This window comes from Diabrotica virgifera, chromosome 6, assembly GCF_917563875.1.
Source record: "Diabrotica virgifera virgifera chromosome 6, PGI_DIABVI_V3a".
Classification (NCBI taxonomy): domain Eukaryota; kingdom Metazoa; phylum Arthropoda; class Insecta; order Coleoptera; family Chrysomelidae; genus Diabrotica; species Diabrotica virgifera.
Window position 1 is genome coordinate 234,888,718 of NC_065448.1, and position 576,716 is coordinate 235,465,433.

At 33.4% G+C, this 576,716-nt stretch overlaps 12 protein-coding genes, 2 long non-coding RNA genes and 3 pseudogenes across 32 annotated transcripts in view; 7 read left to right on the top strand and 10 right to left on the bottom strand.

Annotated features, from left to right (window-relative positions):
* Positions 1-19,799: 19,799 nt before the first annotated feature.
* Positions 19,800-24,379, top strand: LOC126887315 (myosin regulatory light chain sqh). Of its 2 annotated transcripts, none has more exons than XM_050654746.1 (3): positions 19,800-20,082; positions 20,295-20,488; positions 23,524-24,379. In XM_050654746.1, exons 2-3 carry the CDS (start codon positions 20,299-20,301, stop codon positions 23,856-23,858), a joined length of 525 nt encoding a protein of 174 aa, XP_050510703.1. In that variant the 5' UTR covers positions 19,800-20,082; positions 20,295-20,298; the 3' UTR covers positions 23,859-24,379. The 2 variants fall into 2 exon arrangements, with proteins under 2 accessions (XP_050510703.1, XP_050510704.1); XM_050654747.1 differs by having other exon boundaries at positions 19,907-20,105.
* Positions 24,380-55,325: 30,946 nt separating this feature from the next.
* LOC126886325 (uncharacterized) lies at positions 55,326-56,672 on the bottom strand. The gene has a single exon (XM_050653198.1). The coding sequence runs from the start codon at positions 56,670-56,672 to the stop codon at positions 55,326-55,328; it is 1,347 nt and encodes a 448-aa protein (XP_050509155.1).
* A 3,048-nt stretch (positions 56,673-59,720) lies between these two features.
* LOC126887316 (protein lifeguard 1-like) lies at positions 59,721-115,006 on the top strand. Of its 3 annotated transcripts, none has more exons than XM_050654748.1 (4): positions 59,721-60,034; positions 63,439-63,496; positions 68,774-69,028; positions 111,575-115,006. In XM_050654748.1, exons 2-4 carry the CDS (start codon positions 63,457-63,459, stop codon positions 112,294-112,296), a joined length of 1,017 nt encoding a protein of 338 aa, XP_050510705.1. In that variant the 5' UTR covers positions 59,721-60,034; positions 63,439-63,456; the 3' UTR covers positions 112,297-115,006. The 3 variants fall into 3 exon arrangements, with proteins under 3 accessions (XP_050510705.1, XP_050510707.1, XP_050510706.1); XM_050654750.1 differs by having other exon boundaries at positions 68,774-68,992; XM_050654749.1 differs by lacking the exon at positions 59,721-60,034 and adding an exon at positions 63,353-63,371.
* LOC126887317 (protein lifeguard 1-like) lies at positions 100,872-102,596 on the top strand (annotated as a pseudogene).
* Positions 115,007-126,328: 11,322 nt separating the features above from the next.
* Positions 126,329-129,538, bottom strand: LOC126887318 (uncharacterized). Its single transcript, XR_007699012.1, has 2 exons — positions 128,163-129,538; positions 126,329-128,003 (listed from the first exon to the last, which is right to left on the bottom strand). It is a non-coding gene; the product is annotated as an uncharacterized LOC126887318 (long non-coding RNA).
* A 2,748-nt stretch (positions 129,539-132,286) lies between these two features.
* Positions 132,287-138,723, top strand: LOC126887319 (protein lifeguard 1-like). The gene is made up of 2 exons (XM_050654751.1): positions 132,287-132,452; positions 137,951-138,723. The coding sequence occupies exons 1-2, from the start codon at positions 132,437-132,439 to the stop codon at positions 138,655-138,657; spliced, it is 723 nt and encodes a 240-aa protein (XP_050510708.1). The 5' UTR covers positions 132,287-132,436; the 3' UTR covers positions 138,658-138,723.
* A 327-nt stretch (positions 138,724-139,050) lies between these two features.
* LOC126887320 (protein lifeguard 1-like) lies at positions 139,051-139,698 on the top strand. Its single transcript, XM_050654752.1, has one exon. It carries the CDS (start codon positions 139,051-139,053, stop codon positions 139,630-139,632), a length of 582 nt encoding a protein of 193 aa, XP_050510709.1. The 3' UTR covers positions 139,633-139,698.
* A 6,660-nt stretch (positions 139,699-146,358) lies between these two features.
* On the top strand, positions 146,359-151,727 carry LOC126886326 (protein lifeguard 1-like; annotated as a pseudogene).
* A 17,402-nt stretch (positions 151,728-169,129) lies between these two features.
* Positions 169,130-349,336, top strand: LOC114335908 (protein unc-80 homolog). Of its 15 annotated transcripts, none has more exons than XM_050654754.1 (58): positions 169,130-169,275; positions 174,278-174,444; positions 190,526-190,574; positions 193,169-193,198; positions 194,732-194,898; positions 194,984-195,152; positions 198,183-198,399; positions 215,634-215,794; positions 215,848-215,997; positions 216,691-216,821; positions 216,877-217,080; positions 226,102-226,280; positions 226,328-226,560; positions 228,475-228,596; positions 236,336-236,368; positions 247,791-247,920; positions 248,395-248,592; positions 248,658-248,938; positions 251,699-251,937; positions 259,002-259,189; positions 262,807-262,955; positions 263,537-263,660; positions 263,747-263,918; positions 269,256-269,391; positions 274,997-275,354; positions 282,920-283,138; positions 286,414-286,816; positions 290,928-291,016; positions 294,217-294,367; positions 299,386-299,884; positions 299,938-300,094; positions 302,798-303,045; positions 305,261-305,468; positions 305,691-305,877; positions 306,172-306,385; positions 306,497-306,701; positions 307,632-307,764; positions 308,757-308,897; positions 308,950-309,249; positions 309,976-310,210; positions 311,154-311,349; positions 311,421-311,639; positions 311,911-312,056; positions 315,366-315,693; positions 317,675-317,878; positions 319,056-319,172; positions 319,230-319,367; positions 321,914-322,037; positions 322,125-322,337; positions 323,255-323,439; positions 325,261-325,417; positions 325,503-325,673; positions 328,420-328,524; positions 335,377-335,505; positions 335,600-335,751; positions 337,294-337,574; positions 347,953-348,112; positions 349,104-349,336. In XM_050654754.1, exons 2-58 carry the CDS (start codon positions 174,350-174,352, stop codon positions 349,212-349,214), a joined length of 10,440 nt encoding a protein of 3,479 aa, XP_050510711.1. In that variant the 5' UTR covers positions 169,130-169,275; positions 174,278-174,349; the 3' UTR covers positions 349,215-349,336. The 15 variants fall into 15 exon arrangements, 14 of the variants coding, with proteins under 14 accessions (XP_050510711.1, XP_050510719.1, XP_050510716.1 ...); XM_050654762.1 differs by having other exon boundaries at positions 337,294-337,567; positions 347,939-348,112; positions 349,104-349,296; XM_050654759.1 differs by lacking the exon at positions 349,104-349,336 and having other exon boundaries at positions 274,997-275,109; positions 275,164-275,354; positions 347,953-348,349.
* Positions 183,193-185,912, bottom strand: LOC126887334 (uncharacterized). The gene is made up of 2 exons (XR_007699020.1): positions 185,155-185,912; positions 183,193-183,374 (listed from the first exon to the last, which is right to left on the bottom strand). It is a non-coding gene; the product is annotated as an uncharacterized LOC126887334 (long non-coding RNA).
* Positions 238,551-244,962, bottom strand: LOC114335906 (transcription elongation factor SPT4-like). The gene is made up of 4 exons (XM_028286190.2): positions 244,770-244,962; positions 244,606-244,712; positions 244,202-244,257; positions 238,551-238,861 (listed from the first exon to the last, which is right to left on the bottom strand). The coding sequence occupies exons 1-4, from the start codon at positions 244,836-244,838 to the stop codon at positions 238,743-238,745; spliced, it is 351 nt and encodes a 116-aa protein (XP_028141991.2). The 5' UTR covers positions 244,839-244,962; the 3' UTR covers positions 238,551-238,742.
* A 3,041-nt stretch (positions 349,337-352,377) lies between the features above and the next one.
* Positions 352,378-352,477, bottom strand: LOC126887548 (U6 spliceosomal RNA; annotated as a pseudogene).
* Positions 352,478-352,851: 374 nt separating this feature from the next.
* Positions 352,852-380,113, bottom strand: LOC114335903 (carboxypeptidase Q). The gene is made up of 6 exons (XM_050654777.1): positions 379,732-380,113; positions 364,550-364,713; positions 364,149-364,384; positions 359,744-359,991; positions 355,902-356,084; positions 352,852-353,276 (listed from the first exon to the last, which is right to left on the bottom strand). The coding sequence occupies exons 1-6, from the start codon at positions 380,070-380,072 to the stop codon at positions 352,958-352,960; spliced, it is 1,491 nt and encodes a 496-aa protein (XP_050510734.1). The 5' UTR covers positions 380,073-380,113; the 3' UTR covers positions 352,852-352,957.
* Positions 380,114-389,074: 8,961 nt separating this feature from the next.
* On the bottom strand, positions 389,075-440,650 carry LOC114335902 (fatty acid synthase-like). The gene is made up of 18 exons (XM_050654767.1): positions 440,574-440,650; positions 437,605-437,758; positions 436,925-437,113; positions 436,253-436,816; positions 431,373-431,614; positions 427,185-427,459; positions 413,790-414,133; positions 413,084-413,732; positions 411,666-411,918; positions 411,010-411,541; positions 407,396-408,380; positions 404,971-405,259; positions 404,529-404,715; positions 401,116-401,394; positions 400,608-401,033; positions 400,197-400,525; positions 398,632-398,815; positions 389,075-390,202 (listed from the first exon to the last, which is right to left on the bottom strand). The coding sequence occupies exons 2-18, from the start codon at positions 437,738-437,740 to the stop codon at positions 389,973-389,975; spliced, it is 6,093 nt and encodes a 2,030-aa protein (XP_050510724.1). The 5' UTR covers positions 437,741-437,758; positions 440,574-440,650; the 3' UTR covers positions 389,075-389,972.
* A 35,571-nt stretch (positions 440,651-476,221) lies between these two features.
* Positions 476,222-493,526, bottom strand: LOC114335900 (retinol dehydrogenase 12-like). Its single transcript, XM_028286182.2, has 4 exons — positions 493,315-493,526; positions 485,244-485,609; positions 483,099-483,227; positions 476,222-476,751 (listed from the first exon to the last, which is right to left on the bottom strand). Exons 1-4 carry the CDS (start codon positions 493,433-493,435, stop codon positions 476,405-476,407), a joined length of 963 nt encoding a protein of 320 aa, XP_028141983.2. The 5' UTR covers positions 493,436-493,526; the 3' UTR covers positions 476,222-476,404.
* A 30,603-nt stretch (positions 493,527-524,129) lies between these two features.
* On the bottom strand, positions 524,130-547,453 carry LOC126887329 (retinol dehydrogenase 13-like). 2 transcript variants are annotated; one of them, XM_050654782.1, is made up of 4 exons: positions 547,113-547,453; positions 538,804-539,166; positions 534,798-534,923; positions 524,130-524,273 (listed from the first exon to the last, which is right to left on the bottom strand). In XM_050654782.1, exons 1-4 carry the CDS (start codon positions 547,231-547,233, stop codon positions 524,194-524,196), a joined length of 690 nt encoding a protein of 229 aa, XP_050510739.1. In that variant the 5' UTR covers positions 547,234-547,453; the 3' UTR covers positions 524,130-524,193. The 2 variants fall into 2 exon arrangements, with proteins under 2 accessions (XP_050510739.1, XP_050510738.1); XM_050654781.1 differs by lacking the exon at positions 524,130-524,273 and adding an exon at positions 527,290-527,696.
* A 21,850-nt stretch (positions 547,454-569,303) lies between these two features.
* The window catches only part of LOC126887328 (retinol dehydrogenase 12-like), a 13,061-nt gene continuing 5,648 nt past the window's right edge, over positions 569,304-576,716 (bottom strand). The window contains exons 2-4 of the mRNA XM_050654780.1: positions 574,147-574,509; positions 573,965-574,093; positions 569,304-569,771 (exon numbers count right to left, since the gene is read on the bottom strand). Of these exons, the coding sequence (XP_050510737.1) occupies positions 569,422-569,771; positions 573,965-574,093; positions 574,147-574,509 (842 nt within the window). The 3' untranslated portion in view covers positions 569,304-569,421. The remainder of the gene's footprint in view (positions 569,772-573,964; positions 574,094-574,146; positions 574,510-576,716) is intronic.

A 576,716-nucleotide genomic window follows, 5' to 3' on the forward strand; every position in this document is an offset into this window, starting at 1 on the left:
TTAGATAGTGAAGTGAAGAACATCTTGAAGTTCCAATGATGTTTCAAGATGAGGTAAATCGAAATAATTGTATGTTAGAAGGACAGAGAATATGAAGAAATGTTATTGCTGCATATTTAGTGTAGTGAAATACAAACATCAAACATTATAATATATTTTTTGATTTCAAACATTTCATATGATTATGAAAGAACATCTTTCTTTTTAAAACAATGAAGAAGTGAAGAACATAATAAAGTTCCAACGAAAATGATTCCAGATGAGGAAAATCGAAATAATGGTTGTATGTTACATGTATAGAGAATACGAAGAAATGTTATTGCTGCAAACTTAGTGTAGTGAATTAAAAACTTATTGTCAAATACAAATCAGTTTATTTCATACTTTTATAATATATAGTGATATAATTTTATATGTGTTCAAATAAAAATATTAATAAATAAAATACAATAAACACAAATCATGTATATCTTACAATGAATTACAAAATCAAAAATTAATTACAAAAATATCAAAATAAATTTAAAATATTAGAAAGTTACATATAATTTTTATAGTACCTACATACTTTGGTTGGTACTCTAATAATTTGGAGATCCATTAAAGTTTGTAGATGGAAATTGCAGGTATCTAAAAAATATAATAATATAAAGTAACTCAACAATCTCTTTTTAATTAGGGTAGCAGTTGATAAAGATGACCCTTGCTCGGGAAATCAAATGTATCTAAAAAAAAATTAAGTAACAGCTTTCTAACAAAACAATCTTAGCACTAAACGGAAACAAAGATAATGGTAAGTATTAAAACATTTTTTGAAAAATCTTTCTGAAAGTGAAAATAAAGACTACTCTCTATGGGAACAACTAAAACTGGGCATGCTTTACAAAAAAATGTATCCAGAACAAACTTCTTCTCTATAAGGCAATACTACGACAAGTCTGGATGTACAGGATTTAAATCTGGGGAACTGCCAGTAATACAAATATGCAAAAACTATTAAGATTCTAATCCGAAGTCTTCTATGATGTCCGATGTTTTTAGTACCACTACCAAATATCATGCTAAACTGAAAATTATAGGGTAAAAATCTGTCTGATCACCCAAACTTTTAAAAGCTGGATGCTTATCTGATCTAGTCCAGAGGCTGGTTTCGGTATTGCAGCTATAAAATACTTAAATAGTAAGCATGGAAATTTTTATTATGGTCCGCCTTGAGGCAAACTAGGGCACTAGAGGGTTAAGAAAAGTTACAGATCTCTACACCACTGGGAAGTAAATAGTAGTTACTAATTTGTAAAAAAGTCAGAAATATGGTAATGTAGACTAAATTAATATAAATATGTAAAGAGTTCTCACCCCTGAGTGTAGTTCCCACTGTGTCATTTTTTATATCTGTCATATTGTTATAATGATAACAGATTGCATTAAAGTTAAAATAAAAAAGAATTAAAGAAGTTCATAAAAATATTCTATTTTTGAAAAAATATTTAAGTGCTTAAATACTTTTTTAGATAAAATATACATAAAATTTATTTTTTCTACAACCGTGTTAAAAATGCAACTTTCAGCACTTTATGCAAGCGTTAAAAACGCTACCTTAAGGCACTAGTGCTTTAAAAATTTTATGGCACTGCAGTTCGTATTGACTGTATAGGCAATTTTGATGTAATGTCAAAAAAATATAAAAATGGAATGTCAGTTCAAGTAATAGTTATTTATGATACAGTACGTAAATCGTTCGGCTGGACATAGGGATTATACATTGAGAGAATTGTGGCAACTGCGGTAACCTGTGTTAGTTGAAGCTTCTGTTCGAGTACGAGTTTTTGGTGTAATAGGGCTGTTAGAACGAATAGAATGAGTGATTTTTGAAGCAAGGATGTCCATAATTAAATCGAAAACAAAGTTTATGATTAATGAGTTAATAAGTTTACTTTAATTTTTAAAATATTTATTTTTAAAAACTAATTTCAAAACTAAACCGTTTTCCCATTCCCTTAGGCCAAAAATATTTAGCTACTACATTGTAATATTTTGACGTTTATTTGTGCCAGAGTTGTCAATTTTGAGGTTAATGCCCCTTAATGCTAACAACCATCATGTCATCTAGAGAGCTTAGTTGCCACAATTGTCTCAATATAATACAATGTATGTATTTATGTATCTAAATATGTACAATGTATGTTCCCTATGTCCAGCTGAACGATTTACGTACTGTATAAGTGTTAAAAGTACACGTTTAAGGCACGCATGTGAAAGTTTGCAGAATGAGCGATAGCGAGTTCTGCAATTCACATGAGTGCCTTAAAAATGTACTTTTTAACACGCATATCATACAATATTTTTTCTACAAACGTAATTACAGGACAATATCTACAAAAACTTTTACTTGAACTTGACTGACATTCCATTTTTATATTTTTGTGACATTACATCAAAATTGTCTATACGGTCAATACGAATTGCAGTGCCATAAAAATTTTAAAGCACTTGTGCCTTAAAGTAGCATTTTTAATGCTCTTATGGAGTGCTAAAAATTGAATTTTTAACACGGTTGTAGAAAAAAGTTTTTGTAGATATTATTCTGTAATTACGTTTGCAGAAAAAATATTGTATGATATGTGTGTTAAAAAGTACATTTTTAAGGCACTCATGTGAATTGCAGACTTTCACATGCGTGCCTTAAATGTGTACTTTTAACACTTATATCATAAATAACTATTAAAAAACTAACAGAAAATAGTAAAAATATTTGATTGAGCATAAGTAAAAAAGTCACTCTCTCAACCAATAAACATTTGTGATTAAAATTAATATACTTAATTGATTATAATATGAATGTGTTCTTGTAGAGTTTCATATAATAATTTCCATTTGACTAAAGAGACACAAGCTGGAATACTTAGGTCAATAATACTTAGGTATGAAACACCCTAAAAAATATGAACTTTTGCATTTGATAATTCAGAGAAAGATCCAAGGTAAATGTGGTTCTGGTAGAATCTCACAATCATAGCTGAACAATCTAAGACCATAGTATGGAAAATCGACTCCATCATCATTAGTTAGAGCTGCTGTCAATAAAGCCACAATAGCGAATATGGTAGCCAATATGATATCCAACAATTGATAACAGTCATGGAACTAAAAAATGTGTGTTCAAAGTGTTTATGGGATAAAATTAGTAAGAGTGACATGATACCTAACAAAAATTTGATTCAGAAGATTTAACATAAAACTTGTAATTCTCTTATACTAAACTCACAATAAAGATGCACCAGAAATAAACAACCCAAGACATGTTGAATGATACAAATAGCACTCCCGAATCATGATTTACAATGTATAAACTTTGTAAATCATGATTTGTGAGTGCTCCTCATAACATTCATCATGTCTTGTGTTTGTTTCTTTCTAGTGCATATTTATTGTGATTTTAGTATTATAATTATATACAGTGTGTCCACGGTTGGGGTGCCCAAGAGGAAAAACTTTTTTATTTTCAATTTTAGCGAAAAATGTCATTATTGATAAAAAGTTTTGCTTGTTCTAAAACCCCATAAAACGAAATAAAATTCAAGTTTTTTAAATCCTGCTTAATTTTGTAGCCAATTTTATGTAAATCCCTATTTTATGTAAATTTTTGCACTAAGTTTGAAATCTTAACAATAATCTAGTGTTGCCAAGCCACAATGTAGCTTAGTAACTATCAACTTCGATAAATAATTTGCGAATTGTCAATTTTTTTGACAATGTTAAGCTATCAATAAAGAATTTATCTTGTGATAAATTTCATTATTAAAATTGTTGTATTAATAATTATTTAATTAATAAATAATTGGATGATTCAAGGAGAACGACAAAGTCTGGCTTCGTAATCCAGAGAAGTGAAAGGGTTGTTCTCCCAAGTTATTATTGTTACAATTTCGAACTTAGTGCAAAAATTTATAGGGATTTACATAAAATTGGCTATAAAAATAAGCAGGATTTGAAAAACTTGAATTTTAGTTCATTTTATGGGGTTTTAGAACAAGCAAAAGTTTTTATCAAGAATGACATTTTTCGCTAAAATTGAAAATAAAAAAGTTTTTCCTCTTGGGCACCCCATCCGTAGACACACGGTATTACTATTTTTATAATAAAAAGATTATAATTTATAAAATGTGATGCTGTATATGATTTCAAATATTAATCTTTTCTATTACCATACAAAAAAATATTGCCTTTACTCAAAAACATTTTATTTATCATAAAATTTTTAAAGATATATTTAAAAAGTTCATAAATATTAATATTAATTTATACAAAAACATTAAATATTTTAGTTTTACTGGTTTATGGCTGTAAGGTGTCTCTGAATATTTTTCACTCTTTTATAAGATGTTTCGAAAATTGAAATATCTCTGAAAGTTTTTAATATTTAAAATTAGTTTTCATAAATTTATCATCGGTTAATATTAGAGATCTTAAGTTCACAGTGGCACAAACAACTGAAAATATCTTCTGCAAGTGGAAGAAGACTAACATACATTTTACATACATTAATTGTTTTTATTTATTTGGTTGGATCTATCTATGTGTACTCAAGCTTTAGCTATCTTCATTGTAAGAATTTTAAGTTTAGCGTGATATTTGGTAGTGGTACTAAAAAAATCGGACATCATGAAAGACTTTGGATTGGGATCTTTGTAGTCTTTGCATATTATGTGTTACTGGCAGTTCCCCAGAATTAAATCCTGTACATCCAGACTTGTAGTAGTATTGCCTTATAGAGAAGAAGTTTGTTCTGGATACATTTTTTTGTAAAGCATACCCAGTTTTAGTTGTTCCCATAGAGAGTAGTCTTTATTTTCACTTTCAGAAAGATTTTTCAAAAAATGTTTTAATACTTACCAGTATCTTTGTTTCCGTTTAGTGCTAAGATTGTTTTGTTAGAAAGCTGTTACTTAATTTTTTTTAGATACATTTGATTTCCCGAGCAAGGGTCATTCATCTTTATCAACTGCAACCCTAATTGAAAAGAGATTGTTGAGTTACTTTATATATTTTTTAGATACCTGCAATTTCCATCTACAAACTTTAATGGATTTCCAAATTATTAGAGTACCAACCAAAGTATGTAGGTACTATAAAAATTATGGGTTACTTTTTAATATTTTAGATTTATTTTGATATTTTTGTAATTAATTTTTGATTTTGTAATTCATTGTAAGATATACATGATTTGTGTTTATTGTATTTTATTTATTAATATTTTTATTTGAACACATAAAATTGTACCACTATATATTATAAAAGTATGAAATAAATTGATTTGTATTTGACAATAAGTTTTTAATTCACTACACTAAGTTTGCAGCAATAACATTTCTTCGTATTCTCTATACACGTAACATACAACCATTATTTCGATTTTCCTCATCTGGAATCATTTTCGTTGGAACTTTATTATGTTCTTCACTTCTTCATTGTTTTAAAGAGGAAGATGTTCTTTCATAATCATATGAAATGTTTGAAATAAAAAAATATATTATAATGTTTGAAGTTTGTATTTCACTACACTAAGTATGCACAATAACATTTCTTCGTATTCTCTGTCCTTCTAACATACAACCATTATTTCGATTTATCTCATCTTGAAACATCATTGGAACTTCAAGATGTTCTTCACTTCACTATCTAAAAGAGGAAGACATTCAATCATAGTATCCAATGTAACACAGAAAATAAATATAATGTTTGCATTTTAGCAATTTTTGCACGATGTACCACGTAAAGTTGATACACAATTAAAAGTGACTGATAAGAAAGCATAAAATAAGTTTTGTTTCAACTTTATAACAGTAAGAAGTACATGATCAAGTGCGTTCATAACAAGTCTATCCCTTTCGAATCCCTATGCAGTAGCTATCTCGACACTTTTAACAATCACATTTAGAAGTTCAAAGGATTGTATTTCTACTGTACTTGATTCAGCATTGTTTTTAATTAGATCCAAACATTTATTTGTTTAGGTAAAAAATTTGTTTCATTCAAAGATGACACATTCACAAAATTATATTTATATATATGACTTTGAGTTTCACTTAAAACAGAATTTTTCTTGAGGATAATCTGGTTTTTACTAAAAATGTCAGAAGAATCGTTTTACAAGTTGACACATTTGATTCTGAAAAGTCTTGGATAGTTTACTGGCTTTCAATTAAACAGGAATTCCATTTCCAATAACCTGGCTTTCTTTACATTCTCTAGTTTTTTGAGTTGTTGTATAATTTTCATGTCTTTTGAGAGACCTTTTTAAAATAATTTTTTTAACTGTATTTGTACTTTTTTTATGACTTTAGCAAAGGAATTGCATTTGGCCTTAATCATGCATCTTTTGTTGGCAAATCTAATTAATAAAGAGGTAACATTTAATCATAAGCTTTGAAAACAGATCAAAAGTAACCTTAAAAGTACATGGCAGTTTATAAATGTCTATTGTATAATAATAATTAGCTTTCTTAAAATGAAGTGAACTCTTGTGATAGGATAAACATGTTTTAATTGTAATACTTACAGTTTTCCAGTCGTTTAATTGATCATTTTCATTTTATTCCCAAAATAAACAGTTACAACCACATAACCCCATTTGTAATAGGTAAACAAATTCGTCATTTATATGTTATTTATGCGACTTTTGCTGTTGAATCCAATTTTAGCACATTTAAAATATATTAAATATTGTTAGCAAATCGATTTTGTTCATTAATATCTTTAGAAAACGGCATTATAAGCAGAAAAAAACAAACTTTTCTATATGTAAACATTGTAAATGTCAGCACAATAGGTCCCGACGGCGGCCATGACACTTTGGCAGTTAGGAAGGGGTACGATTACGGTTTATCCCAATACCTATTCAGTAAATTTAATATTCAAATTCTTGCCACGTTATTTTTTCCGCCGAAAATAGCGCCCTCTTCATCAGAAATAGTTCAACTTATACGTTATTTAATAGAATACTGTGAGGTCTCTTGCCTTCGTAGCAGATTTTGATGTTAGTTTATGAAAAACTAATAAAAAAAAGCATTTAATTAAACCAGTAAAAAGTTTATGAAATTTCTACTCACATTATTATCGAACCATTCTTCTGATGCTCTGAAAAAATTAAAATACAAATTATGTGCCGCCATCTTTGTTTTAAACGTGTACCTTGTCCTATTTTGAATTAGAATTCTTTAAACAGTAATATGCAACACTTATTACATATATTCAAACAATATTTTCAGAACTAGAAACGTTGGAATAATAATTAAAATAACGTAATAATAATGTTTGTTTAAATTGTGTTATTAGTTATTATCAACATCAAGTTTTTAGTTGGCTTACTTCTAGAATGAACCACATTTTCTTTATAAATATTTATTATACAAAATTATATGTTTACATCAGGCATTACTAAGTTATACACGCGTTCAATATCGTTATACAGTGTATTTAAAAAATTAAAAAACTATCATTAATGGACCTCACTACTTCTATCTAAAAGAATAAAAAAGAGCAATGGATGACCAACGAAATTATTGAATTCATGGAGCAGAAACGACAAGACAACAGAGAAACAACAGCAAGGAGGAACATAAGAATATAGGTACACTTAAACTAATGAAACAAAAGATAAAGACTGCGAAAGAAAAGTGGATGAAAGATAAACGTATTAAAATGAAAAAGTTAGACTAATACCTAATATTATGGCATTTTTGCCAGGAGATCCTTTCGGACAGGTTCCGGCCTCAGCGCCACTTGCATCTTTAACCCTGTTTGAAGTGGTTTGGGTTTGATTGAAGTAGCTATTATAGTGTCGAGTGTCTAAGCTCACACTAGCCCAGGGGGACCGATGGTTTAAAACGTAACCTCCGAAGTACGGTGAACGGCTCGTATAGTGTTTAGAAATGAAAATGTCGTTTGTCGTTGTTGGTGCCGAGAATCGAACTCGTGCGCTTTGGCTTATGAAGCAGTATCTTGCCGTTGGGCTAAGGCCGTTCACTATTGCGATATTATTTTCATTGTCGGGTGTTCTTTTGACGGTTACGTAGTTCTTTTTGTTTCGTTCATTTCAGGCCCTCTTTCTCGTATTTCATGATCAATTTCTTTGCATACTTCCATTAGTCGTTGCTTACTCCTATTAATGATACCTACCTACATCGTCTGCATATTAAATAAATTTGTACCGTTTTGGTATTTATAGGTACTAACGAAATCTTGATAGTAAAGGAGCAGCAGATCGAAAGAGTAAAAAAGTACACTACCTATCTAGAAATACTTATAATACAAAATAATGACTACACTGTAGAAATCAAAGTCAGAATCGAAAAAGCACGTTCTAATTTTATGAAAATGAAAAAGGTCCTATGTAGCAAAGATTTAACATTAGCTCTTAAAGTACGCCTAACAAAATGTTACGTATACAGTGTACTATATTTACTATGGAGTTTAATCATGGACGTTAAATCTAGAGGTAATGAGACGACTTATGACTTATTGCCTTTGAAATGTGGACCTGTAGAAGAATAAATTATGAGGGTTTCTGGATAGATAGAGTTACGAACAACGAAGTACTGAGAAGAATAGGTAAAGAGGAGGAAGTTGAACTTACTATATAAAAATAGCTACAGTATCTCGGACATGTGATGCAGGGCGAGAAGTATGACATCTTGCGAGTCATAATGCAAGGAAAGGTAGACGGCAGAAGAAGCATCGGAAGAAGACGAATTTCATGGCTAAAGAACCTGAAAGAACGGTTTGGATTTGGATGCAACTCAAAATAACTACCTATTTAGAGCTACTCCCTCAAAAATTAAAATAGGTAGCTAAGATAGCCGGTTACATTGGTTTTTCTGATGATTGCCGCAAGAACAGAACTCTAGGGTTAAAAAGCATGGTTGATAGTGCGTCTCCGTGTGTCATTCCCACTTTAATGTCAAATAGGCGAGTCAGCAGTGGGATTACGAACACTCGATACGAATCGTATTCGACATGTTTTACCATAAGAAGGCGCTATGGTAAAACATGGCGGATACGATTCGTATCGAGTGTTCGTAGTTCGTAATCCCCAATCCCACTGCAGTTCTTCATCTACTCCATAGATGAGGGGGTGGATCTACTCCTGCTGCCTGCTTTTGAACTCTACACCTACAAGTGTCTTAAGTACCTATATGACTATGACTAGTTAGGCAAATATTTATAGAAAACCGGTTTGAATAGGTACATTTCGATTACAATATTATATTCATTCATTAGATAACGAATCACCCTATAAGTAACGATCCAACTGGAATCTGGGTCACTTTGTTTCGCCTTATAAGGCGTTAAACGAAATCTTTGCCATAAACAGAACAACAGTTATTGCATAATTTCTTCTGAATGTATTAAATGCATGTTATTTTTGGAATATAATCTAAAATGTTTATTTATGGACAAAATGGTTAAATATTCAGCACTTTTCTGAAAACCATTCCTTATCAATAATTTCTTATCTAATATGCTTTACTTGAAATGATATTGGTTGAATTTGAAAAAACATCTGTGCCAGGAGTAGGTGTGTCTAAACATAACGTTAGTACGGATTTATATTATCCAAACAAGACATAAGTCTAAGGGCCGGTTATTCGAACACTAATCAACAATGATCATCATCATCATCATCTTGGTGCTACAGCCCTTAGAGGGCCTCGACCTTCTCAAGCTTTCTACGCCATTCTGTTCTGTCCCTTGCTGGCATTTTCCAGTTGCCGACTCCGATCTTCTCTGTGTTACCCCGTCCATCCATCTCAGCTTTGGTCTACCCCGTCTTCTCATTCCCACGGGTTGCGTTGTTAGAATCTTTTTTATCATGTTCGATTCAGGGGCCCGGGCTACATGTCCTGCCCACTTCAGGGGGTTTCGCTTAATTATAGTGATAATATCTTTTCCACCAAATGTATGCTTGTAGACATTCTGCAGTTCAAAGTTATATCTACTCCTTCATATTCCGTTCTCACAGACCGCTCCGAATATCTTGCGTAGCACCTTTCTTTCAAAAATCGATAGAGCGGATTCATCTGTTTTAGTTAGCGTCCATGCCTCTGATCCATATGTGAGAACAGAGACTAGCAATGTTCTATACAGCCTTATACGAGTTTTTTGAGACAGACGTTTGTTAAATAAGTACTTTGATAGACCATGATAACACCTGTTTGCAATTATTATTCGTCTTTTTTTTTCCTCTGATGTGTTATTATTGGGGTTAACCGATGTCCCTAGATATATGAACTCTTTGACCGCTTCGAAGTTTTAGTCATTGATGATTAGATCTGCGTCAACATTTCCAGCTCTTGTGTTTGTGTTAGTCGCCATGAATTTTGTTTTATTTCGATTTATATGTAACCCCATTTGTTCTGCTGCTGCTACTAGCTCGGTTAGGATTTCCGCAGTTCTCGCTCTGGTTCTTGTTATAATGTCCACGTCGTCTGCATATGCTAGAATTTGGACAGATCTATTGAATATTGTTCCCCTGCTATCTATATTAGCGTCTCGTACGACTTTTTCTAATGCTACATTAAAAAGTTGACACGCCAGCGCATCTCCCTGCCTTAACCCCCTATGTATTTCAAATGGGGTTGACGAGTAGTTTTGAATTTTTACTGCTGACATCATCTTCGCTATTGTCACTTTTATCATGCATATGAGTTTTTTTGGAATTCCTAACTCATTCATTGCGTTGTAGAGATTTGGTCTTAATACACTGCCATAAGCAGCTTTAAAATCGACAAAAATATGGTACATATCTATGTTAAACTCTTGCGCTTTTTCCAGGATCTGTCGTAGTGTAAAGATCTGGTTAATGGTTGAACGTCCACGCCTGAATCCTGCCTGATATTCTCCTAGAAACGTTTCGGTATTAGGCTTTAATCTCTCGTGCAAAATGTTTGACAATATCTTGTATGCTGTATTTAGGAGAGTTATTCCGCGGTAATTATTGCATTCCAGTTGGTTTCCCTTTTTGTGTAACAATGATCACTATCAAATATTTAATTACTATCACCAACTGTCAATATCAACTTTGATTGAGTTGCAGAAAACATAATCGATTATAATTATGAGATTAGTTAATCAATTAACATAATGTAGCGTGATTAGTGTAATTACTTCTAATTACAATAAAACTAGCGGTTCGTAATTTATATACGACTTTATTTATATAAGTTACAGACGAATTTATCTTATACACTAAACTTATTTACAAAATATGCCCGTATTTATACCCAGTTGTTATTCTGGAACAATCGACTCCCATCTCGAGCTATCGGCTTGTTCCGCCTACGTGACGTACCTTCCAGAATTCTCCGGCGAGGCCTAGCACATCCGATTACGTCATTCTCGAGGTGTTTACTGTTATACGGGGATCGGCCAAGATTTCTCTTTCGCTACACTGCTCCCCTCTTAAGATCTGAGCGTCTCGATCAGCAACTCTAAATGAAGGCCCAGGATGGCGGAATCTACACGACTCTCCAGCTCTGCATACGCCCTTCAAGAAGAAATAACAGTCTACTGTCTTTGAAGGGTACGACATCTTCGGGTTCATGCAACACACAGTGATTTGTACACCAGTTCCTCTGAAGACCACTTCAAGCATGCTTCTCACAATCTTCCAATCCAGATTTTCTACTGCATGGCCTATTTTTGGTAAAGCCAAATTTTTGATGTCATAATTACACACGATTTTCTTCAAATTAGTTAGAGCACGCCATATGTTCTCGTAGCTTGGCGTGTCCGTATAAGACTTTCTGGTCACCATATACAGCAAAGATCGAGGACCATCTTCCAATCGCAGTACTCTTCCAATTTTAGGCTGCTGATTTCTTAACTCGTCCAGGCGGCCGAACTTTCTATTGAATACGGACGATATTCCTTTAGTCATCTCGAGGTCTTGGGCAACACAGTGGGCCAGAGAGACGTTTTCTGGAACACCAAACAGATCTTGCTGAACTTCTGTGGTCACGCCGAATCTAGCACTCTTTCTCGCTGCGTAATTTGACATAAATTGATTAAAACTTGGCTGTGCGACATCTTTCATCTCCTGTTGGAGGACTCGTGCTTCTTCTGTTTCATTTGAGCCAGCATATGGTGCAAGACGATTTATGTGAATAACTTTTGGTTTACCGTTTGGCAACTTCTTAATTCTATATATTACGTCATTTATTTTCTTCTTAACTTCATATGGACCTTCCCATTGTCTTTGCAGTTTAGGACATAAGCCTCGACGACGTTGCGGATTATAAAGCCAGACAAGATCACCTACTTCGAAGCTTTCATTCTTGCATCGAGAATCATATTGATCTTTCATTCTGTCACTGGCTATCTGGATGTGTTGTCGGGCAACGTCATGAATGTTGTTCATTCGTAATTTCAGGCGGTCAACGTAGTCTTCGCCTGCAACATGTTCCTCGGAAGGTCCGCAGCCAAACTCTAGGTCGCAGGGCAAACGAACTTCACGACCCAACATCAGGCAGGTTGGTGTTTGACCTGTAGTTTCATTCAAGGCCGAGCGGTAGGCCATCAGGAATAAATGAATGTGTTGGTCCCAATCTCGCTGATGTTCAGATACAACTTTGGACAAGTGTTTACCCATCGTTCGGTTCATCCTCTCGACCATTCCATCTGATTGAGGATGCAGGGGTGTTGTTCTGGTCTTATTGGCACCAATCAATTTACAAACGTTTTGGAAAAGAGCTGACTCAAAGTTTCGCCCTTGGTCGGAGTGGATCTCCAAGGGAACACCAAATCGGCTGAAGAATTCTTTAACAAGTACCTCTGCAACGGTAGCAGCTTCTTGATTCGGTAATGCATAGGCCTCGGTCCATTTCGTAAAATAGTCCATGGCTACCAGAATGTATTTATTTCCAGCATCGGTTTCTGGAAATGGACCTGCAATGTCGATTGCTACTCTTTCCATAGGACTTCCAACATTGTACTGTCTCATGGGTGCTCTCTTTTTACCAACTGGACCATTACCGGATGCACACAGTTCACATTTCTGGCACCATCTTCTTACATCATCTTTACAGTTCACCCAATAGAACCGTTCTCGAACCTTTTGCAGAGTCTTCGTAATACCAAAGTGTCCACCTGATGTACCGTCATGCAACTGACGCAATACTTCTGACACTTTACTTTTAGGTACAATCAACTGAAGCTTAGATTCTGTACCATCATCGTTCTCAAAGGTTCTGTACAAAAGATCATCTTTTAGTATCAGGCAATTCCATTGGCTCCAGTAGGCCTTGACTTCCGAACTACATGCACTAATGTTTTGCCAACTAGGTCTCTCACCTCGACGCATCCAATCCAATACTCTTTTTATACATGGATCATCTTCTTGGGCGTGTTGTAACTGTTAGGGCTGCCATTGTTCATTAACTACGGTAGTTCGTCTCACAGGGCAACGCTGTTCCTCTACTCTAAGCCGGTGATTACAACTTTCACCGCATGGCCGTATCGAGGAAGCATCTATATTTGAACGAACTCTTCCAGCCCTCTTCACGCGTCTCTTCGGCATCGTGTCACGAATCACCCTCCGTACCATTTCCACCAAACGTTCATCTTTTCTCTTATCGCCTTTTTCCATGGCTATTACTCCATTGTTTCGTGAAGCTTGGCTAGCTGCTTCGTGTTCCAAGGCAATAGCAAGTGCTTCATCTAAAACTTTCGGTCTTGCTAGTCGTAAAGCTTTCTGTATTTCACTATCTTTCAGCCCATTGACGAAGGTGTCTACCGCAATTTCTTCTAAAACGCTGTCTGGCACCTCTGGATAAGCCAACCGCACCACACGAGCCACATCTGCTTCAAATTCTTGCAGATTCTCACTTGCTCGTTGACTTCTACTTCGCAGTTGTGCTTTGTATACTTGTTGTAGATGGGCATCTCCATAGCGTTTTTCTAGACGAGTGAACAAGGTCTGGTAACAATTTTCTTGACTCTTAGGAATTGATCTTAATATATCTGCAGCATCACCTCGCAAAGCAGCAGTCAAGGAAACAGCCTTTTCCTGTTCGGTCCAATGATTGGCGGTCGCAATAGCTTCGAATTGTCTAAGGTATATGGACCAAGAGGACTTTCCATCAAATGGTGGTAATTTGATTCTCATATTATGCGACATTTCGTCTCTCGGTAGTTCATCTTTCACTACAGGATCTAAAGCTACTGCATTAACTGACGGTTGCACTTTTGTATCGGTTATCATGCTCTCTAGTTGTTTGATCTTCTCTTCTAGCATTTCTTTATTGTCGTCTACACTTTTCTGTATCTTATCGAATGTTCTGGAAACTTCTTCAAATTTCTCGTCGGTCTGTCTACAAACGTCTTTTATTACTTGAGAAACACTTTCAAATTTCTCATCGCTTTTTCTAGAAGTTTCATCGATCTTTTGAGAAACACTTTCAAATTTCTCGTTGTTCTGTCTAGAAGTTTCATCGATCTTTTGAGAAACACTTTCAAATTTCTCGTTGCTTATCTTAGAAGTATCATCAATCGTTTCAGAAACAGTTTTTAATTTCGATAAGATTGCTTGTTCTGCTGACTGGAAGTGGAACGTCTCTGGATCATCTCCGTTCTTCGTTAGGACTTCCTCGAGTCGTGCTTGTAGGACTATCTTGAGCCCACTGCTGTCCAGATCCCGTTCCTCTAGCTGTTCACGGAGCTGTTTTACTGTAAGTTCTCGTAGCAACATCTTTGGTCGGCACACACGTACTTTCCAAAATGTCTTTTAAAAGTCTTTCCGAATACCGAACAATCAACGCACTTTAACTATTCCCGACGAATAAAGTCCAAAAGTCTTTTAAAGTCTTTCCGAATACCGAACAATTAACGCACTCCGGTTATTCCCGACGAATAAAGTTCAAAAGTCTTTTAAAGTCTCTCTGTAATTCACTTATTTATATCGCACTAAGTTTACCGAACACCGACACCAACTGTAGCGTGATTAGTGTAATTACTTCTAATTACAATAAAACTAGCGGTTCGTAATTTATATACGACTTTATTTATATAAGTTACAGACGAATTTATCTTATACACTAAACTTATTTACAAAATATGCCCGTATTTATACCCAGTTGTTATTCTGGAACAATCGACTCCCATCTCGAGCTATCGGCTTGTTCCGCCTACGTGACGTACCTTCCAGAATTCTCCGGCGAGGCCTAGCACATCCGATTACGTCATTCTCGAGGTGTTTACTGTTATACGGGGATCGGCCAAGATTTCTCTTCCGCTACAATAACAATTATTAACATAATTGATTAACTAATTTCATAATTGTAATCCATAATTATGTTTTCAGCAACCCAAACAAAGTTGACATTGTCAGTTGGTGACAGTAATTAAATATTTGATAATGATCATTTTTGATTAGCGTTCGAACAACCGGCCCTATTATAACAAACATGTAATTGGACTTCGTAAGTCCTAGGTATTCACTCAACGTGGCCGGATGTGGAACCGGAAGTCAATATTTGAATTCTTTGTGTGACTTTTTATCGATTGATTCTACGATTTCACTAATTTTGAGTCATTTTTGCCAAACTTTTGGTCATAACTTTTTAACCGGAAATGACGTCAAAACTGGAACTAAAGATTCAAGCTCAACTTTTTAATACGCGTCTGCTATATTACATGACTAAAATATGGCACTTCCGGTTAGAAATTTTAAACCGGAAATGATATAAAAACAAAAGTATACATTTGTTCACACCTTCTTAAGGCTCGTCGAATAATACATCGCTTGTACATATTTGTTAGAACTCTCTTGGAACTTTCTCTGCCTCCATCAACCGTTCAGTAGAAAAGTCTACTGTCGGCATTTCTAAATGCCAAATGCTTCTTAATGTATAACTGTATCCGTGACGAATGTTGGCGATCATCTTGGCAATCTTAGTCTTATCTGTAGTAGCTCGGAAAAGCCGTACAGATGTTGTGTTAAACCAGGTTCTGAGATTCTTCAACCAGGAAGTTCTTCTGTTTCCTGGACCCCGCTTTCCAAATATTTTTCCTTGCAGGATGGCTTGTAGGAAGGCACATCTGGATTCATTTCGCATATTGTGTCCGCAGTATTGTAACTTTTGAAATTTGATGGTGGTCAGTGCCTCTCGGTTCTTCTTCATTCTTCTGGGTACCGCCTTATTTGTGACCCGGTCGGTCCACGGTCAGTTGTTTTATTTAAACCCAGCGTTTTCCTTCGATTTTGCCCTGAATGGTCAACCGGAGTAAGCGATATTTAAGTCCTCTTATTATATGACTGAAGTATCGAACCTTTCTTATTTGTATGACGTTGATCAATTCTCGCTCTTTGTGCATGGTTTCCAGCGCACGTTCGTTGGATATGTGTGCTGTCCACGGGATTCTGGGCATGCGACGGTAACACCACATCTCGAACGCTTCTAACTTGTTGAGATTCTTCATTTTTGTTGTCCAAGTTTCACATCTATAGAACAAAACAGACCGGACGTAGCACTCAATACTCTTAGACGTGTGGTCAATGACAGACTTCTACTGCACAATGCAAAATGCCAACTAATAAAGCTTTTTCGAGTAAGTTCTATTCTTGTCGAAATTTCCTCACACTGCAGTCAATCCAATATCTAAATGTTCCACTTTTTCCAGGATTTTGTTATCTAATTTTAGTACTGAGTCTTCAGTATTAATTTTTTCGACCACCATCCATTTTGTTTTCTTTGCGTTGATTATTGTTAAGCCCATTCGTTGTTTACAGTGTTCAACAGAGTTTCAAGGTCTTCCAGACTCACCATTATGGCGGTGTCATCTGCGTATCTGATGCTGTTAATGATTTCACCATCGATTTTAACACCTTCGCGACGATTATTTCACGCTTCCTCAAAAATTGTTTCTGTGTAGGCATTGAACAATGTCGGTAACATAACACATCCCTGTCTGACACCACCCTTAGAAAAAAACTTAAGCTGAAACTGCTTGGTCCAATTTAATACAAGCGGTCTGAGTATTGTAAAGATTTTTGAGCAATCTAATATGCTTCCAGACCAACTAAGTCCAAGCATAGAAAAATAATAGGATGCTGACATTCCATTTGGTGGGATCAAAATATCGCACGAAAGAAACAAAAATTCAAATAGGAAAGGCCTTCGTGGAGTCAGTTGTGATGTATGGGAGTGAGGAGTGAGGAGTGAGGTATGGACGTTAACAACAGAGTCCAGAAGACGAATCAACGCAGTAGAAATGGACTACTTGCGCCGAAGTACTGGAGTTTCGAGACATAAGAAAGTTCGTAACGAGGAAATCCGAAGACGAATGCACTCTCAAGACACTGCGGTGGATAGAGTAGAGCGGAAGAGCTTGAAATAAAAATTGTTTTGGTGACGTGCTTCATCGGATGGATGAACAGCGTTGGCATCAAAAATTTTAAAGTGGAAACCCCCTGGTAGGAGAAAGAGGGAAAGACCAAGGCTATCCTGGAATGAAAATATAAGAAAAGCCATATAACATCGAGATTTGGAGGAAGAGGATAGGAATGGATGGCGGTTATTAGGTGTGGGGATGCAGCATAGGTCGTTTTAAACCCCGTAAGTAGACGTATGTATGAATTTTCTGAGTTCAATGTATCCTCTTCTTATCCCCTCTAGCTAGGTATGTTCTCTCTCCACCAATATTGGCAGCTGTTTATTAATCCACCTGATTGTGGGTAACATCTTCTGGCACAGCCTTTGATTTTTCGTATCAATCTTCATAGTTGTTGATATATTCTTCTATTGCTCCGATTTCTTCTTTTAGTTAGTGTTAGTTAGTTAGTGTCTTTTGTAATTGTTCTTAATCGTCTACCACCAAGCAGATCTAATAGGGCTTTTCATTCACAGTCATTTGTTTCGAGCTTCTGTCATATGTCGTATAATCCGTGTATATTAATACAAGAATAAAAAACCGCCAAACGCCGTAAAAATGAGTGGCGCACACAATAGTCCAGCTACAAGATATCTGATATGAATATTACGTGGCGCGAAAATGTATTTTCATTTTGATGCAAAACAAAATTCTAGTTTTATTTTAAAAGATTTAGTTTTATTTTAAAAGATTTTTTCATAATATTTGCCCAATTTGAAGCAAAACGCGCCAGTGTAACTTTGATACAGTTTGAATTTTGAAACTCTTTTGTGGCGCGTTTACTTCAAATTTAGCAAATATTTTGAAAAAATCTTTTAAAATAAAACTAGAATTTTGTTTTGTCACGTAAAATTCATATCAGATCTTTTGTAGCTGGAATATTGTATGCGCCACTCATTTTTACGGCGTTTAGCGGTTTTTTATTCTTGTACTAGGAGTTTTTCAAAGTTATTTATAAATTAAATGTATAAAGTTGAATGCAATGTTTCTCGATTACACGTTAATCTTTATAAATGGTCGCCTTTGTCGCATTATCGACCAATCGATCTAGTGTCCATCGAATGTACACTAGATTTTTTTCTATTCGAAATAGATTGAAAAAAATATTGGGATGGCCGGTAAATGAACTCGGATTGCCCGTTGCCAGATCAAATTAGCGTCGTAACCACTACAACTACATTAAGCCATTTAGGGAATAATCGTTAATTGGATTATACTTTTGTAGCTTAATAACTTCTAAACGGCTTAACCGATTTTGTTCACTAAACATGAGTTTGAAACGTATTGACAAGTAGTATCTTATGCATCTAAGGTCAAGTATGATAACTGAAGCTATTACAGGAATTATTGAGCTTGAAAAACAGTTTTCCCATAAGAAATAGATTTGATCATACTTATGAAGCCTATAACTTAAAAATTCGAATTTTTCTGGTTATAAGGTATACACCGTTAGATTCGTCTAGATTTTCTCTACAAACGTTCAGTTATTGACGTAATTCGTAGGTTGAAATTTTGAGTAATTGTCGAATAACCAAAATTTTCAAAGTTTAGTTTTTCGGCTATACTGAGCCATGTGTATGTCTGATCCTGACAGCTTAGACACCACTGGAAAGCTTAACTCAACGCTATTGATTTGGTGTATTTACTGTTCTCCTGTCTCTTCTTGAACCGAAGATATATACCGCCAAAAAATATGCCGTTTTGTACATACCAAGTCATATAGCTGGCTTATGGGTAGTCAAAACTCACAAACTACACCGGTTCTGAATCGGCCCTCATCCCCTCTTCAAACACAGAAGAAAAATTCAGATCGGTTTAACTTTTCCACACACATACATACATACATACATACATATCCACAAACATTTTCCCTTTTTTAAATAAAAGTTGACTCATATTTCTGAGCTCGGTAACTTTTGAACGGTATAACCGATTTTCAAAATTAGACATGCGTTGGAAAGGTAATGATCGCTTCTATTAGATGCCGCAAAGGTCGAAGTTAAAGTTTCGAAGTTTTTGGGAGTTTTGGGGACGAGAACGAAAAACAGACCCTAAATAGGAAGGGCAGTAAAATCCACACCCTTGGACCAAACTGGATGGTTGACATATGAATGGGTGAGTTTTCTCCTGAACTTTAAGATGGGAGTTGGCCCAATTTTCAATTCAGTCAGATTTAGAAATTCGAAAATTTCGTGTATTTATAGTGTCGCGTGTAGGGTGCAGGGGTTGTAGGTATGCGCCACTGGCGAGAACTGCCGTTCTCTGGTAATTATACACAGATTATAAAATTCTACAATGACAGAAGCTCGAAACAAATGACAATCGACGAAAAGCCGTATATTCGTAGAACACCTGCACACAAATTTTAATTCTTTAAAAATCTAGCCACTCGTAATATTGTACTCGTAGTCACGCCACACTTAAAAGGCAATGTTGGTGATTCCATGTTTCTTTAACAACTTTTACTATTTTGACAGCAAATATTTACAACAAATTTGTTAAACTGCGGTCGTGCAACATCGCAATCGCAGTTGAGTTGACTCATTTTTGGGTGTTTCTTTGATTGAACAAAAATTACAAGCGTTTTAAATTCACTAAATTTGCTTTGAAATATACAAATAGTTAATTCTAGGAAAATATATAACCTACATACAGGTGAGCTGTTAACATTCTTTAAGGTAATTTGGGCGTTGACCAATTAAAAACTCATTTGGTGCTTGTTTTATTAATTGTATGTACATTGTTTGTACACGTACCATAATTATCACAAAAAACATTTATTGATTTGGGGTAAAATATTGCAGGAGATTGATCTAACCTAACATATTTCTGGCAGGCTCATTAAAACATTTACTTTTTCATTATAGAATCATGTCTTCCCGCAAAACCGTAAGCCGCCGTGGTACCACAAAGAAACGTGCCCAAAGAGCCACATCCAATGTATTCGCAATGTTTGATCAGGCTCAGATTGCTGAGTTCAAAGAAGCCTTCAATATGATCGACCAGAACCATGATGGTTTTGTAGATAAAGAAGATCTGCATGATATGCTTGCTTCCTTAGGTAAGTTATTGTATTCTGGAATGTTTATATTTTCATAAATTAGGAAGATAATCAGTTATTTTGCATATTTGCATTTGTCTGTTACTTCTATTAGTTGTTAATAGTATATTTTGAGCAAAATTTTTGTCCATGATGTCATATCCTCGCCTTAGTACTATAACTTGATAACTCCAAAATTGACGTTTTTGAGATAACTAGTTCACAATATGTACTTTATTTGCCTCCATATTGTGTAAAAACTTGACAACTCGCTCCAAACGGGTTAAATATTTATTTATGATTGATGAAAGTTGATAAAACTCAAATGCTCCTAATATTCAGTGCTAAAACTTGATAAGATAAGTTATCAAGTTATTGTTTAATCGAAATAATCGTGAATACAATATTCACTGGATGCTACAACTAGCTAACTGTAGTTATCTAGTTGTAGCACGTATTTTCTGAATTCATTGAGCTTACTACGTAATTGCTATCTGCTTATTCGGTTCATGTTAATGCAAAAATTCGAGAATTGTTAGCAGATCTGGCAATCCTCATGGCAGAGTGCTAATTTTCACCAAAATAATGCTTAGAATATTAGTTTTGTTAAAAAGTTCACTTAGATGCAACTTGGCATGACATGCGACATTACCAAATGTTAATATTATGGTAGTGCTAAAAGCTGATAACTGTAATTTTTCATGTTATTTACCATATTGGAATACAAATTTGCGCCGTTTTCCTAAATAGATCAGTAGCCAAAAAGTTAAGGAACAGTATTTTAGAGCTGCAGAGTGAATTCTGTATTTACTAACATCATGGTAGCAGCACAAATATCTTTAAAATTTTTAAACCTGTTTATCTCAGAACTACTAATTTCGAGTTATCAAGTTATTCGCGGTGTGCAAGTACTTGGAAGGGGAAACGATCCTGCGCGAGTCACGGAGAAATATTGCAACTATCTTAAATAATTCATATTGTCAATTGAAATTGTCAAATTGACGTATATTTCATACCTTCTGTCAATGAAGCAGAAAAATTATATATTGCTCCACAATATTGATATGATACGTAATTATTATATAAAGGTAAATTTAATTAATTTTATTTTGCTTGCAGTACTGCATTTTAATAACTAATTTTATTTACTACATACAATTGTTGACGTTTTCATAACATAACCTGAATCTTATTTTTTCTTCTTATTATTTTTTTGGACTATGGCCTTGACAATTATCCAGTAACCAGGACTAATATAATTGGCCAATATAATTAAAAGTGCGAATTTTAGTATAGAGCGTAGAAATAGGGGTCGCTTTGCCGAACTTGCACGGTCCCAATAGTATTAAGGCGACGATATACCAAAATGAACTTGAAAGAGGTAGCAGTATCTTTAAACATAAACGGAGACATAAGAAAACATGAAAATCACCAGGAGGAATGTATAAGAACCAAATACCATACGTAATAGTTAAATATAAATGGAGAACCTGGTTGCAAGATGTCAGGAGTTTAACATGATCCGTGCAAATGACGTCAAAAGATGTTCGCTTCTTAAGTCACAGGCACATCACTGATGGCATCTTGGCACAGAAATTACTTTAGTTTAGTATATTGTCACCCTCAAGCCAACAACATCTTTGAAGTCATTCGCACGAAATGTGATAAGAGGTGTTGATGTAGGGTCAGACTATAGTTAGATGGAGCAAGATAACCACCAATAAACCAACAAAAGGAACAAATACAATATTGATACCCTAAAACAAGAAAGTATAAGAAATCACAACAAACAAATCCAAAAGTATGTATCACAACAAACTGGAGAGTCAGTAGAAGAAACATGGAAGCATTTTAAAGAAGTAATGATATTGAAATACAGTAGACTCCCGTAAGTTCGGCCACCTCGGGACCGGACCCTAGGCCGAACTTAAAAGTGGCCGAACTAACCGATGCTTATCTGAAAAATGCCCATTTATTGTTTGTATGGATCTAGCAAAAACAAAACACTTGTACATTAAGTAGAAGACAACACAAAGGAATACTCTGACATATGTTTAACATATATAAAAAGATAGACCGTTACAAAAATACTATAAAACAATACTTACAGAACTCTGGGCCTAATAAAATTTAAAAATATTATTGCACATTGGTGGTTTGGCTTCTTAAACACTTAAAAAAAGTCAGTAATTTTTTTCTGAATTTTCTTTTCTAATGATTTTTGATGTGCAAAGTGTGTGACTAATGCTCAGAGAGCCGGCCGGACTAAGCGGAGACCGAACTAACCGAGGCCGAACTTACGGGAGTCTACTGTATAAGGCAAAAATTCAGAAGTAAAAAAACAAGCCGGAAAAGATAAAATAAACTAAAATGAGATGCTAAATATATCTAGAGAAAGTAGCACAAAAAAAACAACCTATGAACATAATAGACAGTCATACGAAACCTAACAGGAAAAGCACAAAGAAATATATGAGAAGCAAAGGATAAACAAGGAAACAGAAGAAAAAATGAGAAATAAATAACACAAAGATGGAAGGAATACTTCGAAGAAATATATGCTAAGCATGAAATAACACAAGTCATAGAAGATGAAGTAAAATCACCAGAGCTAGAAGTGAATATTGGATGTATTACTAGGGAAGAAATTGAAAACACACTAAAAATGGCAAAGCTGTAGGAATCAACAATATACCCATTGACCTAGTAAAAACAGATACTGAGCAATCAATAGAAATGCTACATATGCCTTTGAACAAAATATGCACTAACGAAGAGTTACCAAAGGAGTGGAAGGAGGAATTGATAATAAAAATACCCAAAAGAGGAGAATTGGATTGCCCATACTTTCAAGAAAAATCAAAGCAACATAGCGAGACAAACTCTTAAATATCAACTATAGGTAGATACGTATAAGAACTACATAAATCACAAGGATTTAGTAGATGGTTGACAGTTTTTTCACTTCACTCTGACAATCTTATAGTGTCTTGAACGTTTCTGAATTCATGATATGTACCAAAATACAATTAATGACATAATTTTTAATATTTTAGGTAAAAACCCAACTGATGACTATCTAGATGGCATGATGAATGAAGCTCCTGGTCCCATAAACTTCACCATGTTCTTAACTCTCTTTGGAGAACGTCTACAAGGCACAGACCCAGAAGACGTAATTAAAAACGCTTTTGGCTGCTTTGACGAAGACAACAATGGTGTCCTCAACGAAGAACGTCTCAGGGAGCTCCTCACGTCCATGGGTGATAGATTCACTGACGATGAAGTTGACGAGATGTACAGGGAGGCTCCTATTAAGAATGGCTTGTTTGATTATGTTGAATTCACCCGCATTTTAAAGCACGGGGCTAAGGACAAGGATGAGCAATAAGAGACGAATTGATGATGAAAGGATTTGTAATTAATATGGAAAGATGTCTTAGTTTGAATGATTTGGATTTTCATTCCATTTTTGTGATTAGAAATATATGAAATTCATCATACTAGACCATCAAGTCTTGTCCGTTGCAGTATCTTCTGCACATAGACATGTCATCCTTGAACAAAACTGCAAAAATGGATTTGAAAAATGGTAGGTTTTGAATGAATTAACAGTCTAATTATATAGACATCTTGTTATTGTACTTAACATCTCTTGCTTGTTATTTTAAAGTATTCCTTGAATGTTTTGAATAGAAAACGACATTTTGTATATTAAAACTACAAATCCAATTGCATGTTATCATTATAAGATCGATATTTTTCCTTCAAAGTATTTTTAGCATTGTTAGTCAGCTTATTTTGGGTTTTTACAACTTTTGGCAACGTTTTATTTATTCATAAGATTTATTGTAATTATAAATTTTATACCTTTATATATCATGTAATTATTCATTAAAATATTGAACCATTTGTCATTGTTTTTTCTGAGCTGAAGTGCTCGGTATATGCCAAAATCTTTGTGTTTTAAGTACACATACTAGGTCATACTCCAAAAGTATTTCAAGGAATAATCCTTGCAGGAAGAAGTAAGCAGCTTGGATTTAGGGATGAATTGTGAATGAGGGAGGCATTACCTAGACTTCATAGTCTATACTAAAATCACAATAAAAGTGCACTTGAAATAAACAAACCTAGACACGTTATGTATATACATTGTAAATCATGATTCAGGACTGCTCCTTGTAACAGTTAACATGCTTGGTTTGTTTATTTCTGGTGCATCTTGATAGTGATTATACACTCACTGGCACAAAATCCCGCCACCCAAAATTTTTGATTAAGTTTGACAATCTATAACTTTATTATTTGTACTCCGATTTTCAAGATTCTTGCATCAGTTTGTAGTTACATACATGATACATGTATTGGTGTCGTTCGTTATTACTCCGGTAACAACAAATTTTTGCCTAGATGGCATTATACTGGGGTTAATGGAAACGTTGTAATTTCTCCTAACTTTAAAAAATTCTGTGGAAAAATTGGAGGGCTGATTTTGTTTCATACTCCTTTTGTGTTATCCTGGAGGTATCACTAAGGTTTTGTTTTTTGAATTATCCGAATATCTCTTTTATTGTAAGAGCTGTAAATAAAAACTTGCTTTGAAGGTTTATTTCATTAAAATTATCAAGCGCACTAAAATTAACAAAACAAAATTAACAACAAAACAATTCAATAGCGGGTATGTCCACCTCTTGCAGCAACGACTGCTAGCAATCTGTTTGGCATCGAATAAAGATGTGTTATCCTTGTCTGCGGAATAGCCCGATAGAAGGGTCATAACTCTACAAAATTTTCTGAAGGCCTAGGATGTCGGCGAATAACTTTTTTTAATTCATGCCATAAATGCTCAATAGGATTGAGATCTGGGCTGCTTGCGGGCCATTCTAATCTTATCAATCCAACCTGTATATGCCTTTATTTTATGAGTCAATCAGTGTTTTTATTTACAAAAAATGGTACAGCTCTTACAACAAAAGAGATATTCGGATAATTCAAAAAACAACATTTTAGTGATGCCTCCGGGATAGTATGACAGGACTATGAAACAAAATCAGCTCTTCATTTTTCCACAGAATTCTTTAAAGCTGGGAGAAAATACAATGCTTCCATTCACCCCTGTATAATGCTATGTAATCAAAATTTTTTTGTTACCGGAATAATACCAAACGATATCAATACATATACAGTGAAACCTCGATTATCCGTCTCTCTAATAACCGTCACTTCTGTTAACCGTCAGGGTCCATACATAAGTTATATTGACTACATAAGTAAAAATTTAGTCATCAATTCATTTTGTTTGAGCATTGCGATAAGCCAAACGAAATTCGTTGAAATGTACACGTGCAGTTATGGCACTACCACATCTTTTTATGTAAATAATTTTTGTTCTTATTCAGGGCTCTGGATTAAATTTCAATTTAAATAGGTAATGATAAATAATGATACCGTGCTTTTAGAGTTCTATTTTTAGAATCGCAAGCCGAAAATAAAAATACACAGCACAATATTTATTAGATTTGATGATTTTACCTCGATTAAGAAATCCAGCCGTTGCAAAATGTGAAGTAACATTAAAACAAACAAAGATTTCGGAATATTTTAAATCAAATTGATTCTACTGTACTAACATAAATCCCTCTTATATTGTCAAATAAAACATACAAATACAATTTGAGAGTTATATGTACTACTACGAATTTTTATTTTTTTTTAATGTTCTGTTAACCATCTTTTCAATTATCCGTCATACCCTTGGTCCGGTGCCCTGACGGATAATCGAGGTTCCACTGTACCTACAAACTGGTGCAAGAATCTTGAAAATCGGAGCACAAATAATAAAGTTATAAATTGTCAAACCTAATCAAAAATTTTGGGTGGCGGAATTTTGTGCCGGTGAGTGTAGTATAGTAAAATGAAGACAAGATGCAAATGAGGATGTATAGATCTTAAAATATAAAATAAACAGGAAGGAGTCTGTCATATATCAACAACTACGTCTGTGGATGACTCATAAGTTTTTGTCAACGAGGTAGAAGGTATTTGTGTATTGGATCAGCTGTGTGCATAGACGTACCATCTGGTAAAGCTCCCGTATATGCAATCAATTAACTGAAGTTGTTAGCATAATAAAATGTCATTTAACGGACTTTTGAACCACGGTTCTTAGACATTACTACGGTTGCCTAAATCAACTAACCAATGAACATTAAGGGTGAGATTACGTCACGAGAGTTTACTGTCATTTCCCTAATAGCACACGACGTCCAATGGACGTCCAAAATAGGTCCATTTTTGGTCCTAACGTCCATGGACTATAAATGGACGTCCTTTGGACGTCCCATGTTGGACGTCCTTCGGAAGGAATAAATATGGACGTCCTTTGGACGTCCGACGTTGGACGTCCTTCGGACGGAATAAAAATGGACGTCCTTTGGACGTCCGACGTTGGACGTCCTTCGGAAGGAATAAATATGGACGTCCGACGTTGGACGTCCTTCGGACGGAATAAAAATGGACGTCCTTTGGACGTCCTTCGGAAGGAATAAATATGGACGTCCGACGTTGGACATTCTTCGGACGGAATAAAAATGGACGTCCGACGTTGGACGTCCTTCGGATGGAACAAATATGGACGTATATATACTGGACGAAATACGGACAATTCCCTAATAGCACACGACGTCATTTGGACGTCCAAAATAGGTCCATTTTTGGTCCTAACGTCCATGGACTATAAACGGACGTCCCATGTTGGACGTCCTTCGGAAGGAATAAATATGGACGTCCTTCGGACGGAATAAATATGGACGTCCTTTGGACGTCCGACTTTGGACGTCCATACTGGACGAAATACGGACGTTTTATGAACGCTTATATTGGACACATTATACCAATTACGAGATCAAATAGCAAAATAATTCAATAAAATATTAACTTGCGTTAACTTTACGTTAATGAAATACAGTCAAACCTGTCACTAACGGCCACTAAAATGAAAGAACTATTGGCCGATATAGAAAAGTGGTCGTTATTGCCAGTTTTTGTAGCCTAGATATACAGTACAACCTGTGTTACTGGCCACCTGTACTAACGGCCAGTTTAAAAATTCCCCAAACCAATTATATCTAGACTACAAAAACTGGCAATACCGGTCACCTTTCTATATCGGCCAATAGCTTTTTCATTTTTAGCGGCCGTTACTGACAGGTTTTACTGTAATTAGTGTGGGGAATTTTTAAATTGGCCGTTAGTACAGGTGGCCGGTGTTGGCAGGGGGCCGGTAACACAAGTTTTACTGTAGTTTAAATCGATTAGATCGAAAGATTAAATCTTAATTCAAAATTGTATATTAAATTATTACAATTATAAAACTATATAGTTTAATATCCAAAACATGTTTTGATTTCATGTAATGTAATGAAAATCTTATTTGTAAATTATTGGTTACAATGTTTAACAACAGGAAATATTCAAGAATAAATAAAATAAAAGTTTCCCCTAACAACAAAACATTCCAGGAATTCTACTATCAAAGTTCTATTCCGTGAACATCTGATTAAATTATGGCTGGAAAGTTACCACAAGATATTCTATGAAAAGAGTACAATGTCCTCCTGGAGGGGTAAAATTTTCCATACTCTAAAGAGAGGCCATTTACTATTCAATTTGCGTTCATTTTCAAATTTGCCGCGCGAGTATCTATGTAGCGTCGCGTGGTCATTGGTCATCAAGTCAGCAATTATTTCATTTTCATCATAAGATAACCTAAAAATTTAGTAAAAATTTTGATTGGAAAAAAATGCATCGTTAAGGGGGTGAAAAATGGAAATTAGTGGCTTTTTTTGCTGTACTCAACTGTACTGTTTAGTATGCTAGTTTTGGCTATGGCTAGATCTCTTAAACAATTATGTAAGTATTATAAAATCCGTTTTCAATTTTCTTTATGAAACGAATCATTTATGCATGTAGGGTAGACTACCCAGTGATTGGCCGGTCACATTTCTATTAAGGGATTAAATCATAGAATTATGTAATAAATGTTTATCATTAGGAATATTACGTTCCTCCCTATAAAAAATCAGTTGTAGTTTATACAAAACCAAACTTTTCTAGTCTAGATTCAAATATAAGTTTCAAAAAATCTTTTATAATACCTGTCTGTCAAAAATTAGTTATTGGCATGGCTCCTCCAGTGATTAGCCACTAATTTGTCAGTTATTGGCCAGGACGGATTATGAAACTTCTAGTGATTAGCCACAAATCAATCAGTTATTGGCCGAAAAAGATAATCAAAAAAGAAACAGGTTTAGGTAGGGTAACGGGTACAGTGATTGGCCACTTAAGGGATTTCAAATTGAATTAAAATTGTAAATTGGTAAATTTTAATGTGAAATATTTTGTAAGGGTTTTGAAATAACAATGAAACATCAAATTTTATAAAAACTCAGGTTATTTTAGTAAAAATAATAATGTACATAAAAAATTAACACAAATTTAAAAACATACAAAATTACACAATTATTGGCCATGCAAACATAGTTATTGGCATATAGAATTACAGTTATTGGCCACTCATAAAATTCCTAATTTTCTTTTTTTGTTTGTGCAGTTAGGGCACACAAAACTATTTAGATTTTCAATTTCTTGTTGTTTTTTAACACAACTACCAATATGGGAGCCTCTGACACAAAATAAACATTTTATTCCAACTTTTCATTTAGAAATATTTTAGGAACAAGATTAGCACCATCCTGTATACAAAAGATTATTATTTACAGATATGTTGGTGTTGTCTGATTGTTTCACCAATATATCTGAGAGAATTTGTATTTTTTCATGTTCTGGATATCCCTCTGTTTCGAAAAACAACTTTCTTTTAGCCCACTCACCAGCACGTTTTTCTTTGCTGGTTTCCAAATTTGTACATGTGCTTTGGGGAAGTATTCCTCAAATTTGATGGATTCTTATTGTTGGAGACATCAAAAGATACGTTATCAATTGAGGGCAGAATAGCGTTTTCCTCTACAGAATCAGGAAATTGATTCCGTGGCAGTTCGTGGTTTTCTTTGGCGTTAATCACTTCTGGTATATGTACTCTAACTCCACTTCTCAAAGTAGTGCTTTTAATTGTATGATGAAGAAGTGTGTCTGATTTAAAAGTATTTGTATTAACAATATCACCTGTATTTAGTGTAAAATTTTCTTTATTCTTCACAACATTTTGACATTTTTTGCTCTCGGAATTGGCTCTTGTGGCAATTTTTTTTAATACTTTCTTCTTGGTTTCTTTATTTTGTTTACCTTTATTGTTTGCTTTTGCGCCAATTTTCTTTTGTTTTCGTTCTAATTTTATTTTTTCTTCTTCGTCTTTCTCTTCAATTTTACGCCTCTCTGCATTTTGACGATCTAAAGAAGTGAGCACGAAAGGCAACCGTTCTGTTTTCTTTTTACCCTTTCTTTCTGGGGTTTTTGGCCAAAAAAGAATTTGTCAATTGAGGTGTCAATTTCTTTATATAATGAGTTGTATTGATTTACTAAAGGAAGATTATCGGATGTCGATTGAATATCTAAAGTCATTGTATCTTATGTGACAATAGTATATTTTTTCTTTTTGTTTGGGTTTTCTCGTCTAAACTTTAATACTGCCCGGTTCCAATTTGCCTTTAATGGTTTAAATACATCTGCAGGCTGTATAATTCTGGTCGCATTGGGATATAATGCCACTAAAATAATTTGTAACTTTGAGCATAATTCACTGGTTTGAATGGTTAAGTGAGTTTTATGTCCATCAACGAACAAAATGACTGGAAATTTAGTGTTTTTTGCAACTAGGTACTTATATAAGACGTTTCCTATGTATTCATAGAAGTTTTCATTCTTCATCCATCGCGTATCGCTACAGCCTATGCCCCATTCTCGAGGAACTGAATTTATAACATTGCTAGGAAGTAGTTTGTATGGGTAAATAATCATCGGTGCTCTTATTTCTTCAGATGCTGCAAATCTAAACATAACCGTCAAATTAACTTTGGAGTGATGTTCTATTTGATATACATTTTTATATAAATTGTTCAGCGGCTTTCCGTTGGCTCATGCCATTTTCTATGGCCTGAAAAGCAGACTGAAGATCTTGTTCTGTATATTTTTTGTGATACGTTTTATCTTTCCGGATATTTGGCATTTTTTATTCTAAAAATAAAAATCATTTAATAGTATCTAATAATGTTATCTACAATACGGACGTTTCAAATTTGATTCAGATTGCCCGCATTGGCATTAATTTTATAACAACTAAAATAATTTTAATGTTATAAAAACGAATCCGGACAAAAAATATATTCTTTTTACACATTACAGTTATTGGCCACCCTGTGGTTTAGTGATTGGCAGTCGGCCAACCACTAGTTATTGCCATAAAAAATAAGAAAAAATTCTTGAAATATGTTGTGTTGGGCCAAACTAAGCTAAAAGAGCCTAAATTATAATAAATATTTTAATTTAAAGTAGGTACAGTAATTGGCCGGTAGGCAAATCATTATAATGCAGACATATTTAAGATACAGTGCTTGGCCACTAAAATTTACCGCCAAAAAATTATAACCTTACTATTAAAACCACCGATAACGTAAGATGTACCCCACTAAATCATAACAAAACATTAATATAAGCAGATACACAATATTATTAGCCAAGATAACTCACCTCATGAAAGGCCTTCCTTAACAAATTCTTTAAAAAACTCTTAAAACTGGATGCACCTGTTAAGCTTCGAACAACACATGCTGTCACAACTAGACAATATTAACTGAGAGAGATAATGGCTAGACCAAATATATAGCAATGTTGCCGAATTGCAATGCAAATACATTTATTTCCTTATACTTTCTAAAAATCTTAATATTTCGGATTTTTGTGAAAGTGGCCAATCACTAGTGACGGGCCAACAACTGTACCCGTTACCCTACTAATTAAAATATGTATTATTTATTCACAGTAAAAAATAGTACACAAAATCAAAATAATTCCCTATTAATATAATTCCCTTTTAATATAAAATAAGAAATGATACATAAGTATAAGACTTAATTAATTTTATGTTGGTTTTTTAGACATATATTGCAGCTAAATATTTGTGAATTTGATTTATGCATATTAAGTCTATTTATGAAAGAAATGTGGTAGGCCCTTCGGCAAAAGTTACATTTAATTCCAAGATTTTGCTCTTTAAAATTATAAGTACAGGAGAAGCAAATACCCTCAGTCAGCTTAGGATTTTTAAATAACGAATTATTCTTGCAGGTTTCCATGAGCTCATCGGTAAATAAACTCTTTTCTGCCTTCTCTATTGCAATATTTTTCAAATCACACTTTTCGTTATCTTGAAAAGACGAGGAAGATGATATCTCGGACAGAAATTTATCAAGAAGCCAATTGTCTTCACATGTATTAAAACAATACTTCTCTGGTAAGATAGTTTGCTCGGTAAGTTTGTTCAACATTTTAGGCTTATCATCATCTTTTATTTCTTGGTTTATACTTTTCTCTGTGGTTTTACTTTGTGCTTTTTCTTTCTTGACAGTTTTTAAATTTTTAACCTTTTTGGAAATTTTGCTAACTGTAGCAGACTTCTTTTCCAAACGTCTTTTTCTCTCCTTCTTTTCTGCAGCAATATTTTTTTTAAGATTCCTCCTCCTCGGCTTTTTTTTAATCCACTGGGTAGATGTAATTGCGTATGTTATTTTTTTGGTGTTTCTGTTTCCTTTTCGTTTAGGTGTCTTTGCAAACTGCAAAGTCTCATTCAGATTTGGAGGCCTTTGTTCGTTTGTGTTTTTATTATTATTATTAGGCTTTGATAGTTCAATTTGCTCCGTGCTTGTAGGTTCAGGGGGCATATCTTGGACGTTAATAATTTGAATATTTTCATCCAGCAGTCCATCTAATATTTGATCGTGACTTACAAATAATACAGGAATCTCATTAATGTTGAAATCGGAAGGTTCAGGATCTTCTGTATGGGCAGTGCTATCGGTAGGCATATTTAAAGTTTGCTGTTCCACCGGAATCACTTCTATGGCCTGAGGAATGTGTTTAAAACTTTTCCATAACTTAAACAACATTGGTTGTTCATTTTCTGTGACATCCTTATAATCATTGTTAAACTCTTCAATAATCTGATTTTCTACTATGCGAGAGAAATATTTGAAACTTAAAAATGTGTTACTTAGATTTTCTGACTTTGTTTCGGATTCAACTGTCAATATCTTTTGTCCTCCAAGACACTTGGAATAATCTAAAGCATTTGGATTCCAAGGGTATGCTCCGCAAGCCTTGAATCCACTTTTTATTGTTTCTGACTTTCCAGTTTGTTCCACGGCAATTTTCAGAACAATTGCAAAATGCTCTTTTAATAATGTCTCTGAAGGATGATCTCGTATCCATTGTATAACAGCCTTTTTCCATCCACTTTTGATAGGCTTGAAAGCTGACACATCTGTCGGTTGAAGAAGTCTCGTAGAGTTAGGATATAGACATATTAAAACAATATTTAGTTTTTTACATAAGATACTAAGGTTGTACGTCATGTGTGTTCGATGACCGTCTAAAAACAAAATGATCGGAAAAGACGTATTCACCTTTTTTTAAATGCGGATAAAGTATGTTTTCAATATAATCACACATTAATTCTGCTTTCTTCCAGTCCGTATCAGAAAGGCCAATGCCCCATTCACCAGGAACAGACTTGGCGATATTCGCAGGAATCCGCTTATATGGATACACCATCGGTGGTGTTATTCCTCCAGATGCTGTAAAAGTAAACATCACAGTGATGGTAGATTTAGACGATGCATGTTCCACTTCATAAACATTTGATGCCCCTCTAGGCGCTAGAACTTTATTGTTTTTCGGGCACAGATTAAAACATGTCCCATCTGCATTCATAACACGATCGGGATACTGTAACACTTCCGTAAGTCCTTTTTCTACGAAAAAACTTTCAACTTCAAAAAACCATTTTCGTATGTCACTTTCCGAAACATTTGCGCTAGCCGCGGTTTCAGCTTCTGCTGTACGCAAAGAAATCTCGGGATTTCTTCGTAGGAAATCTTTGTACCAAGTTTCGCCAGGGCGATTGTTAATAAAAGGATTATATCTGGGATTACTATCAAGAAACTGCTTAACTGATTCCTGCACATCTTCCTTTCGACGTGGAAACCCTTTCCTATAATTTTCGAAAATCCAGTTCACCAAAATTTTTTCTTCTTCTGGTAGAACTGGATTAGGTCTTAAATTTCGTTTCGTAAATTTTATACTTTGTCGAAACTGTAGGGTTGCCCTTGGAACTTTATAGCGCCTTGAAACTTCTCGTAATAAAAACCCGTTGTTTATTTCATCTAGGGCAGTTTAAAGCTTTTCTTCTTTATACTTTTTTTGATATTTCTCTCCGTCACTAATTTTAGGCATTGCTCCAAAAAAATTCAGTTCAATATTACCTGCAAATTTGCAAAAATCAGTTATTGGCCCTGTGTAACATCAGTTATTAGCCCCCGGCCAATACCTGATTTTAATGATTTGTTTGTAGCATATAGACTAGCAATAGCGTTAGTACGCCCAAAGAGATCAAAAGCATTTGTAGAAAATATAATTTCGTCGAGGTATTTAAAATTCAGTTATTGGCCATCAGGCCAATCACTAATTTAGTATCAGTTTTATAATCTAGAGATTGGCCGCCATTTATTTTCTTAAATTTATTAGTTATAACATACAAAAATCATTTAATTAGCCACCAATTACTTAACTAAGACAATCAAAGTAAGAAAATCAGGGTTTTAAAGAAAATAAACTGCACAAACACTTACCAAGATGTAGTCGTCCTTAGCAAATACTATAGAAATATAACTGAATACTACACACGACTGAATGACCTGTTAACAACGAGTTATAGCGCGCAAATGGCAGACTGTTTAACAACGGAATTTTATAGAAGTGGCCTTGAATGTTGGAAGACGAATTTGATACTGGTATTTAGTATTAGTTGTACAGTGGTGCCTTGTTTTTAAAAGTTTTTTAATGGGGGCCAATGACTGACACAAATATTAAATATGGCCAATCACTGGGTATTTTACCCTATTACCTGTAAATATTTTGATTTTTAATTGTAAAGAATAGAAAAATTACCGTTCATTTTAATTTTTTTTAGAATCAGCTGAAAGTGGTCTACAAAAAACCAGATATAACCAAAATAAAGATATAAAAAGTGTATTGGCTAATTGGAAGAAACAACATTGTCCATGCATAATAAGTTATTACTTTATAAACAAATATTAATACCTAGGAATGGAACCTGGATATAATCATCAAGAAGATAGCAGGAATCCCGACAAACAACTTAAATAAGTACAAGAATATTGAGGAAATCCTCCTCGATACTACTGGGCAAACTAGAAGATTGAAGAGGACAAAGCCTTTTGAACTAGTTTGAGTGATAGGTGATAGTGAAAAGCAGAGCATAGTGCGTGATGTGGCTGTGTATGTTAGAATAGTGCACGATCATGTTAGATTAGATAAGAGACGCTATCGGGTAAGCTCTTCATTTTAAGAAACATTAGTAATTTAGGTTAAATTAAAATTGCTCATTGGTCAGTTATGACCAGATTGCTTTTTTTATGTTTGGCAAAAAGGGCGTAAGTCAGAATTGCACATTGCTAATGTTTTGATGATTTCTGGACCAGCAAAAAACTGTTGTAGACGTAAACTGTATGTACCAATAAAAAGAGCCGATTTTTCTGGTCCAGAAATCATCAAAACATTATCGATGTGCATTTCTGACTTAAGCCCTTTTTCCCAAACATCAGAGAATTGTAATGTACAAATTCTCCTATCTGATTTTTCATGAATTTTGTAGGAGACGAAAAACCATTTTTAGGATCATCTCCTGCTTTCACATGTAAATTTTGACATGTCTTGTAGTAAATAGATAGTTGAATTTACTACAAAACATGTCAAAAAATATATGAAAACAGGAGGTAACCATAAAAAAGTTTTTAGTCTCTCTTACAAAACTCATGAAAAAACAAATCGGAGGTATGTCACATCAGTGACTATATCCAGGGAATGTCTAAAAAATATACTTTGATGTCCCAAGAACCAAATATAACCTTTATATATATACAGGGTGTAACAAAAATACAGGTCATAAATTTAATCACATATCCTGGGACCAAAAATAGTTTGATTGGACCTAACTTACCTTAGTACAAATGTGCACAAAAGAAAAGTTACAGCCCTTTGAAGTTATATATTAATAGCACCAAGGGCCTTAGAGGCCCATGGCTTGAAAAGTTTGTTTTTTCTTCATTTTCACGTTTCTTTATGTACTGAGATCTTCTCTGGCTTGATATGTGATTTTTCTCCATTCCTTCCTCTTATTCATTTTTCTTTTCTGACCCTGTAACACCATTCTTTCCAAATCTTTTTCGACCTCTTGCTTCCATCTATTTTCCGGTCTTCCTCTTCTCTTTCTTGAAGCTATAGTGTAGTTTAGTACCCTTTTCGGAGTCCTCGTTTTTGGCATCCTTTCAATGTGACCTCGTGATCTAAGTCTCTGTGCCTTTATCACTCATTTGAAGTTACAAAATGAAAAGTGATTTTTTCCAATGTATCGAAAACAATGTGCTTTTGTGCACGTTTCAATTTAATTATTATTGTAGTACCTACCATTTAAACAACGTTTTAAAAACTTTTTTGCCTCTTATTGCTTTTTCGAAAAGTCAATTTTTATCGAAATATTGTGAATATTTGTCAAATCCACCACATATTTGTATATGGTTAAGTACGATTATGGAGACTTGGTAATAATATGCAAACTTATTTATGCTTTACATTTTTAGGTATATTTTGAACCATATTAAAAAAGAAGCCAGACTCGATAAAACGTGCCTTATCGAAAAAATACAAAGAGGCAAAAAAGTTTTGAAAACACTCTGTTTAACTAATGGTACCTCAGTAATAGTTTAATTGGAACATACAACATTTGGGGGGTTTAAAGGAACAAAACCCCCATAAAATTTTTACGTGGACATATTAAAAAAGAAGTCGCAACTCGATAAAAACTGCCTTATCTGAAAAATACTAAGAAACAAAAATATTGAATTTAACTAATGGTACCACAATAATAAAATTGAATTGGAACATACACAAAAGTTTGGGAGGATTTAAGGGATCAAAACCCCCATAAAATTTTTATGGGGTGCACAAATTTCACCATAATTTTTCTTTAAGATATTCCTGCCATAATAATGCCACATGTCACATGTCCATTTTCAATAAAAAATCGCTAATAGTTTTCGATATAATCGAAAAAATCCATTTTCATTTTGTAATTTCAAAGGGCTGTAACTTTTTATGTGCATATTTGTACAAGGTAAGTTAGGTTCATTTGAACTATTTTTGGTCCCAGAATAATGTGATTTAATTTATGACCTGTATTTTTGTTACACCCTGTATATACAGCCCATTACGCACCACCTTAAAAATTGGGCATTTTTGATGTCTCGAATTTCCTAAACCTGTTGTTGCATCTAAGTGATTTTTTTTATAATATTCTAGCCTAGGCCCTAGAATATGTTACCTCCTTATGCTTGTCATGCACAGGGAGCTATACTGTAATATATATTATATCACATTACTATAGAGAGCGATATGATATAATATACATATATTACAGCATGACAAGCTTAAGGAGGTAACCTATAGCCTAGGCTATAATATTATAAAAACATCACTTAGATGGGACAACAGGTTTAGGAAATACGAGACATCAAATATACCCCATATTTAAGGTGGTGCGTTAATTTCTTGGAGAAGTGTATTGTAATTTAATGTAAATACTGTAATATCCAATAATTGTAATTTGATATAAGATGAAATATAAGTTCCTTAAAAAATATATTTTTTATTTCCCACAATACATTCTCCACAGGTCTAAATATCGTCGCTAGACGTCCACCGAATGACCTTCTAGGACGTTAGATGGATGTTCAGCAGCAAGACATTGGACCAAACTGGGACATCCTATGAATGCCCAAATGACGTCCACCGAACGTCCCCTCCGACGTTAGGTGGACCTCCATTGGACGTTTAACAACTTGGCCTTTGGACCAAAATTGGACGTCCTGTTAAGGTCCAATTCACGTCCCCTAGGACGTCCGATTAAGGTCCAATTCACGTCCCCTAGGACGTCCGATTAAGGTCCAATTTACGTCCGATTAAGGTACAATTTACGTCCGCTTAAGGTCCCATTTACGTCCGATTAAAGTCCAATTTACGTCCGATTAAGGTCCAATTTACGTCCGATTAAGGTCCAATTTACGTCCGATTAAGGTCCAATTTACGTCCGATTAAGGTCAAATTTACGTCCTGTTAAGGTCCAATTTATGTCCGATTAAGGTCCAATTTACGTCCGATTAAGGTCCAATTTACGTCCGATTAAGGTCCAATTTACGTCCCCTAGGACGTCCGATTAAGGTCCAATTTATGTCCGATTAAGGTCCAATTTACGTCCGATTAAGGTCCAATTTACGTCCCCTAGGACGTCCGATTAAGGTCCAATTTGCGTCCGATTAAGTTCCAATATACGTCCCCTCGGACCTTAGATGGACGTCCAATGGACGTTCGGTAGCGCGACATTTGGACCAAAATAGGACGTATAAAGGACGTTCCTCGGACGAAAACGGACGTCCAAAGGACGTCCCTAAAGTCCGTGAAGGACGTCCAATGGACGTCCATTGGACGTCCTTGTGCTATTAGGGTTGAATTGTAATATGATTTTTTTCGAATCCTGAGAAAACCAAGAATTTTAGAAAAATTTAAACGCAGGATGCAAAATTACATTACCGAGGGCGGAAAGCCCCTTAGAATAAACAAGTAGCTTCTATTGAAGCTATTGAAATATGAAATATTTGAAATTAAATATCACACTTCTCTTTTATTTTCAGCCCTGTAACTTATTAAAATAAACATTATAGAAGTTTTCAGGGACTTTCAGCCCTCGGTAATAATGTAGTCTTTCATTCTGAGTTTAAATTTTTCAAAAATATTTATTAGTTTTCTCAGGATTCGAAAAAAATGAATACAATTAAAACACATAGAGAATTTTGACATGCGTCAAAGTTTTGCATTAACTCAATGTAAAATTCTGAACTGTTGAATTCCAGCTTCCCTAATAATTATTTTACATCAAAAGACTTTAGAAACTATTTGAAGAGGATTGAAATCTGTATTGGAAATAACTGTTAAAAGTGGTCTACGTAATTAAACATATTCCAAAATTTTGTAAAAATGTAATACATTTTAGTTTTCAGCCCAAACTTAGGCCACACACAATGCAATAATGTTCACATTTTTGAACTGTCAATATTTTTATTTTATCATCTATTGTTTAAAAACAATACAGTTGATAAGATACCCTCAGTTGCGGAGAAAGGATTAATAATAAAGATTTTTTTATTCAGTCAATGGTGTGAGCACTGTCAGTTAAATAGTAACGTGTGGCCTTACTTTTACACGCATACCTATTGTGGCAAATGTATCATATTTTTCAAAATTTTGGAATGCATTTAAATCGTAGAACAATTTTAGTTTTTGATTTTAATACAGATTTTAATTCTCTACATGTATTCTCTCATGACTTTTGATGTAGAGTAATTGGGGAAGCAGGAATTCAACAATTCAGAATTTTACATTGAGTTTCGTATGGCCCTTTTTACGATTCACCACCCAGTATAAGATAAAATGTGTACTATTTGTCTTATTATTTCATAATAACACAAATAATACAGATATATACACAATAACACACATTCAATGATCGAAAATCATTTAAAAATATGGGAATGTAAACTCTTGTGACGTAAAGTCAAAAATAAGTCTCCCCACCACCGTCGGACAAGACAACCGTAATAAAGTCTAATAACCGTGCTTTTGAACAAAATATTATATTATTACGTATTTTCTCTTTAAAAGCTGTTTGTTTAACATCAAAGATGTAATAAAATCGTTAAGAATTTCTTTTCTTCCCTCTTTCAAAGGTACGTCACTGGAGACAGAAAGCAAATCTGACAGCTGATCGCCATTTGCAACCTCCTTCCTGGCTCGAAGTCATTTCGCATTGTACTCCTTCCTAGTTTACTTTATATTCTAAGGTTTATATGCTTTCGAGAAGTCAAAAGAAAATGTTAACTTATAAGAGTGATAGAACTGCTAAAACCTATGAACATTAATCATTTATCAACAATGGTCATCAGCAGTCCCATTAGCACTCTTCTTTTTTTTTAGTGCCCTGTGTGATTATCAAATGTTGGCAATAATAACTTTGTTCGTAGCATCTCGAAACAGATTAGCAGATATCAAATAATGGATACCTACTCTCTGAGTAGGATGTTCTTCTTCAGCCTGGGCCACTTCTTCCGGCAATCTTGCTCTGAGGTGTAGGTTATACGTCTCTGAATGTCTCATTACATGGCCGAAATATTGTAACTTAGATATTTTTATTATTTTCGTTATTTCCGTGCTCTTTTTCATTCAGTGTATCTAATTTAATTTCTTATTCGGTCAACCCAACTTACCCGTTATACTCGTGCGGGTAGATCCACATCTCAAAGTCCTCTAATTTTTTCATTAGTCTCTCTGTGAGGGTCCAGCTCTCCATATCATACAGCAATGCGGAGAATATGTAGCAGAGTATTAATCTAATTTTAAGATTTAGGGCCGATATATACTCTGTCCCGTTGTTACTGTGTTACCGGCCGTTAATGTAATAACTCTTAGTAGCGAGAATTTTCTTTAATTTATAAAAGGCGGTTCTGGTTTTTTGAATGTGTAATCTAATTTACTTTGTTTATATCCCAGTTATCGCCCTAATAACACAAAACATTCCAGGAATGTTCCTAGAAGGTACACATAGGACATTGAAAACATTCCTGGAATGTCCCTAAAAGCACATGAACGTCCCTGGAAAGTCCCAGGAAAGTGCTGTGTCAGCATTTTAAACATTCCTTGAATGTCTTGTTGGAACATTCCATGAATGTCTACGAATGTTCTTTGAACATTCACAGTACATTTTTTAGACTGAATGTCTTGTTGAAACATTCCATGAATATCTACGAATGTTCTTAGGACATTCAAAGTATATTTTTTAGACATTCTTTGAAATATATCGTCAGTGCTGTGACAATACCTCCTGTTAGCGTTGGCGCCCAAATAGGTGATATTGTTGACTCTAAAGGCTCTAAACGCATTAGAGAGTCGCAGACGCGACTCGACCCGTCGCGGACTACAGCTCTAGCTCAGATTCTTTACGTTGTTTTTAATCTTCATGAACGTATTTGGAAGTTGTAGACGTGATGAGGACTTGATTCAATTTTTAATGAGAATCTCAAGTCTTCCACTAATTTGTTCGCGACGAGACGCGTCCGCGACTCTCTAATGCGTTTCTGCCTTTACTTTACTCTTTATGATATATTGAGCAGTGTGAATAAAAAATAAGTGTTTACTTTAAGAATTCAGTTAGGTATAGTATAAGTACAGTCTTATTAGATTCAGCTATAAGTTTAAGTACATTCTGAAAAATTTGTGAATAATATTTTGCTTATACTTATAATGATTCGATTAAGAGAAAACAACTAATGATTGCCCTGGAAAAATTAAAAATCCCACATAAACTCAGAAAATTAATAAATATGACAATGAGAACTACCAAAATTAGCATAAAGACGCAAAGAGGCGAGACAGATGAATTCATTATAAATAAAGGAGTGAAACAAGGTGATGCCTTATCCACGACACTGTTTAATCTAGTTTTAGAATATGTACTACGAAATATAAACAAAGGAAACCTAAGAACAAGAGGTGGACAAATAATCGCATATGCAGACGACATTGTTATTATTGCAAAAAATAGAAACATAATGAAAGAAATGCTAGAAGAAATAAAAGAGAAAGGGGAGACAATGGGACTCAGATTAAATGAAGAAAAGACGAAAATATTAAGACTAGGGAAACCAGCAATAAAAGGAAAAACCAAAATAGGAAATTCAGAGTTTGAAGATGTAGAACATTTCAAATACCTAGGAGTGACAATAAGCAAAACGGGTGAAAGAATACCAGAAATAAAAGAAAAAATATTGGCAGCGAATAAAGCTTATTTTTCAAATAAAACACTACTTAAAAGCAAAATACTGTCTATTAAAACCAAGATGAGAATGTATAACACCATAATTAGACCGATATTATTATACGCAGCAGAAACAATGACGATGACTAAAAAAGATGAAGAAAACTTAAGAATAGTGGAGAGAAAGATCATGAGAACCATACTGGGACCAATCAGAACAGAGCAAAATGAATATCGAAGCCGAATAAATGCAGAGATTAAGAAAGTACTAAAAGAAGATATCGTTACCAAAATAAAGCAATGCAGAGTTAGATGGTTAGGTCACATCTGGCGGGCAGGAGATGAAGCAGTGACATATGCTATGATAGAATGGAATCCAGGAGGAAGAAAGAAAAGAGGAAGACCAAGATCAAAGTGGTTGCAAGAAGTTGAAGAAGACTTAAAAAACGCAGGAGTCAGAGAATGACGGGGAAAAACTAGAGATAGGAAAAAATGGAGAGAAATCGTTAAGAAGATAACATAAGCAAAAGGGACTGATCCTCCTAAAAAATAGGATCTAGAAAGCTTTCGCGACTTAGCCCCATATCGGGGTGTACAGTCACTATATATATTATACTTATAAGTGTATACTAAAAAATTTAAGTTTAAACTAACAACAGGAAACACAAATCTAGAAAAAATTTATAAAAACCGGCCGTATTCTATTTTTGTCAACAGATTTTTCAGTTTATTTAGTTATTTGTTACAACCATTAGCAGACACACAACGTTTGTACAAGTGTTAAAAATGAGTTCCGAGTACGACAGTGAATCTCTTGACTCCGAAGTCGGTGAAGAACAAAGTGGCAATTTGCGCTTCATAGAGGCTTTATCTAATCACAAAGTTTTATTTGATAAATCGCAGTTGCCATTAATAAGAAAAAATAAGGAAATTTCCTTAATTAAAATGCAGGAATCATACCAAACGATTTATGGCAAAAGTGTTAATGTAAAATAATTGAAAAAAAAAAAGATTCAAAATATGAAAAACGAATTAAAAAAGAAAACTGATATGAAAGCAACTGGAAATAAAAAAATTATTTTGAAAGATTGGGAAAAAAATTGCTGGACATTATTAGATAAAGATGAGAAAAACCCAACATTGCATAAAATTCCTGGAGCGGCGACGCTCCAGGAATGCAAATGTAGAGAATGTAGAAATGCAAAAACCAGCGAAGACAAGGCACGTTTTAGTCAGACCTCCTCCTCCTTCCTCTTATATTACACCATCACAAGCAAAAAGGAATAAACTGGAAGGGCAAGAAACAGATGAGACTGCAAAATTATGCACAGCAGATCTACAAAGACTGGTTCTTCTTGAGCAGTTAAAACTTAAGCGCATGCAGATCGATCGAGAACAACTTTTATTGAACAAGCCACGTCAAAGTCTACCCGAAACCCAAGGTCCCGAAAGCGAAGGTCCCGAAATTTCAACTTCTTTATATTTAGATAAAATATACCTATAGGTACCTATGTATAATAAATATTATATGGGTAAGTAGCCTATATATATATATATATATATATATATATATATATATATATATATATATATATATATATATATATATATATATATATATATAAAATATAAGTAATATATTTAGTTATTATGTGCACATCAAAATAAAAATGCTGCTTATATTAAACAGCCAAATATACAGTGCGTCCATAAAGTAACGCATAAATTCATTATTTCGTAAACCGGCGACTTTAAAGAAAAATCCCAAAACAGGTCGATTTTTATTTTTAATTTCCGATTTTTTGGCATATATATCATAGTAGTGACATCATCCATCTGGGCGTGATGACGTAATCGATGATTTTTTTAAATGAGAATAGGGGTCATGTGATAGCTCATTTGAAAGGGTATTCAATTCTCTGTTCACTAATGTAAACATTAACATAATTATTTATACAGGGTGCTCAAAAAAATATTTTTTTTAATTAAAATAATTAAGACAAAAAGAAGAATGCATGTAATTTATTTAATTCAAAATGCGTTTTCCTACTGTCAGTAAACAGAAAAAAAAAGAATGTGTGTGTACTTTGTACGCACGTAAGAAGTTATACTCCTATTATATAATTTTAACGAAGTAATTGTATTCTATTTAAATATTAAACTAACTTTCTTATCTACCACTTTCAAAAAATTTTTATTAAAACAATTAAAAAAAAATGAATCGTAGAGGATTGGAACCCGGGACGTTTCGAACTCTGACCGAACACTCAACAACTAGACCACCGAGGTCATGTAATTGGCACGTACGTTTCGGATATAATTATGAGTGCAGCTGATCTCACTACTACCAACTTTGTTAAATTTCGAAAGAGTAATTTCACTTTTATTTAATAATGGTACGGTAAACAATCCTCATTTTTTAATATGTTATTCCTTACAAAAATACCTTTAATTTAAGCACAAATAATTAAAAATCGTAAATTTGGGTCAAAAGTTACTAACTTTTTAAGAATTCCCATAAGAGCCCATGTTAAAACTTAACTTTGACCCTTAATAGTAATTAAACGGCACGGTAAAACATTTTTTAAAAAATCAAGTCTTAGTTTTTTTAAGTAAACTATAACATACTAAAATTTCATGCAAATCCTTAATTCTTTGCCGAAGGTGTAGAACGTCATTAAACTTGTGATATTTTGAAAATTGATCAAATTATTTTAATTTTGAATTGAAATGATTTAAGTGCACTTTACATCAACAATAAATTGAACAAGAAATTGACAAAATTATTCAAGGTCAAATTTGACGAGTACAAAATGTATGGTTTGTAAAAGAAAATGAAGGAATTTGATGAAATAGAACAATTGGATATGTTTTATTTTGTCAAATTTCTTTATTTTCTTTTTATTCACGGCAAAATTGGATGTAGAATTGTGTTTTGTATAAGCCAAATTTGACCTTGAATAACTTGTTGTCAATTTCTTGTTCAATTATTGTTGATGTAAAGTGGACTTTAGAATTGAAAAAATACAACAAAACATATAGTAAGAAAACAATATATTAGGTGAATATTGATGGTAATCAAATTATATAAATAAAAGTATTACATACTATGTATTTTGGCAGATCAAACAGGTAGGTTTATATTCATGATACATTAACAATTATTACGTACCTGTTGCTTTTAAAAACTATTTAAAAGCCACTACAATATTATAAACTGTTTTGTTTCTATCCTCACAACAATAAAACTAATATATTATACATTTGTTTACCTTTACCTTTTCCTCCAAACCACAGCTGTCCTACAGCTGCCATATTGGATAATTTTTGACATGTCATTTGAACATCCAATCAGAACAAAGTTATAATGCGCGTATGCGCCTGGGTGATGCGTATGGGCCTGGTTTTAACATATAAAAATTCACCCTCATCGCGCGTAAAGAAGTATAACTTCAAAAATATTTGACAAATAAACATTAATTTTCGCTTGAACGAAATGTTCAAACTAGCAAGAGGCAGGTGGGTGGCAGTTTTAACATTGAATTTAAGCGAAAAACAATATTTATTTGTGAAATAAACATTTTTTCCTGTTTTATGGCTACATTAAAACGTATTTTGAATTAGATAAATTACATATAGTTATTCTTCTTTTTGTCTCAATTATTTTAATTAAAAAAATGTTTTTTTGAACACCTTGTATAAATAATTATGTTAATGTTTATATTAGCGAATAGAGAATTAAATACCCTTTCAAATGAGCTATCAGATGACCCCTATTCTTGTTTAAAAAATTCAACTATTACGTCATCACGCCCAGACGGATGACGTCACTAGTATGGTGTATATGCCACAAAATCCGAAATTAAAAATAAAAATCGACCTGTTTCGGGATTTTTCTTTAAAGTCGCTGGTTTACGAAATAATGAATTTATGCGTTACTTTATGGACGCACTGTATAATATGCATGTAAATTACTAAAATGTATAGGTATCTATATACATTATACATACTTTTACTTACTAGGTATTTAGGAAATATTGAAGTACCAATATGAATTTATTATTTTCAAGCTGCTTTTTATATTCTTAAAAATGTTTTAGTCCTTGTAGCTAGAAATACTTCGTCTTTGCTTCGTCCTAACAGCGTAAACATAAATGCCTAACTGTACTCTGGAAACCATTTTCTTTTCATATTTTGCCCTTTTGTTACCTACCCCCTTCCCTTGTGCAGGTATAAAATATGCAATGCAAGGGGTCAGAATGACAATGAATAGCCGTTTCCGGATTTCCGAAAATTATAGGTAACAATACTTTATGGTATAAACTCAAATCAAAATGGTATTATATATTCATTTCAATTGAAAACGAAACGAGAATTTCTCATTTTTCTTCAATAGAATTAAGTTTTAAACTTTTTTACCATACAATTAAAACGGTTTAAAAAAATGGAATTAGATAGTTCAGTATACTATAGTACCTACCAAAATACCTAAATTTTATTAATTATTCTTAACGCGAAGTTGATAATCTATAGGCTAACATTATTCTTTCTTCCTCTAGGTACATATACAGTATATTCTTTTAAAGATATTTTAAAAGTATATACCCAGATAGCACAAGTACGTTTTATGGACATCCAATGGACGTACATCTGTGTACATTGGAACGTCCAATGGACGTCCCGCTAAGGTACAATGGACATCCGATGGACGTCCAACGAATGTCCAGAGTTCACAAAATTGGACGTCCATAGAACGTCCGCTACAAACGTACATTGTACGTTGTATTGAAGCTTTCAGTGTACACCTTATGTACATTCAATGTACGTCTTATGGACATTTGTAGGGCACTTTTCAGAAAGAAATCTAGTATCCATAATTTTGTGAATACATAGCAAAAAGCCTTTAAAGGAAATAGTTCCTTATAATACTAAACTTATACTTAAAAATATTACACAAAAGACCTTTTTATTTCTCTTTACTATAACTTCATTATAATATATACTTTATTATAGGAACTAGGAACTTTCATTAATGCACGATAAACAGAAAACACAAATATATCACAGGATGTATTTTCATAAAGACGAGATTCAGATAATGACGCCCTAGGAAGCATGCACATTAAAAGAGGTTTAATCTATGTTCTGCTGTTTCTATTCCAAACTATTTTTAGAGTCAGTACCGTTGTTGTATATTACAAGCGCGTTTGCCATTCTGTGAATTATCATAAATAAACCATCCTTCAGTATTCCACAACAATTAACAGCGATAATCCCCTAAAAGTGCCTGAATAATACTACCTTTCACGACCGATAGCGCGAAGAGCGACAACGTTGTCAAGAAGATTCTCATTTAGTTTGTATTGGGACTTAATATAATAGTCGCGTTTTGTGTAAAATATCCATGGACCACAAATGGATGTCCAATGTACGTTGAAATCAAACGTCCAATGGACATCCCGTAATGTACGTACATAGTACGTCCAGTTTTGGTCCATGGACGTTTGGACTTTAAATGTACGTTATATGGACGTACATCGGACGTTGTGTGCTATATGGGTACAAGTATGTGTTAAGCATATACTTTTGCATAATATACTTACTGTATCGAACCGTCTATAATGTTCTAAGGTCCTACTAAGAAATAAGAAAAGTCAATTACCTTAAATCTACGACTTCCGAAGTCTCAGCAAACACACGAACTGTTTGACGTCCTCTGCGATGGCGATGAGACACCACCTCTAGTATCCGCCACTGTCTTACTGCTCCCGGGTCCCAGCTAATCCGCCATTTAGTGTTCCAAGTCTACACTCTAGACGACAACTTCGGACATAGTTAGTACGGTATTACGCGAATTCGTATTTTTTTCCGCCGATCACTAGTAGTTCCGATCGCACCCCTTTCCTCAAGGAATTAATCCGTAACAAGAAAAAAAATTATCCTTCGTTCGCTTACACACACGCCGAGCAAAACAAAACATTCCAATCGTCTTTTATTTTGACCGTTCTTCGCAGCGCACTCCCCAAAGAACAAAATAACACTGCCATAAAATCCTCGAATCTGTTTTTCTCTCGTCTCTTAGAAGTTTCAACACCCAACAAACGAAATCATAAATCCCTTTTACTATCCTCCAAAATGCACCTGCTCCTATCGCGTGTCATAAACATTTCCATTCTCAGCCGCCGACGAAAAACACCTCCTTTTACACGGAAAGAATCTGTTACCGCGACCAACAATACAGGCACCAGGCTGACGGCCGTAAAACCAGGGACGTTACATCACTCCCCTCCACATAAAAAGATTGCCCCAAGGGCAATCCTTTTCAATCCTCTATACGATATCTAAGGGGTTTTCGCCTCTCTCGCTGAGGCCGGCCTCCTCTTGATAACCCAGGTTCCTCCACGGTTGCTTCGTTAATTATGTCTAGGATTTCCTCGTCACCCGAACTTTCCCCTAATTCTGCCGCTACCATCTGCTCTTCTTCACTGCTGGTGTCCGCAAGCTGCTGCAAGTCCCGCAGTTCTTCACTGAGACCGGAGTCATCTGTCCAGAACTCACTCTCGCCAATTCCATCGGAGGTTGGAGTGTATCGCTGTGGAGGCCTTCTCGTTCTTGGGGCTATCACTCTCGATTCGTCCGGAACGTCTCCAATATCTGCCGTACCCCCTAAGTCATCGTCGTCAACCTCTGGCTCTCTTGCATAACCCCATACAATCTCTCCTTCCTCGTCGCTTCCCTCGTCGTCGGTCATCCTGGGTCTCTCCTCTACTCCATCTTCTATTATTCGCGGAAGGGATAACGTAGGTTTTGCTTGGTTGCCTTATTTGTTCTTCCGATACGTCTGGATCTTCCCAGGCTTTATAATATTTTAGCCGATCTATGTGGTAAGTTTGGGTCTTACCGTCGCCCTTATCTACCACGTAGTTCACAGCCCCGCGTTTTTCTATGATTTTGTATGGCCCACTCCATGGTTTGAAAAACTTCTTACTGACTCCGCTGGGCACGATCGAATTTTGAATATATACATAATCACCCTCCTTTAAATTTCTCTCGTGCCTTCCCCGATTCATTCTCTCGGCATTAGTTTGTTCTAGTTTCCGCGCTTGTTCTGCTGCTAATATATAAGCCTCGTCCAGTCGCCTTCGCAGTTCCGCTGGGTAGCTTAACTCTCCTCGGTCATCTATTCTCGGTCCCACGTCACAGTCAAAAGGAATATGTACTTCCCTCCCAAAGGTTAACCAATTTGGGGTGAACCCCGTAGCATTATGTTTCGCACTCCGGTAAGCCATTAGCGCCAGTCCTATATGTTCGTCCCAGTCCCGTGCCTTACTGTTCACATAATGCTTCACCATTCCAATAAGTGTTCGGTGCAATCGCTCCACCCGTCCATTTACTTGGGGCCGATACGCCGTGGTTTGAATCTTCTTGATTCCCAATAGTCTACAAACTTCTTTCATTAGCTCCGAAACAAAATTTGTCCCTTGATCCGTCAGTAACCGCTCCGGCGCTCCATGCCGAAGAACGACCTCGTTCACAAAAACACGCGCCACAGTTTCGGCCGATAAGTCTTTTATGGGTATCGCCTCAGCATATCGCGTAAAGTGGTCTACGTACGTCAAGAGATATTTATTACCTCTCTGCGTTTGTGGCAAAGGACCCACTATATCCATTCCTACCATTTCGAGAGGTCTAGACGTATGGTATGGTTCACAAATGGGCACCCTATTTACACTTTTCGTCCGTCCACATTCTCTACAGTCCTCAACATGCTTTCTTACGTCCTTTTGCATGGTTTTCCAGTAAAACTGTGACTCCGCCCGCTGAAGTGACCGCTGTACCCCACAATGTCCCGCACTCGGTTCATCATGTGTCCGCTTCAACACCCGATTTCTCATTTTCACGGGTACTACGACTCGCCACCTACCGTCCGTCACTTTGTATAGTATGCCGTCCAAATCCTTTCGATATTCCTCGCTCCCACTGTTGACATAACGCTGGCACTCGTTATCAGACTCTTGAGTTCTTTTGATCCACTCCCGATCTATTGAGTAATCTTCATCGCGCCTAACATTTGCTACGGCTCTACTTAAAGCGTCCGCGTTTACGTGTCTCTTTCCCGGCTTATACACTACCTCATACTCGTACTCGGCCAGTTTCATTTGCCATCTCGCTAGTCTAGACGACGGATCTTTCACCTGCAACGTCCAACGTAACGGCGCATGATCGGTGATTACGCTAAACCTCCGCCCGTATAAGTAGCACCTAAACTGACCGATTCCCCAAACCATCGCTAAAAGTTCCTTCTCCGTTACCGAGTAGTTTCTTTCCGCCGTGTTGAGTTGCCTTGAAGCGTAGGCTATCGGATGCTCTTCTCCTTCAAGTCGCTGTGACAAAACCGCACCCAAAGCTAGTCCCGACGCATCAGTCGCTAGAATGAATGGCAGTTCAAAATCTGGATAGCGCAATACGGGGTGTTTCGACAAACTCTCTCTTAGTCGGTCGAACGCTTCCACTCTAGTTGGGGTCCACTCAAACGTAGTTTCCACTTTTATTAGTTCTGTTAGCGGCTTAGCTATTTCCGCATACCCTTTTATGAATCGCCGATAATATCCCGTCAACCCCAGAAAGGCGCGTACTTCTCGCACAGTCTTCGGCCGCGGATATGTGCGTATTGCTACAACCTTCTGTGGGTCAGGTTTTACACCTGCGCTGGTGACTAAATGACCCAAATATATTAGTTCACTCATCATGAACTGACATTTCTTAAGGTTCGCTTTAACACCTACTTCACGTAGCCGCTGTAAAACATTTCGCAACCGCCTATTGTGTTCCGTCTCATCCGCTGCAAAGATCACTACGTCGTCCAAGTAAACATAGCACTCCGTCCCCTTTATTCCCATTAGTACCGCGTCAATGAATCTCTGGAACGTTGCTGGTGCTCCTGACAGTCCAAACGCCATCCGGTTATATTCATAGTGTCCATCAATCGTATTGAACCCAGTCTTCTCTCGGTCCTCTGGTCTGATCTCAATCTGATGGTACCCGCTGGCTAAATCAATGGTCGTGTACCACTTGCATTTTCCCAACCGATCCAATGTTTCATTTATGTTGGGAAGGGGATAGGTGTCCGCCCTTGTCACCGCGTTCAACCCCCTAAAATCAGTACAAAACCTGTACTTTGCCTCCTCCCCCTCCATAGCCTTTTTCTTTACCAACACCACTGGCGCTGCCCACGGTGAAGTCGACGGTGCAATTATACCCTTGTCCAGAAGATCCTGTATTTGCCGTCTCATCTCGTCCTGCAAACGGAAAGGTACTCTATAAGCCGATTTAGCTATCGGGGCAGCATCCCCCGTGACGATCTTATGTTGCACCTGATTAGTACATGAGAATTCCCCCTCCGTCTCTGCATCCATCACATCGCGGTATTCAAGCAATATCTCCCCTATATTTTTTTCCTGCCCCACTGACAAGTGGGCCAACTTCTTGTGAATTTCCTCTGTGAAGTCGGACCCTTGAGATTCAGCTCTCACCTGTCTCACCATCTTCGTATTATCTCGAGCGATTATTGCCGTCTTTCCTACGACTCTTCCCGAACTTAGCTCCACGGGTTCCTGGTTACAATTTATGAACTTCACCCATACATTATCTCCCATTCGCGTTGCCATCACTCGGTTCACTCTAACACCTGATGGTAGGTGTCCAAACTGCTCGACAATTATTTCCTCCGGTTGGTTCGTTCCTCTAATTTTGGCTTTTAGTATAGTTTCGCTCCAGGCTGGCAGGTGGGCCCTACTTTTTAGTACCACTTCAGCTGGCTCCCAATTTTTCTGACAGACTCCGCCGCAAATTGCTCTTATTCGCCGATCCTTTGGTGCCCGCTGAATCTCGCCATCTATTACTTTAAAATACTCTCCTTCATCCATATGATCTCCCTGAATCTGAATCCTCTGCAAACACACAAATTCGTCTCCCTTGCTCCTTCCATTTTTCCTTGTTTCTTTGAAATATTCCCGTACAAACGCGACATGTTTCTTTTGGTTCTTTCTATGCTCGTTGTTTAGGTGAGAACGTATTTTTTTGAAATAATCCCGTATAAACTCGACATGTTTCTTCTGGTTCTCTCTACGCTCTTCGCTTTGGTGCAAAATAATGGGGATATTTTCCTCCTCTGCCTCAAATAACTTAAAGCGATTCTTCAATTCTATTCCACCACGTATCCCACTTTCATCAGATGTACGCTTTATCGTTTTCTTTCGCTCCCTATTCGTTTTGCTTTTGCTCGCTGTACGCTGCTGTGCATTTTCTTCCATCACTTCTTTGATTACTTCCCAATATTTATCCCGCATTACATATTGGCTGTGAGTTTCGACGGTAGCGCTATCTCGCGGTTTGAAACTTATACTTTTCTGATAAAATTTATGTATGTGAAATATACAAAACGAGAAAAATAGATACTTATCTAGAAAGACACAAATTATGAACTGAAATATTATTGTAACCTGATTACTAAATGAATACACAGAATTAATAGTAATATTAAATATGTTTTTTTTATTTTATTCATTATAATTTTAATATTTAATATATAAGTTCGTGCGACTGGATGACTGCTTACGCAAGAGACCATTGAGAAAAAGAATAAGTTTAAATGAATTATTTAACGTTTTAAATGTTACCTCTGTTTATTTTTGTGTGCTTACTGATTTGCTTATTAAAATTTGTAATTTGTATGAATTGTAATTTGTTTGAATTCTATCAAAATGGATATTAAACATTATACTGGATTCAAGACTTATTTCCCATGATATTCAATTTCAATCAGCAACACCAAAAAAGGAAAGGATTTTTGATGCAGGACATGTACGCAATGTTTCCGAATATAATAAATGCATCCAGTACTGTTATATTCAGTATTTTTACATGAATCAATACAACAGCTGCAATATCTTGTTTCCTTTTTTGAAAAATCCATATTATCCGCCATTTCAGTTTATAAAGTTTATCAAATGCACAAAACAAAACTGCCAACTGCCACTAACACAGCGTTGCCACATTTTATTTAGAAAATCTACTGTAAGTTTAGCTTACTAAAATCTACTTATCAAAAACTAAAATATACTATAAAACTTTATTAATATATTTGTATATAATTTAGGACTTTTTATAATAAAAATAACAGCTGACTAACTAGAAATTTTTTTATTTAGCTAATGCCTCGACAACTAATGGGCATTGGCATGGTGATGGTACAGTGGATTTTACCAATTAGGTAGCTAGTGTTATGTGTAGTGTGTGTGTTGAGTAAGTGTCTTGTTACTTTGCAAAGTCGATGTCATTGTGTTTGCAGAGACGCTAATTGTATCCGAACGTCTGCGGTCCTTCCGGTGGGTACCGATCCCACAAGGATAGAAACTATTTTCATTTATTAATTTATAATAAACGAAAAATTCTCTACCCTGGTGAGATTCGAACTCACGACTATTCGGTCCTTTCGATCCAAAGGTAGGCGCTCTTACCACTGAGCCACAGAGGGAGTTTAACTAGAAATTAATATAACTGTTTGTAAACAAAAACCAAACTTTTTTATATTTTAACTGGGGAAAAATGACCAACTATTATTAATTTTTATCAGTTTTATATTTAATATTTGTATATAATATTTTGTCATCCACTGATTTTAACATCTGCATGTCTGGATCATATTCTTCAAACAATTATTTCGCATTTTACATTAGAAACACGCAAACACAACATTTGTTGTTTTGCAAAGTTACATATATTATAATTAAGATATTTTAGTTTTCCATCGTTAGCTTCTAACAGGCTCACCGAATGCCAGAACTCTTCAATAACACCTGAAATAGGTACTGATTGCACTGCTACTTGAAATCTGCAAGTTTGTTACCAGAATCCAGTTTCATTTCTGTTTAATATTCATCATCTACGTCCTGGGGCTAGATTCCGTGCACTGTAGATATCTACACTTCGCTTTCTATCGATGTCAATTGTCGTGAAAATATTTGAATTTTTAGCTTTAATTGAATTATTTTCTAGTTTTGCTAGTTGATGCTGAAGTGACACTTAGTAAAACAAGAAAATATTTGAATTAAAACTAAAAATTCAAATATATTGACATTGATAGAAAGCGGTCGGCGGTGTTAGCGATTGTACACAGAATCCCACCCCTGAATATTATTTTCATTAATGACATTGGGAAATTGTAACAAAATGTCTAAAAATTAATTTAGAAATGGGGTAAATACTATTAAAAAGCAAATTTTATTTTTGTCATAAGAAAATGTTGAAATATACCAAAAATCTACTAAAAAATATTGCCTACTAGAATTTTTTAAAAAATATCAAAAATCTACCAAAAAAGTAGAAATCTACTAAATGTGGCAACGCTGCACTAACAGCGCTGGAGAAAACCGTCAAATCCCCTCTCCTCTACCCATGGCGCGCCATTTAAATTTATCAGATAAATGCACAAAACTGCCACTAACAGCGCTGGCGAAAGCTGTCAAATCCCCTCTACCCATCGGCTCACGGCCAATTCTGTCAATGCTTGCATCTCACAGCATCTCTTGTCGGGTTGCAAGACCTCTCGAATCCTTTCTGCTAACTTAATCTTTCCCTTAAGGTTAAAATGGAATCCCTGCTTGGTATAATCGCTTCTCCTTGTGCCGCTGTATATATCGACCAGATCTACATTCATATGTATCTGCATCACCATTAACAAGTCCAAATTATGTTGACGGACGTCTTCAACAACAGTAGAACTTGATACTACGTCGAATCGTTTTGGTAGATTGCAGAGAATAATCTTAGGTTTTTCTGTCTTCACAAATAACCTCGCTCTTGCATCATTTGCTTGCTCTTGTTGTTTCCGCCGAATATCGTTGGTGCCCGTTAGCAAAACGAGACAATCATTAGTTCCAAGTGTACTCGTCCGTTGCTGTACCCCATTAATAATATCTACAGTGCCATGACCTGGCCAAACCATTTCCTCGATTTCCCATTCATCTCCAATCCATCGCTGAAGAAGTGGTTTCAGAAAGCGTCCATGACTATCCGCTGCGATCACTAATGTTCGCCGAGCAGAAGTTTCCTTACGGTTAACCCCACTACCGCTATTTCCTAGCTTTTTCATTGTTGTCTCCACATGATACTCCTTGATTTCGTTTCGCTGTAAATCAAATGTTACTTTTCTCCTTTTATCTCCCAGTATCTCGTGAGTGACTTTCCGTATAACAGGTATCATGGCCTGCTTCGTCCGCAATTCATTTCTATTAACGTCGATTACCAGTCCAAGTCGTTTCATCAGATCGAGTCCCAATATACCTTCAGCTCCACAGTCCACATCGACTATCCATACCTCATGTATGGCTGCGGTATCACCGATGGTTACGTTTAGCTTCTGCTTACCCTGGATGCGTTGACATACCCCCGTCACCCCCGTAATGGTCTCGCTTCGGCCGGTGATGACTGGTACACCCTCCACAGCTTCTCGCAGTAAGGTTACATCGGCTCCCGTATCCACTAAAACTTTTCTATTAGCCCCTTGAAAATCGGCCGTAATTATCAAGGATGTTACTCCCCCTGCGGTTACGGTCGCTTTCCCAATATATCCCCCTCCAGTTTTCTGGGCCATCTCCAAGCTAGGGGAACCTGGAGGGCCACCTAGTTTGGGGAAACGCTACGGCTTTCAGCCCGTCTTCCGGCTAGGCTCGCATAATCTTCCACCTCCCTGTCTGACTTATCTGATTCCCATGACCGTTGTCGCCGCGAAAATGAACCCCTCCTCGCGGATGTTCCAGTATTTTGGCACTGTCTCCACACGTGACCGCCATATCCACAATTATCGCATATGGTCTGTGGACATGTGTTTATAAAATGGCCCGGTCGCCCACACTGAAAGCATTCTTCGTTGCTCGCCCTTTTCCCCAACCGTGTTCGTTCTTCCGGTTTCCAACGTGAATCCCCACTCTTCTGGTTGCCCAGATGTATCGTGCACTCCCGTGTCCAGTGACCAACCTGTCCACACCTCCTACATGGGGTATACGGTACCCTGCGCAGTGATCTCTGCCGCTCTCCTTGCACTTCTCCAGCCGGATTCGCCCTATCATGCCATTTACTTCCGGCCGCTACTATAACCTCTGCACGGTCCATCTTTACAAATCCTTCCTTCTTCTCACCTTCTATCCGCCGAATTCCTCTTCGCTCGCTGCTATTGCTTGCTACCGTCGCAAAGCTCTTCTCAGAATCGCTGCTGTTTGCTTCTTCTTCCTCTAGTTCCTTCCTCACCTTCCTTACTCTTTTCCGGTCACCTTCCTCTCCTATGTCCTTCAACATATCTAATACTGCCGTCAGGGTATTTACTCCCTTCCTAGCCTTCACCACACGTCGTACCTCGCTATTTAAACCCTCCATGAATACTCCCAAGATCATTTCCTCTCGAATCTCATTCGCTACTTTCTTTTCCTCTTCTTTCTCATATTCTTTCACAACATAGCGCGCCGCTGTCCTACACCTATCAGCGAATCTCCGATAATTTTCCCCCTCCTTCCGTCGGATGTTCATTAGTTTCACCATTTCATCCACTCTGTCTTTCTTCACCCCAAACCGCTGCAATAGCAGTCCTTTTATCTCCTTCCATGTCCATCCCTCTTGCTTCTCACTCGTCGCATTTCGCAAAAATTCCGCCGCCTCGCCAATCATCCTTCGTCTCACCAAATCAGCTGTGTTCTGCTCAGTCCACCCATTAATTTGCTGCAACATCTCTACTCTCTCAACAAACTCCTCTACACCCATCTCTCCTTCGCTTCCACACCATTCTTTTACCTCTCTAGCACCTATCATTTCCGCCCTCCTACTTCCGGCCATTCTCAGTTCTTCCATCTCCTTTCTCAAATAGTTTAGTTCATTTTGGGCGACTCTCTGTCTCTCATCTTGTAACTTGCATACTTCCTCTCTCGCCTTTTCTAACTCTTGTTTCAATCTATCTACCTCGTCACCAACTTCCGCCATGGTTTTTAGAGGCAAAACAAAACCCCAGTCTTACACCCGTCGGCACCGTGCCTTTCGCTTGGTTCTCGTCACACCTATACCCCGAGTAGACAGCCCAATGTCCACGACAACTAATAACTAATCTATCCCACCGCTGCCACCATTGTATCGAACCGTCTATAATGTTCTAAGGTCCTACTAAGAAATAAGAAAAGTCAATTACCTTAAATCTACGACTTCCGAAGTCTCAGCAAACACACGAACTGGTTGACGTCCTCTGCGATGGCGATGAGACACCACCTCTAGTATCCGCCACTGTCTTACTGCTCCCGGGTCCCAGCTAATCCGCCATTTAGTGTTCCAAGTCTACACTCTAGACGACAACTTCGGACATAGTTAGTACGGTATTACGCGAATTCGTATTTTTTTCCGCCGATCACTAGTAGTTCCGATCGCACCCCTTTCCTCAAGGAATTAATCCGTAACAAGAAAAAAAATTACCCTTCGTTCGCTTACACACACGCCGAGCAAAACAAAACATTCCAATCGTCTTTTATTTTGACCGTTCTTCGCAGCGCACTCCCCAAAGAACAAAATAACACTGCCATAAAATCCTCGAATCTGTTTTTCTCTCGTCTCTTAGAAGTTTCAACACCCAACAAACGAAATCATAAATCCCTTTTACTATCCTCCAAAATGCACCTGCTCCTATCGCGTGTCATAAACATTTCCATTCTCAGCCGCCGACGAAAAACACCTCCTTTTACACGGAAAGAATCTGTTACCGCGACCAACAATACAGGCACCAGGCTGACGGCCGTAAAACCAGGGACGTTACACTTACGCATATACTAAGAATATTCGATTAAGGTATACCTATTCTAAGAATAAACTTTTACGAACATTCCAAATTACTACGTACACGAATGTGCTCAGTATATTCGGTGCAAGAATATTCTTTGAAGCACATGCAAAGAACATGAAATTTGGAATGTTTTTTATGGTACATGCTATGCTTGTACTACGCATATACTAAAAAGGATATACTTCGACGAATGTTGGTAAGTAGGATATACTTAGAACATGATGCGAACATCATTGCTAGGTATGTGGGTAATAGCTTTCCATTATATTGGATTCAGTGTATAAAATATGCAATACATATTATCCTTATATTTAACCTTGTTCCACAATAATAACAATATTATTGATTTAAATTACATCCGTAATGTTGGTTGCATAAATGAAGGAATACAATTTGAACATGCATACATATTTCAAGCAGCAGTTATGGCACAGAATAAATAACCACATGGCTTATAATAAAAATACACTCGCCATAATATCATTAATCTAAAATGTTTGTTGCTATTAAAAGTGCTATTATAATTGATTATATTTATATTAGTCCATGTGATGAGACCGCTCCCGTCTGAAAATTTCTGATTCGGTTTCTTTGTGGATCCCTATTCAAAAATGTCTCCTTTAAACAAATCTGAAGGGTACCGGGCGGAATTTTTGGGCAGAAATTGTTAAAACAATTTTTTTAAACAAAAATACAAAAGATCACTTTTTTGCTCTGGAGCATATATTTTTAGGTTTTATGGGTCATTCTAAACAAGAAAGGTATCTTGTAATTTTTCTTTAAAATTGATAATTTTCGAGTTATAGGCGATTTAAAATCGAAAAAATGCGAAAATACGCATTTTCGAGGCTTAAAAACTCATATTTAAATTAGTATTTTTGAGGTTTCCAGATATCTAAATTGAAGATTAAACATTTATCTTCAAGATTCCGAAGAGTGATCGCGTCTAACCGTAATTTATACCGTTGTTTTTTAATCTTTAAATATGCGTGTTTATCCGATTTTTTGCCGGTGCGGCGCGTTATATTTCAAAAATCTCCTATTTTTCTCCGAAACGTATTTTTTCTAGATTCTTTGGGTTATTCTAAATAAGATAAGTTTCTTGAAATTTTTCTCAAAAGTTAATAGTTTTAAAGTTATAAGCGATTTAAAATCTGAAAAATTCCAAAAAAACGCATTTTTGGATTTTAATTCGCTTATAACTTTAAAACTGTTAACTTTTGAGAAAACTGTAAAGAAACTTATTTTATTTAGAATGTCCCAAAGAATCTAGAAAAAAATATTTTTCGGGGGAAAATTGGAGATTTTTGAAATAGAGCACGCCGCACCGGCAAAATATCGGATGGACATGCATATTTAACAATTAAAAAACAACGGTATAAATTAAGGTTAGACGCGATCACTCTTCAGAATCTTGAAAATGAATGTTTAATCTTCAATTTAAGTATATGGCAACCTAAAAAATACTAATTTAAATATGAGTTTTTAGGCCTCGAAAATGCGTATTTTCGCATTTTTCAGATTATATGTCGCCTATAACTCGAAAACTATCAATTTTTGAGAAAATTTACAAGATACCTTTCTTGTTTAGAATGACCCACAAAATTTAAAAATATATGCTCCCGAACAAAAAAATGTGATCTTTTGTATTTGTTTAAAAAAATTGTTTAAACAATTTCTGCCCAAAAATTCCGCCCGGCACTCTCCAGATTTGTTTAAAGGGGACATTTTTGAACAGGAACAGGAATCCACAAAGAAACCGAATCAGAAATTTTTCCAGGCGGGAGCGGTCTCACCACGTGGACTATATAGCATGCAGTGTTGTCAGATGAAAATTTCTCGTAACAGTAGAATAGGACATAAAAAAAAACAGTAGAAAACAAATTTTTAATAATTTCAAATAAAACAATAAAATGTAGAATTGAACAAACTAACTATCTTATGGCTATTTTTCATGGCCATTAATTAAGTAATTAATTATTTAATTAATTAAGCAGTAATTAATAATAGAACTGAAGCAAGACAGTCCATGACTAGTTTCTGACTGTTTCGCATGCGCAGTTCCGTTTTCAAGCGCTTGAAAACGGAACTGCGCATGCGAATCAGTCAGAAACCAGTGATGGACTGTCTCCACTTCACTAACAAAGCTTAAATTCAGGTTTCACAAATGTTTAAACTTGTCTGATAACGCTAAATAATCTCTCAAATGTAATACCAACATACCATATTCTAGTGGAAAATATAACAAGATTAGAGATTGAAAACAGGAGAAGAAGTATGAAAACAGTAGATCTCCTGCTAAAACAGGAGATCTGGTAACACTGATAGCATGGAAATAAAAAACATATTTTAGAAACTTTCTAGATTTCTAGAAATTTAAGGCTGACGTCATTGACATTTGACATTGACAAGTTTAAAGTTTATTGGCGAAGCGAAGCGAAGTCACCGGAGAAGTGATTGAGAAAAATTCCAGAATATTGTAGTTTGCCCCATTTTTACAACAAATATTTGTTTATTGGTGAGTACCAAGCTGTAATTTTGTATTTTAGCTACACATTTACCCTATTCTCTATCAAAGACATTTCTGTTTGGATTTTGCAACCCAAAATAAACAAAATGGATTTGGTTAGTCATAAAAATGGTAATCTTACCGTCTTACTTTTACGATTTCACAACTTGTCATAATGTATATCGATTAGGGAAATACATATTTGGTTTATTTTAATTAATTTTAGGCCAAATTGTATCAAGTGCATGGACAAGGTGAAATAGGCGTGTACAAGCCTTGAACTCTATATTTTTTCTTGATGGTTTTTTTTCTACACAAATGTGTATTTTTATGATGATCTGTGCACCCAACCAAAAATGACGTTTCCTAGTGTTATATAGATTCTGATATAAACAGATTTGAACTGATAAATGTCCTATAATTAGATATAATTGATGTATTACACACACACACTATAATGTACATACCAATTCTTTACAATTAATGTTTATTTTGGGTAAATTTTTTTGACAGGCTTCATATTTACTTGCTGGTAATCCAACTCTCAGCTGATTTATGATGTTTGATCCTTTAGATAAGATGTACCTGGCTAATGTATTAAGTGGAGTGATATGGCTACATAAGTCATACAGGATTATTTTCATGTGTATCTGCATCTACAGATACTAATGATACTAATATAAAATATAGAACTTTACTATACATGTATACAGTGATGAGCGTGCTAATGCTAACAACCGGCAAAAGATGGAAAACACATTTAAGTTTGTGAGATAAAAAGAAATGAAACTAGTGGAGGTGGAAGATTTAGCGATAAAAACCTAAAAATATATATTCTATACCCTATTCCGCCTGTTTTGGATTACTTCGACAACGAATATTTTACTGTGCAAAATAAGAACGAAAGTAAATTGCAAATTACATTTACTTTCATACTTCTTATGTTGCACAGTAAAATATTCGTTGTCCAAATAACGCAATTTTTGACCCCCCCTACCCTGCGTTACGTAATACTTGAATGGCCCCTCATAGTCCAGGACTTGACAACATACAGTAGAACCGATAACATAGAGCAGTGAAGTAGGAGGATCCTCAATTCCAAATTTAGGTCTCTGTTACATAATACCTTGGACATCCTTCTAAAAGCGTCTTTGGTCTGCTCTATCCTAGATCTAATTTCACTGTGAGTCTCTGTGTTACAATTTAATGAATATCCAAGGTAAACAATTCGATCAACTTGCTCAAGTTTGGTATTATATATACAGTAGAACCCCGCAAATCCGAACTAATTGGGGGGACAGCCTGTTCGGATTCCGAAAAGTTCGGATTATCCGAAAGTTAGCCTAAGAAGCTAACGAAGATGATTCTTAAAAGATTTGGACTGCCACCGATCCCTTTATGAAACTTTATCCGCACGTTTATGCCTCCAATATTCTAAAGCTGAAAAATATTTGGATCACTGAAATATTAAATCGCTAACGCCAGTAGTTTTGTTTCGTCACGGGACATGGGAATTCGGCCATGTAAATGATTCATTTAATTTGTAATCTGGATATTGATTACACTATGTTTCTCATGTTTCTTATCTTTTTCAATGTTTTCGTTCATAGTATACCATGGGAAATGTGTATTATGCACATTCCTTTATTGATTGTGTTTAGTCTAACTCGACGCTTTTATTCACCCATTAGTGTTGCAGTGTTTAATACTGTTACGTAATTATTTTCTCACATATAAAACATGTTTTTAAATTTTTATTTTGAATTTTAAAAAAAATTTTTCACTTTCCGTTGGTTTGGATTTGCCGAAAGTTCGGATTTGCGGGGTTCGGATTTGCGGGGTTCTACTGTATATATTTATTTACTAACGGGCCTTGCCCACTTTTTGGAACAATTTACAGTTTAAAAACCTCAATAGAATTAGTCAAATAATAAAATCTTAACATAAAAACAGTCTAAATACAGTCTAAAAAGTGCTTAGAAAAATAAAGTTAAAGTTAAAATAATAAAACAATACAACATTGATATATGAAACTGACAGGTACAAAATCATTAGTTACACTTTATTGCAATATTGCTACACCATCACATTGAAAAATTTATATCACAATTTGCTTTAACAGGCTCACAACTAAAGCTTTCATTAAAAAAAATCCAAACTCTCAGCATAACAGTTAGCCATTCGTGACACTCTAGGTATATAAGAATTAAGACCAACATTGATTCTCCTAAATGGCTGATGAAATATGTTAACTGATCTGGTGTTTCTAATTGGAACTGCTAACAACATTGTGGAAATCAGTGAAGGACAGTCAATCATGCTATTAATGCTATCATTATTTACTTATTACTAGTACATAATATTTTGGCTTTCCTTATGTTCACATCCAGACCTGTTTCCTTACAATTCACAATGACACTAACAAGTAATGTTTGCAGATCATCTCGAGTAGAAGCTAGGAGTACTGTGTTGTCTGTATATTGCAAATTATTGATGGCTATGACTGATTCATATTATTGCTTCCAGTAAAAGTTCCTAGTGGCCTAGAGTAGTCTAGTCACTTTCTGACCTAAATGCCTTTATTATATTTTTCCATTCACAAACAATGTCACAGAATCATAAATTTCTTAGTTATGTAGACCCAAAATGTTTAAAATAGTCTTTGTGATCCTTGTCCCATCATCAACATCAGGTTTTTCATCTATATATCTCTATTGTCTATTGTGTTGATTGGATATGTGACACAGATCATAATGAATCAATAGGTGCATTCAGACGACCTCATAATTTTCTTTGTGGGTTGTGGCTTTGTGGTTGTATCCAGCAGCAATACGGAACGCTTAGTAGAACCTAACCTAACCTAAATCTCACATTTGCTGTCTTCCAGCAGGTCGTTGGAACACTACAGCTTACTTAGCTGTCCAGCCCCTGATGTTGATGTCGTCTGAACGTCATTCCCTACAGGTTGAAATAAAAAAGGCATATGTCACAAAATGTAAACTCTATTTCAGTCATTGTTTATATTTCTGTTCATAAGTAACCACATTTGCTTGTAATTTATAAGCTCATTATTCAGTAATTTTCCAAAGTTATCCAATCAAAAATTATATTTTTACAAAATTTTATTTTGATAAAATTCTATCTGGCTAAAATACTGGTAAAAATACTATTAATTTATTTTTCTTTGAAATTTCCTTGTTTGGTTATCATTTTACAACTGTAATAAACTTATAACCTTATTAAATTAAAACAATGTTGATTATTAAATTTGTGTAGAGGTTAACAGTACTTTTTGTGCCTACACCCACATTTTCAATTACGTCAGATGTGATGTTATGTAAACTGGGTAACACATAAGTCTGCTAATTATATAGCATTAAAAAGAAGTATACATTTTTATTTTTTTTTTTCAGATTACAACACAGTGAAAGATGTCTCAGTGGAATAAGGAGCAATATCCTCCACCTCCTGGTAAGTGCTTTTTTTAATTATCTTTTATCATTTCTGAGGATAATTTGTTATCAAGCTTTTTAAAATAGTGTGAAGTTTTGATTGTGACTTTCGTTTGTTATAATATAACAATAATCCTACCCAAAACCTTGAAAACTTCAAATTAAAATCTGCAGTTCAACAGGGATGTATAATATCCCCCATTCTATCCAGTAAACTGTATGTTTAGTTTTCGATTAGAGATAGGCGACTGAAGGAAGTGATAAAATTGGCAACATTGCTTATGAACATGAGTTGCATTGCCACTGTAGAATCAACGGATGACTGAATAAATTGGCATGACTCGGGTGTGGGCGAAATAGGTGAGAAAATCGTCATTTAAAACTTATACAGTCAGAAAAATGAAAGAATACCCATGAACGATCATATCAATCACTTTTTTTATATTTGCTGTCTTTTTATATAACAAACGTTTGTTATTTATAGAAAAAGACAGCAAATACAATATAAGTGATTGATATGATTGTTCATGGGTATTCTTTCATTTTTCCCACTGTATACAACATTAATTACTCTGTTACAACAAAATCATTAATTTTATTTATTAGCCTGTGTTTGCGACTTAGTAACAATAACAAATGATACCCACACCTTGTTGGTAAAAGCCTATCATCACTTATATTATTTGATTTTTATATTTGGTGATATTATTAATTTAGTCAATTATTTTAAAAGTGATAACAAAAACAAAACAATGATAACATTTGTTGGATATGTCAGTGGTTAATATCCTATAAAAAAATGAAAACATATGATTTATTACAATCATAACACAATCAGTTTTTAAGTATGACACAACAAAACATCTGGAAGCCAAATTTAATCAAGCAATTTGATTGTGATAAAAAATAAGATCATAATACAAGGATAGAGTGAAAATTAATTTTTATTCATTTTCGTATTGATTTTTATATTTAACGTCTACTGTTTGTCTCTTACTATCATAACTTTTTAACAACATTCTTAAAACTGTATTATGTTTATATGGGATTAAGCCAGAATTTTAATTAACTAAATGTTTGACGTTTCGATTTCTTCTCTGGAAATAATTCTTAAAAAAGATTATGTTGAAAAAGTCTGGAAAGATTTCATAACCTGGATCAGATTTCGGATGTTTTGGGGAAAACTGGTCCATTACTCAATAAGAGCCATTTGAAGCTCTTCACGTGTTGTTGGAGCAGATATACTACATCTTACATTTGTGTCTTAGATTTGTGAAGGCTCCATATCTCCTCAATAGGATTAAGGTCTCGATATTGAACAAGGCCAGTCCATTTTGGAATACCAACATATTCAAGAACTGTGTTATAATCCTTGCCGTGTGTGGTCTCTCATCATCTTGCATTGAAAGAAAATCATTGCCAATCAGAGCTGGGAAATACCCGGGTACAAGTACCCACATTTTGTACTCGTCAGTACAAATCCCCGGTACCTTTGTTTATTATACGAGTACATTTTCCGAGCACTTTTTGCATTACAAATTAGTTATCTTAAGCCAATAAAATTAATCAGTGAGTGTGTGTGGTGTTACACTGATCATTTCATTCATAGGAGATTCTGACCAATAGAAAGCTACAGAAATAAAAATTAAAGTGATAATTTTTGATAATATCCCGTCGTATTATGTCAGATGCCCTTCGTTACTATGCATAAATGAACATTCAGTGACATTAATGATAATTAATGTTTTACAACTTATAGAGAACACCAAGAAACACGTTTAGGAAATATTCAGGTGAAGATAAGAACAAAATATTAGTTAAAATGATTTAAAAAGACGATTGTTAAAATGTTTTATTCACGAAATAATCTCAGCGAATTACCCTCGATCTCTAAAATTATTATTGACTTGTTCCCTCGTGCCACTTTGACATAATTTCATTCCTCTTTGGGTCGTGAAATTAAAACTGTCAAAGTGTCACTCGGGATACAAATCGATAATTTTAGAGCTCTCGTGCAATTACTACTGTTTATTAATCGATGATTAATTTTTAAAATTCTTTCTTTCTTTCTTTCTTTCTCCCCTTCCTTGTACCATATCAAGGTGTCGGATTTGGGATCGCTATTTTAATTTACATTCACCCATCTCTTCCATTCTTTTCTGTTTTCCGCCATTATTTTTAATTCCTTGAGTGATTTTCCTTTAACTTTTCCCGCCTCTACTATTTGCTGTATCCATTTTTTTTCTTGGTCTGCCTCTTGTTCTTTTTGCAATGTTCCTTGCTTCATGGATTCTTCTCGTAATTCTGTTGGGTTGCATCCTCATCAAATGCCCATACCAATTCATTTGTCTCTTTTTTAGTTTATTCATTATTGGTTCTTGGTTAGCCATTCTCCTAATAGTCTCGTTGCTTAATCTATCCCATTTTGTCTTTCCAACTATCCTCCTTAAATGTCTCATCTCCATTGCATTTATTCTGCTCTTATGTTTTTCCAGAATTGTCCAGTTTTCACTTGCGTAGAGCACAGTCAGTATCACTATTGTGTTATATATGTTTATTTTTGTCTCTCTTGCAAGTTCTCTTTTCCCCAGTATTGGGGCTAAGGCATAGTATAACTTGTTTGATTTCTTTGCTCTATTTGTTATTTCCCAGTCTATTTTTACGTCGTTAGTAATGATACTTCCCAGGTATTCGTAAGTTGTAACTATTTCCAGTTCTGAGTTTTTGCATTTTATCTTTATTTCATTATCTTCTTTGCCGTTGATTATCATTATCTTACTTTTTTCCTCGTTTATTTCCATTTTTAGCTCTTATATTTCCTCTACCCATATATCCATTAGTTTCTGCATTTTGTTCTCGGAATCAGCTATTAGTGCTATGTCGTCCGCATACATTAAGGACTCTATTGTTACCGGTTGTAATCTATGGTATCCTATTATTGTCTGTAGTTGGTTGGTTCTTGCTCTAGTTTTTCTTATTAATTCATTCATTACGATTATGAATAGCAAAGGGCTGAGACTATCTCCTTGTTTAATACCTCTATTCCAATTAAATTCTTCTGATCGTTCCCCTGCTATTTGTACTCTTCCTTTTGCCTCTTTGTAAGTACTTTCTATAATTTTTATCAATCTGTTTGGTACATTTATTTTCCTCAAGCATTCCCCTATAATTTGTCTTTCTATCGTGTCAAATGCTGCTCTTAGATCAATGAATGCTAATACCAGTTCCCCCCCGTGTCTAAGCATCTTTTGATTAGGTTCCTGATGGTATATATGTTGTCATTTGTTTGTCTTCCTGGTCTAAAGGCCGCTTGTTCATCTCTTAATTTCATTTCCTCTTCTTGCCTTGGTCTTTTCTCTATTATTTTCGTATACATTTTAAAGCATACCGATGAAAGACATATAGCTCTGTAGTTTTCGCAGTTTATATGTTCTCCTTTTTTGTATATAGGTACAATTATGTTATTATGCCAGTCTCTAGGGATTGCTTGTTTTTCCCACGCCTCTTTATATATTGTCCATAGCCAAGTTTATGCCCTCTTCTCCAATGTATTTTACCATTTCCGGTTCAATTTCATCGTATTGTCGTATTGTCGTCCAAAAGTTTCTATTATTTGTTATATATCCTTCTTGTAGTTTTTCTCCAAATTCTTTCCATGATTTTGCTTTTGCTTGTGTGACTGTCTTTTTTAACAATCGTCTCTGCTTGTAATATTCTTCTTTATCTTCTTCTAATCCCGTTTCGATGTATTTTTTCCATGCCATTTTCTTCTTTTTATTTCTGTTTTCACTTCTTTATTCCACCATCTTGTCTTTTCAATTGATTATTACATTTTTTGATTCCACATACTTCAGCTGCTGTTTTCTTTAATACTTCCCTGTAAGTTTTCCATCTTCCATTGTCGCTGTTTCTTTTTGGCACTCTATCTGCCTCAATCTTTTATTGGTTTCCGTCTTGTAAAGTTCTCGCACACGTTCTATCTTTAGTTTGTTTACTTTTATTTTCTTGTACTCTTTTTTTTCCACCTCCTCTATTTTTTCATCCTTCAGTTTTGCAGTGACAAGCCTGTGTTGTGTGGACAGCTCCGGCTCTTTTTCCGTTAAGATATTTTGTATTTTTTGTTCCGTTATAATTTTTAAAATTATAATTTTTTAAAATAAAAATGTATACCATTTTTCATCTCTTGTTAGAGGCTCTTCAGAGAATGCATAGGCTGCTTTCTATGCATTCTCTAACAAGAGGTGAAATCGTCGATAAGAGTGCTGGCTGCACTCTCTAATCTAAGTAAAAATTAAGACGGTTTTGGCTTCGCATTGCAACCGAATAAAAACGGTATACATTTTTATTTTATATTAGTATTACTCCTATAGAGTAACTAGGTCCATTTTCCGTTGGAACTTTACCAAGCTGCAGACGGGGGTTGTGAATTGGATAGTGTAGAATTCCTTCCCTTTTGTCTTCACTGCAGCATCCATCTGGCTTGCATATTGTAGAAGCCTTGGAGGTGTCACCAGGAAAATGGGCCAATAAGTTTTTCAATTAAAAATCTTTAAAAATATTTTATTTTACAAATATTTTTATTAGGTTGAAAAACTTGGTCTATAATTTTTTAATTTCAGTTGGAATTGTATGTTATTTTAAGTTTTCATGACTCATAAAAATATGTTTAGAGATGCAGAGGTAATTATTACCTTTTTTTTTTACGTTTTTTCGGGTTCTATATTCGAATGGACTCGAAATAAGTACCCGAGAAATTCGGGTAATTGTACTTTGAGTATTGTACTCTGAGTACTTTTCTTGAGCAGTGTATTCAGCACTCTGTACTCGTTCCTCAACTATGAAAAGTACCCGGTACTCTGTAGAGAATACAATGTATCAGTACCCGGCCCAGCCCTGTTGCCAATAAAACTTTGGTTTCCTCGAAAGCGGTACCGGCAAATTGCGACAGTAATAATGCGATGAATGACGTCAGATTGCGGTGGAAAAATCAGGGTTCTTTATTGCAGCAACAAAATATGTACTTAAATTCAGAAAGCGTCGGCAGTACCGTTTTGCTTTGAAAACAACATGGACGACCTCGATGCTGCTCTTTTAATAGTGGTAGATGGTGAGGAATCAAAGAAAGAGTTTCATAGAAGTGAATCTGGTCTTTTTAAAAATAGAACTGTCGAGGTTATTATCGAACTGTGGACAAATATTAATTTATACATAATAACGAAAATATGTTCAGAGAATATTTTTGTTTGGCGCCGACATAATTGTCTCATGCAATTAATACATTTTTTTTATTTCGCAGGCGGACAAGGATACTATGGCGGTCAACCGGGATATGGTCAACCAGGCTACCCTCCTCCACAAGCCGGCTACCCCCCACAGGGCGGTTACCCACCGCAAGGCGGCTATCCACCACAAGGCGGCGGCTACCCTACGGCTCCACAGCCGGGCTACCCTCCAGCGGGACCTCAACCTGGATTTCAGCCACCTCCTCCGCAGTACGGAGCAGATTACGCAGCAGGTGATGAACATGTACCCTTCTCTAGTAACGCCACTGGTTCGTTAACATTTTAATTTTTCCGCTTTGCTTTCGCCTTAATAATTTTTTTAGGGTCGGAGTTGTCCCAGTTTGATGGTTCCGTTTGGGTTTTCTGTGAAAACAGTTTGCTAGTAGTGGCTACGGCTAGTAGTAGTCTAGGCGCCAAATAGAGGTCACCGTGTCCTTTTCAATTCTGATGGACAAACTCAACGGTTTCTCATGGATTGTTGGGTGCTGATTACGAATTTCGAGGGTGGATTGCGATCCGAGTGGTCAAAAAATTGTTATAAACAATTTAATTGTTTATAAGGCTCTGGCTCATAAACTAAAAGAGATAAAAAAATGTTTCATATAAAATTTGTTCCTTAATCAAAAACGAAGAAAAAAACGTTTTACTAAACTTAAATCCAATAATTAGAACTCAAGATATCGTAAAATTAGTGCACAATGCAAATTGCAAAATAAGTATTTTTCGAAGCTTTATCGATCGTAACTCGGCTTCTACGCATGCAAATGAGCCTTAGAAGGTCTCATTTTAAAGACTAATTAATAGGATTCCAAACAAAGTTTGTTAAATTACTTTATCTTCGTTTGTTTTAAAGTTATACCCGTTTGAAGTTATAATTTTCTTAAAACAAATTTACATTAATTTGTTTATAAGGGTTTCAAGCAAATTTGAGCTATAAACAGCTTTACTTTAATGAACAATAATGATGAAGAACTCAAAAGGAACAATTTGAGCTTATGAAAATGTTCGTAAGTTTATTTTTGGCCAAGATATCGATATTTTAATGGCGCTCTATGAGGCACAAGATCGGCTCACAGTCAAGTAAGCATTTTTATTACAAGATTCAGAGCTCGCTATTAAAATATCGATATCTTGGCCAAAAATAAACCTACGAACATTTTACCCAGCTCAAAATGTTCCTTTTGAGTTCTTCTATCATTATTGTCAATTAAAGTATAAATGTTTATAGCTCAAATTTGCTTGAAACCCTTATAAACAAATTAATGTACAATTTTTTTAAGAAAATTATAACTTCAAACGGGTATAACTTTAAAACAAGTGAAGATAAAGTTTTATGAGCCTTATGAGCCACACCTTGAAAATCTTTCTACGTATCATCCACAGTAGAATCAGAGATAAATGTGAAGAAGACCAGGATGAAACACAATTTGACTACAGAAATGGACTGGGAACCCGGGACGCACTCTTTGCACTAAATGTGTTATTGCAGAAATGCCGAGATCAAAGGAAAGACGTCTTTGCTGTATTTATTGACTATGAGAAGGCTTTTGATCGAGTACATCACAAATTAATTAAAATATTAAAGGATAAAGGAGTTGATAGTCAAGATGTACGAATCATAGAAAAATTATACTGGCGTCAAACAGCGACAGCTTGCATAAATGGAAAATCAACAGAAATATGCAAAATACAAAGAGGTGTCAGACAGGGTTGTATACTGTCCAACTGTTATTCAATTTATATTCAGATAGAATACTTAAGGAAGCGCTGCATAATTTGGAATGGGGTGTGAAGGTTAATGGAATTCTAATAAATACAATCAGATATGCAGACGATACAGTTATTTTAAGTGATGATATGAATGGATTACAACATCTTTTAAATGCCATTGACACAGTGGGAAGAGAGTTTGGCCTAAATATAAACTGTTCAAAAACAAAATACATAGTATTTAGCCGTTTGGCCCATCAAGATTCACGGTTATATATGTTGATGGTCATATAATTCAAAGAGTACCCAGTTTTAAATATCTTGGTTTCCATATTACTGAACAACTAGATCCAGATAAAGAGATAAAATGTAGAATCGAGATAGCCCGCACGAAATTTTTAAAAATGAGGTCATTTTTCTGTATTGATACCTTGCAACTTCAACTTCGAAAGCGCATGATTAAATGCTACATTTGGTCAGTCCTCTTGTATGGTGTCGAAGCATGGACATTAAAAATATCCACCATTAACCGTTTGGAGGCCTTTGAAATGTGGCTGCACAGATGTATTCTGAAAATACCATGGACGGCTATGCTGACAAATGTGGCAGTCCTTAAGAGAGTAAATGCTACCCGCGAGCTCTTTGATAACATCAAATATAGAAAGATGGCCTATTTTGGACACGTTAGTAAGGGGAGACCGGTATAATATTCTTCAACTTATTATGATGGGTAAAATCGAAGGACGCAGAGGAATTGGTAGAAAGCAGGCCTCTTGGTTGAAGAATATCCGGGAGTGGACAGGAATAAAGAAAGCAGAACACCTATTTAGAATAGCTCGAGACAGAGACAGTTTCGCCATGTTAATCGCCAACGTCAAGGGGACTTGATAGGACACGTTAAGAAGAAGAAGAAGATAAAGTAATAATTTATCAAACTTTGTTTGGAAGTTTATTAATTAAGCTTTAAAATGGGAACTTCTAAGGCTCATTTGCATGCGTAGAAGCAGAGTTACGATCGATAAAGCTTCGAAAAGTACTTATTATGCCATTTGCAATTTGCATTGTGAACTAATTTTACAATATCTTGAGTTCTAATTGTTTGAGGTGATTTAGCTTCTAAAGCTAAATCACCTCAGATTCGCTGACGACATTGTGATTATAGCGAGCTCATTCGAGGAACTGCAAATTATGATAGAGGAACTCGCAGGCAGCTCCCAATACGTCGGTCTAAAAATGAACATGAAGAAAACAAAAATAATGACAAACACAGATGACCCCAGACGCATAACTATAAATGGCAGTGAGATAGAAAAAGTCCAGGAATATATCTACCTAGGCCAAATCCTGAAACTTGACAAAGAAAACCAAAGTGCGGAAATTAATAGGAGAGCAAGACTAGCATGGGCAGGATTTGGAAAACTTGGTTGGATACTTAAGAACCGCAAAATACCTCAATATTTGAGGACCAAAGTGTTCAACCAGTGCATCCTTCCTATCATGACATATGGGTGTCAAACCTGGACCCTAACCAAGGCAAATATGAATAAACTAGCTACAACAGAAAGAGCTATGGAAAGAGCAATGTTAGGTATACGACTTTCAGATAGAAAGAGGAGCGACTGGGTAAGATCAAAAACAAAAGTCGAGGACATAACAACAAAAGTTGCCAAACTTAAATGGAGCTTTGCAGGCCACACTGTTAGACAGAAAGACCAACGTTGGAATGCCACGATACAACATTGGAGACCTTACCAAAGTAAACGACCGAGAGGAAGACCACAGATGAGATGGGTTGATGATATTAAAAGAGTAGCCGGAACGAATTGGAAATATGTTGCTCAGGATAGAGACCGATGGAAGGAGTTGGGAGAGGCCTATGTCCAAACGTGGACGATAGAAGGCTAAGAAGAAGAAGAAGAAGAAGAATTGTTTGATTTAAATTTAGTAAACGTTTTTTCTTCGTTTTTTATTAAGGAACAAATTTTATTTCAAACATTTTTTTATCTCTTTTAGTTCGAGCCAGAGCCTTATAAATAACTAAATTGTTGAAAGAATTGAAATTCGTAATCAGCAGCGAAAAATCCATAAGAAACCGTTGAGTTTGTCCATCAGAATTAAAAAGGACACGGTGACCCCTCTGGCGCCTAAACTATAGTGGTGACTATCTTTTTTATGTTGTTTATTTAATGCTACAATCTAGGCAAATACCAATTAGTAACTTTTTATAGATCCTAACTTACTATCTAATTTAATAGAAGAATCACCCAGTGGTGTATACTTAGCTTCTTGTTCTAATTTTTAAAGCACTTTTTTTTGTACACCAATAGCTTTTTCATTTAACAATAGCTCTTTCACTTACTTGCACCAAGCACTACGCTAACTTGTATGGCTTTATCCTCTTGAGTCTTCTTTTTTGGCTAGGGTTATCCAGAAGCTGAATGCCTCGACATTTTTGTGCAGTGAGAGCCTTTCTTCGTGTCTGCGTTTACTTTTACTTACTAAATTAAAATAAAATTGATTTTTATTTTTTTATGCAAAGACTTTCCTTAGTATCACATTAAAATTTGATTAAACAATTCAATATTAAACATCTTGCGTTGCAGACTCATGTGCATCTGCGTTACAGACTCATATGCACAGGTAAAGGTAGACAAGAGGACATCGATACCATTTAGTATAACATCAGGACTTAGACAAGGAGACCCCTTATCATTGTTGCTATTCAATTTGACCTTAGAATATGATATGATACGTAAAAGATCATTTGAGCAGACAGGGGATTTGCGAATCGAGGATCAAAACTATTGTTGGCCTTTGCTGATGATCTAGATTCTATATGCAGTTGCTCATTCTACAAGAGACGTAAGAGAGGTGTTTTCAAAACTCGAGGATGAAACAGGTAGTTTGGGTCTTCGAATAAATAAAGAAAAGACGAAATGCATGCTAATAACCAAAAATCCAAGACCAAGAGTTAGGCAGAACAGAATTATTAACCACAACTTTGAAGTAGTAAAAATTGGGTTGTTAATTCCAGTTAAATAAAGTAGATTACACAGAAATACTACAAACTAATAGTCTTTACTACAAGCAATTAAGAAACATATTAGGATGTTCTGCACATTTATCCTGCACAATATAATCACGTGTTATTATAGATCATTAATTTATCTGTGTGTGTTTTTTGTATTCCCGTTCTCACTGTTTACATTATTTGTCATTATTTGCATTTTAGAAATATGTACTTATTTTTGTTGAGTTTGTGTAGAAGCAGTGTTCCCATTGATAGTGCGTATATCTAATTGAAATTTTAAACAGTCTGTATATATTTTACGTTATTCAAATATATGTATACAGTAATTGATATTACCAACAAAAAAAAAACCGAAACCACACTACTAGCAAAATGTTTTCTTGGGGTAATTTTTGTTGACCAACTTAATCAAAGTCGATGCATTAGGACTGGAAAAGGTATCAAAATTTTCGTTATGCTTTTTATATGGTGGTTGTGTGACATCCTTATCGTGAATTGGCTTAGTGGAACGGATTTTAAATACTACTGATAACACAAGACAAGATTCATTAAAAAAAAAAAACGATTTATTAGTCACTACAATTTATAGTCCGGGATCCTAAGCCCATTTTCTCCATTTATTACTAACAAGCCAATTTTTCGTGAGTAGCTTTATTTTAACGAGACGCCCAACTTTTGTGCCTACAACGATTTTTGTTTGTGGTAGCTAACAGGGGCAAAAGGGGTAAATATATTGATTTGACGATTCTCAAAAATTTATTCCTAACTGTTTTTTTTTTGTTAATTCTCAGTAGTAATAACCCAAGGACATTGATAATTGTTCGAAAAAAATTTATAACAGATTTCGAAAGCTTGTTGCTTGGAAACAGACCGACGCCGTAGGCGGAGGTCTGTTGCCTGTAAGCAACAAGCTTGAGAAAGTTGTTAAAAAATTTTTGAGCATTTATCAATGTTCGAGGGTTATTCGGATAGAAAATTTTTTGCTGGTTATGAAAAAAAAATACAGAGCAGAAACAATTTATTTAAATGTGCAATTAACAAAGGAACAATTAGAAAAATTTAATGAAGATCCAGACATGTTAGTTTCTATAACTGATGAAGATGCATTTCCACTACGCATGCTGTTAATAATTTTATTATGATGTTCTTCTTTATTATAATTCTTCCACCGCCGATTTCCATCTAATTCATATTTTCTATCATTGCAAAAGTCCATAAACGCATTCCATACAAATTTTTTACTGTAAACAGTATTCTTTGGTATATTTGATTCGATAATTTCATTAATATTCTCATCAGTATTACAACCAAATCGTGACATTTTGAAATATTGAATATTTGAAATGTCAAAATCGAAATGAAACGAAATGTAGGTATCCATAGCTACATGATTGAGTGAAAACAGCCCATGGGATCTGTTTTCAGTATAATGTTGGTTTTATTGGTTGTATTCAATCAGATGACCACAAATTAATTGATTTCATTGGATTTCTAATTGAGCAAAAAATTTTCAAGATAATTATCACAATTAGCCGAAAAAATATTTGTCCTACAAAATGCAAGGTCCTATCAAAGAATCCCCCCTTTGAACGTAGGACCAGGACAACGTACCACACAATTTGTAGGACAATGTGGGTGTTAAATTATATAAATATTTTTAACTAATCAACAGACAAAAAATCAGATGGCTATTAATTATTTTTCATGACCTCGTGAATGATACATGTTGGAAATGGGAGACTTTTTGATAAAACCGTGCATTTTGTAGGACAAATATTTTTTCGGCTAATTTAGATAATTATCTTGAAAATTAACAAAATAAAAACCAGTTAGTAATAAATTTTTGAGAATTTTCAAGTCAACATATTTTATCCCTGTTACCCTTGTTAGCTGCCACAAACGGAAATTGTAGGGAAAGAAGTTGGACGTCTCGTCAAAATGAAGCTACTGATGAAAAATTAGCTTGTTAGTAATAAATGGTGAAAATGGGCCAGGCTTCCCGGACTATTACTAATTATTACTGGGATGATTCTATATACTAGTTGTAAATAATTTTTCTATGTACATTATTATTTTATTCGATGTTGTCGTTTTAAAAAAAGCATGATATTACAGTGAAACCTCGATAAGTCAGATTAATCCGGGTTATCGAAAATCCGGGTTAGCCGAGGAAAATGGTAAAAATTAATAAAATACATATAAATAATAAACATACAGATTATAATTGCAAACACATGAAATACATATGCACAATACATCTAAATTACGTACAGTTGTATACAATATTGTTTATTTCTTGGTAAAAAACTCAGTCAAAGTGAAAAAATGTTTGTTTTGACTAATGAAAATCGGTCCGGGTTATCGGAGGCCGACTTATCGGGGTTCCACTGTATATACTTTTCAATGCAGCATGTGAAAATTAAGGTTTAATGTAGGTATAAAAAGTAGTAAAAAAATATGAAAATATCAAGATTTACTAAAAAAATTGAATATGTAGATGAAAATAGTGTTTAAGATACTAGTACACTTTAGAAGACCAAAAATAATAATTTTTTTCAAGAATTTTTTTACACAGAACCTTTATTAAAAATTAACATAAAACTTTTTACATATTAATATCTAACTCTTAGAGAGTACAAAAATATATCTTTTTTTCTTTATACACGTGCACTAATATTGTAGAGGGCGCAAAAGTCGAGGAGGCCTCGAAAAATGATGGCGGACAGGTAATCTCAGGATTGGGATATTTGAAACAAAAAAATCATACTGCATTTGAAAAAGGAAGGTTTGTTACTTGACAATTTACCACAATTTGACCAAAAAAATAAAAAATATATATTTTTTAACCATAAAAAATTGAAAAAAAACGGGTGATTTTTTCACTAATTTTTTTCAAATTTCCGTAAAATTGATTTTGCGGAATTTTTCACTAACGGTGGTACATTGTCACGTAAGAGACCTTCCTTTTTCAATTGCCTTACGATTTTTTTGTTTTAGAGATCCCAATCCTGAGATTAACTGTCCGCCATCGGAACTACTTTTTTTCGAGGCCTCGACTATGGCGCCATCTACAATATTAGTGTACGTGCATAAATGAAATAAGATATATTTTTTGTATTCTCTAAGAGTTAGATATTAATATGTAAAAAGTTTTATGTTCATTTTTAATAAGGGATCTGAGAAAAAAATCTTGAAAAAATGTTTATTTCTGGTCTTCTAAAGTGTACTAGTACCTTAATGTTCCTTCACTTGTCACCAAACCAAGAATTCAGAGTTCCAATCCTCAAATAAAACAAGTTACGTGGGCCCCAATGTGTAGCTATAAGACTGACACAGATAATTGAAATACTATTGTAAAATAATACTTCAATTAATTGTAAAATAATACTTCAATTAACTATGAAAGCCTACCGGCTATGCTTCGCCTAGCTCAGTCTCTCAGGTAATAATATCGTATGGCACTTTGCCGGGAAGATCCTTTCGGACAGGTTCCGGTACCACTGCATCTTTAACCCTGTTTGAAGTAGTGTCGACGCACACTAGACCAGGGAGACCGACGGCTTAACGTACCTTCCGAAGCACGGTGAACGGCTCGTATCATTTTTAGAAATTAATATGTCGTTGTTGGTGCCGAGATTCGAACTCGTGCGCTCTGGCTTATGAAGCCAGTCTCTTGTCGCTGAGCTACAGCAGTTCACTCTATTAGGTGTAAGTTCGTCTTATCATTCATCAAAAATATGAACAAAGAAAATTCAGATTGGGACAAATAAAGCAAAAAATTAACTAATCATATTTATTATCACAAAAATATAATAAAGTGATATTTAATTAGCAAACCCTGCCTAAAGCTGTACAAAATATAAGTGATACTTATGGCAATATTGTATGTTCTTGAATCCTGCTGGACGTAGATGGTGTAGTTGTTGGCTTCAGACCATGGCTTAGATATTGACCGTGCAAGTGGCTTGAAGCAGCCATCTTGTTCTTATAGCAGCTGCGTTGGTTATTCTTGCCATGATGGCATCGTCGACGATAGATTAAATTGTGAATCCCTCCCGAAGGGGGGGAGGGGGGGATTTAATATATATTCCCAAAAACTATAATGCAAACTTTGTGTTAGAGAGACATCTAAATGGTGTGTTAAAATATAACAGAATAATTCGCCTACAGAAAATAAAGAGAGAGGACGCCAACTATTAAAAAAAAAAACAATAAAACCGAGACAAGAGGTTAAGAAATTAATAAAAAAAATGGACTAAAATAATTATTTAAATATAAATTAACAAAGATGTGACATTCATAACGTTACAAGATAAAGTCGACAGTAAATATTTATTTAGTGTAAGTATTTTGCTAAATCTCATCCCATCACAATATGTTTGCTTTTACACGAAAACACAGTTAAAAATTCGTCTACGATGGATTAAATTGAATTATGAAACCCTTTAAATGGTGTAGCACTCAGCGGTTTTTTCATATTTGGGGGTCCATTTACAATATGAAACAATAAAACACCTTTAACGGTGTATTTTTTTTTCTAAACTACATAATCAATAGTTTAAATGAGTTTATTGTATGTATATCGATAATTTCTAATCCACAACTTCTTTTAAAAAAGGAATATTTCATGAGCTATTTATGAATCATAAATTTCCTCATTAATAACATTTTTATAAATTCTATACTTAGATATGTTTTGTAGTTATTGATTTTCGTGTCATCAATAAAATTGTTAACGTTTGTTGATAAACGAGTTCTTTAATGCACGGGGTGTAATAAAAATATGTCATACATTAAAGCACACAAATTCAAAAATAGACAATAAGATAGAATTAGTATTTTTTCCAGTCAATTTTCTTACGTGTTCTAGTCAAAAAAACGCATTTTTGAAGTGAAAATTTCTTATCGCTCGGTATGCCTTTATGTTTTGCACGGACCCGCATCAATCTCGCTTGCAGTATAATATACATACATCTTCGTTAAGTGCCCTTGGATATCATCATCACTATCTTTACTATATTTACCGCTGCTCTGAAGAGTTTTATTGAACTGCCTTTAAACCAGTTCCTTCTTATCTTTCCCCGTATGATCAATATTAGCATTTTATGTAATTCTCCCATCATGACGTGTCCTAGATATTGTAACTTTCCTATTTTTATCGTATTTATTATTTAGTATTCTTTGCCTATTTCTCGCAATACTTCCGTGTTCTAACAATAAAACACTGAAAACGTTTGTTTTCTATACTTCCACAAAATTACAACTTATTACAAACAAATTATTATTATATATTTTTTTATATAACCCCTAATGGATTCTGCAATCTGCCGGAAGGGCAATAAGCGTTTGCTTTGACAAATGTGAGATTGACATGTAGAGTATCACTCCAGTGAGTGATCTCCTTTAAAGAACTAGCTAAATTTAAATTTAGTTTTTTTTTGACAATGAGAGTACTTATTGGTGTCTATATGACCTTAAAAGCTAAAACTTATCTGAGTCCTGTAGACAGGTCGGCAGGCAGCAGGCGTCCAAGTCTACGCACTTCGTTGACATCGGGCACGTTTAGGCGGTTGGCCAACACGTTAGGATGCACTGACACTCTTTCACTGTAACGAACACTGAACTGGTAGATCACTTCCTTGATGGATTCCAACTTGACGTCGTGTAGAATGACCCTGTTGGGAATGTAGAATGCATCGTCGTGCATCGACGATGGTTCGCAACACTTTGTTTTGGAATCTTTGAAGGATGTCAATGTTGGAATTACTGGCGGTTCCCCAAAGTTGTATACCATATGTCCACACAGGTTTGAGAATGGCCTTATACAACAGTATTTTGTTGTCCAATGATAATTTAGATTTGCGTCCAATCAGCCAATACATTTTGCTAAATTTAAGGCGTAGCTGTTTTCTTTTGGTGAATATATGTTTCTTCCAAGTCATCCGTCGGTCCAAATGCATGCCAAGATATTTAGCATCGTCAGCTTGTGGGAGATAGCAGTCGTTGATTTTTACTGGTGGACATGTTTCTCTGCGTAAAGTGAATGTCACTTGTGTAGATTTCGTTTCATTAACTCTGATACGCCATCTTTTTAGCCACTTTTCGATTTTATCAAGGTTTGTCTGAAGGTTCTTTGAGGCTGAGGCCGGATTGGTGTGGGATGCCAAGACCGCTGTGTCATCAGCTAATGTTGCTACAGTGGTGGTTCTTGTTCTTGGCAGATCAGCTGTATAAAGGAGAAACAATATAGGTCCCAAGACGCTGCCTTGAGGAACGCCAGAATATATTGGATGTAATGCAGTAAGTTCACTCCCTTGTTTCAAGAAGAAATGTCTGTCTGAAAGGTAGGATTTTAGTAGTAGATAGTGGGGATAGGGTAAGAGTTCTTTCAATTTAAATTGTAAGCCGCTATGCCATACTTTGTCAAATGCCTGTGATATATCCAAGAAGGCTGCTGAGCAATATCTTTTACCGTTCAGATCCCTGTAGATTTGGTTAGCTAATCTGTGCACCTGCTCAATTGTTCCGTGCTTTTTTCGAAATCCAAACTGATGATCTGGAATCAATTTTTTTGAATCTATTATTATTTCGAGCGTACTGGCGTAGAGCTTTTCGAAAACTTTGGATAACATTGGGAGCAGGCTTATTGGCCTATATGAGGAGACGACTTCTGGTTTTTTCCGGGCTTAGGGATCATGATGATTTGTGCAACCTTCCAGGTGCAGGGGAAGTAACTCGTCCGTAGCATTGCGTTGAATATGAAGGTTATAAGTTTGTAACATTTTTCAGGTAACTGCTGTAGAATTTTTCCAGAAATTAGGTCGAATCCAGGTGCCTTTTTTATGTTGATTTCATGCTTTACAATGTGTTTGACTTCTTTTACAGTAAATTTATGTAGAGGCAAGTCCATTTGAAATGGGGCATCTAGGTAGTCCATTATTTCTTTTTCTTCTGCGGTGGATTATTATATTACTTATTATATTACAAATTATTACAACTAAGTGACTACAGCTGTTTCGGCAGAGTGCCTTTCTCAAGTGATTTAGATTATTATGGGTTTGCCTTTTTAAAGTTTTTAACTGAAGAGGTTGAGGAGTGGGGAGCTGTTTATCTCTAGTTGGTCATTCAGAATTATATTTATATTTTTCAATTTATTAATTTCCATAGATTCTAATAAAGATAGCTTAAGACCTTTATTTTGAATATGCAGGATTTGAAACTGTTCATTAAAAGAATAATTATGATCTAGAAGGTGAAGTGCGTATGTAGAAGTGTCTGTTTTTCTATTGTTGAAAGCCCTTTTGTGTTCTGCTATCCGTTTTTTAGAGGTTCTGCCAGTTTGACCGATGTAAGTTTTCGGACAGTCACCACAAGTTAGTTTGTAAACACCACTCTGTAGTTGTTTTCTCTTTCGGCTCTTATTGTTCTTAATATATTTGCTTAAGTTGTTGTTAGTTCTGAAAGCTGGTGTTATTCCTTTCTTTTTTATGTATCTGGCTATTTTTGTTGTTATATTGCCAGTATTATGTGATAGAGCAGAAGGTACTGGGTTCTTTCTGTGGTGGTGGATAGACTAATTTCAGGGCTTTCTTATGAAGTTTTTGCTTTAAAATTTTGTTAATTGTTTGTTCGTTATAGCCATTGTTTACTGCTATTTGTTTAATGATGTTCAATTCTATCTCGAAGTTATTTTTTGACATGGGGATTTCTGTCAGTCTATGTATCATGCTATGGTAGACTGCTAATTTGTGTTGTGTAGGATGGGATGATGAATTATGTATAGTTGTGTCAGTATGGGTAGGTTTATGATATACGGTAGGTTTATGATGAACTCCTACCATACTGACACAACTATACATAATTCATCATCCCATCCTACACAACACAAATTAGCAGCCTACCATAGCATGATACATAGACTGACAGAAATTCCCATGTCAAAAAATAACTTCGAGATAGAACTGGACATCACTAAACAAATAGCAGTAAACAATGGCTATAACGAACAAACAATTAACAAAATTTTAAACCAAAAACTTCATAAGAAAGCCCTGTAATTAGTCTATCCACCACCGCAGAAAGAACCCAGTACCTTCTGCTCTATCACATATACTGGCAAGATAACAACAAAAATAGCCAGATACATAAAAAAATAAAAAAGAAAGGAATAACACCATCTTTCAGAACTAACAACAACTTAAGCAAATATATTAAGAACAATAAGAGCCGAAAGAGAAAACAACTACAGACTGGTGTTTACAAACTAACTTGTGGTGACTGTCCGAAAACTTACATCGGTCAAACTGGCAGAACCTTTGACAAACGGATAGCAGAACACAAAAGGGCTTTCAACAATAGAAAAACAGACACTTATACATACGCACTTCACATTCTAGATCATAATCATTATTTTAATGAACAGTTTCAAATCCTGCATATTCAAAATAAAGGCCTTAAGCTATCTTAAGAATCTATAGAAATTAATAAATTGAAAAATACAGATATAATTCTGAATGACCAACTCGAGACAAACAGCTCCCCACTCCTCAACCTCTTCAGTTAAAGACTTTAAAAAGGCAAACCCATAGTAATCTAAATCACTTGAGAAAGGCACTCTGCCGAAACAGCTGTAGTCACATAGTTGTAATAAATTTTGTGGAAGTATAGAAAACAAACGTTTTCAGTGTTTTATTGTTAGATAAAATGAACTTCGATCAAGTAACTGTCGAATCCATCAATTACTTCCGTGTTCGTTTTCTTCTCTGTTCGTGCTGTTATAATCATCCTTCTGTAACACCTCATTTCAAATCATCATTCTCTTTGCCTTATCCCTATTCGGGATCGGCTTCCCTAATTGCATTTCTCCACACAATTCTATCTTGGGTCATATCAATGTTAATCCCCTTAACCAATATGTCCTGCCTTATCGCCTCCCCCCAGGTCTTCTTTGGTCTTCCTCTCCTACTTCTTCCAGGAATCTGCACTTCAGCTATTCTTCGTATTGGGTGATTAACGTCTCGACGTTGAACATGACCAAACCATCTTAACCTATGCTCTTTCATTTTGGCATCAATTGGTGCCACACCTAGACTTCCCCAATATACTCATTTCTAATTTTATCCTTCTTTGTCACTCCACTCATCCATCTAAGCATTCTCATTTCCGCCACATGCATTCGTTGTTCCTCTTTCTTTTTCATTGCCCAACATTCAGTTCCGTACATCATAGCCGGTCTTATGGCTGTTTTATAGAATTTTCCCTTCAGCTTCATTGGAATTTTTCTGTCACACAACACACCAATTTGTCCATTACTCTGTAATACCGATCCTAGGTACTTAAAACTATTGCTTTTCACAATCATTTCACCACCCAAAGATACCATTTTATTTGTATTAACTCCATCTTTAAATGAACATTCCAAATACTCTGTTTTTGTTCTACTAAGTTTTAAACCTTTTTCATCCAGAGCTTGTCTTCACCGTTCCAGTTTTTATTCTAAGTCTCTTTCACTATTTCCTATTAACACTACATCATCAGCATACATTAGGCACCATGGAATGCTACCCTGTAGTTTCGCTGTTATCTGGTCCAAAACTAATGAGAATAAATAAGGACTAAGCACCGAGCCTTGGTGTAATCCTACTTTTACCTGAAATTTATCAGTCTCTCCCACACCTGTCCTAACACTATTCGTTACTCCCTCATACATATCTCTCACAATCTTTACATATTCGCCAGGGACTCCAATCTTTGCCATTTGCCATAGACTCCATATGCTTTTTCAAGATCAATGAATACCATATGAGCGTATCTGAACTGGCTTCGTTATCAATTACAATAATTTGTGCTCTTTGATTCCAAAAAATTTTTATTATTATTTTTAAGTCTCTTTTGTCTATCTTTTTGTCTTTAGAATTTGGACTATTTCATCTCTCCCGATTTAAATTTTTGGACTGAGTTCGTTATCTATTACAATTTGTGCTTTTTGATTCCATTAAAGGTTTAATGTTATTCTCAAGTCCCTTTTGTTCATGGCTCTGAAGTAGATCTATCTTCTACCAAGACCGAGAACGTAAGAGTATCTCCAGCTACTCGTAGTCTTCATAGTATATTGTTCTTCATAGTTTTCATCTTCAAGTAAATTAAAAAAAAAATATTCTATAAAAGTTATGTTGTGGAACATAATCTATTAACGCGGTGTATTTTAGAGAGTGAGATTCCAGATATGTAATGTTTTACGTAGATAATGACTCACGCTGACTGTAAAATATTATGTATTAAAAATAAAGAAACTCTAGAAATAATGTTCGAATACGTCAAGTGTGGTAAAGATTACTGAAAACGCCGGACTTTCTATTTTCCGACCTAGTTGCTTTATCATTGACGTATTTTTAATATTCAAATTGATGTATTTTTGCAGTGAATGTGACAATTTTTTCCTGAACATGCCACTTATCTATGACTTATACAGGGTGAGTCACCACTAACGCGACGGAAGATTACAGCGAAATAGTAAAATATTTGAAAAAAAATTAAATTAAATAGTTTGTAAGTTGATAAAAGCTACATTTTAAAATTATTTTGAAATGTATAGGGTGTCCCAATAAATGGCGGCGTATCAAAGTTATATTTTTTCTTACGGAACACCCTGTATTTCATTAAATTTTTTAATTGTCCGCAAAAAATAAGGTATAGTTTCATAAAACTTCCCTATACCTATGTACAGAGTGTTCTGAGTTATGTTGACTTTTCTAAAAATATAAAGTTTTAAAAGAAGGCTTATTCTGAAGTTATTTACGAAATTATAAAAACATTACTTTTACATCTAAATAGTTGGATATTGGTTGAATGTATTCCATAATTAATTATTACACATTTGTCTACCGGGTGTTCAAAATTTACAGTTTCATTAGTGGAGTATTCAATGTGTCATATGATGTTTATTTTAAATGGAACACCATGTATATTAATAAATAATTATACTAAACAAATTTACCTCTTTCGAATGGTATATGGATGTCCTATACCTAGGTGTCATAGGTTTTGCGTAATTTACAATTATTTAAATTCTTAATCTGTAAATCGATTTTAAAACAAAAGATGAAGTTAATTAATGTCATTGTATGACATTGTCATTTTATGACAATACGGTCTGGTAAGTATCTTATAATTAATGCATTCCATGCTTGATTATTACACATTTATTTACAGGGTGTTCAAAATTTACAGTTTCATTATTGGATTATTCAATGTAGCATAATATGATGGTTATTTTATTAGAACACCATGTATATTAATCAAGGATTATACTAAACACAGGTTGTTCGTCTTTCGAATGGTATATGGTATATGTTCTATAACTAGGAGTCATAGTTTTTGCGTAATTTACAATTTTCTTAAACGGTACATCGATATTAAAAATATTTATAGTCACTCTCGATTTTTAAACCCATCATCTTGGCATAGTTGTTATAGAGTATAGAGTGTAGTTGTAAATAAATATGTAGATATATTTTTATTTTCTGATTTGTAAAATAAATTTTTTCGTTATTAAGTAATAATATTAAGAAAATAACTAAATACAAAATGAACCACAACTTATTATAAGTAAAAAATTATCAGTTATGTATTACATGTTCAAAATGTTTATACAACAAGCGATTTTAAATTATTTGTTTACATTATTTAACATAGCTGGTGCTGTAGACGCAAAAGCGTTCGAAATTCTTAATTTCATAAAAATATCATCTGAAGTAGTAGGGTAGGAAGTGTAGCATTTACAATATTGTTAATATAACCCCATTTAAAAAAATTCATCTTGGTCAATCCTGGTGACCTAGGTGGCCAAATATTTGGACCGAATCTATCTATCTATTTATTTCTAAATTTTATGTTGAGGTTGTTCTTAACATCACGGCAAAAATAAGCAGGAGCTATGTCCAATTGGAGCCACATGTTTGTTCGCACGCTAAGTGGAAGGTTTTAAGAAGGATCCAAAAAACTTGTTTTAAGGAATTTAAAAAAGCTGCTCTATTCAGATTTTCGTCAAAAAAATATGGATCGATAACGTACTCGCTCAGAATACTGCCCCAAACATTAACACTTCATCGGTGTTGGTGATCAACAGTAAAATGTTTGTTTACTGTATCATAATAAAATGAAAGCTATGTCTATTTACCAGACGATTATTACGAAAAGTAGGTAGATTCGTCTATACACAATACATTCTTAAAAAAAATCAGGATCTTCTCCAAAGTCTATAAACGAAAAGTTAAACGTTCCTGTTCTGTCTAATGCTGGTGTACTTGAGTTTTATACGGATGATAGTGGTTTTTCTTATGTATTCTACATACACTCGTTTGACTGATTTCCAATTGACTCGAAATTTTTCACGTACTAGTATTTGGGTTTTCCGTAACAGAAAGCAGGACATCAAGTTCGTTGACGTCATTAAAAATAAATGGTTTATTTTTATTTAACTTTTCGTACCTATGCAACATTACCAGTTGCACGGAATCTATCGAGAAATCTCTCAAAAACGTCCTTTTTTGGGTGTCTTGTATCAGGATACCTTTAAGCGTAAAAGATGCTAAGAGGCAATTTTAAAAATATTCTCCAATGAAAAGTAGCATGTCTACTCTTTCATTGATATCGTGATTATTCATTTTTAGGAACAATTAAATTTGAATGTAATTGCTCTGCCAAAGCCATTTTTAATTAAAAAAAATTTGAATATCATACACCGATGTTTAAAGTTTTGATAATTACCAGACCGCACTGTCATAAACTCACAATGTCATACAATGACATTAATTAACTAAATCTTTTGCTTTAAAATCGACTTACAGATTAAGAATTAAAATAATTGTAAATTACGCAAAAACTATGACACCTAGGTATAGAACATCCATATACCATTCGAAAGAGCTAAATTTGTTTAGTATAATTAATTATTAATATACATGGTGTAGTTCCATTTAAAATAAGCATCATATTACACATTAAATACTCCACTAATGAAACTGTAAATTTTGAACACCCTGTAGACAAATGTTTAATAATTAATCATGGAATACATTCAACCAATATCCAACTATTTAGATGTAAAAGTAATGTTTTTATAATTTCGTACATAACTTGAAAATAAGCCTTCTTTTAAAACTTTACATTTTAAGAAAAGTCAACATAACTCAGAACACTCTGTACATAGGTATAGGGAAGCCCTATGAAACTACACCTTATTTTTTGAGGACAATTAAAAAATTCAATAAAATACAGGGTGTTCCATAAGAAAAAATATAACTTTGATACGCCGCCATTTATTGGGACACCCTGTATATTTCAAAATAATTTTAAAATGTAGCTTTTATCAACTTACAAACTATTAAATTTAAATTTTTTTCAAATATTTTACCATTTCGCTGTAATCTTCCGTCGCGTTAGTGGTGACTCACCCTGTATAATGATGTATATTATGACTGTTTTATTGATTATGAAAAGGCGTTTGACATTGTAAGATACGACCAACTTATGACAATAATTGTGGAACAAAAGCAAATAGATAAGCGAGATATAAGAGTACTAGAATTTTTTTTTTCAATAGAACTTTGATTGTCGACATAAAAATGCGCATGCTTAGATGTTAAATAGTTAGTATCATCCTATACGGTATGCTGAGAAAAGTCTAGATTCGGATCTTTGACTATTAGACATGTAGGGCCGGGCTGGTATTTTCTGTCCCGATTAAACCACGGTTAGAGGAATTTTGTTATACAAAATTCCTCTAACCGGGTTTTAATCGAGGCAGAAAGTATCTGCCCTTAGTATCATTACTATTAAAAGTTCCTATTTGGCTCTTCCACATTTTTGCATCTATGTAAGTAACATCATGGTATCATTATCAAGCTTTTATTGTTGTAAAAGTGTTGTTGCTTCATTATATGTATAATTGCAGATATTATTGTTATATAATTTAGATCGGAGTTTTATATATTTTGGAACGAAGAAGTATTACTTCGAAACGATCATAATTTTTACTATTTTGCTAAATAATCTTTTCCCTTGTTACACCTATTTTGTCGAAAATCTCTTCTAGAGTTCTACAAGAACCTGTTTTTTTTTTGTTAATAATATGTTAGTAAATACCTTCTTTCTCGTTTCTTTTCGAAAAAAAAAATGTGTGGCCAAGTATTTTTCTTCTTTTTTTTTGTGTAGACATTACTCAGTCGGTTTTTCAATATGTCCCCAGTAAGTTGTCCCATCGTTTTCGTGGTCTTCCCACTGATACGACTCTAGTTGTCGTTTGGCTTATAGACCAGGGCCCGGATTCCGTGCACTGTAGATATCTACACCTCGCTTTCTATCGATGTCAATTTTCGTAAAAATATTTGAATTTTTAGCTTTAATTGAATTATTTTCTAGTTTTGCTAGGTTATACTCTAATTGATGCTGAAGTGACACTAAGGGCCGGTTGTTCGAACGCTAATCAACAATGATCACTATCAAATATTTAATTACTGTCACAACTGTCAATGTCAACTTTGATTGGGTTGCTGAAAACATAATTAATTATAATTATGAGATTAGTTAATTAATTAACATAACAATTATTAACATAATTGATTAACTAATTTCATAATTGTAATCAATAATTATGTTTTCAGCAACCCAATCAAAGTTGACATTGACAGTTGTGACAGTAATGAAATATTTGATAATGATTATTTTTCATTAGCGTTCGAACAACCGGCCCTTAGGGCCGGTTGTTCGAACGCTAATCAACAATGATCATTATTAAATATTTAATTACTGTCCCCAAAACTGTCAATGTCAACTTTGTTTGGGTTGCTGAAAACATAATTAATTACAATTATGAGATTTATTATTAATTATGTTAATAATTATTGTTATATTAATTGATTATAGTCTCAGAATTGTAATTAATTATGTTTTGACAACCCAAACAAAGTTGACATTGACAGTAATTAATTATTTGATAATGATCATTGTTGATTAGCGTTCGAACAACCGGCCCTTAGTAAAACAAGAAAATATTTGAATTAAAACTAAAAACTCGAATATATTGACATTAATAGAAAGCGATCGGCGCGATGTCAATATATTTTAATTTTTAGTTTTAATTCAAATATTTTCTTGTTTTACTAAGTGTCACTTCAACATCAATTAGAGTATAACCTAGTAAAACTAGAAAATAATTCAATTAAAGCTAAAAATTCAAATATTTTTACGAAAATTGACATCGATAAAAAGCGACGTGTAGATATCTACAGTGCACGGAATCCAGGGCCAGAAAGGAGCTGTTTTTAGGTGGATGTGAGAGGTGGCATTCGGATTTTTGCGGATAAAGTTAGGTGATAACTTCGTTAATAATAATTGACTTATGCTCCTTCTCAAATATGCTCGGAACATTAATAAAAAAATAAAATATTTAAAAATTTCAAAAAATTTCGTTTTTTTTTTCTATTTCCTTTGCTTATAACTTTAAAACGATTCATTTTGGAACAAAGTCGTGTAGGAATAAAACAAAGATAATTAAATTTTCTATAAGATACGATTGGTTAAAAATGTCTTAATTTATCACCCTTGCTGCAAAATAGCAATAAATATAAAATAAGGGGGCAAAACAAGCCTGTCCTTTTACACATTGATGTTTTTCCATCACTTATGTTACACTTGGAACCTTCCTAATTCCCTTAGAAAATTTTTGTAATGTGCTAAAACCGTCCACCAAATTTCATTAAAATTGACTTATTAGATTTTGCATAATAATGTTGCAATCTAAATTTTTTTAAAAAAATTAAAATTTTTTAAAATCTTACACAACAAAAACTAGAACATACAAAGATTTGTCAATTTTTTTACATATAAAGAAGCACTCCACCTATCTAATGCACTTTACAGAATTGAAATCGGATTATTTAAGCAGCCTCAGCAATGTTTTAAAGTTATAAACAATTTTTTGGCTTATAAACAAATTAGTGCTGTGGCCAGGAGGGGGCGCTACGGGCTCCTTTATTTAGAGGGACTTACCCAAGTTTTTTTTTTATATATTTTGACCCCTAGAACAAGAATTTTTTGGGTAACAGTTGATCCGGATGTCGATAAGATTATTATAAACAAAGAACTTGAGGAATTACATAACATCGATTTTTCGCAAAATAAAACATTTTTTTGTAAAAAAAAAGATGAAGTTTTCGATCCTAATAGCATTATTAATAATATTTAGAAAATATTAAAATATTACTAAAAGATTTTTAAATCAAAAACTTATTTGTCCATTTCCTTGGTAACACCTCCAAGGCTTCTAAAATTTGCAAGCCAAATGGATGCTGAAGCGAAGAAGACAAGAGGGAATTCAAAAAACTTACAATTCACGACCCCGTCTGTTCAGCTGGTAAATTCCAACAGAAAATGGACCTAGTTACTCGAAGGAGTAAAAACCAATATAAAAATAAAATAAAAATTTTATTTTTAATTTAGTTGCAATGCGAAGGCAAAACAATCTTACTTTTCAATTAGAATACGGAGCGCAGTCCAGTCCCTTGAATCGCGATTTTCGGCTCTTATTCTCCATATTCTCGATATGGAGAACAAGCCTACGTTCTTTCCGATGAGGCTCCAATAAGAGCCGAAAATCGCGATTCAAGGGACTGGACTGCGCTCCGTATTGTAATTGAAAAGTAAGATTGTTTTGCCTTTGCATTGCAACTGAATTAAAAATAAAATTTTTATTTTATTTTCATTTTTTTGTATTTCTTGGGTAATTCTAAGCAAAAAATGTTCTTACATGTTTTTTCGTAGAATGCATAGTTTTCTAGATAAACGCGGTGGAACTTTCAAAAAATCGAAAAATTGCAATTTTTGAACGCGAATAACTTTTGATTAAACAATAGAATAGCAATTATGCTGACAGCATTTGAAAGTTTAAGTCAAATTATACCGGTTATTATTTGCATTGCTAAAAATTAATTTTTTTATTATTAAACAAAGCTATTTGTTTATAAGCCAAAAAATTGTTTATAATTTTAAAACATTGCTTGAGGCCCCTTAAATAATCCGATTTTAATTCTGTAAAGTGTATCAGATAGGTAGAGCACCTCTTTATATGTAAAAAAATTAGCCAACTTCTAAATGGTCTACTTTTTGTTCCGAAAGATTTTAAAAAATTTGAACTTTTTTAAAAACATTTAGATTGCAAATTTATTATGCAAAATCTATTAGGTCGATTTTAATGAAATTTGGTAGACCGTTTAAGTAAGTTATAAGAATTTTCTAAGCGAATTACTAATGTTCTAAGTGCCACCAAGAATTGTTAAGAAACATTGAATAACAACAGGCGTATTTTGCCCCTTTATTTTGTATTTATTGCTATATTGCAGGAAAGGTAATACCTGAAGACATTTTTGACCAGTCGTATATCATACAAAATTCAATTATCTTTATTTTATTTCTGTACGACTTTGTTCCAAAACGAATCGTTTTAAAGTTATAAGCAAAGAAAGAAAAAAATCTATGTTTTTCGAAATTTTTAAATATTTTAATTTTTTTATTAATGTTCCGGGCATATTTGAGAAGGAGCATAAGTCAATTATTATTACTGAAGGTGTCACCTAACTTTATCTGCAAAAATCCGAATGCCACCTCTCACATTAAAAAATAGACGCTTTTTTACAGATTAGTCCTGGTCTATTATATGATCGTTTCATTCCATCCTTCTATTTCTTACCCATTCCTTGTTGTTCTCCACCTTGCATCTCCGTGGTGTATCTGTACTTCTAGCTCTTCGTAGTGTCTATCTGTCTATTTTCCTAAGAGTTTCGTATCTGCTGTTTCTAGCATTCTTTTTGTCCTCTGTGTGAGGCTGTGTTTCTGCCGCGTATGTCATTATTGGTCTGATGGTCGCTTTGTAAATTATGTCTTTTATTTCTTATACGATATTTTATCCCGATCTTTCCAGATATGTTGGTCCAGATTGGTCAAGTATTGGTTATCAAGTAAAATGGTTTACATCCTGTCGCAGTCGCTCTTATGGTTATATAGTTTAGCTTCCATCAAATCATCAGTGTGTGGAATTTGATATCATTTACGATGTCTATGTTCCATCGAGGAACTTAGGTACTCCTGTTATTGTTCTTCTCGTAGCACTACAACGCAGGATGGATCTTGGCTGACTGCACAACTTGCTTGCATCTCAATTGGTCGTCCATGATAGTGGAGTCAGTGGGTAGCCCCATTTTTCCTAAATCTGACCGTATGTTATCTCTCCGCCTCATTCGTGGAGGTCCTAAGGGCCTTTTAGTCCAGGAACCAAAGCTTTTTACCTCGCAATTTTTACAGAATGGATCAATTTGCTTGAAAATTTGAGAATAAGTAGTGGATAGTCCATGGATCAAAATCTATATGACGCCGACAGGCGCTTTTACCATGGGGGTGGTTGCCTGCCACCCCATCTCGGGGGTGGTTGCCTGCCACCCCATCTCGGGGGTGAAATTTTTTTATTATATTTTAACCTCAAAAGTTAATAAAAACATTCATTCTAAGCAAAAAATGTTCTATACATTTTTTTGATAAAATTAATAGTTTTTGATTTATTCGCTATCGAAAGTGTTAGTTTTATATCTGAAAAATCAATGTTTTTCGATGGTATACTTATTTACGATTCACTCAATCTTTGCCGTAGAACAAATTTTATGAAACCAATTTCTTGGGAATTAAATTACCTAAAATTTCATATTGAAACATTTTTTCGTATCTCTGATGAATTGAATTGATGAGATGATTTTTTACCAAATTGCAAACATTCGTTATTCACTTTAAACTTCAGTTTTTTTAAAAACTTATCATTCTAAGCCAGTCAAACTTCTAGAATCTATTAATAATACATAAATAAGGTAGAATAAATAAGTCCAATGACTAAAAACACCGCTAACTTACATTATTATGCTTCCAATTGGATTTCTCTTTTTTTTTTCAAAAAAAATATTGATTTTTTAACCGTAATTTTTTTATTTTTTATCTTAGAAAGTTCGCTAAAAAATAATTTTGTAGGTTTTTACAAGATCTATAAGGATATTAATATTAAATCCTTTTAAAATTCTCAGTCACAAAATGAGGTGGCATTGAAAGGGATGGTAAAGGTGGTTTTTGCATGATATTATAAGTTTTAATTGTCAATAGCTCTCTCAATTTTAGCCGTAAAAAAATTTTTGCAAACCAGGTTCTTGGAAATTAAATAAGCTACAATTTCATATTTAAAAATTTTTTCATATCTCTGATGCTAATCTTTCTATTCTGAAGAAAAGAGCCATTTTTTACCAAACTACAAAAACTCGTTATTCGCTTTTAACTCCATTGTTTTTTAAAACGAATTACTCTAAGCCGATCAAACTTCTAGAACCTATTAACAATACATAAATCAAGAAAACTAAATCAGGTCAATGACAACTTTTAATTAGGGTGGTGATTAGGGGGTTGTTTACGATCAGTTTTTTGCTGAAAAAAAATAGGAACTGGCATTCTTTTCATTATTTTCTTAAGTCACTTAATTTTTTTTAGCTAGAGATTTTTTTTTGAAGTTAGACTTCTTTACGATCGAGAGGGAAATTTTATAATTCCCTGGCGCATGCGCACACAGAGAGTATGTAGTTCGTTGCTAATCTTTCAAGATAGGTTTGTATATATCAACGCAATAAGTCATTAAAATAATATATTAGTGTTTTTAGTAAATATATTTATTATAATTTTTGTGTCTTTGGATTTGTCTTCCTCGGTAGTAAGATAATAAAATATCTAGGTATAACATTTTTATACTTCACTTGATCTATTTGTCACCGTGTTGTGTAATTATATCCGAGACGTCACTTACAAGAGGCTCGGTAGCTTGGTTAGTAGAGGATTGGACCAGATATCGAGAGGTCCCGGGTTCCAATCCCGGATGATTCATATATTTTTTTAATTTTTGGTTGTTTTAATAAACTTTTTTTGAAAGTGGTAGGTAAGAAAGTTAGTTTAATATTTAAATAAAATACAACTAACCTGTTAAAAGTATATTATTTATTTCGTAGAAATTATTTAATATAAGTATAACTTCTTACGTGCGTACAAAGTACACACTCATTCTTTTTTTTTTATTTCCGGAGATACATATTTTTAAATACTTTAAATTAGTTTCAACAAGTTATCCTCGAAAAGTGCATAGTTTTCCCGTCCTTTGACTTTGAAACTACAATATTTAGCATTTGACGAAGAAGAGCCAACATATTATAGCTCGATTACTACTAAGAAAATAAAAAAAATGGTTTTGTTAATTTTTTTAAAAGGTACATTTTTGTTAAGTAAAGTTGTTTTGATAAAACGAAAACTTTTTGAGTTATTAGCAGAAAACTGATTAAAACATTGATTTTTTAGATATAAAACTAACACTTTCGATAGCGTATAAATCGAAAACTATTAATTTTATCAAAAAAATGTATAGAACGTTTTTGCTTATAATGAATGTCTTTACCAACTCTTGCCGTCAAAATATAATAAGAACTTCTATCCCCGAGATGGGGTGGCAACCACCTCCATGGTAAAAGCGCCTTTTTGCATGATATAGATTTTGATCCTTGGACTATCCACTACTTATTCTCAAATTTTCAAGCAAATCGATCCATTCTGTAAAAATTGCGAGGTTTTGTCCTATTTTAAGCTTCATTACTTGGACTATATGCTGATTTTTTATGTTCCTCATAGACTCTTGGATAGTATTGTGGATACTACACATACATCTGTTTGCTGCCTAAATTCTCCCTTTTATCTCTCGAAATATTGTTATCTGCTGTGATTGATGCATTTAAAATGCTCCTCTACTCTGTCAAAGTTCTATGGATCTATTGTTACATTTTTACTACTGCTTCTCTTTTGTCTGTTACTGCACATATATTTGGTTTCCTCTTGATTGACTAGTAGATCGGTTTTTTGTCTATATCTCTAATTTGTTGAAAGTTTCCTTTACATGAGTGACGATGTTTCCCAAAATGTCAATGTCATCCGCTTATGCTAGTATTAATTGTGGTCCAGTTACTGTCAGTAATTCCGTTCTAATTTTTGCTGTTCTTAATTCGTTCTGCAAGATATCAAAAGGAGAGGTGACAGCGGGTCTTCTTGTTTCAGACCAATGTTTATTTCAAATATATTCTAAGAGTTTGTTACCTATCCGTAGTCTGGATCTTGCATTCCACATCTGATCTCTTTGAATGCTGTCTATGATTGTCGGAAATCGATGAAGAGATTATGGATAGTTCTATTAAATTCCCATACTTTTTCAAGCAGCTGCCTTTGAGTCAAAATCCGAATTATGGTTGATCTATTTTTTTTAATCCAACCTGAACAACTGACTTTATGAAATGTAGAGGATGGCGAAGTAGAATCACTGTTGTGATGTGGTTGAACAAAATGTGCGATATATCCAAAAATCTGTGTCGGCATCATCCAACTTTGGTAAGAAGCATGTATTTTGTTTTATTGCTACCTATATCTAAATTATATTACATCGTGTTTTTGATGACTGTTATTTTGTATAATATAGCGTTAGGTGGCGAAGATCTCGAAACCTTCGTAGTGAAGGAGTTGGACTTCAGCAACGCTTCGATTCGAAGAGGATTCATACGAAAAGTTTACTCCATACTCTCAGTACAGCTGGGAATAACCCTGACGTTCATCTGTTGGTTCCTCTATCACACGCCGACAAGATATTACGTCCAAACTCACATCGGCTTGTACCTCATTTCGGTATTGCTGGTTTTCGTGACTCTGATCGCTTTGTCTTGCTACGGAGAACTGCGCAGGAGGGCTCCTTATAACTACATCGCCCTCATGATATTCACCTTGGCTGAGAGCTTATGTCTAGCCTGCATCGCCTCATACTACGAAATCGACGGAGTAGCCATTGCAGTGGGCATAACGGCTGGTGTATGCCTGGGCCTGACACTCTTTGCCTTTCAGACCAAGTGGGATTTTACCATGATGGGTGGCATACTTTATGTCTCCCTTTTGATCTTCGTCCTCTCCTTATTCATCGCTATCTTTCTTCGTGGCAGGACCCTTCATCTAGTGTTAGCTGCTTTGGGCACGTTGCTGTTCTCGGTGTATCTGGTTTACGACACGCAGCTGATGATGGGAGGGAAACACAAATACTCTTTATCTCCAGAAGAATACGTTTTTGCCGCTATTAACCTCTACCTAGACGTTAGCAACCTATTTATGTTTATTTTGTCCTTGGGAGGACGCAGAAATTGATCACCTTTTTAATTATTTTTATTTGCTTGTTAATGTTAATCATTTTGTTGCTAATGATAAGCGGAAAAGCCAGCGTTAGGTGTTTTGTGTATTTAATAACCAAAGAAGACTAGAGTGGGAAATGTATAACGTGTCTCGAGATATGTACTCCAATATTTGTTGCAAATAATTTACAATACAACTGATTCTCCTCCGTACTAGTATTAGTCTAGTCCTAGTCGCAACATAGGGGGTCCCGTGGACACTTTTAGTTCGCCGCGATTTGATGGTGGTATTATAGGTTTTTTGGGTCGCTGAATCCAATGGAAGTGGTCTGGAAGCCCAAATGTGGTGCGTTTAATTTTTATTAACAAATTATGGTAAAATTAGGTGTTTTTCAGGAATTATTAGAAGCCCTGTAAATAAATTGATAGTGTTAAGGTCTTCTATGGTGTATTTTTGGTCGCTGAATCGAATGCGACTAGTCGCGATTACTCAAAATATGTTCTTATTTTGTTAATAACAAAATAATAGTTTATTCGCCGAAAAGCTCGAAATGCGCTATCTACAGCAAGTTTGTAGTCTTTTTCATAGTATTTTTATACGCTAAATCGATTGTCACTAGTCGTGATAGCTTAAACCACGTTCCGACTTTGTTATTAATAAATTATTGCAAAAATAACGGTTTATAGTACGTTCACTCACGGTTTTTGCTCTAAATTTTAAAAAACCACTTGGAATGACATGAAATTTGGCATGCACGTAGCTAACATGTCAAACAAAACAAGTGATATTGTGCCGATGTGTGCTTTTACCCTGGGGGTGAGTTTCACCCCGTTTCGGGGGTGAAAAAAGAAACCTTTAAAATAAGTCCGGAATTGGATAAACAGATTAGTTCTAAGCAACTTTTGTTCTACACAGTTTTTTCACTAAGTCAATACTTTTCGAGTTATTTGCGAGTGAATATGTTCATTTTTCAACAAAAAAACCAAATAACTCGAAAAGAATTGACTTAGTGAAAAAACTGTATAGAACAAAAGTTGCTTAGAATTAATCAGTTTATCCACTTCCGGACTTATTTTAAGGTTTCTTTTTTCACAATCCAAGTGGTTTTTTTGAAATTTAGAGCAAAAACCGTGAGTGAACGTGCTATAAACCATTATTTTTGCAATAATTTATTAATAACAAAGTCGGAACGTGGTTCAAGCTATCACGACTAGTGCCAATCGAATAAACGGCGAATTTTCGGCGAATAAACAATTATTTTGTTATTAACAAAATAAGAACATATTTTGAGTAATACGACTAGTCGCATTCGATTCGGCGACCAAAAATACACTAGAGAAGACCTTAACACTATCAATTTATTTACAGGGCTTCTAATAATTCCTGAAAAACACCTAATTTTACCATAATTTGTTATTAACAATTAAACGCACCACAGTTGGGCTTCCAGACCACTTCCATTGACTTCAGCGTCCCAAAAAACCTTTAATACCACCATCAAATCGCGGCGGACTAAGAGTGTCCACGGGACCCCCTATGTTGCGACTAGGCTATATATATGGTATATTGTCGGAGCCAGAAGCTTTTGTGTTATTCAAATTGTGAATTACTTGCAATGTTTCGTCTATTTTTGGGTCTTCTACCGGTAGGTCCACCCCAACGCATATATTCTCTCCATGCTCGCTTCCCTGAGTACAGACGCAGCTAGGTCCGAAGCCTCTCATTTCATTTGACACCGATTTCGAAAAAGTTCGACTCATTGACTGTTGTCTACCCCTTTCTATTTCATCATATTGCTGTTGTTCATGTTTCCTTTGTTTTCTTTAATTATTTTCCTTGTTCTCGTCCTGATTTTTCCTATTATTAGTTTCAGTGTCTCTGTAATTGATTTTTCCATTTTTTGCCACATATTTGCGACGTCATTGCTCTGGTCTACTATATTTAGATGCTGTTTCATTTTCTGTACGTAATTTTCTCGGATATCTTCATTAGTTAGTTTCTCCAGCTTTCTTTCAAGTTGTTCCCAGAAGTCATCTTTGACTGTTTCCTCTTTATCTTCTGTCGGAGCATATGCGAATATAATTGAGGTCGTACCACTTTTCTTTCAGTCACAATATAACATAATCTCTCACTGATGGGCGTAAAACTTATAACACTGTTCAAATATTCTTCTCAGACCACAACTTCTTCAACCTGTGTTCGTCCACTGCTGGACATAGGCCTCTTCCATTTGATTCCATCGATTTCTACTCTTGGCAATAATTCTCATCCACTGCTTACCCGCGACTTGTTTGATATCATCTGTCCACCTCTTCTGCGGTCTGCGTATTCCACGCCTGTTCTCTCTTGGTCTCCAGTTTGTTAATCTCTGTCCATTTTTCGGGATTATCTCGGGCAACATAACATCTCATTGCTATACGTTCTGTGACATCCGTAATCTTTGTTTTTTCACGAATGTCGATATTTTTAATCCTGTCTCTCAAACTAATCTCTATAGCCTGATTAAAGAACAATCTGACCCCAAAAAAAATAAAGGAAAGATGAAAATTTGGGAATAGGTAGTTGAAATTGTCTATTATTATATAAGAAAAAGTTTAAAATTCTACATCCCCTCCATTTTTCAAAAATGGAGGGGAATACCCCCCTCTCGAAGGTGAAAAATATTCATTCAAATTGTCCGAAATTTGATAAAATGCCTAATTCTAAGCAACTTTTGTTCTATAGAGTTTTTCCCTAAGTCAATACTTTTCGAGTTATTTGCAAGTGAATATGTTCATTTTTAACAGAAAAAAAAAATGTTTTTGGACGGTTTTTCGGGGATAACTCAAAAAGTAAGTATTTCAGCGAAAAAATATTCTTAGCAAAAATATAGCTTATAAAAAACTGAAAAAAATGGTGTATGCCTGAGGTCTGTAGACCCAGTAGAAGCAGAGTTGCAGCTAATGAAAAGTAGGTTCTTCTTCATCAAATTATAAATCGAATATTTCAATGTGAATTAACCCAAAAACGGAGCACTTCTCGTTACAATTAATTTCAACTTTTTTAAAGTGTTTAAAAAAAGGTTTATTTTTGTTTTTTAAAAAAACTTGTAACATTAAAAGTAAGTGAGTTACGCTCAAAATATTGTTGGCCCCTTTTATTTTTTGGTAAAAAAATCGCGAAAATCACCCATCACATAAAATCATTAGCATCACAAATAAATTTTATCATTACCACTTCACAAGTTACTTTGCGTATCTATTATTTATATGATCTGTAAGTTTCATCGGTTCAAAGTGCTTATTTTTGAAAAAGCTGTAGTTAAAATGGCTTGAACGAGTAACTAATCACGAGTTTAGGCAAATTTTGAACAGCCATAGCATAACCAATTTTTGTCTAACAAGAAAACAAAAAAGAAAAAATATTCAGAAAAGCAAAACGTACATTTTATTACGCTTTAAGATTTTTGGTATTACTAATAATTTTTAAGTTAATTCCATGAACAATTCCATTTTTTTTCAAAATAAAAAAAAAATGTTTTATTTTAAACCCAATTTTTTTCAAAAATGAGCACTTTGAACCAATGAAACTTATAGATAATATAAATAATACATAAGTAAAGTAACTTGTGAAGCGGTAACGATTAATTTTATTTGGGAAGCTAATTAGGGGGTGATTTTCGCGATTTTTGTACCAAAAAATAAAAGGGACCAACAATATTTTGAGCATAACTCACTTATTTTTAATGTTAGAAGTTTTTTTTTTGTAAAAACAAAAATAAACCTTTTTTTTAATTAAACACTTTAAAAAAGTTATAATGAATTTTCCCCGAAAAGTGCTCTGTTTTTTGGTTATTTCACATTGAAATATTCGATTTGGAATTTGACGAAAAGAACCTACTTTTCATTAGCTACAACTCTGCTTTTACTGGGTCTGCAGACCTCGCGCGTACACCATTTTTTTTCAATTTTTTTAAGCTATATTTTCACTAAGAATATTGATTTCGCTAGAATACTTACTTTTTGAGTTATCTGCGAAAAACCGTCCAAAAGCATGTTTTTTTTTGTTAAAAATGAACATATTCACTCGCAAATAACTCGAAAAGTATTAACTAAGGGCCGGTATTTCCAACCTTACTTAAGCCAAAGCTTACTTTAAGCCTTTGCTTAAGCTTAGATGCCTGTATTTCCACTTCAATTTGAGGCTTAAGCCTAGGCTTAAACCAAATAATTTTAAGCTCGCGCGGGAGTTGGTTTAAGCCTTTGCTTAAAATTTGTTTTCTGTTTTTTGAGGTTATTTCTATAAATTATTAATTAGAGAGTTATTTTGAAAGCCAACTTTTGAGTAATAACGTTATTATTAGATTATTAAATAATAATCTATAAATCTATTAATTTATTAATCGTAATAACGATCATTAAAATTCTTACTACTTTTGGAAGGTGTAGGCACATGGAAATTATTTATTTATACAATGCTTGGTAGGTATATTTATTTTACAAAAATAAACTTACATTCGAATTTGACATTTTAAGGAATATATCCAATAAACAAAATTACAAAGACGGATCTATTGCTTATGCAAAATAACAATAAAAATATAACCAGAGAAAATATAGACAATAAACTAACAACACATGTACCATGTACACAAAATTAAGTAATTGACATTGATACAGATGACAATATAAAATTAAACGTCAACAGTAGTGGTTTTTACCTCAGAACAGTTAGTTCTGGCATTTTGACGTATTCAGAGGTACCAAACCAATTAACTTTACAGTTGAGCATCAGTTTAGTTAAGGAAATGATGGAAATACGACACCCGGCTTAAGCTTCTCCTTAACTTTTGACACAGGCTTAGCTAAGCAAAAGCTTAAGTAGCTATTGAAATACCGGCCCTTAGTGAAAAACCTATATAGAACAAAAGTTGCTTAGAATTAGCCATTTTATCCAATTCCGGGACTATTTTGAACGTATATTTTTCACTCCCGAGAAAATATTTTTCACCCAGTATTTCCCATTTTTTGTAAAATGGAGGGGATGTAGAATTGTAAACTTTTTTTTTATATAATAATAGACAATTTCAACTACCTATTCCCCAATTTTCATCCTTCCTTTATTTTTTTTTTGAGGTTTTCGTAAAATTTTGTGTTCCCTGATCGGGCTACTAGCATGGCCCTCTCCATCGCTCTTTGGGTTGTACTGAGCTGCTCTAGGCTTTTCTTTGTAAATGCCATGGTCTCCAGACCACAACACTGGTGCCGAATTAGTGTTTTCATGTCTACTTTCCACTGTAAAAAATAATCGCCTTCTATTCTTATGTTTCTAGTGTTCACCCACCTTAGTTCTTGTATTGCCGTTATGTCCATTCCTACTTTTTTTGGAAATGTTTTACTGCGTGTATGGATGTTCCTGTCAAATACCAACTTACAACGTTCTACGTTCCAACGTTCAAAGACCTTGTTCATTGCGAATTTTGTTTGCCATATGTATCCGTTCGATTCCGAGGCACATTTGCAGTTTTCCACAGGCTGGTTTTTACGAGGGCAGGTTGTTGGCCTTCCGCTTAACCCTCCTCCTCTATCCGGGCTTGGGACCGCCAAGAATGACTGTTAAACTACTCGATCCATCTTACAGTAATTCTAGGCGAAGCTACTACTTACTGTTGGCAACCAGTCATGCTACAATAAGCTAAGTAGGAGAAGAAGAACAAATGTTGCTGTCTGTTATATTACAATAAGCCAAACAGAGTCTTGAAGATTAAATCCAAATTCTTGATAGAGTTGGATGGCCGCTTCATGCGACCAAATACGTAACTTGAACAGCAATGAAATTGTTTTCATTGCTGTTCAACAAAGACAGTGATAAAGCGAAGTATGGTAAGAAGAACATATTTTGTTTCATTGCTATATCTTAATTATATAACATACATCGTGTTTTTGATGACTGTTATTTTGTATAATATAGCTTCAGGTGGCGAAGATCTCGAAGCCGTTGTAGTGAAAGAGTTCGACTTCAGCGACGCTTCAATTCGAAGAGGATTCATTTGAAAAGTTTACTCGATACTCTTGGTACAACTGGGAATATCCCTGGGATTCATCTGTTGGTTCCTCTATCACACGCCGACTAGAAAATACGTCCAAACTAACGACCGCCTTGGTCTACATTGCGGTAGTGATGGTTTTCGTGACTGTTCGTTTTGGTTGGCTGCAGAGAGTTGCGCAGGAAGGCCCCTTACAACTACATCGTCCTCCTGACATTCACTTTGGCCGAGAGCATCTGTCTAGCCTACACAGCCTCCTACTACAAAGCCGACGGAGTAACCATAGCAGTGGGTATAACGGCTGCTGTATGCCTGGGACTAACACTCTTTGCCTTTCAGACCAAGTGGGATTTTACCACAAGGCGTGGCATACTTTTTGTCTCCCTTTTGATACTCATCCTCTCCGGGTCCATCGCTATCTTCTTTCATAACAAGATCCTTCATCTAGTGTTAGCCTCTATGGGCGCATTGATCTTCTCGGTGTATCTCGTGTACGACATCCAACTGATGCTGGGAGGCCAACACAAATATTCTCTATCTCCTGAAAAATACGTTTTTGCCGCTGTTAACCTCTACCTATACGTTATCAACCTATTTACGTGTATTTTGTCCATCTTGGAAGGGCGCCTTTTTAATTATGTTTATTTTGTTTCTATTTTCTTATTTATCTGGTTTATGATAAAGTGGTAAGCTAAATGTAAGGAGAGCCAGCGTTAGGTCTTTTGTAATAATAACCAAAGAACTCTATTGTGGGAAATGTATAACGTCATAACGTGTCTAGAGATATATATTTATGATTATTTGTCATTTGCTTGACAGGTGTCAATATCGATACGTGTCAACATTTGACCGCTATTACAATTTTACATACAGCAATACTCTCAATTGATTGCTCTCTAATCTGTTTCGTGTTTTTATAAATGAGTTTTGAGGTCAAACTCCACGCTTCAAGCCTAGTTGCAAATATAATGAAACAAAGAATTGTTATAGTTTAAGCAGCACGGCCTCCTAATAATGACATTTCATAAAACTAAGCTATACCACAGTATAATGAGAATCAGTAGGCTCACTCCGCGAAAAATCCATTGTTCTCTATGTTCCATTTTGGTGAAACCGTCAAAATCTGCAAAATTGGAACCGTCAAAATCGAGAGTGAGCTATGATTCTCATTAAACTGTGGCTATACTGTACACGAGACAATAAATCAATTGTTTAATGAATGACATTAAACAATCCAAGTGTTACTCCATTTTGACCATATGCTGTCTAGTTTCTATCGACCAAATAGAGATCTTTTAAAGTGCTTGAGACTATACTTGGAAAGAAATCTAAAATTTCTTGATATGGATCTTTTATTATTTACTCGTGCTTACATTCCCTTTCATTTTCTTTTTGATAGATGTATATCGCTTTTCACTGAAAATCAATAACTACAGAAAAAGTCTTATTATAAAAAAAGTGATCACTTTTTGAACTGAATTTGTCTAATGTGGACTAATGTGTAAAAAATGTATAGAAACTATTAAAAAGTTTGCAATACCACCAGTTTAGCTATTCAAACACCTCCTACAGCCAGTTTAGTAACTATCTGGTTACCTAAAAGGTCAAGAAGAGTGAATTTGACAGTTGTCAAAAATTGACAATTGACAGTAAAACAATTGATTTGCTATATTTGACACACATATTTGTAATGTAGTAAAGAATGGCGGTACAGAGCCTAACTTAATAAATACAGAGTGAGTTTTATGTATGGAAACACTCAATTATCTCAGAAACGGCTTGCACGATTTTTATAGATTTTGGTGAGTAAAGGTTTTCTGAGGCGGCCGATATTATAGTGGCAACTACATTGTTGTCAGATTTTCCGTTTTTTTTTAAATCTAATGAACTTTCTTATTTCAAACGGAACATCCTGTATATTTTTTGCGTTTTGAAGTCCTTAAGAAATACTGATTATTTTTCATGTGATATTCCCCATACCTAAATGTCATAATTTCGGAGTTATTGCTACATTTATTAAAAAAAATTGAAACAAATTATAAAAATCAATTTTCTCGGCTCAGGTACTTTAGGTTCTTTGGATCATTGGGAACAAAAGAGGTTTTTTGTAATTTTTCTATAAAATTAATCGTTTCCGAGTTATAAACAATTTAAAACTGAAAAAAATCGAATAATGACGATTTTCAAGGTTCAAAAACACAAATAAAAAATATAATTTTAGAAATTACGAAGTACCTAAATTCAAGTTCAACCCTTTTTCTAGGAGCTCGCCATAAGAGGTTTTGGCACGTTTTATTCTATTGCTTTTTAGTTTGTTAATAAAGCGCATACGAGAGGTCGGGTGATCGGGCTGTATTAACAACTAAAAAAAATATTTTAATATAAAACAAGTTCAAATTACTTATCGGTATCTGATAAAATGAGGCTTGAACTTGAATTTGGGTATTACGCAGTTTCAAAACTAATAATTTTTATTTGTGTTTTTGAACCTTGAAAATTGTCATTCGATTTTTTCAGTTTTAAATTGTTAATAACTCGGAAGCAATAAATTTTATAAAAAAAATACAACAGATCTTTTTTGTTCCCAATGATTCAAAGAACCTAAAATAATATTTACCCGAGCCGAAAGAAAAAATTGATGTTTATAATTTGTTTAATTTTTTTTTGATAAATGTAGCAATAACTCTGAAATTATGGCTTTTAGGTGTAGGGAATATAATTTGAAAAATAATCAGTATTTCTTTAGGACTTCAAAACGCAAAAAATATACAGGGTGTTCCATTTGAAATAAGAAAGCTCATTAGATTTCCAGAAAAACGGAAAATCTGACAACAATGTAGTTGCCACTATAATATCGGCCGCCTCAGAAAACCCTTACCCACCAAAATCTGTAAAAATAGTTAAAGCCGTTTCTGAGATAATTGAGTGTTTCCATACATAAAACTCACTCTGTATGTTAGTGTTAGTATATACAAATGTATGTGGAAATTACTCTGTAGTTAAATAAAATATTGCAATCACAAGCCTGTACCGTCATTAAGAAGAACAAAAAAAAACAGTTTCTTCAAATAAACTTTTTTATCCGATGATGTCTAGATTTTGTGTCACATTGAAACTACTAAAAACCGATTATCTATAACAAGAAATCGAACTTGACTGACTTGGCAACATTTAGCGCGGCTATGAGTATAATAATAATTATTGTTTTTGAAAATATAGTGTCACTGTCACTATCGTACTGCCGACGCACTGTTGCCGCTGTGTTGAAAGTTCGCAGAACTTTCGAAAAGCAAAAATATTGATGACGCGCTAAACCTACCAAATTTCATTTATATATCTCAAGCGGTTTTAGAGCAATAAGTAAATCGTCAGTTTGTAAGAAATAATTCAACATTCCGTATCTCGGAAGTGAAGCATTTGCGGACATATGTTTATAAAGCAAACGGTCTAAATCGGACAACAGCTTTAGGAAATTCGAGGCATCAAAAATGACCCGTTTTGTGGGGTGCCCGTTTTTCGTGCCGGTCAGTGTATGAAAATCATTATTGGAAATTTAAAAAAGTATATGATGGGGGGGGGGGGGGTAAAAAAACTAGCTACGGCTATCAGATTTGCAATTTTTTGAAAACACTGCATTATTTATTTTATCTACATATTGCTTACAAATCTTACAGCTTACAAATGCTTACAAATTAAAACAACTTAAAATAAAACACACCACAGAAAAATTATATAATTAAAATACCTTCAAATAGATCTAAGTCTATATAAAAATGAATTAAAACAAAACTATATTTCGTTTAACCTAGTTGCACTAGTAGTGGCAGTACGCACCAATAATCATCACAGCTCACAGCCCTCTTGCTCACAGTTTACTAGACATTTCCAGTAGGCATCTCCATCTGCAGTAGGCATCTCCATCTGCAGTAGGCATCTCATTGATGAGATCACACCGTTGCACAGCTTTCATCTATTTCAGCTGAATGATCTTTTGGATTTATTTATATCCTACTAATTAAGAAAATCCTTTTTGAAATTCATAAAAATAAAAGAAGAGTGAACTTTTTATGGGTTAAGGCTCATATAGGACTAACGCATAATGAAAATGTTGATAGTTTGGCTAAAAAAGCTATTGAGTATGGTACTTCAAATAATCGTAAGTTTTGCATATCTGATTTAGTTAACACTATTAAGCATCGAGTTAAAAATCAGTGGAGTCAATCATGGCGAGATCTTTGTAAACAATCCAAATCTCAGTATTCACTGATTCAACCTTTTGTTCCAAATATATATGGGTTTAAAAATTTTGTAGTACCTCGAAGATATATAACAACATTAATTAGAATGAAGTTTGGACATGCTTGTTTCCCTCTACATCTATCAAGAATTAAAGTTTTTGATTCAAATCTTTGTACTCAATGTCAGAAGGTGGGTGATTTGAATCAAACTTTCTTTGAGTGCACAAAATACATTCCATACACCTATAATTTAATCGAAGATTTAATAAAATGTAATGTTTTTCCACCTTTCAATGTATCCCATCTATTGTCTCTGAATAGCAAAAATATATATGATTGTTTAATGAAATTTATCTGTGAAACTAAAATTAACCTCTAAACTTTTAATCCTGATAATTTGATATATTATGTTCATATCAAAAAAGAAGAAGAATATGTATAATGGAAAAATGTGGTGAGCAACTTGGACAGTCCATAGCGGCCAGCTGTAGCTTTTGAACTGAGTAGAGAGCTGTGGAAGAGTTTGCTATGGAACTCTAAGGACCTCATTGCCTTCTTTATGTATGAATAGAAAACAAACAGTTGTGACTGGCTAATTGACACCCAAGTCTATGCCATAAAACAAACAAAAAAAATCTTTTGGATTTAAATCGTTTAAGCCGAATAGGCTGAATAGAAGATGCTGATGGTTATTTATCTGTTAAGTCCGTTTTGTTGTGCTGTGCGTTTTCCTGCTTATAACCTGGGAAGCAATGCTTGACATTTGATGAATAAAGTGATCAACTCTTGTTGGCTTCAGACAGCCGGTACTCAGTCGGTATCTCTCCTTTATTACACTGTCTATTTTATAAGTCCCAAATGTGGAAGGCATATTCTGCTGTTAAAACGAGTGTGGATTGATATAAAACTAGCCTTATGTTTTTGGGATTAAATCGATTTATTTCTCAACATAGTTCCCTTTTAGCTCGATACACTTAGTAAGACGATGTTCCTAATTTTTATCCCATCCGACTAGTGCTTTTGCTCAAGTGGTCACACGTTTTCGCATTTGGTCGATTGTCATCAAACACGGTACCCATCGCGCGGATAGCTTTTTCGGGCGTATAATAATGAATAGCCAGGATCAGCTTAAATAGATAATGTTGCCTTCATAAAGCAGGTACTTTGATACATTTTATTAATAAAATTTTTAATAAATATTTCTCAACCTTTGTATTTTTCTAATACGACAATACTATCATTGTTTAAAAGAATGAGTCTTTTTAAACAATGCTACTATATAACACTACTTCTTACTTAAAAATATATTAAACTTATAACGATAAGATATAACTTATAAGATATTCAAATTGACACTTATGTAAAAATACGAAGTTCGGTGAAACCAAAAAAAGTGTACCGAAAAGTACTTCTAGAGCGCCAAAAATTTGTTGATCACAAAATAGCGGAATTAAAGCAAAATAAAATTAGTAGATTTGATTTTGTCAAATGTATTTCACTTAGATTTCTAGCAAAATAAATGCCTCGTTTTAATTTATATTTGTTTAATTTTGTAATAGTAGAGGATATCCCATACCTATTATGTTAGTTTTTACACTTGTATTGCTTTCGTATTATATCTATATTTTAGAATAAGCACAAAAATTATTTCAGTAATTTTTAAAAACAATTCAAAATTTCTAATCTAATTTCTAATTCAATCATTAACATTTCTCAAAATATAGTAATGAGCACGCTAATAACCGGCAAAATAACGCATAAGATGGAAATATTAAGTTGTGAGATAAATAGAAATGAAACTAGTGGAGATGGGAAATTTAGCGACAGAACCTATAAATTTACATTACATTTATTATTTCCCACCTTTAGACGTATCAGACGAGTTTGGCAACTACCGTTGTGACAGTGACAGTTTTAGTTGACATCCTCCTCTAATACGTCTAAAGGTGGGAAACAATGAATCGAATGTAAATTTATAGGTTTTTATCGCTAAATTTCCCAATTTTATTTGTTTCGATTCTTTTTATCTCACAACTTAATATGTTTTCCATCTTTTGCATTATTTTGCCGGTTATTAGCGCGCTCATCACTGTATAGAAAAAAATTTAGTGTAAATAAAATAATTATTATTAGCCCAGTAAAGGAACGTGAAATCCGGCTATAGGTACCGTGTAATTTTTAGTGTCACCACTGAATTGCATGAACATTTGAATTTACGTTCTACTTACCACCGCGAAGTTGGACTTATGCCGTTGGTTGCTTTTACTTGAGGGGTGAAAAAACATACATTTAAAATATGGCCAGAAATAGATAAATTGACTAATTCTAAGCAACTGTTGTTCTATAGAGTTTTTTAAAGTCAATATTTTTCGAGTTATCTGCGAGTGAAAATGTTTATTTTATTATTGTTCAACAAAAAAACACATTTTTGGACGATATTTCGCAAATAACCAGAAAGTAAATATTTTATCGAAAAAAATATTCTCAGCAAAAATGTATTTGGAACACATTTTTCATAGGAACATATTTTTCATAAGCTACCTGCAACTCTTCTTTTGCTGGGTCTGTACCTACACTTCATGAATATACTGTTTTTCATTTTATTATAGGCTATATTTTCGCTAAGAATTTTTTTTTCGATAAAATACTTATTTTTTCAGTTATTTGAGAAAAACCGTCTGAAAACGTGTTATTTTTTGTTGTTTAAAAATAAACATTTTTGATGTTATTCAAATCAAACAAGAAGTCAAACAATTATTGACTTGTTTAAAAAACTACATAGAACAAAAGTTACTTAGAAGTAGTCAGCTTATCCATTTCTGGACTTCTTTGAAACGTATGATTTTTCGCCCTTGAGAAGGGGTGATTTATAACCGCAATTAAATGCAACCAACGGCACAAGTCCAACTTTGAAGTGGAGGATAGGTAGAACCTAAAACCAAATTTTCAACCAAATCCGTAGTAACGCCGAAAATTACACTCCAAAATTAACGAGAGATATATAAATCAATTATATTACAATTTACGACAAACACAAGTTCATTTTCCAATTAGTATAGAATATCTACTAAGTTGTCATAAAATGGAAATATTTAAATTACTCATAAACTACTTGAAAGAAACAAATATAATCATTTAAGTGAAATACGTATAAATATATCAAAACTAATAAATTAAGGTAAAAATAAAATAAAAATCTGTGGCTAACGGACTCGCATCCAAGCCATTTTTTCACACACACACACACACATACACTCCAAAATAGTCATTGATTGGGCTAAATCTAAATTATCTAATTTCACTGTCTCGTTATACAGTTATGAGCGCGCTAATAACCGGCATAATAACGCAAAACGATGAAAAACATATTAAGTTGTGAAATAAAAAGGCATGAAACTAGTAGAGGTTGGAAATTTAGCGGTACGAACCTATAAATTTAGATTATATTGGTTGTTTCCCACCTTTAGCCGTATCACATGAGTATGTCAACAAAAACTGTCACTGTCACAGTGGTAGTTGCCAAACGTCTAAAGATGAGAAACAATCATTATAATGTAAATTTATAGGTTTCTACCTCTAAATTTCTCATCTCTACTAGTTTCATCTCTTTTATCTTACAACTTCATATTTTTTCCATCGTTTGCGTTATTTTGCCGGTTATTAGCGCGCTTATCACTGTATTTATATAAATAGGTAACCACCAATATTTTATATAATTTCTAATATAAAATACAAAAGTCACGTACCAATTTTCCTGATATTAATTTTCCTAGAATAGAATAGATAAATACTTAATCCGCTTAACCACGGGAGCGAACTAGGTTATGGTTTTCGGAGCGAACTAGTATGTAATTAAGAGGGTTTTTTGACCATGGGAGCGAACTAGTGTGCTCCGGCTTTTTCATGTCCAAATGATGGTGAATGATATTGTGTAAGCGTTCGTAGGAAATGTTTAGGACCTCTACTAACTCGCGGAGCTTGATTCGACGATCTGCCATAATCATGTCATGGACCTTGTTGATAATTTCCGGCGTGATGACTTCATTTGGCCTTCCGGGTCGCTCATCATCAAAAACACTCGTACGACCACAAACAAATTCGGCTTTCCAAAATTTTGTTAACCTTCGGATGACCAAGCGGGGGAAATTGTGACCCCAGCGTATGTTTTTCTTTAATAAATTCAAAAGTATTTTTAATTTTTAACTCATTATTTTTTTATTTGACTTTAATATCATTCTAGATATCCTCATATTTTGAAATAAAAAAAATTCCCGATATTTTACGAACAAAAAATATATTCTGAAGTTGATGTTTAGTAAAATAGCGTCTATTATGTGTACAGTAGACGCCCTCTTAACCGACCATGACGGGACCTGCCCATAGGTCGGATAATCAAAAAGGTTAAACCGAAAATCTTTAAAACCACCCTCAGAAGGACATTACATATGTAACTCCATTAAAAATGTATATTTTTATGATCTATAAACAAAAAAAAAGTATGTACATATAGTCCGTCCGCTATAACTTTTCCCACGGGTCACGATTCATTTTCAAACAAACTAAGTCAAAACATAAAGTGAAACGAACGTCGATGTGTATATACATATGTGATTAACAATATCACACACAAGACAAATTATGAAACTTGTATGACCTCTAATCTAAAAATAGTATCATCCAAAAAGGAGTAGGGTCGATCGGTTAAGCCGACTAGGGTCGATCGGTTAAGCCGACGGTCGGTTAAAGGGAGGTCGGTTAAGAGGGCGTCTACTGTAATTACAAGTAGTTTTATGCTAATGACGTCGACTTTGCAAAGTAATAAGACACTTACTCAACATACACACTACACATGACACTAATACTCATGTTGTGACTGGCTGAATGACATAAAGTCCATGCCAAAAAAAACTATTTTTTTGTTAATTGTCATTTTTGACATTTTTGACCTGGGGTCATTTTCCCCCCCTTGGTCATCCGTGTAACAAAAAAAGGTTGGTCATCGGAAGGAACGAAGGTGAAGCCTCACCATATACGTCGTTTAGCTAGATGTTGATTTGCACATTCGTTTTCCCCCTTTTGTGGAGGAACTTAATCACCGAACGATACTTGATAGTTCCTTGCTTCTGACAGCTGTAAAAACCAAATAGTTTTTTGGCTTAAAATTTTGACAGACGTCATATCATGAATGGCAAACGTCAAAACCGAGAGCAATTCGGTACCAAGTAACGCCATCTATCAAAGGCTACTTTTATATTAATCTATCCTCGTAACAGTGCTAGCGCTGTTGTTCGTAACACACTTGTGTTAGCTTCCCATTTGGATGATAATAGTCTTTAGCACATTATTTCTAGCTTGGCTTTAGAATCTGGCAATTTGGCTTTAGAAATGGTATGGGTACAAGAGATGCTTTATTCGGCTTGCCGAATACTTTAACCTTTTTCATTACTATATATGAATTATATAACATACATCGTTTTTTTATGATTTTTATTTTGTTTACTATAGCATACGTTTTACTAAATTTTAGATAACTATGGAACTGGTTACAATGGTGGTGAAGATCCCGAGGTGAAAGGATTCGACTTCAACGACGCTTCGATTCGAAGAGGATTCATACGAAAAGTTTATTCGATACTCTCAGTACAGCTGTTAATAACCTTGGCCTTCATCTGTTGGTTCGTCTATCACGCGCCGACTAGAAAATACGTCCAAACTCACCACGCTTTGTTCTACATTTCTTTAGTGATGGTTATAGTGGCTTTGATCGCTTTGGCTTGCTGCGGAGAGCTGCGCAGGAAAGCCCCCGCCAACTACATCTTCCTGCTGATATTCACTCTGGCTGAGAGCTTTTGTCTAGCCTGCGCCTCCTCCACCTACAAAGCCGACGCAGTAGCCATAGCAGTGGGCATAACGGCTGCTGTATGTCTGGGCCTGACACTCTTTGCCTTTCAGACCAGGTGGGATTTTACCATGATGGGTGGCATACTTTTTGTTGCCGTTTTGATACTTTTCCTCTTCGGAATCGTCGCTATCTTCGTTCATAATAAGATCGTTCAATTGGTATATGCCTCTTTAGGCGCATTGATCTTCTCGGTGTATCTGGTTTACGACACGCAGCTGATGATGGGAGGAAAACACAAATATTCCATATCTCCCGAAGAGTACATTTTTGCCGCTATTAACCTCTACGTAGACGTTATCAACATATTTATGTATATTTTGGCCATAGTGGGACGCGCTCGAGATTAATCAAGTTTTTATTTTTTTTTGTTTTATTTTTATTTGTTTGTTAACTTAATTGTTAATGATAAAAGCGGTAAACTAAGAACCAGCGTTAGGCCTTTTGTTTATATAATAACCAAAGAACTCTGGTGTGAGAAATGTATATCGCGTCTCGAGATAAGTCCTTTGTTGCACATAATTAACAAGAAATACCAACTCATTTAAAAATCTTCCAGATAACATTTAAGGATATTTTTGATTATTTCAGTTATTTGCTCGACAGCTGTCAATATCGTCAGGTGTCAAAATTTGACGCCTACTACAATTTGACGTATGCCAATATTCACAGAAGTCAAAACCCCTCAGCCATGAACAGTTAATAGCTGTCAAAACAGTTCACAGTCTCGATTTTTATCATAATTTCTGTCACGAAATTAATTTTTATCAACCAAATTGAGATTCTTTTGTTTAAAATCTTAAAAATTAATGTTCCTAATCAAATGGAATGGAACCGATGAAGCAGATCTAGTGCCCGCTAAACAGGCTAATATAAGGTGTCCACAGGTTGTCATAAAATTCTACGAAGAAAAGCTTAAATGGCATGCGCCCTCGCTAGAAGATTCAAAATGCGAGTAGATGTAATGTTTAGATTATATTTTAGGTTTAAATCATCAAATTGTGAGAAGTTTTAACTCTAACCACGAACAATAATTAGTTTATACTTACTGATTACTGGTTTTTAACATTCTGTAAAAATAAAATAAAGAAGTGAATAAGTTAAAAAAATTCTCATAAAGTGCTTTGGATTATAATCTCATTTCAATATTCTTCTACGATTTTTTAATAGCGTTACTTTTTAATGCAATGGCATTTAAATAAACGTTGATCTTTTATTTAATTTAATTGATCTTTCAGTTTTTTTTTATTCAAAAAATGTAAAAGGTGGCCCGTTTTTAGACTGACACTTGTCTAACGTGGATTAATATGTAAACAGTATATAGAAACGATTAAATAGTTTGTAATAGCATCAGTGTAGCTATTCTAACATCTACAGCCAGTTTAATAACTAGCTGTTTACATAGAAAGTCAAAAAGAGTGAATTGTCCAGTATAAAAACTTGACAGCTGTCAAAAGTTGACAATTGACAGTACAATCATTAGGTGCGTTCGGACGACCATAGCGGCTGACTGTCAGCAGAAATCGGCTGAGTGGTTGTATCCAGCCGTGATAGGGAAAGCTAAGTAAATCTCTCAGCGCCTAACTTCCAGCGGTGACGTCTGACAGCTACTGCTGGCTCAGCTGTCCAGCCGCTGTGGTCGTCCGAACGCACCCATTGATTTGCTATTTTAAAAAAAGATATGCCAAAAATATAAGCTTTTCTTACACAATTTTCAAATAAAAACTAATACAATACAACGCCCTATCTCCGAGAAAAATCTATCCTATTATTGTTCGTACACTCTAACTTTTCCCATGCGTCACGATTCATTTTCAAACAAATGAAGTCAAAACATAAAGTGGAACGGTCGATGTGTATATACATTTTGTATACTGTATACTATATACTACACACATCGGTGTACGTTTCACTTTGGTTTGATTTAATTTGTTTGAAAATGAATCGTAACGCATGGGAAAAGTAGAGTGGACGAACAATACCATTAACTTCAATTAGGCTTGTATATGCGTTAAATACAGTTTTATATGAAAAATACTTGATTAGTTACATCAAATATCGATCTAATTGGGCTTTTCAACGATTGTCATTTGTTTCGAGCTTCCGTCATATTATGTTGTATAATCTGTGTATAATATTAATACATATACACGGATTATACGACATATGACAGATGCTCGAAACAAATGAGAAGCGTTGAAAAGCCCTTTAGAGTTACAATCGATTTAGGCCCGGTCTTTTCACCTCCGGATAACTAGTTATTCGGAGGGGAAAAGACCGTGCCTAAGTTGACTCTAATTTTTTTTGACACAATTGTATTTAACTCATAGACTTACCGATGAGACATCTAGAAGGCGTCACAAAATATTTTTAAATGGATTATATTTTCCAAAATGGCACCTGTCCTCTATTTTTAATGGTTATATATCACTGAAATGTTATATGAGCAATAACGAGATGTTAGAGCAATAATACTTTATTAATTCAAATTTAAAGTTTAGAACATAGTTAAATGGAGAGGGGGATACTACTTAAGTCTCGATCTTAATAATATTATTCAGTCTGTATTTCAATATCATGTGTCAATTGTCTTGAAAATTTAAGATTAACCAATGTTTAGCAGTTATTGATAATTAATAGGCCAAGTATATCTTTGTAACAATATTTTAAACTTCGAGTGGGCGCGCCCTATAATGCAACATGAGTGGTCGCGTGTCGTAAATTTTACGATATTTTGTGTAAATGTTTTTTTTTAATGTTGGGAAATTTTGTGTTTCTGTCGTAAAATTTACGACCGCACGCCCTCTCTAAGGTTAAACATAATTGTTTTGTAAATTTCACTGTAGGAGGTGCTTATATCGTGGAACTGATACCAATCTGATGTTGAATCTTTTCTATTCGTCCCTAACGCTGGCTATACTCAAACTTCGCTTATTTTTTACCCATTTATATATTTATATTAAGGATATATTATTGTTTTATTTTTTAACAATGTTTGAATCTGCACTTATGTATATGTAAAATTGAACAATATACGAACTCGATGGTTCACCTAATCGATGATTTAGTTGTTATTTAGATGTTAATCGTTTAATTCGTTGAGAAGTTTTGTACTTTTTAATCATTTTGTTTAGTAAAAAGATTGTACAAATGGAAACAGATGAGGCTCTACTTAATTAAGATCAAATTAGTGTTTTGACAAAAGGTTTTGTCGATTGATTACTGAGGTCCATCGATCTCAGTTTCCGAATTAAAAAATTAAAGATTTTTACATCATTGGCGGATCTAAACATTTGCCTTGAGAGGGGAAATTTGCCTTAAGAGGGGAAGTTCCAATGAAACACCAACCAAAAGATATAAAAATATAAACCCAAGCTACATAAAATAATAACTTATATAACAGAAACTTAATATAAACAATTCAACATCGTGATATTATGAAAACAAAACTATAATAATGTCTTTGGAGATAGAAGTGAAGATTTCTGTTGGCTCTATAGTTAGCTTGCATAGAGGGGCTGATTGACAGCTGACAGAACATACTGATAGTTTGACACGAGTCCATAATGTCAAATGTCAATTAGGTATAATACAATATGTTTCTACAAAGACTTCTGAAATATAGGGGCATATGGACGAAATAGTACTGTTTATATGTGCTTGAACAACCTAGTTTATGTACGAACATTATCAAATATTAAGGGGCTATCCTAGTGTAAAAGTACGAAATTCATATACTTTATTTGGGAATTTCTAAAATACAAAGTACTATACCAATTCGAGGGTTTAGTATCAAACAACGTTAACTACAAAAACAGAAAGTGGTAGAAAATGCGAAAAACTGTTTTGAAACGTAATATCGGCCAACAAATTTGTGATTACGGAGGCAAAATACATTACAATAGAAATCTGTAAATTTATATAGTATTATTATGGTTTCCTTGACATATGGTAAAAATTATTACAGGTTATTGTTATTCTACAGAGAAAAAAAATAGAATTTTTTTCTAATAATGACCTGATAACGCTTTTTGATATTACCGATATATATTTTTTGTAACCGTTAACGTCGCACCTGATAATAATAGTTTTACTACAGGGTTAGCACTGTTGGGTAAAAATGTAATTTCCCTAAAATATTGAGAAAATGTCACTGATATTTCCCCTTTTTTTTAAGGATATCCTTTAACTTAAGTTCGCTGATATTTTCAAAATTTTCAGGATATCCAATGCAGCACTAACCCTGTATTATAAAAAATGTTATAAGTGTATTTAAATAAAAAACTTTATTTTTCTAATAACATACAAATATTAAACTTATGAAATGTCTAAATACTTATAGGTACCATCTTTAAACGTCTTCATCTTCTGAAACATTTTCATTATGATCATCACCCCTCCTTGAAGATTCTAGTAAAAAAAGTGATATTGGTCTTTAATTTTTGCTCACAGAGTTCTACTATTAACTTTTTATTATTAATCGTTAACGGTTTGTCAAATTTTCTTCTTGGCACAAGTTTGTTAATTGAAAATGTTCGAAGTTGCCTTCTCTGTATTTTTAATTTCGTAAAGTTGTCTGATTTAAAATTATATTTGAAATAACTGTGTGCAGTGTCTTCTTTTATAATATGTATATTGTAGCCAAACTATGTTCAACCATTTGACAACATTTCCTTCAATGTCAGTTTTTTTATTTTTAATCATTTGAATTTGAAATTCTTTAAAACTCAAAATGTCTTCCTGATCTATTTCAACTACTTCGTATTTTGATTTATTTAAACCAATTTAATCACTGTACATATACCATCCCGATGGATCATAAATTTCCAAGCCTTTACTCGCGTTTTCGATGTGGGCATGGACCATATCACGTTCCATTTTGGAATATCCGGGCTCAAAAAATAACTGGTCGATTTTTGAAATATTTAGTGTTTCAACAGCAAACAGAAACATTTTGCCCCGAACAACTTTCAGACATAAAAGCGAAGTCTTTCCCAGTAACTTCACTTTTCATTGTATTTGTAAGGCAAGAGGCTACCTCAGAAGATCCACGACCCGCTAGTGCTTCGTGTCATACAAAGTTTTATGCTACGACTGGACATTTTTCTGTTAAACACTGACAAAATCAAAATATTAAATAATTACGACAAATACATACGTAACCGGCAATAAGAAAATAACATATATGTTTTCTTTTAACTTCGGCAAAACTAAAAAATGTAATGAGTAATCATGTAATGAGTAATCAGATGGTAGAATCGAACAATATCGAAAATAAACAAATGTATTTAGCTATCCAGTATCAAAATGACGTTTTTCAAACAAATACGAATTATAATAAAAACGCTGTCTACAATTACAGCTTAAAATATTAGTGTCAATAAACGTTAACAGTCGATAACTGTTTTTGATGTATCACGAAATTCACTGTGAAATAACGTTATCACCTCTTAGATGTATTTGACATGAACAATTTTTTCACAATTGGTAGTTAACGTTTAATGTATTTTGTAATCTGCTGCAGATAGAGATACATGTTTTTGTTACTAAATGAAGTCGAAAACGGTGAACTCGATTATAGATATATCTCAATTTCACAAAAAATGTAGATAACGTTGTTTGACACTAAACCCTCGAATTGTTTTGAAAATTTGCATGAACATTTATTAGAAAAAGAAGTATATGTGAAACTATTTTCATAAAAAATATTGAAAATTAAACGATTTATGCGCCATGTACTGGCACCGTGAAAATAAAATCATTGCTCCACTGCTGCAGTGATTGGGACTAATAGAGATACTGAAACATAAAATTTCAAAGTTATTATTGAAATATAAGTTATTTCCTATACCATCAACTAGGATTTTTGAAAAATTTAAAATCTGGATAAATGACGAAGTGTTGAAGCAAATTTTTAAAATCAGCTAAAACATTTTCAGTTTCAAAAACCGCCAAATTGACATTTTTTATCCGATCAAAAAACCCCTAGTTGATGATATAGAACAGGGGTCGGCAACATGCGGCACGCGGGCCTTTGAAACTTTTTGCGCGGCCCATCAATGCACTAATGTAATTTAAGGAAAAATAAAGAAACTTATGAAAAATAATAAATTAAAGATAGAAAGACAACAGACGCTTAATGACAACAGTTGCATGGACCGAAAGTCACTAAAATATAAGGAACTTAATAAGGCAATAAAAAAAGGATAAGACAAGACATTAGGGACTAAAATACCGAACAAATCGAAAATATTATAGGGAAAATCAAGCGTATGAAAGTGTTAAAAACTCTAAATAGGAAAGACCGACAACAAATACACCTGATAACAGATATAAATGGAATCACTATAAATGACAAAAATAATTTAATAAATATTATTGAATATTACTATTTATACAGAATTATACTCGTTCAACATAAAAAAACCGGAAGACCGCGGCATGGAAATATTAAATGTAAAATCTGATCTACCAAAATTACTAACGACGACGTTATAAATGCTTTAAAATAGATGAAAGATGAATATAGATTAAGATCAACACAGAGGTCCATCGAACAAGCTATGTTAGGACTAAGCTGAAAGGACATAAACGAAAATAAGGACGTGTGACGCAGGACGAAGGTGGAAGATGTAATTAGAAAAATTGCGCAAATAAAATGGAACGCCATGACAAAGCAATGGAATGTGGACGCGAAACAATATACATTGGAGACCACACGAGCCCGATCATACTAAAGCAAATCCACAAAAACGATGGCTAGACGACGTCAAAGCAAAAATGGGTAAAAACTGGCACTAAATAGCATAAAACAGAGAAAAGTGAATGACTCATGGGGAGACCTTTGTCCAGGGATGGATGCAAACAGACTGAAGAAGAAGACTATTTAAGCTACATTTGAATATGCGGCCCGCATAAAAATTTTTATTTTGAACATGGCCCGCCATCCGAAAAAGGTTGCCGACCCCTGGTATAGAAAATAACTTATATTTCAATAATAACTTTGAAATTTTATGTTTCACGATCTATTTTAGTCCCAATCACTGCAGCAGTGGAGCCATGTTTTTATTTTCAGGGTGCCAGTAGATGGCACATAAATCGTTTAATTTTCAATATTTTTTTATGAAAATTGTTTTACATGTACTTCTTTTTATAGTAAATGCTCATGCAAATTTTCAAAACAATTGGTGCAGTACTTTTTATTATAGAAATTCCCACACAAGTATATGAATCTCGTACTTTTACACTAGGATAGCCCCTTAATGCAAATAACAGACCAGGGGGGAGAAGGTCTATAGGACGGCATAGAAAAAGGTGGAAAGAGAGGATCTGGAGAAAATAGGAGTGAGACGATGGGAAGTAGCGGTACAGGATCGAAAGACATGGAAGGCAATAATAAACTTCAATAGTAATATTACTTAACTTAATAATGATTACTTGTGTGTTGCACTGATTGCTTGTGTGCCGTATATTGTCAAGTGTCAAACGTTAATAGGGCTTTTCATTCACAGTCATTTGTTTCGAGCTTCTGTCATGTGTCACATAATATTAATATATCTACGTCATACGTTATTGGTATATACCTTGACACAAACCAAAGACGTATGACGTAGATATATTAATATTATGTGACACATGACAGAAGCTCGAAACAAATGACAATCGATGAAAAGCCCTATACACTAAACATTGCAATGTTGTAAAAGACAATGTTTTGATCGGCAAATAAACACTGATCAGTAGCTTGAAAGATAAACATAGTAACCTATGTAACTATCGCAGAACAGCCATCTGGTATCTGAACAAAATGCCTGACAATTGACAGAACGCAATGACGGCTTGGCACTAGCGCGTAGTGTCCAATTATACACTATACATCGCAATCCAGTAAAAAAAAATTGATAGCAAAACGGATAGCAATTGATCCAAAATTGGACTAAAAAAACCAAATACCGATATATTATGCAGCTTTAAAACATCATTCAAAACCAAATGTGTGCTGTTAGGTACAGAACTGTCAAATTCTATGAATGACGTTTGATAGAAAGAGGCGCATGCGCATTATATGCATATTCGGAATATTATGATGTTCCTTGTTTTCAGAATAGAATAAGTGTCTATAACGGATAGATACCAGCTAATGGACGTTTCTTTTTATGAATTATGTAGATTTTTAAAAATTATGCAAATTTTTCACAAAATAAATGTGCAAAATTGATATAAATAAAATATGATTGCTCAGAGTAGTGTCAATTTATAGTACATTGGTATCAAAAATGGGGACAGTAAATCCCTAATGTATTTAAAAATGGTATCACGTATTATTATTGTAAATTAAGACAGTGCAAAGGAAATGGAGGTATGATCCTAAGGAAAGAAATATAAAAGACTGCTGGCATTTTTGGGAATCAAACACAGTGCTTTTTTACCCTTTAACCTTACATAACAATTGCTTTGATATTTAAACCTTGTGTTAAGTTGTTGTTTAATAAAATTGATGTTGTAGTAAACAAGGTTTGAATATTTCTATCAATGTGTAGATGGCAATTGACACCGTTTGTTATTTGCGCGAAGAAAAATGTCTTCTTTCTCTGCGTATTTTAAATACTCCTCACCTGTCTACAACGTATTTCAGGCATGCTATTCAGTGTACGAAGGGTAGGGCCATGCAAACTAAATGAGAATTTTCTTGACAACGTAGCCGCTTTTCATGGCAGCGGCTGTGAAAGGTAGTATTATGCAGGTACCTACTTGTTCAGGATTTTCGCTGTTAACTGCTGTGGAATACAAAAGATGGATTTATTTATGATAATTCACAGAATGGGCTAAATATGGCAAACACTCTGGCACTAACAACCATACTGATTCTAACGTTTGAAACGCAGTACAGTTACTGTTTTATATTTGTTTCTTGGTACAGTTTTGTATTCTGTACAGTTTTTTCTGCATAATCTTTTGTATTTTGTACGCTTTAATAGTTGCATAACCCTTTCTAAGCCTAACCGAACCTAATCGGTAGTTATATAGGTGCTTTGTCTATTTTCTGGTTTTATGTGCGTATCTACTTCTTATGTCATCTGTCTTCCCTATATTTTTATTTTGTATTCTTTCTCTTTTATCAAATACCCTTTAAAATAAGGGTGTAATTAAAAAAAACTAATGAGACATTACATCAAATCTTCTAAAATTGTTTTCATATGTACTTTCTTGTTCTTTTGGTATCATGCCACTGGATGGGTCTTTACCTATCTGGCTATGTCCTTCCATTCAGATCTATTTTGTGCCCTTCTCTTCCATTGTCTTATATTCATGGTTTTCATAATCATCTTCCACGTCATCCAACCATCTTGTTCTACGCCCTCCTTTGTCTATTTTTGAATGCCGTGACAGTCTTTTCACAAATATTACAATATTCATTCATTCAATTAATTAATCTCGCCGTTTTTTCTGAATCTCCATGTGCCGTCTTTTTCTTGTACCGGTCCATATACCTTTCTCAGTATCTTTTTCTCAAATTACATGGGTTGGACTTAATCTTTTGTCATTACCCATTTCACAACCATAGTGGTAGGTCTAATCTATTTCTATAGATAGTGATTTTGATTCTTTTGTCTAATAATTTCGATGTCGTCAATCTTTTATTACCTAGCATAGTATGTGATTCCCACTGGAAATACGTGTAATAATTTCGCTATACCCTATTCCACGAACATGCGCCTGTTTTGGATTACTTCGACAACGAATATTTTACTGTGCAAAATAAGAAGAACGAAAGTAAATTGCAAATTACATTGTTGTTTATTGGAATAATTATTAGCGCCATTTACTTTCGTACTTCTTATGTTGTACAGTAAAATATTCGTTGTCGAAGTAATCCAAAACAGGCGTATGTTCGTGGAATGGCCCATACTTACGGAATTCCGTGCCCAGATATGTGAAAGCATCCACATGTTCAGCGGTATAGTTCTTCATCTACTCCAATCATTAATGAATTAAATCCACAAGTAAAAAGGTTTTCCTGTAGTTGGCTGTATACCATATATCACAAAAAATTTAAGTAAAATTATTTAAACGGTATATAATTTATTAAAATTCACTAAAAAGGCTACATCACATATGTAAAACGTTTTCGATCTGATTACAGATCATCATCAGTGCCGAACAGGATGCTCACATGCTAATCCACAAAAATTGAAAATATTTTGGTAAAAACCCTTTAAAATTATACAGTCATGGAAACATTGACTAGAATTGTTATAAAAGTAACATCGATGTTGTAAATATTACGTGATTAGGCCCCGGACACCATTTGACTCTCAACTTGAGTTGAAAACGATTAGAAGTTCAGCTACCTCATCTCTTGAACGGTCGTTGGTAACCACCTTTCATAAAGGATTTTACTTAATTTTTTTTTCATTGATTAATTGTTGCAAATTATACACAGACGGTGTCAATGCCATTGCCCTATATTCGTTAGTGTCACCAATTTCAAACATTGGTGTTCATGTTAGTTAACAATAATCTATAATCTCTAGTGTTAATGCCAAATGCACTAAAATATATTTTCATATGTAAAATAATATTTGAAAAATAGTTGTAAGGGAAAGTAACAAATAATAAAGTAACTGGGAGAAGTTATATTGATAATAAATATTAAACATCACTGCGATTTTAGCAACAACTATTTTTGATTTTTAAGGTTGTGGTAATTGTTGCTATTAATCGTTGCACTATGTATTAAGATATATATTTCCTATATATACAATAAACGCTAAATTCTGTATGTATTTATATTTACTTACTGTAGAATATTAAGGTCTTAAAATTTGTATAGATGATAGTACCAGTTGTTTCAGCAATGTTGTTGCTTCATTTATGTATGTATTCAAAATTTTCAGGAAAGTAAAAATATTAAAAAGTAATTTTTTGTTTCTTTTTTTGTTTGCAAAAAACTTTGGCAAACTGTCCATGATACTGAAAGATCGTTGGAAAAGTGGATGTTGCAGGGGAGTGTGCAAGGATTCAGGGCAGTCCTCAAGGTTTAAGAACTGTTCTGGAATTTTTCAATAACAACAAATTCAACAACCAAATAAGATACCATGCAACAGCACAGCAGTTGTCGAATCTATCCAAACGACAGTTGAACGTAATAGAGAACCTGATGCTGTCAAAAGTTCTAAATTATGCTGTAACATAACAGCTCCTAAATTAGACATATTGGGTGAGTTCGGACGACCACAGCGGCTGACTCGTCAGCAAAAAAGCAGCTTAGTGGTTGTATCCAGCGTAATAGGAAAAGCTTAGTCAATCTCTCAGCGCCTGACTTCCAGCGGTGTCTTTCGACAGCTATCGCTTACTCAGCTGCTGTGGTCGTCCGAACGCACCTAATGGTTCAGTTGAAAAAATGTCAGTCAAGTAGGTCCCTAATAGCACAAGGACGTCCAATGGACGTACTTCACGGACTTTAGGGACGTCCGTTTTCGTCCGAGGAACGTCCTTTATACGTCCTATTTTGGTCCAAATGTCGCGCTACCGAACGTCCATTGGACGTCCATCTAAGGTCCGAGGGGACGTATATTGGACCTTAATCGGACGTAATTTGGACGTTGATCGGACGTCCTAGGGGACGTAAATTGGACCTTAATCGGACGTAAAGTGGACCTTAATCGGACGTAAATTGGACCTTAATCGGACGTAAATTGGACCTTAATCGGACGTAAATTGGACCTTAATCGGACATAAATTGGACCTTAATCGGACGTAAATTGGACCTTAATCGGACGTAAATTGGACCTTATAAGACGTAAATTGGACCTTAATGGGACCTTAATCGGACGTAAATTGGACCTTAACCGGACGTAAATTGGACCTTAATAGGACGTAAATTGGACCTTAATCGGACGTAAATGGGACCTTAATCGGACGTAAATTGGACCTTAATCGGACGTAAATTGGACCTTATCGGACGTAAATTGGACCTTAATAGGACGTAAATTGGACCTTAATCGGACGTAAATGGGACCTTAATCGGACGTAAATTGGACCTTAATCGGAAGTAAATTGGACCTTAACCGGATGTTCTAGGGGACGTGAATTGGACCTTAACAGGACGTCCAATTTTGGTCCAAATGCCACGTTGCCAAACGCCCAATGGAGGTCCACTTAACATCCGAAGGGACGTTCGGTGGACGTCAATTGGCCTTCATAGGACGTCCCAGTTTGGTCCAATGTCTTGCTGCCGAACATCCATCTAATGTCGTGGGAAATAAAAAATATATTTTTTAAGGAACTTATATTACATCTTATATTAAATTACAATTATTGGATATTACATTATTTACATTAAATTACAATACACTTCTCCAAGAAATTAACGCACCACCTTAAATATGGGGTATTTTTGATGTCTCGTATTTCCTAAACCTGTTGTTTCATCTAAGTGATTTTTTTATAATATTATAGCCTAGGCTATAGGTTACCTCCTTAAGCTTGTCATGCACAGGCAGCTATGCTGTAATATATGTACATTATATCATATCGCTCTCTATAGTAATGAGTGAGCCTGCAGACAGGAAACAAATGGTTCCGTATGTGCAGGCTCACTCATTACTATAGAGTGCGATGTGATATAATATATATTACAGTATAGCTCCCCGTGCATGACAAGCGTAAGGAGGTACTTAACCTATAGCCTAGGGCCTAGGCTAGAATATTATAAAAAAATCACTTAGATGCAACAACAGGTTTAGGAAATTCGAGACATCAAAAATGCCCAATTTTTAAGGTGGTGCGTAATCGGTTGTATATACAGGGTGTAACAAAAATACACGTCATAAATTAAATCACATATTCTGGGACCAAAAATAGTTCGAATGAACCTAACTTACCTTAGTACAAATATGCACATAAAAAAAGTTACAGCCCTTTGAAATTACAAAATGAAAATCGATTTTTTCGATTATATCGAAAACTATTAGCGATTTTTTATTGAAAATGGACATGTGGCAGTATTATGGCAGGAATATCTTAAAGAAAAATTATGGTGAAATTTGTGCACCCCATAAAAATTTTATGGGGGTCTTGATCCCTTAGATCCTCCCAAACTTTTGTGTACGTTCCAATTCAATTTTATTATTGTGGTACCATTAGTTAAATTCAATATTTTTGTTTCTTAGTATTTTTCAGATAAGGCAGTTTTTATCGAGTTGCGACTTCTTTTTTAACATGTCTACATAAAAATTTTATGGGGGTTTTGTTCCTTTAAACCCCCCAAATGTTTGTGTACGTTCCAATTAAACTATTACTGAGGTACCATTAGTTAAACAGAATGTTTTTAAAACTTTTTTGCCTCTTTGTATTTTTTCGATAAGGCACATTTTATCGAGATCTGGCTTCTTTTTTAATATGGTTCAAAATATACCTAAAAATGTAAAGCATAAATAAGTCTGCATATTATTACCAAGTCTCCATAATCGTACTTAACCATATACAAATATGTGGTGGATTTGACAAATATTCAAAATAGTTCGATAAAAATTGACTTTTCGAAAAAGCAATAAGAGGCAAAAAAGTTTTTAAAACGTGTTTAAATGGTACTACAATAATAATTAAATTGAAACGTGCACAAAAGTTTGGGGGGGTTTAAAGGAACAAAACCCCCGAAATATTTTTATGGGTTGTCCAAATTTTACTATAGTTTTTTCGTAAGATACTGCCACATAATGCATAATAATGCCACATGTCCATTTTCAATAAAAAATCTCTAATAGTTTTCGATATATTGGAAAAAATCACTTCATCTTGTAACTTCAAATGAGTGATAAAGGCACAGAGACTTAGATGGCGAGGTCACATTGAAAGGATGCCAAACACGAGGACTCCAAAAATGGTACTAAACTACACTACAGCTTCAAGAAAGAGAAGAGGAAGGCCGAAAAATAGATGGAAGCAAGAGGTCGAAAAAGATTTGGAAAGAATGGTGCTACAGGGTCAGAAAAGAAAAATGAATAACAGGAAGGAATGGAGAAAAATCACATATCAAGCCAGAGAAGATCTCAGTACATAAAGAAACGTGAAAATGAAGAAAAAAACAAACTTTTCAAGCCATGGGCCTCTAAGGCCCTTAGTGCTATTATATATATATATATATATATATATATATATATATAACTTCAAAGGGCTGTAACTTTTCTTGTGTGCACATTTGTACTAAGGTAAGTTAGGTCCAATCAAACTATTTTTGGTCCCAGAATATGTGATTAAATTTATGACCTGTATTTTTGTTACACCCTGTATATATCTACATACTTCGTCTAATTTACTAACTGTTATTTATTTTAACTGAAATATTTAGGCGGTAGGTGTGTTCTTTTTTGGAATCACTTTGCCGAGTACAATGGAATTACAGCCACTAGACATATTTTATTATATACGCGTAGAAATAATATTTGAAGATTTCTATTAATGTTAACCTAAAGAAATACACAATAATATGTTTCATTTAATTTGTATAAATGGATTATAAAGCGTTTTTATGAAGCAGATTTGTTCGGATCACACTGTAACTGTAATCGAACGAAGGTGACATTTTAGAATAAATTGGTAACATTTATTTGACAGTTACGGTGATGACACTTCATATTTGTTTATATTCTTTACTATAAGTATCTGTTTTATTTATTATATTTACTGTTTTTATTATTTACTTTACTATAAAAAGATCCTCTACTATAAAAATATAAATTTCACCTAATTTTATAACGACTTGAAATAATCGAGGTATCAGACAACTTTTTTAGTTGTTATTGTAGACAAACTTATACAAAGAAACCTACCAGCTTTTTGCCAAGAGTTCGGAGCCGTTTTTTAATTATTAACAATGCAGTGCAAAAACTCTTGCACTGCAAATCTTAAAAGATTATAACTTAATTCTTGTTCTCTATTTCTTAAGTTTTTACTTATTTACATTGAATATTAATTTGTTTTGTTGTATAATCCACGTTTACAATAATTATGTGATATATTTGATTTAAAATGGATTCAGGATCTTTTTATACTTTGGCAACTATGTCAACTTAGATCTCTGGCGTAGATAATGACCTGCAACAGTAAGTAAATTAGATGGACTGTAGGTTATATTTGGACATTCCCTGGATATAGTCACTGATGTGACATACCTCCGATTTGTTTTTTCATGAGTTTTGTAAGAGAGACTAAAAACTTTTTTTATAGTCACCTCCTGTTTTCATATATTTTTTGACATGTTTTGTAGTAAATTCAACTATCTATTTACTACAAAACATGTCAAAATTTACATGTGAAAGCAGATGATCCTAAAAATGGTTTTTCATCTCCTACAAAATTCATGAAAAAGCAGATAGGAGAATTATTGTACATTACAATTCTCTGATGTTTGGGAAAAAGGGCTTAAGTCAGAATTGCACATCGATAATGTTTTGATGATTTCTACAGTACTGTAGTAGATTCTACTGTACATACAGTTTACATCTACAACAGTTTTTTTCTGGTCCAGAAATCATCAAAACATTATCAATGTGCAATTCTGACTTAAGTCCTTTTTGCCAAACATAAAAAAACAATCTGGTCATAACTGACCAATGAGCAATTTTAATTTAACCTAAATTACTACTGTTTCTTAAAATGAAGAGCTTACCCCATAGCGTCTCTTATCTAATCTAACAAGATCGTGCACTATTCTAACATACACAGGCACAGCACACAAGCACTATGCTCCGTTTTTCACTATCACCTATCACTCAAACTAGTTCAAAAGGCTTTGTCCTCTTCAATCTTCTAGTTTGCCCAGTAGTATCGAGGAGCTGGATTTCCTCGATATTCTTGAACTTATGAAGTTGTTGCTCGTGACCCTGCTATCTTCTTGATATTTGTTGATAAAGTAATAACTTATTATGCATGGACAATGTGGACTTTCTTCCAACTAGCCAATACACTTTTTATATCTCTCTTTTGCCTTTCATAGCCACAAGGCTATACATTTCCTTCTTGGTTTTTTTTTGTAGGCCACTTTCAGCTGATTCTAAAAAAAATTAAAATGAAGGGTAATTTTTCTATTCTTTACAATTAAAAATCAAAAGAAATAGGAAATAGGTACTATTTACAGGTAATAATATGCATGCATAAATGATTCGTTTCATAAAGAATAAAGAAAATTGAAAACGGATTTTATAATACTTACAAAATTGTTTAAACAAGAGATCCAGCCAGAGCCCAGAGCAAAAACTAGCAGCATAGAAAAAAGTGTGTGATTTGACTAGCAGACAGTACAGCAGAAAAGCCACTACACTAATTTCCATTTCCCACACCCCCTTATCGATGCATTTTTTTCCAATCAAAATTTTTACTAAATTTTTAGGTTATTTATCGGTTATCTTATGAAAAACTCTTCTATGATGAAAATGAAATGTGATGACCAATGACCACGCGACGCTACATAGATACTCGCGCGGCAAATTTGAAAATGAACGCAAATTGAACAGTAAATGGCGAATGGCCTCTCTTAAAATCTTGTAATGGAAAATTTTACCCCTCCAGGAAGACATTGTACTATGTTCATAGAATATCTTGTGGTAACTTTCCACCCATAATTTAATCAGATAGATGTTCACGGAATAGAACGGTAGTACCTATATTCCTGGAATGTTTTGTGTTGTTAGGATTAAACTTTTATTTTATTTATTCTTGAATATTTCCTATTGTTAAACATTGTAACCAATAATTTACAAATAAGATTTTCATTACATTACATAAAATCAAAAACATGTTTTGGATATTAAACTATATAGTTTGTTTATAATTGTAATAATTGTATATACAATTTTGAATTAAGATTTAATCTTTTCGATTTAAACTACAGTAAAACCTGTGTTACCGGCCCCCTGCAAACACCGGCCACCTGTACTAACGGTCAGTTTAAAAATTCCCCAAACCAATTACAGTAAAACCTGTCAGTAACGGCCACTAAAAATGAAAAAGCTATTGGCCGATATAGAAAGGTGACCGGTATTGCCAGTTTTTGTAGTCCAGATATAATTGGTTTGGGGAATATTTAAACCGGCCGTTAGTACAGGTGGCCGATTTTATCAGGTGGCCAGTAACACAAGTTTTACTGTATATCTAGACTACAAAAACTGGCAATAACGGCCACCTTTCTATATCGGCCAATAGTTCTTTCATTTTAGTGGCCGTTACTGACAGGTTTGACTGTATTTCATTAACGTAAAGTTAACGCGTAAGTTAATATTTTATTGAATTATTTTGCTATTTGATCCCGTAATTGGTATAATGTGTCCAATATATTATATAAGCGTTCATAAAACGTCCGTATTTCGTCCAGTATGGACGTCCAAAGGACGTTCAACGTCGGACGTCCAAAGGACGTCCATATTTATTCCGTCCGAAGGACGTCCAACGTCGGACGTCCAAAGGACGTCCATATTTATTCCTTCCGAAGGACGTCCAACATGGGACGTCCAAAGGACGTCCGTTTATAGTCCATGGACGTAAGGACCAAAAATGGACCTATTTTGGACGTCCAAAGGACGTCGTGTGCTATTAGGGGTACTATCAATACATGAGAAAAAATATTACTGTGTAAAAAGAAACTGGGAGAAAAGCACAAAAGCAAACGGTAGTAAAGAGGTGCTCGAAGCTCTAAAAGATGAGTCCATAATAATATTACCAGCTGATAAGGGCATCGTAGTGACAGCATGATATATTCTGTGATTAAAAAATCCCAAAAGTAAATTCCAAAAACTGCAGTAAATTCTAGATAAACGGCTCATCACCTACAGTGCCGGCAAAAAAATCTTTACATTGCCAAATAAATCGCCAAATTTGAAGACAATTTGCATGCGTTCTGTCTGCGCTTGGAGGGGAGGTGGCATAGCGTACTTGCGACGGCAATTATCTGTAGTTTACAGACCGCTTGGCTGATTTAGGGTATTCTGCGCGTTTGCACTGTAAACAGTTGGCTTTGTGTGGGTAGCCAGTGTTAAACTTCTTCTCATCTACCGCGTAAAGTTTGAGATCGTCAAATTCTAAATTGAACTGACAAATATGGGTCGAAAGAGACTCACAAAAGAGGAGAAGGTTTGTGCTTTATCATTACTGGAGAAAGGAGACTCTGTAATTACCGTAGCACGTGATATTGGTGCTTCAAGAGGGGCTATTTATCAACTGAAACGTTGCAGCCGAACGGTGCAGCCTCTTGAAGCACCAATATCACGTGCTACGGTAATTACAGAGTCTATTTCTCTAGTAATGTTAAAGCACGAACCTTGTCCTCTTTTGTGAGTTTCTTTCGACCCATATTTGTCAGTTCAATTTAGAATTTGACGATCTTAAACTTTACGCGGTGCAGTAAATGAGAAGAAGTTTAACACTGACTACATACACGCAAAGCCAACTGTTTACAGTGCAAACGCGCAGAATACCCTAAATAAGCCAAGCGGTCCATAGACTACAGATAATTGCCGTCGCACGTACGCTATCCCCCTCCCCTACCCTCCCCTCTAAGCGCAGACAGAACGCATGCAAATTATCCTCAAATTTGGTGATTTATTTGGCAATGTAAATATTTTTTTTGCCGGCACTTTTTATTCTCTGAGAAAACCTTAAGATGATGCTTGACGAAGAAATTAATTGGTTAGAAATTAATTTATTCTATATTATAAATTAATTTCTAAACAATAACAAGCTGCGACGACACGAATCAGGCGTCTGAAACTGGCGTCTTAGCTTATCTTGAAAGCGAATGAACTAGAGTTACCGAAACCAATACCTCTAGCAAAAGTGATAGATTTATAGTAGTGCATTAGTAGGTATAGTATTGATTATAGATGGTATTAAACTACATTCATAGAATTATATGTGATTGTATTTCGGGGAATCCTTATCTGTTTGAATTTAAAAACCCTTTTCGCAAAATTATAATATTGCATTCTCAGAATGATTATTTTCTGTTTGTGAAGTACATCACGATAGTGGATATTTCTAAAATATTTACCTATCTACCATAATAAATCATCAAGGACTTTGCTAATGAAGTAAATTAACAACATTTTTTATGAGTCAATGATATAAATACCTACGACATAAAGTCTTAGGCGTATATTTGACATATCTTCCAAGACTTCTAGCATTTTTACTTAAAGATTACTACAAACAAAATTAACAAAAGGTGCAAGACACAAAAAGAAATACTAACAAAACCCAAAAATTAGCAAAAGGAGCCCACATATCCTCGAGTCGCCGAACTGAACGTAGCCCAGAGCGGGAACTCGAGGCCCGAGCAACCAATACAGATCGATGTCACTAAAGACAGTGAGAATAGAGCGCCGCACGCTGACCTGCATTGAGCGGGGTAGGATTTCGTGCGGAATCACTTATACCCAACACTCTCACATGACAAGGACTTTGCTGATATGAGTCCATTGACTTAAAAAGTGGATAGTCTAGAAGGGGAAGGGATCTGCTCTGCTTACAAGAGTTAATTCTCTTCGCCGCAATTAATTGTATCAGCTGAATTTCAGTCTCAAGAGGTGTGTAAGTCTCTCAGGCTGGGTTAAATAATATTGCTTGCTTGAGTTTCGACGCGGCTCTTCTCACCTGACGAGCTTTCAAAAGTGGTAAGTACGCCTTGAACTGATAATATTTTATAAGTTTCTTAGTCTTTATTTTAATATTCTTGTGATTTTTCTAATTAATAACTTAATAATGCCTTATACCAGCTTTGGTTATTACTTCATAATTTTAAAATCAAGATATTCCAAAAAGGGTACGTATTATCGTATGTTACCAAGAGTACCGTTTTGGTGTAAAATTGAATGGTGTTTAAGTTCAGTTGGAGTATAGTTTATAGAGACTAGTTCTACCCTAAAATAATTATGTTGAATAATACTTTGGTACGAACCTTGTTAGTCAAGTGCCTTTTATCGACTAGAGTCAGATATAAAAACAAATTCAAGTAATGTATCAGCTTCCAAAACATATTCGTATAAAATTTCATTACTATGTTGCCAATCGTTTCGACAAAATCTTAAAAAATATGTAAACTATTTTTTCTTCTCGCCCTTTATCTTGATAACGGATGGCGTTACGGACTTTTTTTACCAAGTAAACCCCACTTATTTTTCAGTTTTTAACCTATCCTGTAGACGGTGGTACCTTTTTTGAAACATCCTGTATAACCACTATAATTTACCTCAAACATAACTTTTTCATCTGCTTCTTTACCGGATATGAACAAATCTAACCAGATACATTATGTTATCAATCAGTTCATACCATATCTTATCTACACATTGTATTCCCCACAACTTTCAATTCATTTATATCAAGAGAAATTTGCAAGTACTATATCGGACTGCCAATGATTTTTATACGTTTGCTAAAATATTTTATGTGATATAGACTATAAGTTGTTGATAAAGGCCATATTACAGTGTAAAAATGGAAACTAAACAGGGTAAGCAGATAAAAACACATATTTAAATTTATTCAAACAGTATTTATTATTTTACCAGGTAAGTACTTATATTGATTTGTTTACTTACTACTTGATATACTCGATATATCCACCTAATTGTTTATAGTAGGGGAGCGAAGTATCCTAAATGCGCAGTCACTCGAGCCCTTTGGGGACCTATTGGGTTCTGCAGAGTAGGTCCTAAAACCAAAAAAACTAAGTAAAGTTTTCCATTTTATTGGCGACTTTCCACTTTTAATTTAATTTTCCATTTCCAACAATCGTTTTTTCCGATTATAGCGCCATCTATCCATAATTTGAAAAAATGTTTCAAATAAAAGTTGCTTATTTTTACGTAAAGAATCCAAATCTGGAATAAAAATTTGGGGCTCCCATTTAAGATTTTAAAGTAACCCCATCTCCCTGGGGGATAGTGTTTGGTACCATTCGATAGATTTTTCAAAAATATTGATTAAGTGTATTTTGCAGTTTTTCGATCCAATGTTTATTTTGCGAAATATCGCGGGATTTGTATTTAAAATTTTAAATTTACCCCCCACCCCTCTCCGTGGGGGTCATGTTTGGTATCATTCGATAGAGTTTTGATAAATGTTGAACACATATTTTTTAGTTTTTCGATCTAACATTCATTTCGCGAATTATTTGCTGTTTTGTGAAACTTTTTAACTCGCCCATTTCCTTACGCCCCGCTCAAATCGTCAGATTTTTGAAATATACACTGTTTTACATGTCCTCAACTTACCTTACCTTAATCTGACAATTTCGAATATTTTTAAGGATAGATTTTTTTTCGGGCCCCCCTTAACGAACTCCCCTGTGTTAAGAGCTAATATATGGTAGAGGTACATCTGCAGTGCACCAGGTTTCTCCCAATATGATAATCTGACGCACTCGAGCAACTGCAAAAATCCCCGCTTGGGCTCCTCTACAATTATAATAATCGTCTCAATAGCATAATGTCTCTTTCCATTCTAAGTAACCTACTATGCACGTTTTAACCTATTAACGCCCAAATTATTTTTAATTTTAAAAATTTTCTTCTTCTTTAAGTGTTGTTTCCAAATCGGAGGTTGGATATCATCATCATTACCTTGTCTCTACCGCTGCTCAGAAGAGTTCTATATAACTACATTTAAATCAGTCCTTTAAATTATTCAACCAGACACTCTCCTTCTTCCTATACTCCTTCCTCCTCTTATCTGTCCCTGTATTTAGCAGTCTTAACATTTCATAATCGCTGTCTCCTCATTACGTGTCCCTATTATAACTATTTTATTTTTATTGTGCTTATTATTTCGTATTCTTTGCTCATTTTTCGCAATACCTCCGTATTCGTTTTCTTCTGTGGCCATGATGTTCTAAGCATTCTTCTGTAACACCACATTTCAAATGAATGTAGCTTATTTTTGTGTTCTTGCATCAATGTCCACCTTTCAACAAGGGCGGTCATATATCTTAATTCAGGGGGGGGGGGCATTTTGTACAATTAGATATTAGCTCTCAATTTCAATACAGACACAAAACGCAGAATGGGATGTTTTATATATTGAAAAGAGAAAATAACAATAACTCGAATGAAATGAAATTATAAACAAAAAACTAATACTCTACATGACGAACTTTATGTTTCGGCTCACTCCACTTTTAGCGAATCGTTCTATTATATTGTCTTCGTTAATAACAATGTCCTTGTGGACATGCATTAGTGCAAGGCCAGTTAACCGTTCTTCACCCATATTGGCCCTCAGCCAACTCTTAAGTCTTCTCAGTCCTGAAAAACTCCTCTCTGCAGATGCAACACTTACTGGAAGAGTACACAATATTTTTAAAATTTTATTAATGATTGGATACATCATTTCATCACATTGTATGAGAGCATTTAGATCATCGCTCGGAATTTCCCATTCTTTGCTGTGTTTCCATCTCATTTTCCATAAATGTAGCTCTGCAATAAAAGTTGACTTCAGCACGTCTCTAACTGTCTCAAACAAACTTCCATATTTTGCAATCAAAATTTCTACGGTGGAATGGATGTCATCTTCATTTGAATGAATTAATATAGCAGGAACACATATTTGCAGATTAAATACATCCATGGTTTCTTGCTGGAAACGACACTCAATGTCGGAAATGATACTTTCAAGTAAAGGAATATATATCGTTATTCGAAAGTATTCTGTGGAGGAATGAATATCTGGATTAGGTCGATTTTTCATGAATTTATTCACTCTTGGAATACATAAATCTATATTCAAATTTTCTAGACATGGCATTATTTCTTTAAGCAAAGCATTGAAATTTGTTTCTGCATTGTTGCGTTTGTCTTTCAAAACAAGCAGCGTATTTAGAACAGCATTCTGTGTAGAGCTTATAGCCAAATTTTTTGTTTGCAATAATTTGCTCAGAGGTAACGTTATTGCGAGTACTTCATTTAGACAAAACAAAGTGATAATAAAGCTGCAATTTGATGAGATCGCAAGTATATGCGTCCTAGCTTTACTGGAAGATTATCTTTCGTTCCATTCGGAAATCAAATTCAAAGCTTGCAAAATTTTTTCAATCGATGCTTTAAACTGCAGAATGGAGTCGTGCCGTTCTACCCATCGCGTTTCACACAATCCAGAGAGCTGATCACCCAATGTTTGTTTGAGGACATAATTGCGTTTAGAAGAGGCTTTGAAAAAAGATATTATTTCCTTCATTACCCCTACAGCATTTCTCACACATTGAACGCTTGATGATTTCGACAAACTCAAATTTAAAGCATGATTGAAACATGGACATCGTACAGCTATATTCATTTCTTTTTGAATTTCTTGGACGGCTCCTTGTTGTTTTGATGTCATTACGCTGCATCCGTCTGTACAAATTCCTACACAATTTTCCAATGGTAAACGAAATTTTTGAACTTGTTTTATCACTGATTTTCCTAAAATAGTACCATTCAAAACCGGTTCCAACGTATCGGGACTGAGCTCATAGTTCTCAGAATGACAATCTATGAATGACACAAAATCCTCCCGCACGTTGTTACCTTCTAAGTATCTAATAACAATCGACATTTGGGAAACATGTGCTATGTCAGTAGTTTCGTCAAACATAATGCTGTAATATTTAGCATCACTAATTTTTTTCACGATAACAGACAAAATTTCGTCTTTACAACATTCAATCAACTTATTTTGCGTTCTTTTGCTAATATATGTGGCACGTGATGACGTGTTTCTTAAATGCTCTTCTAAAGTTTTGTCTCCTGCTTCGATTCTGAATCGAAGAAGCTCTCGGAAGTTTCCCTCATTATTTGTCACATTGCTTTCTTCTAACAATGGCCCGTCATCTCTATGGCCACGGAAAGGTATATATTGTTTCGCTAAAAAAATTATAGATCGAATGATTGGTTTGAGCCGATTTCGATTATCCTCTATCTGCCTGGCTCGAGCACTATCTATCAAATTTCTTATATCTAAAGATCGGTTTTCGTAACATTTTATAAAATTATCGCTCGATAAAACCGCTTCAATGTGATATCGATTTGTATTATGTTTATCTAGCACACCATCCATTCCAAATAATTTTGCAAATTTTGTAACTGGTGTGGTAACCAAACTTTGCAAACTTGTTGCTTTATTTTTACCACCTGAATTTGCGAAGATAGCACAGTGCTTACAAAAAAGTCCTTTCTTCAAGTCCGAAAACGCAATCCAGTTATATTTTTGGAGATGATCGTATCTCAAGTACCGCTTAACTAACTTGTTATTTTTGTTATGTTCAGAAAATGGAAATGAGTAGTTTTTTTTCCGGAACCCACGTATTTTTCAAATAATTATATTTTTGAAAGTCTTCCAAACCACTCAAACCATCAACAACTCGACCAATGTCGTAGTTACTAACTTCATTGGACTTTTCTACAGCGACTTGCTTTAGAGTATTTTCATTATTAACTGATGTTTGTAATGTTGATACTGTTGTAAGTCGTTCTGGCACTACGAGATTCTGTTGAGAAGACGATGAGGAAGATGACCGGGATGACCCATTATCACCCACATCTTTAATTACTTTCTTCGGAACAACAGAAAAATACGAATTCAACGTATTCGTATTGTTTGCCCTCTTCATTTTCTGAAAAAAAAAAAGAACATTTGTGATTCCGGCCAAACGTGAGATGTGTATGCCCAGGTTTTTTAATTTGAGCCTAATAATAATTTGCAGTCACTTTTCGTTCAAATCGGAATCTATTAACTTTTGTATTTCGAAATAGCATCCTATATAGCGAACATCTGCGCTGGACGAGAGAAAACTGCAGAGTATTATTTACTCATTGCTGATGTATTCGTTCCGTTAGCAAACAGAAAATTATTCCTAACCTATCTATGGATTTTTACTCACCTGTCACCCTGGAATAAAATGATGATTACAATCCGGCAATATATATAGTGCACTGCACCTATGTCACCTCTATAACTACGATACGATAGTGTATATCGGGTAGACGATAGATACTTCAGAACGTTCAAATTTCTACACAATACACAACGATATAACTTCCATAAAAAAATATGTACATAGGCATTCTTATGTTTCTGTTTCTACACTGGACGTCGCCGGTGTCGGGATTCGCGCGGGAGGCGATGCACTTGCATTGGCGTAACCAGAGTTGAAGAGACAGGCATTATGATTAATTATCATTATTACAGATTGCAGTATCTAGGTATTTCAAAATCCGTATGTGAATCCATTCAAAATAATTAATTTACAGAGTAAATAATTTCAAATATATTAACATAACATTATCCTGTGTTACTAGACAAGTTTATTTAAGGTGCATTGCCACCTTTGGGGGGGGGGGGCATGGCCCCCCCTTATGACCGCCCTTGCCTTTCAAGTCCATATTCCTGTACCTGAAAACACGTAGCATCTCAAAGCTCTCACTCTCAGTTCTAATCTAAGGTCTTTGTTGCAGAGAATTGTTACCATTTTTACAAACGCATTTATTGCTATTTCTATCCTGGCTCTTATTTCAGTTGTTTGATCATTATTGTCTGAAGTCCAGGTTCCTAGGTATTTCTATTTATCAGCCTTTTCTATCGGTACATTTCCCAAATGTATGCTTGTTTGTATAGTATCAAACTACCAAGAGTGTCAAAAAGCAGGTGGGTGGTAGATTGAACATTTAATTTAAGCGAAAAGCAATGTATAAATAATTATCTTAATGTTTGTATTACTGAATAGAGAATTGAATTACCTTTCAAATGAGCTAACACACGACTCCTATTCTCCTTTAAAAAATCATCGATTACGTCTTCAAACTCAGACGGATGACGTCACTAGTATGATATATATGTCAAAAAATCATAATTTAAAAATAAATTCGACCTGTTTCGGGATTTACTTCCAAAATCGCTAATTCACAAAATACTGAATTTATTCCAATTAGCTTTGCCACACTGTAGATATACTAACAAATGATTATTTTTTAGATAGTCACGACATTGAAGCACAGACAGTAAAAGGTTTTGAATTCAATGACGCTTCAATACGAAGAGGATTCATCCGAAAGGTTTATGCCATACTTTCACTCCAAGTAGCAATAACAACTGGAGTCATCAGCTGGTTTATATTCCACGAACCAACCAAACTATATGTTCAACGCCATCCTGTACTTCTATTGATTGCTTTGGTACTGATTCTAGTTACGATCATTGCTTTGGCATGTTGTGGACAACTGAGGAGACAGTACCCGGCCAATCTTATATTCTTATTTATATTTACAATAGCTGAAAGCTTCCTCTTGGGTACAATTTCTTCATATTATGACATCGATGTAGTGGTCATAGCTGCAGGTGCAACCGTCATCATATGCCTTGGACTTACTGTGTTTGCCTTTCAATCTAGAATAGATTTTAGTGTTTGCTCTGGAATTCTCGTGGCTCTATCTCTGGTGATTCTCAGTTTCGGCATCACCGCCATCTTCTATCAAAATGACAAATTCCGGTTGCTGATAGCAGCGTTCATTGTTATTTTCTTTTCAATATACTTGGTAGTTGATACGCAACTGATAATTGGAGGAGCTGGGAAGATCAGTCTCTCTCCTGAAGAGTACATCTTTGCTGCACTTAACCTATACCTGGATATTATTAACATTTTTTTGTATATCTTACTCATTGTTGGTCGTGCTGCGCGATAATATTAAGGTTTTGTATCAGTTAGATATAAGTTACTGTAAGCTATCAAGAAAATTTAGATAAGACAATGTTTTTATTTAGTTTTCCTAGTAATAAAAACTGGTTAGATTCAAGACCTCCGGCGTCCATACAATGATAAAAGTTTGTTTGAAACGTTCTTCCATATTCTGAAGCATTTTCGTAATGATTCGTAGGCATTCGTTTACAATTAGTTGACGTTTATCTTCTAAGGATACGGGTGGTGTTCTACAGATTTTACTTTTTAGGTGTCCCAACAAAAAATCCAGAAGAAACAAATCTGGTGATCCAGGAGTCCATTCGATGCTGCCTGTCCTCTCAATCCAATACAGTGGAAAATTTTGGTCTAAATATTAACGAACAAGAAGTAAAGTATAATGAAGAGGAGCACCGTCCGGTTGAAAACCAAATTATTCGTTTCATGCAATCCTTTACTTATACTGATTGCATTGGTACTTATTCCAGTTACGATTATTGCTTTAGCATGTTGTGGGAACCTAAGAAGGCAGTACCCGGCCAATCTTATATTCTTATTTATATTTACAATAGCTGAAAGCTTCCTCTTGGGTACAATTTCTTCATATTATGACATCGATGTAGTGGCCATAGCTGCAGGTGCAACCGTCATCATATGCCTTGGACTTACTGTGTTTGCCTTCCAATCTAGAATAGATTTTAGTGTTTTATCTGGAATTCTCGTGGCTCTATCTCTGGTGATTCTCAGTTTCGGCATCACCGCCATCTTCTATCAAAATGACAAACTCTGGTTACTGATAGCAGCGTTTATTGTTGTTGTCTTTTCAATATACTTGGTAATTGGTACGCAACTGATAATTGGAGGAGCTGGGAAGATCAGTCTTTCTCCCGAAGAGTACATTTTTGCTGCGCTTAATCTGTACCTCGATATTATTAACATTTTTTTGTATATCTTACTCATTGTTGGGCGTGCTGCGAGATAATATTGAGGATTTGTATCAGTTAGATATAAGTTAGTGTAAGCTATCAATAAAATTTAGATAAAGCAATGTTTTTATTTAGTTTTCCTAGCAATATGAAAACTGGTTAGATGAAGAACGCGAAATACCTTAACAATACACTTATTAGAAAGAGGATTCAAGACCACCATTCATTAGAAAGAGGCGTCCATACAATGATGAAGGTTTGTTCGAAACGTTCTTCCACATTTCGGAGCATTTACGGAGTTATTAGTAGATATTCGTTGGCAATTAGTTGACGTTTATCTTCTAAAGATACGGATGGTGTTCTATAGATCTTACTTTTTAGATGCCCCAACAAAAAACCCAGGCAAGACAAATCTGGTGGTCTAGGAGGCCATTCAATCGGACCTAATTTAAAAATTTAAGGACTATTGCCATTAAAAATAATCTAAAATTCCTGAAAAATGTGTTCCCACAAAAATTTACTTGTCGCGGGGTCTTTCAAAAATGTTGTAGTTCTTGATAATGCCTATATTTCTCTTGAATGGGATGAGGAATTTTGTAATCTAAGAAGAATCTATATTCTGTATCAGAAGTATATATAGTAATCAAAATATTTATATCAAAATATATATAGTAATTATTATTACGCAAAGAAATAGTGAATTCCTCACTGAAAGAAAACTATATTAGTACATGGTGATAAACATAGATATCAAAATCTTTATTTGGTCTCGTTTAGTATCCTTTTTTAGTGATTTAATTGACCATAATATAAAGGATTACATTTATATCCAGATAAAGGTAAAAATTGTTAGTGTTCAAGAAATCAGTGAAGCTCTTACTGAAGAAGTGACACAAATAGACGTCAAAACTTTAATAAAATCTGTTGATATCCCGTTAAGAGAATCCCGTTAACGGTCTCAAATCATGAAATCATACGAAAGTGTGAAACGAACTCTCCTTGATGATCCCATCAACTAGTTGTAATATATATAAACGTTAACCCTATGGAGGAGGATTTTATAACAGGCATCCAAATTCAAATAGGTTAGAACATTTCTATTTATTTTAGTAAGAACATCTGTGTATGTATCCTGTATTTCTTTAGTGTTAGTAGTTAGTACTCCTGCCACCTCCACGTGGTTAGGGGCGGGCAACCACTCCACTGCCATAAATTGGGGTCCTCCCACAATAAGCTCAGTGGTAGGGCTAAGAGCACACTGAAGAAATTGTAGGTAAAAAAGTGGAAAAAATGGGAGATAAAAAGAAAATTACTTCTTTTGGAGGTAATTCATCTCAAATAGATGACATAATTGAAAATAGTTTTAGAATTAGTATTAATACCTTATCTCAAAATAATAATAATGAAATATTAGATAATAGTATTGTAGATAATAATATAAATAATACTGAATTAAATATAAATTTGAATGAAAATATTGATAATATTAAAACAAAATATAAAGACTTACTTGACTTCATTGAAGGTGAAATGGAAATAGGTAAAAGATTAAGTAAAATAGGAAAAGGTGATTTAAAAAATAGAATAATGTTATTAGCAATGGAATATGGAAATATGGAAGGACAAATAAAAATATTAAAAGAAGAAAATAATAGACAAAGAATAGAATATGAAAAATTAAGAAAAATAACACAAACACAAGAAACGAAACAAACATATGCTGCAATAACATCAAAACCAATAAATAATAAAACTGAAAATCAAAAACTAATAGAGACACAAAAACAAATAAACACTCTTTTTATAACAAGTGAAACAGCACAAACTGGAAGAAAAGTACAAGAAGAACTTACGAAAGTTCTAGATCCAGAAAAAAATAAATTAAAAATAAACAAAATGAGAACATCAGGAAGAGTATTAATAATTGAAACTCCAACACTAGAAGACATTGAAAAAATAAAAAATAATGAAAAAATAAAAGAAAAATTTAAATGTGAACTTCCAAAAAAAAGAAAACCACTAGTAATAATGTATGATTTACCAAGCAACGAAAAAGAAGAAATTATATTAAATAAAATATATACTCAAAATTTTGAAAATATAACAAAAGAAGACTTTACAAACAATTGTAAATTAAAATTTAAGACAGGACCAAGAGAGAAATCTACGGTCCATTATGTATTAGAAGTGTCACCTGATATAAGAAAACAATTAATAATAAATAAAACATATGTTGGTTTTACAAGTGTAAACACAAAAGATTACATAGTGGTAGCAAAATGTAATAAATGTAATGATCTAGGACACGTAAGCAAACACTGTAATAAAGAAACAACATGTAACCATTGTGGTGAAAATCACGAAAGAAAAAATTGTAATAAAACAGGACAGCCAAAGGTATGCATACCTTGCAAACACAGAGGAAAACAATGTAATAAAGAAAATAAAACTTGTACAACTTATGCTCTACTTTTAAATCGTCTAATTCAAAAAACAGACTATGGTACATAAATATTATTTAAAATTTAATTAAAATTAAAATTAAAATTAAAATTAAAATTAAAATTAAAATTAAAATTAAAATTAAAATTAAATTTGAAATTAAAATTAAATTAAAATTAAATTTTATAACATTAAAAATTAATATAATAAAAAATAAAAAATTTCAAAAACATAAAAAACCAATGTGATGCAATGGTTAAAAACAGAGTCATGAGAACAAAAAATCATACTTTAAATGCTAAAAATACAAAAAATATAAATCATAATATAAAACAAAAATACTTTAAAAATAATAAAAATTATTGTATCAGAGAAGAGGGAATAAACTCAGATAAAATAATTAAAAATAATAAAATACACAGATATGGTGATAAAATACTAAAAATGAAAATTTATTCGATTCTAATAAACACGGAAACCAAAATGAAATTAATAAAAAAAAACAAACCAAATTAATTAATGACAAACAAAACATTCAATATAAAAATAGGACAAATAAATGGTATGAGAAGTATCACAGTACTACATGAAATAAGAAAAACAGCAGAAGAAAATAGTCTTGATATGGTTTGCATTCAAGAACCATACACAAGACTAGGAAAAATTCAACACATGCCAATTAATGCACAATGTGCAAGCATAGGAGAAAATCCAATGGCGGTAACCGTATTATTCAATAAAAATATGAGACTTCTAATTCTAAAACAATTTAGTGATCGACACTGTATCTGTGTAGAATTGCTAACAAAAGCAGGTAAATTTATCATAGCTAACCTATATTGTCAGTTCTGTGAAGATATTGATGAATACGTAGAAAAGATAAGAGCTATATTTATAAAGTATAGAGAGGAAAAAGTTATAGTTGTAGCAGACGTAAATGCAAAATCAATATTGTGGAATTCAACTCAAACAGATCAAAAAGGATTATTAGTAGAAGATATGATTAATGAACTAGAGTTGATAGTACACAATAAACCAGGAAACCCACCAACTTTTCAAAACAGAGCTGGTGCGGCTAGCAATATAGATATAACAATATCAAATGTTGCAGTAGCACACCTAGTTAAGGATTGGAAAGTGATGGAGCATGCAACAATAAGTGATCACAACCTTATAACTTTAAATCTTAATAACCTAAATCCACGTAATACGGAAATATCTTCGGTAAGATACAATATAGGTAAAGCAAATTATGAACTATTAAAGTCTGAGTTTCGACCACCTTGTCTGGTACAAAGGGGATCTAATATAAATATTGCAACAAAAGAATTAACCAAACAAATTAAAAAAGCAATGGATATAGCAATACCAAAAATAAAAGAAAATAGTAAAGTAAAAAACTCAGCCTGGAAGGAAAACCTCACAAGAATGAGAAACAGAGTTAGATATGCGCGAAAGCGATATCAACGATGTGGTATCTATCTTGAGAGTAAAATCCTTTTAGGTGAATATAGAAGACTAAAACAAGAATATAAACAAGAAATAAAAATAACAAAAGCTAAAAGTTGGGAAACCTTCGTATCAAGACACTTAGAATTAGATATGTGGGGAATACCATATAAAATAGTTTCTAAAAAAATTAGATGTCCGACAATGCTTTCTACTTTAAAAAAAGAAGATGGAACATTTACAGAAAGTTGGGAAGAATCGGCCGAAACATTACTTAATGTATTATTACCTCCAGATAAATTAGAAGGAGAAACAGTAGAACAAAGAAATATAAGAGAAGAAATGATACAAGAATACCAAATAGAAGAAGAAAGAGAAATAGAGGAATTCACAGAAGAAGAAGTATATGAAAGTATGAGAGAAATGAAAAGAAAGAAGGCACCTTGGACCGGATAATATTCATGATGAAATACTTCAAGCATTGTCGGAACAAATAATTCCAGTACTAACATCATTATATAATGAATGTCTTAGACAAAGAAGGTTTCCCAATAATTTTAAACAAGCAAAAGTTATAATAATACATAAAGGGGAAGATAAAGATCCTGCCTTACCGAAATCATATAGACCGGTATGTTTATTGAATACAATGGGAAAATTACAAGAAAAATTACTATGTAAAAAATTAAATCAAATAAGAACAGAAATTGGATTACATCCTGGTCAGTTTGGTTTTAGGAAAGGTAGATCAACAGAAGATGCAATAAATAAAGTATTTGAAATAGTAAACGAAAGCATAAAAAAGTATGTTTTAATGATCTTTATAGACGTGTCTGGGGCTTTTGACAATCTTTGGTGGCCGTCATTCTTTGAAAGACTTCGAAGAATGAGATGTCCAAAGAATCTGTACGGAAGTCTCAGAAACTACTGTCAAGACCGATATGCAAGCCTAAGCTGTCCAACAGGAAAAAAGACAAAACATATCACAAAAGGATGTCCACAAGGATCAGTTTGTGGACCTATGTTCTGGGATGTAATGCTAGAGGAACTGTTGGAACAATTGACTATAGATCCTGAAGTGCTTGGAAGCATAGCATATGCAGATGATTTGTTGTTGATCATAGATGCAAACTCAAGAAGAGAATTAGAAAATAAATCAAATGAAGTATTAATAAGAGTAAATGATTGGATGAATAAAGTAAAATTAACAATATCAGATTCAAAAACAACATATAGTTTAATAAAAGGAAATTTAGAAAGAGATCCAATTATAAAAATTAGAGGGAAAACAATAAAAAGAAAAATGGAAACAAGATATTTAGGTATTATAATAGACGAACAAAAATTATTTACAAAACACATGAATTGTGTCTGTGAAAAGGCAACAAAGATCATGCATAACATTGCTAGTCTAGCACAGAAGGAATATAGAATTTCGTTCCGACAGATGAGAATATACCTAAGTACAATACTTGCATCAATTGTAGGGTACGGTTCAAGTGTATGGGCACATAGATTAATAAATAAAAAAAACGCAGAAAAATTAAATAGAGCTCAGAGAGGATTTCTTGTAAGAATGACGGGAGCATCTGGAACAACTGCAACACAGGCACTCACAGTTTTAACTGGAGTAATGCCAATGCATTTAGAAACACAAAAAAGAGCATGTAATTATTGGCTAAAAAAAGAAAAATATGAAAAAATAATACAAATAATAGGATTAGATATAAGAAATAAAAGAGAATTAAAAGAAATAATAAATAGAAAAAGACAAAATGAATGGGAAAATTCAACAAAATCTAGACGTTTATACAATTTTATACCAATATTAGAAAACATTCCAAATTATTTTAATCCAAAACAAGGTTTAATACACTTTTTAACAGGACATGGACCGTACCCAACATATTTGGAAAGATTTAACTTAAAAGATGATGCATATTGTGAATGTGGAGAACTAGGTACACCAGAACATATAGTGTTACATTGTGAAAATACTATAGAAAATGAAGAACACAGAGAAATGAGAAGAAGATTAGAAAGAATTGAAATAAGAGATATATTACAAAATGAAGAATATTTTGAAATATTAAACAATCTCACACAAATAATATCTAAAAAACAACAAGAAATCTATAATAATAGAAGAAGACAACCAATAATCCAACCCTGATGAAGTTGAGTAAGATAAAGTTAAAATAAATAAAATAAAATATAAATTCAAAAATAGATATTTACAATTATAATAATAATAATTCAATATAAAATAAATAAATAAAAATAATAATTCAATACATAATTCATAAAAATAAAAAAAAAATAAAAAAAAAAAAAAAAACTACCAACTCTCTTCTGAAAATAGAGGGACTGTCTTTATAACTTAGAAGGGAGTTGATAGTACCAAAAATATTTTAAATTGTTTATTTAAATTTGTTTGTTATACGTAATTAAGAGATTATGGCAAATTGTTATTGTAAAAATAGATTTAATAGTTGAGTAAAAAATGTAAAAATATAAAAAAAAAATATCTGTAATCCCATCAGGAAAAAACGACCTGGATTAGTCACTAGAGGCCAGGTCATATGTATAAATAAAAAAAAAAAAATCTGTATCAGAAGTCTAAAATAAATTGAGATTTGGTATTCCAATATATTGTCTTTAAACTACATAATGAAGTAATGAATAGCCTGCCTATATTATACCAATTATTCTTATCTCTTCATTCGCTGCGTATTTTGTTTATAAACTTTTATAACAAATTATTTTCATTTGGATGTATCATAACAAAATTTTAAACTATCAGATGCCTTAGTCATCATCATTACAAATATTTAAAAATATTTTATCTGATGTGGAATTTACAGATTAATAACTCTCTTGAAAGTGTAGAAATGTCGAGAAAGTATGGTAAGTACCTAGAGATTAGTTATTGTTTGTATCCATCAAATAATGCGTAGGTAGGTACTATCATTTTAGTATATAAAGGCTACAGGAGGCTTAACTATTCAATCACACCTCAAAATTTGCTAATGTATCTACGACATTCTGTTATTCTGTTTATCCAACGTTTTTTGTTTTCTCTTCTAACATGTCCGTACTCCGTACCAAGGTAATCTCTTCTGTTCTATGTATTCTATTGTATCTAAGTTTATTTTCATTCTTTTTTTAATGTCTATATTTTAAACCATAATAAATTATTTGTGTCTGCTCCAGGTCTTGGAGATTGCAAGTAGTTTTCAATTTCCTTTTCAAAAACATCGGTATTAGGTATCTGATTGTTTTAAAAATAAAATATCGAAATTAATTCACTTATTGGGTTCATCGTTCATCGTCGTTCTCTCTCGCACTAATGGAAAGTATACGCATACGCGCTTGTGCGTATTATAACTCCCTAAAATATTTTAACTGTATAAAATAGGCCTATGCAGCACTCACGTGGCGTTTTATTATTTTTTTCTCGATATCGATATTTTCAATAATATCGAGGCAAGCGTATCGACAATACAAAAATATTGTATTGATTTCAGATAATGAGTATCGTATCGACATTAATATTGCTAAGGTATGTATTGTATCGGTATCGTATTGATTTTCGATACGATATCAATACAATATCGATATTTTTATCGAATATCGTGAAGCTCTACATTTTGAAGACATGCATAAAACTAGGTTATACCCAGAAGACTTCCAAGACTTTGACACCGCTAGGAGACATTGTATTTGTTTATATCTGTACCACATTATGTTCTTAAGTTTTTTACTTTTAATAGTTTTTAGTTGTATATTCCAAACATTTTGTTGTTTTGTGTAGTTTTTAGTTGTAGAAGTAGTTGAACGACTTTATTTAGTTTTAAGCAGTGAATAAATAAACATGATTATATTTTAATATGTTTATATTAAACATATTTTCGAAAGTTGTTGGTAGACAATATAGATTTTGCTAGTAGGTACAAGCAAAAGATTCGCAAAATATATAATATAGATCTATTTTCCCTCAAGGAGTTTTGAGTTAACCTACAGTGGAGACACTTTTCGAAGCGTAACTAACATGGACATAGTTAGTTATTTAACATTTTTATAGGACGTTATATGGCATTTAACCGTTGTTTTTGCCTCTCAAATGATAACTTATTTAGTTCAGTTTTATGCTTAAAATGTAGCACTGATGGTAACTGGTAAAACTGAACTTTATCACGATTCCTTCGCATTCCACACTTCAAAACACAACAGAAATGATGCATACTATCTTTTTAAATTAATTCTTCCAGTGAAAATGTTAAATTAACCCTCGTACAAAACAAAATTACAAAGAAACGGAACTAAAATGATCTAAAACACATTAAGAACTGACAGAATAACATTTATGTGTGCCTCCCAGCCGCCATATCGATTTAATTTTGACAGCATGTTGGAATGCCCTATAATATTTTTTGAGAACGATTTCCGGAGTGGATATCGAAACGTCAAACATTAGTTACTTGACAGTGTAATTTTCATTACACCAATAATTGTGGCTAAGTCCGACATAATCATAATACTCAAATTAGGGTACGAACAGAACAAGTGGGTCGCGGAGGATGCTACTAGTTAAGTCGCGGTAGATGTCGTCAGCACATAGCAAGGAGGTTACCTGCGCTGCTCAGTCGAGCTAGGACCACTATCCTAGGAAGTCATCATCATCATCAATCATCCCTTTGCATTCAGTGCTGAATATAGACCCCCTATTTCCGTCCACTGTCTTCTGTCCTGGGCGCTTTGAATCCAATTTGTGGTCATTATTTTTATATCGTCCGTCTATCGCGTGGGTGGTCTTCCTATATTTATGCAAGGAAGTAGGTACAGTCGAACCCGCTTATTGGAATAGCCTTCGTGCCGATCAAAAATATTCATAACCGAGCATTGGTGGCTAGCCGAAATAAGTGTACCGAATATGTATATGTATAGTGTGACTATTACTTATTTATTAAAAAACACAAATTACATTATATTATGTGGATGCATACAGGTAATTAATACGAAATGTACCTACAGATACACTAAGCATCAAAATTAACGCACCACCTTAAAAATGGGACATTTTTGATGTCTCCTATTTCCTAAACCTGTTGTCCGATTTGAGTGATTGTTTTAGTATATTATAGCTTTATTCTTCAATAATATCGATGTAATAATATTATTGCTAAACAATTAAGTGCCATTGTATACCGGGTGTAACAATCACAGTATGTTTTTTCCTCAAAGTTTGGAACACGCTGTGGAATATTCTAGCGTATATAAAATGTTGAAATTAAAACTCAACTGTAGCCTTAGGCTTTCTTAACCTTTTGCTTTCCGATTAATTCGCTTATGTGGGATAATAAAAAAGTTAGGTACTTTAACAACTAGCCATTATATTCATCAATACAGGGTGTTTCTAAATAAGTGCGACAAACTTAAAAAGGGTTATTCTGCATGAAAAAATAATGACCATTTGCTTTATAAACATATGGCCGCAAATGTTTCGTGTCCGAGATGCGGGATGTTGAATTTTTCTTACAAATTGACGATTTATTTATTGCTCTAAAACCGGTTGAGATATGCAAATAAAATTTAGTAAGTTTTAAGAGGTAGTTATTTTGCATTTTTTGACATACAATTAAGAATTTTATATTTACCATTGGCGTGCATACGGGTCATATTACCCGGTCATATTACCCGTATGCACGCCAATGGTGAATATAAAATTCTTAATTGTATGCCAAAAATGCGCAATACATACCTCTTAAAAACTACCACATTTCATTTGCATATCTCTACCGGTTTTAGAGCAATAAATAAATCGTCAGTTTGTAAGAAAAAATTCAACATCCCGTATCTCGGAAACGAAGCATTTGCGAACATATGTTTATAAAGCAAACGGTCTTTATTTTTAATGCAGAATTACTCCTTAAAATTTGTCGTACTTATTTAGAAACACTCTGTATTGATGAAGGACATTGCTAGTTGTTAAAGTACCTAACTTTTTTATTATCCAACATAAGCGAATAAATCAAAAATCAGAATGTTAAGAAAGCCTAAGGCTACAGTTGAGTTTTAATTTCAATATTTTATATATGCTAGAATATTCCACAGGGTGTTCCAAACTTTGAGGAAAAGCACACTATTATTGTTACACCTGGTATACAATGACACCTATCTGTTTAGCAACAATATGATTACATCGATATTCTTGAAGAATAAAGCTATAACATATTAAAACAATCACTAAAATTGGACAACAGGTTTAGGAAATACAAGACATCAAAAATGTCCCATTTTTAAGCTAGTGCGTCCATTTTGATGCTCAGTGTATATATGTAAATATTTTCTTATTATTTTGTCTTGATAAATAATATGGGTAAAAAGCTTGTTTTGTTTTGTTTTGTTACATAAAATACTAGTCACTTGTTGTACTAAATTTAAAAAATTAGAAAAATTTACATTAGATTGGCCCTCCATAAAACTTGTTATAACATTACAAACGGTTACGATGGTCGATTAACTGTTTCTAAAACTTTTATAACAAGCAAGTGGGTGGTAATAATATGGTAGGTAGGTATAGAAATTAGTAGACAAAAATATGAAATCATTTTACGATCTGTAAAATACGCAGTACGCCGACCTTTGTCGACGATCGATTGAATTGGTACTCATAAACAGTAGTAATAAAGTATTATTACCTGAAAAACCCAAAATATACAAAGCAGCACTACAGGCCTTCGAGGGCCTTGCCGAGAAAACATAAAATACCAGACATAATTTTTAGGAAATTATAGGTAAAAATTTATTCATTGACCTGAATAATATTCGCTTAAACGGTATTATTTTATTAAAACGTATTCCTATAAACAGATAAATTTATTAAGGAGTAAATGAAAACGTTTCGGGAGCTCGAATTTATATTCCATAAACCGGGATATTCTTATAACCGGTACTCTAATAAACGGGCTCGATTGTAGTATGATGAAATTTGAATGACAAAAGGATTGCGATTTTGTGATGTGCCAGTCAAGTGATGATAGTGATGAAATGTCAGCTCTCACCAAGTCGTGCCTGATAGGTAATATACCCAACAGTACATCCGGGTCTTGTCCCACAATATGGAAGTGAGCTGCACAAGTGCGATCAGATCTTTCTTTATATTTAGCAGTTGAAATTCAAAAATGAACTGAATACGCAAAAGAGATTATAGGCAGCAACTCGAGTACCTTAGCGCACGAAATGACAGGGGGCAAGGAAATGACAACTTGGGCTTAAACGCACCAATCACAGGAAAGCAGCGCAGTAGTCATCCATGTTAAAACAAACTCATTTGATTTTCAAAAGCATCGATGTAGACCTCCTGAATGGCATCGCGCTAAACCTCTACCGCTTCACTCAACTTGTTCTGTTCTTAACCTTCGACATGCCACAAGAAAGCAGTTTCTGAACCTTGTTAATTTTATTAATACCAAGTTTTATTTTGTAGACGTGTATGGCAGCATCGAAGACCAACTAGTGAAGGGTTTCGATTTCAACGATGCTTCAATCAGAAGAGGGTTCATTCGAAAGGTATACTCGATACTTTGAGTGCAATTGGGCATAACAACTGCAGTAATATGCTGGTTTCTGTTCCACGAGCCGACTAAGCGATTTGTTCAACATCATTCTGCCGTTATGTACGTTTCCTTGGTAATTGCTGTAGTTACTATCATTGTATTGGCATGTTGTAGAAACGTCAGAAGAAAAACTCCAGCTAATTATATATTTTTGTTCATATTCACCCTGGCCGAAAGTTTTTCGTTAGGTTCAGTTGCTTCATTCTATGATGTAGATATAGTAGCTATATCTGTAGGAGTGACTGCAATCGTATGTCTTGGACTCACATTGTTCGCATTCCTAACAACATGGGATTTTCATAGTTTGTCTGGAATTCTCATGGTGCTATCTTTAGTTCTTGTTGCTTTCGGTATTACAGCTATCTTCTATCGCAATAATATAATTCGTCTGGTGTTAGGAGCAATAATTGTTCTGATTTTTTCAATATATTTGGTGATTGATACGCAAATGATGTTCAGAGAAGATAGCATGTTTAGCATTTACCCTGAAGAGTACATTTTCGCAGTGCTTAATTTGTATATGGATATTCTCAACATATTTATATGTATATTATTTCTTTTTGGACGCGATTCAAGATAATTTCTTCCATTATACGTGTTAAATTGTTTATATTTTTAAAAATAAATAAATTTTGAAACTACTTTTTTTACTTAAACCTCTTTTATTATAATCTATCTATACAATCTCAACCTAAATGTTTAGCTAGATAATAGACAATGAGTAATAGGACTGACAATTTAAGTGTTATGACATGTAGGTAGGCATTCAGTCATGCACCCCTTTTTTAATTTAGTTTTTTAATATTGACTATATTTGATACATAATTAAACTCATATTATGATCATTTTTTTTGGCTTGGACTTTAGTCTTTCAGCCAGTTTTAATCAAAAGTAAACATATTAAAGAATTTGTCAATTAGTGAAACATGGTTATTATGATAATATAACCATTTTTTACTTATTATTCTACCTACTCATTATAGCTAATAATTAACTATTTATATGGGAAATAAGCCACAATTAAATTGAAAAAAATAATTTTATTAACGTTTCGACGCCCAAATCGGGTGTCGTTGTCAAAATACAAAATACTACTAAAATAAACAAAGATGTTGTTGCTAAGTAAAATATTCTTATAATAATTTATTTAATCTGACTCATTTATATTGACAATTCAGACATATATTATGCATTTTAAAGTAGAAGACTTTAAAATGATATTGCCAATATTTATGAGTTGCGTTCCTGGGACGACTTTACTGAAAGATAGTTCATTCGATTACATGAAATCAACCCCAACTCAAGAATATCCGTCACAAAAAAATCATAGCATGTGATTTGTCTTTAAAAAGACAACCAAATGCAACGATGACAGTATGATTTTATATATGCTATGATTTTTTTGTGACGGATATTCTTGAGTTGGGGTTGATTTCATGTAATCGAATGAACTATCTTTAAGTAAAGTCGTCCCAGGAACGCAACTCATAAATATTGGCAATATCATTTTAAAGTCTTCTACTTTAAAATGCATAATATATGTCTGAATTGCCAATATAAATGAGTCAGATTAAATAAATTATTAGAAGAATATTTTACTTAGCAACCACATTTTTGTTTATTTTAGTAGTATTTTGTATTTTGACAACAACACCCGATTTGGGCGTCGGATTTGGGCATCGGAACGTTAATAAAATTATTTTTTTCAATTTAATTGTGGCTTATTTCCCATATAAATAGTTAATCATAAAAATGCCAAAAGGAAATAGCTTCAGAACAACATAGCTAATAATATAATGTTACTATGTTAATAAATACTACACCTATATTATACTATTTTGTTATCAAGAACACATAGTGTATACATTTTACAAATAAAAATATTAATGTTAATATTTAAATTAATTGCCAAAAGAATTAATAATTAATTCTTTTTTGTGTTTTCTTCCATGAGTCGCCACACATTGTTTTATCACTTTGTAGTAAGTACTGTTTCGCCTCTTCTGGCAAAGTGACGGTGTCTACAACATACTGGTTTTCCACCATTGTCACAAAAATCGCGGAATTTTGCGAACGGTTTCTATTCCTCTACCATAAACATGCAGGTTAGCAAGCTTGGTGTAGAGAGTAGGTACTATTTGTTAACAAAACTCCTTCTTAGGTACTACATTCGTTAATTTCCATGGAATTTTTAATCTGACCATATCTTGTAAATTGTTCACTACGTTGGTGATCTAGCGGTTGAGCTGTGGTACTTGTAACTGCAGTAGTACTCCATCTATTTTCTATATAATTCGTGAAGAACGTCGCCTGAGAACCAGAGCCATACAGGTGAAGATATTTAAACAGAATATGGTTGGCAATGCCACTTTCGACAAATTTAATAATGGTTTTATCGATTAGTTTAGTTAGAGGAGTGTCTTTTTTAACGAAAAATACACTTCCATGAGTAGCCACACATTGTATTATCACTTTATAGTACTGTTTCGCTTCTTCTGGTAAAGTTACGATATCTACAACATACTGTACTGTGGTACTTGTAACTGCAGTAGTACTGCAGACTAGGCAACTTTTATGGTATGGGCATGCAATGCGAATGAAAGACGACCGATGGTCAAAATAGACCTTAAATCTAGATTCAGTGTAATAAAAGAAGGAGAGAAAGACCAGCATTAGAATAGAAAGAAAGAAATCAGAGGAATAATGAGAGCTAGAGCCATAAATGAGAAGGAGTGGAGAAACGGTGGAGGTCGAAATGCGGGATTTGGGAGAGTCTGGAGGATCCAAGTAGATGTATGTTAGTATTAAAACCAAGATTTCAATTCTCTGTTGTGGTCAATTTTATACATTCTTATTTCAAAAAGAAATACGAAGAAACTTGCCAATAACCCCGTAGCTAATAAAATAAATGCTCCTACAAGTTTTGACATCCCAATGGTCCTAAAAAATCTATTTTCTATATAATTCGTGAAGAACGTCGCCTGAGAACCAGAGCCATACAGGTGAAGATATTTAAACAGAATATGGTTGGCAATGCCACTTTCGACAAACTTAATAATGGTTTTATCGATTAGTTTAGTTAGAGGAGTGTCTTTTTTAACGAAAAATACACTTCCATGAGTAGCCACACATTGTTTTATCACTTTATAGTACTGTTTCGCTTCTTCTGGTAAAGTTACGATATCTACAACGTACTGGTTCTCTACCATTGTTACGAAAATCGCGGAATTTTGCGATCTGTCTTCTATCCGCCTACCATAGACATGCAGGTTAGCAAGCTTGGTGTACAGAGTACTATTTGTTAACAAAAACTCCTTTTTGGGTACTACATTCGTCAGTTTCCATGGAATGTTTAACCTGACCATATCCTGCAAGTTGTTGACTACGTTGGTGATGGGGGGTCGAGCTGTGGTACTAGTAACTGCTGCTGCGTAGAAAGTACTGCAGACTAGGCAAGTGTAGAACCATACAGTTAACAAAAATTTTGCCGAATATAAATGGTACACGACCTGCAAGTTCACTCCAGCTCCTGTAAATATATGTAGAAGATCTAGGAAATATCTGGTTACATCGTTAAACTGACGCCGAAAATATTTTAAAGACCTAAATATTTTTTCAGCAAGCCATAGAAATATCGAACAAAATACAAATAAACCTACGGTGGGCCAAGACACAACAGAACGAAACGTGTAATATACAAAGAGTATATCTGGATACAAAGTGGGCTTCTTTACTAAAAAAGTAACACAGATTTGATGAGTCGATTTAGTTAGTTCTAAATTTCTGTTATATGCGTTGAGTGGCCATCGGGAACATCCACAAATGTCTTTTGTTCCGGCCTCTACTTCAGGAATAGTGTTGAACCACATTGATCCGTCTGTAGTGTCATAACTGTAGATAGAGTAATTTACTTGATCGTGGAGTGTTTCTTCCAAAAGAACTTTTTCTGTTCCATCGATTGTGTTGTTATCTGTAATATATAGAGTGCTATAAAGAGAAATTCAAAATCTGAAAGAATCTATTGAAAAATTACATTTATGGTTGTATTTTATGTCTAAAGGAGGTTAGTAGGAAGCCTAAGTTCAAGTTTGTACAGCTGCCCTTGTTCTCCGGCCGTAATCTTAGAAAAAGGTTGTGGATTTAGAGCTAAACCTTCTACACACAATGGATTGATTGAAGCAGCCACATTCATTTCCCAATCTATTAATGGGCATCACACATATGTAAACAGTAGGCATCTTTCTAGACGTCAAGAAGGCCTTCAACCAGATTTGGTACTCAGACCTGATAAGAAACTTTACCTTACTGGACTGCCAACCAATTTCATTAAAATTGTACATTCCTAACTCTCCAATCGAACAATACGCGTCAAAAATGCACGTTAAGAAAATGTAACATTTCAATGGATTATTAGTATTTATGTTTATTTAATAACTTATAATATATATTTATTTACCTACTACCATATAGGGTGGACAATGGAATGTGTTGACTGTAACCGGAGACCTGAACTTTGGTACCCACTTTGTCTTTTTAATCAGTGGCGCCACTGTCTTAGACCTAAATTTCTTTCCAAAATCTAACTCTAACGTCTGATTTGTTCTTAACACATTAACAATTATTTTGAATCCCACTGTAACATTTTGAAAATAATTTTCTTCGATTTCTTCTACTACATTAATAACAGTACATTCAATGGCTTTTTCATTAACTGCAATCGTTAGAAACTCGGAAGACAAATAAAAATTTGGTTCTGCTGTCGTTATTAATACCATTTTACCCCAAGAACGAAACATTTTGAGTACCTCATCTGTAGTACCAATTTGTTCCAAATGCTCAACAGTTTCAGCAAAGATTAAATACTCATCGCATATGAAAGTAAGCATTTCTTGTGAAATATTTAACTGAACGGTAATTATTGGTATATTCGTTAATGTGAGAATTGAATTTATTTTTTGAGTTATTACCGGTGAAAAATTTTCTTCATATACGTAGAAAATGCAGCGACTAAAGTAGTTATCAAATATTGACTTCAGAAATTTTTCAACGGTGACATATTTTTCTAGAAATTAAAATTATAATTATTAATATATAAAATAAAAAACTAAAATTATATATAATAGAAAAGATAGCAAAAAATTACAATAATGAATGATGAAATTTGAAAGATATCTTCAAACGTGCTAGAATAAAAATAATGAGATCAGATAGTCAATAGTCAAAGTGTTGGTGAAGAAATCCATCAACATAAATATATGTAGGTATATTAAGCACAAGAAAGTTTTGACCGAGTAAGACTCAAATATGTAATACAACTTCTCTATAATAGATCTTCTTCTTCTTCTTCTTCTTCTTTTTGTATAGACATGACTCTGTCTGTTTTTTCAATGTGCCTGTAGTAAGTTGTCTTTCCATCGTTTTCGTGGTCTTCCCACTGATCGTCTTCCTATTGGGAAACCGTCTCTCGCTGTTCTGACTATCCTATTATTTGTTGTCATTATCTGTACTTTTAGCTCTGTCCCATAGAGTCTTACCATAGATTTTTCGAGGGGTTTTCATCTCCGCTGTTTCGAGCAATCTTTTTGTCCTCTCTGTGTCGGGTCGTGTTTCTGCCGCGTATGATGGTTGATTGGTCTGATGACTGTTTTGTAAATTCTGCCTTTCATTTCTTTTCCGATATTTTTATTTCTCCATATTGTGTCATTCAGGCAACCTGCGTCTCGGTTTGCTCTATTCACTTGATCTTCCACTTCTGTTTCGAGCCTTCCGTAGCTAGATAGTGTGATGCCTAGGTATTTAAACTCCATTACTTGTTCTATTATCTGACCTTCCAGCTCCAATTTACATCTTATTGGATCTGCTGTTATAACCATGCATTTTGTATTTTGTGAGGAAATTAACATGTTAAATTTTCTGGCGATTATGTTGAATTGGTGCAGCATACGTTGTAAATCATCTTCACTTTGAGAGATTAATATTGGATCGTCCGCATAGCAGATTATTTTAAGTTGTTTTTCCTCCCATTTGGTATCCCTTTTTAGTTCTTACTTTTTTTATTATTTCGTCCATGATCAGGTTGAACAATAAAGGACTCAAGGAATCCCCCTGTCTTATCCCATTGCCGGCTTCAATTGGGTTAGTTAATTCATCATCCACTTTTACTTTTATTGTGTTGTTCTGGTAGATGTTTTCGATCGTTTTAATTATTCCTAGAGGTAGGTACCTCTCTCGAGTATAACAAATGGATAACGTCCTTTAATGTCACCCTGTCAAATGCTTTCTTAAGGTCCACGAAACATAAATATGCCGGTTTGTTGTATTCCAAAGATTTCTCTTGAACTTGCCTCATTATACAATATATTATAAATATTATATTATAAATATAGCGTCAGTGCATGACCTTCCCGATCTAAAACCTTGTTGTTCTTCTGCTAATGTTATAATTTCATTCAATTTGTTTGTTATCACAAGAGAGGTATTAGGATGCTTGATCTCCATTCTTGTGGTATTCTGTTTTGTTCTATTATTTTTTGTATTAGTTTTAATAGTTGTTTAGTTAGATCTTGTCCTCCGTACTTTAGGAGTTCGTTCGATATTCTGTCCTCTCCTGGAGATTTTCTATTTTTTAATTTTCTTAATGCTTCCTTTACCTCTCCCTCCTCGATGTTTATTTCTTCGTTTGTTGTAACTTCAGGTGTTGGTGGTTTATTATCGTCGCCTTTAGCAAATAGAGATCGGAAGTAGTATACCCATGTTTCCTTCTGAAGATAATAGATAATAGATAATCTATCTAATTAGCCGGCTTCGGTACATATTTTTGGACATAGGCCTCCCAATCATTTTCCATTTTTCTCTGTCTGTTGCTACAGTTATCCACCTAGAGCCGACGTGCTTCTTGGGTAGTGGGTAGGAACTCTCTTGGAGTCCCTTGGATTCTATTGGATAGTCCTATCAGGGAAAGTGAATCAATCCCTGTCCCCGCAGCTTCCAGGAGCTTCTTGACCCGGGAAGCTAGCACCTGCTAAGGATCCCTTGTCCAGGGTCACGAATGAAGTCCAGAACGGCATCCAAGGCGACGAAGAATACTTTCGGTACGGCGAAGATGGCGGAGCTGGCAACCCTTGATTTTAGGGATAGTAAAAAATCAGAAACCAGTAGCGTCTGTCTCAGAATGAGCGGCTACAAACAGCGTCTGACCCAGAATGGGCGGTTGAATAAGAACTCACCAACCCGAATGGCAAGAGTGGTGTTTTAACTGCCATTATCCACCTCTTTTTATCATGGCGAAAAATAAAACAAAAGGAAATGGTCGCCAGGTGGTTAAAAAAATTTCTGAATCCCACACCTCAAAGGTCTGCCTCACAGAATCTAGGGAAGGAAATAATTCTCTCTTGATAGATAAAAACAAAAACCTCTACCAAAACAACAAAATGGATGTCAGAATAGATAGATATCTTACAGAACCTATAGACCTAGGCAGCGGAATAAGATAAAGAGCCTCATTGAGCTCTATGCTCTCTAATTTAATCATGGATGAAATCATCAAAAGCGTCTACAAAGGAAGAAGACACAGAATGGGGAAAAAAAGTAAAAATACTCTGTTACGCAGACAACGATTCATAATAGAATATATGCAGGAAACTAGATATAGGTAGACATCAGAAATTCACAATTTGGATTCCGTAACAGCCTAGGAACAAGGGAGGCACCACTCGAACTTAACGTCCTGTCGCAAAGATGTCTTTGAAGGTGAATCAAGAACTGTACGTGTGTTTTATAGACTATAATAAGGCTTTTGATAGGGTTAGACGTGACCCACTGATTGAAGCATTAGAAAAAAGAAGATTAAACCTCAGAGATGTAAGAATAATTCCAATCTTATACTATGGCCAAAAATCAGTAGTGAAACTAGAAGTCATAACATCAAAAGAAATAGAAATACAAAGAGGTGTTGGACAAGGATATTTTCACCAATATCAGAGATAGAGACCTCAAAGAAGGTGACTGGGAGAATAAAGTGCTATGGAGGATGAAACTTATTATGGAAAAAAGCCATAAAAGAAAAATAAAGAAGAAAAAACTAAATCTAATATTATGTATGACTTATCTAGGCTAACCTTGTAATGTATGATTTATTGCTAAACACAGAATAATATATTTAAACAAATTCATTGTTTTAATCAACTTCGTAGAGACACACCAAATAGCTGTTTTTTAACGTATGTGCATGGTTAAATAGTACAAGTTATTTATTATTAACATGCAAGTAACAATTACTACATAATTTGGTCTATTGATTTCGCTTTGCATTACGTTATACAAACAACGAAAACCAACTCAAATAGACTGCTCAAAGTATGTTACTTATTTTGTAGTAAACGTTAAAACAAAGAAAAATACAAAATTTAACTGCATTTTTCTTAATTGGCTTAAATCCATTTAGATACAAAAACTTCTTGAACAGAAAAGAAATAACAACAAAAACAAAAATGATTGTAATTATATTAAACAGTGTACCAACCTGTATTCATCTACGAAGCTGAAAACTGGGTACTCGACGAAAAACAAACAAAGCGAATGCAAGCAAGTGAAATGAAATACTTGAGGAAAGTGAAGAAACGAAGACATTAGACAAGAACTAGGAACGAAATCACTAAAGGCTAAAGCAGAAGAAAATAAATTGAAATGGTAGGGACACATGATCAGAATGAACGAAACTAGAGAGGTGAATAATATATCGGAAGCGAGAAGAATAGGTAAGAACCGTAGAGTACGACCAAGAAAAACATGGAACAATAGCATAAGCGAGATTCTCGAAGAAAGAGGGAAGACATGGACTGAGGCGAAGGAAATAGCTAGAGACAGAAAAGAGTGGCGTAAATTTATAGAAAAAATTTAAGAGAGCTTGTACACCTCGATACCTTTGAGTATAAGAGGTTTTCGATCATGTATGGATGTAGATACGGGATCCCAATATTTTATTAACTTTTCTAATATTGAACGTGGGGAAAAATTAAGAGATCTATCTATGGTAAAATCAGCCAAAAACAATACAGACGAAATTAAAAAAAAAACAAGAAATAGGGCCCGGAGAGCTCAGGCGGTACCCACATAACAATGATGTTCGCATCATGTTCAAAGCATATACTACCAACATTCGACAGATTATATTCTTTTTAGTACATGCGTAGTACAAGCGTAGCATGTACCATAAAAAACATTCTAAATTTTATGTTCTTTGCATATACTTTAAAGAATATTCTCGTACCGAATATACTGAGCACATTCGTGTACGTAGTATCTCAGAATATTTGTAAAAGTACATTCTTGGAATATACCTTCATCGAATATACTTTAAAAGTATGTGCTTAACACATACTTGTACGTATGTACTTTTAAAATATCTTAAAAAAAATATGTATGTATAGGACGAATAATGTTAGCCTTATCGATTATCAACTTATTATTTTTATAATAATTAATAAAATTTATGTATGTATATAGGTATCCCGGACGAATTCATTTCTCAAAATTGGTTTAATTGTAGGTATGGTAAAAAAGTTTAAAAATTAATTTGTATTAAAGAAAAAAAAATCGTTTTCATTTTGATTTTACCATGAGTATTTTTACATCGTTGGAATTTAAAGTTTGGAAAGAATACACCATCACAGATCGTAAAAGATCGGAATAATGCAAACGGAAATGACCCTTCTCATCCTACCTGCGTAGAAATTAACAAAGGTTTTATAAAAATGAAAACACAAACATTAAACAGGCACAGTGCACAGTCATTATTTGTATTTGTATCCAATCTATGCTTGATGCTGTTAGGAGGAAGATGAACGACAAAGTAGACTAGGAACTAGGACTAGGAACATACATAATCTCTTTATTTTGTTTGTGGTACTTGAAAATATTAAATTCATTTTGGCAACTCAATATTACTCAATATAAATAGTAGGTAAGTACAAAATATATAAATTTTAGTTATAGTTTAGTTTCACTAAATATTATATTATTATATAATAATTATATTTAGGTATTATATTTATAAATTCAGCATGTTTATTTTGATATGCACATAATACCTAAATATAATTTAAGTAAGTATATGTTATACTGGGTTGGGATAAAGTATGGAACCAAGCAAATATCTTTGATACGAAAAGAACAATATTTATGAAACTTTGCATGCAAGTACAGTGACACAAAAGGCATCTGTTGCCATACTTTTTGTTACTACTCCACTTCCGATTTCACCGGAAATACCCTTAACTTATTTAATTTAAATGGGACATCCTGTATATTTTTGCGGATTTTAAAAGAACTTGTTATTTTTAATTCATACATACCAAATTTGGTAAAAAAAAATTGTTAAAAAGTGGCTGTAGATAATTTTTTGTATTAATACAACGTAGTAGAAAATAAACGAGCACCATCTATACTGTAGACTAAAATTGTTGTTTACATGCACTGCATGACTTATTTGAATTTAGTATAGTAGGTAAAACTGTTACTGAACTAATTAACAGAAATAAGTTATATTAAAAATGGTTTATTTTAGTGAAAAAGATCGTATTAAAATATTAATGATAATGGGTTATGGTGAATTTTCATTTTTGGAAGTGAATTTTCCAAATCGATGGATTGGACGTAGAGGATTCATAGAGTTGCCCGCTCGTTCTCCGGACCTCAACCCGTTAGCTTTTTTTCTTTGGGGTTATCTAAAATCACGTGTTTACGTTAGGCGACCAACATGCTTGCAGGATTTGAGACAAAGAATAATTGATGAATGTGAACTAATACGTGGAGAAATCTTGCAAAAAGTGACTCACGAATTTATTTATAGGCTTGTACGTTGTCAGGAGGTGAACAGCAAACATTTTCAACATTTGAAATTATTTTTTTTTTATTTTTAATATCATTGGTCTAACTTAAATAAATTAACCTATTTTTTAACTATAAAGAGATTTATTTCTTGTTTTAATAGTTTTCTCTTCCAAGCTTGGTATGTATGAATTAAAAATAACAAGTTCTCTTAAAATCTGCAAAAATATACAGGGTGTCCCATTTAAAGTAAATAAATTTAGGGTATTTCCAGTGAAACCAGAAGTGGAGTAGTAACAAAAAATATGGCATCAGATGCCTTTTACATGCATGCAAAGTTTCATAAATATTGTTCTTTTCGTTTCAAAGATATTTGCTTGGTTCAATACTTTATCCCAACTCTGTATACTTACCTATATAATATTTATATCAATAACTAAAATTTATATGTACCTACTTACTTTTTAAGTAATATTGTAAAATGTACTAATTACATTCTCGTTTGCAATTTGAATATGTAAATATGATAGTTGGTAGAACCTAGGATGAGATTAGCTGATGCTGAAAACATACTTCTGAGCAATATAGCATTTGCTTGGAATAATCTTAAAAGTATATTCTTCCCACATACTAAAAAGATGTACAGTAGTATATTCTAAGTATATAAATAGAAGGTTTATAGCACTTCCTTGGAATATTCTAAAAAGTATATTCTTGGTATATACTGAAAAGAAGTGCGGTAGTACATTCTAAGTATATAAATAGAACGTTTAAGTACTGTAATGTAGTATATACTCAGCATCTGCTCTGCACATTCGTAATGGTAATTACGCATATTCTCAGCATATACTTTTTCTGAAAAGTATGTTCTAAGAACATGAAATTGTTATGTGGGTAGTATGTCTGACTTCCACGCAGGTAGGTCGGGGTTCGAAACTCAGCGGCGGTGGGAACATGTAGACTTTTTAAATGTCTATAGGCCCCAGTTCGACACAGCCTGCATAACATAACCTTGGGTAAAACCAGGGGTAATATTAGGCAGTTGAAGCGTAGCACTGGCCCTGGACCTCGATTTTTGACCCTTTCCTTCGTTATCGAACGTATTCGCTTCGTATCTCTTTAGTACACGACACAAACACGTTCGATAACGAAGCAAAGGGTCAAAAATCGAGGTCCTGTTAACTTCCTTGTATACCGTAGGCCCTAGATATATAGGACTACTATGCTATAATCCCAAAGACGCGTTAGCGGTATATAGTCCTGTCGCCAGTGGGAGTACAACGGCCCCTCTTAATTCAGATGGACTTACCCAAGCTTTTTTTAAGTATTTTGACCCATATAACACGAATTTTTTGGGTAACAGTCGATCCGGATGTCGATAAGATTGTTATAAACAAAGAACTTGAGGAATCACATAACAGCGATTTTTCGCAAAACAAAACATTGTTTTATATTTTTTGGGTCATTCTAAGCAAAAAATGTTTTTACAAGGTTTTTCGTAGGATGCACAGTTTTCGATATAAACGCGGTTGAACTTTCAAAAAATCGAACAATTGCAATTTTTGAACCCGAATAACTTTTGATTGAAAAATAAAATAGCAATTCTGCTTACTGCATTTGAAAGTTCAAGTCAAATTCTATCGGTGTTGATTACTTTAATTGCTAAAAATTAATTTTTTTATTGTTAAACAAAGCTATAAACACATAGTGATTGAATGATATTTTCAATGCATTTCTCATTTGAAATCCAACGAGTAGGCGCGCATACAGACAATTTCTACGTAGATTACGTACATTAAAACGCATGCATTGGGCACGGCAAACACTATGTGTTTATGGCTTTGTTTAACAAATAAAAACTGAATTTTTAGCAATCAAGAGGTCCCGGGTTCAAATGCCGGACGATTCATATTTTTTTGAAGTTATACTTCTTTAGGCGCGATTGAGATTGAGGGTGAATTTATATTGATCTGCGCGCATGCGCACACCGACAGTATGGTATTAGTCGTTATACGGGCTCTGATTGGGCGTTGAGATGATCTGTCAATAATAAATAATTGTTCAATATGAAGGTAAACAGATGTATAATATATTAGTTTTATTGTTGTGAGGACAGAAACAAAAAAGTTTATAATTTGTAGTGACATTTAAATAGTTTTTAAAAGCAACAGGTACGTAATAATTGTAAATGCATCATAGGTACCTACCTATTTGAACCTACCAAAATACATAGTATGTAATACTTTTATTTACATAATTTGATTACCATCAAAATTTCTATCAATGTTCACCTAATATATTGTTTTCTTACTCTATGTTTTGTTGTATTTTTTCAATTTTAAATCATTTCAATTCAAAATCAAAATAATTTAATTTAATTCAAAAATGTCAAAAGCTTAATCCCGTTTAGTTAGTCGATCTTCGCACATAATGACACATTGCCTCCGCGGCGAAGCGTTTAAGGCGAATGAACCCCAATATACCAACCGCGCTGATAGCTGGTTCGAATCCCAATAAAAACTTTTATTTTTTTATTTTTTTTTTATACATTTTATGATTGTAAGTATATTTATTATATAATTTTATTTTCAGAAAATACGTATTTAGTTAAAAAATTTTCCGACAATTAATGTTCAGAAACCATTTGTGGCATTTTTAATGTGTTTGTGTGTGTTTTATTCTTTTATTATTTTAATTTTTGGCATTGTTTTAATAAAAATGTTTGAGAAGTAGTAAGTATAAATTAGTTTAATATTTAAATAAAATATAAATAAAAATTATATTAATTTCGTTTAAATCATATAATAGAAGTATAACTTCTTATGTGCGTACAAAGTACACACACATTCTTTTTTATACTTTTGGTATCGTTTTAATATTTTTTTAAAGTGGTAGGTAAAGTAAGTTAGTTTAATATTTAAATAAAATACAAATAACCTGTTAAGTATATTAATTTCGTTGAAATCATAATAATAGAAGTATAACTTCTTACGTGCGTACAAAGTACACACACATTCTTTTTTATTTTTTTTATTATTATTATTCAGATTTAGCCATACGGCTCACACTCCCTCTAAGGGGAAAATTGACTCATCCCAGATACCTACGGTATCAAAAGGATTGAGCTCTGGTGGGACTCTTTCCGTGTTATCGAGCCCTAGGTGACTTGGAACGCAGGTGTATCTCCCAAAAATTTTCGTACACTTCTGGCCGTCGCAAGCAGTACAGCTTTCTGCATGGTCTTATAAATATGTTCATTGAGACCCAGCTTTTTTATGCTTTCGAGGAGGGTCTTCGGAATGACTCCAGTAGTAGATATAACAATAGGTATCGTCTGGGTACTTTGCATTCTCCATTGTCTCCGTATTTGAATTTCCAGATCTCTATACTTGGCGATCTTTTCAGTAAATTTACTACGTAGATTATTGCTGTTAGGTATCGCCACATCAATTAGTGTTGTTTGTCTTGTTAATTTATTAACTAGTACGAGATCTGGTCTATTATGTGCCACTGTTTGGTCTGTGAGCACACTGCGGTCCCAGTATAGCTTGTAGTTGCCATCCTCAAGCATACTCTCAGGAACGTATTGATAATATGGGAGATGGTCCGTTTGGAGAAGTCCCAACTTGTTAGCTATCTCTTGATGAATGATTTTTCCCACTGCGTCATGCCGTTCCTTATATTCAGTTGCAGCAAATGCCTGGCAGCCCCCTGTAATATGTTGGATGGTTTCTTGGGCTTGACATCCATATCGGCATCTGTCGTTTTGAACCTGAGGGTCTTTGACGATATATTTCAGGTAATTTCTGGTTGGTATAACCTGATCCTGAATGGCCAGTAATGAACCCTCCGTTTCAGGGAACATCTTTCCTGATGTCAACCAATAGTTCGACGCTGTATTGTCGACATAGTCTTGGCTGACCTCATTGGGATGTCGCCCGTGCAGAGGTTTACCCATCCAGGCGCGCAGTTTTTCGTCCTTAGTAAGGTGGTTTAAGCGCATTTCTGGTTCCCTCAGTTTGATCGGTGTTGTGTCATCTACTGCGCAAATTGCGCGGTGTAGAGTAGATGTCTCAGCCTGCATCTGAAAATAAGTTCTTAAATTAGCAATTTGTTTATCTAATTGCTCACCTATATCCATAAGTCCTCTTCCTCCTAAATACCGGGGTAATGTCGTTCGTTCTACTGCACTTTTAGGGTGGTGTTTTTGTGCCTTTGTGAGGTGTGTTCGTACTTTTCGCTGAAGATTTTCTATATCCGTTTTTGTCCACTTAACAATACCAAATGAATAGCCAAGCGCGGAACAAGCGTAGGTGTTTAGTGCCTTAAACAAATTTTTACTGTTAAGCTGTGAACGAACCAGCTGTTTTACCCTTCTTGTAAACTCAGCAGTTATCTCAGTTTTCATTTGCTTATGGTCAATTTTCCGCGCCTGCTTTACTCCAAGATATCTGTACATATCGTTGTCGCCCATAGCCTCGATGTTCTGGCCATTTTGCATATCGAATCCACCGGGCTGTACCTTTCCTCTGACTACATTCAAAACACGGCACTTGTCTAGACCGAACTGCATACTAATATCATTAGAGAATGTTTCTACAGTTTTTAGCATCTCTTCCAGGTGTTCTCGAGTGGAAGCCATTAATTTCAAATCATCCATATACAACAGATGATTGAGCTTCGCTACCACAGTATTATTGCTTTTAATGCTAAAACCTGAGTCATTGGAGTTTAATAGCTGGGAAAGGGGGTTCAAAGCTAAACAGAACCACAATGGACTCAACGAGTCTCCTTGAAATAGGCCCCGGTTGATTGCGATATTTTCGGTTTCGATATTGTTTTCACCAGGTATTTGGAGGTGAATTTTAGTCTTCCAATCTCTCATTATATGCCTTAAAAAGGTCACTATGTTATCATCGACTTTGTATATTTTCAATATATCTATTAGCCATTCATGCGGTACTGAATCAAAGGCCTTTTTATAGTCAATAAAAGCAGTAAAAAGGTTCCTTTTTTTAGTGAATGCCTGGTTAGAAATGACTGAGTCGATGATAAGCTGTTCTTTGCAACCCATGGAACCCTTAGCGCATCCTTTCTGTTGAGGCTCTATGATATTGTTTAGAGCACAATGTTGGTAGATACGCCGGGTTACACAGGATGTGACCAATTTATACAAAGTTGGAAGACAAGTAATTGGGCGGTACTTGGATGGATCTTGGGTGTTATTTTGATCCTTGGGTATTAAATAAGTAGTTCCCTGAGTTAGAAATGATGGTAATGCCTGCGGATTAGAAATAACATGATTAATTAATGTTGATAAGCACTCATGAATACTCCAAAACTTTTTAAGCCAGAAGTTCTGAACTCCGTCTGGTCCAGGAGATTTCCAGTTATGAAGCTCTTTGATGACATTTGAGACTTCTTCAGTCGTGAATGGTTCGTAGTTAGCAGTGACGTAGTGGTGACATTTGTGCGTCGTATCTTCTATCCAGCCAGCATTGTTGTTAAAAACAGCTGGTGTGGAAAGTTGATTTCCCCAAAACTCATGAATTTCTTCTTGGCTTGGGTAAGACTTGTCGACACTTTCTACGGTGGAATTGAGTTTTCGGTAGAACGCCTTCTCAGAGTTCTCAAAAAGTGCATTGTCACATTTTCGGTTGTTACTAACTTTATACCTTCTTAATCGTCCTGAATAGACGGAGAGTTTTTGTTTTAATGTATCCAGACACTGTTGGGCTGTGTTATTTTCTGGATCGTATCTCGAGTGTCTTGCAGTGCTCCGCATTATTTCTTCAGCTCTCTTAATGACTTTTCTACTTGTTACACCTCTTATATATTCTGTGACTTGACCAATATCCCTACGCAGTAATTCAATTTTTCCGAGAAGTCTTTTTTCCCATGGTGCAATTCTGTTACCAGTCCTTCCGTTATTAGTACCCCGTCGTGTTCTGATCTTAACGCCCATTACATTGGCAATTGCTGTTGCTGCACAATAGATTAGCATATGCAGATATTCCAATGTGTGGGCTTCTACGACATAATTGGGTAGGACTTCAGTGTTCACAATTTGTAACAGCGCACCTAGTTGCTTACAAGAGTTTATTCGTGGTAGCGGTGGTCTGCTAAGTGGATTTGTTCCATTAAACTCTTGTACGGCACGAGCCATTTCGTTTGCTAGACTATCGCGCAACTCGTTGTTTTCCTGCTGTGTATTGTCAGGTTGAGTTTCTGGTATGGGAATCTCAGGGATCTGCTCATCAAGGATTTCATTAGGGACTTGATCTAAAACTAGCCCTTGGTTGTTAATCTCCCGTTCGACTTCGCTTTTGATCGTATTGCGTCTAGCCTCTGGGATAAGGTTGTTTCTTATGATTACCCGGTATTGATCTGATACTCTTTGCTCCGATACTTGAATATCTGGGTACTCCCTGCAAAATTCGGCATACAGCTGTTGTCTGTAGCCGATCGTTTCTTGACCGAAGTTTGTCACCTTATAATAGGAGCGCAAAATGCTTTCGTTAATGGACACAGTCCATTTCATGCGCTGCCTCGGTCGTCCCGCTTGAGTGAGCGCCGGCTGATGTTCCAGCGCAGCACCTTCAGCGGGTGGAGCTCTTGCTGTTGTTTGGCTCGCTTGTGGTTGTTGTTGTTGTTGGGCTGTAGCTGATTGTATGACAGGGGCCCGCCTCCTCAACACCCTGCCACCGACGTCCCGCATGCTGTCACGTCCAGCGCCGGCTCCAGACGTGCCCTGGTGATCCCCAGGCAGCGATCCTAAACATAAATTATTATTCTCCATTCTCATGGGTGTGCATTTTATACCTACTGCCAGGTGTCAGTTTTTGTTCCACGGCAAGTATCCCTGCTACTCTCTGGGTACTGGCGCTACGAATACCCAGAAAGCATCCCCCATTCGCAGGGGGCCGCGCCTGATAGAAGAACTGACAAAAAACTCCCACAGGGTATTATTATTATTATTATTATTATTATTTCTTCTTTACTGGTCTATACTTAGATTTTGACAAATGTATCAAAATTGCAGAGATTAATTAATAAAATTTGACTCAAAAAGTGAACTAATTCAAGGCTTATTTTAAAATTCATTGTTTTTTTGAGAAATGGTTGATAACTAAAAAAAAACTGAATTATTTTCAACCCAATGATCACGCGCAGATTTTCACAATCAATAGTTGAGACATCACATCCTTCGCACAGAATCCGAACGGAGTAGATGGAAAATACGGAAAATGGCATTTCCCGCTACGTAACATTTTCCAGTTGCTGTTTGTAAATTGTAATGGGTCTGTGATAGAAAGCTCAAAATGTATTGGTTAGGAGAGTAGTCTAAGATTTTGTATAAAGGTAAGAAGATGGTTCTTTCTTTATTATTCAAAATTGGAATTAGGAAATAATATAACAAATTGTAAATATTTTCAGATTTGTATTTATACTGTTGGTTTAATAAGTGAAAAAGATAATAATTTTAGAACATTAGCAGTAAAAGTGGTTTACAAATTTCTACGCTATTTTCTTTTGTTTTCCTTCGATGCCATTGGTTCTGTTTTATAAACATATTAAGCAAAAAAAACATGTTTGAGACTTTAGAATATTTCAAGTATCTCAAAAGTTTTTTTAGGTAACATATTGTTCTTCTTAACGTGCCGTATCAAGTCCCCTCATTGACGTGGGCGATTAACATGACAAAACTGTCTCTGTCTCGAGCTATTCTAAATTGTTGCTCTGCTTTCTTTATTCCTGTTCACTCTCTGATATTTTTCAACCAAGTTTACTGTTTTCTACCAATTCCATCATATAAGTTGAAAAATATGCTACATTTGTCAGAATTGCCGTCCATGGTATTTTTAGTGTACGTCTGTGTAGCCACATTTCAAAAGCCTCCAAACGATTAATGGTGGATATTTTTAATATCCATGCTTCGACATCATATGAGGACTGGTCAAATGTAACATTTAATCATGCGCTTTTGAAGTTGAAGTTGCAAGTTAAGGTCGCCTCATATTATAATGCACGTCGCGTTTTCGGCACGTAGCGTTTCGTTTGCGAAAAATATAATTTAATGGTTTTTAAATTGAACCATTCATATTGTGCGTATAAGACACGTAACGTAGCGTATAAGACACGTTACGTCTGCGTTCGGTTCATTCGAAAACAATATTTTTCGGATGTTGACAGCTACGGGTCGTTTTCCCCTCGTTGTTTATTTAGGTATTTCTTTGAATTTGATACAGAGTATTTAGACCGGTCAGTATCGTCGCCCTCGCTAGCGAAATTATTCCTATTCGATTTTTTGCACAAATTTACTCAATGTCCTTATAACATATCCACAGGGTGCCAGACGGTGCCGCGCCGTGGTCGAAAAATTGTTTAAACAATATTTTTTAAACAAATTCACAAAAATATTTTTTCATTCGAGCAATATTTTTTTTAGATAATTTGGGTAATTCTGAGCAAAAAAGGTTTCTTGTCATTTTTCTCTAAAATTGCGAAAATGGCTATTTTCAAGGCTTAATAACTCGATTAAAAATTATTATAATGAATTTCAATAAGTGACCAAATCAAGTTTCAAACAACTTCTTCAAGGTCCTGAAGAGATTTTTGTCATTATTTTATTACAAAGCTGTTATTTTTAACTATTAACAATTACCGCTATAGTCCAACTGTATCGTCGCCCTCGTTAGCGAAATTAGATTTTTTTGCACAAACTTACTCAAAAAGAGGACCTTATAACACATCAACAGGGTTCCGGGCGGTGCCGTGGTCTAAAAATTGTTTAAACAATTTTTGTTAAACAAATTCACAAAAATAATTTTTTAGTAATAATTTAATTAAACCCAAATTAATAATAATTTGAGTTATTCTGGGCAAAAAAGGTCTCTTGTGATTTTTCTCTAAAATTGATTGTTGTCGAGTTATATGGCAATTTCCGCATTTTTGCAAGATACGTTTTTTGCTAAGAATAACCCAAATTATCTAAAAAAAATCGTTCGTAATGAAAAAATTATTTTTGTGAATTTGTTTAATAAGAATTGTTAAAACAATTTTTTGACAAGGGCACCGCCCGGCACCCTGTGGATGTGTTTGTTATAAGGACTCTTTTTGAGTAAGTTTGTGCAAAAAAATCTAATCGAAATAGTTTCGCTAACGGGGGCGACGATACAGTTGGACTATAGCGCTAATTGTTAATAACTAAAAATAACAGCTTTGTAGTAAAATAATGACAAAAATCTCTTTGGGACCTTAAAGAAGGGGTTTGAAACTTGATTTGGTCACTTATTGAAATTCATAATAATACTTTTAATCGAGTTATTAAGCCTTGAAAATGGCTTTTTCGCATTTTTCAAATTTTTAATCGCATGTAACTCGACAACAATCAATTTTAGAGAAAAATGACAAGAGACCTTTTTTGCCCAGAATGACCCAGTTTATCTAAAAAAATATTGCTCGAAATGAAAAAAATACTTTTGTGAATTTGTTTAAAAAAAATGTTTAAACAATTTTTCGACCACGGTACCGCCCGGCACCCTGTGGATATGTTATAAGGACTTCTTTTTGAGTAAGTTTGTTTAAAAATATCGAATCGGAATAATTTCGCTAGCCGGGGCGTCGATACTGCTCGGTCTAATTTAAAAAGTAGTTTTCGAGGCAATTTGTCATGTAAACATGTGTTGAGACAATAAACACATCTGCACCGCACCAAACTGAAACCAACGTAAACGTTCTATGTATGATAATGTGAATGGGCAGTCCGATTTCCGGTCTGCAAACGCTACGTGCCGAAAACGCGACGTGCATTATAATATGACGCGACCTTTAATCATCACAGAAGAATGACCTCATTTTTAAAAATGTTGTGCTATGCGGGCTATCTCGATTCTACATTTTATCTCTTTATCTGAATCTAGTTGTTCAGTAATATGGCAACCAAGATATTTAAAACTTGGGACTCTTTGAATTGTATGACGGAACGGCTAAACACCATGTATTTTTTTGGAACATTTTATGTTTAAAAACTCAAACATGAAGTAAAAACCACTTCTATGTAATTGGTATATTTATTAAAAATTTTAAAAATCCCAATGGATTGAAAAAATGTGTCCAATTCAGAACGTTTTCGGACCTATCAGTCCATCATCAGTAAATTCGAATACTTGCTAAATAGCCCCAGAACCAAACAATGGTTGAAATTATAATTCAATCTACATTATATTGTAGTGATATTGAACAGGCTAAACGCCGATGTTAAAAGATATAACCTCCGGGAACATGGTGAAACTCTACCAGGAAACCTAATCAACCATCTTACGCCAACGTTGACTACCAAGTTTTTCACTTGGTAGTCAACAGTCACTTGGTAGTCAACGTTGGCCTAAGATGGTTGATTAGATTTCCCGGTAGAGTTTCACCCTGTTCCCGGAGGTTATATCTTTTAACATCGGCGTTTAGCCTGTTCAATATCACTACAACATAATGTAGATTGAATTATAATTTCAACCATTGTTTGGTTCTGGGGCTATTTAGCAAGTATTCGAATTCACTGATGATGGACTGATAGGTCCGAAAACGTTCTGAATTGGACACATTTTTTCAATCCAGTGAGATTTTTAAAATTTTTAATAAATATACCAATTACATAAAAGTGGTTTTTACTTCATGTTTGAGTTTTTACCTTTACAGCCCATTATACAGCCAACCTAGGGAACTACCCTTTTTAGATTATTTTATGGTTATGCCAAATTCTCTTTCCACTGTGCCAATGGCATTTAAAAGCCATTGCAATCCATTCATGTCATCACTTAAAATAATTGTATTGTCTGCATATATGATTGTATTTATCAAAATTCCATTAACTCTCACGCCCCATTCCAAATTATGCAGCGCTTCTTTAAATATTCTATCTGAATATAAATTGAACAACAGTGGGGATAGTATAAAAGCCTGTCTGACACCTCTTTGTATTCTACATATTTCTGTTGACTTTCCATTTTTGCAAACTGATGCTTTTTGATGCCAGTACCTAATTTTTCTATGATTCGTACGTCTTGACTATCAACTCCTTTATCCTTTAATAGTTTAATTAATTTGTTGATTCTATACTCCATCAAAGGCCTTTTCATAGTCAATAAATATAGCAAAGACGTCTATCTGCAATAACACATTTAGTGCAGAGTGCGTCCCCGGTTCCCAGTCCATTTCTGAAGCCAAACTGTGTTTCATCCTGGTGTTCTTAATGGTTAGTTCATATCTTCAATTTATAGTCCTTGGGACCACATGTAAAATAATTATTTATGACCACACCGTCGAAACTTTTTGTACTTGTTATTTGGGTGGAGTCGGGCAAATTTGGAGCTTGGCGCATAATGGTAGTGGGGCGTTTGTCTGTCAAGCTGTCACGAAGTTGTCAATTTTATGCAAGAAAAAAAATTATAACCACATTGGTAATTTTATTTTAATCAATGGTATAAACATCGAAAACAATTTTGTCGGACAAAATTATTGGGCCATATGACGCGTCAGATACGCCAAACATGGCAAATTTATGAAAATAATTAATTTATTACCACATGGATAATTTTAACAGAATCTACCATAAAACCTTTTTACAATAAGGTGGTAACCTTGTCGGACAATTTTCACGGGGCTTATGCGCACCGAAGATGCCAATTTCCTGTAATTTTTTTATTTACAACCATTTTTCCGACAAAAATAGGAGGTTATAAGTATTATTCAGAGATATTCTAAATAAAAAAATCTAAGTGTCCGACTTCCGGGATTAAGTTCTGTTAATTAAGACATCACTAGTTCTGTTCTGTGATGTAGCCCTGCATAGGGATTTTAACAAATATTCGCGGTGTGCAAGTACTTGGAAAGGGAAACGAGAAACGACCGTGCGCGAGTCGCGGAGAAATATTGCAACTATCTTAAATAATTCATATTGTCAATTGAAATTGTCAAATTGACGTATATTTCATACCTTCTGTCATTGACGCAGAAAAATTATATATTGCTCCACAATATTGATATGATATGCAATTATTATATAAAGGTAAAAATTAATTGTATTTTGCTTGCAGTACTGCATTTTAATAACTGATTTTATTTACTACATACAATTGTTTACGTTTGCTAAACATAACCTGCATCTTATTTTTTCTTCTTATTATTTTTTTGGACTATGGTCTTGACAATTATCCAGCAACCAGGACTAATATAATTGGCCAATATAATTAAAAGTGCGAATAAAAGTACAGAGCGTAGAAATAGAGGTCGCTTTGCCGAACTTGCACGGTCCCAATACCTTTTATAAAGGATTTTATGGTTATTTTCATATTGTGGTTTATTTCAGGGCATGCCAAACATAAAATAAGATAAATTTTAAGTGCTAGGTATTTGAATTTTGTTAGAAACATTTATTAAGATGGTGGAATCTGAAAGAAAGTGTTCTGCGGAGATACATTTAGCTGACAATGCTTTGCCAATACCCATACAAATATTTTTATGGAAACAAGTCGGGTGAGTATACAATAATGTTATAAATACAACATTTTCACAATAATTATAGACGGTTGGATTTCAATACTTATGAAGTTTCACGACTTTATAGACCTGGACGCGTCCAGGTCTATAAACCCGCGTACCAAAAAAATTTATTAATACCGAGCTGAAAAGTTGTTAATAGTCCCAGTAATGAAGCTTAAAATAGGACAAGACCTCGCATTTTTTACAGAATGGATCGATTTGCATGAAAATTTGGAATTAAATTCACCTTACCCTCTATTTCAAGATCTATATTGTGGTGATGGGCGCCTTTTATTTTTTAAAGGTGAAAACTACCCCTTATTGCTAAAACCTATAAAAAAAAAGGGTAAAAAGGGTGAGAGGACCCCGCAGAAACTTTATGGGAAATGGCTCTATGTCAAATGCTCTGAAACTTTGGGTTCTGGTAGTCCTTGATGTGTGGAACAAAAGACTCAATGGGCGCGGAGCTCCAAAAAATCAAGGTTTTAGGATATATACCTCTGAAGTTATAGGTAAAGTGAGGACGTTTGAGTTGGAATAAATTCATTTTCTCGAAAATGGGCGACTCTGGAGATAAATTACAAATCAGGTCGATTTTTATTTTTAAATTATAATTTTTGGCATATATATCATACTCGTGACGTCATTCACCTAGGCGTGATGACGCAATCGATGATTTTTTTTAAATAAGAATAGGGGTCGTGTGATAGCTCATTTGAAAGGTTATTTAAATCTCTATTCACTGATATAAACACTAACATAATTATTTATACACGGTGCCCAAATTTTTTTTAAATTAAACTAATTAAAATGTCAATTTACAAAATAAACATTGCTTATTGCTTAAATTAAATGTTCAAACTGCTAAGAGGCAGATGGGTGGCAGCTTTAATATTGAATTTAAGCGAAAAACAATATTTATTTATCAAATAAGCATTTTTTCCTGTTTAAATATTTATGTAAATTATGTAAATGTTTATATTACTGAATAGAGAATTGAATAACCTTTTAAATGAGCAATCACACGAACCCTATTCTGATTTAAAAAAATCATCGATTGCGTCATCACGCCCAGATGGATGACGTCAATAGAATGACGTAATTTATCTCCAGAGTCACCCATTCTCCAGAAAATGAATTTATTCCAACTCAAACGTGCTCACTCTACCTATAACTTCAAAGGCTTATATCTTAAAACCATGATTTTTTGGAGCTACGCGCCTATTGAGTCTTTTATTTTACATATCAACGACTATCAGAACCCAAAGTTTCAGAGCATTTGACAGAGAGCCATTTCCATAAGGTTTCTGCGGTGTCTTTTGTTCAGATGCATTACATAATGATTGTCTAATACTCTAACTATTTTTATTGACTATTTCTACCCTTTAAAAGTTCATTTATAAGGGTGGAAACTGCCCCTATTTGCTCAAATTTACTCAAAATTGCTCAAAAATGCTTAAGGAGAATAAAATTTTATTCGGATGATTTATGTAATAATGGTTTGATATTCCTAATATAATTTCTGAGTATTTCAACCCTTAAAAATTTATTTTTGAAGGGTGAACACTACCCCTTATTGCTAAAACCTATAAAAAGCTTAAGAGTGAAATTTGTTCAGATGCATTATAATATAATGAATGTCTAATATTCTAACTACACTTGAGAGCAAAATAATCGACTAACTTGCTGAATAATTGTACACGTGGAATTTCCTAAACCTGTTGCCCTATTTGAGTGATTTTTTTAGTATGTTATAGCCTTATTATTTTTAAGAAAATCGATGTAATATTATTGTTGCTATACAGGTAAAGGTCATTTTATACCGGGTGTAACAATCATACTGTGTTTTCTCTTAAAGTTCGGAACACCCTGTGGAGTATTCTAGCTTATAAAAAATATTTAAATGAAAATTCAATTGTAGGCTTAGGCTTTATTAATATTTTCTTTTTTGACTCATTTGCTTATGTTGGATAATAAAAAAGTTAGGTACGTTTAAGAAAAAAAAACACCCTATGATTGTTACACCCGGTATAAAATGACCGTTACCTGTCTAGCATTAATAATATTACATCGATTTCTTAAATAATAAGGCTGCAGTGGCATGCTGAAACTTTTCAAGCGGCCCGGTGATTTTATAGAAAAGCGGCCTCCCATCTTCATTTTACCTTCCATTATCAGGATTTTTTACTCGTTATTTATAAAACAAAAACAAAAATACAAAAATATAAATTATTTTTAAATCAAACATAAAACTTTGAATTCAATGATTTTTTTAAATTTGCTGTTTTTTTTTATTTAAGAATAAATTAATAATTTATTCTTAAATTTATTAACTAAAATTTAATTAATTATCTTAAATCTTAAAAATAATAAATATTATCACATGTATGACAATATTGTTTGCAGTAAGGCAGAAATCATAATTTCCTGAATAAATACCTAAATATGAATTTTTTGTAATTCAGATAACAGATAACAGTAAAATAAAATTTTGAGAATTTTTCAATTATTATTAGGTATGTATTCAGTTGAATTTTAGTAAATCAATTATACAAGAAAGTACAAATACAAGTACAGTACAAATGCTTTAATTTAACAATACATACAGTCCAAAAAATGAAAGAATACCCATGAACGATCACATCAATCACTTATTTTGTATTTGCTGTCTTTTTCTATAACAAACGTTTGTTATTTATAGAAAAAGACAGCAAATACAAAATAAGTGATTGATGTGATCTTTCATGGGTATTCTTTCATTTTTCCGACTGTATTTAAATGTTAATACATCGCAATAATCTAAAAATTATTTTTTTGAGCAGTAGATTTTTGAAAAAATTCGTCGAATATTTCATAATTTTTAAGCTCGTACAAAGCGTCTATGACGATTTACCTTGATCAAATCGTTTTTCGATATTTTTAATAATTTGAATAAGTTTCTCATATTTGTGGAAAACGTGCAAAAAGTTTTTGCATTTTTATATTCTGGAATATTTATTAGATGTTTGAAGGAAATTGCAAAAACCATAAATATACTTGTATGTATGAAAATAAATATTATCTGTAGCAATCATTTATGTATATAGAGTCTTATTCTAAAGTCTTGAACTATATTTTACAATTAAAAAGATTTAAATTGTTTTTGAAATGTTTTGTTAATATCATTCGATTAGAAATTAAAAAAAAAATTGTTACATCTAAAAATTTTTGTGAATTTTATTTGACCGGCCTCAAGAGGCCGCGGCCTCTCGGCGATTGCACCGTTTCATTTATATGGCCAGCACGCCACTGTAAGGCTGTAACATCTAAAAAAATCACTCGAATCGGACAACAGGTTTAGGAAATTCGAGACTTCTAACGTGTACAATTCAGCAAGTGAGTCGATTATTTTGCTCTCAAGTGTATATTTATTGACTATTTGACCCTTTAAAAGTTTATTTTTAAGGGTGCAAACTACCTCTAATTGCTCAAATTTGCTTAAAATTGCTCAAAAAATGCTTAAGGAGGATAAAATTTGATTCGGATGATTTATGTAATAATTTTATTCATTTATATTCGTTCCGCCTAAAAGGCTATAGCGGGATAAGATGGTCAAAAATGCCCCCGCACCGATCAGCCCCGCTACTTATGTTTTCGATAAAGGATATAAAATTATACCCTCATGCAAATTTTTAGCTTCCCAGAGGTCCTAAAACGTCTTAAATCGAGAAAAGAAGAATTTTTAGGTTTTATTTTTTTGTGAACGCAATTTTACTTTAAAAAATCTGAAAAAATTCAAGAGGTTGTATCTTTTGAATACAAAACAACCTGATTTTTTTCAGATTTTTGTAATGAAAAATGAACACAGGAAAATTTTTTGAAATTTTCAAAAAATTTTTAGGTTATGATAATATGATTTGGCCAACTTTTAAATAGTATTTTTTTGTGTACTTTTTGCCGTTCTTTTGAATGGCAGAGGCAGAATTTTTAATATCTGAGCGGAAAGAACGAAAAAATCGAAAAAACCGTTTTTTGCTGTCTCGAGATGCATCTCGGGACAGCCAATTTTAGGATTTGGGATCCTGACTACAACAACTGAAAAAAACTAAAAGTGTGAATTTTGTCATAAAATTTGGTATGTGGGGTTATAATAATATTTGAAACAACTTTTCCAAATAACTGTTTCCGATATCTCTAACGCGAAGCAAATCGAATCGCATATATTGAAAATTCACCCTGTTTGTGGATTCGCAGTAGGCCGCGTTTAAAATTTAAAGTCCAGTTGACTATTTTAAAAATTGTGAACCATCACCCTGTATGACTGTGCAAAATTACAAATCTGTATAATATATTTTGATAGCCGAAACATAGGGCTGTCTTCATCTTAAATGCGACACACTGTATCTTATTAATTTGATAATTTATTGCAACTAACATAGTCGTATTTTTTATAGATTCAAAATATACAATCAAAATACTGACTAATTGAACTGATTCACTAATTTTATCATAAAAAGTTCAAATTGATTGCATTGAAGTATTGAACCAATTAATGATTATTAATATAATATTATTATAATAATTAATATAATAAGTGAGTTTTATGTATAGAAATAGTAAGTATCAAGTATCTGGGAAACGGCTTGCACGATTTTTATAGGTTTTGGTGGGTAGGGGTTTTCTAATGCAGCCGATATTACAGTGATAATTACATTGTTGTCAGATTTTCCGTTTTTCTGGAAATCTTATGAACTTTCTTATTTCAAATGGAACACCCTATATATTTTTTGTGTTTCGAAGTCCTTTAAATATACTGATTATTTTTCATGTTATATTCCCTATACCTAAATGCCATAGTGTCAGAAGTATCGCTACATTTATTAAAAAAAATTTAAACAAATTATAAAAATCAATTTTTTCGGCCCGTGTAGACATTATTTTACGTTCTTTGGATCATTGGGAACAAAAAAGGTATTTTGTAATTTTTCTCTAAAGTTAATCGTTTTCGTGTTATAAACAATTTAAAACTAAAAAAATCGAATAATGACGATTTTCAAGGTTCAAATACACAAATAAAAAATAAAAAATTATTTTTGAAACTGCGGAGTACCCAAATTCAAGCTAAACCCTTATTCCAGGGGCTCGTTATAAAATTTTGGAACGTTTTATTCAAAAACATTGCTTTATAATAAATGTTAATGAAGAGCATATGAGAGGACGGGCGAACGGGATGCATTAACAACTAAAAACAATATTTTAGAATGAAACCAGCTCAAATTACTTACTGTTAACTGCTAAAATAAAGCTTTAGCTTGAATTTCTGTACTTCGCGTTTCAAAAATAATATTTTTGATTTGTGTTTTTTAACCTTGAAGATCATCATTATTCGATTTCTTTTCAGTTTTAAATTATTTATAACTCGAAAACGATTAGTTTACAGAAAAATTACGAGAAATTTTTTGTTCCCAATGGGCCGAAGAACTATGTCTACCTTGGCCGAAAAAAATGATTTTTATAATTTGTTTAAAAAGTTTTTTTAAATAAATGTAGCAATAACTCCAACATTATGGCGTTTAGGTATACTATTTAATATCGGCCACATTAGAAAACTCCTACCCACCACAATCTATAAAAATCGTGCAAGCCGTTTCCGAGATAATTGAGGGTTTCCATACATAAAACTCACTCTGTATATTATATTATATTATTACACATTAATTGGTTCAATACTTCAATGCAATCAATTTGAACTTTTTATGATAAAATTAGTGAATCAGTTCAATTAGTCAGTATTTTGATTGTATATTTTGAATCTATAAATAATACGACTATGTAAGTTGCAATAAATTATCAAATTGATAAGATACAGTGTGTCGCATTTAAGATGAAGACACCCCTATGTTTCGGCTATCAAAATATATTATACAGATTTGTAATTTTGCACAGTCATACAGGGTGATGTTTCACAATTTTTAAAATAGTCAACTGAACTTTAAATTTTAAACGCGGCCTACTGCGAATCCACAAATAGGGTGAATTTTCGATATGCGATTCGATTTGCTTCGCGTTAAAGATATCGGAAAAAGTTGTTTCAAATATTATTATAACCTCACATACCAAATTTTATGACACAATTCACACTTTTAGTTTTTTTCAGTTGTTGTAGTCAGGATCCTAAATCCTAAAATTGGCTGTCCCGAGATGCATCTCGAGACAGCAAAAAACGGTTTTTTCGATTTTTTCGTTCTTTCCGCTCAGATATTAAAAATTCTGCCTCTGCCATTCAAAAAAACGGCAAAAAGTACACAAAAAAATACTATTTAAAAGTTGGCCAAATTATATTATCATAACCTAAAAATTTTTTGAAAATTTCAAAAAATTTTCCTGTGCTCATTTTTCATTACAAAAATCTGAAAAAAATCAGGTTGTTTTGTATTCAAAAGATACAACCTCTTGAATTTTTTCAGATTTTTTAAAGTAAAATGGCGCTTACAAAAAAATAAAACCTAAAAATTCTTCTTTTCTCGATTTAAGACGTTTTAGGACCTCTGGGAAGCTAAAAATTTGCATGAGGGCATAATTTTATATCCTTTATCGAAAACATAAGTAGCGGGGCTGATCGGTGCGGGGGCATTTTTGACAATCTTATCCCGCTATAGCCTTTACGGATTCATGCATACAAGAATCTACAGGTCGAGCAAGTCTCGTAAATTTCACGATTGCGAGCCACGCTTCACGCAACCGTGTTTGCGTACTTGTGTTTCAAGTTGCGTGGTCGTGCGGAGTTATATTTACCAATTCGCGCAATCGTAATGAGACGCTGTGTCAGGTGAGGTGTTTGAAAATTTGTGTAACTTGATTGCTTGATTCTGTGGTGTGAAGGTGGTTAAACCTTTGTTTTATTTTTTTTGTTTTGTGTTTTTTGGAGATAACACAGAAAATACAAGAGGGCAGCATACTTTGCAAAACAACTGTTACAATTTGAAATCAACAATTTGTTAAGTTGTTGTCTTGCAGGTAAAAAAAGTGACTTTTTAAAAAAATTATATCTTGGAAACTAAAAATTATTTTTATTTATAATTGAAACATGTAATAGTATAGTACTCTCAAAAAAATTTTAGCCAAAAATATTCATTTTTGTAGAGTTGACTGCAATTTTTCGACAACAGCCCTTTTTTGCGGTGAGCAGCATAACAAGTCCAGTCTCATCTGAAATCAAAGTTTCTTGTAGTTTATACCTCTGGCTAGTGAATGAACAAAGGATTTTTTATTAGATGAGGTCATTTTTGTTTTATAAAAAAAACTACTTTAAAAATGAGAAAAATTGGGGTCAAAAATGTGTTTAAACTTATGTAAAATCTTCAAATTTCATTTTTTTTAATTCCTTCATTCATATTCTAGCCAGAGGTATAAACTACAAGAAACTTTTTGATTTCAGATGAGACTGGACTTAGTTATGCTGCCAACGCAAAAAAACTTAAACTCTACAAAAATGAATATTTTTGGCTGAAACTTTTTTTGAGACTACCTTAAGTACTATACTTTTACATGTTCCAATTATAAATAAAAATAAATTTTAGTTTTCGAGATATAATTTTTTTAAAAAGTCACTTTTTTACCCACAAGACCAATGTAACCCCTTAAAAAAATGTTTGGAAGAATATGTTTGATGGCCAAGATGCATACATATATTTAGAAGGAAAGTTCCTGATTTCTGTAGTATAATACATAATACTGAAGAGGAAGTAGCCCTAAGCGCCGGACTCCACTTGCGATTTGTAGTTGTGAAGATTGAACACATTCTTTCAAATAGAAGTCAATCCATGATTATTTAGTGACAAATGGATTGACTTGTATTTGAAACAATGTGTTCAATCTTCCTGATTACAAATCGCAAGTGGAGTGCGGCGGTAATAACACCAAAATATTCCATAGAAGGTACACAGACATTGAAAAATTCCTGGAATATCCCCGAAAACATGTTCCCTGAACATCCCAGGAAAATCCTGTGTCAGCATTTTAAACATTACCTGAATGTCTTATTGGAACATTCCATGAATGTCCACGAATGTTCTCTGGACATTCAAAATATATTTTGTAGACATTCCCTGGATATACCAGAAATACAGTGATGAGCGCTCTAATAACCGGCAAAATAGCACAAAAGATGTATTAAGTAGTGAGATAAAAAGACATGAAACTAGTCGAGCTGGGAAATTTAGCGATATTAACTTATACATTTAGATTGTATTGATTGTGTTACCACCTTCAGACGAGTTTGGAAACTACCACTGTCACAGTGACAGTTTTAGTTGACATACTCCTCCGATATGTGTAAAGGTGGGATCAATATAACGTAAATTTAAAGGTTAATTTCGCTAAATTTCCCAGCTCGACTAGTTTCATTTCTTTTTATCTCACAACTAAATATGTTGCCCATATTTTGCCGGTTATTAGGGCACTCATCACTGTACATCCTTGCTGATGTGACAATACCTCCTATCTGTTTTTTCATGAGTTTTGTATGAGAGATGGAAAAACATGTTTTAAGGTCACCTCCTGTGTTCATATGTAAGTTTTGACTTGTTTTGTAGTTCATAGATAGTTTAATTACTACAAAACAAGTAAAAAAATATCATATGAAAACAGGAGGTGACCCTAAGACAAGTTTTTAGTCTCTCTTACAAAACTCATGAAAAAACAGATAGGATGTATTATTACATCACTTACGATATGTGGCCATACCAAATAATACATCCTTGATAAATATAAACATTTTTATTGAACAAAATCTTTTCATACATTTTTTTAATGCAATTTACTGATATTCCTAAATATTTCAAAAAAATGTGTCACATTTGCTTTGTAAACCTTTCTTTTGCCTTTCGTAGCCACATATTCCATTTCCTTCCTGGTTTTTTGTAGACCACTTCTCTCAGCTGATTCTAAAAAAAATAAAATAAATGGTAATTTTTCTATCCTTTACAATTAACAATCAGAAGAAATATTATTTACAGATAATGATATGCATAATAATAATAGGTTTGTTCTAGCATCAGTTTGAAACCATCAGCGAATAGTGGACCAGCGCGAGTAGAGGGAATCGCACTGGTGACTGTATTATGTTCTTTTACTGACCAACTGTTTGCTGATGGTTTTTGACTAGTTTGACTGTTTGCTAGAACAAACCTAATAATAATGAATATTTTGTATTTTGACAATGACATCTGATGTGGAAGTCAAAACATTAATAAAATTATTTTTTCAAGTTAACTTTCACATGCGCGTCTTAAAATTGTACTTTTAATACTTATATCATAAATAACTATTAAAACTATCTTAAGAGGAAACAGTATCGATCAACAGGTAGCGAAAATGTGTTCCAAGATTGCGGCTGTAATTTTGAATATTTTCTCGAGATATTTGGCACACATATTCGTAATATAATAAAGATGGCGGTACAGAGCCTAATTTGAAAAATATATTAATATGTGGAAATTACTCTGTAATTAAATACAATATAAAAAAAAGAGCTTGTACCGCCATTAAGAAGAACAAAAAAATACACTTTCTTCAAATACAACTTTTTATCCAATTTTGTGTTATTTTGGAACTACCATTTCTACTACCTTTTTATTTCATTAGTAGTTCCAAAATTACACAAAATCTAGGCATCGGATAAAAAAGTTTATTTGAAGAAAGTGTATTTTTTTGTTCTTCTTAATGGCGGTACAGGCTCGTTTTTTAAATATTGTATAATTACAGAGTAATTTCCACATATTAATATATTTTTCAAATTGGGCTCTGTACCGCCATTCTTTATTATTTTACGAATATGTGTGCCAAATGCCTCGAAAAAATATTCAAAATTACAGTGACAATCTTGGAACACGTTTTGGCTACCTGTTTATCGCTACTGTATTACCTTAAAACATTGTAATTTGCTAAACCAGTATATTTTACTCTACTAGCTACCTCATTTTCCACTGTTTCTAAAGACTTGTTTACATGGGTAGAGTTTTGAGGAGAGTAGAGTAGCGGTAGTACTCTACCAAAAATGGCTTGATACCATTCACATGAGGAGAGTACAAGTATAGTACTGATGCTAGTATAGTGAAACCGATTTTTGTATTTTTAAACACTCTTGATTATAAGTGCACCTTAAATTCTTAATTTTTTGCTTAAGCTCGTTTACTCCAAAGCCCCCTTTGCCATTCTTTCGACGATTTCATCCTCCTCAGCTTGCTGTAAACTTTTATTTCTGTAGTATACACTACCTAAATTCCATAAACACTGGTATTCGCCGCATTATAGCTCTACAAGTTTTAAAGTTTCATCTTCGGTGAACTTCATTTTCACTATTTACACAAAACACAATTCCAGCCAGAATGACAGCGCCCCCATGTACTCTCCTACCTACTCTATTCTGCCATAATTGAGCGTGTTCCATGGGTAGAGTGTGCAGCCGAGTAGACATTTTGTCAGTAGTGGTGGTCATAGAGTAGTTACTTTGCCATAGGTTGCTAGTCACTCTACTTTAACTCCAACTATACACTCTACCAGCTATTCTACTGTGCTGAGCATTTTTACAGGTAGAGTTACTCTACTCTATCAAGTACTTGCATCATTACTCTACCCGTGTAAACAAGTCTTAAATCTACTGAATGAAAATCTACTTAATCTTAATCTACTCTTAATGAAAAATGTCTAAAATCATTTACCCACCTAGTATTATTGTAGAATTTAAGACAGTCCAGTGCCTTATAAATAATTTCAATATGAATATTTTTTCCTTTAATTCTCCTTTGATACCACTCCATTTTAGATTTTGGGGAACTTATTTCATTGTGTTTATAGCCCATATTTATTGAAGGAACCCAATCTGGAGATTGTTATTATCGATTAAGTCGGCTGGTTTTCCTATAAGATTAAAATGTTAACATCTTCAAAAATCGTTACTGTTGTAATTGTAACTTACCAGATATAAAATGATTACAGCAGACAGGACAGGAAAATTTTCATTTCGCTAGTAAAACCTGTACATTGTATTGCATTTAACCATTGTTGTCTCTCAGATACCTTATTTAGTTCAGTTGAAAAGTGAACTTTATCTTGACTCTATCACAATTACTTTGCATTTCACACTTCAAAACACAACACCAATGAAGCATATTATCTTTCTAAATTAATACTTCCAGAGAAAATGTTAAATTAATCTTTGTACAACACAAAATTACAAAGAAATACAACTAAAATTATCTAAAACTCATTAAGAACAGATAGAATAATATTTATCTTTTACACCCAGCAGTAGCCATATTGACATAAATATATTATTATGAATCAGTAGAAACGATTATATTTAAATTTGGTAAATATAACTCCGCACGACCACGCAACTCGAAACACAAGTACGCAAACACGGTTGCGTGAAGCGTGGCTCGCAATCGTGAAATTTACGAGACTTGCTCGACCTGTAGATTCTTGTTTCATGCATACACAAATATATGTATAAGTATTCGTATGTGTTATAATATAGCTCCATGAGTCGAGTATGAATCAATGTATGCGTTTATAAGTGCTAGTCAAAAATCCGTACCCCCCCTCGTATCTTTTGAACGGTTATACCTATAATAGTAAAATTTGGAGGGAAGAAATAAACGGACGTAAGCTTCTTAACTAGTCATGACAGGTGACGTAATTATGACAGATGACTTTACAGCGCCACTGTGACCGATAATTTTAAATGGGACCTTATGGCATGTGATACCTCGTTTGAAAGGTATTGAAAATACCTATTCAGTCATACTAATTTTGTTTGAGTTTAAGCTAATTTTGATGAATAAATGAAATAAATATAAAATGTAGTTTCGCATTTAATTAATAAAAATTCAAAATTCCGCATATGATTACTTGTCAAAAACGTTAACGTTGACGTAAAAACTAATAGAGAAATGAAGAACGTCAACTTTTTTGACAAAAAAAAAACCATAGGCGGACATTTGAATTTTTATTAATTAAATGCGAAACTACAATATTATATTTATTTAATTTATTCACCAAAATCAAAATCAACTAAATCCCAAAAAAAATAGTATGACTTAATAGGTATTTTGAATACCTTTCAAACAAGGTATCACTTGCCATAAGGTCCCATTTAAAATTATCGCTCATAGTGGCTCTGTGACGTTATTTGTCACTATTACGTCACCTGTCATGACTAGTTAAGAAGGTTACGTCCGTTTATTTCCTCCCTCCAAATTTCACTATTATAGGTATAACCGTTCAAAAGATACGAGGGGGGGACGGATTTTTGACTAGCACTGTGTAAGTTTCTAACGTACACCATACAAAAAACACCGCTAACTTATATTATTATGCACCCAACTGGATTCCTCCATTTTTTAATAGCTTATAACAGCTTAACGGTGTCTAGTTGGACAAACTTTGATCTATGGATACGCTAGAATAGGGGAAGATTTAATTGTGGAACGTGATTTTAATCGTGGAACATGTCATCCTGACAAGTTTATGATTGTGAAAATTAGCAGGTTGTTTTTAAGTTTATTCAATAGCAAATTTTATATAATATGTATATGAAACAAGAATGTATGTGTACTTTGTACGCACGTAAGAAGTTATACTTCTACTACATATTATGTGATTTTTAAAACAATACCAAAAATTTAAAAAAATAAAAGAATAAAACGCACACAAACACATTGAAAAATGCCACAAAGAAAAAATGATTTCTGAACGATAATAATTGTTGGCAAAAATTTTAAATACGCATTTTCTGAAAAAAAAATTATATAACAAATATACTTACAATCATAACATGCATAAAAAAAATAAAAAACTAAAACTTGCATCGGGAATTGAACCCTTGAATTTCGTGCCGCTTTGACTCGTAATCGAAGCGTAGACTCACTCGTCCAATCCCACATTATTTATCATGTGGAAAAATACGGTAACTGAACGTTTTACTGTTTGACAGTTGTTTTGAAAATTAAATTATGTAGGTTAAATTTTGTGGAAGAAAATATAAAAATATAACAAAACAGTAAGAAAACAATATATTAGATGAAGATTGGTAGAACTTTTGTTGGTAATCAAATTAAGTATGTAAATCAAAGCATTACATACCTACTAGATAAATAAATCTACGCCAAAAAAATCATAATTTAAAAATAAAAATCGAACCTAATTTGGGATTTCTCTCTAAAATCCGCATTCTTGAGAAAATAAATGTATGTATTTCAACCTAATACAAATGTATAATTACAATATGATTATAATAAAAACTACTTACCAAATTAGAATGAGTTTTCCTTGTCCAAAATAGTCCAAAAGTTCAAAAATATAGGTATATGAAAACTATTTAAAAAGGCAGTATAACTATTAACTAACTTTTGTTTGTTGTTTCTTTTCACACAAATTTTAAAACGCAACAACCATAAATAATCTAACTACAGCTGTGCCACAGCCGCCATATTGAATAATTTTTGACATGTCATTTGAACATCCAATCAGAACAAAGTTATAATGCGCATGCGCCCGGTCGCTAGGTTTTCCCATATAAAAATTTACCCTCTATCGCCGGTAAAGAAGTATAACTTCAAAAATGTTTGTCCGACAAACATGTTGGGCGTTTTAATAAGTCCGACACGTAGAACATGTCAAATGACAGGATTTATGTTGGTGGTAAATATGCGTCTGATTTTTGCATGAGAGTTTAATGAAAGGGTAACAAATCAATTGGAAGTTCTGTCCGACAAAATACGTGGGACATTTTCGTAGTTTGACGTTCGAAACCTGTAATCTGTTCCACAATTAAAACTTCCCCTGTTCCAGTGTTCCCATACATCAAAGTTTGTCCGACTAGACACCGTTAAACTATTAACAAATTTTTAGCTTGCTATTAATGTACTTTTTTTGGTACGCAGGATCCAGACCTATTATCCCTCATGACGTTTTTTCTACTGAAAATGTCATAAGGTAACTAAAAAATATAAAAATTTAGGGTTGAACCAAGTTTCTTGTTTCTAAAAATCTAATTTTTCTTATTTTCTCCAATTTTTCCAAAGTAAAATTTTTCGTTTTCACGACCTGCCTGTAGGACCCTTTTTTAGATTTTTTATCGTGAAAACTAACAAACTTTCAAGTGGCTTGGAGAAGAAAATTCCAGACACTGGCCTATTAACATTACATGTTTGGGTCATAATTAATAACCTTAGGGAACTAGTAGACCTAATTTCAAAATTTTTAAAAATATAATCAATAGCCTATCGGGGAGAAAATCATCGCAATACACGCGATTTTATTGACATAAGAAAATTCAGTTTTCACGCAGATTTTCTATTAAATACAACGTTTTATTAGAATTTTTTAGTCTATTTTTTACATAGAAAATTTAAAAACTTAATTTATGCAAAAACATCTATGATATATAATTAAGAAAAAAAGGAAAAAACCACAGAATAATAAAAAATAGTTAGAATTTGATATTGTTAGTCAGAATTTGACATCGCTAGGGTAATAATATTACCTTGAAACAATTTTTTCAACCACATACTTGCTGTAGTCTGTAAGATCTAGGCCAAATATGTCAATTTGAGAAATACATACATAACCTAATAAATCTAGGGCTTTTTGTCTTCCTCGTATTACAAGAGATGTCGCTGTTTTCGTCTCAAAAGGTGGAATCATTGCATCGCGATGTTTTCCCTTAAATAGGCAGGATTGTTGATATTTGTTTCAGAGTTGTGACTGCATAACTTCACTGAGGATACACAGATGCTGAAATAGCTATATGGAGATGGTGGTCCAACTCTGAATCAAATAAAAACAAAAACTGCCTTTATCTTTTTCATCTTTACTCAGATTTGAGTACCTGAAACTGTCTTTCGGTCCTTTTCCTAGACGAAAAGAAGGTAAATACGTGGCCAAAGTGTCCTTTATTTGCTTTCTTCGATATTCGTCGTCTCTTGTACTTATATATTGTAAAAGCCGGAGATACAGGATGCAGCCATAAAGCAGTTTCTTAACAAAAAGTCTTGGATTTAAAATATTGTTTATTATTTTTTTTTCAATTAATATAATTATATAAAAGTAGTAAAGTTTGTATCTAGGGGTTTTCGTCTTCATCGTATTACGAGAGATGTCGCTGTTTTGCGTCTCAAAAGGTGGAATCATTGCATCGCGATGTTTTCCCTTAAATAGGCAGGGTTGTTGATATTTGATTTAGAGTTGTGACTGTATAGCTCCACTGAGAATGCTAAAATAGCTACTGAAATAGCTATACGGAGATGGTGGTCCAACTCTGAATCAAATAAAAACAAAAACTGCCTTTATCTTTTTCATCTTTACTCAGATTTGAGTACCTGAAACTGACTTCGGATCCTTTCCTAGACGAAGAGAAGGTAAATACGTGGTCAAAGTGTCCTTTATTTGCTTTCTTTTATATTCCTCGTCTCCTGTGCTTAATTGTAAAAACCGGAGATACAGGATGCAGCCAGAAAGCAGTTTCTTAACGAAAAGTCTTGGATTTAAAATATTGTTTATTATTTTAATTTCAATTATTCTAATTGCATATAAATAGGCAGGGTTGTTGATATTTGGTTTAGAGTTGTGACTGCATAGCTCCACTGAGGATGCATAGATGCTGAAATAGCTATATGGAGATGGTGGTCCAACTCTGAATCAAATAAAAACAAAAACTGCCTTTATCTTCATAAATCTAGGTTATACAATTTTCAACGTTAACAACTAGTTAATTAAAAATGTAATTTGCATTACACTAAGAATTGTGGCCCAATCCCATATAAACGTGATACTTAAATTAGACATGCCCCAAGAAAACAGTTTCAGAACATTTTGATTTTAGTTATGACGTGATACGTCTTCTTCTTCTTTTGGCATCATAATCCTGGATGGATCTTTTCCTGTCTGGCTATGCCCTTTCATTCGGATCTATCTTGTGTCTTTCTCTTCCATTGTCTTGTCTTATCTACGACATGATACTACTAATTATTGTTCTATTCTATCTACTTTTCTAGCTCATACAACATATACCTAACAATTTTTATGATTTTAGACCCTTTGTACGTCCAAAATTGGGTAAACTTCATGAAGCTTCTTGTATGGTAAGTAATTTATGTTTAAAGTTCCACATTTTTACATTTACTCTGATTGGAGTACGAAGGGAACCATTCTCGTTGGAACTTTACCGCGCTGAGCAGATGGGACGTGAATTGTAACTTGTAGAATTCCCTCATCTTCCTTAGTCTCAGCATCCGTATGGCTTGCATATTGTAGAAGCCTCGGAGGTGTAACCAGAGAAGGTTCCCATTGTTTTCATTCTGGTGGGGTGTAGAATAGCATTATGTTGTTTTATATGCCATTAGAGTGAAAACTTAGTCTTCCACATTTTTCTTTGGTGTCTCAAAAATCTCAGAGGATTTTTTATTATAAATCTACAAAAAATACATCAGTAACTAGAAATTAAAGCACCAACAAAAGACGAAGTATCAAATGCAATCCAAAACCTTAAAAATAATAAAACCCCAAGAATCTACAAAATCTTTTCTGAAATGAAATATAACATAAGACAGACAGACAAATATAATGTTGTTTGCTAAAAACCCTCGAAATTTTCAACATAAAATCCAAATTAACGACTATACGTTTGAACAAGTCAAAGGCTTTACATATCTTGGATCGCTACGCCAGTAAATACAACAAACACAAGCGATGAAGTAAAAAGCCGCATAGAAATGGCAAACATAATTATTCTCCATGATCTTTAAAAACATGTGAGAAATATAACCTTTAAACATGCAGTAAAACTTAATATTTACAAGACCTTAATACGACCTGTTTTGATATATGGAGCTGAAACATGGACTTTATCCCAAAATGACGAGAGGCTACTTGGTATCTTTAAGTGAAAAATACTGAAAATACTGAAAGATTTTTGAGATCCTAAATGTGAATGGTCTATGGCGTCGAAGATATAAATATAACTTTCAATGTTACCAGAAAGAATGGTGTGGTAGTATTATTGTACCCATACACAAAAAATGAAAAAAGGAATCATGCATGAATTACAGAGAAATCTCACTAATCAACACTACGTATAAAATATTGGCTTCGATATTATTAAAAAGATTAGTACCATGCGCCGAAGAAATAGTTGGTGACTACCAGTGTGGTTTCAGGCCTGGCAGATCGACCATTGACCAAATATTTACAATAAGACAAATATGCTTGAAAAGTATTGGGAATATAATCAGGACTTGCATCAGATCTTTATAGACTTCAAACAGGCTTATGATTCAATTAATCGTGCAACATTATGGAAGGCAATTATAGAGCTCGGCGTACCCAAGAAACACTGCGGTAACACAAATGTGTGTAAGTAACTCCTTTGCACAAGTTAGAATAGAGGGAAAAATATCAAATGCTTTCTGCGTCAATTCTGGACTGAGACAGGGCGATCCGTTGTCCTGCGGAAAATATATCACAAAATCAAACCAGACATAACTGCTCTAGGAGCAGGAGCAAAAATCATACTCGCCGATGACGTAGACGCAGTAGCACAATCAATATTAGAAATTAAGGATATTTTCTCGAGGTTTGAAGAAGCTGCATTAAACATCGGTCTAAAAATAAATGAAGACAAAACAAAAAACATGGTCGTCTCAAAACAAGAACGACGGCGAATAAGGCAAAACATTACTATAAACGATCACAAGTTCGAAGTGGTTAAAGAATTTAAATATCTAGGAGCAACAATCAGAAATGACAACAAATTAGAGCAAGAAGTTGAAACGAGAATAATGGCAGGAAACAGATCTTTCTTTGCACTGCAACATCTAATGAAGTCAAAACTTCTTTCACGAGGTGCAAAAATCCAGATATATAAGACCATAATACGACCAGCAGTCGCGTATGGAAGCGAAACATGGACGCTAACAAAAAGAGAAGTAAATAAATTGCTGGTGTGGGAACGTAAAATCCTTCGAATGATTGCAGACGACAGCGTGACAAACGAATGGAGGTGCAGATACAATAACGAGCTAGAGTCTCTATTCGGAAAAAAAAATCTAGTCAGATATATAAAGGCCAATAGACTCAGATGGTCAGAGTATGTGATACGCAGTAACGACAATCGCCTTATAAACAATGTGTTCTGGAAAAGGCCAGATGGAAGAAGGTCTGTAGGGCGTCCTAGAAAAAGGTGGAAAGATGCAGTCAAAGAAGATCTAGAGAAAATGGGAGTGCGACAATGGGAATCAGTGGCACAGGACCGACAAACATGGAAGGCAATAGTAAACGCGGCAAAGACTCACGAAGAGTTGTAGCGCCATTGATGATGATGAATGTTACCAGTTATACACGAATCCAGATATTATGAAATTTATTAAGAAGCATGGACGATGGGCTGGACTAATTGCATAGGATGTCAGATAATGAGTATACGAAGAGATTGACATAGACATAAAAAGGGCAGAGGTAGAGGATAACCGCATAGAAGATGGATTGATGATTTGAAAGAAGACCTAAGAAGAAGATTCTAAGGTTCAAAAGATGGAAGGAAGTTGCTAGGAATGGACGGTAATGGCGACTTCCTTGCGAGCAGGCTAAGATTCACGAAGGAATAGAGAGCCAATTATGATTATGATGATTAGTTATTATAAATATTTTACAATTTTTATTAAATGAATATTTTTTCTAGTTTTGCCAACATGCCAGTACAGGACATCATGTAAGTATTTTTTTACCTACAAAAACAATAATTTTTGAATAAATAAAATCAATTTAAGTAAGTCAGTTTTTTTAGTATATTCAGGGTGTTTGGTAAATAATGAGCCATAGCTTAACCCTAGATTACTGAGATTAAAATAGGTCGATTTAAGCTAACTTACCTTAGTACAAAAGTTGAGAATAACCGAAATACAGGGTGTCAAAGTTAAACTTTTATTTTATTTATTTTTCAATATTTCCTGACGTGCATGGGACAACAACACGAAATTTGGTAAGTGGTGCTGGTATTGTGCACCTTACTAAATTATGTTAAAAAACGTTTCTGGCTACTACCAGAGGCGTACGACAGGGGAACGTGAATGGTTGACCCTTCCCAAATTCTACGCCACTGGCGGAATTTCTATTTTAGTGCAATTTTTTGATTCTCCAACACTTTCTATGTAAATAACATAATCTTTACTCGTACCGATGAAGTAATTAGTTTTCGAGATATTTGAAGTTAAATATGTAACGGCACAGTTATTTTGATTAATGTTTTGTACCGCTTAATTTTTAATTTCAAATATCTCGAAAGATAATGATTTTATCGTTAAGACTAAACAGTATATTATTTATTCTTAACGATAAAATTATTAGTTTTCGAGAAATTTAAAACTAAAAATTAAGCCGCACAATACATTAATCAAAATAGCTAAATAACTGTGCCGTTACATGTTTAACTTCAAATATCTCGAAAAGTAATGACTTTATCGTTACGAGTGAAGATGATATTATTTACATACAGAGTATTGGACAAACTAAAAATTGTGCTAAAATGGCAATTTCACCAGTGACGTAGAATTTGGGAAGGGTCAACCTTCCAATTCTCCAATACTTTCTATGCAAAATATATACTCTTCATTCGTAACGATAAAGTCATTAGTTTTCGAGATATTTTAAGTTAAAAATGAAAAAGCACACTTATTTTGATTAATGTATTATACTCCTTCGCTTTTAGCTTCAAATATCTCGAAAACTAATGGCTTTATCGTTACGAATGAAGGGTATGTTATTTACATAGAAAGTATTGGAGAATCAAAAAATTGCACTAAAATAAAAATTCCACCAGTGGCGTAGAATTTGAGAAGGGTTAACCATTCACGTTCCCCCGTCGTACGCCTCTGGTAGTACCCAGAAAAGTTTTTTTAACATAATTTAGTAGGGTGTACAACTGTACAATACCAGCACCACTTACCAAATTTCTTGTTATTGTCCCATGCCTGTCAGGAAATATTCAAAAATAAATAAAATAAAAGTTTAACTTTGACACCCTGTATTTCGGTTATTATCAACTTTTGTACTAAGGTAAGCTAGCTTAAATCGACCTATTTTAACCTCAGGAATCTAAGGTTAAGCTATCGCCCATTCTTTACCAAACACCCTGTATTGTGTAACCAAACTTTTTTTAACAAAGAAATAGCTTCAGAACAACATTAAAAACTTCTTTTTATGCAATACAATATGAAATCGGTGAATTTAATTTGATGTATTTTAGGAGTTAAAAGAAGCTTGTAAATCTTTTGAAAAAGTTCTAGTTCAAAATATAAAATCGGGATTAAAACCGGACTTAACTGATGCCATCAAGTCCATTCCAAGATGGCGTCTAATTCAGGCTTCTTTGCCACATGTTATGCATGCTGTAGCTTCTATTCTTTATAACAGGTAAATATGCGCATGAAACTAATCCTTTTGGTTTAATTTAGATTTTTTCACGTGATATAAATACATATTTGATTTATTATTATAGAATGAAGGACGGAAATATACAAAACTTGGGCGCAGTGGAGACCAAGTTGCTGTATACTTTACATTGGATAATTCTCGATGCAATGGAAGAATGTGCAGACGAAGATTTTGAGCAAGGAATTTTTCATTTGTCCCCGTTCTACTATTTATTCTCAATACCAACTATAACGGTATGTAAATTATTAACTACTGTTAATTAATTAAGCATATTAGTGACTTTTCCCGTCGTTCTGCGACGGGGTATCCAATCAATTACCATCTAGAGTCACTCCACTTAATTTTTTCTGACATTCTCCTATTTTATCGTATCTCTCTCCAATTTTTTCTGACTCATCAAATTTTTTATAATGGTCTCCCATTTGTTCTGATTCCCTCCAATTTTTATGACATCCTCCCATTTTTTCTTCTTTTTCTTCCTTCATGTATATAGGCTTTAAAGCCTATTTTTCTTCAATATTAGCCTCCTAAATTGTTTAAGTTATCTCACCATTTTTTCTTGGTCTGCCAATACTTCTTCGTCCATTTGGTGACTTATCTCGTGCTATTCGTAGTATCCTATCCTCTGCCATTCTACTAATGTGATCGTTCCACTCCTGTTTCCGTTTTGTCACCCATCCATTAATGTCCTCTACATTGCATGATCTTATGTTTTCGCTTCTCTCCCTGTCCAACAGACATTTCTCTGATATTCGTCGGAGTATGTTCATCTCGTGTTGTTTCTAGTAGCCGTCTTGTTTTAGATGTGTCAGGTCTTTTCTCCGCCGTGTATGTCAATATAGGTCTAATTGCTGCTTTATAATATATTCTTGCTTTTGTGTCTTGCGTTAAGTGTTTGATCTTCCAGATTATGTCATTAAGAGATCCCGCCGCTTTACTTGCTTTTAAGCTTTGTTGTCGTACTTCCTCTTCAACATCTCCGTAACTGGTTATATCTATTCCCAGATATCTAAACCTTGCTTCCTGCTTTATTATTTTCCCATCAATTTCGATTTTACATCGTAGTGGGTATTTAGATGTTGTCATACATTTCGTTTTTCTGCTGATATTATCATATTGTATTTCTTGGCTGTTGTATTGAAGATGTCGTGTGTTAATCTTTGGAGATCGTCTTCTGTCTCGACGATTATTGCGGCGTCGTCTGGATAACATAATATTTGGATTTCTTTATTCCCCATTTTGTAACCATGACCTTTACGTACTGCTTCTATTTTTTCTCATTTTTTCTGACCCCTCCAATTTTTTCTGGTTCCCTCTATTTTTGATGAGGCCCTCCAATTTTATCGTGTCTCTCTCTAATAATTTTTTCTGATTCTTTCTAATTTTCCTGACTTTGTCTCATTTTCCTTACTTCATTTAAATTTTCCTGTCTCCCCTTAATACCCCTCTACTTTTTCCTGACTCCTTTTATTTTATCGTTTCTCACCCTAATTTTTCCTGACTAGGTACCTCTAATTCTTTTTGACTCCCTCTAATTTTTCCTTTCTTCATCTAATTTTATCGTAACTCACTCTAATTTTTTCTTAATCCTAATTTTTCTGACTCCTGTAATTTTTTCTGACTCCCTGTAATTGGTCCCGATTCCCTCCTAGTTTATCGTGTCTCTTAATTTTTCCTGACTTCCTAGGCTTTCATTGGATTGGATTTTAAGATATTTTATAAAAAAAACCTGCATGAGTAGAAAAACAACATTTAAACAATTATTGTTCTGTATAAACATTTTCAATTTCTTTCCATCCATCCATCCAATGGCACTACAGCCGAAATCGAGCCTTGGCCTCCTTCAATAAGCTTCTCCAATCATTTCGATTTACCGCTGTTCTTTTCCATGAACGCGTTCCCAGGAAGTTCCTGGCATCCTCATCGACTTCGTCTTCCCATCTCTTTTTAGGTCTTCCAACAGGTCTTCTTCCCTGCATTCTTGCATTCAGCAATTTTCTGGGGATTCTATTCTCATGCATGCGGACCACGTGCCCTGCCCACCGTAATCTCTGCAGTTTAGTGTGTTGTGCTAGAGTTGGTTCGCTATATTGCTCGTTTCATGCTTTCAATTTCTTTGCAACACGAAAATGCAGCAGCTGCATAATACTCTGGTTAAATCGGAAAGTGCGAGAAGAGTATATACCGGTTTCGGAGGTTTTTCTCCTCATCAGTAGTCCCATATCCTCTTCTCTCCGATTTCCCCAGGCATCACACTTTGGGCCTTTCCGAATTGCAAAGAAAGAAATGTCACAGAAATTCTTTGCAATTCGGAAAGGCCCAAAGTGTGATGCCTGGGGAAATCGAAGAGAAGAGGATATGGGACTATGAGGATATATGACTACTGATGAGGAGGAAAAAACCTCCGAAACCGGTATAGACTCTTCCTGCACTCTCCGATTTAACCAGAGTATTATGCAGCTGCTGCATTTTCCTGTTGCAAAGAAATTGAAAATGTTTATACATTTTAATTCATTTACTCTTTTGTTGAGTACTAAGGAATCTTTCTTGTTGGAACTTTTACCACGCTGAGCAGATGGGTTGTGAATTATTTAAAATTCTCTCATCTTAATTTCCTCAGCATCCTGTATGATTTCTAATTTTTGAAAATCTCGGGAGGTTGTAATCAAAGAAAGTATCCCACCTCTTGTCAATCTGGTGCTATGGGAACGATATTTATTGTCGTTTTCTGTGCTACTTCGATTGATAACTTACTTTGTTTTTCGGTAGATGGCTCTAGTATATCCGTGACATTTCTTTCTTTGCAATTCGGAAAGGCCCAAAGTGTGATGCCTGAGGAAATCGGAGAGACGAGGATATGGGACTACTGATGAGGAGGAAAAACCTCCGAAACCGGTATAGACTCTTCCTGCACTCCGATTTAACCAGAGTATTATACAGCTGCTTCATTTTCGCGTTGCAAAAAAATTGAAAATATTTATACTTTTTAATTCATTTACTCTTTTGTTGAGTACTAAGGAATCTTTCTTGTTGGAACTTTTACCGCGCTGAGCAGATGGGTTGTGAATTATTTAAAATTCTCTCATCTTAATTTCCTCGGCATCCTGTATGATTTATAATTTTTGAAAATCTCGGGAGGTTGTAGGTAATCAAAGAAAGTATCCCACCTGTTGTCAATCTGGTGGTATGGGAACGATATTTATTGTCGTTTTTTGTGCTACTTTGATTGATAACCTACTTTAGTAATTATTCTTTTATTATAGCTCTTTGTCTATATCTTCGCTCCAATCTGCCATAACCTAAAGGAATCAGATTTTCAAAATTTTCGCCTCGAAAACGGTTTAAAAATATGGCAAGCTATGTGGGAATTTCGCCATCCAGATGCCCCTTGTTTTGTCTCCCACTGCAAGCCAAAACCGAAGTTTCTCAATGGAAAAAATTTGAAATACAAACAACAGTTTGGGGATGTATTTGTTGGCAGTGAGTACAAATTATATTTTTTATTATTGAATAAAATCTTTATTGAACTAGGAAACCCTCATATTTTACAATTGCTACAAGTAATGCATTTATGCGAACATTAATATTAAAATATTAGAAACATTGAAAACAATAAATAGAACTAATAAAAACTGTACAATACCGATATAATTCCAAAGTAACAAAAACCGAATTTTACATAAAATCTGTAACATAGAAGATAAAATCATACTTCACAGTTAATAAACAACAGTAATCAATGAGAGACTAAAAACATTTCTTCAAAGAGAAATTCCACAAGAGCAAACTGGATTTACCAAAGGTAGAGGTACTCCAGATCACCTGTTGAATATAAGACAGATACCTAATCGAAAAATCTAGGGAATTCAATATGTCGCTGTATAGGGGAAGGGGGGGTATGATGGGGTAGCTAAGGAAAATAACAAAAATACAACATAATTACTACGTTTATTACTATTTTTAATTGATGGCACGTTACGTCATTAATCTAACTATGATTTGGTACAATCTTTGGAAAATCAACCTATCACATTTTTCAACCATTAGCCATTAATAAGAACATTATGAAAAACCATCTTGCCCCATACTATGGGGTATGATGGGGTAATGGAATTGGGGCATGATGGTGATGCTAATTAATTCTCACAAAACAAACAAAAATGTGTATTTGCTCCCAGATCTTCATTGTCCACCCTAGCACAAGCATTGTGAGCTAAACATCCACAGATCTGGCAGCCTACTCAGGGTTCTGACGATGTCACTTTATCTATGGCTGTTTTCATAGCATCTCTCGACCACTCTCCTCTTTTTGTTTTTTTCTTGTAAGTACGTACCATGGTATTATCTAAAATAATAATCCAATGTTATTTATTAAGAAATTTAAATTAACCCAGACTTACCACCAATGTCCCATCATACCCCGCACCCAATACCCCATCTTGCCTCAAAAGGTAACTTTGAACAAAAAAAATTCACTAATTAAATGTTTAACGTATTCACACAAACAATATGCCATTATCAAAATAAGAATACTAGTAAACAACGATAAAAAAGACATTAATAATGTGATCATAATTACCTTAAAATAACGATGGTTGTCCTTGAACAAAATTAGATCAACGGATCGCTAAAACAGTTTTCCGTTTGTAAACAAAAAACGCGTGCACTCTCATTCTCGGTTTCTCTTGCAGGGACCGTTAATCGAATGACTCTTCCTATTGAGTTACTGCATGCTATTCACCAACGTGTAGTTTCTTGTTTGTGTGCGGTACCCCGTCTTACCTCGAGACCCCGTCATGCCCCCCATTCCCCTATATGCTTTGTAGATTATCGTAAAGCGTTCAACAGGGTCAAGTGGAGACACTTATGTATAGTACTAAAAGAAATAGGCGTACCACATCTTATTTCGCTTATAACTGAACTATACGAACACACTACAAGTGATTGACACACTTTCAAACGAATTTCATCCAGAACGGGGTATCAGACAAGAATGTATAATATCTCCACAATTATTCAATATATATGGGGAGCATATTATGAGAAGAGCACTTGAAGGATGGGAAAAGGGTATCTCAATAAATGGTCATAAAATAAACAACCTACGTTTCGCAGATGACACAGCTCTTCTTGCAAATAGTTAAGCAGAGCTGATTGATCTTATACGACTGGTCGAAAACAATCGTCAAATATTTGGTCTAAAATTAAACATATCGAAGGCAAAGATCATGATAGTAGATAGACTACATAACAATCATCCACACATAACCGAAATTGACCGGTTTGAGGTTGTGAGCTCATACTTATATCTGGGATCAATGATCACAAACACAGGGTCACTACAGGAAGAAATAAAACATAGGTAAGATCTAGCAAAAGCTGTCCACAGAAAAAATGACCACAATATGGAAGGACTGTCAAATTCTTATTAAGAACGTTAAAGATGAGGTTGACCAACTGCTTAATATTCCCAATACTGATCTACGGGTGTGAATCTTGGACCCTGATACTATCGGAAAGAAGAAAGATAGACGCCACTGAAATGGTCTGTTGTAGAGGAATGCTACGAATTACTTAGATCGACCGTTAGTTATACGTCTTCAAGCTATCCTTCATATGCTTTTTTAAGCTGTTTTTTTTCCTGGACAAAAAATATCAAGCAAAGAATATATCAAATTGAATAAGCCAAGATCCTCAACCAAGATCATCTAGTCCTCATGATTATCTAGTACTAATTTATGAATTGAATTCGCTACTTTCGCGTATCTAACTTCGATAAAAAACACCAAGATACTTGCAAACAAACCTACACCTAGTATTATAAACGCCCCTATAATTTTGGACATTCTAATATTTGTGTAGCACCTATTTTCTACGTAATTACTAAAAAAGCTTTCATGTGCAGCCGTTCCATAAAACTTATTTAAACATTTGATTATTAAATATCGGGCAATACCACTTTCCACAAACTTGGTTATGGTCTGATCCAGCAGTTTGATTAAAGCAGAATCTTTCTTAACAAAAAATACACTCTCGTGCGTTTCAAAACACGGTTTAACCACCTTGTAGTATCTCCGATCATTTTCTGCCAAATTTTCAAGTTCACTAACAAATGATGCTCTATTAGCTTAGCAACTATAGCAGAGTTTTGAGTGCGATCTTTTATACGCCTACCTACCACATGCAAGTTAGCCAAACCATCATAGAGTGTGCTGTTTCTTAGCTGGAATTTCTGCTTGAAATAATTGTTGGATAACTTCCAAGGAACACGCAATCTAACCATGTCCTGCAAGATGTTTACGACGTTCATGATAGGTGGAAAGGCTAAGTACTAGTTATGCCAGTGGAATAGTACGTACCAAATACAAGACAGGTATATAACCAAGAAATCAAAACAGTTTTTGACGAAAGAAGACGACACTTGAATCTGAAGTAAACTCCGACACCAATAAAAATACGCATTAGATCAAGTAAGATTCGTATGTAACAATAAACGGGTCTAGTCCTGCCGTCTCTTAGATAGCTAGAGAATTCTTTAGTTCTTATTAAAAATACTGAAAAAAATAGGAGCAGAAATATACTAGGTCCCACAATATCACAATAACCAAGTTAAAAGTATAAAAAACAAACATGAAGTCAGGATATATGGACAGTTTTTTGGCCACCAAAAATTTGACATAATTGATGCATGTACTTACTAATTACCAGTTATTTTGTAAGCATTTATAGGTCATCTAGCTAGAACATATACATAGCTCTCTTTGTCCAGCTTCTATAAAAACAACATAAAAATCAGTTGTACGTCTTAATGTAGGTCTTATAATATATTTTCAACTGTTGTTTTTCTTTACTAGACTAAAGAAAAAAGCAAAGAATATATCAAAGCGAAGCAAAATTTAGAATAAGTCAATATCTGCAACCATGATGGTAATCAATGTATTGATCTCATAATTTTGTGCCTACTAATTTATGAATTGAATTCTTATTTTTCTCATTTTTGCTACTTTGGCGTATCTAATTTCGATAAAAAACACCAAGATACTTGCAAACACACCTACACCTAGTATTATAAACGCTCCTATAATTTTGGACATTCCAATATTTGTGTAGCACCTATTTTCTACGTAATTACTAAAAAAGCTTTCATGTGCAGCCGTTCCATAAAACTTATTTAAACATTTGATTATTAAATATCGGGCAATACCACTTTCCACAAACTTGGTTATGGTCTGATCCAGCAGTTTGGTTAAAGCAGAATTTTTCTTAACAAAAAATACACTCTCGTGCGTTTCAAAACACGGTTTAACCACCTTGTAGTATCTCCGATCATTTTCTGGCAAATTTTCAAGTTCACTAACGAAATGATGCTCTATTAGCTTAGCAACTATAGCAGAGTTTTGAGTGCGATCTTTTATACGCCTACCTACCACATGCAAGTTAGCCAAACCATCATAGAGTGTGCTGTTTCTTAGCTGGAATTCCTGCTTGAAATAATTGTTGGATAACTTCCAAGGAACACTCAATCTAACCATGTCCTGCAAGGTATTTACGACGTTCATGACAGGCGGGAAGGCTAAAGTACTAGTTATGCTAGTCGAATAGTACGTACCAAATACAAGACAGGTATATAACCAACAGATCAAAACAGTCTTTGAAGAAAGCAGGCGATACTTAAACCTGAAGCAGACTCCACCTCCAGTAAAAATACGCATTAGATCGAGTAAAATTCGTATGTAACCATAACAGGGTATATTCCTGCCATCTCTTAGATAGTTAGAGAATGCTTCAGTTTTTATTAAAAACACTGAAAAAAATAGGAGCAGAACTATACTAGGTCCTATAATAACCATATTAAAAGTATAAAAAACAAACATCAAGTCTGGATATATGGTCGGTTTTTTGGCCACGAAAACCTGGCATACTTGATGCAAGGACTTACTAATTTCCAGGTTTTTTTTGTAAGCGTTTATAGGCCATCTAGAACATATGCATAGCTCTGTTTGTCCAGCTTCTAGTTGCACTAGCGTGGTGTACCACATGCCTCCGTCTTCTTCGGTTTCATTGTTGTGGACGAAATACTGCACTCGAAGGCCTTTGAATGATTCGCGTAGTACCGTCATTTCCACGCCGTACAAAGAGTTGTTTTTTCCTAGAATCATAGATCAGGATTGAAGAGAGAAATCAAAAGGAAGATAAGTAGTTTTATACGTACCTATAATGACGTAAGGAGGACACTGGAATATGGTTATCCTAATCGGAGAAGAAAACTTTGGTATCCATTTACGTTTCCCACTTTGGGAAACTTTCGTAAAATTAAAACCTTCTTCGAAAGTCACTTCTAAGGTAGTATTTTGTTGTACAACATGAATATTCACCTTATATTCCGTTATAATGTCCAGAAAGTACTTATTTTCTACATTCTCAACAATTGTTACGATTAAGAGATTAATGGCTTTTTCATTGACAGCTGTAGTTAAGAAGTTCGAAGAAGTATTTGGTTTTGAACTAGTTATAATCATCATCTTACTCCAAGGTCGAAACATGTCCAATAGTTCTTGAATACCGGCTAGTTTTTCGAAATTTTTTATACTTTCGGTATAAATGAGGTACTCACGACATGTCGACTTAAGAAGTTCTTTGGAATAATTCTGTTGAATGGTGACCATTGGAATGTTAGATGTCATTAAAGCTTTGTCTATTATTCTGGGCAAGTTGGTTAGTTTTGTGTTTTTTTCGAATATGTAGTACACGCATTTTTTAAAGTGTATGCTGAGTACTTTTGATAAAATGTTTTCAATCTTGGCATTTTCGGCTAAAATAAAAGTGAACTATAAATTGAAGACCTTAATGGAACATAATGGTAAGCCACACAATAAGAAATCTGAGATATTAAGGTATAAAAAAAGACGTTCGACCAATGTGTCCTTTCAGTGATGACTTACGGCGCTAAAACACTATCATTAACCCAGCAGGCCACCGCAACCAAACTTAGAGAGTACAAACAAGAGTTAGTCCAGAGTAATAAGGATATTCTGGGGATACTCAAAGATCCAGGTAGCTGACTACTTTTTTAGTTATTGTAGACCTATAGGAAGAAAACCTACCTGTTTCCTGCCTAGAGTTCGCGTCCGTTTTTTAATTATTAACAATTTAGTGCAAAAATCGCGATTTTTTCGATTTTTTGCACTCCATTCAAAACCTAAATACTTAATAAAACACTTGATTAAATTTTTGAAATTTAGTAGTTTATAAATATTAAGAATAACTTTAAAATGTCCGTAGAAACAATATTTTTATATATTCGAAAAGATAGTATTTTAACACGAATTTTCAAATAAAAAAAATTAAGCCAGGGTTCATTTGGGACAAGGTTAGCCATATGTTTTAAATAGTTGACATAAAATTACAAAATTCAGTTTTTTAGAACATTGAAAAACCTTCAAAATGCTGATTTTTGAAAGTTAAAAAGGTAATTTGTTGCTACACAAACTGCAAAATAAGCAAAAATCGTTATTTGTTAATAACTTTTACTAAAACTACCTTAGAACTTTAGTGTTTCAGTCAAAGTTGGGTATTGGCGACCGATCCATTAATTAGTTTAAGAGCTATTCAATTTGTTTATCCCAGAGTCCTTTATTTTGCAATAAGATAAGACAGAAAATAATGAAGATAGGGCAATTCTGTGTATGCCAAATAAAAGTAGAAGAGTGATAGTATCAAAATGTATTAAAAAAAGATAAAAAATTAATTAATATAGTCAAAAATCCTAATGCCAAATTTTTGAAATTTTGTAGTTTATAAATATTTAGAATAACTTTAAAAATGTTGTCCGTAGAAACAATATTTTTATATATTCGAAAAGATAGTATTTTAACACGAATTTTCAAATAAAAAAATTTAGCCAGGGTTCATTTGGGACAAGGTTAGCCAGATGTTTTTTTTTTAATTCAATTTGTTTATAATAATTCAGGAAACTCGTTAATGCCATTTTAAAGAATGGGAATTATATTTTTTCTTAAAAAATTTGCACAAACATTGTACCTTCACAGCACCCTCTACGATTTTTCAAAAATGTAGATCAAACGATTACTAGGGGGAACCTACAAATCCACCGAGTTAAAACACCGAAAAAGCAATTTCAAACGAATATAATTTTCTGTATCTCCGGATCAGCTCAATGGATTTTGATCTTTCTTTTTTTAATTTGTATGTAATTTCTACGTACATTACAAATATGCAATTTGTTTATAAATTTATTAATTAATTAACAGTCTAATTTGTTTAAACAATTGTTGAAAAAATATTTTTTTTACAAAAAAGTTATAGTACACTTTAATAAATAAATGATTTTTATTAGATAATTATTTATTGAAAATAATTTATTTATTAAAGTATACCTTAACTTTTTCTATGATTAATAACGATAGTATGATTAAAATCATTGATTTTTGGGAAAAAATTATTTTTTCAAATATTGTTTAAACAAATTAGACAGTTTATTAATTAATAAATGTCTAAACAAATTGCATATTTGTAATGTACAGAAAAATTACATACAAATTAAAAAAATAACTATCAAAATATATTCAGTAGATTCCGAGATATAGAAAATGATAGTAGTTTTAAGTTGCCTTTTTTAGTTATTGAACTCGTGCATTTGTCGGCTCCCAGCTCCCCCTTCACTTACCACGACTAGTCACCAATTGAACTACATTTTTAAAAACTCGTGTCAAATACCAGATTTTCTAATATGTAATAGTATATTGTGCAACAAGTGCAGAAAGATACTAATTTCTCACGAGTTTGAAAAGTTGCGGTACGAGCGCAAGCGAGTGCCGCAATTCAAACGAGTGAGAAATTATCTTTCTGCACGTGTTTTACACTATACTTTTTCTACAAGCACAGTTTTTCCTAAAAATAAAAATCACAATTTCCAAACGACGATTAATTATAATAGGTACCTATGTGATAAATTTTAAACTGTATTTAATTAATACCTACTAATCAATTTAAATTCCTTATACCTAAATAAATTACGCAGAAATCAGTTAAAAAATAATGCACTGCCTTAATTTGTTTAAATTTAAACAATTATTACACATTATTGACATTATATTTATGCAGTCACGGATTTACACAAAACCTACTTCATTCGACGTCTCTTGCACAGGTTGCTAAATCCTTATTGGTTATTTGATAATTATAAAATGTTTAATAAGAATAAAATTGTAAAATAAAACAGTTGTAACATCCATAATTTAGTTTCTATGCTATAGTTAAATATAATAATTGTCTTATAGGTTATATATTTGTCTAAAGTTTAACCACGGATGTAAACAGAATATAACGTTACTCAGAATGCGGTAGTCCACGGATGTAAACAGAATATAACGTTACTCAGAATGAGGTAGTCAACTGTGCAGAAAAGAACTTTGCGGCACAGAAACGTCACTTTGCGGCACAGAAACGTCACTTTTCTGCACACTAATGTCAAATATCTTATACTGTGAGAAAATATCAAGTTTGCTAACATAAAACCGTGCAGAAAAGTGCACTTTGAATAGTGGTTGTAGAAAATAGTATATTGTGCAACAAGTGCAGAAAGGTACTAATTTCTCACGAGTTTGAAAAGTTGCGGTACGAGCGCAAGCGAGTGCCGCAATTCAAACGAGTGAGAAATTACCTTTCTGCACGTATTTCACACTATACTTTTTCTACAAGCACAGTTTTTCCTAAAAATAAAAATCACAATTTCCAAACGACGATTAATTATAATAGGTACCTATGTGATAAATTTTAAACTGTATTTAATTAATACCTACTAATCAATTTAAATTCCTTATACCTAAATAAATTGCACAGAAATCAGTTAAAAAATTAATGCACTGCCTTAATTTGTTTAAATTTAAACAATTATTACACATTATTGACATTATATTTATGCAGTCACGGATTTACACAAAACCTACTTCATTCGACGTCTCTTGCACAGGTTGCTAAATCCTTATTGGTTATTTGATAATTATAAAATGTTTAATAAGAATAAAATTGTAAAATAAAACAGTTGTAACATCCATAATTTAGTTTCTATGCTATAGTTAAATATAATAATTGTCTTATAGGTTATATATTTGTCTAAAGTTTAACCACGGATGTAAACAGAATATAACGTTACTCAGAATGAGGTAGTCAACTGTGCAGAAAAGAACTTTGCGGCACAGAAACGTCACTTTGCGCCACAGAAACGTCACTTTTCTGCACACTAATGTCAAATATCTTATACTGTGAGAAAATATCAAGTTTGCTAACATAAAACCGTGCAGAAAAGTGCACTTTGAATAGTGGTTGTAGAAAAAATGATTTTTTCTACGAACAATATTTTTAAAGTTATTCTAAATGTTTATAAACTACAAAATTTCACAAATTTGTCATTAGGATTTTTTACTATATTAGATAATTTTTTTATCTTTTTTTAGTACATTTTGATAGCATCAGTTTTCTACTTTCATTTGGCATACGCAGAATTGCCCTATCTTCATCATTTTCTGTCTTATGTTATTGCAAAATAAAGGTTTCTGGGATAAACAATTCGAATAACTCTTAAACTAATTAATGGATCGGTCACAAATTTTGAGGGTTTGTTAAGTGCCCCAATACCCAACTTTGGGTGAAACACTAAAGTTCTAAGGTAATTTTAGTAAAAGTTATTAACAAATAACGATTTTCACTTATTTTGCAGTTTGCGTAGCAACAAATCAACTTTTTAACTTTAAAAAATCGGCATTTTGAAGGTTTTTTAATGTTCTAAAAAATTAAATTTTGTAATTTTATGTCAACTATTTAGCTTTTGAATGGGGTGCAAACAATCGAAAAGTCGCGATTTTTGCACTAAATTGTTAATAATTAAAAACGGACGCGAACTTTAGGCAGGAAACAGGTAGGTTTTCTTCCTATAGATCCTACCTAGATCTTTGAGTGTCACGAACATGGTCTATTTCTAGCTTATTGTCCTGGAGTATAAGGCACAAAATAAGAAAGCTGAAATATTAAGGTATAAAGTAAAAAAAAAAACTATAAAATATTGATTTGACTTAAAAAATTTAGCACATATGTATATGTGAAAAAAAAAGATGTTCGACTAATGTGTCCTTCCAGTGATGACTTACGGCGCTGAAACACTATCATTAACCCAGCAGGCCACCGCAACCAAACCTAGAGTGGTCCAAAGAAGAATGGAACGGTCACAACTTGGACTGACTCTCAGAAACAGGGTTAGAAACGAGGAAATTAGAAGAAGGACAGGCGTCACAGATGTCATAGAGCGAATATCATGGCTGAAGGTGAATTGGGCGGAAAATGTGGCCTGAGTGAAGGACAAAAGATGGACTCAAAAAATTACAGTATGGAAACCACGAACAGACAGAAGAAGAGGTAGACCCCCTATTCGATGGACAGACGACGTCAAAAGGATCGCTGGGAATTGGTTGCAGGAAGCCCATGACCGACAGAACTGGAAGAAATTAGGAAAGGCCTATGTTTTACTTTGGACGAAGAAGGCTGGATGATGATTATATCAGCAATAACTCCGCCATCTTATGGAATAATCGCCAAACAATTTGTAGGTTACTATTATCTTGAAATAAGATCTTTAATTGTATATACAGTCGAACCCGCTTATAAGAGTACCGGTTATAAGAATTTCCCGGTTTATGGAATATAAATTCGAGGTCCCGAAACGTTTCCATTTACTTCTTTATAAATCTATCGGTTTATTGGAATACGTATTATTAAAACAATACCGCTTATTAGAATAGGTATTTTTCAGATAAACGAATAAATTTTTACCTAGAATTTCGAATTTCCTAAAAATTTAAATTATGTCTTGTATTATGGTTTCTCGCAAAGGGCTTCGAAGGCCTGTAGTCCTATTTTATTTATATTGTTTGAGTTTGTCAGATAGGTAATAAATATTTTATTGCGTTGTTATGAGTACCAAATTAATCGTTTACCGACAAATTAAGTCGTAAAATAATTTCCTTTGTCTACAAACAATACATATTGCCATTCACTTGCCTGTTCTAAAATTTTTAAGAAACAGTTCGCCCATCCTAATCGCTTGTAAAGTTATAAACCGTTTTCGGGATGGCCAAGCCATTGTAAATTTTTCTAATTTTTATAATTCAGAACAACAAAAGTGACTAGTATTTTATATAACAAAAAAACAAGCTACAATTTCCGATTATTTTTCAAGACTAAATAAGTAATTTTCTTATTAAGTACCTACATTATGTATTTTAATACGACAATTTTTACATAATTTATATATTGCATACATTTCATATTAATTACTGTATGCATTTACATAATACAGGGTGTAACAAAAATACAGGTCATAAATTAAATCACCTATTCTATACTTTGTCTACCCAAAAGACGGAGTAATCACGTGAATACCATGTGAACTCATGAAATATTTAGGTCTTTGCCTACAAGCAGTAAAACTTCAGTCAAACAGTCAGAATTCGTGGCAAACAGTTGGTCAGTGAGAGAACAATAATACAGTCATCAGTGTTGTCCTCTTTACTCGTGCTGGTCGACTTTTCGCTGAGAGTTTCAGCCGGTGTGGCTACTTGTTGGAACAAACCCTATTATATTACCATCACTTTGTGATTTTTAAACCATTGGCGTACCAGAAAAATAAAATAAAAAGTTTTTCTACAGACAAAAATTGAAATAAACGATTAATTTATAAAAATATATTATGTACATAATAATGAAGAAAAACGTACAATTCAAAAGGATGAATAGGGCTTTTCATTCACAGTCATTTGTTTCGAGCTTTTGTCATGTGTCATATAATATTAAAACAGGGCCCCCGTAACCGGGCGTGCAACGCGTGCGACGCACGGGGGCGCAGCCCCAAAAGGGCGCCAAACCGAAGGTTTGGCAAATAAGAAATATTTATTTTAACGAGATATTCATTTTTTATACAATTTTAACATTACATTTTTAACGAACATCTGGAGAAATTTCAAAAATAAAAAAAAATATTTGGCATTGATAAAAAAAATATTGGCATTGACGTTTTTTGAGACGAGGAATTCAAATTTTGATGGTGAATAGGTTGGATTTTGGGTTAAATAGATTTTTTAATAATTTAATAGAAACACCCAATTTGATAAATAATACATGTTATAAAAATGCAAAGATTGTAATATAAAAATAATAATGTACCTTTATATTTATTTCTAAACTACCGTTTTGAAGTAGGTATAGTCTGTTCGCTAAACTCAGACGCAACTGGCTACATATTTTAGTCGATAATTTTTTTGTTTTTTGCCAATTTGGCAAAAATTGGCGAAATTACTAACTATTTAGTGATTATTAACTATTTAGTAATTATTTTTTGCCAATTTTACTAAAATTGGCAAAATTACCGACTAAAATATCTAGAAAGTTGCGTCTGAGTTTAGCGAACAGACTATACCTATGTATTTTGTATAACACCAGCAGCAAAAAGCTCATTTTGGCGCCCACCAAATAGGGGCGTCCGCCTGCAGTGCATCACTTTCAGGCCCGTTATCGCCGGCCCTGTGTGGCTCAATGGTAAGATACTATCTTAAAGATAGCCGACCTTTGGATCCAAGGGTTCTGAGTTGTGAATCCTAGCTGAGTATAAAAAAATGTTTCTTTATTAAAAATCAGTTAATAGAAATAATTTCTATCCTTGTGGGATAGGTGAAGGGAGTGCAGACGTTCGGATCCAATTAGCGTCTCTTTGTAAAGACAATGAAGTCGACTTTACTCAAGTAACAAGACATTTACTTAACACACACACACTACACATTACACTATAATCTGAATGTGAAATCAACTGCACAATCCCAATGGCCAAAAAAATTACGGAGATGAAAATGTTGTTGAAGGAATAATTGCCCAAGCGGGAAAACTGGCAGCTGATGAACAAGGTTTTCCTTCGTTAAATATCGTGAGATGAAAATATAAACCAAAATTTTTCGATTATGAACATAGAAAAGAGACATTTCATGATCCAAAAACCGCGTTTAAAATATTATATTTTTTTTAGAATAATTGGTCAAATTCGTTAAATAGTAGATTTGATGCAATGTCTTATTATGATAATGTTTTTGGTTTTTTCAGTGATATTTTTACATTAAGTGACCATGATATTTTAAAACATTGTCTTGCTCTTCAACAAAAGATTGATCAAGTAAAGATTGATGCAACTGATTTATTTAGTGAGATAAAAGCTTTATAATTAGGTTCTTTAATTGCCTAACTCATCAGATCTACTTGATATTCTTCAATATATATTTGAAAATAATATAACTTCATCTTTAGCAAATATCACTGTTTCATGAAGAATCATCCCTCATTTTACCGGTGTCTGTTGCTTCTGGTGAGAGATCATTTTCAAAATTAAAGTTAATTAAAAATTGTTTGAGCTGTACTATGGTACAGGAAAGATTATCTGGTTTGGTAATATTAACAATCGAGCAAGAGCTCGTCAATAAAATTGACTTTAAAGATATTATAAAAGAATTTGCTGCCGTCAAATTTAGAAAACACCCATTTAATAATTCAAGTTAGATTTAAGGGCGTTGGCGCAAAATTTCGAGCTAATGTGTTTTAATAAATGCATTAATTTTTTCGAATCCTGAGATAACTAAATATGTAAGAAATTTTTGAAAAATCTAAACGCAGAATGAAAGAGGGCCGAAAGTCCTTGAAAACTTCTATATTGTTTATTTTAATAAATTACAGGAGTGAAAAAAAAAGAGAAAATTTAGTGTAATTTTTAATTTCAAATATCTCATTCAAAAGGACTTTTTGGTCATTCTACGGAAGGGACTTACGGCCCTCGGTAATAATGTAATCTTTCATTCTGCGTTTAAATTTTTCAAAAATACCTATTAGTTTTTTTAGGATTCGAGAAAAATTAATGCATTTAAAACACATTGGCCCGAAATTTTACGCCTACATCCTTCACTAATATACATATTAACGTTTTATTTGTTTTTTGCCATTATTAGTAAATTAGTTACAAGAAACATAAAATTTGAGTTCTTGCAATTTCTGTTGTTTTATTACGAGTAAAAAATAAAAAATTATAGATTTATTTCATAATTGGATATAGGTAGATTTAAAGGGCGCCAAAATATATCCAGCACGCGTGCGCCGCTCAACCTTGCGGGGGCCCTGTATTAATATATCTACGTCGTACGTTATTGGTATTTCCAATGATACAAACTGAAGACGTATGACGTAGATATATTAATATTATGTGACACATGACAGAAGCTCGAAACAAATGACAATTGATGAAAAGCCCTATTGGGAGCGTTATAAAAGATTGAGGTACCGCTAAAATGTAAATAACCCAAGCTCTACTGTACGGGAAATATTGTATATAGTGTTAATTTTAAACAATTTCAAACATTAGGGGTAGAAGTAGAGAATACAATTTTAAAATATACCTTCTTAACCTCAATCTGATATTATGCTTAACCTAAAAATGTTGAATACAATACAGAAATAATAGAAATTCCTTAAAAAGTATTATCAATAATAAAACATGGAAGTGGCTTTAAAAATGAGTAAAAATTATGAGAGTCAAAATACTACAAACTAACTTTATCTAACGTGGACATTATAAACATGTAAACTTAAATGTGTAAGTGATGGTAGCTTACCCCATTTGTTTGCACTAAAGCAATGTTTATTTGTCAAATAACCATGTTTTTCCTGTTTTCTGACAGCAGTAACATATTTGAAATAAATAATTTTTTTGTCCAAATTAATTTAATTTTTAATAAAAATGGACAGCCAGTATAAATATTTTAATATTAATATTACTAAATAGAGAATTAAATAACCTTTCATGAGCTATCACACGACCCCTACTCTCAGTTAAAAAAAATCATCGATTACGTCATCACGCCGAGATGGATGACTTCACTATTATGATATATGTATATACCAGTATAAAACTTGACCTGTTTCGGTATTTCTCCCCAAAATCGGCCATTCTAGAGAAAATGAATTTATTCCAACCTAAACACTGTATATACTATGCTCAACTTACTTTTCAAACATCATAATAAACGATGCTTCATTAAAAAAATCTCAAATATTTAAATCAAATGACACGACGACGTCTTAAAAAATGTATATTTTGAAAAATTAAATTGTTATCATAATTATAATAAAATGATGTTGGGTTTCCGTAATTTAAATTTGGCCTGTGGTTGGATCAATTACAAAAAAGCATTACGGCGGTAAATTTGAATTACTCCTCCTATGTAAAAAGGAGGTGTTATACATATAACATATTTGTAAATCAACAAAAACGGTTTTAGAAAAATATAAGCTTCTTTGATTTTTTTCCGAAAGAAGCAAGTTTTCGATCTAAACTGACTCCCCCAATATTTATACTGCGTGATTCTGTCCACAATACAAATCACAATATTTATTCGAAATACCTTAATGCACGCCCTTGTATACAATGCCGATAACTGACCGATACAACTTCTGCGAAGTAAGTACCTTAATCCCACTCTTCGACTGTTATTTTTCAAGAAGCACGTGCCTGATCCCTTGATCACGCGTTTTTATTACTCTTTCTGTTGGGTAGACAGACTGTAGGACCTTGTAGGACCAAAAATAGTTCGAATGAACCTAACTTACCTTAGTACAAATATGCACATAAAAAAAGTTACAGCCCTTTTAAGTTACAAAATGAAAATCGATTTTTTCCAATATATCGAAAACTATTAGAGATTTTTTATTGAAAATGGGCATGTAGCATTTTTATGGCAGGAATATCTTAAAGAAAAAATTATAGTGAAATTTGTGCACCCCATAAAAATGTTATGGGGGTTTTGTTCCCTTAAACCCACCCAAACTTTTGTGTACGTTCCAATTAAATTATTATTGTGATACTATTAGTTAAATTCAATATTTTTAAAACTATTTTGGTTCTTAGTATTTTTTCGACAAGGCAGTTTTTATCGAGTTGCGGCTTCTTTCCTAATATGTTTACGTAGAGATTTTATGGGGGTTTTGTTCCTTTAAACCTCCCAAATGGTTGTGTACGTTCCAATTAAACTATTACTGCGATACCATTAGTTAAACACAGTGTTTTTAAAACTTTTTTGCTTCTTTGTATTTTTTCGATAAGGCACAATTTATCGAGATGTGACTTCTTTTTTAATATGGTTCAAAATATACCTAAAAATGTAAATCATAAATATTTTCCTATTATTATCAAGTCTCCATAGTCGTACTTAGCCATATACAAATATGTGGTGGATTTGACAAATAATATGCAAAATATCTCGACAAATACTGACTTCTCGAAAAAGTACCAAGAGGCAAAGAAGTTTTTAAAGCATTGTGTTTAACTAATGGTACTACAATAATAATTAAATTGAAACGTACACAAAAGTTGGGGGGGGGGGGGGGGTTTAAAGGAACCAAACCCCCATAAAATTTTTATGGGGTGTCTAAATTTCACTATAATTTTTTCTTAAGATACTACTGCCATAAGAATGCCACATGTTCATTTTCAATAAAAAATCTCCAATAGTTTTCGATATATTGGAAAAAATCTATTTTCATTTTGTAACTTCAAAGGGCTGTAACTTTTTTTTATGTGCACATTTGTACTAAGGTAAGTTAGGTTCAATCGAACTATTTTTAGTCCCAGAATATGTGATTAAATTTATGACCTGTATTTTTGTTACACCCTGTATAATGTAATTTGGTTTTTTAATAAATACGTTAGGCTATTGTATTATTGACATAAAAAGACCTAAAACCATATACATATACATATTAACATAGTATGTACTATTATTAATTACGTATATTCGGTACACTTATTACGGCTAGCCACCAATGATCGGTTATTAGAATATCCCGGTTATAAGAATATTTTTGCTTAGCAAGAAGGCTATTCCAATAAGTGGGTTCGACTGTATAAAAAATAATTTTAATTATTATTTCTGACCTGTTACTGTGCCTGCTATTACCAAAAGTAATACAATTTGCCCTATATTCATTATCTCTCACAAGACAGCAAATATATACTGATACTAACCATTATTTTAACACCAGAATAAGGTAATTAAACGTTAAATATAACTATACAAATATAAGGACCTAAACTTTACCACAAGTAATTGCTTCTTACTTTTTGGAATCAATTTATTTTGTCACGGTTTGGGCTATTTATTGTACGATTTATTTGCTAAGTAGGTGGATATTCTATTCCAAAGTGGAAATCGAAAAAAAAAGAACTTATTTTAAAATAAAATTGTGGTTTATCCCCAGTAAACGTAGTAAATGATATTAAGATACTACAAGAAAATTTATTTAAAGTAATACTGGAATAATTTAGAGGAAGACTAGAAAATTTTATTAATACAATATTTAAATTTATATACTAACTGATCAAATACGAAATAGAATAGGAAATTTTTAAATCTAAAATATGTCCTTACTACCTTAATGTTTCCCACTCAAGTGGTAAGCGTACAATGGTACCATCTACTTCGAAGTTTATGAACGAAAACAATTGATTCATTATCGTTTTCTGAGCATAAAAAGCTTTTCTAGAAGATGTAAATATTTGCACATTTCGGGTAGTAGGTACAATATCACTTTATTGAACTTTTGTATGGACTTTTTAGGAAAGCAATCTCAAGACGAACCCCTTACCCGAGACAGTCCAACGAGTCAAGGAATAAGTGCTTCGAGCTCCGATCAACAGCACTTTCCGCTCCCAGGTCCTGTTACATGTGGGGCTCCAGTTACCATAACCGCTACCATTACTACAAAGGTCGACGATGAGGTAGTTGACAAAAATCATTTTTATAAATTTAGAAATAAAACGTTGTTTTGTAGGGTTCTTGGGTATCGTCTCCAAAAGATACAGTATTTCCAGAAACTATACCAGAAGAAAGTTCTAGTACGGAAGAAGAACACGTTGTTATATTCAGATTGCCATCGCTGAATGAGTCAGATGGTTTTATTCGAGACCCCTCTATTTATACTGTGAGTATAACACACTTTGATCACTGATTTTTACTAAAAAATACAGTACGCACCAAAATTATCGAATTATTTTAAAATTCTAACTTTTTTTCTTTTTCCTCTTTATACGAAATTCTATTTGTTTATTGACGAATCGATACCTCTATGGAAGGTTGTAACACTTTATTTTTTGAGCGGTCGGTCGATAATTATTTTGCCGATTGGTGCTTTATCTCTTGCTATTTTAACCACACGCATTTCCCTCATTCTTATTTGGATATTCCGTTCTTTGTTTATTAGTATCCATTCCGTAAATAAATTCAAGAGCATAGGGCTCAATGAGTATGTAAGTTATCCATCTATTCTGACTTCCATTTTGTGATTTTAGTAGATGTTTTATTCTGTCAAATGCTGTCTTCAAGTCAACTCTAGTGATTTATCAGGAATTTGCTTTATTACTAATAGGTCTGGATCCCGCGTATGAAAAAAAGTTGATTAATAGCAAGCTGAAAATTTGTTAATAGCTTAAGGGTGTCTAGTCGGACAAACTTTGATATATGGGAACACTGGAACAGGGGAAGTTTTAATTGTAGAACAGGTTAAAAATTTGGAACGGCCAGACAACGAAAACGACACATGTATTTTGTCCGACAGAACAGACTTATTAGAGATTAATATTATTACTTTCAACAGTTTTGATTACTCTATTTTAAGGCTGAAACCAGTATTATTCAACTGGCTATGAGACGTAATGGTAGTGGACGCACGGTTAATAACGTTAAACCGGAGCATATTTCACCAGGAGACCCCAAAGCTGGAACCAAACCACCAATGCAGAAAGTTGGGTAAGTATAATAAAAAATTCCTTTATCTTACTTAATGTTTTGTTGGTTCTTTCAGCTCTTCCACCGACAAAGATTCATTGGATAGCAGTAAACTGCCTTCAACAGAGGCTCCAGCCAAAGAAGATATGACTAAAATGGCTATGCACGTCTATGACAGTTCAGCAGCGACATTTTTAGACGTTGCTGTTTTGAGGTGTTTGTTCATAACGTTATGGCAAGAGGAGGGAATCTACTGGGCTCTGCATTATATGTACAATAGGTAAGATAACACATCGTTCATCATCATCATCAATCAGCCCTGATTTGTCCATTGTTGAACATAGGCCTCCTCCAGGTATATCCATCTTCTTTTATTCTGCGTATCTGCTGCCGAATTGGTCACAATTCTTTTGAAGTGGTCGGTGCGTCGCGTTGGTGGTCTTCCCCGTAGTGATGTTGATTATAGTTACTTTCGAGTATTCGTTACAAATCGTTACTTTTGTATAAAGTAATCATTTAAAGTATTCGTTACTTTGATTACTTTTGTTACTTTTGTATTTGAGTACAGGTAATATTATCGAGAATCGCATTTCTCAGTACATATTTTGTATTAGTATTAGTAGGATACTTTGATTACTATGATTACTCTTGTATTTGAGTACCGGTAATCATATCGAGAATCGCATTTCTCAGTATTTCGTATAAGTATAAGATCCGATATAACGACCTTCACCGATCTATTTAGGTAATGGATAGAACTTAAATGATATGTAATTGTTCTGTCATTGCTGCTCCTCAATATCAGTAATCTCGAGTAATCTATTTGCACCAATTAAGTGCCAAAAACAAACCCTCGTAACTCTAGATGACGTACCTTAGCAGTAACCTAGGGCACCCAGGTGCTTCTGAGGTTAGTTCTGATTGCAAATTCGTGTTCAGTGACCCCAAATACCCCGAAATAAGAAAATCTGGCCCTTAATATGCTGATTTTAACATATTTATGCATTTTTCGATGCGTTTTATACACTTTAAAACATAATAATGCATTTTCACCTATATTTTTATTGTAGATTTTTTTTCAGACGTCATCGTAATCCTAAATACAATGCAAAAAGTTGCAAGTCTCTATATACCTACTATATTTAAAAATAGATTTATTCCTGTGTTTTTAGTGTTAAATGTGCTGGTCTAATACAGTAAACTCTCTCTTAACGGACACCTCTCTTCGCCGGACACCTCCTCTATACGGACGATTTTTAAAACAAAAATTAATCGACCATCTATGAACCTGTACCCTTTAATTCCCTTCGACGGACACTCTCAACAATGGACGCGGACAGTAAATGATGTGTAAATGCGAACAGTCAATGAAAAAAATTAACATTTTTTCCAAATATTTTACAATATAAAACTATATATATGTATATAATACATATTTATTATTTCAAATCAATACAGATGTCCACGACCTGATATTTGATACTGTTCACATTATCAACACTACATAAGTAATAAAAATTTAGTTGGTCGGGAAAGAAATGCGGCACCAGAAAATTGTTAATTTTGTTTTGACTGGAACAAGGATTTAAGAATTTTAACCGGAATGTCTGATTAAGCATATCCAATAGATGTCGTTGTATTTTTATGAATGTTTTCTTAAAAATTTTATTTTCGGATTAAATTTCATAATAAATTTTTTGTCTACTTTTAGATTTTTTTAAGTTTGAAAGATCAAAGTGATTTAATCAATCAGGTTTCTGGAAACGGAAACCTGGAAGCGAAAAGAAAATTTTTGAAAACCGATGGTACTGCATTAGACCTATAAATAATTGTTTTCGATTGGTTTTGTGAAGTGCGGTCTAAAAATATTCCAGTTTCTGGTAAAATGATTCATAGGTCTGGATCCCGCATATGAAAAAAAGTTGATTTATAGCAAGCTGAAAATTTGTTAATAGCTTAAGGGTGTCTCGTCGGACAAACTTTGATATATGGGAACACTGGAACAGGGGAATTTTTAATTGTGGAACAGGTTAAAAATTTGGAACGGCCAGACCACGAAAACGTCACATGTATTTTGTCCGACAGAACTTCCAATTGATTTGTTACCCTTTCATTAAACTCTCATGCAAAAATCAGACTTCTATTTATTATTTGTCATAATTCCTGTCATTTGACATGTTCTACGTATTCCACTCATTATAATGCCCATTTGGTGATAAATAGCAGCCTGATTTTTGCATGAGAGATTAATGAAAGGGTATCAAATCAATTGGAAGTTCTGTCGGACAAAATGCATGTGACGTTTTTTGGTGTGGTCGTTCCAAATTTTTAACCTGTTCCACAATTAAAACTTCCCCTGTTCCAGTGTTCCCATATATCAAAGTTTGTCCGACTAGACACCCTTAAGCTACTAACAAATTTTCAGCTTGCTATTAATCAACTTTTTTTTCATACGCGGGATCCAGACCTATCAAGGAAAGGCATTAGAAGTTGCAAGGGAACTAAGCGTTGATATGAAAACGGGTCATTTTAATGACAGTATTAGGTAGGTACTCTCCGCGAGACATTATTAACGCAGATGAGACGGGATTATTTTTTAGAGTTTCGAGCATTACCCAAGAAAACTTATACCCTGAAAGGAGAAAGATGCATTAAAGGCAAGCTGCTAAAAATAAGATCACAATTCTATTTTGTACCAATATGATATTTCGATAGAAGAATGCAGAGAGAAAACCGAAAAGTTCAATAATCAATGTTTATAGACAATGCTGCGTGGTCATCCACAACTTGTGTTATGTAATATTAAACTAGTATCTCTTTTTATATATACATACATACATACATGCACTTATTTTTAAAAAATTTAAGTTAACATATTTTTTTCTCTTCAACAGACACCTCCTTTAAAAGGACACTTTATGCGGAACGACTACTGTCCGTTAAAGAGAGAGTTCACTGTAAAAACAATGCCATACCTTACATGTAAAATTAAAGTTGATGATCATAGTCTAGAAATATTATCATTTCTACATATTTTCCGGTCAATCTAAGCTGTTTTTTTCTAGGCCTGATAAGAGTAGTGTGTATTTATTATTAAAATCTAATGTGTTGCATTTTTATTTTCAGAAGAACTAACATCTGTGAAATTCTGTGAATTATCTACCTCGACAAATCGTGTTTCTGGGTGCATGCTTTGTTAAATGATATACTTCAGCTACTTCTCAGCGCCCTGTAATAGGGAACTTGCACTAAAAAATTTTTTTGCACAAAATTGTTAATTTATGTTTTAAAATGTTATATTCAAAATATTACGTCTTAACAATGAATAGTGTACGTACAACATCTAATCAAAGTTCCGCGCCTAAAATTTCCGTTTTAAACAACTTCAAAAGCGAGACCTGGGGTCTGACGTCACAGGCCACTCGTATCGTTTGTCCGTTCGGGGTGGGCTATTGCATTTAATGCAGTTTGCCCATAGATAAATAATATAGTTGAAATATCTTGTTTTACTCTGTGGCAAAAATGATTTTTTCTGTGACAGGCAAAATATTAACATTTTATCTCCGTTGACATGTATCAAAAAGTTCTTTTTTATGAAATTACTTTGTTCGTTTCTTGTGTTGAAGAACAAAGAAGAAACAAGTAACTTAAAAATAAACAAAACTTTTAGTAATAAAAGTAAGAGTAACTAAAAAGCATTGGTGCTACTATAGTATGCGGTCTACAGTCGGGTTTCTACTATAGCTTGCGGTCTACCGAGGGATGCGGTGTAAGTATAAGTTGAGATGATAAAGATATTAACTTGTAAAATTACAATAATGATTCTTCTTATTTATGCGTATTATTAACTTTGTAAAGAAGGATTTTGTTGGCTATGTAAAACACGTATGTGTATGTTTACACGGCTATGTATGTTTACACGTTCTATCGGTACGTCTGCTAATCACCATAATCTTTTCTCAGAAGGCTTTGAACACAATAATGAAAGGCTCCAGTAGGTACTAATAAACATTATAATAAAATATAATCTTTATTATAATGCAAATTACACCGAAATCTTTTCCAGGATATACGAAATCCTTCGATTAGAGAGGTAGGTAGATCAATCCCACGGCGTAAACCGTATACTATAATATAATGGTACCAAACTATTGTTATAAACGGTTTAAACATGCTTATTAATAACTCTTACTTATTTGCCTTGACACCTCGCATTTCTCCAATAGAATAGCTTTTACTACTTTTTATAAAAGTTGCCACGATGAAGACATCAACGGTAGGTAAGTTAGTCAGATTGACCTTTTGAAAAACCCTCGTCTGTCATATTATGCGTTTTAAACTCTTTACAAAGTAGCACTCAACTTTATCAATTTCAGTTTAAAACTAAGCTGATTGGGGAACTACTTATTACAATATATAAGATGAACATAAATAATACCTAGGAATTTTCCATTAAAGACGATTAAAATGTAATATACCCGTGATACCTACCCTAATCGCGTTGTTTCCGCCGGTTGACCGTGGCCGGTGACGTCGAACCAATATATAGAAGGACGTTCAAGAGCCTCCTAAGATATTTGAATTTTATAGCATTTTCAAAGCGTCGTAATTAGCGTACGGGTTAAAAATATTTGTTTTTTTCGCATGCAAGCGTTTTAAGATCATGTTATCTTATGTTTTTTAATATCATTTTTATATTTAAAAATTTTTGCAAGTTCCCTATTCTGTAAAACTCTTCATAGCCTTCGCCCTTCATAGTTTATAGATAAAATTTCAGTTAACTGTACTGATACCGAACACTCGTTGAATACCGGTCCGACTTCGATATCAACCGATATGAACCGAGTAGATACAATACTCAAAATCAAAATAGGTACTCGCTCTGATATGATTGGTACGAAGTAATCAGAGTAATCAAAGTAACGATTTACCTCTCTGTATAGTAATCGTTACTTTCGGTATTCGTAAGTATCGAGTACTTTGTAACGAATAGTTACTTTTTCAATATCACTACCTCCCCGGCGCTTCCCTTGTCTGCCCGTGATCTTCACTCAAGCATTTTTTTGTCCACTTTGTCATCTTTTATTCTTGCAACATGCCCCGCTTATCTCCATTTTTCCCTTGTAATATACGTTCGATAATATCTTCCACTCCTATTCGTCTGCGAACTTCCTGGTTTCTTAGTACATTATATTTCTTAAGTTTATTCCAAACATTGATCTCTCCATTTTACGTTGTGTCCTATTCAATTTTCCCACTGATGTTTTTGTGAGAGTTAAGGTTTCTACTCCGTATGTGAGGACTGATAGTACAAACTGGTGAAAGGTTCCCTTTCTAAATGGATTGAGACATTTTTTTAACATGTCTCTGATTTATCCGAATGCATCCCAACCTAAACTTATTTCGCGATTCAAATACACATATCTATCCACAACTTCTATGGACGATTTCTCGATTTCTAGTAGCTCATTGAGGACGACATTTGTCATCACTTTTTTTCCATACTCTGTGTACATATTTAAACCGACACTTTGTGTTGGCTTCTCATAAACCGTCTGTTATGAGAAAAATGGCATCGGCATATCGGAGATAATTTAGTTTCTTCTCTCTATATCTCTATAAGAATTTTTACAGTTGTCGACGCCTTTTCCTTTCAGCCAACGTCTCCAGTCCTTTCTATTCTGCCATTCTCCATCTCTAAGGTCTCGTCTTTCCATGGCCTCGTCCACTTCATCCCTCTATGATCTTCGGAGTCTACCTCTTCTTCTCTTCCCTATTGGGCTCCAATCCGAAATCTTTGATATCCACCTTGTACGATCTGCTCTTCTCACATGTCCTTACCAAATTAAACGTTTTTCTTCGATGTAGCTGACGATGTCTTATTCTAGTGACATTCTTCGTTTTATACCCTCATTTCTAATGCGATCTACTCTTGTCACTCTGCACCTTCTTCTCATGAACTCCATTTCTTCTTTTTCTTCTTTTTGAATAGACATGACTGTCTGTTTTTTCAATGTGCCTCTAGTAAGTTGTTCCGTCGTTTTCGTGGTCTTCCCACTGATCGTCTTCCTATTGGGGAACCGTCTCTCGCTGTCCTGACTATCCTATTTGTTGTCATTCGGCTTAAGTGGTCATTCCATTATATTCTTCTGTTTCTTACTCAGTTATTATTGTTGTTACTGTCCCATAAAGTCTTACCATCGACTTTTCGAAGGGTTTTCATCTCCGCTGTTTCGAGCAATCTTTTTGTCCTCTCTGTGTCGGGTCGTGTTTCTGCCGCGTATGTATCATTATTGGTCTGATGACTGTTTTGTAAATTTTGCCTTTCATTTCTTTTCCGATATTTTTATTTCTCCATATTGTGTCGTTCAGGCAAAATGCGGCTCTGTTTGCTCTGTTCACTTGATCTTCCACTTATGTTTCGAGCCTTCCGTAGCTAGATAGTGTGATGCCTAAAGCCCGCTTGCTCATTCGGAGTTCAACTCAAGTTCAGCTCCATAACCGAGTTCAAGGCATGAAGTACGTTGTACGTGGTACGCACTTCATGTCTTGAACTCGTTAATGGCGCTGAACTTGAGTTGAACTCCGAATGAGCAAACGGGCCTAAGTATTTAAACTCCATCACTTGTTCTATTATCTGACCTTTCAGCTCCAATTTACATCTTATTGGATCTTCTGTTATAATCATGCATTTTGTCTTTTGTGAGGAAATTAACATGTTAAATTTTTTGGCGATTATGTTGAATTGGTGCAGCATTCGTTGTAAATCATCTTCACTTTGAGAGATTAGTATTGCATCGTCCGCATAGCAGATTATTTTAAGTTGTTTTTCTCCCATTTGGTATCCTTTTTTGGTTCTTACTTTTTTATTATTTCGTCCATGATCAGGTTGAACAATAAAGGACTCAAGGAATCCCCCTGTCTTATCCCATTGCCGGCTTCAGATGGGTCAGTTAATTAATCGTCCACATTTACTTTTATTGTGTTGTTCTGGTAGATGTTTTCGATCGTTTTAATTATTCCTAGAGGTACCTCTTTCGAGTATAACAAATGGATAACGTCCTTTAATGTGTCTCTGTCAAATGCTTTCTTAAAATCCACGAAACATAAATATGCGGGTTTGTTGTATTCCAACGATTTCTCTTGAACTTGTCTCATTATAAATATAGCGTCAGTGCATGACCTTCCCGACCTAAAACCTTTTTGTTCTTCTGCTAATGTTATAATTTCATTCAATTTGTTTGTTGTCACTTTGGTTGTTAATTTTGATGTGTTTAATAAGTTAATTCCTTTGTAATTCTCCGGGTCCGATTTGTCTCCTTTTTTGAAGAGAGGTATTAGGATGCTTGATCTCCATTCTTGTGGTATTCTGTTTTGTTATATAATATTTTGTATTAGTTTTAATAGTTGTTTAGTTAGATCTTGTCCTCCGTACTTAAGGAGTTATTTCGATATTCTGTCCTCTCCTAGATTTTCTATTTTTTAATTTTCTTAATGCTTCCTTTACCTCTCCCTCCTTGATGTTTATTTCTTCGTTTGTTGTAACTTCAGGTGTTGATGGTTCATTATCGTCGCCTTTAGCAAATAGAGATCAGAAGTAGCCTGACCATGTTTCCTTCTGAATGTGTTTCGCTTTTAATAATTCGTTCATCTCCTTTCTTTGCCCTCTGATCATTCTCCATATTTCTTTTTGTGTTCCGTAGAAGTCGTGTTCCATCTGTTTTGAGAAACTCTGCCTTTTTATTGCCCCCTTTTTATTTGCCTCACTAAAGTATTCGTTTCGTTTCTGACTCGTTTGTACTGGTTGTATGCCTGTTGTGTTTGTTTCGTTCTGTATTGTAAAAAGGCTTTCTTCTTTTCAGAACTCCATTTCAGTTGCTGTAATTTTGGACCGGTTTCGTTTGATTATTACCCAATTCTCTGTTCCATAGGTCATTACACTACGTACCAAGGTGATATGTATTCTCTTCTTTGTATTTCTGGTAATCTGTCTATCCCACAGTACCACGTTCATTTGTTTAATACATGTTCTTGTCTGTGCTCATCTGCTGATTATCTCTTGCTCGGTGGTTCCATTCTTTGAGAGTATGAATCCTAAGTACAGTAAAACCTGTGTTAACGGCCACCTGTCAAAACCGGCCACCTGAACTAGCAGGCCAGTTTCAAAGTTCCCCAAACCAAAATTTGTGGACTACAAAACCTGGTATTAGCGGCCACCTTTTTATATCGGCCAATAGTTCTGTCATTTTTAGTGACCGTTATTGGCAGGTTTTACTGTAGTTGAATTTTTCAGTGTCGTTAATTTCCCTATCATCGTCCATTTACAAGTTTCTCACTGGTTCTTGTTCTGTTGTTAAGTATTCGGTATTTTTTAGGTTTATTTCAAGTCCATTTTTTGTGTATTCCTCTTCTAATTTTCGGAGCATATAGGACAGATCTTCTTCATCTTGAGCCGTTACCACTTGGTCATCTGCAAAACTTAACCCGGGAGTAGTCGCGCTCACTTCTGTAACGTGAATAGTCGCGTGTTAGATTTCATCTTACAATACGAATTTACAACAAATTTTTATTTAATAGTATTTTTATTTACTTGTTATTATTAAAGCTAATTGGCTCTCCCCAAAGCCATAAATTCCACAAAAAGAAGAAGAAGAAAAAAAATACCTACGCATTACTACACCGTTCCTCGAGACACTTACGAAATTTTTTCAAAATTGCAAAATTTTTCATAAAGTTATCGCGAAAAAGGATAAAATGTGAGATTCTATCTAACGGCGCGACTACTCGCGGGTTAATGTGTACAAGAATTTGTCCCGAATTGGTATTCCCACCCCTTCACATTTCCATGGTTTTAATATTTGTTCCAGGAATATATTGAACAGTGTCGAAGATGTAGATTATCCCTACACTAAGCCTTTTGTGGTCTTAAATTCGTTGGAGTATTTATTGCCGGTTTTAACTCTTACCCTGTTGTTGTTGTAAAGGTTTTTATGCCTTCCATTAACCTCAGAGTCATTCTGAGTTCCTTCATCGTGATCCATAGTTGTTTTCTGGGAACCGTGTCATATGCCTTTTTTAAATCGATTTTTTTCCCAACGATATTAATACCTTTGAGTTCCACTCTAATCGTTTAAAATGCATACTCCATAACTGTTATACCTAAATAGTTTCAGTGACAAAATTTTTGCCGCGCCCATCTGCCAAATTTTTGTCTTCGTAGTCATGCAATGAAGGTTTACAGTTTTATGATCTTGTAGTCATTTTAATGGTACTAATTTTTAAATCTAGTTATTAATTTCAGATTAAGAGATATAAATGATGAATCAGTAGGTCAACAACAACCCAGAAAAAGAAGCAATTCATTGCCAATACCTAAAATTGAAGTATCTCTGTATCAAAGCAATGACTCTAGAAAGGGAGAAAATGGAAATAAGGACTTCATAGAAGTGCCAGAACCCAGAGATGTTTCCCTTCTTACAGGTCTCTATGGCACAAGAATTTTAGGTTTTTTTAAAACTAATAAATAGATGCTTTTCCAGAGTCTCCATTTTACAACCAATCAAAATCGGAGGAGTCTCTACACAAACGATCATCCAGCGAGAAAATAGGCAAGAAACGAAAGAAAATTTCAGACTTGAAAACTTTTGTAGAGACTAAACTTTTGTCGAAATCCGACAAAGCTCTGGAAAAAATTGGACAAGAGGAACAAAGACCTCTTGGAAAAAGTTCGGTGGGTTCAAGAAGAATGTTGAATGTCCTCGTATGTATATCTTTCTTCTATCTATCTTCTATTTCTTACCACTATATTTTCTGTTTTCGTGCTTCTTTCTTCTCATACGTTATAAGTAGGGGAAAGTCGCCTATGATGGCATACCTAATTTTAACTCAATTTTTTAAGTGTATTTAAAATTTTCTAAGCATTTTTGTGGTACCAAGTGATTCGAACTTAAGCTACATTTTAAGTTTTGTACAATATAATATTGATTTTGAACATTTTTTGCACGCTTTTAATTTTTTTTTGAATTAGCAAGTATGCCATCATCATAGGTGACACACGTTTCCTATGATGGCATACCCTTTATTTTAAAACAAAAGAACTTAATTTTTTATGTTTTATTACGAAAAATAACAACAAAAATTAAAAAATAAATTCGTAATGTTCTACTAACTTAACTAATAGGTCATTAAGCAAAAAAAAATTTATAAACACAATTCCCATAATATAAACTGTTTTACTTTTTTTCCACATCCGCACATTACGCATGACACCATGAAAAGCATGTCTGACACTGAATCCATGTTTCTTTTGATTTAGTTAGGGAGTACAGTTCATTACAATACAAACAATCGACATCAGGGTTGTCGTCTTTAAGATCATTCCAGATTTCCGCTTGTTCTTCTTCTTCTTAACTGCTATTTTTCCCACGAAAACTTTCTTCGTGACCCTTCTTGGCAGTTTTTTCTTTATTAAATTGCTTTTTCTTCTTACTTCTTTCTGAGCTCAAATCGGGTCTGGAGTAGAACTGAGCATAGATACCATTCTTCCCACGTTTTCGCTTTTTTTCATTTTCTAGTTTACAAGAGGTTTACAATTTTACAATACTGGTCCTTAACTTTTGTACAAATGAAGGTCCACGCACATTAGCTTTTGGCATTTTAATTTCAGATTTCAAAGATATTTCATCATGACTATTTTTGGAGTGAATATTGGATGCTTATAAACGATTTTCTTCTCGACTTTCTATGCTGGACTGGATTCTAAATTTTAATTTTGTGTAATATTGCTACGGAACTTGCCGAAAAATGTATAATTTTCCTACTTTCACAAAAAGCATCAGAGCACCATAAACTTCATATGAAACTACAAACCGACTATCTAGCATACACTAATACATCAGTTTTCAGAATAAGTGGACTGCGTTCCAAAATACACTCAGTATGCCATCATAGGTGACTTTCCCCTAGTGTTGCATGAAGAGAAACAGTTCTGATCAAATATTTTTTTTCTTGTAAGATTAAAATTTCTGACTGACAAAAAGAACCGTATTATACTGTATATTATGTAACGATAAATCTTTTAATTTTTCGCAACCTAATTATTAGTTTTTTGACTTTTGGATAGCAAAATGTACTAAATTCTGATTTGTTTTTAACATATTAAACAGTTTATATACTTATTCAGAGCGTAGGCGCAAAATTTCGGTCAACTGCTTTTTAAAGCCCATTCATTTTTTTTCGAATGCTGGGAAAACTAATAAGCATTTTTGAAAAATTTAAACGCAGAATGACAGATTACATTATTACCGAGGGCCGAAAGTCCCTGAAAACTTCTATAGTGTTTATTTTAACAAGTTACAGGGGTAATTACAAAAAAAAAACAGAACATTTTAGTGTGATTTTTAATTTCAAATATCTCATTCAAAAGAAACTTTTTGTTTATTCTAAGGAACTTCAACCCTCGGTAATGATATAATCATTCATTCTGTGTTTAAATTTTTCAAATATACTTATCAGTTTTCTCATGATTCGAAAAAAAAAATGAATACACTTAAAAATCATTGGTCCGAAATTTTGCGTCTACGCTTTTAAACCTGCTGGAGTTATCAAAAGTGTTTCTCCTCGGTGTAGAAGATCTATTATTAAAAAAACAGTATCTGTATATTTAATATTATAGCAAGAATATCATAGAAGCTTGGATACAGGCGATGAACACCTGTCACGCACCCAGACGTCCATGTCAAGAATGTTCGAGCCTCCCACTAACTTGGTCAAAGGAAAAAGTATGCCAAGTCTTAGGTGAGTAACATTCTTCATAATTATATATTATTTTATGGGACTACTACTACTATTACTGTGAATTACCAATTTAAATAAAAATTAAAAAAATAATAAGAGTCAAATTAGAGAGGGACAACTGACAGTAAGTTGCCATCTAACAGTCCTCATGTGGAGAAAATCCACCTGTTTAGCAATCCACGTGATGGGGGATCATGCTAAAACATAACAAATTTTATACCATTTAAATGGTTTATACCCTGCGGTATTTCTTTGGTGGATCAGCTTGTAACACCAGTTCTAAACACTGATGATGATATTGATGATAAATTTTATACCTTTTATAAAGGATTTCTCATTAATTTTTTGTGATTGATGGTATACAGCCAGCTGCAGGAAAATTATTTCCTTGTGGATAATCTTTAACACGTTACAAATGTTGAAATGTTAAGAAGAATAAATAAACAAGAAGTTGAAAGGCCAAAAAAATAGGTAAATAAAACTAAGCCAGACCAAATCCAAAATCTCGGACATATACTGTACCTATGGAAAGAAGACTATCTTGACTATCTCAGCAATTTAAGAAAATGGTAGATATTATTACAACTAGAAGAACTATTAAAAAAATTATTCGAAAATTATAGTAGGCATGCTGATGGCACTTAAAAAAAATATAACTGACTGATTGACTGACCATAATGGTCGAAGTCTTAAAAAATACTTTTACCGTTGAACGATAACTTGAATATATTTCTCAATCAAAGCTTTTACAATATCTCATTTGATATAACCATCTGTATCATAAAACTCTTAATTTTTGTCGTTTTTAATGTTGCTTTTGTGTCTTTATGTAGCATTTTTTAACCTCGATAATAAATGTACCCACTTATTAATGTTTTGTTGTATGTACAGCAAGTATAGAAGTTCATATATTCTGGACGATCAAAAAAATTATGTGACTTTTAAATTATTATCAGCAATAGTACCTACTGCCAGATATATAGGAGAATATGTACTTGCTCACCAATTGTGTTGTTAAATATTTGTCTCCACAAGACCGTGAAAGGGAAGACAATGTCTATATTAAATTATTGTTTCAAATCCTGCAAACATGTTTATCGCCTAATGTTAACACGTGAATTGAGACAACCCCAAAGGAAAAACAATTAACGGATTAAGGCCCGGAGAACGAGCAGGCCCCTCTATGAATCCTCCACGTCGATTTGGAAAATTCGTATTAAAAAAATGTCTATCCAGTCGATAATAATGCGGAAGCGCCCTAGCTTGTTGAAACCGGCAACCTACCACTATTATCGATGTGCGATGGAATACCGGCAAAGCTATAAAACGCCGTTGATATTAAGACATAAGAGGATTCAAACCCGAGTACTGATCTTTTAAGGGTTTCTTCTCTAAACATATTAGTTGTTATTGAAGAAAAATCTGCAAATTGACTTTATCGTGACAACCAGTGGCAAAAGGATCGAAAATAAAAACAACACTAGAACAAAATGTATATGTATTGATGTGATCTTGATTATTGATATGAGATAATATTCTTATATGTCATTTAATTTAATCAATGCATTAATAATAATCTAATTAATTTACCAGATCACATATCAATATGTTTTCAATCTCAGGGCTTTTTATAAAATTAATTACTTACTTACGTGGCTTCTAAGTATTTCTCAATGGTTCCTAATCGGGATAGGAAAGAAAAGAGTAAAATAATAACACATATGGGTTACAATTGTAATCAAAATATTGTTTATTTTATTTAAATGGCAATCACTGCTTAAACTTTGCTATATCTTATTATTCTTAAACATAAAATTTACACATGGGAATCTTATTTCCTTTTGGTTTCCAATTGAAAGTTTTTATTAACATTTAACTATTATGATTTATTAGCAACAATTCTATTTAAGTTTGATGAAGCTTTTCTGATATTATTGATTATGTTTCTTCAATTTTAAATGTGGTATTTAATACGAAAAACCCATACATTCATGTCCAAACAAATGAGACTGACCTTTTTCTGGTGAACTGAGAATGTCTTCACACAAGACCCGTTTCCTGCTATCCTTGGCTGCAATCAAAACCTCGTCCTGGCTTCCAGTAATGTTCTCCTTTGAAACTAGCTCGTATAGCTCTCGTTTCCTGCTTCTGTCGTGATGCTGTGTTCTACCTTTTTCGAAACTGCAATCAGCTACCGGGAACTCTTGGCTCAAGGAGGTTCTTTTACTCTCAACCTGGCCTACCTCTCGTTCCACGATAGATACTCCACACTCACGGAACTACAGCGGCTTTCTCACTCTCCGTACACTACCGTCTACTACTGGACTTCACTTCTCGACAGCTCAAAACATTCTGATCTCTATTTTCAGTCATTCACCTACTTTCTAAATATCCCTTCCAGATTCACAAATCAACCTTCCACCACCAACTCTCATTCGCAGTATTCCTCAAAACCAATTTTTCTTTCTAAATATGCTTAATGGATTTCCAAAAAAATTAGTTAATTCCCATTCTAAAATTACTTTCTACTATTTACAAAATTTAATGACCTATTATCTACTTCAACTGAGTCTTATTTAGCATAGGCTAATGATCGAACCTTCCGCGAACAACGATAATGACCTATTATCGATTTCACTTGAGTCTTATTTAGCATAGGCTAATGATCGAACCTTCCGCGAACAACGATAATGGTACGCGCCATTCACTTTGTTTATTCTAAGCGCATTGTCCCGAGTTTCGTATGCTTCTTCTAATCACTTCTTAAAATTAAATATAACAATTTGTTGTATACAGGTTGTTCTAAATTTATATGCCCGTGGTTGAGAAAATTGAAAATATTTTATATTAAATTGAATTTTGTTTATAATTATCAAAATTTAATTTTCATATCAAATAGAAATATAACAAATCCCCGCCTTGTATTCGATAAAATTTATCTGCATTTTTAAATAAATTTTCTCGAGGCAAAACCAACTCCCTGTATATTTCCTTACTTTAATCTACGTCTTATACCCCTTCTTCTTGTATTACTCTAATTAGTCCCACCTGTAGAGTAATTGTTTCCTTATTTTCAGTGTCCTCATCCTGTGTTAGAGTGTCGGCTATTATGTTGTCTTTCCCTTTTTCCCATATCAATCTTCTGTCTTTTCCCTCAGATTTTTCACATACTTTTACCGTGCATTCTGCATCCTCGTTTTCATATGCCTCCTCTTCAAATGCCACTGTTTCGATCACATCTTTTTCGCTTTCATTTGTTAGCTTTATTTCTTCTTCTCCTGAGCTCATCTCTTCTTTTGAGGAATCCCAGTTGTCTTTTGCTTTTGATACTCTCAATTTTTCTTCTTCTGGGCTCAACTCTTCTTTTGAGGAGCCACAGGTTTCATTTTCTTTTGTCTTTTTCTGACTTTTTCTCCCTTTTCTTCTTTGTCCTTGCTTCGTTGCCAAATTCATTTCCACTGTTTGTTCTTTACCTGATTCGTCCGTATTTTGTTTCTTCTGTTCCTTGTCCTGTTCTTCTTCTTTTTCTTCTGTTAGATTCATCGTATTATTTTTCAAATCTATCACTACATGTTTTTCTGCCAATTCGTCAACTCCTACTATCATGTCATGTGACATGTTTGGCATTATTACACATTGTAGTGCATACATCTTCTTACCCAGTCGTACCATTACTCGTATGCCTTCATTTATAGTTGCCAATGTCCGTTTGTTTGCGCCCACTAAATTTACCCTAGGTATTTTGTAAATTAAATTTGTTAAGTTAACTTCTTCTATTAGTTTTCTGTTGACCAATGTTATTTCAGATCCAGTGTCTATCATAATTTTAATTAGTTTCTCGTTGATAAATCCATCCACAAATTTTAAATTAACTCCTTTTTTCTTTTCGTTGTTTCCTGCCAATTTAATAAACTCCTTGGGTTGACAAAAGATTCCTGTTTGATTTTTGGTTTTTAGTGAGCGCCGTCGTGAAAAGACGCCGGTTGCTCATCGTTGTTTATATTTTCGTCATAATGTCTCTCTCCGTCATATTCATCTGTCTGGGTATTATTTACTTCTCTTCTATTTTCTCTTGGTCTGTCGGATCTGTTTCGGTTTTCTCGATATCCCTGTTCATTTTGTCTACCATTATTTCTGTTTTCTTGATTTGAGCGTGTGATGTTTCTACTCTGGTATTCTCGATTTCTGTCCTCATTCCATTGCCTATTTCTTTGTTCATAATTTCCTCTTCCGTTGTCTCTATTTTCGTTTTCCCTTCTGGGATTAAAATCTCGTCTTGTATAGTCCCTCCTATTTTGGTTTCTATCTCTGTAATCCTGTGTTTCTCGGGGCCTGTAATCTTCTCGCGACCTTCTTGATTTTCTTTCTCTTAAACGTGATTCTCTTATTTGTAGGAATTGGCATAAACTATCTATGTCTTTGTAGTTTTGCAATGTGATATGGTCTTCCAGCGTTTCTTCGAAATGTCTTGCAATCAGTTCGACTAATTGTTCCGATGAGTAATTATATTGTAAATGTTTTGCGTTATAGTAAATTTGTAATGCACATGTCCTTTCTGATATACCCATCCTATCATTGTATTTCCCATTTTGCAATTCCTTGTTAATTTCCAATTGTTGGACTTTTCCCCAGAAATAATTCAAAAATTTTTGTTCAAATTGTTGCCAACTGTCAAATTCTTCTTCTTTGCAATCGAACCATAGGCTTGCTTCATATTTGAGATGGTTTCTGATAGTTTCTTTTGCTGTTTCGAAATTTCCGATGTGCTGTATTTTCTTTTTCAGGCTATTTATGAACGGCACTGGGTGTAATCTTCTTACATCCCCGCCAAACCTTATCTTCACGTCATCTGTGCTATGTATAACCATTTCTCTTCTTTCTCCGACATTTTGTTGAATATTGATTTCCGCAATCTTTCTTTCCACTTCTTCTCTGTCTGCTTTAATGGCGTTTTCAAACTTGTTTTCCAAATTTTCTATTTCCTTTTTCTGGCAATTCGTTAACTCCTTCATTTTATTTTGAATTTTCATTTCTTGTTCTTGCATGTGATCTTTAATTTTCACTTCATACTTTTCTATGCGTTCCTCCATTTTCGTGTTGTTCTCTTCTATTGCTTGTTTCATTTTTTGTTGTGTTTCATCCATTTTTTGATCCAATTTTTGTTGTGTTTCATCCATTTTTTGTTGTGTTTCATCCATTTTTTGATCCACTTTATCCATTTTCTTTGATGTTTCTTCCTGATTTTTATCCTTCGTCCTTTTTGCTTCATCCATTGCTTGTTTTGTTTCTCTTTGATTGTCATCCAGTTTTTGTTGTGTTTCATCCATTTTCTGTTCTATTCTTTGTGACTGGAGTTGCATCATTTGTAATAGTTTATCTATTCCTGATAATTCTTGCTGTTCTGATGCCATGATTGTCTTGTTTAAAATATCTTCTTGGTCTGAATTATTCTCTTGATTTGAATGTTCTTTTTGTTTTTTGTTGTCTTTGCTTTGGCTTCTTGTCACAGACATTTGTTTTCAAGAAGTACTGTCCCCGCCAAATATGAAATTTTACTAGTATGTTACCAAGACGACTTTTTCTCACCCAAATATTATAAATTGTCAATAAATATATCAAATGTAAATATCGTAAAATTAAAATATTAAATCAGTTATGTAAAATTTGTACCTAAAGAGATCTAAAATTTTATGTTATCAAATGTAAGTATCTCACTTTTTACCACAGGCATATAAATTTTCAAATACCGGCTTTACTCTTTCTATCCTTCAAATTTGCCACTAGAAATACTTTTCAATGCCCTCCACGTTGGACGACAGTTGATGTGATCTTGATTATTGATATGAGATAATATTCTTATATGTCATTTAATTTAATCAATGCATTAATAATAATCTAATTAATTTACCAGATCACATATCAATATGTTTTCAATCTCAGGGCTTTTTATAAAATTAATTACTTACTTACGTGGCTTCTAAGTATTTCTCAATGGTTCCTAATCGGGATAGGAAAGAAAAGAGTAAAATAATAACACATATGGGTTACAATTGTAATCAAAATATTGTTTATTTTATTTAAATGGCAATCACTGCTTAAACTTTGCTATATCTTATTATTCTTAAACATAAAATTTACACATGGGAATCTTATTTCCTTTTGGTTTCCAATTGAAAGTTTTTATTAACATTTAACTATTATGATTTATTAGCAACAATTCTATTTAAGTTTGATGAAGCTTTTCTGATATTATTGATTATGTTTCTTCAATTTTAAATGTGGTATTTAATACGAAAAACCCATACATTCATGTCCAAACAAATGAGACTGACCTTTTTCTGGTGAACTGAGAATGTCTTCACACAAGACCCGTTTCCTGCTATCCTTGGCTGCAATCAAAACCTCGTCCTGGCTTCCAGTAATGTTCTCCTTTGAAACTAGCTCGTATAGCTCTCGTTTCCTGCTTCTGTCGTGATGCTGTGTTCTACCTTTTTCGAAACTGCAATCAGCTACCGGGAACTCTTGGCTCAAGGAGGTTCTTTTACTCTCAACCTGGCCTACCTCTCGTTCCACGATAGATACTCCACACTCACGGAACTACAGCGGCTTTCTCACTCTCCGTACACTACCGTCTACTACTGGACTTCACTTCTCGACAGCTCAAAACATTCTGATCTCTATTTTCAGTCATTCACCTACTTTCTAAATATCCCTTCCAGATTCACAAATCAACCTTCCACCACCAACTCTCATTCGCAGTATTCCTCAAAACCAATTTTTCTTTCTAAATATGCTTAATGGATTTCCAAAAAAATTAGTTAATTCCCATTCTAAAATTACTTTCTACTATTTACAAAATTTAATGACCTATTATCTACTTCAACTGAGTCTTATTTAGCATAGGCTAATGATCGAACCTTCCGCGAACAACGATAATGACCTATTATCGATTTCACTTGAGTCTTATTTAGCATAGGCTAATGATCGAACCTTCCGCGAACAACGATAATGGTACGCGCCATTCACTTTGTTTATTCTAAGCGCATTGTCCCGAGTTTCGTATGCTTCTTCTAATCACTTCTTAAAATTAAATATAACAATTTGTTGTATACAGGTTGTTCTAAATTTATATGCCCGTGGTTGAGAAAATTGAAAATATTTTATATTAAATTGAATTTTGTTTATAATTATCAAAATTTAATTTTCATATCAAATAGAAATATAACAGTATCTATATCTTATTTCCATCAACACGAAGTGTTGATGGAAACAAGAGTTTTGGTTTGTTTTTGTTTTCCAAGTTTACAGAAAATACAAACAAGCGACTAAAAAGCGAAATACCGGTTAAAAAGATATAGGTAACTAAACCATAAGGCAAAAGGAGAGAGGAAGACTTGGAACCATGTAATAGCAAAACAACTCGACAAACACGGAGTAAGATACATCCAAATGAATAATTTGGATAGATCTGGTTGTTTATTTTTGTACTTCAAAGATATCTCAAGTATCATTTGCATTTATGGCTTAAGTAAGCTAACAAATTACACATATTGTAAACAGATTTGAAAAACTTTTGATTTGTCTCCAACTAGAGATGTTCACATTTGCCTATAGATACAAAAAAATGAGTTAATTCTGTTAATATTGCTTAATGAAAATGCAGTCTTCCCTTTCTACGGCAATCCTTTATATGTGCCTCTTTGTCTCTCTGAATGTTCTTATCATTCTGTCTTTCTTAGCTGTATTTTAGATGAACTTAATCAACCGGGAGGGTAAGTATGATGGACTTTCTGTGGACATTATATTAGACAATTGACAAAAATACACACATAAAAAGAAATTTAAATAGTTTTGTGATTAAATTGGGAATAAATATCATAAACAATTCTTGCTTTGCCAATTCTCTATGTTTAATTTCTAGATATTCTGCTATTATTACTTTAGAGTTAATGTGTACATATTAAGGGCGTACGCCCAAAATTTCGGCTTCAATGCTTTTTAAATGCCTTAATTTTTTTCGACTCCTGACAAAACTAATAAATATTTTTTAAAAATTTAAAAGCAGAACTAAAGAATACATTATTACCTACTAACGACCGAAAATCCCTTAGTATATACAGTTAGTCCTTTAGCTTAATGTTTCTTTTGAATAAGAAATTTGAAATTAAAAATCACTTAATGTTCTTGTTTTTTCACCCTTGTAACTTATTAACATAAATATTATAGAAGTTTTGAGGGACTTTCGGCCCTCGGTAATAACGTAATCTTTCATTCTGCGTTTAAAATTTTCAAAAATTGGTATTACAGTAATCCCTCTTCAACCGCGGGGGTTACGTTCCGAAGAGAAAGGTGCGGTTGGTGAAACCGTGGTTGGCGAGGGATCCACGATCCAAAGAAGAATATGACATATATTCCCAATTTGGATACGTATATTAGTACATAGAAAGAAATATGGTGAAATTTCATATCTGTGAATTAGTAATATCATGTTCTGAAGCTATTTTCTTGTGGCATGTTTGCCATTAACTATTTTTAATGGGAAATAAGCCACAATTTTTCTAAAAAAATTATTTTATAAATTTCGACGTCCAAATCGGATGTCGTTGTCAAAATACAAAAAATATTAATATTAAACAAAAATGTTGTTGCTTAATAAAAAATTCTTCTAATAATTTATTTAATCTGACTCATTTATATCGGCAATTCAGACATATATTATACATTTTAAAGTAGAAGACTTTAAAATGATATTGCCAATATTTATGAGTTGCGTTCCTATTATCATATCAACAAAAATAAAGACGCTGAGATCAGCGTCTACATTCGCCGGTATTTTAAACCTTCCGAACTATAACTATAAACTAATTGCCGTAGTATTACTACTAAGAACAAGCGCCAGTGGCGTATCATGAGTAATTTAAGGCGGCTGGTCACTATATAAAAATAATAAAACATTCTCATAGATTCAACAGATATCGCAAACGCGGTTGATGAGTCCGCGGATAACGAGGGCTTACTGTAGTTTTCTCAGGAATCGAAAAAAATGAATACATTTAAAAATCATTGGAGCCGAATCTTTGCGCCTACCCCCTTAAAGACTTTTTTGCCTACATTTTTAGTTGTTCTTAAAGAGTATAAGATAATATGAGATATATAAGAGATAAAAATCAGAGTTACATGATTACAGTCCCTCTGACTTATTTCTATAGGTTCTTTAAGTTGTTCATCCATTCTGACTTCAATTTTGTTGTTTTGGTAGTTTTTATGATATATAAGAGAACAACTTCTCTATATTATGTAGTAGATGAATTAGATACATCTTTGAATGTTACTCTGCCAAATGCTTTCTTCAGTCAATCAGACACAGATATGCTGGTCTATTATACTCTTTTGATTTTTTTTGTTCATCTTCAAACCCTTTTGTTCATCTGCTAAATGTGCCCTCTGATTCATTACTTGTAAAATTTTAGTTGTAAGTCTTAGGGTAGTATTTAATAAGTTTATACATCTGAGGGCTGTTTTTTTATCTCCTTTTGTCAAACAGTAGCATTCAGTAGGTACAGTAGAATGGTAGTTCCCTAGTTCCTCATTCTTTCAGTATTTTATTGTATTCTATAATTTTGTGAATTAAGGTTGTAATTTTGTTCTGTCATTTCTGCTTCATAATATTTCAAAATGTTTGGTATTCTATCTTTACCTGCAACTTGTGTTTTTCACAATTCCTGTGTGTTTCCACTTCTAGCATCATTTTTGCTCTGCCTCTGCATACAGCTTTTTTAGATAGTCAATCCATGATTTCTTTTCTACGTGTGTTTGATTCTATTAATTCCTTTACCTCCGTTCTTTGCCCTTTTATAAAGACTATATTTCCTTTTACAGACCAAAAATATTATGTTCCATTTCTTTCGAAACAATGTTTTATTTGTTTCCAAATTATTAATTCAAAAGACAATATAATTGATATAATGGTTATATTAAAATAGATTACATACACAATGTTTATGTAATAAAATATAAAATGAAGATCATCACCAATTTTAAACTTAAAACTACATCACTTGTAAATACATCAGATACGGATATAATCATTTTTTTTCTTAATTTTGTATTTGCTGGAACTGCATTCTAAAGTAATTACTATGTCCCTTATCTTTGACTTGTATCTCTACTCTTATAATTAATGCCTCTACTTTTCAAATCCTTTATTATACTCTTGGGTAAGGTACCAGACACAGAAATGGCATAAACACCTCGGCTTAAGCGACCTACAAACCATTTATAATTAGAATAAGATACTGTTAAATGCTCCAATATATCGTCGCCTCAAAGCAACAGTAGGATATGTAAAAAAATTACCTTTGTGATATCCATGTCAAATAATTCGAAATAAACCCTTCTGTTGAGTGTAACACTAAGATAAATAAAAAGTGAAATACTTTTTTCATAATATTACATATCCTTGTGTAGCTTAATTCCTTTTAGCCCAAATTCTATTAGTGAAGTCAATGAGAGCAAGAACAGGTTATTACCTCCGAATTCTATCCTACTGCATGGATTTTAATGAAATTTTAGGAATAGCCTGAAAATATCTCCTTATTCAAGTCTACCCTATGCCGATGTGTGCTTTTGTCTTGGGGGCGGTTCCCACCCCTTCTCGGGGGTGGAAAATTTTTTGCTTAAATAACCACGGAAGTTGCTAGAGAACCTAATACTAAGCAAAAACTGTTCTATAATTTTTTTTCGAAAACTCAAAACTTTTTGAGTTCTTCCTGGTTGAAAATTGGCCATTTTCATTGAAACATAACAACACCTTTTTAAACGGTTTTTTGCGAATACCTTAAAAACAATGCATCTCACTAAAAAAATTATACAGCGTGTCTACTTAAGTTGGAAACATATGGGAAACTTTTTTGTTATTCATTTTACGAAAAAAAGTTATTCTTTATAAAAAGTTCTGCATGCTTTAAAACCTAAGATTCAATCATCAGATATTAAATTTTGTCAATATTATACGAGGTATGTCAAAAAATATGAACGTCGTTCAAGAGTAAAGTACCTTTATTTCTCTCAATATCGAAAATTCTTATTATGAAAAGTTGTTTGGAAATAAAAACTAAGATCAAATATGCAATTACATGCTTCTAATTGGAAAAAAATATTTTCCAAATTTTTCTCAAATTTATTGATACTAACCTCGTTTTTAATTATTACACATACGATAACTCTTTTATTATTACTTTTACGAAAAAAAGGTATTCCTTATAAAAAGCTCTGTATGTCCTAAGACCGAAGATGCAACCATCAGATATCACATTTTATTAATTTTATACGAGGTATGTCAAAAAATATGAATTTCACCCAAGAGTAAAGTACAGTGGAACCTCGATAACTCGGATTAATCGGGACCGCGGTCGATCCGGGTTATCGAAAATCCGGGTTAGCCAGAGAATATGGTAAAAATTAATAAAATACGCAATACTTACAGATAAACTCCGTTATAATTGAAACAACATGAAATATATATGCACAGTACACATCTAAATTACTAAAAACACGCAAAGACAAACCTAAGCAAACGGAAGCGAGCAATACAAGACTGTACTCCACACAATACAGTCACAATCGGAACGATATTATGTTATTTAAGAACAGTGGAGACTAAGTCCATTGTTTATAAAATAATTTTTTAAATAGTCTTTTAGTCTTTTTTAAACCGTGCTAAGACAGTTTGAAATGAATAAAGAAATACTACAGGTGCCTGTTGTTTCCGATAATCCGAGACAATGAACGTCACTTTGCTGCCGTGTACCATGAGGCATTTTTACTATCCTATAGTTCAAATTACACAAATACACATCTCTCAAATATTATATTACATACATTTTTATTGTTGAAATGTTTGTCTTATGAAAATCGGTCCGGGTTAGCCGGACTTCCGGGTTATCGGGGGCCGACTTACCGGGGTTCCACTGTACCTTTATTTTTCACAATATTGAAAACGGTTATTAAAAAAGTTGTTTAGAATTAAAAACTATGTTTCAATATGCAATTACATCCTTCTAATTGAAATATTGTGAAATATAAAGGTACTATAATCTTGAGCGAATTTCATATTTTTTGACACACCTCGTATAAAATTAATAAAAGTTGATATATCATGGTTGTGTCTTAGGTTTTAGACCATGCAAAGCTTTTTATGAAGAATAACTTTTTTTCGTAAAATGAATAATAAACGAGTTATCATATATTTGTAATAATTATAAACGATGTTGGGTATCCATAAATTTGAGAAAATTTTTGTTTTCAATTAGAAGCATGTAATTGCATATTTGATCTTAGTTTTTAATTCCAAACAACTTTTTATCATAAGAATTTTCGATATTGAGAGAAATAAAGGTACTTTACCCTTGACCGAAATTCATATTTTTTATCTCATTATCATTTTCGAGTTACATGGAGAAATAGGAAGATTTTTAAGAAAATTTAAAAATGCGCTCAATAATTTGATCTTATTTTTTTCAAAAACCATTCATTTTAAACCCGCCCAACTTTTTGAACATAAAATGAACACTATAGTAAAATGTATCGTAGAAGGAAAACGATGCATTTAAATTCTTGTGGATGAGGGGTTAAATATACTTCTCATCTTTTTCTTAAAATACGTTAGTCATCAAATTTTTTACAGTTTATCTCGCATAGTTTGAATGTAATCGACATTTAATATTGCTTATTTTAAAGGTCTTTTCAAGCACAACAAAAGTTATTGGTAGCATTATACACCTAAAATCGACCGTTTCTCTGTTATTTCAAGTTAAATACACTGATTTGAGCATGCACCAAGAAAACAAGTTTTTTCACTTACCATATCTCTTTTTGTGTTATAACTAGAAGATTCATAAAGGAAAGAATCTCTTTGTTATTTTATAAGCTACAAAAATGTTTTATATGGTTTTTTTAGTTAGATGCATAGTTTTTAAGGTATTCGCAAAAAACCGTTTGAAAAGGTGTTATGTTTAAATGAAAATGGAAAATTTTCAACCAATAATAACTCAAAAAGTTTTGAGTTTTCGAAAAAAAATTATAGAACAGTTTTTGCTTAGTATTAGGTTCTCTAGCAACTTCCGTAGTTATTTAAGCAAAAAATTTTCCACCCCCGAGAAGGGGTGGGAATCGCCCCAAAGACAAAAGCACACATCGGCATAGGGTAGACTTTGTTTCTTGAGCTATTCCCTACTTACTGTGAAAATATCACGTAAATCGATATAGTAGGATGGAATTCGGAGCCACACACCCTCATTAACTGCCCTATATAATGCAACACTAAGACAACATACATATCATACAGTTATATTTTGTCGTTTACCCATTTTGGTCACAAATATTAATGCAACATTAAGTTATCTTACGCACATATCCTACTGTTGCCATGTAGTTATTGCTGAGTTGCGATTATGTCTTTGTTTATATTATCCAGCTTGCGGTCACAATTTTATCTTCAGTAATCTTAAACAATAGTTATATTACATTGATGTTAAAAGGTGTATGTTAAGAGTAAAAATAAATAATTCAGCCAATTTAAATTGTAAAAATTATAGGTATCTAGAAGAAGTCAGTATTTAGTGTATTTAGCGAACAAAAATAATACTGAATCTGAGTTATCTGGAATTTATCAAGCACAGGAAGAAGGTAAGTTAAATTCATGATAAATTCCTCTTTAGAAATTTCGGGCTGATTTAAGAAAATGCAATAAGTTTTTACTTTCACAATTTTCAGCATCCACAACTGATTCTGATGATTTTTTTATTTTATTTTGTTTATTATCTTGTCAAATTTTTAAATTTTTTAAAAACAAGTATGTTCATCTATAACAGTAGGACAACTAACTTTTTTTCCAATTATTTTTCACTTTTTTATGAATTAATATAAATTGTTGTGACACATGTAAAGTTAGGCACTCAAACAAAATTCCATGTAAATCCATTCAAATACATATAAAAAGTTATTAATTACTGAAGTTTTGTAAAATTTTCAATTGCGTTTTTCTCGAAACTACATTACATTATTTTACATATCCTACTGTTGCTTTGAGGCGACGATATGAAGTTTACAAATAAAAGGTATATATCGAGTACAGTTATTTGTTAAATCTTGCCCAAATCCCTTTGCTCTGAGAGCATCTGAAAAATGCTATTATAGTGATAGAAAAAGTGGAAAAACTTCGACAAGAACTCGAATCTGATGTTTAAAAAAGTATGTAGTTTTGAACTTACTTCATCAAAAAAAGGGGAGGCTATCCAGCAAATTTACATTACAGGATGTGCTAGCTAGCCTCCTATTTTTTGACAAAGTAAGTCTATGTTATAATCTTTTAACCCTTTTAGCTGCGCTTTCTGCTCCTGTGCCGGCAGAAATAATTTCGTTTGAATACTTACGTGCTATGGATGTGCTTATGCGTCCATGGCACTGATCTATATACTTCATCTAGTTAACTTACCATTGCACGTCATCCGCGTCATAGCCTGTGACGTCACATGATACCAACACGAAATATTTAGGTGGTAGGTGTGTTCTTTTTTAGAATCATTTTGCCTAGTACACTGGAATTACAGCCACTAGACATATTTTATTATATACGCGTAGAAATAATATTTGAAGATTTCTATTAATGTTAACCTAAAGAAATACACAATAATATGTTTCATTTAATTTGTATAAATGGATTAAAAAACGTTTTTATGAAGCACATTTGCTCGGATCACACTGTAACTGTAATCGAACGAAGGTGACATTTTAGAATAAATTGGTAACATTTATTTGACAGTTGCGGTGATGACACTTTATATTTGTTTATATTCTTTACTATAAGTATTTGTTTTATTATATTATTATTTACTTTAACATAAGATTATAACTTAATAATTCTTGTTCTCTATTTCTAATGTTTTTATTTATTTACATTGAATATTAATTTGTTTTGTTGTATAATCCACGTTTACAATAATTATGTGATCTATTTGATGTAAAATGGATTCAGGATTTTTTTATACTTTGGCAACAACTGTGTCAACTTAGATCTCTGGCGTGGTTTAAGAACCAACTGAGGGAGTATTTAATGTAATATGTTATTGTGATATGTTTATTTGTTAGGAACCAACTGAGGGAGTATTTATGTAATTTTTGTATTTTATATATTTTAAGTATTTTATGTAGGTAATATATGTTATTGTGATATATTTACTTGTTAGTAGGTTAGTGTTAAAAATGTCTATATATCTTTATATTGTAAAAAGGAGATTTTCCGTTAAATAAATAAAAAAAAAATGACGTGCAACAGTAAGTAAATTAGACGGACTGTAGTCATATATGGACACATCACTGGAGCTGAAAGGGTTAATAAACATCAGCTACACGTACTTGTCAAAGTTTTTCCACTTTTTCTATCACTACAATAATATTTTTGCCTTATTTGAGATGCCCTGAGAATGAAAGTACTTAGGCAAGATTTAATAAATAACTGTGCTCAATATCTGTCTCTTATTTGTAAAATTTATTTATATTAAAAACATTAGTGCAAACTTAATATTGTACAGTGTTTAAATACTCACTAATTCTTTGCCATTTAGCCACCCAGCTATCATCTGGACACATTACAGAGATCATTCTAAAAAAATAGAGGATAATGAATTGGGAATCAATTTTGATAACTATGTTATATGTTACCTGCTTTAACTCATAACAGCATTAATATTAAGTAAAAAAGTTGTTCATCATACTTTTCAGAAGTAGAGCTATTTTTGGTTAACACCTTGGCTACGTTACGAGACAAATAGTCCTTGTATGACACTAATGGCTGGCTGTGTCCACTGACTCGTAACACACTGAGGCAAAGGTTCACTACGGGACATATATGCCTCGTAACGCACTCAACGTAAGTTTACAAATATATCTCTAAACGCAGCCAACGTGTTAATGACTATATCTTCATATAAAATTTCTCTGATCAACTTACCCATCAAAATTATTGCTAGTACAATCATAAACATTATCGTGGCTGTTTTTCATTCTCAAGAATTCTTCACAGTTTTCGCATCCCTCCTTTTCGAATTGGTCAAAACTCTACAAACACAAAAATATGGTGTAATAGAAGTAAAGAAAAGATGATCCAAAACTTACTTTTATAAGAGAGCATACTAAACAAGCTCTTAGACCTCTCAGGTCTCTTGGTATGGATTCTAAACTCATTTTAAATCTTCGCTTAAAAAATTATCTGTAAAATTTGTTCAAATTTAAAGAAACATGAATATTTTCAATATTTTGACAAGATTTTCACAGTAGCATAACCTCACATTTTGACGAAATCGATTTTAGTCAACTTGTCTGAAGTTAGTCACTTGTACGAAATAATTGGCCAAACCATAGGCGGGTAGATATTTAATTAATTAAAAAAAAAAATATATCGAAAAATATTTTTAATAACTTATAATTATGTTTTAATTAGTGTTTCTCAGTTATTAAAAATCTGTTGGTTCGTCCAGAGACTAAAAATAATAATTATTACAACTGCTTACAAGTTTTCTTACATTTCCTCATACCAGGGAGAGACAGGGGAAATGGTGGCTCCCTAAAGCTTTATCTAAAATGTGTTTGTAATTATTTGCACCAAATTAAGGAGTAAATGAAAGATGGCATTTTGTACTTTCATCTTTATTCGAAAATATGGAAAATATTCTGCGGGTTCAGATTCTTTAAGATTTAATCATGGGCTTCTTGTCTTGAAATTCCATAGAAAAGTTTCGAGAGATGTATAACATGCCCCGATGCAGTGGCGGCCCGTGAGGTAGTGCCATAGAGCCATGGCACTACCTTGCTAACTATGCAGAAACATATTTTTTATCTTAAAAACATTTTAATGCCTGTTTATTTTTTTTGTGAATATTTCCCTTTATTTTTATAAATTATATCAAATCTGGCAACTGTGTAGCGCAATGCAAATCTACCGACTCTGGCCACCCACAGCTGACCGGATAAAGGATGAAAATCATAAAAATCCCAGTGCCGAACGGCATAGTGGCTCGTGAGAAAAGAGAAAGATTGTATGAGCATCCTGTGTAAGTGACAGAGAGAGAGAGAGAGAGAGCGGTATTGCACTTTTAACATACGTTTAAATTGGAGTCTCCGTGCCAGGCTCGAAATCTCGAAAAGGAAGTTAGTGGATCTTAAGATACAAATGTTTTAGATCTACATATTTCTAGTTTCTTTACGCGTTCGCTTGACGCTATTGTGTTTATTGTCTACTACTGTATTGTATATTTGTGTTTATACTCTACTATATTTTTTAATTTGTAATTATTAGTTAGTGCGTTGTGATCGTGGGTGTCGTAGGTATAAAAATAATATTTTGATTATTTTCTACGTTTAATTTATTTATTGACAATGAATCAAATTAGTATATTAAAAAACTCTTTTGGTGGTTTTTCGTTAGAAAAAAAAAACTACAAATTAAAGAACTCGGTCGGCCTTTACCCGATTTAAAAATTGAAAAACAAAGTGGAAATGGACAAAAACTTCGCTGTCGTAAGTTTAATAAAATTATTTATGATAAAAATAGCTGGTTGTGTGGTTGCGAACAAACTAATAAACTCTTCTGTTTTGTATGCGTTTTGTTTGGAGGTGACGAGACTTGGTCAAACAAAGGCACCGATGATCTTGTACATATATGGGAGAAATTGAAATCCCATGAAAAATCTAAAGTGCACATGAATAACGTTTTTAGCTTTTCAATGCTTGGTAAGTTAAATATAAAAACCCAATTAAATTCAGCTTATCGTGATACTCTATTTATATTTTATATCCTTTTTGACCATATCGTAAAACCGCCACAAAAAATTTAGGCAGCTGCCCGGATTCTGGCACTACCTTCCTAAAGTTATACGAGCCGCCACTGCCCTGATGTCCTGCTAAATTTTTCTTCTAATGCAGCTGCTTTCCTTAATCTTAATAAAAATTTTAACTTGCACAAGCTAATAGATACGAATGGTTTTTTATAAGTCTAATTAATAATCACTTAAGAAGCACCTGTAGGGGAGGTATGCCTAAGATGGCATACCTACATTTCGAAGTTACTCCACACTTTTTTTTCGAAATGCATAACAAAAACGATAATTTACAACTGGCATCTGATCAATTTCTCTTGAAATCAAGAGGTTGAAAATAGCTGATTGTAGAAGATACCTACAAGCTGCATCTTCATCGTCATCAGCAAATCACTCTGAACTATCACTTTTTGCTTGCTCTTCAATAAACACTTTTCGCTTCATTGTCCTGGCAGATTTTCTTAGTTATTTTGCTTCTGTTTCAGTTTTTATCTGTTTGGAGACTTCTATCTCATGTGTAAATTTAAGAACTCTATATTTTCTTCGATTTCTGTTAGTCTTGCGTTTAGTCTGACTGACAGCTGGAAGAGGTGATATTTCGGCTACTATTATGGAACTTGATGGACCTGGCATATACTGAGTTCTCCATTCTAAGATTAGGTTTAGCTACATATGGACATGGATCGTCTGGAGCCTCGGATATATCTATAGTCTCTCCTGGGACAAATAAATAACCGGGAAAAATCCCTACGTTTAATGGACATAGGTATTCCTGTTGAAATAAAACCGCTTTGAGCATTTTTTTAATGTCGCAGCTTTATCATAAGCTTCTTTAAATAAAGCAATATCTTATATTACTAATGCGGGTGAATTTTTTTTCTTTGAATTATAATGACTACGGGCCCTTCAAGGCTCATCTGCCGATACACCAATTTTGCTCATTTATTCTACAATATATTTCCTATACTTACTTAATATTTTCTATCCTACTTATTCTACTTAATTTATTTAAGGATTGACCACTGGCCAGTGAGGAAACTACAATTGCGGGTGAATTAAAATGTAGAATTTCGACTTTTTTAAAACCAATTTAAGCTATTACATTTAAAATACTTAATAATTTTTCATGTGTGTATTTTAACAGCTTCTAGATTTATATTTTATTTTCAAAAATTGGCTAATATAATATCTTGTTTTCTAAAAGCTTTGTATTTCCTCCTTTATGGCAAAAATGTGTTTATATGCTTGTTATTGTTCTTCTTTTCCGCGCTTAACATAACTATGCTAATATTATTTTTAATTGAAATTTTTCTTTGTCTAGGTACGTTGACGAATTGACATGGGAGGTGAAAAGAGTGGGGAAGTTTGCTCAAAGTCAACCTATGGCGAATCCCATCATTACTGTGACTGAACATACTCCAACGCCTTCTCCTGATTATTTAAGAAGACAGGTTAGTTATCTAGGGATGCGTAGTGGGAAAGAATCTACAAAGATGGATACATAATTACAAAGAAAACGTTGACAAATACAAATTTTGTATTATAACAATAATGCCTTTATATACTATAATGCAATTATAGCAATAACAACCGAAAATAGTTAAAAAATTTCTAAAATAAATTCAAATTATGGGGTGAGCCTTATTTTAGGCTCGTCAGTCTATTAGACTTGGGCCCACACTTAAAAGATCATGGTTACCTCCCTCATGAGACTTCGTTTATTCAGTTATTCATGTTGAGTTGGACAATTTTTCTAATACGGATTTCGGGAGGGGGTGTTTCGTAAATATAGAGATTTCTAAAGATGATTTTTTTAAGTGTGGGCCCAAGATCTATATAAACTGACTGTGTTTTCCTAAATATGTAAATATTGTCAAAAGTTAGGATATATGAAAGTTTATTCGACACTCTGTGATATATTTTAGGGCTCCATGGACAGCCAACTCGATGCCGCAAGTCTATCAGGCAGTAAACTAGGTAACTGGCAAGAAAGAAAGTCCAGCTTAACTCGTTCTCAAACAGACTCTAATATTACCTACGCTGGAGAAGACGTACCTGAGGCACCAGGAGCAACCTGCTATATAACTAAAGATGGTGATATAGATCTTCAAGTTGTATTACAGGTAAACTTTGTTTTTAAATTGGACATTTTAAAGCACATGTTTTAATGGTATCTCCTTTTTTTTAGGCCGTCCACAGAACCTCGGTGAGAGAGAGCTCTTCTTGCACGTTGAGAGTGTTGGAAGTTATACTAAATATAATAGAACTAATAATGGACATGGGTGTTCTAAAACAATGCTTGAAAGAAGAAGCTATGGGTTCAACTACTAATCAACAGGATGCTTCTACACCTGATAAAAAAACTGGCAAAATGCAACAAAGTAGCACTCATGGTTCCCTTGGTATTACCGATCCAGATAAGAATAAGCCAATATCTTCCCATAGACTTGTTATGAATAGCATTATTAGGTAGGTGGAAATAAAATCAAAATGAAGCAAAATATATTGAAATTTATATTCTGCTTGAAATAGGGAAAGGATGTGTAATTTGGATCGCTTAAGAAAAAATTACGATATATTGGACGTTTTATATAACTAGATACTATTTTTATTGTATCTTTTACTTGCCTGTTCTAATTATTATTAAACCCCATGTATTAACCTAATTCACCTCATATACCTCTTTTTATAGCCTTTTTTCAATTAGAATTGTTTCCAGTTCAATTGTTTAAAGTTCTGTTGTGTGGGAGGCGTTTCCACATTGGTCCTACGAATCTTTTGATGTCTTCGCTCCAGCTCATTTAAAGTCTTCCTCTTGGTCTCTTCGCTTCGTACGGTCGCCAGTTTCCAACTTCTTCGCTCCATCTACCATTTTCGAGACGTTCTTTTTGTCCAGCCCATTTCCATTTTAATTTAGCTGCTTGTTCCACGGTGTTCCTTATTTTTGTTTTGTTCCGGGTTGCTTCGTTTATTTGCCGATCTATGAGTGAGATACCAAGCATCTGTCGTTCCATATGGGTCTTTGAGTTTTTCTAATCTTGTCCATGTTTTTTGTGAACGTCCGTTTGAGATCCGTTTTGTGGTATCTTTTTGTCTTTAAGTATATATGAGAGTTTTCCGAATGCAGCCCATCCCATTCTTACTCGTCTGCTTATTTCGGTAGTTTGGTTTTGTTTGTTTACCTTGATACACTCAACAAAATTTAGTTCATAATATTGCTTAACAGTGATTATTGAATTGTATTTCGTTGTAACAACAATTTAATTTTTTGTTTCAACGAACTTTACATTAATCAATAACATTCAATAAACGTAACGTAAAGTAACAATAAACGAAGTTGTTGAAACAATAAATATTTTGCTTGACCATTTGAAATGTAACGGCTTTTCCTTATCGTTCTTTGTTAAACAATGCTGTTACCTCTACGAAGTGCCGAATAATTTCATTTCGTTTCCAAGTGTAGTCCGTACTGGAAGGAAGTTTTCGTGTGTCTATTATCGTATTCATTTTTTTCGAATCCTGAGAAAACTGATTAGTATTTTTGAAAAATTTAAACGCAGAATAAAATATTACAGTATTATCGAGGGTCTGAAGTCCCTGAGAACTTCTATAATGATTACTTTAATAAGTCACAGGGGTGAAAAAAGAAAATTTAGTATGATTTTTAATTTCAAATATACTATTCAAAAAAAACTTTTTGTTTATTCTAAGGGACTTTCGACCCTCGGTAATGATGTAGTCTTTTATTCTGCGTTTAAATGTTTCAAAAATACTTATTAGTTTTCTCAAGATTCCAAAAAAAATGAATGCGTTTAAAAAGAATTCGATCGAAATTTTGCACCTGCGCTCTCCAAAAGGATTAACGTGTTATACATTTTTGGAATCACTATTTCAAACGCTTTTAAATGAGATGTCACATGATGTACTTTCCCATTAAAAAAAATCAAAGTTGTGGCTGTCACCTGAAGAGGGATCTCGTAAAGTTCGAAACATTGACGTTATAATATACTCTGAATATTTTTAAAATCGACCTGTCCGAGCGTTTTGCTCATGTGCTAAAAATAAATAAGTTAATGAGGGGACAACACTTTTTCCAGCGCACTGTATAAGTGAAATCATCTGAGAAATCACACAGTGTAAAGTCCATTAGGTTGAGGAGAAAAAAGTGGGATTTGAAAAATTATTATTAATCAATTAATATCATACATTGAGTTAATGCATTCAGTAATTATCAATATAAAATTGGTTCATAGTAGGGTCGAATAGAATTGCTTGTAAGAATAACCGTATTTATTGTGGGAACGAACGGAATTAATTGTAACAATAAACGGAAATAATTGTAGAAATAAACGAAATACGTTAGGAGAAATAACACTGTTATTGACACAACGAATAGTCTTCGTCGGTCAATTAACGACGTTGTTGTTTCAATGAATAGTATTCGTTGGCTCAGTGAACAGTGTTCGTAATATTATTAAATGGATGTTCATCCATTCAATAAACGTAATACATTGTATCAACTAACGAACATAATGAATTGATGAACATCGCTTTGTTGTTCCAATAAAACCAAGAATTTGACAAATTTTAAGTATTGCTTTTGTTGTCTGAATTAACATTTTTATTAATATTACGTACCTTTTTCGTTGAGTGTATTCTGACCCAGATATATATTCTTTTACATGTTCCACTTTTGTTCCTTGGATGGTTATCGTCGGTTGATCATCTTTCTTCGACATTAGCTTAGTTTTGCTCAAATTAGTTTTCAGTCCTTTTGTAAGGATTCTCTATGAAGCTCATCGATCATCGTCTTCAGTTCTTTCCAGCTGTCTGCTATTAGTACTACGTCATCTGCATATCTTAGGTGGTTTAAATACCGCGTACCTATCGGACGCTGTAGCGGTAGCGACATCTATTAAAGAGAAATGAGATCTAAACAATAAATCTTAAAATTCGTTTGGTACCACCTTCGGGTAACAGTCTTAATCTCTGCCTTTTACAATTTATTAGACAAGGATACGACGAATAAATAAAAACTATTGTTTAGATCCGAAACTTCTAATTTCTCTATAATTACGAAGTATTCAATAATTGTATTACTATGTCACTAAATGCTCAATTTTTAGAATTATCAAACCGGACCATTTTACACACTGATCCAAATTACACGGCCTTCCCCTAATTATGACTCCCCAGTTGTTTTTGCTCAAATATTGATCCGATTTTTAGAGTTCTGAAGCACCTGGGTTGTCCTCAAGGCTGTGCTGATGGCCAAAGAGGACCAGCAGCTGAATTTTTAAGAACTCAATCCCAAAATATTCTCGTCAAGCTCAACAGAGCCAGTCCTAAGCAGTTTAAGTCATTCTTGAAGGATTACGTCAAATACGAACCTCTGACAGATGTTATGGATTTCTTCCATGCTTATGTTGGTTTTTGCATTGACCCCAGTTCTTTGTTGTCTCCATTGAGTAAGACACGTTATCATAGTTAATGAAAATAGCATATTATATAAAGTATATTTAATTATTGTTTCAAATTTTGTATAATTTGATAATATTAATATTAATATTATTAATAAATTTCATTGTAAGATTGACATATTTACTAAATCTACATACACTGATGGATACGGAGGGAATTGACATACCAATTTTTAAAATATTTTTACACTTCTTTTTAAAAATCCACAAGGAAGAAATTCCTGTAGCTGGCTGTATACCATTAATTACAAGTAAAATTTAATATAATTTTTTACGATTTTACGGATTTTACGATGTTTAAATTTATATAAGACTTTTAGTCTACTTTTAAAAGATTTTATCCTTTGTATTTTTGGGTGGCTCACCATGTTCTTGTAACACTGATGATGCTCTTGTTACAGAGCGAAAACGTTTTGTTTCTATGTTTGTAGCCCTATAGGGGCTTTTTAAACTAATATACCTTTTACCACAACTTCTTTTTACGTTAATAATAATTGTAGGCTCCTTTTTATACCGCTAAAGCGACTAGTCTAGGCGCCAGAGGGGTCGCCGTGTCCTTTTCAATTCTGATGGACAAACTCAACGGTTTCTTATGGATTTTTGGTTGGTGTTACGAATTTTCAGGGTGGATTTCAATCCGAGTGGTCAAAAAATTAACAATTTAATTGTTTTCAAGGCTCTGGCTCATAAACTAAAAGGAATAAACAAAAATGTTTAAAATAAAAGTTGTTCCTTAATAAAAAACGAAGAAAAAAGCGTTTACTAAACTTAAATTCAATAATTAGAACTCACGATATTGTAAAATTAGTACACAATGCAAATTGCAAAATAAATATTTTTCGAAGCTTTATAGATCGTAACTCGGCTTCTACGCATGCAAGTTAGTCTTAGAAGATCTCGGTTTAAAATGTAATTAATAGGCTTCAAAAAAAATCTTGTTAAATTACTTTATCTTTATTTCTTTTAAAGTTATACCCGTTTGAAGTTATAATTTTCTTAAAAAAATTGTACATTAATTTGTTTAGAAGCGTTTCAAGCAAATTTCAGCTATAAACATTTATACTTTAATTAACAATGGTGATAGAAGTACCCAAAAGGAACAATTTGAGCTTCGAAAATGTTCGTAAGTTTATTTTTGGCCAAGATATCGATATTTTAATGGCGCACTATGAGGCACAAGGTCGGCTCAGAGTCAAGTGACGAAATTCGTAGCCAAAATATCGATGGCCAAAAATAAACTTACGAACATTTTCGTAAGCTCAAAATGTTCCTTTTGAGTTCTTCTATCATTATTGTTAATTAAAGTATAAATGTTTATAGCTCAAATTTGCTTGAAACCCTTATAAACAAATTAATGTACAATTTTTTTAAGAAAATTATAACTTCAAACGGGTATAACTTTAACAAATAAAGGATAAAGTAATTTAAGAAACTTTGTTTAAAAGCCTATTAATTAAGCTTTAAAATAAGACTTTCTAAGACTCATTTGCATGCGTAGCAGTCAAAATTTTTTTATCTATTTTAGTTTTTGAGCCAGAGCCTTATAAACAATTAAATTGTTTATAACAATTTTTTGACCACTCGGATCGAAATCCACCCTCGAAATTCGTAATCAGCAGCCAAAGATCCATAAGAAACCGTTGCGTTTGTCCATCAGAATTGAAAAGGACACGGTGACCTCTATTGTTTGGCTTTCTGATTATATCAGGGTAGTCTGCTACCTCTAGGGCCTACGGTATACAAGGGTGGTAACAGGGCCAGTGCTACGCTTCAACCGCCTATTATTACTCCTGGTTTTACCCAAGGTACTCATTTTTATTCAGGCTGAGTCGACTTGGGGCTTGTAGACATTTTTAGATAGATGTTCTCGTCAGCCCGGCGCTGGGATTCGACCCCTGGCCTTCTGCGTTGGAAGTTAGACATCCTACCGCCTGAACTATTCGGCCCCAATATTTCAAAAGTTAGTAATTAATATATTTGGTTCTGGGGCTATTTAGCAAGTATATATGAGTAAGTAATCATAACCACATTTTTAACTTTCATAATTTCAACTATTTTTCAATTTTAATAGTATGATTACTTATTCTATTTTAGATTCACTGATGATGGATTGATAGGTCTGAAAACGTTCTGAATGAACCTATTTTATTTAATCCATTGGGATTTTTAAAATTTTATTAAATATACCTTTTACATAGAAGTGGTTTTACTTCATGTTAGAGTTCTTTTAACTATATGGTATACAGCCAACCCAGGGAACTACCCCCTTTTTGTTTAATTAATATATGTTGGGATAATTAAGTATACTTTATTAAATCAGTAACATTCGACATAATCAAACTAACATAAAAATCGCTTCTTTATACTAACTTTTCGTATCTTATTTTCATTAGCAGTTCATATTTAACAAAATAATTAAATTAATAATATCGCTGTACCTTATTGGTTTCTCAAAATTCAGTTTAAGGGGTACTTTTCAGTCTTTATTTCCTGACCTCAAATATTTTCGAAACGATTAGTTAATTTGTAATTCGCGATAAAACAATAATTACACATTTTTATGATATATTAGCCATATTATTATAGTTTTTGAATTTTAATTCAAGGAGACAATCCAAATAATAATAAAATTCAACATTAAAGACATTTTAAGGTTTATTTAAACAAATTTAAACTAATATACAGGGTGTCTGATTAAAACAGATGTTGTATTTTTCTTCTAACTTTATTGAATAGGTAGCTTGTGGTAGGGGAGCCCAAGTGGGGATTTTTGCCGTAACTCGAGCGCGTCAGATTATCATATGGAGAGAAACCTGGTACCCTGTAGATGTACCTCTACCATATATTGGCTCTAAACACAGTGGCGTTCGTTAAGGGGGGGGGGCGAAAAAATATATCCTTAGAAAAACTCGAAATCGTCAGATTAAGATAAGGTAAGTCAGGTACATGCAAAACAGTGTATATTTAAAAAATCTGACGATTTCGGCGGGGTGTAAGGAAATGGGTGTCACAAAGTTTTACAAGAAAAAAGCGAATATTTCGCGAAATGAACGATATATGTAACCCCCACCCCACGGAGGTGTGGTGGGGGTTACTTCAAAATTTTAAATAGGTGCCCCCAGTTTTTATTGCAGATTTGGATTCCTTACGTAAAAATAAGTAATTTTTATTTGAAACATTTTTTAGAATTATGGATAAATGGCGCTATAATCGGAAAAAACGATTGTTGGAATTGGAAAATCAACGTAAAAATAGAAAGTCCCCACTAAAATGGAAACCTTTACTTTACTTTACTAAACTTTACAAAAAACTTTGTATTTTTTTAACTTTTTTTGGTTTTAGAACGTACGATTTACAACCCAATAGGTCCCCATAGGTCCCCAAAGCGCTCGAGTGACTGCACATTTAGCATACTTTCCTCCCCTACTATTGTAAGTTTTCCTATCTGCACCTCTCTTAACAACGAATACAGGGTGTCCCAGACTAATTTAGCCACGCAATATCTCGTAAACGAATAGAGATTTTCGAATGGGACAGAAAGTGGTCTATTCTACTTGTAATACACTTTAATATGGCGTAGAAAACAGTCATCCCCTAAATATTCATCCCTTAGTTACAACCCCTAACTTTAATCTTTAATAGCACCCTGTATATTTTTTTATAGTTTTGGATGTGGTCTTCTATCGTCTATTTAACACATTTTTTGAAAATAAAATCGGTTCATAAATAACCAAGAAAATATCAGTTTAGTTTTGTTAATTATGTGTCCCAGACTAATTTATCCAGGCTATATTTCTTAAACGAATAGAGATTTTCGAATGGGACAAAAACCGATCTATTACATTTGCAATACACTTTATTATGGCGTAGAAAAAAAATTATCCCCTAAATATTCATCCCTTAGTTACAACCACTAACTTTATTTTTTTAAATAGCACCCTGTAAGTTAGGGATAAATATTTAGGGGATGAATTCTTTCTACGCCATATGAAAGTGTATTACAAATGGAATATATCAGCTTTTGTCCCATTCGAAAATCTCTATTCGTTTAAGAAATATAGCCTGGATAAATATTAGTCTTGGACACACAATTAACAAAAATAAACTGATAGTTTCTTGGTTATTTACGAACCGATTTTATTTTCAAAAAATGTGTTGAATAGACGATAAAAGACTACATCCAAAACTATAAAAAAATATGCAGGGTGCTATTAAAAAAATTAAAGTTAAGGGTTGTAACTAAGGGATGAATATTTGGGGGATGATTTTTTTGTACGCCATATTAAAGTGTATTACAAGTAGAATATATCACTTTTTGTCACATTCGAAAATCTCTATTCGTTTAAGAGATATAGCGTGGGTAAATTAGTCTGGGACACCCTGTATATCCATTTCCTGAGTACAAGTTAATCACCCTGTACATTTGTGATGACCTTTAAAGTTAAATATGGACTGCTTCTTATGTGCTTTACTTTGCTATGCTGTGCTCCCTAATAAAACTGGTCTTAAGTTCCTGCTATCTCACTTTCTGAGATTCTCATCATCTTAGAGTAGAAAAAACGTAGAGACAAACTTAGAGAATTCTTGATTCGAAATGACTAACACAGTTTGCACAGTGCATTGTCAAAAATTTAATTTTATATGAATTTCAAGTGTTCAAAAATGTTTTATTATTTAGAAAAGTGATGGCAGTAATATTGGATTGTATATTATTAATAATTAAACTATTAGCGAATCTTCTTTTTCTTCCTCCTTTCTTGGCTCTACAATTATAAGTGAGTGTTGGCCACGGTTACCATTTTCCTCTACTCTTGCCGGTCTCTCAAGAAAAAATTAAAGGTATAATGTAAGTCAAGAGCTGAAATAGTTTGCCAGAGTCATATTTAACTAATTTTATCGGTACCTTTCAATAAAGGATGAAGCAGGACGGGAAGAGAGGAGAAAAGATATCAGAAGAAGTAGAAAGGTTTTATAAAGAACTATACACCTTAAAGAAAGACGCAAACCTCAACACTGAAGAATATATTAAGAAAACAATCACGAATATAAACTCAGAAACAGTACCAAACATATAAAATTATGAAATAGAAACAGCACTATCACAATTAAAGAACAATAAAGCACCGGGACCAGATGGAGTCCTTGCTGAAATGTTGAAAGATGGGAAAGAAGAAATCTTGCAAACATTAAGAAATCTATTTAATCAGTGTCTACATAAAGGAGAAATACCCGACGAATGGAACAGAAGTCTTACAATGCTGATATTTAAAAAATGCGACAGAAAGGACATAAAAAATTACAAACCCAATTTTGACAAGAATATAGCTCCACTGACCATCTTCTAACAATTAGAACACTAATAGAGAAAGCTAACGAATACCATATAGATCTTCACTTAGCGTTCGTCAACTACGAAAAAGCTTTTGACAGCGTGGAAATGTGGGCAATAGAAAAAGCTATAAACAACTGTAGAATAGATTCCAGATACAGAATGCTAATACACAATAATATAAGAAAGCAACAATGACAGTACAATTGGAAGAAACCCCAAAACCTATACCAATTAACAAAGGAGTGCGACAAGAAGATGTCATTTCTCCTAAACTAAGTATTTACATTAGCACTGGAAGATGTTTTCAAAACAATGGAATGGACAAACGTGGGAATATACATAAATGAGAATAAACTAAACCACCTAAGATATGCAGACGATGTAGTAATCATAGCATCAAGTTTTGAAGAACTACAAACCATGCTAACCGAACTAGCAAATGAATCCGAACAAATAGGTCTAAAAATGAATTTTACCAAAACAAAAACAATGACAAACACACAAGATAATAGAAACGTAATACTAAACGAAACCCCAATAGAGGCGGTTAATGATTATATGTATATAATATATTTAGGACAAATAATAAAAATAAATACGGAAAATCAAACAGCGGAGGTAAAAAGAAGGGTCAGATTAGCCTGGGCAGGATTTGGGAAATTTAAATGGGTCTTAAAGAATTAAAAAAATACAACAATACTTAAAAACAAGAGTGTTTGACCAGTGCATACTCCCAATTCTCACATACTCATGCCAAACATGGACCTTTACCAAAGCAAACATAGATAAAATAATGAAGACACAAATAGCCATGGAGAGAGCAATGGTAGGAGTAAAGTTAACAGACAAAAAGCAAAACAACTGGATAAGAAATACAACAAAAGTCAAAGACGCAGGACAACATCTAGCCAGGCTAAAATGGAGCGTCGCAGGTCATAACGCCAGACAAACGGAAAATAGGTGAAATACCACGATACAACAATGGAGACCATGGACAGGAAAGAGAGCTAGAGGATGACCACAGATGGGATGGGGAGATGACATTAGTAGAAAGATACGAGGAACACACTGGAAACAGAAGGCACTAAACAGGAGCGAATTGAGGAAACTGGGGGAAGCCTATGTTCAAAATTGGATGAATTAAAGGGCAAAAGAAGAAGAAGAAGATGAGTACCTACTCCTCCCCAGTCCTGGAGCCTTCCAATTTTATCATAACGTTGGCATGTTTTTTAAATTTTTCTGGTGTTATTTCAGTTTCTTCGTGGAAAGAAATATCAAATTTTTCGTACCCATTATCTTAAAATTCTGCTCCATCATTTGTCCGCATTTTTGTTCATAATATTCAACCCATAAATCCGGGGATATTACAGTTAACCTACTGAGTTCTTTTCGCAGGTTTTATCCACATCTCATGTTTAGCTTTATTTGCATCTTTGTTAAAACTGTTGTATTGTTGCCAATAACCATATGCCATAACCTTCTTCTTCCCCACAATATCTTCTATTTTTTTATTCTCTATAAATCAAGATTTTCACCGTTTATTTTATTGATTCAGCCAAAAAAACTAATATTAAAAGAAAGATATATCAAGTAAGATCCCATCACTGGATATTAAAATTATTGAAATGTAAAATGAATGTGATAAATGTAAATGTGCAACTGACTGTCATTCAGTCAAGAAACTGTCAGGGTTTTTGAGAAAATTTGCAAATTTCAATAGACCAGAAGAGGGGTTCTAGCAAGTCACAAGACACAGTATCGCAAAGTGGTTATGGTACCAACTTTGGCGCAGGCCTTGGTGGCGGTGGCATTAGAGGCATTGAAGGTACCATCATGTCTCACGTCTTCAAGCCACTGGTGACGCGGTTCGTCGATTCGAGCAAGGAAATCAAGACGCCGGAGAGTCTAGTAAGATATTGTTTTTATCAATGCTCTAAATATCGTGAACGGTCTATTTTAGTTACTTATGCTTGTTTTAGCTTTACTGATTTAATATTTATTATTATTATCCCGGTTTTGATAGCATTCTCCGCCTTCTGATTCCTAGTTTCCAGCTTCGTCGGTTGTTAAACTCGTCAGGGTCAAGGTTCCTTTCTGACATGCCTTCCAAATGCCTGGCATCCATTTCAAAATTTGTTTTGACAGCCTGGCGTCGCCCCTCTTTCTACATGAACATACCAGATCAGTCGTCTCCTTTGATGTATTTAATTGCTTTTTGAGAGGCGAAGATCTTCCACCTGAATGGAAAATAGCCTTCGTTCCAATCATCCACAAAAAAGGTAGCAGAAGAAAGTGCTGCAACTACAGAGGTTTAAGTGTACAAAACTCTGCTTGTAGTCTTTGCGGCAAGATTATAAAAGACGTTATAGAGAACCAAGTTATGGAAGAGGAGAAGCAAAGTGGGTTTCATGCAGTAAGGCCTCGTAATACAACCTGTTTTGCCTAAATCAACTTTTAGAAAAAAAAAACAGCCGGAAACTTAGAAACACATTATTAGTATGATAGAATTGATTCAAAAAATGACATAACCCAGACATCCAAAATGAAAGTTATCCTCCAACACCAAATTGTTCTATATGGTCCATATAATGTTCAGAAAAAAGTCACACCTTTTTGAGCGTCAGGTTTGGAGGGGAGAGGGGGGAGAAGTCGGTAAATTCGTAGTTTTTTACGTTTTTCGTCAATATTTCTAAAACTATGAGGTTTAGCATGAACAACCTTCTATACAAAAATGTTCTACATTAAATTTGAAATAAAAAAGGCTCTATACATAATCCTCCTAAAATGAACGGTTACAAAGTTATGGAGGTATAGTGTAATTGGTCCAAAAAAGGCCTAACCTAGACATCTAAAGTAAAAGTTTTCCTCCAACACCAAATTGTTCTATATGGTCCACATATTGTTCAGTAAAAAGTTACACCATTTTGAGCGTCTGGTTTGGAGGGAGATGGGGGAGAATTCGGTAAATTAGTAGTTTCTTTAGGTTTTTCGTCAATATTTCTAAAACTATGTTTAAGCGTAAACAATGTTCTATAAAAAAACGTTCTACATAAAATTTAAAACAAAAATTTTCCCATCCATAATTGTTATATAATCAACGGTTCCAGAGTTACGGAGGGTGAAATGTGGAGGTTTTCGATACTTTTTATATTTGTTGGGCAATTGATGATGATTTTGGGTGGTGAGGTTGACGTTTCTTCAAGGGCTTATCACTAACATACCATCGGGCATTGAAATAACAAATCCTGTTAAAGAAAATTTCTTTCAATCAGTAAAAATTTTATAAATTGTCGAAAAATTATAAAAAGTATCGAAAACCTCCACTTTTCACCCTCCGTAACTCTGGAACCGTTGATTTTATAACAATTTTGTATGGACCTTTTTTATTTTAAATTTAATGTAGAACATTTTTGTATATAACATTGTATACGCTAAAGTATATTTTTAGAAATATTGACGAAAAACATAAAAAAACTACTAATTTACCGATTTCTCCCCCATCTGCCCCCCAAACCGGACGCTCAAAATAGTGTAACTTTTTACTGAACAATATCTGGACCATATAGAACAATTTGGTGTTGAAGGAAAACTTTTACTTTTAATGTCTGGGTTAGGCCTTTTTTGGACCAATTATACTATACTACCTCCGTAACTTTGGAACCGTTCATTTTAGAAGGATTATGCATAGAACCTTTTTTGTTTCAAATTTAATGTAGAACATTTTTGTATAGAAGGTTGTTCATGCTAAACCGCATAGTTTTAGAAATATTGACGAAAAACTTAAAAAACTAAGAATTTACCGATTTCTCCCCCCTCTCCCCCAAACCCGAAGCTAAAAATGGTGTGACTTTTTTCTGAACATTTTGTGGACCATATAGAACAATTTGGTGTTGAAGGATAACTTTCACTTTGGATGTCTAGGTTTGGATCTAGTTATACCATACTATATATGATATTCGTATTTAAAAGAAAACCTTTTTTTTAACCTTGTAATTGTTGAAACAAGATCTGATACAGCCAGAACACAAAGACTGCTAGAAACAACAAAAATAAGAGTACTGAGAAGAATTACAGGAAATATGCTGGGAGATCCAAAGAGGAGTGAAGACATTAGAAGAAAATGTATGTGTGTGTGTTTGTGTTTTATTGGCACTGGTTTAAGCAACTAACTGACCAGTCAATGTGTTTTCAGTTCTCTCTTTTACAAAATATATGCTAAGTATCTAAATTTAAAACTCTTACTACTACTAAGTTTTTGACTCTTTTGTTTTTTATGTATTTTTTGCATATTTTTTTTACTACGCTAAGACCTAAACCCGATTCAACCCCTCGGAGGTTTAGATCTTCTTAGTAACTTTTGATTTTATTTTATTATTTTTTTTTATAATCTTTTATCAGATCTTTAATTTTAAACAATTTACATGATTGTATAAAATTTTTTAAACATCTAGATTGTTTGATTGTAAAAAGTATATAAGATTAAATGTAAAGGACATTCTAACAGCATATGTTGTAGATCAGCTAGCTCTCCACATAAACAATTATCATTATCTACAAGTCCTATTTCTCTTTTGTAGAATGGAGTCAGACAGTTATTGCTTCTTATTCTACAAATAGTTTTGATAAAGCCTCTGTTGGAAACTTGATTAAACCATGTCTTGATGGGAAGTGTAGGCTGGATTTTTTTCAATACTATCCTTTGCCTGAATTGCTGTATTGTTCCTGCCATTTCGTCCGTTTGATAGACCTGATAATAAAAATTATGTTTCCCATAGGAAGTTGATAGGTTTACAGAGCGGATTCCTTCATTGTTGCTTTTTTAGCAAGATTATCTACTATTTCGTTGTTTTTGTATACAAATGTGTGCTTTAATCCAGCACAATATTATATTTTTGCCCCGTTTCAAAGATTCACTGTTCATTGCTATGAGGTCACTGATGATATAATTTTCTTCAAAATTATGTACATTATATTTCAGCTTCTTTACAATGCTTTGGCAGTCTGTAAATATAACATAATTGAGTTCTTTTTGATTAATACATATTTTATATGCTTCTTTGATTGCAATGAGTTCAGCTGTGAAAATTGTCATTTTATCAGGTAGCTTGGAGTTACAATTATTAAAGAGGGCTCTAGTGAGCTCTCTCTGAAAAGACTTGGACAATGTAAGCAGACGACAAAACAACTAAATTGTGTCTTGTTACTATAGAAAATCAGAATCTACAAGAACAAAGGTATCGCCATTTATGGAGCTGAAGTTTTAAAATATCCTTAAGATGGTAAAATTCCTGATCAGGATAGCACCGTCGAATATTTTTCTACAATTTTTGAACGATTATATTTAATAGTGACAACAATTATCACACAGTCCAAAGTCTAAGCTAAGCGATCAGCCAATAAAAAATCTATATGCTTTACTTTCATTATCTATATAATATAATATGTATCTGTATTGTACAAGTCACTTTTTTTGTTGTAAGTGGTATGTGAATGAAAGCAGTATCATTTTATTTTAATTCTTTTAGACTCTATATTGTGAAATTAGACAATTGATGACATATGTGAAAGAAGGACATGGAAGTATATTCAGAAGAGTAGCTTTAAGTGCTCTTATTGATTCAGCAGATAAACCAAGCAAGAAAGAGGTTAACATGCAGACAACACGAGTAATCAGGTAAGAAAGACGTTTCAATTAATCCATTTCTTCATTTATTCATTATTTTCTATATTTATTTATTATCATTATTCTCTTTGCGTCTATTTCTATGTGGGGTCAGATTTCCCAATCACATTCCTCCATAAGTTTCTATCTTGGATCATATCAATATCAATCCCCTTTACCAACATGTCCTGCCTAAACTTTTCACCCAGGTCTTTTTTAGTCTTCCCCTCCTACTCCTCCCAGAAACCTGCAGATCAGCAATTCTTCGTAGTGGGTGATTAACGTATCGACGATGAACATAACCAAACTATCTTAACCTATGCTCTCTCATTTTGGCTTCAATTGGTGCCACCCTTATACCTCCCCTAATAAAATAATTTTATCCTCTTTTGTCACTCCACTCATCCATCTAAGCATTCTCATTTCTGCCACAGGCATTTGTTGTTTCTATTTCTTTTTAACTGCTCAACATTCAATTGAGACAACTTTCAAATATAAACATTGAAAATTTAAATCGATCTAAAATTTTGATTTACCAGTGTATTTTTCGAGTGAATTGTTGTTTGTACACATTATTTTTCTTTAACTTTAAGACACATGCATCATTCTGAGGTAGAAGAACAACAGGATGTTCCAACTGACACCCAGTCATATACCGAGGATAGAGGCACACGAAAATCGTTATTTAAAAAAAGAAGTACATCATCAACTTGCCCTGTAAGTATATTCTTAAGATCTCTATGTTTCATCTTAATGTTAATTTATTCCATGTTTTATATTATTTTCGCTTTTGTCATTTTCAGAGTCTACTTGAAACTGAAGCTGAAGAACTTCCAAAAACGAGTCAAAGTCCTATTGGAAATATTAGAAAGAAACATTATATACTAACACCAAGACAAAGCGAGAGAGCATTGGGCATTGCTTTAGAACCACAACTATCTATCAAGGCCAAAAAATCTAAACTTGGAGGTCTAGGTATGTGAATCTGTCTTCCACTCACATACTACATTAATAATGTTCATGCCCATAACTACATACATATTAGGTAATTGGGCTCTAATTTAAGATGGACTTGATACTTATCGTTCTTCTTAGCCTTTTAAGACTCGTTTTTAGCCTTAGCTAGGAAGAGGCCAATGTCCATTTCTGGACATTGGCCTCTTCTAGCTCCTTCCATCGATCTCTTTGTTGAGTAATACACTTTCAATTTCTTCCGGCTATTTTTTTGATCTCATCTACCGATCTCATCTGTGGTCTCCCTCATCTACCTTTGTAGAGTCTCTCTTTGTAAGGTCTCCAATGTTATATCGTGACGTTCCAATGTTCGTCTTTTTACTAGCAGCGTACCCTGTGAAGCTCCACTTCATATCGTATCCGTTAATGTTGTTTCCACCTTCATTTCTTTTATTCTATCGGTTCTAACATGATCGTGTAATGTTAATCTACAGCATCTTCGCCAAAAATTGTTCTCTACTGCGTTTATTCGGTTCTGCATTTTCTTATTTATTGTCCAGATTTCTGAGGCATATGTAACTGTACTTTCAATAAATGTTTTATATAGTTGTTTTTTTGTACTTTCTCGTATATCTTTACTCCATAGTAATGAGTTTATCTGACTTGTGATGATGGCTCTTCCTCTACCTAATTTTTGTTGTATGTCTGTTTCGTCGTTTCCATCTTCCGTCAATCTAATTCCCAGGTATCTATATTCTTTAGTGTTTTTTATTATTTTTCCTTCTAAGTCTAGGTCTTCGCCTGTGCAGCCTATTGTCATATATTCTGTTTTGTTTGTATTTATTTCCAGACCCCAATCTTCATACTCCTCTATCAGTTTTCGAACCATATAAGCAGCGTCCTCTGTATCCTCCGCTAGAACCACCTGATCGTCAGCAAATAACAAAGTAGTCAGATTACCCTCTTCTATTTGTACTCTCATTTTCTTACATTTTCTGAACCATTTCTTCAGAGCCGTGTTTATATAAATTTTGAAGAGGGTAGGGGACAGGCAGCATCCCTGTCTTAGACCCTTGTTAACCTGAAAGTATTCTGAGTGTCCATCTCTCGTTTTTATATAACTACTGTTTCCTTGGTAAAAACATTTCACCGCATTAATGTACTGTGGGTTTACATTGTTCTCTATAAGAGATTCCCAAAGTCTATTTACCGGTACACTGTCATAGGCTTTCCTCAAATCTATAAATACTAGATGTAGCTGACTCCCATATGCTAGTGATTTTTCAATTAATTGTTTTATACAAAACAGGTTATCAATACACGATCTTCCTGCTCTAAAACCACTCTGCTCCTCCCAGTCCTCATATTGACTTTCTATTCTATCTCGTAGTATTCTGCCGTACAGTCTACCTGCGGAAGCTATAACACTGAATCCTCTGTAGTTTGTGCAGTCATGTTTATTCCCTTTCTTGTGTATGGAGCTTATGCTTGCAGTTTTCCATTCGGATGGTATCTTTTCTCCATTCAGGCATTTATTAAATATTTTCGTTAAGTTTTCCAATACTACATCCGGGGAAAATTTAAAGAGTTCCACAGGTATACCTCCGGGCCCAGGAGCTTTATTGTTTTTCATTTTCGATAATGCTTGTTTGATTTCCTTTAGTGTAAATGGATCAGCACAAAACCGTGAAGTGTGGAAACAATTGGGGGAGACCTATGTCCAGCAGTGGACGTAAATTGGTTGGATGATGATGAAATGGATCACATTTATTCTGAGTCATTTGGAAGTCGTAATTAACATTCTTAAATTTCTCTCTTTTCTCAGTTAGTAAGTCTGCATAATAGTTTTTCCACGTTTCTTGTCCAATTGGGTCTATCGTTACTTTTTCGTTTCTATTAGTTTTGAGGGTTCTTACAGTTTTCCAGGCTTCTCTAGATTTTGAGCTCCCTAATAATCTGTCGATCTCATGGCATTTTCTGTCCCAGAATTCGTTTTTTGTTTTCGCTACTTGCTTCTTGACCATATAGCAGTACCTTTTGTACATTTGTCGGTCTTCTAGATCTTGTGAGGCTAGCCATTTATTATAAAGTTCTTTCTTTTGTTTTATAAGATCCTCTAGTTCCTCGTTCCACCAGTAGTTTTTCCGTGTTTCTACTAATGATTTTTCTCCTACAGCCTCATTTGCCGCTTCGAGTAGATATAGTTATACATTTCTTCAGGCGATCCTGTAGGTTCGTTTTTCATCTTTTCGGCTAGTCTTATTCTATACAAGAAGACTGTGGAGTCATTGTAAAAACTATCTAGGTTATATATAGGTTGTCTAGATGGAAACTCAGGTCTTGATTTTTCCTCTTTTTGCGTTAAATGTTTGTATTTTATGAAGGTTACGGTTTTGAGTAAAGTGGTGGTCTGATCCACAGACTGCACCTCGTTTCACAATGACGTCAATAATTATTTTTGTTTGTGATTGTTGTTTGGTTATACAGTATTCAATGATAGATTTTAACCCCCTTGTTCTTTGTTCCCACGTGAATTTGTGGATGTCTTTATGTCTAAAATATCCATTTTGTATTTTTAATGAATGTTGCTGACACAGTTCTATAAGACGTGTGCCATTGTCATTTAGCATATCTTCTCCGTAGTCTCCTATCACTGCACTATGTTTTTTCCTTCCAACTCGTCCATTAAAGTCCCCTAGTAGGAATATATCTTTCCGATTTCCAAAACTGCTTATTAATTCACTTAATTCTTCAAAGAAATTTTCTTTTGCGTCAGCAGTTGCGTCATCGTTAGGAGCGTATATACCTACTATTATTAGGTCTTGTCGTGTATTTAGTTCCATTGTGATTATTCTTTCGTTGATGACAGACCAGTTCTTAATATTTTTCAAATATCGTTTCTTGATTGCTATGGAAACGCCCGCTTTTGCTCGATTTTCTTTTTTGACTCCGCTGTAGAAATGTACATAATCTCCTTTTATTTCGTTACCTTCTCCTTTCTTCTTTGTTTCACTGAGGACTACGATATCCATGTTGTATGTTGATAGTTCTTTAAAAACTTCAGTATCCTTTGTTCGAATTCCTTGTACGTTCCAACAACCTAAATTCATGTACCTTTTTCTTTGCCGTGTTCGTTGTAAGTTTGTTTCAGTCCATATCGGAGGCTTGTTCGAATTTTTTGCAACTATAATTTTTCCAGCTCCACTTGACTTTGGAAATTTTGTTGTGATATTTGCGACTTTTGTTTTTGATCTTACCCAGTCGTTCCTCTTTTTATCTGACACTCGTGTACCTAACATAACCCTTTTCATTGCCAGTTTATTTGATAAATTGTTCGTATTTTCTTTTGTTAGGATCCAAGTTTGACATCCATTTCATGATAGGAAGTATGTACTGATTGAACACTTTGCTACTCGAGTATTGAGGTATTATGTGGTTCTTACCGAGAAAGCGATTTACTCAAGCCAATTTGTGTTGGGTAAAATAAGCATTTGAATTTTGTTTATTCTATTCGAAGAGACACTAGAAAGTATTTCTTAGAAGATTTTGAGATATTCGAATTTTTATGAAAACTCTCGTCTGAATATATTATATAAATGTAAGACACCGCTTTAATTCCTTATACAGAATGGAATTTTAGATGTGTGGATTAAAACTTTATACAGAACAGAACAAAGAAATGCTACACTATTAATTATTTTAATTTATAGTTTCTCTTTTTTATTGATTAAGAAACCTACTCTACCGTATGTATAGTCTCCATTTACTTTATAGTAGAACCTATTACCTGAATGTAAGTCTACATACCCATATCCCCTTCTTTTAACTTCTGATAGTCCCATTATGTTTCAATTCAAATTTCCATGAATTGGGACATAAACTATATAATAATAGTTGGTCTGTGCCCATTGAACTGGCAAGTACCTAGCATTTTCGAGCTGGGAAGCATGTTGCCCTTTAGGCATGTATTCTATTATATCTAACAACATCGATTTGTAGTCACCATATTCTATTAATATTTAATATGTAAACCATATATTATGGGGTTACCACTTTAAATAGTGTACTAGTTTCAAACTACTCTGCAGAATGCACTGAAGATGTTCTGAATTAGAACGAACACATTTTGCAATCCATTTGGATGACATTTTAGATAGTTTTTAATAAACGATTTAATACCAGAATAAAATTTGAAGTTTTTTACTTCTGTATGAGTTTTATACAATGCAGTTTCGATGGTCAAAAATAGTTCGATTGAACCTAACTTACCTTAGTACAAATATGCTCATAAAAAAAGTTACAGCTCTTTGAAGTTACAAAATGAAAATCGATTTTTTTGAATATATCGAAAACTATTCGAGATTTGTTATTGAAAATGGACATGTATTATTATTATGACAGGTATATCTTAAAACAAAATTATAGTGAAATTTTTCCACCCCATAAAAATTTTATGGGGGTTTTGTTCTTTTAAACCCCCCCAAACTTTTGTGTACGTTCCAATTAATTCATGATTGTGGTACCATTAGTTAAACACAACATTTTTTAAAACTTTTTTGCCTCTTGGTATTTTTTCGATAAGCCAGTTTTTATCGAGATGCGGCTTCTTTTTAATATATTTACATAAAAATTTTATGGGGGTTTTGTTCCTTTAAACCCCCCAAATGTTTGTGTACGTTCCAATTAAACTATTATTGTGGTATCATTAGTTAAACACGGTGAATTTATAACTTTTTTGCCTCTTTGTCCTTTTTTGATAAGTCACGATTTATCGAGATGTAGCTTCTTTTTCAAAATATACCCAAAAGTGCAAATTATAAATAAATTTTCAGATTAGCAGGTCTCTATAATTGTACTTAACCATATTACAAATATGTGGTAGATTCGACAAATATTCAAAATATCTCGATAAACACCGGCTTATCGAAAAAGTACTAAGAGGCAAAAAAGTTTTAAAAACATTGTGTTAAACAAACGGTGCCACAATAATAATTTAATTGGAACGTACACAAAAGTTTGGGGGGTTTAAGGGAACAAAACTCCCATAAAATTTTTATGGGGTGCACAAATTTCACTTTAATTTTTTTTTAAATGTTGCTGCCATAAAAATGCCACATGTCTATTTTCAATAAAAAATCTCTAAGAGTTTTCGATATATGAAAAAAAAATCGATTTTCATTTTGTAACTTCAAAGGGCTGTAACTTTTTTTGTGTACACTATTGTATATAGGTAAGTGAGGTTCAATCAACCTATTTTTGACCCCAGAATCTTTGGTATAATTTATGACCAATCTTTTTGGGACACCCTGTATTTCACAAATAATTTACTTTTAATGTATAATTTTTTTCTTTTTATAGTAAACTGGTTCAAAAAAGGTGAGAGTTCATCCCAAGACGAACTGGACAATGTCGATAACGGCGACTCATTCACTGATACATCCAGTTTTATCAGGCAATCTTCCAAATATTACCAATCAAAAGAATCTGGAAGAAGGTACGATTGTCCCATTAATCCTGTTAATATAATATATACTAATGGCCAAAAGAAAATGCAACACATAGAAGGACAAATATGTTTTTTAAACATTTATTATTATAACATTATTATTATTTGATAACATTATAAACAAATTTGCAACGTCATTTCCATCATAATGATTGGCTCCTCTTGGATTTTCTATACACTCGATTACCCTATGGGGCATTGATCAAATTAATTGATCTATATCATATTGCGGAATACTCATCCAGATTCTTCTTATGGGATGCCATAGATCTTTTAAGTTTGCTCGCGGATGTGACGAGCGAGTTAGGTTTCGACCTACCATATCCCACACATGTTCGATGGGTTACAAATCAGTTGATCTTGATGGCCAAATGGCCACTCCAAAGTATCTATACCAGATTCTTGTATGAACTTCATGGTTTCACGGGCAATATGAGGTCTTGCGTTATCCGTACGAAGGTCGTATTTGGACAGGTTTGTAGGTAGGGCCATGGGCGTTCGCAGGATCAAAACTAGGGGGGCCGATTTGAGAAATAAGAAAATTGGTTAGATAAGCAATAATAAATATAGAAGTAAATTGAGAGTCTTCACTGAGAGGAGAGAGGGGAAAGGGGTTTCCCTCAGAAAAGTTTTGAAAATAACGTTTTTGGATTATAACTCAACAAAATTATAACTCAACGCATTCATACAAAAATGAAGCAAACTAAATGTAATTTAAATATTTAAAAACTTTTTAATGCTTTTTACAAAAACGTGATGCAAATTTAACAAATTTATTTCCTCCTAGATAAGCCTTCGATTTGTGAAGCAAGATAAATTGTGTGTTCCTAAACATTATTATTTAACCAACAATTTACGCGGATCAATTATAAATTCTTGTAAAACTTTCTTGTAATATTTGTTTCCGATGAATGCTCATTAGAGCTAACCCATCAAGGCGATCTTCGACCATAGTACTCCGCAACCATGTTTTTATTCTTCGAAGACTGCTGAACTTACTCAAAAAGAGGTCCTTATAACACATCCACAGGGTGCCGGGCGGTGCTGTGGTCGAAAAATTGTTTAAACCATTTTTTTAAACAAATTTACAAAAATAATTTTTTCATTGCGAACGAATAATTTTTTTTAGATAACTTGGGTTATTCTGAGCAAAAAAGTTATCTTCTGATTTTTCTCTAAAATTGATTGTTGTCGAGTTATACGCGATTTAAGATTAAAAAAATGCGAAAATGGCCATATAACTCAACAACAATCAATTTTGGAGAAAAATCACAAGAGACCTTTTTTGCTCAGAATGTCCCAGATTATCTAAAAAAATTTGTTCGAAGTGGAAAAATTATTTTTGTGAATTTGTTTAAAAAAAATTGTTTAAACAATTTTTCGACCACGGCACCGCCCGACACCCTGTGGATGGTTATGTTATAATGACCTCTTTTTGAGTAAGTTTGTGAAAAAAATCGAATCGGAATAATTTCACTAACGGGGGCGACCGACGGCGACGCTACAACCTGGAGTGTAGCGCTAATTGTTAATAATTAAAAATAGCAGCTTTGTGATAAAATAAAGCCAAAAATCTCTTCAGAACCTTGAAGAAGGGGTTTGAAACTTGATTTGGTCATTTTTTTAATTTCATAATAATAATTTTTAATCGAGTTTTAAGCCTTGAAAATGGACATTTTTGCATTTTTCAAATTTTTAATCGCATATAACTCGACAACAATCAATTTTACAGAAAAATGGCAAGGGACCGTTTTTACTCAGAATGACCCAAATTATCTAAAAAACATTGTTCGAAATGAACAAATTATTTTTGTGAATTTGTTTAAAAAAAATGTTTAAACAATTTTTCGACCACGGCACTACCCGGCACCCTGTGGATATATTATAAGTTTATAAGAACCTCTTTTTGAGTAAGTTTGTGAAAAAAAAATCGAATCGGAATAATTTTGCTAGCGAGGGTAGATGATACTGCCCGGTCTATTAATCATGTGTTGTGTTTCTGTTTTTAATTTATTATTTTTCGGTTTCGGCGTCGTATGGGTTTTTTGATCGCAGTGATTATACTCTTTCTTATCGTTTCTTTCAAATCATTTATGTTTTTTTCTTTTAATTATTGTTCTATTAACTTTAGGATAGACTCAAGATGTTTCTGGTAATTGGTACTGTTTTGCATAAGTTCTTTAGTTGTTGGGATTTTTTTTCCAAGATTAATTTGTTTCTTTTTAATTTTTTATTGATGACTATTTTGTTCTTACTAATCCGTGACTATGGTCACTTCCGAGACTGAATCTATTGAATATCGATACATTCTTTACCATATGTTTCTGGTTGGCTAAAATATAATAATTGATTTCGTTTTTGGTTCTCCCGTCTGGGCTTATCCAGGTCCACCTTCTATTATCCTGTTTATTAAAAATGTATTCATACGAAATAGATTTTGCTCCTGTGTTAGTAAACGTTCCCTTATTTCGTTCATAGTTTCTGGCCCATGTCCCATGTATTACTCTATTTGGTATGTTGTCGGTGTTGTACTTTCCTACTTTGGCGTTAAAGGCTCCCATGATTATTTTGAAAAGAGCTCTTTCTGTCATTGCTTTATAAATGTCTTCATAGAATTTTTCTATTTCTTCATCTGTTGGTTGGCTAGTGGGAGCGTATACTTGCACTATTTGGGTGCTGTACCTTTTTGATACAGTTTAAGGACGGTGTATATGACCCCCTCCGAGATTGCAATTGATTTTTTGACCATATGTTTGAGTCTTTTATGGACCAATAGTGCTACATCGGCGACATGTGTATTATAGCCTGTATACAGGGTGAGCCACCACTAACGGGACGGAAGATTACAGCAAAATGGTAAAAGATTTGTAAATTTTTTTAAATTAATATGTTGTAAGTTGATAAAAGCTACAATTTAAAATTATTTTAAAATATACAGGGAGTCCCAATAAATGGCGTCGTATCGAAGTTATATTTTTTTATGGAACACCTTGTATTTTATTGCATTTTTTAATTGTCCTTAAAAAATAAGGTATAGTTTTACGAGGCTTCCCTATACCCATGTACAGAGAGTTGTGTTGACTTTTTTTAAAATTTAAAGTTTTAAAATAAGGCTTGTTCTCAAGTTATTTAAGAAACTATAAAAAAATTACTTTTACATTTAAATAGCTGGATACTGGTTGGATGTATTATATTATTGATTATTAGGAATTTATTTACATAGTGTTCAAAATTTACAGTTTCATTACTGGATTATTCAATATGCCATATTATGCTTATTTTAAGTGGAACAACATGTATATTAATAAATAATTATACTAAACAGATTTTCCTCTTTCGAATGGTGTATGGATGTCCTATACATAGGTCTCATAGTTTTTGCGTAATTTGCAATTATTTAAATTCTTAATCTGTAAATCGATTTTAAAACAAAATATGTAGGTAGTTAATTAATGCCATTGTATGACATTGTCATTTTATGACATTATGGTCTGGTAATTATCAAAAATATAAACATCCGTGTATAATATTTAAATTTAATTGTTCCTAAAAATGAACAATCTACGAAAGCCACCCAGGTCACCAAGATTGACAAAGATGTATTTTTTAAATGGGGTTATATTAAAAATATTGTACATATAATATGCTACACTTGCTACTACTCCAGATGATATGAAATTAAGAATTTTGAACGCTTTTGCGTCTATAACACCACATATTTATGTTAAATAATGTAAGCAAATCATTTGAAGATAAAATCGCTTGTTGTATTGCACAAGAAAGTAAACATTTTGAACATCTATTACATAACTGATAATTTTTTACTTATAGTAAGTTGTGGTTCATTTTGTATTATTTATGTATTTGTTTTAATAAAATTCTTTGTTTCGTTATGTATTTAATTATTTTCAAAAACGAAAAAATTTATTTTTTAAATCAGCTACTAAAAGTATACATTTTTATTTACAACTACACTCGTTTATACCAACTATGCCAAGATGATGGGTTTAAAAATCGAGAGTGACTCTAAAATAAATATTTTTAAAATCGATTTACCGTTTGTAAAGAAAATTGTAAATTACGCAAAAACTATAATGACTCCTAGTTATAGAACATCCATATACCATTCGAAAGAGGAACCTGTGTTTAGTATAATAATTTATTAATATACGCCATAGGGTGTTCTATTTAAAATAAGCATCATATAACACATTGAATAATCCAATAATGAAACTGTAAATTTTGAACACCCTGTAAATAAATGGATAATAATCAATCATGGAATACATTAATTATATGATAATTACCAGACCGTACTGTCGTAAAATGACAATGTGATACAGTGGCATTAATTAACTACATCTTTTGTTTTAAAATCGATTTACAGATTAAGAATTTAAATAATTGTAAATTACGCAAAGACTATGAGATCTAGGTATAAGACATCCATATACCATTCGAAGGAGGTAAATTTGTTTAGTATAATTATTTACTAATATGCATGGTGTTCTATTTAAAAAAAAGCATCATAGGACACATGGATCTGTAAATTTTGAACACCCTGTAAATAAATGTGTAATAATCAATCATGGAGTACATTCAACCAATATCCAACTATTTAGATATAAGAGTAATTTTTTTTATAGTTTTATAAATAACTTAAGAATAAGTATTTTTTTAAAACTCTACATTTTAAGAAAAGTCAACATAACTCAGAACACTCTGTACATAGGTATAAGGAAGCCTTATGAAACTATACCTAATTTTTTGCGGGCAATTAAAAAATGCATTAAAATATAGAATGTTCCATAAGAATAAATATAACATTGATACGCCGCCATTTATTGGGACACCCTGTATATTTCAAAATAATTTTAAAATGTAGCTTTTATCAACTTACAAACTATTAATTTAATTTTTTTTTTAAATCTTTTACCATTTCGCTGTAATCTTGCGTCCCGTTAGTGGTGACCCACCCTGTATAATTGATAGAACACGTGTTCAGAATGTAGTATTGTACATTGTTCTCCTGGTATCCTGGTTTCACTTAGACCAAGAATATCCCACTTGATCCTAGTTAGTTCTTCTTCCAGTTCATCCAATCTTTCTGGTACTTTGAGGGTTATGGCATTGAAACTAGCAATAAAAATATGTTGCTTTCGGTGTTTCAACGAGTTATTGCCTCCCCCAGATTGCATGATGCTGACCTCCTTAGAGGTGTGGGATTGAGCAACTACCTGGGGACCAGATCCTGTCTTTTTAAAACGACGATTTGGCAAGTGTGAGGGGGTTATAGGGAAGGAATATTGGGATTTACGTCGGATAATACTGAGGTTTGGGCCTGGTTTCCTTTAAGTAGGGAGTGTGGGCTCCTGTAAGTCTGCCCTTTATCAGGATCATGGAGTGGTACCTACTCGCTAAAGCTCAATTAAAATACAAGGTTAAAAATATAATAACTAAAAAAGTAAAAAATATTACAATATATTTTTAGATAATACACACAAAGGAATACTTTTGATCCAAATAAATAACTTTATACAAAGTGTTGCATTTTTTGTGGTCCTCAGTATATTTCAGTAAACCTTTATTGTAGCAATGTTAGCCAGAGCATACAAAAGGCCAAGCGACGAATGGAAGACAAATTCAAATTCGTGCTGAAGAAAGGAAAGAAAAAAGATGGCAGCCAAGAAGAGTCTGCTGGAGGATGTAGGCGAACGAATTTTAAAAAATCTACAAACATAAAAAATATTTATTTTGTAGATTACAGTAGGAAAAACTCGATGGAATTCGGCGATAATTCTAGAGAGTCTGAATTTGTAGTTTTGAAGGAAAGGAAATTGGTGTCTACGAGCACGGTCTATCAGGGCGTTTGTAGATTATCCTTTCTATTAGAAACGTGTCCCCCGGGATCAGTTCCCGATGCACATTTGTTGGCTTCTGTTTTAGATTTGGTAAGTAGAACATTTCTGGAAAATAATAATAATTCACGAAATGCTCTAAACAAACAAAAAATGAAAAGTTATTTCGTTATTTAAATATACGTTCTACATAAACTGCTTTCGTAGACCCCTAGAAGGTTGGTGTGACTATATTATGATACATGAATAATTGTAGTCGTTAGATAGGAGGAGGATTTACCGATTGCGTTCAACTCGCCAGATCGACAGGCTTTGGAACACGGTCACCTCACCTGTTCCGATGGATAGGTAGTTATTCTCCGTTCAACACACCGAGAATCACCACTAATAAATATCTGTCCGTTATTTTATACTGGCACAGTATAAGAGTATTTACTGTTGAATACATAGGCGTACACTAGACAATAAGAGTACATTATCATCACAAATTACAGTATATCTCACAAATTTGGGACTATTTTGGATTAACAATGAAAGCTTTAACTTCAACGGTCCGCTGTGCAGAGCTAGTTAATAGAAAATTCTCCCAATATTTGAAGTACTGTCGAAGACAATCAAAAACAAGCAATTTGACATTCTTTTAAAAGAGAGAATGTCAACTAATGACATACAAAAATGGACTCCCAAATCCTCATTCAAAATGGAAAGTTATTCTTACAAACAATTGGACTTAGAAAGTCCTAGGTTTTCACCCTTTGACAAAGAGAACCAAAGTTCACAAATTACTAGGAGAGCAAGACTAGCATGGGCTGGATTTGGAAAACTTAGTTGGATTTTAAAATGCAAAATGCCTCAATACTTGAGGAGCAAAGTGTTTAACCAGTACATCCTTCCAGATAATGACATATGGATGTCAAACCTGGACCCTAACCAAGATAAATATGAATAACTTAGCCACAACAAAAAGAGCAATAGAAAGGGCAATATTAGGTATTCGACTTTTTTTTTTATTTATTTATTATTTATACATATGACCTGGCCTCTAGTAACTAATCCAGGTCGTTTTTTCCTGATGGGATTACAGATATTTTTTTTTTATATTTTTACATTTTTTACTCAACTATTAAATCTATTTTTACAATAACAATTTGCCATAATCTATTAATTACGTATAACAAACAAATTTAAATAAACAATTTAAAATATTTTTGGTACTATCAACTCCCTTCTAAGTTGTAAAGACAGTCCCTCTATTTTCAGAAGAGAGTTGGTAGTTTTTTTTTATGAATTATGTATTGAATTATTATTTTTATCTATTTATTTTATATTGAATTATTATTATTATAATTGTAAATATCTATTTTTGAATTTATATTTTATTTTATTTATTTTAACTTTATCTTACTCAACTTCATCAGGGTTGGATTATTGGTTGTCTTCTTCTATTATTATAGATTTCTTGTTGTTTTTTAGATTATTTGTGTGAGATTGTTTAATATTTCAAAATATTCTTCATTTTGTAATATATCTCTTATTTCAATTCTTTCTAATCTTCTTGTCATTTCTCTATGTTCTTCATTTTCTATAGTATTTTCACAATGTAACACTATATGTTCTGGTGTACTTAGTTCTCCACATTCACAATATGCATCATCTTTTAAGTTAAATCTTTCCAAATATGTTGGGTACGGTCCATGTCCTGTTAAAAAGTGTATTAAACCTTGTTTTGGATTAAAATAATTTGGAATGTTTTCTAATATTGGTATAAAATTGTATAAACGTCTAGATTTTGTTGAATTTTCCCATTCATTTTGTCTTTTTCTATTTATTATTTCTTTTAATTCTCTTTTATTTCTTATATCTAATCCTATTATTTGTATTATTTTTTCATATTTTTCTTTTTTTAGCCAATAATTACATGCTCTTTTTTGTGTTTCTAAATGCATTGGCATTACTCCAGTTAAAACTGTGAGTGCCTGTGTTGCAGTTGTTCCAAATGCTCCCGTCATTCTTACAAGAAATCCTCTCTGAGCTCTATTTAATTTTTCTGCGTTTTTTTTTTATTTATTAATCTATGTGCCCATATACTTGAACCGTACCCTACAATTGATGGAAGTATTGTACTTAGGTATATTCTCATCTGTCGGAACGAAATTCTATATTCCTTCTGTGCTAGACTAGCAATGCTATGCATGATCTTTGTTGCCTTTTCACAGACACAATTCATGTGTTTTGTAAATAATTTTTGTTCGTCTATTATAATACCTAAATATCTTGTTTCCATTTTTCTTTTTATTGTTTTCCCTCTAATTTTTATAATTGGATCTCTTTCTAAATTTCCTTTTATTAAACTATATGTTGTTTTTGAATCTGATATTGTTAATTTTACTTTATTCATCCAATCATTTACTCTTATTAATACTTCATTTGATTTATTTTCTAATTCTCTTCTTGAGTTTGCATCTATGATCAACAACAAATCATCTGCATATGCTATGCTTCCAAGCACTTCAGGATCTATAGTCAATTGTTCCAACAGTTCCTCTAGCATTACATCCCAGAACATAGGTCCACAAACTGATCCTTGTGGACATCCTTTTGTGATATGTTTTGTCTTTTTTCCTGTTGGACAGCTTAGGCTTGCATATCGGTCTTGACAGTAGTTTCTGAGACTTCCGTACAGATTCTTTGGACATCTCATTCTTCGAAGTCTTTCAAAGAATGACGGCCACCAAAGATTGTCAAAAGCCCCAGACACGTCTATAAAGATCATTAAAACATACTTTTTTATGCTTTCGTTTACTATTTATTAGGTATTCGACTATCAGACAAAAAGAGGAGCGACTGGGTAAGAGTGGCGTAGCTGACAGGCCCGCAGGGCCCGCAAGGCGAAGGAGCCCCGACTTTAGGAGGGGCCCCTTAAAGCCTTTAAGCTTAACACATTAACAGCCACATTAAAATTTTTTGTTTGTGCCTTCAGGCTCTACGTTCAGAATCTCAATGTTAATGTGAGTAATATTTAACTCACTGAGCACCTGCTCAGCAGGTGCAAGCGGGTAATTGACGTAACTCTAACTCTTTTCGGGTGCAATTTAGCGTTTCGTACTTTCGTGGACATGTTGGTAGTTTAGATGACAAAAGTGAATCCCAAAGAGTAATTTTTTGTCGGTGGTTCTTTTACTAGATAAAAATGATCCTGTTTTAGCTAAATTAATCGATAAAAACAATAACTGAAAAAAATTACTTGAGCCACCAAATACAAAACGAAGTTATAAATTTGCTGGCCCAAGAAACTGAAAACAAATTGATTAATTTAATTAAAAAAATTATTTTTATTCAATAATTCTTGATACCACTCAAGATATTTCGAAACACGATCAGCTTAATTTTATTTTCCGGTATGTAACTTGTGATGAAAATAATTTATCTTCTAAAGCAGAAGTTGTTAAAAGTTTTTTGTGATTTATTCTCATGTTAGACCAAAGCGCAGAAGGTCTTGTAAATGAAATTTTAAAATTTATACAATCAAAGTACTAGTCCTGTCGCCAGGGGGGGTACAACGGCCTCCTGTATTCAGATGGACTTACCCAAGTTTTTTTTATGTATTTTGACCCGTAGAACCCGAATTTTTTGGGTAACAGTTGATCCGGATGGCGATAAGATTGTTATAAACAAAGAAGTTGAGGAATTACATAACAGCGATTTCTCGCAAAACAAAACATGTTTTTGTATTTTTTGGGCCATTCTAACCAAAAAGTGTTCCTACAAATTTGTTCGTAGGATGCATAGTTTTCGAGATAAACGCGGTGGAACTTTCAAAAAATCGAAAAATTGCAATTTTTGTACCCGAATAACTTTTGATTAAAAAATAAAATAGCAATTCTGCTTACCGCATTTGAAAGTTCAAGTCAAAGTATATCGGTTTTAGTTATTTGCATTGCTAAAAATTTATTATTTTATTGTTAAACAAAAGTATAAACACCTAGTGCTGGAGTGATGTTTTCAATGATTTCTCATTTAAAATCGAACGAGTAGGTAGAGTAGGTACAAGTGCAAGCGAGGCTATTTCTACGTAGCATGCATGTAAACGCATGTATTAGGCACGGGAAACACTATGTGTTTATAGCTTTTTTTAGCAATAAACACATAAATTTTTAGTAATGTATATATTCGAAACCGATAGAATTTGACTTAAACTTTCAAATGCGGTAAGCAGAATTGCTATTTTATTTTTTAATCAAAAGTTATTCGGGTTCAAAAATTGCAATTTTTCGATTTTTTGAAAGTTCAACCGCGTTTATCTCGAAAACTATGCATCCTACGAAAAAACTTGTAGGAACATTTTTTGGTTATAATGGCCCAAAAAATACAAAAACATTGTTTTGCGAGAAATCGCTGTTATGTAATTCCTCAACTTCTTTGTTTATAACAATCTTATCGACATCCGGATCAACTGTTACCCAAAAAATTCGTGTTCTACGGGCCAAAATACGTAATAAAAACTTGGGTAAGTCCATCTGAATACAGGAGGCCGTTGTACCCCCCCTGGCGACAGGACTATACCTTTCCGTACAAAACTGCAGAGGAAAGGGGTATGGTGGGGCAAGGAATTATGAGTGGTGTATATTCAGGCGTACAAAGGCGTATAACTGACATTGAAAAAACAGCTTCCTATGTTCATTGTGCATCCCATAATCTGAACCTAGTGTTGAATGATGCCGTTGTTGGTGTACAGGAGTTGTTTTTTTTTGGATAATATCGGTGTCTATGAGCACAGTCTATCAGAGCGTTTGTAGATTATCCTTTCTGTTAGAAACGTGTGCAGTTCCCGATGCTCATTTGTTGGCTTCCGTTTTAGATTTGGCAAGTAAAATATTTATAAATGCTCTTAACGTTAAAGTTATTGTTTTGTTGGTCTACACATCTGTAATTTATCTCTATCGAACTATCGAAAAGTCACGATGACTAAAAAGAGAATATACTAAGACCCCGTTGCTCAGATTCGGGAACATCATTTTACTTACTCCGTGGAGTTACAACCATTCGTGGGTTTTAGCCGACTCGACAACATGCCTCCACTCTCCTTTGTCTTGAGCAATCTCTATCCAATTCTTCACGTCTAAAGCTTTCAGATTTTTCTGTTCAGATGGTGACACGTTGTTGGGTACATAAACTGTATACCAGCCTCCACAGGAAGTACTCTAGGAAGATCTTTCTATATTTGATGTTTTAACGAGAGTGACAGAGAATTTCAACTTACCGCTTTAATTGCGGGTTCTCTATCCTCCTCCTCAATCGTTTCCTCATTGCTGAGTGTCGTGATTCCCTATAATACGAGCAACTATCTCTTTCCATCGGCTTCTGTCCTGAGCTTCCCTCATGGATTCAGATAATGTTTTTCCACTAGCTTTGTCCACTTTTCTCCACATGTACTTGATCCGTCCATCAAGTAGGTGAGCGACCTCTACTTCTGCGCCTTTCAACGTTTCCCGAAATTATAAATCTCTTAAGATTATCATCACTTCTTCTTGCAATATGGCCGAAAAATTTTAAGACGATGGAGGGGCAAATAGAGGAAAGTCGAGTCTGAATATTGAGCTCTTGGAAGATTGAGTGATTTGTTCTGTGTTCCGTCCATGAGATCCGAAGCATTCTTCTCCAGCACCACATTTCAAAGGCGTCAATCCTTTTTCTGTCGTCCGATTTTATTGTCCATGTTTCGGATCCGTAATTAAATATGGAAAAAATTAAGGCAGATTTTCGATAATCGACTCATAGCGTTTTTGGCAATGCCTATTCTCCTACGTATTTCTGTTTCACAAGATCCTGTATTACTGATGTAGGATCCTAGATAATTGAACTCGTTAACCACTTCAAACTGGTCCAAGGCTCCTGTTGTCTGAAGTGAATTTGAATAATCTACTATCATAATTTTTGTTTTTTGTTTATTGATCTTGAGACCACATCTATTGCTTTCGGCTTCCACTAGCTGCAGCAGGCTGGACATTTCTTCTTGGGATGCAGTTATTAATGTTGTATCATCTACATGTCTGAGATTTGAGATCTTCTTTCCTGCGATAGAAATACCACCATTCCATTTGTCGAGTGCTTTTCTCATTATATACTCCCCATAGAAATTAAAAAGACTTGGAGATAGAATACATCCTTGTCGGACTCCTCTACCTATTTTAAAAGCATCGGACTTATGGTTTTTAATTCTTATTCTGGTTTCACTCTTCTCATATAGGCTTTTCACCAGAGCTGACAGATGATCAGGAATCCCCATCTCATGTAGAACTTTCCACAAAACTGTCCAGTTTACACAGTCAAATGCCTTCTGATAATCCAGAAAGCAGATGATCATCGGAATTTTGAATTCTCGTGCTTTCTCAATAATGAGTTGTCGCATATTAAGAATTTGCTCCCTTGTGCCTTTACCCTTCACGAAGCCTGACTGTTGTGGTATTTGTCTATCCAGGTCTATGTCTGCATGCGACACTTGATTCTCAACAGAATTTTACTTGGGTCTGAAATTAGTGAAATGGTTCGGTAGTTACTACATTTTGTGGTTACGCCTTTCTTATGAATGGGAGTAAATAGTGCGGTACACCAATCACTGGGCCATTTGCCGATTCTCCATACATGATTGCACAGTCTCCACATTAATTGGAGACCATGTTCACCCATGTTCTGTAAAAGTTCTGCCGTGATGTCATCGCAACCAGGTGAATTATTTCTTTTAAGGAATTTTATGGCTACATCGGCTTCCAGACCTTAGAATATCTGATTCTAGGGTTGTTGTTGAGACTTGCAGTGCTGTTATATGATTAATGCTAGAAGTTTCAGCTTTATAGAGTTCTGTGCAGTATTTCTTCCAAGTCTCCAGAACAGCATCCATATCGCTTACCATATTACCTGTCTCATCCTCTATATCGTAATTTCTGGATTTGAATTCCCGAGCCAGTAACTTTACTTTCTGAAAGAGATCTCTTGTTTCATTTCTATGTAAGTGGATTTCTACTTCCTGGCAAATGTTAGACACATATTTGTCTTTATCTTTCCGGCAATTTCTTTGGATTTCTCTTGATAAGCTTCGATACCTAGTCGTTTAAATCAAAACTGCCAACTTTAAGTTGCTTTCTTTGTTCTATAATTTTCCATGTTTGGTCACTGATCCATGGTTTACGACTGTTGTTTTTTATGGGTTGGCGACTTTGCTTAGCTGTATCTAATATATCTCTTTTAAAACCTCCCTAGAAAGTCTCGATATCATCTATGGGGGTAGTACTTGTCTCAGTTAACACTGGGTTTATTCTTTCTTTGAAAGTTAAAAGTTCAGTTTCTGTAAACCTGGGAGTTCTAGGAGTGGGCTTGTGTTTTTTCCTAAAACGTATTCGGAATACAGCTACAAGGAGGGTTCTCTATCACAGAACTATAAATTTATGTCAGCAGATATTGCCGCAATAAACTGTGAAATGAGCTTAAATCGGCCCCTGGACTATCTAAGAATTTTCCGATATTCTATTTGAATTGTCTTATTGTAAATTAACGTCAGCAGATATTGCGACAATAAACTATGAAATTAGCTTAAATCGGTCCCTGGACAATTTTCCGTTACTCTTGGATTTCCTTATTGTAAATTATGTTTTAAATTTCAGCCCCACGCAACAGTAATCGCAAGGGCAACTCTTCTACTTGAATGCGCATATTTCGTCCACTGTTGTAACAAAAACCAATGGCCCTCTTGGATGAAGTATAACCTACCGGTTTATAGACCATCCGGACCGCTTCCGGCCCGAGGAAACAGTACCACCGGTCTCAGAAGATCGCATATTATGCAAAGGGCAGCTGGAAAAATGTTTTATCAATGGGCAGAGGTAACAGCGACAACATTAAGAGGTGCCACTATAGTATGCGGTCTACCATCGCGTTTCTGCTACAGTTTGCGTTCTACTGAGCGATGCGGTGTATTATATAACCTGTATTATATTACAGTTATGACAAAGAAATATTTACAAAGTGAATAAAACGCATATATCAGATTATTATTTTTTTAATATGCACATGTAGACCGCATTCTAGGGATAGACCGCATACTATAGTGGCATCCATTAAGATAGATTGTTTTTAAGTAATACTTTTGTATTTAACAAGTCTGTTGTAGAGTTTGGTCTTCGTCTGTAGATGGCATGCAGTATTCTTCGATGTGTATTTATCTGATCTATGCTATATATAGCTGAAATCGTAAATTAATTAATTTTATATTAGTGTATTCATCAAATATAAAGCTCTAAATATGTTGTATACAAATAAGTACAACTTTTTCGTGGAAACGAGGCCAAAAAAGTATTTGAAAAATTCAAAAATTACTGTGTGCTATTTTTTAACTGGAATATTTGGGGGAAATCAATGGAAAATACGTACCACCTCAAGTGTATCGAATTTTTACTGCGTGATGGTTTTTTATTAACGATTAAGCAGAAAAAGCGACTATCTTATTGTCCTTTTTAATATTTGATAGAAGTAGAGCTTTACATTTCTTGAATAAACATTAATAGAAGTAGTAGTCCAGAGAAATAGGGTAAAAAGTACAATGTTGGGAATTTTGACCTGGCCAGGAATTTGACAAGTTTTTTGAGTTTTATGGAGCTCATTTACAAATATGTCTGTTTCCTGGATAATCCTTCTAACAGAAAAGCAAAGTTATTATTAACCATCTAAGAATTGGCCATAGTGCCTAACACAGAAATCCTCGTCTATATTTTCTCCTTCGTAATTATTGGCTATTAGGGCAGTCAATGAGGGTATATGGCTCCGAATTCCATCCTACTATATCGATTTACGTGATATTTTTACAGTAAGTAGGGAACAGCCCAAGAAACAAAGTCTACCCTATGCCGATGTGTGCTTTTGTCTTGGGAGCGGTTCCCACCACTTCTCGGGGGTGGAAATTTTTTTGCTTAAATATCTACGAAAGTTGCTAGAGAACCTAATACTAAGCAAAAACTGTTCTATAATTTTTTTTTCGAAAACTCAATACTTTTTGAGTTATTCCTGGTTGAAAATTGGCCATTTTCATTGAAACATAATACCTTTTTAAACGGTTTTTTTGCGGATACCTTAAAAACTATGCATCTAACTAAAAAAACCATATCAAACATTTTTGTAGCTTATAAAATAACAAATAGATTCTTTTCTTTATGAATCTTCTAGTTATAACACAAAAAGAGATAAATGGTAAGTGAAAAAAACTTGTTTTCTTGGTCCATGCTCAAATCAGTGTATTTAACTTGAAATAACAGAGAAACGATCAATTTTAGGTGTATAATGCTACCAATAACTTTTGTTGTGCTTGAAAAGACCTTTAAAATAAGCAATAATAAATGTCGATTACATTCAAACTATGCGAGATAAACTGTTAAAAATTTGATGACTAACGCATTTTAAGAAAAAAATGAGAAGTATATTTAACCCCTCATCCACAAGAATTTAAATGCATCGTTTTCCTTCTACAATACATTTTACTATAGTGTTCTTTTTATGTTCAAAAAGTTGGGCGGGTTTAAAATGAATGGTTTTTGAAAAAAATACGATCAAATTATTGAGCGCATTTTTAAATTTTCTTAAAAATCTTCCTATTTCTCCATGTAACTCGAAAATGATAAGAGATGCCAAAAAACGATGCAAATGAATGGTTTTTGAAAAAAATACGATCAAATTATTGAGCGCATTTTTAAATTTTCTTAAAAATCTTCCTATTTCTCCATGTAACTCGAAAATGATAAGAGATGCCAAAAAACGATGCCATAGAAAAATGTAGGTTTCTTCTAGATAAACATTTTGATTTTATTTTTTATAACAGTATCTCTTATCATTTTCAAGTTACATGGAGAGAAAGGAAGATTTTTAAGAAAATTTAAATATGCGCTCTATATATAATTTGATCTTATTTTTTTCAAAAACCATTCATTTCTCAATTTTTTTATTAAAATTCGTTAGTCATCAATTTTCTGCAGCATATCTCGCTTAGTTTGAATGTAATCGACATTTAATATTTGAAAGGACTTTTCAAGCACAATAAAAGGTATTGGTAGCATTATACACCTAAAATCGACCGTTTCTCTGTTATTTCAAGTTGAATACACTGATTTGAGCATGCACCAAAAAAACAAACTCTTTTACCTACCATATCTCTTTTTGTGTTATAACTAGAAGATTGAAGAAGGAACGAATCTCTTTGTTTTTTATGAGCTACAAAAATGTTTTATATAATTTTTTTAGTTAGATGCATTGTTTTTAAGGTATTCGCAAAAAACCATTTGAAGAGGTGTTATATTTCAATCAAAATGCCCAATTTTCAACTACGAATAACTAAAAAATTATTGAGTTTTCGAAAAAAAATATAGAACAGTTTTTGCTTAGAATTAGGTTCTCTAGCAACTTCCGTAGTTGTTTAACCAAAAAATTTTCCACCCCCGAGAAGGGGTGGTAACCGCCCCCAAGACAAAAGCACACATCGGCATAGGGTAGACTTTGAATAAGGAGATATTTTCAGGCTATTCCTAAAATTTCATTAAAATCCATGCAGTAGGATAGAATTCGGAGGCAATAACCTGTTTTTGCTCTCATTGACTGCCCTATATTACCCGGGGAAAATTATTATTTATAATTTACTTACTTAAGCCGTCCTCTTGTACCTTACGGTGTCGAGGCTATTATTTATAATATTATTTGAAAAGCTTAAGCTATCCTATGATTATTCTGAACGAAATTAGTCACTTTTTTTAATCGGCTATGAAACATGAACTTCAAACTGAAGATATAAATAATTTCCGGTTCTTGTTGATGGATTTTGACGTTCCTTTGTGTACATTAAAAATGTGTTAATAAACTCAAAACATTGTAATATGCCTGGCCGGATCGAAGCCAAGGGAATATCTTATTTCTCTGGACTATACATAGTAGTAGTATTCTATTTATGAAATCCACCTTTTTAATGATCTCACATTTAACTATCTTAAAACGTATTAGGTTTGATTCTACATTTGTTTTTATAACTTCTTAATTTTGTATTATATTTCACTTTTAGCCTGCATTTTTAAACATACTTGTATTTTCTCGCATTATACAGTCAATTTCAAATACTGTGTAGGTAATTGGCCAAAGACTGGAAGAATTTATGAACGAAGACAAAGCTCTACACCCACAAGTGAGTGCAATGGTAGCCGACGAGCAAAAACAAAAAGAACTCTTAATACAAGACGAAGAAGAAGATTTTCTGGACGAAGCCAGTATTAATTCGTACGGATCTTCGTGTCCGATGGCTTTACGTCTTATTGCATGTGTTCTTCTGCAAGAAATTACTGCATTTCTTCGAGAAACTTACCAAACGTTACCGAAGTCGTCTAGAGTTATGGAGAAAGGAAAACCAGCACCATGGGAAAAGTTATACAGCAAGGAAGCCAATAGGAGGTGGAGTATGGCTCTGTCTTCGATGGGTCACTCTCAGACGTCTGCTCAAAGTTTGCAGTCCATTGCTGGAGACAGAGATTCAGGCAAGTTGTAACTACCGATAATATATTATATTTATTATATATAGGGTGTGTTAAAAGAAGAAGAGGGACGAAGATTTACATCAAGTCGAAAAACTGAAAAACAATATTTTTTGTGAGTGGGGCGGGAAGATACTTTGAAATCTTAAATAGAAACCCCCATTTAGTGTAGGAAACAGAGGTTGAATCTAGCAAAATGGACACAAGTCCGTTTTTATTTTTTTTTTGTATATCAAGGGGTTCTTATTATGAGACTAACAATTTCTTGAAACATTTCGCCCCGGAACCCCTCTTTTCATCCCTTTAAAGGGGGTAATTTGTGGTTTTTGCGAAACGTAGCCCTTCCTGTACGTTTTGCAAAAAAATTTATTTAATAGTAAAATGAAGAGGACTATATTCCTACTATTTTTTTCCCGACAGCATATGTCTATCACCCACCATTTAGCGGGGGTGAAGCCCCAATTTAAAAAAGATGTTTTAAAAAAATATATTTTTTCCTAACTGTAATAAAAATTAAGAAGAAATCCTGCGGCAATTAATCACAAATAAGTGGCTGATTTTTTGGTGTAGGTTTCATTTAAGGCAATTGCAAATTTTTTAATTACAGGGTGTTACATTTTAAAAAACCACTTTTTATACCAACTGAACCGCCTATGCTAGAGTAAAAAAACTCTCAGCGATTATCCATGTACTGGTGTTCTTTACAAATTTGTATAATTTACCCCCATATTTTCCCCATAACTACCCCAAAAAAGAGGAGAATTAATAAAAAAAAATAATCAAAAATTGAATTTGGGCCACCACTGTGGCTTTAGGGTGCAAAGAAAATAAAATATGCATGGGTCGTAATGTGTAGCAGACAGTGTGTTCTTTTATTTTCCATATCTGTTCTTTTATTTTCCATCTGTGCCGTAACGGTTGCTTATACGAAAAAAATGCATAGGACCTTATTTGTAGAGAAAATTGTAAAAACATGCTCTCCAAGGGATAGGGGTAGTTTGTGCAGTTTATTTTCAAGGATAGGGGTAGTTTCCGCAGGAATGTTGCATTAATCATATATATTTATATAAAACCCAATTGATGGAGCATATGTCCATATGGGGCAAAAATCAAAAATTGTTTTTTCAACCCCCCCTTTATTTATTTTTTTTTGGCTACAGGGGTTGCACCAAGAAATCGCTTTTGGTATCCATGCATGGGTAATAAAAACGTGCACAAAATGATATATGAATCATTTTCCTTATTAATTCTCCCTTTTTTGGGGTGGGTCCGGAAAAAAAATGGGGATGCATTATAGAAATTTGTAAATGACACCAGTACGTGAATAATCGCTGAAACTTTTTTTACTCTAGCATCAGCGGTTCAAATGGTATAAAAAAGGGTTTTTTAAAATGTAACACCCTGTAAATAAAAAATTTGCAATTGCCCTTAAATGAAGCCTATACCAAAAATCAGCCACTTATTTATGATTAATTTCGGCAGGGTTTCTTCTTAATTTTCATTACAGTTAAAGAAAAATAATTTTTTTAAAACATCTTTTTTAAAAATTTGTCAACTTTGGGGCGCTACCCCCGCTAAAAGGTGGGTGATAGACATATACTGTCGGGAAATAAATAGTAGGAAATATAGTCCTCTTCATTTTACTATTAAATAATTTTTTTGCAAAACGTACAAGAAGGGCTAAGTTTTGCAAAAACCACAAATTACACCATTTAAAGGGATGAAAAGGGGGGTTCCGGGGCGAAATTTTTCAAGAAAAAGTTAGTCTCATATTAGGCACCCCTTGATATACCAGAAAAAAAAATAAAACCGGACTTGTGTCCATTTTGCGAGGTTCAACCTGTGTTTCCTACATTAATGTTTTTATTGAAGATTTGCATTCCTCATGACAAAATACATAAGTAACATTTATTCGAAAACTAAGTAACCTTAATTTCAATTAAATTTTGGTCTGTTTCATACACCCGATTTTTTAGACAGTCTCGGAACAAAAAAATCTTCTCCTTCTTCTTGTGCCACTCCTATCGGAGATTGGAAATCATCAAGGCTATCCTGATCTTGTTTACAGCTAACCTAAAGAGTTCATTAGTGGTGCAGCCAAACCACTCTCTCAACTTCCGCAACCATGACATTCTTCTTTTGCTTGGATTCCGTTTTCCTTCTATTTTTCCTTGCATTGTATTTTGAAGTAATGCGTATTTATGTACTCTCATCAGGTGACCCAGATATTCGAGTTTTCTTCGTTTTATCGTTGATAAAATTTCTGGGTCTTTTCCTATCCTTCGTAATACTTCAAAGTTTGTGACTCTTTCAACCCAACTTATCTTCAGCATTTGACGGTAGCACCACATCTCGAAACTTTCAATATTTTTTATGTTGTTCTATTTGAGACAGGCCTTTACTCCGGATAAGAGCGTGTAAAATACGTAGCCTCTTAACATTCTTAATCGTAGTGGGATGCTTATATCTCTGTTGCAGAAGAATTTTCTCATCTTTATGAAGGTAACCCTGTCAATGCGTCTTTTTGATTCATTGTTTTGGTCTCCAGTTTCGTTTATTAAAGCTCCCAAGTATTTGTAACTTGATAATTTTTCAATTTGAATACCGTTTATACACTAATATGTGCTTGGTTGTGTCATGTTTTTACTGAAGACCATATCCTTGGTACTTTTGATATTGATATTTATGCCATAATTGTTTCAAGCAATATTTACGTTGGTAAGTAATCGTTGTAATTCTTTTACTGGTCTTGCAACTAGTACGGTGTCGTCCGCGTATCGAATATTATTTACAACCTCTCCATTGATTACGATTCCCTAGTTTGCTTGCAAATGGGCTTCCTGGCAGATGCTTTCACTATATATGTTACCGTTAAAGCCCGAATTTACTAGGAAAAGCTAGTTTTAACTATGCGCTTTGTAGTTTTAACTAGTCAAAACTAGATTTGACTACTACATTCAGTTAAAACTAGAAATCCCGAACGGATTTCATTTAGAGTAGTTTATACTAGTTCAAAGTAGCTTTTTTTGAATTACTGGCGAATACCAGTTAAAATTGTTGCAAGAGACAAGCAGATATGTATTACGGCTTATTCGGGGTAGTGTTAATGACGAAGGCGGCCGGTAAGGTCGGTAGCAAAGTAGTATGTGAAACTGTTGATTGTTTTGCATCGTTTTTATTGGTTATTACACCACTGTGTATTATTCACCAGTAGTGATAATATCGAAGATCAGATTGAGAGCAGAGATACAAGAACGTGAAAAGAACGTGTTTTGGAAATGATTTTAAAAATGGAAGAGACAGAGAAGAAAGAAAGTCACTACAATATTGTGACCAAAAGCATATATAATAAATTAATGGTCGAAGTACAAAATGCGGAACTGTCTGCCAAGAAAACACCATTACAAAATCGAAGACTAAAACGATTTAGAATTGTTGAAGTTGGCGAAATAAAAAAGTTAGTTTCTAAAATTGATCCCATCAAATAGTGTGTACCTGTCGAAAACATTTTTGGCATAATCGAAGCTGTTGCTATTTTTCATGGAAATCGGGATAAGTTGAAGACTGAAACCGCCAGGAAATAGGCAAATATAACATTTTATTCATATGATCAATACTTTTATATCAATGTGTGAAACCTGCCAACGGAAGAAGAGTAAAAATATAAAAACGAAGAGAGGTCTTGTGTCCAAACCTATATTGCATTCAGAAATGAATAGTCGCTGTCAGGTAAATTTGATCGATATGCAATCACAAGAGAATCGCATATAAACTACTTTAAATGAAATCCGTTCGCGATTTCTAGTTTTAACTGAATTTAGCAGTCAAATCTAGTTTTAACTAGTTAAAACTAGAATTGTCTAAAGCGCTTAGTTAAAACTAGTTTTTCCTAGTAAATTCGGGTTTTAACTGAAATCGGGTTTTAACGGTAACATATACATTAAATAGCAGTGGTTACAAAATGCATCCCTGTCAAGAAAAAATTAATTGGAGTTAAATCTGGTGTCTTGGTAGGCCATTCGATGAGACCTCTTCGTCCCGCTTCTTTTATTAATTGCAATATGATGGTACAGTAATTATAATAAGTAAAATGACTTTTACATCTTCTTCGTAGGTCAAGCAGGAGAAAGAAAGATAAGTTTTGTTTTGCATGAGCCTGACAACGAATCTGAAGGGAGTAGTCAGACAACAGTTACTATGCAGGTAAAAATATACCATTATATTACAAATTTTAATATTGAAGCCAAAAAGGAAAAAAAAAGAAATGCAAATAAAATATCGTTGTATGTATTATGATATATCAACTAGAAGTCAATGTTCATTCTACTTATTAACTTGTAAATGGTTTTTCATTATTTTATGATCACAATACCCAAGCATCCAACTTCTGATACCCAAGTATCACTCTGGTTGCATTTAGAACCTCCGTAATTCGCTTAGAAAATTCTTACAACATACTTAAATTATCCACTAAATTTCATTAAAATCGACCTGATAGATTTTGCATAATATTTTTGCAATCTAAATTTTTAAAAAAAGTTCAAATTTTTAAAATCTTTCTGAACAAAAAATAGGCCATTTAGAAGTTGTCTAATTTTTTTACATATAAAGAGGTGCTCTACCTATCTAATAAACTTTACATAATTAAAATCGGATTATTTAAGCGGCCTCAGCACTGTTTTAAAGTTATAAACAATGTTTTGGATTATAAACAAATACAGTGAGGATGTTTGAGTCGGAATAAATTTATTTTCTCGAGAATGGACAACTCTGGAGATACATAAATCCCGAAACAGGTCGATTTTTATTTTTTTTGAAGTTATACTTCTTTACCGGCGATAGAGGGTAAATTTTTATATGGGAAAACCTAGCGACCGGGCGCATGCGCATTATAACTTTGTTCTGATTGGATGTTCAAATGACATGTCAAAAATTATTCAATATGGTGGCTGTGGCACAGCTGTAGTTTGATTATTTATGGTTGTTGCGTTTTAAAATTTGTGTGAAAAGAAACAACAAACAAAAGTTAGTTAATAGTTATACTGCCTTTTTAAATAGTTTTCATATACCTATATTTTTGGACTTTTGGACTATTTTGGACAAGGAAAACTCATTCTAATTTGGTAAGTACCTAGTTTTTATTATAATCATATTGTAATTATACATTTGGATTAGGTTGAAATACATACATTTATTTTCTCAAGAATGCGGATTTTAGAGAGAAATCCCAAATTAGGTTCGATTTTTATTTTTAAATTATGATTTTTTGGCGTAGATTTATTTATCTAGTAGGTATGTAATGCTTTGATTTACATACTTAATTTGATTACCAACAAAAGTTCTACCAATCTTCATCTAATATATTGTTTTCTTACTGTTTTGTTATATTTTTATATTTTCTTCCACAAAATTTAAACTACATAATTTTCAAAACAATTGTCAAACAGTAAAACGTTCAGTTACCGTATTTTTCCACATGATAAATAATGTGCGATTGGACGAGTGAGTCTACGCTTCGATTACGAGTCAAAGCGGCACGAAATTCAAGGGTTCAATTCCCGATGCAAGTTTTATTTTTTTATTTTTTTATGCATATTATGATTGTAAGTATATTTGTTATATAATTTTTTTTTCAGCAAATGCGTATTTAAAATTTTTGCCAACAATTATTATTGTCCAGAAATCATTTTTTCTTTGTGGCATTTTTCAATGTGTTTGTGTGCGTTTTATTCTTTTATTTTTTAAAATTTTTGGTATAGTCTTAAAAATCACATAATATGTAGTAGAAGTATAACTTCTTACATGCGTACAAAGTACACACACATTCTTGTTTAATTATAAATTATTTGGCATATATATCAAGCTAGTAACGTCATCCATCTGGGTGTGATGACGTAATCGATGGTTTTTTTAAATGAGAAATAGGGGTAGTGTGATAGCTCATTCGAAAGGATATTCAATTCTCTATTTCTTAATATTAACATTAACATAATTATTTATACAGGGTGCCCAATTTTTTTTTAAATAAATTAATTGAGACCAAAAGAAGAATGTATATAACTTATTTCTTTCGAAATACATTTTACTGTTGTCCTAAAACAGGAAAAAAATGTTTTATTTGATAAATAACTATTGTTTTTCGCTTAATTCAACATTAGTTGCCACCCACCAGCCTCTTAGCATTTTTAACATTTAATTTAAGCGAAACGCTTTTTTCTGTTTTCTGACTGCAGTAAAATGTATTTTGCATTAAATAAATTACCTACATTCTTCTTTTTGTCTCAATAATTAATTGAATTAAAAAAAATATTGGGCACCCTGTATAAATAACTATGTTAATGTTTATATTAGTGAATACAAAATTGAATAGCCTTTCGAATGAGCTATCACACGACCCCTATTCTCATTTAAAAAAATCATCGATTACGTCATCACGCCCAGATGGATGACGTCACTAGTATGATATGTATACCAAAAAATTGAAATTTAAAAATAAAAATCGACCTGTTTCGGGATTTATCTCCAGAGACGCCCATTCTCGAGAAAATGAATTTATTCCAACTCAACCGTCCTCACTGTATTTGTTTATAAGCCAAAAAATTGCCAAAAAAACTTCAAAACAGTGCTGAGGCCGCTTAAATAATCCGATTTCAATTCTGTAAAGTGTATTAGATAGGTAGAGAGCCTCTTTATATGTGAAAAAATTATAACTTCTAAATGGTCTACTTTTTGTTCAGAAAGTCTTTAAAAAATTTGAACTTTTTAAAAAATTTAGATTGCAAAATTATTATGCAAAATCTATCAGGTCGATTTTAATGAAATTTGGTGGACGATTTAAGTATGTTGTAAGGATTTTACAAGCGAATTATGAAGGTTCTAAGTACAACCAGAGTGATTGAAAAACACTGAATAAAAACAGGCCTATTTTGCCCCCTTATTTTGTATTTATTGCTATTTTGCAGAAAGGGTAATAGTTTAAGACATTTTTAGCTAGTCGTATATCATACAAAATTCAATTATCTTAGTTTATTTCGATACGACTTTGCTCCAAAATGAATCGTTTTAAAGTTATAAGCAAAGAAAGTAGAAAAAAATCGATGTCTTTCGAAATTTTTAAATATTTTAATTTTTTGATTAATGTTCCGGGCATATTTGAAAAGGAGCATAAGTTAAGTCAATTACAATTAACGAAGTTGTCACCTAACTTTATCTGCAAAAATCCGAATGCCACCTCGCACATCCAAAAATCGACGTTTATTTACAAATCCGCCCTGGTCTACTTCCAATTATTAACTCCATCCTCTTTTATACGCATTTTCTTCCTCAAAATATATCTTGAAAACGTATTTATGAATATTCTACAGTTTTGTGTTCACGCATTGTGATCCATGGACTTCTTTTAGCAACTACTACAAGGAGACGATGCCAAACGGCAACAACAAGCCAGACCATCTTACATCCTGAGACGAGGAACGGCAGCACCAACTGGGGGTTCTTTTAAAAGAAGAAGTTTGAAATTGAGAAGAGGCACTAAAGAAGGGATGGATGTTGAATGTAAGTATGGTAATAAAAAGATGAAACATTGATGAAACTATTGTTCAAGTAATCTAATTCTAATCTGATTCTTCTTCTTAGCCCTTTTTAGTTTATTTTTTACATAGGTACTTCCAATTTGTTCCAGCTACTTTTTGGTATCATCTACCGATCTTATCTGTGTATTGTAGCGTTCCAACGTTGGTCTTTTTGTCTAGAAGTGTGGCCTGTGAAGCTCCACTTGAGTTTGTCATTGAAACATTGATGAAACTATTGTTCAAGTAATCTAATTCTAATCTGATTCTTCTTCTTAGCCCTTTTAGTTTATTTTTTACATAGGTACTTCCAATTTGTTCTAGCTACTTTTTGGTATCATCTACCGATCTTATCTGTGTATTGTAGCGTTCCAACGTTGGTCTTTTTGTCTAGAAGTGTGGCCTGTGAAGCTCCACTTGAGTTTGTCATTTTTCTCTTGTGATATCCTCGATATTTATTATCTTACCCAGTTGCGCGTACCTCTTTTTATCTAATTATCGTACACCTTACAATTTTTGCTTAGTTAGAGTTCAGGTTTGACATCCATATGCCATGGTAGGAAAGATACACTAGTTGAACACGTTGCTCTTCAAATATTGAGGTATTTTACGGTTCTCTTAAGTATCCAACTGAGTTCTCTAAATCCTGACCATGCCTGTCTTGTTTGAAGATGTTGTCTAGGGCTATATTAAGAGCTTTGGCGATATTACTCCTCTTCTCTCTTAGAGACATCATTACTTTTAACAACGCTTTGAGTACGTGACTCATTAAGCTGATTAGAGGATGATCTTCACAGCGCCTAGCATTGTGCTCCTTTGGAATTTCTACGAAAGTTGACTTTGATAGTGTTTTTCCGAAAGTTGAATTTGACAGCCAATTTGATAGTGTTTTTCCGTTTTTGTCTCTTAGCAACCTATTCTTAGAGTACTAGAGTGAGAAATTAGTATATAGTCCAAGTAATGAAGCTTAAAATATTACAAAACCTCGAAATTTTTACAGAATGGATCGATTTGCTTGAAAATTAATTTGAAAATAAGTAGTAGATATTCCAAACATCAAAATCTATATGATGCTGAAAGGCGCTTTTACCATGGGGGTGGTTGCCGCCCCATCTCGGGGGTGGCAATTTTTTATTATATTTTGACCGCAAAAGTTGGTTAAAACATTCATTCTAAGCAAAAAACGTTCTATATATGTTTTTGATAAAATTCATAGTTTTCGATTTATTCGCTATCGAAGGTGTTAGTTTTATACCGAAAAAATCATGTTTTTAATACGTTTTCTGCTAATAACTTCAAAAGTTTTCGTTTTATCAAAACAACTTTACTTAACAAAAATGTACCTTTAGAAAAAATAAACAAACCCGTTTTTACTTTATCGTACTACATACGCAGTATGAGTATAATAGATAAAGTTATAGGATCGTGCAAAAAAATGTTTTTCAGATTTCACTTTTTTTCGACGTTTTGAGTCCCCCTGAGTCTAAAAAGCAAATAAAAAAAACATGTCGGAAGTATGTACGTACGTATGTACGTACGTATGTACGTACGTATGTCGCCACCGCCCAGCAAAAACTACTGGACCGATTTCGATGAAATTCGGTATGAGTAAGTTTAAGAGAATTTTGTCGAGAAACTAAGCTTTTGAAAAAAACCTCTCAAAGGGGGGCCGAAATAGGGGGGTTATTTAGGGCCCATTTTTGCAAATTTTGACCGAAACAAATGAAATTTAACTTAAAGTTAGCTCATCGATAGATAAATAGAAATGCGGAATTTGACATTTCCAAATCCAAAATGGCGGCCAGCATGGCCGACCGCCCACCCGACACATTTCCCTACCAATCTAAAAATTTGTTTAAGATAAATTTAATTTGAAAAAACATTTATATAGCCTAAAGATGGGGCTATAACAAGAATATTATCGTTTTTCAGAAAAAGTTATGGGTTGCCTATATTTAAGGGGTCAAAATTTGACATAAATTTGAACTAAATTTTCTCAAAAATGACTCCAAGGAATTTGTTTATTTTTTGATATATTTTTGATATCCTATCGGTAAATTGAATAACATTAGTCAGGTTTCTTAACTCCTCATAGGAGGGGAGTTATGAATTTTTTATAAAAAAATATTCGAGTGCCCGTAACTACCTCTGTAATAGAAACTAAAATTTGAAATTTGGCAGACATATATAGTACTTTATTATCTATTAGCACAATAAATTTTACCCACAATATGGCTTCCGGTTTAACCGGAAATGAAAAATAAATCTTAATTTTTTACATACGCCCTGTATATTTTTACATATTTTGAAAGAATGTAAAATTATCTTTCCAATGACATAAAACTCGTTGCTGTAACTCAAAAACTCGAAAAGTTACAGAAAATTGAAATTTTGCTAGAATCTTGTGTGTGTCCTCTCACGCGATCATAGCAGAGCATTATTATAGGGCAGTCAATGAGGGTATTTGGCTCCGAATTCCATCCTACTACATCGATGTACTTGATATTTTCACAGTAAGTAGGGAATAGCTCAAGAAACAAAATCTACCCTATATACTATGGCGCTTTTATCTTGGGGCAATTCCCACCCCTTCAAGGGGGTGGAAAATTTATTGGTCAAAATAAGCATGGAAGTGGCTAGAGAACCTATTTTTAAGCAAAAACTGATCTATACTTTTTTTTGAGAACTCAATACTTTTTGAGTTATGCGCAGTTGAAAATTGGCCATTTTCATTTAAAAATGACACGTTTTAGGACGGTTTTTTGTGAATACCTTAAAAACTATGCATCAAACTAAAAACACTATATAAATTTTTTTTTAATTATAAATAACAAAGAGATTCGTTCCTTCGTAAATTTTCTATATATAATACAAAAAGAGATATGGTAGGTAAAAAGAGTTTGGTTTTTGGTGCATGCTCAAAATGCTCATGCTTTTGTAGTGTTTGAAAAGGCCTTTAAAACGAGCACTGTTAAATGTCGGTTACATTCAAACTAAGCGAGATATGGTGCAAAAAAATATATGACTAATGTACTTTAAGGAAAAATGAGAAGTACATACATTTAACCCCTCATTCACCAGAATTTAAATGCATTGTTTTTCTTTTGCAATACCTCTTAATATAGTGTTATTTCTACTTTCAAAAAGTTGGACGGGTGAAAAAAATAAGATCAAATTATAGGGCGCATTTTTAAATTTTCTTAAAATTCTTCCTTTTGCTCCATGCAATTCGCAAATAAAAATGTTCTATCCCCGAGAAGTGGTGAGAACCGCCCCCACGATAAAAGCGCCATAGTATATAGGATAGACTTTGAATTAGGTGATTGGGCTTTGTGCTACTCCCAAAATTTCATTACAATCCATGCAGTAAAATGCAAATATTGTAAACTATTAATTTCTCAGAAAAATGGACTAATTTGAAATGAAAGTATGACTAATATTCTATTGATTTATGCAATAATCTATAGTGTGTCCCCGAACATTTTCTCAAATGCGGGAATTAATGATGCGTAGAACCATAAAATATTTTCAAGTATACAAGGTGTTTCTAAAATATCAAAATAACGAGTAACTTTGTTATTTTTATAGAATGGCAGTATCTAGTACGATAACGATAATAGATCGGTACGATAAAGTTCTCGGGCGGCCCTTCCGTCCAGCGTTTTTTAATTTTCTTTAAAACCAAGAGTAATGAAGCTATACTTTATTATCCTAGCTCTCCTTCGTCGAATGCTAAATATTGTAGTTTCAAATTCAAAAGACGAGAAAACCATGCATTTTTCGAGGATAACTTGTTTAAGCTAATTTAAAGTATTTAAAAATATCTATCTCCAGAAATAAAAAGGCATCTAGCTCAAAAATTAAGTGACTTATAATGAAAATAATGTCAGTCCCTATTTTTTTCAGCGAACAAGTGATCAAAAGCAACCCCCTAATTATCACTCTAATTAAAATTAGTCATTGACCTTGTTTGATCTTCTTTATTTATGTATTATTAATAGGTTCTAGAAGTTTGACTGGCTTAGAATGTTGGAAAAATGGCCTTTTCTTCAGAATAGAAAGATTAGCATCAGAGATACGAAAAATATTTAACTATGGAATTGTAGCTTAGTTAATTTCCAAGAAACTAATTTGCAAAAATTTTTTCTACGGCCAAAAACCAACTTTACCTGCCCTTTCAATGTCACCTCTTTTTGTGACTGAGGATTTTAAAAGGATTTAATATTAACAGCCTTATAGATCTTATAAAAACCTACAAAATTCTTTTTTAACGAACTTTCTAAGATAAAAAATAAAAAGTTACGGTTAAAAAATCATATTTAAAAAAAAAGGAGAAATCCAATTGGAAGCATAATAATGCAGTTGGCTGTGTTTTTAGTCATTGGCCTTATTTATTCTTTTTTATTTATGTATTATTAATAGATTCTAGAAGTTTGACTGGCTTAGAATGATTAGTTTTCAAAAAAAAATGGAATTTAAAGCGAATAACGAATTTTTGTAATTTGGTAAAAAATGCCATTCTCTTCAGAATAGAAAGATTAGCATGAGAGATACGAAACAATATTTAAATATGAAATTGTAGGCTATTTAATTCCCAAGAACTTCGTGTGAAAAATATTTTCTACGGCAAAAATTGAGTGAATCGTAAATGAGTATACCATCGAAACATATTGATTTTTTAGATATAAAACTAACATTTTCGATAGCGAATAAATCGAAAACTATTAATTTTATCAAAAAAATGTATAGAGCGTTTTTTGCTTAGAATAAATGTTTTTATCAACTTTTGTGGTCAAAATAATATAAAAAATTTCCACCCCCGAGATGGGGTGGCAACCACCCCCATGGTAAATGCGCCTTTAGGCATCATATAGATTTTGATCCTTAAACTATCCACTACTTACTTTCAAATTTTCAAGTAAATCGATCCATTTTGTAAAAATTGCGAGGTGAAAAGCTTCCGTTCGTGGACAAATATTAATAAAATATTTGGTAATATTTTAGGGAAAATTCCAGACTCCGTAAAACGCACAGACTCCATCCAGTCGAAACGAAAAGTAAGCTCTATATCAGATAGAAGCGACACCTCTGAACCAGGAGCTCCAGGTGAAGTTAGCGGGGAAGAATCCCCAGGAGTTCTCAGCGACGAGCAGCCTCCTGAAAGTCCAAGTGACAGCAACGATACCGACGATACCTCCAAACACATGCCTTGGCTTAAAACTATGATCCAAGTGTCCAACTCTTTTTACTACTACTGCCCCCACCAACAATTCTGTCATCCGTTTTGCTACAGAAGAGTGATGAGAGCTTGCAGCAGACTTATTAAAGCCTCCAGAAAGGTTTATGGTGAGGAGTTTGGAATCTTAGACGATAAGCTTTGCATGGACTTTGGTGGTAAGAAGAAAACTAAAAAAGAGAAGGGACAAAACAGGAAAGTGTCCGATCAAACAAGTTCAACGGTGTCACCAATAAGGCGAAAAGATAGTGTAGGAAAAAAGGAGAAGTAATAAAGAACTACTGTAATTAAGGTCACAAGATTAATATTTGTTTTTTTAGAATCGACAAAAACGTAGATACTAGTCAAATGGGTAAACTATTTTCGAAGGATTCATCTAGAGACATTGCTGATTCTGATACTGGAGCCGAATCAAAAATTAGTTCTGATAAAAAACCTGAAGAGCCTCCACCGATTTTGAAATACCTTAAAACTCAGGTAAGTTTTCTAGCATAGCGATTTTTTCCAAAGTTAGCACTCATGACGTAGATACCAACAGGTTTCTCACTTTTTGTTAATAGACCACTTATCAGCGGTAAAAAACTGTAAAACTGTAAAATTTTGAGAATCACCACCGATTTTAATGAAAATTTGGGTTTAAGCTCTGCTGACACTCATCTTCAAAATCTACCCTATGCCGAACTGAGCTGGTGAAAGCAACCCTATCTAGGGATGAAAATTTTTTAATCAAAATAACTATAAAAATCGATAGAGTGATCAATACTGAGTAAATTTTGTTCTATAAATTTTTGCGATTGAAACTATGCATTTTTCATTGAAAAAATTCACGTTTTATAACCGTTTGTCATGAATAACTTAAAAATGTTAATTTTATAGAAAAAATCATTAAGAACAAAATTGTCACTTATACAAAACAAAGAGATTCGCATTGGAAAGACGCAGGTAAACTCAATAGTGACTAAGTTATTGCTCTTTAAAGATGGTTATTTTTGAAGAACCTCGAAATGGAGAACTTTCAATCTCAAATAACTCGAATACGGTGCAATTTTTTGGGAAAACTTAAGAGACATCTTTTAAAGCTCATTAAAAAATCTTTCAAATAATCTCTGACAAAAGTTTATTGCATAAGAACTGACTGACTTATGACGAAAATAAAGTCGCTCTCTGCTTTTTCTTTTTGAAATGTAAAAATTAAAAACCCTCGTCGTTACAATCCTAATAGAAATGAATAGCTTGTCACCTGAAATTAACTTTATTTAGGTATAATTGATACGATCCATGTAATTCGACTGGTTTGGAATATTTAGTCTAGAAAAACTAGTTGATTAAATCGAAAATGACATTAAAGTGGAACCTCGATTATCCGTCTCTCCATTAACCGTCACCTCTGTTAACCGTCAGGGTCCGTACATAAGTTGTATTGACTACATAAGCAAAAATTGGGTCATCAATTCATTTTGTTTGAGCATTGCGATAAGTCAAACGAAATTCGCTGAAATGTACAGTGTGGTAACAAATGAAGTTATGGCTGAATGGCTGTTTTGTTTTTATTAGCTAAAGATGACATAAACGAATTGTTAATTTGTGATAAGGGTGCAAACCGCTATCGATTGCTGACAGATGATGAAATCATTGAAATGGCAAAAGAGGCGGACGAAACAGTTTCAGAAGCTGAAAATGTCGATGATGTTATTGCAACTGACAAATATTTGCGTAAAGAAGCTAGAGAAGCTGCATCGCACATGCAACAATTCATCGAGTGGTATTCTTGACAAGAAGAAGCCAATAAAGTAGATTGCATGATCTTACGAGGATTAAGAAAAATGAGAAGCATCAGTAAAAGAAACAAAGATTTCACAATATTTTAAACCAAATTGATTCGATTGTATGAACAAAAATTCCTCTTATCTTGTAAAACAAAACATATATGTAAATAAAATTTGAGAGTTGTACTATCAATTTTCAATTTTTTTTAATGTTCTGTTCACCGTCTTTTCGATTATCCGTCATACCCTTGGTCCGGTGCCCTGACGGATAATCAAGGTTTCACTGTATTATAATTTAAAAAAAAGTGCATTTTTCTTAAATAAACCTAAAAGTTTTCATGATACAAAAACTGATGTGTTACTTAATTTTCAGTAAACGAAATTCTACAAAATAACATTTGAAGCATTTTTTCATATTATGAATACTTTTAGATTTATTTAAGAAAAATGCACTTTTTTTAAATTTTAAAAATGTCATTTTCGATTTAATCAACTATTTTTTCTAAACTAAGCATTCTAAACCGGTCAAATTACATGGATTGTATCAATTATACCTAAATAAAGTTAATCTCAAGTGGGAAGCTATTCATTTCTATTAGGATTGTAACGACGAAGGTTTAATTTTAAATTTCAAAAAGAAAAAAGCAGAGAACGACTTTATTTTCGTTGTAAGTCAGTCAGTTCTTACGCAAGAAACTTTTATCAGAGCTTATTTGAAAGGTTTTCTGAAGATGTGAAAGGTTTTTTAATGAACTGAAGATGTTTAAATAACTGAATAACTGAATAAAGATGTTTATTAAGTTTTCCCAAAAAATTGCGCTACATTCGAGTTATTTGAGATTAAAGGTTCTCCATTTCGGTGTTCTTCGAAAATAACCGTCCTTTAAAGAGTACTAACTCAGTTGTTATTGGGATTACATAGGTCTTTCAGACGCGAATTTCTTAATTTTTATTAGCTACAATTTGTATTTAATGACTTTTTCTATAAAATAAATTTTTTTTTTAAGTTATTCATGAAAAACGGTTATAAAACGTGTGTTTTTTCAATGAAAAATGCATCGTTTCGATCCCAAATAACTTGGAAAGTTATTTTGCAAAAAAATTTATAGAACAAAATTTACTTTAGTCGGTCACTCTATCGATTTCCATAGATATTTTGATTAAAAAATTTTCATCCCCTAGCTTGGGTTGTTTTCACCTCCAGGGCAAAAGTGCAGTTCGGCATAGGGTAGATTTTGACAAAAGTTATAATTACTACCTAACTCCAAATTTTCAAGGAAATCGACCTTAGTTTTTAAAATTCCACAAGAAAATGGCTGTTGATTGGACTAAATCTTACTTTAAATTTTAAAGTCACTCAGTTACACAAGTCCTCACTTTTTGTATTGAAATTAATTTGGTATCTTAATTATAGGTAAAGGACGCTTTTCACTCGCCTTTGGCAGTTCTACTTAAAGGTGCAGTTATCATGACCGAAGAAAACTTCCTCGATATCATTCCAGTCGCCTGGGAGCTGCTTCTGGAACCCAATCAAGAAGTCACAGCATGTGCTGCTTCTATTTTCATATTAGGTGCCGTAAAGTCTCCTCAAACAGTGTCCGATATAATGCAGCATGGACTGTCTCATCCAGATTGTGCTATAAGAATTAACGCTATTTTACGGTAAGTTGCTTGTTGATGTGTAACGGGTACGAAAGTCACTAACGTTTTCGAAACCCTAATATTATTTTTGTTCCACCCTATATGCATAAATCCGTTTCAGGAATTGTACCGGGTATTGCGTGGAATTGGATCATTTGTGATTCTTTTTCGATTCTCATAATATTGGATCGATCATCGGATATTGTGTTGTTTATCTAACTTTTCTCAGGGATTTGGCGTAGATAAGTACCTCGAGTTGTTTACTATACTGAGAATAGCGGTTTTAATTCAAAGAGGTTTAATGATTTTTCGAGACGATAGTCTGAATTTTTGTTGATAAGTGGTACTCATTAAGCTCAGATTACTGCCGCTACCGACTTTGAGACTGTGGTAAATGTTTATCTTATTACGATAAGAGCTCTGAGAATGTTCAGCGAGGTCCGATGTTATTTAAGCCGATTCAGCTATTATCATGGTAAAAGTTCTGTCCAAGGTGACGCTAAACCCATGAGTTGGTAAATCTTTGATTGTCTGAGAAATATCGATGGCGTAGTAAAAGAAGATTTGCAAGTTTAGAGGGTGTGGCTAAAAATATTTCTAAGTGATTTCTAATTTGTCAAGATGCTAATTAGAGAAGTGTCTTAAGTCTGTTGAGTCGTTGAGATTATTGATGGGAAGATCGAATGATATTTCTGGAAGGGGCGTTTGGTTTCGGAAGATTGAGTTGGAGGAGATCGATATAGTCTGTGTAGTCGTTTGGGCTGTGAAGAGTCACGTTTGAGCTGTAGAGCAGTCAAGTTTTGGAATCGAGAGTCCTGGACTCACCAAGTGAAGTTTAGTTGCAAGTTCTTCGGCCGGCTGGTAGCTTAGCTCAGCCCGGCATACATGGCGGTTTACAACGTGACACCGGCATTATCGCTACTGTTAGGCGGATGTCGATATTATCATACCATTATCGGTTCTTACATGCAAGCAGGACTTAGCAGTTTTCTTTTGTGTTACCAGTTTCAACATCATAGTTAAAGCATGGAGTTGCTTTTATTTTATCTTTTTTGATCCCCTTTAATATACGAACGAACTATTCAGTTCTTAAATATTTTTGTTCGAGTACTGCCGATTTGTTTTAAGAAATGCTGAATTTTTTATGAACTATGGAAACAACCATTCATTGATGTACTGTTACATATGTAAAGTTACATTTAGTGAAGTGAACTGTGCCTTGGACTTAAAATCAACCAAGAGAAAATACAGGACTATGATGTATAAGGTATTACTTTTTTATGTAAACTTTTCATTTTATTTTTGCTAAACATGATCTCTTTATGTAAAATCGCGAGAGATCATAGGATCTTTTTAATTTTGTTTCAATAAATAATGTTTGATTTGCAAAATACAATTTTATTATTTGTCTTTTCCTTCTCTCTTGTTCTGTAAGTACAACAAAGAATTTTCTGAGTAGAAACACATAAGGTAAGTCACGCCATAAGTATTTTGTATATTTTGTATTGACTATGTTTTACCCCATATATGCAACATATACAAACATCGACCATGTTGAGTTCTGATGCGGTTAAGTGTGCACCAGGTCTTTCGTGGTAGGCCAGATCCAAGAGATGTCACGTGATGTAAGGTATAATTGTATTTGGTTAAGCTTACAACCATTCATGGACCTATTTGGTGATCATGTTGTGGCTGCGGCCGATTCTGCAATTTGTATGGGAGATTTTCTGGAGAGCAGTTGACTTTTGGTTGCGTCTTATACATTCTTATGAGCAGAGCTGTATTCTTAAGGATATTTTTATATTCTTTGGTTAGCAGATTGAGTCAGCGAAGGTGTTGTGGAGGAATATCGCTTAGCCCTGGTAGCCAATTCATTGTTGTGGATTTGATTACTCCAACGATAATTCTCATAGTGTTTTTAAGCTGGACATCAATTTTTTGAACGTGAGCACTGTTGATCCATATTGGTGCGCAATATTCAGCTACAGAATAAACAAGACCTAAGTCTGAAGATCAAAGTATGCTCTCCATGTTGTGTTGCAGAGCTTCTGAATGATGTTCTGGATTTTAGCTTCTCGGCAATTATCCTTAAATGTTCTCTAAAGTATAACGTTCTGTCCAACTTCTAGGTCTTCCGTCAGAATCTCTTCTGACAAAAACTAGACAATGGCCTAAAAAGGCGAAATATGCTATTTATAAATATATATCTATTCCATAATTTTTGTTATTTTTGTAGTTTTCAAGTTTTGTGGAAAATGAGATACCAACCATGGCCCAGAATGGAGGAAAATGCTCAAGTTCTTTTTAAAGTTCCCCCTCCAGGAATAGAGTTTACTCTGCCATCTCCAAAAATTGGTATAGAATCACTGGATGTTGTTGATTCCCCCTGGGAGTTGTTAGTAAAGACCAAAGTTGAAGAAGTTACTATAAATCAAGAGAGGCATGTAAGTAATTTTGAAAAATGTATGACTATTAAATATTTAACCCCAGCAGAATATACTGCAACAGTGATAACTACAGGATAACAAAAAAGCTATTACAACGTTCTTCAAATAATATTTGAGAACTAGTTAAACCCATTTTCATATATGACGAGAGTTAAAGAAGATATCGACATATTTTTGCAATTTAATTATGTATACTTATATTAGGTATACTTGTTTTAGCGCTCTCTAGTAACAGCTACCAAAACTAGAAAGAAGCAACAAACTGAATTAATCAAAATGGCCCTGCAAGCACAAGACGACAAGAAGAGGGAAGAAAGAGAAAACTTCTTAATAACTACCATTCCTATAACCATCCAAGCTGCTCATGAGCCTAGTCTCTACCATACTGGAGAAGAACACGAGGAAGGTGAGTTGATAAAAAACAAAATATTATAAAATTAAATAAATTTTACCATCAGTTTGTAAAAAAAATTTAAGCATCCCGTATCTCGGAAACGAAGCATTTGCGAACATACATTTATAGAGCAAACGTCATTATTTTTTCATGTAGAAGATAACAGGCCTGAAACAGAGTTAAAGTAGAGCCTATTATATATTTATTATATATATTTATCATTTTCGTTTATATAAGTTGATGGTCGTTGCCATTATTAAAATATATATATCTGTCAATTATATTGATATATAATAATAATTTTAGTTGATGATGAACAAGTTGATGGCCAACCACGAAATACTGGTCATCATCTCCATTCGGCGCATTCTCTGTTTCCGTCATGTCTTTGTTCTGCTGTAGTTCAAATAATCAATCTCCTAGACGATGCTGCAGTGTCAGCCGATGGAAACGCTGTCTATGAAGTCGCTTACCAGGTAATATGGACGTGTTTGGTAGAAGATAGTGCTCTATTTTTAAGGTATGTACTTTAATAATTATATACATAGGTATGACTAAAAACTGCTAATTGCTCCTAATATGTTTTTCTAATAAAACAAAGTGAGGTTGAATGTTTTACACCTTCTTTTAGATACATTTTGGAAAGACTAACCAGAGAAAAACAAGAACTCATGTTCAAAATTTTAAGGCATTTGATCAGATTTATTCCAAAGCTACCACAGCAAGCAGCGTTTGCTCTATACAATTATATAATTGGTTACGTGATGTTCTACGTAAGATCTCCACATGAAGATGGTCAGAAGTTGATTGGAGCTGCCCTATCACTTTTATGGATGGTATGTACTTTGTTATTGGATGTAAAAATCACTGTTTTTTTTCATTTGAAAAAGAATTTTATACATACTCATGATTTGTATAGCTCATCATAGTAATCAATAAATTTTACTTTTGACTGGTATGGGACGATTTACTTGAGGTACGTTCAGCTGAGGGCACGATTGTACCGAACTAACTCAGATTGTACGTAATCCTTTGATATGTTTGCGCCACCGACTTCATTTCAAAAATATATACGCATAATTTTTGGCATAGATAGTAAACATTTAGCCAGTTGCAATAGATTTTCAATCATACAAACACACAATTCTATCCTTAATACAAAAATACTCATACTTACGGACTTATATGTACTAAGTATAAAACATTTTTTACTATTCTTTGAGATCTTCTTCTTCTACTTCGTCTAGCCATTCACGTCCATATCTGAACATAAGCCTCTTCAAGTCTTCCTTTCCATTGTTTTTTTTTGTACGCTACTTGTAGCCAACTTTTCTTGGCAGTTCGTTTCAGATCATCTGTCCATCTCGTAGGAGGTCTGCCTCTGGGTCTTTTGTGTTGGTATGGTCTCAGGTTAGAATTGTTCTGTGCCATTTGTTAAGATTGCTCCTAGTTACATGTCCAGCGTATTCCCATTTCAATTTTAATGATTTTTGTACCACATCGGTGACTTTGGTTTTCTGTCTTATCCATGTGTTTTTGCTGTCCTTAATAAGTGATATGCCTATCATTGCTCTTTCCATCACGTGTTGAGTAACTGTGAGTATATTGATATTCTTTTTTGTGCTTGTCCATATTTGTGCCCCATATGTTAATATCGGAATAATGCATGCATTAAAAATTTTAGCTCATCAAAACATTTTTCTCTATTCTTTGAGATAGGTATGTATGTATACTACTTGATTAAAATTTAAAATTATTCTTTTAAGGTTGTTCATAGCGTCCATGGCATTATGTTTAAAGATCTCAAACAAATTCTACGCAAAGAACAATGCGATGCGTCCATTTTGTTGACGGCAAACGTCCCTTCTGCGAAGAAAATTATCGTCCACGGTCCGCAAGGTAAGCTTTCTTTATTTGTTTAGAGTTTAGAGTTAGGTCAAACACACATCGAGGCAGCTTAAAACACATGGCGCGGTGTAACAGCGGCAGCTATGCTACGATTTAAAGTATGTATTTGTATTTCGTTGTTGTCAAATTTAGTCGCGTGTTAGCTGCTGTACGATACGCTGTCTGAAAGTTATGACGATTTGTCTTTTGTAATAAATGCAAGTTTACTTTGTCTTATATTTACTTTAATGTATTAATAGTAGCTTGTGTGGCCGGACAAAAACGAAACAGAGGTATTCTCAGAAACTACAACATTTTTGTGAAAAATTTAGCGATAGGTCAATTTTTTATTAAAAGGTAACACATTTTTCCGGTATTTTCGATTATCTTACTTTCACCTATAAGCCAGGGTAAGAATTACCAAAATGACAATGCAAAATTTTGACGAAAAATCTTTATCATGGTTTGAATAAGTTAAGAAAATTAGTTCAACTTACCACAAACTGCGGGTTGCTTCACTAATAAAATAAATTCACATCATGTGCGATCTCGACGAGAACTTAGAAAGAGATAAAACGGGGGTGTTTGATTATTTATACCTTTAGCTATACTACCTAATTGAAAAGTGTGTACTAACAGTAACATTCGTAGTTGTCATTAGAACTTGTGTTTTTATATTAAGTACACGGCAGCTTGAAACTTAGAAAATGGCTACAGAACATAAGTATTATACATTTTTCTAACTAGAGTAAACACGCGCAAGTTAACAGTATAAAAATTCTAGGAATAATGCGGCTCGGTACAGCTCTAAACAAAAGATTTAATAGCTAGACAATTATAATGCCAAACTACGAAGCGAGTTTCAGCGGAAGCCCGGGGCAAGAGTGGCAAACTTTTTTACCCCTTCTTGGGGTGCCAAAATTGATATTTTCAGTAAAATTTAGCTTGTTCTTCTCGTTTTTAGAAATCAAATATCTGCTGACTGAACTATTTTGTAATTTCAGATCCAGATGCCGGAGGAATCCCATCTCAGTTCCCTGTTCAAGAAGATACACAATTTTGTCAAATATTACGAGAAGCTTTGGATTTCTTTGGCATAGAGGAATCTAAACATAAAGAATTCTTTTTGGTAGATTACAAAACTCGTAAGTATCGAAAATATAATATTTCTATTGCTACACCAAAATTATTTTTTAGATCAAATTCGAAATCCTTCATCATACGTTCGTGATTACTATTTTTTTAAAAGATCGCAGTATCCACAACTGGAGCTTGTCCATATGAAACCAGACGTTGCTTTTAACGCTCTACAAAAACAAGAATTGTTGCATAAGTTTGTGGAAATAGGGAAAGTCCTTTTGACATGGGCTATTTTAAAAAATGTTGATATGGTGGTGCAAAGAGTGGTGTTTCTTCACGAGGAGTTGATGAAACTACCATCGTTTCCCAGGAAAGCTTTGGAATCTGATTTGGATTTATATAAAAGTGGACCACTTGGTAAGTACACTGAGAAAGAAATATACAGCATTTCTAAATGGGCTTGTATATCGTGGCAGGTCGTCTTGTATGTTCAATGTCCAAAACTGATTACTCTAATATCTAATACCACGGATGACCAAAATATGTTATTCATCGGTCACCAATTCACGATATCCTTTTAAAGTGGTGGACAAATTCATATACTTAGGCTCCCTCATCACCAAGGAGAACGTCATGACGGATGAAATCAAGGGAAGGATAATCCTAGCAGACAAATGTTATTTTGGACTGAGTAGATTGAGAAGCAGAAACTTAAGCCAAAAAATAAAAATAACCATATAAAGAACCCTTATACAACCAGTGTTGACATATGGATCGGAGACATGGACCAAAAACAGATGAAAACCTTTTGCTTATATTTGAACGAAGGATCCTGAAAGGACTATTTAGTGGCATCTGTGAAAATGGTATTTGGAGGAGGAGGTACAACTACGAGACATACCACAGATATAAATATATATTTGGTGGTAAAGACGTAGTATTTCTTATAAAAATAGGAAGAATGGCAACAGTTAGCAATGGATAGAACTGTCTGGCGTAATATACTTGGGAAGGTCGAGGCTCTTTTATAGGGCTGTAGTACCATTGATGATGATGAATACTGTAGCCCCTATTTCTTCTGTTTTAACGTTAATAAATTCTACTCAAAATATGAAATTGTGGCTAATTGACTGGATATTTTAGGTAAGGAACTTCTTGGGCTGGATGTTTTACACAAATTTATGTGGGTGAGATTGATAGCCCGAATGTTCGAAGCAATGGCTGGTAACTTTGCTTACTCCGGAGATATCCATCTCTTCGTGAACGTGCTCAATGGAGCTTTGGTCCTTCATTCGGAAGACGCCTGCATTTTGAGATACGTCACCGCGACATATATCAATGCAGCGTTCCATTTCAAAAATATTTTTTCGACGAATGGGTAAGTAAATTTTATACAAATTTTGCTTGGGACGTCATTAGGTTGTTGTATATTTTCTGTATTTATTTGTTAAATAATTTTTTCAATTAGGCTTTTAAAAATTTCGTAAATGTAAGGCTACTTTTATGCATTTTAAGCTTTCTACTGGAAATTGGTCCAGACCTGCTTTTTTTAATGCCATCTTAATTTCCTCTTTTAATATCCGTGTTCTGGTAAACAACTCATTGATGTATTCCATCTATCTCCTTAATTTTTCGTTATTATTCAAAACTAATTTCAACTTTGTATCTTTCAGTATTTCCGGTTTTCTTTTTCTATTGTTGAGAGTTAACGCCTTATTTTTTGTGTGTGTTAAAACTATCATATTTTATCTGATATACTTCTATTTCTGCGCATTGTTGTTTTAACCATTCATCTTTCGCTTGCTTAATTTTGTATTTTATTTTTTTGATCCACGCTTTTGTACATCTGATTATTATGTTGACGTTTTTCTTCCATTAAATTAAAAAAATTTCTAAGTCATCCATTACTTCTTTTTGTATCTGGTTGGTGTCAGAATTTCCTTTTGACTTTGATCTATTTCTGTCTTTATTAATAACCATTCTGTAACCGTGTCAATATTTTGCAGAATTTGTTCTATAACATCCTTAATCGATTATTTATTTGATCTGTCAGGCCATTTTGATCACTACTGGGTTGTGACCTAATCCTATGTCAGTACTTGGATATGTTGTGGTGATATCTTTACGTTCCTATATCTTTGTCTAATTAATACATAGTCTTTTTGGTTTCTGACAATTTTCTCTACTTGATCTGCTGGTGACTACCGCGTGTATTGTCTTCTCTTTGGCAGTTTAAACAATGTATTCGCTGTTAATCTTCTTAAACGCAGTTTTTTAATAGTTTTAATAGTTTTGTATGTTGATTCACTTGTTTATTACAGGTATCTACTAATCATGCCCACTTTGCTAAAGATCTACTCCAACCACCAAACTAATCAACTGGTGACGACTACAATTGAATATGCAGTAAAACAATTTTATTTGATGAATAGAAAGCCGTTCATATTACAAATGTTTGGCTCAGTGTCTGCAATGTTGGATACGGATGAAGACGGAACCTACGGGGATGCCCATAAGGTGCATGTCCTACTTCTACATAATAATGACAATACCTATTAATACTATTACTATAACCAAAAATGTTTTAGATTCAATCCAGTTGTCTCTTCAATTTACTTCTGAGTCTGGAAACCCCATCTCCAGATCCGCTAAATATCGCAGAATTGGTTAAAGAAGACAAACCCTTGAAAGCTATCGATTTTTGCTACCACGACGAGAATGAGATGGTTACCATCTTAGACTGTATTTCAATGTGCGTAATGGTAGTCTCATATTCGTCAGAAAGTGTTAGAGGATACCAAATGCTGGTAAGAACTATTAGCTACAGTTCTTAGTTAGCAATCCTGTTTATAGGATTGTCATAGATTTCTACTGTATCTATTTGTAATATAAAATTTTATATTTACTAGCAGCTAAGCGGTTCTCGTTCAACTGAGTATTCCGTTCCGTAATTCGAAATCTGCTAGTGCTCATAGTATTTTCATGTCTATTCGTATTCTGGTTTACCTGTAGTTTTCGAATAAGTTTATTAAGTTACTTGGTCAATAAATGCGCGTATAAAATTGTAATCATTTTTAGATAATTTTGGAAGCAATTCTACCATGTTATGTACGCCAAATTCAATATCCAACATATAACAAAGAAGGCAAGAAGGAGAAAGATATAATAAATCAACTTGCAGTCGCTATAAAAACCTTGGTGAATAACTGTGAATCTTTGACGAAGTAAGTATTTTTCATTTACATGAAGTTTTATTTATATTTCTTTTTGAAGTTCTTAAATTGTTTTTTAGTTTTCTAGTTTCTGTTTGTATATTACATACCTAATTCTTTGACAATATCTTAGTCCCCTTTTGAATGTTTTTTGTGAAATTCTTACTTTCTTTTTGTATTTTTTATGTTCCTATTAAGTCTTTAGGGCCTTTTTTGGATTCCATAGATTTTTTTGTAATACTCTAATGCCTGGTTGTACCAACAAATCGTAAGCTCCAGCTTATCCTAGCTCAGCTTAGAGATACAGCCCATTTAAATCTCACTTACGTTGCACCATAATTTTCGATTCTTATCTAAGCACGTTTTAACTGAGACAAAGTTTAAAATCTGTAATCCACGTGGCAATTCATTGTATCAATCTAAAAATTAATCTAAGACTCAATGGTTCAACGCGTATGTTTCGTATGCTAAGCTTAAGGTACGGCTTAAGCTTAATGGACCAAGAGCTAACAACGTCGGAAAAAACATTTTAAGACGGCTGATTCTTTCATATATTGTTCCCTATGCTTCCTCGAACACCGTATCGGCCATCTGGCTGCTGATACGGGTTGCGTTCATTACTGCGCAGCACACTTGTACAAGTAAACATATCGAATTTAAAATTATTGTAAGACGAAAAATGACTTTTTAAACATTATTAGAAATATGAACTGTAATTGCCAGGCATTTCTGTGGTTTAAAAAGTAATGACAAAAAAATTTTTCGTCCTAAAATAATTTAAATTCAATATGCAGGGTGATTGATGAGTGTGATAAAGCTCAGTAAATCCGCTATAGTAATAGAATTGATTATAAATATTCCATGTAGTTATTAATCAATGGTAATAGATAGCAATAACAGTTAATAATAAAAATTGTGGCCAACTTTCAACTTCACATTACGAAATTAGTTACATTGTTACAGGGTGTTCGATAAGATAGTTTCAGAACAAACTTATGTATTTTTAAATGGAACACCCTATATTTTATTTTATATTCTAAATCCTCTTAACATCCCCATCACAAAAATAAAAAGGTTTAATATGTTATATAGGGGTTTTACAAAGTTATAACCAATTTTTTATGAAAACCGTAACAAGTTCAGCTCGCTATATAAATAAAAAAAGCACAACAGCGATGGTTTATTGGTGCCATCTTTTTTTGTTTATTGTGAAATTTTTTAAGAATTATTGATATTGCTAATTTTTCCTATATAGAATACAGGGTGAGTCACAACAAAAGTGCATTACCGTACTTTAATTTTTGTATAATATTCCCTATGCCTAAATTTGTCAGTTTTCGAGATATTTTCATTTTTCAGAGCAAGTTATTAATTAGGGTGTTCTATTTAAAATTACTGTGAAAATAATGTACTTGCGTTTTGACTCACCCTGTATTCGATATAAAGAAAATTAGCAATATCAACCAGTTTTATAAATTTTGACAATCAACAAAAAAATATGGCACCAATAAACCATTGCTGTTGTGCTTATTTTGATTTATACAGGGAGCTGAACTTATTACGACTTTTATAGAACATTGGTTATAACTTTGTAAATACCCTATATAACATAACAAACCTTTATATTTTTGTGATGGGGAAGTTAAGAAGATTTCGAATATAAAATAAAATATGGGGTGTTCCATTAAAAAAAAAAACAAAAGTTTGGTCTGCCACTATGTTATCGAACACCCTGTAACATTTTAACTAATTTTGTAATGTGAATCGCAAAGTTAGCGATAATTTTTGTTATTAACTTTTATTGCTATCTATTGCTATAGCGGATCTACTAAGCTTTTTCACACTAATCAATCACCCTGATTTTGTGTTTACCTGTACAGGTGTGCTGCGCAGTAATGAACGCAACCTGTATCAGCAGCTAGATGGCCGGTACGGTGTTCGAGGAAGCATAGGGAACAATAATGAAAGAATCAGCCGTCTTAAAATGATTTCTCGAAAACGTTGCTAGCTCTTAGACCATAAGATCTGTTGATGCAACCAGGTATTAGTCTCTTTTGTGCAGGTTTTAGTTTACTTTTTTTGTTCTTTGTGATATACTTAATTTGTTTGTGATTTTTTTGAATTTCTATTTAAATTCACGAGTTTTTATAATATCTTTTGATTTCTTCGTGTGAATTTTTTATTTGTTTTTAATATATTCATTTATTTGTCATAAATTCTGTCTCAAGACTCTAAGGAAATATGTCCTTCGTGTAGGCAGATCCTGTATGGACAGCATATTTTCTCTAAAGCAGGTTATTGAGAAAATATTACCCCACAACCTTTCTACTCATGTAGTCTTTATAGATCTGACAAAGTCATACCATAGTGTACCACTTTCAATACTCTGGGTAGCAATGGAAAAACAAGGAATAAGCAAAAAAAAATATACAAACAGTACAATAGCTCTACATCCAGACTTAGCCATACGGCTCACACTCCTTCTAAGGAGAAAATTGACTCATCCCAGATACCTACGATATCAAAAGGATTGAGCTCTGGTGGGACTCTCCGTGTTATCGAGCCCTAGGTGACTTGGTATGTAGGTGTATCTCCCAAAAATTTTCGTACACATCTGGCCGTTGCGAGTAGTACAGCTTTCTGCATGGTTTTGTAAAGATGTTCATTTAGACCCAGCCTTTTTATGATTTCGAGAAGGTTCTTCGGAATGACTCCAGTAGTAGACATAACAATAGGTATCGTCTGGGTACTCTGCATTCTCCATTGTCTTCGTATTTGAATTTCCAGATCTCTGTACTTGGCGATTTTTCAGTAAATTTACTACGTAAATTATTGTTGTTAGGTATCGCCACAATAATTAGTGTTGTTTGTCTGGTTAATTTATTAACTAGTACGAGATCTGGTCTATTATGTGCCACTGTTTGATCTGTGAGCACAGTGCGGTCCCAGTATAACTTGTAGTTGCCATCCTCAAGCATACTCTCAGGGACGTATTGATAATATGGGAGATGGTTCGTTTGGAGAAGTCCCAGCTTGATGGCTATCTCCTGATGAGGGATTTTCCCACTGAGTCATGCCGTTCCTTGTATTCAGATGCAGCAAATGCCTGGCAGCCTCCTGTAATATGTTGGATGGTTTCTTGTACTTGACGACATCCATATTACATTATTATTATTTATATTATTACTTTCTTTGTTATTTGATACGTTTGTTTCCGAATTATTTAGTTTTTTTATGAACTTCATTTTCCTTTTGTGGGAAACTGTATGTTAATAAACGTTTGAAATATTTTTTATGCTATACATACCGATCTTCTTTTAGAAGTTACAACGGACCTCATAGGTCAAGTCCAGAACACAAAGGCTCCAGCCAAAGAAATTATAGTCGAGGACCTTATTCTCCAGGATTTGACTTCGAGGACGACTCCCATTCAAAGTTTATGAGCGAGCATTCTAGAGCGAAGAGCATGTACGAACACGACGTGGAAGATTCCGAGGTTTTAAGGGCTGAGTACAGAAGACCAAGAGATGTATTGTTGTCCTTAGTGGGCGAATTTGTGTGCAAAGCATCGATAAGACTGCAAGAACTGAATAAGAAGAGTAATAATGACGGAAAAGTGGTGGAATTGTTGGATATAAGGTCTCATGTGGTAAGTTCCTTTTGTTCAGTTTTCACAAGCTACAAATAATATCCGAAATATAAATCCGAGTTATGAAGAAGTAGATCAAATAATAAAAAAACAGTAAAGCGCCAGGAACGGACGGAGTTTCGGCAGAATTGTTGAAATATGGAGGACCCGAACTCTGAAGAAGAATCCATTACCTGATAAATTTGGTATGGACCAAGGAGCAAAATTCCGGAAGAATGGGCAGTTGACCTTATACAGCCAATATATAAAAGAGGAGATAAGAGGGAATGCCAGAATTATAGACCAATTGCATGGCTAAATGTAATATACAAAATCCTTTAGGGCATTATCTACACTAGATTGTCAGAATACTCCGAAAATATAATTGGTAATTATTCAAATGGATTTAGATCAAATAGAGACACTACAGACAACATATTCATACTTAGAACAATACAATAGAAAGCTTATGAATACGACATAGAACTATATAATATGTATATAGACTTTAAACAAGCTTTTGATAGTGTGAAAAGAGACAAAATGCTGGAAGACCTCCGAAATCTAGGTACATATACAAAAAATATATCAGTCTCATAAAAATGACGTTGCAGGGTTCAAAAGCCGCAGTTAGAGTAGATGGAGAACTGTCTCCCCTGTTTGACATCAACATGGGGGTGAGACAGGGAGACGCACTTTCAACCATGCTGTTCAACCTAGTTCTTGAAGCAGTCATTAGAAGAACCAATGTAACCGGCCATATAAACACCAAAACAGTACAAATTACTGCATATGCAGACGATGTCGCCATTATTAGTAGAAGCAAGACACGACTAAACGAAACAAAAACTAAGTACACGACCATCAAAAGAACACCTGAGAATGAAAATAATGTAACAATAAACAACTATATACCTACTATTGAACGTGTGGATGCCTTCACATATCTGGGCACAGAAATCTATCAGAAGAATTCCGTAAGTAGTGAAATTAATGCACGTATTTCCAGTGGAAATCGTACATACTCTGCTAATAAAAGATTGGTGTTATCGAAATTAATAGACAAGAGAACCAAAATGACTATCTACAGAACTTTGATTAGACCCGTAGTAACCAATGGTTGTGAAATCTGGGTAATGACGAAAAAAGATGAAGCCCACCTCAGGACATTCGAGAGAAAGATACTGAGAAAAGTATATGACCCGGTGCAAGAGGAAGACGGGACATGGAGAATCAGGAGAAACGACGAGGTTAATGACCTGAAGGGTATGGCATTGTAAGATTTGTGAAAAGTCAAATACTGTCATGGCTGGGACAAGAAGGACATAGCCAGACAGGCAAAGACCCATCCAGGGTTATGATGCCAAAAGAAGAAGACAAATAATATACTTTTCGCTATACCTATTATACCTATAACTATAACTTTCACACTTAAATTTAAATAATTCCTGAATAATAACTTCTAGTACCTAGTTTTATCCCTATTCAAGTACATACTTCTCTCGACGTTAACGGACGCATTTTCGCTCTCTGTCTTCTCCGCTTGAACGCAATAGACGTAGGGAAAAAATACCACGAACCTCTTCACTGCCTCGCGTCGAAGTGTAAAGACACGACGCGCTCTCTCTATTTTGACTGTTGACCGCGCCATAGGCAACACGATTGCAACACTTCCAGTATAGTACCACTTGCTAAAATACAGTCAATACATCGCGGTTTTATTCGCGATCAAATACCGCGAGTGAAGACCTGCTATACGATAGGTAACAGAAAGCTACGTATCTGAATACCACGATTGTATATGGTAGGTATTGTCTGTACAACATAATTCCTCTCTCAATTTCATTTGAACTAGCATTCCTATTATACAATCCATATAACTCTGAAATTATTTTAATAATTTCACGTATGTACATTGTACATGCCTTAACTGCATACCTTTATTTCGTATAAAATTTACTGCTATACTCTACAAATAAATGACAAAATGTTTTGTTTTCAGCGATTAGCTGATATAGCTCACACGTTGTTGAAAGTGTCCCCTTATGATCCAGAATCTATGGGATGCAGAGGTTTGCAGCATTATATGACGTACATTTTACCATCCACTGATTGGTCTAATGATGCCATGCGTCCAGCTTTGGTCACTATTCTGAGAAGACTGGATAAAGTGTTCCAAAAAATATCTAAAAAGACTTCTATAAGGGTAAGTGCTGAAACTATTTCGTGGACAGACATATTTATATATAATTTGCTTGTTTTTTCTTTTATAACCACACTGAAGCAATGAACATATTTGCAAACTTGTAAACTTTTTGCATATTTTTAGATAAATCGAAGTAAAATGTAAAAGTACACTAATAGTCTGGGATCCCAGGCCTATTTTCACCATTTACTACTAACAAGCTAATTTTTCGTGAGTTGCTTTATTTTGAAGAGACGCTTATCTTTTTTCCTTACAACGATTTCCGTATGTGGTAGATAACAAAGATAGCAGGGATAGTCATGTCGGGTTAGATGAATAATAGACCGGCGTCCATACAATGATAAAGGTTTTTTTTTAATAAATAACCATTTTCAATTTCGTTGCAACACGAAACTACAGCCGCATCATTATTCTAGTCCAATCAGAGAGTGCAGCAAGCACCTCTACCGGTTTCGAAACTTATTAGTCTCTCATCAGGAGGCACATATTCTGCTCTCTCTGACCCAACTAGGACAAACTCCGGCGTGCAGTCACGGATTGCAACGAACGAAATGGCAGGAATGCTCTAGCGGCAACTGCTAACAAAAAACTAAGTTTTCAATCTAATAGCACATAAAACAACATCAAAAGATGTTACTCTACATCCTAATAGATTGAAAACAATGGGAACCTTCTCTGGTAACACCTCCGAGGCTTCTACAATTTGCAAGCCATAACGGATGCTGAGACTAAGGAAGATGAGGGAATTTTACAATTTATAATTCACGTCCCATTTGCTCAGTGTGGTAAAGTTCCAACAAGAATAGTTCCCTTCGTACTCCAATCAAAGTAAACATGTAAGCATGTAAACAGAGTAAACATGTAAACATGTTTTTTTTTGTTTTTTAGTCGTTTGTTTAAAACTTTCTTCAAAACTCCGAAGCATTGACGGAGTGATTCGTAGGCATTCGTTGGGAATTCGTTGCACTAAAGATACGAAAATCACCATAAAGAATCTACGGAGACAAATCTGGTGACCCAGGAGGCCATACGACGCTGCCGATCCTCCCATTCCAATGCCAAATTTTATTCTAAATTGAATAAAACAAATAAAGCTTAATGTGGAGTACCGGCCTGTTGGAAAATCAACAAAAACCTGTTCTGTAAAAATTCTAAATGTAGTTTGCTTTATTTTTAGAGAAACACTGATTGGGATGCAGCAGCAGGATTACTTAAGGGCATTTACGATACAATGGTTAAATATCCCTACATAATCCACTGGTCTCAGATTAAAGCACTTATCAGTACATGTCAGGTAAAAACACGCAGTAATATGGTAAAATATTTGCGTAACTTTTATGAACATTTGCAGAGTTTAGTGGTAAGTGGTGACAACTGTCAATCTGAAGGAATGACCTCAGCTACAGCGGCGCTATTGAGGCAAGCTCCCCCACCACACTTTTGCTCCATGGTGGTGCGTCTCATTGCTCTACAAATTCAAAATATGCAAGTAAGTATTTCAAGCAAACTGTAAATAAGGCTATAAGGGACATACTAGTACAATATATCTTTCATTTGTTTTACTTACTGTCTTCATTTTTGCTCCGAAGGATGCACAGTTTCGTTTTAATAGATCTTTGATTTGTTTATTACGCTTGTAAGTATACCGTAAAATGGGGTGAATATAGGAACGGTTTTCAACTTTCAACTGAAAAAAATGTCACTATCACATATTGCAAACATAAAACTTATGCATTTTTATTTGGGTCTTACCTTCCTCTTTTGATATTTAGATGTTAATAAATTAAATAGTTAATACTTTAATCACAAAAAAATCAAAACCTGGTGTTCCTATTCACCCCACGAAGTGGAGTGAATGGGAACACCTGTATTAAAAACTATTGTGTTCCTATTCGTACATTTGTAGGGTCAATAGAAAGAGGTAAAAAGTGTCTAAGGTGTAAAGTAACATACACAAATAAATATAAAGTTTGTATTTTTGGAAATAAAATATATTGCTGAAATGAAAAATATTTTTTAAACTTTAATTTGGCATTTTTCTCTGAAAGATTATTAACCAGTTTCTTTGATAGTCTAGAAAACTTGTATTTAGCTATTGTGGATTCATTCCTGCCTCGTCCTGTTTTTCATTTCTCAACTATTTTGCGCAACATAATCTTCATGGGTCTTGTTGATTTTTGACATACATTTAAACGTTTTGGACAGCAGGAATTTACCGAATCCACATTTGGTCCTTCGAGCCGGATGCTGATAATTAGTGCCCATAATAATTGAAAAAAATATGTTCATTAATACCACGCGTGGTTGAGAACCCTGATAGAAGTTTGTTTTGGATTGGAGACGATAGCTAACCGCTAGAAACACGTTTTGCAAGGCATGGTCTGTTGTTAGATGAGATATTGTTTCGTTTGGTCTTACTCTATGGAGATATTAGATACAAAAGTAATTTCTAATATGTGGGGTGAATGGCAACACGGTAAATATTATGTTCCTATCCACCCCACATATATCAAATTCATGACGTGAACAATAATAATTGTTTTTAACAAAAAAAGTTAACGGATGAATCAAAATACCATCATGTTATATTGTTGTAAAGGTTAGAATAAACAAAAAATCAATACTCTTCAATATACTTTGACAGATATTTTGTACTTACTGAGAAAGTTTTTTAGGATGAGAAATATCCTCAAAATTAACAACTTTGTTTGCACGCCGAGAACATAGGAACCAGTGACGCCAACAACACAAATCTAAATTTCCTAAAGCCATATCACGTTAGTCAACTTGAAAAAAATTAAATATCCCAACGAAAGTAATATATGTGTTTAGGAAGATTATTGTAATTGTTTAGTGAAGTTTTGTTCCTATTCATCCCACTGTTCCTATATTCACCCCATTTTACGGTACTCTGTAATGTGAAATTCCTATATTATTACTGTGTAAATACCGATGTATTCCTGTAATTTAAAAATGCTTTAAAAAAATATTAATGTCAAAACAATTTTCGTTTAAAGTCACGAATTCAGTTTTTCAAATTGTAAGGATGTGATTATTGTTATTATTGTGGTTAACAGCTCGTTTCCTTTTGGCATTCTCGACAAAACACCCTGACTAGTAATTTAGTATATCTAAGATATCTTCAGGATTCGATGATTTCGAAATCCTCAACTTTTTGCAGGTGGCGTCTGTGAGAGTCCACGACTGAACTCCGTACAACAGTATAGGAAAGATATAACATCGTAGTAACCTGATTTTTATGGGCATTAATAAATCATTACATTTCAATAGCTTAACCATTTTTTTAAATGCAGATCTTGCTACCTCTGTCCTATATCTTTAGTTTTCATAGAAGTATATTTTTTTGTTTCTTTGGTGTTTCATCATCATCATCATCAATCAGCCCTTTGTATCCAATGCTGGATATAGGCCTCCCCTATATTCCTCCACTATCTTCTGTCCTGGGCGCTTAGAATCCAATTAGTGGTCATTATTTTTATATTGTCCGTCCATCACGTGGATGGTCTTCCTCTACTTCTTTTATCGGCTCTTGGTCTCCACTCGAGCAACCTCTTTGTCCATCTCCTATCTGTCAGACGGGCCACATGACCGGCCCACTTCCGTTTAAGTTTAGTCACCTGATATACAACATCTGTGACTCTGTTCTCAATCGTAGTTCTTCGTTTGTTATATGGTCCCGCAGTGACACACCAACCATCGACCTTTCCATCTTACGTTGAGCAATTCTCAGCTTCTTAGCAGATGCGGTTGTTAATGTTAGAGTTGCAGCACCATAGGTCATAACCGGTAAAACGCATTGGCTAAAGACTTTCCGTTTCAAGCAGATTGGAACATCACTTTTGAATACGTCTCTGAGTTTACCGTATGCGCCCCCAGGAGAGGATAATTCTTAGTTTCAATTCGCATGTTTAATTGTCTCTCGTGATTCGTGTTTCATGACCAAGATATTTGTACTCTTACTGTATCTGTGGCGTTTAATGGTTAAATTTTGTGGTTAATGCAATTTATTTTTAGGATACATCCACTTTGGAGCAAGTGTGCGGTGGTAGTTCCCTTTTCCCATCTCAAGAAAAAACTGAGAGCATGATTATTAACCTTATCATGCCTCTGTGTCTTCGAGTAGGATCTGGAAGGAAAGGTAACCTAAAATCACTGATTGAAGTAACTTTATCTTTTGTGAATGTATCCGTAAAGCAATGTTGTACATAAAACATCATTTTTGTAGACGTTGGTCAAATGAAACAAGCCGACATTAGTTTCGCACTAACTCTGGTACTGCATGCCATGAGTCCACCAAATACGAAGAGTTTGAATCCTTCAGGTCCGAATGTTAAACCAACGGCGGAAAATAGAACTGGAAGTTTGACTTTTACTGGCACAAGGGATGTGAAATTATCTGCGAAAATCAAAACATCTTTATACCAAGTGGCGTTCTTAGGTAGGTATGATAACAGAAATTTGAAATTATCTTCTGGGAAAAGTTTGGGAAGACTATGTTACTTTCCATAATTGTCAAAATGTCATCATACTTCTAAGAATGTACTTCGTGCGTTACAGCCCTTCGTGGATTTTAGCCGACTCGACAGCATGCCTCCACTCTTGTCTGTCTTGAGTAATCTCCATTAGATTGATATCGTCTGCAAATTCCAACAGTAAGTTTGGTCCTTCTCGATGAAATACTGTAGTCCGTTTTTCGATTCTTGCACTTCTGATTATGTGTGCCAGAGCTAAGTTGAAGAGTTGTGGTAAAAGTGCCTCTACCTGTTTTAGTCCATTGTTTATTTCAAATATCTCTAAGTATTGTTATCCATCTCTCACCCTAAATCGTAACCGTTCCATACACATCCGTATCAAGGTGACTAGTTTTTTTTAGAAATCCAAGTTTCTGCATCGCTGTTCACAGTCGAGCCCTGCATACCTTATCAAATGCTTGATTAAAATCTATGAACATCTGATGAAGCTCACGATCAAACTCCCAGCATTTTTCCATTATCTGTTTTATTGTAAATATCGGGTCAATAGTAGAGCGGTCCGGTCTAAATCTGCATTGATAATCCCCAACGATTTCTTCTGTGTATGTTTTGGATCTTTTTAGCAGATTGTTTGCAAGGACGTTGTAGGTGGTATGTAGGTTAATAAGCGTTTAACAATCACATTCTTACTAGTATATTGACAAGTATGAAATATGCCTGAAAACATTCTGACAATATTGGAGAGTAGTAAGTTCGTGTAACTTTCTGGCTACGGTCTAGTGTTAGGGTCTTCACCACTTACGTAACCGAGACCGACGGCTTGACGAAGCACGGTGGCAACTAAGTTAAATTTTGCTATTAATTGATATCATTTTTTTTGTAGCTTTAAAAATCATGGCGATATGTTTTGAAGGCGAGTTGATGAACGAGTGGTCGAAGATCGGGCGAACTATGAGGGAACTTGGCAAAAGAAATGAAGCTGCGACCTTTGTTTGGGACTTTTTAGATTTCGTCGTTACTCACCGGACCGTTCTGTATATCTTAATGCAACCCTTCATATTCCAAAAGGTAAAATCACGAAAACAATAATTATATGAATAATTTTCGTCATATCAATTTAAAATTTGTTTACAATTAAAATTTACAAATAGTCCATGTGGTGAGACCGCTCCCATCTGAAAAAAATTCTGATTCGGTTTCTTTGTGGATTACTATTCAAAAATGTCTCCTTTAAACAAATCTGAAGTGTGCCGGGCGGAATTTTTGGGCAGAAATTTTTTAAACAATTTTTTTAAACAAATACAAAAGATCACGTTTTTTTGCTCTGGAGCATATATTTTTAGGTTTTTTTGGTTCATTCTAAACAAGAAAGGTATCTTGTAATTTTTCTTAAAAATTGATAGTTTTCAAATTATAGTCGTTTTAAAATCTGAAAAATGCGAAAATACGCATTTTCGAGGCTTAAAAACTCATATTTCAATTAGAATTGTTGAGGTTGCCAGATACTTATATTGAATATTAAATATTCGTCTTCAAGATTCTGAAGAGTGATCGCGTCTAACCTTAATTTATAATGTTGTTTTTTAATTGTTAAATATGCGTCTTTATCCGATTTTCTTGCCAATGCGGCGCATTCTATTTCAAAAATCTCCTATTTTCCTTCGAAAAATATTTTTTCTATTCTTTGGGATATTCTAAATAAAATAAGTCTCATGAAATTTTTCTCAAAAGTTAACAGTTTTAAAGTTATAAGCGATTTAAAATCAGAAAAATGCCAAAAAAACGCATTTTTGGATTTTAAATCGCTTATTTAACGCTATATTAACTTTAAAACTGTTAACTTTTGAGAAAAATGTCAAGAAAAATATTTTATTTAGAATGTCCCAAAGAATCTAGAAAAAATATCTTTCGGAGGAAAATTGGAGATTTTTGAAATAGAGCTCGCCGCACCTGCAAAAAATCGGATGGACTATTATATTTAATAATTAAAAAACAACGGTTTAAATTAAGGTTAGACGCAATCACTCTTCAGAATCTTGAAGCTGAATGTTTGATCTTCAATTTAAGTTAAGTATATTCAAATGGGAAATAAGCCACAATTTTACCTAAAAATGGTTTTATTGATTTTATGGCTTATTTCCCATTTGAATATACTTGATTATAAAAATGCCACAAGAAAATAGCTTCAGAACAACACTTCAATTTAAGTATCTGGCAACCTCAAAAATAGTAATTTAAATATGAGTTTTTAGGCCCCGAATATGCGTATTTTCGCATTTTTCAGATTTTAAATCGCCTATAACTCGAAAACTATCAATTTTTAGAAAATTTACAACATACCCTTCTTGTTTAGAATGACCCACAAAACTTAAAAATATATGTTCCAGAACAAAAAAAACGTGATCTTTTGTATTTGTTTAAAAAAATTGTTTAAACAATTTCTGCTCAAAAATTCCGCCCGGCACCCTTCAGATTTCTTTAAAGAGAACATTTTTGAATAGGAATCCACAAAGAAACCGAATCAGAAATGGACTAAAAATCGAAATGAGAAGTCCCAAATCTGAATACCTCTACCGTGGAACCAAACCAATTTCTGGGACTCTGCAATATGCAGTCACGGACCCGTCCATTCGTCTAGGAAAAAAATCCAATAAAAGATGGTTCCGTGTACTCACAATATTAGTAAACTGAGAAAATGAAAGACAACTTATGTTTCATTTCGATTCAGGGATAACTAATCATCCCCTTACGTACATTTCACTTTCTCTTGAGATGAACAGAGCGGATATAATTATGATCTGCTCTGATCTGATAGAGCAAATCAAATAGCCCCTCTGATGATCTCTGGAGAGATAATAACTAATTAATAACTTGTTTGTATATATTTAGCTAGCACAACCGCCTATATCAGATTTTGAACGAAATATGCATTCCAAAATAAGAAATAAGATGCACAGCATCGGTTTGCCGCTTCCAAAAGGCAGGGGAGCACTATTAATGGAACTAGCCCACGAGATGAAACTGTTGAAAGAAGAAATTGAAAACTGTAAGTGCTTTTCTAAAACTCCTTATATGACGGTGGTTTTCCCTGTTTTTAATTACCTCCATTCAAGTCTATTGTTTTCTTTAAGCACGAGAGAACTTGTTCGATACAAAGAAAGATTCTGCTCCTACCTGTCAAATGACAACAGAAGTCCATTCAACCAGAACTCAAAGACCTTCATTAATAGGTCTTCTAACAGGCGAAGGTCATCATGGAAAGAGTGCTGGAACTCACGACATCATGCATTCCCATCTCAAAGGTATTTTTAGTAATTTCTAAATCGTTTTATACATAAATTTGAGCCTTCTTAAAAAAGACAGCACTTTCCAGTACTCTGGGCTAATTAGCAAAATTCATGGAAAAGTTAAATACCAGCAATTTTATTGCTGGAATCGAATTATAACATCCTATATATTAATAATATAGTTATGCAAAGTCCTCAAATAGTGTGCTACTTTTTTTATAAACAAAATGGCGCCGACAAATCGTATTTTTTTCAATTATTGCTCTATAACTCCGAAGATTTTAACTTTACAACAATAACACCCAAATAAAAATTCACCGCAATTAAATTCTGCATAGAGATATGTTTTTCACGATTTGCTCCGACGAAAATTTTCCTCGAAAAATGCGGGTTTTCCTAACAAAAACTTTATTTTTCAAATAAAGTTTTAGGTAAGTAATTATTAATCAATAATTAAATAACTTAGTGATATCAAAGATTTCTTGGTATAGATTGTAATTCCAGAAGTCGGTGAAAATTAAACGAATATTTTAGCAACAATTCAATTGTTAATTAACAATTTACGATCGCAATAATAACCAAAATAATCATGATACATTGATCAAACTTATAAAGATTATAAAGATGAGATGCTTGTTCAATATTTTATCGACAAAATATAAATTTTTCTTTTTTTTGCATAATCTTTAAATTTTGAATAAAAAAATAGTTATAATACGTAGTCTAATTAGTAAAGTACAAAGAAAGGTTATTTACCAGCAATGTTATTGCTTTAATCGGACTATAAGATCCTATATATTATTAATATAGGTATGCAAAGTCCACAGATAGTGTGCTACTTTTTTTATAAATAAAATGGCGCCGACAAATCGTATTTTTTTAAATTATTGCTCTATAACTCCGAAGATTTTACGTTTACACCAAAAATACTCAAATAAAAATTCACCCCAATTTAATTCTACATAGAGGCATGTTTTTCCCGATTTGCTCCGACGAAAATTTTCCTCGGAAAATGTGGGTTTTCCCAATAAAATCTCGAATTTTCAAATAAATTTTTTGGGCAAGTAATTATTTATCAATAATTATATAGCTTGGTGAAATAAAAGCTTTCTTGGTATAGATTATAAATTCAGAAGCCGGTTAAAATGAAACGAATATTTTAGCAACAATTCAATTGTTAATTAACAATTTACAGTCGCAATAACAACCAAAATAATAATGAGACATTGATCAAACTTAGAAAGATTATAAAGATGTGATGCCTATTTGATATTTTGTCGACAAAATATAAATTTTTCATTTTTTTGCATAATCTTTAAATGTTTTAAAAAAATTGTTATAAATAAATTAACATTTTTTAGAAATTGTTTATTATATTCTAATTTTAAAAAATACTTGAAATGCGTATTTCATAGGTCTTGAAAATGAATGCATTAAAAATTTTTTCCAACCATTTACAAAAAAGTTATGAAACAGCAAAATAAATATACGATTTCTCTGTTGTTTATAATTTGTTTTAATTGTTTCAAAGCTTAAAAGTGAGTCTATGGTACGATCTAATTACTCACAAAGAATGTCAAAAATTAGTGCAACGTTTATATTTTAATCAAAGATTAAAAATACTTTCTTTTGTAATTTTTAGCGCGAAAGTAGGCTTGATACAGAGCCGGAGATAAAATGTTCACTCGAAGCGACTGACACGCTTAAACTCGCGCGAGTTGTGTATGTGGGCGGGTAGCTACGGTACTGTATTATTCTACTTTCGCGCGTGTAAATTACAAAAAAATATATTTATAATCTTTAATTAAAATATAACCATTAAGCTAATAATCGACATTGTTTTATAAATAAATAGCTTGTACTTTAAACTCACTTCTACGCTTTGAAAGAATTTAAAAAAATTATTAACACCGTAGTAATCGTATGTTTATTTTGCTGTTTCATAACTTTTTTGCAAATGGTTGCAAAAAAGTTTTAAAGCATTCATTTTCAAGATATTTGAAATGCGCATTTTAGCTATTTTTAAAAATTATAATATAATAAAAACTTTCGGAGAAACGTTAATTTGTTTATAACTATTTTTTTTAAGATTTAAAGATTATGCAAAAAAATAAAAAATTTATATTTTGTCTACAAAATCTTAAATAGGCATCTCATCTTTATAAGATTTTAAAGTTTGATCAGTGTATCATAATTATTTTGGTTATTATTGCGACCGTAAATTATTAATTAACAATTGAATTGTTGCTAAAATATTCGTTTAATTTTCACCAGCTTCTGGAACTATAATCTAAGCCAAGAAGGCTTTTAAGTCACCAAATTATTTAATTATTGGTAAATAATTACTTACCTAAAACTTTATTTGAAAATTAAAGGTTTTGTTGGGAAAACCCGCATTTTTCGAGGAAAATTTTCGTCGGAACAGATCGGGAGAAACACGTCCCTATGCAGAATTTAATCACGGTGAATTTTTATTTGAGTGTTTTTGTTGTAAAGTTAAAATCTTCGGAGTTCTAGAGCAATAATTGAAAAAAAACACGATTTTCGGGCGCCATTTTGTTTATAAAAAAAGTAGCACACTATCTGAAGACTTTGCATACCTATATTATTAATATATAGGATCTTATAATTCGATTCCAGCAATAAAATTGCTGGTAAATAACTTTTCCCAAAAATGGCCTATTCTCCGATAATCAGCCCAGACTACAGTTCTTGTTTGTTTGTTTATACCTACCTATGAAATATTTTTTGTGATTTTTAGAATCGTCAAGTACAAGCCACACTTCAACTCCCGTTCAAAGTTCACACATAAATGAAGGACAGGAACCAAATGCTAACGGTCACTCCACGCCAGGCGCTCAACCAGGTAATCTATCTAATTTTGTATTTGCAGCTTTGTATGAACTCAGTATACTCCTCTGTATGTTCCCATTATCAACATTAGATACTCGGATGATACTGTCATCATTTTATGTTGTTCTGAAGCTATTTTTTTGTGGCATTTTTACAATTTTAACTATTTAGAATGGGAAATAAGCCACAATATTATTAAAAAATGATTTTTATTAACGTTTCGACGCCCAAATCGGGTGCCGTTGTCAAAATACAAAATACTATTAATATAAACAAAAATGTTGTTGCTTAGTAAAAAAATTCTTCTAATCTATCTATCAATCGGTTTTAAAACGTCTTGCGACGTTGTCCGATGCCTAATTTCCATGACACTCTATCATCCCATTGGCCCTCTCTAAGATCTCTTGCGCTCATCGCCTTCGTTACTCCCTCTCTCCAAGATTTCTTGGGTCTTCCTCTCTTTCTGCGGTTTGGTGGTACCCATTGCATAATTATTTTAGGGAGTCTTGAGTTATCCATCCTCTGGACGTGTCCGTACCATATCAGCTGTTTTCTTTCTATGTCTGTTGTTAGAGAGCCGTCAACCCCCATTCGCTGTCTTATCTCATCATTACGTATTCTCTCTCTGCGTGACACTCCTACTGATCTTCTAAAAGCGTCCATTTCTACTGCCTCCAGTTTTCTTCTGTTGTTTTCGGTTATCCGCCAAGTTTCTGCTCCGTACAATAGACTGCTTTTAATAAGAGATTCGTAGATATTGTGTTTTCTTCTTTTTCCTATTTCATGATTCCACAGTACGCTGTTTAGACAACCTATTGTTTTTCTGGATTGTGTTATTCTTCTCTTTATTTCTTCATCATCTTTCCCCGTTGTGTCAAAAACGATTCCTAGATATGTGTAATGGTCGCAGGGCATGATGATTTCATTATTTTCTAATGTGATGTTCGATAGTTCGGTACCTATTGGCAGGTATTTTGTTTTTTCTGTATTAATTTCTAGTCCCCACTTTCTATATTCTTCTTGTAATTTCCTTGCCATGTACTCTAAATCATCTTTATCGTTTGCTATAACAACCTGGTCATCAGCAAACTGCAATGTATATAAGCAAATCTCTCCAAGGTCTACGCCCATGCCTCTGCATTTTCGTTTCCACTCTTTCAATGCTTTTGCAACATATATTTTAAATAAGGTCGGTGATACACAACACCCCTGACGTAGACCTTTATTAACCAGGAAGCTTTGCGATAATCTGTTTCCAGTTTTTATTTCTTCTAATAATTCTTCTAATAATTTATTTAATTTGACTCATTTATATCGGCAATTCAGATACATATGATACATTTTAAAGTAGAAGACTTTAAAATGATATTGCCAATATTTATGAGTTGCGTTCCTGGGACGACTTTACTGAAAGATAGTTCATTCGATTACATGAAATCAACCCCAACTCAAGAATATCCGTCACAAAAAAATCATAGCATGTGATCTGTCTTTAAAGTGAATAAAGACACATCAAGACCATTAAACGTTAGAATAATTGAACATCAATCTTATATTAAAAATAGAGAATTTGATAGATCTCAAATATGTCAACACGCATGGGATAATGAACATAGAGTTCAGTGGAGAGATTCAAGTATAGTCCTGAAAGAAACAGATAGTAAAAAGAGAAAAATCAAAGAAGCGGCTCTAATTATGCTAAACGAAACCAATTGTGTCGCAAATTCCTCGGTGGAATGCAGTAGGATGTGGATACCCATACTGAAAGAGGAAGTCAATAGAAAGAAAATACCACAATTAGTAAGTCAATAGTCGAGTTAGTACATATTTTATATTTTAGTATTACTTATATACCCATGTATTATTGATATTATTTATAATTTAAACAAAATTATAGTAAAGTCAGAATTTGGTATTAATTTTGAGAGTAAATTAAATGTAAGACCAAATACTTACGATGTCGGGATAGTATCACGAGGTTTTTCCTGGTTTTCCCTCGTGATTTACTATGAGATCTCTAACGCGAGAATTTTAATGTCACCGTTGCATGTGGTTGTCTTTTTAAAGACAGATCACATGCTATGATTTTTTGTGACGGATATTCTTGAGTTGGGGTTGATTTCATGTAATCGAATGAACTATCTTTCAGTAAAGTCGTCCCAGGAACGCAACTCATAAATATTGGCAATATCATTTTAAAGTCTTCTACTTTAAAATGTATCATATGTATCTGAATTGCCGATATAAATGAGTCAAATTAAATAAATTATTAGAAGAATTTTTTTACTAAGCAACAACATTTTTGTTTATATTAATAGTATTTTGTATTTTGACAACGGCACCCGATTTGGGCGTCGAAACGTTAATAAAAATCATTTTTTAATAATATTGTGGCTTATTTCCCATTCTAAATAGTTACAAAAGTCATCATTTTAATTTAAAATTTGTTTACAATTAAAATTTACAAAATCGAAATGAGATGTCCCAAATTTAAAGACCTCTACCGTGGAACCAAACCAATTTCTGGGACTCTGCAGTATGCAGTCACATACCGTTCATTCGTTTAGAAACAGATTCCAAAGAAAATGGGTTCCGTCTACTCACAATATGAGTAAGCTGAGAAAATGGAAGACTGCATATATTTCATTTCGATTCAGAGATATACCCTATTCCACGAACATACGCCTGTTTTGGATTACTTCGACAACGAATATTTTACTGTGCAAAATAAGAAGAACAAAAGTAAATTGCAAATTACATTGTTGTTTATTGGAATAATTATTAGCGCCATTTAATTTTGTACTTCTTATGTTGCACAGTAAAATATTCCTTGTCGAAGTAATCCAAAACAGGCGTATGTTCGTGGAATGGCCCATAATTATTCATTCCCTTACGTACATTTCACTTTCTTCTGAGATGAACATCGGAACAACTCGGATGATATACTGTCATCCGAAAATATTAAGGGGCTTCAGAGGCTGGTGACCAGAATAGTGGAGGATGGACAAGAATACGGTCTAGCATTAAACGTCAGAAAGACAAAATTTATGAGAATATCTAAAAAGAAACAACGAGAATCTTTTCATAAACGGAACCAAGGTCGAACGGGTAGACCAATATGCATATCTTGGAAAAGTGATCAACTCCACAAATGATTATTTCTAGGAAATGATAATCAGAATATAAAAGGCTAGAGCAAATTTTCACAAAATGAGAAGAGTGCCCTGCACAAGAGATTTGAATTTCGACCTAAGAGTTACATTGGCTTGGTGCTACATTTTCTCGACTTTGTCTTATGGAATGGAAACTTGGATCTTGAATGCCGCATCAATAAAAAACTGAAATAATTTAAGAAGTGGGTATCTAGAAGAATTCTGAAAATATTGTGGACAAAACATGTCACAAGCAAAGACGTTCTGAGAAAGATGAATAAAGAAATGGAAATCTTAAATACAATCAAAACAAGAAAATTGGGATATCTCATACGTATTACACGTGGAGAGAAATACAACTGGCTCCAATTGATTATGCAGATAAAGATTCAAGGAAGAAGAAGCATAGAGAGACGCAGAATATCGTGGCTGGACGATCTAAGATAATGGTACATATGTACAGTTACGGCCAGTGAATAGTTTACAGGCTGGCTTATCTAGGAGCCGATTTTTTAAATTTTTACCTCGTTTAAACGCACCTCTTGCGTCAAAGTGACGTTGCCAGTGGTGTACCTAGAACAGGTTGATAAAAATTAAATTATCAAAATGGTAAAAATAAATTTTACGAAATTTATCAAAATGGAAAATATAGAAAGAAGTTTTTTTGAATAAAATTGATTATGGTCTTAATATGGTTTAGTTTCTTATTTTATTTTTCAACACTCACGAAATTTTTGACAAGCATTGTAGGTCTGGATCCCGCGTATGAAAAAAAAGTTGATTAATAGCAAGCTGAAAATTTGTTAATAGCTTAAGGGTGTCTAGTTGAACAAACTTTGATATATGGGAACACTGGAACGGGCGACGTATTAACTGTGGAACAGGTTAAAAATTTGGAACGGTCAGAACACGAAAACTGCACCTTTATTTTGTCCGACAGAACAGACTTAAACTCTTCGAACAGAGATTAAACTCTCATACAAAAATCAGACTGCTATTTATCACCTGTCATAATTCCTGTCATTTGACATATTCTACATGTTCCACTCATTAAAACGCCCATTTGGTGATAAATAGCAGTCTGATTTTTGCATGAGAGTTTAATCTCTGTTCGGAGAGTTTAAGTCTGTTCTGTCGGACAAAATACATGTGCCGTTTTCGTGGTCTGACCGTTCCAAATTTTTAACCTGTTTCACAGTTAAAACGTCCCCTGTTCCAGTGTTCCCATATATCAAAGTTTGTTCAACTAGACACCCTTAAGCTTTTAATAAATTTTCAGCTTGCTATTAATCAACTTTTTTTTCATACGCGGGATCCAGACCTATTGACTTTTTGAGATTTTTTGACTTTGACATTTATCAAATCCATACGACACTGCAATTTTACAGTATTACAATATAAAAATTAATGTGTAAACTATTCAGTGACCGTAACTGTACATTAACTGAACTTTTCAGAGCAGCCGTCTCTAAAGTCCAAATAGCTATAATGATTGCCGACTTCCGTCGCGAAGATGTCACTTGAAGAAAATGCACCAAATTAAGTAACTGTAGTAATAAGGTAGAAGTTACTTTTGCTGACTTAAAGCAAGTGCGTAAGCTGTGGTCATTTAACAATGCAATTTCTACAAATACCCTAATGTACTACTCTCTTAGAGAAATAGAGATAGGTTTCAGATGATTTCAGGAAATTGTTAAGAATTACTATCTTACGAAATACAATACAAATTTAACTTTATCTTACGAAATAGAACTTGCCACCAGAAACATAATATAACACAATCGTTAATAGTTTCTCGTGCTTCGATTTTTTTAACGTACCTTTATTTTACTGGACAATGATTCTATCTTATGGGTAGCGGATAGACACTTAATCTACGATCCCGATAGAAAATAAGCATACTTCAGGGGACTGGCTCTGTCCACGCGAGCAATGTTTTGCTCTCAATTCCTTATTTCGAGAAATCATATCTCATCCTTTCATAGGTCCAAAAGCTAGTGAGATATTTCCTAAGCTATCATAAGTACCAGCTCAAGGTGTAGAGGAAATGATCCTGGACCAGCTTTAAGCTGGACTACCACAAGAATGACTGGAATGTCTGTGCAGTTTGAATGGTTGTGGTACTGCGATGGGGAAAGCAACGGGAAAACCACCGCATTACATTTCCCGAAAATCTAAATTGCAGACTAAAACCAGAAGATGGTCTTCAGTCCGGTGCACCCCTAAAATCGGTACGAAGATCCCCGTCAACTACTATTAAGATATAAAGATATGAACAGACAATCCAAATATATGGCAGGATAGTACGCATTGCCACCTGGAACTCTCTCTCCTGTCGTTTCCCCATTACTGAGGATCGTGATTTCTTCCAATATTCCTAACAATGTTTCTCCATTGGTCTCTATCTTCAGCTGCTCTAAGAGCTGCGCAGAATGAGTTTCTAGCTGAATGCTTTATTTGGTCAGACCATCTAGTTGGTGATCGTCCTCTTGATCTTCTCCCCGGAACGTTTCCAGAAACAATTAATCTCTCCAAACTGTCGTCACCTCTGCGAACTACTTGACCAAAGAATTGCAGAATACGTTGCAGACATATTGTGGACAGCCTTTTTTTAATATTGAGTTGGTTTAGAATGGAAACGTTTGTCCTATGAGCTGTCCAAGGTATGCGCAGCATTCTTCTCCAGCACCACATCTCAAAGGCATCAATTTTTTGGCGCTCGCATGCGCGAAGAGTCCAAGTCTCTGCTCCGTATAGAAATATTGAGAATACAAGGGCATTCACCAGTCTCATCTTGATATTTTGAGAGATAGATCTGTCTTTCCAAACTTTAGTTAGGCGACTCATCGCATTTTTTGCCATACCAATACGTCTCCGAACTTCTGCTTCACAGTTACCATCGTTAGTTATACTAGACCCGAGATAGACAAAGGTGTTTACTATCTGGTATTCCTGTAATATGTTAGTCAGTTGAATAGTGTCAAATCTGTCGACCACCATTATTTTTGTCTTAGCTTTATTGATTTTCAGACCAACTCTATTGCTTTCGTACTCAACTCTTCGCAGGAGATCAAACATTTCTTGCTCATTTGCTGCTATAAGTGTAGTGTCATCAGCAAATCTTAAATTGGAGATTTTCTTACCAGCTACTGTTACTCCACGTACTCCTGGAACGTACGCAGCTTATTCATGTCCTCAAGAAAAACTAATCCAGAACATCAATATACAACATATTTATTTTCTATACATCAATATCTATAGAACGTCTGCTCATAAACATCATAAAGAGGAGAAAAACAGAATACTTCGGTCATATAATTAGAGAGCTAAATACTATCTACTTCGCCTTATAATACAAGGAAAAGTGGAGGGAAAGAGATGGATTGGTCGAAAGAAACTTTCATGATTGCGTAATATTAGAAAATGGTGTGGTTCCAAGGTAGAAGCATTATTTTGCGCAGCAGCCGATAGAGAAGGGTTTCAGGAACTTGTAAACATGATGACGGCCAACGTCTGAATGCGGACACGGCACCTGAAGAATAAAATATTATACATCATTGTGCGGTTCCAAAATCGAGAGCTTACAATATATTTTTAGAGTACAAAGGACAAAGCAACATGTACAAATATACTTTCCTGATCCCTTATTAGTTTTACATTTGTATATAACTCATAGACACCTGTAGAACAATTTGTGCATGTCATTTTTACAGACCGTTCATCCCAAAGATCTTCAGTTAGTGACGACCACGGTGTACCTATGCCCAAGTCAGAATCCCTCATGTTCCATAAGGCCCACAAACTGCGTTTCGTTTCTTCCGTAGAATTTAGACACTCCTCAGGTAAAAAGTTGTTCCTAAATAATTTTTGATGAATTTGTGTTAGGTACTCTTAAGTAAATACAAAATAAACGTTTTTGCATATTTTAATGTAAAGGAGAAACATCGACTACACCCTTAAGTCCAGGAAGTCCTGCGGAAGACAGCTCTGGAGAGATATATCCAAATAAACCAAGATTGCAGCGTATTAAACCCCAAAGCAGGAAAACCTTTCGGATAAGAAAGAGCAAGAAAACCAGACAAGCTGAGGTAATTAATACTCACTTTTTACTATATCTAGAAATTTAATATATCTAGCTATAACTGCTTTTGATGGCCAAGAAGACGACTAGAACAGGGCATTTAGCATAAAATAAATCAATTTTTAAATACAGCACCTAGAGACCTGCAACTTTTTGCATTGTGTTCAGGATGATGTCAGGAAAAAAGCATACTATAGAAAAATGGATGGAAATACATAGTTGCATTTTAAAGTACATAAAATGCATCCAAAAGTGCATAAACATGTCAAAATAAGTATATTTTTGAAGTCGCTGAAGATGAATACGCTATCATAATCCACCACCAGAGCGCCAGGTGCGCAGATGCACTGCTAAAGCACGTCATCTAAAGGTGTGAGGGTTTTCGGCACTAAATTGACGCAAACAGATTATTAGGGGTTTTTGGGGTCTCTGGACAAGAAGACGAAATTAGAACCAACCCCAGGGTGCACCTAGTGCCCAAAACCCTCCAAGCTTGAGAAGTTAACATGCCTTGGCAGTGACCTTGGGCACCAGGTGGTCAGGGGATCGGTTCTGATGACGTATTCGTATTCAGCGACCAGAAAAACCGCGTAGTAATCTATTTGTATTCATTCAAGGCCAAAAACCTTCGAAACTCCAGAAGATGAGGTGCCTTAACAGTGAACGTGGACACCAGGTATTTTGGGTGTCAGTTCTGATGGCGTATTTGTGTTCAGTAACCCCAAAATGCCCTCGTGTAGTGTGTTTACATCAATTTAGGACCGAAATCACTCCAAACCCCAGAAGATGACGTGACCCTAGATACCAGGTGCTCTGTGTGTCGGTTCTGATGGCGTATTCGTTATCAGAAACCCCAAAAACCGCCCGAGTAATCTATTTGCATAAATTTATGCCGAACACACCCTCGAAACTCCAGAAGATGACGTGCCTTAGCAGTGACACTGGGCACCAGGCGCTCCAGGAATCGGTCCTGATGACATATTCGTGTTCGGCGACTCCAAAACCTTCCAAGTAAACTGTTTGCATCAATTTAGTGCTGACAACTCTCGAATCTCCAGATGACATGCCGTAGCAGTGACCCTGGGCACCAGGTGCTCCGGAGGTCGGTTCTGATGGCGTAGTTGCGTTCAGCAACAAAAAGTTATAAGTCTCCAGGTGGTGTATTTAAAAATCGATTTATTCAGGTGTTTTTAGTGCTAAATGTCCTGGTCTAGATATTGCAATGCTGCTAATTATTATTTCACCCATTATTTCATTATAATGAAAATTTTGGAATATTCTACACTAATATGATATAAGTAAAAGGTTAGTAATAATCTATAGTTTTGTTTTTTAATTAAATGTAATGTTTATATGTATAACGGACTCCCCTTCTCCAATAAATAGCCTTCCTTCTATTTCGTATCGTGTTAATTCTATATTTTATATAGAGAAAAATGAATACCACGCCAGTAGAAAAACTTCGCTTCAAAAGATTTGTTTTAAGGGGATATAGCTTCGAAATGATTTTTTATTTTCGACTATAACGTGTTAATTCATTCATTTCTAGGTTGCTCAAGCCAAACATGAGTCAGAATCGATTCTAGGCCCTCAACATCAAGATTCTCTATCCCCACCACCTACTCCTCCAGTAATTACTCAATCACTGCAGGAAAGTCAACAATCGCAATCTCAGACAACACCGCCAAAAGCCGATCTGTCTCAGAGTCAAAAATTTGAACCGATTTCTGATTCTCATCGTCTACGAATTGCTACCAGAAACAAGATGGCGGAAGGATCCTGGGACGAGGATTCTGCGATTTCGCAAACTTCTAGCACGTCAGGTTACAGGTTAAATTTATTTGTTATATTAATAATTTAGACTATAGTGTAGGAAACAGGTTGAACCTCGCAAACTGGACACAAGTCCGTTTTTATTTTTTTTTGGTATATCAAGGAGTGCTTATTATGAGACTAACATTTTCTTAAAAAATTTTGCCCCGGAACCCCCATTTTTATCCCTTTAAAGGGGGTAATTTGTGGTTTTTGCGCCCTTCCTGTACGTTTTGCAAAAAATTTCCTTAATAGAAATATAAAGTGGACTATATTTCCTACTATTTATTCCTCGACGCAAAGACGCAAGACAACATATAGCCAGGCTAAAATGGAGCTTAGCAGGTCATAACACTAGACAAACGGACAATAGGTGAAATACCACGATACAACAATGGAGACCATGGACAGGAAAGAGAGTAAGAGGACGACCCCAGATGAGTGGGGAGACGACATTAGAAAGATAGGAGGGACGCAGTGGAAACAGAAAGCACTAAACAGAAGCGAATGGAGGAAATTGGGGGAAGCCTATGTTCAAAATTGGACGAACTAAAGGGCAAAAAAAGAAGATTCCTCGACAGCATATTACTATCACCCACCTTTTAGCGGGGGTGGCGCCCCAAAGTTGACAAGTTTTTAAAAAAGATGTTTAAAAAAACATATTTTTCCCTAACCTTAATGAGAAATAAGAAGAAACCCTGCGGTTTTAAGTGGCTGGTTTTTTCGTATAGGTTTCATTTAAGGGCAATTGCTCATTTTTTATGTACAGGGTGTTACATTTAAAAAAACCCCCTTTTTATACCATCTGAACCGCTAATGCTAGAGTAAAAAAACTTTCAGCGATTACCCATGTACTGGTTTTATTTACAAATTTGTATAATGCACCCCCATATTTTCCCCGGAACCACCCCAAAGAAAAGGAGAATTAATGAAAAAAGTGATTTTCTTGGAATACTTCGCACATCATACCCTTTATTAAAATGCTTCTTATACCACTTTGTGCACGTTCTTATTACCCATGCATGGACACCAAAAGCGATTTTTTGGTGCAATCCTGGAGCAAAAAAAAAAATTAACGGGAATATGTTTTGCTTTTTGACCCAAATGGGCATATGTTCCATCAATAGGGTTTTTCATAAATATAGATATGATTATTGCAACATCCCTGCGGAAACTACCCCTATTCCTGAAAATGAGTTTGGCGAGCATATTTTGACGATTTTTTCATTACCTATGCATTTTTTTTAAACAAAACTTATACAGGATTAAAGACCACTATTTGCTCTACAAATAAGATCCTATGAAGTTTTTTCGTATAAGCAACCGTTACGGCACAGTGGCGCCATAAACCTCAGAAATGTTCAGCTCCAGAACTCCAGTTTTTGTTTTTTTTTTGTCACCTATTCACTTTATTGATAACGTATACAGGGTGAGTCATGAAGAACTGTACATACTGCTAACTCGTATAGAGGCCCCTATGGGGTATAACAAATGACCATTAAAAAGTGTCTGCTCCCATTGTTTAATAAAATACAGGGCGAGTTTCGCATTTTGACAGAAATTTGTATTCGTCATAATTTTTGAACGGTCAGATCGATGTGTCTCTTATTTTGGTCAATCGTTACCCTATTGCCACCTAATCAACTGATTTATTCAAACTAGAAAAAAATCAGGTCCGGCTTTAAAAAAATTAGTTCGTTTGGGTCTTAGAAAAAATTTCACCCTGTATAAGCTTTTTGAAAACTCTAATATGAATTTTACAAATTAGACAAATAGGCAATTAAAATAACATATTTATTTTTTTCCGCACACGGTTGCTTAATTTTTTATAAAAAAATTAAATTTGATTATGAATTAAAAGTTTGGTAAAGTAAACCATAGATTTAAAAAAATTAACTGTTATTAACAAAATTAATTTTTTTGAACAAATATTTAATTTATGTTACCACCAATCAACTGATTTATTCAATCAAGAAAAAATCAGGCCCGGATTTAAAAAATAAGTTCGTTTTGGTCTTAGAAAAAATTTCACCCTGTATACGCTTTTTGAAAACTCTAATATGATTTTTACAAATTAGACAAATAGGCAATTAAAATGGCATATTTATTTTTTTCCCCACACGATTACTTAATTTTTTATAAAAAAAATCACATTTGACTATGAATAATTAAAAGTTTGGTAAAGTGAACCATAGATTTAAAAAAAAAACTTTTATTACAAAAATGAATTTTTTTTGAACAAATATTTAATTTATGTTACCACCAATCAACTGATTTATTCAAACAAGAAAAAAATCAGGCCCGGATTTAAAAAATAAGTTCGTTTTGGTCTTAGAAAAAATTTCACCCTGTATACGCTTTTTGAAAACTCTAATATCATTTTTACAAATTAGACAAATAGGCAATTAAAATGGCATATTTATTTTTTTCCCACACGATGACTTAATTTTTTATAAAAAAAATCAAATTTGACTATGAATAATTAAAAGTTTGGTAAAGTGAACCATAGATTAAAAAAAATAACTTTTATTACAAAAATGAATTTTTTTTGAACAAATATTTAATTTATGTTATAAAAAATTAGTTTGTTTGGGTCTTAGAAAAAATTTCGCCTTGTATACGTTTTTTGAAAACTCTAATATGAATTTTACAAATAAGACAAATAGGCAATTAAACTGGCATATTTACTTTTTCCCCACACGATTACTTATTTTTTTATTAAAAAATCAAATTTGACTATGCATAAAAAGTTTGGCAAAGTTTTTGCATAGATTTAAAAAAATTAACTTTTTTTACAAAAATTAATTTACAAAAACAACGTTTTTCTTAAAATTAAAAGTTTTACCATTTTTTTTTTTCTATAACACGTCTAGATCTAAAACTTCCCATAACACTTCTTTTGGACTCTATAGTTTAACATAGACGTGATCAAATTGATAAATTTTAAATTTTTCCACCTAATTTTTGCGATTTACAAGTTTGCAACTTTTACAAGAAGAAGACTGAAAGTCTACAACAATTTTCATAGTCTTCATAATGGTAAGAGGTATGTGCTGTAAAAATTTCAGAAAAAAAATATTAAAATGGAACAGAGTTGTAGCGAGTTAAACCGTGAGTTCATTTTTTTTTTCATTTTTAGAAAATTCCGATTTTGACAAATTTGATTTTTTAATAAAAAATTAAGTAACCGTGTGGGGAAAAAATAAATATGCCATTTTAATTGCCTATTTGTCTTATTTGTAAAATTCATATTAGAGTTTTCAAAAAGCGTATACAGGGTGAAATTTTTTCTAAGACCCAAACGAACTAATTTTTTTACAGCCGGACCTGATTTTTTTTTAGTTTGAATAAATTAGTTGATTAGGTGGTAATAGTGTAACGATTGGCCAAAATAAGAGACACATCGATCTGACCGTTCAAAAATTATGACGAATACAAATTTCTGTCAAAATGCGAAACTCGCCCTATATTATTAAACAATGGGAGCAGACACTTTTTAATGGTCATTTGTTATTCCCCATAGGAGCCTCTATACGAGGTAGGAGTATGTACAGTTCCTCGTGACTCACCCTGTATATGGCAAATAAAAGAACACACTGTCTGCTACACATTATGACCTATGCATATTTTACTTTCTTTGCACCTTAAAGCCACAGTCGTCGCCCAAAATCAATTTTTTACATATTTCCTTTATTAATTCTCCTTTTTTTTGGGGTGGTTCCGGGGAAAATATGGGGTGTATTATATAAATTTGTAAATAAAACCAGTACATGGGTAATCTGGTGGTATAAAAAGTGGTTTTTTAAAAGGTACCCTGTACTTAAAAAATGAGCAATTGCCCTTAAATGAAACCTATACCAAAAAACCAGCCACTTATTTGTGATTAATTGCCGCAGAGTTTCTTCTTGATTCCCATTACAGTTAGGGAATAATTTTTTTTTAAACATCTTTTTTAAAAATTTGTCATCTTTGGGGCGCCACCCCCAAAGGGAAATAAATAGGGCGCCGTCAGGAAATAAATAGTAGGAAATATTTTAGAATTTTCCTTAATAAATATAATATAATATAAAATATTTCCTTAATAGAAATTTTCTATTAAGGAAATATTTTGCAAAACGTACAGGAAGGGCTACGTTTCGCAAAAAACCACAAATTACCCCCTTAGAAGGGATGAAAATGGGGTTCCTGGGCGAAATTTTTTAAGAAAAAGTTAGTCTCATAATAAGCACCCCTTGATAAACCAGAAAAAAAAAATAAAACCGGACTTGTGTCCAGTTTGCGAGGTTCAACCTCTATTTCCTACACTATTTTAAAACAAAAAATTTTAAAGGGTAACCGCCATCAAGTTGTCGACCGGAAAAATGTCCACCCACAATTCAACTTTTTTCATTTAAGTTCTCTGTGATTAAAGAATACAACGGATAATTGGGGCTTTTAGAAAACTTACAATAAGTGTACTTAACCTAAATTTACAATTTTTTTTCGCAAAAAGCGCACAATTTCTTTTTCAGATATGTGCAGATTTTTTTTGTGTATTTTATCAAAAAATATATTTCTGATTTTTTCCAGATATTTCCATTAAAAAAATCGAAGGATTCGAAGCATACCGAAGGATTCTATTTTTAGGGATATTTTGAGATGTTCCACATTTTTGGGTTTCAAAATTGATCAAATCAAAGTTTTCTGAGTTATAACTAATTTAAAGTAACTGGGTCCCTTTGGATATTCACAAATTGTAGAAACGTGTTTAAACTCCCCAAAAACCATGTTTTAAGGTTTTTAGAGTTTTGCGAATTTTTGAGGGGTTATTTAGGGATGTTTAGGAATATTTAGGGATACTATAGGCGATATTTTTTGAGATCAATACAACTTCAATTAAACCATCTCAAATTCATAACATGAATTAATTCAAAAAATGTAAAAAAAAATAATATTTTCAGGCCTCATCAATAAGAAAATATAATACTCTGGGCTAATTAGCAAAATACAAGGAAAAGTTATTTACCAGCAATTTTATTGCTGGAATCGAATCTAATTATTGTATGTATTAATAATATAGATATGCAAAGTCCGCAGATAGTGTGCTACTGTTTTTAAAAACAAAATGGCGCCCGAAAATCGTGTTTTTTTTCAATTTTTGCTCTATAACTCCAAAGATTTTAACTTTAAATTCTGCATAGAGACGTGTTTTTCCGATTTACTTCGACGAAAACTTTCCCCGGAAAAAGCGGGTTTTCCAACAAAATTTTTAATTTTCAACTAAACTTTTAGATAAGTAGTTGCTAATCAATAATTAAATAACTTGGTAACATAAAAGCCTTTCCATATATATTATAATTCCAGAAGTCCATAGAAATTGAATGAACAGTTTAGCAACAATTAAAATGTTAATTAAAAATTTACGGTCGCTATAATAACGACAATAATTATGATGCATAAGAATAACTATGATTTTTTCATAAAAGACACTATACCTATCTAATGTACTTTACAGAATTGAAATTGGACTATTTAAGCGGCCTCAGGAATATTTTAAAATGATAAACAATTTTTTGGCTTATAAACAAATAGAATATCTGGGGAAATATTAAACTAAATTAAATTATGAAAACGGTATTCGAAAGACAGCGGCAGGACGCTTCTTTTAAAAGAAAAAATGTTTAATTATGACGAGTGGTTCCTGAGATACCACCGGTCAAAGTTGACCGAAATTTACGGCAAAGATATAAACAATAGGATCATAATTTTTAAACCATCACCTTTTTATTTTTGTCCTCTTTCTCCACATCAATTTTAATATCTTTAAAATCCTCATAACATATATTATTATAATAAAAACTATCGATGTTACGTGTGAAAATTGCCAAAAATAGCAAAATTCCAATCAAAAATTAGATTGGAGAAAATTTAACCCTCAAAGTTCAAAATCGGTATACGTTAACAAAATGCATTTTCTCGGCTTCCCATGGAGCAATTTCCTTCATTCTTTTTTTGTTCCCTAATAACTCGAGTAGAGCCATCGAACTAACGCATTATTAAATGTCAAACTTGCTTTTGTTTTGTTATAATAGATTAAATTATTTATAAGAACAGAAAATTACATATTTTTTCCAGTTGTAGGCTTTTTTTTTAGATAAACTTACTACAAGTGTACCTTTTAAAGTTAAAAACATACATATTCTCATTTGAAAGCTGTATAATTATTTAAACAATTTTTATTTAAACAAATTAAAATATTGTGTTATAATAAATAAATTAATTTTTATAACAAAACAAAAGCAAGTTTGACATTTAATAATGCATTAGTTCGATGGCTCCACTCGAGTTACTTGGGAAAAAAAATGAAGGAAATTGCTTCATGGGAAGCCGAGAAAATGCATTTTTTTAACGTATACCGATTTTGAACTTTGAGGGTTACATTTTCTCCAACCTAATTTTTGATTGGAATTTTGCTATTTTTGGCAATTTTCACACGTATTATCGATAGTTTTTATTATAATAATATATGTTATGAGGATTTTAAAGATATGAAAATTGGTGTGGAGAAAGAGGACAAAAATAAAAAGGTGATGGTTTGAAAATTATGATCCTATTGTTTATATCTTTGTCGTAAATTTCGGTCAACTTTGACCGGTGGTATCTCAGGAACCACTCGCCATAATTAAACGTTTTTTCTTTTAAAAGTAGCGTCCTGCCGCTGTCTTTCGAATACCGTTTTCACAAGTTAATTTAGTTTAATATTTCCCGAGATATTCTATTTGTTTATAAGCCAAAAAATTGTTTATAATTTTAAAATATTCCTGAGGCCGCTTAAATAGTCCAATTTCAATTCTGTAAAGTACATTAGATAGGTATAGTGTCTTTTTATGAACAAATCATAGTTATTCTTATGCATCCTAATTATTGTCATTTTTATAGCGACCGTAAATTTTTAATTAACATTTCAATTGTTGCTAAACTGTTCATTCAATTTCCATCGGCTTCTGGAATTATAATATATACGGAAAGGGCTTTTACGTTACCAAGTTATTTAATTATTGATTAACAACTACTTATCTAAAAGTTTAGTTGAAAATTAAAGATTTTGTTGGAAAAACCCGCTTTTTCCGGGGAAAGTTTTCGTCGAAGTAAATCGGAAAAAACACATCTCTATGCATAATTTAATTGTGGTGAATTTTTATTTGAGTGTTTTTGGTCTAAAGTTAAAATCTTTGGAGTTATAGAGCAAAAATTGAAAAAAACACGATTTTCGTGCGCCATTTTGTTTATAAAAAAAGTAGCACACTATCTGCGGACTTTGCATATCTAAATTATTAATATATACAATCATAAGATTCGATTCCAGCAATAAAATTGCTGGTAAATAACTTTTCCCAAAAATGGCCTATTCTCCGATAATCAGCCCAGACTATAATATCTGGTTTTATGTATCGTTTAAGCGAAAAACCAGATTTTCAAGGGTTATTCGGTGTTTTTTCTGTAACTACCGAACTTTTTCACCTTTCTACAGCATATTTTTTAGCATTCAGTAAAAACAGCATTTAACGTTTTCAAAATGTTTATAAAATAACACGAGAAGATGTATTTCCCATATTTAGAAAAGCTAGAGATTAAAACCTGAAAATATTTATGCTACATATTTTTCATAACCTTTAAATGCTATTCTAATGCTATAAAACCTGAAGTATCATGAAATATTAAACTAAAAAATGAATAACCATTTTCAATTTCGTTGCAAAACGAAAATACAGCCGAACCATATTCCAGTCCAATCAGAGAGTGCTGCAAGCACCTCTACCGGTTTCGAAACTTATTAGTCTCTCATCAGCAGGCACATATGCTGCTCTCCCCGATCCAACCAAAACAAACCCGAGCGTGCAGTCCCGAATTGCAACGAACGAAATGGCATAGATGCCCTAGCGGCAACTGCAAGCAAAAGACTCAGTTTTCACTCTAATGGCATATAGCATATCCCACCAGAATGAAAACAATGGGAACCTTCTCTGGTTACACCTCCGAGGCTTCTACAATTTGCAAGCCATACGGATGCTGAGACTAAGGAAGATGAGGGAATTCTACAATTTACAATTCACGTCCCATCTGCTCAGCGCGGTAAAGTTCCAACGAGACTGGTTCCCTTCATACTCCACACAGAGTAAATGTAAATAAAAAATGAATAACCATTTTCAATTTCGTTGCAAAACGAAAATACAGCCGAACCATATTCCAGTCCAATCAGAGAGTGCTGCAAGCACCTCTACCGGTTTCGAAACTTATTAGTCTCTCATCAGGAGGCACATATGCTGCTCTCCCCGATCCAACCAAAACAAACCCGAGCGTGCAGTCCCGAATTGCAACGAACGAAATGGCATAGATGCCCTAGCGGCAACTGCTAGCAAAAGACTAAGTTAACGCTCGGGTTTGTTTTGGTTGGATCGGGGAGAGCAGCATATGTGCCTCCTGATGAGAGACTAATAAGTTTCGAAACCGGTAGAGGTGCTTGCAGCACTCTCTGATTGGACTGGAATATGGTTCGGCTGTATTTTCGTTTTGCAACGAAATTGAAAATGGTTATTCATTTTTTATTTACATTTACTCTGTGTGGAGTATGAAGGGAACCAGTCTCGTTGGAACTTTACCGCGCTGAGCAGATGGGACGTGAATTGTAAATTGTATAATTCCCTCATCTTCCTTAGTCTCAGCATCCGTATGGCTTGCAAATTGTAGAAGCCTCGGAGGTGTAACCAGAGAAGGTTCCCATTGTTTTCATTCTGGTGGGATATGCTATATGCCATTAGAGTGAAAACTTAGTCTTTTTATTAAACTAAACTTTACGAAAAATGCATATTTTAATGGTAGTAGTAACATTCTTTGGAATGCGCTCCCAAAAACAATTTAAAACCAGGTTTTTCGCAGGTTTCAAGAAATCTCTAGCTTCTCTGAATATGAGAAATACATCGCCTCCTGTTATTTTATAAACATTATGTAGAAAAATAAGAAGAGTTCAGCAAATCTAGTAAAAACCCTAGAATAACCTTGAAAACCTGGTTTTTTGCATAAACGATGGTTATATTTGCTTTTTTAAATATGAATACTATGACAGATTATTTCAGGTTGGATCGATCTCAAAACATGTGATTAACCGCGCAAAACCTGGCAAAAACCTTTAAAAAAACGGAGTTTTGGGAGTTGGGGCGAATAACTATTTTCAATTCTCGATAGGACTGAGATCTGGGCTACATGTGGGCCATTCTAATCTTATCAATCCAAACTCTATTTAAGTTATTTATGTTTATGAGTCAATCAGTGTTTTTATTTACAATAAATTGTGCAGCTCTTACAAAAAAAAATATTCGGATAATTCCAAAAACAATATCTTAGTGATTCATCCGGGATAACACAAAAGGACTATAAAACAAAAATAGCTCTTCAATTTTTCCACAGAATTTTTTAAAGTTAGGAGAAAATACAACGCTTCCATTCAGCCCCGTATAATGCCATCTAAGCAAATTTTTTTTGTTACCGGAATAATAAAAAACCTTACCGATGCATGTGCCTACAAAATGATGATATAAACTTGAAAATCGGAGTACAAATAATAAAGATATAAATTGTCAAACTTAATCAAAAATTTTTAGTGGCTGAATTTTATGCCGGTGAGTGTAGTTACATGTTTTTTTCGAAAAAAAAAATGTTTAAGTTATATACACACAACATGCCGGTCTATAAAAATACACGAGCTTTATGAAAGACTCAACTATGCATGTGAATTTTATGAAACTTCGATTGCTTGCAACTCATCGAAAAAAAAAATAAAGACGAAAAAATTACGTTTTGGGGTAGGGAGAGCGGGTGACAGCCTAAAATTGCGCTGAGTCTTACTTTTTATCACACAGAACCCAAAAAAGAAAAACAGTGAATTCTGGGAGTAAGGGGAGTAAGTAAACATTTGGCCTATCTCAACGTGAGGTACCGTTTACAATAATTTCATCAATTTATTTTGTAATTTAAATTTAAATTTGCAATTTAAATTATTAATGCCTGGTTGCATCAACAGATGTTAAGCTAAAGCCCAGCTCAGCTTATACTTTATTTCTTTGGCCACACTAGCGTGTAATACCGTTAATTATCTCATTATTTGCATTAGAAATATGTCAAATAATGCGATGATTAACGTCATTAGACAGTAGTGTGGCCCCAGACCATAAGTATTTACATTTATATTTAAGCTTAAGGCTTAAGGTACGTCTTAAGTTTAATATCTGTTGGTGCAACCAGGCATAATAAACATATAAAGTTGTTGTCGCATTCACAATAAAATACCTAATAGATTAGTTCTCAAAATATTCTCAAAACCGAGATTTACTTTACGCTCTGCATAGGCCTACTTTTCCAGGGAATCCTACCCAGTGATGCACCTCAAGGAAACTCTGGAATCGTCCCCCAAAGCGTTCCCCCCACTTGCGTCACCAGACATCCACAGTCTGCCCTCCACGAGCAGCGCTACCACAACGAATAATTTTCTTTTGATGGACAATTCTTCTCCGGACTGCAGCCTCAACGAAAACGGCGAGAAGACAGCTCTGCTGGGTCCAAGTGAGAAGTCATCTTCACATCAGTCGCTGTTGATGGTGTTTGATGCTCAAGACGAGAACACCCTTATATAGTAAAATACGTGACTGGTTCTATAAAGTATTATTAATTATTTAGCAGATTTATAGTATACATTATAAGATTATTAGAAATATATCTGTAGTTGTTTAACTAATTATTTAAATAAATATGAAAAACACTGACATTGTTTTAATAATACACTAAAAAAATCAATTTGGTAGCTAAAGAAGTATAAAGATGAAGACCAAAAAGAGGAACTCAGTTCCGTAGAAGATAGACGATCGCATTTGAAGTGTGGAGGGAGGAAAATAAATAAAGAAGACCAGAAAGCACCGAAATTAAATAAGTAGGAGCCTTACAAGAGTCTTTTATCCAGTTGAGCACCAAAAGAAAGGAATAGCAGTCCTTGTGTCTACTGTTCCAGCTGTTTGGAGGTTGAACGAGATAGCAGCATCCAGAGATTACCAGTTCCATTTGCAGCCCTAAGGAAGAGACTATCATTCATAGCAGTCTCCAGTCCCATCCAGTGACACAAGATAACCTCGTGATAGCACTATAAATGTTCAATAAAACTGAAATTCATCTTTGGTCCAGAAAAAATTTATTGGTAAATATATCAACAAATAATTACCACTGAAGGCATTTATTCCTTGCTTCACTAACTTCCTATGTATACAGTGATCAAAGAATTCTTGTGATTGTTTATTAGCCAAATGTGTGAAAATCACAAGGCGATAAATCGGGACTATAGAGTGGATGCTCTAATATCCTCTTTGGCAATATGAGGCTGATTATTTGCGTCCAGAAGCACACTATGTGAGAGCTTACATGGATATTTTCGTCTTATTATCTTATTTTCTTCTTGTCTCCATGAGGAGCGCTACCACAACGAATAATTTTCTTTTGATGAACAATTCTTCTCCAGACTGCAGCCTCAACGAAAACGGCGAGAAGACAGCTCTGCTGGGCCCAACCGAGAAGTCTTCTTCACATCAGTCGCTGTTAATGGTGTTTGATGCTCAAGACGAGAACACCCTTATATAGTAAAATACGTGACTGGTTCTATAAAGTATTATTAATTGTTTAGCAGATTTATAGTCTACATTATAAGATTATTAGAAATATATCTGTAGTTGTTTAACTAATTATTTAAATAAATATGAAAAACACTGACATTGTTTTAATAATACACTAAAAAAATCAATTTGGTAGCTAAAGAAGTATAAAGATGAAGACCAAAAAGAGGAACTCAGTTCCGTAGAAGATAGACGATCGCATTTGAAGTGTGGAGGGAGGAAAATAAATAAAGAAGACCAGAAAGCACCGAAATTAAATAAGTAGGAGCCTTACAAGAGTCTTTTATCCAGTTGAGCACCAAAAGAAAGGAATAGCAGTCCTTGTGTCTACTGTTCCAGCTGTCTGGAGGTTGAACGAGATAGCAGCATCCAGAGATTACCAGTTCCATTTGCAGCCCTAAGGAAGAGACTATCATTCATAGCAGTCTCCAGTCCCATCCAGTGACACAAGATAACCTCGTGATAGCACTATAAATGTTCAATAAAACTGAAATTCATCTTTGGTTCAGAAAAAATTTATTGGTAAATATATCAACAAATAATTACCACTGAAGGCATTTATTCCTTGCTTCACTAACTTCCTATGTATACAGTGATCAAAGAATTCTTGTGATTGTTTATTAGCCAAATGTGTGAAAATCACAAAGCGATAAATCGGGACTATAGAGTGGATGCTCCAATATCCTCCATCTCTTTCGTTGTAGATGATTTTCTTTCACTACTTTGGCAATATGAGGCTGATTATTTGCGTCCAGAAGCACACTATGTGAGAGCTTACATAGATATTTTCGTCTTATTATCTTATTTTCTTCTTGTCTCCATGAGGAGCGCTACCACAACGAATAATTTTCTTTTGATGGACAATTCTTCTCCGGATTGCAGCCTCAACGAAAACGGCGAGAAGACAGCTCTGCTGGGCCCAAGCGAGAAGTCATCTTCACATCAGTCGCTGTTAATGGTGTTTGATGTTCAAGACGAGAACAACCTTATTTAATAAAATACGTGACTGTAGCAGATTTTTAGCATATATTTAATATATTATAAGATTATTAGATAATATATAACAGTATACCTGTAGTTGTTTAAATAAATATGAAAAATACTGACATTGTTTTAATAATACACTTGGTAGATAAGAATATGAAGATGAAGACAAAATAAAAAAATATGAAAAAAAACATTTTTAAGAAACGATTTTCTTTAGTTACGAGTGACTAAAATTAAAAATTAAAAAAAAATCAACTAAAAAGCAAAAAATAAAAAAAATATAAAACTATTAGACAGAATAAATAAACAAAAATCTCACACATTCGTAAAAGAACACATTAGTTAAAGAAAAGCGTAGGGCGCGAAAATTAAAAAAGTATCTATCCTCAAACTGTTTATTCGATCAAGACGCGCCCCACGCTTTTCTTTAACGAATGTGTTAGATTTTTTCAATTTTTTAACGAATGTGTGATTTTTTTATATTCAGTCTAACAGTTTTTTATTTTTTTATTTTTTGCTTTTTAGTTGATGTTTTAAAATTTTTAATTTTAGTCACTCGTAACCAAAGAAAAGCGTTTCTTAAAATTTTTTTTTTTTCATATTTTTTTATTTTTTACTTTTTAGTCTTTCTTACATTTTTCAAACATTAAAATATATCGTCATGTTTAAAAAAAAAGGATGAATATGAATATTTTTTGCATTTATTTCAACATTTGATACATACATTGTACATTTTCTGTAATTTCTTCATTCATTTCTTAAATCAAAATCATTATTTACACCTATTACAGTTTTCGGAGTCTTTTCATCTCTTCTAATATTTTACTATTGCACGGTGTAGACCCTGTTAATTTCCACTCCACCCATTAAGGGTTCATAACAAACTTTGAATTATTACGCCAAAACGAATTCTAATGTTAATTGCAGCCCGAAACGTCTCTACCGCTGTTTTTTCTAAGACTACGTTAAAAACACAATTTTTTTGAATTCGAGTTTTGGTTGAAGTTGTGTTTCGTATCGTATTGAAATTTGACACGAATAAGCGCCAATGTTTATATAAACAAAGATATGAGCGTTCAAAATTGTCGCCGATTAGGATGTTTATAAACATGATGTACAAACATGAAAAGTATTCGGAATCGGCAAAAAATTTGAAACTTTATTGTTTAATTAAAAAGCATAACGTAAACAATTAACGTAAAAAGTGAAATTATGTATAGTTCATATAATTAGCTACAATATGTAAAAGTTTCAAGTTTCTATATTGTAAAAAACAAGAGAATTTAAGAATTTTCATTAAAACCGTTTTTTTATTTAAACAATTAATAAATATAAAAAAAAATTATTGAATATTCGTGTATTGTTCCTGTGAATGCATATATCTGCAAATTTTCATTCATTTGCATTGAAGAAAAGGCAGTCAAATTAACGTCTAAAAATTGACGATAACATTTGAAGTGGGGATGAAACAAAATAACTACTGAAGAAGACCAGAAAGCACCGAAGTAAAATAATTAGGAGCCTTACCAGTCTTTTATCCAATTGAACACCAGAAAAACGAAATAGCAGTCCTTGACTCTACTGTTCCAACTGTTTGGAGGATGAACGAGCTAGCAGCATCCAGAGATTCTTCTTGTGGTGCCTATCTGTTTCGGATGTTGGCGACCATCATGGCAATCTGTTCTTTGCACACTGCTGCTCTGAAAAGATTTGTGGTTGTTGTGTTAAACCACATAAGTAGATTTTTCAACCAGGAAATCCTTCGCCTTCCTGGTTCTCGTTTTCTTTCTACTATTCATTGTAAAATTAGGTGCAGCAGTCCATATCATGTTCCTCATGATGTGACCGAGATATTCAATTTTGGCTGTTTTATTGTGGTTATTGGCAATTAGCCAGACTTGTTTGTGATTGATTGCAGATTCATAGTCATAAATTTCTTATTTCATAACATAAATACTACAATATTATTTTTTTGATACATATTATATTATATATTTTTTATTACATATTTTAATTTGTGGTGAACACTTTTTTTATTTTTTTTGTTATTTTTTTACTTTTTTTTGTTATTTTTCTTTTTTTGTTTCTATTTTTTTATTATATGATCTTTTTTTATATATTTTTTGTTTTTTTTTAATTTTTTCAAACCATATTAACAAATTACGCCTAGTTTACAACTTCAGGGCCATGCTATTCTTCTCTGTATCGTTCCAATTTTAGTATATGTACCGCCGAAGCGAGTACTTTTTTTCTTTTTGTACTCTTAATAAAACACCGGTATCTATAAGATTTCTTCTGGATTTGACGATAAAGCCACATTTCGAAAGCCTCAATTTTTTTGTATGTGGCGTCTGTGAGAGTCCACGACTCAACTCCGTACAACAGTAGAGGAAAGATATAACATCGTAGTAACCTGATTTGTATGGGTATTGATAAGTCATGATATTTTTGAATAGCTTAGCCATTTTTTGGATCTTTCTGTCTCTTTCCTACATTTGATTTCTAGGAAATGTTCCCAATTTTCATTGAGGTTCGTACCAAGATAGGTCCATGTTTTTACTATTTCTATTTGTTGACAGTTCACACTGATTCGTCCAAATTGCTATTCAAAAAATAAATTAACAATAAAAAACAAATGTATTTTTATTAATAAACTAATTACAATATTGTGCTGCCTCTGTATAATACTTATTTTCTTTAATCACAATATTACAAACTCACTACCTAATGCTTTTGTCCACTTTGGCGCAATTTTTCTATTAATTGGTTGATTGGTAACTTTGAAATATCATCAAAATCTCTGGGAAATTCCTCTTTGAGATCTGCCACGACGAAAGCTACAGATGCCCAGACAGCTGTGGCTTTATCTAGTGTGTCTGAGTCCAAGATATCTAAACTGTCGGCCACTGAGTGATGGTACCAGAAATATTTCTGATTCTCGTTCAAAAGACCAGCTGTGGGTATCTTCTTAGCCCACATTGCTATGTCAGATCCCACTGATTCGCTGTATTGGATTTGGGTTGCATTTATCGGTTCAAGTAACCTAAAAGAATATAACACAAAGACTGTATAAAGAAACACAGGTGCAAATAAAGTTAGGTAATGGAATATAAAAAAAAATCATCGAAATGAAAGGCCTGAAACAGGGATATGATCTATCACCTACACTTTTTAACATATACATCGATCAGGCTTAGAAAATATAGTATAGAAAATTTGGAACAACGGGCATACAAGAGAATATTATAGCATTCACTATTTTTCGCCGATGACCCAGTTATTTTTAGACAGGGGGGATATGGAATATATGATAAGGAAATTAAAGGAAGAGTATGAGCTGTCAAGATAAATATGTGTAAGATCGAATACTTATGTATTGGATTCGAGTTTGCAGATTTGATAAATTTAGAAGAGACTATTAAGAAACTTACAAGTGAAAAACTTCGGTTTGTATAATGGTATAAAAATTAGAACTTTAAGCAAGTCATCCAAATGGGTTATAGAAAAATATCAGAACGTTTTCGATCTAGTCAGATCATCTTCACTGACATTCTGTGTAGTAATTGAAACTAGCCCACTAGTTGATATATAGTCTTCAAAATTACATAGTTATTTATTAAAATATACTTTTGTAATGCGACACAATGTCGATGTTAATGGATTTTACTATCAGTACTTAAAAGCAGCGTGGACTAAAAAGACGGAAGTGAAGACCTGCTATGAGATAGAAAACTTACATAGGAAATGTTATTAATGATAGAGACCTCAGAGAAGGTGACTGGGAGAGTAGAGTGCTGTGGAAGACAAAAATAGTGAACTCGTAATGGGAATAAGTCGAAGAAGAAGAAGAAGTAACCTAAAATATATGTTTATGTTTCTTGAAATTATTAGAAGAATATACGTGATATTCTAAAATGAAAACTGAAAAAGTGCACCTTGGTAAAGGTATTAGACAAGGTTATACTAAGTATTTCACCAAAGCTTTTTACCATAGCATTGGAAAATGTATTCAAACAGCTTGACTGGGAGGAAAATGGATTTATGATGTACGTTTGAGTGATTTGAGGTTTGAGGACGATATATGTAGTAATATTTAGTACAAATATAAAGAAACTGGAGCAAATTCTGAAGGAATTAAACCAACAGTCTAATTTTAATAAAATAGGTCTCAAAATGAATCTTCAGAAAACAAAAATAATGAGTAATTTACAAACTAATCTTGTTACTGACAACGTCAGTATTGAAAATGAAGACCACTATAATATATATCTTGGACATACCATTAAAATCGACAAAGAAAACCAAATAGCCGAAATAAAAAGACGTATACAATAATTGTCTTGAGGAGCTTTCGGCAAGTTAAGCTTTATCTTGAAGAATAAAGATATACCAATGTGTCTAAAACGTAGAGTTTATGAAAAATGTATCTAGCCTGTAACATATGGACTGGAGACCATGGCCTTTACAAAGGAAACCTTAGAGCAACTCAGTACAACCCAAAGAGCGATGGAGAGGGCCATGGTAGGGATTAGTTTGAGAGACAGGATTCGAAATATCGAAACAAAGATTACTGATGTCGCAGAACGTATAGCAAGGCTCAAGTGGCAATGGGTCGGACATGTTGCCCGAGAGGGGTATTCCCATCTCGGCCCACTATAATCCTTTAATACTTTATGATACCCCAGGTACATTTTAAAAACCCCCCAGCTCGGCTCGAATATTAACAGGTAGGTATTAGGGTGTATTCCCATTTCGGCCCACAAATTTATCTTGGAATTATAGGTTAGGGAAAATATACTGTTTGGGTATCTGCTTGGAAATTACCGGTTGTCGATTTCATTTAACACAAGCTTGGTTTAGAAAAATCCAAGGCTTAGGTTTGGTTAATGAATATAAAGATAAAAGTTCAGATATAGGAAAATGGCTGCGTTACTGTTTTGGCCTTTTATTTTTAAATCCCGAAGAAATTGATGATTTTTATATTTTTGAACTTTATGAAATTAAACCTGAACATCCTAAATCGGAAGAATTTTCTGACTACCTTTTACAAAACTACTTAATATCTGATTCAAAATTTCCGCCAAAAATATGGGCAGATGCTTCCGCGGCTTTAAATAAAACTACAAATGCATGTGAATCTTTCCATTCCCATTTCAATAATTCAATGTATCAAACTCATCCTTCATTATTTATATTTTTAAATTCAATTTTAAATATACAAGCTGAAGTTCATGTTAAGTGATCTAAGTAATCTATTTAATAAAGTTATTCTATAAATGTGTTTTTTTCCATTGAGATGTAAAATTATTTGATTGTAACAATTAATATCTCATGGGCCGAGCTGGGTATATTTTATATCGGGCAGTTTTAATCTTTGTGCCGACTTGGGACATTTTTAAAAGACCTACCTGTTTCTTGGGCCGAGATAGGCACTGCCCGCTCGAGATAATCCCGAAAAATTGACACAGAGATTAACAAACTGGAGACCAAGAGAGAACAGGCGAGGAGTAGGCAGACCGTAGAAGAGGTGGAGAGATGATATCAAACAAGTCGCGGGCAAGCAGTGGATGAGGATTGTCAAGAGTAGAAATCGATGGAAGAGGCCTATGTTCAGCAGTGGACGAACACAGGCTGAAGAAGAAGAAGAAGATGCGTGATGTTTACTTACCCAACGATTTCCTTTAATATACAACCACCTTTTTTACCAGCTGTATATTCTATACCCAGAGGATTGAAAGTACCTTCGTCAGATTCCATTACAAACGTAAAATCGTCTAGATCATTCTTGTGTGCTTTGTCGTAAGCTTGGGCTCCTATAAAACCAGGTTCCTCGGCAGTCCAAAGAATAACTCTAAAACAAGATACATAATTTGTATTATGAAAAATAACTTTAATGTTGGGATAATATCGAAAAATCCGGAAAATGTCTAGTACCTAAAGTCTGGAATATCAGAAAATGTATATAAATAGAGAAAGTTAACAGTTCAAGTAACAGTAGTAATTTGAGTTTTTGAAGATGGTAATTTTCATTGTGTTAAAGTATTTTTCCGTCGACCGCCCATTTATGATCAAATTTAACACCCTCAAAATCATTGATTAATGACCCCTATTAATGAATGATTTTCTATTAATGAACGATTTCATTATAGGCAACACAACATACATTGCTTGCATAAATTAATTAAAAGCTCTGTGATTGTCAGTGACCTGTGGTGTAGGCAACCAAACATATACCTATTTATATTCCCACTAAAAAATGTAAACTCAAGTAGCCGCTGTTAGTACTATCTATCATTGTATGTCATTATTTACTTTATTGTTTAAAATTCTGTGTATTTGAAAAATCAAAAGATGGATATATCTTTATTTCTGAAAAGTACGGTCGACGGAAAAGTTTTGTAACGAACTCGTGAATTAAAATAACGATTAACAATCTCGAACATTAAAATATCTCAATTGTTAATCGCCCTTAATAATACACTTGTTGGTTAAATAACTATTAAGAGGAAACAGTATCGATCAACAGGTAGCGAAAACGCGTTCCAAGATTGCGGCTGTAATTTTGAATATTTTTTCGAGATATTTGGCACACGTATTCGTAATATAATAAAGAATGGCGGTACAGAGCCCAATTTGAAAAATATATTAATATATGGAAATTACTCTGCAATTAAATACAATATTAAAAAAACGAGCCTGTACCGCCATTAAGAAGAACAAAAAAATACACTTTCTTCAAATAAACTTTTTTATCCGATGTCTAGATTTTGTGTCATTTTGGAACTACTAATGAAATAAAAAATTTTAGTAGTTCCAAAATGACACAAAATCTAGGCATCGGATAAAAAAGTTTATTTGAAGAAAGTGTATTTTTTTGTTCTTCTTAATGGCGGTACAGGCTCGTTTTTTTAATATTGTATTTTATTACAGAGTAATTTCCACATATTAATATATTTTTCAAATTGGGCTCTGTACCGCAATTCTTTATTATATTACGAATACGTGTGCCAAATATCTCGAAAAAATATTCAAAATTACAGCCGCAATCTTGGAACGCGTTTTTGCTACCTGTTGATCGCTACTGTTTCCTCTTAATGTTGTTGGTATTTTAATAAATTGATTTTAAAGAACTGTATGAAAAGAAGCTCATGAAAATAAATATTAAGAAAACCAAAGTGATGTCATTCCGAAAAAACCAAAGTGTACCTCAACCTTGCACAATAAACGGGCACATTTTAGAACGGGTTAATAGATTTAAGTACCCGGGATATTGGACCGATAGCAGCCTAGATCCTGGTCTAGAAATAAGGTCTAAAATAGAACAGGCCAGAAAATCTATCAAAAAAATCAAAAGACTGCTATGTGATTCTTGAATAAAACTCGAAATTCGACTATGTTTATCAAAATGTTACGTCTTGTCAACTCTTCTCTATGCAGTTAAGACGTGGACCCTTAAAAAAATCAACCGTAAATAAACTGTCTTTGGAAATGGATCTACCGGAGATTTCTCAAAATTTCATGAACATCGCATACCTCAAACGAAGAAGTGTTGCTTGCATAGAATAGGAAATGAACGAGAACTTTTCAACACAGTGAAAGTTAGAAAAACATCGTACCTAGGCCACATACTGAGGAATGTTCTTCTTAAAGTTCCATCTCCTAGCGGAGGTTGGATATCATAATGGCTATGGTCACTTTGTTGGCTGCTGCTCTGAACAGTTGTAATGAACTACAGTTAAACCATTCTTTGCGAGATGCGTCTTCTTCCTATGCTTCTTTTTCCTTGGATCCTTCCTTGCATAATAACTCTCAGCAGCTCATATTTCTCTCCTCTGGTAATGTGACCCAAATATTCTAGTTTTCTTGTTTTTATACTGTTCATAATTTCTAACTCCTTATTTAAACGTCGTAGCAATTCAACATTGGTAATCTTTTGAACCCACTGAATTTTCAACATTCTTCTGTAACACCACATTTCGAACGCTACTATTTTTCTTATATGTTGCCTTTTCAATATCCAAGCTTCCATTCCGTATAGTAATATAGAAAATATGTAGCATCTTAGAGCCCTCAATCTGAGAGGCAACTGAAGGTCTTTGTTTTTAAGCAGTGTCTTCATTTTTATAAATGCTTGCCTTGCAGTTTCAATTCGGACTTTAATTTCTTTGCTTTGGTCATTTTTGTCATCAACCCAGGTTCCCAGATATTTGTATGTCTTTACTTTTTCTATTTGGGTTTGCTCTAGTATTAACCTTTCATTTCCATGTTGTGTTTTTGAGACAATCATAAATTTAGTTTTTTTCTTGTTTATTTTGAGTCCATAGCGAATGCAATAATCGTTAATTCTATTTAACAATTCTTGTAGCGACTCAAGGGTGCCTGCCATTATAACGGTGTCATCAGCGAATCTTATGTTATTTACTGTTCTTCCGTTTACAGAGATTCCAGCACTTAGTTCCGCTATCGCTTCCTGAAATATGGCTTCACTGTACACGTTAAACAGTAACGGCGACAGTACACAACCCTGTCTTACCCCTCTCTTTATATCAAGATTCTCGGACTCTTGTTCGTCTATCCTTATATTGGCCTTTTGATTCCAATACAGATTGATGATAATTCGTAAGTCTCGTCTGTCTATATCTCTGTTTTTCAATAATTCTATTAGTTATACTGAGGAATTATACTGAGGAATAATAAGTACCAATATTCTCAATGAATACCTAGTGAAATGAAAGATCGAGAGAAAGAGAGACTAGGAATTAAAAGACTATTGTGGTTAAGAAACATCAGACAAGGAAATGGCTAAATTTTGAACAGTTAAAAAGAACAGCTGAAGACAGAGAAGAGGTTGCAATTGTAGTAGCCAAGTTCCATAAAGGAGAGGGCATTTAAGAAGAAGAAGAAGAAGAAAGAAGTGTAATATTAGTGACAGCGGTAAGATTAAAGAGATAAATATTATTTTGACATAATGACGAAGCCAATGGTGTGTTAGTCAGCTACAATATTTCTTAATAATCTGATGTGTTAAATTTATCGAAGTGTGGTCTACTTAGTTGTCAACTTAGAACACTATCCATAATTCTTAGACAGTTGAATTATTTCATGGATGTTCTTTGTAGGTATACAGTGATGAGCGCACTAATAACCGGCAAAATAGCACAAAAGATGGAGAACATATTAAGTTGTGAGATAAAACGAGATGAACCTAATGGAGGTGTTAAATTTAGCGATAGTAACTTATAGATTGACATTTTATTGATTGTTTCCCGCCTTTAGGCGTATCGGACGAGTTTGAGAAATGCCACTGTCACAGTGACAGTTTTAGTTGACTTCATTCTCTGATACGTGTAAAGGTGGGAAACAATAATATAATGTCAATCTATAAGTTACTATCACTAAATTTAACACCTCCACTAGGTTCATCTCATTTTATCTCACAATTTAATATGTTTTCCATCTTTTATTTCCATTTATTTGATTGTTAAATCTGATCTCAATTTAAATACTCACCTTAGAGTTCTTCTTGCCCTTAAACCAAGTGATTTTAGAAGAACCATTGAATACCAAGAAATAAATGATCCACCACCATCATCCATTGCACCAACTCCAACATCCCAACTGTCCAAATGACCGGATACAATAACGACTTTTTGCTCCTTTTCTGATCCTTTAATTTCTGCCACCAAGTTTCTTGACGTTTCATCAGGCAGATGTTGCGAGTCTACTTGTAGTTTTATTACAATTCTTTTACCTTTGTCCTAGAATTAAAATGAACTTTACTAATAACAAAACAGAATATGTAATTAATAATTTTTATCTTAGGCTGAGAGCTGATTGCTAAGAGCTGATTAATAGTGAATATACTACATAACAATCATCCACACATAACCACAACTGACCGGTTTGAGGCTGTGAGCTCATACTTATATCTGGAATCATTAATCACAAACACAGGGTCATTACAGGTAGAGATTAAACGTAGATGTCATCTAGCAAAAGTTACCACATCAAGAATGAACAAAATATGGAAGGATATGGAAGGACTGTCAAATTTAAAGTGCGTTAAAGATGAGGTTGATCAACGGCTTAATAATCCCAATACTGACCTACGAATGTGAAGCTTGGACCCTGAGGCAATCGGAAAAAAGAAAGATAGACGCCAATGAAATATTCTAGTGGAGACGAATGTTACAAATTCCTTGGACCGATCAAATAATTCAATTTTAAGAGAGCTAAAAGTTAACCAACGGCTCTCCAGTAAAGTTCATCTCTAACAATTAAAATACTTTGAACATGTTATAAGAGCAGATACCTACAGAAAACATGGAAAGACTTATTATCCAAGGAAAGGTGGAAGGCGCTGGGTCACGAGGAAGATCCCCAAAAATATAGATCGGTCAAATTACAGACATATGTAATAGACCTATTCGTGAGTTACAATAAATGACCAGAGCCAGAGATACACGACATCATCATCATCAACCCGTACGCGTCCACTGCTGGACATAGGCCTCCCTCAGCTCTTTCCGTCTGTCTCTGTGAGCGTCCTCTGCTCCGTAGTGCTTCTTTTCGTGGCCTCCACTCGACAATACGGTTGGTGCATCGGTTGTCAGACAATCTGGCGACGTGTCCTGCCCAGTTCCACTTTAGCGACTCAATTTTTTCTACAGCGTCTGTTGTTTTTGTTCTACGACGTATTACTTCGTTTGGAATTCGGTCTCTCAGGGAGACACCCAACATTTGGCGTTCCATAGCCCTCTGAGTTATGCGAATCTTGTTCACTACCTTTTTTGTGAGTGTTAATGTTTCCGCTCCATAAGTGAGTACAGGCAACACACACTGGTCAAAGATTTTCCTTTTCGGGCATATGAGTAAGTCCGATTTAAATACATAGTTCAGTTTACCAAACGCTGTCCAGGCTAATCTTATCTGACGTTGGAGCGCACGTTTGGTATTCTTTTCCTAACCGAATTTCATGTCCCAAGTACTTATAAGATGCAATCTGCTCAATATCCATTCCATCAACAACAATATTACGATTTCTCCAATATTTTACACGACATCACCATGACCAATATACTCCCTCAGGCAGGTCAAGACTGATAAAAGAGATCCATAGTCGCTAAGTATAGGGGCTATGGAATTATTTTTTTATAGGTATCTAGGTTTATAAGATTTATGGTTTTTTTCTTCTCCATTGAAATAGATTTTATAGATTTGGTTATTTTTCCAAAAAGTCGTCACCACAATAAAGATTCATTGGCAAGATTTTTAGTTAAGAACAGGTAAATAACATATTAATTAAAGTTATCATTAAATATGTAAAATATTATATGGTTCGTTAAGATTAATGTGAGATTACAAATTAAGGGTTTAATTATTTGTGATTGAATAATATGGAATAAGTGTTTAATTAGGAAATATTTTAAAGTCCAGGCATTTTTCATTTTACAAGTTGATAGCATCAATTTAAATAATTTAATAAATTAAAGACTGAACACATTACGACTGACTCATAAAAAATGCCAGACGAGCGACTAACCACATTTTTCCGAAGGTAGACACCAACACACAAATCAGTAGCGGGTACTAGAGAGGAACTTACAAAATTAGTGATAAGTAAAAGGTGCAATTATTGTCCTTATCAGTATAAATGCAAATACCTCTATTATGTCAAGAGGGTTATCAGCAATAAAATTTTGATGAAGCATTTACACTTAATAGTCTGCATTTAATGAATTTTTGTATATAGGATTTTTAAAACTGCAAGACAGTATGGATACTATGGTCTACCTACAAACAGGATTAGAATATTGACTTGGCATCGAAAAAAACGTCTTCAAGTGAATTACTAAAAAGATAAAGGCAGTTTTTGTTTTAATTTGATTCAGAGTTGGACCACCATCTCCATAGAGCTATTTCAGCATATATGCATCATCAGTGGAACTATGCAGTCACAACTCTAAAACAAAATCAACAAACCCTGCCTATTTAAGGGAAAACATCGCGATGCAATGAATCCACCTTTTGAGACGCAAAATAGCGACATCTCTCGTAATACGAGGAAGATGAAAAGCCCCAGATGCAAAGGTTACTACATTTATACAATTAGAATAATTGAAATAAAAGTAATAAGCAGTAATTTAAATCTTGAATTACTAAGAGTGCAGACTTCAAAGATAGTACTATGTTTCGTTTTCATCCTTAACAATAATTATTATTGATTATTAGAAACTGTTAGAGATGGCGGTGCAATGAATACGGTTAATTAGTCTTTTGAGCCACACATTGAAATTTTTTCTTCACATTATCCATGGAAGAGTAGGAGGTCATTGCGAAAGAGACCCAGATAAAACCCAGTTTCGAAAACTTTTTGGCTTAAAAAGACTTCTCCAAAAATGCCGCGACCAATGTAATTGTATTTATATGGCTTTCATCGATTACGAAGAGGCTTTCGATAGGGCACAGCATCGAACGCTTTTGAACATACTTATTAAGAGCCAAAGGCGTTAATAGTAGAGACTTACTTATTAGAGAAAACTTGTATTCAAAGTAGAGAGCAGTCATAGGAGTCAATGGGAGATTAACGACGATTAAATTTAAAGGGGCACCATATACAGGGATCAGTGGTCGTTTGCCAAAAGCAGATATGTCCACTTTTGGTACTTTTCAGAAGAGCAAATTCAAATTTCCACGACGCCGACGGCTATAAAGCTACAGTTTTAGCTTATGTGAACTCATATAAATAGCTGTATAAACATTAAGCTCAAAACCAAATATAATATTTCTAAAACTGCGATTTTATGGACATCGTATGGACATTTGAATTTGCTCTCCTGAAAAATATCGAACATGGACATATTATCAGCTTTTGGCAAACGGCCACTCATATACATATATGTATATTCGGTTTCATAACGTCTTATTATGACGTCGTCTTACTCCCAAACGGCACTGTATTATGTCCTGAGTTAGGTCTTCATTTAGATTTCGAGCGCTAATCGCTTTCCTAACTCCCAGATTCCAGCTCTGTGGTGGCCTTCCTCGTTTTTTCTTCTCTGGGGGTTGCCACATCAAAGTTTTTTTTTGACAATCTTTCGTCCCCCATTCGACTCACATGCTTATATCATATGAGCTGTTCTCTCCCAATATCCTCAACCATAGTGCCCTTTACACCCATTTGTTGTTGTATTATTTCATTCGTTATTCTTTCGGCTTTGATATTCTCATCGATCTTCTGATGGCATCCATTCCCGTGGCTTCGCCCTTTTTCTTATATTTCTCGGTTATTCTCCATGTCTCGACTCCATAAAATAGGCTAATTTTAACCATTGGCTCATATATGTTCCATTTTCTTTTCTTTGACATTTCTTTACTCCATAGAACTCCATTTAGACATGCTATAGCTCTTCGCGCTTGTATGATTCGATGTTCTATTTCTCGTTCGTCTTTTCCACTACGGTCGAAGATGACGCCCAGGTATTTATATTCATCACACGGATTTATTTTTTGATTGTCTTCGATATCGAGTTGTTCTGCTTCAGCGCAAATTGAGAGGTATTTGGTCTTTTCTAAATTGATATTTAATCCCCATTTCTGGTATTTAATATCTACTTGGATATAATTTCCAAAAAGTCTTTTAGATAAATGATTTGGAGTGAAAATAAATGATAATTAATATTCTTAGCCGATACAGAATCCTTCAGCTTATCATGAAAGGTAAAATCGGAGGCCATAGAGAAATTGGCAGGAAGCATATGTCATGCACAAGAACATTCGCGTTTGAATAGTAATACACAACGCCGAACAACTATTCCGTTTAGCTGAAGACCGCGAAAAATTAGGCAATGTAATTGCCAACGTTAGGGTGACCTAATATGGCTCCGAAACAAGATGAAAAAAAAACTGTAAGTACCTGATATCTTTGTAGCATATTAGCATCCTCAACTGTGATCGAAAGAGCCGGAATCTTCTTGACATCCTTCCTGTACTTGAGGTATCCTGTGTGAAGAGTATACATGGAAAATGGTGTTACAGATTTTATAAGTACCGCTAAAGCTCCATGTTTAGCAGCTTCGACAGGTCCTTGGCTTCTATATTTGACAGATCTTCCGTAACGTTCAAACTGGAAGTTGATGACAACTATTTTACCTAAAAAGGTGACTAAGAGTTAGCCTAAATGATTCATAATTGGTTTTTAACAATAAATCTCAAAACCACCATTGAAACAGATGGAAAATATAGAAGGAGATCTATGTCCAGTAGTGGACAAGCGAAGATTGAATGATGAACCGAAAACTTATTTAAAACTCTTACCTTTAGCTGCTGCTGAAATATCTGGTTTGTTTAACTCCTCAAAGGAACGAACAACTAGGACTTCTGCTGTTATTCCCTCAGGAGGAGTATTAGCTGTTTGTCCCAAGCCAAGTACACCAATTTTGGATCTTCGAGGCTCCAGGACTTCAGCAATTTCTGTGCCTCTGGAAATATTTATTAATAATGAAGACCAAAATACGACAATTACATTGAAGATTAGACATGAAAAGTAAAATAATAAATGTGATGGTGCTATAGCGTTTTCATTTTTCTAGTAATAACTGCTCTCAAAATTTTGATTGCGATGTACCAATATATGCCTATAATATCTCGTAGTATTTCGAGTTACCCTATAATTAATTTCGTCTCTGTTTAGTCTAGTCAAAAAGTACGAGTACTTCTGCCGTGCAACCAATTTTGTATTATTAATAGACGGACAGTCTTTCTCCAAGTGCCTAGTAAAAAGGTTTATATTAACATTTAGTAAGTTGTCTGGCGCAGAATTAATAAAAGAAGGCGGAGACTCCCTATTGAATGCGATACACGAACTTATAGTGAACATATGGAATAATAAACAACTGCCACAAGACTGGAATACCGGAGTAATGATTCCACTACATAAAAACGGAGATCAGCTTCAATGTAAAAACTACCGGGCAATAACGCTACTGTGGCATATAAAATACTGTCAAATATTGTGTATGAGCGATTGAGACCATATGCCGGGAGATATGAATGTGGTTTCTACAGGCAGAAGTCCACAATAGATCAGATCTTCGTTTTGAGACAAATCTTGGAAAAGACTAAGTAGTGAATTTAATATAGAAACACATCATCTCTTCATTGACTTTGAGAGTGCCTATGATAGTATTCATCGAGAATTTCTGATCAACGCCCTGAAAGAGTTTAATATTCCAACTCATCTCATTGATATAGTAAAAGAAACACTTAAAGTACAAAGCAGGGTTCGAATTCAAAACGCACTAACAGATACAATTCATGTTATAACGGGCCTACGACAGGAAGATTCCCTATCCTGTATTCTATTCAACATCACATTAGAGAAAATAATTAGAGAGTAAAAAGTCAACACCAGAGCAACAATAATAACAAAAAGTGTACAAATATTGGCATTTACAGATGATGTTGATATCATAGCTAGAAGCAAAAGAGAAATGATAGAAGCTGTTTAGGCAATACGTAAAGTATCCTTAACAATAGTAACCTATACTTATTGTACGGTTATAGAGTATATTCCCATAGGTAAGCTGGTTAAGAGTAGATAACGATTTTTCATATGTAATTTAAAGTATTATCTGCATAAATGGCACAAAGAATATTTGCTACGAGAGGTATATGGTTCAAAATGCATACAGTATCACGACTAATAAGTTATGTTCACATACATGTAGAGTACTTACAGTTTTATTCCTTGATGACGTGTCACATCAGAGCTCTGATTGAATTCCATAATCCATTTGGTTCATTTGTAAGGCACTCACTAATACGCTAAATAAATCATCGTCGATAATACTGAGCAGATTGAATTATCTGAGCGGTATAAAACGATAGCAAAAAAAGCCGGTAAAATGCGGCCTTTTTACGAATAGCGGGAGCGTCGATAGATTAGAGATGATTCTCGTTAGGAAGCTTTTGACGATCTGCCCCGGCGAGGGGTTCAAATGCGAGTCTCAACAATAACCTGGAGTTTCCAGAAAGGTTACATAAATACTACTTGAATTTTAAGTAATCAGTAGTACAGGGGCGTAACTAATTATTTTAGTGAGCCGTGTATAATATATTTATTGTACATATTGCCGGGGGCGACAGGCGAGAGAGATGGCCTATATCACCTCGAAGAGAGGGGATTGGCAAAGATGTGCACAACGATAAGAAATGTTTGAAGAAATTAGAGTTTATATACACAAGGGGTAACAACGATAAAATGGAGGAAAACGATAAGTTTTCCCCCTAGGGATAGATTTTAATCTTCCAGGGGAATCACAGCGATTTTCGTAATACCACGAAGAAAATCACCGTGAGTAGTGTGAATCTTGACAGTACGAACTAGACCATCCTTACCAGGCAATACATCTATTACCCTGGCAGTTGGCCATAAGAGTGGAGGAGTACCATCCTCCTTCAACAGAACCAAATCCCCGATCTTGACAGGGTCAGTAGGGTCGGTCCATTTATTTCTTTGCTGCAGGAGGCAAAGATAGTCTTTTTTCCACAATTTCCAAAATTGCTGTTGAATTTTACTAATACGCTGAAAAAGATTCAACCTATTTTCAGGTATCTCTGAAACACTTGGTTCAGGGGGCGCGGTTAAACTTCTTTGAACTAAGAAGTGAGCTGGAGATAGGAAAGCGAAGTCATTGGCGTCAGACGACATCCTAGTGATGGGTCTCGAATTTAGAATAGCCTCGATTTGGCATAATACTGTGTTAAACACTTCAAAGGTGAAGTGGGAATTTCCTATAATTCGATAGAGGTGATACTTCACACTCTTTATTCCTACCTCATGGAGGCCGAATTGATGGGGGTTGCGGGGAACACCCATCTTGAAAGTTATGGAGTTTTGAGTACAGAATTCCTTAATCTGTTCCGAATTATTTTGATTTAAGAAAAAATCATAGAATTCGCGCATTTCATTTTTTGCCCCATGGAAATTTGTGGCATTGTCGCTCCAAATAATACTGGGCGTGGATCTTCTGGCAATAAACCTTTTCAGAGTAAGAATATAGGCTTCTGCGCTTAATCCTGTGACGAGTTCGATATGAACACATTTAGTGCTCATGCAAATGAAATAGGCTACGTATGCTTTGTAAAGCGGTGCCTTCCTCAAATGTGAGGACTTAATTAAGAAGAACCCCCCATAGTCCACTGAGACGACTTGGAAGGGTCTAGTGGGGAGTACACGATCGGGATGCATATCTGCCATCTGTTGAACAGAATTGGGTGTCATGAATCGGAAACAGTTTACACACTTACGAATTAAGCGTTTAATCTGTCTTAATCCGTCAATTGGCCAGTACTTCATTTTGACATACGAAAGTACTGTTTGCGCGCCTGAATGTAATAACTTATGATGAGCTTGAGTCAAGATTAGTTCTACAACTCGACATTTAGAAGGAAGTAGAATGGGGTGTTTTTGATTATACGATATGGGGGCGTGTCGGAGACGTCCTCCCACACGAATCAGCCCATCATTATGTTGTAGGAAGGGGTTGAGTTTACGAATGGCTTTATTGGTCACGAGTTTAGCATTTTTCAATTCAAGAATCTCTTTTTTAAAGTAGATACTTTGGATATACCTGATGATCGCGTGATCAGCGATCTCCATTTCGGGTGGCGTCAATATATCCGTATCTCGTGGAGAGTTATTTATTTTCTTTTTAATATTACTGATGAATCTAAAAAGATAAGCGACAATTCTTTGAATTTTACGAAAAGAAGAAGATTTAGCGAATAGATTTTCAAAGGTGTCGTTGAGTTCGTGATTTGTTGCTATGTTTGAGACAACTAACTTCCTTAATTCAGGAAGATCATCCTGAAAATGAGGAATTTGATGAAGAGAAAAATCGATGGGATTGTCTCTAATAAAGCTAGGTCCGCATAACCAGTCTTCGGTGGTCTGGGGATTATCAAAGACATTTATCCCTCTGGAAGCGGGGTCAGCGATGTTTTCGTGACTTCTGACGAAATGGAAATCACAAGGAAAAGTTTCCAACAAGGAATTGACCTTTTGAATTCTGTTTTGTACAAAAATGTTCCAAATGTGTTTTTTAGAAAGTATCCAAGACAAGGCAATTGTAGAGTCAGCAAAGAGATGAGATGAAGATATACTCAAATTTTTCTTGAAGATGTGAAAAAGTCTATGAGCCAGAGTGACTCCCAACACTATTCCACAAAGTTCCAATTTGGGGATGGTGAGTTTATTTTTTAGCGGAGAAATTTTGTTTTTAGAAGCGATAAGCCGCGACGATACAGAAAAGTCTGAGTATGTCGCTTTGAGATACACACAAGTGCTGTATATTTTTTCCGATGCGTCGGTGAAAATAATTAATTGAACATCAACAACTTTCTTTTGTAAAAGTAAGCATCGAGGTACCTTGACCTCTTCTATAGTTTTGAATGTCGATAAGAGGTTTTGCCAATTTTTCATAATGATGGGTGAGTCAATGGGTTGATCCCAGTCCAATTTCTGGGACCATATTTCCTGTATCAAGAGCTTAGCGTTCACAAGGACAGGGGATAACCATCCTAGCGGGTCATACAAAGTAGCAATGTAGGAGAGAATAGTACGTTTAGTAACAACATTAGCCAATTTGAAGATAGGAGTTTTAAACGAAAAGTGGTCGCGTTCTGAATCCCAGAATATGCCTAAGACTTTATCAGATCCCGTGAAGTTAAGACTGACTTCAGAGACGGGATTTAAATTGTGTTGAGACAGAAATTCTGAAGAACTGCAGTTCCACTTGTGGAGGAGGAAACCATGGGTTTCTAGCAAAGAAGTTAATTGTTCGAAAAGACAACTTAATTCATGAAGACTGTCAGCACCGCTGATCAGGTCATCCATATAGATAGATTCTTGCAGAACACTAGTAGCAAGTTCGTGGGTATGTTTGTTGTTGTCAGCGATGTGCTTGATAACTCTTTGAGCGATAAATGGGCTACTTGGGAGCCCGAAGGGTAATCTTTGAAATTGATAGCACCGTAAAGGCTGCTGAATATTGTCCCTAAAGAGAAAATTTAACAGAAATGTTTCAGTGGGACAAATGGCGATTTGTAGGAACATAGCCTTGATGTCGCCTACTAGTGCGAATTTAAACTGACGAAACTTAGCGAGAATGTCAAAAAGTTCATGTTGGACGACATAACCTTTGTCTATGACGTCACTGAGGGAGATTCCCGTAGACGATTTATTGTTTGGATCGAAAACTATACGAGTGGAAGTAGTAGAGTTGGATTTGAAAACGGGAAAGTGAGGGAGAAAGTAATTAGGTTTACCTGAGTCATTTAGCATTTTTAACGGCACTTGAATTATTTGTCCGTTATTGAGATATTCCGATATAATGTCCTGATATTTTTCCAATAAATCAGGGTTGAGTTGAAAACGTTTCTCGAGACTGAGAAAACGTCTTTTTGCCGAGAGAAACGAATTTCCCATGTCTATATCTTCGATAGGGAGTTTGAGATTGAGTGTGGACTCATATCGTCCATTGGGGAGAACATTAACATGTTTTACAAAATTAATTTCAGCGGGGTGATCATTAATGAGATCGGTGTTCTGAGGAGCGGCTTCTTCCAGCTCCCAGAATTTTTGTAAATGATCGGATAGTTCCTCGTTGGACACTACCGGCTCATTTACGGCGGAAGGAGTGTTATGAGAACAACAAGTAACGAGAGAGTTTGAATAAAATTCCAAAGCCTTTTTAGTATTTTTCGACTTAAGAGCAAAGTCTGGAACTGACCCTGATATCGTGTACCCGAGTAGAGTGCGTTGAAGAACGGGAAGACCTTTTCCCAAACGAATTATTTCAGGTTGAATGATATCGTTATACAGGTCTGCACCGAGCAGGATACCAATTGGGGATGTTACATGGAACATCGGATCACCTAATGGTATCTCTGAGGGTATGTTTAGTTTGCTCGCCGAAATAGAAATTTGAGGAAGCGGATTTGTTATCTTTGGGAGTACAGAGCACGAGATGTCAAAAGGAACGTCGTTAGCGACAGCGAAAATTGTTGTATCTACAATAGATTGAGACGAGGATGAGGTGGAGTTAATTCCATTGATCCGTAATTTTCCATCTCTAGTGGTGAGTGACAGTTCCTTTACGAGGTCAGCACTAATAAATGAAACCTGTGAGGCCGAGTCTAAAAGTGCCTTTGCGAAGACCCTCTTGCCGCTAGGAGCGACAAGATAGACCTGGAGTGTGCTTAATAACACCAAATGATTATCAAGCGAGGCTGCAGATAGAGCCATTGAATGTGGAGTCGAATTTTGAAGATTAACTTCCGTTTCAGGAGCTCTAACATGTGAGGGCCCCTGTTGTGAATTACCCTGTGTATGGGAGTTATTTGAGATAGCGGTTTTATTATGATTATTTGAGTTGTGTTGGCCAACAGCCGCGGAAGGGTTACTATGACCCGTTTTGTCGAAATGGAGCAACGTGTGATGACGAGATTTACAAACTATGCAAGAGAATTTGGATTTACACTGATCGAGCATGTGAGACCCAAGACAATTAATACAAAATTTATTTTGTTTGACAAAACTAAAACGTTCTTTAGAATTCAACTGCTTGAACTGAGGACAAGAGTAGATCGAGTGAGAGTCGTTGCAATAGGAACATTTCTTAGGACCTAAGCGAGGCGAAAGGTTACTGGTAGAAGTGTCTGAGGCTAGGTGTAAAGAGTGTCTGGAAGTAGTAGTCGATTTTGGTTTTGATTGAGATTGAATATTCTCAAGATGAACAACGCGTGTCTCGATTTCCCCTAGAAAATGGACAAAATCAGGGGTAGCTTGGCTACCACCGGATTGGAACTCAAGAGCCCTAATGGTAGGTGCGTCGAGTTTCTGAGTAGCGATATGTATGAGAAGTAAATGCAAGAGATCTGAAGGGGGCCTATTCAAGTTCAATAGGGCCTTGAAATTATTTGACATGACCGTATGAAAATTTCTTAATTGTGAGTGATTTGCGTTTCCAGAAATAGGAGGCGCATCAAGAATTTGAGAGATGAGAGTTTTGATAAGCGATTTAGAGTTGGCGTACCTTTGTGTCAGGTTATCCCGGGCTATTTTGTAATTGTCACCTGTGAGTGGGATATGCTCGAGAAGCGTCAAAGGCTCGGAAGTTAGAAAACTTTTGAGGTAAATGAGTTTTTCCAGATCACTTAATGTAGTATCAGATCCTATTATTGTATCAAAGGTCTCAATGAATGAATTGTATTCAGTAACTAAGCCACTAAATGGTTTTAACTGAATACGAGGGAGGTTTACTGTTCGTTGCCTAGCCATAGACTGTGAGGTTAGAGAAGAATTAGGGTCAAATTGGAGGGAGGGGGTAGCAGTCACATTAGAACTTTCAATGACCTCTAACCTTTCTTCCAATAGAGAAATTGTATCCAAATATTTATCAAAAACCACAGAGGAATCAGTAGAGGGGGTAGGTTCCTCGGGGATCGTCTCCAGCACATTTTGAGCATCGCGGAAAAGTCCGTAAGAATGTTTGAGTTGTGAAATTATTTCACGAATTTTATATTTGTTTAGAGAATTAAGAGTTGTGGGAACCGAATCAGCCAACTTGGTTATATCAAGTTTTGCGGTGAGCCTCTGTCGGTTATATTTTGATCGGTCAGCCATGTTGCGAGAATGTGAGATTAGATAGATTATTTGCAAATGTCTAAACCTATAAATCGATGCGAAAATGAGAGAATATGTACAATATATTATATATTACACGTTTAATAGTGTGAGATTGGCTTAATAGTATCACCCTGTATGAGCGCAGATTAGTATATGAAATGCAAAACTATAAAATTTCAAAATATATGCAATTTTCCAAAATGGGTATTTTTCAGCAAGTGTGAGACACCCTTAACAAGTATTTAAATTAATTAAATTGAAGGAAAAAACAATTATTTATTTTCTATAGTTTTCTAGAAGTGTAAAATGAGCTTAAGCGAAGCTAAATGTAGCAAAAACTTACAATTTATGCAAGAAAACAAAATTATTTTTAATAATTTTTGTAACCTGTGAACCAGGCTTAATCGGATTCAAAATTATAAATTTAATTTAAATCAAAAGGTTGAACAAACAATGTTAAAATTATAACACCCGTACTATCAGCCAAGAAATGAGTACACTTTTTGTATACTATAAACAGAAAAATATATTTACGAAAATAAAATAATGTAATATATGCAAATATTTTTTCATACAAACAAAACGACTCCTTTATTTGAACAAAGCAAGTAGTTTCTGAAATTGCACGTGTAGACCGGGCTTAACAACCTACCAGCTATTGTAGAGACGTGCTGGGTTAAATACTGAGAATTTGAGTGCAGAAAGAGAGGAATATTTTATTTTTGTGCCGGGGCGGCGTGGCTTGGAAATTTCCAAATGCAACAGAAAGACACTATAAATGAAAAACCGTTATTCTCAGAATAGAGATTATCAAAATATGCAAATACGAAGGACCTTGAGGATTTAATTAATAAATAATTAATATGATACGGCTCGATGGAACAGAAATGTTTAGGCAATACGTAAAGTATCCTTAACAATAGTAACCTATACTTATTGTACGGTTATAGAGTATATTCCCATAGGTAAGCTGGTTAAGAGTAGATAACGATTTTTCATATGTAATTTAAAGTATTATCTGCATAAATGGCACAAAGAATATTTGCTACGAGAGGTATATGGTTCAAAATGCATACAGTATCACGACTAATAAGTTATGTTCACATACATGTAGAGTACTTACAGTTTTATTCCTTGATGACGTGTCACATCAGAGCTCTGATTGAATTCCATAATCCATTTGGTTCATTTGTAAGGCACTCACTAATACGCTAAATAAATCATCGTCGATAATACTGAGCAGATTGAATTATCTGAGCGGTATAAAACGATAGCAAAAAAAGCCGGTAAAATGCGGCCTTTTTACGAATAGCGGGAGCGTCGATAGATTAGAGATGATTCTCGTTAGGAAGCTTTTGACGATCTGCCCCGGCGAGGGGTTCAAATGCGAGTCTCAACAATAACCTGGAGTTTCCAGAAAGGTTACATAAATACTACTTGAATTTTAAGTAATCAGTAGTACAGGGGCGTAACTAATTATTTTAGTGAGCCGTGTATAATATATTTATTGTACAGAAGCATTTATGCTATAGAAATAGCGGCACAAAACAGTGGCCTAAATATTAATGAAATAAAAACCAAATACATGAAGGCGAGCATATCGACAGGCCAAAGAAACCTACAGAATGTGACAATAGGAGACTATAACATCGAAAGCGTAAAATTTTTTACATATCTAGGTTCATTAGTTACCGCAGATAACAATGTCAGCGAAGAAGTTAAGAGATGAATACATATTGCTAATAAAACATATAATGGACTAATTAAACATCTAAGATCTAACAACATGAGGAGAAAAACCAAATGCAAAATATACAAAACCCTGATAAAACCGGTCCTTATATATGGATCAGAGACATGGACACTGTCGAAAAGTGATGAAAACTTATTATTGTAGGTACGTTTGAACGAAAAATCCTTAGACACATATATAAGGGGGTGAAAGAAAATGACGTATGGCGCAGAAGATATAATTTTGAACTATACGCAGCATACAACGAACCCGACGTCATAACATTCATAAAGATCGGACCTCTGCGCTGGATGGGCCATGTTGAACGAATGTTGGAGACCGAAACACCAAAACACATAATGAAGCAAACACCAGTAGGGAGAAGGTCAAAGGGAAGACCCAAACTTAGATACATGGAACAAGTGGAGCAAGATCTGAAAACACTTGAGATTACCCACTGGAAGAACAAAGCAAGGAACAGAACAGAATGACGGAAAATCCTAGAACAAGCCAGGACCCAAAAAGGGTTGTCGAGCTACTGATGATGATGATGATGAAGTTGTCTGGTTTATAAATGCAATTAGAGAAGCCGACCTCGCATACGGATGAAAAAGAGAATCACAGTGATGAATATCTGGATACTGCACTTAATACGCAATGAAGAGATCGAGGAAAAAAGCGGAATTAGCAGGAAGAATTTTTCATGGCTCCGTAACATTCGTCTATGGACTGGCTTATCAGTAGATGAATTGTTACATGCCGCTTAAGATCGAGGACGATATCGGCAAATTGTCATTGAAGCTACCCAAGCCTAAAAATGGGGAACGGTACTCAAATATGAAGAAGATATGTACCAAATTGAGGTGTTGAGCAGTGTAAAGTAAACATGATCTCTTTGTTTTTCTTCCTGTCGTTAAATTTCAAAGAATTTCGATATTATATTACATAATATGTATAATTATTACACTATCACTTCCATATTTATCTATAATACTTTTATCGGTAGGGAAATGTCAAGACGAGGTTATCGATTTCTTGAAATTCTACTGTTGCCCACGTGGATGAATATTATAAAATATTTCAAACGTGATTAAAATTTAACACTGATAGGCAATTGTCTTCTGCTAATATCTTTATATAATGATGAGACAATAATAAAATACCAACGTAACAACAATAATAGGTAAGAACATGGACATAGACAACAAGAGGGCTAAGTTCAATAATTATTGATTATATCATCATGCGCCAAAAATCAAATATAAAATTGTTGGAGGTAAGAGTGTATCGAGGAGTAGAGTCTGGATCGGATCACCACTTAACCATGGCAAAGGTGTTAGCTAAATACCGGGGAAATAACAGCGACCATCAATATGAATAAACAATGCCCGGAAATAAAATATGTGCCTGTATATGAGTGTAAACAAAAATAATTTGGAAAGTCTAAATAATGACTTCACCCAATTTTTGTAAACTATGAAATATACAAGAAAACAAGACGGTGGAAATACTATATTGTCTAATGAAAGACACATAATGCAGCACAAGGGGCCACGGAGTATAAGGAAAATGTTCGAAAACAAGATACGTAATAGTGTTCACAAGAAATAAGAAAGTTCTTCTTCTTCTTAAAGTGCCTATCCGTTCCAGATGTTGGCGATCATCATGGCTATCTTGACTTGTTTACCGCAGCGCGGAACAGTTCAGTGGTAGTCTTCTTCCCGGTCCTCTTCTACCATTTACCTTCCCTTGGAGAATCAGTTGGAGAAGGCCGTAACGTTCTTGATTTCTCATTACATGTCCTAGATATTCTAATTTTTTTGTTTTGATGGTTATGTGAATTTTACACTCTTTCCCCATTCTACGCAGGACTTCCACATTAGTAATTCGGTCAACCCAGGATATACGTGAGATGCTCCTATAACACCACATTTCGAAAGCTTCGAGCCGATTCATAGATGCAACAGTTAGTGTCCACGCTTCCATTCCTTAGAGCAGAACTGTGAATAATTGATGGATTCGACCGTTACTTGATGGAAGTTCATTTTATCTAACAATAAAACACTGAAAACGTTTGTTTTCTATACTTCCACAAAATTTATTACAACTAAGTGACTACAGCTGTTTCGGCAGAGTGCCTTTCTCAAGTGATTTAGTTTACAATGGTTTGCCTATTTAAAGTCTTTAACTGAAGAGGTTGAGGAGTGGGGAGAGCTATGGGTAATCCTCTAAGCCCATTGCTATCAGATATATTTATGAACCAACTTGAAACAACAATTTCTAAACATCCCGTATTTAAACAGTTCTTATATTGGTGGAGATACGTATATGATATACTAGTATGCTTTACAGGAACTAACAGACAACTTGACCAATTTCTATCATACATTAATTCACTTCATAGTAATATTGAGTTTACAATAGGTTTGTTCGTAGTACGATCCAAACGATCAGCAACCGTTGCCAACCATCAGACGCATGCGCAGTTAACCGTTGGCGCTGCGCAGTTAACAGTTAGAGTTCGTAGATTACAAACGCGCATGCCTCTGATGGTTGGAAACGGTTGCTGATCGTTCTACGAACAAACCTAATAGAAACAGAACAGAATAATTCCATAGACTTTCTAGATGTAACGATTACCAGACTACACAACAAGCATGAGTTCTCCTTATATCATAAACCTACCCATACTGACACAACCATACACAATTCATCATCCCATCCTACACAACACAAATTAGCAGCCTACCATAGCATGATACATAGACTGACAGAAATTCCCATGACAAAAAATAACTTCGAGATAGAACTAAACATCATTAAACAAATAGCAGTAAACAATGGCTATAACGAACAAACAGTTAACAAAATTTTAAACCAAAAACTCCATAAGAAAGCCCTGAAATTAGTGTATTCACCACCACAGAAAGAACCTAGTACCTTCTGCTCTCTAACATATACTGGCAAGATAACAACAAAAATGGCCAGATACATAAAAAAGAAAAGAATAACACCAGCTGTCAGAACTACTAACAACTTAAGTAAATATATTAAGAACAATAAAAGCCGAAAGAGAAAGCAACTACAGAGTGGTGTGTACAAACTAACTTGTGGTGACTGTCCGAAAACTTACATCGGTCAAACTGGCAGAACCTTTGACAAACGGATAGCAGAACACAAAAGGGCTTTCAACAATAGAAAAACAGACACTTCTACATACGCACTTCACCTTCTAGATCATAATCATTCTTTTAATGAAGAGTTTAAAATTCTGCATATTCAAAATAAAGGCCTTAAGCTATCTTTATTAGAATCTATGGAAATTAATAAATTGAAAAATACAGATATAATTCTGAATGACCAACTCGAGACAAACAGTTCCCCACTCCTCAACCTCTTCAGTTAAAGACTTTAAATAGGCAAACCATTGTAAACTAAATCACTTGAGAAAGGCACTCTGCCGAAACAGCTGTAGTCACTTAGTTGTAATAAATTTTGTGGAAGTATAGAAAACAAACGTTTTCAGTGTTTTATTGTTAGAACTGTGGATATGTAGCATTTCAACAGACGGTATTTTGTTTTTAATGATATGTCTCGACTGTTGAAAATGGTTCTCATTCTAACGTATACTGCTTTCGCTTTTATTATTCGCTGTTTAATTTCTGTCGAGTGGTCCCATCGTCTATTTAAATTCGTGCCCAGATATGTATATTGCTCAACAACTATAAGAAAGTTGGTAGTTGCTAAATACCAAAAAAAATTATATCGAATCTGACTACAAACACAAAATCCAAAAGACTGATGAACATACACTTACTAGAATAAGAAAACTGTGACCAAAAGAAAAACGAAATGTGGGATCAAGAATGTGAAAAAATATACAAATATATAGTTTGAATTCGAGTATCTATCAAAAGCATGGAAGTTTATAAAAAAACCATGCCATGCTTTGCCAAATAAACACTATTTAATAAAGTAAAAAGAAAGGAACTGTATAAATCACTTACGAAAAACATAAAACCAAGTAAAAGTAAATAATGAAATATCAGATAATCTACTATTAAATGAAAGATTCATAGACAAGGCAACCCACTCTCATCTATTCTCTTTGGTCTCCTCCTAAAAAACGAGATCTGTAAAGCCAATATGAATAGCCAATATCAATGCCTGGCGTTCACTGATGATATAGGTAGCAATAGTAGCGAAAAGCAAACAGGAAGTGATACGGATAACTAAAGAACTGAAAGAAAAAGCCATAAAAAAGTTAATGTTAATGACAAAAACAAATACATGGAATGATTGAATGCACAGACCAAGAATACCTTAAGGGTACAAACAAATAATAATATATGTAGACTTGAGAGTTGAGACGTTTGAATATATAGGAACAATTATAACACTAAAACCAAATATAGAAGAAGAAGTCCCAAATAGACTAATGAAAGCGAATACATATTATGTATTTATGTATTAAATAAGTTACGGAGAAATAAATGCATATCAAGAGGTACTAAATTAAACATTAAGTAAAAGCATTGATTATAGACACGGAAGCTTATATTAGACGGAGGATTATAGACATTATAGACACGGTAAAAGCAATAAGAAGTGGTACAGATATGGGAACGAAAAGTAACAAGGAAAATATTTGGAGGAAAAGTGGATAAAGGCGTTTGGATCAGAAAACAAATGAAGATCTGAGAGAGTTACATGGGGAGTCCAACACGTTAGAAGTAATCAGAACCCAACGATTAAGATGGCTAGGACATATATAGATGATGCCAGACATAGGCGTAACCAGGGGGGTTTTGGGGGTTATAACCCCCATTGGGATGTACTTTGAGCTCTATACGCTTAACACCATACCCGCTAGAGACCTTACAGTAGTTGTAACTCCCCCCTTAGGGCCTTGTAACCCCCCTTAGGGCCATCCTGATTACGTCGTTGATGCCAGAGAGTAGACTACCGAAAATTCTAACGTCAAGTACAATTGAAGAACGTCAGAGAATAGGTCGGTCCAGAACAAGGCGGTAGGTAGAAGATAAAATAAAAGAACGTCACAACTGGGAGAATAAAAGCAATGGACAAGAAGAGAGGAAGAAGAACGGTCAATCATGCCATGGGCCACTAGGCTGGACGCGCTAATTATATTATTATTATAGAAAACACTCGTTCATAAAAATAACTAAAATAAAATTAAATTCAACTCAAAAACTGAGTTCCTCTTCTTCTACGGCACTACAGCCCAAATTGAGCCTTGGCTTCCTTTATTTTTTGGCTCCACTCTTGCTTGTATGTGGCTGCTCTTCTCCATACACGGACTCCTGAGTCCGTGAAGGTTGAGTTGCATGCATGAAAAACTGAGTTGCATCATCATTATTAGCACAAAGGAATTTACCTAACCCAATGGGGCACTGTAACATTTTCGCCATGTATATTCTCCAATCCAGCTTAAACCAACAAATTCTGAACGTAATCAATAGAATTTTCTAAATTCTTGGTGCCCGATACTCTAGCACCAAAAGTGTCGATGAAATCTGATAGATGGTTATATACCTTTCCCTTGTGTCTTCCTTTAGTTACCGCATTTATAATCCTATGCACCGTAGATTTGTAAGATTGAATTTCTTTGACCAATTTCTCCGGTAATCGACACTCGTCTTCCACTTTGTTATTAACAAATTAAGATCTGAGAAAGTTATATGGGAAACCCAGCTTACTATGAGTAACAAGGACTGGACATCTAAGATGACTAGGACACATACAGATGATTCCAGAGGGTAGAATACCGAAAATGCTATCAAGTACAATCGGAGGATATAAGAGATTAAGTCGACCCAGAACAAGGTGGAAACTGATTTAGAAGATGATCTAAAAAGACTCAATATCACAAATTGGTGGATGAAAGCAATGAATAAGAAGGGATAAAGAGAAATAAGCAATCAGTCTATGAGCCTGCTAGGATCGACGCGCTAATTATTATTATAGAAAACATTTAAAAACCGTTTGTAGAAATTACTCAAATAAAACTCAAAAATTGAGTTGCATTATCATTATTAGCACAAAATAACTTACCTAACCCAATGGGGCACTGTAACATTTTCGCCATGTATATTCTCCAATCCAGCTTGGACCAACAAATCCTGAACGTAATCGATAGAATTTTCCAAGTTCTTGGTGCCCGATACTCTAGCACCAAAAGTATCGATAAAATCCGATAGATGGTTATACACCTTTCCCTTGTGCCTTCCTTTCGTTACGGCATCTATGATTCTGTGCACTGTAGGTTTATAAGATTGAATTTCCTTGACCAATTTCTCCGGTAAATGACATTCGTCTTCCACTTTGTTATTAACATTATCACACTTGGACGCAACAATTACGACAAAAAATACTAATATCGATCGGACGAGCATCGTGTTTAATGTATAGTGCAGAACTAGTTTGTGATCAGAATTTCCAAACTCTGATTTACTTTATTTATTCTTGATAACCTCTGAATTAATTTGTTTTAATAGTTACGTCCCTTGTTAGTCATAAACAGAGGCGTAGTATAAGAAATTTCAATGGGCTCATTTAAGGTTGGATATTTAATTCTTATAAACAATATTAAAAAGTATAATAAGGTAACCTAGGACAGGAGTCACCAATTGGCGGACCACGGTCCGCATCCGGATCGTGGGCTAGTTTTGTGCGGACCGCCATTGAATTCAGAATACCTATAGTGCTTGGCAATTTTGAAAACGTTAGGCCATGACATTGTGTACTACGTTTGGCTCAACTTTGTTTGCGAAGCCGCTTTATCAGGAATGAACTTTATTAAAAATCGGTACAGATCTCAGCTAACAGATGAATACCTTAACTCCCTAATAAGAATCAGTTGCACTAAACTTACTCAAAACTTCAGACAGGTTGTACATAATAAAAAATGTCATTTTTCTCACTGGTAATTTAATTTTGTAAAGAGTTTTCCCCTTATTGTTAAATGTACAAACTAATAATCATTAATTTTGACTGCTACATAAAATTGTCACGTGCGTTTTTTATATTCATTTCCTCTGCACTATAAGTAGATTTAAGTTGGAGTACTTTTCAGCTGGGCGTTTAATTAAAATAGTTTTCAGATTTAATAAGTTTGCAACAAACAACTTGCATTGAAACTAATGTAGAAAAAATAACATGTTAATTATCATTTTGTACTATGATTATTTATTTTACATTTCTCAGTTTCAATAATTGAATTTAGAGAAAGGGTCATTAACATTCACAATATAAATTCTTAACTTTTAAAATATTACTTTGTTGCTCTGTCCAAAATAAAAATTTTCTGATTCGTTTTTTTGCGGATTCCTGTCCAAATATGTCCCCTTTAAACAAATCAGAAGGATGCCGGGCTAAACAATTGTTTTAAACAAATTTAAAATTACATTTTTGCCTTTTTTGAGTTATTTTAAATAAAAAGGGTCTCTTGTCATATTTCTGAAAAGTTGATAGTTTTCGAATTATCAGCGATTAAAATCTGAAAAATGCGAAAATATGCATTTTTGATACTTGAAAACTCGATATGATATGATACTCGATGTGCAAATTATTAGTTTTCAGGTGGCCAAGTACCTAAATTGAAGTTTATTCATTCAATTTCAAGATTCTAATGAGTAATCTGGGCTTATTTCGCGCGAATTATAGCGCATAATTAACAATTAAAAACAACGATCTAAATAATTAGAATAACTCCCGATTACTCATTAGAATATTGAAATTGAATGTTTAAACTTCAATTTAGGCACTTGACAACCGCAAAAATAATAATTCAAACAAGAGTCTTCAAGCTTCAAAAATGCTTATTTTCGAATTTTTCAAATTTTAAATCGCTTAAAACTTGAAATCTGTCACGTTTTGGAAAAATGACAGATCTTTTTTTGTTTAAGATGACCCAAAAACGCTAAAACATATTTTCGGGGAAAAAAAGGCTGATGTTTTCAAATTGTTAAAAAAAATTGTTAAACAATTTCGCACAGCATCCTTCTGATTTGTTTATAGGGGATATTTTTTAACAAGAATCCGCAAAGAAACCCGAATCAGAACAACCAGACACAGGTAGCATTAAATCCGGACTCCGGAAGTGTCATAAGTTTTTGAAACGGACCCTCGTGGAAACTAATTGGCGACCCCTGACCTAGGGTATTAAGGCCCACTATAACAGCATTTGCTTATTTTTTGCATAAAACTACCCAACATCAAATGCATTTTTTTATCAAATAAAGTGGGTCCCTTGTAACATACACTTTACTACTCAGAAGTGAAAAAATTGTGTATTTTTTGTTATGGAATTTTTTTATTGGTAGGTAATATTTGGGCCATATTTCCGACATAGGTGAGTCATAAGGCCCACATTGCTTTTATACATAGAATCTTCAGTCTAGAGCTGACAACGTGGACAAATCACTTCGTCTAGGTCATCTGCATTAAAACCAATGCATTCTTCGTGTATCCAAGTTTGGCAGAGCTTAGATTGCCGCATGTCAGCAACAAAATCTTCTTCACAGGCAACGCAGACGCAGAACCAACTTTCTACTCGTGGTGTTTTTTTTATCGAAGTTGTAGAACTACAAGAGGGACCAGGAAGATTAATAATTGCTGTATATAATATATAATAAGCGAGTTTTCTACAGCTGACACCGCTTCTCGCATCCTAATTTCCAGCGTTTTCTGTCGAAGCAATCTTCAGTTTTTAGATCTCTGGCGGTCATTGCATATTCGACACCTTCTCTTCAGGATCGTCTTGGTCTACCTCGTTTTCTTCTTGTGGGTGGAGTCTATTTTTCTATTTTTTTTGGCCATCTACTTTCAGGCATTCTCTGAAGGTGTCCATACTAGTTGAGTCTTTTGGCTTCGATTGTGTCTATTATATCTAGATCGATTTCCATTTCTCTCCTAGTATCTTCGTTTCTCACCCTACCAAGTCTAGTGAACCGGCAACATCGTCTCCAATAGTTCATTTCCATGGCCTTAATTTTTTATTTAATTTGGTTTATTTCCCAGAGTTCGGTGACGTACAAACCAATACTTTCTATTATTGTTTTATATATTCTTCTTTTATTTTCTTTTGTTAATTTATTATTCCATAATAACCCGTGTAGCTGTCTGGTGGCTGATCTTGCTTGGCCAATAATTGCTGTATCTGTGATATTATGGAGCCACATGATGGAGCAGTAGCGTTATCTTTTTCCTGGTTCAGTGATTTTTTCTGTGTGGTATATGTCTTCACTTTTGGCATGTGAAGAGTTTTCAAGACCTTAGAAAGCGAATTCAAGTTTTTTATTGGGCTTTTCCCATCACGCTGCTGTATAATTGTTGCCAATCGAGTTGTAAGTGGAAGATCGTCTTCTGAGTCTGACTTTGTATTTTCTTCAACATGAGTAGAAGACTCTTCAGTGACATCTGCACGATATATTGGCAGGCTGGGTCCATAAGCATAGATTGTAATTGCATTCTTGTCAAACGGCCAAATACCAATACTTTGGAAACCGGCTGTTATATTCTCTTTAGTCATACATTTGCTACATACAGGCGTAAAAACTTCAGAAAACTTTATTCATCTTCCTTTCAGGATGTTTATCCCAATACTGCAGGAGATGCTCATCCCAATGATCTGAATACACTCTTGTCCATCGGTTGCAACTCATGAGTAGTGTTGCTTGGTAGACATAGTAGATATATGTCAAGTTCTTCGGCCTTTTCGACAACTGAAAGATCCAGATGAGACGAGACACCATCAAATATTAGCAGTACAGGCGACTGTGAAATATAATTTGCAAAATATTCTAGCCTTTTAACAGAAGTCACCGTTGTCATGCTGCCCTTCGGCTTCATTAGAATAGAAGACCCTGAAGGAAGACCGTCACTAAAAGTCAGTATATAAGTCTTTGACCCTTAAACAAAATCATTGTGGAATAGCATTTCCTATTGCATTTGCAGAGCCCACGATTGCCAATGCTTCAGACCATCCTTTTCTCCCTTTTAGCACTCGGGTGCGCGATACCGGCACTCTTATCAGCCAACAATGTTGTTTGTGTGGGAGTCATGGGTACAAGAACTCGAACACGATATTCTAACCGATTAATGCAGGCTAGCGTGAAACGCTCCTTTCCTGTTTCCTCTAGTGACTTATCATCGAATCTGTAATTATTATATTGCTTGCTCGGGCCTCAAGTCTCTTCTCCGAGCTACGCCCAGTTCAACGACTTGGTGCTCGAAGATTTGGAGCCTTTGTGTCCGAGTTTTGGAGTGTTGTTAATTTTTTTTGTTGCTCAGCATATTGAAAACTAGCCTCAAGAAACACTAAAATTTGCATTTTTCGGGAAACTTAATAATTGTTTATTTGCATTTTACACTTCTTCTTCTTCACGTGCCATCTCCGCGACGGAGGTTGGCAATAATCATGGCTATTCTGATCTTAGATACTGCTGCTCTAAATAGTTCGGTTAATGTGCATTCGTGTTGATTGATGTGCATTTTACACTTAAAGTAAGCATTTTACGAAAAAATCAATCGGAAAGAACCTAATTAAAAATAGAAAAAAGTTTTGAAGCGAAAAAAGCAATTTTTATAATTTATTATATTTATAGTTATATTTATAACCTGTTAGAAATAATTTGGTAGGTTGACATGGAAAATTTTCGATAAACTTTAAACATGCCAAATTGGCATCACAATCTATCGATAGGCGGAAAATATTAGTCCAATGTTATTTTAGATGCATTCACTTTTCGAATTCTGTGAAAACTAATAAGTATTTTTGAAAATTTTAAACTCAGAATGAAATACATATTACATTATTACTGAGGGCCAAAAGTCCTTGAAAACTTCTGTAATGTTTATAAATGCTCGTTGCATAATATACTATTTGTTTATTCTAAGGGACTTTCGACTCTCTATAATAATGTAGTTTTTCATTCGGCGTTTAAATTCTTCAAAAATATTTATTAGTTTTCTCAGGATTCGAAAAAAATGAATGCATTTAAATAGCATTTAAGCAAGATTTTGCCCCTACCCCCTTAAGACTTCAGCTTGTGAGTATAAAATTTACCTTTTTCCATAAAAGTCACCCGCCTAGTATGTGTATGCAGTTGTAATATGTTTTTATCTCAATAATAGAGTTAAACTATTTGTATGCATGCACAGATAATGTAATTTGGTTTTTTAATAAAATAATTGTGTTTATTTAAATGAAAAAAATATGTATTTAATTAAAAACCAAATTCATTATCTGGTCATTCGTTCATTAATAAATATAAAATGTATGCAATATGTAGATATGTATAAAATATGTATATATTTCCAACAGAATTATGTATTTTTTCTTGAAAAATTTATCGAAACTCTTAGTTTATAGTAGGGATGGCGGTTTTTGACAAAACACCGGTTTTCGGTTATACCGTTTTTGTTTTTATTACGGTTTAACCTGGCGGTTATAACCGGCCACAAAAACCGGTTTTTGGTTTTTTTAATCCAATAGGTTACAATGTTACATTTACAATGCACTTTATGTTTAATTTACCATTTAAAAATATAATCCCCTAAAATACCCACCAATTTTCCTCTCCTCCCAAACCCAAAAAATTCCCCAACCATTTCAACTTATAAAAAATTTTCCAGACTCTTTCAAATGGGATTTAAAAAAAAAATAATATCAACATAAATATTTTACTTAATAGTCCAGAAAGCCACTGCGCATCCGCTAGGAAAAATATTCTAATTCGGATTTTTTGCACCATCATACTCAAAAAGGACTCCTTTTAACAAATTTGCATGTTGCCAGGACCAAAAGGTGGTCAAAAATTTTTTTAAACGTTTTTTTTTTGTTTTTTTTCCTAAAATTATCTTTTTTCCATGGAAAAAAGTTTTTTTAGGGTTTTTGGATCATTCCAAACAGAAAAGGTCTTTAGTGACTTTTCTCTAAAAATGATAGTTTTTGACATATAAGCGATTAAAAATTGAAAAATTGCGAAATCAGCCATTTTTAACCCTCAAAAACTATGCGAAAATCTAAAAATTTGAATGTTGCCAAGCTAGGCAGATATTCTTTAAACGTCGATTGATGAAATCCTGAAGAGTTTTTTGCAATACAATATTCAAAACTCCTTTGTTTTTTGATTGCTAATCAAGCATGCGCGACACTATTTTCCACCGACAGTATGGTGCAAATGAAAGGAATAAATTCGTTCTTTCGTAAACCGGCGACTTTAAGGAAAAATCCCGAAACAGGTCGATTTTTATTTTTAAGTTATGATATTGTGGCATATATGGTATACTAGTGACGTCATCCGTCTGAGCGTGATGACGTAATCGATGATTTTTTTAAATAAGAATAGGTGTCGTGTGGTAGCTCATTTGAAAGGTTATTCAATTCTCTATTTAGTAATGTAAACATTTACATAATTATTTATACAGGGTGTCCTTCTACTTCTTTTTTTGTCAAATAATTTAATTTAATAAAAATTTTTTGGACACCCTGTATCATTAATTATGTAAATGTTTATATTACTGAATATAGAATTGAAGAACCTTTCAAATAAGCTAGCACATGACCCCTATTCTCATTTAAAAAAATCATCGATTACGTCATTACGTCCAGACGGATGACGTCACTAGTATACCATATATGCCACAATATCATAACTTAAAAATAAAAATCGAACTGTTTCGGGATTTTTCCTTAAAGTCGCCGGTTTACGAAATAACGAATTTATTCCTTTCATTTGCACCATACTTTCGGTGGAAAATAGTGTCGCGCACGCTTGATTAGCAATTAAAAAACAAAGGAGTTTTGAATATTGTATTGCAAAAAACTCTTCGGGATTTCATCAATCGATGTTTAAAGAATATCTACCTACCTTGGCAACATTCAAATTTTCAGGTTTTCACATAGTTTTTGAGGGTTAAAAATGGCCGATTTCGCAATTTTTCAATTTTTAATCGCTTATATGTCAAAAACTATCATTTTTAGAGAAAAGTCACTAAAGACCTTTTCTGTTTGGAATGATCCAAAAAACCTAAAAAAACTTTTTTCCATGCAAAAAAAATAATTTTAGGAAAAAAACAAAAAAAAAAACGTTTAAAAAATTTTTGACCACCATTTGGTCCTGGCAACATGCAAATTTGTTAAAAGGAGTCCTTTTTGAGTAAGATTGTGCAAAAAATCCGAATTAGAATATTTTTCCTATCGGATGCGCAGTGGCTTTCTGGACTATAAAAATAAATTGGATATTGCGATTTATCTTTTATTTTTACTACCATCAAAAAAAATTTATCATGTATTATTTTAACACGTTTGTATATTTGTATAATAGGAACATTTTAACTCATTTAATAATTCCTGTATGGGTGTATCGTTTTGAAAACGTAGGGAAATCCTTGGAGATTCGTATTCGTAATCGGTAACTCGATATTCATAGTCAGAACATTATTTTTGGTAATCAGAAAAAGTCATTCAACCACTTTCAATGTCAAGAGTTAAGTGTAAAAAATAGATGATGTTTGCGTCTACTTCAACCAGATCACTTCTTATGTAAATATTATGATACAAATACCTTTTCAACGAAATATTATAATAAAATATAATTATTGTTTCTGGCTGATGTGAGTTTGCACTTTCAGTTTGCTTCTGTAGGTATTTATAAAATAAAATTTGAATTATGGTTTTGTTTGGAATAATTACTTGAGAATAATAATTATGATTGGGATCCAAAATAATACCTAACCTAATCCTTATCACCGTAAAAACCTAATAACCGGTTTTTACTTTAAAAAGAAAAAACCGGTTATAACCGGGACAAAAAACAACCGGTAAAACCGGTTATTGCGAAGTAAAGAAAACGGTTTTAGGTTAAAACCGGTAGGTCGTTTCCGTCCCTAGTTTATGGGATTTAATTTACTGTGGGATCACTAACATCTATTGTTAACAGTTATCAGTTATCACTAACATGACCATCATTCAGTCATCATTACATAATAATATGTGGTTGTCTTTTTAAAGACAAATCACATGGTATGATTTTTTATCTTTGTCCAGGTCTCCGTAGCTGTGTAATTTAGGCGTGTAATTCCAAGGTATTTTATTTGCATTACTTGTTCAATACTGATGCTATAAATTTTTAGTTTACATCTGATTGGTTCTTTACTGGATTGCTATTGTTTTAATTTTCTGAGATAAAATTGTCATATTGAATCATTTTCCAATAAAGTCGTCCTTCGAAAATAAAAAAAATTAAAACAAAAACAGGAAAAACATTTAGATACAGGATCAATCCTATGCTAGAGATGTGGTTGAGATATACAGGGTGTCCCGAAAAGATTGGTCATAAATTATACCGCACATTCTGGGGTCAAAAATAGTTCGATTGAACCTAACTTACCTTAGTACAAATGTACTGATAAAAAAAGTTACAGCTCTTTGAAGTTACAAAATGAAAATCGATTTTTTTCAATATATCGAAAACTATTGAAATTTGTCCACGCCATAAAAATTTTATGGGTGTTTTGTTCCCTTAACCCCCCCCCCCCCCCCCCCCACCCAAACTTTTGTGTACGTCCCAATTAATTCATTATTGTGGTACCATTAGTTAAACACAACGTTTTTAAAACTTTTTTGTCTCTTAGTATTTTTTCGATAAGCCAGTTTTTATCGAGATGCGGCTTCTTTTTTAATATATCTACATAAACATTTTCTGTGGGTTTTCTCCTTTAAACCCCCCAAATGTTTGTGTACGTTCCAATTAAACTATTATTGTGGTACCATTAGTTAAACACAGTGTTTTTAAAACTTTTTTGTCTCTTAGTCTTTTTTTGATAAGTCACCTTTTATCGAGATGTGGCTTCTTCTTTAAAATATACATAAAAATGTAAATTATAAATAAATTTTCAGATTATTAACAGGTCTCTATAATCGTACTTATACAAATATGTGGTGGATTCGACAAATATTCAAAATATCTCGATAAACACTAGCTTATCGAAAAAGTAATAAGAGGCATAAAAGTTTTAAAAACATTGTTTTTAACTAATGGTAATACAATATTAATTTAATTCGAACGCACACAAAAGTTTGGGCGGGTTTAAAGAAACAAAATCCACAAAAAATTTTTATGGGGTGCACAAATTTCACTTTAATTTTTTTTTAAGATGTTGCTGCCATAAAAATTCCACATGTTCATTTTCAATAAAAAATCTTTAAGAGTTTTCGATACATGAAAAAAAATCGATTTTCATTTTGTAACTTCCAAGGGGCTGTAACTTTTTTTGTGTGCACTATTGAATATAGGTAAGTGAGGTTCAATCAACCTATTTTTGACCCCAGAATCTGTGGTATAATTTATGACCAATCTTTTCGGGACACCCTGTATAAAGAAAAATAAAGTTTCGATAATAAAAATATATTTATTTTCATAAAAACTTGAACAAAACGTAAACCTTTGATAGCTTCAAAAACAAAAAGTTTTTTTAATTCCCTAAACTATAAACCAATCCTTGCTTAATAGTTAATCTTTAAAATAAAGATAATACAATTATAATAGCCGGGGAGGTAGCGTCAAGTTTGACCGAAGCATTTTAGCATGACTGTTTTTTATATACATAGTTAGTTGTTCCAAAGCTTATTAACAAATGATGTGTCAGCTTGCCCAAAACCGGGGCTTTTAGGCAAGAAAAGATAAAATATAAAAGTAGATGGAAAAACCCTGCAACTTATATCTCAAATATTTATCTCCGTGACTTACATCCATAATGGCCTAGTGGTTTGAATACCTGGCTCCTGGCTTTCACCTAAGGCGAGTTGGATTCGATTCCCGGCGTTCAAAATCCTTTTTGTTATTAAAATTCAAATTTTGATTTGAAAAATAATTGTTTTTATAACCCTTTTTTATAATATTGTGTCGAATAAATAATGAAAACGTGGTATTATAAAGACAATTATTTTTTAAATAAAAATTTCAAATTTAAAAAACAAAAAAGATTTCCGACGCCGAGAATCGAACCCGACTCGCCTGGGTGAAAGCCAGGAGCCAGGTATTCTAACCACTCATTATGGATGTAAGTTACTGAGATATATATTTGACATATAAGTTGCAGGGTTTTTCCATTTACTTTCACATTTTATCTTTTCTTGCCTAAAAGCCCCGAAGTCGCGCCAGCTGACAGACATTTTTTGGTATCAAATATGTGAATCCGTGCTAAAATCACCGTAAAAATTTGACACTACCTCCTAGACTATAATTTCATCATAGCCAAAAATAGGGCCAAGTTTTCATATAAACATCTTAATATTCTGGATTCATAATTTGTACCCATTCTCCCTTTTTCAACTCTGTCTGGATAGTCTTGGGCGTATTTTTGACTTCAATCTTGGAGAGCTCATCGAAAGTGTATGCTCTAATCTCTTCTAATCCTACGGTTAACTGGAAGTTTCTAAACAATACTTGCTTGATTTCTGTTATCATCAGTGAATCCAGACCTAATTGTACCAGTTTAGTATTTTTATCGATGACATCTAAAAACAAAAAACTAGTTAGTATGACTTACATGGAAATGATATTGACAAGAATATTAAGAACCTAGAAAAGTTGCTCGTTTAGAAAATGTGATCTTTAATAATTCTACAAATGGGGAATCATGGCATCTTTATTATCAGCTGTAGTGCTTGCCCTACTTATACACTCCTGGCCAAAAAAAACTGGACACCTTAAAAATAGGTCATTTTTGATGTCACGTATCTCCTAAACCTGTGGTCCGATTTTAGTGATCTTTTTAATATTTTATAGCCTTATTCTTTAGCAATATCGCTGTGATAATATTGTTGCTATACAGGTAAATTGTCATTGTATACCGGGTGTATCAATCAAACTGTGTTTTTTTCTCAAAGTTCGCCACACCCTGTAGAATATTCTAGCACTTATAAAATACTAAAATTAAAACCCGGCTATAGCCTCATGTTTTCTTAACATTCTGTTTTTTGATTCATTCTCATATGTTGGATAATAAAAAAGTTAGGTACTTTAACAACTAGCCATGTTTTTCATCAATACAGGGAGATTCTAAATAAGTATAACAAACTTTAAGGGGTAATTTGAATGAAAAAATAATGACAGTTTGCTTTATAAACGTATGTTCGCAAATACTTTGTTTCTGAGATACAGGGTGTTGAAATTTTTCTTACAAACTGACGACGATTTGATCTGATTTCTGGACGAACTGTAAGAAGAGTTCTGCATGAAAGTGGTTTACGCTCTCATAAGCCAGTAGCATGCCGTAAATTAACAGCAGCTCATCGGGCTAACAGGATGAGATTTGCGAATGACCACAGAGACTGGACTGTTCAGCAATGGAGTGATGTAATGTTTTCTGACGAGTCCCGTTTTTGCTTACGATCTCCAGACGGACGCGAACGTGTATGGAGGAGACCCGGAGAACGATTTGCACCTTGATGTATTTCACCCAGAACGCCGTTTGGTGGCGGAGGTGTTATGGTATGTGCAGGTATTTCTTTCCACGGACGCACCGAATTAATTTTTATCGAACATGGAACTCTGACAGCAGATAGATATATACGACAGTGTCTAGAGGAGAATGTTGTCCCCTACGCCCCTTTCGTTGGTGATAATTTCTTATTTATGTAGGATAATGCGCGTCCACATACTGCGCGAATCGTCATGGACTACCTAAATACTGTCGAAATTCCAGTTTTGGATTGGCCCGCTTGTAGTCCTAACATGAATCCAATAGAACATTTATGGGACGTTTTAGGGAAAAAGATTAGAAAGGGGCAACCATTGCCAGTATCAATTCAAGAGCTGAAAATAGCGTTGAATGAAGAATGGGAGCATACACCGCAAGCACAAATTCAGCAACTTATTGCAAGTATGCCTAGGCGGATTGAAAGCCTCCGCAGATGTAGAGGAGGCAATACCCGGTACTAAACCAAAAGAATAGTCAACTGTGGGCAATTAAAATTTTATTTTTCCTTTTCTTTAATTTTTTCAACAATGTTAATTTTTTTGCGTTGTTTATTACTTTCTTGTGGGTTACTTATTTTCCCTATTATTACTTTTTAGTGTTTTAAAGAAATTATTTTTATTATTTATATTTATTTCCCCCCATTTAAACCCCTTAACAGATAGAGAATTTAAAAAAAAATACAAAATGCAAGTGTCCGGAATTTTTTGACCAGGAGGGTACTGTGTAAACGTTTAGATGTTTGAATTTTTTGCATGAAAACAGCGCCTCACATGAAAAAAAGGCAAAAAAGGTTTTTTGTTGCAAATTTAAGGAGGAATAGAAAAATGATTGTTAGTTTAAAATATCTCAGTGGTTTACTAATTTTTTCTGTAAAAAGTTCAGACCATTACACGTACGGGTCATATTACCCGTATACGCGCCTTTGGTGAATACAAAATTCTTAGTTCTATGTCAAAAAATGCGAAATAGCTACCTCTTAAAACCCACCAAATTTAATTTTCATATCTCAACCGGTTTTACAGCAATACATAAACCGTCAGTTTGTAAGAAAAATTTCAACACCCTGTATCTCAGAAACAAAGCATTTGCGAACATACGTTTATAAAGCAAACTGTCATTATTTTTTCATGCAAATTACCCCTTAAAGTTTGTTATAATTATTTAAAATCCCCCTGTATTGATGAAAAACATGGCTAGTTGTTAAAGTACCTAACTTTTTTATTATCCAACATAAGAGAATGAATCAAACAACAAAATGTTAAGAAAATATTAGGCTATAGTTGGGTTTTAATTTTAGTATTTCATAATTGCTAGAATATTTTACAGGGTGTGGCAAACTTTGAGAAAAAACACAGTTTGATTGATACACCCGGTATACAATGACAATTTACCGGTCTAGCAACAATATTATCACAGCGATATTGTTAAAGAATAAGGCTATAATATATTAAAAAAATCACTAAAATCGGACAACAGGTTTAGAAGATACGTGACATCAAAAATTACCTATTTTCAAGGTGTCCAGGTTTTTTTGGCCAGGAGTGTATTAATAGACCAGGGCGAATCTGTTTTGAGGTGGATGTGAGAGGTGGCAGTCGGATTTTTGCAGATAAAGTTAGCTGACAACCTCAATAATTATAACTGACTTATGCTCCTTCTCAAATGTGCCCGGCACAATTTTTAAAAATTTAAATATTTAAAAATTTCGGAAAATATCGATTTTTTTCTATTTTCATTGCTTATAACTTTACAACGATTCATTTTGGAACAAAGTCGTAGGGAAAGAAAATAAAGACAATTGAATTTTGTATAATATACGACTGGTTTAAAATGTCTTAAATTATTACCCTTTCTGCAAAATAGCAATAAATAGAAAATAAGGGTGCAAAAAGACTGTTTTTATTCAATATTTTTCAACCACTTTGGTTGCACTTAGAACCTTCATGATTTGCTTAGAAAAAAATTCTTACTTAAACATACTTAAACCGTCCACCAAATTTCATTAAAATCGACCTAATAAACTTTGCATAATAATTTTTTTAAAGTTCAAATTTTTTAAAAACTTTCTGAACAAAAATAGACCATTTAGAAGTTTGCTAATCTTTTTACATATAAATAGGTTCTCTACCTATCTAATACACTTTACAGAATTAAAATCGGATTATTTAAGCGGCCTCAGTACTGTTTTAAAGTTATAAACAATGTTTTGGCTTATAAACAAATACAGTGAGGACATTTGAGTTGGAATAAAGTCATTTTCTTGAGAATGGGCGACTGAGATAAATCCCGAAACAAATCGATTTTTATTTATAAATTATAATTTTTTGGCATAAATAGCATACTAGTGACGTCATCCATCTTGGTGTGATGACGTAATCTAAATACTGGAATTAATTTAATTCAAAAAAAATTTTTTAATTCAAACCTTGTATAAATAATTATGTTAATGTTTATAATAGTGAATACAAAATTGAATAGCCTTTCGATTGAGCTATCACACGGCACCTATACTCATTTAAAAAAATAATCGATTACGTAATCACGCCCAGATGTATAACGTCACTAGTATGATATATACACCAAAAAATTTATAATTTAAAAATAAAAATCGACCTGTTTCGGGATTTACCTCCAGAGACCCCTATTCTCGAGAAAATGAATTTTTGCCAACTCAAACGTCCTCACTGTATTTGTTTATAAGCCAAAAAATTGTTTATAACTTTAAATAGTGCTGAGGCCTCTTACCGATTTTAATTCTGTAAAGTGTAGTAGATAGGTAGAGAACCTCTTTACATGTAAAAAAATTAGCAAACTTATAAATGGTCTACTTTTTCTTCAGAATGTTTTTAAAAAATTTGAACTGTTTTAAAAAAATTTAGATTGCAAAGTTTTTCTGCAAAATCTATCAGGTCGATTTTAATGAAATTTGGTGAACGATTTAAGGATGCTGTAAGAATTTTCTAAGCGAATTACGAAAGTGCTACATTTCTACAGTTCTGACATTTTTAACCAATCGTTTATCATACAAAATTCAATTATGGGCCATTCCACGAACATACGCCTGTTTTGGATTACTTCGACAACGAATATTTTAGTGTGCAACATAAGAAGTACGAGAGTATTTTGCTCTAATAATTACTCCAATAAACAACAATATAATTTGCAATTTACTTTCGTTCTTCTTATTTTGCACAGTAAAATATTCGTTGTTGAAGTAATCCAAAACAGGCGTATGTTCGTGGAATAGGGTATATCTTTATTTTATTTCCCTACGACTTTGTTCCAACATGAATCGTTTTAAAGTTCTAAGCAAAGAAAGTAGAAAAAAATCGATGTTTTTCGAAATTTTTAAATATTTTAATTTTTTTATTAATGTTCCGGGCATATTTGAGAAGGAGCATAAGTCAATTATTATTGTTGAAGTTTTCACCTAATAGACCAGGACTCATCTGTAATGAATATTAGTACATTTGGACGTTGAGAGGTGACTCAAATTTTGTTGCAGAAATTGCTTGAAAATAAATCAATTAATAATATTTAATTTATCCTCCCTCTCAAAAAGGTCCGGAACGTTGTTTAAATAATCAAAATGTCAAAAAATGAAGGAAAAATTCGATTTCTTTCTTCGTTTTTTGATTATAACTTTAAAAGTGTTCATTTCCGAGAAAAGTTGTACTGACATAAAAGTTGCGTAATTAAATTTCCTACAATATAGAATTAGTTAAGAATTTAAAAAATAGTCACCCTTGTTGCAAAGTAGCAATAATTGCAAAAAAAAACATACAACAACAAGTATTTGCATTGTACGTTTTTCAACCATTTATGCTACACTTAGGACCTTCATATTTCACCCAGAAAAACTTTATGATACAGTAAAATAACATTGTTAATTTCATTAAGATCTGTTTAACAGATTTTGCAAAATAAATTTTGCAATCCAGCTTTCGCAAAAAAAATTCATTTTTTCAAAATGTTACAGGACTGAAAATAAAGCAGATAACAAGTTAAAAATTTTTTTGCATATAGAAGTGTACTGTACCTTTCATTTGAAATTTTGCAAATTAAAATCGATTAACTACCACGGCGTCAGGAATTTTTTTAAATAAACATTAATTATTGGTGCTACGCGCAGGACAGCGGATAGTTTGCTCTTATTGGGCATTCAAATGACCTTTGATAATGATTGATACATTTTAATTTTTATTACATTTCGATATAAATAAATAAATTTGTTTATTGCAAAATAAAAACATATACTCTATCCTTTGAAATACCACTTTTAATAGCAAAAACTTTATTGTTCATATATTTTAGCTTAGAGAATAAAAGTTTATTATTTTTAAACATATGCAATTGTTTAAACAATATTTCACAAACAATAATAAAATTAGTTTGATTTTTGTGGAATTAAAATATTAAAATACAACAAAATATAGAGTAAGAGAATAATATATTAGATAAAGATTGGAAGAAATTTTGATGGAAATCAACTTGTGTGAATCGAACACTGCTGTCCTGCGCGTAGCACCAAAAATTAATGTTTTAATTAAACAAATTCCTGACACCGTGGTAATTAATCGATTTTAATTTTGCAAATTGCAAATGAAAGGTATAGTACACTTCTATAAGCAAAAAAAAATTCAACTTGCTATCTGCTTTATTTTCAGCTCTGTAACATTTTGAAAAAATGAATTTTTTTTGCGAAAGCTGGATTGCAAAATTTATTTTGCAAAATCTATTAAACCGATTTTAATAAAATTTACAGTATTATTTTAGTGTATCATAAAGTTTTTCTGGATGAAATATGAAGGTCCTAAGTTTAGCATAAATGGTTGAAAGACGTAAAATGCGAATACTTGTTTTTGTAAAGTTTTTTCGCAATTATTGCTATTTTGCAACAAGGGTGACTATTTTTTAAATTTTTTGCCAATTTTGTGTTGTAGGAAATTTAATTACGCAACTTTTATGTCAGTAAAACTTTGCTGAGAAATGAATACTTTTAAAGTTATAATCAAAAAACGAAAAAAAAATCGAATTTTTCCTTCATTTTTTGATATTTTGATTTTGTTCTGAAGCTATTTCCTTGTGGCATTTTTATGATTAATTATTTATATGGGAAATAAGCCACAATTATATTTTGATTATTTAAACAATGTTCCGGACCTTTTTAAGGGGGAGTATAACTCAAATATTATTATTCGATTTATTTTCAAGCAATTTCTGCAAAAAAATTTGAGTCACCTCTCAACGTCCATCTCAAAACTGATGCGCCCTGGACTATAACTTTATCTGCAAAAATCCGAATGCCACCTCGCACATCCAAAAATAGACGTTTTTCACAGATCCGCCCTGGTCTATAAAGACAGTTTAAAATTTAATTTAATTTCAGAGATCACTGCCATCTCTGTATGCACATTTCGTTCTCTTGAACTCCTCAGAACAGCCCGTGGTTTGCTCTGAATCGAAACCAAATCTCCCTGACATGTTAGCAAATTATCAAAAAATAATTTGCAAAAGACGCAACAGCGACATCTATTAAAAGCAAAAAAAATCAAAAGTACCGTAAAACTTCTAAGGTTTCTTACGCTAGAAAACAAATTCTGGTTACAACCTGGCTCTTATACGTGCACCAAATGCCGACATTAATATTCGTATCTATAACAAACAGATATAGCCCGTACAAAGTTTTCAATATCATGGTTACTGGATAACAAAAGATCTTGACCACGAGCTCAAAATACATGCTCTTATAGAGTATGCTTTGGAATGTAGAAACTATAGGGGAATAACACTCCTTAACACAGCTTACAAAATATTTTGTATCTTATATGGTCGCCTAAGTGCACATTCACAGGAGCTGCTTGGAGAATATCAAAGTGGTTTTAGGCCTGGTCGATCAACAACAAACCAGATCTTTGTGCTAAGGCAAATACTGGAAAAAACCAATGAATTCAATATCGACACATAGCATCTTTTCGTAGATTTTAAATCGGCCTATGATAGTGTCCTAAGAAATAGATAGTATGAAGCCATGGATGAAATCCACATCCCTGATAAACTTGCAAAGTCGAAATACAGGGCGAACAATCACAGGCGTTTGAAACAAATAAACAAATTCACATACCTAGGCTCCCTGATCATCAAGGAGAACGTCATGACGGAAGAAATCAAGCGAAGGATAATCCTAGCGAACAAATGCTATTTTGGACTGAGTAGACATATGAGAAGCAGAAACTTAAGCCAAAAATTAAAAATAACCATATACAAAACCCTTATACAAGCAGTGTTGATATATGGATCGGAGATATGGACCATCTCCAAGGCAGATGAAAACCTTCTGCTTATATTTGAACGAAGGATCCTGAGAGGAATGATCGGTGGCATGTCGCATGTGTGAAAATGGTATTTGGAGGAGGAGGTACAACTACGAGGTACACCACAGATATAAACATATATTTGGTGGTAAAGACGTAGTATCTTTTATAAGAATAGGATGACTAAGATGGGCAGGACATCTAGCAAGATAACAGCATAATAACCCTCCTAGAAAAATCCTTATGTCACAACCTGTGGGAAGTAAAAATAGGGGTAGGCCAAAACTTAGATGGAAGGATGGTGTAGATGAGGAAGGGAGAAAAATAGGCACAGCAAACTAGCAACGGTTGGCAATGGATAGGACTGACTGACGTAATAGACTTGGGAGGGTCGAGGCTCTTTCATAGGGCTGAAGCACCATTGATGATGATGATGATATAGTACGCTAGGTCCCCTTTTCAAAGAATGAAAAAATTACTAATAAACTCTACCTTATCGTTGGATATCTGATACCAATTTGCAAAAACATTAATTCAGTCCACATTGCTATACGGAGTGCAAACATGGACTCTCGGAATTACAAGTATGATGCGTATAGAAGCCTTTGAGATGTGGGTTTTTTGACGGATGCTGAAGATCTCTTGGACAGAGCACATGCCTAACAACGAGGTGCTGAGAAGAATGGGGACTGAGAGAGCTCCTAAATATTGTAAAAACAAAAAAACGAGTTATCGTAGGACATATTTACAGAGGAGAAAGATACAAATTTTTATGACTCATAATGGAAGGGAAAATGGAAGGAAGAAGAGGTCCAGGAAGAAGAAAATGCTCCTGGCTGAAGAACGTGAGAGCCTGGACAGGCATGGGCATACATTCGATACTAAGAACAGCTCAAGATAGAGCTGTTTGGAGGCAATTTGCTTTAGTTACAGCCAAGCTTCAGTAATGAAGAAGGCTCCTTAAAAAGAAGAAGGTTGCACCCTAAATCTGAGCCTTTTACAATTTACAAATCGTTTTATGCTCTAACCAGAATTTATTTTCCAGCGTTAGAAATCTTCTTCTTTTGATTTCTTTTTACTTTCCTTGATAATAAACTGTATCTCTTTATTTATTTAGCTATCGCGTCTTAAATGAAATTGTTTTCCATACCTATGTCAGATATTCCCATTATATGTGCTACCATGTTGACAGGAGTCTTTGAAGCTGTTGATTCTCCAAGTTTCTTTCTATCGGAAACAACGGTACTGGCACCAATAGCTATTCCTTGGAGTAATAACTTCTCTAAAGCATCAAAACAGGATTGAACTCGTTGGGGTATATTGTGCAGGAATTCCTAAAACAGTAAAATAATTTAGAAAATGATCATAGATTAAAACAAATCCACTCAGTTCTTTCCAAATTTTTCGTCAAGATACAGAAGCTAAGTATTAGATGGATATGGTACATGCGGGATGAAGTACTGCGAATATTTTTCTATTTAGCGTATGGCTTACATGAAATAATAGATAATTAAATTATGAAGTATTAATCATAAGAAGTGGAGGGAAATTTTCCCATCTATAGAGGGAGTCGATGCATCTTCCGCAATTTGTTGTGATTGATTCGGTTAGGGGCTGCCCAAATCTTACGGGGACGTTCATACCCACCAAGTTTATCTGTGATGCCGAGTAGACTATGGCAATGTGGATTTGTCTTACTTTTCCATTCTTCCCTCCATTGGATATTTAAGTTAAACTTTTAAAATGATGTAGCGGTTGAGCGGATTTCAAGGGAGGTAACCTGGATCGGAGACCGTTTCCAAGAAAATCGGGAATGTCGTGTTGGACTAGAAATTGACGATTACCTATAATTTGGTTGTATTTTGTCACCAATGTATATTTGCGGCGTAAGTAAGGTGGAGCTGTTACTAAAAGTAGGCAGCCACATTGTGGATATGGGCATAATTGTGCCTGTTATCATACGCATAGCCTGGTTTAGCTGAGTGTCGACCAGGTAGGTGTCTGCTATTCAACCACACCGATGCACAGTATTTTGCCACCGGATTTATCAGGCCAAGATCATAGGATCTTAACGTTGATGTATTTCCGCAGAGAATCTGTGGTACATTGTTAAGTGTTTTTAGTTTTACTACTATTTTCGTCAGGTGTTCTCTGAATGTGAGCGTTCTGTCTAGAGTAACCCCAGATATAGGTTTTTATTAAATTGCACTCCTAATTATCTGTTTGTCGGACTTTTGTTGAGATGAAAAGCAGATAATTCAGTTTTTGTACTAAAGGGTTGTAATCTCCACTTCTTAAAGTATTCGCCGAGGATGGATAGACTATTTGTGACAGTGTTTCCTGTAGTTTCTAAGGATTGGTTACTTGTTGCAAGGGTGCAGTCGATAGCATATCCAAAATTGCGAGATTCGGTTGCACACATGTCAGCAATATAGAGGCTGAAAAGTATAGGGACCAGCATGAAATCTTATTGAAGGCCATTTTTAAGTTTCATCTGTCTGCCCATACTCTTTTTCATTATTACCTGAAATGTCCTTTTTTAGCATATTAATGAGGTTAATGGTCTTCTGCATGGGAAGTATCCTGTGACTAATTCTGTTAAGAAGTTTTTTTAATAGTTTATTGAGTCTCTCTTTCTAATAGAGAAACTGTATTGTACAGTAAATCTATTGAAAAAGTATAAAAGGATAAAAATACGTCTACAAATATTGTTACCTGATCATCAGACAACGAAGAAAGAGCCCCAACTTCTCCAATAGGTCCCCATTGTACTGCTAATCCAGGAAGATTAGCTCTTTTCCTCTTCTCACAAATCATTTCCAAAGACGAATTGGCCATTCCATAGTTAGATTGTCCCAGATTTCCCCTTCCAGAAGTCATCGACGAAAACAGTACAAAGTAGTCTAAAGTAGGGCAAAGCTTTCTGCTTGCTCTATCCATATTTTCGGCTACAAACGTTTTTGGTTTTAAAGATGTTTTGAACATTTCAACTGTTTGGTCAGCAAGATTGGCGTCTTGAAGAACCATGGCACTATTAAATATACCTAAAACATTAAATAAACTATTGTAGGACGCACAAGTATCAAATAAATAAACGATTTATATTTTCAAAGCCTATATACATACCACCGAGTGGTCCAAGCTCTTGGGCTTCTTTTATTAATGCTTCAGCTCCTTCTAACGTACTGGCATCGGTTGTACTCACTTTGATTACAACCTTTTCGTATTGTGCCCATCTTCTCATACATATAGCTTGATACCCGTTTGTAATATTCCTTCTGCCATTGAGAATAATATTTCTAGCACCCTTTGACATCAACCAATCAGTTAGTTCAAGACCCATTCCTCCTAAGCCACCGTTGATGATATAGCTCTTACTATGATCGAAGTATACTTTGGGTAGAGCCAATATAGAAGGATCTGAAGTAGGTTCTAGGTTAACGAGGATCTTTTCTTTGTTATTTGAGTCTCTAAGCTGCTTAACTGCTGAAGATAGCTCTGTCGGTTTATACACAGCAGAGGGCAGAGGTTGTACATGACCAGAAGAAATACCTGTTAAATAAAAATGAAGAATCAGTAGAGATTAATGAACGATTCTATCACACAATCTTATAAAAATAGCTTAAGTACGTACCTTCTTTTACTAGTGTCCTTATCTTTTCTTTCGTTGCTACGTTTTGATTGAGAAGAATATCCAGAGATACACAGAAGTTGGTGTGATATAAAGTGTCTGTGTTTATTTTTGCATTTTGGAATGATCCCCTAATTAGAGTGACTACTCTTCCGCAATTTGATAGGAAAGTAACTGACTTTTCCAAGAAAACGTCACTATCGGTGTTAACAATTAAATCTAGACCTTTTCCACCAGTTTTGTTGTGAATTAAATCCAAGAAAGCAGAATCTTTGGCTAGTCCTGAAAATAACACAATATTTTTACCGATAAAATTAGTTAAAAATTAAAAATAATTTTATAGCAATAAACTGTAAACAACATGATAGGATAATATCAAATATCTGGTTTAAACTATACCGGATGTCCACTTATATTTTCCTCCATTTTAACTGCCCATAACTTCTAAACGGCTCAAGATAGAAATATGCGATTTTCGCTGAAATGTTTTATTTTAGTAAAAGTTTTGTTTGAATGTGTTTAATTTTTTATATCGCTTTAAAAAAATGGCGGATTTTTGAAAAAAAACGTTTTTTTAATGAAACGCCCAGTATATTTTTTTGGAAATTAAAAGAACGGTCATATACCTATTCAGGTAAAAACACCGCTAACTTACATTATTATGCTTAAAAATTAGATTTCTCCTTTTTTTTTTCAAAAAAATATATTAATTTTTTAACCGTAACTTTTTTATTTTTTATCTTAGAAAGTGTGTTAAAACAAATTTTTGTAAATTTCTACAAGATCTATAAGGCTATTAATATTAAGTCTTTTTAAAATCCTCAATCGCAAAAAGAGGTGACTTTGAAATGGTTGTTAAAGGTGGTTTTTGCATGTAATTACAAGTTTTAATTGTCAATAGGTCACTCAGTTTCTGCCGTAGAAAAAGTTTTGCAAACCAGGTTCTTGGGAATTAAATATGCTACAATTTCATATTTAAACATTTTTTCATATCTCTGCTGCTAATCTTGCTATTCTGAAGTAAAATCATTTTTTTCCAAACTTCAAAAATTCGTTGTTCGCTTTTAACTCCTTCTGTTTAAAAACTAATCAGTCTAAGCCGGTCAAACTTCTAGAACCAATTAATAATACTTAACAAAAAAAGACCACATAAGGTCAATGTCTAATTTTAATTAGGGTGGTGATTAGGGGGATGCTTGCGATCACTTTTTTGAAAAGAATAGCGACTGACATTATTTTCATTACAAGTCACTTAATGGTTTAACTAGAGACTTTTTTTTATTTCTGGAGATATGCACTTTTAAGTACTTAAAATTAGTTTAAACAACTTGTCCTCGAAAAATGCTTAGTTTTCCCGTCTTTTGACTTTGAAACTACAATATTAAACTACTTTGAAACTACAAGTATAGCTCTATTAGGTACTATTGGTCTTAAAGAAAATTAAAAAAGCGGTTTTGTTTATTTTTTCAAGAGGTACATTTTTGTTAAGTTAAGTTGTTTTGATAAAACGAAAAATTTTGGAGTTATTAGCAGAAAACCTATTAAAAACATTGATATTTCGATATAAAACTAACACTTTCGATAGCGAATAAATCGAAAACTATCAATTTTGTCAAAAAAAGTATACAACGTTTTTTGCTTAGAATAAACGTTTTTACCAACTTTTGCAATTAAAATATATTAAAAAATTTCCACCCACGAGATGAGGTGACAGCCACCCCCATGGTAAAAGCGCCTTTCGGTATGATAGAGATTTTGATCATTGGACTATTCACTACTTATTCTCAAACTTTTAAGCAAATCAATCCATTCTGTAAAAATTGCGAGGTTTTGTCCTATTTTAAGCTTCATTACTTGGACTACTAGTTATTTTTTAAATTATATTGGGTGCTCCACTAAAAAAAGGTCAACAACGTTTTTTTTCAAAAATCCGCCATTTTTTTTCGCAATTAAAAGCGATATAAAAAATTAAATCCATTCAAACAAAACTTTTACTAAAATAAAACATTTCAGCGAAGACCGCATATTTCTATCTTGAGCCGTTTAGAAGTTATAGGCAATTAAAATGAGGGAAAATATAAGTGGACACCCGGTATATTAGAAGGCTTTATACATAGAAGTGACCAAAAGATTATCCACAGAGAAATCCCATTCCATCTGTGATCTTTCTCTTGGTCGCCTACCTTTGTAAGGTCTCCAATGTTGTATTGTGGGGTTTCAACGTTGGTCTTTTCGTCTAGCAGTGTGTTCCTGATGTGATCTTTGATCTTATTCAGTCGTTCCTCTTTTTATCCGACAGTCGTATATCTAACAGGAAGGATGTACTGGTTGAACCCTTTGCTCCTCAAGTATTAAGGTATTTTGCGGTTCTTAAGTGTTTTACACAATACATGACAAACCTGGTACCAAGCGAAAATCCAAAAGTCGACGTCAACGAAATAGCATTGGTCAATAAATATAAATACTTAGGGCATGAAATCCAAATTGTCAGGGACAATCAAACTGCTGAATTACAGAGAATGATCACTTTAGCATGGGCCGCATATGGCCGCATAAAAAGGAAGAAGTTCAACCAATGTGTGCTTCCAGTCATGACTTACGGCGCCGAAACGTTATCGTTAACTCAGGCCACAGCAACGAAACTAAGAGTGGCCCAAAGAAGAATGGAACGGTTACTACTTGGACTGACTCTCAGAGACAGAGACAGAAACGAAGAAATCAGAAGAAGGACAGGCGTCACAGATGTCATAGAGCGAGTAGCATGGCTGAAGTGGAATTGGGCGGGCCATGTAGCCAGAATGAAGGACGGGAAGTGGACCCAAAAAATTACAGTGTGGAGACCAAGAGAAGACAGAAGGAGTAGAGGTAGACCACCTACACGATCGACAGACGACGTCAAAAGGATTGCTGGGAATTGGTTGCGGAAAGCCCAAGATCGACAAAACTGGGAGAAATTAGGGGAGGTCTATGTTCAACTTTGGATACAGAAGGTTATATAATGATGATGAAGTGTCTAACTGAGTTTTCCAAATCCTGCTCATGCCAGTCTTGCTTCTCTAGTGATTTCAGTCTCGAGTGAATACGAATAGTAAAAGTATTGTTCGGAATAGCTCAATACAGAGAGAGTCATATCGTATTAATTACCATCGTCAAGGGGACTTAATACGGCACGTTAAGAAGAAAGAGGCAATAAATCTATAGGGAGCTTCATGATTAAACATATGGTAATCATATGCAGCAAAGTCTGGACTATATCGAGAGCCAATACAATCCAAGATATGTTCATTAGTTTTTCGTTGATATTAGATTTATGGTGCAGAAATAACACTTGTATTGACTATTCTTATCATTTTTTTTTTCGACAGATTGCTCGATTACATGTCAAAATATTGCAAATTAATTTAGACGTTACTTACCAATTTCTACATCAGGTAACTTATTTTTATATAAAGCTTTTTGTTCTTCTGTGTTGACGGCTAGGAATATGCGACACTTGAAACCTCGGGCTATTGAGGTGGCTGCAGAAATGAATTCATCAGAAACGTACAACAGAACGGTTTCCTCCTTCTGTAGTTGTCCTTTTGCTACCATTCCTAAGTAACACTGGAATACAAGTTGCTATTATAGTATAGATTTGATACTCTTACCAAATAATAAATGACTAATCAGAAGATAGTAGATATAGATTTTTAAAAGACCAGTGGGAAGAGAGGGAGAAGGAGGAGGAGGAGGAGGAGGAGGAGGAGAAGAAGGAACAGAAGGAGGTACATGTAAATATATTATGAATATGAATATATGTGTCTGCAATATCTGAAGATTTAAGGCCGCTATCTGTGGACGTGCCTCTAATGTACTTACCAAAGAATAAATAACAGGAACCGTTGTTGCTTGTTCCAAATTCCAAGAACTAGGTACTTCCCAAGTTAGATGTGGGTCACTGTTCACTTGCAACGACAGTCCTTTTCTAGCAACAATTCCCATGACTTTCTTCTTCGACTCTGTTATTCCTGAATACTCGAATCCTATGTCTACATCTGTATCAGTTGGTTCAACGGGCTTTAGTCTGAAGTCGCCTGCGGCTATTTGGGAATCGGTGAAATTTAGTGCAGAATAGTTTACGTTGACGACATGAGAAGATTTATTATTGCTAAAAGAAAATATAACTCATCATAAGGTAAGCTCATCCTTAATATTTAAACATAAAAATTAAATTAAATATCATTAAACTGAGTTTAACTTCAACTACTCCATGGCTAATCACACAAACGATTACTCCAAAGAAAGAAAGAAAAGAAATCATAGTTCGAATAGAGAAAGCACGAACAAACTTCAATAAAATGAGAAAGGTACTTTGTGCAAGAAAACTGAAATTAGAGTTAGGCTAGCAAGGTGTTATATTTTCTCGACTCTACTTTACGGGATAGAAGCATGGACACCTAACGCATCGACTGTTAAAAAATTGGAAGCATTTGAACTGTGGGTGCATAGAAGAATCCTGAAGATATCATGGACCGAGCATGTTACAAACAACGAAGTCATGAGAAGAGTCAACAAAAGAATTAAGAAATTGGAAACCATCAATACAAGGAAGCTGCAATACCTGGGGCATGTTATGCGTAATGAGAGATACAATATACTTCAATTAATTATACAAGGGAAAATCCAGGGCAAGAGAAGTGTCGGAAGAAGAAGAATCTCATGGTTGCGTAACTTGAGGAAATCGTAAGGATGCACATCAATCGAACTAATCAGAGCCGCAGCATCTAAGATCAGAATAGCCGTGATAATTGCCAACATCTGTCGCGGAGATGGCACGTAAATAAGAAGAAGCATTGGCCTTGGGAAAGCACGAAATGTTTATTATAATTGGATATACAGATTGGGAAAGAATCTAACGTCTTCAATGAGAGCAATAGAGACAGATGAATTCAATACGTATTTAAAACAATGTAGAAGATATAGGAAGGCCGTGCCACCAAACCAATTCGTTTCTTAGGTATGTCTATGTCAGAACAGCGTTACCAAAGTAAAAAATTAACAAACTAGAAAAAATAACACATTTTATTTTTTGTAAATTAATATAATAGGTCTGGATCCCGCGTAGGAAAAAATACCTGATTAATAGCAAGCTGAAAATTTGTTAATAACTTAAGGGTGTCTAGTCGGACAAACTTTGATATATGCGAACACTGGAACAGGGGAAGTTTTAATCGTGGGACAGGTTAAAAATTTGGATCGGTCAGACCATTAAAACGTCACATGTATTTTGTCCGACAGAACTTCCAATTGATTTGTTACTCTTTTATTAAACTCTCATGCAAAAATCAGGCTGCTATTTATTACCAAATGGGTATTATAATGAGTGGAACACGTAGAACATGATAAATGACAGGAATTATGACAGGTGATAAATAGCAGTCTGATTTTTGCATGAGAGTTTAATGAAAGGGTAACAAATCAATTGGAAGTTCTGTCGGATAAAATACATGTGACGTTTTCGTGGTCTGACTGTTCCAAATTTTTAACCTGTTGCACAATTAAAGCTTCCCCTGTTCCAGTGTTCCCATATATCAAAGTTTGTCCGACTAGACACCCTTAAGCTATTAAAAAATTTTCAGCTTTCTATTAATCAACTTTTTTTCATACGCGGGAGCCAGACCTATAATAAATAAACAAATTATATGCTTCAGGTTTCGTGCATGTCTATCCCTTCGTCTGTCTGTCCACGAATATAAGTCATATACGTTATTAGAGATAGAAGCAAAGCAGGTGTCGAATGAGAGCTTATAACCAAAAATGGTATTAGAGGTGAGAAATTTGACCTCGGACTTCCGGTTCCAGACTTGCAACCAAAAGTACTATTTTTAAGTAGCCAAAACGGTATAGCGACATATTATTCGACGCACCTTAGCAATGAAACCGGAAGTATATATTGGTTCTCGTCTTGCTAAGACTTGTCGAATAATATATCGCTTATACTACAGTCCTTTCAGTTGCAACTCTAAAACCGGATGTACAGGATCAAATTTTTACCTTTAGTACCATCCTTGGGTTATAGGCTATCTATCATTCAACACCTTATTTGATCTTCTATCTGGTCTAGTAACGGATGAGTTGTATTTACAAAGTCTCTGGGACAGCAGACATGGGTAATTCAACGTTTTCGCACTTTTTTTTAATGTACTGAAAACAGTATTTGCAGTTGGTACCAGAAATTATAATAACCCTTACCACCGTCAAAAGGGGTTGTGGAGAATAAATGATATTGAAATGATTAACTTACCTAGGAGCAAGTTTGGGGTACTCGATCCAGTTAAACGCAGGCTCAACTCCAAGATTTTTAACGGAAACCACAGCATTGCTGACGTATTTTTGAGGGATATCTTCCAATGGAATGTGAACATACGTTCCCCAGGTTCCAGCTTTTAGTACGTTGATATTAAGTTGTTTCGACAGTTGCGTCTTATATAGCGAATTGCTTAGAGAGAACTCACTGCCTGCGTTGTTAGTAAAAACAGCTTTCAATTGCACCTTCGAATCTTCGGTCAATAAACATTTGAGAAGCCCAACAACACCACTTGTTTCCTCTTTTTCGGCGACCAAATACACAGTTTTTGATTCAGTGTCTTTGGCGGCTTTTTTAAGTTTTTCAAGCCAAGAAAAGTCTGTATTACTAACGGATATGACTTCATGGCGAGGTGTGAGTTCTTGCTTGGATCTGAGTACACTCACAGATGGAGTCTTGAACAAAATTTCGAAGTTGGTCTTAACTTGAGAAATATCTCCAACGTATATTACAAAACCTGTCTCAGGTCTCAAGAATTTTCTGAGATTATCTGCACCGTTGTTCACAGACACATTACCAGTCACTATTACTACATCATACGCGGTATCAGCTGTACTGAAAGAGTCTGTAGTATACTCTATCTCTGTTAATATTTGCTTGTCTAAAATGCTCTCCATTAGCTTGTTAACTTCTTCGTCAGTTACTGCAGATTTACTGTCATCTTTGAGTTGGCAAACCGATACTCTCTTTATCAAGCCTTTTACGTTTTGACAAATTATCTGTAATCCTGCTGATAGGCTTGTTCTCAGATCAATTTTATTGCTTCCGACGGGAATATCATACGGAATAAATTGGTAGTTTTCTAGAGTAGGATCAGGATGAGTTTTTTCTCTTTTGGTTGCTTTCTCGTACTTCAAGTCTGTTATTTCGATTCCTTTGGTTCTGACCAAATGAAGATATGGGTCTCTTTGGACTTCAACGACTAAAATAAAGAGAACATAGTAATGAAATTGAATAAAAAGCTTATAACATAGCAATGCACTAACTAAACATATACAGGGTGTCCCCGAAAATAATGCGTTCCTTTAAGGTATGGATATAATACACAATGTAGAACAAAAAATCCTGTAACATTTTTTTCTAAAGTTAACAGTTTCCAAAAAAAAAATACATTTTTCTCCATATAAGCAAACTTTTATTTTCATAAAATTTAAAAATTTGGCATCACTGTACAAGAACTGTTAGTGATTTAGGTTATTGACACCAGAAAAATGTAGGTCAGACAGGTACACCTGCAAAATAATTATACCACCCCATGTTTGAAAATCCAACAAAACAAGAATTTGTTTGTTTGTTTAGGATGAAGACAGGGTTTAATGTAAATACTAAAGGCTAATGCTGCAACTATTTTTGAATTGTGATTGACTATGTTTAGATTTTTGTATACATAGTTGTCAGATTTCAATTTGCACACTAAAATGTATTTTGGTTTTTTGGCCAAACGGTTGAATTTAGAAAAAAATGGTATAAGACTTTTTTGCTCTACATTGTACCTTCTATCTATACCTTTAAGGAACACACTATTTGCAGGGACACCCTGTATATACTAAATGCTAAACCGAGAAAAAGAAGGTGGAGAATATATTATTCAGTACAGTGAATTCAACAGAAGTGGCAACCCCGTTTCTAGGGATGGTATAGAACCAACCTGGTGAACGGCAGAAGCCACCAGAAAGGTAGATCACCAGTACTAGAACTAAACGTAAGGAAAATGATCCTAAACCGGCTTCTTACTAGAATACCGTAGATAGACTGAATCAGTTAGAGGGCTGCGGTACTGTGATGCGGAAATCAAGTAGGAAACTACTTCTACTACAAAGATCTATACATAACGAACACTTGGTCCCACCCAGGAGGCTTTACATTACCTTTCGATGACGGACTATGGCATTACAAAGAATCAAATAGTTTACGTGACAACTAATTTAAGGTATAGGGATGCTATTACTTAGGTTTCTGCATTACCTGGAACAGACATAGGATCCGATCACCAATCCCTTAGTTACAAATATTAAACTGATGCTCGCTACAACTCAAAAACAATTATGCAAGAGAAGCATATTATACAGGAGAAAAACCAAAAGGTTCTCTGATATGACAACTGTGGATGATGTTGAAAAGTCATGGACCACGATAAAAGAATAATTTTATGATGTGAACAACACTTTTCTTTTCCAAAATAAAACAACTACTAAGAATGAGTGGATGACAGCAAAAATATTAGAGATGATGGAGCAACGCAGGCAGTGTATGATCAAGTAGAGGTACTGCCTGACCAATCCTACAGGATTCATGAAATCAATAGACATGAATCCTACGCTGAAATTCACGGTACCTTAAGAAGAAGAACTTTGCCAACAATGTAATTGTAGACATTATTATAATCTTCTTTAGATAACCTTACATGTAGTTCACAATGAATAGACGTGTAGTAAATCAAGAAAATCACTTTGCAGGTATTTCATGACGAATATTTCTGGATATACATATTGGCCAGACAAGCAATTGGTTTTTAGAAAATTTTTATAGCTCCTGATAGATTCTGCAAATCAAAATGGACATCAAACATTTGTGCTGATTATAGAACCGTCAGTTTGTTAAGCAATTTATTAAAAATTTTTCTAAAGGTAATAAATGGCCGTATCTACAATGCGAGGAATACCTAAGTGACACACAGTTTGGTTTCCGTAACGGTTTGGAACGAGAGCTAGAGGTATTGTTTGGGATGAACGTACTTGCTTAAAGATGTCGTAATATATCTGTAGACATGTACTGTTGTTTTATTGACTTCCAAATGGCATTTGGTTATGTTAAGCATATAGATCGAAGTTCCAAGAGACATTGGCTTGGACGACAGTGACGTTCGCATAATTGTAAATTTGTATTAGAATCAAACAACATTAGTTTTAATAGACAGCTTGGAATCGCAGGTTCTTAATAGAGGAGTACGACAGGGATGCCCCTTGTCGCCCCTGATTTTCAACGTTTACTTCGAAAGAATTTTCAGAGATGCACTTTCTGAAAGACAAGAAAGAATAGTTGTGAAAGGTGAAGCCATCGATAATTGGCGATGTGCGGACGACACAGTACTCCTCGGATGAACTGCAAACACTATTAATTTGATAGTGTTGTTGAGAACTGTAAGGAAACCGGTCTATATCTAGCCATACTGGACATCAAAGCTCCACAATACTAGAACGTCTTAGCAAGACTACTGAGATTATAAGAAGCACCAAGAATAGAAAGCTGGAGTATTTCGGACATGTAATGAGAGGTCTCAAATATAGGTTCCGATAAAATATTATGCAGGGGAAAATAACAGGCAAACGCAGTCCAGGACAAAGAAGAACTCCATGGTTGAGGAACTTGCGAGATTGGTATGGTGTTGATACAAGCATGTTATTTAGGGTGACAGTGAATAAAATTAAGATAGCTCTGATGGTAACCAACGTCCTGAAAGGATATTGGTACATAAAGAAGAATGGATTCTGCAATAGTTATACAATAATCGATTATTGTGACAAAAGAAACTGAGGAAGAAGGTAACTTACATTTATTAGCTGCTACCTGAGCAAAGTGGGTCACTGGATCAATCACCATCTTCTTAACAGAGTTAGGAAGAATCAAATCCTTGGTTAAATTTTCACACTTCGAAATCTGATATACGCTGTCCAAAAATCCACCCAAGCTATCCATCCATTCTACTGTTCCATTGAGACCATAAATATCCCATTCAACGATTCCTTGGAATACGCCAGCATAGTTCATTCGTCTCAATTTAGTGTCCTTGTAGAAGTCCTCGCGTTTACACATTGGTAAATCTTTTCCACCCTTATACAGTTCTTCTATTGGTTTGAATTCTTTGGAAACATCGTCAGTTGAGCGGACTTTTCCAGAAACAACGATAGATCCACCTTCATGAATCTCGAAATGGCCAGTTTGCTTCATAATATTCACCAGAAATTCTACGTTTTCATTTTCTGGTAGAATGGTGGCTCTGATTAATTTAACGTCTTCAAACACTACAGGGAACTCGTACACATCTTTCAACTCCAACTCAGCTAATACTTTCCAGACCATTTCCTAAAATACAATCGACAATTTTCAAGTTATCATACTAATAGACAGAATAAGTGTTTCCAATTTTCAATATTTTTTGCTTTGTCATGAAAATCTGCTAAATTTTGACCGTTGACCTATAACTTACCAGAAAACCAAAAGCTGGCATCATGACTCTTCCATCAATGTTGTGTCCCTTTAAGTAAGAGTCTGCTTCGGTAGAAATATTGACCTTAACAACTTTTCCGAAACTGTCCTTGTGTTTGTACATTGGAACAAACCATGTAATGCTATGGTCCCATTTTACCAATGGGGATATAAGGGCTGTTCCTCTGCTGACTGGGAATACAGTTTCTTTGTAGAGTTTCCTCAAGTTTGGTTGAGCTCCAGCGTTGAATAGTCTATCAAAAAATATTTAAACAGTTATATATTGGTAAAAAATATAGAGAAAAAATCATTGGGCCTTTTAAAATGTAGTAGTATCATTCAATATTGAAATAAGTGGGCCTGACTGAGTCACAAATGAAGAATACAGTAGAGTTTGAAGAACAGCACCAGGATAGGAACAGAACACAGGACATACATAAGGAAAGCTAGATATATCTTTATCCGGATGGGGGCCTTTTCAAGAGCCACAATTAATCTTGGTATAAAAACAAAGATGCTGCGATGCTACGTCTTCTCTGTCCTTTTTTATGGTTTTGAATCATGGATTCATATGTTGAATCTGCACATGGATATGTGCAGAATATTGGAAGCATGTTTGAGCTGTGGCTATATTGGAGAATACTTAAGATCCCTGGACTGATTGAGTCACAAATAAGAAGGTCCTCAGAAGAATGAAGAACAACCGAGATATCTAAAAATGAGATAAAGATTGCCATGACGATCGCCAACATTTGTTACGGATGGTCACTTCAAGAAGAAGAATGAAGAACAGAATAAGACCATAAAAGTCTTACTACAGGAATACTCTATATATCCGATGCTCTTTAAAATATTACTAGAACAAATATTAAACCTGAAAGGAAATGTGAAGGTATGGGAATACCAATCCAAGACTATTTCTTATACACACTCAGTTTTGCAGATCATCATGGTAACGACTCGACATGAAGAACATCTAGCCTATATGATCCGAAAACTAGAAGAGAAATGCACAAAAATGGACTGAAAATAGAGAGAGAAAAAAACGAATACTTGACGACAGAAGAACAAGAACCAGTAGAAACTTGAAAACCAGCCATAGAAATCCTCTGAAATTTTAATATTGGGGTCATCAAAAGAAGAGATAAAAATACAAATTTCTACAATAATATATAATTCATAATAGGAAAAATCGAGGAGCAAATAAATCCAAGCTAAAGAAGAATGCTGTGGATGATAAACTTAAGAAAGTGGTTTAGCTTTACCATTATCTATTTGGAACAGCTGTGAAGAATTTATATAAAATCGAACAGTTTAAGAAAGTTCTATTTTCTTCAGTTGCGTGAAGATTACGAGAACCAGCTAATACAAAATAAACCGAGTTCAGGTATGTATTGAATTTAAAGATAGTTGACTTACTCTCCAACAGCTGAAAGAAGGAATTGTTCTTGATCCTCAGCAGTCTTTTTGGTCAGAGAAATAACGGTGCGTTCTGGACCTAATTGCTTCTTGAGGATTGCTTGGAAAATTCCATTAGGTGCGATCTCAAGCACGATAGCATTCTCTGGAATATGTTCATAGATCTGCTCAAAGAGAACTTTGTTTCGGAAATTGTTAGCATGGTACTCTGCGCAATTGAGACTAGCCCATGACTCGTTGGCTTGTCCTGGTGCTACAGAGCTGGAAATCCATTTATCTGATCTTGGCTTGGGATCCACGATTACCTTCCTTATGAAATCAACCAAGGGTTCATAACTCTTCCAGATGTATTTAGAGTGGAAAGCGTATCCAGCTGTGTCGACTAAATGAGCGAAGATGTTTTGCTCTTTTAGTTTATTCACGAACTTAACGGTACTCTCCTTAGGTCCAGAGATGGTAACGCTGTTTTTAGAATTGTGGCAAGCAACAAATATATCTGCAGGTAAAATTTTTTCAATTGCTTCTGCACCAAGACCCACAGCGGCCATTTGTCCAACCTCCAGTTGTTGTTTTTTCAGAGAATGTCCTCTTGCAAAAGCCAGCAGTACTGCTTGTTCAGGTGTTAAGTCACCGTTGGCATAAGCACAGCCTAAAAAAATTATTCCAGGTTAAACACCAGGTCAAAATTGATATAATAAGTACTTACCTACTTCTCCTGAAGAATGCCCAGCATAGAAATCTGGTCTAATATCTAAAGAGTACAAAAAGTCTGTTAAAGAAATTTGTATAGCAGCAATTGCTGTAAATACAAATACGATGTCATTGACAGAATTTTCAGATCCCTTCAAGATGAGGTCCATAAGATCTAATCCGTATGGCTCCACAGCAGCGGCACATCGAATGAATGTGCTACGGAAAACTGGGAATTCCAACAAATCTTTTCCCATACCGGCCCATTGTGTGCCTAATCCACTGTATATAAATACCAATGGACGTTCAGATGTGTACTTTGAAATGTTTCTTACAGGTTGTTTGCCAAGAACAGTATATCTGAAAAAAAGTAAAAATTTGATTATAAAAGCTTAAGTATATAAGTTGATAGGTTGATAAGTTATACCATATTAGATTCTTGTTCAATAAAAATAGTTATCTAACAAATTTTCTGGGATATTACCAACTGATTGGCTACAACATTATTTGTCACAATACCTTACTTTTACTTTTTCGAGTCCGGATCCAACTACAGTTTTTCTGTCCAGTATTGGGCTAAGTATACACCCTTTGTATTTGAGTGCCATAAATCATCGAGGGTGCACTGTGATGGGCAAAGTCTACATACTATCAGGTGCTTCAGATTTTGTTTTTCGCCATATTCACAAAGTGCATCGTTATCTGAGTTTATACCCCATTTAATGAGGTTCTGTTTTACAGAGGCAACGCCAGTGCGTATGCGGTTGAGTGTCTGCCAAGTTCTCCAGTTCAGGTTCATTCCATTAGGTGGTTTGGTTGTAGGGAAACAGTTCGGGAGGTTCGACGATAACGTTTCTCATAAAATTATTCCTTGATTTAAGCTGGCTGGTTCCTGGCGATTCGTCAAACCCGTATAATTGGTACCTTTTATCGAAAGTTTGCCTGAACTTCTCCACATATTGTGAGACGCATCTACGGTTTTCTGGTGATACGAATCCAGCTGCCCAGTACAGTAGGGATAGAGGGGTAGATTTCGAACAGCCGGTAGTTATTCCACATGTTTCATTTAATGCCGTGGTGACTTGTTGGTGACAATACCAAAGATGTATAGTGCAAATAGGGCTTTTCATCGATTGTCATTTGTTTCGAGCTTCTGTCATATGTTGTATAATCCGTGTATATTAATATTATATACGCTGTGAGCTCGTACGTAGAGGGGATATTTACAAATTCGCGAACGCCAGTAGTGACAAGTTTGTAAACGTTTACTGGAAATTTGACATAAATGTCAAAGTGATTAATTTAAAATTAAAATTAAAAACATTAATTATAAACAATATTAGTTGGTCAAAGCTGTGATATATATTTTTACCTTAAATATAATTACGTTTTAAATACTGAATTTAAGTTTTTTTAATGTTCCGTAATATCTAATTATAAATAATCTATTATAATCTTAGCGCCATCTACACGATTATTGTCAAAGTATCCGAAGTAAGAAATTGATATTTTATCAATAGAACGTCAAAATGGTTAGAAAAATCTTAAAAAAATCGATTACAATTTAATTACTTTTTTGTGTTGTAAATATTAAGCGATAACAATTAAATAATAAATTTAAAAATTACCGGTAAAAGTTGAATTAGTAACCTCTAGGAGCGACACCAGCGAAGCTCAGAGCGTATAGCCCTACAAAAGCCCTATTTATGTATGCAGTGATTATCGTTCAATAAGTCTGATGAGTCACGTTTTGAAGATCTCCCTACGAGTAATACATAGCAGAATAAACCGGATATAAAGGAGAGTTTGGATTTAGGTGTACTTAGCTTGAATGATTGTAACCATTAGTAACATTAAGCTCAGTGATCGCAAATCCAATTAAGATATATACGCTCTGAGCTTCGCTGGTGTCGCTCCTAGCGGTTACTAATTCAACTTTTACTGGTAATTTTTAAATTTATTATTTAATTGTTATCGCTTAATATTTACAACGCAAAAAAGTAATTAAATTGTAATCGATTTTTTTAAGATTTTTCTAATCATTTTGACGTTCTATTGATAAAATATCAATTTCTTACTTCGGATACTTTGACAATAATCGTGTAGATGGCGCTAAGATTATAATAGATTATTTATAATTAGATATTACGGAACATTAAAAAAACTTAAATTCAGTAGGTATTTAAAACGTAAGTATTAGGTCTGGATCCCGCGTATGAAAAAAAAGTTGATTAATAGCAAGCTGAAAATTTGTTAATAGCTTAAGGGTGTCTAGTCGAATAAACTTTGATATGTGTGAACACTGGAACAGGGGCAGTTTTAATTGTGGAACAGGTTAAAAATTTGGAACGGTTACAGCACGAAAACGGCACATTTATTTTGTCCGACAGAACAGACTTAAACTCTTCAAACAGAGATTAAACTCTCATGCAAAAATCAGACTGCTATTTATCACCAAACGGGCGTTTTAATGAGTGGAACATGTAGAATATGCCAAATGGCAGTAATTATGACAGGTAATAAATAGCAGTCTGATTTTTTCATGAGAGTTTAATCTCTGTTCGGAGAGTTTAAGTCTGTTCTGTCGGACAAAATAAATGTGCCGTTTTCGTGCTGTGACCGTTCCAAATTTTTAACCTGTTCCACAATTAAAACTGCCCCTGTTTCAGTGTTCCCATATATCAAAGTTTATTCGACTAGACACCCTTAAGCTATTAACAAATTTTCAGCTTGCTATTAATCAACTTTTTTTTCATACGCGGGATCCAGACCTATATATTTAAGGTAAAAATATATACCACAGCTTTGACCAACTAGTATTGTTTATAATTAATGTTTTTAATTTTAATTTTAAATTAATCACTTTGACATTTATGTCAAATTTCCGGTAAACGTTTACAAACTTGTCACTACTGGCGTTCGCAAATTTGTAAATATCCTCTCTACGTACGAGCTCACAGCGTATAGCCCAATAAATGACCGTTTTGGAGTGTAATTTCCAGGGGCAACTCCGAATTGTATGAAAATTTGGATTTAGGTTCTACTTACCCTCCACTTCAAAGTTGAATTTGTGTCGTTGGTTGCTTTTACTTGGGGGGTGACAGTCACCCCTTCTCGGGGGGTGAAAAACGCGTGTTTAAAATAAGGCCGGAAATGAATAAATTTACTTATTTTAAGCATCTTTTGTTCTATAAAGTTTTTTACGTTTTTTACGAAAAGTCAATATTTTCGAGTTATTCGCGATTTAAAATGTTGATTTTTCGACAAAAAAACTACGTTTTCAGACCGTTTTTCCCAAATAACTCAAAAAGTAAATATTTTATCGAAAAAAATATTTTTAGCAAAAGTGTAGCCTATAAAAAAACGAAAAAAATGGTGTACCAGTTAAGTCTACAAATTGAGTAGAAGCAAAGTTGTAGCTCATAAAAAATACGTTCTTATTCGTCTAATTCTAAATCGAATAATTCAACGCGAAATTACCGAAGAAAGAAGCGTTTTTCGGGAAAACTTTATTAACATGTTTAAAGTATCGAAAAAATGCTTATTATTTGTTTCTTACAAAAGTTTTCAGCATCAAAAATAAACGAGTTACACTGAAAAAAAGGTTGGCCCCTTTTTTTTGGTAAAAAAAATCGTGAAAACCTCCCTCTATTTAGCACCCTAAATGAAATTAATCGTTTGGCTTTACCATCTATTTTAAGTGTATGTGTATCGTTTATATGATCTGTAAGTTTGATTGGTTTGAAGTGTTTATTTTTGAAAACATTTGGTTTTATAGTAAAAAAAAAAATTTCTAAAAATTTTTTAAAAATTTCATTTTTTCAAAATAACTTAAAAAATATTAGTGGTAAGAAAAATCTTAAGGAGTAAAAAAATGTAGGTTTTGCTATTATAAATATGCTAGTTTCATTTTGTTTCTCCGTAAGACAAAAATTGGTTAAGATATGGCTGTTCAAAATTTGCATACACTCGTGATTAGTGAACCATTCAAGCTTTCTCAATTATAACCCTTTTAAAAATAAACACTTTAAACCGGTGAGACTGACAGATCATATAAAAAATATATAGGTAAGTAAATTGTTTATAAAGCGGTAGCGATTAATTTTATTTGGGGAGCTAAACACGGCAAAATTTTCATTATTTTTTACAAAAAAAAAAGAGGGCAAACTTTATTTTGAGCATAACTCGCTTATTTTTAATGTTAAAACTTTTGTTAATAATTAAACCAAAGCTTTTTATAAACACTTTAAAAAAGTTTAAATGAGTTTTTTCCTGAAAAGTGCTTAATTTTTCGGTGATCTCACCTTGAAATATTCGATTTGGAATTAGACGAATAAGAACGTATTTTTCATGAGCTACAACTTTATTTTTATTTGATTGATAGACTTTACTGATACACCATATTTTTGGGTTTTTTATAAGCTACACTTTTGCTAAGGATATTTTTTTCGATAAAATATTTAATTTTTGAATTATTTGCGAAAAACGGTCTAAAAACGTAGTTTTTTTGTCGAAAAATCAACATTTTCAATGGCGAATAACTCGAAAAGTATTGACTTGCGTAAAAAACTCTATAGAACAAAAGTTGCTTAAAATTAGTCAATTTATCCATTTCCGATCTTATCTTGAACGTATGTATTTTTACCCCCGAGAAGGGGTGACTGTCACCCCCCAAGTAAAAGCAACCAACGGCACAATTTCAACTTAGAAGTGGAGGGTAAGTAGAACCTAAATCCAAATTTTCATGCAATTCGGAGTTGCCCCTGAAAATTACACGGTATCGCCGAATTTCCCGTTCATTTACTGGGCTAATAAGAATACGATCAAAAATAACGGAGTAAATCCAAAAGATTGTTATGTTAAAATGGAACTGGTCAGGACACATAGGAAGAATTGAAGACAATCATTGGACGAAACGAATTGTTGAATATTGTTCTGAAGCTATTTTTCTTATGGCATCTTATGCAATTTGTTGTTATTTTAGGAGGGAATAGGCCACAATTTAAGTTTGATATTCATTTTTTTTAATTAAATTAATATTTTGTATTTTGATAACTAGAGTCCGGAATTCTAAGCATAATGCTTATGGTAAACATTACAAGCAGAACTATTTTCTTTTTAAATATGAACGAAATATGCAAAAGTAAGACATTTTGACAGCCCTTTTTTATGCTTTTTTGCTTTTTTTAAATTATTATGCCTTTTTTGAATTTTTGTGCTTATTTGGTGGTTTTTTATATACTATTATCATTTTTTGCATTTTCGAAAAGCGGAAACTTAATTTTGATCTATGTACTGCAATTGTGGACTCTGATCCCGCATTAAATAAATTGCAAAATGAAAGTTTTACATCATTTTTGGAAAAGTACCTACTATCGAAGACATATGTCGGATGAAAGTATTCTGCGAAAAAATATTAAGTTAATTGCATTTACAATAAAACCACAAAAAAAATAAAAACACTAGTGGTAAACAATTACACCTGGTTTGCTGTGGACGAGACTACGTATATTTGTGGAAGATACGTCGCTAATTTAATCATAGGCGTACTTCACGAAGAAATCTTGACGAAGGGTTATTTAGTGGGCTCAAAAGAACTAGAAGCAACAAATAATAATACAGTTCCAAGATTCGTAAATGACGCTTTAACAAATTTTTATCTTCCAGAGGCTGTGCCCACCAACAAAATAGTATTAATGCTTTTCGACTCTGCACCATATATGATCAAAACAGCATCAAATCTTAAAGTGTTTTATCCAAATCTAATTCATTGTACGTGTCTAGCACACGGCCCGAATCGCGTTGCTGAGACTATACGGCTGCAATTTCCACTTGTTAATGAGTTGATAAAAAATGGAAAAAAAAAAGTAATTAAAGCTCCTTTAAGGGTGTAACTCTTAGAGACAGATTCCCTAACATCTCCATTACCATCGGAATCAGCAGTGGCGTAACAAACTCCGTCGGGGCCCCTCCGCAGAATTTGAAATGGGGCCCCTTTTAACCCGGGAGCAGTCGCGCCGTTAGAAAAAATCCAACTTTTTATCATTTTCCGTGATAACTTAATGAACAATTTTGCAACATAACTTTCCACTTGTAAGTGCCTCGAAGAAGATTGTAGTAATGCGTAGAATCTTTTTTTAAATTTTTAATTAACAAGCAAACAAAAATATTATAAAATTGAACTTTGTTTTAAATTCGTATTGTTAGATTTTGTTCTACGCGCGACTGCTTACGTGACATACGTGAGCGCGACTGCTCCCGCGTTAAACAATTACTAAATACGACTTATTTAACAAAAACTTTTTTGTGTTAGCGTTATCATTCACTGTTCATAACAACTTACATTTCTCATCTTTATTGGTAGGTATACAGACCCATTCCAAATAAACAACTTCTTTTGTTGTTTTCTGTACAACTTACCTACAATACATATAATAACCAGCTTTAAAACTAGTAAATGTTAAAACAATTCTTTCTTGATTTCTTATACAGTGTGTTTGCGTAGCTTGGAATCTATGGGAAACTTTTTTATTACATATCTATATTACGAAAAAAAAGTTATTCTTCATAAAATGCTCTGCATGGTATAAAACTTAAGTTGCAATAATCAGATATTAAGTTTTATTGATTTTATACGAGGTATATCAAAAAATATTAATTTCGCTCAATAGTACCTATAGGTACCACCTTTATATTTTACAATATTGAAAAATTTTATTATAAAAAGTTGTTCGCAATTAAAAACTATGTTTAAATATGCAATTATATCATTCCAGTTGAAATATTGTGAACTATAAATAAAAGGTACTTAACTCTTAGAGAGAAATTCATATTTTTCGACATACCTCGTATAAAGTTGGTAAAATGTGATATATTACGATTGAATCTTCGTTTTGAGGTAATGCAGAGCTTTTTATAAAAATCTGATAAGAATTTTATATAGAATTTTTTCGTAAAATTAAAAAATTAATAATAAATTAGTTATTATAGTTGTAATAAAATGATGTTGGTTACCGGTAATTTGAGAAATATTTGGAAAAATTTATTTTTTTATTTACAAGGATGTAATTACATATTAAAATTAAAATCGTATATTGTTAAATATAAAAGTACTGTATCCTTGAGTTAAATTCCTATTTTTTGACTTACCTCGTAAAAAATTGATAAGCTTTGATACCTGATGGTTTATCTGGCTTATTTTGTATCTCAGATTTAAGACCATTCAGAGCATTTCATGAAGAATAACTTTTTTCGTAAAATTGATAATAAAAATGTTTCCCATATGGTTCGAAGCCACGCAGACATACTGTATAAGTGCTCAAAAAAATTTATTGTGAATTTTCAAATTGTAATGTCTGACAAGGCCGTAACTACCAATGGGGCAACCGGGGCAGTGCCTCGGGGCCCCCGGCGAAGGGGGCCCCGCGATTGTAATCGCGTTATACTGCCTATAGGCAATATAACGCGATTAAAAACCTACATTATAGCCGAAGAATGTAAGTAACATTATATGTAGTATATTTTTTATGAAAAGAAAAGATGTTATCTTGATGGTAATTATTTAGCTTAAAATAATGTGATTTCAAAATTTTTTTGTGTTGGTCAACTAAAATAGCAATATGTAGGTAGGTACAGGAAACTTCAGTCCTGGAGTACATTAAAATGCGTTTTCAAGTGGTTAAATATCAATTTTCCCGGACTCCTTCTGCTGGGTGATTAACCCCAGACCCCCCGGTAGGGGGCCCCCTGATCACGTTTGCCCCGGGGCCCCCAACATCGTACTTATGGCCCCGATTTAATGACATATTCGAATTCAGCATAATCAAAAAGCAAATAGAAACATTTTTGAACAAAATAAAATGATGAATTCACCGATATCTTTTAAAATTATTTAATATAAAACAGTTTTATTGTTTAAAGAATTAATAAATAATTAGAGGCATCTGTGAGTAGAACTTTTCACTTTAAGATAAGATATATAAACTAACAAAAAATGTTTTAGAAAAATATAAATTTGTTTGATTTTTTCCGAAACCGAAACAATGCACGTTTTTCTACATTGACTTCCCTAAAGCGTAAGTGTTATAATAATTTCCTTATCTTACCGTTTATCTGTTGAGAGATTGTCCAATGATTACACAAGAAAAGTCGTCAATAATTGTTAAATAAATGCGTACCAAACTGATGCAACTATAACCGTAAAACAACACAAACATAAATAGCATTCAATGTCAATGCAAACAACCAATATGAAATTACTGGCGATAATATTGTATCGAAATACTAAAAGTAGGTAAAGAACAGAGAGAAAGAAAACCCATTTTTAGATTTAAAAATATTGTTCTTAAATTCGGCAAATTGCAATTCTAATATCTTTCAATAGTCACGTACAAAGCATTATATAGTTTATTATCGCTGCCATAAAATTTCGGTAGGCCGGAAGGGATTAAGTTTCTAGATATTATGAGATGATTCACTTGGCAAATACGTCTAGTTAGAAATTTTTACGTTTTTAAATTTAAACAGACAACGTAAAAATGATATAACAATAACAGATTTTTACATAATATCAGATGACAAGATGGGGCCCTTAAGCTATTGGGGCCCCCCCGCAAGCTTCATGCTGCGGGGCCCTCTGTTACGCCCCTGGGAATCAGTGTAAACTCGGTGGGGTAGATGGTTAGATGCAGCTTTATACTACGCCGAATATTTCGAAAATTTTAAAAGCTTCGTATTGTAATTTAAAGAGACTGCTAGCAAATGGATAAAATATTGTCAGGATGTTTTAGGTGAAATATATTACAAAACAATCTTGCTTTTATCAAAAGCAACTTTTGTTCTGTGAGTGAAACAATAAAATATTGGAGAAACAGCAAATGTCATTAGTTGAGTCGATCCAAAAAATAAACAGTTTTGAAAAAAAGATGGAAGGTATCCCTGGAAAAATTGGTCAGATAATATTAACAAAATTCAAAGATGTATTAACAAAAAACGAAGGATTTCAAAAGATGAAGAAAATATTTTCAGTTTTAAATTGAGAACACGTTGAAAATATAAATATGGATCCGGCAGTAGTGGCAAAGTATAAGTATGCAACGATAACCAGTGTGGACGTTGAAAGAAGCTTTTAGATATATATACAAAAATGTTTTGAGTGATAGGTGCCGAAACTTTACGATGTAACATTTAAATGAGTAATTAGTTATTTCATGCTTTAAACAAAAATGATACATTTTCCTTTTTTTTTTTTTTGTTTAAAGCATTCCTTTAAGGCATTTTTGTTTCAGTTATCTATTTTTGTCTGTCAAAATTTATATGCTTATTTTCATGCTGTTTTTGTATAATTAAATGCTTTTTTTCGTAAAATTGTTATGCTTTTTTTGCGTTTCTTTATGCTTTTAAATCCAAAAGAATTAACATTGTGGCTTATTCCCACCTAAAATAGTAAATTGGAATTAAAATAGTAAATTGGAAACTTGCACTAAAAAATTTTTTGCATAAAATTGTTAATTTATGTTTAAAAATGTTATATTCAAAATATTACGTCTTTTAGCGAATGAATAGTGTACGTACAAAATATGGTCAAAGTTCCGCGCCTAAAATTTCCGTTTCAAACAACTTCAAAAGCGAGAGCTGGGCTCTGACGTCACAGGCCACTCGTATCGTTTGCCCGTTCGGTGGGATATTGCATTTAATGCAATTTGATGCAGTTTGCACATAGATAAATAATAATATAGTTGAAATATCTTGTTTTACTCTGTGGCAAAAAATGATTTTTTCTGTGACAGGAAAAATATTAACATTTTATCTCTGTTGACATGTATCAAAAAGTTCTATTTTATGAAATTACTTTTGTCGTTTCTTGTGTTGAAAAACATAGAAGAAACAAGTAACTTAAAAATAAACAAAACTTTTAGTAATAAAAATAAGAGTAACTAAAAAGTATTGGTGCTACTATAGTATGCGGTCTACAGTCGGGTTTCTACTATAGCTTGCGGTCTACCGAGGAATGCGGTGTAAGTATAAGCTGAGATGATAAAGATATTAACTTGTAAAATTACAATAATGATTCTTCTTATTTATGCGGATTATTAACTTTGTAAAGAAGGATTTTGTTGGTTATGTTCTATCGGTACGTCTGCTAATTACCATAATCTTTTCTCAGAAGGCTTTGAACACAATAATGAAAGGCTCCAGTAGGTACTAATAAACATTACAATAAAATATAATCTTTATTATAATGCAAATTACACCGTAATCTTTTCCAGGATATACGAAATCCTTCGATTAGAGGTAGGTAGATCAAACCCACGGGGCAAACCGTATACTATAATATAATGGTACATACCAAACTATTGTTATAAACGGTTTAAACATGCTTATTAATAACTCTTACTTATTTGCCTTGACACCTCGCATTTCTCCAATAGAATAGCTTTCACTACTTTTTATAAAAGTTGCCACCATGAAGACATCAACGGTAGGTAAGTTAGTCAGATTGACCTTTTCAGAAACCCTCGTCCGTCATATTATGCGTTTTAAACTCTTTACAAAGTAGCACTCAACTTTATCAATTTCAGTTTAAAACTAAGCTGATTGGGGAACTACTTATTAAATATATAAGATGAACATAAATAATACCTAGGAATTTTCCATTAAAGACGATTAAAATGTAATATACCCGTGATACCTACCCTAATCGCGTTGTTTCCGACTGCTAGGCCCGGTTGACCGTGGCCCGTGACGTCGGACCAATAGAAGGACGTTCAAGAGTCTCCTAAGATATTTGAATTTTATAGCATTTTCAAAGTGTCGTAATTAGCGTACGGGTTAAAAATATTTGTTTTTTTCTCATGCAAGCGTTTTAAGATCATGTTACCTTATGTTTTTTAATATCATTTTAATATTTAAAAATTTATGCAAGTTCCCTATTGGAAACTCTGAATTATTGATTGGCGACCAAAAGTAAATAAGAGAAGTAGAGGCCGACATCAAGCCAGAATATACTGCTGATATCAAGCGAATGACTGGTCACGATTGGATACAAAAAACAACAAACAGAAATTAATGGACAAATCTAAGGAAGGCTTACACCCGACACTGGGTGAAATAGCTGTTTATGCTTTAAATGTAGTTCACATGTCTTGTAATGGTACAACACTACCAAAGGTGTCCGCATATCAGCCAAAAATATGCGTTCACTACTGTACATCAAGAAATTTACTACCAACGTCTCTGTTACTGAATATATCACCAAGTACAGGGCAATCTATTTAAAACTTATAAAATCAGCTAAAAAATTGTACTATCAAAATCGTCTGAGAAGCTCTAAAAGTGTTGCAAAAGAAACTTGGTCCATAATAAACGATCTTCGTAATAAAAACTCACACAGCTCAAACATTTTCGCTTCCAGACCCAGAAAATCTAAATGAATACTTTGTTAATGTGAGTAAAAATATAACATCAACTATTGTGTCATAACAAGATCCCATTTCCTATCTCCCTAATTCAGGAAAGTCTCGAATTCATTCTTTATAAGACCGGTTGATAAATCTGAACTGATTCAGACAATCAATAATATCAAAAGCAAATCTTCCTGTAGTACCGATGGACTATCCATAAAAATTTTCTCAAATCTCCCAGACAGTGTGTTGGGAGTCCTCATCTCTCTAATTAATGATTCTTTTGAGAAAGGTAAATTTCCAGAGTGCCTAAAGACGGCCATCATTATTCCTCTTCATAAGGGTGGTGAAAAATCAAATGCCTGCAATTATAGACCTATTGCATTACTACCGGTACTCTCCAAAATTATTGAGAGACTCATAAAAGCCCGACTTATGTCCTTTCTCGTTGATAACAATATTTTATCACAAAATCAGTTCGGCTTTTTAAGTAATAAATGTACCACAGATGCCATGTTTTCTGTACTACATGAGGTTTATCAAGCATTAAACAATAATCTGCACACTGCCACTGTTTTTTGTGATTATGCCAAAGCTTTTGATTGTGTGAATCACGACATTTTGATAAAAATCTAGATTTCTACGGAATTCGAGGTATTTCTTCGAACTGGTTTCAATCTTACTTGGATAATAGGAAACAACTGGTTAGAGCAAATGATACAGACTCTAGTCTCAAAAATGTTGTATGTGGGGTACCACAAGGTTCAGTATTGGGTCCTCTACTTTTCCTTATCTTTATTAATGACATCACTAGCTTAAAAATCGATGGAAAAGTTTTTCTTTTTGCTGATGATACCAGTATCACTTGGAGCAACTCAAATATCGCAACTCTTCATGCTACTATAACTTCTGATCTACTTACAATAAAATCTTGGTCCGATTCAAATTTACTCTCTTTTAATGTAGATAAAACAGTAGCATTGTCCTATAAAGGAGCTCTTCAACCCTTACCTATTCATAACAGCCAGATCAGTATCGTTGATTCTGTAAAGTTTCTTGGTATTTTTTTAGATAGCAATCTGAAATGGTCCCTTCATATTGATGTGTTAAGCAAGAAACTATCCTCAGCTTGCTTTGCAATAAGATCTGTTTCAAAGGAAATGAATTTAGCCTCTTCCAAAATAACATATTTTTCTTTGTTCGAGTCACATCTTCGATATGGTCTCCCTTTTTGGGGTTCTGGTACAGCTGCCCAATCTGATGTTATTTTTAAATTACAAAAAAGAGCAATAAGATATCTGTTTGGCCTCAGAAGAACAACACATTGCAGAAGCTACTTCAAAGATCACAGGATTCTAACACTACCTTCTTTATATATTTTAGAAACTGTTTGCTTAATTCGTAAACATCTACATGTCTTTCCAGCAAGACCTAGACATGACTATTCCACCAGAAATTCTACCTTTGACATCTATTTACCGATCCCGTCCAGTGAGTTAGTAAAGAAATCTATATTATATTCTGCAAAAAAACTTTACAACCATCTCCCTCTACAACTTAAATCTGCAACATCTTTCCCCAAGTTCCGTAAAATGACTAAAGCCTATTTATCTGAAAGACCATATTATTCAACAGCAGAGTTTCTTAACCAATAACTAAGAAAGTACAGTATTCTTATTTATAAGTATAATCTTAATCTATATTTGAGTGTCATATGCAGCAGCTTAACTTAACTTATAAAATTTCTTAAGGTAGATTATGCAATTTGCAAATTTTTTTTTTAAATTTTGCAATAGATTGTTACTGTTTTTTTGTTTATCTTCATTATTTTTATTTATGTAGACGATTTATATCATTTTTGTTATTTGTTATTGTTCTTATTTATGATTCTTGTAAGCTTTGTCTATAAAATTGTTAAATTTTTCATGACAATAAAGCATATTTCTATTCTATTCTATTCTATTCTATAACACATGGAACGAGAAGAAGTAGAATAAATGTATACATACCCTCTAAAGAAATGTCTCTTCATGTTCATTTTATGAATTTCGTCGAGCAGTGCCAAGAATTCTTCATCATCTTTATTCTTTACAACGCCATCCAAGAAATGGTTGACAGCTTCCTGAGTTCTTCCAGAAACTTGAACTAGACGATGCTTACGATTAACAATTGGTTTGACTACCTTGTCGTTACGTTTTAGCACGGCGTGTCCATTGGATCCACCAATTCCAAAGGAGTTAACTGCACCAAGACCGGTGGGCCATTCAGTATGCTTTGTTACAACCTTCAAATAATCGTTGTGTTAAAAAACCATCTAATATTATTATTTAAAAAATTATTGGAGTTGTAATGTTGAATGGGTTGCATATGCGAGTTCATTTTGAATGAAGTAAAAGACAAACGTAGTCGCAATCATTTATTGTTAACTCCCGGCGACCGGTTTCGCTCTCTATAATATGCAGAACATCTTCAGGTCAACGGTTACAAGTATCTAAATGATGCCGATACAAAGGGCTCCTTCTATAGTTTTCAATAACATGATTTATTACTCAAATTATGCTAATGGGGATATGATTGGATAGACGGAAAATGTTGTATAGGTTAACAAGTATATGGACAAGTTCTTGAGGGTAGGGAGAAAAGTGGCGAGAGACAGCCAACAAATCTATGTTTGTTATTTTGTTTTTGAAATGTATTAAAAATGGATGTCATATATTTAATTTTAACATGTAACGGTTTTACAGTTTTATTTATATTAAAAGATTTGTATTTATTTATGTGTGGTGAGTAAATACTTTATAGACATGGTTCCCGCGTACCAAAAAAAAGTTGATTAATAGCAAGCTGAAAATTTTTTAATAGCTTAACGGTGTCTAGTCGGACAAACTTTTATGTATAGGAACAATGAAACAGGGGAATTTTTAATTGTGGAACAGGTTAAAAATGTGGAACGTCAGACTACGAAAAGGTTCCATGTATTTTGTCTGAGAGAACTTCCAATTGATTTGTTACCATTTCCTTAATAGGTCTGGATCCCGCGTATGAAAAAAAAGTTGATTAATAACAAGCTGAAAATTTGTTAATAGCTTAAGGGTGTCTAGTCGGATAAAATTTGATATATGGGAACACTGGAACAGGGTCAGTTTTAATTGTGGACCAGGTTAAAAATTTGGAACGGTCAGACCACGAAAACGGTACATTTATTTTGTCCGACAGAACAGACTTAAACTGTCCGAACAGAGATTAAACTCTCATGCAAAAATCAGACTGCTATTTATCACCTGTCATAATTCCTGTCATTTGACATATTCTACATGTTCCACTCATTAAAACGCCCATTTGGTGATAAATAGCAGTCTGATTTTTGCATGAGAGTTTAATCTCTGTTCGAAGAGTTTAAGTCTGCTCTGTCGGACAAAATACATGTGCCGTTTTCGTGGTCTGACCGTTCCAAATTTTTAACCTGTTCCACAATTAAAACTTCCCCTGTTCCAGTGTTCCCATATATCAAAGTTTGTCCGACTAGGCACCCTTAAGCTATTAGCAAATTTTCAGCTTGCTATTAATCAACTTTTTTTTCATACGCGGGATCCAGACCTATAAACTCTCATGCAAAAATCAGACTGGTGTTTTTCATCAATTGGGCATTTTAATAAGTGGAACACGAAGAACATGGCAAATGACAGAAATCATGTTGGTTCGTAATAGCAGTCTGATTTTTGCATGAGAGTTTAATGAAAGGGTAACAAATCAATTGGATGTTCTGTCCGATAAAATACATGGGACGCTTTCGTAATGTGACGTTCCAAATTTTTAAACTGTTCCACAATTAAAACTTACTCTTTTCCAGTGTTCCCGTACATCAAAGTTTGTCCGACTAGACTCCGTTAAGCTATTAACAAATTTTCAGCTTGCTATTAATCAACTTTTTTTTGGTACGCGGGGTCCATGCATATTACCTTACACTCACCAACACATAAATAAATAGAAATATTTTAATAAATATAAATAAAGCTTTAAAACCGTTACATATTAAAATTAAATATATAACATATATGCCAGTCAATGGGAGCAAGAATTAGGATATTACCTCCGAATTCTATCCTATTGCATGGATTTTAATGAAATTTTGGGCCTATCCTCTACTTATCTCCTAATTGAAAGTCTAGCCTATGCCGATGTGTGCTTCTATCTTGGGGTTGGTTCCCACCCCTTCTTAGGGGTCGAAAAATTCGCTAGAGAACCTAATTCTAAGCAAAAACTGTTCCATAATTTTTTTTTTAAACTCAATACTTTTTGAGATATTCGTGGTTGAAAATTGCCCATTTTCATTGAAACATAATACCTTTTCGAACGGTTTTTGGGCGAATACCTTAAAAACTATGCATCTAACTAAAAAACTATATTAAACATTTTTGTAGGTTATAAAAAACAAAGAAACACTCTTGCCTTTATAAATCTTCTAGTTATAATACAAAAAGAGATATGGTATGTGAAAATAGTTTGTTTTTTGGTACACTCTCAAATTGGTATTCAACATGAAATAACAGAAAAACTTTCAACTTTAGGTATATTATGCCACTATTACTTTTTGTAGTGCTTGAAAAGACCTTTAAAATGAGCTACACAAGAGGTCCATTACATTAAAACTGAGCGAGATATGCTGTAAATATAATTGGTAACTAATGTATTTCAAGAAAAAATGAGAATTTTAACCCCCATCTACGAAAATATAAATGCATCGTTTTCCTTCCACAAGACCTTTGATTATAGTGTTATTTCTATGTTCAAAATGTTGGACGGGTTTAAAATGAGTGGTTTTTGAAAAAGAAAGATTAAATTATAGAGCGCATTTTTAAATTTTCTTAAAAATCTTCCTTGTTTTCCATGTAACTTGAAAATGATAAGAGATACAGTATTGAATAATAAAAAAGAAATTTAATCTGAAAAAGCCCTACATTTTGGTGTGGTATATTTTTTTCGTATCTCTTCTCTTTTTCGAGTTACATGGAGGAAAAGGAAGCTTTTAAGAAAATTTAAAAATACGCTCTTTAATTCAATCTTATTTTTTTTTTCAAAAACCGTTCATTTTAATCCACTCCAACTTTTTCAACATAGAAATAACACTATAATAAAAAGTATTGTAGAAGAAAAATGATGTATTTAAGTTCTGATGGATGAGGGGTTAAATATACTTCTCATTTCTTCTTAAAATACATTAGTCATCAACTTTTTTGCAGAGTATCTCGCTTAGTTTGATTGTGATCGATATTTAGTATTGCTCATTTTAAAGGTCTTTTCAGGCCCTACAAAAGTTATTAGTATCATTATACACCTAAACTCGACAAGTTTCTCTGTTATTTCAAGTTGAATTAACCGATTTGAGCATGCAGCAAAAAAGCAAACTCTTTTTACCTACCATACCCCTCTTTGTATTTTAACTAGAAGATTTATGAAGAAACACATCTCTTTGTTTTTTTATAACCTACAGAAATATTTTATATAGTTTTTTTTTAGATGTATAGTTTTTAAATTATTCGCAAAAATCGTTCCGAAAAGGTGTAATTTTTCATTGAAAATGGCCAATTTTCAACCACGAATAACTCAAAAAGTATTGAGTTTTAAAAAAATAATTATAGAACAGTTTTGCTTAAAATTAGGTTCTCTAGCCTCTTCCGTGGCTATTTTAACCAAAACATTTTTCACCCCCGAGAAGGGGTGGGAACCACCCCCAAGATAAAAGCGCACATCGGCATAGGTTAGACTTTGTTTCTTGGGCCATTCCCTACTTATTGTGAAATATCAAGTAAATTGATGTAGTAGGATGGAATTCGGAGCCAAATACCCTCATTGACCTCCCTAATACATTTTTAATCTATTTCACAAACAAAATAACAAACAGATTTGTTGGCTGTCCCTCGCCACTTTTCTCCCTACCCTCAAGAAATTGTCCATATACTTGTTAACCTATACAACATTTTCCGTCTATCCAATCATATCCCTATTAGCATAATTTGAGCAATAAATCATGTTTTTGAAGACTATAGAAGGAGCCCCTTGTAGCGGCATCATTTAGTTACTTGTAACCGTTGACCTGAAGATGTTCTGCATATTATAGGGAGTGAAACCGGTCGTCGGGAGTTAAAAATAAATTATTGCGACTACGTCTATCTTTTACTTCATATTGTATTCGTTACCTGTAGAGTTCCGTCTTTAATTCCTTTGAGAGTTTCATCAACTGGTTCAGCGTGTATGTTGCCAGGAATGATTCCAGTTTCAAAAGCTGTGAGGATCTTTATTACGGATACTATAGCGGCAGTGTTTTCACAATGACCTGTGTTAGCCTTTACACTTCCAATCATCAAAGGTGTTTTCCTTCCAGTCTCCTTGCACAAAGTCGAAACACTTTCACATTCTATGGCGTCTCCAGCTCGAGTACCTGTGTAAATATAATCTTTAAAATAGGCTCACACTCAGAAGAGATGATTAAAAGAAAAAGAGATACGTTTTGTACATGGTTAAACGAGAGAACCCCAGAAACACAAGAAGAATATGTTACCAGGGCCGTGCCGTGCTATGATGCGGCGAGGCAGTCGCATCAGGCGGCATCACAAGGGGGCGGCATAATCAGTAAAATCAAAAAATTGCCAGATTGTGTAAAAATGTTGTCAGAAAAAAATGAAAAGTTTCAGACAATATGGCTAATGACTAAATGAAAATCTAATGAAATTGCAGAAAATCTTGATATAAGTTCCGAATTTCCAGCTAAAAATGATATTCGAGCAAGGAGAAAAAAGCGTTTATTTGATTATGAGAAATCTGTGGACAAGCTATTAACAGATGAAGCTAGATTTAAAATAAATTTGTTCATTTACATTTTAGACATTACCGTTATACCGTTATTTCTTTGGCTAATCGATTTTCCCTTCTAGAAACTCATAATCAAAATTTTAAATTTTTATATGATATTTTTAAATTGAGGCAAATAGTTGATGATAAAACACTATTAGAAACATATTGTATGAATCTTTATTCAATACTTTTAATAGAAAAAAAAAGAATTTGATATAGAGGCAAATGATATTCTAGAAGAATTGCGTGATATATCCCAAATGATACCATACTCCATGAAACCTTTAGAGGTTTTGAACTATTTGTGCCAAAATTACCTAATTTCTTTATACCCAAATGTAGTTGTATCACTAAGAATTTTATTAACACTCCACGTCTCAATAGCTAGTGGGGAAAGAAGTATTTCAAAATTAAAAATTATTAAAAACTGTTTACGAAGCTCCATAAGATAAAAAAAAAACTAAAAAATTTAGCACTTATTTCAATAGAGGTCGCACTAACTGCTACACCTATCTATCCCCACTAGACTACACAAATCTGATTGACGAGTTTGCCAAAATTAAAGTCAGAAAGGTAAAATTATAATTTTTATAAATGTTACTTAAGAGCATAGGCGCAAAAATCTGCTTTCAATGCATTCAAAACTAATAAATATTTTTGAAAACTTTTAAAGGGGATTAAAAAATTACATTATTATCGAGGGCCAAAAATCCCTTAGAATTAACAAAAGGTTTCTTTTTAATAAGATATTTGAAATTAAAAATTACACTCAGCTTTCTCTTTTTTTTTCATCTCTTTAACTTATTCAAATAAACATAGAGATATAATATAAAATATAGAGAATAATATAGGGAGACATAAAATAAATCAAATAAACATAGAGATTTTCAGGGACTTTCGACCCTCGGTAATACGTAACCTTTTATTCCGCATTTAAATTTTTCAAAAATACTAATTAATTTTCTCAGGATTCGAAAAAAAAATGAATGCATTTAAACGCATAGCAAGCAAATTTTACGCCTACCCACTTATGTTAATACATATTTCATTTAATTTAAAGTATGGTTTGTTTTAAAAATAAGTTTTCGTTAATTTTGTGTAGTTTCATTTAATGAAAATAAAAGTTAAGTTTCAATAATATTTAAGGGACGGCATTTCGAGGACTTGCATCATATTGAACAGATGTACCGCACGGCCCTGTATGTTACCTACAGACAAATGAAGCAAATAATAAGGCTCGAGAAAGATAAGTACTGGAAAAGAATGTGCAGAGACATAGACAACACGATAAGGCATACCAGATCAACGGAGGCATGGAAAAAACATCAGTCACTCGTATCCTTGATACGAGTATGGTTCAATAACATTGACGCAGGAGGGGAGATTCCAGATGAGTAGAATCACATGACACACATGTCATCCTTTTCTAAAAAGGTGACAAAAGGTCAACAAATAACTATAGCATGATCAGTCTAACGCCTTCAATAGTAAGAATCTTTCCCACAACTACGAAAGAAAAAATATAACAGCACATGCACCATTATGGAGACGAACAATATCTTCATCATGAGACAAGTGATAGAAAAAAATAAAGCGAAAAATATTGAAATACATAGAACCTTTATCGACTTGGAGAAGCATACGATAGCATACCCTGGAAACAGTTGTGACAAGCAATGAGAAGAATGAATACTAGAGAGGAATGGGGTAACACAAAGACTGTATAAAAAACATAGGCGAAAATAAAGGCAATGAAATAACAGGAAAAATGATTGCAACAAAAGGCCACAAAGAGGAATTTGGTCTAGCATATAAATTTTTTAACATCTATATTGGTCATGCTTTGAAAAGATGGTATAGAAAATGTGGAATAATGGTTTTCAATCGAACACATTACTGCTTTTCGCACAGATGTCCAAGTCATTTTTGGACAAGACAAGGAGGACATGAAATTTATGATAAGGAAATGAAAGAAAGAATATGGGCTACGGAAACTCAAGATAAATTTGTGTAAGACCTAATACTTATGTAGTGGATCCGAGGTTGCAGATTTGAACTTAAGTTTGGAAGAGACTAGTAAGAGTTGTAAGACTTCTAAGTATTTAGGGTCAATGAAAAGCCGAGAGGGTACTTATATGGAATATACAGGGTGTTTGGTAAATAATGGGCCATAGCTTAACTTTAGATTCCTGAAATTAAAATAGGTCGATTTAAGCTAACTTACCTAAGTACAAAAGTTGATAATAACCGAAATACAGCTCAGTTCAAAGTTAAACTTTTATTTTATTTATTTTTGAATATTTCCTGACAGGCATGGGACAACAACACGAAATTTGGTAAGTGGTGCTGGAATTGTACAATCTACTAAATTATGTTAAACAAACGTTTCTGGCTACTACCAGAGGCGTACGCCGGGGGTCGTGAATGGTTGACCCTTCCCAAATTCTACGCCACTGGCGGAATTTCTATTTTGGTGCAATTTTTTGAATCTCCAATACTTTTTATGGAAAAAACATGCTCTTTGTTCGTAACGATAAAGCCATTAGTTTTCGAGATATTTGAAGCTAAAGACGAAGGAGCATAATACATTAATCAAAATAAGTGTGCCTTTTCATTTTTAACTTCAAATATCTCGAAAACTAATGACCTTATCGTTACGAATGAGGAGTATATTATTTGGATAGAAAGTATTGGAGAATCTAAAAATTATGCTAAAATAGCAGTTTCATCAGTGGCGTAGAATTTGGGAAGGGTCAACCATTCACTTCCCCCTGTCGTACGCCTCTGGTATTAGCCAGAAACGATTATTTAACATAATTTAGTAGGGTGTACAGTGCCTACACTTTCTGCCAAGTATCACACGGATATGTCAAATTATTTTAAAGTATTCTTTTTTTTTGGTAATTTATTCTTTATTTAAAACCTTAAGAACTATGTGTGACCGGTACTATAAAACTATTTAACATATCCTTATGGTACTTTTCTGAAAGTGTAGGTACTGTACACACTACTAAATTATGTTTAATAATCGTTTGTGGTTAATACCAGAGACATATGACAGGGGAAAGTGAATGGTTGACCCTTCCCAAATTCTGCGCCACTGATGAAACTGCTATTTTAGCATAATTTTTAGATTCTTCAATACCTTCTATGCAAATAATATACTATTCATTCGTAACAATAAAGTCATTAGTTTTCGAGATATTTGAAGTTAAAAATGAAAAGGAACACTTATTTTAATTAATGCGTATTATGCTCCTTCGTTTTTAGCTTCAAATATCTCGAAAACTAATGGCTTTATCGTTACGAATAAAGAGTATATTTTTTACAAAGAAAGTATTGGACAATCAAAAAATTGCACTAAAATAGCAATTCCGCCAGTGGCGTAGAATTTGGGAAGGGTCAACCATTCACGTTCCCCCGTCGTACGCCTCTGGTAGTAGCCAGAAACGTTTGTTTAACATAATTTAGTAGATTGTACAATACTAGCACCATTTACCAAATTTATTGTTGTTGTCCCATGCCGGTCAGGAAATATTCAAAAATAAATAAATTAAAAGTTTAACTTTGACACCCTGTATTTAGGTTATTATCAACTTTGGTACTAAGGTAAGTTAGCTTAAATCGACCTACTTTAACCTCAGGAATCTGAGGTTAAGCTATGGCCCATTCTTTACCAAACACCCTGTATAGAATTGAAAATAGCATGGGGAAACTAGCCACGAAAGCCCTCCATGGAGTGATATGGAACAGCACTCCAACCAAAGAAAACAAGAAAAGGATCTTTCAGAGTATAGTGCTGAATATTACCCTATGTATATGGAGCGGAAGTACGGCCAATAACAACAACAATACGAAATAAAATAAGTACAGTTATATTGTATTTTATGAAAAGATGTCCTAAAGAGAGGAATTATGAAACAGAATGGAAGTGGGATGCTCAATTGCGAAAAAGTTGGAGTGCAGTGCAGTACAGTGTATCAAAAATGGCAGAGCATAGGTGGTCGAAAAGAATATTGGACTGGGTCCCGCCGGGAAGATCACGGAAAGGAATACCTACTATGAGATGGAAAACATACATAGGAAATGCTATGTTAGATAGAGATCTCAGAGAGAAGGTGACTGGGAGAATAGAGGGCTGTAGAGGATGAAAACGTTGAACTCGTACTGAAAGAAAGCCGAAGAAGAAGAAAAAACGCTCATATATCAAGATTTTGGGACGTACCTGTTCCATGGATTTCCAAAAATGATATATCATGTTGATTGATGCCATATTCATTGTAAGTCATCTTCATAAGTTCTGCTTGAATTTGTGGATGAGGATAAGTGAATCCTCCTTTACTGTGGCCGTTTGCGTTTCCTTTAGCTCCTAAGATTGTAGCATACATACGTCTACAATTAGTTTTTCTTGATAAGAACAATGTAGCCACACCTTCCGCTCTCACGAATCCATCTCTTATTTTACTGAAGACTCTAGAGTACTGATCTGACGATAGTACTCGAAGTTGTTTATAGTCCCTGTTTTCATCCGGACTCAAAAGCAAATGAGTACCACAAACGACGGCGTGCTCTATTTCTCCGGATCTTATTTTCTCGAAACAAGCTATCAGAGCGTACATAGAGCTGGCACACGCGGCATCCAGTGCTAGACTTGGGCCCCTGAAGTTAAAAGCGTGCGAGATTCTGTTAGCTGCACCGTACAGAGCCATTCCCAGGTTTCCATAACCGTTACTTTCCACGCTTCTCATTTCGGCCATGTTGGTGTAGTTTGCAAGGCCAACATACACACCTGAAATAAGAATTGATTGTCATTAATATATTCTAACTAAAAACAATTGTTAAACGATGGCAATTTATCAAGGATATAAAATAATTAACGATATATGGTTATCCTTACCAGTTTTGCTGCCGTAAAGTTCAGCAGGATTGTATCCTGCATCTACAATCGATTCGTAGACGGTTTCCAGCAGGATTCTGTGACGGGGATCGGTAAAATTTGCTTGTTTGTAGTGAATGTCGAAAAATGAGGCATCGAATTTGTCTAACTCGGGCACTTTGGCGATCCAATGTGGCAAACCCTTCAGTTCTAAAATTACAAAGATCTTATCAGTCATTTAGTAAATCTTCACAAATATAAAGTCATGGAAAAAACCTAATTACAGATATCTATGCAATAAAAGACTGCAAAGATCCAAGAAAATCATAGACACAAGACGACACAGACAAGATAACACAAATGCAAAACCGAAATTTAAAATAAACGGGAACTTAAGAAAAGTCAAAGAAGATTATGTGGAAACTAACTATTGACCAAGAATGGAGAAATATTCAACATCCCTTATGTTGGTTAAAAAAGAGACCCTCAAACCACTTGGGGAAACTTGGACTACAGTAGAAATTCTTGAAGTTATGGAAGAACGAAGAAATTATAAAGCAAAAGACCTGACTAAATACAAAGAAATTGAGGAAAGTATGAGAAAGAAAATTTTGGAGTAAAAAGAGAGGTTCAAGGAAATAGAAAATCTGGATAAAAAGTATGATAGCTTTAATTTACAAAAACAAATTAAAATACGTTACCTGTAGAAAATCTTCTGTCATCTTCAGTTGCTAAATTTAGTCCTTGGAAGATAGCATCTTGAAATTCCTTGACGTTATAACATTCCGGGAATCTTCCAGACATTCCGGAAATCACAACGTCAAAAGGAGCTTCCATGTTGTTGACGTTATAGACCTGTAATAAAATAATTTAAAATTGGTTTAAAATAAAATTAATAAAACAATTACTATATTCGTCAATTTATTTATAAAAAGTAAAACAAAAGTATTGTAAAAGTATAACACCGTACAAAAAATTATGCAGATATTGAACGAAAAATACTCAAATAAAAACAGAGATAGACAGAGAAAATAATAAATCTGATACTAAAATCTGATGCATTTAGCAGCACCAGACGCCAAAAATGAATGAAAGATTTTTGTAATTACCAACAGAAAACTGTACCCTAACCACATACTTGATTTAGAACACAAAATTCAACAAAGACTATTATAACATAGTTTAAAAATAATAACCGTTGTTTACATAATTATGAAGTCAAGACAGCAGCTAATGAAAAACGAGATGCTTTCAGAAGATACATAAGCAACAAAAAGCCGGAGATATTCAGAAATAAATTGACAAGGAAGTTAGAAACAGAGTGCATTGTGAGATAAAAGAAACTCTGGGAAAGATTCTCAGTAAAAATGGAGCATCACATGTACGGAGATCAAAAGATGTAGAATGGCTAAGAGGAAGAAAGACAAAAATAAATAAAGAAATGCAAACAAACATTATAAAACATGAATTCTGGAGAGAACACTTAATAATCCGTATACATGTGATATATACACCGAAGAACAAGATCAAATTAATAACATATGACGAAGACATATTGACGAAAATGACGAAGATATAACTAGTGAAGAGATACAAATAGAAATCAAGAAAATAGATAACAGAAAATCGCCAGGAACTGATGGTATCAGTAACGAGTTTGTTAAGCACGATTGCCCAGAAATCGTGACAGGATTGACAAAGATATTTCAAAACGTAGTAAGATATGGTACTATACCAGAGGTATGGAGAACAAACACAACAATATCAATATACAAAAAGGACTTATAGCCGGCTCAAGTGCCATCGTAGACATATCAGAAGATCATCAAGGATTCAGGACCAATAGATCTATGTATGTACAACCGACACGATCTTCATATCACGACAACTAATAAAGAAGTCCATAGAGTTCAAAAAACCTATTTCCTATTGTTTGTGGATCTCATAAAAGTATTTGACATAGTAAATCTGAAAGACGTAATCCAATGAATCAGAAAAACTAAGCAATCTCAAACTCAATAAAAAACACATAGGAATAACCATGGAACTTAATAGTCGCAATAAAGCAAGAATAAAACACAAAACAAATAAAAGTGTTGGCAGGATCAGGAATCAGGCAAGGGATAGCTTTAGTCCAATTCTGCTTAACATGATCTTAGCAAGATAAAAGAATGCGTAAATGAAACATTGGCTACAATATGGGAAACCGAACTTTGAGTACCCTCTGCTCTACAAACGATGCAACAATCATGATAGAAAATGAAGATGACATCCAGCTCCTACTTTACAGATTCAATATAATAGCACAAATCACGTTAATATCCCCCGAACAGACCCAGTCAATAGATACACCCAAGAGCCCCATTAGATGTAAATGATTAACGAATACATAATAGAACAAGTCATGAATGTCAACTACCTCAGAATAGATGTAATGTATCTCGTATGATATAATGCAGAGGAAGTGAAAATACAAGTCAACAAGGTAGCTAGAATATCAGGATATCTAAGAGATATCGTATGAAGCAATAAATCTATGGGCGTAGAGAGCAAAATCTCAATATATAATGCAAGGGTAACATACGCGGCAGAAACAAGAGCTGAAATGTTTCTTGCAAAAAGATTGATGAGAACCACAGGAATAAAAGTATTAAGAACCATAATCTGTCTTTCTTATCTTTCAGAACGTAGTGCTATATGGAGAGGAAGTATAGCCAATAACAAAAACAATACAAAATAAAATACGAACAGTTAAAGTGGATTTTATGAGAATATGTCTACAAATCACCAGAGAGAATAGAATAAGAACAGAAGAAGTATGGAACAGAATGGAAGTAGATTGCTCAATAATAAAAAAGTTAGAAAACAGAGTCCTGCAGTGCGACGGGCATGTACACAGAATGCCAGAGCATAGCTGACCGAAAAGAATATTAATATTGGACTGGGACCCACCGGGAAGAAGACGGAGAGAAAGTCCTGCTATGAGATGGAAAACTTACATAGGAATTGCTGTGATAGAGACCTCAGAGAAATGACTGGGAAAATAGAGTGTTGTAGAGGACGAAAACGGCAAACTCGTAATAGGAAGAAGCCGAAGAAGAAGAAGAAGAAGAAGAAGAAGAAGAAGAAGAAGTAGAAGAAGTAGAAGAAGAAGATGCAGATGAAGATGAAGATGAAGAAGAAGAAGAAGAAGAACAAGAACAAGAATAAAAACCATAAGAGGAATTTCTCTCAGAGATAGAATACGGAATGAGGATACATTAAGAGCTAGCCTGGCTTTTAGGCGTATTATATAAGAGCGTAATGACACTCTTTTGTCCTGGACTTGAGAAATTGACTCCTAAGGCAGAGGAATCGATGATTGATGGAGAGATTACTAATTGGAAGGCAACGGGAAACCCGTTGACTAACCCGCATTAAAGACTAACACAAGTATTCCAGTACAAATTATAATGACTAGCACAAATTACTCAAAAGACACTATTGTAACATTATTAGTTACAAGTTGTTTGTACAAAAAAAAACAGTTGGAAACTATGAAAACAAAAACAAGTTCCAACGTAAATTGATACAAGGATTAATATCAGGGAATTCAAAAAATGTAATAATTGTTTAGCAATTATTATTATTTATTGTTACTAAAAAAAATTATTATTATTAAAAAAATTACCTGAAGTAATAAAAATCGAATATAATGAGCAAAATCTGACACTCGATGTCACACTTCTGAAAGCTGTTCGAGTTTGATTGATCATGAAAATATCTGTATTTATATATACTCTAAATTTGGCGTTACAAAATTGCAACTGGTTTGAAAAACCATTAAAAATTTTTATTGTTTTATATTTAATATACATACCTCAGTGTGAACCGGTTGATAAGTATGAAGAAATTATTTACTATTGATCTCTTTTTTTTTTTGGTAATAAATTCTCAGTGATTACTCTATTTTATTTTGATGAGAATAATTCTTCCTAGAGATGATGATTTTATCGTTACAATCCTGCTGTTAATATGTATATCTGTAAATCTTGTTTTCTGTTTTTTTATTTGCTCTTCAATTTGCAGAATGGTGTGCATTTACTTTTAGGTATTACCATTTGCTCTATCTTCTTCTTAAGGTACCGTCTTCTTTTAAAGGTTGGTGATCATCATGATTATTTGAACTCTGTTCTTCTTCTTTAGAGGCAGTGTTCAAACGTTGGCCGTCACTGTGTAGAAAATTTCCTAAAACCAGTCTCTATCGGCCGCTGGTGCGAAATAATTCTTCTACTGTAGAACCACCATTGTCTAATATGGCAGTCATGAAAGTTTCTCTCCTCCAATATCTTTCCCTTCAGTATTAATTGTATTACAAGGCAAAATAGATGGTATTTATGTCTGGTTCTACTAATAGTCCAGGTCGCATCTGTTTTGAGATGGTCGTTGAGAGGTGACTCAAATTTTTTTGCAGAAATTGCTTGAAAATAAATCAAATAATAATACTTGAGTTATCCTCCCTCTCAAAAAGGTCCGGAACATTGTTTAAATAATCAAAATGACAAAAATTGAAGGAAAAATTCGATTTTTTTTTTTCGTTTTTTGATTATAACTTTAAAAGTATTCATTTCCGAGAAAAGTTGTACTAACATAAAAGTTGCGTAATTAAATTTACTACAACATAGAATTGGTTAAATATTTAAAAAATGGTCACCCTAGTTGCAAAATAGCAATAATTGCGAAAAAACCATACAAAAGTAAGTATTCGCATTTTACGTTTTTCAACCATTTATGCTACACTTAGGACCTTCATATTTCACCCAGAAAAACTTCATGACAGAGTAAAACAATACTGCAAATTTCATTAAGATCGGTTCAACAGATTTTGCAAAATAAATTTTTCATTTTTCATTTTTTCAAAATTCATTTTTTCAAAATGTTACAGGACTGAAAATAAAGCAAATAGCAAGTTGAATTTTTTTTTGCTTATAGAAGTGTACTGTACCTTTCATTTGCAATATTTAAAATTAAAATCGATTAATTACCACGGCGTCAGAAAATTTTTGAAATAAACAATAATTTTTGGTGCTACGCGCAGGACAGCGGTGTTCGATTCACACAAGTTGATTTCCACCAAAATTTCTTCCAATCATTATCTAATATATTATTATCTTACTCTATATTTTGTTGTATTTTAATATTTTAATTCCACAAAAATCAAACTAATTTTATTATTGTTTGTGAAATATTGTTTAAACAATTGCATATGTTTAAAAATAATAAACTTTTATTATTTAAGTTAAAATATATAAACAAAGAAAGTTTTTGCTAATAAAAGTGTTATTTCAAAGGATAGAGTATGTGTTTTTATTTTGCAATAAACAAATTTATTTATTTATATCGAAATGTAATAAAAATTAAAATGTATCAGTCATTATTAAAGGTCATTGGAATGCCCAATCAGAGCAAACTATCCGCTGTCCTGCGCGTAGCACCAATAATTAATGTTTATTTAAAAAAATTCCTGACGCCGTGGTGTTAATCGATTTTAGTTTTGCAAAATTGCAAATGAAAGGTACAATACACTTCTATATGTAAAAAAATATTCAACTTGCTACCTGCTTTATTTTCAGTCCTGTAACATTTTGAAAAAATGAATTTTTTTTACGAAAGCTGGATTGCAAAATTCATTTTGCAAAATCTATTAAACCGATCTTAATGAAATTTAAAGTGTTGTTTTACTGTATCATAAAGTTTCTCAGGGTGAAATTTGAAGGTCATAAGTGTAGCATAAGTGGTTGAAAAACGTAAAATGCGAATACTTGTTTTTGTATGTTTTTTTTTTCACAATTATTGCTATTTTGCAACAAGGGTGACCATTTTTTAAATTTATAACTAATTCTATATTGTAGGTAATTTAATTACGCAACTTTTATGTCAGTACAACTTTTCTCGGAAATGAACACTTTTAAAGTTATAATCAAAAAACCAAGAAAAAAATCGAATTTTACCTTAATTTTTTGACATTTTGATTATTTAAACAATGTTCCGGACCTTTTTGAGAGGGAGGATAACTCAAATATTATTATTTGATTTATTTTTAAGCAATTTCTGCAAAAAAATTTGAGTCATCTCTCAACGTCCAAATGTACCAATATTTTTACAGATGCGCCCTGGTCTATAACAGATCTTAGGCTTAAACGTGCCTTAAATTTAGCTTACGAAACATATGCCTTGCACCATTGAGTCTTAAGACACTTTTACATTATGCTATTTTCATGCTAGGCAAGAGCCATGGAAGACAGATCACGCTACTGCGCTATTCCATGCAATTCCTGTGCTAGACGAAAAATTAAAACATGTTCTATTTTTCATGCTATTTTGATGCAAGTCCTGTCAAAATTCATGTTGCCAATATGACAAAATTTCTAGTTTAGAAAAAACCTAACGACGTCGACTTTGCAAAGTAACAAGTCACTTACTCAACACACACACTACCCATTACACCTGAGTTAGTGATAAGATATACAATTACGTGGCTAAAGGTTCTAGTTCTGAGAAAAAAAAAGAAAAAAAAACCTAACCTTATTGTGCAAGTTTAAATGGTATTTATTGGATGTAATAAATTGTGATATATATTTGAATATATTTAATTATGGACTGAAGTTTGCAAGTGACATATCTAAAGTTAATATTTTGATATATTTCTTCTATTGGCAACAATGAAAGTAGTATCTAAAATTGCACAGAAATAGCTCCGATGTAAAAAGGTCAGGCTAGGCAAGATATACGCCATGCAAGACGGACTTGCATAGCATGAGACTTGCATACCCTTGATGTAAAGCTGCTTTTAGCACAATTTTCAGCTCGCTACAATGGATTGCCACAAACGTGAGAAATTTGAACCAGGACTTCCGGTTTTAGAAATGCGACCAAAAGTACTGTTTTAAAGTCACCGGAATAGTACAAGTGATATATCATTCGACGCGCCTTCGCAAGACGAGAACAAATATATACTTCTGGTTTCACGACTGTCTGTCCGTCTGTCCATCCGTCCGTGAATACAATTCCTCCCTTATTAATACAGATGCAATGACACATGAGATGTCAAATGAAAGCTTATAAGTCAAACCCACATAACAATGATGTTCGCATCATGTTCAAAGTATATGCTACCAACATTCGACAGAGTATATTCATATTCTTTTTAGTACATGCGTAGTACAAGCATAGCATGTACCCTAAAAACATTCTAAATTTCATGTTCTTTGCATATACAGTCGAACCCGCTTATTAGAATACCGGTTATAGGAATATCCCGGTTTAAGGAATAAAATTTTGAGGTCCCGAAACGTTTCTACTAGCTACCAATGATTGGTAATTAGAATATACCGGTTGTAGGAATATTTTTGAATGACACGTAGGCTATTTCAATAAGCGGGTTCGACTGTACTTTAAAGAATATTCTCGTACCGAATATACAATAGGGTGGTGCGAAAAAAGTCAAGTTGATAATTGCGTATCGCTATAGTGCGGAAAAGTTGCGATTGGTAATTACAAGAAAAACAAAAAAAGAATTATTCAAATCGGACCTTATCTTCCGATCCCGCAAGGGACCTAAAGATTATGAAAAAAAAAATAAAAGTTTACCTTTTCTTCAAAAAATTTTATTTATCTTTCGAGTACGTTTTATTTATCGCTATATTAAAATTTGTTTACAGTTTGCATGGTAGAGTAATAAAAAAAATAGATTTACGCATTTAATGAATATCTTCGATCCCGCAAGGTCAATCAAAATCTATAAAAATTTGAAATTTTTGATGAATTTGAAAAATTAAAAACATTTTATTATCTCATTTTTTTTGTTACATTGTGAAGCTCTTCGCTTGTTTAGATGTTGTATGACAATATTTAAACAACCCAGGTCTCAAAACAACGAGGGGGTGGTTGCACTTCTAGCTCCACACGCACCCTTCTCTCCAACCAACCAATGAGTGTGTGTTTTTTACATTATTTACATATTATGTACATTTGTTTTTCATCTGTTTGTGTCCAGCTCTCAAACACCAACTTTGCATTGTGATTTCTTATTAAAATCTGGCAGCATGGACCTTGATTTAAGTGTTTTCCTGATGCATCTATCTCTTGATTGAGGCCCACATACATTAGCATTAGACGATGCTTCCGTGGCCAATTTTAGACACCGCTCATCAGCTGGCTTGTGGCAGGAATAGTTTTGTACATTCCAGTCTTACATGTCGCCCGATGTAATACAAGGAGTTATATCTTCATTTGAAACTCTTCGAGGAAGTGGTGGAGAAGATAGTTTTGCAACATTGCAGTCTAATATTTTAGTTTAGTCCTGTGTTTCAAAATTTCAAGTAGTAGGGAGAAAGGAAACAAATTAGAGAGCTAGGGCCAAGGAGAGTGTTAAAAGCCGGACAGATTAAAACCAAGGGCAAAAGTATTAGAAATTTCATCCCTCCTACTTTAAATTTTCAAGCACAGGACTACACTGAAATAATAGACTGGAATGTTACAAAACTATCTTCTCCACCAGTTCTTCGAAGAGTTTCAAATGAAGATATAACTTCTTACATTACATCGGAAGACATGCCAGACTGGAATGTACAAAACTATCCCTGCCACATGCAAGCTGAAGAGCGGTGTCTAAAGTTGCCCAAGGAAGCATCGTCTAATGCTAATGTATGTGGGCCCCAATCAACAGATGGATTCATCAGAAAAACATTTAAATCAAGGTCCATGCAGCCAGATTTACCAAGAAAACACAATACAAAGTTAATGTTTAAGAGCTGGACACAAACAGATGAAAAAGAAATGTACATATGTAAATAATGTAAAAAACACACACTCATTGGTTGGTTGGAGAGAGGGGTGCGTGTGGAGCTAGAACTGCAACCACCCCCTCGTTTTGAGTTCTAGGTTGTTTAAATATTAAAAAAAATACCAAGTTTCTTGTAAAAGGTATATATTAAAAACCCTAAATAAGGGTCACAATACAAAACGTTTTCGGATTAAGGAATCCATCATCAGTGCTTAAAAGCCAAAATTTGCATGCCTGAGCCACCAAAATGTATAGGGTAAAAACCCTTTAAATGTAAATAATAAAGATATTTTACATATTTATATAAAATTCATCGGATGTTATAGATAAACCTGGATGTTACCCAGGGCAACACAGGACTCTCCCAACGTGGTTGGAACTTTTTTTGGAGAAAACCTCACATATTGGATTTCAATGGCCAACTCCAAACCCGAATTTAATAAATTATTGTGCTCAAATGTGGGCAAATTCTGCCTCAAATGAACAGGATTTCTCTTGTCTCAAAAAAGTCAAAACGTATTGTCGAAACACCATGAAACAAGAGAGAATGTCAAACTTGTCTCAAATGTCAACAGAAAAAATTTTTTAAAACCTCTCCAAAACAATAATAAATTTTACAATGACGTTATAACCCATTTTGCTACTTCGAAACAACATAGACTAGAGTTAATTTATAAACAGGTTTACAAGAAAAAACAAAAAAAAAAATAAAAAAAAATAAAAAAAAAACAAAAACCAAAAATTTTCTATGAAATTGAAGCCTTTCAATTAGATGGCATACCTATCTGAGGAGACAAAACCTTGCCGACCCTGTCCCTAAAACCATTAGCCGCCATTGGCTCAGCAGTGATTTGATGTAGTCCAGGTGCTTTATTATTTTTGACTTACTGATGAAAACTTTATACCAGAAAAATTGTAATATATGGGTTACAATAATGGGCGACAAAATAACCAGGCCCTTTGTTATTTAAAGAAACTTGAGGACATAGGCACAAAATTTTGTGATAATGAGAAAACTAATAATTATTTTTGAAAAGTCTAAACGCAGAATAAAAGATTGCCTTATTACCGAAGGCCGAAAATCCCTGAAAACTTCTATAATGTTTATTTTAATAAGTTACAGGGGAGAAAAAAATATTTAGTGTGATTTTTAATTTCAAATATCTTATTCAAAAGAAGCATTTTGGTTATTCTAAAGGTCTTCTGGCTCTCGGTAATCATGCAATCTTTAATAAATTTAAAATTTTTAAAAATACTATTGTGTATCACTTTATCAATCAAAGATAGAATAAAAAATTTATTTTTTTATATAACACGGGTACATAAATTTGATCCACCCTGTACATTGATTTGTAAATATTTATTAGAAATTAGCTTGCATGTAAGTGGGTTTCTCCTTTAATGAGCTTTTCGATGAAGAATTAAAGACTTTTGTGAATAATTAAAGTGAAAGGAAGATTTATTTAGGATTATAATGTAAAACGATTGTTTATTACGGGAAAGGTAGAATCTACAGGTAGAGGTAATTATTAGTTTCTAGAAAAATACTTTAAAAGAAAGTTTGGAATTTTAATCTATTTTTGTTTAACCCCGAGTAAATGTTGTAGAATTCCCCGAAAGTAATTATTATGATGGTAGGAATATTTTTGAAAGAATGACTGTTTGTTTTCGAATGAAAAGAGAGGAGGGTGGAGAGATAAATGTTTCTGATTGGCTAGGAAATTTGGAATGGGGAAAGAGAAGCTTGAAAGTTGAGACAGTTTGATTGGCATCACTGAAGAGCAGTAAACATTTTCGTGGATAGTTAGAAAGCAAGTACCAGTGGTTGTTTGATAGTGGAGGATAGAGCTGAAAAGTGGAACGAGAGACAGATCAAATTGAGACGAAATACCTCTTTGATTCTGTATTATTGTGAGAAGGAGAGGAGAGAATTTGTGGAGTTGTTTGAATCGAGTACTGGTTAAAAGAGGCCTGGCTCGTTGTTTTTGTTGGAGAATTGGTGCTGGTGTGCTGCTAGATTGAAACTTGAGAACGGAGAGGGCTTTGATGGGTAGCCTAACATAGTCAACAAGGGAGAGCTTTTTTGGGTCAAGAGAAGACGTCAGAGTGAGTGAAGCAAAAGGTCAGTCAATTTATGTGAAAGATATTTTTATGTTCGGAAACTAAAATTTTGAGTAAAAGCATATGAATTAAGATTCCAATATTTCAAAACTTAAATAGGAAGTATAAATAATTTTGCGAATACCTAAATTTGTTTGTTTAGCTTGTTTTATCAAAGTCGTCCGGAACAAACCGATAAATTGTTATTGAACTAGAATAAATTTAAGTGGTAAAAATTTCATTCGGACAGCTGTGTCCACAGGTTTTAATTTGATTAATTTTTAGAGTATTGATTTTGATAATAAAAGGCAATTCTGTATGCTTATTTTATATTTCTAGTTAATTCCTTTTCCTAATATTTTTTCCCGATTAGAACCAACTAAGAGATACTGAAACCACGAGAGAAGATAAGTATAACATAAGATAATTTAGATATTTTTTTTGTATTATAAAAAGGCACCCTTTTTTTTAATTTTTTTGTATGATTTGTGACAATTGTATAATTGATTAAATAATTAATTGGAGTAATCAAATAAAGACTAATTGATATAAAAGTAATAAAAATAAATCATAACAATACATACCTATTAGATTTCTCAGCATTCGAAAAAAATGAATGCATTTAAAACACATTGGCGCGAAGTTTTTAGTTTACGCCCTTAAAAGATTCGGCGTATTTTTATTAGAAAATATTATTTATTTAATTAGTATTATTAGTTAATTAATATTAAATACCAAAGTTGTCCCGGTTATTTTCAAATTCAAGTAATAGGCCTGGATCCCGTGTACCAAAAAAAAGTTTATTAATAGCAAGCTGAAAATTTGTTAATAGCTTAACGGTGTCTAGTCGGACAAACTTTGATGTATGGGAACACTGGAACAGGGGAAGTTTTAATTATGGAACGTGATTGTAATTGTGGAACCTGTCATCCTGACAAGTTTATGATTGTGAAAATTAACAGGTACTAAAAATAAAATAAAAATTCCATTTTTATTCAAATAAGATTATTTTGCCCGTATTTTAAGTGAAAAATAAGATTGTTTTGCCTTCGCATTGCAACTGAATAAAAATGGAATTTTTATTTTATTTTTATATTGGTCGTTACTTCTTTGAGTAACTAGGTCCATTTTCTGTTGGAATTTACCAGCTGAACAGACGGGGTCGTGAATTGTAAGTTTTTGAATTCCCTCTTGTCTTCTTCGCTTCAGCATCCATCTGGCTTGCAAATTTTAGAAGCCATGGGGAGGTGTTACCAAGGAAATGGACCAATAAGTTTTCAGTTTAAAAATATTTTAGTAACATTTTAATATTTTTAAATATTAATATTGCTATTAGGATTGAAAACTACTTCATCTTTTAACAGGTTCTTTTTAACAACCTGTTTTTTAAGGTTGCAAATTAACTCAAGAGCAAACTCGATAATATTTATAATATATGAAAAATGTTTGTCCGACAAATATGTTGGGCATTTTAATAAGTCCGAAATGTAAAACATGTCAAATGACAGGAATTATGTTGGTGATAAATAGAGAATTATTCCATGAGAATTTAATGAAACGGTAACAAATGAATTGGAAGTTCTCTCCGACAAAATACCTACATGGGACGTTTTCGTATTCTGACGTTCCAAACCTGCACCCTGTTCCAGTGTTTCCGTACATCAAAGTTTGTCCGACTAGATACCTTTATGCTATTAACAAATTTTTAGCTTACTATTAATATTTTTTTTTGTACGAGGGATCCAGGCCAGGTGGGTAGTATTTTCAATTATATTTTAATGTAGAAATTTCATTATTGGAACTTTAAGACAGAAAAAATGTACCAAACGATCATATTTGGCTGCAACAAGATGGTACTCAACCTCACTATGCGTCTGTTGTGAGGTAATACGCAATACATAAACAATGTGTTTCGCACAAGATGGATTGGTAGGTGTGGTTTTATCGAATGGCCCCCTCGATCATCCGACATGAAAACTCCAGACTTTAGGCTATTTCCTGGCGTGTCCAGTAAAAAACATCATTCATAAAACAAAACCTACCAATATTCAGGAACTAACATATAAGATTACCGCAGAGGTAAGAAGAATTGAACAGTTAGGGATGTTGCAAAATGTATTGCAAAATTTTAAAAATCGCATGGCTTGTTGAGTTGACGTAAAAGGAATTTTGAGAGTTTTCTGAAATCACTTTTACTGGTATTCTAAAATTCTTTCTTGAAAAGGAAACCTTTCTTGAAAAAAATATCTCCTCTGGAGGTCGAAACAATAAATGCTTAATACATTTCATAAAAAAGAACTCATAAAAATAACAAATAAAAATATATACCTATAGTTTGCGGTTTTAAAAAGTGGGTTCTCTTAAAATATTTAAATAAACTAGGCGTGTACCTACCTATTAATTTCAATTGTGGCAATATCAAAATAAGAGTTAATTAGATCAGGAAGCCGAACTTTTATGGCTTTTTGTTAAATATATTAATAAAATTTACATTATTTGCAGTCTGCAAATGAAGTGTTAAATAAGTTAGTAGTAGTAGTTCATTATTTGTTTAAGGTAAGTACAAGGTCTTTAACAGGTGTATAATTATATCTTTCCTAGTAGCATCATCATCAAGCCTATTCATTAAGGGTGGAATGTTCGCCGCTCTTACTTAGAGCTCTCAGATTTGCTTATTGCGGTGAATCACTCCGCATTCCTCTTGAGTTTTATCAAAGTTTGTTGTATGACTTGGTTTTCGTTACAATTTTCTTCCACTTATTTCGATATGTGCATAGTTTCCTCCAGTTTTCCACTCAGGATTGTGATTTGGCAACAAAGGCCTGAATATATAAGTCAGTTATTAGGCCAGTTATGACTTACACGGCCGAAACAAGACCAGATACAAGCAAAACACGAAGACATCTGGAAACCAACGAAATGAAGGTCTTAAGAAGGATTGCTGGAAAAGGACTACAGGATAGGGTAAGAAGTGAGGAAATCAGACGCATATGTGGGGTAGACAATATAAATACCTGGGTAAAGAACAGAAGAGAAGAGTGGAATGAGCACATAAGCAGGATGTCTGAATCAAGGATAGTAAGAATAGCCAGGGACAAGTCACCGTTGGGCAGGAGAAGTATAGGATGCCCAAGGAAAAGATGGAATGACAACTTAGGGGCAGAATGAAAGGCACCGTTGAAGAAAAACAGGCAGTAGTGCCTATATAAAAGAAGAAGAAGAAGGATTGTGATACTTCTCATGACCTGGCTTTCCCATCTCTCTCTCTCTCTCTCTCTCTCTCTCTCTCTCTCTCTCTCTCTGGGTCTTCCCCTTGGTCTTTCAGATTCTGGCGATTCTGGCGATTCTGGACTGTATAGGATTCTGGCTTCCATCTGGTGATCTTAATAAGTAGATCCTTCTTTCTTCTCTCTATGTGTTCCAGCCATCTCGGTCTCTGTGTTTAAATCTAACTATATCTTCTCCATTCATTATGTCTCTTAGTTCACGGTTCATTATTCTTCTCATTTCTCCGCTTTCCATTCTTATCGGGCCCATAATCTCTGTGGATGGTACTTTCGAATATTCTAAATTTTTCTTCATATTTTTTGATGCCTGCTAGTCTTCGCTCCGTTACTTCTTCACTTCTTTTATTTTTGCTATTCCCAATTACTCCCAAATATTTAAATGGTTGAAATCTTTCAAAAATTTAGCTTTCTATCTTGATTTTTCTCGTCCTGTTATCGTCTCTTCTAGAGCAAAGAAGATATTTTGTTTTTCCTTCTATACCTCTTTTCCATGCTTCCTTTACCAGGATTGTTACTGCTTCTTTTAATCTTTCCTTGTCTCTTCCTATAAGAACTATATCATCCGCATATGCAATTTTCCTAATATATTTATAGACCAGGGCGGATCTGTAAAAATATTAGTACATTTGGACGTTGAGAGGTGACTCAAATTTTTTTGCAGAAATTGCTTGAAAATAAATCAAATAATAATATTTGAGTTATCCTCCCTCTCAAAAAGGTCCGGAACATTGTTTAAATAAACAAAATGTCAAAAAATTAAGGAAAAATTCGATTTTTTTCTTGGTTTTTTGATTATAACTTTAAAAGTATTCATTTCCGAGAAAAGTTGTACTGACATAAAAGTTGCGTAATTAAATTTCCTATAATATAGAATTAGCTAAAAATTTCAGAAATACTCACAATTGTTGCAAAATAGCAATAATTTTGAAAAAAACATACAAAAACAAGTATTCGCATTTTACGTTTTTCAACCATTTATGCTACACTTAGGACCTTCATATTTCACCTTGAAAAATTTTATGATACAGTAAAACAATACTGTAAATTTCATTAAGATCGGTTTAATAGATTTTGCAAAATAAATTTTGCAATCCAGCTTTCGTAAAAAAAATTCATTTTTTCAAAATGTTACAGGACTGAAAATAAAGCAGATAGCAAGTTGAAAATTTTTTTGCACATAGAAGTGTACTGTACCATTCATTTGCAATTTTGCAAAATTAAAATCGCTTAACACCACGGCGTCAGGAATTTTTTTAAATAAGCATTAATTATTGGTGCTACGCGCAGGACAGCGGATAGGTTGCTCTGATTGGGCATTTCAATGACCTTTTATAATGATTGATACATTTTAATTTTTATGACATTTTGATATAAATAAATAAATTTGTTTATTGCAAAATAAAAACACATCTATCCTTTGAAATAACACTTTTATTAGCAAAAACTTTCTTTGTTCATATATTTTAACTTAAATAATAAAAGTTTATTATTTTTAAACATATTCAATTGTTTAAACAATATTTCACAAACAATAATAAAATTAGTTTGATTTTTGTGGAATTAAAATATTAAAATACCACAAAATATAGAGTAAGAAAGTAATATATTAGATACAGATTAGAAGAAATTTTGGTGGAAATCAACCTGTGTGAATCGAACACAGCTGTCCTGCGCGTAGCACCAAAAATTATTGTTTATTTCAAAAATTTTCTGACGCCGTGGTAATTAATCGATTTTAATTTTGAAAATTGCAAATGAAAGGTAGGGTACATTTCTATAAGCAAAAAAAAATTCAACTTGCTATCTGCTTTACTTTCAGTCCTGTAACATTTTGAAAAAATGAATTTTTTTTGCGAAAGCTGTATTTCAAAATTTATTTTGCAAAATCTATTGAACCGATCTTAATGAAATTTACAGTATTGTTTTACTGTATCATAAAGTTTTTCAGGGAGAAATATGAAGCTCCTAAGTGTAGCACTGCAGGCTGGAAAGTTTTAAAACTGAATTAAAAGAGTTACTTCTTACTAACTACTACAACAGATAGCTTTAATTGAATATAATTCTATAACAATTTAATAATAAATAATAATTTAATCATTTACTTTAATACAATTTCTTTAATGAATCTATATAGGAAAACTTAACCTTCAGTGTAAAGTAGTCTTAAAAGTTTTATGTTATGTAATCTGTTACTATTATATTTATGTTTATTATGTTACCACAAAACCAGCATAGCTACGGCTCCTGGTTTTTTAATGTATTTTTTTTTTGTATATTGTTATTACGTATTTTAATAAATGGAATAAAAAAAAAAAAAAGCATAAATGGTTGAAAAACGTAAAATGCGAATACTTGTTTTTGTATGGTTTTTTTCGCAATTATTGCTATTTTGCAACTAGGGTTACTATTTTTTAAATTTTTAACCAATTCTATATTGTAGTAAATTGAATTACGCAACTTTTATGTCTGTACAACTTTTCTCGGAAATGAATACTTTTAAAGTTATAATCAAAAAACCAAGAAAAAAATCGAATTTTTCCTTCAATTTTTGACATTTTGATTATTTAAACAATGTTCCGGACCTTTTTGAGAGGGAGGATAACTCAAATATTATTATTTGATTTATTTTCAAGCAATTTCTGCAAAAAAATTTGAGTCACCTCTCAACGTCCATCTCAAAACAGATCCGCCCTGGACTATTATAGAAAAAACAGTATTCTATAGTTGTGTTGCAAAAACCATGCACTAGGCACTGGCTTACCTATAAATAGAAAAATCAAACACGTTTTAAGAGACTTTCATCTCATATGAGGAAAACTGACCAGACAAGCTGCTTGGTGGAATAAGGAGCTGTCTAATGTCAAAAGGGAAACAGGACAATTCTTTAATAGGCCGAAGAAATCAGACAACCAAATAAGGGGGAAGAAAATACCTTATAAATACAAATAAAAATATTGTATTTCAAAACTACTAATTAAAATAAAATAAAATTATAGCCTTATTTTTGGTCCCAATAGACCACTCTCCTGCGGTTTTGTTTTTATTTAGACGTCGTCGATTGCAGTGTTAATCTAAATAAAAAGTGTGTTTTATGGTTCTATATAAAGTTCTTTGTAATTAGAAAATAAGACTCAGCGTAATTTTAACCCACCACCCCTTTCTTCCTTCCCCCACCATCAAAAACTTAATTTTTCATTTTTTTATTATTTTTAGGTGGGATCCAATTAATTTTAAAATTTCAAAAAATTCGTAGGCATGGTTGGCGCTTTCACAAAACATGTCTATTTTTTATAGATCCGTAGGTTGAGTGCAGGTACATAACCTCAAAATAATCTTAAATTTTTTTTTGAAAAAGCGTATATTTTTTTGGAGGGGTTGGAGGTCTATTTTTTTATATTTGGTGTATTTTAGTAAACACTATGTTTTTAATTTTTTTTTTCAGAAAAATTCACCACTTTCAAAAAACCAAAAAGCTGTTTTTATGCGGTTTTTGGGGATTTGAACGTATTTCCTCTATTTTTAAATGTTCTAAAGTTACTTCGATTTACATATAACCTATAAAAAAAACATTGATTTTATCTATTTTGAAGCCTATAAACTAGGGAAATTCCCAAAAACCCCCAAGAACACAGTTTTTTTAGATTTTTTAAGGTGGCGAGCCTTACGGAAAAACCTGAAAAAAATGAAAAACATAGTGTTTGATAAAATGCACAAAATATAAAAAATTAGGCCTCCAGCCCCCTCAAAAAAAATTATACGCTTTTTTCCAAAAATTTCTTTTAAATTTTTGAGTTTTGTTTATCACATAGAATTTAAAAAAATGAAAAAAATTTAATTCTGGGAGTGATGGAGGGTACCTTTTAATTTATTTATCCCGTCCATAAGTAGAAAGTTTGATGCGCCACTGTCGACGCATGTGCCACTGAAAAGTGACGGCACAGTGCTCATACGTTTTCTTTTAGGTTCTACTATTTAAGTTACAGGGTCCCGTCGTGCCTAAAATGATTAAGAAATTTCACCTATAGCGGCTCTTTGTCTATTATCAAAACATTCGTTTCGTTTTTTATCCTAGTTTTTACTTTTTAAAACTAAATTTAGTGCAGTCACTGAAGGTTTTCACCTCCGATTTCGTTGAACCTCCATCGATTTTCATGGAAATTGGTGAGTAGTCAGAGGATACCCCCAAGGAACAAAGGTGACATGATGCCAACTTGCGCTTTTACCCTGGGGCTGGATGCCACCCCTTTTCTGGGGTGAAAATTATTTTATTAAAAATAATATAATAAATCTATAGAGGGACAAATTCTAAGAAAAATTTGTTATATTAAGTTATTAACATAAACCAATACTTTTTGTGTTATTAAAGATCAAAGATTTTATTTTTTCGTAAAAAAATGCATGTTTTAAAGCTGTTTTTCACGTATAACTCAAAAACTGTTAGCTTTTACAAAAAAGTTGTTCTTACCAAAATTGAAGATAATAAAAAATTGAATGCACTATTCACTCAAAGTACTAAACTAATGTTAATTCAAAGTGAGTTATGGGTAATTGAATGTATATTTTTTTCGATGAGTACTAAAAATTTTTATCTAAGTATTCAAGCTTAAATAACGGGAAAACGACACATTTTATAAAATATACCTGCTAAACACTTATCAAAGTACTTTAGAAGACCTAACAAATGAGCTCTAGAAGAAGTTAAAAGCTTAGATTATAGAAACGGTTTCGTTAATCTAAGGTTAAAAGCATCAAAATTAAGCAAGTTATGATGAAACTAAGAGAACCGTTTCGATTTTTTTAGGAAAAAGTGAAAAATAAAACATACGCCATTTCAACAAAAATTAAAATTTATAGTAATCCTTACAAAAATTTCTTTGTATTAGCATAATTAATGATTTTAACAATTTTTACCGGTTTAGAATGCGTATTTTTGAAAAAAAGATATAATTTAAAAAAATCAGAATTTTTAAAATTATCGTCATTTTCATTTTCGTTTGATAATAACTATAAAAATATTCAATATACGTAAAAAATGGTAAATAACTAAATTTTAGTTTTCTCTATATCAAATATTACACCTTTTTTACCGTTTCTGTAGGATGCAAAATAACCGAGATAGAAACGTTTGAAGCTTAAATTTTGCTGCGAGAACCATGTAACCGTGGCTATTTAATCTTTGATTTTTAAAAACATAAGGGGTTTAAAAGATTAAATTTACCGCGTTTTAATAGCTTTTGGAATTACCTTTCAAACCATTTTTAGGTGAACCTGATACTTAAAAACTAACGGAGTTATTCAAAAAACGGTAACATTTTTTGGAAAAATTTTTAAAAGATAAAGTTTAAAAAATTTTTGGAGCATAAATTTTAATGCTATTAACTTGTTCGGTATCTCATTTGATAGATATTTCTAAGTACTTTCACAAATGCTTAATAAGTTTATGTTACAAAATGCATAATTTTCCCGTAATTTAAGCTTGAATACTTAGATTTGGGTACTTGCCGAGAAAAATATGCATTCAATTACCTATAACTCACTTTTAGTCAATATTAAAAGGTCTTTTTAGTAAGAAGTTTATTTTTTATTAGCTTCAATTTTGGTAATAATAACTTTTTTGTAAAATCTTATAGTTTTTGAGTTATTTATGGAAAATCGGTTAAAAACATGCATTTTTCTCATGAAAAATTAAAATCTTTGATCTTTATTAACTCAAAAAGTTTTGATTTATTTTAATAACTTTATGTACCAAATTTTGCTTAGAATTTGTCCCTCTATCGAATTCTGGGGATATTTTTAATAAAATAATTTTCACCCCCGAGAAGAGGTGGCATCCACCCCCAGGGTAAAAGCGTAAGTTGACACCATGTAACCTTTGTTCATTGAGATATCGTCTAACCACTCACCAATTTTCATGCAAATCGATGGAGGTTGAACGAAATCGGAGGTAATAGCTCATATACACCTTCAGTGACTCCACTAATTGTATTTTGAACGTATTTAAATTAGATCGAGTTGTTGCCAAAAAATCCATACTATGGACTATTTGGTAATAAAAAATATCAATAAACATCACGCAAATCAATTTTGCATTCTGTTCTTGATTTTTATTGCAGCCTTCGTGACGTTTCGTTTTGTTGTAGATTTTTTTTAATTACTATCAAAACTGAATTGAAATAAAGCATTTAGACAGTTAAATTAATGTTCTAAGAAGTCGTTAATTAAAATAGCTTAATTAAATAAAGACATAATATTTTATGGAGGGCCGATAATCAGATTCCTCTTAGTATATCCCCCTCCAACAACTTCTAATTGTATTATTGTGTTTTCTGAACCACTTGTACCCGAGCCACACAATCGATTCATTAGAAACGTATTAGTCTCTCTAAAGATTAGCTACGATAAACTAAAGGATAAAAAAGATGTAAGTAGAAGGGTACCTGTAATTTAATTTTTGTATTGTTCCAGTAAAACAAAACACTCCAATAATAGTCTAGTAAAATAAGATTACACTACATGTAAATCAAAATGTAAATTCGTACAGGTTGGAACAAATTTTATATTAAAGTTTAGGTGAGTACAAAAGATATTTTCAAGAAAGTATCCAAATCATATAAGGGGATCATTGTTTAAATGATTAAAAAGGGGTCATTTTTGCACAATATTTACTATTTTACCTGCTGAGGTAATTTACATTTTAATAAAAGTCTTTAGGGTTTTTTCTACAAAGCTGAAGGATAAATATTTCACCTAAGACTTACTAAATTAAATTTGACCCCCAATTTATTTAAATAATTGTATATAAAATTTAAAAATCAAATTTGCAAAAAAGTATTTTTTGCGTTTTAAATAAGTACTATAAATTATTCTATTTAATAGGAGAAGTTGGGCTATATTACCAATATTAAGCAAAAAAAATTGGTTAAAAATATTTAATAATTTATGAGATATTTCATTTGATTTCAAATGTTATTATATTTTCAATTGCAAAAACGCGGTTGTTACCAAAAGAATATAAAAGTGTGTAAAACCTCGTTACTTTTATTTTAATGCATATTTTTGATAAATGTATTGATAAATTCAAATTTCAATTTAACTCTCCTCTAAAATGACATTTCAAAATTGTTCTAATTTGTTTATAATTTGTTTTTTTAATAACGTCACGAGGACTAAACATTTTGAAATGCTGTTCCGATAATCAGGTTCTTCTTTTTTTCCTTATGGTAAAAGATATAGTTTTGCTTATACAGTGTGTCAATTTTAAAACTTACAATGGCTATATCTCACGAACAAAATCTGATATCGAAAAATGCTTGAAACCGTTTCTAGGATAGTAAGGGGGAACCAAAATGACATGAAAGAGAACTCACCCCCATCAACCCCCTAGGCCCCACCCATCACAACCAAAAAAGTTTAAATTGCAAACCCCTACTTGTGATACATCATTGAAAAGGTTATAAAAAATGCTATTCAATGGTATAAATAATAATTATACAGGGTGAAGCAATAATTGTGAAACTTTGGCTTAAATGAAAAATTTAATAAGGTTTTGTTGAATTACAAATTTATTAAAAATGTCAATTAAGTATATATTTAATGTGAATTCCGTTGTTTGGTAAACAATAATACAGCCTATTTCTAAATTCTGCACGAAATTTAGCAAATGTTGTAGTAATAGGGCGACATGCTTGAGTAATTCTTTCTCACAATTTCCCAAGTGAAGCAAGTTGAGTTTTATAAACAACTGATTTAGGGTAACACCATAGAAAAAAGTAATATACTATCCTACTATAAAAATTACTATCCAATGGTATAAATAATAATTATACAGGGTGTTAATATCAGCTGGCTTACTATGATTTTTTATTTGTAATTCTATCTCCCGGAATATTATTTTAAATGGTAAGTGTCCGCTCGTACTTTTTTTTGTTAATTAAAACTTAATTTGCCATTTTTGCCTTAAATCAGTTGTTTATAAAACTAAACTTGCGTCACTTGGGAAATTGCTAGAAATAATTACTCAAGCATGTCGCCCTATTACTAGAAAAACATTTGTCAAATTTCGTGCAGAATTTGAAAATAGATTGTATTATTGTTTACAAAACAACGGAATCCACTTTGAACATTTACTTAATTGACATTTTTATCAAATTTGTAGTTCAACAAAACCTCATTATATTTTTCATTTAAGCCAAAGTTTCACAATTATTGCTTCACCCTGTATAATTATTATTTATTCCATTGGGTAGCATTTTTTATAGCCTTTTCAATGATGTATCACAAGTAGGGGTTTGCAATTTAAACTTTTTTGGTTGTGGTGGGTGGGGCCTAGGGGGTTGATGGGGGTGAGTTCTCTTTCATGTCATTTTAGTTCCCCCTTACTATCCTAGAAACGGTTTCAAGCATTTTTCGTTTTCAGCTTTTGTTCGTGAGATATAGCCATTGTAAGTTTTAAAATTGACACACTGTAGAAGGGGTTTCATTAAGAATGTCCAATCTCCGAGTTGTCAATTCAAGACCTCAAAATATTAAGATTTAACCAAAATCACTTCAATAAAATATGGCTCCTTATTGAGTTACAGGGTGTTTTATTTGAAAATTTAAAAATTATTTTTTCTCAGTATTTTAAAACTATTCGACATATTGTTTTCATACTTGGTAGAAAGTGTAGGTATTATACACCCTATGAAATTAGGTTAAATACAGATTTCCGGTTATTACCAGAGGCGTACGACAGTCCGACAGGGGAAAGCAAATGGTTGACCCTTCCCAAATTCTACGTCACTGGCAAAATTGCCCTTTTAGCGCAATTTTTAGATTCTCCCATACTCTCAATGTAAATAACTTACTTTTAACTCGTAACGATAAAGTCATTAGTTTTCTAAATATTTTGATTATAGTTTTGTGCCGCTTAATTTTTAATTTCAAATATCTCGAAAGCTAATGATTTTATTGTTAAGACTGAAGAGTATATTATTAATTCTTAACGATAAAATCATTAGTTTTTGAGATATTTGAAACTAAAAATTAAGCGGCACAATATATTATTAATAAAAATAACTAAATAATTGTGCCGTTACATGTTTAACTTCAAATATCTCGAAAACTAATGACTTTATCGGTACGAGTAAAGAGGATGGTATTTACATAGACAGTATTGGAGAATTTAAAAATTGTGCTAAAATGGCAATTTCACGAGTGACGTAGAATTTGGGAAGGGTCAATCCTGTCCGCCTGTCGTACGCCTCTGGTAATAGCCAAAAACCTGTATTTAACATGATTTCATAGGGTGTATAGTACCTACACTTTCTACCAAGTATGAAAAGGATATGTCGAATAGTTTTAAAATACTGAGAAAAAATAATTTTAAAATTTTTAAATACATAAAACACCCTGTAACTCAATAAGGAGCCATATTTTATTGAAGTGATTTTGGTCAAAACTTAATATTTTGAGGTCTAGAATCGACAACTCAGAGATTGAACATTCTTAATGAAACCCCCTCTATTAGCAAAACTATAACTTTTACTATAAGGAAAAAAAAGAAGAAGAAAAAGCGACAAAAAAAAATTATTAGTTAGTGAAAAATTCCCAGGAACCCGAATACCGGAACAACATTTCAAAATGTGTAATCCCCGCGACGTTATTAAAAAAACAAATTATAAACAAATTAGAACAATTTTCAAATGTCATTTTAGAGGGGAGTTAAATTGAAATTTGAATTTATCAATACATTTTTCGAAAATATGCATAAAAATAAAAGTAACGAGGTTTTACACATTTTTATATTCTTTTGGTAACAACCACGTTTTTGCAAATTAAAATATAGTAACAATTGATAAACAAATTAAATATCTCATAAATTAATAAATATTTTTTAACCAATTTTTCTCCTATTAAATAAAATAAATTTATAGTGCTTATTTATAACGCAAAAAAAATTGTTTTGCAAATTTTATTTTTAAATTTTATATTTAATTATTTAAACAAATAGGGGGTCAAATTTAATTTATTAAGTCTTAGGTGAAAGATTTGTCTTTCAACTTTGTAGAAAAAAACCCTAAAGACCTTCATTAAAATGTAAATTGCCTCAGTAATTAAAAATGTTAATATTGTGCAAAAATGACCCCTTTTTAATTATTTAAACAATAACCCCTCATATCATTTGGATACTTTTTGAAAGTATCTTTTGTATTCACCTAAACTTTGATATAAAATTTATTTCAACATGTACGGAATTACATTTTGATTTTTTTTTATTTTATTAGGCTATAAATCAAACAGCTCTTCAAGCCTGGACGCCCATGACTTCTATTGTCTTCACCATTTTTTCCACTTACTTCTGTTTTTTATCTTTTTCTCTTAGTTTGGTATTCTTAGTTTTCTTACACCCTTTTTATTTTTTGGCCTTCCTCTTCTGCGCTTTCCGGTCGCTCCTGCTGTTAATATTTGTTTGAGTGTCTATTTGTGGACATCCTATAAACATGTTCCTTCTAACGTGCTCTTTTTACTTTTATACATCCTTTGTACTTTTTATATATCCTGATTTTTTATGTTCGTGTTAGGCTGTTAGATATGATAGTGTTATGGAGGTTATACATACATCTACTGCCTGAATTCTCTCTTTTATCTCTTCCCTGATATCGGATTATCTGATGTGATTGTCCCTCAAGATAGTTAAAATTCTCTCCACTCTTTCATGTGCACAAGTTATATGGGTCCACTGTACATAGGCGTAACCAGGGGGGTTTTGGGGGTTATAACCTCCCCCCCCCCATTGGGATGGACTTTGAGCTCTATACGCTTAACACCATACCTTTCAGAGACCTTCCAGTAGTTGTAACCCCCCGTTTCCAGTAGTTTTAACCCCACCCCTTAGGATCATCCTGGTTACGCCTATGCCACTGTAACATTTTGCCCTATTCTACCTCGTTTCTTTGGCCTGTTAATGCATTGGCTACCCACCTTCCTTGAATAGTTGAACTCTTATACCGTTCTACTAGACCCTTATCATCATAATCATACATCACCAAGTGGAGCAAAGGGCACCTTGCGGTGTTTCAAGTAGCATGAGGTATGATGGTGAGGTTGCTGGTCCCACGCATCACCTACACACTACTGGACCCTTATTATTCTTTAACTGCTTTATTTCGACCTCATTGTTTTTTGCTTCGGTCATGTTTGTAATTGTATTTCATTTGAATTTTCCTTTGGGTTTAGAAGTTTAGCAGTCTCCAGGCTGGGTTTCCTCTAGTTTTATTGGTAAGTCAGCTATTAGCTCGCCTTCTCTATTTCTGTAAAAGCAAGCGATTCCGCGACCCGTAACTTTACCATTCTTAATCCCTTTGTTTATCATATGATTTTCCATATTTTGTAACTTCATTTTCCAGTATTCTACTTTTCTTTCTGCAGGTCTGTTTTGCTTTTTTCTTTGCTGCTTCATAACTCTTCCTTGTTTCTGTTGTATTCAGTATAATCATCTGTATTTTTGGTTTTCTTCTAGCTTCTAATTCCAGTTTACATTCTATTTATGTCCATTCTTGGTCAGTATCCTCATTTGATATTGATATCTTCTAATCTTTTTATTATTTCTTGTTTTAATTGTGTTTGAGCCTTTTCATCTTTTAGCTTTTTTCGTCCTTTAGTTTGCCCATTGCCTGATTGACCATTCTTCTTCATCTCTTCTTGTCTATTGCTTTTATCTTCCAATTTGTGAAGTAGAGTCTTTTTAGATTATTTTCCACATCCATTTTCCATCTTGCTCTGGGTCGACCTCTTCTCTGACGTCCTTCTATTTTACTTGACAGTATCATTTTCTGAAGTCTACCCTGTGGCATCATCTGTATGTGGCCTAGACATCTTAGTCGTTACGCTCTTATTACTTCTAGTATGTTGGACTTCTCATATAACTCTCTCAGATCTTCATTTGTCCTTCTGATCTAAAGACCGTTCTCCACTTTTCCTTCAAATATTTTCCTTAGTACCTGGTTTTGTTTCCCATATCTGCACCATTAGTTGATTTTTTATTTAATGACCATGTTTCTGATGCATTATGCAAGTTAATACATATCATCATCACGTAGCGCTATAGCCCTGGTTGAGTCTTTGCTGACTGTACAACTTTTTTCCAATTTGTTCGGTCTTCCATCAACCAAAGGTCAAATGGAATGTTCATTTTCCGGAGATCTGCTTGGATGTTATCTCCAGATTTAGCTATACGGCTCACACTCTCTCTAAGGGGAAAATTGACTCATCCCAGATACCTACGGTATCAAAAGGATTTAGCTCTGGTGAGACTCTTTCCATGTTATCGAGCCCTAGGTGACTTGGTATGCAGGTGTATCTCCTAAAAATTTTCGTACACTTCTGGCCATCGCGAGTAGTACAGCTTTCTGCATGGTCTTATAAAGATTTTCATTGAGAACCTGCTTTTTTATGCTTTCGAGGAGGATCTTCGGAATAACTCCAGTAGTAGACATAATAATCGGTATTGTCTGGGACTTTGCATTCTCCATTGTCTCCGTATTGGAATTTCCAGATCTCTGTACTTGGCAATCTTTTCAGTAAATTTACTACGTAGATTATTGTTGTTAGGTATCGCCACATCAATTAGTGTTGTTTGTTTTGTTAATTTATTAACTATTAGTACGAGATCTGGTATATTATGTGCCACTGTTAGCTGTAATGGCCAGTAATAAACCCTCCGTTTCAGGGAACATCTTTCCTGATGTCAACCAATAGTTCGACGCTGTATTGTCGACATATTCTTGGCTAACCTCATTGGGATGTTGCCCGTGTAGAGGTTTACCCATCCAGGTACGGATTTTTTCGTCTTTTGTGGGGTGGCTTATGCGTATTTCTGGTTCCCTCAGTTTGATCGATGTTGTGTCATCTACGGCTCAGATAGCGCGATGTAGAGTAGATGTCTCAGCCTGCATCTGAAAATAAGTTCTTAAATTAGCAATTTGTTTGTCTAACTGCTCACCTATATCCATGAGTCCTCTTCCACCTAAATTCCGTGGTAATGTCGTTCTTTCTACTGCACTTTTATTGGGATGGTGTTTTTGTGCCTCTGTGAGGTGCGTTCTTACTTTTCGCTGAAGATTTTTCTATGTCCATTTTAGTCCACTTAACAATGCCAAATGAAGAGCTAAGGGCGGAACATGCGTAGGTGTTTTGTGCCTTAAACAAATTTCTATTGTTAAGGTGTGAGCGAAGCAGCTGTTTTACCCTTCGTATAAACTCAGTAGTTATCTCTGTTTTCATTTGTTTATGGTCAGTTTATCTTATTATTATCATAAGTTAATACAGGCCTACCAACCTATTTAATACATGACCGCACTTATTCGCCTTTATTAGCTTATTTTCTATTTTCTCCTCTATTTGGCTTACGTGTTGTAATTGTTTCTAGATATTCGAACATCTCAACCTCCTCAACTCAAACCTACGAGTCAAACCTAGATCCAATTCGAACCTCACATCTACATCTATTATTATTAGATAATTGTTTGTACTGTTAAATATGTTTCCCTTATACAGGGTGTTTCATTGGGAAACGGAAATACTTTAATGGTGAATAAAGGTCACCGAGGCGGTTCTAGATATACTACATTTTTTGCCCTACCGACTTTTATAACCGAGTTACAGGGTGTTTTATCGATTTTGCCCATTTTTTCCTAAGCCATAACTTTAGAACTACCCTGTATATTTTTTTAATATTTGGTACACGTGTGTCTCATTCAAAACCGAAACGACCGACATACTAACCATAAGAAAAATCCAGGTCCGGATTAACAAAAAATTATAAAGTAATTGTGACCTTAAAACAACACACTGTATATTCAAATTTGTTTGCATATTTGAAAAGAGCACAAAAACTAAGTTTAATGGTTTGCTTCAATTTTTCGGCCAGACAATTTTATGACTTTAATTTTGATATTATATTGAATTTTTTAAGAACTCTGACATTAAAAAGCAGGAATTACTAACTTTTAGTTATAAATTATTAAAGTTAATGAATAAATACTCATTTTAAAAATAATCAATACTTATTTACCTTGGAACGACCCAATTACTAATGACAAAAAAAATCCAGGTCCGGATTAACAAAAAAATATAAAGTAATTGTGAGCTTGAACCAACACCCTGTATATTGAAATTTTGAAAATTTGTCTGAGCATTTTAAAAGAGCATCAAAAACTGCGTTAAAAGGTGCATGTCAAATTTTTGCGCAGATAATTTAATTACGACAATTTTGAAATCATACTGATTAATCGATTCGAAATTTTTTAAAACGAGCAAGGAAATGCATCGAACAAAATGTCGGACATTTTGAGCAACTGTTATTTCTAGTTCAAATATTTTTAATTAATGTTAAATTGTTGAATTGTTTAAACAATTTTTTTATTAGATATAGCTGTTTTTTTTTAATTCTTTACTAAATCATTAAAATATCCCAATTCTCGCAATTCTAATTTTTAATGATGTGCATACAGCTACAAATACAGAGAATCCATGAAGTGAGCGTAGTAAATAGGTATTAAGTATTTTTAAAATAAGTATTGATTCATCAACATTAAATTATTAAAAGTTAATAATACATATAGTATTTTTACTACAAAAGCGATATTACGTAGGTCAAAATTTTTGACATAAGAGAACTGTCAAAACATTAGAATGTGACTTTTCATTATTGCCATGTTTATAATAAACTCGAGAGTAGATACGATGTAGATAATTTGACGAAAATTTTGAGTTCTTCAATGGTCTTGTCTTTTTATTTTCTTTTTTTTTTTGAGAGGCTTGTATTTTTATTTTTTTTATATTTATATAACAACTATACAGATTATACAGGGTATTTCATTAAAAATGTCCACTCTCTGGGGTGTAGATTGTAGACCTCAAAATATTAAGCTTTAACTCCAATCACTTTAATATTGTGGCTCCTTATTGTGTTACAGGGTGTTTTATTAAAAAATTTAAAAACCACTTTTGCTCAGTATTTTAAAACTATTCGACGTATCCTTTTCATACTTGACAGAAAGTGTAGGTACTGTACACTCTACTAAATTATGATAAACGTTTCTGGCTACTAGCAGAGGCATACCACATGGAACAGTGAATGGTTGACCCTTTCCAAATTCTATGCCACTGGCGGATGTGCTATTTTAGCGCAATTTTTCGATTCTCTAATACTCTCTATTTATAGTATATTATTCAACGAGCATGTAATGATGGCTATTACTCACGATGATGAAGTTTGCGACACGAGCCGTAGGCGAGTGTCGTAATTCATCAGAGTGAGTAATAGCCATTACATGCAAGTAGAATACTATACTTTTTCTACGACTTTTTTTATTTGGATTAGTACAAAAATATAATTATCAACTACTAACATTATATAAAACGAAATATTTTATTTTTCATAAGAAAATATATTTTATATAACTATGGCAACACTGTTAAAATTACACTCGTTGAACTTATGAAACAATAAACAGTTGTCATTATGTCATGGAATGGCGGTGGCTTTTAAAAATATTTTAAAAATATCATATTTTAAGGCAAATACATGAAAAAGAACGTGTGCTCTCAATTAAAATCTATTGTACAATGAACAGTAAGTAAAACAGAATTTATTGATATGAATTTCATATCCGTAAGTCCTTTTACGAAATTAATACCGATTGTTTATTGTTTACCTTTTTATAACGTCAATCTTAAAATGTCAAATGTTGAAATTTAAACGTAAAAAATATACTAGCCCATTGTTAAAGTTAAAAATCCTTTAAACATTTTTCAAATTTAATTGTTTATATAAATTACAATGGTTTTTTTATTAAATAAACAAGTTTAAGTAATTTTATTTGCTAATAGGTATATTAAAAGTGCCATGCACCACTTGAATCTAACTTCAACCCGTGAGTAATGACCCGCGAGTAACTTCAGCCCGTGAGTAATGAATTATTACTCACGGGTAAAGTAATGGGTGTTATTATCTATTCAAAAATAGCGAATAATGAGTATATTATTAAACGGTCGTAGAAAAAATAATATACTGTTCACTCGTAACGATAAAATCATTGGCATTCGAGGTATATTATGAAGTTAAACCTGTAACTGCACAGTTATTTTGATTAACTTATTGTGCCGCTTAATTATTAACTTCAAAAATCTTATAAACTAATGATTTTATCGTTATAATGAATAATATACTCTTCATCTTCTTCTTGTAGTGCCTATCCGTTTCGGATGTTGGCGACCATCATGGCAATCTGTACTATGCACACTGCTGCTCTGAAAATATTTGTAGTGGTTGTGTTGAACCACGTACGTAGATTTTTCAGCCACGAAATCCTTCGCCTTCCTGGTCCCCGCTTCCCCTCTACTTTTCCCTGTAAGACCAGTTGCAGCAGTCCATATCTTCTACTGTTCCTCATGATGTGACCGAGGTATTCGATTTTGGCTGTTTTTATTTTGATTAACAGCTCTTTTTCTTTTTGCATTCTCAGCAAAACACCCTCATTAGTAATATGGTCCGTATAAGATATCTTCAGGATTCGACGATAAAGCCACATCTCAAAAGCCTCAATTTTCTTGCAGGTGGCGTCTGTGAGAGTCCACGACTCAACTCCGTACAACAGTATAGGAAAGATATAACATCGTAGTAATCTGACTTTTATGGGTATCGACAAATCATGACATTTGAACAACTTTGCCATTTTTTGAAACGCAGATCTTGCTTTCTCTATCCTACATTTGATGTCTATAGAATGGTCCCAATCTTCATACATATTACATACTCTTCATACATATTATACATACATACATAGTGGCTAAAACACCTCCGTGGGGGTAGCGCCGCCTTTACAGGCTCTCTAGATCCATGTTTTCGAGGTGGATCAGTCCTCCATTCTTCTTTTTCTTAGACTGCATTACATATCCGGTTCCAGCTCCTTCTGTCTCTTGCTCTTTCTTCTGCATTTCTAATTCCCATGTCCTCTAGATTTCGCTTCACCTCTTCCAACCATTTGGATCTCGGTCTTCCTCTTCGTCTCCTACCGGCCGGAGACCACTTTGTTACTATGTTTATTATCGCTTCTTCTCCTGCTCTCCATACATGCCCAAGCCATCTCAATCTATGTCTCTTTATTCTCCTGACTATATCTTGCCCCTTCAATTCCTCATTTATTTCTTTATTTCTTCGACTTCTGTATTCACCTTCTGCTGTTTTTATTGGTCCTAATATTGCCCGAATTATTTTTCTCTCAGTTCTTCTCAAATTTTCTTCGTCTGTCTTGGTCATTGTCATCACTTCTGCTCCATACATTAATGTCGGTCTAATTAATGTTTCATAGAGCCTTAATTTAGTTGTTTTTGTTAATATCTTGCTTTTTATCATTTTTTTGTTGGCTTGGAATGCTCTATTTATTGCCAATGATTTCTCTTTTATTTCGTTTTCTCTTGTTCCATCATTTGACAGCATGACTCCTAGATAATTATATTTACTTACTTCTTCAAATTTGTATCTTCCCACTGGTGAGGCAGTGGACTGTCAAATGGATGGTTCCCTTGAACAACTTCGTCGACGGAAGGATGGGTGCACTGGTAGGGTGTATTATTACCAAAATCCGGATGCAAACACAATTTATTTTAAGCACAAACTTGGTTACATTTTTAGCGGTTACAAGTACATACAATTTTCTAATGGATATTATTAAGGTCTACATTCCCATATCACGCCTGCGCGCGACGCTACCATGCAGATCCCTACACAGGTCGATAATAATGATTTCTGCAATCAATCAAGTAGCAGCTCGCTGCGTACACACACATTTCTACCTTTTTATACGGGATGGCGCAAACATGGCCCCCACGTTGATATGTCGTACATTTTTCAGAAAAAATAAAACTAGACAAAGCGTAACTAACAATGTGCGCATATCAATAAAATACAAAAAACTTGGGCATTATACAGCAAAATTGTCACATTAGCCAAAAATTAGAAAAAATTAAATTAGATTTATACCCCTGAATAAAAATCAAAATTAACATTAAATTATCATTAAAAGTACATTCAGAGACGCTTGTAAGTATTAGTCCTTTATAAGCGCCTCACTTGGAAACACTTTACACCTTATTATCGCCAAGAGGCAAAACACTTAACTTCACCACAGGTCTTTTGAATAAGGTGCCACTGGAGTCCTTGACGGTGGCAGCACGAATTATGCCGTCCCTTCCAGGATGGACAGCTTTAATACGGCCTAGATGCCATAATCGGGACGGTACGTTGTCTTCATGGATCAAGACTAAATCATCGACGGCCACAGGTTGGCCTTTGGATGTTCGCCATTTAGGACGAACTTGTAGCTGAGTCAGGTAATGTTTGCTCCAGGTTGACCACAATTCATGTTGCAGCCTTTGAACTCGGCGCCAACGAATGGTGATCGATTCCTTTGGCTCATTATAGCTTGTACAAGGTACTGACCTTAACTCAGTGAATGCAAGAAAATGACCCGGGGTCAAATACTGTAGGTCATTAGGATCAGAGGAGAGGGAGCACAAAGGTCGGGAGTTTAGGATAGCTTCAGCATCTATTAATATATTTGTTAATTCCATAAATGTCAAATTGGCAGTACCAGTTTTTCTGTTAAGAATATTTTTAAAGCCCTTTACGGCGGCTTCCCAAATTCCGCCGAAATGGGGGGCTCGGGGAGGAATGAACTGCCAGTCTATACGAAGTCGTGATACTTCCGACCTTAAAAGCGTTAAATTATCTAATAGGAATCGGTAGGCTTCATTCAAAATGCGGCGAGCACCTACAAAATTAGTCGCATTATCAGTGAATATACACGAGGGCAACCCACGTCGAGAGGAAAACCTTCCGAGGGCCGCTAAAAACGAGTCCGAGGACAAACTGTCCACCACTTCACAGTGTACAGCCTTCGTACTTAAGCAAACGAAGACACAGCCATAAACTTTATAAATTCGCTTAGATTTAGGATAATCCTTTACATTAAAGGGATCAAAGAAGTCGATACCAATATTAGTAAAGGGTTTGGTGAGACTGACACGTTCAAGCGGCAATTGTCCCATTATAGGATATGTGAAACGAGGACGAAAACGGATACAGGAGATACAGTTTCTTAATACGTTCCGAGTAGAACTACGCCCGTTCAATATCCAAAAACGGTTTCTCACTAGAGCTAAGGTGGTTTGAGCACCGACATGACCATTCAAAGTATGAACACTGCGAATAATCAGCTCAGAAAAATGACCTTTCGGTAACAATATAGGATGTTTTTGGAATTCGGTCAGATTAGACAAAGCAAGACGACCTCCTACGCGTAAAATACCCGCAGAGTCGACAAACGGATTCAGGGATAATAAAGATGAACTCTTTGATAGATCTCGGGATTTCATTAAGTCATCCATTTCGGATTGGAATGCACAACCTTGAACTAACTTAACTAAGGTAAGTTCAGCACTTCTTAGTTCTGGGACAGAGAGTATACCGAATAGGGGAGGTTTAACACGACAGTTGTGAGAAAATCTTAAGCACCAGGCAGTTACTCGTATGAGTTTCTCTAGGTTTGAAATTCTCTCGATGAAAGAAGAATCTATTGACTTGGTAGCCACGGTTAGAACCCGCAGTTCAGGTAATTCCTGCGGAATCTGGACGGGATTATCGGGGAATTCATCGGGACCGTTCCACCAAATTTCGGAATCCTGTAACATCGAAACCGAGCATCCACGAGAGATTAGATCTGCTGGATTCAACCGACCGGGAACAAAAAACCAATCATCTGGGTTGGATAAATCAATAATATGGCTTACTCTATGAGCAACGAAAGTTTTCCAACGACTTGGACAAGAGCGAATCCAAGAAAGTGTGACTGATGAGTCCGAAAAATAACGTTTTCTCGATATTTTTAAGGGTAAGGCGTTAGAGACTACATTCATGAGGTCAGCTAGCAGTACTGCCGCGCAGAGCTCTAACCGGGGAACGGAGATAGTTTTAAGTGGGGCTACGCGCGATTTGCCGCATATAAGGCTATGAGTGACGTCGTCACCGATACAGGAAACAAGATAAATGCAGCAACCGTAAGCCTTTTCACTGGCGTCACAGTACCCCCTTAAATCATAGGTACTGGAGCAACAAGATATGCATCGAGGGATCGTGATTTCACTTACTGAAGACCAATCTAGACTTAGATCTGACCATTCGGATAATAAATCTTCAGGCAATACCTCATCCCATGAGTAATTAGATTTCCAAAGTTTCTGCATGAATAACTTGGCACGAACAATGACTGGGCCGATTAACCCAAGAGGGTCAAACAGTCGGGATATTTCGGCCAACATGCATCGCTTTGTACGAGCAGATCTGGAATTTATGTCACAATGGTATTTTAGATGATCACCACGATTCGACCAATATACCCCCAAGACTTTCGGTAATTCATTTTCCGACGCATCCAACATTTTTTCGGTAGCTAGATCGCTGGAGGGTATGGCTTCACCAAATTTGGTGGAATTGGTACACCATTTACTCAATTCTAAACCAGCTGTGGAGAATAAACTTACCAAACGGTTACACAAAGAGATTAATTCCTCTTCGGAATCAGAGCCGGTTAAAGCATCATCCATATAGAAATCATTACAGACTAATCTAGCTAGATCAGCGTCAGAATGAAGAACAGATTCACCCAAGACCTTTAAGCACCTTGTGGCAAGAAATGAAGCGGGCTTGGTACCATAAGTTACGGTATTCAATCGGTATACTGAGATTGGTTGGTCAGTATTAAATCGATATAAAATATTTTGGAAAACTCGGTCGCCTTCTCTTATTAAAAATTGTCGATACATTTTGCGAATGTCTACGGTCACAGCCCACTTGTAGCAACGAAAACGTAATAATAATACAAATAGATTATCTTGGATTACAGGACCTTTCAACAATATGTCGTTTAAACTGACACCATTGGAGGTTTTAAACGAAGCATCAAAAACAACTCGGATTTTGGATTCAATACCGTCTTTCAAGACAGCATGATGTGGAATATAATAACCAGAATCACTCGCACACGAAATGTCATATAAAAGGGACATGTGACCAAGTTTTAAATATTCCAGGATAAATTCGTCATAGTGCAACTTAAGACTCGGATTACGCTCTAATTTGTTTTCGAGATTCAGAAATCTCTTCTTACAACCAGTAAAAGAATCTCCTAACCTTTCGGGGGATTCGACAAAGGGCAGCGCAACTACAAACCGACCGGAATCATCGCGATGAGTATGTGAGGAAAAATGACTTTCAGCAATCTTGTCTTCAACGGCTAAGATAGGGCTTACGTTAACGAAATGTTCTATTTCCCAAAATCTGGATATGGATTTCTCTACTTGAGATAAATTTAGTAAGTGACACTTAGAATGGGATTGGGAAATTTCAGTGTTCACAGCACCATTAATTAACCAGCCAAAAACACTGTTTTGAAGTAATAAATTTGGGTCGATAACGAGTCTATCTTGTTTGAGGCATCTCCAAAATAACTGAGCACCTATCAATAAGTCAATTTCATTGGATAAATTATATTGAGGATCTGCTAGCCTTATTTCAGCGGGAATATTGAATACACTGCGATCCACTGGTTTAGCAGGAATACAATCTGTGATGTGATCTAATATATAACAATTCAAGGAGGCAGAGAAATTTTCAGAAAAGGATGAAACTTCAACGCTGATGATTTGGGCAGCAGTAACAGCTTTACCTCCAACACCCTGTATGGACAGCTTCGCAGGATGGCGACATAAGTTTAAGCGATTTGCTAATCTGGAAGTGACCACGTTTACCTGTGAACCGGAATCCAAGAGACCGCGCGCAGCGTGAATTTGACCGGTGTGGTCCCTTAGCCCGACTATGCAAGTGGTGAGGAGTATGTTTTGATTTGGTACACCAAGACTGGATAAAACATTACTTACGGGGGTTGGTGTAGTACTATTCACATCATTATTGGCCGTATTGGAATTAACCGTGTTCGAATTAACCGGCGGAGTTCTGTCTACGTGCAGTACCGTGTTATGTCGACCACTGCATATAGTACATTTTGACTTTCTGCAGTTTTTACTAAAATGTCCTGCATTAAAACAATTTAGGCAAACACGCTTGCTTATAATTAAAGCAACTCTTTCTTTTGGATTTAATTTCAACAAATCAGGACATAAACGCGTGAAATGAGGAGACATGCATACGGCACATTTAATTTTCCCACTGGGAGGATCGGAATTTATACATGCTAAAGACTTGCAATTTTTAGTACTATTGTCACGAGTGTGGGTTGGAGTGGTCTCAAGGAGCTGACATTTTTTCACTAAAAAGGATCTCAACTGTTCAAAGGTAGGAAACTCATTACCCTTCAAGGTAGCGTCCCATTCATTCTGCATTGAACGAGGAAATTTTTCATGGATAATTTGGATAATAAAATCATCACAATGCTCTACTGGGCGCTTTAAATTTTTAAGAGATCTATGGCTTTGAACTAAAGTATCTAACAAATATCTGATGGCGTCATATGACTCCTTTTGGATAGGTGGGATATGACATATTGCCTTTACGTGACCGTACACTGTGACCCTGGCATTGTCAAAACGTTCAATCAAAGACTGCATCGCAATCTTGTAACTACCAGGAGTAACGTCTAAACCACGAACTACGTCTAGCGCGACATCGGAAAGGGAGGATAGCAAATATTGCAACTTGTCAATCTCGGACAAACTACCACGACAATCTACTAGTGTGTCAAATCTGGATTTAAAGGAAGCCCACTCGGTTATTTTTCCCGAAAATTTAGGCAAGGATAGAACTGGCAATCCAATTCCGGAACCCGTATACCCCGTCTCGCGGGAGGATGAAGAATACCCATCTTTAATTTTAAGAATTTTATTGTCTAGTTCGGCATGACTTTCAAAGTAAGGAGCGTATTCCTTATCAAATTCTTCAACATAATTACTCTCAATTGCCAGAAAAAATGAATTTAAAGCTCGTTCGGCATTTTTAATTGAATTTAAAATTATATGCACATTCTGTGGATCTTTCTCAATGGTATTACTTAAAATAGTGAAAAACCTTCTGGCAGAACCTCTTTTATTATTTAATTCGGATAAATTAACATTACTTTGTTCTGCTTCAGCCATAATTGCAAATAAATAAAAAAATAATACTGCAATACTACGAAACTTTTATTAAAAATTAAATTATTAAAATAGGAATTTTTGGTGGAATCAACTCGAGCTTAAACAAGAATTTCTATGCATTTATCAAAATTGTTGTTGGAATATTAAAATTGCTGTAATAAATTTTTGGTGGAATGAACTAGGACAAAATCTGGTATTAAAATGGCGGGAATAAAATAAATAAATTGGAAAAAAGGTTGGTTGGGTATTAAATACGGTTACAGTGGATATCAACAAGCAAAGGATATTATGGATATGGTAATAAAACACTCGGATCATTTAATAACATTAGCTGAGACAAGTACTCACCTATTTACAAACGTGAATTCCACAATGGCGAAAGCTTGCCGGCGATGCGTTCAAAAGATACGGCTTCGAATGACCAAATGGTGAGGCAGTGGACTGTCAAATGGATGGTTCCCTTGAACAACTTCGTCGACGGAAGGATGGGTGCACTGGTAGGGTGTATTATTACCAAAATCCGGATGCAAACACAATTTATTTTAAGCACAAACTTGGTTACATTTTTAGCGGTTACAAGTACATACAATTTTCTAATGGATATTATTAAGGTCTACATTCCCATATCACGCCTGCGCGCGACGCTACCATGCAGATCCCTACACAGGTCGATAATAATGATTTCTGCAATCAATCAAGTAGCAGCTCGCTGCGTACACACACATTTCTACCTTTTTATACGGGATGGCGCAAACACCCACTTTGACCTCACTATTGGTAGGTTTTTTTCCTAATCTTAACATTTTTGTTTTGTTTTCGTTAATACTCAAACCCACTGTTTTTCCTTCTTGAATGAGTTCCTCTACCATTTGCGTTAATATATCTCTTCTCTTTGCCATTATCACGACGTCATCGGCATATGCTACAATTTGACCTCCTCTATTTCTGAGTGTTCCTTTGTTCATTTTTCTGGTAATATATTCTATTGCCATGTTGAATAATGTTGTGGACAAACTATCACCCTGCCTCACTCCTTTGTTTGTTTCGAACTCTTCTGTTTCCCCTATTTGCGTTTTCACACTTACTCTGGTATGACTCATCGTCATTTTTATAAGTTTTCTTAATTTAAGAGGTACCTGTAGCGTTTTTAGTATTTCCAATAGTTGCTTTCGTTTGATGGAATCAAAAGCTTGTCTAAAATCTACGAAAAGTATTTCTAAGTTTATGTTAGATTCGTTCGCCTTCTCCATTATTTGTTTTAGTATGTATATCGCATCTATTGTGGATTTTCCTTTCCTGAATCCACATTGATATTGCCTATCTTATTGTCTGTTGCTTCCTGTAATCTTCTTTGTATTATGGTTGACAAAACTTTATATACTGTACTCAGTAATGTTATTCCCCTGTAATTTTGACATTCTTGTTGGTTTCCCTTTTTATGTATCGTTATTGTTTGCCCTGTTTGCCATTCTTTTGGCATTTTTTCTTTTTCCAGATGTTTACTATCAGTTTGTGTATTTCCTTATGCAACGGTTCTCCTCCTAATTTTATGAGTTCCTCTTACGCTTTTGTTATTTTTAATTATTTCGATTACTTCTTCGAGTGTTGGCTCATTCGTTCCATTATTTTCCCACTCTTCCTCCATTTCTGTAATCTCTTCTGTTTGATTTTCTGCCAATAACTCCTTGAAGTGTTCCATCCAGACTTCCATATATGGTTGATCTTGTGGTACTATTTGCCCTTGTTTATTTTTAACTCCACTTACTTTTGGTTTGAAACCTCTATTCTGTTCTCTGATTTTTGTGTAGAATTTCTTGGTGTTCTGAGTCTTACTTTCCGCCTCAATTTCCTCTAACTGACGTTCCATGAATTTTCTCTTATCATACATATTATAAATATAATAATAAAGATCTACTCTATAATTAAAAATTATTTATTCTATATACAAACAATGGCTGCAAAATATAAACCTAGTTAAATTTTTAACCCACTATACTATATGTTACAAAAATACATATCACAAACTAAATATGTAATCTCTATACTTTATAACGATGTTATCACCGAATCCACATATTTCTACATTATCTTAAAATACGACTAGTTACTACTTGTTCTAAATGGATCATAATTCTCGTCTAATCCGACCAATTTCCAACTCACATTCCACATCTTCGCTGCCATATCGTCGTTCAAAGCAACCTTCGAGGGCTCAACAGGTTTGCATTCACTGTAGTATAATCCACTCTGGTCAGCACATTTTTCATCGACTGAGCAATGAATCTGGGTCTGGGCACCTTGCTCTGGCGTCTTCATGAAGATTCCCCCTAGGTCCTTCAAAATGAATCGAGCTCCTGGAAACAACGATTCGTTCATGCTTCTACTTAAATCAGTTTTGATTGCACCGGGATGGAGGGAATAAACATTTACTCCATCGATACCATGATCTAAAAGACATAAAAATTTCTATTGCTAAAAAAAGACAGTTAGTTGTTGTGAGACACAAGACAAAAGCTAAGATTATTTAGATACTACCAACAGGGATTTCCACAGTTCCCACTGTATTCCTTTTTTCAACTGGTCTTTCTCTGCAGGTATTTATATCCCACCTTCTTTCCTGCTTTTAAGGTATAGATAAAAAGTATGGTGCAAATGAAAGGAATAAATTCGTTATTTCATTGATTGATTTTTGTTTTTAATTCATGATTTTTGAAGTTATACTTCTTTACGATCGAGGGTGAAATTTTATAATTCCCTGGCGCATGCGCAGACAGACAGTATGTAATTCGTTGCTATTCTTTCAAATTATGTATGTATCAGCGCAAATAAGTCATTAAAAGAGTATATTAGTGTTCTTAATAAATGTATTATTTATAGGGAGCGGATTTTATGCTAAATGCATATTGCATGCATATTTCGCATATTTGAGAACTTTACTAAATTTTGCATATTTTTAAAGAAACGTGCATATTTTGTGCCTATTTAAAAACATTTAAGTCCAAAAAAAATTTTTAAATTTTTTAATTCAACACAAAATATTTCCCCGCACAGGCTGTCTTATGTATATGAAGGGCTTAATGTGAAACAATGACAAGCCACAGATGATTTCAAAACAAGTTAGTGTTATTCTTGGTTAAAGTAATAGTATAACAAGCCACTAACAAATTATCTCAGCCCTTCGTTAATAGATGGCCCGATAAATCTATGGTCACACTATTGCATAGGTCTAGTTTGTCTCTAATATCTACTCGACATAATGACAAGCCACATCAAAATGGCGAACATGGGCGGAAGCAATTCCAATAATTATTGAGTTCTGATGATTCTAGCAAGAAAAATAGTAAAGTTGACTTGACATTCGATGACAGTGACCGTAACCCTGACTATGTAGAATCTAGAAGTGACTCAAGTAATGAAAATACAGCGATATGTAATTTTTTCCTAAATGTGGCTTGTCACATTATTACCGTTCAAGATTAATGTAGTAGCTTATGACGTGGCTTGTTATATTATTGCATTTGGTTGTAGGATAATGAACAAGGTCCGTCAAAAAAAAGGACAAAACCAAACACACCCGTCAAAAATTCCAACAAGTTGATGGAGACAAAGAAATAAACACTGTTTAACACTAGGGTTGAAACCACCACGAACTCAGTCAATAATAGAAAATTCTGAATCTACTTATATCTAAAATTTGGGTACTTATTATTAATGGAATAATGTAACATGCCACATTTTTTTTTTAAATAAATGCTGTTTTTTCTCAAGTTTCAAGTAATTTTATTAATATTGTTGTCAACTATGATCTCATAGGGCATGATGCATCGAAATATCTAAACTAAAACAATAAAAGTTGTTACTGGATTTTTTAATATTATTTTTAAGATTCAAAGTCAAATATCTCACTTTTACCTTTTTGAGGCTTGTCATTGTTTCACATTAAGCCCTTCATATATATTAATTCGAGAACTACCTGAAGAGAGACTGCTCATTCACTGCCTTTCATTTTTTCTTAGAAAATACCCGATCTTTACTAATAGTGCTTATAGTACGCCGTTATAAAATGATTGTAGGTTGTAGTGATGAAGGATGGTTTACCCGGAAATCCGAATTTTATTTACTTTTATTATATTTAGTAGGTACCTATAATTCTGGTAATTTTTTAAATCCTCTATTGTTAAGAGAATTTACACCTTTAACCTTAGTTTTACGATTTTCTAACGGAAATTATCAAGTTATTTTAAATACGCCCCAATTACTTTTATTGATGTTGAAAGGAGTTTTTCAAGTTATAAAAATATTTTATCTAAACGAAGAATATGTTTCCTCGTAAAGAATTTGGAAAAACACATTGTAGTGAATTATAATCGAAGATAATTTATAGTGATATTGTTTTCTTTTAAATAGGTAACTATTGGTAGCAGTTTTTGTAAAAACTGTGAATAAATTGCATATATAAAAAAATGATTTTATTTGAAAAATAAATAAGATTGCCACCCCCCCCCCCCCCTATAAAAGAACCCCCTAGAATAGAATAGAGCAGAAAATGTGTGGTTTCTCGAAATGCGCATTTTTTGAATTTTTGTGCATATCTTGCGCATATTTCGTAATTTTTTACCGCATATATATGCGCATATTTCATCAAAATTGATCGCATATAAATCCGCTCCCTAATTATTTATTATAATTTTTGTGTCTTTGGATTTGTCTTCCTCGGGCGTAAGATAATAAAATATCTATTTTTATACTTCACTTTGATCTATTTGTCACCGTGATGTGTAATTATATCTGATACGTCAAAAGCACGGGGCTTGATAGCTCGGTTGGTATAGCATTGGACTAGAGATCGAGAGGATCGCGGGTTCAAATCCCGGACAATTCATATTCATTTTTTTTTAATTTTTGGTATTGTTAAGTTTTGGTTAATTTTTGGTATTGTAACTGTTAAGTATATTTATTTCGTTGAAATTATGTAATAGAAGTATAACTTCTTACGTGTGTACAAAGTACACACACATTCTTTTTTTTTACATATTATCATACTAGTGACATCATTCATCTGGGCGTGATGACCTAATCAATTTTTTAAATAAGAATAGGGATCGTGTGCTAGCTCATTTGAAAAATTATTCAATTTTCTGTTCAGTAATATAAACATTAACATAATTATTATACAGGGTGTCAAAAAAAATTTAATTTAATTAATTGACACAAAAAAAAGAATGTATGTACTCGCGGTTCACTCGCAGGAAATTTTGAATATTTGCCAAAAATTTCAGATTACTCTTACAGGCAGAAGGTATTGGTCACAATTTTTTTTCTATTTTTACTAATACGTTAATTGGGGTAGGGCCGATCCTTGACAAAATTCTGTATTAGGAAGTAGGCGCAAATATTTTCGAATCCTACAAACTATTTTTGAAAAATTTACACGCAGAATGAAAGATTGCATTAATACCGAGGGCCGAAAGTCCCTGAAAATTTCTATAAGATTTATTTTAATAAAAAAAATAAAAATGTTGCAAGGCGAAGGCCAAACTGTCTTATTTTTCACTTAGTTCAGAGAGCGCAAACCAGCACTCTTAATCGACGATTTTCGCCTCTTGTCGGAGAATTTCGTCTATTCGATTGTCCCTGTCCTCTTCTCTTTCCTGTTGTCCTCTCTCCTCATTTTGTTGGTTGCTTGTCTCGAATTTTTCTTTATAGTGCTTATTCTATATGGTTAGTATGTCCTGTATGTTTGTTTTCAATTCATTTCGCTCATTTCTAATTCCTCTTATTTGTTTCCATTTTATTCCTTTCATGCTTCTTATTTTATTCCAAAACTGTTTATTGTTATTCCCAAAACCTTAATTCAATTCTTCACCGAATTCCTTCCAGCTCTTCTTCTCCGCATCTTTTACTAGTTCTTTCACTATATTTCTCTGTCTTCTGTATTGGTCTCTGCCTTGCTCTTCATTTGTGTTTATGTATCGGTTCCACATTTCTTTCTTCTTTTTTACTGCTTGCTTTATTTTCTTATTCCACCATCCAGTTCTTTTATTATTCTTCCCATTCTTTCTTATTCCACATACTTGTTTTGCAGTGTTCCATAACGTGTCTCTCAATTTTTTCCATCTCTCTTCAATATTCCATATTTCCTCATTTTTTTCATGCTGTTCCAGTATTTTATCGGTCTCTCTTTGGTATAACTTCCTCACTTTAAAGATATTTATTTGAAAAAGTTATTGGAACATTTTCCTGGTGACACCTCCATGGTTCCATGGACTACCAGCGTGGTAAGTTCCAACGGAAAATGGACCTAGTTACTCTATAGGAGTAATACTAATAGAAAAATAAAAATGCATACCATTTTTATTCAGTTGCACTGCGAAGGCAAACCTGTCTTATTTTTCACTTAATACAGAGAGCGTAAACCAGCAGTGGCGGCTGGTCAGAGGAGGCAACGGAGGCTTAGCCTCCTCATAAATTTTTTACACGTGCTACACTGTTCTGTTCACTTTGCTATTTTGCTTCGCGTTAGAGATATCGGAAAAGGTTATTTGAACAAGTTATTCCAAATAATATTCTAACCCCACATACCAAACTTCATCACAGAATTCGCACTTTTAGTTTTTTTATTATTTGTAGTCAGGATCCTAAAATCGCAGAGGAGGCTACTGGCCGGAAAATCTCACTTGCTAATGCTCCGCGCAGCCCAGCAGCGTTTAAGCATGGTAGTTTAAGGTACTAGTACACTTTATAAGACCAAAAATAAGCTTTTTTTCAAGATTTTTTTCTCCGAACCTTTATTAAAAATGAACATAAAACTTTTTACATATTAATAGCTAACTCTTAGAAAACACAAAAAATATATCTTTTTTCATTTATGTATGTAGACTAATATTGTAGAGGGCGCCAAACTCGAGGCCTCGAAAAAAAGTAGTTCCGATGGCGGACAGTTAATCTCCGGATAGGGATCTTTGAAACAAATAAATCGTACTACATTTGAAAAAGGAAGGTTTCTTACGTGACAATTTACCACCGTTGGTGAAAAATTCCGCAAAAGAGAGATTTTAAGGAAATTTTAAAAATTTTTGTAAAAAGATCGCCCGTTTTTCTTTAGTTTTTCATGGTTAAAAAATATTTATTTTTTATTTTTTCGTCAAATTGTGGTAAATTGTCACGTAAGAAACCTTCCTTTTTCAAAATTTTTTATTTCAGATATCCCAATCCTGAGATTAACTGTCCGCCATCATTTTTCAAGGCCTCGACTTTTGCGCCCTCTACAATATTAGTGTACATGTATAAATGAAAAAAGATATATTTTTTGTACTCTAGTTAGATACTAATATGTAAAAAGTTTTATTTTCATTTTTAATAAAGGTTCTGAGAAAAATATTCTTGAAAAAAATAATTATTTTTGGTCTTCTAAAGTGTACTAGTACCTTAAGGAGACCCGGTCTCCTTAGAGCTGCATTATCGCTTAACGCACACGCTGCCCGGAGATTGGGCAAGGGCGGCTAATCGGCCAGTAGCCTCCTCTGCGATTTTAGGATCCTGACTACAAATTACAATGAAAAAACTAAAAGTGCGAATTTTGCGATGAAATTTGGTATGTGGGATTAGAATAATATTTGGAACAACTTGTTCAAATAACTTTTTCCGATATCTGTAATGCAAAGCAAAATATCGGTAATTTATCGTGTTTTTGGATTCGCAGTAGGCCGCTTTTAGAATTAAAAAATTAAGTTGAGTATCTTAAAAAATGTGAACCTTGAACCTGAATGGACTGCAAAACTTCAAATCTGTATTAATTTTGATATGCATATCTACTTACAGAGATAGTATTGTTAACAAATAAACGACACAAAATTTGGTAATACACTTTTACAATTAGGACCAACCGGCAAACAGGTGTATGTTCTCAAAGAAATTGAAAGTGTGTAAAAAAAATTTTCAATTTCTTTGAGAACATACACCTGTTTGCCGGTTTGACCTATTTAGAAGTGTGTACAACTCATACAGTCTGTTTCAATTCTTTTACAATTAGACTAACTATTTTTAAAATGATATGATATTATGAAATTGTGAATTACGATGATATTACAAAAAATGTAAATAAAAAATGGTCAAAAAATGGGGCCTTAAATTAGATTTTTTTTGCTAGTGCAAATTTGTCTAGATATTTTACAGTTAGGTATAGCCTCCCCTATTGTAAAAATCACGAGCCGCCACTGCAAACCAGCGCTCTTAATCGGCGATTCCTCTTGATGGAGGCATTATCAAAGAGGCGTATGTTTGATGTTCTCTGCCTTAAGTGACAAACTACCGAGAGCCGTCATCGCATTGCAACTGATTGCTAAATGAAAGTCAACAATTTTCAACCTAATAAAAATATTTAAAAATATTTTTAAAAGATATTTAATTGAAAAACTTATTGGACCATTTTCCTGGTGAAATCTCCATGACTTGTAAAAATTGCAAGCCAGATGGATGCTGAAGCGAAGAAGACAAGAGGGAATTCTAAAACTTGCAATTATTGCTTATTTTAATAAGTTACAGGGGTGAAAAAAGAAGAGAAAATTTAGTGTGATTTATAATTTCAAATATTTCAATTCAAAAGAAACTTTTTGTTTATTCTAAGGGTGTTTCGGCCCTCATAAATAATCTAATCTTTCTTTCTACGTTTAAAGTTTTCAAAAATATTTATTACTTAACTTAGAATTCGAAAAAAATTAATACATTTAAATAGCATTGGACCAAGATTTTGCGCCTACCCTTAATAAATAAAACTGAATACTTTTTGTTATACCTCTGAGTCTTCGATGCAGCTCTCTGGTAAAGAAAATATTTGCCAATTTGCTGTATACATAAGCCTGGTTAGTATTAAATTTTCTTTTTTCAAAGTTCAAATCTTCGAAATCTGGCCCAGAACAAGTCACTAAAACAAAACAAAAAATCATATTATTGGTGCACGATGATCCATTTATTAAATTGATGATCGATAAAATGTAACAAGAGGTTCAAAGACTAAAAACCCATAAATAAAATCAAAATCGGACGGCAGAATCTCTGTTTTTGAAATCTGAATTGGATCAGTATGCCTTAAGTGGAAAAATGTGTGCATTCAAATTCTAAAAACAATTCGCACAGGTCCCTTTTGTCCCTTCTTATCTGTCCCTACTTAGATAATTACCAAGGAAAGTATCGGATGTCGCTAACATTCATCCAATTATAGGCTATATTTATAGAAATTTGGGTGGAACCAAAGAAAATTAATGTGTTGTTGAAAATACACTGAGGTGCAAAATTAACCGGAATCCTTAAAAATGTACCATTTTTGATGTCTCCAATTTCCTAAACCTGTTGTCCGATTTAAGTGATCTTTTAATATATTATAGCCCTATTCTTTAACAATATCGCTGTAATAGTATTGTTGCTAAGCAGTTAAATTTTCATTGTATACCGGGTGTACCAATCAAACTGTGTCTTTTTCTCAAAGTTCTCATCACCTGTGGAAGATTTTAGCATTTATAAAATACTGAAATTAAAATCCAACAATAGCCTCATGTCTGCTCAACATTTTGGTTTTTGATTCATTCGTTTACATTAGACCATAAAAAAGTTAGGTACCTTAACAACTAGCCATGATTTTCATCAATACAGGGTGTTTTTAAATAAGTATGGAAAACTTTAAGGAGCAATTCTGCATGAAAAAATAATGACAGTTTGTTTTATAAACGGTATGTCCGCAAATGCTTCGTTTCCGAGATAGGGGGTGTTGAAATTTTTCTTAGAAATTGACGATTTATTTATTGCTTTAAAACCGGTTGAGATATGCAAATGAAATTTGGTGGGTTTTAAGACGTAGTTATTGCACATTTCTTGACATACAATTAAGAATTTAATATTCACCATAGGCGCGGATACGGGTAATACGACGGCTCATATTACCCGCATGCGCCAATGGTGAATTTTAAATTCTCACTTGTGTGTCAAAAAATGTACAATAACTATGTCTTAAAACCCATCAAATTTCATTTGCATATTTCTACCGGTTTTAAAGCAATAAATAAATCGTCAATTTGTAAGAAAAATTTCAATACCCTCTACCTCAGAAACGAAGCATTTGCGGACATAGGTTTATAAAGCAAACTGTCATTATTTTTTCATGTAGAATTACCCCTTGAAGTTTGTCATACTAATTTAAAAACACCCTGTATTGATGAAAAATATGGCTAATTGTTAAAGTACCTAACTTTTTTACAGTTCAACATAAACGAATGAATCAAACAACCGAATGTTAAAAAAACACGAGGCTATGGTTGGGCTTTAATTTGAGTATTTTATACATGCTAGAATATTCCACAGGGTGATGCGAAATTTGAGAAAAATACACAGTTTGATTGGTACACCCGGTATACAATGAAAATTTACCTGTTTAGCAACAATATTATTACAGTGAGATTGTTAAAGAATAAGGCTATAACATATTAAAAAATCACCTAAATCGGACTACAGGTTTGGGCAATTCGAGACATCAAACATGACCCACTTTGAAGGTGGTTAATTTTGCACCTTAGTGTATATGAATGAGAAGCGGATTTTTTTTAGTCTATTTTTGTTATTAGTGTGTTGTAGTAGATTGGTAGATACACTGAAAAATATACGCAAATATCCGATTTATTTAAAGATACGAAGAAGATGCGACAACTCTCAAAAAGATACGCAAATCGGATAATTATACTCCGATTGGCATCACTGCACAACAGACTAATATAACGTGTATAATCTTTTGAATTTATTAGGAGATGGCATATTGAACCTAACATTGTAAGTTTTAGCTTCATTGTGACTTTTTATAGTGTTTTACTCGCACAGAAAAATTATCAAAATAAAATCCTAGTAAACTAGTCACTATAACCAAAAGGTAAAGAGTTTTAGAATAAAAACTTACTTGAGTGCACTGAAGAAGAAACATTAACAATCCTAGCACCTGGTCCGCTTTGTATAATCTTAGGCAACAACAGCAACGTCAGCAAATAGGGACCAAGATGATTGGTACCAAAAGTAAGTTCGAAGCCATCGACTGTTTTGCTAAAGGGTACTGCCATTACTCCTGCATTGTTCACAAGAAGGTTTATTTTATGTTCGGTTTTGTTCAGTTCTTCAGCACATTCTCTTACAGACTTTAGACTTGAAACATCAAGTTTGACGGATTTTAGCTGCCCCAAATTTTCTTGACCTTGACAGTCTTGTTTTATTTCCTGGATAGCTTCATTTGCTTTGTCTAAGTTTCTGCATGCGATGATTACGTAGGCTCCTGTAAAATGCAAAATAATTTACAAAAATTTTCCGACAAATACGTGACCTATTTAACCCTATATTGCATGAATTGTGGATAGTATGGATACTACTATTATGTTCAAATAAAGAGAGCTAAAAGGAACTACAACGTTAACGGGATTTTATTGTCTCATATGGTCAATGGACCTCTAAATTTAAAAAACCACGGAGTGCTACCTACCATTTAAATGGGTGAGTTTTTGAGAAAAGGGTGAATTAGTCCCTAGGCACAGGGTGAATTAGGGTGAGTACTATGCACTTTTGGTACAAACACGTCTACCGGAAAATTGTTCCAGGTTAAATTTACTATCGAAATATCAAATTTTAACGTTAAAAATATTTTTTGACTTTATTAAAAAACGCTTATTTCCTTTACTTTAATATGGTATATTGCAAAAAATTCTAGGACTACTTTTAAGCAAGATATCCGTAGGATATCCAAGGGTATCCGTAATTTGAGAAAAATTTTAATTTTTTTTTATTTATTTCAATTGGAAGAATATAATTGCATATTATAACATAATTTTTATTTCCAAATAACTTTTCTTAAGAACACTTTTCGATAGAATTGTGAAATATAAAGGTACTTTACTTTTGAGCGAAATGCATATCTTTTAACATACCTCGTACACTATTGATAACATTTTATATCTGATGATTGCATCTTAGGTTTTAGACTATGCAGAGCATTTTATAAAGAATATTTTTTTTTTCATAAAGATAATAATAAAGAAGTTTTCCATATGGCTCCAACTTAGTGGGACCTATTGCATGTGTATATGTCACATTTTGAAAAAACATATCTTGTTTAAAAATAGTCCTAGAATTTTTTACAATTCACAATTTTAAAGTAAAGAAAATAAGCTTTCTTTTTTATTGTACAATGTATATACCTAAATATACAATAAAAAAAGTTCTAATGAGAAATTTAAAAATAATCGTAATATATATCAAAAATCATTAAAAGTGTAAGATTTTGAACAACCATATCTTGCTTAAAAATAGCCATACAGCCTTCTACAATAGACCATTTTAAAGGTAATAATTGACTTTTCTTCCTACTAAATGTAATATTGTGTATACCTAAAGCTACATAGAAAAAAGTTACAGAACAATATTTAAGAAGTAACAGGGAAAATGGGCCAAATTCCCTGTGAGTGGAGAATTTTGAAAAATCATATTTTGGAAATTATAAATCATAGAGACTCCTATCATACGTCATTATAAATAGGAATGATGGAAGATTTTTTTATTGACAGCAATACCTATATCTATACCGCCGTGGAAAAAAGTTATGGGGCAAAAAACAAAATTGCTATCTTTCTTGTTTTTTCTTGCTTTTCTTTTGAATATATTTTTGTAAAAAAAATATTTTTGACTTTAAAATGTGATGTTTCGATAGTAAATTTAACGTGGAACAATTTTCCTGTAGACGTGTTCCGAAAGTTCATAGAACTCACCCTAATTCGCCCTGTACCTAGGGACTAATTCAACCCTTTCTCAAAAACGCACCACTTTAAATGGTAGCACTCTGCAGGTTTTTCAGATTTAGAGGTCCATTGATTATATGAAACAATAAAACCCCAATAAAACCCCGTTAACGTTGTAGTTCCTTTCTAGAATACATAATCAATTGCCTAATATCAGAAAGCCATAATAATTCGAGTAGGCCAACAAAAATCTAAAGAGATTCCAATAAGAAGAAGAGTACGACAAGGACGTATACTAGGAGTACGACAAGGATGTGTACTATCCCCTCTACTTTTTAATATGTGGTCAGAAGAAATGTTTAAAGAGGCACTAGAAGACACCAATGAAGGCATATCAATTAACGGAACACTAGTGAATAATATCAAATATGCAGACGATTGATCGCAGCACTGCAAGAGTTGCAGAGGCGTATTAAATTAATTGGCGCAAAAAGAAGAATGTATGTAATTTATTTACCTCAAAATACATTGTACTGTTGTCAAAAAATAGAAAAAAAGTTTATTTCACAAATAAACATTTCTTTTTGCTTAAATTGAATCACAAACAGCTCCCTCCTACCTATTGGCAGTTTGAACATTTAATTTAAGCTAAAAGCAAATTTAAGCAAATAAACATTTTTTTCTTATTTTGTGACAGCAATAGAATGTATTTTGAGTTAAATAAATTACATACATTCTTCTTTTTGCGTCAATTAATTTAATTCAAAAATTTTTTTGGCCACCCTGTATAAATAATTATATTAATGTTTATAATACTGAATAGAGAATTGAACGCTTTTTTAAATGAGCTACCACACGACTCCTATTCCTATTTAAAAAAATAATCGATTACGTCATCACGCTCGCATGAATGACGTCACTAGTATGAAATATATGCCAAAAAATTGTAATTTAACAATAAAAATCGACCTGTTTCGGGATTTTTCTCTAAAATCGTCTATTTTAGAGAAAATAAATTTATTCATAATTTAACCCCTCTCTGTGTATCAGGAGACCGGCGACAATCTAACCATAGACCGGGCAGTATCGTCGCCCCCGCTAGCGCAATTATTCCGATTCGATTTTTTTGCACAAACTTACTCAAAAAGAGGTCCTTATAACATATCCACAGGGTGCCGGGCGGTGCCGTGGTCGAAAAATTTTTTAAACAATTTTTTTTAACAAATTCACAAAAATAAATTTTTTATTTCCAACAATTTTCTTTTTTAGATAATTTGCGTCATTCTGAGCAAAAAAGTCTCGTGTAATTTTTCTCTAAAATTGATTGTTGTCGAGTTATATGCGATGAAAAATTTGAAAAATGCGAAAATGGCCATTTCAAGGCTTCATAACTCGATTAAAAATGATTATTATGAAATTCAAAAAGTGACAAAATCAAGATTGAAATACCTTCTTCAGCGTCCTGAAGAGATTTTTGTCATTATTTTATTACAAAGCGGTTATTTTTAGTTATTAACAATTAGCGGTATAGTCCAACTGTATCGTGCGTCGCCCCCGTTAGCGGAACTATTTCGATTAGATTTTTTTGCACAAACTTACTCAAAAATAGGTCCTTATAACATATCCACAGAGTGCCTGCCGGTGGTTTAAAAATTGTTTAAACAATTTTTAGACCACAGCACCGGCCGGCACCCTGTGGATATGTTATAAGGACCTCTTTTTGATTAAGTTTGTGCAAAACAAATCTAATCGAAATAGTTCCGCTAACGGGGGTGACGATACAGTTGGACTATAGCGCTAATTGTTAATAACTAAAAGTAACAGCTTTGTAATAAAATAATGCCAAAAGTCTCTTCAAGACGTTGAAGAAGATATTTGAATCTTGATTTTGTCACTTTTCGAATTTCATAATAATAATTTTTAATCGAGTTATGAAGCCTTGAAAATGGCATTTTTCGCATTTTTCAAATTTTTAATCGCGTATAACTCGACAACAGTCAAGTTTAGAGAAAAATTACCAGAGACCTTTTTTACTCACAATGACCCAAATTATCTAAAAAAAAATGTCGGAAATGAAAAAATTATTTTTGTGAATTTGTTTAAAAAAATTGTTTAAAAAATTTTTCGACCACGGCACCGGCCGGCACCCTGTGGATATGTTATAAGGACCTCTTTTTGAGTAAGTTTGTGCAAAAAAATCGAATCGGAATAATTGCGCTAGCGGGGGCGACGATACTGCCCGGTCTACCAATAGTTTAGCAATAATTAAAATGTTAATTAAAAAATTTCGGTCGAAATAAAAACCAGAAAGATTATGATACACCAGAATAACTATGATTTCGTATAAAAAAGCACTATACCTATTCAACGTACTTTACAGATTTGAAATTGGACTATTAGAGCGGTCTCAGGAATGTTATAAAGAAACAATTTTTGGCTTATAAACAAATAGAACCTCTCAGAAAATATTAGATTAAATTAAATTAAGTTAACGCTGTTGAAAAGGGCACGTCTTCTGTGCCATTTTCGAAGAAAACAAAATTGAATTGTGAGGAGTGGTTCCAGGTATAACCAGTCAAATTTGACCGGCATTTGCGACAGAGTTATAAACAACAGGATTTCAATCTTTGAACCATTACCTTTTTATTCCGGTCCTCTTTGTACATACAAATTTTTATATTTTCAAAACACTCATTTGTCCAATTTCTCCAATAGAATAGCTTTCACTACTTTTTATAAAAGTTGCCACCATGAAGACATCAACGGTAGGTAAGTTAGTCAAATTGACCTTTTGAAAAACCCTCGTCCGTCATATTATGCGTTTTAAACCTTTACAAAGTAGCACTCAACTTTATCAATTTCAGTTTAAAACTAAGCTGATTGGGGAACTATTTATTACAATATATAAAATGAACATAAATAATACCAAGGAATTTTCCATTAAAGACGATTAAAATGTAATATACCCGTGATACCTACCCTAATCGCGTTGTTTCCGACTGCTAGGCCCGGTTGACCGTGGCCCGTGACGTTGAACCAATAGAAGAACGTTCAAGAGCCTCCTAAGATATTTGAATTTTATAGCATTTTCAAAGCGTCGTAATTAGCGTACGGGTTAAAAATATTTGTTTTTTTCGCATGCAAGCGTTTTAAGATCATGTTACCTTATGTTTTTTAATATCATTTTAATATTTAAAAATTTATGCAAGTTCCCTATTATAATAAGTGCGTTCGCGGGTACAGTTGACAAATTGTCGCCGACAATTTGTAACCTCACTGAATATAAATAATACCGTTAATACATAAATTAATCTACAAGGTATATTTACTTGTAATTAATATCAATAACCAATTATTAAATTATCCTAAGTAAATATACCTTATATATTTATCTATTAACGATATTATTTATATGATTGTAAACTGCGCATGCGTTGTGCTGCTAATTTGTCGCCGACTAGTCGTCGACATGCACCCGCAAACGCACTTAATAGGTGCATTCGCGGGAGCCTGTCGGCGACAAATTAGCAGCAAATCGCATGCGCACTTTAAAATTATATAAATAATATCGTTAATAGATAAATATACAAGGTATATTTGCCTAGTATAAGTTAATAACTAGTTATTAATTTTAATTAAAAGTAAATATACCTACCTTGTATATTTATCTATTAACGGCATTATTTATATTAAGTGAGGTTAGAAATTGTCGGCGACAATTTGTCAACTGTACCCGCGAACGCACCTAATATCAACCACTTTTTGGAGTCGCTATTAATTTCGATAGTCGCTATTTTGTGACATCATTTCGTTAGTTCAACTAAAATCCACAAGGCTCCCACAGTCGCATTTCAACGTCGCCATATTGATTGCGACTTGTTTTCAGTCGAAATTTGAATTAGAATCAGCCCCCTGGTTGAAAAATTTAAAGCTGTTGAGTGGAAAAACAACAAGAGAACTCTTGTTGTCCTTATAGGATGAGACACATGAAGAAGAAGAAAACGGATACTAAAAATCACTTCTTCTTGCATTTTAACGTACAGAAAATAAGCTTTATTTCTTATTTGGAAATGTTCGTACCTAAATGTACAAGGAACTAAGTTACAACGAGGAATTTAAAAGATAGCCGTGAAAGTTAGCAAAAATTGTTAAAAGAAGAAAACTTTGAAGAACCATATCTTGCTTAAAATTAATCATAGAACCTTCTACAATACACCATTTTAAAGGTAATTAATTTTCTTTCTAATAAATGTAAACACCTAACATATTTAGGTATATATAATTGTATACAGAGAGAGTCTGTAAAGTGGAATAAATTCAATATCTCAAATACTAATTGTTTTTTTGGAAAATGCTCAGACCCGTCGATTAGTATTTCAAATTGTCCTTTTTGACATTCGATAATAATGTATACAGGGTGTCCCAATTTAGAGATATGACGTCATCGTCGATTTTCTTAAATGGCAACACTGTCATTTTGATAGCTAATTTGATAGGGTTTGTAAAGTTATACATAACTGCAAAATATCAAATTTTTATTCTCTACCATTTACAAGATAATAGAAAATAACAAAGTTATATCTGTAATTTGGAATATATTCAATAATTAAAATACTAACTGTTTTTTTGAAAAATGCTCAGACCCGTCGATTAGTATATCAAATTGTCATTTTTGACATATAATAATAATGTATACAGGGTGTCCCAATTTAGAGATATGACGTCATCGTTGATTTTCTTAAATGGCAACACTGTCATTTTGATAGCTATTTTGATAGGGTGTGTAAAGTTATACACAACTGCAAAATTTCAAATTTGTATTCTCTACCATTTAGATGATAATAAAAAATAACAAAGTTATGAAAAAGAAGTAATCAACTAATAATTGAATTTAATTATTTCAATAAATTAAGCAAAAACTCATAATGTTGCCCTCAATTATTGTCAAATTGTCAATGGGCAACGTTATGAGCATTTGCTTAATTGAAATAAATAAATTCAATTATTATTTGATTACTTCTTGTTCTTCATAACTTTGTTATTTTTTATTATCTTGTAAATGGTAGGGAATAAAATTTTGAAATTTTTCAGATGTGTATAACTTTACACACGCTATCAAAATAGCTATCAAAATAGCTATCAAAATGATACTGTTGCCATTTAAGAAAATCAACGATGACGTCATATCTCTAAATTGGGACACCCTGTATACATTATTATTATATGTCAAAAATGAAAATTTGATATACTAATCGACGGGTCTGAGCATTTTTAAAAAAAAAAACAGTTAGTATTTTAATTATTGAATATATTCCAAATTACAGATATAACTTTGTTATTTTCTATTATCTTGTAAATGGTAGAGAATAAAAATTTGATATTTTGCAGTTATGTATAACTTTACAAACCCTATCAAATTAGCTATCAAAATGACAGTGTTGCCATTTAAGAAAATCGACGATGACGTCATATCTCTAAATTGAGACACCCTGTATACATTTTTATTGAATGTCAAAAAGGACAATTTGAAATACTAATCGATGGGTCTGAGCATTTTCCAAAAAAACAATTAGTATTTAAAATATTGAATTTATTCCACTTTACAGACTCTCTCTGTATATCTAAAACAACGTAGAAAAAATGTTTGCGAATAAGTAGGGAAAATTTACCCAAAAATGGTATGAGTGAAAAAATCCGAAAAATCATATCTCGGATATTATAAATCCTAAAGACTTTTACAAAACGTCATTTTAAAAATAAAGGATAGAAGTTTTTTATGTGAAGCAGTGTATATACCTGTATCTCTGTGGAAAAAAAGTTATTTGGCAAAAAACAATCGCGACTTTTCTTCTTCGGTTTTACTTTGTTTTTGAATATATGTTTGACAAAAAAAAAGGATATTCTTGACATTTCGATAGTATATTTAATTTTAAACCACTTTTTGGTAGGTTTATATGTGCGAAAAGTGCACAGAATTTGAGTAAAAATAAAAAAAAAACTTAATGAACTAATGGACTAATTCACCCCCTTTCTCAAAAACACACTCCTTTAAATGGTGGTACTCATCGGTTTTTTCATATTTGGAGGTCCATTGACCATATTAAACAATAAAACAAATAAAGTTTTAGTTCCGTTCTAAAGTACGTAATCAATATTTCACCTTGTACCTTTCACTTTGATTCAATGTATCTCAAACCAAAACAAAAATTTGTAAACAGTAATTAACATAAATATAGGTATATTTTTACTTACCTCGTTTATAAAAATCTTTGGCCGTTATTTTTCCAATTCCTGTGTTTGCTCCTGTTATCACGGCCGTTTTTCCATCCAATCTAGATTGTGAAGTACAGGGAACAGCAAGCATAGATCCCATTTTTTCGTTTTTAAACCAAAATGCGGTTGTTGTGTTTATTTCAGACTGATTCTATATTCTATCGAACCGGTTGGCTTTTATTTTTGACCTTCATTTTTTCTATTGATTGAATAATTAAGCAATTATTACCTATAATGATTTTACAGAAAAAAAATTCTACGATTAATTCCTCAAAATATATTTTAACAACAAAAAATTATATTTTAGTAACAACCAACGATCAGATAGTAGATACGATGTAGATGATTTGACGAGAATTTTGAGCTTTGTAATGGCCTTAGTCAGCCAGTATATAGGGTGTGGCAGATAACTGGCCTATTGGAAATATCTCGAGAACTAAAGGCAACAGAATCATGAAAATTGGAATAAAGGGGTTTTGAAGGATGATCTATTAAATGAAAATATTTTCATCTCTTTGCAACTTCCGGTTATAGCGGAAGTTGCTTATAACTTCGTTTTTTTAAATGGGAGACCCTGTATATTTTTACAGTTTTGGATTCTCTTCGATGTCTTCTTTCTTAAAATATGAGGTTTTGTAATATTATACAGGGTATTTTAAAAGATAATTACGTTTTTTTATTAATTTCGTAGTAATATTCACACCCTGTAGAATTGTAGTAGTTTGACATCTAAAACTCTACTTACGTTCAAATGATTTTTAATATACTCTACTATTGTTAAGAATCATTAATATAGCTAAATTTTTAATTTTAGTATACAGGGTTGGTCGAAACTCGGAATGTGTATTTTCTGAGTTTTCTTAAATGGAACACCCTGTATTTTTGTATTGTAGTGAAATGATATTTTACAGTAGGTACTTTTTTATTTCTTAAGCATTCCCTGTACCTAACTGCTTTAATTTGTGAGTTATTGGTGATTCAAGCTAAACATTAATTGCAACAAAAAATACGTAAAATTTTATTAGGTTTGCCGTGAAAATACTCAATCCCAAATAATTTTTCAGAAATAAATATATGGTTTAGCTATTAAAATACCTACGTAGTTAAGATTGTTGGTGCGATTAACAATTAAGCACAAACTAAATCAGTTAGGTATAGGGAATGCTTAAGAAATAAAAAAGTACCATAAAATATCATTTCATTACAATACTAAAATACAGGGTGTTCCATTTAAGAAAACTCAGAAAATACTCATTCCGAGTTTCGACCAACCCTGTATACTAAAATTAAAAAATTAGCTATACTAATGATTCTTAACAATAGTAGAGTATATTAAAAATCATTTGAACGTAAGTAGAGTTTTAGATGTCAAACTACTACAATTCTACAGGGTGTTAATTTTGCTACGAAATTATTAAAAAAACGTAATTATCTTTTAAAATACCCTGTACTGTATAATATTACAAAACCTCATATTTTAAGATAGAAGACATCGAAAAGAATACAAAAATGTAAAAATATATAGGGTGTCCCATAAAAAAACGAAGTTATAAGCAACTTCCGGTATAACCGGAAGTTGCAAAGAGATGAAAATGTTTTCATTTAATAGATCATCCTTCAAAACCCCTTTATTCCAATTTTCATGATTTTGTTGCCTTTAGTTCTCGAGATATTTCTAATAGGCCCTTTATTTGCCTCACCCTGTATACAGTGTGTCATTTGAAAAGTTGCCACCCCTATAATTTGGTCCCTATAGAAAATCTAAAAATATGCAAAAACACGTCAAATTTATTTGTGAGGGGGAAATTTTGTAGACCAGTTTTCTACTAAATTACATCAACCCTCTAGCGGAGACGAACACTACCCCAAAATCTTTAATAGAAAGGGGGGTTGAGTGATACCTTATATTTATTTCTTTTCAGTACTTTTGGAAAAATCTTGGACTCAATACTCTAAAAAAATTTTGGAGTTCTGAACTCGATAGTTAATATCTTTACAGTTTTACTTGATTTTTTCAAAAATACTCCAAAATTCGACAAATACTAAAATACCCAAAAAAATTCAAAGTGGAGTTCAATACTCTAAAAGAAGTTTTGGAATTCTGAACTCGATACTTAATATCTGTATGGTTTCACTTGATTTTTCAAAAAGTACTGAAAATAAATATAATTTATGTGGTATTTTTGAAAAGGTAATTAGTGCAGTCACTGAAGGTGAATATGAGCTATTACCTCCGATTTCGTTGAACCTCCATCGATTTGCACGAAAATTGGTGAGTGGTTAGAGGATATCTCAAGGAACAAAGGTGACATGGTGCCAACTTGCGCTTTTACCCTGGGGGTGGATGCCACCCCTCCTCGGAGGTGAAAATTATTTTATAAAAAATAACCTCAAAGTTCGATAGAGCGACAAATTATAAGCAAAATTTGTTATATAAAGTTATTAAAATAAATCAAAACTTTTTGAGTTATTAAAGATCAAAGATTTTAATTTTTCGTGAGAAAAATGCATGTTTTTAACCGATTTTTCATAAATAACTTAAAAACTATAAGTTTTTACAAAAAGTTATTATTATCAAAATTGAGGCTAATAAAAAATGAAATAAATTCCTTACTAGAAAAACCTTTCAATGTTAATTGAAAGTGAGTTATAGGTAATTGAATATATATTTCTTTCGTCGAGTACCCAAATCTAAGTATTCAAGCTTAAATACCGGGAAAATGGTGATTTTATAACATAAACTTATTAAACATTTGTCAAAGCTCATTGAAATATCTATCAAATAAGTGCTCGAACAAGTTGATAGCATTAAAGTTTATGCACCAAAAATGTTTCAAAATGTATCTTTTAAAAAATTTTCTAAAAAATGTTATTGTTTTTTTGTTAATAACTCCGTTAAATTTTAAAGTAACAAGTTCATCTAATAACTGCTCAAAATTTTATTCCACGAGCTATTAAAAAACGTCAAAATAGTCATTTATACCTCTTACTTTTTAAAAAATAAAAGGTTAAATGGCCCCGGTTACATGGTTCTCGCAACATAATTGAAATTTTAAACGTTTCTATCTCGGTTATTTTTTACTCTACGAAAATAGTAAAATAGGTAAAGTATTTCTTATAGAAAAAACTAAAATTTAGTTATTTATAATTTTTTACGTATATTGAGTATTTTTGGAGTTATTATCAAAAGAAAATAAAAAGTACGATAATTCTAAAAATTCTGATTTTTTTTAATCATAACTTTTTTCAAAAATATGCATTCTAAACCGGTCAAATTTGTTGAAATAATTAACTATGATAACATAAAGAAATTCTTGTGAGGATTACTACAAATTTTAATTTTTTCTGAAATGGCGTATGTTTAGTTTTTAACTTTTTCCTAAAAAAATCGAAAGGGTTCTTTTATTTTCATCATAATTTGCTTAATTTTGATGCTATTAACTTCTACTGAAGCTCATTTGATATGTATTCCGAAGTACTTTGACAAGTGCTAAACAAGTATATTCTATAAAATGCATCGTTTTCCCGTTACGTAAGCTTGAATACTTAGATTTGAGTACTCGTCGAAAAAAATATACATTCAATTACCCATAACTCACTTAAAAATTACATCAGTTTAGTTTTTTAAGTAGGGAGTGTTTTAAATTTTTTATTATCTTTAATTTTGGTAATAATAGCTTTTTTACAAAAGCTTATTGTTTTTGAGTAATACGTAGTGTGACCAACTCCAATTCAGTCGAATCCGGGACAAGGCTGAAAAAAATACCTGAAATCCGTGACTTTTCAATGAAAATCGGGCCATTTTTTTTTCAGAAAATGATAATCAAAATACAGAAATAAAAAAGTCCACCGTTTCAGTTTTCATAGAACTATAATACCACGATATAAAATGCATGCGTTTTGGATGTGATATTAGTATTACACTCTAGAATTTGTCCATTTTTTTTCGTCTGACCAATTCAATTTGATGTGAATTGTTAGAAGAATATAGTATTCAAAATTTCAAAATAGAATTTTACCAAAACGTTGAAAATTCGGATGGCCCGGAAGCCTTGTCCGGGACTCCGGGACACGACTTCGTAATTCGGGCCATGTCCCGGATTTTTCGGGCTAGTTGGTCACACTAGTAATACGTGAAAAACAGCTGTAAAACATGCATTTTTTAAGAAAAAATAAAATCTTTGATATTTAATAACTCAAAAAGTATTGATTTATGTTAATAACTTTATATAACAAATTTTGCTTAGAAGTTGCCCCTCTATCGATTTCTGGTATTATTTTTAATAAAAAAATTTCACCCCCGAGAAGGGGTGGCAACCACCCCCAGGGTAAAAGCGCAAGTTAACATCATGTCACCTTTGTTCCTTGAAGTATCTTCTAACTACTTACCAATTTTCATGAAAATCTATGAAGGTTCAACGAAATCGGAGGTGAAAACCTTCAGTGACTCCAATAAATCGAACGATCTTTAAAATGAAGTATCACTCAACCCCCCTTTCCATTAAAGATTTTGGGGGTTGTATCCACCCCCGTCAGAGGGTTAATGTAATTTAGTTGAAAACTAGTCTACAAAATGTCCTCCCCCCCCCCCCACAAATAAATTTGACCTGTTTTTGTATATTTTTAGATTTTCTATAGGGACCATATTATAGGGGGTGGCAACTTTTCAAATTGACACGCTATATGTATGTGTTTCTTGGATTACAACAAAGAAATAGCTTGGTAGTAAAAAAAATTCTAATTAAAATTCAAAATCATTGTATAATGCTTTTTAAACGCATTAATTTTTTTCGAATCCTGAGAAAACTAATAATATTTTAATAAAACTATAAATGTTTTTGAAAGATTTAAACGCAGAATTAAAGATTACAATATTACCGAGGGCCAAAAGTCTCTTTGAATAAACAAAAAGTTTCTTTTGAATGAAATATTTGAAATTAAAAATCACACTGAATTGTCTCTCTTTTTTTTCACCACTGTAACATTATAGAAGTTTTTAAGGGAAAATTTAGTGTGATTTTTAAGTTCAAATATTTTATGCAAAAGAAACTTTTTGTTTATGGGACTTTTGGTTCTCGTTAATAATGTAATCTTTCATTCTGCGTTTAAATTTTTCAAAAATACTTATTGGTTTTCTCAGGATTCGAAAACATTGAAGGCATTTAAATAGCATTGGACCAAGATTTTGCGCCTACTCCCTTAATAGAAAACTAGAAGACCTTAAAATATTTGGTTCCTTTAATAGTTCATGTAGGCATTTAGTTCTTGGACGATTCGTGTCAATAGATCTAAAATATTATATTCCAACTTAATTTTAATAAATAACTTAATAATTCTCAGTTAGGTATATTTTTTATAAACCCCGTAGTAAGCACAGATTACCGGTTTCTTATACTGAGTCATCTTTGTTTCTAGTTTTGGCGATTAATTAAGTTTGAAGATGGTTTCATTAAAACTTTACAAGGTCACGAAAGCATTATGTAAAAATCTAAATATTACTGCATCAATAAAACAAGGATTTAATATTGCGAATATGACAGTTATGACACTTAAAAATACGATGCATCTTAAGGGTAAATGATGCCTATTTTATTATTATCAGACAACAATATATTATGGGGTGATGACAGAAAATATTAAAAAAAAAGCTGGAAATTTTGGAAAGAAAATTTCTAAGGAAGATATTTGGAGCTATTAAAGAAAAAGGAGTATGTAGATCCAGGTATACCCATGAACTCTACCAACTGAAGGGTACAGGCAAAGAAGGTGTTGTGCCAATTTTTGCAGAAAATGAGTTTTTGGTGCCTTCTGTTAGCCAGCGATCTAGACTACCATTCTATAAATCAATTACCGCTATGAACGTGTTCAGTCAGGAATAACAACATGTTTTAATTTCTCTAGTCAGGCTAAGAAGGTGGCAAGTCCGCGCGATCCCGGCGAAAAAAAGTGATATGTCATGTTGTGTACACGTAGGCCAATACCATCGCTGTAATTCCAGCAAATTTAGGAAATAAACGAGTTTTCATCAGTGGATAAATAATAAACAAACACCATAGACCGGTCTAGTTAGACTCAAAAATAGGAGTGAGCCTACAATAATTACCATCAAGCTGAAAATTGGCAGGATTGTTCAAAATACCATCATGAATGAAATCTAAAAAGTCCTCATAAATCCGACCCCTGCTAAAAATTTTACGCGGGGTCAAAGGTCACCAAATATGGTTTTTAGCGATTTTCAGCGAAACGGCAAGTTTTATCGTAAAATTAGTTCTAACAAAAAATGTAGGTTAGATAATTATCTATAAAAAATATCTTGATAGTTTTTTTCCTAAGAGCCACTGTTTTTGAGATACAACGATTCAAAGAGTTGAAAGACTTCTAATCGTCATAATATATGTATTAGTTAGTACACCAGGTATACTCGTATACATCACTGAAGCTGTAATAGAAGTAAACATAATATTCTATTGGTCAACTTAACTAATATTACACATAGTAATATAAGATTATAAATATGATAATGTTTCTACTATACAGCTTGCGGTCTACCGAGGGATGCAATGTATAAGCTGTACTATATTACAGTGCCAACAAAAAAATCTTTACAAAGTGAATGTAACGCGAAAATAATAAGAATTATTTGAATTTTACGGCTTAATCCCAACAAAAATAGTAAATTGATATGACAAAGTATTACCTTACAATAATACTTTTTATTTATGCGCCTTAGTTCAATTTGTAAAGATGGGTTTTGTAGGAATAAACACGTTCGTCGGCTAATCTAATCACCCTACCTATTATTTTCTCAGAAGGGTTTGAACATAATAATGAAAGACAACTTTATTTGATGGCTATAATGATTTTACGAGAAATATTAGAGCTGCAGAACAACGTCGTAGAACTTCAGCAACATCTTCATCTTCTAATATTTTATTTGATCAATCTATGACAGTATCTACCACTCAACAGAAATTTCTTGCAAATACTCACAACAAATCTCGGTTCATTTCAATGCTGAAAGCTAAGTTTATTGCTGAAAATATATCGGTAAAACAAGCTAATAATGATGCTGACGTAATGATAATTGAAACAGCCATAGAGCAATTATTCAACTTAACAAATACAACTATTGTTGTAGGTGAAGATGTAGACTTGCTCGTATTACTCACTGGTAGAACTCCAATCGAAAAAACTAGCTTTTTTTTAAAACCTGGAAAAGCTCAACACCAATCGGAAATATATTCATCGAAAAGTTTATCTACTTTTGCAAAATGTTAAAATCATATACTATTTTTACACGCAATAACTGGCTGTGATACGACATCTGCATTTTCAGAAGGGGTTAAACGACTGTTTTTAAAATGTTTGAAAAACAAGATTTACTTGAATGTGCTGAAGTTTTTAAAAAAACTAATTCAACTCCACAAGAAGTTATTTCCAACGGAATTAGCTTTCTTCTCTCTATGTATGGAGCGCCTAAGAAAACTACGTGCTTGATAAGTTTCGATATGCATGTTTTTTTAAAAGTACTCGAAACAAAAAACAAGTGCAGTTATCTTGTCTTCCTCTAACCTCAGCGGCTGCTCATCAACATCTTTGTCGGGTATATTACCAAGTTCAAGTGTGGCTTGGTTATCAGCTAGATCCAAAAGACTGGGGATGGAAATTAGTCGACAGTTCATTAGAACCAATTCAAACTTTACTCCCCCCGGCGCCGGAAAAACTCCTGAACACAATTTTTTGCAACTGTAAAAAGGGATGTAGCGCTAAATGTGGTTGCAAAAAAGTTGGACTGTTTTGTTCGATAGCATGCACTAATTGTCGAAACCGGTCGTGCTCCAATGTTGAATCACCAACAATTGAGGATTCATTTGATTCTATCGAGGAGCCATGCGATGTGTCATTATTGGGACAATTTACTTGCACCCAGGATGAACAAGAAGAAGAAGAAGAAGAAGAAGAAGAACAAGATGAAAAGAAGAAGAAGAACTAGAAGATGAAGAAGAGGAAGAAGAACAATGAGAAGAAGAACAAGGGAAGCAGAAGTAGTAGAAAATTATAAACCAGTTTGATAAATTTCCCTTTTTTTTAATTTATAGGTACCGCTTTATATAACTTTTATCATTTTTAACCCTTGCCAATATCAATTATTAAATAGCTTTAAATTAAACAGAATCATAACAGATCCGTGGAATAGGCCTACTGGGTAAACCACGTTAAAAAAACGCGTTAAGTACACTACCTCAAAGGTGGTGTGGAAACGTGTGCGCATATTATGACGATTACCACTTTTTGAATCGTTATATCTCAAAAACGGTGGCTCTCAGGAAAAAAAGTAATAAGACATTTTTTATAGATAATTATCTAACCTACATTTTTTGTTAGAACTAATTTTACGATAAAACTTTCCGTTTCGCTGAAAATCGCTAAAAACCATATTTGGTGACCTTTGACCAGCGTAAAATTTTTAGCAGGGTTCGGATATATAAGGACTTTTTAGATTTCATTTATGATGGTATTTTGAACAATCCTCCCAATTTTCAGCTTGATGGTAATTTTTGTAGCCCTTATGCGTAAGTTGACCGGAGTACCAGGGAGTCTTAACCTTTAAAACCATTTTTTTAAACTTATTATTTTGACATAGCACCTTCTTTGCCTGTACCCTTCAACTGTTCAAAAAGGCACCAATCTCAGAAGCTTAAACTTCGGAGTCTTCGGTGGAGGGGAGGATTCCTGAGAGTGGCAGCAGACACGAAAAATTTGTTGGAAGTGGGAACCTGGAGAAGATAAGCGCGGGACCGGCAAAGTTGGAGACATAATTTGGAGGAGATCAAGGCTCGCTTTGGGTTGTAGTGCCACTGAAGAGCGAGAGATTAGAATATTATTAGCCATTTTCCATTGAAAACACAATATCTACACATCGGTAACTAAATGCAATAGGAAGGCCTAGATCTTAACGGAAGTGGCTACATCAGGGGATGCACAGGGCACAAAGTATATAGTCTAAGAGCTAGTGAACCCTCCGACTAACGGTCGTCCTGTAAGGCTAGAAATTTTTCTAGTGATAATTCATAGCACATCAAGGCTAAAAACCATGACTTGGCAGGCCTCAGCGGTGCACGTGTATCTACCAGGTAAATCGAAAAGTGCAAATTTAGGGGGTAAAATAAACTTTCTCCTGTAAGGTTTAAATTTAAGTATGTGTTGTAAGTCATTTAGAAGAAATGTGTACAATGACAGGCGATTCTGAAAAGCATAAGACCTTGCCAGGCGAGGGGAAAGATTAGGGGTGTTTCCTAAAATTATTCTTTTTGCATCGAACAATTTTTTTTAGGTTTTTTGATACATTCCAAACAGAAAACGTCTTTAGTGATTTTTTTCTTAAGTTAATAGTTTTTGTTATACAAGCGATTGAAAATTTTGAAAATTGCGAAATCGGTCATTTTTAACCCTAAATCGGACATTTATCTAAAAATTTCAATGTTGCCAAGGTACGTAGATATTCTTTAAACATTGATTGATGAAATCCCGAAAAGTTATTTGCAATAAAATATCGAAAACCCCTTTGTTTTTTTTTAATTGCTAATCAAGCGGGCGCGTCACTGTAGTATAAGTGAGGACGTTTGAGTTTGCATAAATTCATTATCTCGAGAATGGGCAAATTTCAAGAGAAATGCTCAGATAGGTCGATTTTTATTTTTGAATTAGGACTTTTTGGCATATATATAATACTAGTGACGTCATCCCTCTGGGCGTGATGACGTAATCGATGATTTTTTTAAATAAGAGTAGGGGTTGTGTGATAGCTCATTTGAAAGGTTATTTAATTCTCTATTCAGTAATATAAACATTAACATAATTATTTATACAGGGTGTACAAAAAAATTTTTCTTCCTATTTGTCAAATTTAATCAAAGTTAATTTAATAAAAAAAAATTTTTTTGTACACCCTGTATAAATAATTATGATAATGTTTATATTAGTGAATAGAGAATTAAATAGCCTTTCAAATAAGCTATCACACAACCCCTACTCTCATTTAAAAAATCATCGATTACGTCATCACGCTCAGATGGATGACGTCACTAGTATTACATATATGCCAAAAAGTCCTAATTTAAAAATAAAAATCGACCTGTCTGAGGATTTCTCTCGAAATTTGCCCATTCTAGAGATAATGAATTTATGCCAACTGAAACGTCCTCACTTATACCACAGTGTCGCGCCCGCTTGATTAGCAATTAAAAAACAAAGGCGTTTCCGATATTGTATTAAAAAAACTCTTTGGGATTTCATCAATCAGTGTTTAAAGAATATCTACCTACCTTGGTAACTTTGAAATTTTTAGATAAATGTCCGATTTAGGGTTAAAAATGGCCGATTTCGCAATTTTCAATCGCTTATATAAGAAAAACTATTAACTTAAGAGAAAAATCACTGAAGACCTTTTCTGTTTAGAATTATTCAAAAAACCTAAAAAAAATTTGTTCGATGCAAAAAGAATAATTTTAGGAAAAACCCCTAATCTTTCCCCTCGCCTGGCAAGGTCTTATGCTCTTCAGAATCGCCTGTCATTGTACACATTTCTTCTAAATGACTTACTCAAACACATACTTAAATTTAAACCTTACAGGAGAAAGTTTATTTTACCCCCTAAATTTGCACTTTTCGATTCACCTGGTAGATACACGTGCACCGCTGAGGCCTGCCAGGTCATGGTTTTTAGCCTTGATGTGCTATGAATTATCACTTGAAAAATTTCTAGCCTTACAGGACGACCGTTAGTCGGAGGGTTCACTAGCTCTTAGCTAGTGATATATATCTAGGAATTAAATTAACAAAAATAGTGGAAGAACGGAACCCAGTATAGATGATAGAGTGACGAAGGCTAGAAAGGTTACTGTTACTAGAGCCCTAAACCCTGTCTTGTAGCAACATGGCATAACCTTAAATACAAAAATGAGGATGTGCGACGCTATTCTGAAACCAATTTTAACGTATGACTCCGAAGTGTGGCAACTGACAAAAAAATCCCAAAATAAACTGCTTACTACCGAAATGGATTTTTTTAGAAGAGCTGCCAGACTATCGAAATTTGACCATGTTCGAAATGAAAATATCAGAGAAAAAGTAGGTAAGCAGAAAACAATAGTGGAAGAGGTACAATGGAACCAACTCAATTGGTATGGACACGTTCAACGAATGGGAGATGAAAGACTTCCAAAAATAACAATGAGATGGATACCGCCAGAAAGACGGAAAAAAGGAAGACCACCGACCTTCTGGAAACAAGGAATTACAAAGGCCATGTCAGAAAGAAATCTACAAAGAGACTGGCTAGATCGACAGGCTTCGTGATCGGGTACCGGAAGGCGTAGAACGCTATAGAACTGCTTATATATTTTCCATTGAAACGGAAACATCCTAACTTTAGAATACTGGTAAATATGTATAAAATTAGCTGAAATCCTTTTTCAGGTAAATTTTTGCAGATTATTTTTGATATTAAATAAAACCCTGGAGCTTGATTGAAATGCTTGATTTGATTTATATCTTTGCTATAGGAGGTGAAATCTGGTAAGATGTACCTAAGGTTTCGTGAATAAAATTTTTCTTCTTCAATTGACACAATTCTGTAGTGAGATTTGAAAACTTGACTGAGTTGATTTGCAAAAATGTGTGCTTTATTTTTATCACTCTTGTCCTAATCTCAACCTTTTTCTCCATCATTCTTAGGCTGATGTTTATCTTGATCTAAATAAGTATTAAAAATGATAGTTTATATTATTCAATACTAATGTACTTTTAATTGATCTTTCTATTAAATGAAAATCTAAATAATTGTTCTCATTATATGGCAATTAGTAGCCAACGATTTTGTTAGAATTACATCATAGACTTCTAGTACTGTTTTAACATTCTGTTTACGTTTGAGGAAACTGTATGTTACTACAGTGTACTCATAATATAGACCAGGACATTTAGAACAAAAAACACCGGAATAAATTCATTATTAAATACAGCACCTAGAGACTTGCCACTTTTCACATTGTGTCCAGGATGACGTCAGGAAAAAAGTCTATAATAGAAAAATGGATAAGAATGCATAATTGTTGTATTTATAATGCATGAAATGCATCAAAAAATTCATAAACATGTCAAAATCAGTAGATTAACAGGTTCAGTGCCAACTTTATTTATTTATTTTGCTCAACAGATCTTATTTTGGTCAATAGATCTCACTTTAAAGTTCATGGCATATTCTTGTGTTACAATTTCTCTTGCGCTCTTCTTACCACTTCTCTCCATTCTCTTCTGTCTAATACCTTGTTTCTCCAGATATCTATTTTTAATTCACGTAAATCTGATTGGACGCTGTCAAACCATCTTTTACGGGGTCTTTCTTTCCTTTTTTCCCGACTGGTTTCCTGTTCAATATCATCATGGCAGTGGCGGCTCGTGACCTCAGTATGCGGGTAGGCGACAGATATACCTTAATATATACTCTACATATTATATAATCGTATACGTATATACACAGTGTGTCGCATTTAAGATGAAGACACCCCTCTATATTGCGGCTATCAAAATAAATACAGATTTAAAATTTTACAGTCAAGTAAAGGCGCAGTCTCTCTTATGCGATTGTCGCATGCGTTTGACGCAAGCAGCAGTCGCAAGCAATTAACGCAGTGGTTGGGGTGGTCTCTCTTGTGCGTTTAGACGCATCCGACATAACAGCTGATGAAAAGCGGGAATTTTAAAAATAATATGTTATATCTAACGTGCTATGTACTAAGAGTATAAGTCATAAAAAAGATTTTTCGGGATGCTTCTATATTTTGAATTATATAATTAATAAGGTATTACCAAAGTAGAAAGTAAAATCGTTAATTACTAATTTATTAATCATATTTCGTCACCATTTTCATATTCAGTTGTAATAGTTATTTCATCAGTGGTAAAAAAGTCTTTGAAAAGTCCTAATAAAATATTTTCATTTTTGACTTATACTCTTAATACATAGCACTCTAGATATATTATCTAATAGCACCAATAACAGTAACATTGCTTCAGAGTAATTTATAATAATATTGATATTGCTTCATAGTAATTTATAATAATATTGATATTTAGTAATTTATAATTATAGTAATACTTATTAATTAATAATAATAGGAATATTTAGTAATTTATAATAATGGAAATAACTTTAGTAATTTATAATTAGTAGGTAGTAGTAATAGTAGTAAGTAGTAATTAATTTAGTGATAATAATAATATAATTGGTGCATCTACAGAGACAGGTTTATCTTCACATATTAAAAGAGCAAGAATTGGAGGAGAACATTTTAAAAATGATGCTCTCAGATGAATGTAAACCAAAAAAGAGTAAAACTGATGAAATGTATGTGAATAGGGTTGAAGAAGGATACCAAACCAATTTAATAAGTAAATATATGGTTGATAATGAGACCAAGTTTCATAGTTTCTTTCGCGTGACGAAGAACCAGCTCCATTTCTTGTTATGTGCTATTAAGGAAGACATAACGAAATCTCCTACAAGAATGGTAAAGAGAATGATAACACTATATATAACACCAGAAGAAAAACTTGGTGTCACATTAAGGTTAGTACAAAATGTTTATTTCCTGTGCAATTATGAAAACAACAGAATTGCTTATTTATATCTGGAAATTACGTATTATTAAAATATTAATTAATAAAGCTTTTTAACCTCGAACCTCGTTATCATAATTTGATAAACAATAAACAACAAACTTTTAAATTATATGTCAAATTTTTTGTTGTTTTATGAAATGGACGCATGCAGTCACTGCAAAGCACTGCTATCATTAAGCCGCAGTCTCTCTTATGCGATTGTCGCATGCGTTTGACGCAAGCAGCAGTCGCAAGCGATGTTCTGTGCACTCCTCAAATGTAAACTTTATACGGCCGGTCTGCCTTGTGCGTCCGACGCGAGGAATCGCATGCGCCTGCTGCATCGACTGGTAATGATAGCAGTGCTTTGCAGTGACTGCATGCGTCCATTTCATAAAACAACAAAAAATTTGACATAGAATTTAAAAGTTTGTTGTTTATTGTTTATCAAATTATGATAACGAGGTTCGAGGTTAAAAAGCTTTATTAATTAATATTTTAATAATACGTAATTTCCAGATATAAATAAGCAATTCTGTTGTTTTCATAATTGCACAGGAAATAAACATTTTGTACTAACCTTAATGTGACACCAAGTTTTTCTTCTGGTGTTATATATAGTGTTATCATTCTCTTTACCATTCTTGTAGGAGATTTCGTTATGTCTTCCTTAATAGCACATAACAAGAAATGGAGCTGGTTCTTCGTCACGCGAAAGAAACTATGAAACTTGGTCTCATTATCAACCATATATTTACTTATTAAATTGGTTTGGTATCCTTCTTCAACCCTATTCACATACATTTCATCAGTTTTACTCTTTTTTGGTTTACCTTCATCTGAGAGCATCATTTTTAAAATGTTCTCCTCCAATTCTTGCTCTTTTAATATGTGAAGATAAACCTGTCTCTGTAGATGCACCAATTATATTATTATTATCACTAAATTAATTACTACTTACTACTATTACTACTACCTACTAATTATAAATTACTAAATATTACTACATATTATTATAAATGACTAATGAATATTATTAATTACTAAGTTATTACCATTATTATAAATTACTAAATATTCCTATTATTATTAATTAATAAGTATTACTATAATTATAAATTACTAAATATCAATATTATTATAAATTACTATGAAGCAATATCAATATTATTATAAATTACTCTGAAGCAATGTTACTGTTATTGGTGCTATTAGATAATATAACATATTATTTTTAAAATTCCCGCTTTTCATCAGCTGTTATATCTGATGCGTCGGATGCGTCTAAACGCACAAGAGAGACCACCCCAACCACTGCGTTAATTGCTTGCGACTGCTGCTTGCGTCAAACGCATGCGACAATCGCATAAGAGAGACTGCGCCTTTACCAGTCGATGCAGCAGGCGCATGCGATTCCTCGCGTCGGACGCACAAGACAGACCGGCCGTATAAAGTTTACATTTGAGGAGTGCACAGAACATCGCTTGCGACTGCTGCTTGCGTCAAACGCATGCGACAATCGCATAAGAGAGACTGCGGCTTAAGTGTGATGGTTCACATTTTTAAGATAGTCATAACAAACTCAAATTTAAATTTTAAACGCTATCTACTGCGAATCTACAAACAGGGTGAATTTTCGATATTTTGCTTCGCGTTAGAGATATCGGAAAAAGTTATTTGGAAAAGTTGTTCCAAATATTATTCTAACCCCACGTACCAAATTTCATGACAAAATTCGCACTTTTAGTTTTTTTCAGTATTTGTAGTCAGGGTCCTAAAACATACAATTGGCTATCCCGAGATGCAGCTCGGGACAACCATTGCCGAAGGCGCAAACAAATGTAGCCTAACCTAGCCCCAAAAAGTTCCCGGAAATTCTCGTCCACTAGGGCTAGACAAGCTGTGCTTAGCGTAAAGAATGAGAGACGCATATCATTCTGTTCTGTTCTTTAGGTTAGGCGGATTTTAAAGTGCCTGACCATAGGGTAGTGCCATAAATAGAAGTCAGTAGTATTACTACGAGGAGCGTACAATAATTACAACTTCGAAGAGAAATTAAAAAGTAGCTTTTTTATTTTAGATACTTACGTATTGTGTCAAAATTAATAAATTACAATTTTGAAATAAGTAATTTATATTAATAAATAATTTATTATTGTATTGTACATTTGAAGAGGCTAGGCAGCGCCTACCTTGCCTACCCCGACGGGCCGCCCCTGCATCATGGTCATTCTGTGATTTTCCAATCTTACATGTCCCAGCCATCTTATTCTATGCGCCCTTATTATTTCGGTGATTTTTGGTTCCGTATATAGCTCTTCCAACTCTTTATTTGTCCTTCTTCTCCATCCCATTTGTGTATTTATGCCTCCGTAATTGATCGGAGAATTTTCCTCTCCCATCTTTCTAATCTTTCTTCATCTGTCTTTCTCAAAACCCATAATTCAGCTCCATATACAACCGTAGCTCTAATCACTGTTTTGTAAATTCTTTCTTTTGTTTTTCTTGAAACAAACTAGACTTCATTACGGATCTCAGCATTCCGTATTTCTGGTACCTTTTGTAATTCTGGATTCTATTTCTTTATCTTCATGTCCATTTTCCTTTACTTTCACACCAAGGTAGGTAAACTGTTCCACTCTTGTATATGTAATCTTTCTTCCCTTGTATTTTTATAAACTCTTCATTGTCTTGCTGTGTATCCCCCATTATCATGTACTTAGTTTTCTTTTAATTTATCTTAAGGCCAAACCTATTTGCTTCTTTTTCTATCTTTTTCACAATTATTTTCAATTCTTTCTTTGATTTTGCTAATATTGTTAGATCATCCGCGAAAGCAATACATTGATGTTCGTTTTAAATATGGTTTCTTCCATTTTTATGCTGCAATTCCTCATTATTACTTCAAGAACAAGATTGAATAAGGTGGTTGACATCGGGTCACCTTGCCTGAGTCCTTGTTTGATTTCGAAGTCCTCTGAGACGTCTTTTCACACTACTTCACTTTTCGTTTTTGTCAACGTCATTTCAATTCAGCTAATTAATTTTTTGGGAATTTTTAATTTTTTCAGAGCACGGTACATTTCTTTTCTATTTATACGATCATATGCCTACTTGAAAAATGTGTACCCAGTATAAATAGTTATTTTTGCAATAGATGTAATAAAATTTGTTACCTTCGACTTAGTAGTTTTGATATGTTTGGTAGATATCTTTCAAATTGACACCTTTAGACAACTGCCCAGTTAACTGAACGTCGGTATATTTTGTCAATATTCATTTCAGTTACTAGCGTCCAGTTAATAGGGCAGTCAATGAGAGCAAAAACAGGTTATTACCTCCGAATTCTATCCTACTGCATGGATTTTAATGAAATTTTAGGAATAGCCTGAAAATATCTCCTTATTCAAAGTCTATCCTATGCCGATGTGTGCTTTTGTCTTGGGGGCGGTTCCCACCCCTTCTCGGGGGGTGGAGAATTTTTTGGTTAAATAACTACGGAAGTTGCTAGAGAACCTAATTCTAAGCAAAAACTGTTCTATAATTTTTTTTTTTCGAAAACTCAATATTTTTTGAATTATTCGTGGTTGAAAATTGGCCATTTTCATTGAAATATAACACCTATTCAAACGGTTTTTTGCGAATACCTTAAAAACAATGCATCTAACTACAAAAATTATATAAAACATTTTTGTAGCTCATAAAAAATCAAGTAGATTTGTTCCTTTTTCAGTCTTCTAGTTATAACACAAAAAGAGATATGGTAGGTAAAAAGAGTTTGTCCTTTGGTCATGCTCAAATCAGTGTACTCAACTTGAAATAACAGAGAAACGGTCGATTTTAGGTGTATATTCCCATCAATACCTTTTATTGTGCTTGAAAATTCCTTTCAAATATGTCGATTACATTCAAATAAAGGAGATATGCTGCAAAAAATTTATGACTAGCGAATTTTAAGAAAAAAATTGAGAAGTATATTTAACCCCTCATCCACAAGAATTTAAACGCATCGTTTTTCTTCTACAATACATTTTACTACAGTGTTATTTTTATGTTCAAAAAGTTGAGCGGGTTTAAAATGAATGAGTTTTGAAAAAAATGAGATCAAATTATAGAGCGCATATTTAAATTTTCTTAAAAATCTTCTTTTCTCCATGTAACTTTAAAGTGATAAGAGATACTATTATAAAAAATAAAATCAAAATGTTTCTCTAGAAGAAACCTACATTTTTGTATGGCGTCTTTTTTTTTGGCATCTCTTATCATTTTCGAGTTACATGGAGAAATAGGAAGATTTTTAAGAAAATTTAAAAATGCGCTCAATAATTTGACCTTATTTTTTTCAAAAACCATTCATTTTAAACCCGCTCAACTTTTTGAACATAAAAAAACACTATAGTAAAATGTATTGTAGAAGGAAAACGATGTATTATGTATTTAAATTCTTGTGGATGAGGGGTTAAATATACTTCTCATTTTTTTCTTAAAATACGTTGTCATCAAATTTTTTACAGTTTATCTCGCATAGTTTGAATGTAATCGACATTTAATATTGCTTGATTTATAGGCCCTTTCAAGCACAACAAAAGTTATTGGTAGCATTATACACCTAAAATCGACCGTTTCTCTGTTATTTCAAGTTAAATACACTGATTTGAGCATGCACCAAGAAAACAAGTTTTTTTCACTTACCATATCTCTTTTTGTGCTATAACTAGAAGATTTATAAAGGAAAGAATCTCTTTGTTATTTTATAAGCTACAAAAATGTTTTATCTAGTTTTTTTAGTTGGATGCATAGTTTTTAAGATATTCGCAAAAAACCGTTTGAAAAGGTGTTATGTTTCAATGAAAATGGCCAATTTTCAACCAGGAATAACTCAAAAAGTATTGAGTTTTCGAAAAAAAATTATAGAACCGTTTTTGCTTAGTATTAGGTTCTCTAGCAACTTCCGTAGTTATTTAAGTAAAAAATTTTCAACCCACGAGAAGGGGTGGGAACCGCCCCCAAGACAAAAGCACACATCGGCATAGGGTAGACTTTGTTTCTTGGGCTATTCCCTACTTACTGTGAAAATATCACGTAAATCGATATAGTAGGATGGAATTCGGAGCCACATACCCTCATTGACTGCCCTATAAGTGGACACAGAAAAACTGATTTTTCATTCGTATTTAGAATATAACAGGAAATAAAAACAACTATTTGTACTTGCAAAAAAACTTTAAACAGGAAACAAAACAAACTAAGGAAATTAAAAGAGTTTTAAAAAATCAAATTAAAAATAACATCCTAAATAGAGCAAAAAAAATAAATAAAACTCAAGGCCGAAAATATCGGTTACCTAAAATATTTCTAGCGCATCTTAGAGTCTCAAGGGTTTTCGGCAATAAAGTGATTCAAATAGATTACTCGGGGATTTTTGGGGTTGCTGAACACGAATATGATATCAGATACGATTCTCGAAGCACTTAGTTCTCAGGGTGACCGCTATGCACGTTACCGGCACCAGGTGCTCCGGGGGGTCGGTTTTGAAAGTGTATTCATGTTCAGCGACCCTAAAACCCCTTTATTAATATGTGTGCATCAATTTAGTGCTAAAATCCCTCGAAATTCCAGATAACGTGCCTTGGCAGTAACCCTGCCCACCAGGTGGCGATTTTACAAAATATACCCGCTCTAAGCACAAGCTCCGCCTTCTGTGTATACGTCATCCAGAACTGTAAGTATACGTACCCGCTATCAACACATCTTACTAAATATACCGGATTCCAGCGCATATGGTGCCATTTCAACCTTTTGATGTTATGCAGTAGTCTTGAGTGTGGTCGTCAGTTTGTTGGTTGTCGTCATTTCATTTAAATACGTATGGAAAATGTCTGAATTATATTTAAGAAAATATTTAACACTACACGATGAAGATGTATTAGAGGATGAATCATATTCTGATAATGCTGAGAATTTTACTGCATGTTTTAAAGAATAATAATTTTATCAAACCATAAAACTGCATTATTATTTCCTCCGAGATTCCCTCTCTGTCTTTCAGCACTTAAATCGAATGTTTGGAAAAATGTCCTAATCAACCGAAGTGTGTTTGGATCGGGTATATTTAGGAAAATGTGTTTATAGCGGGTACGAATAGTTTGTTTCACCCGTGTTGAGCTGCCCCCCCCCTTGCAAAAATTAAAAAACAAATAGCCCTGATTTATGAGCTATTTATGAGCTTCCATATTCCGCAAACTAAAAATTTTGAGCTCGTTCCAGTGAGCAGGAATTTAATACTTTAGTGGGGGCTGAGTCAGCCCCCCCCCCACTACTTAAAAATAGGAATATTGAATCGGTTTTTGCGGCAGAATTACGAGCTAATTATGAGCTCTCGAAATTATATAGTTTCGATTTTTGAGCTCATCCCCTTCACCCCCAAACAACCCTTTAATTGATTTAACTTAAGAGAAAAATGCTGAGAAAACTTAAAATATATCGTATTGCGGATATAATTCCTATAGCTTATATACTCTAAGAATAAACTATTAAATCACGTGCATTTCGATTATTGAGCTACAACCCCTTCGCCAGAAAACCACCCTATCTTCCCGGCTTAAGAGAAAGTTGTACTTAAAATGCATTAAATTAATTATTTGGCGACTACATATCATTTAATAATTTATAAGCTTCCAAATTACGCGCATTTAGATAAGTAAACTGAAATTTATTTTGTATATTGCAGTCACTGAAGGTAAAAATCAACGATTACCTTCAATTTCGGTGAACCTTCATCGATTTTCACGAAAATTGGTCAGTGGTTAGAGGATACGTCAAGAAACAAAGGTGACATAGTACCACCTTGCACCTTACCCTGAGGGTGGATACCGCCCCTTCCCGGGGGTGAAAATTATTTTATAAAAAATAACTGCACAAATCAATAAAAGAACAAATTAAGAGTAAAATTTATTATATAAAGTTATTAAAATAAGTCAATACTTTTTAAGTTATTAAAGATCAAAGATTTTAATTATTCGTGAAAAAAATGCATGTTTTGAAGCGGTTTTTCGTAAATCACTGAAAAACTGTAAGGTTTTACAAAAAAGTTAATAGTAGTTTAATTGGTATAGCTTATATTCTAAGAATAAACTCTTAAATCACGCGCCTTTCGATTATAGAGCTACAACTCCTTCTGAAGAAAACCATCCCATATTCCCGGCTTAAGAGAGAGTTGTACTTAAAATAATTTAAATTAATTATTTGGCGACTACCTATCGTTTAATAACTTATGAGCTCGCAAAATATACGCATCTCAATTATTGAATTGTCATTTTCTTTCTATAATGCAGTCACTGAAGGTAAAAATCAACTATGACCTTCGATTTAGGTAAATCTCCATTCATTTTCACGAATTGATAATAACAACTTGCGGTTTTAGCCTGTGGTATATGTCACCCATTCTTGGGGGTAAAAATTACTTTATTAAAAATAACCCCACAAATCGAGAGAGGGACAAATTGTAAGCAAAATTTGTTATATAATGTTATTAAAATAAATCAATACTTTTTGAAAAAAACTCATACAGAAGTAAAAAACTTCGAGATGTATTCTGGTATAAAATCGTTTATTTAAAAACTATCTAAAATGTTATGGATTGCAAAACGTTTTCGTTCTAATACAGAACATCTTCAGTGCATTCTGCCGAGTAGTTTGAAACTAGCACACTGTATATAGTGGTAACCCCATAATATATGGTTTACACAATATAATTTGGTAAAATTTTATGACTACAAGTCGATGTTGATAGATATAATGGAACACATGCTAAAAGGGCACCATGTTTCCCTGCTCGAATATGCTAGGTACTTGCCAATTCAATGGGCACAGACCAACACAAAAATTAAAATATTTGATCTTTAATAACTCAAAAAGTATTGATTTATTTTAATAACATTATATAACAAATTTTGCTTAGAATTTGTCCCTCTCTTGATTTGTGGGGTTATTTTTAATAAAGTAATTTTCACCCCCGAGAAGGGGTGACATATACCCCCGGCTAAGTTGTTATTGTTAATTTTCTCTCTTGACGTATTCTCTATCCGCTCACCAATTTTCGTGAAAATGAATGGAGATTTACCGAAATCGAAGGTCATAGTTGATTTTTACCTTCAGTGACTGCACTATAGAAAGAAAATGGCAATTTAATAATTGAGATGCGTATATTTTGCGAGCTCATAAATTATTAAACGATATCTAGTCGCCAAATAATTAATTTAAATTATTTTAAGTACAACTCTAAGCCGGGAATATGGGATGGTTTTCTTGCGAAGGGGTTGTAGCTCAATAATCGAAAGGCGCGTGATTTAAGAGTTTATTCTTAGAATATAAGCTATACGAATTAAACTACTATTAACTTTTTTGTAAAAACTTACAGTTTTTCAGTGATTTACGAAAAACCGCTTCAAAACATGCATTTTTTTCAAGAATAATTAAAATTTTGGGTCTTTAGTAACTTAAAAAGTATTGACTTATTTTAATAACTTTATATAATAAATGTTGCTTATAGTTTGTTCTTTTATAGATTTGTGCAGTTATTTTTTATAAAATAATTTTCACCCCTGAGAAGGGGCGGTATCCACCCTCAGGGTAAAGGCGCAAGGTGGTACCATGTCACCTTTGTTTCTTGAGGTATCCTCTAACCACTGACCAATTTTCGTGAAAATCGATGGAGGTTCACCGAAATTGAAGGTAATCGTTGATTTTTACCTTCAGTGACTGCACTATACAAAATAAATTGCAATTTACTGATCTAAATGCGCGTAATTTGGTAGCTTATAAATTATTAAATGGTATGTAGTCGCCAAATAATTAATTTAATGCATTTTAAGTACAACTTTCTCTTAAGCCGGGAAGATAGGGTGGTTTTCTGGCGAAGGGGTTGTAGCTCAATAATCTAAATGCACGTGATTTAATAGTTTATTCTTAGAGTATATAAGCTTTATTTTAAGTTTTCTCAGCATTTTTCTCCCCCCCCCCCCCACTAAAGTATTAAATTCCTGCTCAGTGGAACGAGCTCAAAATTTTTAGTTTGCGGAATATGAAAACTCATAAATAGCTCATAAATCAAGGCTATTTGTTTTTTAATTTTTGGAAGTGGGGGGGGGGCAGCTCAACACGGGTGTTTGTTTCTATATTCGTTACTTACAGTTCAACAAGTTATGGATCACGTATGCGTAGAAGGCGGAGCTTGTGCTGACAGAGGGTATGTTTTGTAAAATCGCCACCAGGTGGTCCGGGGGTCTGTTCTGATGACGTGTTCATGTTCAGCGACCTTAAAGGCCCCCATTTTACAAAATATAGCCCTTGATATATTGATTTTTACATGTTTATACAGTTTTGGATGCATTTTGTGTACTGTAGCTGCAATTATCCATCGTCGCCCATTTTTTTAGACTTTTTTCGAAAGTCGATAAGTGTTGCATTTAAAAATTGATGTGTTTTTTCCGAAATGCCCTAGACTATTAAACCAGTATGCTAAAGCCCATGTCATTATTTGCCTACATGATTATAAATAATTATTACTAACTTGATTAAAGTACCTAACATAGCAAACGTTTTAAATAACCAGCTTGTTGTTGTTGTTGTTGTTTGTTTTATAAAATATATATAGCCATCGAAAACAAACCTAACTAGTTTAATAATTTAAATATTTAAATGGATACTTTCAAGAGTTCTCCAAAAATTGCCTTATAGTACGGGAGATAAGCGTTGAGGTTTCTTAGAAATTTTAGTTACAATATGCAGTTCATTTAAAAAACAAAGGGACTACTACAGTGTTGCTCCACATTTCCTACACTGTTCTAAATATTACTGGAAAAAACCTGAAATCATGAAAAAGAAAGCGCGAAGGAATGGCCATACCAGTAAGAAACGAAAGCCTATATAGGGTGTTAATTTGAAAAGTTGCCACCCGCCATCCCCTATAATTTGGTCCCTATACAAAAACACGTCAAATTTATTTGTGAGGGGGGCATTTTATAGACCAGTTTTCAACCAAACTACACTAACCCTCTAGCGGGGGCGGACACAACCCGCAAAATCTTTAATGGATGATGGTTGATGATACCTCATTTTAAAGATCGTTCGAGTATCTTTTCAAAAATACTACATACATTATATTACTCTTCAGTAATTTTGGAAAAGTGAAACCGTACGGATATTAAATATCGAGTTCAGAACTCCAAAAAATTTTTTGGAGTATTGAACTCCAAACTGAATTTTTTTTAGGTATTGAAGTATTAAAGTGTTTTTTTGAAGTATTTTTGGAAAAATCAAGTAAAACCAAGATATTAAGTATCGAGTTCAGAACTCCAAAATTTTTTAGAGTATTGAGTCCAAGATTTTTCCAAAAGTACAGAAAAGAAATATAAGGCATGTGGTATTTTTGAAAAGGTAATTTGATGAACTTCAAAATGAGGTATCACTCAACCCCCCCTTTCCATTAAAGATTTTGGGGGTTGTGTCCGCCCCCGCTAGAGGGTTGATGTAATTTAGTTGAAAACTGGTGTACAAAATGTTCCCCTCACAAATAAATTTGACGTGTTTTTGCATATTTTTAGATTTTCTATAGGGACCAAATTATAGGGGGTGGCAACTTTTCAAGTTGACACACTGTACAGGGTGATCAACTTCTGTGACAAAGTCCAATATATCTGTTATTATACAATATATGAAAAAACGTTATTAATAAAAGTTATAGACACCTTTAATGTACACATTTTAAAATTAGTGAGAAATATACAGGGTCCTCCATAACACGGTGCCAAACCAAAGTTATGTTTTTTTAAATGAAACACCCTGTATTTTATTCAAAATCTGGTTTCTCTACATTTTTCTGATTCTAGAAATATAACCCTTGTCTAGGATTATACTGAGTGTTTCAAAGTTACGAGCACTTTTATTAAAAAATCATACTGATTTGATCGCCCTGTATGTTTCTAACGGTGTAATATAAACTTATTTTTTTAATGCTTTTGACTGTCAATATTAAAGTAGTTTTGCAAAAATGTACAATTTTTTTATAACTACACAAATTGTATACAGGGTAAGTCAAAATTTAAATACAAGATTTTCTTCATAATTTTAAATGGAACACCCTATATTTTATATTATTATCGAAAAGTTCTATCACTATACTTACATATCTTTTAAATATTCCCTATACCTAAAGTTATTAGTTTTTGAGATATTTTAGTTTTATTGTTGATAGCAACATGTATTACTTAGTTATTAATAACAATACTTTAATTTATCAAAATTTATTAAAAAAACTAAATTAAATAAAGAAAAATGTTCATCGTACCTCTTATGTTATAAAAGGTGTTCAAAATGACCTCCCATAACGTCTACACAAGCCTGGAGACGAGTTTAAAAAGACCTACAGATGTTTGTAAGCATTTGTTGTGTGACACTTTGAAAGGCGTTTTGAAACCTTACTCTCATATCATCAACTATTGTTGGAGGTGCCCTATAGACTACGTCTTTAATATAACCCCAAAAAAAGAAGTCACCTTCGTTTAATTCTGGTGATCTGGGTGGCCAGTGAACTGGCCCATCTCTTCCTATCCATCTTTCAGGAAATAGTTCATCGTTGAGAAGTGCGTTGTGGTGAGCAGGGGCTCATATGTTGGCGGATGTTTAATGGTACATTTTCAAGTAGAATAGGTAAATGATTCACTAGAAAATTTAAATAAACCTCACCCCTTACCGATTCCTCATAGAGAGAAGGACCTATAACGTAATTGCCTTTGATTCCACCCCAAACATTTAAGGACCATCTTGTTTGACTATGTGTCTGAGCACAGTACGGATTGGTTGTGGAATAATAATGAAAATTGTGTCTGTTTACACTACCATTTTTGTGGAATGTTGCCTCGTCTCCAAAAAAAAGGACAAACTCAAAAAAATCTCTCAGTATCACTATTTGTTTTTGTGACCATTGACAAAATTGTACTCTTTTGTATATGATATGGGTGCTTGTTGTTTTTCTTGACTATGTTCTGGATAGATCCATAACTTATATCTTGCTCTCTTGTAATATTTTGAATACTTGTATGAGGATTGTCTGTAACAGGCAGTAAAACATTTAATTAATTTTCATTCGTAATAATGAATTTTGTTTTTTCCTTTGCTTCATAAACAGAGCCAGTACGATTAAACCTGTCTAATAAGTTGTCAAGTGCTATCTTATTTGGTTGCTGACGCTGTGGACACCATTCCTTATAAATTCTTGTGGCAACTAATGAGTTTTTGAAACACTCTCCTAAAAACCATATCATGTCTGTCATTTCTTCACGACTAAAATTCATTGTTGGGTAACATTTATAACAATATGGCAAACAATTATAATCAATAACAAAAGTAAAAACGTACAGATATTTAAATTCTTACATCTGACAGTTCTTGTGTCAATTATTTCAAAGCCACCTTAAACAAAAACTTGCAGCAATTTATAGTTTCCATTTCTTCGCGGAAAATTAATATCATTTTGTCAGTAAATATAAAATTGTCGTTATTGTATATAATTTACCATAAAATTGGAGAAAAAATGAAATGCAGTCTAATTTTAATTATCATTAACAAACTCATTGGAGGTTTCTCATATTATGGGTAATTAATTTACTGTAATAAACGTATCTATGAGTTATCGACAATTAAACTAAAATATCTCGAAAACTAATAACTTTAGGTATAGGGAATATTTAAAAGATATGCAAGTATAATGAAAGAACTTTTCGATGGTAATATAAAATACAGGGTGTTCCATTTAAAAATATGAAGAAAATCTTTTATTTGCATTTTGACTTACCCTGTATACAATTTGTGTAGTGATAAAAAAATTGCACGTTGTTGCAAAACTACTTTAATATTGACAGTCAACAGCAGTAAAAAAATAAGTTTATATTATACTGTTAGAGTCATACAGGGCGATCAAATCAGTATGATTTTTTGATAAAAGTGCTCATAACTTTGAAACACTCAGTATAACCCTAGACAAGTGTTATATCTTTTTAATCAGAAAAATGTAGAGAAACCAGATTTTGAATAAAATACAGGGTGTTCCATTTAAAAAAACATAACTTTAGTTTGGCACCGTGTTATGGAGGACCCTGTATATTTCTCACTAATTTTAAAATGTCTACATTAAAGGTATCTATAACTTTTATTAACAACTTTTTTTCATATATTTTATAATAACAGATATATTGGACTTTGTCACAGAAGTTGATCACCCTGTATATAGTCCAGAAAGCCACCGCGCATCCGCTAGGAAAAATATTCCGATTCGGATTTTTTGCAAAATCTTACTCAAAAAGAACCCCTTTTAACAAATTTGCATGTTGTCAGGACCAAAAGTGGGTCAAACATTTTTTAAACTTTTTTTTTTGTTTTTTTTCTAAAACTTTTTTTTTGTATGGAACAAAGTCTTTTTAGGTTTTTTGGACCATTCCAAACAGAAAAGGTCTTTAGTGACATTTCTCTAAAGTTGATAGTTTTTGACATATAAGCGATTAAAAATTGAAAAATTGCTAAATTGGCCATTTTTAATCCCCAAAACTATGTGAAAAACTGAAAATTTGAATGTTGCCAAGGTAGGTAGATATTCTTTAAACATCGATTGATGAAATCCCGAAGAGTTTTCTGCAATACAATATTCAAAACTCCTTTGTTTTTTAATTGCTAATCAAGCGTGTGCGACACTATTTTCCACCGACAGTATGATGCAAATGAAAGGAATAAATTCGTTATTTCGTAAACCTTTGACTTTAAGGAAAAATCCCGAAACAGGTCGATTTTTATTTTTAAGTTATGATATTGTGGCATATACGGTATACTAGTGACGTCATCCATCTGGGCGTGATGACGTAATCGATGATTTTTTTAAATGAGAATAGGGGTTGTGTGCTAGCTCATTTGAAAGGTTCTTCAATTCTCTATTCAGTAATATAAACATTTATATAATTATTTATACAGGGTGTCCTTCTACTTCTTTTATTGTCAAATAATTTAATTTAATAAAAATTTTTGGGACACCCTGTATAAATAATTATGTAAATAAATTGAACGCTATTGAGGTGTGCACGCTAACAAAAGCTACTGAAGACGCCTGAAATGGTAGAAACAGCCTGTCTAGCTGGTGTGCAACCCTCTGAATCGAAAACAAGCAAAACTATCATTTATTAAATTATGTAAATGTTTACATTACTGAATAGAGAATTGAAGAACCTTTCAAATGAGCTACCACACGACCCCTATTCTCATTTAAAAAAATCATCGATTACGTCATCACGCCCAGACGGATGACGTCACTAGTATACCATATCTGCCACAATATCGTAACTTAAAAATAAAAATCGACCTGTTTCGGGATTTTTCCCTTAAAGTCGCCGGTTTACGAAATAACGAATTTATTACTTTCATTTGCACCATACTGTCGGTGGAAAATAGTGTCGCGCACGCTTGGTTAGCAATTAAAAACAAAGGAGTTTGGAATATTGTATTGCAAAAAACTCTTCGGAATTTCATCAATCGATGTTTAAAGACTATCTAATTACCTTGGCAACATTCAAATTTTCAATTTTTCACATAGTTTTTGAGGATTAAAAATGGCCAATTTCGCAATTTTTAAATTTTTAATTATTGCTTATATGTCAAAACCTATCAACTTTAGAGAAAAGTCACTAAAGACCTTTTCTGTTTGGAATGATCCAAAAAACCTAAAAAAGTTTGTTCCATGCAAAAAAATAATTTTAGGAAAAAAACAAAAAAAAAACGTTTAAAAAATTTTTGACCCACTTTTGGTAACAAAATACAAAAACAAAATAAAAGCAACAGAGATGGAATTCCTACCTGCTACGGGTAGACAAGGAGACAAAAACACGTTGAATAAAGAGAATAACAGAGTGCCTGTTCAGCAGAGCTTGTCATATTCACGATGTCATCTGCATATCTTATGCTGTTAATAGATCTTCCGTAAATTAATATTCCTTCATTTTGAGATAGTAATGCTTGTACAAAAATGACTTTACTATATAATATACATTAAATAGTAATGGAGACATAATACATCCCTCCCTCACTCCTCTCTTGATTTCAGTTTCTGGACTGGGTTCGTTATCTATAACAATTTGTGCTTGGGTTAATAAAATTTAGTTTTACATAGGTAACTTTAAAAAGGGATGGGACTTATAGTCGGAGAGATAGAAGCGGATTTTGTGCGTGATAAGTAATATGGAAAAACTATACGGGGATATGTTGAATTAGTTGTGTACATCACTTTCACCAACGGCCGGAAACCAGAGTTGGGGCCGAGGGTAGTTATAAGGGGTCAAAGTCGCGGATTTTATTATTTTTTTTATGACGCTTATGATCGAGATAGTGTACCAAAATTTGGGAATAAGTAGGTCATGACGTAACTACGTAAAATCTCTAGGGGCGGAACGCTGCGTGGCCGACAAAGGGGTGGGGGTAGGGGTGAATATAAAAAATATAAAGGGTTTTTTGCGACGTTCTCGATTGAGATAGTAGACCAAAATTTGGGAATAAGTAGACCATGACATTACTAAGTTAAATCCCCAGAGCCGGAAACCAGAGTTGGGGATCAGGGTAGTGATAAGGGGTCAAATTCGCCGTTTTTATTATTTTTTTTTGTGACGCTCATGATCCGAGATAGTGCACCAAAATTTGGGAATAAGTAGGTCATGAGGTAACTAAGTACAATCTCCCGGGGTGGAACGCTGCGTGGCCGATAAAGGGGTGGGGGTAGGTGTGAATATAAAAAATATAAGGGATTTTTTGCGACGTGCTAGATTGAGATAGTGCACCAAAATTTGGGAATAAGTAGACCATCACTTAGCTAAGTAAAATCCCCAGAGCCGGAAACCAGAGTTGGGGATGAGGGTAGATTTAAGGGGTCAAAGTCACAGTGTGTATTATTTTTTTTGTGACCCGGCACAACATTTGTACCCCACGCAGCGTTCCGCCCCTGGTGATTGTACTTAGTAATGTCATAATCTACTTATTCCCAAATTTTGGTGCACTATCTCGATCATTAACGGCAAAAAAACCCCCATATATTTTTATACTCACCCCTGCCTACCACCCCTTTGTACCGCAAGCAGCGTTCCGCCCCTGAAGATTTTACTTAGTTACGTCATAACCTACTTACTCCCAAATTTTGGCGAGCTCTCTCTATCATGAGCGTCACAAAAAATAATAATAAAAAATGGAACTTTGACCCCTTATAACTACCTTCTTCCCCACTCTGGTTTCCGGCTCTGGGGATTTTGATTACTTATGTCATGGTCTACTTATACCCAAATTTTGGTGCACTATCTCAATCACAAACGTCGCAAAAAACCCGTTATATTCTTTATATTCACCCCTACCCCCACCCCTTTGTCGGCCACGCAGCGTTGAGCCCCTAGAGATTTTACTTAGGTACGTCATGACCTACTTATTCCCAAATTTTGGTGCACTATCTCGATCATGAGCGTCATAAAAAAATAATAAAATCCGCGACTTTGACCCCTTATACCTACCCTCGGCCCCAACTCTGGTTTCCGGCCGTTGGTGAAAGTCATGTACACAACTAATTCAACATATCCCGGTATAGTTTTTTCATATTACTTATCACGCACAAAATCCGCTCCCAGCTCTTAGACTATTAAGGAAGATTGGAATGATACTCTACATGTCATCAGCTTCATTGTCAGAAAAAACGCTTATTGCCTACAAGGCAAATTACAAATCTGTCTAGCAGGTAATAAGAAAAATATGTTAATGCAAAATAAACACACTTATCTAAGACAAAACAAAAATTATAAATTTATTCAAATAATTATCGAGATAGGAGTACAATTTATTACAACTGGGCGGAAGATAACAATATAAAAAATCTTAAAATAAATCATTCTTTGAATCCAAACCAACAAGTTTTAAACTCATATCCCACAATTCTTCCGCTAATTTTTCATTTCTGACAATTTTTCATGGCATGGTTGGTTTGCACTCTGCGTAATATAGCCCAGTCTCGTTACTGCACTTTTCGTCTACTGAGCAGTATATCGAAGTTTGTGCCCCTTGGACAGGACTCTTGTAGAACATCGTGGCAACACTTGCCCAAATGTAGTAAAGACCAGAAAAGTAAGCTTAGTCTAGGTATCTTGCGGCTTCAGTTTTTACAACTCCGGGATGAACCGAATATACTGATATGCCATTTACATTGTGTTCTAAAAAAAATTTTTTTTTAATGAAAATGACACCGCAAACATCTTATGGAAAATATCACTCAATGCGATAAAATTTACATGAATAGATTCATCTCGAAATTACAATAATTTCATATCAGTACGCCAACTGTGAATTTTGATTAATAACGGCGCAAATTGTACTTAAAGTTTATCGAAATCACATTTTTGAAGTCCATAAAACTGTCATTCATAAAAACTTTTAGTTTAGTACATATTGAAACAGCTTAACCGTGAGCTAAGCCGGTTAGAGGAACTATATACTTTGGTACGACTTACCAAATTATACCTACTTTATTATCTATACTATAATAGTCCAGAGTAATAAGGATTTTCTCGGGACACTGAAAGATCCAGGTAGCTGACTACTTTTTTAGTTATTGTAGACCTATAGGAAGAAAACATATTTATTTCCTGTCTAGAGTACCTACGCGTCCGTTTTTTATTTATTAACAATTTAGTGCAAAAATCGCGATTTTTTCGATTTTTTGCACTCCATTCAAAAGCTAAATAGTTGACATAAAATTACAAAATTCAGTTTTTTAGAACATTGAAAAACCTTCAAAATGCCGATTTTTGAAAGTTAAAAAGTTAATTTGTTGCTACGCAAACTGCAAAATAATGAAAATCGTTATTTGTTAATACCTTTTACTAAAACTACCTTAAAACTTTAGTGTTTCACCCAAAGTTGGGAATTGGCATACTTAACAAACTTTCAAAATTTGAGATCGATCCATTAATTAGTTTAAAAGTTATTCTATTTGTTTATCCCAGAGACCTTTATTTTGCAATAAGATAAGACAGAAAATAATGAAGATAGGGCAATTCTGAGTATGCCAAATAAAAGTAGAAGAGTAATAGTATCAAAATGTATTAAAAAAAAAAAGATAAAAAAATATATAATATTGTCAAAAATCCTAATGCCAAATTTTTGAAATTTTGTAGTTTGTAAACATTTAGAATAACTTTAAAAATGCTGTCCGTAGAAACAATTTTCTATATATTCGAAAAGATAGTATTTTAACACGAACTTTCAAATAAAAAAATTTAGCCTGGGTTCATTTGGGACAAAGTTAGCCATATGTTTTTTTTTTAATTCACAGCTAATTTGTTTATAATAATTAAGAAATCTCATTAATACCATTTTAAAGAATGGGATTTGTATTTTTTTTTAATTTGCACAAACATTGTACCTTCACAGCACCCTCCTCGATTTTTCAAAAATGTAGTTCAAACGATTACTAGTGGGAACCTACAAATCCACCGAGTTAAAATACCGAAAAAGCAATTTCAAACGAATATAATTTCCTATATCACCGGATCAACTCAATGGATTTTGATCTTTCTTTTTTTAATTTGTATGTAATTTCTACGTACATTACAAATATGCAATTTGTTTATAAATTGATTAATTAATAAATAGTCTAATTTGTTTAAACAATCCTTGAAAAAATATTTTATTTACAAAAATCTATTTTTTTAATCATAGTATCATTAATGATCATTGAAAAGTGAAAGTACACTTGAATAAATAAATGATTTTTATTAGATAATTATTTATTGAAGATAATTTATTTATTAAAGTATACCTTAACTTTTTCTATGATTAATAACGATAGCATGATTAAAATCATAGATTTTTGGGAAAAAATTATTTTTTTCAAAAATTGTTTAAACAAATTAGACTGTTTGTTAATTAATAAATGTCTAGACAAATTGCATATTTGTAATGTACAGAAAATTACATACAAAATGATAGTAGATTTAAGTTGCCTTTTTTAGTTTTTGAACTCGTGCATTTCCCAGCTCCCCCTTTACTTACCACGACTAGTCACCAATTGAACTTTATTTTTAAAAATTCGTGTAAAATACTAGCTTTTCTAGTATGTAAAATGATTTTTTCTACGGACAATATTTTTAAAGTTATTCTAAATGTTTATAAACTACAAAATTTCACAAATTTGCCATTATAATTTTTGACTATACAGTAGAACGTCAATAATCCGGATTAATTGGGACCGGACCCCATCCGGATTATCAAATTATCCGGATTATCGAAATTACCTCAAAAAAAGGCCAGTATACACATTAAAGTACAACAAACGTTTTAAAATTTTATGTTTTCTTTTGTACAGTAAAGTGTCTAGAGGAGAAATTAATCAAAACATTTTTTTTATGTTTAAACACTGTATTGTAATTAATTTATAATAGCACCATGTGTACAGTAAAAACATCAGACACTATTTGGGCTTTTAAAAAAATGTGTAAAATATTTTTGAACTGCGGTAGAGGTTCGTTTTTCGCAGCGAAGTTCTTAATTTATTTTAAAAGGATCGGATATTTTTGCTAGATACAAATCCGGATTATTGACGGTCCGGATTTTTGACGTCCGGATTATCGACGTTCTACTGTATTAGATAATTTTTTATCTTTTTTAAGTACGTTTTGATAGCATCAGTTTTCTACTTTTATTTTGGCATACGCAGAATTGACCTACATATCTTCATTATTTGCTGTCTTATGTTATTGCAAAATAAAGGTCTCTGGGATAAACAATTAGAATCACTCTTAAACTAATTAATGAATCGGTCTCAAATTATAAGTGTTTGTTAAGTACCCCAATACCCAACTTTGGGTGAAACACTAAAGTTCTAAGGTAGTTTTTAGTTATTAACAACTAACGATTTTCACTTATTTTGCAGTTTGCGTAGCAACAAATTAACTTTTTAACTTTCAAAAATCGGAATTTTGAAGATTTTTTAATGTTCTAAAAAATTAAATTTTGCAATTTTATCTCAACTAAATTGTTAATAATTAAAAAACGGACGCGAACTCTAGGCAGGAAACAGGTAGGTTTTCTTCCTATAGGTCTAAAATAACTAAAAAAAATAGTCAGCTACCTGGATCTGTGTCCTGAACATGGTCTATTTCTAGCTTATTGCCCTGGAGTATAAGATAAGAGTAAGATTCTGCCTCAGTTGATACAAAATAAACACACTTAAACAAAAATATTAAATTTAATCAAATAATTATTGAGATAACAGTACAATTTATAACAACTGGACGGAAGATAAGATAAAAAATCTTAAAATAAATCATTCTTTGAATCCAAACCAACAAGTTTTAAACTCATATCCCACAATTCTTCCGCTAATTTTTCATTTCGGGCAATTTTTGATGGCCTCGTTGGTTTGCACTCTGCGTAATATAGCCCAGTCTCGTTTCTACAATTTTCGTCTACTGAGCAGTATATTGAAGTTTGAGCACCTTGGATGGGACTCTTGTAAAACATCATGGCAACACTTGTCCAAATGAAGTAAAGACCAGAATCCAGATATCTTGCGGCATCAGTTTTGACAGCACCGGGATGGACCGAATATACTGTTATGCCATTTATATTGTGTTCTAAAAAAAATTGTTTTAAATAAAAAGCATGCCGCACACACCTTATGGAAAATATCACTCAAATGCAATAAAATTTACATGAATAGCTTCATCTCTAAATTACAATAATTTCATATCAGTAAGCAAGCTGTGAATTTTGATTAATAACGGAGCAAATTGTAATTAAAGTTTATGGAAATCACATTTTTGAAGTCCATAAAACTGTCATTTATAAATACTATTAGTTTAGTACATATTGAAACAGCTTAACCCAACGTGATCTAAGCCGATTAGCGGAACTATATATTTTGGTACGACTTACCAAATTATACCTACTTTATTATCTATACCTACTATAAGATAAGAGTAAGATTCTGCCTCAGTTGATACAAAATAAAAACACTTAACAAAAATATTAAATTTAATCAAATAATTATTGAGATTACAGTACAATTTATAACTGGACGGAAGATAACATCATAAAAAATCTGGTTGGTTGGTTTGCACTCTGCGTAATATAGTTCTGTCTCGTTTCTGCACTTTTCGTCCACTGAGCACTTGTAAAGAATGTTGAAGGGTTGGTATACAATTAACCCTTATAGTCCTTATTTAAATAATTACTGCTTCATCTGCTACAACATAATTTATTTACAAGTCTTTGAAGTGTATTATAAACAATAACATTATATCAGCCAAACCATTTCGCAATTCTACGTACAATAATATAATTATAACGATAACGATGATCCGTATCATCGGGCGTTCACTTATATACATGATGAACTCCCGCAACCTCACGCTCGGCCTTGGTCAAGGGCGAACGATGAATGATATATGTTTTTCTTTGAATAACACATCTTTTGTACAGGGTGATATTATAATACCACACCTCCCCGTTTTGTTAAAATTACATATTTTTAAAATGTGATGCTCCTCTTTCCCTTTTACAAAAAATGTTTATGGTTACCTAATACTATTTTGAAAAATTAAATTTCCTAACTATGCTAACTAACTGTAACATGGTACATTTCAGATCAATCAATTTTTCCCTAAACATGTATATTCTTTTTCCTATTTTACACAAAAGTTCATATTTTCCCTATACTAAAACTGGTATTTTATAACCTATTACTAGTTCACGTACTTTCACGTCGTGTCTTTTCGTCCTTTTTTTTTCGTTCACTAATTCACTTCATCAAAACAGTGTCCACAGTGAATGAAATTGATCCTAACTTTTAAATAGTCTTTTAGTGCCTATAAGCCGTAACTAATCTAATTGTAATAAAATCTCGACTTTAATACTTCCTAAGCTAAGCTAAATATTACCTAAACTTCTATTAAATGGTATATAAAAAAGAATTTAACGTTACTTTACTATTTCATCTTATTATTTCAGTCTTATTTTGATTTATTTATATACGCCTTACTAACTTTAAAATATTGTACCTATAATAGAAATGTAATCTCTCTAAAACTTTTAATATGTGTCTCTAAAAAAACTTCTAATAACTCTCTTGTACCTATAATAAAGATTTAATCTCTCTAAGAACTTCACTTTTTGTGTCCCTTTGCTTACTATCTACTAACACTATTGTAAGATATTGTCTATCCTTAATTCAAACACTTCCATTTTCCACGAAAATTTAACCTGAATTCATTATATACATTTAAAAATAAGTTATTTATAGTTTACGTTACTTTAGAGAAAAAAATTTCAACTTTAATTCTTAGACAAAAATTCAATGATTAGCTACTTATTTGCTTAGTATCTTCTTAATTTTGCTTGTTTATTTTGGCATTTTTTATGTTTCTTCTTTCATTTTTCCCACATATTTTATTAAAAATTCTCTTTTTTTCTCTTCTTCTTCTTGTCTGGTACTATAACTATATTTCTTCATTTTTCTCCACATAATAACACTTCTACAGTGTACATAATTCATCTTCATATAACAATCATTTGTCATTTAATCATCAATATATCATTTCATAATATAACATCATAATAATCACTTCCTTTACTTATCCCTCAATGCCTACGTTCGACTAATCAAAGTGGCTTTACTCGAGAGAAAAGTTCCAATTCTTCTACATATTCCATATAACAATCATAATACTCAATACTAGCCACGAAACCTCTACAATCTACCTTAACAGAAGCGGGTATAACATCGTTGGCTAGATCAAATTCTTTTACAAATTTCACAATCTCAATCCCTTGCTTTGAGGCCGTTGTTTATTCACGAATAATCATGAATAAAATAGGTACTCTCAAAACACAGAGTGGGTCTCTAATAAGCTTTCAAGCTTCTATAAATCACTTAGTACCTTCCTAATTTGACAAGAGCAGTGGGTTTCTTATTGTCTCTAGTTGCCTCATAATATTTAGGTTATAATATTGTTAGTTATTCTTCTTATCTATATAGTTCTCCAGATTCCTTATCTCGACTCTTCAGGTCGGTTCGTTAAAAATATATCTCTTGCTTATAGCAATGTTTGTCTTAAAGCTCTTATATCAACGTATGTCATCACTAATCATTATTCATTAAAAAAATATCATTTATATATCATTAGTCACACAAAAATTATTAATTCAGGTTCATATCATACAAAATTTAACACAAAATCGATTAAAATGTACCTATAGAATCAATAAATATCAATAATAAATACAACTGGCTAATAAAAATTCAATAATAGTATACATATTCGACAAAAATTCAATAAAAAAATAGCATATGCAAAACTTACATAAAAATATTCAAAATAAGTTTATATCTCAAAATTCGATAGACATTTTTGAAAAAAATTCGATATTCCATAAAATATTCAAAAATAACCGTACTAAAAATCGAAATCGGATAGAGATTTTTCAAATAAATTCAATAAAGATTCAAAATTCAATAAAAATTCAAGAATAGCATATATAATAAACTTCTATAAAAATATTCAATTCAAAAATCACTTCATATTTCAAAATTTATAGATATTCTTAAAAAAAAATCGATACTTCATAAATTATTCAAAAATCAGCAAAGATAAATATTCAATTTTCAATAAAAATATAAAAACGAGGGAAGCATTTTCAATAAAGATAGACTACTTACATTTTAACACTTTTGTCTTTTTTTCACTGGGTTCTCTGCATCTTCGTCCTGGTCCATCTTCGCCGTCTCCGTTTCCAATTTTTGTCGCCCATTTTCAGAAGATTCTCCCAATTAATTTACAGGAGCGCCATGTAAAGAATGTTGAAGGGTTGGTATACAATTAACCCTTATAGTCCTTATTTAAATAATTACTGCTTCATCTGCTACAACATAATTTATTTACAAGTCTTTGAAGTGTATTATAAACAATAACATTATATCAGCCAAACCATTTCGCAATTCTACGTACAATAATATAATTATAACGATAACGATGATCCGTATCATCGGGCGTTCACTTATATACATGATGAACTCCCGCAACCTCACGCTCGGCCTTGGTCAAGGGCAAACGATGAATGATATATGTTTTTCTTTGAATAACACATCTTTTGTACAGGGTGATATTATAATACCACACACTGATCAGTATATTGAAGTTTGCGCACCTTGTACGGGACTCTTTGAAATATCGTGGCAACACTTGTCCAAATGAAGTGAAGACCACGAAAATACGCCTCGTCCAGATACCTTGTGGCTTCGGTTTTGACAGCTCTGGGATGAACCGAATATACTGTTATACCCACTGGCGAAGCGTCCATGTAACCACTGTTACCATTGGTAACAGTTAAAAATTTTGCAAATAAATATTTTATGACGATGAATAATTCCATTTATCTATATTTTTACCAATAGAAATATATTATTATATTATGTGTTAATAATACCTAATTCAGTAAATAGCCAACTACTCGTAGACACACGAAAATATTGGCGAGTTTATGTGACTCAGTTGCACTTTATTATATTCTGTTACCAGTCTCATTTGTGGTTACAATGAATGATTATCTCGCTGTCGCTCGGGCGGCTCGGAACCGGCTAGTGTCTGAAAATTTTAAAGGAGCGACGGGCGTAAGCGCGCTGTATATACCAGTAGGGCTGTTACCAGATTTAAATTTGGTTACAGTACCTATAAAAAGTGTGCGTGCAGTTCACCAAGGATGAGTGTCGCTGCGTAATCGATCAACTACTTGAAAAGTAATTCTGATTGAAGAAAAAAAATGAGATTATTGAAATTGAAAGACCTGTTTTAAACAATTTAAAAAAGGAGCAAATTAGCAAATATTGCTAAACAGAATGAGTTTGTTAAAAAAAATAGATAGGTATATCCTTAGCTCACTTATAATAGGTACATTATGTTTTTTGGCCAAACAAGAATTAGCGTTTCATGGTCATTTTGAGGGCGACGACTCTGACATTCAAGGCAATTACAGGGAATTGTTTTAACATTAATTGCCAAAAAAGATCAAAAATGTTGCCAACATTTAGAAACATCAACTGTTTTTTCGAGAGTTTCAAGTGATATACAAAATGATATTATTGAAGCTATATATATACATTTAGCCATATTTTCATTTTTTTAAATAAGATTTTTTGCATCTGGTTTTGGTAACACTTTAGAAAAAGTCACGCGTCGCCACTGGCTATACCATTTATATTGTTTTCTGTAAAAAATTTGTTTTAAATAAAAAGGACACCGCACATATCTTACGGCAAATACAATGTCACTTAAATGCAATAAAATTTAAATGACTACATTCTTCTCGAAATTACGATCATTTCATATCAGTGCGCCAACTCTAAATTTTGATTAATAACGGCATAAATTGTAATTAAAGTTTATGGAAATCACATTTTTTATAATTATGGAATTATAAAGTCCATAATTTATAAGTACTATTAGTTTAGTAGCTATTGAAAACACCTTAACCCAGCGTGAGTTAAGCAGATTAAGGAACTATATACTTTGGTACTACTGGCCAAATTATACCTACTTTATTATCTATAAGATAAGAGTACGCCTCTGCCTTAATACTTACAGAAAGATTTATAAAGTGCCGATTCATAATATTTATTTTCTTTCTCTAACCCATGTACATTTACATTTGATTTTAGATTTATCATCAAGAGTCCTTAATGATTTATTCCTACTTTGAAATAATTATTCCTATTCAATATATCCCTATATTTTCAATATTATTAATTTTGCTATTAGGATTGAAAACTAACTTCATCTTTCAATTGCTAGATGACGCTAGTCACCTAATACCTTCACTTTGGTTGCAATTGGTGGGAGAGACTCTCGACGCTAGTCAATTAGGGTATGGATAACAGTGCCTACGTTTTTTCCGATGAGGCTCCAATAAGAGCCGAAAATCGCGATTCAGAGGACTGGACTGCGCTCCGTATTCTAATTGAAAAGTAAGATTGTTTTGCCTTCGCATTGCAACTGAATAAAAATGGTATACATTTTTATTTTATAGTCGTATTACTCCGTAGAGTAACCGTTGGAACTTTACTGAGCTGCAGACGGGGGATGTGAATTGCATAGTGTAGAATTCCTTCCCTTTGTCTTCACTGCAGCATCCATTTGGCTTGCAAATTGTAGAAGCCTTGGAGGTGTCACCAGGGAAATATACCAATAAGTTTTCAATTTAAAAATCTTTTAGTAATATTTTTAATATTTTCAATAATATTAATTTTGCTATTAGGATTGAAAACTAACTTCATCCTTCAATTGCCAGATGACGCTAGTCACCTAATACCTTCACTTTGGTTGCAATTGGTGGGAGAGACTCTCGACGCTAGTCAATTAGGGTATGGATAACAGTGTCTACGTTCTTTCCGATGAGGCTCCAATAAGAGCCGAAAATCGCGATTGAGAGGACTGGACTGCGCTCCGTATTCTAATTGAAAAGTAAGATTGTTTTGCCTTCGCATTGCAACTGAATGAAAATGGTATACATTTTTATTTTATTCCTATTCAATTATTTGTTCTCCTAAACTGTTATCTATTATACACATTTTTTCTTTTAAAGGAATTGTGTAAATGCAATAACATAATCTCACATTTATACAGTGTGTCTGCTTCTTGGAACAATATGGGGAACTTTTTTGTTATTAATTTTACGAAAAAAGTTATTCTTCATAAAAAGTTCTGCATGGTCTAAAACCTGAGATGCAACCAGCAGATATTAAATTTTATCAATCTTATACGAGATATACCAATAAATATGAATTTCGCCCAAGAGTAAAGTATCTACCTTCATCTTTCAGAATATCCAACATTCTTATTATGAAAAGTTGTTCGGAATTAAAAAACTATGTTTAATACGCAATTACAACCTTCTAATATAGAAAAAAGAATGTTTCTCAAATTACGGATACCTGGCATCATTTTTGTTTATTGCAAACCCTTTTATGATTAATTTTACGAAAAAAAATGATTCTTCATAAAAAGCTCTGCATGGTCTAAACTAAAAGCTAAGATACAATCATCATAGGTATCAAGTTTTATCCATCTTATATTTAAAAAAAAATACGAGGTATGTAAAAAATTTGAATTCTGCTCAAGAGTAAAGTAACTTTATGTCACAATATCGAAAATTGTTATTACGAAAAGTTGTTTGGAATGAAAAAAATGTTTTAATATGCAATTACACCCTTCTAATTAAAAAAAAAAACAAGTTTTTCTCAAATTACCGATACCGAATATAATTTTTATTTATTACACATATGATAATTCTTCCTTTATTAATTTTACGAAAAAAATTTATTCTTCATAAAAAGCTCTGCAATGTTTAAAACCATATTTTTTATTGCCACGGTATTATCTGCGATTTAATAAACATTTAGTTGTTGGTAATGTTATAGTTAATATACACTGTGTTTAGTATTTGATTAGATATACCCCAATGAAGAAAGCGCTAAAATTGGCAACACTGCTTATGAGGATGAGTTGTATTGCCACTGTAGAATGACGCATGACTGAATGAATATGAATCGACGCGAATCAGTAGGTACATAATTAGGTAGGCAGCGGGAAAGCAATGTTGCCATTTACAGTGCGCATATCTAATAAATTAAAAACTAAACAGTCTGCATCTCTATGCTATAAAGAAGAAAACAATAACTTTACCTTTAAGCTTTCGAGCCAATTCTTGAGTAAACAAAATGTTGCACACTTTGCTCTCGTTGTAAGCATTTATGCTGCCATATTTTCTCTTTTCGCATTTCATATCGGATAAATCTAAATTCCATACGGCTAAGAAATAAAATGATTTAACTATAATTTTTTTAATAAAAACGGATCCAAGAGGATCCATTAACAGATATCGAAACAGGGACCTAACAGGGAAGGACAAGGAAAGGGAAAAATGATAGCACAATGGGCCTTTTGGAGAAGACGTGATAAATGATAATGGAGAAAGACTAATTGAACTGTGGTGCAAACTGAACAACCTGAAAACTACGAACGGCTTTTTCAGACATAAGTATTACATACATAAATACATGTAAAAGCATTAGAAGCAAAAAAAATTAGAAGCATTAAAATTGGGGTGCTTCCAATGAATATGTTCTTAAAATGATCAATTTAGATCATCTGCTTCTAAGCATTATAAAGATGGAAAAAACAGATTACTTCGGCCACGTAATTAGAAGACCTAAATATCACCTACTTCGCCTTATAGTACAAGGAAAAGTGGAGGGGAAAAGTGTGATGTTAGTCAATGGTGTGGTTCCACAGAAAAGAATTATTTCGTGTTGCAACCGATAGAGAAAGGTTTCAGACAATAATTGTAAACATGTTGATGTTCAACGTCTGAATACGCACTCAGCTAATGAAGTAGAAGACGGTTAGGAAAGTAGATGAGAGAGTTATTAATATTCAAATAATCCAACGTAAAAATATATCTAGAAGTGTAATAGAAACCGAATGGGAAACAAAGAAGTAAAAAAACGCAGACGACGCAATGTTGATAGCCCAAGATGAAGATAGCCTACAAAGATTAGTCCACAGATTTCACATAGGTAAGAGCAAAAGAATTCAATGTGATAATTTCATCTCAGAAAACTAAAACAATAGTAATCAGTAAAGAACCAATCAGATGTAAAATAGAAATTTATGGCATTAGTATTGAACAAGTAATGGAAATAAAATAGCTACGAAGACCTGAACAAAGAAGTGAGATAACAAGGACAATAAGCAGATAGACTGGCAGGATACCTTAATAATAACACAATATTAACCGACATATTAACACAAAGATAAAGTCAAGAATTTATTAAAGCAGTGTAAGACCAATAATGACATATGCATCAGAAACAAGACTCGATACGTCCACAACACAAAGACTACTAGAAACAGAAGAAATAGGAGTACAGGAAATACGCTTATAATCAGTGGTTCTCAACCTGGGGGGCGCGCCTCCTTTGTATTTTGTATTTCGTATATTTATTTTATTTAGAAATATTTCTTTATTTAAACGTGATTACAATCGTTTTACTCAAACACACAACCTGAGTTAGACACGACAGTCTTGTGTATGGCAACATCGTAGGAGCGCAAAATATATTTACCAACACTGTATTGCAAGCACTCCTGGCTCCAGTTCAGTGACTCCGTCTCACGCGTCAGTCTCAGTCGACAGCATCTGTGTGCTGTTTGTAGTAATCAGTGTAATCGTTATTTAATAACGGAGTAATTGTTTGTGAATTATTTAATAATGTTGTGTAACAGTTTTGAAAATGGCTAAGTCACTTCCAAAGAAAAGATTGTATTCAGACGATTATATCAAGTATAGTTTTACCTTTATGGAGAAAAACGGCAGTCATTTACCTCAGTGTGTCAACTGCCATTATGTTCTTAGTAATGATGCAATGCGCCCCGGACGTTTGGAACGGCATCTAATTACAAACCATTCTTCTTTGAAATATAAAGGCCCAGAATTTTTTATTGCCAAAAAAAAGCAGCCTAAAACGTATGAAACTTGAGTCTATTGCAAATTTTCGTGTTGAAAATGAGAATGGAAGCATCATACAAAATAGCACTTTTGATAGTTAAAGACAAGAAACCACATACTATTGGTGAGTCACTAATTAAACCTTGTTTACTTACTGCTTGTAGTACCGTACTTAGTGAAGATAGCTGTAAGAAAGTAGAAAAAATTTCTCTCTCAAACGGCACAGTAAAACGTAGACTTGATGACATGGTTCTGGATTTGAAAAATCAACTATTGCAAAAATTAAAAGGTTCACCGTTTTTTTCTTTGCAGTGTGACAAAACAACTGATATTTCAAAGCATGCATAGTGGACAACTGTCGATTTATTGACAGAAAACGGTTCCTGGAGGAAATATTGTTTTCAACATCTCTTAGACAACAACTAAAGCCATTAAAGACATATTTTCTGCTCTTGAAGATTTTTAGTAATCAATGAACTTCCATGGGAGAAAGTAATGTACTGATGGGGCCCAAGCCATGACAGGATGTCAATCTGGATTTATGGAATTGACAAGAAAGAAGAACCCTAGGATAATTGGTTTTCACTGCATTATTCACAGACAAGCTTTAGCTAGTCAGACTTTACCTGAACCTCTCAACGTCACATTAAACTTAGCAATTAAAATAGTTAACCACATCAAATCCAGCGCATTAAACACTAGGCTCTTTCAGGCACTATTCCAAGAACTGAATAATGATCAGGAAACCCTCCTGTTTCACACATAAGTCCGGTGGTTATCCAAAGGAAATATGCTTGCAAGATTATTCAATTTAAAGTCAGAAGTTGAAATTTTGTTAATGACTTCAAAACAAGAAGATCTTCACAGAAGATTTACAGAGGATAAAAATATCTTTTACTTGGCTTATTTGTCTGACTTTTTTGAGACACTTAATGTCCTGAATCTAAAGCTTCAAGGCCGTAAAAGCCTCTTAAACACTTATGATGCAATTAAGGGGTTTATAGAAAAAATATTGCTTTGGCAACGCTGCCTTCACAGTTCCAACCCAAACTTTTTCTCTTTTCCTAAACTGAACGACCTCCTCGATGATATTCAAACCCTTGCACTACATCTAGTTTCGGATTTGAAAGACGTCATATCACGGCATTTGGAAGAACTGAAAAATCAAATTCGAAAGTACTTTCCAGATGTTAGCTCGGAAAACTGGGAATTTAAGCTGACAAGAGATCCTTTTCATATCGAAGTTGACATTCTTCCAGTTAACCTTCAAGAGCAGGCAATTGACCTAAAATGTGATTCACAAGCAAAAGCAGATTTTGCAAACATGGACTTGGAAGAATTTTGGTTAACCTACTTTCCTGTTTACCCAGAAGTGGCTTTAGTATCTGCGAAGTTATTAGTCCAGTTTTCATCCACATATCTTTGCGAATCTGGTTTTTCTGCTTTGGCGTATATAAAATCAAAATACCGTTCAATGCTGGACGTTGAAAGTGACTTGAGGTGTGCTCTGACACAGTTTCAACCGAATATCGAAAAACTTGTCCCTCTCATTGAAAGTGCAAAAACACGCATATAAGACTTTCAACTTTATATGCGTATTTGATTTTTTGATTATTCTTTTTCTTAAATAAATAAACAATGTTAAGTTTAATGAGACATCAAATAAACTTTCGTATTTAAATATATCTGGATTTTTATTTTGCATTCCAGCTTTTTCTAACATAGAGTTAGCATCGTCAGTTTCACAATTTCACTGTTCTAACTTAAACCAATTATTGACTGGAGGGGAGGCGTGAGCTATCTTCAGTGTTCAAAGGGGGCGCCAGTGCTAAAAGGTTGAGAACCGCTGCGCTAATAGATCAAAAGAGGAGTGAAGACTTTTAAAGAATATGTAACGTACAGTGGTACAGTGTATAAACAAATGGACACTAAATAGAAAAAAGAATTAAATAACTACATAAGCAGCACGGGGGAGATACGCGTGATCAAAAAAGCAAGAGATAAATCACCAATCGTCAGAAGAAGTATCGGCCGACTGCACATAAGATGGAGTGACACACTTTCATATAGAGCTATCAATCTGCGAATTAACCAGAAGAATTGTTTATAAAGCGGAAGAAGAAGAAGAAATGTAAAGAAGGAAAATAAAGGCAAATATAACGATGTTAATACTGTACTTACCACTATGTAAACTGGATGCAACTGTCACTATTCTTGCTGGGGTACTTTTCTTAAGTAAAGGCATCAACAGTAAAGTAAACAAGAAGTGTCCCAAATGATTAACCTGAAAAGTTGTCTCGTTGCCATCTTCGGTAAGCGCAAAAGGAACTGCAAATACTCCTGCATTATTCACCAATATGTTGATTTCTTTTTCGGTTTCCAACAGCTTTGCAGCGCAATCTCTTACAGACTTCAATCGAGATAAATCCAGCTCTATTGCTTTTAGTTGTCCTACATTCTTTTCCCATACACATTGTGTCTTTATTTCTTTAATAGCTTCATTTGCTTTAGAAACACTCCTACATGCCAAGATAACTGTAGCACCTGTAAGTGAAGCATTCGTTAAAATCAATCGAGAAGAAGTTTCCTTATTTAAAGCACTGTTTACTACTACCACTGTTTTAGTCTGTTTTACTCTGTTATAGACAACAGAGGAAATATTTTTAATAAATCATCCCAAATGTTGGCATATGCAGATGACGTGGACCTAGTTACCCGCACAACACGCAAGCTAGAAGAAATGTATACCACCTTCTCAAATGCCTCAAAAATATGGGCCTGCAACTAAACGAGGAGAAAACTACGATGATGGCATCAACATCCAACAATAGAGCCAGAAACATCGGTCACCAATTCACGGTTGATAACTCTACCTTTGAAGTGGTGGAGAAATTCACATACTTAGGCTCCCTGATCACCAAGGAGAACGTCATGTCAGAAGAAATCAAGCGAAGGATAATCCTAGCAAACAAATGCTATTTTGGACTGATCAGACATATGAGAAGCAAAAACAAAAATAACCGTATACAAAACTCTTATACAACCAGTGTTGGCATATGGATCGGAGGTATGGACCATCTCCAATGCAGATGAAAACCTTCTGTTTATTTTTGAACGAAGGATCCTGAGAGGAATATTTGGTGGAATCTGTGAAAATTATGTTTGGAGGAGGTACAACTACGAGGTATACCATAGATATAAACAAAAATTTGGTGGTAAAGACGTAGTATCTCTTATAAGAATAGGAAGACTAAGATGGGCAGGATATCTAGCAAGATCACAGCAGAACAACCCCCCTAGAAGAATCCTTATGTCACAACCTGTGGGAAGTAGAAACAGGGGTAGGATGGAAGAAAAGTAGGCGCAGTAATCTGGCAACGGTTGGCAATGGATAAGACTGACTGGCGTAATAGACTTGGTAAGGTCGAGGCTCTTTCATAAGACTGTAGCACCATTGATGATGATGATTAAAGCTCGGATTTATAGGCAACAAAATTTGAAGAAAAAGGCGCCTATATAGGCAAAGATTTTTATTAAAAAAGGCAGGAATATTAACATTTAGGCAAAATATAGGCAATAAAGGAATATAACTTATTATTTATAGCCACTTAAAATTTTATCATTAATAGAAACAACTAAATGTTTTTCAATATTTTCGGTCTGAAAACTATGTCTTCGATCACTTAAAATTAATTTGTACATTGAAAACGACCGTTCGACATCGACAGATGTAATGGGAGCATATTTCAGAGCGGATAATAAGTCTGGCATAATTTGTAATTCCTCGGAAAATGTCCCATTCAAAACTTTAGCAACATTAGATAAAAACGAAAAACCTTCATTCTTGTCGAAAACATATTTCTTTTTTTTTTTAATTAATTGACCGTTACTTACAGGTGCCGATTTAATTTTCGTCTTTAAATTATCTATTAATTTTACTGACTCACATAAATTTATCTCTTGTTTTTCTAATAAGGTAATTGTGGTAACTATTAATTTATAATTGTCATTGATATAAGCGAGTTCCTGTTTCAATTTGGGATTTTTTAATATTTTTTTGCTTCTCGAATGGCTTCGGAAATATTATCATCAAATTCTGACATAACTAATTCTATTTCATTGCAGTGTTCAAAGTAAAAAAAATGCTTCGAGCCAGGTTCCCAACCTTGTAATTACTGGTTTAGGTGACAAAGGGACACCGGGAAGTCTTTCTTTATATATTTGCACCCTCAACGGAGCCTTTACAAAAACTTTTTTCATAAAATTTATAAAATTATTTACCAACGGAAACAGATTTCTTATTTCTTCAGCAATTCTATTTACCCCGTGGGCTACACAAGTGCAATGAATTAAATTAGGATAAAAAATCTTTAAATTAACAGCAGCTTTTAACATATATGCCGCAGCATCTGAAAGCATTAAAACTATGTTATTCACTGGTATAGGGTTGGGTAAAAAGAGGTTTGTTAAACTATCTTGTATAAATCGACTTATTGTTAAATTGTTTGTTTTGTTCAATTCTTTAACGGCAACTAAATAAGGTTTTCTCGCAAAGTTTTCGTTCAAAATTCCAATCATTAAATTAGCTATATACCTGCCGCATACATCTGTCGTTTCATCCACGATAATATACAAAAAATTGTCCTCTAACTCCCGCTTAATTTTTGAAATACATTCCACATAACATTTTTCCACAGTATGTTTTCTCAATGTACTCTCGTACGGTAAGGATTTATTAAGATATTTTTAGAAAAAGCATTTAAAACTAGGGTTATTAATTTTATATAGAGGAATGTTGGATGCAATCATCACCTGGCATAAATCAAATTTAAATGCGTCTTCCTCCTTTTTTTTGAACTGCTTAAACTATCCCGCAGAGATATTTGGGCTAACTTAGAGGAATTTAATTTTTACAAATTACGTTTATGAAGTGGGGTTCCACAATGCTGGTCAATAAAGTACTTTTTTCTACTTGAAATCTGAGAATTTAAAAAAAAATAATTAGAATTCTAAAACCGCTTTAGAATTTAGTTATATTGTGGGACGAGAAAAAAAGAGAAAAAATAAAACTTACCGATTTGCCGCATGGTTTACAAAATGCTCCATCTCCTTCTAGAGAAAGTTCCGGATAAGGTGCTATCAATAGCCTTAATTGAGATGTCATCTTTTCACACAAATGTCTAAAACGTTTTAAAACGTGTTCTTTGCTTTTCGGTATACGCAACAAAACTAAACTAGGATATAGCAATTTGTGACTAAACTCTGATACAGTAACCGACTATACAACTGAAAATTTTTTGCTCAATTAGAAATCCAATGAAATCAATTAATTTGTGGTCATCTGATTGAATACAACCAATAAAACCAACATTATACTGAAAACAGATCCCATGGGCTGTTTTCACTTAATCATGTAGCTATGGATACCTACATTTCGTTTCATTTCGATTTTGACATTTCAAATATTCAATATTTCAAAATGTCACGATTTGGTTGTAATACTGATGAGAATATTAATGAAATTATCGAACCAAATATACCAAAGAATACTGTTTACAGTAAAAAATTTTCTATCCGAATAACCCTCGAACATTGATAAATGCTCAAAAATTTTTTAACAACTTTCTCAAGCTTGTTGCTTACAGGCAACAGACCTCCGCCTACGGCGTCGGTCTGTTTCCAAGCAACAAGCTTTCGAGATCTGTTATAAAAATTTTTCGAACAATTATCAATGTCCTTGGGTTATTACTACTGATAATAAACTAATAAAGCTTAGGGATTTCCAAATAGTTAACCCTCAAGTCTCGATCAGGTACATTTTCCTAGAAATCTGTTATATAAACAAACCATTGATATTTTATTATTGACCCAAAATTTTATTATACAGGGTAGCGAGAAAGTATGGAAACACGGTGATTTCTCGGAAACTGCTCTAACGATTTTTATAAATTTTGGTAGGTAGGGATGTCTTAATGCGGCCGATATTATAGTGGTAATTACATTATTGTCAAACCTTTCGTTTTTCTGGAAATCTAATGAACTTTCTATTTTAAATGGAACACCCTATATATTTTTTGCGTTTTTAAGACCTTAAGAAATACTGATTATTTTTCATATTATGTTCCCTATAACTAAATGCCACAATTTCGGAGTTATTGCTACATTTATTAAAACAATTTTTTTTAACAAATTATACAAATTTATTTTTTTGGACCGGGTAGATATTATTTTAGGTTCTTTGGGTCATTGGGAACAAAAAAGGTTTTTTGTAATTTTCCTCAAAAGTTAATTGTTTCCGAGTTATAAACAATTTAAAACTGAAAAAAAATCGAAAAATGACGATTTTCTGGGTTCAAAAACATAAGTAAAAAATGTTATTTTTTAAACTATGAAGTACCTAAATTCAAGTTCAAACCTTATTTTATCAGATGCCGATAAGTGATTTGGTCTTATTTCATTCTAAAACATTATTTTTTAGTTGTTAATGCAGCCCGATAGCCCGTCGACTCATATGAGCTTTATTAACAATTAAAAAAAAAACAATGTTTTAGAATAAAATATGCCAAAAATTCTTATAGGGATTTGATAGAAAAAGGTTTGAGCTTAAATTTAGGTACTTCGTAATTTTAAAAATGATTTTTTTACTTGTGTTTTTGAACCTTGAAAATCGTTATTTTTCGATTTTTTTCAGTTTTAAATTGTTTATTTATTCGGAAACAATTAACTTTTGAGGAAAATTACAAAAGACCTGTTTTGTTCCCAATGATCCAAAGATCCTAAAATAATGTCTACCTGGGCCGAAAAAATTGATTTTTATAAATTATTGTTAAATTTTTTTTTTTTTAATAAATGTAGCAATAATTCCGAAATTATGGCATTTAAATATAGGGAACATAACATGAAAAATAATAAGTATTTCTTAAGGACTTTAAAACGCAAAAAATATACAGGATGTTCCATTTAAAATAAGAAAGTTCATTAGATTTCCAGAAAAACGAAAGATTTGACAACAATGTAATTACCACTATAATATCGGCCGCATTAGGACGTCCCTATCCACCAAAATTTATAAAAATCTTTCGAGCGGTTTCCGAGAAATAACCGTGCTTCCATACTTTCTCGCTACCCTGTAGAATGGTTTAGTAATAGAATAATATCATGGGTAGTACCATGAAATTTTAAAAAAGGCACAAATAGGCGGAATTTACGAAAAAAGGCAAGTGAGTAGTACCTCAATACCAGAGTTAAAAAATATCTATGAAGATGGCATTGATCCCCATAGCTTAGAAGTAGTCGAGTCCCTGCTCGAAGAGGGAACCATGGCACCCTTTTAGCATGTGTTCCACTTTATCTATCAATATCGACTTGTAGTCATAAAATTTTAATATATTATATTATGTAAACCATATACGATGAGGTTAACACTATTTACAGTGTGCTAGTTTCAAACTACTCGGAAGGATGCACTGAAGATGTTCTGTATAGAACGAAAACGTTTTGTAATCCATGACATTTTATAGTTTTAAATAAACGATTTTATTCCAGAATACATCTCGAAGTTTTTACTTCTGTATTGGTTTTTTAAACTATGGTATACAGCCAACTATTGGGATTTCCCATTGATTTTTTGTTATATATAGCTCCAACAAGCAGTGCCGGTTTAACCTAACTTCGGGCCCTGGGCGCTGAATATTTAGGGGCCCCCTTACTTGCTATTCGTTGTCAGATTTTTTTACAAGAAAACACATTCATGTATTTATACCCCTAAAATCCATACACAATTTTTAGCAAACAAGAAGAATAGCAAACGTAAAAATATTACAAAAAATACATTTAAAAATGTATAAGAAAAAACAGAAAGTTGCACAAAACAACACATGGCAAACAAAAAAATATATTCTAAAAAATACATATCACAAAAATTAGATCACTTTTTTGCTTGATTAGGCATTTTAGCAATCTGTCAGATGATACTATCACAATTCAGTTGCTCCAGGTCTTCGTTTTCTATAATACAATAGTGATATGCGTCTATGATTTTCTTGACCCAAATTTGGCGTTAAATTTATTTTTATTCTTTTTAAAGCCGAAAAAGACCTCTCGTCTGATGCATTAGAAGTTGGTATCGTGAAATTAATTTGCAGTAAAGGTAAAATATTAGGAAATGTTACCTTTAGGTACAATATTTACATCCTGGATGATACCAAATTTTATAAATGTTTATTTAACTTCTGGCATAATGTTATAGAATGGGTAATTTCATTATGCAAGTTCTCTTTGGTTTCATCATCATATTTTTTTATATTTCACATATAAAGTATTAATTGACGTTTTGACTGCTTCTTTATCTAGCGTAGAAAATCATCTAACAGCTGATGTAACATCTTTGTAGCATATATCCTAGTCTTCGCAAAAAAAATATTTTTGGCTTCTAGTTCAATTTCGCTTGACATATTTCTTACGTCTCTAACAAATCTCAAAATAGATGCCATTATTTCTACTCCAATGGACACGTTTAAGTCCACAGTTTCTTCACGTTCACGTATTGCTTTTGCATTAACTCGTTCCAAAGTTTTTGTCCAAATCAGTGTCAATAGAGCTGTCTCAAAGATTTTATTCTGCATTGTCTTGGCTTCATTTTTAATTGCTAATTTTTCGTCTCTGTTATTGCTTAACTGGAAAATATAAGTTTGATGGATCCCTAGTTTTTAACTAAAGCATTTACAGCGTCAAAAGTTTCTACAAGCTTTGATTTCATTACTTTAAAAAATTAATTGCAAAGGGCATCGCACACATCTTATGGAAAATATAATGTCACTCAAATTCAATAAAATTTATACCAATAGATTCGTTTTAAATTAACGATCAAATCTTATCATTGCGCCAACTCTCTATTTTCAAAAATAAGAGCAGAAATTGATATAAATAAATCTGAAATCAAATGGGTAGGTACATAAGTTAGAGAGAGAAAAAATATTTTAAAATACCCAGATTTTCGGTACTCCATAAATCAGCGGATTAGTTTCACTAATCCGCTTAGGCCCAGCGGGATTTAAGCTGTTATGAATAGCACTCAGAGCAATAATGATTGTAAACTAACATTTTATGGACTCCAAAAATGTGATTTCGATAAACTTGAGACAGATAGCTAACTGAACCTTTTCAGTTATTCGCATTCCTTTATAAATGCTCAGCTAAGAAGTAGTCAAATTTAGCCAAGTATACAAGATAACTGTAATTTCCTTTATGACGACTCGTTTAACCCTCATTGCATCAATGGAAAGCTAGTCCTTGAGAAGCAAGTCATTTAGTAGTGACAACAACTCTTCTTAGGACGTTTATCCAATAGTTAGCTTCGCATTTTACTTGCTCTTCCAGGACAGCGTCTATAACTCCAATCAATGATGATCTTGTTATTAATGTAACCATAGAGTTCAGATGAAATTTACTTTCTTCGTGAGATTTTAGCAAAATATTCAAATGTTTCCAGTTGGTCCATCCAAACTCAGTTAAACTATTTTTTCAATTGAAAATAATTTGCACGGGTAACAATAAACAGCTTTAACACTTGCGCCGTATATTAGCTAATCTCTCTTTTCTCTGCCTCCATTGGGCTTTCCTCTATAAAAGTTGCTTTTATTTAATCTTCTATAATAAGCGTTTTCTCCATCTTCAAACATGTTTTTATAAGGTTCTAAGAAATCACTTTTTGGTTTAAAAGTTTCGACCATTTCGAAAGACCAATTCAAAATCGCAGGTATTTCGTCGTTTTTTTTTTCTATTTTGGAAAATACGTAGATTATTTAGCGGACTTTACTTTTTTATTAGTAAAAGGAACGGGTCTGTACGGGCCCCTGGGCGCCCGCCCCAAGCGCCCAGTGCATAAACCGGCACTGCCAACAAGGGTGGGTTTAAGGGTTGAAATAATATGATAGTATATTTTAAAGCATAAAACAATCATTATGTAAATAATAAGAACCAAATGTTGACAATATTAAAGTTTAAAATATTATTTTATAATTTTATACAATTAGGGGTAGTTTTCACCCTTTAAAAACTAAAAGCGTACAACGGCTCAATATAGAAAATTAACTAGAGGGTCTAATGAGCCTAATCCCAAATTTTTGTACAACTCGATGCTGGACGAAAAAATTGCAAGGTTTTGCCGTTTTTTCAGCTTCATTTCCTCGACTATATTCGTATATTGTTCCCGCGAATGAATATGCCTACAAATTTTAATTAATTTGCATTGAAGAAAAGGCAGTCAAATTAACGTTTAAAGATTTTATCCAAACGATTGAACTAAAGAAAACCGTTTAAACATAGCTTTGTATTTTATATTGGTTAATATTTTATTAGGTAGGTACTTATGTCTAGACGCAGATCCTCTCTGAAAACAATCGTGTCCTTGACCGTTACTCGTCGTATATCAACTTTATATTATTTATACATACAATATAAATATATTTTAAAATCTAACTATATCTTACCTCTTAGATATAAATCTCTGGCAGTTTCCTTTCCAATCCCGCAATTTGCTCCAGTAATAACTGCAGTTTTACCGTCCAATCTCACGTCAGAGTCACATTTTGTCGTAAATATCTGCCCCATTGTTATAAAAAATTATAAATTTAATACTAATTCACTACTTAACTAACTAAACAACGCTTATAATAATTACCGGCATACAAGTACATTGAATGACAAAAGGTTCGATAAAAACAAAACTTCAGCTTATCAAACAACAACGTTTGATAACAATTTGTTAAAGTTAGTGTTAAAGTACGTCCAAACGGGTTTATTCAACAGCGACTTAGTATTCCAAAGATTACAAATTCTTTCTTTACCCACGATCAGTAAATATTATGCGATCGTCATTAGCGCGCTTCATAAAAAATGTATCGAATCATTAGTACAGGTGAAAATGGTAAAAACTTCAAGAAAAAGTAAATACAATTGTTAAAATAGGACGGTTAAAATCTATACATAATATGTATAACATCAGTTTATAGCATCCTGCGCCTTCCGGTTCCTGTTTTCTAGCCGAGTTGATCTGTCCAATCTCCTGGTCATAGATCTCTCTCAGCCATTGCTTTCTGGTTTCCACTTATCTAGGTAGTCTTCGGTCTGCCCCTTTTCCTTCTTTTCGAGGGTTGCCATTCCATTATCAGCTTTGGAAGTCGATGTTCCTCCATTCTTTGTACATATCCATAAGTACCAACAAAGTTGTTTTTGTTGGATTTATTCTTCTTCTATTATGTTTGTTTTCCTTTTCATATCTCGTACTCGTTCATTCGTTACGTATGAGACTCTAGAGATGCAGGCCGACCTTCGCCAGAAGTCCATTTACAATGCGAGCAACTTCTGTTTTGTTCGCTTATTCAGTTGCCAGGTTTCACATCCATACAGTACCACACTTTTACAGATGCCATTATATAGCTGTTTTCTTTTAAAATATTGAATGGGTTGCATATGTGAGTCCATATTAAATGTAGTAATGAAACAAAGACTTACTCACAATCATGTAATTATACTTTGACGACCGGTTTCGATCTCTACATTATTCAGATCATCTTCAGGTCGGCGTTACAAGTAGTTTAATGCTACAATTAAAGAAAACCAGAGTTAGAACATTGTCTGGTTGCACAAATGTTAATAGAAAGCTAAATTCGAAAACATTTTTTGAAATAAAGTTGATGGATTCGACCGTTACTTGATGGAAGTTCATTTTATCTCACAATAAAACACTGAAAAACCTTTGTTTTTCTATACTTCCACAAAATTTATTACAACTATGTTATTACTACAGCTGTTTCGGCAAAGTGCCTTTCTCAAGTGAGAAAGGCACTTGAGAAAGGCACTTTGCCGAAACAGCTGTAGTAATAACATAGTTGTAATAAATTTTGTGGAAGTATAGAAAAACAAACGTTTTTCAGTGTTTTATTGTGAGATGAAATAAAGTTTTGCAACTGTTGACATTTCAGAAATGCGATACATACAAATGCACACTCATGAGTAACAGATACTCATAAGCATGCATAAGCAAATGGATGTATGCAGTTTATGAATATTTGTTGAAAAAGTTAAAAAATAAATTTTTTTAAAAAATTAAAAAATTAAAAAACTAATTAAAATATTAATCAAAATTAAATATGCTTCCAAAATTCAAAAAATAATAATAATAGATAGTAATATTGCTCTGATCTACTTACATGCCGTTACAAGGGATGCGTTGCCACTTAGTTGTTAACATGTTAATACGTCCAACTTATGCTAATAGGTTAGCTGGGAGAGAAATAGGGCAAACAGACATGTTACGTAGGTCAAAACACAGTAAATTTTTTGAAATTTGAATGGATCCTGAAGGAAAATGCGTGCTGTGAAACAAAGGATGTTGTGTTAGACAGGAGAAAGACAATGCTCGAGTGGATGTGTTTTAAATGTAGCTAAGTTTGAAATCACTTTATTGTAGACTCTTGTACTATTGTGATGTTCTTTGCTCGTTGATCGCAAAACATCAACGAGCAAAGACCATGACATTAGTACAAGAGTCTACAATAAAGTGATTTCAAACTTAGCTACATTTAAAACACATCCACTCGAGCATTGTCTTTCTCCTGTCTAACACAACATCCTTTGTTTCACAGCACGCATCTTCCTTCAGGATCCATTCAAATTTCAAAAAATTTACTGTGTTTTGACCTACGTAACATGTCTGTTTGCCCTATTCCTCTCCCAGCTAACCTATTAGCATAAGTTGGACGTATTAACATGTTAACAACTAAGTGGCAACGCATCCCTTGTAACGGCATGTAAGTAGATCAGAGCAATATTACTATCTATTATTATTATTTTTTGAATTTTGGAAGCACATTTAATTTTGATTAATATTTTATTTAGTTTTTTAACTTTTTAATTTTTTAAAAAATTTTATTTTTTAACTTTTTCAACAAATATTCATAAACTGCATACATCCATTTGCTTATGCATGCTTATGAGTATCTGTTACTCATAAGTGTGCATTTGTATGTATCGCATTTCTGGAATGTCAACAGTTGCAAACCTTTATTTCAAAAAATGTTTTCGAATTTAGCTTTCTATTAACATTTGTGCAACCAGACAATGTTCTAACTCTGGTTTTCTTTAATTGTAGCATTTAACTACTTGTAACGCCGACCTGACGATGATCTGAATAATGTAGAGATCGAAACCGGTCGTCAAAGTATAATTAAATGATTGTGAGTAAGTCTTTGTTTCATTACTGTTTTCTTTTCTTTTGATATGGTTTTTGACCAAATTAGTGAGTTTAAAGCTCCTATTAATTTCTTTCCTTTCATAATTCTTTCCTCTATTTCGAATTCTGTCCTTCCACTTTGTTGGATTCTCGTTCCAAGGTATACATGATCAGAGCTTGGCTCTATAACCACATAATCCTCTAGTTATAACTCATTTTTTTGTCCTCCTATACACAAATATCTGGTTTTCTCTACATTATCAGCCAGTTTGTCATAAATATTAGATCATATCTTTATCCTGGGCAATCACCACCTGATCGTCAGCAAAATTTAGTGTGTATAGTGTCGAGTCATCGTTTAGCTGTATCCTCATGCCAGAACATAATTCCCAGAACATGATTTATTCAAGGCCTCAGTTTTATATGCTGATCCAAATATTTTCGGAAGGTGGGATAAGTTACAAAATATGTATAATTTTATATACTGCAATTCATAGTTCTACAAACTGTTCCCGAAATTAATAAATTATTGTGCTCAAATGTTGGCAAATTCTGCCTCAAATGAACGGGATTTCTCTTGTCTCAAAAGAGTCAAAACCTATTGTCGAAACACCATGAAACAAGAGAGAATGTCAAACTTGTCTCAAATGTCAATAGAAAAAACTTTTAAAACCTCTCCAAAACAATAATAAATTTTACAATGACGTTATAACCTATTTTGCTACTTCGAAACAACGTAGGCTAGAGTTAACTTATAAACAGCTTTAAGTTCTAAATTTATAGGAAAAAACAAAAAAATAAATAAAAAAAAAACAAAAACCAAAAATCTCCTATGAAATTGAAGCCATTTAATTAGATGGCATACCTATCTGAGGAGACAAAACCTTGCCGACCCTGTCCCTAAAGTCACGAGCCGCCACTGCAGAGAAATAAGATTTTTTTCTCGTGACACATCCCCTCCAGGCCGAAGCCAAATTGTTTGAGTAGTATGGACATCTATTGTAGCCGATTTTGATGATATACATAATTATAAACAAATGAAGTCTATTAAAAAGTGAAGCATTCTAAACAAATTTGAGAATAAGAAACTTCATATAAAAAATGTTCGCTGAATATGTCTATCCTTATTTACTGCTTAGAAAATTGCAAAATAAGTCATAAATTTTGAGATTTTTAAATATTCATAACTTATGTAAAAATTAACTTAGAACCTTCTTATCACAAGGAATGCTGAGACTTCTTGTGCTTAAATTATATTTTAAATTTCAAAGCAATTGGTCAAATAGTTTAAAAGTTATTTAATTTATTTATCCCAAATTCATTTTTTTTTTTTGTAATACTAAGTCAGAAAATTATGAGATTACAGTAATACTTCGGACACTTCATGAAAGAAGAACATTTATACTATTAACTTAATTAATAAAAATGACAAAAAGTAATTTTAAACAGTGTAAAATTATTTTGCAAAAATATGTCGATTTTTTGCTAACTTATTAACAATTAGAATAACTTTTTAACCGTTACCTGTAGAAAAATTATTTTTTCATATTTAGAAAGACTGAATTTTTATACACAGTTAGAAAGAAAAACAATTGTCCTAAGACAATTAGGAACGAAGTTAGCCCCCCCTTTTTCTAATTCACATGTTCTTGCAAAATAACTTTGCAATATTTAGAATTATTTTTTGTAATTTTTTTTAATTAAATTAATAGTGTAAATCTTCTTCTTTCATAAACTATCCAAAGTATTATTGTAACTTCATCATTTTCTGACTTATAGTGTTGCAAAAAAAATAATTTGGGAAAAACAAATTAAATAACTTTTATCTCCAACCGTCACTAAAGTCATTCATTATTGTACTCATTTGCGGCAGTAAAGTAACACTTTATTGTACTGAAAGAAGAATTTTACTTTACCTGCCGCGATTAATCAAATTAACCGAGATCGAATGTAAGTGGTCGATGGCAGTAATCGAATGGCGAGTATTTGAGTGGACTTAAAATTTATTTACTTTAATTATTAAAAATATTGTACGCAATTTGCTATATTATCCATTAAATGTATGTCAAAAAGTGAAATTCTGTAGTATTTTGTAATTATATTCATATAAAATAAATTAAAACTTCGATTTGGTAATTATTCAATATTGATAACTATCGATTAAAAATCGAAAGCGGCCATCTTGCAAGTTAGCTGTCATCACTGTCATGAAATTATTATGACGTCTAAAATTTGAAAAGTTTATAAGAAAATATTATTTTATATCAATAAAACATATCTTAATCGATTGTCAAATATACCAGCAAACGAGAAGTAAACTCAACCTTCCCAGGGACATATCTGAGCTTCTTAGAGACAATACAAATATCAACGTTTTTAACGGAAATAGGAATAAAAGACATTTAATTGTATCACAAATTTTTCAGGTATACTTTTTGTTAGTACATTATGTAGGTATTTACCTAATATTATAATCTCTTTTTATTTTTAATATGTATTGTTCCATTGTTGGCGTTTATAACCCCAGTAGTTCGGCCGGCATTAAATTAAAAAAATATATGTTGGCGATAAAATGTTGTATGCACCACGTCAATAAAGACTCTTTATCGAACTCGTCTGTTACTGGCCTCGCTCGCTACACTCGCTCTTCTCGTAATATCAGACTCGTTCTATAAAGAGTCACTTTATACTGACTTGGTACATAAATAACTATTTTCTACAACCGTGTTAAAAATGCAATTTTTAGCACTCCATACGAGCGTTAAAAATGCTACTTTAGGGCACTAGTCCTTTAATAGTTATTTTCCTAACAAGTGCAGAAAGTCATTCTTTTCCGCACGCGACTGCAATTTGCCGAACGACGCGAAGCGGGAGTTCGGCAAGCAGTCGAGTGCGGAAAAGAGACTTTCTGCAAGAGTTAGGAACAATATTTTTTCTAAGAGTCTTTAAAAAATTACCAAGTCTTAATCAATTAATTTAATTAATATGAAAATACATATAGTCCGTTCTTTAACGGTAAAATATTGCAAATCCTCTAAATTTTAAAGAACCGCTTGGATTGACATGAAATTTGGCATACACATAGCTAATAAGTCAAAGAAAAAAAGTGATATTGTGCCGATATGTGCTTTTGTCCTGGGGGTGGTTTTCACCCCATCTTGGGGGTGAAAAAATATTCGTCCAAAGAAAGTCAGGAAATGGATAAACTGGCTAATTTTAAGTAACTTTTGTTCTATAGAGTTTTTTCACTAAGTCAATACTTTTCGAGTTATTTGGCAGTGAATATGTTCATTTTTTCAACAAAATAACCATGCTTTTAGACGGTTTTTCGCAAATAACTCAAATAGTAAGTATTTTGTCGAAAAAAGATTCGTAGCAAAAATATAGCCTGTAAAAAATTTTAAAAAAAAAATGGTGTATATATTACGTCTCTGTACCTAGTAGAAGCAGAGTTATAGCTATTGAAAAATAGGTTCATATTCGTTAAATTCCAAATGTAATATTTTAACGTGAAATAACCCAAAAATGAAGCACATTTCGGGGAAAACTCATTACAACTTATTTAAAGTGTTTAAAAAAAGCTTCATTTTTGTTTTATTAAAAAAAAATTCTAGAATCAAAATTAAACAAGTTACGCTCAAGATAAAGTTAGTCCCTTTTGGTTTTGGTAAAAAAATCGAGAAAATCACCCCCTAATTAGTATCTTAAATAAACTTAATCGTTACGACTTCACAAATTTATTGACTCGTGTATATATTGTTTATATGATCTGTAAGTTTCATCGGTTCAAAGTCTTTATTATTGAAAGGGCTGTAGTTAAAAAGGGTTAAACGAGTCACTGATCACGAATGTATGCAAATTTAGAAACACCAAATCTCAATCAATTTTGGTCTCACAGAAAAAAAAAGATACGTAATGTTCAGAAAAGCAAATCTGACTTTTTTTGTTTTTCGAGATTTTTGGTATCTCTAACAATTTTCAAGTTATTTTGAAAAAAAGCATATTTTTCAAAATTTAAATTTTTAAAAATTTTAATTTGAAACCAAATTTTTTCAAAATTAAGCACTTTGAATCGATGAAACTTACAGATCATATAAACAACATAAGTAAAATAATTTGTGGAGCGGTAACGATTAATTTCATTTAAGTTGCTAATTAGGGGGTGGTCTTCCCGATTTTTTTTTTTTTTTTTGCAAAAACAAAATGGACCAACTTTATTTTGAGCCTAACTTGCTTAAATTTAATGCTAGAAACTTTTTGTAAAAACAGAAATAAAGATTTTTTAAATACTTTAAAAAAGTTATATAAGGTTTTTCCCAAAAAGTGCTTATTTTTTTGGATATTTCACGTCGAAATATTCTATTTGAAATTTGGTGAATACGAATCTATTTTTCATTGGCTATAACTGTGGTTCTACGAGATCCAGAGACCTAACGTGTACACCATTTTTTTTACTTTTTTATATGCTATATTTTTGCTAAGAACGTTTTTTTCGACAAAATACTTACTTTTTGAGTTATTTGCGAAAAACCGTCTAAAAATGTAGTTATTTTGTTGAAAAATGAACATATTCACTCGCAAATAACTCGAAAAGTGTTGACTTAGCGAAAAAGCTCTATAGAACAAAAGTTGCTTAAAATTAGTCAGTTTGCCCATTTCCGGACTTATTTTGGACATATCTTTTTTCACCCCCAAGAGAGAGTGAAAGTCACCCCCAGGGCAAAAGCACACATCGCCACAATATCACTTTTTTTCTTTGACATGTAAGCTATACGTATGCCAAATTTCATGTCAATACAAGCGGTTCTATAAAATTTAGAGCAAAAACCGTGAAAGAATGGACTAATACACAAATTAATTCTTTGACAAGGTTGTCAAAACCAAACGTTCAATATAATTAGTTAGCATGACGACAATCTTGGTTTCCATCACGATGATTCAAAACGACTGTTATAGGGCTTTTCATTCACAGTCATTTGTTTCGAGCTTCTGTCAAATGTCGTATAATCCGTGCGTATTAATATTATACACAGACTATACAACATATGACAGAAGCTCGAAACAAATGACAATCGATGAAAAGCCCTATTGTCTACCGATTTGACTTTCGAATAGTATGTCAAAATAATTTTATTTCATCCAATTGCCGCGTTAATTTCATTAAAACAGGAACACAATAAGATATATTTGAAATAAATTAGTAAGTAATATCTAAATATTAGTTTATTGCAGGTATTATAATTACTTTAAGGCCATATTAACATATCTAAATTAACATGCGTGCGGAAAAGTAAAAACCGCGTGCGGAAAAGTAACACGCGTGCGGAAAAGTGAAACTTTCTAAACTAAAATGCGTGCGCGAAAGTAGACTTTTTGCACGCTCGTAGAAAAAAATTTTATGGCACTGCAGTTTGTATTGACCGTATAGGCAATTTTGATGTAATGTCAAAAAAAATATAAAAAGGGAATGTCAGTCAAGTTCAAGTAAAAGTTTTTGTAGATATTGTCCTGTAATTACGTTTGTAGAAAAAATATTGTATGATATGCGTGTTAAAAAGTACATTTTTAAGGCACTCATGTGAATTGCAGAATGAGCGATAGCAAGTTATGCTCGCAAACTTTCACATGCGTGCCTTAAACGTGTACTTTTAACACTTATATCATAAATAACTATTAAACTATTTGACCGATTGCTTTGAAATTTAGGGTATGATTTAAGAAGGTTCTAAGTTGTAACGTTACAAACGTCACATCTTTGCTATTTTATTTTTAAATAATTATTATGTTACTTTATTTTCTTTAACATTTGATTAATAATTATCTTCTGTATTCGTTTTAACTTGCTTTTTCGTTAAAAACTTGTTTGGCGCCCGTTCTATAGGCAACTCTCTTTTCATCTAACATTTAAATCATCAACTGAACCAAAGAATACATATCTCCCAAGAACCGACACAAACGGATTATCTATGAACTAAATTTTTATGCGCATGTGCCAGATCGGCCATTTCTCAATTTGTATGAATAGCAAATAATTTTGGTGACATTTGTCTTGTACAGGATCGGCGTTTGTTGTCACAGTTGTTTGTTTGGCTTGGCTTGGCGTTAGTATTTTGTTTTTGTATCAGTTTGTAGCTCATAATATTTTGTATAGACTTATTTTCTATATATATTTTCTTATATAGCCTACAACTATTAATTGTTACTTTCCAACATTTATACAATTTAATTCTTTTTGAGATATCTTGATTATGTGAATTAATTATTTTAAGCTTTTTCATGAACTATAAACTATCGTATAAAAAATTAATTTTGTATTTATTGGGATTTCACAAAGAATTTGAATCTAAAATATCATACAAATTCTCTAACCTTTCTTTGACCTCTACTGTACCAAATGCATCTGCAGGAAGAGCACAAAGTCATATTTTATATGTGTTCATTCCACAAGCCACGTGCTGTGTTTAAAAAGTTGAGAATCCAATACTCACAAAAACTTCCATAAAGTACTTTTATCAGCAAACCTAAATTAAATTTAATAAACTATGTTTCATTAAATTGTTTCTGTAGTTTGTATAAAACAATAACTTAGGTCAAATATATAAAACAATTTATGACTGACTACTTGAAATTCAGGATTTTCAGGAGTAACATTATATAATTTAGCTAATTCAAAAAGTTTGATCCAATATCACTTGAAATTGTTTCAACATTCAAGTTAATGCTTGATAATTGACAATACACTCTTCATAATAGGTTTACTTGATTCTCTTGATTATACTTGCGTTCCAACAAAAAAAGCTAATAAGGCTGCTTTCATATGGAATATAAGCTTCTGACCATAATGATCAAAACGTTTCCATATATATATTAATTAATATATTAATTAAAAAAATTACTTTTTCTCTTTTCTCGATTGCTTATTAGTTTTTATTGTAAATATATATATATTTTTTCAGTTATTACATCTTTATATTTATAGAAATAAAATAGTACAATACTTATTGGTTTTTTATTTATTTACCCCGATATTCGACTTTAAAGAATGTACTGGCTGGTTTTGGCTGGAATGTACGGAATGTTTTGGCTGGTTTCCAAGACAATAAAAATTGAAAATATTGACATTCGATTTTAACATACAGTTTCTTATTGTTGATCACGAACATTTGTCATCCAAAAAGAATTGTATTCCGTGACGGTTACAACGGCTGTTATTTTTCGATTATTTTACGAAATAACGAATATAATGAATTAGGAAATACCTCGACAAACAAGTAATTGGTCCTAGGTTTTCACCCAAAGTAATCGAAAGTAGAACTGGAAGTCGATATTGGAACTCTTCGTGTAACTTTGCGTCGATTGATCTACGATTTTACTAATTTTGTCATCTTGTTTTACATTCATATCATATTTTGAGTGACTTTAAAGCAGTACCTACGGTTGTAACTCTAAAACCGAAGTCCGATGTCAAATTTCTCATCTTTAATACCATCCATGGGTTATAAGCTTTCATTCGACACCTCATTTGTCATTCTATCTGTATTAGTAACTGAGGAGTTGTATTCGCGGTCGGACGGACAGACAGTCATGAAACCAGAAGTATATATTTGTTCTCGTCTTGCGAATGCGCGTCGAATAAAGGCCGCGTCCCACCATCAAATAATTTGATCAAACTGGTTTGAGCAAACTGAAAGTGACAGTTAGTGACGTCACATCCTGAGTGTTCATTGTGGATAATAATGAAAAATTTTAATTTTAAATAAAGTACAAACAAGTTAGACAACTCAATACAAAAAATTTGATCAAACTAGACTGATAGTGAGAGCACAGATTTTTAGAATTTCAAAAAAACTGCAATTGTGACGTCACTTTGACGTACTTCCTCAAGTACGTCAAGTTTGCTCAAACTGTTTGATCAAATTATTTGATGGTGAGACGCGGCCTTAATATATCACTTGTGCTATTGCGGTGACTTTAAAAGAGTACTTCCGGTCGCATTTCTAAAACCGGAAGTCCTAGGTCAAATTTCCCACCTTTAGTACCATCCATGTATTATGAGCTTTCATTCGACACCTCATTTGTGATTCTACCTGCTATAGTGACGGAGAAGTTACATTTCCGGTCGGACGGACAGACAGTCTAGGTCAAATGTCTCACCTTGAGTACCATCCATGGATTATAAGCTTTCATTTGACACCTCATTTGTCATTCTACCTGGTATAGTGACTGAAGGAGTTATATTCGCGGTCGGACGGACAGACAGCCTATTAGGTCACACCAAGTCGTTCAAATTCTCACCAATTTGTTCACACTTTTTCAAAATTGGTGAAAACAACAAATTATATTTTGTATCGTTGTATCAATATAAGCCAAAAATAATAATTAGTGAATGTCACGCCACTATAATATATTTTATAATTGGTCTTTCAATGCTAAAATCAGGATAAAAAAGGTATTTTATCCATGGTTTTAATCAATATAATTCTCACCATTACTTTGTGTTGTATTTGCAACCTTTTGTAAATCAAAAATAATTCCACCATATTAAGAATGTCAACAAAAGCCGGCCCTGCATGCAACCTTTCTCTCAGTGCAACTAAAATTTTATTGATACACGCCAGAAATGTGCGAGACTTTTCTCAGTGTACTCGCGTGTACACTTGCCAACTCGATACTAAAATTAAGTACATGCTAACAACAAAAGAATCGCCGTCCGTGTCGGTTCTTGTGAGAGATATGTATTCTTTGACTGAACATAGTTCATAATCTTACATTCTAGCATCTGATCTAATCTTGTGTTCCATAGTCGTTATTTCAAATTTCATGTTCTGTGTTGTGTGTTTCGCGTGGTTTCGCCAAATATATTATACACGGTAGATTAGGCTAGTCATATGCCACTCAATGCATCGAGGTGTAACGCCGACGTAGGATTGAGTGGTCTAGCCATCTTTGTCGGTCACATGAGCGGGGTCGCTTGGTTAAAAGAGATAGATAGACCACCGATCGACTGTTTCCATGCTGGTTCCGCGTTACGCTTTTTTGGTGAGTATGCCGTGTCTACCCTTGACATGTCTCTGGGTTTCGCTATGACAGTGACACTTCATCCCTACTCCCTGACTCAAACTGAAAATGGAATGACTCCGTTTAGCCTATTCGCTCCGAGCGTTAACAAAGTGTCAAAGCAAAATCGACCGACCTGCTCATGGTGGCGGTTTTTTGAAATTTTATAAGGACGCTTTGTGTATGTTTAAATGAGACATTTAAAAAAATGTCGTGTCACGCTAGTGATATTATGTATTAATATAAACAGAAAATAAAAACGCACTATAAATTCTTCACTTTCCAATATTGATTATCAGTTTGATTTTGTATGCATAACCTCACTATCGCAGTTTATGTCAATAAATATTTATTAACGAAAAAGAAAATATTTTGTTGCACTATAAATTACAGTATAAATTAATAACTAATGAATTCTAACAATTGTATTCGGTTATTATCACTACAAAATAAAATATTCAAGTTTAACAAAATAATCCCATAAGACTCAATGTTAAAACGTCCTTACAAAATCTGACAGCGTATCACGTGACTGTACGTAGAGGGGAGACGCACGGAGCCAATACTAATAAAATAAAAAAAGCCAAAATGTAAATTCGTACTGGTTAAAACAAGTTTTATATTAAAGTTTAGGTGGGTACAAAAGATATTTTCAAGAAAGTATCCAAATCATACAAGGGGATCGTTGTTTAAATAATTAAAAAGGGGTCATTTTTGCAAAAAAAAATACTTTTTTAACTGCTGAGGTAATTCACTAATTAATGAAGGTATATGAGATTTTTTTTGCAAAGTTGAAGAGTAAATCTTTCACATAAGACTTACTAAATTAAATTTGACCCCCTAGTTATTTAAATAATTGTGTATAAAGCTTTAAAAACAAATTTGCAAAAAATTATTTTTATCGTTTTAAATAAGCACAATAAAACATCTTATTTTACAGACTAAGTTGCGCTATGTTACCAGCATTAAGCGAAAAAATCATTGGTAGAAAAATATTTAATATTGTTTGAGATATTGAATTTGTTTATTAAATGTTACTATATTTTCAGTTTCAAAAACGCGGTTGTTGCCAAAGAAATATGCACCTGCTTAAGATCTCATTATTTTTATTTTTATGTATGCTTTCGAAAAATGTATTGATAAATTCAAATTTCAATTAAACTCCCCCCTGAAATGGCATTTGAAAATTATTCAAATTTGTTTATAATTTGTTTTTTTTTAATAACGTCGCGGGGATTGAATACTTTGAAATGCCGTTTCGATAATTGGGTTCCTGGGAATTTTTTACTAATTAACAAAAATTTTTTGACGTTTTTTCTTCTTTTTTTTTTCTTGCAGTTATATTACTACGGGCCCATTTAGGGTTAAATTTTATTAAGAATATCGAATCTCTGAGTTGTAGATTCTAGACCTAAAAATATTAAGATTTAACTAAAATCTCTTAAGTAAAATGTAGCTACTTACTGAGTTACAGGGTGTTTTATTTAAAAATTTAAAAATTATTGTTACCAAGTACTTTAAAACTATTTGACGTATCCTTATCATACTTGGCAGAAAGTGTGGCTATTATACACTCTACTAAATTGTGATTAATAAACGTTTCTACCTAGTGGCAGAGGCGTACTACAGGGGATAGTTAATGATTTACCCTTCCCAAATTCTACGCCACTGAGTGAATTACTATTTTAGCGAAATTTTTCGATTCTCCAATACTTTATATGTAAATTATTGGTATCGATAAAGTTATCAGTTTGAGAGATATTGGAAGTTTAAAATGAATGAATGAATGAATCAAAATAACTATGCCGTTTCATTTTTAACGTATCCAATATCTCGAAAACTAATGACTTAGTACAACTTAGAGATTCGACATTCTTAATGAAACTTAACCCTAAAAGGGCCCGTAGTAATGTAACTCCAAGAAAAAAAAGAAGAGGAGAAAAAGACAAAAAATTTTTAGTTAATTAGTGAAAAATCCCCAGGAACCCAATTATCGAAACGGCAGTTCAAAATATTTAATCCCCGCGACGTTATTAAAAAAAAAATTATAAACAAATTTGAATAATTTTCAAATGCCGTTTTAGGGGGAAGTTTAATTGAAATTTGAATTTATCAATACATTTATCAAAAACATACATAAAAATAAAAATAATAAGATTTAATACAGGTGAATATTTCTTTGGTAACAACCGCGTTTTTGCAATTGAAAATAGAGTAACATTTAATAAACAAATTCAATATCTCAAAAAATATTAAATATTTTTGGACCAATTTTTTTTTATTAATACTGATAACATAGCGCAACTTCTCCTGTAAAATAAGATATTTTATAGTGCTTATTTAAAACGCTAAAAATAATTTTTTGCAAATTTGTGTTTAAAGTTTTATGTATAATTATTTAAATAACTAGGGGGTCAAATTTAATTTAGTAAGTCTTATGTGAAAGATTTACCCTTCAACTTTGCAAAAAACATCCTATAGTCCTTCAATGGTAATTGAATGACCTCAGCAGTTAAAAAAGTAATTTTTTTGCAAAAATGACCCCTTTTTAATTAATTAAACAATGATCCCCTTGTATAATTTGAATACTTTCTTGAAAATATCTTTTGTACCCACCTAAACTTTCATATAAAATTTGTTTCAACCTGTACGAATTTACATTTTGATTTACATGTAGTGTAATTTTATTTTACTAGACTAATTCCATATAACCAAACCATAGACTAGATACATATTATCATAGACAGAGTGTCATTCAGAACGAAGTGATGACACCATCTTTTTTATTTGGCTCAGTGCTGTTTCACTCTTTCGAATAGTAAAGCTGCGACAGTAGTCATCCCCTCCCGTGACTATACTCACACTTAAAATGTCATCTTAGTTTCTCGATACAATGTGCTAGAAAGAGATAGCACCAAACCAGTCCAATAGATCTTGTCGTCAGGAAGCGTGGAGGGTAGGCTCACTCTACATATTATGTTAATATACCTCTATGAACCAAACCGGCATTCCATATAACAAAAAAAATTCAGAAGTTGGATTTTGAGAGGAAGGATTGTAGGTAGGCTCTTAGAGGTGAAAAGTTGCTTCATGCTAGTGAACGACTCTCTTGTCTTTTCTATTCTTATACGTATTTCTTTCACTTGATCCCAACTTGAATTAATTAACTGTTGTTCCTAAGTAGGTATACGAATTTACGTGTTGAATTCTTTGATTGTCTAATATCAGTTGTCTTGGTCGTTGTTGGGTTTTGCTTACGTACTAACATCTATTTGGTTTTTGTGATGTTTAGTTTGAGTTCGTATTGTGCACTTATTCTTTGTATCTTACTGATAGGGCAACTCAACTCCTCCATGCTACTCACTAGAATCACAGTGTCATTAGCATACCTTATGTTATTAATTATTTCTCTAAGACAGGGGTTCTCAATATGTGGTACATGTGCCACTGGTGGTACATTTCATTAGGTGCGGTGGTACACAAAACGCAAAACCACAACCAAAATTCAGCATATTTGTAGTTAATTAGATTATCTACCTCCATAGATACTTCAGTTAGGTGGTACCAAAAATAATTATAAGAATTTTGGTGGTACACGGCTCAAAAACATTGAAAACCACTGCTCTAAGACTAATAGGAAATGAAAATATTTTTTACAACGCAACATCTTATGAGGTCACAACTTCTCTCACGAACTGCAAAAATCCAGATATATAAGACCATAATACGACCATATGTAACGCGTTCGTTGCGTTGTTGCTCCAAGGTAACTAAATCAGTCGAAGAAAAGAGTCCGCTTTTTAAGACATTTTTATTTGGAATCAAAACATACAAAAGATAAGATAATTAGCCTTAATTACTCATTAATTTCGTTAATAAAATATATTTATAATCTACGCATCGAGCTTTCTGTTCGGGCCGAGCGATGTGACGATATTTTGTACATGAATAATAGTGCAGTCACTGAAGGTTTTCACCTCCGATTTCGTTGAATCTCCATCGATTTTCATGAAAATTGGTGAGCAGTTAGAGGATATCTCAAGGAACATAGGTGACATGATGCTAACTTGCGCTTTTACCCTGGGGGTGGATGCCACCCCTCTTCTGGGGTGAAAATTATTTTATTAAAAATAATACCATAACTCTATAGAGGGACAAATTCTAAGCAGAATTTGTTATATTAAGTTATTAACATAAAATCAATACTTTTTGAGTTATTAAAGATCACATATTTTATTTTTTTGTAAAAAATTGCATCTTTTAAAGCTGTTTTTCACGTATAACCCAAAAACTATTAGCTTTTACAAAAAAGTTGTTCTTAACAAAATTGAACACAATAAAAAATTGAATACAATATTCACACAAAATACTAAACTAATGTTAATTCAAAGTGAGTTATAGGTAATTGAATGTATATTTTTTTCGATGAGTACTCAAATCTAAGTATTCAAGCTTCAATAACGTGAAAACGATGCATTTTACAAAATATACCTGTTAGTGGAGTCAATGAAGGTTTTCACCTCCGATTTCGTTGAATCTCCATCGATTTTCATGAAAATTGGTAAGTATGTAGAGGATACCTCAAGAAATAAAGGTGACATGGTGCCAACTTTCGCTTTTACCCTGGGGGGGGATGCCACCCCTTCTCGGGGGTGGAAATTATTTTATTAAAAATAATCCCACTAATCGATAGAGGGACAAATTATAATTAAAATTTTTTATATAAAGTTATTCCAATAAATCAATAGTTTTTGAGTTATTAAAGATCAAAAGTTTTGATTTTTCCTGAAAAAATCCATGTTTTAAAGCAATTTTTCACAAATAACTCAAAAACCATAAGTTTCTTCAAAAAAGTTGTTATTACCAAAATCGAAGATAATATAAAAATAAATGAGCTCCTTATTCGAAAAATCCTTTATTACATATACAAAGTGAGTTATATGCAATTGAATGTATATTTTTTCCGTGAGTACTCAAATCTTAGTATTCAAGCTTAAATAAGGAAAACGATGCACTTTGTTAAATATAGACACTAAACATTTTAGTAAAGTACTTAAAGGTAACTATCAAAAAGCTATATAAGAAGTCGATAGCATCAAAATTAAGCAAGTTATGATGGAAATAAGAGGACCCTTTCAGATTTTTTAGGGAAGAATGAAAAATGAAACATACGTCATTTCCACAAAAATTAAAATTTATAGTAACCCATTAAAAACTTTATTTATTTTAACATGAGTAATAACTTCAACAATTTTGACCGGTTTAGAATGCATATTTTTGAAAAAAAATACGATTAAAAAAAATTATAACTTTTCAAATTTTCGTGAATTTCATTTTCTTTTGATAATAACTCCAAAAATACTCGATATACTTAAAAAATGGCAGAGAACAAAATTTTAGTTTTAACTTTATTTAAGCTTTTTCTTTTTTTAATATTTTTTTACGACTAAAAATAACCGAGATAGAAGCATTTAAAACCTAAATTTTACTGCGAGAACCATGTAAGCGGGGCCCTTTCACCTTGTATTTAAAAAAAATAAAGGATTTAGAAAATTATGTTTAATACAGTGTTATAGACCTTTTACTTAGCTTTGTAATGGTTTTTAGATTAATCTCATATTTCGAAAATTAACGGAGTTATTTAAAAAAAAACAATAACATTTTCTTTGAAAAAATTTTATAGCGGAGATTTTGTATGTATACAGGTTGTGGGAAGTCAAATTAGTCGTTTGTTGTAGGAGATACGAAAAAAGTTTATTTAGGTGAGATTGGGGCATAGATAATATCAGAATTTAAATACATTTCCAAATATACAGGGCCACCCATATTGACAGGGTGAAACAAAATTATCTTTTGTTTAATGGAACACCCTGTATATTTTTACATTTTTGGATTCTCCTCTATGTTTTATTTCTTAAAATATCAGGTTTTGTGATGTTATACGAAGTAGTTTAAAAGATAATTACGTTTTTTTCAAATTTCATAGCAATATTCACCCCCTGTATAATTGTAGTGATTTGACATCAGAAAATCAATTTATGTTCAAGTGATTTTTAATATAGTCTATTATTGTTAAAAATTATTAATCTAGCAAAACGTTTAATTTTAGCTAATACAGGGTTGGTCGAAACTGAATGGGTGTTTTCTCAAAGTTTGAGAGTATGAGTTTTCTCAAACAGAGCAGCCTGTAATGTCTGTAATGAGCATTGTAATGAAATGTTATTGTATGGCACTTTATTATTTCCCACCCTACCAGTGAGAACTGAATTAATTTTTGAAATCCCTAACTTTATGTCTTTAATTATTTTAAATATTGTAAACGATTAAAAAACAATCAAATTAAATTGAAATGAATAACCAGTGTATATCTTCCACATTTACTTCATATTTAACGTAGCCTGTTCCATAACATTGCACAGATTATTATCCCTGTATAGCAACGATATACCATGAATATGACTTCATACTTGAGAAATGTCCTATATCCAGTCTCACAAAAAAAAGGGATTCCTCAAACATAATATATATGCAGACAAAATCAGCCAAAGTGATTTGCGATATCTAATTATAGGCCGTACCAAGTTGGTTTTGTTGAATATAGCATGAAAGCACGACGATACTTTAGTGATAAGCGTATTTTTCGTAGTAGCTATAGTATGTTGTTTTATATTATGTATTACCTATATTAAATTAGTTTTAGTATGTTTCGTTTATCTAAAAAAATGTAAAATAAACAAAAATTATGTTTTTCTTGTAGTTGTTTTTTCGTATAGATATTGTTTTATTTTGTAGTAAATTGAATTTAGTTTTAGTATGTTCCGTTTGTTTGTAGAATTATATTTAATTAGATTTGCTTTAATTACTAAAATAAATAAATTTTCAATTATATTTTATGTATTTGTGGAAAAGGAAACCTAGCATTAGCGGCCACATTTCTATAACGGCCAATTGTTTTCTATTTTTAGTGGCCGTTATTGTCAGGTTTTACTGTACCAATAATATTTTATTAAATTATGAAATATTATTTAAATAAAAAATTTATAAACTTGATAAAAGAAAGTTTGCTTAGAATTTACTCCTCTATCTAATTATGGGGTTATTTTTAATAAAATAGTGTTCACCCATGAGAAGGGGTAACATGCACCCCCAGGATAAAAGCGCAAGTTGGTACCACATCATTTTTGTTTCTTGAGGTATCCTCTAACTACTTACCAATTTTCATGAAAACTGATGGAGGTTCAACGAAATCAGGGGTGAAAACCTTCAGTGACTGCCTTTTTGGGAATATAAAAGAATAATTTTTTTCGTGATTGTCGATTTGCAAATTTTCTAATTTTTGGTTGCTATAAGGTTTGAAAAATTAATAAAAATTATAAATCAGGCACATAAATGTAAAAAAACTATTTATTTTACTTAATTAAACGAGATTGCTTGAGCCAGAATGCTGAAATCTGCATTTTTATCATTAAAAAAAGGTGGATTTCACCCCTAAAATGCAGAAAGCGCAACTTGGTGCCATATCAATTTTGTTTTTTGAGGTATCCTCTAACTAATCAACAATTTTCATGAAAATCGATGAAGGTTCAAAGAAATCGTGGGTGAAAACATTCAGTGACTACACTTTCAGAAATATAGAAGAATAAGGTTTTCGTGATTTTCGACTTGTTAATTTTCGGATTTTTGGTTGCTATAAGGTTTGTAAAATTAAAAAAAAATGTAATTCATGCACATAAATATAAAAAAAATATTTATTTTTCTTAATTAAACGAGATTACTTGCGCCATAATGCGGAAATCTGCATTTTTTACAATTTAAAAAGTATTGCACCCCTAAAATGCAAAAGCGCAAGTTGATGCTATATAACTTTTATTGCTTGAGGTATCCTCTAACCACTTACCGATTTTCATGAAAATCGATGAAGGTTCAACGAAATAGGAAGTGGAAACTTACAGTGACTGCACTTTCAGAAATCTAAAAAATAATTTTTAAAAAAGGGGTGTATTTCACCCTTAAAATGCAAAAAGCGCAAGTTGGCACTATGTCACCTTTGTTCCTTGAGGTATTCTTTAACCACTCACCAATTTTTATGAAAATCGATGGAGGTTCAACGAAATCTGAGGTAATAACTCATATCCACCTTCATTGACTCCACTATGTTTAACATTTATCAAAGTACTTTAGAATAGCATCAGAATTAAGCAAGTTATGATGAAACTAAGAGAACCCTTTCGATTTTTTTAGGAAAAAGTGAAAAATAAAACATACGCCATTTCCACAAATATTAAAACTTGTAGTAATCCTTACAAAAATTTCTTTGTATTAGCATAAGTAATGATTTTAACAATTTTCACCGATTTAGAATGCATATTTTTGAAAAAAATCAGAATTTTTAAAATTATCGTCATATTCATTCTCTTTTGATAATAACTATAAAAATACTCAATATACGTAAAAAATGGTAAATAACCAAATTTTAGTTTTTTCTATATCAAATATTATACCTCTCTTACCATTTTTGTAGGGTGAAAAATAACCGAGATAGAAACGTTTAAAGCTTAAATTTTGCTGCGAGAACCATTATGTAACCGTGGCCATTTAATCTTTGATATTTAAGAAAGTAAGGGGTTTGAAAGATGATATTTAACGTGTTTTAATAGCCCTTAGAATTACCTTTCAAAGCGTTTTTAGGTGAACATGATATCTTAAAAATTAATGGAGTTATTAAAAAAAATCGATAACATTTTTGGAAAAAATTTTTAAAAGATAAAGTTTGAAAAATGTTTGGAGCATAAAAATTTTAATGCTATTAACTTGATCGGTACCTACCTCATTTGATAGATATTTCTAAGTACTTTCACAAATGTTTAATAAGTTTATGCTATAAAATGCATCATTTTCCCGTAATTTAAGCTTGAATACTTAGATTTGGGTACTCGCCGAAAAAAATATGCATTCAATTACCTATAACCTGAATGGGACGTTTCGATGCCGCCGGTTCATCGCCGGTCGTTTCGATGCCGCCGGTTCATCGCCAGTCCATTTCATCGCCGTCATATCTCGCATTTCCTAGAATTCCTAATTAATACTAAAAATAACTAATAATTGTAACTGTCGAAAATTCGGAAATATATCAGATAGCGATTAATTGACTGGCGATGAATCGGCCGGCATCGGCATCGAACTGGCGGCATCGAAACGGCGGCGATGAAACGTCCTAGACCCCCTATAACTCACTTTTAGTTAATACTAAAAGGTTTTTTAGTAAGGAGTTTATTTAATTTTTTGTTAGCTTCAATTTTAGTAATAACTTTTTTGAAAAAACTTATAGTTTTTGAGTTATCTATGAAAAATCGGTTAAAAACATGCATTTTTCTTACGAAAAATTAAAATTTTTGATCTTTAATAACTCAAAAAGTTTTGATTTATTTTAATAACTTTATATAACAAATTTTGCTTAGAATTTGTCCCCCTATTTAATTATGGGGTTATTTTTAATAAAATAATTTTCACCCCGAGAAGGGGTGGCATCCACCCCCAGGGTAAAAGCGCAACATGGCACCATGTCAACTTTGTTTTTTGAGATATCCTCTAACCACTCACCAATTTTCATGCAAATCGATGGAGGTTCAACGAAATCGGAGCTAATAGCTCATATCCACCTTCAGTGACTCCACTATGAATGATTTTGACGATCGCGTGAAATAGGAATTGCTTTTATTAATACGACATGAATGTATGAGGAAAGGGAAGAAAGGGAATCTCGCTCAGCTCGCCAGATGAAAAGACATATTAGGGATATACGATCACTGCTCGTATAAAGGAAATGTAAAAGGATAGGTAAGAGGAAAACTGTCGAATTCGCTCAGCTCGCCAAAACGACAGCGAAAAATGGTAGGAAACTACTACCTACATAAACTCACCTCTTGTACCCGGCTGTTGTCTATTATTCTTCTGGACACTAAATCCTTCGAGTGATATATGGTTCTTGCAGAAATTGCTTGACAAATGAATGTAGACGCAGATACAACATAACGAGTTAGTCTTTCTTCGTAAAGGAAAATCTAATAAGATATATATTAAGATCAATAGACTAAGATGGACAGGGCATGTAATACACAGTACCAACAATCGCCTTTATAAACAATTGCTTTTATAAACTTTATTGTGGAAAAGACCAGATGCACAAGCTGTAGGACGGCCTAGAAAAAGGTGGAAAAATGCAGTCCAAGTGGATCTGGAGAGAATAGGAGTGAAACAATGAGAAATAGTGGCACAGGACCGACAAACATGGAAAGCAACAGTAACGCGGAAAAGACTCACGGAGAATTGTAACGCAATTGATGATAATAATGATGGTGATGATGATTTGGAAATATCAAGGGTTTCAGTATAATAGTTCTAATATTTTTAATAAATACAATGTTACATTATATCACAAACCTTAATAACTAAAAAATTATACACAATTTTTAATTCACACTTAAATATTAACTTTCAAAGACTTGGTACTAAGACGTATTCGTCTCTACGAATGGGTTGAAATCTTCCTTTAGTCCAACATAACCCAGACTTAAAACCCACAAATCTTTGGCAAGCTTTTCGTCGTACGCATCCCGAGAAGGTTCGAGCGGTTTGCACTCAGCATAATAAAGACCAGTTTCTGTTGAGCATTTTTCGTCTACTGCGCAGTAGATCGAAGTTTCTGCCCCTTGATCAGGGTTCTTCGCAAAAACTTTGAAGAGGTTTCGCCACAGCCAGTACATTCCGGGGAATACAGTCTCGTCAAAATGTCGGCCTGCTTCTGTAGATACTGCACCGGGATGAGCTGCGTACACAGTTATGCCTTTGACGTTGTTTTCTAAAAAAAAATAAGGTCAAAACTGGTTATGTAATTTATACATTATAAAAAACATGTAATGTGTTGAAAAACAAAAATATACCAATAAATCTAGAGAAAAGGGTATTCAATAGAGTTGTATTCTACCAGTTATGACTTATGGAATGGAGACCATCACATTTACAGAGGTATCAGCCAATATATTGAGAACGACACAGAGGGCAATCTAACGAGCTATTTTAGCAGTATCTCTGAGGGAACATTTTCGAAATGAAGACTTGCGTAGAAGGACGAAGGTGGAAGATCCCAGGCAACCAAGTGACGTCATATAACGTTGAGGAAACGTCAGTTTTTGGTTGAATATAACACGTGTTTGAACATTACGTCATATAGACGTCTTTTGTAGGTGATTTTAAATACGTAAGATTAATGACGTTAAAATTACGTTTAAAAAACGTTTTAATTTTAGACAGCCTAAGTCTGACGTCACAAAATTGGGAGGAGCTTGTTTGTTTGTATTGACTCCAAACAATTTCGTTTGGGTATAGATAACGCTAAATGTTCATAAGAAATTTCTCATTTATTGTTTACGTGGTTTGTGCTTGTGTGATAAAATAAGACTTTTCATTTAGATATTTAGTTGAAGAAACGTGTAAATTAAGCGATTTTTATATGTTTTTGCTCAGTGAGTTAGTTTAATGCAGTAATTCTTCTTTGACAACTATTTGAGGTTATGTTTATTTGTTTTTAATTAAGCGTTAAATGAAGACATTAAGACAGCGTTAAATTAAGATATTAGTATGCTGGATAACTTGTTAATAAATTATTTATTAGTTTCATATATATGTTGTTTTAATTTTGACACAGTAAGTAGGTATATATAACTAGTGAAAATTCTAAAATGTGAGGGCTGGTACAATCATGCAGAATTAGTGATGCTTCTAGCCTAGCGCACAAGCGATCTTAAACAAGTGGTAGTACTTATATCTTCGACACATGGGACGTCGGCCTATAGGTTTCATGTTATGTACCTACTTTTTATACTATTTTGAAACATCTGAAAGAGGTCACTTTTTGAAAGTATTAAAGACGTGATTTTACCGACGTGAAAAAAACGTAGATACGATTACGTTTTAAAATAGTCACAATTATGACGTCAAATCGATGAGACAAATACACGTGATTTTCAACGTCAGTACTACGTCATAGAAACACGTCAATTGGTCATTTTTATGACGTGTTATCTACGTTATAAAAACGTCGTTTGGTTGCCTGGGATGTAACTGGAAGAATTTCGCAAATGAAATGGAACTAGGTAGGATACGTGGCACTACAAAACATCGAAAGGTGGACGAGAAACATTGTACATTGGAGACCACGCTAGCATAGTCGTAGTAGAGGAAAGCCACAAAAACGATGGCTAGACGACATCAAAGCAAAAATGGGAAGAAACTGGCACCAAATAGCACAAAACAGAGAAGAATGGAGAACTCATGGGGAAGCCTTTGTCCAGGAGTGGGTGCAAACAGGCTGAAGAAGAAGAAGAAGAAGAACATATTGTTACACTTCTTTAGAATCACTTTTATTGAAAACAGCAAGCAATATTACAATACATCTAACAACTTTAACTAAATGACAGGACTATTCAATAACTCAATTCAGTTCAAGATCTTACGCGATATTTCAGGACATTTCGATGCCATCTATAACTTTGTAGATACACCTTCTTTTTCCTCAAGAGACTTTTCTAATGGAATAAATCTTACTGATCTATCTATCAGTGACACCGACTGGAGCTAACAGGGAGGATCAGTTCCATGCTACCTTCGGTTTACTTTTAGACGAAAATTGGAAGCAGTAGATTAGGTCGTTTAATTTCTACAGGACAGTGTATGGGCCCTCTTACTTCGTGGCAATCTTGGGGAAAGAAGAAGTTGTCAACACATATAGGATTAACAAAGGCTACGTTGCTCAGAATCGGTTAAGGATGTGGGGTGATTCTATACATTTTTTTATTAGCTGGGAAATAGATACGATAGTTAATAGACCAAGAATGAAAAAAAGTGAAAATAGCTACTAGAGCTAAACTAGGACATAATCACGGCTTAAACTCACAGGCTCTTAATTTTAAAAGAGGCATCCCCCTCAGTGGCGGCTCATGATTTTTACAATAGGGGAGACTATACCTAACTCTAAAATATCTAGACAAATTTGAACTAGCAAAAAAAATGTGCCAAAAAATGAAATGTAAGGCCCCATTTTTTGACCATTTTTTATTTACATTTCTTAATATCATCATAATTCATAATTTCATAATATCATATCATTTTAAAAATAATTAGTCTAATTGTAAAAGTTTAATACCAAAGTTTGTTTCGTTTAATTGTTAACAATTCCATCTTTGTAAGTAGATATGCACATCAAAATAAATAGGTACAGATTTGAAGTTTTGCAGTCCATACAGGTTGAAGGTTCACATTTTTGAAGATACTCAACTGAATTTTTTTAATTCTAAACGCGGCCTACTGCGAATCCAAAAACATGATAAATTACCGATATTTTTTGCTTTGCGTTACAAATACATATTGGAAAAAGTTATTTGAAGAAGTTGTTCCAAATATTATTCTAACCCCAAATACCAAATTTCATAACAAATTTCGCACTTTTAGTTTTTTCATTATTTTTAGTCAGGACCCTAAAATTCGTTGTCCCGAGATGCACACAACGGCAACGGAGCCGAGAAGCTAGTTAGCCTCCGTTGGTAAATCTCCGGGCAGCGTGTGATGGCACCTTAGATGCCACTGTTAGGAGACCGGATCTCCTTAAACGCCTGCTGCGCTGCGCGGAGCATTAGCAACGGAGGCTGGCCGGCTTCTCGGCTCCGTTCATGCATCTCGGGATAACCCAGGGTCCTGCCTAAAATAATAATAAAAAAACCGAGACGCAATCATGCGTTCTAATGCTATTGCTTCGTGCGTATGGATATTTAGTGATAATATGGAATGTACACGTTGTATAATAGTGAGAGTGCTTGTTGTTTTTCGCGATTCAAGATAAACAAAACAGTGTAGCGTGTGTAAAAAATTTATGGGGAGGCTAAGCCTCCCTTGCCTCCTCTGACGAGCCGCCACTGATCCCCCTTATGTTTTCGTTTACTCCGAAAATATTTCCCGAAATGCACTTTCTGAAAAACAAGACAGAGTAATAATTGTAAATGAATGGTGAAGTCATCAATAATTTGCGATATGCGGACGACACAGTACTCCTATATTCTACTCAAGAAGATCTGCAAACGTTACTTGATGGTGTCATTGAGAGTTATAACAAGCAGTCTAATTCTGAACATACGGAAAATCAAAATACTCGTAATAAGTAAAAAATTGAATATAAATCCGTCTATATATGTAAATAATACCAAACTTGAGAAAGTTGATCAAATTATGTACCTTGTATATCAATTAAATTGTAACTCAGAGAGTCACGGCAAAATTGGATACAGGATTGAGTAGGTCAGAGCCACTTTTAGAAGGATTTCCAAAGTATTATGTAACAGAGACCTAAAATTGGCATTGAGAATGTGCCTACTTCTCGGTCTTACTTTATGGTATCGAGTCCTGGACTGTGAATAAAATCGATCTAAATCGTCTTGAGGCTTTCGAAATGTGGTGCTATAAAGAATTTTAAATTTCTTTCTTCTAAATTTCTCCACAATACTAAAACGTATTAGTAAGACTATACTGAGATTATAAAAAGCATAAAAAATAGAAAGATGGAGTATTTCCGATATGTAATGGGAGGTCCCAAATATAGGATTCAAGAAGAATCTCATGGTTGAAGAACTTGCGAGGTTGGTGTGGTGTTGATACAAGCGTGCTATTTAGGATGACAGTGAATAAAATTAAGACAGCTATGATGGTAACCAACGTTCTGAAAGGACATTAAACATGAGGAAGAAAATGTAGAGTCTATATTTCACTTCCATATGTAAAAACTAGCGAAAAATTTACATAGTTATACAGTTTTAACTTATATCGTCTGTTTGTTCATTATAAATTTTAATATTAAATCGTTTGAAATATTGTTGAAAAAAGTATGTTTGGCTAACAGGAGATTTTTGAAAAATTAAATGTTTTCTCTTATAAATACTATTCCATCAATTTAATTTAAAAGAAAATTCTCAAATATAGGAATGTTTCTGTTTTTAGTAAACGTACCTTCAAACTTTCGAACTAGTTCCTTAGTAAACAGAATATTCATCAGTTTACTTTCACCATAAGCTCTCATAAAAGAATACTTTCTGTCCGTAAAGTTTACATCCTTCAAATCAAACGCACCCCAGAGCACTACAAAAAGAATAGAATTACTAAAAAGGAAATGCCTTTAATCATCTAGTTACTTGCGTGTGAAGCCGACGAAACATTTACTATCCTCGCTGGTGTACTCTTCATTAGAAGCGGCATTAAAAGTAAAGTAAACAAAAAGTGACCCAGGTGATTGGTTTGGAAGGTTAGCTCGTATCCATCTTCTGTCTTCGTATATGGGACACCGATGACACATGCGTTATTAATTAAAATATCCAGTTGTTTTTCGGTTTTTAGTATTGCTTCAGCACATTCCCTCACCGATTTTAAACTTGAAAGATCTAAGTGGATGGCTTTTAATTCGCCCACATTTGGGGATTGTTGGCAATGTATCTTAATATCTTCTATAGCTTCATTTGCTTTGACAATATTTCGACATGCCAATAAAACTCTTGCTCCTAAAATTATGTATAATTAATTATAACACAAAAACGGTCAAATTAAAACGTTAAAATAAAAAAATAAAAGGCTCCACGTTGGGCGCCAATCTACTTGTGTCAAACTTACTACATTACTATTTGACTTCGTGCACGACATGGCTGTCTTAGGGGGCAAATTAAAGAATTGTCTGATACGAAAAGCATTGGCTAGTTTATCGTACAACGGGACTGAGCGACAACGGGAACGTGCGCCGTCTATTGTTCTACGGCTCGTGTCGTGCACACTCCGTTCTAACATAAATCAGCCTTTAAGCCGGACTTATGTTCCAACGGGGGCGTGGACGGGACGGGCACGTTGAACGGGAAGTGCCAAAGACGTGCGATTTCTGTTGTTCTGCGCTCCCTGCCGTCCACGTCCCGGTGTAACATAAATCAGCCTTTACTCGATGTTCGCAGACCGGCTGTCTCGAAAAATTCTACCTATCTGGAGAAAAGTCTCGATCAATTTTATTTGTTTAACTCTGCGCGTCTGTCCCTCTCTATTTAATCGTTATTTCAATTAACGATTTAATTCAGACCGAGTCTAGAATATTGGGGAACATAGTGTTGGCAAATACAACCCAAGCAAATAAATAACGTTTACAAAACGTTGAAAAGACGTCATAATTATCACCACACCACGTCAGTTTGTCACGTTTTTTCGACGTCGAAAGTCACGTGAATATGTCCCACCATAACTAACGTCATTTTTATCACGTTTTAAATACGTGATATAAAAAACGTAGTTTTATGTCGTTTTTTTTAGATTAATTTTCATTTTATGGGTTTAAAAATACACAATAATAATTATTCGTATGGGTATTGTTGGTATTGCTATTTTTCATTTAACTGTTTTAAATTTAGCTTATAGGCTAAGGTATACTTACGGTGTCAAAACTGAAACAAACATAGGTATAAACTAATAAATAATTTATTAACAAATTAATTTAATTAAACTCGATAACACATAATTAGTTCATTAACAGAAAATATTCACCAAAACAAAACACATAACCTCAAACCGTTTTCAAGAAGAACTATTGCATTAAACTGTCACTACTCGAGTAGTGAGAAAAACGAATAAAAATCTCTTAATTAACATGTTTCTTCAACTAAATATCTAACTGAAAAGTCGTTTTTTTACCACACAAAGCACGTCAACAATAAATGAAAAATTTCTTATGACAATTTAAGCTCATAAACGTCAATATACAATATTAACATTATCAGCATTTACCCGTTAAGCTCTTTCCATTTTTGTGACGTCAGACTTGGGCTGTCCTAAATGTAAACGTATTTTTAAACGTAGGTATTTTAACGTCATTAATCTTACGTATTTAAAATCACCTACAAAAGACGTTTATACGACGTAATGTTCAAACACGTGTATATATTCAACCAAAAGCTGACGTTTCCTCGACGTTATTGACGTCATTTGGTTGCCTGGGAAGTTATCAAGACAAGCAAATCAAAACAATGTAGTAGTAGTAGTGTCCCAAAAGTAGCGAACCGGTCGAATATTTCGCGAAATAAACATCGGATCGAAAAACTGAAAAATATATGTTCAATAATTTTCAAAAATCTATCGAATGACACTAAACACGACCCCCACTCTACCCCCTGTAGGTAAGGTGGGGGATAACTTTAAAATCTTAAATAGAAACCTCCATTTTTTTTATTGCAGATTTAGATTCCTTACGTAAAAGTAAGCAACTTTTATTGTAGACATTTTTTCGAATTGTGGATAGATGGCACTATAATCGGTAAAAACGATTTATCGTCATACTCTAGATAATTTACAGAAACGGTCTAATATCTCGAGAAATACACTTCCAAATGAAAAACCAAAAAAAAACATGTTTTTAATATTCTTCAAAAACCTATCGAACCACCTCAAACACGACCCCCCCTCCACACCCTGGAGGTGAGGGTGGGAGTAACTTTAAAATCTTAAATGGGAACCCCAATTTTTATTGCAGATTTGGATTTCTCATAAAAAAATAAGTAACATTTTTTCGAAACATCTTTTAGAATTGTTGATAGATAGAGCTAGAATCGGAAAATGTAATTTATTAGCGCCATCTATCAACAATTCTAAAAAATGTTTTGAATAAATGTTACTTATTCTTTCATGAGAAATCCAAAATTGCAATAAAAAATGGGGGTTCCTATTTAAGATTTTAAAG

What these genes read in the sequence shown, in the direction of transcription:
- LOC126887316 (XM_050654748.1), top strand. Translation starts at nt 63,457, where the DNA reads ATGTCTCAGTGGAATAAGGAGCAATATCCTCCACCTCCTG. An exon ending in GCAATATCCTCCACCTCCTG is followed by an intron (nt 63,497 to 68,773) that starts GTAAGTGCTTTT and finishes TTTATTTCGCAG; the next exon opens with GCGGACAAGGATACTATGGC. An exon ending in CTTCTCTAGTAACGCCACTG is followed by an intron (nt 69,029 to 111,574) that starts GTTCGTTAACAT and finishes ACTAAATTTTAG; the next exon opens with ATAACTATGGAACTGGTTAC.
- LOC126886325 (XM_050653198.1), bottom strand. Translation starts at nt 56,672, where the DNA reads ATGGCGGAAGTTGGTGACGAGGTAGATAGATTGAAACAAGAGTTAGAA.
- LOC114335900 (XM_028286182.2), bottom strand. Translation starts at nt 493,435, where the DNA reads ATGGGATCTATGCTTGCTGTTCCCTGTACTTCACAATCTAGATTGGAT. An exon ending in CAAAGATTTTTATAAACGAG is followed by an intron (nt 485,610 to 493,314) that starts GTAAGTAAAAAT and finishes TGCATTTTACAG; the next exon opens with GAGCCTACGTAATCATCGCA. An exon ending in TTCTTCTTCAGTGCACTCAA is followed by an intron (nt 483,228 to 485,243) that starts GTAAGTTTTTAT and finishes GTTTTGTTTTAG; the next exon opens with TGACTTGTTCTGGGCCAGAT.
- LOC114335903 (XM_050654777.1), bottom strand. Translation starts at nt 380,072, where the DNA reads ATGCTCGTCCGATCGATATTAGTATTTTTTGTCGTAATTGTTGCGTCC. An exon ending in ACAGTGCCCCATTGGGTTAG is followed by an intron (nt 364,714 to 379,731) that starts GTAAGTTATTTT and finishes AAATATTTCCAG; the next exon opens with AGGCACAGAAATTGCTGAAG. An exon ending in AGGGCAAGAAGAACTCTAAG is followed by an intron (nt 356,085 to 359,743) that starts GTGAGTATTTAA and finishes ATCTTGTTTTAG; the next exon opens with AGTTATTCTTTGGACTGCCG.
- LOC126887315 (XM_050654746.1), top strand. Translation starts at nt 20,299, where the DNA reads ATGTCTTCCCGCAAAACCGTAAGCCGCCGTGGTACCACAAAGAAACGT. An exon ending in TGATATGCTTGCTTCCTTAG is followed by an intron (nt 20,489 to 23,523) that starts GTAAGTTATTGT and finishes TTAATATTTTAG; the next exon opens with GTAAAAACCCAACTGATGAC.
- LOC114335908 (XM_050654754.1), top strand. Translation starts at nt 174,350, where the DNA reads ATGGTGGAATCTGAAAGAAAGTGTTCTGCGGAGATACATTTAGCTGAC. An exon ending in TTCATGAAGCTTCTTGTATG is followed by an intron (nt 190,575 to 193,168) that starts GTAAGTAATTTA and finishes TATTTTTTCTAG; the next exon opens with TTTTGCCAACATGCCAGTAC. An exon ending in GAAAGAAGAAATTGAAAACT is followed by an intron (nt 325,418 to 325,502) that starts GTAAGTGCTTTT and finishes GTTTTCTTTAAG; the next exon opens with CACGAGAGAACTTGTTCGAT.
- LOC114335902 (XM_050654767.1), bottom strand. Translation starts at nt 437,740, where the DNA reads ATGGAAGCTCCTTTTGACGTTGTGATTTCCGGAATGTCTGGAAGATTC. An exon ending in TTAAAGACGGAACTCTACAG is followed by an intron (nt 427,460 to 431,372) that starts GTAACGAATACA and finishes GATTATTTGAAG; the next exon opens with GTTGTAACAAAGCATACTGA. An exon ending in TTCCTGTTATTTATTCTTTG is followed by an intron (nt 404,716 to 404,970) that starts GTAAGTACATTA and finishes CTTGTATTCCAG; the next exon opens with TGTTACTTAGGAATGGTAGC.
- LOC114335906 (XM_028286190.2), bottom strand. Translation starts at nt 244,838, where the DNA reads ATGAGTTTAGAATCCATACCAAGAGACCTGAGAGGTCTAAGAGCTTGT. An exon ending in ACTAGCAATAATTTTGATGG is followed by an intron (nt 244,258 to 244,605) that starts GTAAGTTGATCA and finishes CTATTTTTTTAG; the next exon opens with AATGATCTCTGTAATGTGTC. An exon ending in GGCTAAATGGCAAAGAATTA is followed by an intron (nt 238,862 to 244,201) that starts GTGAGTATTTAA and finishes AATGGTTTGTAG; the next exon opens with GTCGCTTAAGCCGAGGTGTT.
- LOC126887320 (XM_050654752.1), top strand. Translation starts at nt 139,051, where the DNA reads ATGAAGAGGAGCACCGTCCGGTTGAAAACCAAATTATTCGTTTCATGC.
- LOC126887329 (XM_050654781.1), bottom strand. Translation starts at nt 547,233, where the DNA reads ATGGGGCAGATATTTACGACAAAATGTGACTCTGACGTGAGATTGGAC. An exon ending in CAGAGATTTATATCTAAGAG is followed by an intron (nt 539,167 to 547,112) that starts GTAAGATATAGT and finishes CTTCACTTACAG; the next exon opens with GTGCTACAGTTATCTTGGCA. An exon ending in ATTGGCTCGAAAGCTTAAAG is followed by an intron (nt 527,697 to 534,797) that starts GTAAAGTTATTG and finishes AATTTTTTTTAG; the next exon opens with AACACAATATAAATGGCATA.